General features: G+C 37.5%; 1 protein-coding gene across 1 annotated transcript; it reads right to left on the bottom strand.

Annotated features, from left to right (window-relative positions):
• Positions 1-555,924: 555,924 nt before the first annotated feature.
• On the bottom strand, positions 555,925-559,675 carry CBLN2 (cerebellin 2 precursor). Its single transcript, XM_060121240.1, has 3 exons — positions 559,319-559,675; positions 556,365-556,484; positions 555,925-556,122 (listed from the first exon to the last, which is right to left on the bottom strand). Exons 1-3 carry the CDS (start codon positions 559,673-559,675, stop codon positions 555,925-555,927), a joined length of 675 nt encoding a protein of 224 aa, XP_059977223.1.
• Positions 559,676-576,716: the final 17,041 nt, after the last annotated feature.

Raw genomic sequence — 576,716 nt, 5'->3', positions numbered from 1 at the left:
GTGTAGAAAAGGAAAGCTAGGGAAAGGGGGATTCCCCTTAAATTCTTGGCCGCAGGCTGAGGTCTAAATGAGCAGCGCACAACCTCCAAGTCTTGTCAGATAAGCAGCTAACACAAGCATCTGAGCAGAGCGGGGATGGTTGAAATTGAGCAGCAGTGGTGAAGCCCCTTGTCATTGGCTGCCGGTTCTCTGGCCCTTTCATATTGCAGAGATGCTCCTTACCAAACTTTTAATGCCTCGACACACACCTGAGACCCCGAGCTGCCGTATTCACAATTAAAACTGAGAAATTCCCAAATATTTGCTTATTACTCCATCCAAAGTAATAGACTGAATAGAAATGTAAACAACATAGTTTCATGAAAATAAGTCTATTTTCCAAAACATAACAAAGCTTAAGGATAAGAGTGGTATTGTTTTACATTTTGCAAATGACTTAAATGACCAGCTAAATAGAAGTCAGCTGGATTCTCATGTCTGCCTCTTCATCCACTCTGATTTGATATGTGGTTTGGTAGAAGTATATGAAGAAAAATATGGCTTCACACTGATGTGTGGTTTTAAAGGGAGAGATACTACTATTCTGATAATTTTGGATATGCTTCTTTGGCTCTACATTCCAAATGAAAAATTGGTTGTTTTGTAGAGACTAGTTGCAAAGGGCAAGCTCCAACCATATCAGTGAATGGATGTTCTCCCCACCCCCACCCCGTAGCTGGTTTTGTAACATCAAATAAGCATCACTCATTTAGAAAACATTGTTTCAATGAATTACGGAGATCTTACAAATGTTGACACATTTCATTATAAAATGTAAAAAAAAAAAAAACCCAAAACTACATTCTTCATATCTCTATGGATCTCATGGGACACATTTTAAGTTTTGGAAAAACATCAAATCTCTGGATCGAAGATAAAAGTCTTCCAGAACATTCTCTCTCGCTTCCAATAAACTCAAATAATGAGTAAAACAAATACTGTCAGTTGTTTTCCTTGGAAGGACAGCACAGACTTACTTTGTTCATTTTTGAGAAACCCTCTGCAAAATCCCCAAGTCTGAATAAATATCATTTATCTTTCAGTCATTCTTATAAATTATATGGTGTTTCATGAAAAAGAGCTGCCAGGGTCAGCTTTAAACTCAATCTCCTAGTTTCTCAAAAAGTATCATATTCTTCAGAATTCAGCACAACTGCTTTACCCTTCATATTTTTCCACACTGAATATTCGGAATTATACTCAAAGGTTCAGGATTTAATAAAATTACTAACTTGTGCTGCTTGATCCAGGGCATTCACAAGTAAAACTGACTTATTTTACCGGAGGTGTGCAAAGTTGAAATATATATACTTACTAGCACACTTTGGGACCACTGCTTATTTTGTGTCAAGGTATCAGTAGATTTATCAACCACTGCTTTTGCACTATTTTTATAAATGTCAACAGTGAAAAAGGAAAAAAATTCACACCCTATTTTTATGAAAAGAGGCTTAAATTTATAGATGCCCTGAAAGCATATTGGAGACCCCAGAGGTCAGCAGACTGCACTTGAGAACCGCTGCATTAAAAACCTACTTAAGACACATCCTAACAAAACTATGACTATGTAGTTGCTATAGGAAGATGGAGATTTAATATGATCCATGCAGTGATTTTTCTGCATGCCTGTAATCATTACAGTATACATATAAATATTTGTTTATTTTCCTATGTAGAGAGTGTTTTACTCTCCTGTGGTTCTTACTGTTTCCTTTCAATTTCTAGTCCTCAAAAGTCACCATTAATTTACTCTTCTAAAAATTTTTTAATTTTCTAATTATTCAGAGAACATAGGGGAATATAAGTTTTTTGGTTTTTTGGCCACGCTGCACAGCATGTGGGACCTTAGTTCCCCATCCAGGGATCGAACCCATGCCCCCTGCAGTGGAAGCTCAGAGCCTCAACAACTGGACCACCAGGGAAGTCCCTAATTTACTCTTTTTCCTTCACTGTTTTCACCTTATCACTTATTTCTAGTAATTTAAACTCTATGGAATGTCAATATTCTCCATCCATGGAATTAGAAATATATTGTTTTAATTTTTTCACCTAATATTCTAAGGTTTTAATCTCCTTCACCTTATATACCTGAATTCCATTTTCTTTTTTGCTTAATGAAAAACTCTGGACTTTCCCCACACCACACACTTCACCGTAGTGGATTTCCTTTCGATTGACACCGTAACTTCTCGTCATATTCAGCATCACACCCAGGTCTTTCAATGATGTGAAAGATGACATTTTCTGGTCAACTTATAAATGCTAATTATTATGCTAGAGGCTAATATTTACTGAGTTCTTGCTAATTACAGACCTGCCTATGCACCAACAAATGAGTCTGATTATTCTCTACAACATGATGTGTTTTTATTATCCAAGGTGGGAATGTAAATTGATAGAGCCACAAGGGAGAACAATATGGAGGTTCCTGAAAAAGCTAAAAATAGAACTACCATACAACCCAGCAATCCCACTGCTGGGCATATACCCTGAGAAAACCATAATTCAAAAAGAGTCATGTACCAAAATGTTCATTGCAGCTCTATTTACAACAGCCAGGACATGGAAGCAACCTAAGTGTCCATCGACAGATGAATGGATAAAGAAGATGTGGCACATATATACAATGGTATATTACTCAGCCATAAAAAGAAAGGAAATTGAGTTATTTGTAGTGAGGTGGATGGACCTGGAGTCTGTCAGAGTGAAGTAAGTCAGAAAGAGAAAACCAAATACTGTATGCTAACACATATATATGGAATCTAAAAACAAAATAGTTCTGAAGAACCTAGGGGCAGGACAGGAATAAAAACTCAGATGTCGAGAGTGGACTTGACACAGGAAGGGGGAAGGGTAAGCTGGGACGAAGTGAGAGAGTGGCATGGACATATATACACTACCAAATGTAAAATAGCTAGTGGGAAGCAGCCGCATAGCACAGGGAGATCAGCTCAGTGCTTTGTGACCACCTAGAGGAGTGGGATAGGAAGGGTGGGAGGGAGACGCAAGAGGGAGGAGATATGGGGATATATGTATATGTATGGATGATTCACTTCGTTATACAGCAGAAACTAACACACCATTGTAAAGCAATTATACTCCAATAAAGATGTTAAAAAAATGTTTACCTGTGGAAACATGATGTTTTCTGGAAGATCAAGGGATGTGTCGTATCACATAGCTGCAGTGTGGCAGAGTACACACTTTCTAGGAACAGCTCCATAGTACATCTTTTTAACTGTTCCACCATCTATCTCCTAGTAGTATATTTAGTAAAGTTGTAGGGAAAAAATAATACTTTTCAAAATTACCATGGAATGCTTTGAATTGCAGTGCCCCTATAAATTGATGGTTAATAAGATGAAGAAGCACACGTCTATTTTTCTGGTTATCATTGGCTGAAAAAGCTTCCTTAGTTGTGTATTTTGGGGCACAACATTCATCAAAATTCACATACCATTTCATTTGAACCATTTATTTGCTGAAGAAATAAGCACAGTATTGACTTGTTCACATTTTCACAGTGAATGTGTGTCAGAACTAAGACACAGTAAGGGAATCATGAGTAAAATACAAAAGCTGTGTTGTTCGTACACTTTAACACTGCTCATTTTATGTCTTAACTATGATTCTGAAATTTGATAATAGAGTAGATCACATAGAGCTTTTACCTGCAGGGCCTAAAAATACACAGATTAAAGACATCTCTGCACATGAGAAGCACTTATGAACATGTTAAAAAGTCAATATTCATGAACATCCACACCTGAAAATCCTTTCAATAGGTCTGGGGCATTTCCAGAGATCTATATTTTTTTAAAACATAATACTTGTGCACACTGATATTAGGAACTGCCCTATTATCATATTTTAAATAAAAATGGGAATATAATTAACTATATATCTAAGTGCTCTTTCTTAAAAGAAACAAAAAAGACCAGAATGTAAATTTATATTCAATTCCTTCCTTCTCCTTTAAGGAGTGAGAGCTATCTAATATAGCTTAGGAGATAGAGATTATTGTTATCCATCATGTTAGTATCCTATAATTAACTCTGTTTTTAAAAAGCCACATTGGCTTGCTGCTCTAATGTAAACAGCAAGCTCTGTGATTTCCCATTTGCACATAGCAGGCAAATCTTTCCCGGGATTCTCCTTGTATCTGTGGACTTACTTGCTTTTTGCCTTTCCCTGTAGAATAAAGGTACATAGAAACCTCTCTCTGTATTCTATGCATGGAGTCTACTGCAAAACCCAGCAAGGCTAACACAGCCAGGGCATCAGGCATCAGAGGGTGGTGGATGCCTTCAGATGCTTTACCTGAACACAGTGGAAGGGAAGGAAGCTCGTTAAATTTTATTCATTTTTTTAAATGATTATACTGTATGTGTAAAACTTTTCAAAAAGTTTAATTCAAAACTACCATACATTTTCCCCATATATACTCACATATAATCAAACTGAGGTTATATTGCTTTAAATAAAATATGACAATGTCACATTCAGAATCGTGACCAAGGGGCAAGTGGTTTGTTATTGGTAAAGTATGAGCGCAGGAGTTAGTCATCACAATATGTGGTTATGAAGTCAAATAAGAATGGACAGGTATTAATGAATGAGATTAATGATGACACAGAAGACATTAAAGAGGCCCTCTATTATCTGATTTGATTCCCATGGACCATGTCCTTGCAAAGCTGGTCTCCACTCACTTAGAAGTTTCTGGCTCCAGGGGCATTTTTCATTTCCTAGGACCCAAACACCCTACCTTTGTTGCACATATTTTCACATTTGTATTGTACTTAGATTTGCTTCCTCACAGGTTTTGCCCCGCTACATCTGTCATCGTGTGACACCTCTTCTGAGCTCTACCATGTCCATCTAAGTTCATAAGGCCCTCTCCCACCTCCCAATATGTATCGCTCAATCTTATTTTTCTTTATGGTTCTTATCACCAAATGAAATAATTTTATGGAAATTGTTTCCTGTAACTTTAGGAGACGAGGATATTGTTCTATTTACTGCTTTATCTCTGACACCTGGAATAGATTTGGAACAAAGTGTTCAAGAAGTTTACTGAATTTCCATGAATGAAGAAACAGTGCCATCTTTATTATGTTATTTAGCATTTGTAAATTTTGTACAAAATAATGAAATTCATTATGGAGCTATTCTGCTCATCTGTAAAATGTACAAATTAACAAATTCTATTAACTTTCTGATAAAAATGATTTTTATCAGAAATAACTGATAAAAATGATTATTTTTTATCAGAAATAACTTTCTGGGCTTCCCTGGTGGTGCAGTGCTTGAGAATCTGCCTGCCAATGCAGGGGACACGGGTTCGAGCACTGGTCTGGGAAGATCCCACATGCCGCGGAGCAACTAGGCCCGTGAGCCACAACTGCTGAGTCTGTGCGTCTGGAGCCTGTGCTCCTCAACAAGAGAGGCCGCGATAGTGAGAGGCCCGCGCACCGCGATGAAGAGTGGCCCCCACTCGCCGCAACTAGAGAAAGCCCTCACATAGAAACGAAGACCCAACACAGCCAAAAATAAATAAAATTTTAAAAATAATAACTTTCTGATAAAAATGATTTTTATCAGAAATAAATGTTATACCTTCTGCCTAGATCAAATCACAGACTATTGCAATTTAATATTGTAGCTTTATTTTTTCAACAAAAAATCAAAAAGCCTCCTTAACCTTTAATATAATATTTTATTAAATTTATCACTACAAAAGAAAAAGGAAATACTAGTATAAACACGAGATTAAAAAGCAAAAATTTCTGATGGCTTTTTCTGAAACTACTGACACAGGTAAAACAAAACACTCATATTCCTAGGTAGTTTGGAGTCAAGGATTCAAAGAGAGACATTTAGGGTGGTGAAACTATTCTGTAAGATACCATACTTGTGAATTCATGCACTGCATTTGCCAAAACCCAAATTGCCAAAATTTGAATTTCAGAACATAAAGAGTCAGCCGTAACATATGCAATTAAAATTATTTAAAGAAGAATCTTGATACAGAATGAGGAATGTAACAAAAAAATCTCATGTATAACAAATGTGTAACTATTAAAAAACAAAAAACCTCAGTGAAGGAGAATGGGAGAAAAGATGATGACCTAAGTAACTTTGGACAAGAGTGGTATCTGTAAAAGCTAATGAGAAAACAAACTGTAGGTAAGCACTGTACTCAGGTTGATAATGCAGTTTGCACAGGAGAACAGGTTAACACTTCTGGTACTGCTGTGCACGTACTAATAGATGAACTAAATACTAATAGATAATACTAATAGAGCAACAACTAAATAGATGAATGATAGTGCGAGTAGGGTGTCTCACTACTGGAGTGGGATGTTATAGATGAACAAGGGGAGGAAAATAGAATGACAAGTGATGATAGACAAGAGTTGGAAACATGAACTCATGCTTAGCTTTGTATGCAGATAGGAACCTACAGAAATGTGGGTGTGTGTGTGCGCACACACAATACAGAATGCACACATACTTTTACATTTCCTTGCTCTGTCAATGGAGAGAACATAGAAACAACGGCACCACGTGGACTGGCTTCCTAGGGTTGTTGCACCAAAGCACCACAGACTGGGTCACTTAAAACAGCAGATATTTATTGTCTCACAATGCTGGAGAACAGAAGTCCTCATTCAAAATGTTGGCAGTGCCGTGGTACACCTGATACTCATACGGGAGAATTGCTTTCACCCACTACTCCAAGTTTTATTGTAGGGCTCATCTCATAATCCTTTCTTTAGTTTTTAACCTTTGAACAAAATTATGAACACCTTAGAGACAAAGATTTTGAGCAACTTATATATTTTCCATTCCTGGCACATAGTCTCTAAGTATTTATTCAATTAAATTCTATTTAATTGAGTTGTGCAGTTTGCCTTTTCTCTGTTTCCATTAGGGAAAGACTCCAAACTATATGATTATTTTCAATTTGTGTCTTTTATGCTCTTTTAACTTATATTTAGTATTGCTCTTTGAGAAAGTTCCATTTGATGTGCAAACAATTTTGAGATTATGCCACTTCTCGTCTTTCATTATAGTGACCTACTGTCCTTTCCAAGTCCAAATTGTTTGTAGATTTTCTTTGAATGTCTTCAATTTTATTTACAATTTCTAATCCAATTTGAGATAATCTAAAATAATCTGTCTTAACGATAGTCAAATATTATGTTTTTTAGCAAAAGATCTGTAACATAAATATGAACACGTGCTAGTTTTTGTTCATTCCTATGTCTAAAATCATATGACTACTCTTTTTTAACACTCTTTTTCATTAACCAAATTGTTTTGTACCTGACCATATTTCCAGATGCTCACTAATCCACAAACTTGAACATTTTAGAAATAAACACAAGAGCACAGTAATGATTTACCTTAATTTGATAGTTATACTTTTTATATTTTCAAGTCAACTTTTTGATTTTCTGTAATATAAATTCAGTTGATTGTTTAATAGATTGTTAGAAATAATCTGACATTTTCATGTAACAAAAATATGAATTTTAATCTCATTGGGTGGCTAAAAGAACTATTATGTGCGTCTAATTAATGTTATTTTTATAGCCTAAGACCAGCTGTCCACTGACACAGTGATAAAGAAATTTAAATAATTACTCAGATATTTTAGCGAAAATATAATGCTTCAGGTACAATGCTAAACATTTTGTTTAAATATCTTTGTTTTTCCTTTTTCATGGAGATAAGGACATAGAAAGCCCTCAGAGCACATTCTGAATGCCTATAATATCTAGTTAGATCCAGTAAAATAAATATTTTTAAAAAATGTTGACTCATAATGAAAGTATTTCTGTCAATATATGGGATCCACTAGGCAAAGACATCAATTCTGAAATATATTTACAAACCTAGATTCAACTAAAAATAGTTATTAATATACAATGTGGACATCCAGCACCCTAAGTATCAACTCCATGTCTTGCTACATTCTATAAATTCCATTGTGCTACTTCCTGCATAAAACTTACTTTTTTTTTTTTTAAACTCTTGAAAGATTTTTGATTTTCTGGTGTGCCTGGAAAACCGTATGTTTATTATTCAACATCTAAGTGGGGATTATTTTTCAGAGATATCTTAGTGGGAAACAGCGCCTATGAAAATGCAGCAGAGGAGAGGTGAGGTAGCAGGACACCAAAGTAACCTTCGCCCAAATTTTTAATCCAATTGAGCACAACATATGAAATGTCAACTAAAATAGCTTTTTAATTATCCATTCATTAAACTGTATATGTTTATTAGAAAATTAAAACAATTGAGCATTATTTTAGTGTTAGGTGCAAGGCTTTCTGATAACATTCATTTTTATAATGGTTTGAAAGATTACTAACCTTATATCCCGGAAAACAATATATGCTCACTTTATTTATAAAACTTAAAAATTGCAAACTACAGAAAATATTGAAAGTTTACAGAATTTAACTTCTCAAAATAGCCATAATTTATATTTGATAAAATTATTCGTGTATCTATTTAGAAAAATAATTAGATGATACACAGGGATGTTATAAAGAAATGGCATCATACTCCTTGCTGTTATTGGCAAAAATTGTTTTTATATTTTTAACATGACAAAAAAATGTATCTCAAAAGTATTAAACTGTTTTTAACTTTAATATTTTATTCACCTTGAAGTGAATCTATAATACATGCTTTATCACAATCAAATTACTATACATTCTTGGGTGTCTCTCTGAGCTCTTTATTCTTTCAGTTTTTCTCTATCTCAGTCCTAATATAATGGCTTCAAAATTATTATTGATCTTTATCGGGGAAGCTCTTTATCCTTCCTGACTCTGGGACAGTAGAGTGGTTACTTTTATCCTTTGTTTCTTTGTATACATTTTTGTCAAACTTCACTACAAAATATTTCAGTTTTCTATAGAATTTGTGGGTCAGTTAAGGAATACTGGTATCTGTATGATACTGTCTTCTTATTCATGAAGGTGTCATATGCCTCCAATGATTTATAGGGTTGTAATATATGTTCAATATAATTTTATAATTTTCCTCAACAGAAATTGTACAATTTTAATTTATAACTACTCAATATTAACTAATTAATTTCTAGCTATTGCAAAAGAAACAAAAGTGTTTTCCTCTACTTGTTTAGTGTATGAAAATGTAAAGGAGAATTGATTTTTTAAACTTCCAGAAAATTTGCAAAACTCTTCTAATTCTAATTACTGATCTCTACGTTACGTTGGGTTTCTGCATAACCATATCACATGTAAATAATAAAGTTTTCAGCTTTCTATTTATTTAATCCTTTTTTCTACATTGATTCACTAAATATACACCCACCAATATGTTTAAGATACTGATATAAGATGTTGAAGTGTTTGCTTCTAACACTCACTATAATGCTTTCTATTTTTTTAACTGTGTATTTCTTCATTTATTACAAAAGTAATGAAGGCCCATTACACAAAATTCAACACCACCAAAATAAAAAAAAACAAGAGGACTGTGGTAATGACTGGGTGCTCTTGAACTAGGTAAGGGTTATTGAATTACCTAATATTTTATTTATTTTTACATCATAAAATGTGCTTTTCCTTATTGATCCGAATTAGATTTCTCATAACTTTTTATTAATGTATAGTTGATTTATAATATTATATTAGTTTGAGGTGTACAACGTAGTGATTCAGTATTTTTACAGATTATACTTCATTTAAAGTTATTACAAAATAATGGCTATATTTCCCTGTGCTGTACAATATATCCTTGTTGCTTATCTATTTTATACCTAGTAGTTTGTATCTCTTAATTCCATACACTTATCTTTCCCCCTCCCCCTTCCCCTCTCCCCACTGGTTTCCACTAGTTTGTTTTCTATATTTGTAAGTCTGTTTCTGTTTTGTTATAAACATTCGTTTAATACTTTTAGATTCCACATGTAAGTAATAACATACAGTATTTGTCTTTCTCTTTTTGATTTATTTCAGTAAGCATAATACCCTCTAGGTACATCTACCTTGTTGTAAATGGCAGAATTTCATTCATTCTTTATTATGGCTGAGTGGTATTTTATTGTCTGTGTATCCTATCTTTATTCATCTGTTGATGGACACTTGGATTTCTTCTGTATCTTGGCTATTGTAAATAATGCGGCTATGAATATTGGAGTACATGTATCTTTTCAAATAAATGTTTTAGGATATATACCTAGTAGTGGAATTTCTGGATTGTAGGGTAGTTCTATGTTTAGTTTTCCGAGGACCCTCCATACTGTTCTCCATAGTGGCTGCATCAACTTACATTCCCAGTAACAGTGCAAGAGGGTTCCCTTTCCTCCACATCCTTGCCAACACTTGTTATTTGTAGACTTTTTGATAATAGCCATTCTGACAGGTGTCAGGTGACATCTCATTGTGGCTTTGAACAGCTTTTCACATGTCTATTAGCCATCTCTGTCTTCTTTGGAAAAATGTCTATTCAGGTCTTCTATGGCAGAAGACCTGAATACACAGGTTCACTTTTATTTTTGATTACATAAATTTATTAGATTCTAGTAGTGTCCTTTTATTTTTGATTAAGAATATTTTAAATAAAAATTAAGTTTACCTTACTTTCTATTATTTCTCCATGTATGTATATAATCTGATTGCTTTCTCTTTTATTCTTAGTGTAGTAATCTATATAATTGATATCTTTTCAGCTATTAAGCCAACGTGCCACTGAGATATGCCCAATGTGAGTAAAACGTATCTGGATGTGTGCTGCCAGTTTTGATGCCTGTTTCGTCATTGATGTCCACGAGAGAGATTGGCCTGATTTTTCTTTCATATACTATTCTACTTATATGTTGATATCAAAATATGCTAGTGTAATGCAAGTAATTCTTTTCTTTCTATTTTTAGAGAGTATTTGTACATGACTATAATAATTCTAAATTTATGGTAAAACAATTTACAATCACCTTTTTATTGGGTTTTCTTGAGAAGAAGTATTTACTGATCCAGTATTTTAAATGGGGAGAGAACCCAACTTTTTGTTAGCTCGTGTTAATGAATGCAGAGAAGTTGTCTTTCTTCTCCTCTCCGTATTTCTTCTGAAAGTTTCAGTTTTTTTCCTTATTACTTTTAATTGTTGATAGCATCTGTTATTATGTCTCATTTTCATTCCTGCTCTTATTTATGCCTGCCTTTTTTTTCTTTGTAAATCTCATGATAGATTTGTCATTCTAAGTGTTTTTGTGAAACAGGATTGACACTGTTTTTCTCTTATGAGTTTATGATCTTTCCTGGTTGCTTTTTAAACTTATTTCCATTCTATTCCACTCAACTACAAACTGTATGAAGGCAGGGGCATTGTTTGTCTTGTTTTTGCTTATTAACCAAAACCTAGAACAGAGCCTGATAAACAGTAGGGAGTCCAGGCATCATTGTGGCTCAGTGCTTAGACAAATAAAGGCTTGTTTTTATTCAGTTAAATTCTATTGCAATCCTCAGGATCAGTTTCTTTAAAATCAAGTGAATAAGGCACTTTATTTGGCCAGAACTAGTACTTTATATTTTTGATGATCAAGACTAACATATTAGTAATTTAAATTATTTATCTGTATGAAACACAGTATAAGGTACGTAGTATGAATAAAATAACAGAAAAGATGAAGCATTAAACAAATATTAACAGATGGAAACATAGAAAAACAACAGATAAGGGAGCAAGTAACTGAGGACCAACATCAGTCATGAAATCAAGGATTTAAAATCAATGCTGTAGAACAGTGTTGCATGTATAAGTCATTTGTTTAATTATTTGCATTCATTAAAAATTAAATTAAAAATTGTTTTCTATGTGTAATATATAATACATTGAAATGATTTAAAACTGATTAACCAGTATATAATATCTGTATGAATCAATAGGTAGCCTCCCTAATTAAAAATTGAATGTTTGATTTTCCTGTGTATGTATGTCTGTGACAGAGAGAGAGAGAGAGAAGAAATAAACGGCTCCTTAACTGATAAAGCTTATTTTTAAAGAGACAAACTGAATTTTCCAATTAAATGATTCATCTAACAGTCACAATCTATGTGTAGTATTGTCAGTTGATTGCGGTATATTATGATAATCTACAAAAATTCTGCAAAAGCAGTACATCACAATTAATTGTGAGTCTAGATCAAAGTTTACTACCAACTGATCAACTTTTACAAGGCTGTGACTATTTTTTTCAATCTTTTAATTAAACTAATTATATAGGATATATATTTTGATGACAAAATTAAAACAACAAAACTTATTCTGTTACATCAATTTCCAGGTTGGCCATTGTAAAGTTTTTACTCATCAATTGAATTTTAATGACTTCAGGAAGGATGTAATCTTTCCATTTTACCACAGTTGTCTCACCATTTCCTGTTAAATTATCTTCAACTTTGCAACTTCTAGCTGCCCAAAACCATATGTATTTGATTTTTTCATCCCTAGTTTAAATATTAAAACATAAAACTAGCCTAGGTTACAAATCAATAAACAATCTCTTTAATATATTGTCTTTTCCCTACTTAAAGCAACTATATCATCAATGTATCTTCAACTCTATGTTTGTAATTTAGAAAACAAGATTTTCTTATACCTTAATCACCACTAGACAGTGACTTAATAAACACCAAATAAATAAAAAGGTATATCTAGAAATATTGGTGAAATTGCTTTTTGAATTTTGGGGTGAAAATCTAACTAAACACAGGGGCATAAATAAATAGACACAAATTTGACCTTTAATTTCTACAATTATTGATATTTAAGCAATTTGCCTAGCTCTGTAATATGTTTGTGAAATTAGAATTCTTACAATGTTCAGGAAATATATTATTCACAAACATCATAAAAACATTTTCAGAGAAGAGGCACATATTAAAGTTGTACAAATCAGGAATAGAGACTGGTCTCAGTGAACAGTGACTGCCTTAAAATTGAAGAAAAACAGCCAATGAAGAAAAACTGTTGAGTATTGTCACAGTTGTGCATATTTAGCTATATGCTCTAAAGTAAATGAGATCATTTATATAATTTGCTACTGGAAAATTAGAATTTTCTTAAAGGAATTAACTATATATCACTTATTTTATGATACTTGAAAAATTAGGCCAATGGAAAGAGAATTTAGATAATCTAAAGCAATTAATTTCTAGGAATGATGTTATTTAACATTTTTATGAAGTAATAAGAATGCATTTGCAGCTGATATGAGATTCTGAATTTGGTTAGTTGTATCTTAAAAAGTAATACCTACAGTAAAAGAAATCCTAATAAAATTTTTGTGCCCAACTGTGAACAGTATGGAGTTCAATGTATCTGTTTCTTTGGCAGGAAAACTGTTAGCAAAAGTACAAAATATGATGCAGTTTCCAGGAAAATTAAATTTAGAAGGCATATGTAGAAGTAAAATTTCCAGGAAAATAGTACTGTTTTGCTACTCTATTTTGCACTTGTCATGTTACACCTGTTTCTCTGTTAAGAAGATCCTCAGTATATTAATGTAAAACACAGAATAAATTTTCTTCAAAGACACCACCATCCAAAAAGTTGCATAAGCTAGAAACCAGTAAGCCATCCTTTAATGACCCCTGTACTCATAACTAAGCAGAGCCCAGCTCTGTGCATCACTGCCTCTTGTACACACGATGGTCTTTCTGTCTCCACTTCAAACACTGATATGTAATCTGCCATCATCTTTCACCTGGATTAAGCAAAAGACTCTTATTTGATTTGCCCACATTCAATCACCCACTGTACTTCCAATCCATTCTCCAGGGTGTAACCTGAGTTACATTCAACATTTCAAGCACAATCGTATTCCTTCCCCACATAAAAGCAAAAGCTCCCACGTCTTGCCCGCTCTCATCTTTCCAATCTCACGCGTCTTATTCTAGGCACTTGAATGTGCATTGTTCCTCCCTGCCTTTGTGAAACTTCATTGCCCATCTCTGGCCAGAAAGAGTAAAATACGTAATTTCCAACTGTTAAATTTTGGACACTTTGTTGTCTATAAATGCTTGCCTCAGAACAGCTACACTTGACTTATGGTCTCCTTGAGTGGGAAGACTCTCTTATTGGGATGATTAATTTGCTTTACCCTTGGAATTAGTAACGACACAAGATAACCTTGCTTTTTGAAATAAAATATTGTCAAGTCTACTACTCCGTTGAAACTGATAACACTGTGAGTCTTCAACTACCTTTTACTCTCTTCTTGTAGCTGAGATGTGTCATTGACAATTAGAAACTGCAGTGGTTTTCATCAACCTGTTTTTTACACTATTTACAGCCCAACCCAGAAACTAGGAGAGCTTCTCAGTTTGTAAGAAAAACAACTTTACAGTGAAAATAAAAACCATGAATATGGGACTATGGTACCTACCTAAATCAAACATTAAAAAACTGTGGACTTTTCACAAATACAGCTTTTGAGTATATCAGTGTCTTCAGCTCGTGAAATAACGGTGAAGATAATTTCAAAATTTAAATAGTATTTAAATATAGATTACACCAGTTAGGAAGATAATATAGTAGCAAAGGTAAAGTAGCTTTTAAAAAAAACCTGTGCACTTTTAAGATAACTGCATTGAATACATAAAATTAATCCTACTTTTTTTTATATTTACCTAATTAGATAGTTGATCTATGACTCATTCAGTTAACATTGAGGATTGGTCCCAGGTTCAGAGTAATTCTGTGACCTTCTGATTTCCAGACAAAAATAGGTATCTAAAGAAATGTTAACTACCCATTGAACTGGAAAAAAAAAAAAAGATTCCATCTTACTGTACAGCATACATGTGTATCACTGCCTCACTACTCCATTGTTACCTATCAGCTTATTCTAGCAAACTCCTTTAATCTGTAAGAAGAGATTGGGGATGGCTTTCCTTTCTGACAACTGAAGTACTAGAGCTACTCAGATGAACAAGGAGTGGTGTGGGTTGGTGGGGCGGGGAGGGGGGCAGTTAGAAGGCTTGGCTTTGACACCACCACGGAGACCAAGTTCTCTGGCATCTGTGAACTGAACACAGAGGTGGCACACTTCCTGGAGTGTGTGTCTAGGATGTAAATTGGATGCAGAGAAGTTGGTATTTATTCATCCTCTAATTTGGGGCATCAGTAGAGCCTCCTGCTGAGTGTTACTAAGAACCTCCTTCATCTCTGTTGAGATACAGCAGACATAACAACAGCATAAGCTAATCTATTTCTGGTTGATAGCAGATGCTTTTCTTTTCACAAGACCAAAAACGTTAGTATAATGGCAGCTTTAGTATCGTCAGCTACTTGCCATATAACTCCTTTGGGAATAAAAACTCCTCAAATACAGCATGACAAGAAGTAGAAGAACCTGAGCAGAGACATGGTGCTTTTTATGGCCCTTACCGCCTTCTTTATTTTCTTTCAAACAGTGGTTTACCAGTTTCAATTTATAAATCTTGCATTTATTTTGTTAAATTTTTTCATATACATATATTTTTTGATGATATGGTAAGAGCAATTGTTTTCTTAATTTCTTTTTTATATATTACCTTACCAGTGTATAAAAATAAAATTAATTCTTGTGTATTTAACTTGCATCCTACAAATGTACTGAACTTGTTTACTAGTTATAATAGCGTTTTGGGGGATTTCTGTGCATCTTCTATAGACAGAATCATGTCTGGAGAAAAACAGTTTTATATCTTTTTTTCCAATCTGAATGGCATTTTTTTCTTTTTTTTTCTTATGGGCCTAATCTTGCCTGCTCACACTTCCATCACCACGGATATAAGGTCTTTCTAAGGTTACCCAATTAACACTGCCTCTCAGTCTGTATTAATAGCCCAACTATTTCCTTGTGCATTAAACTTATAGTTATTTATAAATTGTTAAAAAAAAAGAAATGACAAGAGTAGACATTTTCTTGGCCCCTACCTTAGTAAGAAGACATCAGCCTTTTAATATTTTTTTAAATTTTTATTTTATATTGGAGTATAGTTGATTTACAATGTTGTGTTAGTTTTGGGTGTACAGCAAAGTGATTCAGTTATATATATGTGTGTGTATGAATCTATTCTTTTTCAAATTATTTTCCCATTTATGTTATTACAGTACATTGATTAGACTTCCCTTGCTGTGCCACAGGTCCTTGTTGATCATCTACTTTATATATAGTAGTATGTATATTTTTCAACCTCATAATTTGTCTCCCCCTTTCCCCTTTGGTAACCATACATTTATTTTTGATATCTGTAAGCCTGTCTGTTTTGTAAATAAGTTCATGTTTCGTTTTTTTGGATTCCACATATAAGTGATATCATACGATATTTGTCTTTCCCTGTCTGACTTCACTTAGTATGAAACTCTAGGTCCATCCACATTGCTGAAGATGGCATTATTTCATTCATTTTTATGGCTGAGTAATATTCCACTGTATATATGTACCACACCTTCTTTATCCATTCCTCTGTTAATGGACATTTAGGTTGCTTCCATGTCTTGGCTATTGTAAATAGTGCTGAACATTTGGGTGCAGATACCTTTTTGAATTACGTTTTTATCTGGATATATGTCCAGGAGTGGAATTGCTGGATCACATGGTAGTTCTATTTTTAGTTTAAGGAACCTCCATATTGTTCTCCACAGTGGGTGTACCAATTTACACTCCCACCAACAGCATAGGATGGTTCCCTTCTCTCCACACCCTTTCCAGCATTTATTGTTTGTAGACTTTATGATGATGGCCATTCTGACTGGAGTGAGGTGATCTCATTGTAGTACTGATTTACATTTCTCTAATAATTAGTAATGTTGCACATCTTTTCATATGCTTTCTGGCCATCTGTATGTCTTTGGAGAAATATCTATTTAGGTCTTCTGCCCATTTTCTGATTGGGTTCTTTGGATTTTTTTTTGTTATTCAGTTGTAGAAGCTATTTGTATAATTTGGAAATTCAGCCCTTGTTGGTCTCATCATTTGCAAATATTTTCTCCCCCAAGTCCATAGGTTTTCTTTTCATTTTATGGTTTCCTTTACTGTGCAAGGGCTTATAAGTTTCATTAGGTCCCATTTGTTTATTTCTGCTTTTATTTCTATTGCCTTGGAGACTGATTTATGCCAGAGAATATTTTACCTATGTTCTCTTCCAGGAGTTGTATGGTGTGATGTCTTATAACTAAGTCATTAAGCCACCTTAAGTTTATTTTTGTGTATGGTGTGAAAGTGTGTTCCAGCTTCACTGATTCACATGTGGCTGTCCAACTTTACCAACACCACTTGCTGAAGAGCCTCTCTCTTCTCCATTATATATTCTTGCCTCCTTTGTTGAAGATTATCATTTGTGTATGGGCTTACAATTGGGCTATTCTATTCCATTGATCCATACATCTGTTTCATGGCAATACCACACTGTTTGATTACTGCAGCTTTGTAGTATTTTCTAAAGTCTGGGAGGGTTATGCCTCAGAATTGCTTTGGCAGTTCTGGGTCTTTTATGGTTCCATATAAGTTTTAGGATTATTCGTTCTAGTTCTGTAAAAAATTTCATGGAAAATTTGATAGGGATTGCACTAAATCTGTAGATTGTTTTGGGTAGTATGGCCATTTTAACAATATTAATTCTTCCAGTCCAACAGCATGGATATTTTTCCATCTCTGAATCATCAACAATTTTCTTTATTAATGCTTTGTAGTTCTCAGCATATAAAGTCTTTCAACTCCTCGGTGAGGTTTATTCCTAAGTATTTTTTTAAGCAATTTTAAAAGGGATTGTTTATTTACATTCCTTTTCTGATATTTCATTGTTAGTTTGCCATACTTATGTTAAAATATGTAAAGTGAATTATACAATATAGAAAAAATATGTCAATTAAAATATGTCAAGAGGCATATGTCAATTAAAATATGTCAAGAGGCAAAACAATCCTTAAGAAAGAAATTCAATTATATTGCTTAGGTACAAAACATGCCATATTTATTATCTTCCCTTACTTAAATATATCTTCATCTATTAAAATAGTCATCTTTTACTCAACAATTTCCATTTTTTCTTGATGATATCATTAAAATAATTCTATTTAATTTTATATCCTACTTGTGTCAAACCAATAATAGGATACAGAAAATAAGAATAGGTATGTCTTGAGTATGCATTTTTTAATTCAATATTATCTGTGTTCAATCTTGTAATATCTTGTAATATATATGTAATATATATATTACACATATTACATATATATACAGAGAGAGAGAGAGAGGGGAATGCTTTCAAAAGTCCTCAGAAATAAGTGTTCTATCACCTGTTAACTATAACAGATATTTTAGGAGTGTTACTATAAAATAACCTCCTCCATGGTTTGCTTTCTGACAGGCAGCCAAACACATAAATTACAGTAATTTGGTCATCATGACTTTTTCAAATAACTTCTGAAAGACATCTAATGTCAAAAAATAATATATGTATGAATACCTTATAATAGAAAAACTGGAAAGGTAAATGAGATGAAAATGGGAATAAAATAATTTTTTAAGTATTATTACAAATGGGAAAGCTCACCAGTAAAGGCAAACATAAAGGTTGGAAATCATCTACACACAAATATGATATCAAAACCAGCAATCATGAGAAGAGGAGAGTACAAATGTAGGATAATGGAAATGCATTTGAAATGAAGAGACCAGCAACTCAAAATAATCGTCTATACATATATAGACTGCCATATCAAAACCTCATGGTAGGACTTCCCTGGTGGCACAGTGGACACAGGTTTGAGCCCTGGTCCAGGAGGATCCCACATGCTGTGGAGCCACTAAGCCCGTGTGCCACAACTACTGAGTCTGCACTCTAGTACCCACGAGCCACAACTACTGAGCCCGTGTGCCTACAGCCTGTGCTTCGCAACAAGAGAAGCCACCACAATGAGAAGCCTGTGCACCAGAATGAAGAGTAGCACCCACTTTCCACAACTAGAGAAAGCCTGTACACAGCAATGAAGACCCAACGCAGCCAAAGATAAATAAATAAATAAATATATTTTTTAAAATAACTTCATGGCAACCACAAACGAAAAGTCTGCAGATACACACAAACAAAAGAAAAAGCAATCCAAACACAACATTAAAGATAGTCATCAAATCACAGGAAAAGAGAACAAAAGAGGAAGGGAAGAAAAAAGACCTACAAAAACAAATCCAAAACAATTAAGATGGCAATAAGAACACACATATCCATAATGACCTTAAATGCAAATGGATTAAATGCTCCAACCAAAAGACTGGCTGAATGGATAAAAAAAAATAACCCTATTTGTGCTGTCCACAAGAGACCCACTTTGCATCTAGGGACCATAGAGACTGATAGTGAGGGGATGGAAAAATATATTCCATGCAGATGGAAATCAAAAGAGCTGGAGTAGCAATAACCATATCAGACAAAATAGACTTTAAAATAAAGACTGTTACAAGAGACAAAAGAAGGACACTATGTAATGATCAAGGGACCAATCCAAGAAGAAGGTATAACAATTGTAAATATATAGGCACCTAACATAGGAGCACCTCAATATATAAGGCAAATGCTAACAGCCATAAAAGGAGAAATCAACAGTAATGCAGTAATAGTGGGTGACTTTAATACTTCATTTACATCAATGGACAGATCACCCAGACAGAAAATCAATAAGGAAACACAAGCATAAATGACACATTAGACCAGATGGACTTAATTGATATTTATAGAACATTCCATCTGAAAGCCCAGAATACAGATTCTTCTCAAGTACACATGGACATTCTCCAGGATTAATCACATGCTGGGCCACGAAGCAAACCTCAGCAAATTTAAGAAAATTGAAATCATGTCAAGATTCCTCTCTGACCACAGGGCTATGAGATTAGAAATCAGTTACAAGAAAGAAAACTAAAAAACACAAACACATGGACACTAAACAATGTTACTAAACAACCAATGATTTCTTCACTGAAGAAATCAAAGAGGAAATCAAAAATACCTACAGACAAATGAAAATGAAAGCACAACAATCCAAAACCTATGGGACACAGTAAAAGCATTTCTAAGAGGGAAGTTTATAGCAATACAAACTTACCTCAGGAAACGAGAAAAATCTCAAACAAACAACCTAACCTTACACCTAAAGCAACTAGAGAAAGAACAAACAAAACCCAAAGTTGGAAGGAAAGAGATCAGAGCAGAAATAAATGAAATAGAGACAAAGAAAACAAAAGAAAAGATCAGTGAAACTAAAAGCTGATGCTTTAGAAAGATAAACAAAATTGAAAACTGTTAGCCATACTGATAAAGAAAAAGAGAGAAGGCTCAAATCAATAAAATTCAAAATGAAAAAGGAGAAGTTATAATGGACACCAAAGAAATACAAAGGACCATAAGACTACCACAAGCAACTATATGCCAGTAAATTGGACAACCCAGAAGAAATGGACAAATTGTTAGGTACAATCTTCAAAGACTGAACCAGGAAGAAACAGAAAATATGAACAGACCAATCACAAGTACTGAAATCAAAACTGTAATTTAAAAACTTCTAATAAACAGAAGTCCAGGACTACGTGGCTTCACTGACAAATTCTATCAAACATTTGGACAAGAGTTAATACCTGAAACTATTTCACAAAACTGCAGATGAAGGAACGCTCCTAAGTTCATTCTATGAGGCCACTATCACCCCAATACCAAAACCAAAGATGCCACAAGAAAGGAAAATTAGAGGCCAATATCATTGATGAACATAGACACAAAAATCCTCAACAAAATACCAGCAAACTGAATCCAACAATACATTAAAAGGATCATACACCATGATCAAGTGGGATTCATCCCAGGGATGCAAGGATTTTTTCAATATCTGCAAATCAATCAGTGTGATACACCACATTAACAAACTGAAAAATATAAACCATATGATCATCTCAATAGATGCAGAAAAAGCTTCTGACAAAATTCAACACCCATTAATGATAAAAACTCTCCAGAAAGGGGGCATAGAGAGAACATACCTATATATGATAGATATGATAAAGGCCATATATGACAAACCCACAGCTACTCAAAGATGAAAAACTGAAAGCATTTCCTCTAAGATCAGGAACAAGACAAGGATGTCCACTCTCCCCACTATTATTCAACACAGTTTTGGAAGTCCTAGCCATGTCAATCAGAGAAGAAAAAGAAAATAAAAAGAATCCAAATTGGAAAAGTAAAACTGTCACTGTTTGCAGACAACATACTATACCTAGAAAATCCTGAAGATGCTACCAGAAAAATATTAGCGCTCACTAATGAATTCAGTAAGGTTGTAGGATACAAAAGTAATACACAGAAATCTCTTGCATTTCTACACACTAACAACAAAAGATCAGAAAGAGAAATTAAGGAAACAATGTCATGTACCACCGCATCAAAAAGAATAAAATACCTAGGAATAAATCTACCTAAGGAGGAAAAAGACCTGTACTCTGAAAACTATGAGATGCTGATGAAAGAAATTGAGGATGACACAAACAGACAGAAAGATATACCATGTTCTTGGATTGGAAGAATCAATACCATCAAAATGATTATGCTACCCAAGGCAACCTACAGATTCAATGCAAGCCCTATTAAATTACCAATGGCATTTTTCACACAACTAGAAAAAAAATTTCACAATTTGTATGGAAACACAAAAGACCCCGAATAGCCAAAGCAATCTTGAGAAAGAAAAACGGAGCTGGAGCAATCAGGTTCCCTGACTTCAGACTATACTACAAAGCTATAGTAATCAAAACAGTATGGTACTGGCACAAAGATAGACTTATAGATCAATGGAACAGGATAGAAATCCCAGAAATAAACCCATGCACCTATGGTCAATTATTCTACAAAGTAAACTAGAATATCCAATGAAGAAGAGACAGTCCCCCCAATAAATGGTGCTGGGAAAACTGGACAGCCACATGTAGAAGAATGAAACTAGACATTCTCTAACGCCATACACAAAAATAAACTCAAAATGGATTAAAGACCTAAATGTAAGACTGGATACTATAAAACTCTTAGAGGAAAACATAGGTAGAACACTCTTTGACATAAATTGCAAAAATATCTTTTTGGATCCACCTCCTAGAGTAATGAAACTAAACGAAAATAAACAAATGTTAGCTAATTAAACTTAAAAACTTTTGCACAGCAAAGGAAACAATAAACAAAATGAAAAGATGACCCACAGAATGGGAGAAAATATTTGCAGATGATGCAACCAACAAGGGATTAATCTCCAAAAATACACAAACAGCTCATGCAGGTCAATATCAAACAACCCAGTCAAAAAATGGGCAGAAGATCTATATAGGCATTTCTCCAAAGAAGACATACAGATGGATAAAAAGCACATGAAAAGATGCTCAACATCACTAATCATTAGAGAAATGCAAATCAAAACTACAATGAGAGATCACCTCACACCAGCAGAATGGCCATAATCAAAAAGCCTACAAACAATAAATGCTGGAGAGGGTGAAGAGAAAAGGTAACCCTCCTACACTGTTGGTGGGAATGTAAACTGGTAGAACCACTATGGAGAACATTATGGAAGTTCCTTAAAAACTAAAACTAGAACTATCATATGATCCAGCAATCCCACTCCCGGGCATAGCTCTTGAGAAAAACCATAATTTGGAAAGATACATGCATCCCAATGTTCACTGCAGCACTATTTACAATAGCCAAGACATGGAAGTAACCTAAATGTCCATCGACAGACGAATGGATAAAGAAGATGTTGTACAATATATAATGGAATATTACTTAGCCACAAAAATAAGTAAATAATGTCATTAGCAGTAACATGGATGGACCTAGAAATCATACTAAATGAAGTCAGAGAAAGACAAATATGATATCACTTATATGTGGAATCTAAAAATAATGATACAAATAAACTTATTTACAAAACCAAAATGGATTCAGACTTTGAAAACAAACTTATGGTTACCAACAGGGAATGGGGGGATAAATTAGGAGTTTGGGATTAACATATACACACTATTAGACATATAAATATGTATCTATTTTATGTATAAAATAGACAATCAACAAGGACTTAACTGTAATACAGGCAATTCTACTCAGTAATCTATAATAACCTATATGGGAAAAGAATCTGAAAAAGAATGGATATATGTATATATATTACTGAATCACTTTGCTATACACATGAAACACAACATTGCAAATCAACTAATGTAAAATAAAAATTAAATTTAAAACAAAGTAAATTAAAATAAAATTTAGCAGATTAAAAAAAGTATTGTTAAGTCAGTCCTCATTCAGTGTTTTTACATTTCTCCTTCCAGAGACTGCATTCTGACATGGTGTTTGCCTGGGGGTGAGAAGCCACGCCGCTCAGGGCGTGTGCAGTGCAGGGAGGGGTGGAGGTGGGGACACCCCGGGAAGGGTGGTCCAGGCCGAGGTGACCATGGAGAGACAGATGGGCAACACCAAGCCAGGGACTTGGAATCAAAACAAGTCCTGGAGTTAGTGACAGGCAAAAGTCAGCCCTCAGAACTGAGGGGTGGTTTTGTTTTTGTCTTTTTACAACTCTACATCTCTAATTTTTTTAAAGAAAATTTGATGGTAAATTGATTATGTAGGGGAACAATACTTTCCACCCCAAAATGTCTCTTTTGGCTTGTGGATTATTTCAAGCTGAAAATAATCAAGGGCCAAAATAATCTTAGGAAACATCTTTGACCTTCCCCCAGCTGCCTAAGAACTTAAAGGGCCAATTCCTGGAGTAGAGCCATCGCCAGAGCTATTAGCCAAGAGTACGGCTGGGTGTGGTGGTGAAGCTTAGCAGGGCCTAGGGATCCGAATCCACTCTGTCCCACCGTCTCTGCCTGGCCCACGGAACATTTATCAACACATCTGCTTTCCCACCTCCATGTGAATTGCCTTCCTCTCCTTTGAAGCCCCAAACCTCTAACCCCAATATCCTCTTTTGTCTTTAGATATTTAAGGTCAGAATTTCGGCCATATTGGTGAGTTACTCAGTTTTCCTGGGTCTCTCCCAGATATACATGTTTTTTTAACTTTAATATTGTTATTCTTTCTGATGTCAATTCAGTTCTTAGACCAGCCAGAACCTAAAAGGATAGAGAAAAATTTCTTCTGACAATTCACGTTTATAAAGTGAATAAAGGTGTAAGTGAATCTTTCTTCTTCCCTTAAGTTTTAAGATGTTATAAATGCCCCTGAAATTGTAATAAGGTTCCAGAAGCTTCCACATAGAACTGAGTTTGAAGTAAAGCTGTCTGTCTATCCACTCCTACAATTACGAGCTTAGAAACATCCAGGTCCTGGGAAATCAAGGTAACGCTACAACTGTCATAGATTAGGACAAGACTCACACTGGAAAGCAAGGAAAAATCCGCAATTCACAGGGCCTTTGATGACTGAACGGTGCACAGGAAGGACACTGCAGGGACCAACTGTGCAGACAGGAAGCGCGCTCCAAGCTTCCTGCCAGGGTAAGAACAATCCTATACTCACTCCTTGACAATCTGGCCATAGAGGGGAAGCAGAAAAGTGCACACTCAACCAGAGCAGAGAGGAGCCAGAAAGGAAACACACTCAAGGCTTTCCCTACTCCTGTTATCACAGAATCTGTAATTCCCTCCCTCCCCTCACACAGCTAATTACAATAGTGGGCCTGAGGGGCTCAACCAGATTCCTCAGGTTAGCCCCCCTCCAATGGGAATTCAGATGCCAGTTCCTTTCTTCTCAGACAAGTAAACTTTCCGAAAATTAAGCTCCTGGAGGATGAAAGGCAATTCATTCATTGTGCTCTCACTACAGGCTTTTTTTTTTTTTTGATCTTTACACGAAGTAAATTGAAAAATAATTTTGACAAGAACAGCTCACAGAGAACTAAAACAATCCCAGTTGTCCAGAAGGGCACTAAAAAAAGCAAGTCATAGGACGGTCTCTGTGCTGGGCCAAAAGTGTTCACTCTTTTCCAGATAAGCTTTTTCAATTTCTAATGAACTTTCAAGATGGAAGATGGACATCGCTTGCCCTTTGCAAAAATGTATTTTGTTTTTAATGTGTCTTGTGAAATTAATCTGGCGAACGAGTGCTTATCATGGGCAGTAAGTGTTAGCAGGTCTCCATGGTTAGAGGCCCGAGGAAGGCCAAGCGCCCCTCTGCTCCCCGATTCCCAACACGGCCCCGGGGTGCATCACTCATCCACCCTCTTGTTTCCACATTTCAGGAAGAGGAGTGCAAAGTCATCTGCTTTGTGTTCCAAAGATTTACACGTCTGGTTTCCCATCTCATTGCCGACCCGTTTATAGGAGCTTACAGGAAACACCTTTCCATGAAGTGCACCTGCCCCATACTCTGGGCCTCACGAAGGATTCTGTGAACCTCGCAAGCTTTGATATAGTTTCTCACACTCGGTATACAACCAATTCATTACTTCAACAAATATTTATTGTCTCTCTGCTCTCCAGGGCTCTACAATGGTAACTGTTCCTCAGAATTGTTCAGAGTTTGGGGGAGAAAATATGAGTTAATAGGCAACACAATACAATGTGATCAGTGTTTTAAAACCAGTGTCCTAAGGGTAGGGACTCTGGGAGCTCAGACTTTTTGAGGGTTCCCAGAAAGCTTGCTGGAGGAAGTGACATCTACGCTGAGGTTTACAAGTAAACAGGAATTAGCCACCAGATGGAAATGATGGGAGAGACTTTCCAGGTCAGCTGAAACCTGCTGTAGTTGAGTCTGGCTCAGACATAGAATTCAACACACAGAAGTTGAGATGCGGGTAAAGAAGAGCTTCCACGTGATGGGGAGCCATTTGGCCAACAGCAAGATTTAATTAATAGCAAGGACAGCGCACCCCCTGCGCAAATAAAAATATGCAAAGGGCGCTAAATCCAGCAGGGTCGTGGTAGCACAGAATTTAAGGAAAGTATGTTTCAAGAACGTGAGACAATGATGAACAGCGGGTATTAGAGACTGAATATATTACAGGACATCAGCTAGACCATAAACAAGAGAGAACGCTGACCCACGACCTGCAGCAACCAGCCCTGGAAGCCAAACCCCAGCTTCTGCAGCGATAGGCTCCATACGGTCAAGACTCACTCGGTCAGTACCTGACAGCTCTCCTAGGTTCACCTTCACTTCCAACTTGGACCAACCAGAGAAACCAGATCTGCTGCCCTAGCCAATCACACAGGAGGCCCTGGTCCTGGTTAGCCCACCGCCAGCTTCCCAGTGCCCACCGCCTCCCATCAAGACACACCTGAAGCCTCACCTTTTGTTTTTTCTCCGTTAAGCTTCCCCACGCCCCTGCCTGCCCTCAGGTCTCCGTCAAACACAAGGAGGGGGGACCCTCTTGCTACAGCAAGTTCTGAATCAATAGCTGCTGCTGCTCATCTGGGGGGTGTTTCTCTCCCCAGGTATAACCCTTTTGTTTTTTAAGGAGCTTGACCAGGAGGGGGAAGAGAAAGAGCACAGACTCTGCCATGACGGCGGCAGCCGCGCCGTGAGTCCTGTCCCATGGCATCCGATTTCTGACAGTTGGACGGAGATCAAAGGACCTAAGAAAATAGAGAAGTAGGATGTCTGAAGCAAGGAAGGAAGAGTTAAATTAAGTAGCTGCTGGTTGATCACCACTACTGTGATGTAACTGTTGGAGTGACTCCGGGCACCTAGAAGGAGGACTCCTAGACCCCAGCCTGGTTTTAGACTCGACTCTTTCCTTAGACAGCAGAGCACAGTGATTAAGAGCTCGAATTTTATAGTTAGCCTGCATTCAGAATCCTAGCTCCACCACTTCCTACCTATGTGCCTCTAAATAAAGTCATTTGCCTGTGCCTCAGTTTCCCCACCTGTAAAATGGACATCATAACAGCACTAAACTTTTGGGGTGATTTTGACGATTAACTGCTACTTGTAAAAGCATGTAGAACAATGTCGGAGATGCATTCATTACTATATAATAAAATTATTTCCATGTCTTTGGAGGATTGTTAAACATCTCTCTCCAGCCCAGATAAAATGTTTAAGTCTGAGTCAGTACATCCAACTACCTAGTTTTCATCCTGTCTTGAACGGCTCATAGGCAACTGTCCCAGAAGAAAAATCACAATTGCACATCTCTCTGCAGTGTGTTTGATAGAAAGTGTAGAGTAAGAGAATAAAACCAGAATCACAATGTTTCTATGAGAGCAGCTTTTCTCCAGCTCCACGGGAGTTTGCCCTCAGCTCCTCAAGCAGGGCTGGTAGATAGAAGTTGGAGGAAACTTCTAAGGGGTAGGAGGAAGGTGATGCGGAGTCTCCAGGGATTTATCAATTAGAAAGGTCACGCTCGCCAATGAAAACGTGTCCAGCTGTTATGGTCACTGATATAACAATGATGCAGCTACAAGTGGCCTCCTTGGGTCTTACAATTACTAAAGTCACACACCTGTGCTGGGATGTAGTGTCCTCAGGTGACTGACAGACCCTAACCAGGCTTATTCTATGTCAGGTAAGCCTTGGTAGCCTATTCCTTCTAGTCTACACCACAGAGACAGACAACACGACAGGCTGCCCTTCATCCTGCGCCCGCCACCCGGGAAACGGCACCTGCGAAGCCCGGGGCTGCCCATGCAGAGAACTGCCTGTCCCCCCTTCACACCCAGTTAACTCTCTCCAGGTGCTGTCAACTCGACTTTCTCAGCATTTCTCCAGTCTCCCCACTTCGTTGCATCTTCAAAGCCGCCACAGCAATCCCAGCCACCACCATCTCCCCAATATCCTGCACTAGCCCCCCCGTACCCTGGGCTCCTGCATTCACACTCCTCCAATTTTCTCCACTAGCAGTCAGAATATTTTAACTTCCAAATATATGCTGTCTCCTTCTCTGCTTAAAACCTTCAAGAGCTTCCTGCTTCTCAGAGAAGGTGCCCGCACCCTCAGCTTGTCCCTGTCACCACACCCCCCTTGCATGAACTGGTCCTGACCCACACCAGTCTCTCAGGGCACCACTGTCCTCCCTGAGGTCAGATGGCTGGTCTTTGATGATCTGCCTCAAGGGCTTCTGGGAAGTGGGTCTTCATTCCTGAACTGACCGCCACACCTGTGCCCCATTAACTCTGTCCAACATCTCAGTGTCCACTGAAACACTGCTGTCACCAAGGCAAGCAATCTTGCTCGCTTGCCCCTCATGTTTTTGCTTTAACAGGGCTTATTAGCAATGCAGTGAAACAATTTGTTGTGCAATTTTTGATGCCTGTCTCTCCTACTAGACTATGAGCCCCAATGAGAGCAATATCCAGCCTGGACCAGGTGTTTGTGAAAGGCTTGTTGTATAAATATGAGAAGGCTATGGAGAAGGAAGTAGCTTTGGAGAGACAATAGCAAGTCATGGAGCGATATTTAGGGTCTGCTTTAGGTTTAGGGCATAATTTAGAATGACATCTATACGGCTTAGCAGTGAAAACCAGAGGTGAAGAAAGTTTTGTTTTGTTTTGTTTTAGTATATTGGAATAACAGAACAAGGTAGTTTAAAAGCTTTCAAAAATTATTTAAGTTGATAGGATTTAAGAAGGAAGAGTAGCCAACAGAGAATTTGTTTCTGGTTTCAAACATAGTTGAGTTGGTAGTAAATGCAGACTCATAAACTGAATGTAGAAATTCTGAACTTGATTTCAAGTTAGACCAGAGCAAGTGTTGTAGGAAAGGGAATCATTTCTCTGCAGACTATGTTTTAGGCTTCTTTTGATTCATGGCCAAGTACAGTAAAATCAATAATAAAAATTCCTAGCAAAGAAAGGGATCATGGTTATTAGATTACAAGCTTACCTACACAAAAGACCAAGTTGATTAATATAGCTCATTATTAAAGTTGTAGGCACAGACACTGTTCCATTTTTTTTTAAGAAATGGGCATAGATAGTATAATTCACTTTCAGGTTGTCATTTCCAAAAAGACACATAAAATAGTTTACTTATAAAACCACTCTGGGGCTTCCCTGGTGGCGCAGTGGTTGAGAGCCCGCCTGCCGATGCAGGGGACACGGGTGCCTGCCCCGGTCTGGGTCTGGGAGGATCCCACATGCCGCGGAGCGGCTGGGCCCGTGAGCCATGGCCGCTGAGCCTGCGCGTCCAGAGCCTGTGCTCCGCAACGGGAGGGGCCACAGCGGTGAGAGGCCTGCGTACGGCAAAAAAAAAAAAAAAAAAAAACCACTCTGGTTGATATTAGGTTAAAAATATATCAATTGCCTTTACAGCGATTAAATGTTAGAAGTTTTTTTTTTTAAAACTCTGATGCTCAGAGTTTTAAAAAACTTTGTTGTCAAATGCTGAATTTGCTATCAGATTATCCTGGGCACTGATGATTAGGAAACTGCTTTTACTAGGACAGCTGATAGGTATTTTGCATTCATTTAAGAAGCCACAGGACAAGTAAACAATTCTGCCAGGTGTTTTGTGGCAGAGCAAGTGGGTGTTGTTTTCGCTGAGCCCAGCAACTCTTCCAGGGCGTCCTGAGAGATGACATCCTGTGCAGGGCAACATGTGAAATCAGGTGTTGAGCACAGAGGAAGGACAATTTACTGTAAGTGGTTATAACCGTCTCAGCAAAAAAAAAAAAAAAGTTTCATGGAGGAAAAGAAAAGTTAACCACTCTCTCCTTGCAGAAGAGGGTGTTAATAACTTCACAAGATAAATGCTTACCTTTCTTTAGACTTCATTCCATTTTTGTGCAGGCTTAATGAGATTTATAAGTGAAATTTTAAAACAATTTTCTGCATCTTTGATGTTTGAACCCTTAAACCTCTCTCAAAGAATCACAGATCCAAGGGTATGGCTGGGGGAAGGGGTAGGGAGGGTAGGCATGAACAAAGGTCGTTGCATACAACTATTTTTTGTCAAGTAGTAGTGTAAATATTCAAAAAATAACTGTCGATTTCCCTTTCCCAGCCCCTTTCAATGTTACAGGACTGCTTCTCTACCGTTTCTTACTTCAATTTTAGGAAAACCTCAGAAAACTGGCATCTATCCAGACTCTGTGAGCACCTCAGCGGTCAGGCTATCAAGCTGTTTACATGGCAGTAGTAACTGTCCAAATACCTCAAAAAAAGCTATAAGTCATCATGTCATGCTGCAATTCTATTTTCTGTGAGGGCATATAGGCAGACATTAAGCAATCTGGCAAGGAAAAGCACTAAAAAGATAATAATGCATTTATGTTACTCAGTCTGGCTCAAAATTACAGCTGGTGGTTAGTAATACAATAGCTTATTTGTGTAACTCCTTCTGGAACTCTCCAAATGCAGCACGGTACCCGCAGTGGAGTCAACACATCCACGAATTAGTTACCTAAATATTTTAGAAGATTGGAAACTCAAATGAGTGAGTTTTTAAATTATTGCATTAGTGACCATTTATCTGTGTGCCAATGCAATATTTCTCCAAATAACCACTCTCCAAAGTCTAAGTGAGAAGAAATTTTAAATTGATTCAGGAAAAAATGAGGGCATTGTTACATGTTTAAACTTTTACTTTATCCTAACATCTTTTTTTCCCTTTAGGAATTTACAGAAAGTTATCAGGAAAGAAGGAACAGTCTAATCCTCTATCCGTGTAGCACAAAGAAAAGGTAACAATTCAGAGCTCTGATTTGTCATCAGAGACTTACTGAGGAGTGTTATGGGTTGAATCGTGTCCCCCAGAAGATGTGCTGGAGTCCTAGCCCCCTGTACTTGTGAATGGGACCTTATCTGGAAACACGGTCTTGGAAGATACAAACAAGTTAAGATAAGGTCATTAGGGTACGTCCTAACCCTACAACACTGGTGCCCTTAAAAATGGCAGAGACACAGGGAGGCGGACATGGACAGAGGAAAGACAGTGTGAAACCTCACAGAGCAGAATCACGTGATAACAATGCAGAGGTTGGAGCGATACATCTGAAAACTCAGAACCACCAAGGGTTGATGGCAACACCAGAGCCTCAGAGAAAGGCATGGAACAGATTCTCCCCTGCAGCCTTCAGAGAGAGCATGACCCTGCCGACAACTTGAACTTTGAACCTCTACCCTCCAGGAATGTGAGAATAAATTGCTATTGCTTTAAGCCACCTGGTTGGCGGTACTTCGTTATGGCAACATCTAGAAACAAACACAGGCTGTGTCCTCAGAAGCAGCACCTAAAGGAAGTTATTGGAAAACTGGGCAGAGGAAGAAGAAACTGATACAGTTACGACGGGACCTCAGCTGATCCCAGAGGAACCCTGGAGCTGCCGTGGCCCTCAAAGTTGTTCCCGAGGCCACGGCTGGGCCTTTGGACTCCTGCACAGACCAGTCACTGAATGCGGGCCACCATAGGATGTCACCTTCCAGCCAAGGATGATGCCCAGAGGGAGACTCGGCTGTGAGCCCTCAACCCACACTGCCAGCAGCTGGGGGCAATGAGGGCCTCCACCCGGAAAGGAGGATCTGCACTGGACACGATGTTTACTACTCCCTTGTACACACAGGTGAATATATAGGCCAGATTCCAACATTAGTAACATTGTTTGCTCAAAAAAAGTATGTGTAAGCTGGATAGACATTGCCAAGCTGCTCCCACTGAAGTTATGCCTACCCCCATCACCAGCGTACGCAAACACCTATGGTCCCCCATCCATCATTCTTTAAGCTGTAGCCAGATGCATGACAGTATTTTAATTGATACTGCCAAGTTATTAATACAGTTAATACGGTTGACTGTTTCTGCAATATAATTATTGGCCACCTCTTTTCTTCTGTGACGTTTTTAGGCGTATTTTTGCACATTTCTTATTGAGATTTTTTTAATGATACTAAATATGTTTTCAAGTCTTTGCAGGCATATAAATGGCAAATAATGAAATAATTTTTATCTTTGTTACACAGTATCTTTACAATGCTAAAATATTCAATATTTCTATTTTCAAAATTCTTAAAATTTTGCATTTTTGTATTTATTGTCTGTCATTGTCTTCCATAAGATAATAAAGGTACTTGGGTATAATTTCAGAGTAATATTAATCTTTTAATCATCTGGAATTTATTATGAAATGTCAAATGGGGATTCAGTGTTTTCTAAATTGATAGCACTGTATGGAACATTGACTGTTTCCAGTGTGATTAGTTATTAGTTTTCATATTTAGATATTTGTTTCTAAACCGTCTAATTCCTTCATGAAATTGTTTGCATCAATATCAAATTATACTATAAAGTTATAGTAATATCAAAGAGCTGTTTAATCCTGTAAATATTCCCTTGGCTTCATTTCTCCATATCTACTTGCAGAGAAATTTTAATTCAACTTGTTCAATTGTATTTTCAAAAAACTCATTTGGAAATCCTTTGACTAGCTTCATGATATTCGACACCCTCACAGTACTGATTCCTTCCATTCAGGGAACTTCCTTGAGGAAATTGTATAAACTTCTTCATAAAGGTCATGTTGATGCTTTTGATGGTGCCTTTGATTATTGATTTTTTAAAAAGTTTATTCCTAGGTATTAGAGCCTTTGTTCTACGGTAATTCACGGGGTTTTGTTTTCCTTTATTATATTAGTTGATTGCTATTATTTGTATATTGCTAGTTTTCTTTGTTGTTTGCAACCACTTTTCCAAATTATTCATTGGTGATTTTCTAATGGAGCTCAGGTTTTCCAGAGAGAAAAAAAAATCACGTCATCTGCTAATCATGACAGTACAGGTATTTTTTTCAATAATCATCCTTTCACTATTTCTGACATTAGAAATACTCTAAAATTTTTTTTTAAATGCCATGTTCATTGTGACATCTTGACACTTAAGTTTTTTCAAGGTATGAAAGTTCTTTTTCCCAGCTTACCAAGTAACTGTTATTTTTGGCTCTTAGATTTTTTTTTTTTAAGTTTCCCAGTAGTTTCATTGAGGAGTCTGGTTTCAGACCCAAACCCTATGAGTGATCCTTCAGGCCCGGCCCTAGGCAACACAGGCTTCACCTGGCTGCCCTCCACACCGGACGTGGTGCACAGGCAACGCACTGCAGTCTCTGGAGGGAGTTTCAGTCCAGGACTCAGCCCGCCACCCTCCAGGCCAGCCACGTTCTTAGGAAGACCTGCACTCTGTGCCTGGGCACCTGCATTCAGGGGTGGCCCTTGGCCAAGACCTCTCTCTCAGGTGCCTCTGCTGAGACCCCCTTATGGGGAGGGCAGGGGGAGGAGGTGGGGGGACTTGAAAGTGCCTTTCTCCACCGTGACTCAGTAACTCCGGAATTCTCCTCCTGGCCCTTCCCCTCCCCCTTCCTCTGTCCTCTGTTCAGGGATCTTCGGGCAGTTGGGTTTGATGAGAACAGGTGTTTTAGTAGCATATTTGGAATAGTTGCTTTTGTTTAGTTTTAAAAATCTGAGTAACTTTGTGTTTTAATAAGGTATTTTTTATTTATTATTTTTCTGCGGTACGCGGGCCTCTCACTGTTGTGGCCTCTCCCGTTGCGGAGCACAGGCTCCGGACGCGCAGGCTCAGCGGCCATGGCTCACGGGCCCAGCTGCTCCGCGGCATGTGGGATCTTCCCGCACCGGGGCACGAACCTGCGCCCCCTGCATCGGCAGGACTCTCAACCTCTGCGCCACCAGGGAAGCCCTTAATAAGGTATTTTAAAAATTGTAATTATTTCGATAGCTGACACTTTGGACTTACCAATTTTTTCATTTACTGGATGTTACATTAATCTTATTTCCTTTCTTCTCAACATACAATGTGTTTTGTTCATTTCTTTTTATTTACTGAAATACTGAGAAAAATCGCATTTCTACTTTTCCCAATGTTCTTTCTTATATTAAGATGTTTTAAGTTATATTTTTCTATTAATGTTGAGAATTTCAGTATCCATAATATTCAACTAATCAAAAAAATCCTGCTTTTACTCAGCACCACAGAAGTTTATTGAAATCTGGAATTTTTATTCCTGATTTTTTTTCTACTATGCTTTGGCTCTTTTAGAAATCCTTTAGACTTCAAGTTCACACAGCCTCAGCAATTACTTGTCTTGCATAAAGATTTTAAGTCTAAGTGCACCATTTTCTTTGCCAAGCAGGCTTTCTTATAACCCAAGGTATCTTCTTTGTCCCACTCCTTTTATGCTTGGTTGCATTCTTATAATTTTCTGTTTCTGTTTTGGGGCAGAGTGGGTAAGTAAAAATTTGTTTCAATGCATATTCTATTTTCTCATACAATTTACAAGAGTTTTCCTGAGTAGAGCATTGTAACTTGTCTATAAGCCTAATATAAATTAGAAAACTGCAAAATACAACATGTAGGTGTGTGTCATTGTGGGCAGTAGGAATACTCGGGCACCATGGCTGGGACATAGACCAGTGCAGCCATTCTAGAAAACTGTCTAGAATTACTTAGTTTTACAAATAAATTTCAATCTAGTAATTATATTTCTAGGTATATATATATATCAATGAGAATTTTGCATACATCCAAATGGAGATGTGTATGAGAAATCCTATAAAGTATTCTGATGGCCAATTAAAGGTGAATCAGGTTACACCATCAGAAGAACAGTTTAAATACAGTGAATATGCACAAAGGGGCATCATAGAAGACAGAACGTACACATAACCAAAAAAATTAAATATGTCCTGCTTGGTAACATGCCATAAAAGATATATAAAATGCATGGAAGAATTCCTAGTAACATATAGGCTACCAAGACTAAGTTATGAATAGAAAATCTGCAGAGTCCAGTAACATAGTCATCAAAACCCTCCCAATACGGAAAAGCCCAGGACCAGATGGTTTCATTAGTGAATTCTACCAAACATGTAGAAGAGCATCAGTGCCAATCCTTCTCAAACTCTCCCAAAATTTATAGAGGAGGCAACACACCCAAACATTTTATGTGGCATTACCCTGATACCAAAGCCAGAAAAGGACACTTCAAGAAAACTACAGACCAATCTCCCTGGTGAATGAATACAGGTGTAAAAATTCTCAAAATATTAGCAAACTGAATTCAACTAATACATTAAAAGGATCTTACACCACAGTCGAGTGGGATTTATCTGTGGAGTGCAAGGACGATTCAACACACACAAGTCAATAAAGTGATACCACATTAACACAATGAAAGAAAAATCACATGATCAACTCTTACCATAAAAAAAATGGTAATTACATAATGTGAAAGAGGAACTGGCTAACACTACAGTGGTAATCATTTTGCTATCAAAACCTATACATCTTAAATTTACACAATGATGTCAACTATCTCTCAATAAACCTGGAAAAATAATTTAAAAACAAGTTCTTAGTTGGGTTTGTCAATTCTACTCTTTGAATGTTTTACTATATTGCTTTTATTCTTTATTAATTTGTTCCTCCTGCTTAGGTCACTTATGGGGATTATAGAAGTGTATCCTTCCTATCAAAACCTTTAAAAAATAATTTTAAAGGACGATGAATTCTTAAAGTGAACACCATGTATTGTGTTTATTTGTCTTAATTTTGTGTTTTTTAAACTTGTTTCTAAAGGTTTGCGTAAGTATTAGTAAATAAAGGAGAGGATGGAGAATTGTAGAACAGAGAAGATATTTTATTCAGGCAAATATTTATTGAACTTTAATATGTAAACAGTGACAAGGAACATTTATGGATATAGCTATTCCCATTTGAAGACCTCATTATGAACAGGTCTAGGAAGAGAGGAAACCTAATTGTCACCAGTTATTTTGGAATTAGAATGAGTGTTTAAAGAACAATGTGTATGAATAATCCTAAAATGAGCAGTTAGGGGCAATGTGACTACAGTTCATCCTTAGTCTTGTAAAGCTGCATTCACTTCTAATAACTTTAGAATGAACGGCATGCGGTTCCTCCTGTCTGACAAGCACGGGTAGACACCAGCCAAGTGAATTCTTTTCGAATATAACTTGCCAGCTACACCAATAATTCATTTAGAAAACATACACATGAATATTAGATTTCACACATTCACTACTTTATCCACAGATATGTGATCAAAGAGTAAAAGAAAATTGGCCCCAACATTATGTTTTGAAAATGAAATGATTTTAAAACGCTAAAACTATTTCATTAAAAAAGAGTCAGGGCTTCCCTGGTGGCGCAGTGGTTGAGAGTCCGCCTGCCGATGCAGGGGACACGGGTTCGTGCCCCGGTCCGGGAGGATCCCACATGCCGCGGAGCAGCTAGGCCCGTAAGCCATGGCCGCTGGGCCTGCGCGTCCGGAGCCTGTGCTCCACAACGGGAGAGACAACAGTGAGAGGCCCACGTACCGCAAAAAAAAAAAAAAAAGAGTCAAAGGATGGAAGTGGCTGCGTGAGCTCTCAAGCTCTGTACTGGAATCTACAGAGACAACCATTCTCCGGAAAACCACTCTAACATGGCGACCCAACTATTCCACATATTCCCCAATTCACCACCAGTTTCCACGTCTTCAGAAGACTGATCACATCTGACATCATGTCGAGAGCTCCGGGGATCATTTGGCTGCACTGTGGGTTTTACTGTAAGTGAAACGGGAACCACTGGAGAATTTACACAGAAATGAAATGATCTGACTTACATCATCAAGGGATCACTGGAGGCTCTGAGCAAAGGCACAAGCAAAGAGACCAAGCAAAAAAGGGACCGAGCAAAAGATGGGGTCGGGAGCACGGCAGTGGCAGCTCAGAGAGCAAACGGGCCGCTTCCTCGCCAACACCGGGAGCGTAGACGACAGCCTTCCAGAGAGGCTCCACCAGCTCCCAGAGCTACGCAAGTTCAGGTCCCCGTGACAAATCCCTTATTAATATACGTAACGGGGGGGGAGGCAGGATGAAACAATACATACGTATATACGTCCTAGCGGTTCTACTTCTGATCACATCCTGACACACACAGTAAGGTAAGTAAAATCTGAGCAACATTTAGGAAGTAAAATATAAACCTAATCACCGACTTGACAGCAGCGAGGAGGGAAGTAAAATAAATATAACCTAATCACCGACTTGACAGCAGCGAGGAGGGAAGTAAAATAAATATAACCTAATCACCGACTGACAGCAGCGAGGAGGCCTGAAGGAGATGAAGAAGTGAGCATGATCGGATGGACGGCGGCGGCATCACCAAGACTGATGTGAGAGAGGTAGTGAGTTTAGTGAGTTTACGTGGGAAGCCCAGTCCCCATGTGAATCTAATGTGCGATATTACAGTGTATTCGGTCAGCATCTACTCCCATGTTAATTCAAAGGGTGAGTTGGAAAAGGAACATTCTAAGAGCCAAGAAGAGAACCAGCAAGAGATGGTGTCCAGTAGCCCGGGGTGAAGAATTTAAAGATGGAAGGAGCAGGGAACAGGGTCAATTGCGGCAGAAGGTTTAAATAAGGAAAAAAGTGTAGAAGAGGACATTTGCGGTTAACAATGAAGGAATTATTAATGACCCTAGTTAGCAGTTTCCATTTTATGTTTACATTTATTTTATTAACAATAGGGAATGAAACACAGTTCCCAAAATGGGTTATCAGTGTGTCCTGTTTGTGATTTTGTGTGCATTACATGAAGATAGTCTTCTCAGCTAGCGTTTAAGAAAAAATAAGGCTTTTAGTTCTGCATTTGCCTTAGAGATCAGCATAATGCAAAACACCTGCTCAGTGTTTGCGACTGGACACCTTTCTGTAACCCTCGGCCCTGCTGTTCACCCCTCCACAGTGCTTCCCTTGCCAAGTCTCATTTCCCACATCTTATACTCCTGACCCTATTTCCCTTTCTGTATCTGTAGGTTCTTCTCCAATTTTTAAGTAATGTAGTGAAGTGAACTGCTGCGTATTCCAATACTAACAGCTCTTCAAGATCTACTGAGAACAATCAGTCGTTTTACAAGTTTCAGGGATCACTATGCCCTCCCCAGAGTTCAAAGCACTCCTTGCAGGATGTTAAGCGGAGCACAGATGTTCTTAAAATATACTGACAGTAAATTGTGAAATATTCGCTTATGGAAATGAGAGCAAATATTAGAAATAACAAAATTAATATTTTAAACATGGATATTATGTTCCAGAAACTGTTGCAAATATTTTATATGCATTATCTCACTTTTCATAACAACTCTGAGGATACTATTATCCCAGAATTATGGATTAGCAAACTCAAGAACAGAGAGGTTAAATAAACTTTCCGAAATTTACACTAGTAACAGCTGAAAAAATATTAAGTCCTTCTGAGTCCAGGTCCAAGATACCCTGATATGTGTGGTAGTGTTCACACCAAATAAGAGATACCCATCTTGGAATTCATGCAAACATTACACATCACTCAAGAGCACAACATGGCATCAATAAAATTTCTATTTTGAAAAAAGTTGGCATTTTACCGTCATTAGAAAAATCAGCTGTATTTTCTCTGAAGGCAAATGAACACGTTCCACATTCGAGATAAGTCCGATCACAGCCCTTGGTAACCTCATAAAAAGTCATTTTAGGGCTTCCCTGGTGGCGCAGTGGTTGAGAGTCCGCCTGCCGATGCAGAGGACACAGGTTCGTGCCCCGGTCCAGAAAGATCCCACATGCCGCGGAGCGGCTGGGCCCGTGAGCCATGGCCGCTGAGCCTGCGTGTCCGGAGTCTGTGCTCCGCAACTAGAGAGGCCACAACAGTGAGAGGCCCGTGTACCGCAAAAAAAAAAAAAAAAAAAAAAAAAAAGTCATTTCAGAAGGTGAAATCTTAAGTTACTAAAATTTTCCTGGTTACAAAAACTCTCAAATTTTTAAAATCGCCAAGATAATAATCCACTTGTGTTAGATCAAGATTATCACACCCCACAAGACAATGTAGAGGTGATGGAGAGGAAGGGCAGAGTGAGTAGTTCTTGGAAGGAAAACTGTCTAGAAAAGTAACAAGAGGTTGCAATTGCTTCCTGAAAAGCAAGGGAAAATGCAAGTCCCCCATCCCCCACCCCGCCCCCGGGGAAACTGGAGCAAACCTGCAACACCTGCTCACAGGTTTCAGAGAAAGCAGGAAACCCAGCACTCAATGCCTTGATTGTTTTCCATGGATGCAGCCCAGGACACAGAAAGCAGACCTGGGCCTCATGACAATGACACAGATGCTTTTTACTGAGACTACTTCACTACACCACCCCTCCTTCCCCATCAGCTCCCGCTGGCTGCACCAGCTCACAGAAGCGAATGCAGATGTGACCAAGTAGGCACACCAAGGAGGCCACGGCCAGGAAGAGGGTCCAGTGATAAACGCTTGGTTAGATGTCTAGAGATGCAATCCTTCGGGCTAATCTGGTAACTTGTAAAATAAGCAGGATCACACATTGAAGTATATCTCATCCCTCACACCTTCCTGTTAGCTATTTTGGTAAAAATGCTTTCCTCCAATTGCTAAGGGAATGGGAGCTTTGAAGGAGAAGGTAAAGGATTTTGGAGGATTGAACCGTTATCATTTGGGAGTGAGTTAGGAACACTCAGGCTGTACCAGAGGCTTCCATCAACCAAGGATGACCAGCAATGTGTAGAAAACATGCTGCTATAAGAAAAGTTAGAATTTTTACAAATTTCTCAATCAAAACTTGGCTAAAAGGAAATATGTCTAGTATAGGAAACCACCTTGGAGCTGGGTTTGACCACAATGGGCCATTCCTTTCTATCTGTAGAACCAGCAAAATAAAAGAGTGAGAGAGAGAGAGACATCAGTGCCGAGGACATGCCCACGACAAGGATAAGTGAGAAGACACAGACCCCTCCCCAACTCCCAGGCTCCCCGATTCCACAGGGAGGTGGGTCAGAATTTCACTGAGAAACACAGTCTTGCATGTTAAGAATCAGCTGAGGGGAGACCAGAGCCAGCCTGCCTGCATTTCTTACCGTTAACCAAGGAAGGGGATGGATCACCCCTCGAGCACCTTCCCTAACACCAGGTAAAGACACTTCTCCTAAGCCATCATTCCTCTTTCCACAGGCATCTTCTTTCTGGAACAAAGATCTTCTAGGATGCCCGATCCCTAGCACAGCACGAGCCACAATTACCTTGATTCAGACACTTACGGTCAATGTCCTGCCAACGTGTCTGCTCTGTCCTTCACAGAGAATCGCACCGGGCAGCAGCTTCTCAGAAGCTAGATTCTGCCACCAGGTAGGACCACGTGACTGGCTCCTGCAGATGGAAGTGACCCGAGGCACTTCCTGGTCTGGCCCCTGCAACGCCCACCCCTGCACTGCCCTGTGCTTCTCCCTCTGCTAGAACAGCTCCTCCCCCACCCAGGGGGGCTTAGAAGCCATTCGTTGAAGGTGCTGAAGACCCTCCCACCAGCGCCAGGACGTCTGTGTGAAGGGGGCTGCCCTGCTGGCCTAGACAACCCTCCGGTATTTTAGTTTCTATTGTGTCTGAGCCATTAATCACTTGGGGGCCAGTTTCTTATTGGATCTAGTCCCCCCACTAACAGACACACCTAGAAAAGCAGGACCTCCTGAGGCGCCGCCTGCCCCTGCGCTTTGATGTGAGTGCGAAGCTTGCCCATCCCATGGCAGCTTCCCTTCCTTTGTGATGAGGCCTCACCTGTTCGGCCTCCGGCACAGGTAGTCAGGGATGATAATGCAGTAAAGAAATTGAGAAATGCTCAGGGGGGTCATTTCAGAAAGATTAAAATAGCCTAATGGATGAGCAGTACCCTGCTCCTCTGCTACCAGAAAGGACAGTTATTAACACCAACGATTATTGTTAAGGACAACTCTGACCCTGGGGGGTGGGTAGAAATCATCCGGCTTCACTTACAACCAGTTGGCTTCCCGCACCCCAGTGACTTTTCAGAAAGACCAATTAGTTCTGTGGGAAATGTAACTGGAGACAAAGATACAAGCACGAGAGAAAAATGTGAGCGATACCTTTCATTTCCTTCAAGTTAAATGTCCCTTTCTGTTCCCAGCAATATCACGCCAGCCGTTCAGTCTCAGAGGGAGAGAGGTGATTTCATTGGCCCCTAGAAACTGCACTGAGCCCCAGGAGCCGTGATGCAGAATCACGCTGTGTGACAATGGCTTTTCTGTCACTCCCCAGCTCTCTCCCGTGTCCCTCTTCACCCCATTCAGTTTTTGATTTGCTTGTCATACAATCCCTGTAACCTCGCCTATAAACGAAAAGATAAAAGCTCTCAGCAAGACAGAGCATCGCTGTACCCCAGAGCGCTTAAAACGGGTGTGTTTCACGCCGTTTGCATAATCCCTGCTGCGGCAGCTGCTGCAAACCTCCAATCCCCCGACCCAGTCAGAGACGCCCACCTCCTACGATCGCCTCGCTCGGGTTGTCAACACACAAGATCCCCTTTTTGAAGTTTTCAGCATCTCCCCCCAACAATTTACCTTAGGCCACCCTGTCACAAGTCTCAGCCGCTTCAGAGACTGACATCCACTCAAGAGGGTTTGCGGCTTAACGAACTCACGTCTGCCTCAAAGGAGGGCTGGGCGGCCTCTCTCCCTTGGTCTGTGCCGGAACAGTCATGCCAAGGTTGATTTTAGAATCAGAATTGTGGGGCTTCAAGGGATCTTACAAACCCTGTAGTACAACTCTCTGTGGGATCTACAGGTTAAGTGACTTGAGAGCCACCGGATTAACCAGTGGAACGTCAGCTACGTTAACCCAAGGCGCCTGGTGCCCAGTTCTCATTCTTTCCTGTGCTATGAGGATTTTTTTTTTTTTTTTTTTTTTTTTTTGCGGTACGCAGGCCTCTCACCGCTGTGGCCCCTCCCGTTGCGGAGCACAGGCTCCGGACGCGCAGGCTCAGCGGCCATGGCTCACGGGCCCAGCCGCTCCGCGGCACGTGGGATCTTCCCGGACCGGGGCACGAACCCGTGTCCCCCGCATCGGCAGGCGGACTCTCAAACACTGCGCCACCAGAGAAGCCCATGAAGATTGATATTATGAAACCCTGTACCATCTAAAAGAGATTAGGGCAAAGATCGGTTTATGCCTATGCTGCCCTATTTCCAGTATTAATTAGCGAGTTCCTCGCGTGACTCATGTCAGTGATGCTGCACAGCTCGCTTTATGCACTTCAATGGGCAAATATGTCAGCTTTGGCTCCCGGCTGGAAACATACGAAAGGTTCAGCACTGGACCTTCCAGTCAACATCAACCTACCACCATACAAGCACATGACCAATAATGAACCAGGAAGAAACTTTATCAGTTGGACTTAAAAAAAAATGTTAACATAAGTATCTATTATTACAGCTAAAATCCACAACACTCACAGCACCCAATTCTGGAGAAAATGTAGAGCAACAGGAACCCTCGTTCATTGCTGGTGGGCATGCAGAATGGCCCAGCAGCATTGGAAGACAGTTTGTCAGGTTCTTACAAAGCCCAACAGAGGCTTATCATCCGATCCAGCAATCATACTCCTACGTATTTACCCAAGTAAGTTAACTTTTGTTCACACAAAAACCTGTACATGAATGTTGATAGCAGCTTTACGCATAACTGTCAAAAACTGGTAGTAACCAAGATGTCCTTCAATAGGTGAGTCAATAAACTATGATACACCCAAATAATAGAATATTATTCAGTGATTAAAAAATGAACTGTATCAAGCCATGAAAAGATGGAGGAACCTTCAGTATACACTGCTGAGTGAAAGAAGCCCATCTGTAAAGACTACATACTGTATGATTCTAACTGAAATTCTGGAAAAGGCGAACTTAAAGAGAAATTATAAGCATTAGTGGCTGCCACGGTTTCAGAGGGAGGTGATGAGGTAGAACACACGTCATTTTTAGGGTGGTGAGACTATTCTGTATGACACTGTAACAGTGGATACATGACATGAATTTCCCAAAACACAAAACTGTACAGAGTGAACCCTAATGTAAACTATAGACTTTAGATAATTATGTATTAATATTGGTTCAATATATTATAAATTATATAATTATACCCAAATGCAAGATGTTAATAGGGGAAATTGTGTCCCCTGAGGGGGAAAATGAGAATTCTGCTCAATTTTTCTATGAACATGAGACTGCTGTAAGAGTAAAGGCTATTTTTAAAATGTAAACACTGCATATTCAACATGAAAAGCATTACCATGTTGATATAGTTCTTGCTGACATAATCTTCCAACTGCAAATGTTCTCATCGTTCAATCCAAGTTACTGAGGCCATCCCCAAGCCTCTTCAACCACTTATGATAAATTATTTAATTGTAAGTCACTGCCCTTGTGGATAGTACCTTCTAATGATAACAGTATCATACATTCATGTATTGCTGACATAATTGCCACGTATTGCTCTAAATTCTTCATATGTGTTAACACTCACAAAACTACAAGGAATGAGGTCATTAATATCATCCTCACACAGATGTGAGAACTCTGGCTCCTAGAGACTAAGGTACTTGCCATAGTTAGAGACAGAAAGGTTCTCAAAGAACTGAGATTTGAACCCAGACCATCTGGTTCTGAAATACCTGCTCATAACCATTGCATCAGAGCAGATAAAACTAAGGTGAAACTTATGAATCTGACAAGTGATTACAGTTCTTCCCAGAGAACCCAAAACTCAGTGGCAGAAACTAAGGAAACAAAAATGAACCAAGTAAGATTAGGAGCCTCAAAATCTATCAACTAACGAACTGTGTTAAAGGGCTGGAACGGCAAAGGAGACGTAAAGGAGATCTTGGGGGATCAGACTTCAGACAAGACTTCATCTAAAAGACCCTTAAAGGCAGGAGGCGGAGCAGAGGGGCACAAAGGAGCACTCGTATTTGGGAAGCGCGAGTAGTTAGACAAACCCGCCTGAGTATGAGAAGATGGTCCAAGATTAGGCGAGCCTGGGTCAGATCAGGGAGAACATTCTGCGCTCGTGGTTCTCCAAGCGTGGTCCCTCGGCCAGCAGCAGCGGCATCACCTGGGAACTGTAAATACGCAAGTTCTCGGGCTCCATCCTCAGTTTCAGTATCTACACAGCGGACCCTTGAACAAGGGTCGTGGGGGTCAGGGAGGCTGACCCTCCGAACAGTTGAAAAGCTGCGTGTAATATGCCCTCCACACACAGGGTTCCTCTCTATCCAATGTTCCTCAGTCTCTGCAGTTTCCCATCCGAGGAGTCAACCAACTAGGGATTGTGTAGTATTCTATAGTATTTACTACTGAAAAATATCTGTATATAAGTGGACCCACGCAGCTCAAACCCATGTTGTTTAAGGATTAACTATTTTAAAGCCCTCCAGGTGACTCTGATGCAGGCTAAATTCTGAGAACCACGAAGTCAAACATGTGGATGTCATTTGGTATGAGATCGAAAGCTACAGGAGTTTATGAAGGGGAGAAACAGGTGTTGCTAGTAAAATCTACTCAGCTAGTCCAGAGAGTTCCATGGTCATTCTAAGCTGTTTTTAAAATCTAGAAGATTACACAATCGACTATGTGACTCTCCAACTTCCAAAAATTTGTCCCTGATGCTGTTAGTTACTTTAATAAAGAGTTATTGGACTTCAGTCTCCTTATTTCTTTGGCCAATTAACTAATACCTCACAGCATCCCCATCTCAGACTTACATATAGATATACATTCCACTTATGAGAAATACTCTGCTATGAACCCAGAGAACGTATTTGAAACTAAAAAATAAAGCCTTTGGCAGTCATTGAAGAGGCCCTTGTTTTGTTCCCGTTCTTTTTTTTTTTTCCCTTTTAAAGTCCCCATTTTAAAACTGGCTGGGGGCTACCTCCACTTTATACCGAATCCATCCCCTTTGAAACTCCAGAGAATCTCACTGGTCTGTGAGGACAGAATTGGGTTTTGGCGGGGGTAGGGGGCACTGTGTCGTTCACCTTGTTTCCTCTCCTCTTTTGGGAGAAGGGCTCTTGCTTTACCCCAGCTGGTTCAAGATTAAGAATTTGGAGGCTTTCAACAATAAAAGTCACCTGACAAGGTAAAGTCTTTAAAAACATTGGTTCATGGAGAAATGAAAATTATGATTGTACTAAGGACAGAGTTGACAGTCATAAGAAGTTACCATCCTGTTGTTGGCAACTTTAGGTTATGCAAAGGGGGATTCGCCACACCACTAGGGAAAAGATTTGAGGAAACTATTGTTATTGCCATAAAAAATCTGTTTCCACCTATGCTGTTCTTGGTTAGCCACTGCCTTAGGAATCTACTGGAGACCCCCAAGTTTGAGATAACTATGTAATTAGGTAGGTTGCTTCCTTGTGTGCTCTATTCCATTTGTTTATGGCCTTCCAGTTTATATGCCTATAGGATTATGGGGAAATGGAACCACTCACTTACTAGAAAGGGATTCATGATAAAAATAAACCCACCACTTGGATTTATGTGATTTCTAGGGCCACTAGAATGGAATTTGCTCTCTTCCTGGTAAGTACCTTGAACTTCCCACCTGTGCCTTCATGGCCACATCTGTCTAGCACATGACACACTCCAAGCCCCTGAGAGGCATTTATCAAAGTCAGCTATCCAAAGGACAATAAACTTTAGAACAGGTATTAATAATACTTAGCTCCCCTGCCTCTGGCCTGCCTAGTAAAGAAACATCAATCCCACTTTCTCCTTTCCTACCTAGGATTTTTAACTATATGCACCTTTTACTGGTTTTCTAGTTTAATTCATTTTCCATGTGAATAGAAAATCTACCACCAAAATAAAAGATGTGAGTGGTCTTAATAGTAACTACCACTTTTAAGCAACCATAAAATAGACTTGATATATTATGACAAAGCAGATGATTTTTTGTGGAAACTATAGATTTTAGAACACTGTCTTGAAATCTTGACTGAATAAAAAGTCCATTATTAGGATGTCTCAAACAAGTAATGTGTGTTTAACTTTAAATCAAATTACATTTATTGAGACAATTAACTATATGAAAATATCTGTCTTTAGGACAAATTAACAAGGAATACAATAAATCTCTTCCCAAACACCATTTTTCATTTTTCTGGTTATAGAAAATTCAAAACAAATGCCAATCTCTTAGATTACTTTTTTAAATAACAGTGAAAGTCAAGTCCTTCCATTTTAATTCAGAGACAAATCCACTGATAAATTATTGAAAATATAACTTTATAAGACAATATTCTTGTTTTTATCACCTTTATTCAACCAGTTCTCATTTATGTTGCTTACAGACATGAGATTCCAATCTGGAGTAGCTTTTGGGTTATACCGAACATGCTTTTAAGAGATATTGAAACAGGCTGGGACCTGGGACCCTTAATGCAGGGCTTGCACCTGGACAAACGTCTCCACGAGCAACAGATACACAGAAACTCTAAGGGACTAGAAATGACTGCCGGCACGTGCAGTTGGGACAAATTATCAACAACAAGACACAAAAAGGCCAAAAAGCAGCTATTTCTGAGGTGCTGGGAGCAAAAGCAGGGTCCTGCGCACGATGCCGACACACAGCATCGCCAAGGGGGTGGGCAGACCACCTAAGACCCCCTCCAGCCCGACCCAACAATCCGCTCCCACCCGCATCCCATTAAAGGCATCAGCCCGCCCCACTCAGGGAGCAGCAAGGGCACCTGGTACTCGTTGCCGCCCCCTCGTGCTGCAGCAAGAGGCCCGAAAAGCCTCGCCTGAATTCCTCCTCTGGCCTCTGATCAATTCTACTGATTAAAGAGTCCCAGAACCTGCAGTGGTAACTATTACAGAGCAGCACAGTTCTACACGTTATTAAGCTTACCAAATTCAACCCCTCATCAGAAACTCCACAGACTTTCCAAGAAAGTGGCCAAAAATTCGTTAGCTCTCACCGCACATTTTATACTTGGCCTGCTCTGTTAGAAAGTTCTTCCTCATACTGACCTCAAATCACTTAAATTTCAATCTGTGTGGTTTCTAATTCTATCACTTGGGACTCAACAGTGCATCTTATTTTTTAAGAGTATCATGTTCTCTTATTTTCCTCTCTTCCAACAAGTTTTTTTTTTTTAAACTGTTCTTAACATGCCAAAGTTTTAAGCCTTTTCCCATCCATTTCATTCACCTAGAGAAAAAATGTCACGTATTTTTAAAACCATGCTGTTGAGAACTGAAAGTACTTGACTTTCCCTTTACATTATGATTAACTACTATAAGCCATGCACTGGCCTAGATGCTCTGGGTGCAATTCAACAAATTAAGGACTCAGGCTACCAAAAGTAAATCCTGTTTTTATTAGAAGCCCAATATCATATTTTACTTATGCTAGTTTTTATGCACCTTTCCTCGTATAAGGCTTGGAATTAATAAAGGTTTTTTGCCTTTTTAATGTTAGTAGTTGCTAAGCCTCATCTCCCACACTCTATACCTTAAGATACACTGATAGTAAAAGCCAGCTCAGGCAGTATTCTTTGTAAAGGTAAATAATAACGAGACGGCTACAAAGCAACAGAGTTTGCTGTAAGACTGAGGTTAATTGGAACAAGACATTTAGAAAATAGATTTGTCAGTATATGTAATAGGAAACATCAAAGTGTTTAGACCACTTAATTTCTGAATTGAAATTTCCATTTTGGTGAATTTGTCCTCAGGAAATATTGAGAGGAAATGCATAAAGATGTGTGTAACGGCAGTATTTTTAATATTGTTTTGGTGAAAATAAAACCTAAATATTTTTTTAAACAGGAAACCACTGTAATAATTACAATTGTTAAAATCAAACACAAACGGAGGTCAGATTTGGAAACTTCTTGAGCAGACAAAACCGCTTTACTCATACAAGCAACACTTAATTTAGCTTAATTTTGCAAGACAAGTGAGGCTTGACCTTGTACACCTCTTGTTAATGCCTCTGAAAATCATAAGCGAAACTGAAATTATTCCAAGTTGATAGAAACTAACCAATTCCTTACTGTCAAAAAAACGCTAATATAACCAACCACTGTGAGGAAGACACAGTCGCTGCCTCCTTACCGTATAACCTCCTTTATAACACGCCTCTGAGGCTCAGTCCATGTTTGGTGTCAGGGCTCCCGGTTCACCAACTTGGTGTGTGTGCACAATAAATTTTTACTAATTACTTACCTCAGTGATTCAGTGGTTTTACGTCTGCGATTTCTGAGCCTTTGATGCAACTGTGTAAAAACAAACAGAATTCTGGATAGAAAACAAACGCATAATCTAATGACAACAGCTTGGATTTTTAGTGCATTTCAAAAATATATTTTCCATTCATCCAGTATATTGCAGTGCTTTTACTACACTTATTATAAATTTTTGCATTTGGAGTCATGAGACTTGGGCCAACTCCCAGCTCGTCCACTTACTGGTTGAGACCAAGTAACCAAACTACTGTAAGTTTTAGTTTCCTCATCTCTCAAGTGGAGATGACTCCTATTTCACAAGTTTCCAGTAGCAAATATTTCTCTAAAATCTAAAGCACTTTACCAGCACTTCATGCGACTGTGTCAGAACGACTAACAGAAGTATTTTCTTGCTTTGGTTTGCTTTTCCCCCTAAAGCAGCAGCCATATAAACATTGTGATCCTCATCTCTCAAGTGGAGATGACTCCTATTTCACAAGTTTCCAGTAGCAAGTATTTCTCTAAAATCTAAAACACTTTACCAGCACTTCATGCGACTGTGTCAGAACGACTAACAGAAGTATTTTCTTGCTTTGGTTTGCTTTTCCCCCTAAAGCAGCAGCCATATAAACATTGTGAACCAAAGAAAACAACCGGTATGTCTGCTAACCTTCTGTATCTCTCAAGGGCCAAAGAGCAAAAAGAAAACATAAAGGGAAGCAGAAAATCATAACAAGGTTGGAAAGCATGACGTGGAAAATTTACACTCCGAGATGCTGAAAAACAGACGGATGGAAAACATAAAAGCCAAGGAAAACACTCACCCAAGAGAGCAGACGAAAGTGCGGTCCTTCCCAGAAGAGCTCTGAGCAAACTGAAGCCGAGAAGCAACCTGTATAAGAAGCAGGTGTGCACCTCCCGCCCACGGGCAGGGTAACCACTGACAACCTTAATTCATAACAGGGGGTCACGTGGGTGCTGCCTCTCCCCGTTCCTCGGGCCCAGGGCTGTTTAACCACTAATAAGGTCAATTCCTGACAGCTGGTCACATGGCTGCTGCTTCTTCCCATTCCTGGGTTCTGCCGGGTGGAAAAAAGCTTTAACTTCTTGAATAAAACTTGAGAACCACTCTCCAAAAAAAGTGGTTTGTCTAGGTAGCCACTGGGCGCTCAAGCCCAAGTGAAAGAGCAAAGCTTGAGGAAACTCTGGGCTTTGTATCATATGCTGGAAAAAAAAAAAAGAAAAGAAAGAAATCGCATGTGTAACAAAAACGTCGAAGGCAGCTTTACGCGGGAATAAATGCAAGTGTTGTCCCTGGAGATTCGGAGCCTTTATGTTGGCATTTGGGGGGATCTGCAGCCTGGCTCCCTCTGTGTTCTACCCACACCCAGGCCCACTTCCCAAAGCCACCCCATGGGTTCTTCCATTAAAAGGAACGGACTGTTAGGAAAACGCGTCCACAGCAGCAAAGGAAAACCACCCAAGCCAGCTTCTATCCATCAACCTAATTCTTCACGGTAACAGGCTGTAAGGGGTGATCACCGAGTTTCTGAGGAAAATGAATACAATGTGTTAAATACAAGACAGCAGGCCCAAAATGGAGTCACTTACGCTAAGCCACATGTAGCCAAACCAGGACAAACTTGATTACGGTTTTGGCTCTCCGGGAAATGGGATCTTAAACCAGTCAGTCAGGAATCAGCTGATCAGCAGTAGTTACGTAACCTGCCTGAGACGCCCCTGCCGTCCCCTAAAGGAAAGTAACTTTGCAATAACCAACCTGCTCTTTTTGCGAAGTATAACTTCCTTGTTCCCACTCCACTCTGCCTGTAAAACTCTCATTTTGTACAGCTCTCTGGAGTTCCTTCCTACCTGCTAGATTGGATGCTGCCCAACTCGAATGGATTTTTGCTCAAATGAATTGTTAAAATGTTTCATATGCCTCAGTTTATCTTTTAACACATGAAAAACATTATCAACACTCAGTCAGTTCCTAATCCAACAATCATAGCTATAGCCATTTAATTTTTAAACACAACGAAACAGATGCTTTGCAATTATTCATACACTTCTGCAAACAAGGTTCCCTGATGGATGGCGCCTTATCAACGAAAGAAACTCAGTGAATCTGATGTGATTTGCTCATAGCAAACTGCTGTCTGCGCCTGGTGTGTCTTAGGTCTACACGCAAACATTCCATTCTTTGAATCGTATGAATAAAAATCCTGCCAGAGATCAAGGTTAAGCACACGAATCTCTACTTTTCTAAATGACATTGTCTCCAGTTTAAAAATCAGAATGACATTGTCTTGACATTTCTCCCGTTTTCCACATGCATCAAAAATGACCCACCTGATTCAGCAATTTCCAATTTCATTTGCAAATGCCTTTGGAAGGGTAAGAAGAAATTTGAGCCCAAAACTTGATTTTTTTTGAAAAATAACATTTTGTGTATCTGCATAAGAGTTTTATACTATTATTTCTTCATTATCCACAATCTATGAGTCAGATATTTTTTCTCCTCATTTTTAGGATAAAAAGGATAGAAGAATGATGCTCAAAGAAATAAGAAATTTCCTAAAGTCTAAGAACTACTGAGTGACAGTTCCAAGTTCCAATCTATGTCTGGGGAAAAACAGTCCTCTTTTGGTTTTTATCTATATTCTTTTCACACATTTTTTGTGTGCGAAAATAACTTAGAAGATAGAAATAGAGTAACAGTTAAAAAGGCCAACCCTTATCATTTCACAATAGACCCTAATAGCAAAACTCTTCTGATCTTTGTAAAATGAAAAGCTAATGAGATAAGTAAATGAAAAGACCTGTGTTGCTAGCATTTTGGCGTCTGCTCATTTCAGGACACAGCCTTCCTTACACCCTACAGCTCTGTGCCAACACTTGCTATTCGCTCTTGAGTAGGGAGCCCCATCAATTCTTCTCTGTCTTGTCCACATCCTTTCAGAAATGGGAACTAAGAAGCTCCTACACAAACAACCAGATTGGCATCTTTAGATACTGCACCCTGTTCATCACAGGGAAGTTAAACAATTGCACACTGGATTGAATTGCAAGAGAAACTCAACTCTCTCAAGAGATTTCTTTTCCAGAGACTTGTGCTTTGAGATGAAGCTGACATTTCACTTAAGATTTTGAAATCCGCTATCATAGAGGAGAGCAAAGCAGTTAGTTTTTTCTCAATTTCTCCTTCCTTGACGATAATACACCTTCGGATAAAAGAGTCACATTTCCTTGAGTTCCTTCCCCAACTTCTGTTAGACTGTATTAGGAGAATCAGTTCGGTCAATTGTTTCCCATGTCTTTGCAGTTCTCAAACTTTGTGTGTACGTAAGTATCAGCAAGTATCACCTAGAATGCCTGGTTTTAAAAATCAGAAACTTTGGTACCACAAGCAAAATTTATTGAATCTGTAGAAGACTCTAGAATCTAAATTATAAAGTATTGGGTTGGCCAAATGTTACGGAAAACCCAAACAAACTTTTTGGCCAACCCAATATATACCTTAAGATTTTTGTTGTGGGTGTTACATATTAATATTTTGAGAAACAATGTTCTACCTTGTAAAAAATAAAATTTTGGGGGCTTCCCTGGTGGCTCAGTGGTTGAGAGTTCACCTGCCGATGCAGGGGACATGGGTTCGTGTCCCGGTCCGGGAAGATCCCACATGCCGCGGAGCGGCTGGGCCCGTGAGCCATGGCCGCTGGGCCTGCACGTCCGGAGCCTGTGCTCCGCAACGGGAGAGGCCCCAACAGTGAGAGGTTCGCATACCGCAAAAAATAAATAAAATAAAATAAAATAAAATTTTCATAAAGATCTATCAGTATTTTTCCCTGATTCTCCACCTTAGGCCAAGAAGTGATCCAGCCAATTCCCAGAGAGCAGACCCTGAGAGCTTGCCTGCATCTCTTCTGCACCTGTCATTCATGTTATCAGTTTGTCCATCTGGCTACATAGTTCAATCACATTCCTAGAACAACACTTGCTTTAATGTCTCTATTTGGCCACTTGAAATGTTTACTGATATTTGGAATTTTCTGTGCAGTGTAGATATTTTTGATGCATAGGATTACCCTGACTTCTCCTTCCCAGCTTTCATCGTACAATGTATACACTTTCTTCATGGTTGAAACCCAAAGCTTTTTCTGCATTTACCGAGATGACCATATGGTTTTTATTCTTCAGTCTGTTAATGTGGTGTATCTCATTGATTGATCTGCATATACTGAAAAACCTTTACCTCCTGGGAAAGAATGCCATATCTTAAAGACGGTTCCTTTTTCCTTCTTTTTAAAAAAAGAGTCTGGCAGTTTCTTACAAAACTAAAGATAGTCTTACCATATGACCCAGCAGTTGTGTGCCCAGGTATTCAACCAACCAATTTAAAAATTTTATATCTATAAAAAAATACCCTACATGCCAAAAACTAAAAGCAACCAAGATATTCTTAAATAGGTGAATGGATAAACAAACTGTGGTACATCCATACAATGGAAGATTATTCAACAATAATACATGTGCTATCAAGCTACCAAAAATACGCATGAAATTTAAACAGATATTTCTAAGTGAAAGATTCAATTTTGAAAGACTATATGATTCCAATTTTATGACATTCTGGAAAAGGCAGAACAGACAGTAAAAAAGATCAGTGATTCCCAGGAGTTTGGGAAGGAGAAGGGTGAATAGTTAAAACATAGGGGATTTTTAGGGTCGTAAAACTATTCCGTATGGTAATGTGATGATGGATATTTAATATTACCCTTCTCTTCTATTTTTTTGAAGAGTATGTGAAAAGCTGGCATTAACCCTTCTTTGAATATTTGGAATTCATGGGACTTTTCTTTCTGGGAGATTTTAAATTATTAATTCAATCCCTTTTCTTTTATGGGTCTGTTCAGATCTATTTTTCTTGAGTCATCTTTGGTAGTTTGTGTTTTTTAAAAATTGACCAGTTCACCTATGTTACCTAATTTGTTGACATTTAGTTGTTCATAGTATTTCATTCTAATTGTTTTTACTTATGAAAATTCAGTAGGTATATCCCTCTTCCTCAGTTTTGTTCATCTGAATCTTCTCTTTTTCTTACTCAGCCTCGCTTAAGGCTTGTCAGTTTTAGCTTTCAAAGAAACCACTTTTACTTGTGATGCAAAGCCGAATTTTGAACACACAACATTATTTAAAAATAACTGCTTGATCCAAGTGATATTTTTGGGGTGACGTAAGGCAGAATTGTTATCAACAATTCATGCACAAACTTTGAAAGACTCCTTATGTATATATTTAATAAAAACTGAGATCTGGGAAATGGAAGGATGAATTAAGATTATCTTCTGGTGAAAATTAAAATGCATGGAATGCATCCCATTTCTCCCCCATGTCCCCAGGTACACTAGAGAATTCCCTCTCTGCCCAATCACAGTTTCAAGCACACAATACGCACACAAAAACCATTTGCTGAATTTAATTGTCAAGGCACATTTTAGACGTTTGCTGCTGGCAGCAAGCTGATGAAAATGTGGCCCTTCAGCGTGGGGACCCAAAATGGACAGCTGATAGAACATTTTTGCTGATGTTTCAGCCGTAAGATTAAAATTCATCTCGTCGTCATTATCAACATGGCTCTTCTTGTTAATAAAGAAACCAAAGCAATGAAGTATGGATTAAACTCAAAGTATCTGAGTGTTCTGCTAGCCATGTATATGTTTGTTTAGTACCAACCAAGTACCATACTAAATAGTGTACATATATGAGTTTATTTAATTCCCACAACAAACTTACAGAGTTTTACATATTCCTTTTACCATTTTATAGAAGAGGAAATTAAGTTTATTGACCAAAGTCTCCAGCTAGCAAACATTAAACCCAAGATTCGAACAAAGAAAGTCTGCCTTCCTAAAAAACATAGGTTAATGATATTCTATTCTAATAGACACACTTTATTGGTAACCTACACAATCACTCATTTCCAGAAGAGCGATTATCACAGGACAGGCTCATACTCTTCACTTTTATGGAGGATCATAGGGATTTTGAGCTATTTTTGTTTAAACTAAGATAATCTTATTGCTTCACTCAGATATTTCAGCACGCATAAATACTGAGGACCACTGAAATAGTATTACTAAAATATTAAATTGAAAGTTTGAAATGATGCTTAATATTTGTATTGAAAAGGAAATTATATTAAGCATTACATTAAGCATGTAAAAAAACAGCCACATATTTTGAGACATCTGTGGGGGGAGGGGTTATGCATAACTCTTTTTGGGAAAATTTTTTTTACCTTCATTACCAAGAACAATCTAGTTTTCAAAATTCAGGACAACAGTCATGGCAATGTTTTACTAACATACAAAACCAGGTAAAACTAAAAGCACATTTACTTCTTTTATATATTATTATTTTCATAAATATTTTAATAAATTTTGCAGTCAACTTTGAGCCTTCTACCTTGGAATACTTCTGTGAACTTCCATGGTGACCTTATAGTCATCTTACGAGACCCCTTATGGCTAAATCATTGTTGAGTTCCCTCTGGGCATGTATATTGTGTGTCCTACCATAAATCATGTAAAAGAGTAGCTTGAAGTTCCTAAAATGCTTGCTGGTGATATTATATATCCTTTACTCATAACCAGAGTACCTTATTTTACCTTGTATCAGAGTATTAGAAAATGAAAGGCATTTGCTTTTGTGAAACAGGATGTGAGTAAATCAAATGTTGATTATGTTTAAAGATGTTGACCTTCTTCATTCACGTTATCATGTAGCTTTCTCATTTCTGCCTCCAATTTTATTTGAAACACTTATCTAAGGACTAAACTCATTTCATTATTACTATTTTTGTACACAATTTATTTCCAGTGCTATGGGGTGTGTGTGTGTGTGTGTGTGTGTGTGTGTGTGTGTGTGTGGTTTTGTTCATTTGCTTGCTTTACATTTTAGGACTGTCTGCTGATACTTAGGCAAGTATGATATATAGTTAATATTCAGAACTATTGGGAACATCACCTGAAACAAGATATTTGAGGAACTATATACAATAGCGAATCTTCAATCAGAAACAAGTCTAGAAAACAGATGGAAAGAGTAATATAAAAGAAGATTCCCTTAGCAAGATTTACAGCACTATAAATGCCAGGTAGCTTCACCTCCTCAGATTTCTGTGACCTTTGGCACAGATGTATAGAATAGAACTAAACCGTGTTTTTCACCTTGTCCCTAGACTACTGCAAACATGTTCTGATTGATGACATCTTAAGGCCAAAGTTTTATCAGAGTCCATTAGCAAGCCAAAGGCATATATGTAGATCCTGAAATTTACAGAATGGTTAGATTATATTCTTATTATTCAATTAGACATGAAAGTATGGCGATTCAGAAGGATGCTAAATATTATCTCACCAGATGGGAGTCAAATCAGGAAATTCCCAACTGAAAACCTGCACTTGAGAATTACAATGTCATTTATTTCAAAACGTAGATTTGCCATAACTGAAGAAGTTAAAAAATGTTGGTATTTTTTGAGAGAGAAAAATTCAATTGCACAGTAGTAGTTGGCCTGTCAGAAAATGAGATTAAAACGATTCCTATTGTAGAGATCTGTCCAGAAACAAAATCTAAGAAAAAGAGATGCTCCAGTAAAATCCATACAAATTGCAGTGAAACTAAATCTAATCAGTATCGACTGAACGAAAATTTAGAGTTCACATGTGTTCTAAAAAATCTGTTTTCTATTTGTAACTGAGTATTAAGACTTTAGGAGCGTAAAAAAGATATAAAATCAGCATTGATTTCTTTCTGTGGTAAAGCTCAGTCCTTTAAAAAATATTCATTAAAATGTGGCTTTTTACTTCTTGTCTCTAATTGATTGCTCTGACAATCCTTATGACAGAGGTTACACCATTTTAAGTGGCAAATTTGGATTCAGCTTTCATTTTCAGCCAGTATCCTCGGCATTTTTTCAGGGGAATAAAAAGACATTTGTTGGAATATGAGCTTGTTATTCCAGTTATTCTTGACACACATTTTACAAATGTTAAAACTGGTTATTTTCACCTAGTAAAAATTTTGTTTTCTCATATGTCATTATTTTATTCAAAATAATTTGGCATTCATTGAATAGAGACAGATCTAAACCACATCTTTTTTCTTTGTGTAGTCTTTCAATGTAGTTCATATGGTATCAAGAATAACATTTTAAATTTCATAGAATTAGAGAAAATTATTAACATAGATAAACTGTGTCTTTGTAGATTTAATGACACAAATATTTTTATCCAAACTTTTCAATGTCATCTATATAACATAAAATGCTTTCAAGGGCAAGAAAATGGGTGAGTTTTTTGTAGACCGATTCAGTTGGCTCTTGTTCTTAGGAGAATTCATGGTACCTGGGAGAAAATGTTGGTATGCTTAAATGTTAGCGCTTGTTTAGGACGGAAACAATAAACATTTGTACAAGAAGAATCTCTAGTGGATTTACTGTGTATGTAATTCACATGCAGCTTTGAGCAAAAAAGGAACCAAAAATCTTAGCAGTTGAGAGGATTTTTTTTTTTTCCTGCTTTCACAGTATTGACTTGTTCACTTTTGATTTTTCTTGGCTAGGGCAGATTTACTCTATTAATCTTAATTTTTTTCTGTTCTACAAAAGTTTAATGTAAATCATAGGCGAATTTAACCAAAAGCTAATGAAACAAAGTTTAGGAATCCTTACTTACATGGAGCCCATCCAAAACCCTGGGAGGAAACCCAAATATCTTTACATAGTTGTAAATTTTGCAAAAAAATAAATTTAACTGCAATGAGTGAAGATCACTTTCTTTTATAATGTTCCAACTATTTTTCTATCACACTTCTATTTTGGCTGGCATTGGAGAGCTATCAGCTTTGGGAAAAAGTCTAGGGAAGCTAAATTAGGATAGATTTAATTTGAGTTGGGTGGGCTATATTTTTGTAGTTTTTCAGTTATATTGCTGTGTAGTTTCACTATTGCTAGTTGTTGTGGTGTAAATGGTGGTTTCTAGGATCACTCCTGCCAAACGCTACTTGGAGGTGTATTTTGATGTGATCGCTGCTATGGTCTGAATTTTCATGTTCTGCCTAAATTTGTGTGTTGAAATCCTTATGTCCTATTTGATGGTGGGGCCTTTGGGAGGTAAATAGGTCAAAAGGGCTGAACCTTCATGAATGAGATTAATGTCCTTATAAAAAGAGACCCCAGAGAGAAAGCTTGCCCCTTCCACCATGTGATGACTGGCAAGAGGTCTGTGACTCAGTGAGGGTTCTCACCTGACCATGCTGTAGTCCTGATCTCAGACTTCCAGTCTCCAGAACTAAATAGAAATAAATTTCCATTGCTTATATAATTCTCCCAGTCTGTGGTATTTTGTTATAGTAGCCCAGACAAACTAAGGCAGTGTCTTTAAGCTCCATGCATGGACCGTACAAAGGTAGAAGAGGAAAAACAAGATTTGAAACACATGTAGACAGGAGATTATATGCAGTATTTTAAATGTTAAAGCACATTTATGATGGAAATTTGAGTAGCTGACAAAAATCCAAAAATTTTATATGGCATTGCCAACGATAGTTGTCAAACTGAAACTACTTTTTATTAATCACCAATAATAATTTTTGTAATAAAATAATCAACAATGCTAGAAAAAAAGGACTGAACTACATTTCCATATTCCTCTTAAAATATTATAAAATTACCATCATATAAAGCAGAGATAGATAATTTATCATCCCCACCAAAACAAAGAAAGATTGTTTCGTGGAGGCATGTCAAATATAGTATAAATTATTATGTTACTGTATCTGATTTTACAACATGGGGCTTGTTTATTTTGTGAAATAGTAATTTTCATAATTTCCTTCAAGGTATCAGATTACTCTGCCTTTATATTAACACTTAAATTTATATTGCCTTTAAATACTCAGATTCATGTAATCATAATATTGTTCATACACACTTCAGTTATTGGTATATTGTTATAAGTGTTTAAGAATATAGATTTCTCCAAACTCCCATAAAGTCTGCATTTAGTATTTTCTTTGGTGCTAATTTCCATATACTTGGTCAATTTCCTTTATTTTCCTACTTAATTTGAGAACTTTATCATTTCCACGTGTATACACGTTTTCTTATTTTGTTATTAAATTCTAGCTTTCTTATAAGCACAAATTGCTATTGCAATCATTTTGCCATTTATTACACATTAGAGTCTAAATATATGGTCAAGATTTTTTTATGAATCACCTAAGAATTGACTTTCAAAAGGTATATTCTGTTTTCAGGATTTACAGTTTGATATGGACCAATGTGTTCTTTATTAATTGTTTCCCTTTAGTCTTCTGTATCATGACCAGTGTTTGTCCTCTTGACCTCTCCAAGCGGACGGGGGCTGGTGCAGACACACATATAATGGTGGCGTCAGTTCTAGCATCAGGCCCCAAAGCAGCTCTGGGGGCCCTGGGTGTCAAGGGCACAACCATGGCTGCAGGGTCACGGCAGGACCACAGCAGCTGGGGCTGGTGAAGGGAGTTGGGCTTGAGGAATTTGGGGGTGTCCAGGGGCGCAGCCTGAGGGGCTAGGTGAGGCGAGCCCACGGGTGGCGGCCAATTACTGGACCTTGAGCCGAATCCAGGCCCACAAGCAGCTGTATGGGCGTGGCTGTCACCCTGCACTTCTGTGGCTGGATCTCCATGGCAGGAGTCAGGTGCACAGCTGGAGGAGAGGCTGAAGGGGATGCCGGAGTGCATCCCAGGCTCTGGCTGGGAGCTGGGGGTGGTGAGGGGGGGAACCGGGTAGGGACTCAGTGGCTGGCACCTGCCTGCATTTATACCTGTGGGGAGAAAACCCGTGAAATTTGCCAGGGGTTGTGGCAGTTATGTTTGCCCTTGGTTTCTTCCATGAGGAAGGCGGCTGGGGGCCTCTGCAGAGCAGCTCACTGGGAACCAAGTTAACCCCCATTGCATGGTTGATATGGGTGGTCCCTGCTCTTCTTCCTTGTCCCTGGCTGTCTCTGCAAGTCTCAGCTTTGCAGGTCTCTGGGTGGGCTGCCTGGAAAGCCAGGGAAGCTGCTTGCTCACCTGCTCTCCCTTACCTGGGAGGGGAACCCCTTCTAGCTCAGTTCTTTGTGCTGAGCAGTGCCGCCTGGGTGAAGGGACCACACAGGCAAAATGAAGCTGTTCTTCCTTCCTTTTTTTTGCGATTATTCCTAGGGTTTTTTGTTCCACGGTGTTGCTGAAGTGTCTAAGTGGCCTCCTGAGCTCCCTCGGAGCTGTTTTTGTTCCCCGATAGCTGCTTGATTGTTGATCTTTGCTGGAGAGATCAAGGCTAGAGTCTCCTACTGAAGCATCTTGGTGACATTGGAAAAACCAAGGGGTGTATTTGAAAACAAAAGAAAAAAAAAAAAACCACTTCAAATGCTGAATTGAGAGGATAATAATTTACCCTTTTAGGATATATTTTAAAATACGTGTATTGTAACTTCCTGATTGTTTTAGCTTATGGATGAAATCAGCTTTCATTATGATAACTGCAGCACTTGGAAAGATACAGCAGTCAGATGTAATTTCAGTTAACTTCTGTTTTGTGTTTGGGAAACCCAGACTACCAATTCCAGTGTTTAATCTCAGGGTAATAAACCAAAATTGACATAGGCTTTTTCTTTTCTGTAGTTCCCCAGTATACCCAGTATATAATAATTGTTTTATAAATCATTTCCAGTTGCAGTTTTACCAGAAATAAAATACATTGCATCTAGATATCTTTTAAAGATAATTTGAATGGGTTCATTATCCTATATACACAACGTATCAAACCTGTCTTGTAAATCGGTATACACTTCATCAACACTAGCAAAGCTCGCATCAACAAGAGCCTTATGAGTCTTAAATGATAATTATCACAGTCTAATGAATTGCATAAATCATTTATAATGAAGGGAAATAAACAAGTACACTGCGATGAGCACATTAATAGCTTAGGTTTTTCAAAAGCAATGAGTAATTTATATGGTATATCCACAGACAGTAACAACTTGAATTTTATTTGTGAAATCATTAGCAGTTGACCTAAAGGGATATAACTTATCTACTAGCAATACTTCAAACTGAAAAATAAAGATTAATTTTATCTTTGATGTAGATTATTCTGATAATACCCCCTGATTTGAAAGTCAATATAAAGAGGGAAAAGATAAAGATTGATTTAAGTTCAGCCTGAGGAACCTAAAATTTATTCCAAAATATGAACTTCCATGCTTCACAATTCCAAGTAATTTGCGAAATACTATCATTTTTAGTGATCCACTCACTCAAGTGCTAATTGGATTTTATTTTTCACATATTTATGAGGGAAAGGAGGGAGTTTATAACTCCTATCTTTAACATTTTAATCTGGATCATGAAAAATACATTATTCATTCTTGAGGTTAACTTTCATTGGTTAAAAAGATACTCTCCCAGACAAAAAAACTCGAAAGTAATTAGTAAACCTGTTCTTTTCCCCAAGGAACATGCATATTATCTGGGCTAATATATTTACGTAAGTATTTTATTTCTCTTGACATTATGTAACCATCATCTTCTTGTCCACAATTCAGTTTGAAAACAGAATTTTTTCCAATCCAGTAAACTTTCAGTTTATTCCTCCATTGAAAGATAAACAACATTTCACAGTAGGACTGTCTCATATTTGAAATCTACATATTTATTCATCTGTAGGTTTTTTGCAATAACAATGCACCATGTTCTGTGGTAAGACTGGTGTATTAAAATGACCAGGATATAACCTAATTCTGAGGAGTTCCAAGCCCATGGTGAAAAAGAGTTACATTAAAAGAATAAGCACAATTTAATGTAAAAGCCATTTTTTTGTGTATGATTTATGCCTAAGACTTAGTATTGAAGAAAGAGCCATGTCCTAGCTAGGCCATTGGGATTTTATCCACTGAGGAGTTTCCCAAGTGAGCAAATTGGAAATTGTCAAAATCAGAGTTATAAATGAAAACTAGAGCCATTTTAGAGATGGAAAACACCATGCTGCATCACAATACCCGTACACAGACAAATCTCCAACATACCTCAGGGACTTAGTGGCTAAGTTCAGAGTTCAGAAGTAACTCTGAATAGTACAGTGGGGTGACAAGAAGCCAATACCTGAGAAAGAACTCATATTTGGATATCAAAATCAAAAGGTATGGGGTGATGACCCTTAAAAAATGCTGCTGCTCATGGCTTCTCCTCTTATTTTTTTTTTTTTTGGTCATGCCTTGCGGGATCTTAGTTCCCCCACCAGGGATCAAACCTGCACCCCCTGCAGTGGAAGCACAGAGTCTTGACCACTGGACCAGCAGGGAAGTCCCTGTGGCTTCTCTTTTTTAAGCTAACCTACTTATGGAGGTGAACCAGTTAAACCTCAAGAACTAGGACATAATAAGCCAATTTTAATATTTAGAAATCCATGAAGAAATATCTTTTCATAGTATTATTTTTAATAAGTGTTTCTTACAATACAGACATTATTTCCAGTCACCAGATTGCCGACTGTCATTTATTCAAGGAAAAAGATAAAAATACATGTCTTTCAATTCATGTTCTTATTATTTTCCCGTAAGATGATTGTAGTTGCTTTTATTAATGAGTCGTGCATGTGCAGTATTTTTTTTTAATTTAATCCTTCCATGAGGAGAGCTCAAGGGCTACTTCTCTCCAGATGTACTGAAATCAATGCCTATCACTCCAAGTTTATAAAACTAGTTTATTCCAGTAAATGTATGGAATAAGGAACTCTGGTGCAATAAAAAGATGTAGACTTGGTCTTTGTCATCATTTCTTGGCCTTGAGCTCCTAAGACCCTTGTAAAGTCCTAATTGATAGGAGCGTCTTCATTATACATAATGAGCTCCTTTTGACCATCCCTGAGTTTATGCTGATGAGATAACTCTTGGTGGGCCCCTAGACAGCTTCAGGATGGTACACATCCATGTACCAGGAGGGTGGAACACCCCAATCCCCAGGAACAGAGGTTCTTGTGCTTGGGACATTTTCAGACCGGCCTGCCTCATTTGTATCCTTTATAGTAAACTATAAAAATAAGTATATCATTTTCCTGAGTTCCATGAGCTGATCTAGCAAATTTTTAAACCTTGAAGGAGGGTCATAGGAACCCCTAAATTTAGAATGGCCCAGACAGAAGTAACCTGGAGACCCCACTTGTGGCTGGAGTCTGAAGTGAGTGAAGCCTTGTGGTACTGAGCCCTTCGTTAGTGTCAGAATTTAACTGAATCATAGGACGTCCAGTGGGTATCATAGAACTGAAGAATCGTTGTTTGGAAAACTATAGAGAGATGCACAAGAGAATTAGGATGCAGGAATAGACCAATAGAAGAGATTACCTTACTTAGAGAGATAAGGCCCTTAATAATGGATAATGGCAATGTTTATTTGGAAAAAAATAATTAGTTTTATCAAAATCAGAAATATTTCATGTAAGTTCATAAGGAGATTCACTGGGTACAATTTGGAAAGGCATGTAAGAAAACAAATGAAAGCAAAGATTACAGCTTTATCCCTACGTGTGGTGGAGAAGAAAAGGAAACCATTTAGGGAGCAGTTCAAGGTTTTCAAAATTCAGCAGTATCTACATAAAAGAAGAGCAAGAATGGAAATGGAACATCAGAGGAGGCAGCATCAGGGCCTCATTGCTGCTGGAAGACAGATGGTAGAGAGGAAAGTCTTTTGCAGTTGAAGTCCTAGGAAATTCAAAAGGAGAAGAAAACAAAGTTTTAGGGGAGAAAGGACAAAAACTCTAGGCATGAAGGCTTCTGAGGACACAAATTTTGGAAGTTTCAGCAACACCCCTCAATCAGAAATACCTGAATATGGTTCTCCAGCTGAGACAAAGGACAATTCCACAGCGGGGTGGGGGAGTGGGAGGGGGGAAGGAGCTCGAGCTCAGAGACACATGGAATTCCTTCAAAGAAAAGGACAACAAGTTGGTATGTTGACATATTAAATAAACCTTGGTTCCTACTGAGGTTCCTACACTCTGGATTGAGGGTGATTAAAGAACATAACTTAAGGTTCTAATATCAAGAGATAGTAGACTATTCTATCAATGAGATTTCATTCAACTCAGCCTTTATGCAACAAGAAATAAGAGACAAAAGGGAGACATGAGGAGAAGAGATTTGTAATATGCAGATTGGCCACTAAGAAAAAGAAAAAGACATCATGAAAGAGCAGTAGCCATGAAATATTCTCATTTTCAAGAAGACTGGACAATTTAAAATATTATTCTCTTAGCGTGAACAGGTTTGTTTTGATAGCTGGTTGCCCCAGATATGGTAACCAATATGAGAAAAACCTCTTAGTTGGGAGATCTCTTCCTATTGGATTTTATGAGATTCTGAGCATTAACAGCTTGCCGTTCTGTCCAAAGTTAAAAAGAAATTCACAATTTGTCTTTTATTTTCTCTGTCTACATAGTCCTCCAGAAAAAAAATACACAGAAAAAGAACATACATACATAACAACAATTAAATTTCAGTTAAAATCTGAATAAGATCAGTAAAGAGAATCCAAACTCCAAACAAATGTCTGAATGAGACATTCTTCCCAGGAGTAATTAGGCCGGGGGAAAAAAAAGATATTTTTGGAAGGTAACTTAGGGGAAATCCTTAACCAATACAGTTTCAAGCCTACCTAATAGAATGTAATGCATGAAAATGCGATTTTTATTGAGATGCTGAGAGAAACAGAGAATCGTGTCATTTTATGATCAGCTTTTCACGAGGAAAAATTATTCTATTGATAGTTTTTTCCATGGCAGGTTTTTTAAATATTGTATTACAAATATCAGTTTTGTTTCTCTTCTCATGCATGACTAGTAAAAAAAAAAATTCTGTCTGCTTTCAACAAAGAGGAGCATATGGCTCCCCGTCAGTTTCAGATCTTTTCTCCTTGAATTGCTAACAAAAACCAATTAGTAAAAGACATCCACCCTATTCATGAATTCTTTTTCCTCAACCCTCTTTCAAATACATAAGGCATGTTCTTGGGGGATTCATTCCATCATACTTTGCACACATTTTCATTTACATATTCAAGATTAAAAAGAATTTTTGCAGCAGAAATAAATTAGAAGCATTAAATAGCATATTAACTATGAAAAGAATGAAGTACCGCATTTACCTATAGAGAAAGCACTTTCTACACCTAAACACTCATTATTTCAGATATTTATTGACACCTACTATGTGCCAGAAACTGAGCAAGCTTGAAACACTACTTGCTTTCCTGAAGTTTATAATCTAAGCAAACTCAATAGAATAGATCTCCAAATATACATTCAAATTCAGGAATGGACTCTCTCACGGGTCCTGCCTCTGAAATCTTAATAATGAAATGTTGATAAATTCAGAGATCTGTGCGTGCGTTAGGGTTAACCGTTAAATATGAAAACCTATTGAACAGTAAATCTTCAAAATGCAAAGGAGCACATAACATTTCACTATTTGTCCGAATCTACTTGTATAGCTGTTTTCTTCTTAAAATGTTTCATTTGTATATTGTCAAGTTTTCCCATACTTTCTGTTAGCCTTTTGATTTTTACAGCTTGCATTCAAAAGATTATCTTTACTAAGAAGCAATTTAACAATTATTCTATATTTTCTTCTAATATTTTTACCATTTTACTTTTTACCATATTTAAAAAATACTGAACCTCATGCAAGTTATTAATGCATGATTATGACAATATTATTTTTACTCTTTTAATGATCTATCCTTTTCTCCACAAAATTGTATGTCCATTTTATTACATGTTAAGTTCCCAGTGTACTCAGATCTATCTATGGAAATATTCATTCTTATTTACTGATCTTTTTGTCTATTTTGGAGCTCATGCTATATGCTTTTATAGAGCATTTTATAGTACATTTTAAATCCAATACACCCCCCCCCAATTCTTCTGTTGCAAATTATTGGCAAATTACATATTAATTTCTCTGGGAAGATGTTGAACAACTTACATAAATTTCAAAGTCTCATTCTGGATGGGGATCAACTGAGATATTTACCTTCTCCTAGAAATTTAGAACCAGGGGGCAATGATTGTGCTGACTTAACCCTAACGCCATACAAGGTATAACAAGGCAACAAGGTACCTTAAAGGGATATTACTAAGAAAAAAATAAAGTAAAATAGACAGGAAGGGAGGAAGGAAAAAAGGAAGAAAGGAAGGAAGGAAGGGAGGCAAGGAGGAAGGAACAAAGGGAGGAAGAAAAGATGAAAAGAAGAAAGGTAAGGAGGGAGAAAGGAGAGAAAGATAGAAAGGATGGGATGGAGCAAGACAGGGAAAGAGAGGGAGAAACATCTCATTCAGAATCATGTGTTGCATTTAGTTGTTTAATCTCCTTCGTCTCTCAGTCTGAAACAGATAGTCATTCCTTGACTTTCTCGACCTTGATATTTTTGAATAGTATAAGCTTTAGCTTTTAGAATATCCCTCTGTTTGGGTGTGTCTCAGTTCTCCTGACTAAATTCAGATTATACACCTTTGGCAGGAGTATCACAGGAGTGATGCCGTGTTCTTTGCATCCAGCCTGTGGGGTGGCATTGGTGATGATCACTATGAGCACTTGATTAGCGTGGGATCCGCCAGGCTTCTCCACCGTAGAGTTATCTTATTAATTAATAAGTATTTGACTGGAAGTATGTATCGCATTATTCACCAAACTTTTCCCTGACATATTTAGTTATTTACATCTCCATGTAGTTATAGCTCCACATCCAGTGTTAGTCAACAAGTTACACTTTAGATCATTATTTATTTTTTACGTAGGTTATCTTGCTATGGCCAGTGGGAACCCGTGAAGACTGTCTTCTATGTCCTTTTGACCTGTCCTCATTATTCTTCGAGCACTCCCTTGCTTTCTAGAACAATCACATGTCCTAGCCCTCGTTGGTACTTTTTCTACCTTAGTCCTGGAATTATGCACATTTCTATACTAAAAATAAACAATTTAAACTCTAAGGTTGGCAAAGAAGAGTTTCAATGCAAAGGATGATGGAGAAGTGTAGATGGATTATGCTAATGTACTTTGTTCTCAATAATAGGGTCTCTCCCTGATTAATCTTTCCACATTTGTGCTGATCTCAGAAGGAGTCTGCTCTTGCAAAAAAAAGATACAACACTTTTAAAAAAATCTCTTGCATTTGCTGAATTAAGGCAAAGCCATTTAAAAAGGCATATTACTTTGTTATAAAGCAGAAACTAACACACCATTGTAAAGCAATTATACCCCAATAAAGATGTTAAAAAAAAAAGGCATAGTAAACAATTAGGGATAACAAAGAATATTTAACTCAGAGGATATCCCACTTCTAAAATATTTCATATTATTTAGATATATCATTGTTCATTGTTCTAATTGTTGTCTCCCCTATACTCAGATGCCTCCACTCACTATTAATATTTATTGTAGTTCTAGTATGTATTAATTACCACCCCTGTATTCTGACCTCTGTATTTTCTTAGCTGATATCACAATGCAAGATAATACTGTTTTTAATAAAAGCTTAATTCAATTAAGAAGTGTTCACTGAGAACTTATTATGAGTGAGTGCTATATTTGCATGTTGGAGAATAAAATGTAAACAAGATACTTTCCTTATTTTCCAACAAATTATAATATAATTAAAATATAAGGCAGATACGTGTATCATATGTCATGAATGCTAAAAGAAATGTTCATGCCAATCGATATGGTAGCATAGACTGGAGAACTTGAACTTGTTTCAACACGTAATCACAAAGGGCACTTAATTCCCCTATAATCACTGTTGTTAGAGGTTTTGCACTATCCTCTTTCCTCATTCCACGTCTTCTGAGGGAACCCCCTAAAAATCACCTAAAGAGGAAACTCCATATCAGGATCTGCTTCCAGGGAAGACGACCAACTCTCCACTGAATTTTGAATTTCTCAGGCCGCACCTGAAGCCTTCCCTTTTTTTCATTATAAAGCTTTCCTATTCTTTTATGGCTCTTGAATCTCTACCAAATACAAATAATGGGAGGGGCCTCCTCATCAGAGCAAGCTCTGAATTGGCAGTCTCTGCTTGCTCTCACGTGGGTGGTCTTTGTTTATTTCCACAATGGAAATGAAAGCTAGGTAGTCCTTGAAAGTTATGGCAATGTCAAAGTCATTGAGGAGAATTTACTCATCATTTAGACAACAGTTGTGAGAGAAAAGACAAGATAATCTGAAGACCATGAGTAACTGGAAGTTCTTATCATTCCTTTTAAATATGGATTTCCTCAGAAGGCATTTTTAAGGTAAAATGTTCTGCATGTTCATAACAACTAAGCCAAAATTTTATTTAGTCCCAAATATAACTCTTTGAACCTGAAGTTGATATTGTCCCTAATTCAAATAGTCTAATACTTATTATATTTTTTAATGTCTAAAACATTTATATTAACATATTTCCATACAAATAACCCAAAGAAAGTTTAGTATTAGTTGGTTTTTTGGCTTGTTTTTTTATACTGCAGGTTCTTATTAGTCATCAATTTTATACAAATCAGTGTATACATGTCAATCCCAATCGCCCAATTCAGCACACCACAATCCCCACCCCACCACGGTTTTCCCCCCTTGGTACCCATACGTTTGTTCTCTACATCTGTGTCTCAACTTCTGCCCTGAAAACCAGTTCATCTGTACAATTTTTCTAGGTTCCACATACATTCATTAATATACAATATTTGTTTTCCTCTTTCTGACTTACTTCACTCTGTATGACAGTCTCTAGATCCATCCAGGTCTCAACAAATGACTCAATTCCATTCCTTTTTATGGATGAGTAATATTCCATTGTATATATGTACCACTTCTTCTTTATCCATTCATCTGTCGATGGGCATTTAGGTTGCTTCCATGACCTGGCTATTGTAAACAGTGCTGCAATGAACATTGGGGTGCATGTGACTTTTTGAATTATAGTTTTCGCTGGGTATATGCCCAGTAGTGGGATTGCTGGGTCATATGGTAATTCTATTTTTGGTTTTCTAAGGAACCTCCATACTGTTCTCCATAGTGGCTGTATCAATTTACATTTCCACCAACAGTGCAAGAGGGTCCCCTTTTCTCCACACCCTCTCCAGCATTTGTTGTTTATAGATTTTCTAATGATGCCCATTCTAACTGGTGTGAGGTGATACCTCATTGTAGTTTTGATTTTTATTTCTCTAATAATTAGTGATGTTGAGCAGCTTTTCTTGTCCTTCTTGGCCATCTGTATGTCTTCTTTGGAGAAATGTCTCTTTAGGTCTTCTGCCCATTTTTGGATTGGGTTGTTTGTTTCTTTAATATTGAGATGCATGAGCTGTTTATATATTTTTGAGATTAATCCTTTGTCTGTTGATTCGTTTGCAAATATTTTCTCCCATTCTGAGGGTTGTCTTTTCGTCTTGTTTATGGTTTCCTTTGCTGTGCAAATTGAAGTTTCATTAGGTCCCATTTGTTTATTTTTGCTTTTATTTCCATTACTCTAGGAGGTGGATCAAAAAAGATCTTTCTGTGATTTATGTCAAAGAGTGTTCTTCCTATGTTTTCCTCTAAGACTTTTATCGTGTCTGGTCTTACATTTAGGTCTCAAATCCATTTTGAGTTTATTTTTGTGTATGGTGTTAGGGAGTGTTCTAATTTCATTCTTTTACATGTAGCTGTCCAGTTTTCCCAGCACCACTTATTGAAGAGACTGTCTTTTCTCCATTGTATATCTATGCTTCCTTTCTCATAGATTAGTTGACCATAGGTGCGTGGGTTTATCTCTCGGCTTTCTATCTTGTTCCATTGATCTATGTTTCTGTTTTTGTGCCAGTAGCATACTGTCTTGATTACTGTAGCTTTGTAGTATACTCTGAAGTCAGGTAGTCTGATTCCTCCAACTCCGTTTTTTTCCCTCAAGACTGCTTTTGTTATTCGGGGTCTTTTGTGTCTCCATAAAAATTTTAAGATGATTTGTTCTAGTTCCATAAAAAATGCCCTTAGTAATTTTATAGGGATTGCATTGAATCTGTAGATTGCGTTGGGTAGTATAGTCATTTTCACAATATTGACTCTTCCAGATTGCTTTGGGTACTATAGTCATTTTCACAATATTGATTCTTCCAATCCAAGAACATGGTATATCTCTCCATCTGGTGGTATCATCTTTAATTTCTATCATCAGTGTCTTATAGTTTTCTGCATACAGGTCTTTTGTCTACGTAGGTAGGTTTATTCCTAGGTATTTTATTCTTTTTGTTGCAATGGTAAATGAGAGTGTTTCCATAATTTCTCTTTCGGATTATTCATCACTAGTGTATAGGAATGCAAGAGATTTCTCTGCATTAATTTTGTATCCTGCAACTTTACCAAATTCATTGATTAGCTCTAGCAGTTTTCTGGTGGCACTTTTAAGATTCTCTATGTATAGTATCATGTCATCTGCAAACAGTGACAGTTTTACTTCTTCTTTTCCAATTTGTATTCCTTTTATTTCTTTTTCTTCTCTGATTGCCATGGCTAGGACTTCCAAAATTATGTTGAATAACAGTGGTGAGAGTGGACATCCTTGTCTCGTTTCTAATCTTAGAGGAAATGCTTTCAGTTTTTCACCACTGAGAATGTTAGCTGTGGGTTTGTCATATATGGCCTTTATTATGTTGAGGTAGGCTCCCTCTATGCCCACATTCTGGAGACTTTTTATCATAAATGGGTGTTGAATTTTGTCAAAAGCTTTTTCTGCATCTATTGAGATGAGCATATGGTTTTTATTCTTCAGTTTGTTAATATGGTTTATCACATTGATTGATTTGCGTATATTGAAGAATCCTTGCATCCCTGGGATAAATCCCACTTGATCATGGTGTGTGATCCTTTTAATGTGTTGTTGGATTCTGTTTGCTAGTATTTTGTTGAGGATTTTTACATCTATAGTCTTCAGTGATAAGAGTATCAGTGATATTCTTTTTTTGTAGTATCTTTGTCTGGTTTTGGTATCAGGGTGATGGTGGCCTCATAGAATGAGTTTGGGAGTGTTCCTTCCTCTGCAATTTTTTGGAAGAGTTTGAGAAGGATGGGTGTTAGCTCTTCTCTAAATGTTTGATAGAATTCACCTGTGAAGCCATCTGGTCCTGGACTTTTGTTTGTTGGAAGATTTTTAATCACAGTTTCAATTTCATTACTTGTGATTGGTCTGTTCATATTTTCTGTTTCTTCCTGGTTCAGTCTTGGAAGGTTATACCTAAGAATTTGTCCATTTCTTCCAGTTTGTCCATTTTATTGGCATAGAGTTGCTTGTAGTAGTCTCTTAGGATGCTTTGTATTTCTGTGGTGTCTGTTATAACTTCTCCTTTTTCATTTATTTTATTGATTTGAGTCCTCTCCCTCTTTTTCTTGATGAGTCTGGCTAATGGTTTACCAATTTTGTTTATCTTCTCAAAGAACCAGCTTTTAGTTTTATTGATCTCTTTGCTATTGTTTTCTTTGTTTCTATTTCATTTATTGCTGCTCTGATATTTATGATTTCTTTCCTTCTGCTAACTTTGGGTTTTGTTTCTTCTTTTTTCTCTGGTTCCTTTAGGTGTAAGGTTAGATTGTTTACTTGAGATTTTTCTTGTTTCTTTAGGGAGGCTTGTATAGCTATAAACTTCCCTCTTAGAACTGCTTTTGCTGCATCCCATAGGTTTTGGATTGTCATGTTTTCATTGTCATTTGTGTCTAGGTATTTTTTGATTTCCTCTTTGATATCTTCAGTGATCTCTTGGTTATTTAGTAACGTACTGTTTAGCCTCCATGTGTCTGTGTTTCTTACGTTTTTTTCCCCTGTAATTCATTTCTAATCTCGTAGCATTGTGGTCAGAAGAGATGCTTGATATGATTTCAATTTTCTTAAATTGACTGAGGCTTGATTTGTGACCCAAGATGTGATCTATCCTGGAGAATGTTCTGTGCGCACTTGAGAAGAAAGTCTAATCTGCTGTTTTTTGGATGGAATGTCCTATAAATATCAATTAAATCTATCTGGTCTGTTGTGTCATTTAAAGCTTCTGTTTCCTTATTTATTTTCATTTTGGATGATCTGTCCACTGGTGTAAGTGAGGTGTTAAAGTCCCCAACTATTATGTGTTACTGTTGATTTCCTCTTTTATAGCTGTTAGCAGTTGCCTTATGTATTGAGGTGCCCCTATGTTGGGTGCATATGTATTTATACTTGTTATGTCTTCTTCTTGGATTGATCCCTTGATCATTATGTAGCGTCCTTCCTTGTCTCTAGTAACATTCTTTATTTTAAAGTCTATTTTATTTGATATGAGTATAGCTACTCCAGCTTTCTTTTGATTTCCATTTGCATGGACTATCTTTTTCCATCACCTCAGTTTCAGTCTGTTTGTGTCCCTAGGTCTGAAGTGGGTCTCTTGTAGACAGCATATATATGGGTCTTGTTTTTGTATCCATTCAGCAAGCCTGTGTCTTTTGGTTGGAGCATTTAATCCATTCATATTTAAGGTAATTATCGATATGTATGTTCCTATGACCTTTTTCTTAATTGTTTTGGGTTTGTTTTTGTAGGTCCTTCTCTTCTCTTGTGTTTCCCACTTAGAGAAGTTCCTTTAGCGTTTGTTGTAGAGCTGGTTTGGTGGTGATGAATTCTCTTAGCTTTTGCTTGTCTGTAAAGCTTTTGATTTCTCCATCGAATGTGAATGAAATCCTTGCCGGGTAGAGTAATCTTGGTTGTAGGTTCTTCCCTTTCATCACTTTAAGTATATCATGCTACTCGCTTCTGGCTTGTAGAGTTTCTGCTGAGAAATCAGCTCTAACCTTATGGGAGTTCCCTTGTATGTTATTTGTCATTTTTCCCTTGCTGCTTTCAATAATTTTTCTTTGTCTTTAATTTTTGCCAATTTGATTATTATGTGTCTCAGCGTGTTTCTCCTTGGCTTTATCCTGTATGGGACTCGCTGTCCTTCCTGGACTTGGGTGGCTATTTCCTTTCCCATGTTAGGGAAGTTTTTGACTATAATCTCTTCAAATATTTTCTCCGGTCCTTTCTCTCTCTCTTCTTCTGGGACCCCTATAATGCGAATGTTGTTGCATTTAATGTTCCAGAGGTCTCTTAGGCTGTCTTCATTTGTTTTAATTTTTTTTCTTTAGTCTGTTCGTCAGCAGTGAATTCCACCATTCTGTCTTCCAGGTCACTTATCCATTCTTCTGCCTCAGTTATTCTGCTATTGATTCCTTCTAGTGTAGTCTTCATTTCAGTTATTGTATTGTTCATCTCTGTTTGTTTGTTCTTTAATTTTCTAGGTCTTTGTTAAACATTTCTTGCATCTTCTTGATCTTTGCCTTCATTCTTTTTCCAAGGTCCTGGATCATCTTCACTATCATTATTGTGAATTCTTTTTCTGCAACGTTGCCTATCTCCACTTCATTTAGTTGTTTTTCTGGGGTTTTATCTTGTTCCTTCATCTGGTATATAGCCCTCTGCCTTTTCATCTTGTCTATCTTTCTGTGAATGTGGTTTTGTTCCACAGGCTGCAGGATTGTTGTTCTTCTTTCTTCTGCTGTCTGCCCTCCAGTGGATGAGGCTATCTAAGAGGCTTGATGGGAGGGACTGGTCAACACAGTGAGAATCTTCAGATAGCCAATGATATGGTAACATCAGTTCTGGTGTTAGTTTTAAATTAAAAGTAAATTATGTAGGCTCAGTGAACTGATACCCTCTGTTCACATAATTCTTTTATAATATGCTACATAGAAGGCAGAGGAGGTAATTACCAATTCATGTTTACATGAATTTACATTACACAAGTCACGTCATTTACAGTGGCCCTGTGAGACAGATGTCATGACTAATACTTATTTTACAATGTACTCATTTGAGATATCATAGACTTTGCTCTTTTCTCTTCTAATTTTCACCCAATCTGAATGATTTTAGTGTGAACTAGTTCAGTCATGCTCTGCCAAAGTTGTGCTACACACTCCTACTTTGGGATTCTGGGATATAAAAAGTATATTACATGTAGGCTCAGTAGCTATACTTAAAGATAGAGAAACATTATCAACAGACTTATGGTAGTGGACACAAACTCAAATACTAGAATTTTTGTTTTTACCTACCTGAATATTTTTTTCTAAAAAATGCTCACATCGCAACAAAAAATCAGTTTTGCCATTCAGAAGAAATTAATGATAATGAGAATACACAGCAGCTGGTATCACATGTAGAGATGGCCCTGTTTGGGCACATTTCTGTTACCAAAGCTCTGTAAGTCTGCACAAGAATAAACAGTTTAGCAGATAGATGCTCAGAATTTCTAGCTGTGATACTGATCAAGAGTGATGTTGACTCCTGAGATTACATCCTCCTGACCAGGGAGAGGGACTACATGGAATTGCTGTATTGCTTTCCCGAGCCTGTCTTTGGACATAATTGCTTCTTGTGATTTTTTTCCACCTTAATCAGAAGGATTACCTACACTCTGCCACACATATAAAATCTCTGTGGTCTAAATCTCTGCTCACCTGAGTCCTTCTATGTGCATTTGGCAATAATCCAAAAGCATTGAGAAATCTTTCTGAAAATATTTCTTCTCAATTGGGTCTCCTCTTAGATATATAAGGAAGTTATGAAACACCAAATATAATGATTACAATATTATGCATTTGAAGATAATTTATAAATCAGCATATTCTTCCTCAGTCTTTCTATCCAAAGATGATCAGTATATGCAGACACATCCTTCAGTGGAAACAGTAATATGGCTTTTGAAAAATGATTTGCATGCTTTAAAAAATGTTTAGGCAAATAAATTTATTTTTAAGGAAATGTTATTCAAAAGTTTCTTAATAATTTAATGGGCTTTAAAAAGGCAATTTTATAGGTATAGAACATTACTAATATATATCATATTGGGGAATTTATGTGTACTGCTTCTGGAATAAGCAAAATGCTTCCCTGAGTTTAATATACAGGACAACTAAGGAAAATGTGTAGTGTATTCAATGTCCTCAATTCTCCTGTATTACTTGGGGAGTTTTACCAAGGATTATGAGATATGTAAATCCCTGGGTGGTTTTCCTGTCATTTAAAAACTGTTAAAATTACAGTTATTCAAATGTCATTTTAAAACTCATTCATTTAAATAGTTTTTTGTACCACAAATAAATTGTTCTGTTCAATGAAGCAGCACTTTCAAATGTAATTCATCTTTGCTCTATTGACTCAGAATCAAGTCGATATACTATATTCTCCTGGCAAAAATGTTGACTTGACATATTTCACTAAATATGTCCTACTTTGATTTCCAAGAAGCTTAAGAAGTATAGTCACTGAATAATATACATGCGTGAATCTATAGTGAATCCATAGATCTCTTAGCAAATTTTATCTGAAGTAAATATATAATCTATTTGGGTAAAATCTCCATTTGAAATGAAATCTAGTTCCTTGACTCTGTGAATTCCAAACTAAATAGTTATTTTGTGAAAAATTTTTATTTTTTAAAACTGCTGCAAGCATACAGTTTCAGAATTTGTGATTTTTCAACTGACCATAATATGCCAAAAACATATGACAGAGGCTAAGTGACCTGTATCAGAAATCAGACTGCAGTATATTTTATCTATATCTATATCTATATATATATATATACACACACATATATATATTAGAGAAAGGGATACAGAACTTAAACTTTAATATTTACTTCTTAATTGCTGGGTTACTTAAGCCAGCTTTGATTTCAGTAAAGATTTTCATGGAAACATCTGACTTTGGTAATTCCATAACTCATATTTTTATTCTCCATTGCCTCTTTATTAGTTCAAGGGGGTTCTTTTTGTTTGTTTTGGGGGGGTTTTTTTGGTTTGTTTTTAACAGGTAAACATGTGACATCCAAGTCATATTCCTAGGACACTATGCTCAAAGAAATTTCCTCTTGAATTGTGATGGCAAACGTTTTTATTACCAAAAAATAGTGCCCTTACAAGCTGGGGAGTGAATTAAAGGTTATTTATCTTACCCTTATCCTTCTAATCACATTTCTTATGCATGTAAATAGGAGTTGCCTTGCTACCTTTTTCTTTTTTTAAAAGTATATATATATATATATATTTTTTTTTTTTTTTTTTGCGGTACGCGGGCCTCTCACTGTTGTGGCCTCTCCCGTTGCGGAGCACAGGCTCTGGACGCGCAGGCTCCGCGGCCATGGCTCACGGGCCCAGCCGCTCCGCGGCATGTGGGATCTTCCCGGACCGGGGCACAAACCCGTGTCCCCTGCATCGGCACGCGGACTCTCAACCACAGCGCCACCAGGGAAGCCCCTAAAAGTATATTTTAAAATAATCAGAATATATGGTACATACTATTTATTATTATTATTAATAATGTAATTTGGAATTTTTCTGCATGGGATATTTTTCTATTCTCCATTTATTTATTGATTTAATTGTTTATATCACTGTGAACATATGAATATTGATTTTAGACTTAGGTTTAAAAAGCCAACAACGCTTTTTAAATTTGTTACTCTAGTTGTCCAGATTTGGCCATTGGAAACCCTTTCAGTTCACTCCTGTGCTCTTGTGACATTTCTGTCCGTAACTGTGTGTCTGTGGGTGTGTTAAAAGTTCCTTACTTTCTGGCAGGACAAGATGCTCCAGGCTCATCTTATATGTTACCTCTCCAAGTCCTAGAATCATCATTTTCTCCAAAGAGTCTGGGTCCTTTTATTGGAAAATGGTATAAGAAAGCAAGACATGGGCTCTTTTGCGCTTATTGCTACCGGTCTGGAGAGCTGATGTGTGTAGGACCTCACCTGGCAGGGTAAGGAAAAGTGTGTATATACTAACCCATTTACACACATATCTATAAATCTTTTTATATATAACCATTGATATAGGTATTACACTAAACATGAATCTATCAAATTTGTGAGCATAGTGTTCATAGTTTTTGGTTTTGGTTTGGAGTTTTTCTTTCTTTTTTTTTTAAATCAGCCTTTTAATTATGCGAGATCAGTAGCAATGACCCCTCTTTCATTTTTGAGATTAGTAATCTGTGCCTTTTCTCTTTTTTTCCTGGTGAGACTTGTCATAGATCTATCAGTTTTACTGATCTTTTCACAGCCAGCCTTTGGTTTGGATGCTTTGTCTATATTATGTTTTTCCAATTACACATATTTCAGCTGTGAATTTACTTTCTTTGTTATGCTTGCTTTAGGCTTAAATTGCATTTCAGTCTCCAGTTTGCTAAGGTAGACACATTTTTGATTTGAGATATCTTGTTTTCTAGTAAATGCACTTAATGGTATACATTTCCTTCCCCTGCAAGAACTATGGGAGGGTCAGTCTCGGCTTCATGGTGAGAATCTGGATGGGTTCAAGGAGGTAAAATGCAGAAAAGAGTTGAGGCCACCCTAAGACCAGCTAGGATACCTACCAGCAATTGCCGAAATTCCGTAATCAAAACTGCTCACGTGCTTTGACCTTTGATACAAAATGCCATCAGTCCCACTCTTAATTCCTGCTGAGATTTCCCCAGGTCTCCCTTGATTTGATGAATCCATCTGTTCTACAGGTATGTGATCTTTCTCACTACTGTATGAGCCAAAATATACACTGTCTCCTTTATAACAGAAAAATCAACCATCAGTAAAGAAATTCCAGTCACTGCTATTCTGTCTGCTGGATGATGACTAGACTTTCTTTTTTGTTCTCTTACTTTCTCCCTTTCCTTATATCTCAGCTCTTTTTGAGTTAAAATAATCAATAGTGGCACTATTTTGTGCCTGTATGTGCTCTTGGAGAATATCTGAATTCTCATTTATCCTGTCAAGGGTTTTGCATTTGCCTAAGTGAATGAATCATTGGCAGCAACATTTCCTTCTCTTTGTTTTCCCTCTGCCTTTTTTATTGCCTGATGTATATGAAGCTCAGTGGTGTACTGTTCATTATTATGCCTACTGTATTAGCAACAATGATATGGATCAGGAGTATCTGTTCATTTTATGCTTCATTTAGTAGGTAATAGACTTGTTGGTAGATTTGTGCTGCTTAAAAAACCTCCCATGGTTTCTGAGCTTGTATTGTACAGCAAAGTATCATGAGAAATGCCTTGTTGGAAGAATGTAATTGAATTTTCTTGCTTTCCTTGGAAGTGGATACATTCAAAGCAAATATTCACACCTATTTTGAATGCTGAGACACAGTTTTGGGCTAAGTCTCGGAGGCTGAAAAGCAATTGAAGATAAAAGCAGAATTGTGGATTGTGCATGAAGGATCACTCTATCACACATGTGATTTGACTAAATCTCAGATGGTTTCTAGAATGAAATCCTTACTGGAAAAAATGTCAAAAAGTGTCCTCTTATTCCATAGGCTTACAGTCTTAAGTGTTTAGAAAGCATCACACATATATACTACAAAGAAACATCAGTTGCATAGGGCATGACATATCAAATCAAAACACCAAACCGACTTAATCTTCTTTATTATCCTGAGAATGTCCTCAGAGGTGAGCAACACACATCACCAGGTGGGAAACATGCCTTTAACTTGCTTTATACCACTAGTTTGAACTTATGAGTTTGTAGGGGGACCTGTTGAATATACTTTTAACTTTTAAACACTATATAGATATATTATAAATATATAAATATAAATAATATATATATTATAAATACTGAAAAATACAGCATTTTTAAAATGAAGGCCATTTTTCTCTTTTTTTTTTCCTTTTCTCAGCATCCAATAAAATATTTTAAACAAAATGTTAACATTTCTGTCATTGTTACTTTGGTGTCTTTATTGATTGACTGTATTACTGTAGTAATCAGGATGGGCTACTTTATGCTACAAAACCAAATAGCGCCAAAATCTCAGTTAGCTTAACACAAAAACGTATGCTTCTTTTTTCTTTCTTTTATTTTCTGTTTTTGTTTGTTTGTTTGTTTGATTCTCAGAGAACTAAGCTGTGGAGGTTCCATCTTGACCTATGCTTTTGTGTTTGAGGTAAAGGGAGAGCGGAGAGTACAGGACGAATCAGTTTTGGCTCTTAATGGCCTCCGTCTAAATGTGAAACCTGCCACTTTTGCTCATATTTCTTTGGCCAAAGGTAGTTGTGGCCTCAGCTGACTTCAGGGATGCAATGGGGGGAGATTCAATCCTACCACATGTCTAAAGGAGGCAAGACGAAATACTGGTTAACAGCTCAGGGACTACTCTGTTTGTGTAAGTTGAAAAGAAACAAATGAAAGCACCCTGATTATTTTGTCAATTTTCATGACCTCTCTAGTGAAGGAGAAAATTGAAAAACAAGAATATAGTGTTACTACTGAAAAGACCTACCGCCATCCTTAAGGGCCACCGGAACCAAGTGGTTTTAGAGATTCAGAGCAGAGATTTTTATGCTTAATACACTTGTAAGGTTGCTCATGAGACAAAGTTCCGTGGAAGCTCTGCAATCCCAACAGGAACAGGCAGACCTACCCAGTTTTCCCACCTTCTCTGATGAGTGCAAAGGCTCCATCTCTACACCATCTCTCCTGAGGTCAAACCATCTTAACCCCATCTTTCCCCAGTATCTTAGCCCAGGCTCCTCATGATCTGTGTTTATTACCCTAATGTGCAAATATTCAGTTGTTTTGTTTTCTAAAGGCAATGCCGCTTTGAGCAATTATCTATTTTAAAATCTTTTACCCATAATTGAAATTTTCTTGATTTCTTTTGTGACCTACCCTTCGTATATAACTTCCCTATTTATGGTAACTTACTGCTTTATTCAGCAAATCAACAAAATTTTAAATATTTAACTATTTGTGTGGTAATGGTTTAAATTTTGAAATTCCTCTGTGCCTAATAAGTGGTAAATATCTGAAAAAAAAGAGTGTTAAAATTCTGGTTTAATTATCTAATGATTGAGATGAATTAACTCCTACATCTGTTATTTTATTTAGTTTTATGGAAACTTAGAATTTATAGCACAATTTTAATTTTACTCATTAGAGATGATCAGAGGCAGGGTGCATATTTCATTAAACATGAGTTCTAAAATTTAAAAAATTTAGATTTAAATTCCCGATTGATAATAGTCTCCTGAACAAATTTACCCTCTGTGACCTTAAGCAAATCGTAAAAATGTTCTGACCTCAATTTTCTTGTATGAAAAATAAAACGATGAGTTCTAACACACAGTGAGGGAGAACACAACGTGAAATTCGACATGGAAAGAACAAACGCCATGTCTGAACCATAGTAGACATAAATAAATGTTACTTTTATTTTCTTCATTTTCTTTCTGGTATTTTAACAAAAATAGCTTGATATAATAAGTAAAGAAAATTTGAGGTTGCCTCACTGAAGCATATTAAGAAAGGCACTTGTTCTCATGTCCCTCTCAGAAAACAAACCACCCACAGCAAAAACCTCCACAAGTTCATTCCTTTTGAAATCCTAAAGAAGGAAGAGGACGAGGGAGAGTGGAAGAGGGAGGGGAGGGGGAGGAGAGCAAGGAGAAGAAAGAAGAGTCGAGGGCTTCCCTGGTGGCGCAGTGGTTGAGAGTCCACCTGCCGATGCAGGGGTCACAGGTTCGTGCCCTGGTCCGGGAAGATCCCACATGCCGCGGAGCGGCTGGGTCCGTGAGCCATGGCCGCTGAGCCTGCGCGTCCGGACCCTGTGCTCCGCAACGGGGGAGGCCACAACAGTGAGAGGCCCGCGTAACGCAAAAAATAAAACCAAAAACAAAAAAAAAAAAAAAGAAAGAAGAGTCGTGACACAGAAAAAAAACAAGAAGGGGAAAGGTGGGGTGCAGGGATAAAGTAGGAATTTGGGAATAACATATACACACTACTATATATAAAATAGATAAACAACAAGGACCTACTGTATAGAACAGGGAACTATACTGTACTCAGTAGTTTGAATAACCTATACGGGAAAAGAATCTGAGAAAGAATATATATACATATAACTGAATCACTTTGCTGTACACCTTTAACACAACATTGTAAATCAACTATACTTCAATTTAAAAAAATAAATTATTTAAAAAATGGACAGTACGTGTCTCGTAGCCATTTTTAAAGGGATTTAGAAATCACTAGATGGTCTGTGCTCTCTAAATATAGGATAACTATTGTTTTCTATAATTATATAGTCTTTAGCTTATCAGGCTCCCAAACTTTGGAGTAAACTTAAGTTCATTTCTCTGATTTATCCCTCCATGATGGTGCTGAATTCTGAAGGTAAGAAACAGCAGCTGTAGTATTCATCAGTGCTTCAGGCAGAGTTGGAATTATGTGAAGTTGGAACAGCAGTGAGTGTAAATAAATCCAGTTGTCCTAGTGGGTTTTATGGTGACTTAGATTAAAATCAGCTCTATTCCAGATGGGCCATCCAAATGAACTTGATTTCCAAGTCTCATGCTGAAAATAAATCATTGTTCTAGAGAGATGATTGCTATTTACATATTGTGTTCTTCTTAGCACCTCCATCTAGGCAAAGCACTCAAGGACATGAGAAGCAACAGTTTGGATAGTTACCCAGGTGATTTAGGCTACTGTCCCAATTTTAGAGTTAGGTAGGTATTCATTATAGTTTTCCTGATACTTTCATCTAATAACTAAATTTACTTGACTCTACAAATTAACATATTTCAAGGTGCTGAGCACATTTTCAGGTGACATTAAATATTTTTAAAACATTTAAAACTGAAAGTCCCTTATAAAAAATCTCTGAAATATTAGCACAAAATTATTTACCCAGTTCACATTTTGCAAATTGAAATTCATTCTGTACTTAATTTACCTCCAAAACACACAATTTATAGAACTAGTTTTGAAAGCCATATTCTTTGTGTATTTTCACTGAGATTAAACTCTTTGTTAGTATAAGGTTTTAATTGTTGGCACTTTTAAAAAGCACCAACTTTGAAAGATGCCTTTGCCCCTGTTTTTCAGTGATTTATTGTTATATAATTATATGGAGAACTCAGGGAAATAGGAACCCAGTGAATAATGAAACATGGAAAATGTATGTTGCAATGTTTACTGAGCAACTGTTTTATATTAGGCTCAATGCTGGTGAGTTAGAAAGTGACAAGACTATAATAAAATATGATGAGTGATTTTTTTTCACTAATAATATAGAAATCTCTTGCTATATTAACATATAAAACAGTTGAAACAATGAGAAATTGTTAGTGATGTCTCTGTGATGTTTTTCTGTGATAAAGATATCAAATACTAGGTAAGTAAAATGGGTTTTCTCCCTATTCATCTCTATTCGATGTTAAAAACTGCAAAAATTATATATAAAACATGACAAAATAAATGCAAAACCAATATTTTGTTATGTTTCTATATGCAGAAGTAACATATTTACACTAGTTGCATCCTTAGTGTGATTCTTATTTAAGATACAAATCATTTATGAATCTCTTTTCTAAAAGGGCAAAGTGATAAATAATAATATAGCATTTTTAAAACATTTAACATAATTCATATTTTTTTAATTTAATGATAAGAACTATTCTAAACCTACCTCTTTATTTCTATTATAGCTTTGTTAAATAAAGGAAACATTTACTCTGGCATTGTTTGTTCAATATATCATGTAACTATAAAACTGAGTAAGAAAAAATTATAGCAATTTAATTTATTATAGCTTATTACTTTTCAAAGACTTAAATAGTTGCATATTAGTCTTTTATAATCTCAAAGCAAATTTTTAAATACTAATGTTTTTTCAAATTTTATTTGTATCAACTCCTAGCTAATAGTCAACAGAATTATTAAGGCATTATTTCTTCTATTTCCTATAACCCACCTGAGTCCCAAAATGTAAAGATATACTATTTTTAATAAATAAACTAAATGTCATTCACTATGATTGGATAAAAATATTTCTTATTTACATATCAGTATTTTACCTTTTTTTGTAGCTTTACTTATTTTTTAAAAAATTTTTTTTTATTTTTGCAGTACGCGGGCCTCTCACTGCTGTGGCCTCTCCCATTGCGGAGCACAGGCTCTGGACACGCAGGCTCAGCGGCCATGGCTCACAGGCCTAGCTGCTCCGCAGAATGTGGGATCTTCCCGGACCAAGGCACGAACATGTGTCCCCGGCATCGGCAGGCAGACTCTCAACCACTGCACCGCTAGGGAAGCCCAGCTTTACTTATTTTTATATTCTTTCTTATGGTTATAGCTAACCCTTGTCCTGAAGTTGTTACAACTGACTGAAGACTTAGAAAGTAAAACTACAGAATGAATTATTTTTCATTTTGCCAATGAGACCACCATAAAAAAAAAAACACACAAAAAAAGTGTCACTAAATATCTTAGTCTGGCACCCCAGAAACACAATCTGGGACAAAGGCTTAAGCCTGACAATCTAATTATAGAATTCAATTCTAAGAAAATGAAAGTGAGTAAAAAGACAAATTAGGAAAGCAAAGGAGGGAGAATCAATAACATACTTTATTGTTCATGCTATTCCTTCTACTGACCTTCTGAACTGACTGCAGCATGCATATTACCTTCTTCCTATAATTACTCTCACATTTGTTTCCCTGTCAAACTTTTCCAATCCTGTCAATTTATCTTCTGCAATGTTACCTAAAAAATCATCTGAAAATAAAATTTAAAAAATAAAGCTTTATTTTAACTCCTGACCAGTAACACAGACCAAAATTATCCTCCTACTGACACTGCTAAAAAAGAAGGAAAAAAAATACTAACAAAATATTTTTTAAAATTGATGCAGACTTTGGAACTCAGGAGTGTAGGAAAGCAATTTCTAAGAAATAGTTACAAAACATGTGAGTCCTAAAACTGCCCAAATTACTGCCCCAAACAGGTATCCAGGCCACTGGACAGCCACAAAGAACCCTAGGAGGATCTTGCATTGGCTTGCAGTCAAGGAGTGAAAGCTGTTAGTCTAAGGAGCCAAGGTGGCTGGAGTTTGGAGGGACAAGAACCAGAGAGGTGAGACCTGCAGAGACAAAGAGAGATAGACAAACAGACAGACAGAATGAGAGGCAGAGAACACTCTGGAGTTCTGCTGAGGTCCTTCTTGGGTCTTCAGCCACAAACTGACCAGATCATGCATGTGAAGGAACTACCCAGGGTCTGAAAAGTAACCGCTGAAAGAAATTAAAGGTAATAATCTCTAAAGCTCCGAAAGGACCAGGAAGAGTTAGTATCCCCACTGGTCAGAGTGGAGAACTTCATACCCTTCAGAGTGTAGGGTAGAGTGCTAAGAAGGATATTGATTCCTGGGGATTCTAAAAGCCAGGGAAATACAAGCCACGATAAGAACAAAACCATCAATAGAGAAAGAACTATATGTGACAGAGGTGATAGAATTAGTAGACAGGGGCTTAAAAACTTCTATTTTAAGTACATTCCTTATGTTCAAAAAGGTAGAGAAGGGCTTCCCTGGTGGTGCAGTGGTTGAGAGTCCACCTGCCGATGCGGGGGACATGGGTTCATGCCCCGGTCCGGGAAGATCCCACATTCTGCGGAGCGGCTAGGCCCGTGAGCCATGGCTGCTGAGCCTGCGCGTCCGGAGCCTGTGCTCCACAACAGGAGAGGCCACAGCAGTGAGAGGCCCATGTACTACAAAAAAAAAAAAAAAAAAAAAAAGTAGAGAAAAGAATTGAAAGATATAACAAAGACAAAATGTAACTTCTAGAGATGACTGTAGCAATGGCTGAGTTAAAAAAAAAATGCACCACATGGGATCAGCAACAAATTAAATACTGCAGAAGGAACTTGAAGACACAAAAATATAAGTAGAGAAAGAAAATGACATAAAAAACAAACTAGAAACAAACAAAAAGTTTACGAGGAGAAGAGATTAGGAGAGCATGAAAAAGCTATGGGACAGTTTTAAGTGGTCAAATATCTGTGAGAGTGCTGTGCACATGAGCGAGAAGGAGAGAACAGAGGGAGAGGAAATACTTGAAGAAATCATGGCTGCAATTTTACAACTTTGATAGGAACTCTGAACAAAGGAATTCAGTGAAACAACATAAAACATAAAGAAAACAATAGTAAAGCATATATGATCATCAACTGCATTAAAGTCATGATAAAATCAGATTAAAATGGCCAGAGATACAACATTATATACAGAAAAACAAAGATGAGATGGAGAGGTCAGATTTCTATTCTGACACAATGCAACCTAGACAACAGTGGATTATTATCTTGAAAACACTGCCAAACAGCTCTAGCAACAAAAATAACAACAAAACCTTCAAATTCGAAATCTATATAAACAAAAGCAACACGCAAAAGCTAAAACAATTCATCACAAGGCTTGTGCCACAGTCGCTGTGAAAGGACCTCCTCCAGGAAGAAGGAAATGATACTTGGAATTTGACACCTTAAATTATAAATATAAATGCATATATAAGTTTTCCTCTTTTTATTATCTTTAAATATATTTAGCCACTTCGATCAAACTCAGTAAGAATAATAATCGCATTAAACGTACATGGTACCATATAAAAGATTGTCAGATTGGATAGAAAAACAAGAACCAAATATATACTGCCTGAAGAAAACTACTTTAATGTAAATACACAACATAATGTAAATACACAGAATGTTTAGAAGTAAATGAATGGGATAAATGCCATGTCATAACTAAGCCCAGGAACATTTAGTGGTTATATTAATATCAGATGAAGTAAATTCCATATCAAATGCTATTACCGGGAATAAAGAGGGCATTTTCACAATAATCAAGGGTTAATTCATCAAAATGATATAATAGGGCTTCCCTGGTGGTGCAATGGTTGAGAGTTCGCCTGCCGATGCAGGGGACGCGGGTTCGTGCCCCGGTCCGGGAGGATCCCACATGCCGCGGAGCGGCTGGGCCCATGAGCCATGGCCACTGAGCCTGCGCGTCCGGAGCCTGTGCTCCGCAGCAGGGGAGGCCACAACAGTGAGAGGCCCGCGTACCACAAAAAAAAAACAAAAAAAAAACGATATAATAATCCCAAACATTTATACACCTAATAAAAGAGCTTCAAAATAAATGAAGGAAAATCTTATAGAACCGTAAGGAGACACAGGCAAATCTACAATTATAGTCAGAGTAATTGGTAGAAGCAAGCTGGTGGGCAATCAGCAAGGACATAGTTGACTTGGACAACGCAGTCAATTTGAACTAATTGACATTTACAGAAAACTTCCCCCACAAGAGCAGAATAGAGCTTCTTTGCTACATCTACCTCTAACTGGATTACCATTTTACCAAATTTCCAGGAAACACCAATAAAGTGCTTGGCAAAGACTGATTTCAGTCAGTGTTGAGTAAATGAATATTTAATGAATGAGTATATCTGTATATTTCCATTCTATCAGATGACATTTAATATAAAATTTAATGTGGCTAGTAATAGGAAATATGGTAATATATTTTCTGAATGCAGAGTATATGCACAAGAATTAAAATATATATATATTGTATTTAGATAGAATTCGAGTTTAGGTATGTAGTCTAACATTTAACAAGAGAGGACTGCATTTGATAAAACACCCTCAGTGTTTGCCTGTAATCATTGTAACAGGGACAGCTGAGGTCTTCAGCTCCAGAACGAAGCAGGCTCTCACAAAGGACAATAGCTGCTCCCTTCTGTTTTGTGGAAAAATAATATTTCCAACACCTTTTGTGTAAAATGTTACTTTCGAAGTACAACCGACACTCTTAAAATATTGTTTGGGAACTGAGATGATACCTAGGCCTATAAATTGTTCTCCTTACTTGTCATTCCTTACCACAATTTGTAAAATCAGAATAAAACAGATTGTTTTAAAATATAATTATTATAACTCCTATCTCTTATATACGAACAGAATTAAAAAACAAACACACATGGAGTTTGATGTCCGGTAGAACCAATTTTCATATTCCTCAGTGTATTAGTTGTGTGAACGTGCTTACGGTACTTTTCACCTCAAGGGCACAAAGAACACTATTCTACCCTGCACCATTCGGATATGATGTGGGCGCTACCTCTCTCCATTAGTCAGGGGATAATGCAGGAAATAGAAAACACTCTAGGTATTTTAATCAGTAAGAGATTTAGTACAGGGTATAAGAGCTTGTAAAATCATTGGAACTGTTGGGAAAAAAGAGCTGGTTGAGTAGCCCTCAAGGTGAATCACTGTGCAACACTGGTCCAATTTTTCTATTGAAATATTTCTGTGGGATTTGCTGCAGGAAATCATGATGATGCAAGACAGCAGGAACAGCGAGAACTGCAGAAAGATCGTCCCTGCCTAACTCCTGGTGGCAGAAACCTGCACAAAATCACCTAGAAACCAGGCCAGTTATTCATCTAGCAACCGACTTAAAAGGGAATATGTCATATATCTAGCTATAGCTCTGATACTGCAGGAGATAAAAAAAATTCGGGGTGGGCATCAACAGGAACTCCTTCACAGTATTTTTGTTTTTTCACAAAATAACCATGGAGCTCTTACAGTTCACCTTAGTTTAATTCAGTTTACTTTTTTTAGTCAAACCGCATCAGGCTTTCACTCAGCATGACCTTTAAATTGATGTAGTCAATGTCTTTAATAATGATGAGATACACACAACCCTTAACGTTTTTTCTAACTAACATATAATATTGTATTAGTTTCAGCTGCACAACATAGTGATTCTGTTTCTATACATTATGAAATGATCACAGGAAGACCAGTTACTGCCATCATTGTAAGAAGTTGTTCCAATGTTAAAAACTATATTCCCTCTGTGTACATTGCATCCAAGTTTAAGCCTCCACAGTGGTCCTCAGTTTTTAATTCCAGACTGAGTTATCCCAACTGCCCAATTTTTGACATTTAAAAGACCTTAACAAAACCAAGAAACAAGTAATTGAACTGTACTACCAGCATTTTCTGATTGGCAAACTTAAGAACATATTCCATAACCTCTAAAAACATACATTTTTCTCATAGCACAATTTCTCTTTAATGCGGTATAACATGCATGCTTAATGAGCCCAAACATCTTCTAAAGTTTTCTTAATTAAGTCAAGGCTGGAGTCTCAGGCAAAGTGGGTTGTGTTTGTATTTCAAGGACATGATAAAAGTTAACCTCAAGCTTTCTTCCACGTATGTTTTGTTCTCATGTAGAGAACATGTATTTGTTCATGTATTTGTTCTCTCCTACATATAGTTTTTGGTCAGAATTCTGAAAACAGTATTTTATCAAGTTTCTCTAAATGTATATGCAAAAAGAACCAGTTTTGGCATTTCATAAAGAGTTTGATCTTAACCAATTTTTTCCAGAGTCTAAAGAATACAGTTGCCATATGTTGTTTAAAACATTATCTTTCTTTTTACTTTAGTCATAATCTCATAGCTAAAAATTTTCTAATCGCACAGTGGAAAATACACTCACACACCAGAAGACAGAACCGTCACAGATCCTCCAAGAGGATGACCCATACAAGGTCCCAAACAAATACTTCCCTAACACAAAGGGCCCTCGACGTCAGACACACATCAGAACCAACTGGCAAAATGCCCAAGTAACACTTCATGCTCAAAAGAGGTTTGCCCAGATGCACGCCAGTGGACTTACTTGGGCTTGGATCTTCCAGATGCATGTTTCCATTCCACCAAGGAAAAGCATCCGTTGGCAGCCAGTGCAGAGCAGGGGAGAAACAGGGAGGGTCCCCAAAACAAATGGCTTTGGCAGCTGCTAAGACTGTCCCCCCAAATCCCCTCTGGGGGCCAGCAAGCCACAAGCACCGTGCGCCTTGCAGCCGTCCTAAGCGTGTCATCACGGCCGCGGCTCTGCTGGGGGAAAACCCGGGAGCCAGATGTCGCGAGAGTTCAGCCGCCCCGCCCCCCCCCCCCCACCACCCATGGGGCAGGGCTGCTCCCTGCTCTGAGGCCCTCGAAGAGGCAAGGTTCATGGAAAGTAAAGTTTGCTTTATTTCGGAGGCCAGCAACCAGGAGGTTTTGCAGGAGGACGGGCAGACTTTTGTACAAAGGCCGACTCCCCCCAACTGACAATCAGGGGACAAGAGCTTTTATAGACGGAGGGAGGGGCTACATGCAGAGACAGCACAGCCAGCTCTGACAGTCACCTCGAGATTGTTCATGCGGTGGTCTGATCATTGTCGCTTGATTGTTTTAAGCCCAGTTAATCTTCAGTTGCAGAGACAGTTTGTTCCCATTTCCTTGAGGCCAGGTCTCACAACTCTGGAGGCTTACGTCATGGCTACAGTCTGGTCATCATGTACTTAACTTCTTCCACCTGGTGGGGCTTTCCGTGTCTATAGGACAGCTCACAGGATATGGCTCAGAATATTATCTAGAGCCCTTGAGGAGGAACTAAAGGTCCTTGACTTTGCTTAATGACTAAACTATTATTATTTAGTCTTGTTGGACTGTTTTCTTTTGTTTCTGCATTTTTCTCACCTCTCGGATTAAATTTATTCTTTGGCTAAAGTTTTTCCACAGACAAAAGGCAGGCTGAGGACATGGGGGACAAGGACCGTAGGGTCCTGCTCCGTTTCAATAACAGGTAACCAAATTCCATTGGAAGAATATGGCTTTTCATCTAAAACCAAATGCAAATTTAACTATCTGCTAAAAGAAAGGACAGTTTAGTTATTTGGCAAATACAGTTACAGTCAAATTCATGAACTTCGCATCCTTTCTCAAATATATTGTCAATAGGCAGGGCCACTTTCCTATAAACAGTGGGTAAAGGAAATGACACCAGTGGAAAGAAGCATTGGGCTGTATGTGTGGCCAGATGTGCTGTTGCATTAAATGGTGTTTGTACCAGTGGGGGCTGGACTGCCTAGGTGAACAATCATTTCACTTACTTACACTTTTCTTCTCTTTGATCCAAAAGGAAAGGACAAAGCTGAGAACCTCAGAGGAAGAACTAAATGAATACATTGACTAAATAAAAATGTACCTGAAGCCTCCTGCATGACCTTAGCCAGACAACGGGAATGTCCTATATATGACAGTTAGATAATGAATAAGCCAGCTCTTACTAAAAAAGCTTACAATATTCCAGCAAAAACTCACATTGTGGTCAGCAGGATGCCTAGAAGATATCACCTTGACAGTCAGCAAATACAGGTGTTTGTGTAAAACCAAACCACAGCAAAAAAATTTATCACTTAAAGTTCAAAATTACCAGTTTTGCTTAAAGAAATGCAGTTTGTTACAGATAGTTTAGGTTCCAGAAAACAGGTTTTGATCCCATTTGTATTTAATCCAAAGCAACACCGTACAAATGAGATGAATGTCATTTTTGGTGGTGGGCACAGATGATGTTTTGTTCTGTTGTATAGTTTTGCTTACATCAGTGAAATTTCATAAGAAAAGGAGTTCCTATATTTCTTACCCACTTAGGATACTGATAAAACTCATCAGGCTTTATGCTGAAGGAATCAAGAATTGAAGGTGGGTTTTAAAGTAAAAATTTGAGTCCTAGCTGTACTATTGTCTCTTCTGACTAGAAGTTCTGCTTGCCCGGAGTGCAGCAAGGTGCACCCTTGAATACTTAACACTGGACATCACAAGCTACCTGATTACAGGTATTCTTAGTAACTATTTTTGCATTAAATTTTGACCTATCTGTATGAAAATGTTCTTAGGCTTCAAAATGTATTTTCTATTCACCTCCAGAGCAAAATGATAAAAACATTTGCCTTTGAAAACTTTACCATCTGAAATGGAGATAATTGTGCAGGGAATATGACAATGCCAGGGAATATGAGGCCACATCTGGTGATTCAGTGCTTTGCTTGCTTCTGATCGAGGAGGAGATAGAAAAGAAAAAAATTAAATAATATACTAACATTTTGAGCAGGCATGAAGGGAGATTTAGCAGTGATGAGAAGGTGCAGATGTTTCTCCTATGAACTTGGAATATTCAAGGGACTAAATTGCTATCACATAGGGAAACATTATCAAAATATTCACTTTTAGCAGAAAGCAGTGAAGAGAATAGTAACAGAATTTACCACCAATAATAGATAAACTTCTCTCCACATCTATCCTGTCGTTAAAGTGAATGGGTATGCTCGTGGAAAGGATGCCTTTCTAAAATGTCAATATTTTAGTTGTACAATAATCTCTTTTTTGAAGATTTTGAAGGGTGTTTGGTACCAGTGGCATATAACATATATACTCTAAGCACTACAGATATACATGTTATTTGAAGAACAATGTTTTAAGCTTTTTATGTTTATTATTACCCAGTCATGTTCACATTTGATAGATTCAGTAATTCTCTAACCATCATCATAGCTTAGGCTACCAGGGAATTCCCAACACACTGGCAGTAATGGTACCACATCAATTCCCTTTCTCGTCCTGCTTCAATGTTTCAGTTCCACCCTATTTTTGAGCCTTACTAAGACTCCAGTCTGGGGAAAGCCGGGGGATAGGTTGTCATGTACGTTGGTTTGAAGATCAAGGATGTTCTTTACATATATTACTGATACTATTAAGGAGGACTTTTATGAAGTACTCATTTTTTAAATTAATTTTATATTTAAGGGAGTTTCAGCTTTATAGAAAAACAATTGAGAAAATAGTACAGAGTTTTAACATATGCTGTACACTGTCTCCCCTATTGCTAATATCTTAAATCAGTACGGTACACTTGTTACAATGAATGGAACAATACTGATACATTATTATAAGCTAAAGTTCATAGTTTATTCACTTTTCCATAGTTTTTACCTCATGCTCTTTTTCTCTTCCCACCCAGGACCCCATCTGAGATACCACATTACACTGATTCATCTTGTCTCCTTAGGCTCTTCTTGGCTGTGACAGTTTCTAAGATTTTTCTTGTTTTAGATGACACTGACATTTTGGAGAGTACTGGTCAGGTGTGTTGTAGGATGTCCTTCTACTGAAATTTGTCTGATTTTTTTTCCGTGATTAGATTGGGTTATGGGCTTTGGGAAGGGAGATCATAGAGTGTCAGTTTTACCCCATTGTATCAAGGGTACATGCTGTCAACATGAGTTATTGCTGTTGATGTGGACCTTGGTCACCCGGCTGAGGCCTTATTTGCCAGTTCCCTGCACTCTACATTACTTTCCCCAACCTGCCCCTTTCTATATCATAATTTTGGAAGCCCTAGACTTAAGGAGTAGGAAGTGATGGTCTACCTTCATGAGGGCAGAATATCTACATAACTTATTTGGAATTTTGTCTGCATAGGAAGTTTGTTCTCCTTCCTTAATTAATGTATTCAATCAGTTATTTATATCCTTATAGTCTTGTAGAAATATTTTGTGTGTTTGGGGTTATAACCCAAAGCTACTTTATTTATTTTGTGGTTAAAGTTGTTCTAGATTTGGCCATTGGGAGCTCTTTCAACTGGCTTTGGTGAAGTTTGACATATATCCGTCAGCGTGTGCGTGTGCGTGTGCATGTGTGTGCGTTTTCACACTTACTTTCTGAAAGTGTAAGACGCTTTGGGTGAGTCACTTAACTTGCCTGCACCAGGCCTAGAATCAGGCATGACTCGAAGGAACTCTGGACATTTTATTGCTTTGCTGTTGATCTGTTCACCTACGAAGAGAATCTTGAGCTTCTGTTTGTCTGACATTATGAGTAAAGCTACTATAAACATTACTGTGCAGATACTTTTGTGGACACAAGTTTTCAGATCCTTTGGATACACATCCACAAGCACTTTTGCTGGATCATAGGATAAGACTATGTTTAGTCTGGTAAGAAACCGCCGAGCTGTGCCCCCTCCCCGGTGAGTGTATCGTTTTGCCTTCCCGTCAGTAATGAAGGAGATTTTGTGCTCTTCTGTATACTCACCAGCAATTGATATTATCATTTTCTTGGATTTAGCCATTCTAACAGGTGTGTAGCAGTATCTTATCATGATTTTGATAAATTATTTGAAGATAGCATTTGTTCTCTTTTATTATTTGAAGTTAGAAAAGCAAACAAATTGTTTCGATATCAGCTCCTTTGTATCAACAGGCAAGCAAAAATGTGAAGAATTTGGATTTTTACCTGTGAAAGTGTTTCTGTTTGTAACATATACCACATATTGAACTTGACCAAGTCTTAGAAATTAAAGAAGAGAGAACACAAATGGTGGGAGATGTGTCTAGGTACACTCTATAAGCTGGTTGCAAGATCTCAGTTTTCTGCGGTAACAGCTTTTGTTGCAGAGTAAGTTGAAACACAACTTAGGTAATAAAAGTAACACAGGTGGGCATATTTTTAATCTCAAGTATATGATCATTCCTTACTCTTATAGCCATCTGTACAATTCACTCTTTTTCTTCCATTATCTGGTATCTTATTTAAATAGGGATTTATGAATTCAACATATTTAAAGTTTTTTTTTTTTCAGCAACAGAGACATCAATGGTTTAATGAATGGGGGAGTTTACATGTCTGAGTGAGGCCTGGAGTGACACCCCACTGTGTCTAAAGTATTTTTATTTAGGTGACATAATTTAGATGACAAATTAATGCAGGACAATTTCTCTGAACAATATTTCCTTAGAATACCAGGTAAATCCCAAGCAGATCATTATTTAATTCAGTGGAATATGAAATGGAATGTACTTTACTTGATTTGCTCTTAATGTCAGAGTTAGTAAACCTTTGCTCTCTCATTGCTTCCTCATAAATGTTTCAAAACATGTGTAGTATCAACCTGCTTCTGATTCTTTACAGGCTAAAATGATGACGATATTGTATACATTTTGCCTGTAGCACCTTTTTTTCTTTGGAAAGGAATTAAATAATTTAAGAGAGAGGACAAGTATTTTGCTAAATACCAATACAACCTTTTTCTAATAGATTCAATTATATAAGAAGTCCTTTGACTATATTCTATCTCTCTGTCTACTGGCCTGGAGAGAGACATATAAAATGGAATGAAAATACTAAATATAATATCCAACAACAAATTTGTTCTTTTGGTCCAGTAGGTTTTAGGTGAAAGTAAAACAGCTATGTGAGATAAAAATAAGGATGACTTTTGCATGAATACTTTCAGCTGAACCAAAAGAAAAGAACTTTAAATTGTAGGCTTTGACAGGATGAGGAATACAGTGACAGTGTGTGTACTGATATCATGGCTATACCATAATCAAACATTTTAAAAGTTCTCAATAATAACACAGTGTTCCTCCCTGTTCTAATCTCTTTGTCCATCTGTTTTCACCTTAATATAGTATAATACTTATCCTATAGTATATTTACTGTTAAATTTATTCCTTCCCAACTAGATGTGAGAAAGAGTTCTGTCATATTAATCTTTTTATTTCTAGCATTCAGCATAAAGATTAGCATAAATTATACACTCAATACATGTTGGTTGGACTTGGGTTTAAACTGAATTTAAAAGGAAGTATACTGTGGAAGTCAGATTTATATGAAATTGAAAGTGTTGTTATTGAACAAACTGAGTATATACTAGCCATATTTATATTTGACATTTAGTAGCATCATACAACCGTATCACTCCAGAAGGGAGTTTTATGACATAAAAAATATGACTCACCACAAAGCCTTAATAGAGAGATCAAACAGAGGAAATTCCAAATCCCCAGAATAAGTTGCTTTCTAGGATCTGACAGAGAACTGTTCATTTCTGTATTTACTCTATCATAAAACACCTTAGTTTCCATTTCAATTGTTTAATTAATTGAAAGATTTCATAGAAAAGTTTCCTAAGTCTCCACAAACTTTCAGTTCTTTCCTACAAATGAAGACAGCAGGATTTTGCAAAATGTCAAGTGAAGAAAATATAACAGAACTAACAGTTCTTAGAGAACAGTGTTACAGAATATCTACTTATTATTCTCAGAATTCTCTTCCTGGAGAATGTCAGTTAAAGGCTCTATTTGACTGCAGCAGCAATGAAGACCTAGGGGCCTGATGATAAAATATATATTTTTTTAATATATATTTATATATATATTTAAAAATTTTTTAATCATTTAACAAAAATAAGGAATTTCAAAACTTGTCTTCTGTGATCTTTCTGTATTACACAATTAAGGCTAATGAAAATAAAAACTTTCAGTTGGACTATATCTGGATTTCAACTATAGGATAAACAGTATGGGACTGTGGATAGACCTAGGGACAAAATTGCCATGTTTATTCATTTTATTATAATATTTGTTTACTTCTGTTTTTTAGAGCAGGGTTTAAATTTGATTATATTTATCAAAATCTGTTTAATAAATATGTATAAATTAATATGGGGAAGTTAGACAAAAGAAATAATGTTTCATTACATTATTTATCATGGCTCTATAATATCAAGTTGTCTGAAAATGCAATGATAGAGAGGATTTCATCATTAAGATGTAACATGTAGGTTGAAAAACCTTTCATTTGAGCACAATTTTTAATACTCTGGTCAACATTTTTATATTGTCTATTTAATTGAATAGAGACTAAGATATATTGCCAGACTAAAATCTTTCTTTTAATAGGACAACTATTTGCAAAGAAATCGATTACCATAAGGGTTTGGTCCATATCTTATTTTTTTACATATTTTTCCTAGGTATGATGTCATATTTAATATATACATTGTTCAGAATGTGGTAAATTCATAAGTTAATTAAAAAACTTAAAAGATAAATGTGATTATTTGCTAATGCAAAGGATCCCAGGCAGTTCTGACATATGCTCTATTTTGGTCAGACCCGAAAGTTTGGGTTCACTGAATGTGGATTTCAGCATAACCAGGAACATTTTGATCTCAGTATTTGAGGTACAACTTTATACTTTTGACTAATGTTTGTGGACAATATTTTAATGGAAATATATTTTTTTAGTATCTTATACAAATAGGATAAAAAAGGAAGTAAAATCCTACGTCCATTTATAAAAATAAACATCTATTTTGTTCATACTTTTTTAAAAATGTAAAGCCTTGAAGGTAAAATTTTAAAGTTCACATATTTTAAGTATAGCTGTTGAAAACTACATTAATAAATATATGTTTTCTCACTGGTAAATAGGTCAAGGAGATCCAGCTTTTCATTTGGGAGCTGAAAAGTGTAAATTTAGGGACCATTGGGTGTATACTTACACCTCAGGCTAAATTCTAAAGCCAAGTTCTCATTTCACTGTGTAAAGAACTAATGGGTAAAGTTTTATAAATAGGTCAAAAATAAGTTTTAACTTCATAACTATCAATATAAAACAAATGGAAGTTAAAAAGTACAAATTGCAATGGGGAAGTACTACTTCCAAATTTTTTCACCAGGAAGCATTAAGAGTTCTTAAAATCAAAATGTATTATTTTAAAAATAATGTTTCTTTGTTAAGGTTTGTTAATGCAAGTATATCAAGAATATCCCTATGCATATTGAAATTATCTTTCTTCTAACATAAAACAAGATTCCCTTAAAAGTGATGAAACAAAAATATTTACCTAGGTTCCAAATCTTTAACACAGTATTTAACCATTAAGTATATTTGGTAACATCTTTGGTATCTTTAAGTTTGAATACTACAATTAGCGTCTGATGGTAAATATGCCTGCAGGTTCTGAACTTACTGAACTATATAAATTCAACATATCAATACATTAGAACATAAATATGTGAAGGTAAACTTAACTTTTTCCTTACCATAAAAGAAGTAAACTTTTATTTATATTTTGCAAAATATTTTCCTGAGGACTTTCAATAGTGATATATAATTAAAATAAGATTATTCATAATCTTTTCTCATAACTTAATCAAATAAGTTTATTTTAATCAGCCATACTTACAAATGAACATGTAACCCTTCACTGCCATTGTGGTTGTAACAGCCATTCTTATTCCACTTTCTAGTCAGACCTTATAAGAATTCAGAAAGTAAAGAATTGAATATGCTTAAGGATGTTAGCCCAGGATATAAGCACAGAAAGCATTTATATCTCCAAACAGAATTAATTCCAAGAAAACATTACATGATTTGACTTTATATTCACATTGCCATTTTAATGAATTACCTGTTAGTCAGCTAATACTTACGAACCCTTACAATGTGATCAAAATGCATCTAGTCCCTTGGTATGCAAAGTGGGATGGTGTTCCCTCCTCTAAGAGTCAGGTGGAGAGATGTGAGAAATTATTAAATATTTTTATAATAAACAGAATACAGTTGGTGGATAATTTCAATGAACATATCTACAAAGTGAAGAAAAGGCATGGTGTAAGAAATTTCTTTGGGAAAACAGGACAGGCTTCCGCATTCATCTGGAATAACCTCAGTGAAGTGATTTTGTTTTCAGTACCTAAATATTATTAGGTACCCTGATGATGAAGGAGTCTCAGAAATCTCATTTTCCCAGACCTTACTCTTTGTAATGGGGAAAATCAATCTAAGGTTTATAAGGGGTGCCACATGCTCATGAGGACACCCTCCAACTAAGGATACATCTCACCAACCACCCAAAGAGTTAGCTGCAGTCTTGGTGGCTTCACTTCATATTTCTTGAATCCTTCCAACCCTGCAGAGTAAATATTGAGTTTGAAGATGAACTAGCTTAGAGACTTAACTGAGGACACTTGGCTCAGTCCAGCTTTAAAATATAATCTATTCACCACATGATGCTTCTCCCTGTATGTGGATATGGACAACTTATATGCATTTGGTGTTTCAGCTCCTAACACTGAATTGATGAAAATTTTCTGTCACATTTTCATTCTAGCATTCACACACATCCTGAGATTTACAATTTCTTTATAACTTATGAGGAAAATTGTTGTAATCATCAAAATTTTATAATCATCAGCAATTGTACTGATATTTTGAATGTTTCAAAATTAGAAATATATTTTAAATCCAGCTACTAAGTGTGAGGGACATTTTATCCACTTTTACTAATACTTATTAATGTCTTAAATTTACTCCAATAATTCATGCATAAAAATTAAACTAAGAATTACTCTTTTAAATGTAAACTATTCTATATAATTATGTTTGTGAGTTTGTTTCCACTTATTTGCTGTTTTTGTACATGAGAGTGGTAAAGGGATTGTGCTATTGATAAATGTAGACAACTGACAATCATACAAAACCAAAAATTAAATTTTCGCTCAGACAAAAGAACCATCATGCCTATTGTTAACTTGTTTTAAGGAGAGTAAGCCAATTATAATAAACACTAAAAGTCCAGTACAAAATAAGCTTGTTGATGCTACCTGTACTCCAAAATTTATTTTAAATATAGGAATTGCTGAGGATGCTTTATAAGTAGATTCCCTCTGAGTTTTCTCAATGCAGACAAATGTGCAGTATGATATTGGGAACACATCCTCTGTCATTTTCCCAGCTGCCTACACAATAGAGGACATGTTCAAAGTCCCTGTGGATCATGAGTGATGTCACAGGTGGCTATAGAGGATTTAGTTCACATTATAAACACTACCACCTTCATATAGAAAATTCAGATATCAGCTAAGTTCATTTAAAAAAGTTTTCTTGTTAGTAAAACTTATTTTTTAATATTAAATGTGGATGGTCTTATTTATGGATTATTTTAGTAAATTTATTTATGGTGTTTTATTATCATTCCCATTGGTTTTAGGCAACTTTACTTTTTGCATGCTCTAATGAAAGTACCTGCAGCATATTCCTATCTATGATTTGTACTGGGTTGAATAATTTCCTCCCAAATTGTAGTCCACCTGGAACTTCAGTATGTGACCTAATTTGGAAATGTCGTTAGTCTTTGCATATGCAATTAGTTAAAATGAAATCACTTTCAATTAGGGTGGACCTTAACTGCTATAGACTGAATGTTTGTGTCCCCCCGCAAAATTCATATGTTGAAATCCTAAACCCCAATGTTACTGTATTCGGAGCTGGGGCCTTTGGGGAGGTGATTAGGTCATGAGCAGGGGTCCTCATGAATGACAATAGTTCCCTTATAAAAGAGACCCCAGAGAGCTCCCTCTTCCTTTCTGCAAGGACACAACAAGGTTGATTTTGGACTTCTGGCCTCCAGAACTGTGAGAGAATACATTTTGTTGTTTTAAGCCACCCATTTTGTGGTAATTCCTTAAGGCAGACCTTGGAGTTTAATTCATAACCCTACTCTCTTTTCACACCATTCTTTCCATTTCAAAGATCTCAATTATATTTAATTTTGAAATTTATGCCTTTACTTTTTTTCTAAAATTATACAGGTTTTCAAGGTTAGAGTGACTGTTCTTTTATCTTTTTACTTTACAGATTTCATTTATAAATTTGAGGTCAGGTCAGAAATGAACTTTTAAAACACAACAAAAAGCATGATTCATGAAAGAAAAAAATGATTAATTTGACTTCATTAAAATTAATAACCTCTGCTCTGTAAGAAACACTGTAAGGAAAATAAAAAGACAAGTCACAGACTAGTGGAAAATATTTACAAAACATTATCTGTTAAAGGACTTATATACAAAATGTACAAACAACTCTTAAAACCCAACAATAAGGGAAAAACCAACCCAATTTAAAATGTGTAAAATATCTGAACACACATCTCACCAAAGAAGATATACAGGTGACAATTAAACATAAAAAGATCCCCAACATTACCCATCACTAGGTAATTGCAAACGAATTCAACAATGTGATATCACTTCGCATCTATTAGAAGGGTTACAATAAAAAGGAAACAAAATATCAAGTGCTGATGATGATTTAGAGCAACAGGAACTCCCATTCATTTTGGTGGGATTGCAAATTGTACAGTCACATTGGAGAACAATTTGGCAGTTTTTTTGCTTGTTTGTTTTATTTGTTTGTTTTTACAAAGCCTAATATAGTCTTAACTTAGGTCCAACAAGAATCCATACATGAATATTTATAGCAACTTTATTTATAGTTGCCCAAAACTGGATGCAACCAAGATGTTCTTCAAAAGATGAATGGATAAACAAACTGGTACCTCTAAGTGATGGGATATTATTCAGTAATAAAAAGAAATGAACTATGGGGGGTGGGAGGGAGGTTCAAGAGGGAGGGGATATATGTATACACATAGATGATTCACTTTGTTGTATAGCAGAAACTAACACAACATTATAAAGCAATTATACTCCAAAAAAAAAGAAAAGAAAAGAAAAGAAATGAGCTATAAAGCCACAAAAATACACAAAGAAAACTTAAATGCATATTGCTTAGGGAAAGAAAATTGTGTGAAAAGGTACGAACTATAAGATTCCAAATATATGACATTCTGGTAAAAACAAAACTATAGAGATACAAAAAAGATTAATGGATGTCAGGTGGGCTTGGGGACAGGTGGAAAGGATGAATAGTTGAAGCACAGGAAGATTTTAGGGCTTGAAATGATAATGTTATGCATCTCTCAAAACCCATAGAACTGTATAATACAAAGAGTGAATCCTGATGTAAACTATAGACTATAAGTAGGCTTTAGTTAATAATAATGCATCAATATTGGTTCATCAATTTTAACAAATGTACCACACTAATGCAAGGTTTTAAGAATAGAGGAAACAGTGACCAGGAGGGAGAGGGGGGTATATGTCAGCATCCTCTTCTATCTTCTCAATTCTCAGTAAACATACAACTGCTCTAAAAATCAAGTCTATTAATTTAACAAATATTATACTATAGAGAACTAGATTACCTGCAATAATCATATTAAGTCAATTTAATATTGATTTCAACTCTAAAATTCTATGTTCTGTTACTGGACATTATGTCATGGGGTAACATATATTATTTCACTGCATTAATGCCCTTAAAAAACCTCCTGATTTAACACAGACTCTCCTTTCCCTTGGCTCTATGTTTCCACGAAAAGGATGCTCCACTGGAGTGATTCCCCTCATTTCTTCACTTATTCCTCCTCAACAAAGTCACTCGGTGTGTTTAAAGAACAATACTGTGAGAAGGCATAGTCGAGCACAATGACTAATGGAATGAGTGGTTGTCAGGGTCAGACTGTGTAAGATATCAGAGCTTATATTAAGGTGGCCCGATCTACTTTTATCACACAGGGAACTTAGATTAAGGCCGGGGTAGGGTAGTGATGTTACCTGATTTATGTTGTAAAAGGATCATACTCTCAAATGATAATGTAAGAGTCAAGAGCAGAGACATAAAGTGTGGTTAGAAGTCGATTCCAACTGTCTATGAAACAGGTGATGATGACGTAAGTTAGAATGGTACACCAGTGGAAATCTCGAGAGGTCCGAAGATGTAGAAAACAAAATTTGCTGAAGGAAGTGGGAAAAAAGATATGAATTAAAGTTCTTTTAAAGATTGAAGTCCTGAGAAAATAGTAGTGTTATTTATTGATTTGGGCAATACTTGGTCAGAGCAGAGATAAGATTTGAATTAAAAGAGCAGACCAAAGATGGATGACCAGGGCTTCCCTGGTGGCGCAGTGGTTGAGAGTCTGCCTGCCGATGCAGGGCACACGGGTTCGTGCCTCGGTCCAGGAAGATCCCACATGCCGCGGAGCAGCTGGGCCCCTGAGCCAGGGCCACTGGGCCTGTGCATCCAGAGCCTGTGCTCCGCAGCACGAGAAGCCACAGTGGTGAGAGGCCCACGTACCGCAAAAAAAAAAAAAAAAAAAGATGGATGACCTAAATTAATAAGCTAATCTTATGGAAAATTATACTTTTGCAGTATGAATAAGCAAATAGAAAAAGAAGGAAAGGAAGACTAAAAGATATGTTGTTTCTGTTTTATATTTTCCCTAAAGCAATCATTGCTTTCATTGGGTTAAAAAATAAAAACAAGAATCAATACTCAGTGATTTTCCCTCTAAATATATGTATAAGTAAGAAATGTGTTTAACTTCAAGTAATAGAAAACCTGACTAGAAGTAGAATAAACACGTGGGTGTTTCCTTTCCCCCCCCGGATATCAGTACCCAGGGGCTATGCAGCTTCAGCGCTGGTTCAGCTACTCAATACAACCATCAGAAGACCAGGCTCTTTTTCGTTCTGCTTTATCAAACTCACGGCGTTGGCTCTTTTCCTCATGTTTATTGCATTAGGGTTGCAAGGAAGTTGATGCGTCTCCAGGCTTATGTGAACACTCTTGGCAGGATGAAGAGGAAACATGAAGACACAAATCTCTCTTTTTACATCAGAAAAGTAAAAAGTTTCATAGAAACCTTCACGGCACACTAACGTTACGTCTCATTGACAAAAAGTGTGCCCTGTTGCCTCCTTTGATGAAAATAAGACTCAGCCACCTGAAACTTAGATTCATATACTCTGTAGTGGGTGGAGGCAGGGAGAAAAGCGTTACCCACCTTTGTTATTTAAGCTAACATACTGTTTTGGTTAACTGTGCTCATGTGCCTATGACTCTCTCTGTCTCTGTCTCTCTCTCTCACACAATCATTTGTATATTTCCATTCATTTTAATTATTGTATTAACTCATTTAGTATATCCTGTCTTCCCATTACTGTCAAGATTAGCTAAAATATTGGAAGACATTCTTTGAATCTTTTTATTACCTTGAGGAGTACGTTAAAACCACAATGTGACAAGTATATGAAAAAACATGCACATGTTACTTAGAATTTTAAAATAATTACCTACACTTTTCATGTTGTATTTATTTTAATCACTGAACCAAAGCAAAGGGCTGACAACTTGTACTTCTTAGGAACCTATTGCATGCTCTTAATATTAGAAATAGCCAAGGTGTGGAAGAGGCTCTTGTTGTTCCAGAAAGATCTGAACAAAACACTAAGTTATCTTCCTCCAGACACCAGGGACAGGGAGAGAAAAATGGCCAACATTCTCTTTCAAAATGATGACTTAGAGGCATGTACCAGTCACTCACCATAGCAATTTTGATATCTATGCACCTGTTTCCAGAACTCTTTATCCTGGGGGGAGACAGTATTCCTTTTGAAGAGCTTGATTCTTCTCCCTGGGAATAAATCCAGCCTGATGTTCATTGTTGCTGCATAGATGTGGCTTCCAAGGTCAAGGTTGGACAAATATTTTCTGTAAGAGTCCCGATCATAAATATTTTAGGCTCTGCGAGCTACATACAGTTGCTACTGCATATTTTTATAACTTTTTTAAAATACGAAAATTTTTTTCTTGTACAAAAAAGAAAACTCACCTCCTCAGATTTTAATCTGCTCTCTGAGATCTTAAAGCATAGATCCCAGAGGGCACAGACCTCTGACCCATCCGTCTTCGTATGTCATAAAATAAAATTCCCATCAATGCTAGCATCTAAGTAAATAATTCAGCTTGTTCATTGCCAGAAATGTATCAGGGGCCAAGAGAACATTTTTTGAAGTGCTTCAGTCTCTTTTAGTCCAACCTGATGGTCTATTTGCCAGAACAATAAGCCTAAAATCGTCCTCAGCTTTGTATAAATCTGAGTTGGATTCATTCTCCACATCCACAGTTCTTTGCAAGATAGGTGGCCTGTAACTGCTACTCTCATCATGCCTGGTCTGTGTAGATAAGACCCTGAAGAATTTGAGCCATCCTTTTACCTAGCTGAGAAGGTCAATCAGGTTCTGCTTAAATCTTTCAAGAATCTTAGAAAATAATCTTTGAGCCACATACGACAGATTTTATTTGATCTATGTGTCCAGGTTCCACTTTACTCTGAGGATCTTTTGCTGGTAGAGAGATTGAAGATGAGAAAAAGATTTTTTTTTCATCACCTAACTGCACAAGTCATTATTTTCATATTTCCTTTACATTTGCTTTGCAGATGGTCTCTCTCTCCCTTTGTCTTATGATATAGAGCCCCAACAAACGCATAACACTTTCAACATTTTGCCAGGAGAGATATCCACAGATAATCAGCAAGTTCATTAGTTACTCTTCCCAAATTGCTGGTGGTAACAAATGGTCCATCATATTGCTGTTAGATAATAAGATGACCTTTTATTACAGCCCACAAAGGTAAATGTCTTACTATTTTTCTGGCCTTTGGGGACAGTTTATTCATTCCTTCGCCAGCCTCTGCTGTGACCTGGCCCCAGAGCCAATGTCACGTATCTGTCTTTTGTCATGTCAGTGCATTCGTGTGGATCAGTTTTCATACCATAAAAGAGAGCACTTGTTTAGCAGGTCAGTTTGGAGTTCTTCTGATCTGGTCATATCTTCACCGTCTACAGCTGAGATCAGTGACAAAATGTCCAAACATTAGATCTGTGAGGTCACGTACTCCTACCCCTCTAACGGGTGGAATGTTCCGAGGAAGATCAGATGACTACAGCCTATTTTCCGAATATCCTAAGGAGAGAAGACACAATGAGCCCAAGGACCCCAGAAGCATAACGAAGCACCACTGTTGACCTCACTTGAAGGGCTGGATTGTCTGTTGTCATCTGGCCTCACCATCACAACCCAAACCAAGGCTGAAGATCATTCTTCCCAGAATGCAAGTCTTGCCCTGTTTCCAGGGCAGAATTTATCAGTGAGAGGAACTTGCATTTGGAATGTCACAAGGAATGGAGGCTACTACTCTTTGGAGGTCGTGGGGTCCACTAGGTCCTTCTGCAGGCGTGGTGTCTTCAGGTCCAACCTGATGCACAGAACTTCCTGCCTCTGTGCCATGCTTGGATGTTGGGCGTCCATTCCTCCATTCCTCTCACATTTGAAGGGGCCCTTTGTCTTTGAAAGTTGCTGTTTCACCACCATGTGTTTTTGATGGTTCCTTTTTTAAAGTATTCCTTTATTTTAAATACTAAAAATCTTGGTATTTACAGGCATCTTGATCTGTTGGTGGGATCAGACCCCCCCCCCCACCGCCAGAGCCACACCCACAGCCCTTCAGCACTTAAATTCCTGAGGCTACTGCAAACTCTCCCCCTGAGGGTGTGGTTTGGTTGTTTTTCTGAGCCCATCCCGGGGACAGGGTGTGACAGCTGGGGAATTAACCACCTGGGGAGCAATTGACCCTCTGCCGGTACAACGCTAAGGATGCTCTACACTGGGAGTCAGCATCCAGCCTGCTGCTTGTTCTACAAGTCAAATTTTACTAAGACAAAGCCATGGGCATCCTTTACATCCAGTCTTTGGCTGCTTTTGCAGTACAACAGATCACACAAGGGAGGCAGTGTGATTCACAAAGTTGAACATAATTACCGTCCGACTCTACAGAAAAGTCTGCCAAGCCCTGATCTCAGCCATCCCCCCCAAAGTCCCCAGCAGGATGGAGCCAGTGTACTTGCAGAGTAAACTCGCCCTTCAAGGCACACCGCACCAGCCCCCTTTGCTTTCCTATCTTGCATCCCCATTTTTCTTGGGTTAAACTCAAAATAGGACCCAAAAGGAGCCAGTTCACTGACTTGTGATCTCCATCTCAGGAACCCAATCTGAGATTTTTTAAAATCAGTTCTAAAAATCGTTTTAGACATCTATTCTTCAAATACCGTCTTTTCCCCATTTTCTGTCTTCTTTCTTTCTGGAACTCAAAACTTCTCAAATCCACTACATGTATCTTTCTTAATCTCTGCGTTTATTGTAACTATTCATGCTTTGCCACTCTTTGCCTCTCAGAACTGCATTGTGTTTATTCTTATTATTTGTTTTATCTTCCAACTAACAATTCTACTTTCAGGTGCATCTGAATTTCTAAATTTGACGATTGATTTTTTTAAAACCTCAAAATATTTTATCTTTAGCTCTAAATAGTTTATTTTTAGATAACTCATTATTTGACTGTATTTACTCACTTAGTTTACTTATGGAAACAAATCAATCATAGTTAGTGTCTCTCTTGTGTCCAATAATGCTCATCTAGGAAGCTTTGTGAGCATGATTCTGTTTTCTGTTGTTTCTACTGGTATTTACATATGGTGGCTTCTTGTGTATTTTGTCAGTTTTTCAACAGTGAGTTTCTCACTTTTCTTTGAGGTGTGAGAATTCTTTGAATTAAAATGGATTTCTCCAGAGAGAAACTGGAATTGATTTTTCTCAGCTGCCTGGGTTCACTAGGGAGTCAGAAATGTTTTAAATTAAATTACTGATCTGAGTTTTAAAAATCCACTTAAGGGTTTCCCTGGTGGCACAGTGGTTGCGAGTCCGCCTGCCAATGCAGGGGACGCGGGTTCGTGCCCCAGTCTGGGAAGATCCCACATGCCGCGGAGCGGCTAGGCCCGTGAGCCATGGCCGCTGAGCCTGCGCGTCTGGAGCCTGTGCTCCGCAACGGGAGAGGCCACAACAGTGAGAGGCCCGCGTACCGCAAAAAAAAAAAAAAAAAACCTAAAAAAAAAAATCCACTTAAGAGAACTCCATTCATTTGTCGAACACCTAAGAGAATTGGTGGGCTTTCCTTTACAGTTTCTCAGGTGCACATGATTTTCCCCCCGGCCCTCATCCCTGTCTCCTCCCCTCCCCCACCTCCTTCTCCTAATTTTATTATTATTATTCCTCTTCCGCTCATCACCATGTTTTGATGATGGTGCTTTTCTTAATGCTCTTCTGAGTGGGGTGTTTATTTCAAGTTCCCTATTACACAAGGTCTTACATTTAGGGGGTTTTCCTATTATGCTTATTACTTAGGATGGGCCTAAGCTTTTCTCCACAATTCAGAACTTTCAGGATTTAACAAACCAAAGCTTAAAATCCCACGGCATGGCAAACACCCTCTAGAAAAAGCATGCTTCAATAACCCACTTATCTCTCTGTATCTGGTGTCACTTTATTTTTGGCAGAATATTCTTTATTTTCTTGCCAGATTTTGAACACCTTCAAGAAGACTTAAAATGTCTTGGCAAGCGTGGCTTCTTGTTTTCAGGGAAAGCCTAGACCGGGTCTGCAAATAGCCAAATTACAAAGAACGGAAAACGTTTTTCCCTGTGCACAACGTATGTACAAGTCAGATTCAGACTAATTTGGTCCATCATTGCACTTTCTTTTAACAACTTTCAGAACAGTTCCTAGATTTACAGACAATTTAACTATATACTTATATTAGCACCACTATTATACTATGCATTATACTTTAGATTAAGAGCAATTAAATTGGTTTATGTCTATGTAGTTTTAATCAGAAAATTATAATTGGTAAATGGGTAGATACCCCTGTATCTGCCCTTTTAAATGGTATATTGTGTATATATGGAGCAGAGATAGACATATTGATAGAAAGTTAGTTTGCTTAAAAGAAGTATATAATGTGTCTCAGAGATTACAGGTTACTTCTGTCAGTTCGAACTATATAGCCTCTTAAAATGATAGTCCAAAATTTAAATTTCTACCAAGATTTTTCTGGGACAATAACAATAAAGTAAGTGTCCCTTCACTACAGTTTTATAACCTTTATAGACTGCTCTATAGGATCTATTACATACTTTGCTTTATATTCTTACCCTGTTGTTTTTAATATGTACAACCTACCCTCAACATCAAGCACATGCTAATTGAGAGCCAACTGAATAACTTCTGTTCTAACAATAAATAAATAGACATGAGTTGATTGCTTTAAAAATGTTTATTTGAGGGCTCCCCTGGTGGCGCAGTGGTTGAGAGTCCGCCTGCCGATGCAGGGGACACGGGTTCGTGCCCCGGTCCGGGAAGATCCCACATGCCGCGGAGCGGCTAGGCCCGTGAGCCATGGCCGCTGAGCCTGCGCGTCCGGAGCCTGTGCTCCACAACAGGAGAGGCCACAACGGTGAGAGGCCCGCGTACCGCAAAAAAAAATAAAAAATGCTTATTTGATTGCACTGACTTGTATGGAGTTGAATAAAATTGAATTGCCAGCGATAAAGATGTATCTTTTTTACAAAGCTAGGGATAGTCATTGTCAGTCAGAGACTCACTCACAGTTCACTAGATTAATGATGAGAACAATGTTATTTCTTGCTGGATAAGCAAGTTCTATTTTTAACCTGTATTACACATTAATCGTGGCTCACTTCTAAATACAAAGCTAAAGAGAAATGGTTACTTTTGGAGAGATCTTCTGAGACACGTTGGATTCCATCGGGTAATAAAGGGAGGGGGGCCAGCACCCACGCCCATCGCCTGCTTGACCCGTCCCTGTTTCACTCACATGACTATCCGAGCCTCTTAATTATAAGGCTTAATTAGCTTCTGGTAACTGATGCGCCCATCTGATGTATATTCCCCTGTAAATGGCAGCCTCCTCCCCTGAGTAGCGAAGACTACTGCCACGTCCTGTCCACCGTCTGATGCACACGGTGTGTGGCGTTGCTCCAGGACACTTTGTGTAAGATCCCCCTGTCCAATAAACCATTGATGTCTCTGTAAAAAAAAAAAAAAAAAAAAGACTTTAACACTTCGTTAGTATTAAGGTTATCTTCCAGAATGGGTCACAATAATCATGTGGCAGTGAAGGGAAAAAGCAACACTCCAGACACCTGATGAGGAAAAGCCTTAGACCCCATGAAGTACAGGGAAAGGAGAGTCACAAATGAACTTTATTTTTCAGAACAAAAGTGCCTGTAGCCTTCTTCTCAAAGAAAACATCCTGGATGGCTCTCCCAAACTGTTACAAGCACCTTAAATTTAACTGGCTGCTGAGTCTACCATCCCCTGAAAGACTCAACCCACAATTTGATCGTCATTCTTCTTAACATAAAGATGAATGTGTCAGAAACAGCCAGGGATGGTCCCAGCTCCTGCATCTCCCATGCAAATGTCCATCAATATGTAGATATTTTCCACACTCCCCTTCTCAGTCATTTTGTGGGGAAGAAGAATCGCTAGTGACTTGAACTAATAAGACAAGTAGGACAAACTACCCTAAGCCATTCCTTCAGAAACAAAGATTCAGTTCTTCAAACTGAACTGGGGACCCTAAGCTGTACCAGCCAGCCAGGAGGTCATTTTGGAACCGATGTCAACCTATGCTCCTGAACTGATGCACTTTCTGCTTAAAAAGCCCCAGGAGTTGTAAACATCTTCTTTCTAGGGGCACCATATTATGCCCCTGCAATTCTACTTCTTGTGTGAAAACTAAGCATGAACTTGCTTCCCTGCTGGAAACACTGACTGACAGCTTAGTTTAGTCATTAGAGACCTTCAAGTATTTAAGGAAACACCAGATCATGTAGCCCTCAGATGACTTAGAGGTTTTTCCAAAATGAGTTTGTCCTTGATTTCTCTGGGGAGCTTCCTGGAGAGATAACCAAATGCACATTTGTGATCCCTCCTTCTGGCAGCCTTGCTATTCCCCTCCGCTCCCCAGGCAACTACTGGTCTGCTCTGACACTGTAGAGCAGCTTGCATTTTCCAGCCTTTTCTATAAATGAAATGATAGAGTATGGCCTCATTTGTGTCTGTTTTCCTTCAGTCAACATACTTATTCTGGGTTTCACCCCTGTTTTTACATGTACCAATAGTTCATTGCTTTTTATTAACAGTAATCTATCCTATGATATACTACATTTGTTTACCCATTCACCTGTTGATGGACACTTTGGTTTTCTTCAGTTTTTGGCTATTACAAATAAAGTTTTTATGAGCATTTACATTAAAAACTAGTTTTAATAGCAACAAGGTTAACTGGTATAGTGCAGTATTTCTGAAAGATATGAAGTGAAAAATGAAATGATGCAAAGTCAACTTTGGATCGATGCAATAAATAATGGTGTGTACCATACAAGAAGAATGTAATGCATTTTATATTGATATTATGTCTTTCAAATATATCCACATTAGCTTTCACCTACAGATATAATAGTAGACAGGTATGCTGCTTTGGCTTATATAAAATTTATCTTTACTTCTAGACTGAGTCAACAGTTTCTTAAATGAGAATTATTTAGTTATTTTTCATAACATTTGCATACAGCTGTGCATTTACTTTCCTCTATTTACGATACATAGAAGCTGTTGGTTTAAATTATTTCTATTGTTTAATAATTTGTTGGTTTTTAATGTGTTCTAAGCAATCCAAAACAATAAGTCAAATAGTTGATTTATTTTGCACATGGAATTTTATTGAACCATGTAATTTGAGAAAACAAAACTTTTTACAATAATTCGGTAGGCAGGGCTTTGGCACAGTAAAATTTTTTCATAATTTAAATGATACACTATAAAATTAGTACCTAGGAGACATATTTATATAACAATTTCATTAGGAATCCTTTACTGCTTTATTATAACTATAACTTTTATTGATAACATATGACACAGACTTACTATGAGGATGATGTGTGTCATTTGGGTATCTGTTATTATGATTATGCATTTTTAGAAACTAGGCTGTGATTCCTCAGTGCCAAAATTAAACCTTCTATAGATATTCAAGAAAGTTTTACATGCATATTCAAAGTATATATATGATTATAATTTCTTGTTAAAGGGCAGTATTAGAGAATATATCTTTTATTCAGCCTTGCTTTTTAAAATAGCTGTTTATTATCAATTTTTAATTCCAATAAATTGGTTAGGAGGATTGTCTTAATTTCCTAGGACTGCTGTAACAGAGTACCACACACTAGTTGGCTGAAACAACAGAAATTTATTGTTTTGCAGTTCTGGAGGCTAAAAGTTTGAAATCAGTGTGGCAACTGGGCCGTGCTCTCTCTGAAGTCTCTAGAGGAGACTCTGTTCCGTGCCCTTCCCTTAGCTCCCGGTGCTGCCGGCATCCTTAGCGTTTCTTGGCTAGTAAACGCATCACTCAATCTCTGCCTCCCGGTGTGTCTTCTTATGAGGACAGCAGTCCGCCCTACTCCAGCACAGCCTCACCTGAACCAATTACATCTGCAAAACACTACTTCCAAATAAGGTCGTATTCTGGGGCTCCAGGGGCGAGAACTACAACATATCTTTGGGTGGGGGCAGGGGCAGGTGCCACAGTTCAATCCACAACAAGCATAGATTTTGGAATCCAGCATATTAACTGCATACACTGGATTTGGATCTTGGAATATCAATGGTGGCCTTGATAATAATGGTTTGGGTGTGACTGGGAGAAAACAATTCTCTGGACTTAGAAAAAAACAATCTACAAGCAGAAGTTGGTAAGCATAGACAAAAAAATTCCAAAGATTTGGACATGAAGGAGAAAAGGAGAAATAGATTAGTTATGATAGCTGGCTGGGTCGAGGAGAATTTGTTTGGAGTCATGCAAACTTGAATATGTTGGTAGGCTGAGTTAACCCTTGTGGAAGTGACTTGGTATCAGGATTCTAGATTGTGTGTTTACTTGGAAATCGTTGGAGTGGAATTTTCTGAGGCCAATCGAAGCAGTTTGGGATGTGTGATAATGCAGTTATGTTAGAAATAGAGCTGACACAAGTGAACGTCTTCTGGATGCTTCCAGTGCCTTGGTGGAGTAGAGGATCTGACACCCTCTTGATGGTGGGAGCACAAACGAAGGACTGGGGTTTGAGGAGAGGGGTACCTCTCATGTATGTCACTGTGGGAACTGGGGATTTCTGCTGACTCTTACAAAATAATGAGCACACGTAGAAATTCAGGTGAGTGGAGGGGTGATGTGCAGTGGGAAATGAAGCAGTTTTATGGAGCAGACAGGACTAAAAAAATAATAGGAGAATAGATACGATTTAGGAGGGAGAAAGGAAAGATACATGTAGGGCGGGGGAAGGCAGGTGTTGCATGTTTACAAAACAGGGTGAATTAAATGATAGGGATACATTGACAAGGATGTATGGTGGATGTATGGACAGGCAGACAGAAAATATTTAGGGAGATTTTTTAAAGACTGCCTTTTTTTATTATCAAATACTTAGTACTGAAAAATAAAGCTAACAGAAATAAATCTTGTGTTGAAGCCAACTTTAACTTCATCTTATTTTATCAAAAGGAGTATCTGAAAAGAAAAACTTCCCACTTGTCACATTAATAAATTGGTAGATTTAAATGTTGTTTTGAACTTCAAATAAGTACCTCAGGTTTTGTTATAGAAGAACAACATGTACTCTCTGTATCTCTCTAGGAGAATTATTAAAAGTTGTTCATCCTGTTCTATTTTATCATGGTTTGGAATCAAGCCATGCCAGTAAGTAAACTACCTGTGAGATGATTCAGTAAGGTATCTGAAAGTTTTCTCCTCAGATGACATTTCTACGAGAAGATTTTCCTTCACCAGGAAAGACCATCTGACTCTGTCTTTGCTGTTGCTACTCACCATTGATCCCATGTCTATCAATCTCCTACATCCACAGATGTTAGGATACTCAGGCTTCCCTCCTATTGATTGGGGGCTCATAAGCCACTCTGCACGGTCGATCTTCACAAACAGACTTTATTTCTTCATGTACGTTAATAATTCATCTGCAGAACTTTTAAAATTTTATTTCCAGGAGGAGTGCTAACCAGAATAAAATAATATATGTGAAATACTCACTGTGTTTTTTAAAAAATTATTCTGAGGCTATACATATAAATATAAATAAATATATATATGACCATTATGGGAAGAAGTTATTCTTTAGTATGAGCTACCTGAATTATATATAAAATTATTTTAAAAATATTGCCGTGAATATAGAAAAATTAGAACAAAGCCAAGATTTGAGTGAAACAGCTATTTTTTCCATTGTGATAAATATATTGTTTTAAAATTATACAATATCTTCATTTCCATGAGTTCAAACATTTTATAGTTAGAGTTTCTCTGAGCTAAGAGGTGGCAAGGAGCGTTATTTACCGTTTGGTTCCAACACTGGGAAATAAATCAACTATTAGAAGTAACTATAACGAGGAGAGCAATTGAGTGACTAAGCCTTTTTACCTAACATACCACATTCATTTCATCCCCTTTTCACAAAATCCAAACCTTGCCTTGACAGAAAAGCCACTAGATTCTGTCAGGGTTCATTCAGTGCACACTAGGATTAGGCTTATTTACATATGACCCATATTCAGGTTAATAACATTTATAAGCCCTACTAATGTCACTAAGACGTCCCTAACCAATGGACGATGCTGTTGAGATTTTTCTTTTGCTTTCTTTAAAATAGTTTGCTAATAGGCAAAATCAGATGGAAACGTGCTAACAGTGCACTGCTGTGGGAGAATATCAAACGTGTAGAAATTTAGAAATACATTCTTACTCACTGAACGTTTACAGTGAAGGTGAAGCAACTAAAGATATATCGAATATCACTTTCATAATAACTTCAAAAAAGCAAATTGGGTGATTTCAGGAAAAGTGGCCAAGTAAGCGCCTCTGAAAGCTTACCCCTCCATGAAAGCAACAATAAATGGCAAACAAATTCACCTGAATCAACTTTTTCAGAACTCTGGAAATTAACTAAAAGTAGGGAACAACCTGAGAACACTTATGCAAGCAAGGAGCTGAGTCTCTTTAAGAACAGGGAGCTTTGGGGCATTTTAACTTCCCTTAATCTCAATCTCCATCTCCAGCTCAGCAGGAGTCTTAAAAATTAGCCTAACTTTCCTGGTATCTAGGGGGCAATGTGGAGCTGGTGCAGTTAGAAAGCCTCATTTCCAAAGAATTATTATGATTTTACCTTTCTACTGCTTCCCTGGAAGACCCAACTTGAAAAACCCATCTTTATTTGACCTTATTCAAAGATCTCCCTGAGTTAATATTTTCTTACTGAGAGGGTGTTTGCTAAAGACGCACAATGTGTTTAAAGTTGTTACAGCTGAAAGTAATGGATAAAAGTTGGAACAAACACTAGCCTAACCAAAAAGTTTAAAAGATAGGATAAGAAATGAGATAACCACAAAGGTGCTAAAACATTCAAATGTAGATGTTTTCCTGGGCTGGGTACCTGCTGAGAAAAGACCTAGGAAGGTCCTAAATTCTCTTTTCTGGCTGTTTTTTCTTTTGTTTTTCTACTGACATTTCTCTTATCTTTTCTCTTATCAAGGAGTCCACTTGCTGGAAAAAATGCTAGATGGTAAAATTGGAGACACTGGAGTTAGTGCTTTCCTTTGGAGAAGGACCAAGGGATGAGGAAAATTGATTCTGTGCCCAGAAAGAAGTTGAGTTGAAGAGCTGAAAGTTAACAGGAAGACTTAGCTACCTTCTAATTTTTTTTTTTCAGAGATAGCAAAAATATAGGAGCTGTACAGATATAATAATAAGAGGGAAAAAACTGTTCTCTCCTTTTAAATTTGGGACCTTTTGCCTTGCATCGGGAGTGATTGGCAGGCTGATTGAAGAGAGGGTAGGGGATGGGAAGGGGGGCGGATAAGAGGGGAGGGAAGAAGAAGGGGGAGGGGAGGGGGAGGGGAGGGGGAGGGGGAGGGGAGGGGGAGGGGAGGGGGAGGGGAGGGGGAGGGGAGGGGGAGGGGAGGGGGAGGGGAAAGAAACTGAGCTGCAGCAGAAGGGGAAAGGGGGTGTCTTCCCAGGCAGTTCCATAATTAGAGACACTGTAGAAATGTCCAGAGGAGATATTTCAAATAATGGTCGCTGGTTTTAAGATAAAATTCTCTCATAATTTCATCTTGATATGGAATCTACAGTTTCTTGCTAGTGCTTTGATGGAGGTGGGTGTGCATATATGAGGAGGACTGGGGGTGGGGTGAAGACTGAAAAGAGAGCTGGGGGCTTCCGTGGTGGCGCAGTGGTTGAGAGTCCGCCTGCCGATGCAGGGGACGCGGGTTCGTGCCCCGGAGCGGCTGGGCCCGTGAGCCATGGCCGCTGAGCCTGCGCGTCCGGAGCCTGTGCTCTGGAACGGGAGAGGTCACAGCAGTGAGAGGCCCGCGTACAGCCGAAAAAAAAAAAAAAAAAAAAAAAGAAAAGAAAAGAAAAGAGAGGTGTGGGTGGAAGAGGATTAGGGAACAGCTGACACCAGCTGAAGTTACAGAGATTTTAAAAGATTGTCTTTCCCATTTAAGAGGCTAGGAAAGTGAGCTAATTTTCCATTTAATATGCTCTGTCTTCCTGATGACTTCTGTCTCTTCAGCTTCTCTGGGTTGTTTTGAGGCTCTGGGCACCGGAAAAAAAGGCTGAGGGGGAGGGAGCTGGGCCCTGCCTGTCTCAGCCTTGACTGTGCAGCCCAGACACGCACAGAGGCCCTCAGCTTACCCTGCAAGATTTACCGTTTCTAAGCATTTAAGGGAAACTTCAATTATTATCTGACCATGAAGTTAACTGATCAGAGCCTTCGGTCACCGTGGGTGAAAACGACCATAGACTTTACAGAATTACTTTTAGAAGCAAAATAAACATCAGAAAAACAACTGCTGTGAGAAGCAGCAACAGCTGCAGACATTCTGTGTGTTGTTGGTGCTGGATTTCCTCGTATGCCTTTGAGTATTTGGGGCTTTGCTTTGGCTCACACTTAGGTTACACGAGATCCATTTTTATCCTTTCAAATTTCACTTTATGCTTTATTAGGGCATTCAGAACTTTATTCAAATGACAGGTTAGCTCTGCTCCTAAGATGATATACTTGGAGGGCCCTACCTGAGGTTCCAACCATTGCACGCTTTTTAAATTTTTCTTTTTTCCATTTCGAGTGGTTTGAATAGGAACTAATCCTAGCTATGTGTGAATTCCAAAAATAATTCAGTCGGCTGAATTACAATTGTTATTTCCTGAGCCTCGGTATTTTTCTGTCACTCATGTGCAAGAAGTATTTGTTCAACAATGGAGGTGCCCCTTTGCAGAACTCTCTTTCTGTCTCTGTCTCTCTCTATAGCTCGCTTGTACCTGACATTCTGTCCCACAAATTCTAATCAATTTGACCTCTTCCAACTCCAAATGTTCTTTCCTAGACTCAACATTATTGCCAGGATATGTTTGCGTATCCACTCCCAGGCTGATTTTTGACTACTTCCCAACAAAAGCTGGGACAATCAGGATTCATCTCACGTGTTTCTCCTGTCAGGGGTCACAGGTCTGCGTAGTCTGTGGTCCAATGTCTGAAAAGAGTTGTTTTATAATTTTTGTCACATGTTCTATCTGCTTAAGCCAAGATGATAAAATTTGCTGGCTCGATCTACATTAAAAACCAAAATAATTGTTTTTTTAATTCAGTTTTAAATCACTGTAATTGAGGCAGGAGATAGATGGGCCCCAGTCTGAGCAGCTAGACTTGTTCCCTGTGGACAAAAACTCCAAAACAGCAGAAGTGAGAGAAGAGCTGAGCCCTGGCCAGATAAGAGACAAAAGACCACATATTCCTTGTTCTAGAGGTCAGGGAGATCTTCCTGACTACACACACGCAGAAAGGCTCCTTGAAGGTCAAAAAGGAGGGGGCATCACCTCGTAGGAAGTGATGGCGACCTACTCATAGGCCTCTTTGCTAGAATCCATCTTGGCTAAGAGATGAGCACACACCTGGGAGGACCCTGAGATAAATCAAAAACAGACTCAGAACTAGGCAAAGCAAGGTGATTGGCCAAAGGAAACCCAGAAGAAATGCGCCATGTAAGTGATTCAAACTCCCAAGAGCGTGCATCTCTCTCTCTCTGAGCCCACCCTTGTGTCTATCCACACGTATCCGTATGCTTTTCCTACTAATAAACACTTTACTTATTTCACTACTTTCCGTCTCTATGTGGAAATTCACTTCTACACAGCTGACGGGCCAGGGTCTTGTCACTGGCCACTTCTCCCTGGTAGTCTGGTGGCCAGGATTCAGCCCTTTCACTGCCGCAGCCTGACTTCAATCTCTGGCCAGGGAACCGAAACCCTGCATCTAGCCGCTGCAGGCAGAGGCCACCCGAGATCATAATGATCTTGCGTTATTTTCACATCATCTTTCACATTTTTCTGGTTAGTGTAGCCTTATGTTGGCTGTGCTGTGGATAACTAAAGAAACAACTTGCATAAACACTCAGGAAAAGTGTCTGGGGATAGATCTACAGCTATTGTTTTGAGACAGAAATAGTGTGCAGAATGCACAGGAAAACTATTTTCAATTAAAGGTGACGGGACAATTAGGATAGATTTGCAGAAACACTCTGGCATGTTCAGAAATTCTCAGGATGGAGAATGATTCAACAAGGAAGATGAATTTCCTATGGTCAGGCAGGTAAGGCTTTGGACTCTATTAGCTGTATCTTTTTTCTATAAAACTTTTAGGGATAGAACAGTTGGGAATTTCAGGTTATATATGTATTTTTTAATTTTAAATAAAATGTTAAGACTAAGATAAAGCTTCAATTTAACACTGTTAATCATTTTGTCATTGTTAACTATTTTCTCATAAAACATGTTTCAAATTTGTTTCTTTTTAGATTTTTTTTCCAGATTACTTTCTGCATATTTGATCAAAAGAACAGGAATTTGACATGCAGTTTGACCAAATTGTGATTTATTCAATTTGATTGATTTTAAATAAATTTATACCAGGATTGGGTCTACGTGTACGTATTACTTCTTTACGTGTGGATCCTTCCATAAGAGAACTGCTCATTTATCTGAAGGAAGAATTAGCCTTTACAGCAATAATCCACAAATGTGAGCCCAGTGTCAAGCTCTAATTGTAGTGTCCAGTAATGTGTTCAGTATACGTAATTATTAGGCAACTAGGCTTAATCCATCGATTTTATGCTTATAATAACTGGTGCTTTTAATTTTGTTGGATTAGATATTGATTAAAAAATAAAGAACTCCAGAACTTCAAAACTAACCTGAGCTTATATGTCATTGCAAAGTAATAAAAGAAAGATCCTTGGTTTTCTTCTGCATAAGCATTAGTTGATTTCAGATATAGAGCCTCTTTTTCTCAAAAAAACATTGCTCCATAAATGTGGGAAGGTTTTAATCCTCAGTACTTTTGCATATATTCTGCCGTTGGCCAGCTAATATATTTTCTACATATATGACAAAGATACTGATTTCCAGATTGCTTTTTTTTTTTTTTTTTTTTTTTTGCGGTACGCGGGCCTCTCACTGCTGTGGCCTCTCCCGTTGCGGAGCACAGGCTCCGGACGCGCAGGCTCAGCGGCCATGGCTCATGGGCCCAGCCGCTCCGCGGCACGTGGGATCTTCCCGGACCGGGGCACGAACCCATGTCCCCTGTATCGGCAGGCGGACTCTCAACCACTGCGCCACCAGGGAAGGCCCTTCTAGATTGCTTTTGGTAACTCTAGCATTTGCCTTCTTGAGCAGTCCTAGTATTAGCAGTTACCAGGTGACTACTAGAATTAATTAATCATTGTGCTCTCAAAAAAAGAAAGAAAGAAAGAAAGAAAAAACTAAGCAGAAAATAGTAAACTCTTCTCTGTATAATTACTTTTTGATTTTTTTCTTTCCTTTCCTGTCCTTTCTTCTTTCATTTCTTCCTTCCTTCTTTCTTTCCTTCCTTCCTTTCTTCCTCTTTCTTATTTTATTTAGGGAGAGCACAGAAATATTGCACTTCCAATGACCAGAAGAATAATAAAGGTGTTTAATTTCCTAATTTGTAGAATAAATTCTAGCACCAACCACAAAATAGTCTTCCAGTACATTTACATATCTGATCAGTAAATAGCAAGTGGGTAAAACTGTACTTGCCCCAAAAGGTGGGACAATTTGCTTGGAAAACTATTTAGGTTCTTTCTGTACAGGAAAAGCTACAAAGTTCCTCAAACCTAAGAATTAAAATGAAACAAAAAAAAAAGAAAAAAGGGGAAAAATATTTTAGACTTTTTTTTTATTGATTTTCTAAAAATACATTAGCATTTAAAAATAGTTTGGCTGTGCACACAGATATACACAGAATGCGGTTGGCTAAATTAAAAACATTAAAATTACAGATTGGTTCAATTTTTCACTTTGATAATCTCCATTTCCCCCTTTTAAGTGAATTTATCAATCTAACTGACTCATAACCAACAAAAATGCGTTTCTTGTATCTTTCTCTGTATTGGGACAGCATGGACTTGTAACAGGAAAACCAAAATCTGACCTTTGGAGGAAGATGTAGCTGAGAGGAAAGTGTTTCAATGTCCACATTTAAATATGGAGTTAGTCATAGCTTCTTCCCAGAACTTAAGGATTCAATATATAGAAGCTGATCTATAACGGATGTGAAATGCCTAGGCATAGCTTTCTTCTCCCAACCACACTATCTCCTTTAGGCTCTGCCAAAGCGTCTCACTCTAATGAAAAGAATAGAAGTCCTACTCTTTCACAGGGTTCTTTTGCAGATTAAATGGGTCGACATATGACAAGCCTTTAGCACTTTGCTCAGTAAATCAGTTATTTCCATACATGACGTCTAAGGAAACATTAATTTGAAAAATAGTAAAAATAAATAACATTTTCCCTACACACTCCCACTGTTGCAGGGGCAAGGATATTCCTTAACTTGTCCTCCTTACCCTGCCAAAGGGTCTCAGAGAAGAAAGCAACCTACTGCTTGAAGATTTTTATATTCCTGGGCCTTCACAACTGTATACTGATGAAGATATTCAAAGTTGTACTTTGTGTCTATTTAAGTTGGATACTATAGAGAAGGCGATGAATAAACTCAGCCTAGTGGGATCTAACCATTCATCCACCTGTGTGATCTGCAATTATTCCTAGCACTGCCGTTCCAGTATTCTCACACCCAATTTGCCATAAGAATACAAGTAAAATACAAATGACTCTATTTTCCCTTGTACTGTAAGTTTCCTTTCAAGTAACTTTGTGATATATTTTCTCTGTTTTTCCTTCACATCATTGTACTTCAGGATTGGAATAACTGTCTCTAAGACAATCATTCTATGCCATAGTTCTATATGTATTTATTTTTTCATAATGTAGTTCGGAGACTTGTATTTGTACCTCTTTCTTCAAAACTAAATATTTCTCATGCTATTCTATGATCTTTTGTTTTTTCTTTTAGGCTGAAGAAATCATTAAAAAATCAGAATCCATAAAAATTGGTGGTTTCCTTCATGGGTGATTTTATTATATCATAATAGAAAATGTGTCTGAAACCATACTAAACTATGACTTATGTTTTCATTTATACTTAGATAAAATGTTTGATGGGTTGTATATTATAAATTCTTTGCAGTCAGTACAAATTATTCTTTAAACTCATTGAAGGAATAGCTATAAAATATGCATGTCAATTAGGTGATCTCAACTGCAAGTTTGTTGTGCTCAAATAATTAAGTTAAAGTAGCATATAAATATACTGGATTTTCAGAGGCATAAATGATTACCAAAGTGTCTTATAAATTGTTTAATTTAGACCTTGGATGGTTTTCAAAGAATCCTATTCTAGACATAAACATTCATAATATTAAAAGACAAGGCTTGGGCTTCCCTGGTGGCGCAGTGGTTGGGAGTCCGCCTGACAATATGGGGGGCGCGGGTTCGTTCCCCGGTCTGGGAGGATCCCACGTGCCGTGGGGCGGCTGGGCCCATGAGCCATGGCTGCTGGGCCTGCGCGTCCGGAGCCTGTGCTCCGCAACGGGAGAGGCCACAACAGTGAGAAGTCCGCGTACCGCAAAAAGGGAAAAGGAAAAAGGAAAAAAAAAAAAAAAAAAAAGACAAGGCTTGGCTTGGATGCCATTCCTCCCCAGAGGAAATTTTATAATTTCCAGAAAGGGTCCCCCACTCTGTTTTTTTTTTTTTTAATTACACCTATTTTTAAAAATTACAGCAAATTACATTTGCATTTATTTTTATACTTCTGTTCATGTGTTTTTTGCCACTTCCTCACATTAGAAAGTAAGCTCAATGAAGGCCTATAAATTTTTTTCTGGCATAAGTTTTAAAAAGTGACTTAATGAATATATGTATTTAACCTCAGATGATGCACCAGGTTTAAGGGTTGTTTAAGCTCATCACAGTACTAGAAAGTAGAACAGAGTTTGAAGATGTTGCATTCACGGTGGTGGGAAGGGTGGTGGGAGAGTCCTACTGAAAGTAAAAGAACCCTTAAAAATGTTGGTGTATTACTGTGTTCAGCAGATTGATTGCTTCCAATATGGCACCTTAGCTAACCTGAAGGTTTTAGTTTAGCATTGTTGTTGATAAGAAAAATAATTAAACTCCTTGAATGTCTCAAGGAGAATAAAGACTACCACTTAACCCTGAAATTTATACTGATAAATCTTAAGGAAGTAGAGGAAAGAGAAAATAAAAGGTAAAGAGAAAGAGAGGAAAGAAAGGAAAAGGAGTCAAATTAAGAGAAGCCAGGAATCAAACTTGAGATATAAGTGCATGTAAATAATGGAAGAAATGGCCAAAGAGAAAATGTACCTTCAATAAAACATCTCCTGAGAATGACTTCCATCAAGAGACCTCAACTAGCAGTTGCCAGGTGTAGAAGACTTTTCTGCAAAGTGCTCTGTCCTTTACACTCAAGGGTGATAAGAAATAGGGCATTCATGGTAAAGGTCCTACAAATCAACGCATGCAACTGTTCTAAAATTCCCCGTGACTATTTATGTATGTTATTATTTTGTTAACTCATAAGATCTCTAGTTAATGTAGATTATCTCTTTATGTCAAAATGTTTTTTTTTTTTTGTCAAAAGAAGATTGTTGTTGTTCCAGCTGTCACATCCTAACTGCTCCCTGGAATATCCATGCTAAAGCCCTTTAGCCCTGCAACGTGTGAATCATTGGCAATGACATTTAAAAATCTGTTGGAAAAAAAATATTTTGACTGTTCATCAAGTATTCCAATGAACTAAGATTATGTCTTGTCTTTGTGAATTGAATTATTAACTGATCAATCACTGTGCTCTAAAGCAACTGATGGTTTAGGATTTTCTGTTCCTGCAAGGAAATTAAATGCAAATCTATGTCAGTCATCTGTTCACAAAGGCTCCTTTAAGGAATCCACTGGAATACAAATGGAACGTCCCGCAGCAGTTTTGATCTACTGTTACTCACTCTCTTTATTTTATTTTTTCTTAATAACCCCTTCTTTAAGGTGCCTATTTGATTTCTCTCTGACTTTTCTCCCTTAAAAAGGAACTGTGATTTGAAGGTAATATATCAAAGTACTTAACATTGATACAAATTAGAGTTCTGTCTTTTTTCTTTTTTTACACAAGTTTCTAGTGGATATGGGCTTTGAGAAGCCTGAGGACAGAATGAACTTTGAAGTCTCAGCTATTTGGGACTTCAAGGAAAGAAGTGTTTCTCCCGTTGAGATTTTTTTTTTTTTTTTGTAATCATAGCCAGAGAGACATAGGCATCCTCTGAAAATCTTGAATGACAAGTTTTGTTTTTTTATTCTCCCAGTACCCTGTGGTAATGAAAATTCATCTAGAATAAATATTTTGGCCACAAGACCTAAAATACAAAATATTTTAATTTTTGATATAACTTATATCCTATTGAATGAAGCTATTTCCATACTAACCTTATATCCTATATCATCCAATTAGTTTTGGTACGGCATTGCCCCTTCTCTGAGTCATTGCTAAAATGAGGAGGGCATGATGAACAAACTTCCCATTCATTCATTCATTCAAAATATTTACTTCACTCTCCCCTGGTCAAGCAAAGTGCAGGTTTTATTATTTTTAAAAAATGAGAACACTCAAATCTCTGCTATTTATGAACTAGCAGTCGATTGGGGAAGACAATAATTGTTCAGCTCTGTGTTCCTGTGACTACAGTGACAGCACCTCAGCCAGGTAATTTCTGACTCAGAGAAGAAATGTTCAACCCAATGGTGACAGCAACACATTTGCTAATAATATATTGGTGAATCCTTTCCCAATGTCCGAATGAAAACAAACAAAAGGGCCCAAATAGTTTGACAAGGTCACCTTTCTTTTTTTTTTTTTAACATCTTTATTGGAGTATAATTGCTTTACAATGGTGTGTTAGTTTCTGCTTTATAACAAAGTGAATCAGCTATACATAAACATATATCCCTGAGCCATCTTGGACTCCTTCTTTCCTAATACATCACGTAACATTACTGAATTTTATACATTCTACTCTAAACACTGCTCATATCTTGTGAGTCTTTTTTCTCTGTGGATCCACTAAAAGTTAATGAACTCACAAACCCCATTGTCTGCACCCCTTTGTCACTTTATTTAAACCTATTATCTACTTACTCCAATTTAATGTCCTTTCTCAAAGTTGAGGTCTCTTTCCGTCACTCACTGATAAATACTGTTAATACCAATGTCTCCATTTTTCTCACTATCCAGTTATTTTTCATTTCAGGAGATTTAACATTCATGCCCATGACACTTTCAAAGGTGTAGCCTCTCAATTTCTTGGCATCCTTTTCTCCTGTGACCTGTCCCTGAACTGAAATGTATCCACACATTATCATGGTCACACTTTGGAACTTGTAGGCCTAGTAACCTAGACCTAGAAGTGTTTCCAACTATCTCTTCTCCGTGGGCACCTTTATTTTCAAAGTCCCTTAGGAGTGTTGGTCCCAGGGTACCCGTCCCATAAACAAACTGGCACTTCTGGTCCAATTACACTTTAATTTCTTACCATATCAGCCACTTTTTTCTTTCACGTTCCTGGCCATCCAATTTCATTTTTCAATCCAACATTGAATCAGATTCTGTCAAATTACCTCTATGTTTTCCTTCCACCATGGTGCTTGGGTCAAAAGCTCATATCTATATTGAGTCCAGGTGTCTACCCTTTCCATGTTTACAAGGTTTCAACAAAGTGCTGCTAAAGAGAAATCATAAAACTGGGCTGAATCTATCAACTATTAATCCATGGTTTCCAGCGTATCCCCACTCTTAGCAGATGCTTAAAAAACTACACCACAAGGACTTCCCTGGTGGCGCAGTGGTTAAGAATCCACCTGCCAGTGCAGGGGACACAGGTTCGAGTCCTGGTCTGGCATGATCCCACGTGTCCACATGCTGTGGAGCAACTAAGCCCGTGCGCCTAGAGCCTGTGTTCTGCAACGAGAGAAGCCACTGCAATGAAAATCCTGCGCACCGCAACGAAGAATAGCTCCTGCTTGCCGCAACTAGAGAACGCCCATGCGCGGCAACCAAGACCTAATGCAGACAAAAAAAAAAAAAACAAACCTCTACATCACAGATAAAACAGAAGCATTGGCAGGTCAATATCGGAATTTACTATCACCGGACATAAGGCTTACTAACATGATACCTATTTTTCCTACAGTCCTCCTGTCCCTATTGATGAAGTGTGTCTGTTGAGAATCTCTCCCCCTACATTTTTTTTTTTTTGCGGTACGCGGGCCTCTCACTGCGGTGGCCTCTCCCGTTGCGAAGCACAGGCTCCGGACGCGCAGGCTCAGCGGTCATGGCTCACGGGCCCAGCTGCTCCGCGGCATGTGGGATCTTCCCGGACCGGGGCACGAACCTGTGCCCCCTGCATCGGCAGGCGGACTCCCAACCATTGCGCCACCAGGGAAGCCCTCCCTCTACTTTTTGAATACAGTATTGCTTAAAAGCTGTGGAGGTAGCATGGTTTTGAATCTTCACTCTGCTATTTAATATCTGTCTGATTTTAAAGAATGATATCTGTTCAGTGTCTCTGCTTTCTCACCTTTAATTAAAGATAAGTGATAAATACCATTGTTATTACCACTGTCACTGCTCCTGAAGGTCGTTGACTATTCCTCTTGGTGAAAACAAATACATTTCAAGTATCTTTCTTTTTCCTAATTCTCCCTGTCTTCCCAGATTAGTTTGCCTGCTATGATTGCTTTCCAGAGAGGTTGATCTCTTTCCTAGACAACCTTCGAGCCAATTTCTGGACTACTGATTAGTGCTTTTGGCTACATTGACTTGTGTGGTTTTTTGAGACAGTTTTAAAACACACTCTCCCTCGAGCGCCGAAGCGCATTTTCTCTGCCTTAACATATCTTATAAACCAAGTTCCCACTTGGGACAGTTTCAAATAGGTATTTATTCAAACAAAATATAAGTGAACAAAATCCTCTTTCAGAAAATTAGATTTGAGAAAGGCAACTGGCAAAATCACTTTCATCTCATCAGATAAGATTATATAGGGAGTTTCATTTCTCATAATGAAACGGAGCAGGACCCTACGGTCCTTGTCCCCCATGTCCTCAGCCTGCCTTTTGTCTGTGGAAAAACCTTAGCCAAAGACTAAATTTAATCCAAGAAGGGAGAAAATGCAGAAACAAAGGAAAACAGTCCAACAAGACTAAATAATAATAGTGTAGTCATTAAGCAAAGTCAAGGACATTTAGTTCCTCCTCAAGGGCTCTAGATAATATTCTGAGCCATATCCTGTGAGCTGTCCTATAGATATGAAAGCCCCACCAGGTGGAAGAAGTTAACTACATGATGACCAGACTGTAGCCATGACATAAGCCTCCAGAATTCTGAGACCTGGCCTCAAAAACATGGGAACAAACTGTCTCTGCAACTGAAGATTAACTGGGCTTAAAACAATCAAGCGACAGTGATCAGACCACCGCATGAACAATCTCGAGGTGACTGTCGGAGCTGCCTGTGCTGTCTCCGCATGTAGCCTCCTCCCTCTGTCTACAAAAGCTCTTGCCCCCTGATCGTCAAGGTGGAGAGCTGGCCTTTGGACAGAAGTCTGCCCTCCCCTCCCCCCACCGCGCCCCCCCTCCACTTGCTGGCTTCTGAAATAAAGCAAACTTTCCTTTCCACCATCCTTACCTCTTTATTGGCTGCAGAGCGGCGAGCAGCCGGACGCCACTTCCGGTTACAGGTTTTGGCGCCGAAAGTGCAGCGGCGGCTGCGCTCTCGCGATATCTGGCTCCCGGGTCTTCCGAGCAGAGCTGCGGCCGTGACGATGCGCTGGGATGGCTGCTGGGAGCCGGCTGCTTGCGGCTCGCGGCCTCTGGAGTGGGATTTGCGCGGACGTTCCTAGCAGCTGCCGAAACCATTTGTTTCGAGGATCCTCCCTGCTCGGCACTGGCTGCCAACTGACACTTTTTCTTGGTGGAACGGAAACACGCGTGTGGAGAAGCTGAGGAGCTCCAGGACTGAGTAAGTGCACCGGCGTGCGCCCGTGCTAACTTCTCTTTTGAGCACTAGACGTTCTGATGCGTGTCTGACCATGAGGACCCTCTGTGAGCCCTGAGTGGCCTATGGGCATTTTTCCAGTTGGTTCTGGCTTGTGTCTACTGTTGAGGACCATTTGTGAGCACGGAGTGTCATTTGGGCATGTTGCCAGTTGGTTCTGACGTGTGTCTACTGTTGAGGACCATTTGTGAGCACGGAGTGTCATTTGGGCATGTTGCCAGTTGGTTCTGACATGTGTCTGACGTCGAGGACCCTTTGCATTGGCGAAGCATTTGTGTGGGACCTTGTATGGGGCATCCTCTTGGCGGATCTGTGACAGTTCTGTCTTCTGGTGTGTGAGTGCATATTCCATTTGTGATTGGTATCTTTGTTGTCTTTGGTAAAATGGGAAATTCCGGTTCAATTCATTAGAAAAATTTCAGCTATGAGGTGAAGACTAAAGAAAAAGAAACATCATTTTTTAAACAATATATGACAACAGTATTTCTACACCATTAACTTACTAGATACAGGGCTTGACTGACAACAATGCTCTTTTTAAAATAATACTTTTATCCCTCTTCTCTCTCATTCCATTTCTGTATAATCTTTTAATTTAAAGCTGTTTACGGGAATAGTCTTGGATATCCATTTCAAGATTTCTCAAACTATAGCTTGATCTGCCTTCGAAAATTGACTCAATGACTATGAAGTAGAAGTGTTCTAGGGAGGTGAGGGAGGGAAAATAAAAATTAGTAACATTGGGAAGTGCAGACCCTTCCTGTACGTTATCTGACACAGGTGTAAATAATCCCCCAGTACTTGCTCATTTACTTCCCAGGCCGATTTCCCTTGCGATGTGTTAAACGCAGCTGTTCAGAGGGTCTGGTGACCTCTGGCAAGGACATCAGCCCTCTCTTCTGATGGGTGCGCCGTGGTTTATAAATATCTTCGTAATATTTTGCTTCTGAAAAAGATACATCTTTCACATACTATTTAGTGTAACATATAGTACTTAGTAGTCGGAGTAGTTCTAAGGACTGTATAAATATTAACTAATTTAAGCCTCAGAATCAGCCTAGATGGTAAGAACTATTAACTTGTTTTCTTTTCATGCATAAGAAATTGGAACCCAGAAATGTTACTTTCCTCAGGGGCCACACATCACTGGTACTGTCTTCAGAACTGATAGCTAGTGATCTTTTATGCAGCTTTACCCAGGAATCACTAGAGTCACCTTAGAAGACCTGATATACCACATATGAATGATGCTTTGTCATGTGGTATTTCAAGTATAGACTTTAATTTAAATGTCATTGTCTCAGCCTAAACAGATTGTCAAGTGTGGTTCAATCTATATTGACCTCCAGAATGTCATGTTTATAATTAATGATCACCAGAGATACATGCAGCTTTAATTGTGGGTCTCTGCAATCTATAGGTAGACTCCTGTCACCCATTCCTAGTTTTCAGTGAGCTCAGTGTTTACTTGAGGATGACATCCCCCTATAACACTTGGTAAAAATGAAGTACAAGTATGAGAAACATAATTATTTTGTCACCCTATCACATACCATCCTATTTTATCAAGTTTAAAACCAAATGAATTGTAGCAGTGAGTGACACCATATGGCAAACATAAATACTATAACAACTAACATAAATACATGTACTACATAATAAATAAAGAATATGTAGAAAGTGTCTTGAGCTGTCTGTTGTGTCTTCGTATATACTATAGATGTGTATCACTTTGATTTCATAAAATGAATTAAAATTAAGTACTTAAAGATAAGTCATACTTTTGTATTTTTTAATATGTTGAATTATTGGATTCAACAAATACTTAACAAGAAATCTTAGGCACTATGCTTAGAACTGAATACATAGGGCTCTCATGGAATTTATATGGGTAGGTGAAACAGATATTAAACAAAAATGTAAGAGCTAATGCTTATTTACAATAAAGAACAATACAGGGAAGAATTTGTCTCTATTGGTGCTATGGGCAAGTTTGTCAGAAATCTTCCCCGAGTTGAAACATGAATGAGGAGAAGTAATTACCAGGTAGTAGTTTTTGCTGGAGAAAGTGTTCCAAGCATAGAAAACATAGTGTAGGAAGGCCCTGAGCCAAGACAACAAATACAAAATGGAAATAAGCGTATGGATTTTAAAATGCATTAAATTTAATAATAAGTACAGTGTTAAATTTCTTGACATCAGAATCTTCACAGTTTAGGAATAATTATTCTTTTAAACAAATACAAAAATCTTCACACGTTTTAAGGAAAATTAACAGAAATGTTTAAATTTTCAATATGTAGTCAGCATATGAGATGAGCTCCTCATTATTAATCAGACTGTGAAGGCAAACAATTTCTTGACTGTTAAAAGTAGTTACACTTCCATTGCCAGTGTGGTGAAAAAGGAACTCATTTTTCTAGCAGCAAACATTTTTGCTCTCCTCTCCATAAGACTTAGTATGAATTACTTGATACTACAAATGAAAGTGTTCTCACAAACTCCGTGAACACCTATGCCAGAAGAGATTACCAGTGTTTCATCTTAACTCTCAGCTCTGGCCCTCATTAAGAGGAAGGTGTTTCCATCAAGATGGGAAACCAAAATAATATTTTTCAGCCTAACCCAGCAGGCAGTGTGAAGTAAAGGAGAATTTGGAAGACTGTTCAGGATAGACTAGAGGTCTAGTTTATTACCAGTATAAGCTTTTATCCCTGGCATTGCAGACAGATTTAAGAGCAGGGATCAGACAACTTGGATTCCATTTTAACTTAGCCTAGATGCCAACCTGACCCAACCTCTACTGAATCCGAAATCTCTTGGGCCCACTTCACATCCTTTTGATGAGCCCCGTGACTCTACTGTTGCCACGGCAGCAAGCTGTGGGTGGAGGGAAACTGACAGAACCTCAGCTTAGCCTCAGTGACACACTCAGCTCACTTCCTGCCAGGGTTCCTCTCTCTCCAGCTGGAATTTTGCCTGCAGGAGTCTGCTCATCCATTCTATCATGGGCAAATCTGAGAAGGCAAGGTAGTTGAAAGGTGACATGAGAACCCACAAATAAGTACCTGCTCTTTCATACCTGGAGTGTGTTCCATACTGCATCTCAGAAGGCCTCCAGGGAGTCTGAGTGCTAGTTGTCTACAGGGGTTCCCATATTGACAATGAATCCTTGGATTTATCTCTTTCCTTCCATGGCATTCTTCCCTGGCCCCCAAAACTTCTTCCTGATGTCATCTCTCAAAATAAAGTCCCTGCAAACATGCTTGATATGTTACATGAAGTTAGTTAAGGATTAAATAAATCATCATTGGTAATATTATTAATATATCTTAGGGAAATTGTAAATTCTCTGTATATGAGAAATCTGAACTCGATACGGTCTTAAATAGAGAAATGAATAGATATTAATAAAAGGTTCTGACTAATGGCAGTCCATTTACTATCATGCACTGTCACAATTTTTCAATAATTTCAGAAACTTTAAGATCACATCAGCATTACATGTTAGAAATGTAATTTAGGATTCGAAATTCCATTTGTCGTTTTGGAATGTATGCTAATGTATGTCAATGATGAATGATAGCTTTACAAGACACTGGGAGTCAGACCTATTAAATGTATTAACAGACAGAAACGTAGAACATGGTGGAGATTTCTCTGACTCCAATCCTTTGCTTTTTCATCTGTGCAATTTAGCCTGCATGAACCTTTGTTCTGGATCAGGGTTTTAATCCAAGATCCAAAAGTGAGTAGTTCTAAAACTAAAAATACAAACCATGTTTCAAGGAACTCTCTGATAGGAATGGGGGGAAAAGTACCATGAATAATAAAGCAGGATACTAGCAGAAAGTGAACAACAAAAATTAAAATAAAGACAAACAAAAACAAATGTCTGGCTAACGCTTATTATCATCTCTCATATCAAGCCTTACAAGAATTCAAAATTGATAGCATGACCTCCTTGGATTTTAGTTACAATATGGTATATATCATAACATTTAAATTCTCTATATAGTAAAAATGTATGATTCTCATTCCAGAGTGTGTGTCTAAGAGCATGCAAATGCTATAATAATTATGTAGTAATTTTTGTAATCATAAGTTTAATGTCTGTCTCTTCAACTAGGTTGTGTTTTGTGAGGTGAACTGTTGTATTGATTTTGCTCACCAGTAAATCTTCAGGATATGTATATCATATAGTAGATATTCAGTAAATGTATGTTTACAGAGGTGATGGGTGTTGCCCTCGTAAGTAAGTCTTAATAGTTTTATAAATTTTTGATACAGCAATAATAACCATTGACTATCATTTTTCTAAATTGATATCCACAAATTAAGGTTCTAGTACTAAGAGTAGGCAAACAGGTTAAAAACAAGCTCTATTGGATATTGTTTTAAACAGACATTTTTGTTTGTAAGTGGTATGTCCTATTAATATTAATATATGGTGTTAATATCAATATTTTAGAGGAAATTTTAAACTTGTTTTCCTCAATTAAATTTTTAAACTACACACACACACTTCGGATTTTCAGTTTGGGGGTTGTGACGTATAGCTGTATCAAAAATGAGTTTATATCACAAAAGTAAATTAAATTTGAAAAAAATTATCAAAGAAATTCTTCTCACATGTAAACTCACATTAATTAGACAAAACTCAGGATATCATTTGTAGATGCCTAGTTATTTGCTTGATTTTTCTACCCAGCTATTATATATATATATTATACATATATAAGAACAAGAAGAATACACATGGAAGAAAACTTAGAGATCATAGATATCCACATCTTTTCCAATGCAATTCTCATAGTTATCTATAGATAATTACTATTTGAATAAATGGAATTGGGTAAAATTGTGACGTACAGGGAAAAATGGATTCTGCATGCAGATTGATCTGACTTTGAATCCTATTTTTTCTTCTAACTAAAACTTACCTTAGACGAATGACTTTTACCTCTTTAAGCATCAGTTGGCTGTATTAAATGAAAATATTTTCCAAACTATCGAAAATCTAATGAGGACACCATATGAGTAGGTCATAGCGTATTCTGGCATATAGCCAGTACTCATTACCATTCCTTTAGTGTATAGTGTAGCAGCGGTTCTCAGGGTATCAGGTGGGGGTGCCTCGCGGTGCTTGACATCATTTTAGAGAATAGTGCAAAACTATTTTCATACTAAGTTGCCTTTTGAATTCTCACCGTTTCTGTCACACATGTACAGAGGAGTTTCTCAGATGCTACGTGAGGTGTGAAGACCTCACTGAACTGACTGATAATATAATCTGTATTTGTGTTTTGTGATTTTTGGGTTTTTTCATTTTAAATATGGGAAATATGGTGTAATGTGTTTTTGTGCTTTTAAAAATATTTTGGTTTTAATTTGAAAGATAGGAAATATGAAGAGGTATATACATCTATACAAACATAAGCTCTTTGAGGTTCTCAATAATTTTTAACGTTGTAAAGGAGCTGTGAGGCCAACACTTTGATATCAGCTGTGCTACAGTCTGTAGCATTGTGTCCTGCACATACAGCAGTGCAGCTACCAGGAGTAAACACTAAGCATGTGAGTTGGTGTTTCAGGATAGAAAACGGCCTTGTGACCTGATTGTCTGAACTCTACCTTTATTACTTGACTTACTTGCTCTAAAATAGCCTTACTGTCACTCACTCAATATTTCTTATTTAGAGAACTATCTGAATTATTTCAGAAGACCAATGCCTTGATAATCTGATAATCTAGTAGTATTCCTGTTTCCAACATGTCCAATTATGATATCTTGCATTATAGTAAACAGAATTTTATAAAAGCACATGAACTGTATTTCAAGACCTGATGGGTAAATCACTTGTCATTTACTGTTAGATAAATCATAGAGGGAAATATATCACAAGTCTGGCAGCCGTCGTTCACACTTCTTTTCTCCCTTAACCTGCATAACCAGTGGATCATCGAGTCCTGTTGATTCCATCTCCTAAATAGCTCTCAAACCTCTCCTTTCCTCTGCATCTCCACTGACACCATTTAGGTTAAGCAACCATTACTCTTCCCTTGATTATCAGAATAGCATCCCACCTGTCTCTCTCAATCCACTGGGGGTAGATTCAGGGAAACTCATGTCAGGATTTCATTGTAGCAACTGTTTTCTTTGAAATATTGTTTTAAATGGTGTTATCTTGTGCTTTGCCCCATTCACGTGGGCCAAACTCTCAGTGAATCATGGCATTGGAGACCGCTCAGGATAACTTCTTCAGGGGTGTCTAGAAGTTTCCTGATGGCTGAGTGCATCAGCCCAGATCCTTCCAGTCAGTGCATTTCACCAAATTTGCATAGATCTAGGGAAAATGGATCTGTCAGTCTACCCAGCAAAGAAATGATACGAATATGAAAAGCTGAATTAAGTCTATGACCAGGTGAATTTTGAGGGGCGTCAGGGAAGAGAATAGCTGTCATAGAGAGAAAAAATCTCAGAGTATTCCAATTCTGAATCCTAATAAATGCAGCTAAAGAAAGATCAGATAAAAACTGTTTATTTGCCAGGTATGTCTTGGAACTAAAGTATTTGCATCTTAAATATGACATGCTAAATAAAAGGAGGTCTTAAAAATATTTATCAATATTTCCTATCAGTGAGAACCATACTTATAAATATTTATTGTATTTCATATAATAAATGAATATGAATAAAAAGCAATATAAGGACTCTACTTCTATATACTAAATTAATAATGTGTAAATTATAAGCAGTCATTTAAAATTTGTCACATATTTTCAATGGATACATAATGGAAATGGTTTCAAAGGTGAATTAGTTAGTTATGCAAACAATTATAGTAATGGGTTTATGCACTCAGAAAAATATTGCTTCTGAAGCTTTTATGAATTTCTGAAATACATGGGTAAATCAGGAAAGTGAAGGTTGTGTATTCAATCATGAAATATTAATAAGGCACCCGTTATGCACCATTCATTGTTAACGTCAGTGATAAAACAATCAATTAGACACAGCCTTGCTTTTGCAGGAACTCACTGTTCCTTAACGGAGCACCAGACAATAATAATCATTTCTGGAAAGAGTCACATTAACACAAAATAAAATTCTGACATAAAAAGCTATCCTAACTTTTGGGATATGCACTCTCCAGGTTTAGTGGCATTGCTGGTAAGATCTCAGCAATGTGCAGACCTGTACAGAGTAAAATCTCATTTTGAACCCAAGGGAATTTCCAATATGGATGACTTTTTAAACCAAATATTTCTGAAAATAAAACTTCAAATCTAAAGGAGGATAATTGGGTCATATTTTTTGGCAAAATGAGAACAAAGTGGTTAGTTCAAGGTTTGAGTCTAGGTATTTCCTCCTAGGACTGATTCTCAGTAAATATGCATAATTTAGGCCTATATGTAACACTCCAAAATACAAACAGGTACGGCAACACATCTAAATTAAATAAAATATATAGTATATTAATCGATAAAAAAGGCTTCTGTTTAAATTTTAGGTTGCTTATAAAAGCAGGAAACTTTTTTTTTTTAATCTGTAATTCTTCAATTGCAAGGAGTCCTAAGCTCTCTTAATGAAACTCTATACTTATAATGTTCTTAAAATTCTTTACTCCTTAGTAACTGGGCAGAAAATATCCTATTTGATTCTATTTGAACAGAAGTGAGTATAACAAATGAGAGGCAACAAAATCATAAAAATATCTAACGATGCTGAATTATTGTTATGTAGCACAAAGGTTCTTTAATGATATCTCTTCTATTTTAATCAAATCATCAGTCATGTATCTAAGTAGATCATCCATGTGAACTGACAAAATAAAATAGAATTAAAGCTTTACCCTGAATATATCAGATAATGCCATAGTGATTTGCAGCGATACGTAATATAATAAAATTCCTATAGAAAGACACACCAAAATATGTTGATGTCTTGATGTTAACCAAAAATGCTTTTGTTCTGTAAAATCATAGCGGATTACTTTTTCCATCATAAGCATTATTTTTATCCTACTTCTTAAAATACAGATCACATCTTCAGGGAATAAACAATGAAGAGGTTATTGGTAGTAAAACTGCTCATGTTAGTGTTGATTAAAGCCCCAAGAAAACTTGAAGGAAGAGAGATGGGTACACACTGCAGTTACCATTTTATTAAATCACGGATCCCATATTTTTTTATTGTATTTTGTTTTTGCATAATTAGCTCTCATCCTGCAACAAATGCAGAGAGGGTTAACAAACAGACCCTAAAGAACAAGCAGACCAATGGAGGGGGATTTTCATGCTGTTCCCATCACACTGATGCTCTTCTTTCCAAAATTCTATTTTATTGCATTTCTTCTTTCAGTCCCTGTCATTCTGTCTGCCACGCTGTGTCGAGAAAATAACCATAACTGATACTGAAAAATTTGAAGAAATTTCTTCAGCCTTAGTAAAGAATGAAGAATCATACATATCATAAAACAAGTCATAAACAAATAAACAAAAATTTGGCATGTTGGTCCCTTAATTGCTGCTCCCAGGTTCTCATGAATAGGGTCACAGTTTATCTGCTGCACCTGAAATATCAACAATTAATGTTTCCTTTCAGGTCAGTAACGTAAATATAGACAATAACTATTAAAATACATAAAATCCAGATGGGGAAACTACATTAACATAGCATTTATTATTAACTTAATTGAGGTTTTGTTTTAAATTGTATTTGCTGTCACTGAAGGATAAACAGGTAGACAGGAGAATGATGACACTGGGCTTTCAGGCAGGTGTGGATAAAGCTGTTAGATACCATTTAGCTAAGAATGGGATCCTAGGAAGGCAAGGGGATCATGGGGGAGGGGACACTTAGAGAACCCAGAAGATGAAAACAGTGTCTAGACAGATTTTATCTACACAATCATTTTGCCAAGAGCTAACTCTACAACCTCAGAAAGGCCCAACAGTCTAACTAAAGAGCAACATTATACATAATTTAAAAGCCTCTAACTGCCCAGGAAGGCTCTACATTTGATCTCTTAGCATTTGTATGTTGAAAGCTATACAAATCAGATATAGTATTAGCTACCATTGCTAAGATTATTCATAATTTTATAATCTTTTCAGTATAATATTATAACATGTTATCTATAAAGATCTTCCAAAAATCCTGACTGATTCTGTTATTGTATACTTTAAAATCATCAACATATTCTCATTAAATACAGCAAAAAATCTAAATGCTTACTATGACATCTGATACTTTCCAAGATCTGACCTTTGCCCATATGTTTAATGTTTGCACAGTGCTTTCCACGTAGCTTTCACTCTAATCATCTATACCCGTGATCATCAAATTCCTTATCCAACATATGGCAGTTTGTTTCACTGCGTAAAAATTATGTCAAGGTGTTATTTCTTCCTCTAATCTCTCCCTGATTTTGCTGCCTGGAAAATACCTTATGTTCTTTAGTGTTAGCAGGTTGTTTTTGCTGTAAATCCTCTCCTGACCCTGATCCATAAAGACTGATCATTGCCTTTAAATAATGCTCTCCCCACCCTGAACGTCTATCATGATGCCTACCATATTCATTTTCATTTAATTGCTTAAATGTTTGTTTCTTCTTCCTACACTGCAATTAAGGCAGGGGTAATATCAAGTTCTGCTGTATGAGCCCACTCTATGACACTGTGTTCGGTAGAAATGAAGTCCTCAAAAGCCATTGGATGAAATGAAGATTATAAGTAAACCAGTAAGCAGGTTGCCAATAGAACTGTGAGTGGTCGAGAGCTGCAGCTTTGGGTTCAGAGATACGAGTTCAGGCACGTGTGCCCTGGAAAGTTGTATACTCTTTCAAGCACGTGTCATGGAGGTCATGACATAATGTCTGCAAAATGGTTGGCAGGGAAATTAGTATAGAGTGAGCGTTGAGTAATATTATGGATCATCATAACATTTCAGGAATTAACAGTTTTAATTATCTGCAATAAATAAAGTAGATTTGACAAAATCGTAACCAAGGATTGGAAATGTATGAGCTTTTTAAGATTCTTCATGCACATTGCAAAGAGCAATTGTCTGACAGCTGCATTGGATATTGCTGCCACAGCTACTGCTAAGAGGCAGGGATGAATTGCCCTAACCTTAAGCCACTTACTCAAAACTCAGAGCCCTGGGAGACAGCGTGTATAGGGCAGAACTGTGGTCCCATGCTCACCACTTACTTTACTAGAAATCTTGGAGAGGAAGAATGGTGTTCTTGTGATTCCATACAGGAAGGCAAGCAAGTGAGATTAATGTTCCCCAAATACCACCCAAAATCAGAGAGAAAAATTTCCTCCAAATGAAACTTGATACTTTTGTGAGCTGTGAATGCATGCTAGACAACACACAAAGGCAATACCTACTATATTGACTACACAGTGAAATTAATCTAGTGGAGAATTTTTCATCCTGTGATTTCAAAATACAATAAACTATTATATCAGATTTTTAATCAGTTTTGTTCATATCCATTTTTGATGACTCTCATTTATTGACAATGTAAGAAATTTTAATAGTAATATTCTGCACTTACTCACAAAATTCTTTAGTAGAATGTATGCACGACATTTTTAAAATTAAAAAAAATCTAGGAAGCAACTGAGGATTTTTGGAGATAAAATTCTGTGGGATGATTGGTAATCAATCTGAATTTCTTAATGTGGCCCATCAAAACAAATAAATAGCTAAAGATTATAGTTATAGTTTTATATGACTAATGCAACTATGTATTTTAATTGAAATAAGGAACTGTATATTTCAAAGAATAAACTCAATCTGACATTCAAGGAACCATTAACTTAAAGCCTCAGGCTTTTCCTGAAATGATAGGCCTTTCCACTGGTAAGAGAATGTTAATCAAGGGAATGGAAATGGCAAAAGAAATGACATTTCATGTACTAGAAAGTTTCCTCTGGACCCTATCGAATAAATGAAAGTAGAAAAGGATGATGTGATTCCAGTCATTCAACTAATCTCAGATATCAGATGGTGTCTTAACAACATATTTATTTTACCATCAAACATTTCCTAAAATTTCTTTTCCTTTTATTATTTTTTATTGGAGTATAATTGTTTCCCAATGTTGTGTTAGTTTCTGCTGTACAATGAAGTGAATCAGCTATATGTATACATATATCCCCATATTCCCTCCCTGTTGGACCTCCCTCCCCCAATCCCACCCATCTAGGTCGTCACAAAGCATTGAGCTGAGCTCCCAGTGCTATACTGCAGGTTCCCACTAACAATCTGTTTTACACGTGGTAGTGTATTTATGTCAAACCTAATCTCCCAATTCATCCCACTCTCCTTTTCCCCCACCGTGTCCACATGTTCATTCTCTACCTCTGCATCTCGATTCCTGCCCTGGAAATAGGTTCATCTGTACTATTTTTCTAGATTTCTCATATAAGTGTTAATATATGATATTTGTTTTTCTCTTTCTAATTTACTTCACTCTGTATGACAGACTCTAGGTCCATCTACATCTCTACAAATGACCCAATTTCATTCTTTTTTATGGCTGAGTAGTATTCCATTGTGTATAAAATTTATTTTTCTTAGGATAGAGCTATGTCTTAGATTTTTCCCCCAACATCATCAAATATCCAACAAGAGGAGATTTGCTAATAATTTATTCAAAAACTGAAAATCATTCAGAAACTGAAATATCATTGATATATGTTTATAAACTATTGAATTACACGGGCATATGCTAATATTTAAAATAAATATTTAAAATAAATATTACACAATAATATCAATAGTATAATCCAAGTGTGTGTGAGTACTGTATATTTAGGTGTATATTTAGGATTTACAGGTGTTTAAGTGTTCACAGTAACCTGAAACATCATGAATTGTGTCATGGCAAAAGAATAAAACTGAACTTTATTTAAAAAGGCAAATTTCATAACTCAGTTAACACATATTATTAAATTTTATAGTATGATTTTCCATGCTTGTTTAAACCATGAAAAATATACACAAGTTTGTATTAGATAGCCTTTTGTAACATTGGACGTCTTGAAAGCACTGCTACGAATGAAGTGTTTTGACTAGAAATTGTTCTCATGCTGCTTAAACAAAACATTTTAGGCACATTCTTTTGAATGATTTCCTTAGGCAAATCCCTTGAGGGGTTATTAGCCAAAACTTTGTATATAGGTTTATTTTTCTCTGTCAAAACAATCACTAACACCTTAGAGAATTAAAGTAAGGCAATTTAAATAGAATTATCTTACTGAATTCCATCTCGAATTTTAAAGAAATTTCAGATTTAAGAATGCTAAACCTAAATTAAAAGTACTGCAGGTTTGCAGAATATTGTAAAATGATACCATTAATGTAAACCCCTTTCTGCAGTTATTATTTTCCATTCAGCACTTTTTAAAAAAAGTTAGCTTAGATATAATTTACAACGCCCAAAGCACAATAGCTCCAAAGGCACATATTCTTCAAGACGAGTAGATTTTGTTATTTAAATAAGGTCTGTATTTTTTCATCCTCTCTATTTCACTGAATTATTTTAAATATCTGAAATGTGAGTTTAGATCTCAGCTTGTTCATGTGACATCTAAAAAAATGATTTAATACATAATCAGTTTTCTCTTTCTAAAATGGGGATTAATAATGGAACCTCTTCTCAAAAGGTTCTAAGGGACTAAGTTAGTTAAATACGGGCAAAACAGTTTATCACACAGGCCTAATCACTACTGGGATCCAGTAAATAAACAGGCCGTTATTATTGATGTCATCATCACAATCATCATTATTATTTAGGTCATTCTCTGTGATTACTTAATGATGCTATGACTCATCTGTTAATGTTGAGCTTTAAATAAAGTATATTTGGCTTCTTTTTCTATAGTAAACTGTCAAAAATATTATTCAATGTTAATTACATTTCCTGCACTAGAGAACATTTTCTAGCTATTAAAGGAAAAGTATACATATTTACACCCATAACAGTAAAATGTGAGCTGCTGTTCTCAAAAAGCTGGAGAGTCTTTATTCTCTGCAACTAAAAGAGGGGGAAAAAATGCTCTTTACTTTGGAAACACATATTTCTCTAGTCCTTCACAAAGGAAGGTACAGTTATTTAAAAGTTAATTTTCATGAGAAAAAAAGTAGAATTAGAGATGTCCACATCATTATTGTTGACAAGAGAAAGCTCGTAAACATAACGTTTAATTCAGTGTAATGAAATTGGAAGGGGTCATTTCTTTAGAACTGAAAAAAGTCACTGAGATGTACACAAAAGATAGAGCACTTCCCTTAAGTCTGTTTGTTTCAATAAGAAGAGATTATACGGTGACCTTTTCTTTAGTTGCCTTGATTTCTCCATTTTTAATCATTCTGCAAGATTTGATAGGAATCCTTGCTGACACTTTGCTCTTCAGGGGGCAATTAAGTGAGTAGTGAATTCACTGGAAATGGAAAATCATTTTACTTTACTACCAAAAATGACAGGAGAAAAACCAACATACGGGGACTGCTAAAGCATTCTCCCGATGTTAGTAACACAAGAATCCATACAGTTGTGCTTAAGGGAAATAACATATCCAAAAGAAAGTTATAAAATACACATCACAGATAGATCAGTTACAATTAATGCTATCTTACACATCACTTAGAGCTATAGTCCTACACTTATTTTGCACATTTGTACAAATAAATTTGTTCTTAGCAAATCTCCTATTTTGGTTTTTGTCTATCTTGCTCTTTATATTTTATATTTCCAAATTATATTACTTTGCTGAGAATTTTACTTTTTAGTGCCAAAAGAGAACTTCAGCATTATTTTTTTTCCAAAGTGAATGAATTTAAACTAAACGATTATATTATTTGAGAAATATCTGTATATATTTTAGGAAAAGATACTCAGAGTAAAATGTAATATGAAAGGTGTATTATTCAGTGCATGCACCACAAGCTGCTGTAACAAACACCCCCCACAGTTTAGCAGCTTCAAACAGCAAAGGTTTATTTTTCCTCTCTTATCAGTATCAGTGAAGGATAAGTGGGCTTCTCTTCTACCCTGTGGTTTCATTGCTCCTTAGAGCCCCTGATTTTTCCACTAGAAACTCTGAATGAGAGAGAAAGAGAGGATGATTTCACAATGAGAAATTTTAGAGGTCAGACCTGGTTGATGCACATGGCCTTTCTCCTTCTATTTCACTATCCAGAAATCAAATCTATAGTTCCACGTGATTATCACATGGTCTTGACATTGTCCCCGGGAAAGAGATTATCAGTGGCCATTAGCATTCTCTGTAAGAAAGTTTCCTTTGAAAAATGTTTTAATAGGTTTCAGCTTGAGTTATGCATATTTTCTTTCTTTGAAGAAAATATTTATTATTTAAAAGCACAGTCACTGTAGCAACATCTTTCTTAACTAAGATATTAAGGACAAAAATGAAATAAAATTCTATTTATAAATATATATATATATATGTGAAATTTCCATCACAGGTGTAGACCTTCTCTTTGCATTGACTTGTGTATCCAAGTGCCTCTTGGTATAGTCACTTGCATGTCCACTCTCATCAATGGACAGTCCATTCTGACGGATGTTTGACTCTACTCCTTCCTTAGAACTCTACTTCTACCACAATAACTTGCCAGCATTAACTTCAGAATATAACCACAAGCTGGCCATTGTCACTGACGCCTTTCTGGCCCAATCCACCGTTACCTCTTTACTAGCTGGCGACTGTTCTCGTCTACGCTCGGCTATTGCATTTTATTCACAAAGCAGCCAGAGAGGTGAAGTAAAGAAAAAACAAAAACTAAAACAGAACAAACTTATATCCCTTAATTGGGTCTACACAATCCCGTTGATCTGCCTCACACAGTTTTGTGCTGAGTTCTGACTTTATCTCCTGTTCTTCTCTCTGAATCTCACTGTGCTCCATGCACTGGCCTCCAGGCTGTGCCTCTGCTCTTTCTGTAGATTGTCCGTCCGTCTGTTCACTCCCTCATCCCGTCAGGCCTTTGCTCAGGTGCTGCTCACTGCGGCCTTCTTGGACTCATCTACTTAATATTCAAAATCACCACCTGCAGCTCCTGGCATGACTCAGCCTCATTCTCTTTTCCTTTTTCTGTAGAGCTCTTACCACTAAGTTACCACCACTACTCCTTTGAAGTACAGCAAGTCCCCTACGTACGAGCAAGTTCTGTTCTGAGAGCACGTTCATAAGTCCAATTTGTTCATAAGTCCAACAAAGTTAGCCTAGGTACCCAACTAACACAATCGGCTATATAGTACTGAACTGTAATAGGTTTGTAATACTTTTCACACAAATAATACATAAAAAACAAACAAACACAAAAATAAAACATTTTTAATCTTACAACACTGTACCTTGAAAAGCACAGTACTTTTATGAAATTTCATAGTACATAGTACAGTACAACAGCTGGCATCCAGGGGCTGGCATCGAGTGAACCAGGCAAGAAGAGTTACTGACTGTAGGAGGGAGAGGAGGTGGGGGTTGGTAGAGCTGAAGGATCGTCAGCAGTAGGAGACGGAGGGCAAGCTGCCATTTCACTCACGCCTCACGGTGATGGCACAGGTTCTGGATTCAATTGCTGGATTCAGTTCTGTCTGCTCACTTGAAAAAAGAATCCAGTGATGTCTGGGTAGTAGCTCTTTTTTTCTCCTCATAGATGACACGGTAGCACTGGATACATTCTGAACAGCTGCTGCAACCTTGGTGTACTGTTCTACTCTGGGGTTCTGTGCCTCAAAAACTAACAGTACCTCCTCAAATAAAGAAAATCCCCTTGCCATTTCCTGTGTCGTGAATCTCTTCGGTTCTTCAGTTACTTCTTCTTACTCTTGTCTCTCTTTGTCCGTTCTCTCGGCCTCCAGTTCCATCAGGTCTTCGTTAGTAAGCTACACAAAAGCACAACCACTTGTAGGGGATGCACCCATGTGACAATGTACGCCAGTCACGTGAACTAACTTATGTGATTGGACATGGGAATGCACATTTGCATCTTTGAAAGTTCGCAACTTGAAGGTTTGTATGTAGGGGGCTTACTGTACTATTTGCAATGACTTTCAAGATGATATATCCCTGCTTATTCCCTGGTACTTCACTAAGTCTCTGTAAGATATGAGTACACTTCCCTGCCTCCAGTTTGGCTTCATGCTTTCTCTCCCTAGTCCAGTGTGGTTAAAGAAAAGGACTTGCACACCATATACAGTACAAGTAGAAGCTATAAGAGCAATCTTATAGTTCCACCATTACCATTTTTCTCTGCCGTGACAACGCTCTGTTTCAAAGAGGGAAAGCCTCTTAACCTAACATGTCAGCAAGGAAATATAATTTTGTTAATATCAGCCACTGAGATTTCTTCTCCTTTTTTCTTTTCTGTTTTTGATTTTTTTGCTCGTTTGTTTGTTATTGTTCTTCCTTAAACATAATCTGCCAAAGCACAGCAGGCTAATATATTTTAAACAACCTCTGTTTTAATTACTTTTTAAATTGCCTGTCTCTCTGCACTAGAATATATTTCTCATGATAGCTGTAATTGTGTATATCTTATACTCTGATTTATCCCTACTGCCTAGAGAGTGGCTATTATAAAGTGGGCTGTACCTCGATAAATACCTGTTTAAGGAATAAATATTGAGGGTAGAGGAGGAACCTACAGCAGGTTACAAACTGGCTTAAAATTAATCTGAGTCCAAGTTTACTAAACAATACAGTTAAAATTGTATGTACTGTTTGTTTTTAAAGAGTAGAATACTTTACCCCCCGCCCCAAATTATTAGTAAAACAGCAATTATGTAGAATAGAGAGAAGGAGATGGAGTCTTTCCCACTTATTAGCCTGCAGTTCTGTTGAGAGGAGACATCCTTTAGGATATCTCTAGATACTCAGCAACCTGGTAAAATCCCTTTGGATTATGATCTTCTATGAGTCTATAATATTCTGCCGTTACAGAAAACTGTTATATTTTATTGCCAAGCAATGTTGTAGAAATCCAGTTATTATTTCTAAATTGCTCAAGTGAAGAAGAATTCTTTCAGGAATCTTGCTGTCTGATGAGAAGAATTATCTCCTTACAATTGTATGAAAGTTATTGATATATCCAAATATTCTCTACAGAATTCAAGAATATGGTAATTCATCCTCTGAACTCTTCATCTTACAATGTAATTTCAGTGTTGTATGAGATGAGAAAGCAGCATCCTATGAATGCTGCTATAAATATTGCTTAAAGGTGTGATCTATTTTAATATATGTTTTAAATACATGAAGAGGGGAGAATTCGCTCTCTATGGACTCTAGGATGTGGTAATCACACTAAACCACCCTCTCTGAGTACATTTCTTTCTGAGGATATACATAATTTTGACCTTCTGAGGTTGTTTGTGATTCAAAAGATTAGAACATAGATGTCTCATAGAAATACATTTAAATAAATACTAATGGTCAATATCAAAAAAAAAAACAAAACAAAACACCAGTAATGCATCTAGCATTGGAAGCTACATCAGAAAACCCAATACCCCTGAGGAACTTGTGAGATCAGAAAGGGATATGGGTTTGAATGCTGCCTGGAAGATCCTTCAGATCAACAGTCTCAGCACAGCCTAAGTCGTTCTTCCCTCAAGCAGGTGGTAGGAACAGGTCAGAGGGAACTGAGACTCAGCAGAAGGAACAGAGGAGTCATTCAACTCTCACTTTCTGTAATTAAATCGGTGGTAAATTAATTTAGTGATTTATTTTCTGCTCCTCGCACATGAATTTGAGCTAATTAAGACTCTGGGACTTCCCTGGTGGCACAGTGGTTAAGAATCTGCCTGCCAATGTAGGGGATGTGGGTTCAATCCCTGGTCTGGGAAGATTCCACATACCGCAGAGCAACTAAGCCTGTGTGCCACAACTACTGAACCCATGTGCCACAACTACTGAAGCCTAGAGGCCATGCTCTGCAACAAGAGAAGCTGCTGCAATGGAGAAGCCCGCACACTGCAATGAAGAGTAGCCCCCCGCTCGCCGCAACTAGAAAAAGCCTGTGCACAGTAACGAAGACCCAACGCAGACAAAAATAAACAAATAAGTAAAAAATAAATAAATAAATAAAAAATAAATGGCATCCCCCCGAGAAAGGTTATTCTTTAAAAAACAAAAAGACTATGTACCATCCTGTTGAGTGCTGTATCCTCAATTCCTAAAACAAAATTTATAATATAGTAGTTTTTCAATAAATTCTTATTGAGGAGATGCATGAATTGAATTGATTAGTTGAAGAGCCTCATGGAAGCTGAATTAGCCGTGAATAAGTCTACTTATGAATAGTCTCAGAAATACACTGCACACTCAAATTTTTGGAAAAATACTATAAAATTACAGGGATATGGTTAAATTTCTTTCTTAACAGTTTCAGAATTGTTTTGTAAAGACAGTATCTTCTTTTTCTTCTCAAAGAGAACTAAAGGAATATTAGTATATATGTATATATAATGTACATAATGTACATTATATAAAATGTACATTATACATGTATATGTATATAAAGTGGCTCAGTTTGGAGGTATATTTGGGAAACCACCTTAAAAGTAATATATGTGATTAAAGAGTTAAAGTAAATTATTTGATAGTTAATTGGAGAAGCTAAAAGATAGTTAACCCACTGAAGGTTAAAAAAATGCCAAAGTTTGGATTTCCCTGGTGGTGCAGTGGTTGAGAATCCACCTGCCAGTGCAGGGGACACGGGTTCAATCCCTGGTCCAGGAAGATCCCACCTGCTGCGGAGCAAGTAAGCCCGTGCGCCACAACTAGTGAGCCTGCGCTCTAGAGCCCACGAGCCCCAACTACTGAGCCTACATGCCACAACTACTGAAGCCCGCATACCTACAGCCTGTGCTCCACAATGGGAGAGGCCACCGTGGTGAGAAGCCTGTGCACCATGGTGAGGAGTAGCCCCCGTTCACCACAGCTGGAGGAAGCCTGCTCGCAGCAGCGAAGACCCAATGCAGCCCCCCCAAAATAAATAAATAAACAAATTTATTTAAAAAATGCCAATGGGGCTTCCCTGGTGGCGCAGTGGTTGAGAGTCTGCCTGCTGATGCAGGGGACACGGGTTCGTGCCCTGGTCCGGGAGGATCCCACATGCTGTGGAGCGGCTGGGCCCATGAGCCATGGCCGCTGAGCCTGCGTGTCCAGAGCCTGTGCTCCACAACGGGAGAGGCCGCAACAGTGAGAGGCCCGCGTACGGTAAAAAAAAAAAAAAAAAAGCCAGTGTTTATACAAGGGTATACATGTGCAAAATTAAAAATTCAATTGTAAAAATAGATTAATTACAGAAGCACATTTTTTTATAACTATGGAATTTATTAGGCAGTAGACTGAGCTCTTGAGGGAATGGATGTAGATTTTGTACACTGAATCATTTAAAAACTGAGCAGTTGAACACTTAAGGATACCCTAAAGGGAATAGTCCTTTATTAGGAATAGGATTGAAGAGATGAACTAATATAGTTTCCATTCATAATGTTACTTTTCAATCCTTGACTAAAAAAGTATACAAAGCTAATAGTCTCTTGATAGCTACCTGAGTAGTTAGAATATATTAAATAACAAAATTGATGTTGCTAACTTTCGCCAACTCAGAAGACAGGAGCAGTATAATTAAAGACAGAAAAAAAAGTCTTAAAAGCAAGCTGAGAGAAAAAGAGACAATACATATAGAGAAATAAAGGTATGAATTAGAGTAAGTATCACATCAAAAACAAGACAACGGAGTGACATGATGAAAACACTGAAAGTAACAAAACAAAACAAAACAAAATGTCAGCCCAGAATTCTATACTAAGCAACAGATATTTCAAAAATAGAGAATAAGTTTAAATGATTATTTATGATTTTCATTATGCACATGTTACATCATTTGTAGTGTCCCAGAGTCCTTGGATATTCTGTTATCTTTTGTTTAGTCTTTGTCATCTTTCCTCTTCGATTTCCAAGGATTCTAGTGATACATCTTCTAGTTCAGAGATTTTTTTCCTCAGGTGTGTCCAGTCTACTAATAAGCCCATCAAAGGCGTTCTTCATTTCTGTTACAGTGCTTTTTTCCTCTAGATTCTTTCTGGTTCTTGTTGGTTCTAGGATTTCCATCTCTCTGCTTACCTTGCCCATCTGTTCTTGCATGCTGTCTACTTTATCCATTAGGGTCATGAGCATATGAATTGTTAAGTGTTTTAAATTCCCAGCTTGATAATTCCAACATTCCTAAGGTGTCTGGTTCTGATGCTTTGCTCTCTCTTTAAACTGTGTTTTTTGCCTTTTGGTATGCCTTCTAATTTTTTTTTTTTTTGATAGCCAAATATGACACACTGAGTAAAAGGAATTGCTGTAAATCGGCCTTTAATAACTAGTAATGTGGTGGTTAGGTGGTGGGAGAGGTGTTCTATTGACCTGTGATTAGGTCTTGGTCTTTACTGAGCACGTGCCTCTGGAACTGGACTTCACAAGTGTTTTGTAGTATTTCTTTCTCTCCCCTTGGGTGGGACAGCATGGCTAGAGCTGCTGGAGTTGGGTTTCCCTTCTGCCAGGTCAGTTAGGCTCTGACAGTACCCCAGCAGGTGAGGCTCCGGCTAACTAGTTCCCCCTGAGGGCAAGTCTGGTTAAGAACAGAGAGATCTGGGGTATTTCAAGATGTTTCTTTTTTCCCCCTCCCTGTGGAAGCACAAGGGGATTTTTCTCAGATGTTCACTGTAGCAACCTGGTGGAACTGCTAGAGGTAAATCTCACTACATTGTGCAGACCCTCTTCGCCTACTGTTTAGGAAAACCCTGGAGTTTTTTGACTCTCAGACTTGTCCACACTGAGCCTCCAGCAATTCATCAGTTACAAGGCTGGTTTCCCACCCAGCACTGGATCCCAAATTGGGCTTAGCTCCAGAGACTCTGCGCAGCTCCCTGCATTTGCCTGTCTCTCTAATCTCAGGGGCAGCAGAGGTTTCCCCTGTGTTCTCCCCTTTCATATGCATTCAAAAGTGTTGTTCATTTTTCAGTCTGTTCAGCTTTTACCTTGTTGTTTGGATGAAGTGGCGACTTTCCGTGTTCTTTCTTTTACAGAACCGGAAACCAGCAGTCTCCTATTGGTGTTTCTCCCTGAGTAACTTTCCTTTCCTCTCCCCAGATCAGTCACAGCTAGCTCCCCTTCTTTGCCAGAAAACTAAACTACAGTATCTTCCTCACGTCAACAAGAATTAGAGAGGAGAGGCACTTCCCTCAAATATCATTTTCCTTAGTCAAATTAAAGCCTTTTTGGTTTTTTTTTTACTAGAATGTATTTCAATGTACTTTTTTTACTAGAATGTACTTTTTTTTACTAGAATGTATTTTTTTTACTGGAATGTATTTCGTATTTCTTGAAGAAATACGAAAAGTTAAAAACATTCAATAACAAAGCTGCAACTACGCTACAAACAAAAAATAGTTGGTATCTGTAAGCATATATAATTTTATAAATAAGCTCCAGTAATGCTTCTTAAATTTATAATCAGTACAAGAAGTTGAGGATCTTAGTAAGGTTTGTGTTGAACTTTACTGATAAAAGTTTGGCATGTGTTAACTTTTTTGACCTTCACAATAATCCTGTAATGTTTTTGTTATTATTATTCCTGCATTACAGGTCATGCAACTGGGACTCAGAAATAATATATGCTTTGTCTTTGAGTCCTTAGACAATTCATGTTTAAAATGAATTTTGAACCCAGTTTTTATACTATTTTTTAAACTTCAGTTCACAATCACTCCACGCAGAACTCTTCTAAGTTGGTGAAAAATAACTGAGGCTTATTTCTGTAAGTGTATGAAATTCCTCACTTTGCAGAAACATTGTCCTTGACCTAACAGCTGAGAGGTTGAATAATCAATAACAAATCCTTGACCTTAACAGTAAATATAATCTGAGTGCAATGCAAATTTCAATTTGCTGTTTATAGAAAGCCTGATGTATGATATAAAACTTCTTCCAAAGAGCCTTGTTAACTGAGTTTTGTGATAAAATATGATATTCATCACTGACTTCCGACATGTCATGCTTTTAATTTCCCAGTGATCTGTACTCTTCAACACTTGTCCTCAATTAATAAGAGTTTCTTTAATAAGAGTTTCTTTCCAGTGACAGCCAGTAACTCCACCTGCAGGCATTAAGGTGTTTGCCTCTCTTTGAAAACTATTGATCTAATGTTTCAATTCTGCCAACAACTTTTGCCTTATGGCTACCCTAAAAATAAAGCAATCCTGACTGGACACTAACTTGCCATTCTATTTTCAGTGAGTGTCTTTGTATTGTTTTGTTGATTGATTTAACTGAGTACAAAATGTAAGCCTATTTATACTTTGAAGAGATGGAGAGGGGGGTTTCACAAACCCACAGAGGAACCACCCTGGGGTCCTTGGAAAGATATACAGAGAGGAAAAGAAGTTTCCTTTTTTCAGCTGTGTATCAATATAGCGGTGCTTGCCCTTAAAAACTGCTGCTGTTCAAATTCAGCATGGCACTGTGGCGACTGTAAGACCACACAAGTATGAAAGAGGAAAAGGGATTTTCTGTTTGTTTTCACTGTGAAAAAATTTCCAGCATAGTTCTGAGAATATACAGTAGAGAATATTTTTTCTTGTTTTTCATTGAGTCATACAGGCTACTACTTCCTCAATTTGAACAAAAGAATTAAACAGATATATGCTTGTTATTCAATGTTCCTCTCATCAAGTTGGCCTTACAGCTATTTATCATTAAAAAAGAGTATAAAATGGACTTGATGATATGAACATGGAATAACAATGTTATTCAGTGATAACTCCTTTCCCCCCAACCATTGTCCACACTCAGGATACAGAGGAAAAAACACAATTCTTCTCATTATCTCAGACTATCAGTTTGGCTGTGGACTAGTCCAGTTAGAGTATGGGCCCTCACCCCACAGTCCAAGATAATTAGGAAATTATTCCTACCAGGTGAACATATTGTTCTACCTTAAAGGATGTCTAGTGGATAAAGATCTCTTTAAGTTGCCCATCACGTGGAAATCACTGGAAAAACTATCTTAAACATATATTTCTGTTAATAAACACAACTTCTATAGTGTGTGATTTGGTGTCTGGTTTTGAATCTATTACAAATTCAATGTAGTTTTCGTCCAGTTGAAAGAAAATGATGTGCCTCTAGTGTGTAAATATTCCAAGAAATTGAAAAAAAAAATTAGCAAACGTGCATATGTTTTAATCAGATTCTGTGGTGGAAATGGTTAAGTACAATTGTTCTAAGGTGTTTAGAGATGAATAATCCTATTAACTCCTCAATGAGATTTTAATCTTTTTTTTTTTTGTAAATTGAATATACAGTTGAAAGAGATGATATGAAGCCATGCACGATTTTAAAAGTAAATCAAATGCATGATTCCTGGAAAGCAGAGTAATATATAGTTGTTCTACAGAGTGGAACTCATGGGATTTACCTTTTAAGGGCTTCAAATCTGGATGGATACAGACAAATGTACTATTCTGATACCTAGTGAAGTGTGTTATGAAGAGTGAACAAGAAATAAATCTAGTTTTCATAGAAGAGGGTGCTATTTATCTGGCGATATGAATTCATGGAGTCTGGGTAAGAGGTAAACAGGAAGAAAGTTATTCCAGATTGATAGAATGTTTGGGCAAGCCATGGAGACTAAAGCATAAGGCATATCTCTAGCAGTGGGACTAATTTCCAGTTAAAAGCATGGCATGGGGTTCATTACAAAGGATATGAAAATGAAGATAAAGAATGAAGTCAAATAAGAGAGGTCAGAAGATTTAAATCATGTATTTTATAAGTAGGGTTTTTGGTGTTTTTTTTCCCCCACTCAAACCAGACCCTTGAGATATGAGAGCAGACCAGAGTTGCTTGTAAGACATTTCAGAAGTACAAACACATGATTTTCAAGCTTAAAGTAGAAACTGTAATAAACGTCGAAGTGCATACATCCATGTATTGATATTTTTAAAGTTTGCGCCCAACAGGTAAGTGAATAAAAAGTAACTTCAGCATCTCCAGAATACCTTCAGCTGAAAAGGGCACCATTTTTCCTTTTTTCTTTTTTTCTCCTGCCAGTAATGACCTTGGATGTCATCCAAGTTTTTGAGTGAACAATATCTATTCCAACTACTGTGCTATTCCCTACAATGAGCAGAGAACTGCATCCCCAACCTTTAGCTTGGATGGTTGACTCTTCTTTGGGTCTTGGCTCTTGACCAACCAACCACTGGTTTTATTTTCTCTCTATAATCTTCTCTCTATAATCACTATATGGTAATATTATTATGATGATGTCCTAGCTATTAATGAAGAACATTTTCTGTGGTTATATGGTACAGTGACAAGATCATGAGCTACAGATTCTCTAAGAACTAGATCTGAATGATGGTTCTGTCATTAACAAGACAGAACTTTCTTTATTTATAAAGTGATCATAATAAAAGCAAACTACTAAGTTGTTATTTTTTTTTTTTTTTTTTGGCCATGGTTCACGGGCCCAGCCGCTCCACGGCATGTGGGATCTTCCCGGACCCGGGCACAAACCCGTGTCCCCTGCATCGGCAGGCGGACTCCCAACCACTGCGCCACCAGGGAAGCCCCTAAACTACTAAGTTTTGTGATGAGTACAGAATATACTGGACACTTTGCAGTAAAGTTTCCACTTTAACTGTACAAATACAATTAATCCAAATGCAACCTTGCTTTTACCTGAATAATCCATATGCTTCAGCCCATCCACATCACCTGTGCCTCCCTTTTCAGCTTTCATGATCCTTCCTCATCTCATGGGAAAACTTGACCTCATCTACAGTTCTGAAATTAATATCAGTTTCATTAATTTCAAAAATCTTCTTATTGCATGTTATATAAAAATAAATTAACTTTCAGAGATAAATGAAAAGTTGGGGGATACTTGAGGAATATGATCCGAGACTACAATGATAAATGCTTCTCTTCCATATATTGACATAAAGCATTAAATATATAATGCAGCATATGTAGAAGATCCGTCCTACACTTTAAATGATTTTGAGCATGTCAGTTCCTCCACATTTTAGTAGAAGCTGTCCACGATCCCTTGATTGATAGCCACGTGATCTCTGTCCCACCCAGCTTTCCAAGTGCTGTTACCTCCAGTGTCCAAGGTCCGTTACTGCTGATCTACCTCCTACACAGGGCCATTCATCAGTACACTCCCTTTCAATAATTCCTCTGGGGATTTTTGCTTAGTTTCGGCAGAAGAAATTCAGCCTTTGTATCACGCTCACAGTTTCTAGGACCACTTACAGAAATGGTTTGGCAAGATTATGCTCACACCGCCACCCTCTCTTCTCCCTGGTATAGTCGTATAAACCACAATAAATGGACAGCCTTAGGAAGTACATCTTTTCCATGGAAAGACTGTCTCAATTTCACTTTAACCTTGTTTTCTGTCAACAGAGTTAACTCCTGGGGAGAGGCCAGTCCCCCAGTCATGACAGAAGAGCCACTTTATAACATGTGACCCTAGGAACACAGCTCCATCTCTTGTAGTGGAGCATGTTAATACATTTGTTTTTGTGGTAATTTTTGCAGTTATTTTTTCAGCCATGAATAAAAATAACAAGAACAATACACATGGGCATTGCAAGGAAAAGCACACAGGTAGTATTATAGTGTCTGAAAATAGATGTTAACTATCATCATTATTACCACCACCATCATAGTCACAACAGGTAGAAGAGCAATTGCTAATGCTGTTTTCTATAAAAAATTGTTTCTAGGGCTTCCCTGGTGGCGCAGTGGTTGGGAGTCCGCCTGCCGGTGCAGGGGACGCGGGTTCGTGCCCCGGTCTGGGAGGATCCCACGTGCCGCGGGGCGGCTGGGCCCGTGAGCCATGGCCGCTGAGCCTGTGCGTCCCGAGCCTGTGCTCCGCAGCGGGAGAGGCCACAACAGTGAGAGGCCCGTGTACCGCAAAAAAAAAAAAAAAAATTGTTTCTCCTTTCTTTTTCTTTCTTTTTTTTTTTGGTAAGCATTTTCCCAGTAAAACACTGATATTAAAGAGAGTGTAATACTGCTAGTATTCTACTTTCACTTTATCAAGAATAAACTGTCTTCGGAGATCTGTTCACTAACCCGTTTTTGAACTTGTCTGTGGAACTGTCCTCAGAGGTCTACGATTTCCTCACTTAACCAATTTGGGGCATAAGCAAGTTGTAAATTGGAGTTGTCCGTATCCCTGTGAGAAAGGTAAACACCATAGTTACTTTCTTCATTTTAGAGTAAATGATTGTCATATACAAGGTTATCACTTTTTTTAATCCGTATAGCTTATGCATTATTTTGAGATAACGCTTTGAATTTTTTGCCCCAGAGAAAACACTTTAATACTTGATATCAGTATATGGAAGGGAAATATTTACCAAGCTATGCATTTTTGTTTTATGTATCCCTCAGCACAAAGGAAGACTTCTATGAAGTTTTTCCATTAATGTGTTTAAGGAAAGTTGGAGTTCAGCAACCATTTTTCTTGCCCCTTTGATGCATAGATTCTCTAAGGCCCTTGCTTCTTAATGCAAAGTGTGTTGATATACTGATTTAATATACTAACAGCGCTATTGAGATATACCTCTCCAATGCCATCAGGAGCAATGAACCAGATAAAAAACTTGCGATATTAAAATCAATTAAAATATTAAAAAATGTTAAATTGCATTGTTAGGATGCAATCAGTTTCTAGAGTTGGTTCCTGAGCAATTAAGGGAGAAAATTAGGCTGGGATTTCTCGTTTCTCTTGCTCTTTTAGCCAAAGGTGTGGTTTTGATAATTTAAGTACTACCAATGTCTTCTATTGAAGGCATCTGTAAAATTTTCTGTAAAGATGATGGCTTTAACTTCCACATCTATGTTTAATCCTACTTAAGATTCTCAGGTTTTAACTTGTCTAAATCAATCCCTATTGCTAATTCAGGATCTTAAAAAGGCACATTGACATTTCAGGGCACTGGGTACAGTGTCACGTATTCGTACAAGAAGAAAAGAGAAATACTATCTTCTAAATAATTGATAAATATTTTACAGGTGAAAGAGCTGTGGCATAGTGGGAACAGTTCCCTTTCACTTCTCTGTGCCTTGAAAAATATTTTAAAATATTAAGATTTCTCTGTATTATCTTTAAGATATTACTTATTAGTATAATAGCATTCTGCAAATCATATAATGGAGTAATAAATAAATCCTTTAGGGGTGCTTAACATTAGGTGGGCAGTGAAGGGAGATGAAATATGAAAAAAAAATGCTACTTAAGGACAAACTCCATTAAAATGTTTACAAAACCGGAGAGGACCTGAAATTATGTACAAGTATGAAAATGTATGAAGGCCTATAAGAACTATAAAAGGGCAATTGTGTGTTTCTGTGGTCTGGAGCTGTTAGAAAAGGCTTCATAAGGAGTTTAGACCTCACTCAGGATTTCAGGGCTGTGTATGATCTAAAAGCGAGGAGGACATGTATGCAGAACATTATGTGTTGCCATTATTAACAGCAATGAATATATTACAAATAACTAGTTCAAGTTGTGTGCAGGGTGTGCCACCTATAGGAACAGTTACTGGATAGTAAATTCCAGACATGGTGGTGAGGATCCTTGGCCATGGCCATCAGAGTTGATGCCTTTACATTCTCACTGTTGAAGTGATCAGCTGAAGTTGAGTTCCTCCTCTTGAGGGAAGGGCTAAAAGTCTAGATGGCTTTTGACCTTAAAATCCTCAGGCCACTCCCTATAAAAACACATAGAGAAGACATAGAGTGTTATTTAGTCTACCTCTTGTACTGAACCAAGAAAGAATCATTAGCGTCGTTGCATATCGAAGATAGGAATTGACACTATGGTAATTTACCAGCAGTTGATAAAAGTGTTGGCTAAAAAGCTAGGGAGGTGGGAATATGGAAAACCTGTAAAATAATGACCTTTTAGGAAAAAATAGATTCTGTTTAATTATTGACAGATCCATTGAGAGGCGAGAAAAGACTGATAAAGGATTTAGGAATTTCACATATGAGAGGAGGAAGGATACTGTCACTGATGAGCATAGGTAGGGTAGTTGTCAATAGGTATTGTAATGATGTAGAGATTTAGGAGTTTATATTAAGGAGTAAAGGGACTGGCGAGATAAATATTACAGTGTCCTAAAAGGAACTTACAATACGGAAGTATATCTTAAAATAGCATGAAGGAGAGAAAGTATATAATCACTACTATAAAGGTTATAGTCAAAGTCAGAACTGTCTAATGGATTTTTTATAAATAAATAGGGACATAGTAAGGACTGTTTTTGGAGAATTAAAAAGAATTAGATATTTGGAAAGTGTAGAAATGTTAGAAAAGAATGATTAATATGGATTATTCCAGAACAATAGGAAGTGAGGAAGGAATTGTGAGAGGAAGAATTTTCAGAAGGCACATTGTTGGATGTGGGCAATAAATTAGGTCAAAAACACCACTATATTTGAAAACTTACGTCGTGGAAATACTCATTAGGTTATAAAGAAAATGGAAATTGGGTATGCTTTCCAAGATTATAAAAAAATATTTAAATGTCAACTAAGTACTTGAATACTTTAGATGTCAAGAGCACTGGCTCTTTTTTCTGTTTGTCTCCTATTTCTAACTGCCCACAACACACACACACACACACACACACACACACACACACACACACACACACGTATATACCCACACATACATACACACACACACATACATACACACACATACACGCACACACGCATACACACACATACACCCTCACACACACATGCACACACATACACACACACACACACACATACACACACAGACACACACAGACACACGCAGACACAGACACACATACACAATATACCTCTAAATAGATACAATTCAAAGGCTCAGGAAAACAATGAACTACTATCAGATTATGTAAAAGCAGAATTAAAATTTAATGTGTACAGATTTACAGTGGCATTCAAAAATTGGCCTATTTTATAGGGATGTAGATTAAGACATTAATATCTTTCACTTTTTCACAGATAAGCTATTCTAACTCTTCATCTTTAGGCTAATTATTTTTAATGTAATTTTCTTACAGTTTTCTTCATATGCCTTTCCAGAATTATTTCAGCCTGTCCCTTTGCAAAGTAAATTCACTTATATAGAAAGAGGTAAATTATAATGGGGACTTGTATTTTTGAATAATCTCAGATAATGGAAGCACTTTTCTTGTTTTCATTTTGAATTTATTTCAGTCTTGTACTCATACCCTGTCTTGTATCAACTCTGACGTGCTTTTCATATATTCTAGGATTTTCCAAGGGCAACAAAACGGATTTAAAATATTTGAAGCATTACAGACAATAAATAAAATTTTTAAGTACTTTTGTTGAGCCAGTTCTTGGAAAATTAAATGATATTTCTCCAGAAAGTCTTAAATTAGAAATGTTTTCAGTTATTAATCATCCTTATACTAGTCTAATGTTTGAAATAAATTTTAAGATGTATCTCTATACCAATAAAATGAAAGCAATATTGAAATCACTTTGCATGAAGAAAACTAATTGAGTCAATATTAAAAAATGTTTGTTTCCATATGGGAAGCAAATTTACCAACCTGAGGAAAAAATCCACTCTTTCTTTCTCATCTCATAAAAAAATTTGCTCTGTAATTGCCTTCTATAAAATTCTCTATCTTCATCTACAGATGCATCTCTCTCTCTCAGTCTACATATATATATGGTTATGAATATATATATAATATACACATGTCTATACGTGTGATATATGTGTATATATGTATACATATATACCTTTATTTCTCAAAAATTAGATGAATTTATTAAATAATTTTACTTTAGAAAACTAGTAAATAGAGGCAAATATGTTAATTTCTGTTTCTTTTTTAAAACATGAAAAGACATGCCTGTAATTCAACATTCTGTAAAAGGCATTCTTATGGAAATATAAAAATATAGAAAATGTTAATTATAAAAGGAAAAGCAGTCTATGATATGGGCTGAAACAATATTGTCCATATAATAGGGGAGATTCTAATTCATTTAGTGACTTATGATGTTTAATAATGATCAGGTAAAAAATTTAAGAAATGAATACTTTGCTATATTTCACAGCAAACAGAGGTCAAAATAGGTATATTATAGAAAACCTAATGCATTCTATATAAAGAACTACATTTTGTACTTATAGTGATGTCTAACACACAAATAGAAAGGTTTCCTGAAACTCTCTTTCATAAGGTAGTCTCACAACAAAACAACAAGAATAAAAAACAGTAAACAGCTTTCTCTTATACCTTAAGATAACTTTTATTGTGTAATGTTCTATTTTATTTTTATTTTTAAGTTTCTTTGATTTGGTGTCTACTTTTGAAGTAAATACACACTTCTCAATTTATCACATATTATAATTTATTTTAAAATCTCATGTCATGTTTTAAATGATATTGTAAGTTATTTGCAAATTATGTTCAAATGTTAAAATATAATTTATTTTCAAATATTTTTTCTTTGTTCTCTGTACAATTTTTTCAATATATTCTTAACAATTATCAATTGTTCACTTTTCAGGTTAAATTTAAAGCCATTGTATTGAAATTTAGGTCAGGATTGAAAGATCTTTATAAATTGTTTTGGAGAGAATTTGTTTCTTTAAATACTGAGTCTTTCAGTGCATAAACTTCATTAAGAGCTTCTGTTTTTTAGTTTTATTCCTTTTTTTCTATTCCTCAGTAAATTTTTAGAGATTACTTCACTAATACTTGTGTATCTGTTACAAAGATGTAAGTAGTTACACTTTACTATTCAGATATGCAAAGAAAACATAGCTTATTTATTTTCTAGTGACAGTTTTATCCTTGCTCATAAGCTCCTACACCCTAACCTGACAGAGGTCTTAAGTTGTCCATTGTATTTTCTCTTTAAAATTGTCACTTTTGATGATGAATATATAATATTGTCACATATGCTTCATTTATATGAAATATCTATATGTATCCATATCTACTTTACATGCTTTAGGATAACTCCATCTTTCTAGTGTAAAAAATTTAGTCTTTTACATTATTTCTTTCTCCTCTTTTTTTGATCTGCTATGGCTTCAGATTACGGGTGTCGTAGGACACCAATGGGACAATGATGTAGCCCGGAGTGAGAGACACAGATCTGCTTGGTGTCTTCTGGGCTCTGGTTTCCACTAAGTGGGTTTTGATCTAGTTTTTGGACTCTCATTGTGGGTCCACTGTTTCCTTTAGGCCTTTTCAGCCACCATGTTTTGAATACTTCTTGAACCCGTGGACAGTCGTTGCCTACAATTACAAATACCTGCTACTGGCGCTCTTAAGCAGACCCTAGAATCTGTCCTGCCCATCAGGCCTTTCAGCAGTTCTGAGTCCTCTCACAGGACTCAGAGATTCCCGCATTTGATCAAATACGTTGACCTATGTACCTAAGTAACTCAGCCAACTCCAAGTAGAATAAAGATTCACATCTAGATACCTCAAAGTAAAAATGTTCCCAGCCAGAGACAAAGAGAAACTATCGAAAGCAACAGAAGAAAAAATTACATGCCATGTAAAAGGGAACCTTCACTTTCGAAGGCAAAATAAAGACATTCCAAGATAAACGAAACTGAGAAAAATCATTGCTGACAGACCCTCCTTATGAAAAATAGTAAAAGAAGATCTTCAGGCTGAAAGCAAGGGAACCAGACAGTAATTTGCCTATACGTGAAAAAGCAAAGATCATCAGTAAAGGTAATTGTGTCCACATCACTAAGGTGGGAAAGGCCACACCATATTTTCATTTATCTTTATCCACATGCTCTCTATATTAATCTGTAAGACCTATTTGTGCAGGTGCAATGTCTTATTCATCTTTCTCATGTTCCCCCATTAGAGATATGACTTAGTATGAATATTTAAATTCTTCTTTAAGGGACAAAGGAGGAGAGGGAAGGGAAGGTGTAGAAAAGTGGCTGAGATATGCATACCCCAGCTTCTTCATTATCCTGCCCTGGTTCTTGAAAGTAAAGTAGCATCTATCTTGCATAAATTTCATTACTTACAACCTTGTGGCTTAACGTAAAAGTCAATTTACTCCCCTTATTTATCATTTATATTTCATACTGTGCAATTATTCTAAAACTCTTTAGCGAAGCCCATTTATATAAAACTATAAATAAATAAATAAATAAATAAATAAATAAATAAATAAAACGTACTAAATCCCCTCGTTGACAGCTTATTGCTCATTGATGCCAAAAAATATCTGTTACTTAGTCATTGAAATTGTCAGGAAACAATGACTAATTTTCTTCTTCTCACTTAAAGTAAATACACTCTCATACAATATTGCTATGTTTATGAAAATGAAAATAGCAAGTAACTGCTCAAAAACTAAGGTTTTATAACAAGTGATCAGCAGATTTAATTTTTTTGTAAAGCAGTAAACGATCTATTACAAAATCACTAATTTATATCTAGTTTATATATATATGTATAGTTTATGAAATAAAACTTTCAAAATCACTAATTTATATATAATTTATACATATAGTTTACATAGTAAAGTTTTCAAAATGCCTATGACAATAGTTTATTAAGAAAATTTAGAGTTTAATTTAAACCTTCATAATTCCTTAGGCTTTTCATTAATTATTTAACCATTATACTCTAGTGGCTTAATAAAATTAATGCAGTTTCCAAATGTCTAACTTACTCTAGGATTTTTAGCACTTTTCTGATAAATATTGACTTCAAAATTACTGTATGTGGAGATATTTGCAAAGAACTTTACATTTTAAATCAATTTAAGGAGACTTCTGTTGTAAGGTGGCAATGTTAAGCTAGGTCCCAGATTTTTCGCCCCTCACATTTAATGATGTAACCAGATAAAAAAGGTATCAAAAATATAGTATATCAATTCATCAAATGAAGACAAAGCACAATGCCACACTCAAAACTTTAAGATATAATGTGGAATCAACAGGAGAAATCAGTATAGTTTAGTTTGGGGAATTATCAAATATTATTGGTGAAACGAGTGAGGTATACTGAAAAAGAAAAAGTTAAGCTCATAGTGGGTTCTCATTCCCATACCAATGGAAGACCAAGGCTCAGAAGCCTACTTAAGGCAAGATGTTGATTCTATAATTAAGTCACAACACAGGGAAATTCCACAAAATTCAATATTTTGTTCTTGTTTTATTTTTCCCAGCTGGAAGGAAAGCATGAAAGGGAAGAGCAGATAAACATAATCATCAAAAATTAATTATCTTTAGACTTAGAGATTAACTAGATGGCAGATAGATAATAAATAAGGTAAAACACTCTGCAGGAGCTGAGTGTTTAAGAAACACTGTGTTTTCTTAAACACAGTGTTTAAGAAAAAGTTAGGTATTGTCATGAATGCATAAAATATATGTAGATATACATATGACATACCAAATATGTGTTAATTGGCTGTTTATGTTATTGGTGAGGCTGCTAGTCCACAGTAGACTCTTGGTAGTTAAGTTTTGGGAGAATCAAAATTTACATGCAGTTTTTTGATTGCATGGGGGTTGGCACCCCTAACCTTCATGTTGTTTAAAGGTCAACTGTAATGTAATGGTAGAAATTTTGTGGGAAACATGTTCATGTTAAATATGTAACCAATGAATAGGAAAAGATGGCACACCTGTAAAAGTTCAACTACAAATATGAGAGCAAAACGGGTATAATGTACAGAAGATATCCTTCATTACAAAATAAAATAAAATTTCTCATATTGAATGATTTGCTCAATATAATAAATTAATAACAACACAATGTCAGTGAAAGAAGCATCAAAGACCAGGTGATAGACAACATATAATAAGGGGTATGATAAGGGAAACTTCTGATGATAATTCATTTTAAGAATAAAGAAATAAGACTACATATCAAATCAAGATTTTAGAAATATCAAGGAACCTAATAGACCAACTAAAAGATAAACTTTGATATTTATTATCAGATCATAACAAGGGATAGAAATATGAAAATTTAAAAGCTGACCGAAAGAAATTAATAGTTATTGTATTGTATAATACAATAAAAATATGATGAAATAGAGAATTCCACCAAATTAAAGACAGTAGAATTGTTTTCTGTTGTAAAGTCCTGAATCAGCATATTGATACTGTTACAGAAAAATTTCAAGCAAATGGTTAAAACCTAGATAGTAGTTAACTTTATAGGTAATAAACTACAAAGATAAGGAGAACACAATTTCAAACATTATATGTATCTTAAAGATTCACTTAAAAGATATATTTTATCAGCTGTTTCTCTTATTATATTCCTTATTTCCCTATTTTCAAAAAAGATAAAAGAAGAGGAAAGAGAAAAAAAGCAAAAAGAAAATGACGGCAGTGTGGGAATACCAATCAGTGTGCTAGTCAGTGTACAAAGAGCAATATTCTATCTTCAAAGAATGAAGCAATAAATATCAAAATCCTAAGAAAAAGAAAGCATAAGTCCACTTGTAATACTTAGCCTGTTTCCTTTGTAAAAACTAGTTCAAGTTTCTCCAAAAAATATTAGCAAATCAAATTCAACAGTATATAAAAAGAATAATATACTGTAACCAAGTGGGATTTATCCTAGCTATGCAAGACCAGTTCAACATTTGAAAATCAGTTAATGTAATATATCATATCAACAGGGTGAAAAAGAAAAATCACCTGATCATACCTTTAGGTGCAGAAAACTCATTTGGTAAAACCCAACACCCATTCACACACACAAAATAAATAAATTTGACAACATTCCAACCCACATTCAAAATCACACTTCCTTAACTCAGTAAAAAACAACAGCTAATATCATACTTAATTGTGATAAATTCTACTAAGATCAGGAACAAGGCAAAGGTGTCCCCTTTCACCCCTGCTTTCAGCATTGTACTAGAAGTCCTAGCTGTTGCACTAAGAAAAGAAAAAACAATAAAAGGCATAAAGATTGAGAAGGAAGAAATAAAATTGTCTCTGATAACATGACTGTCATGATGCTGTAACATGTAAATTTAAAAAAGAATTGGAAAAAAACCTCCAAGGACAAATAAGTGATCATAGCAAGGTCAGGGGATGCTACGTATGGCAGAACAATTACTAACTAGAATGTACCTTCCGTAACATAGATGATCAAGTGCTCCTTGAAAGCACTGAGGTGAAAATAAAGAGTATTAGATCATCTACGTTATAGGTGGTACATTCTAATTAGTTCTTGTTCTGCCATAAGCAGATTCTTCTTTCTGGGACTCTATCATTGCCTTTAAAAGGGGAAGTGTGTCCCAGATCTTTTGTCATTAATTGTTGCCCCTCAGAGCCCCATTTTTGTGGTATTTGTTCTATATTGTTGGTTTCTTAAAAAATTAATAATAATAATTTATATTTATGAATACGATCTGGCCTGTCTGAACATTCCTAAAGTAATTTTGTAGCCTTTCCCCAAACCCACACAGCATACTCCATCCACTCTGAACTTATTCCCAGCACCACTTCAAACTTGTTTTCACCTTAGAGCACCTGTCCTGGCTTTTCTTTCTAACCAGAAAGAATCTTTCCTCAATGTCAACTTTTTGGTGGAGGCTTTTCCTCATCATTCCATACTTAAAATTCACTTTCCCCCACATTCCTATATTCTGATATTTGGCATATCATTTCACTGTTATTTTCTACTTGTGTGTTTAATGTCTCTAGCTCTACACTCAAAACCAAACTCCTTGAAAGAGCAAGGAAGCTGTGTCTGCTTCTTTCAGTCACCTCCCTGACCCCAGAACAGAGAATGTGTGCCCTTCATCTGACTCAGCAAAAATTCACTCAGAGAATGGAAAAATGGATGGACACAGGGATGGACGAATAAATAAATGTTATCCCGGGTGACCCTATAATTTAACTTCCAAACAAGGACACTGTAGAGAATGAAACAGAGGCATTATTTAATAATTTCACCATGTCAAGAGATGTGAAAATGGGACTTTTATGGGCTAACCCAAGGGTTCTGGGAAAAGTAGTAAATATGGTCACGCTATTTGTCAGTTCTACAATCCTTGAACTCTGGATACAAAGATCACATGTTTTCATACAGTTTAGAAGCCCTTAAATTCAATGTTAGGCATTTGATACAAATGAATACTTTTTAAAGGTCTGGGTCATATATATTCTGAGATAGTTTTTTAGTTTTCCTGATTTAATGCAAAAGCCCATTTCAAGACATCAGGGCTATCAGTTCAGGCATGACACATAGAAATTTCACAAACCAGGTGCCATGTTAGGTGTCCTACAAGCACACTGACTATTTGGGGGTTAAAACTTTGTACTTATTCTGAAGACTTTCTGTCAGATAATTTCATAGCTCAGACAGTATCACAGAGTTCTAATTCTAATTTCATACTTTTAAAAGGAGTCCAGAGTTAATTTTGCTGCTATCATGACCTGAGTGGAAGATTGGGGACAAGTAATGAACACTCTCTTTGGAAGTTCTTCAACACCAAATTCAATACATAGCCTCAACTGCAATTGAGATTTAGTTAAAAAAAAAAAAAAAGAAAAAGAAATGATAGCAGGCAATTTATCTACAGGGTAACTCAGACATCAAAAAGAAAAAGAGGGGGAAAAAAAAGAAAAGTAAAGTGACCTACAGACATTTGTATCTATAGAAGCTGGATTGACAGCATGTCCTTTGGGTAGTTGCTCATCACTGACAGACACACAGGCCAAAATTGGAAACACAATTGATATTGATAGATACTGGTCGTTGAAGGGAATCATGCTGTTTGCAATAAATGATGAAGAAATTAAGGGCACAGCCCTAAAAGTATTACCGCATCACCCTCTCTATTGCCATATCACATTTTACGGAGGAGTTATCCTCTAACTTCACATACATCAGGACCTTTCACATGGGACTGAATGGAAATAGCAGATTTGATATTTTCCATTTAAAAGTCTCATAATGTGTGTAAATTTCAGAGGAGAAATATCACTCTGCAGATAGGGTGTTTATAAGCTAAAATGAAATTATAATGGTGACAATAAGAAAATGCAGCCGGGGCTACCCTGGTGGCGCAGTGGTTGAGAGTCCGCCTGCCGATGCAGGGGACGTGGGTTTGTGCCCCGGTCCGGGAAGATCCCACATGCCACAGAGTGGCTGGGCCTGTGAGCCATGGCCAGTGAGCCTGTGCGTCCAGAGCTTGTGCTCCGCAACGGGAGAGGCCACAACAGTGAGAGGCCTGTGTACTGCAAAAAAAAAAAAAAAAAAAAAAAAAAAAAGGCAGCCATATTGAGTGATATGGGAGTTGATTTCAAGATATCCATACTTGGCCAGAGAGATGAACTTGGTCACAAAGGCAGAGCAAAGGCAAGTTTCAGAGTCCATTCTCAAAAACAAGCAGTCTCTCCCCAGGGTCTGAGCTAGAGACCCTGAGAAGTTTACTAAAAATCAAGAGCCAGAAGCTGTTTGAGCCATGAGAAGAGATAAAGTGATGAACAAACAAAACACACAAACAGAAATACAAAATTCCTGTACTCAAATAGAGGAAGGAGAAAATAAGCAGCTCATTAAAATAGAGTGTGGCCTGTATTGTAAGTGCCGTGGAGGGAAAATAAAACAAAGACTGTGAACAAGATGGGAATAAGGTGTTATGTTCAGGGGACAAATGTAGGGTGAAGCGGTAGATATTTTTAAAAGAGTGATCAAGAATAATTGCACTAAAAAGAGACTATGAGGGACTTCCCTGGTGGCACAGTGGTTAAGAATCTGCCTGCCAATGCAGGGGAAACGGGTTCAATCCCTGGTCCAGGAAGATCCCACATGCTGCGGAGCAACTAAGCCCGTGTGCCACAACTACTTAGCCTGCACTGTATAGTCCGTGAACCACAACTACTGAGCCCGCATGCTGCAACAACCGAAGCCCATGCACCTAGAGCCCGTGCTCTGCAACAAGAGAAGCCACTGCAATGAGAAGCCCGTGCACTGCAATGAAGAGTAGCCCCTGCTCGCGTCAACTAGAGGAAGCCCATGCACAGCAATGAAGACCCAGTGCAGCCAAAAATAAATAAATAGATAAATAAATAAATATATTAAAAAAAAGAGAGACTATGAAACCAAAATCCTCACCTAAGGAAGTGCAGAAATCAGCCAGACAGAGAGGGAGGGCAGAGCTTTCCAGGCATAGGAAACAAGTGGAAAAATCCATGTGGTAGGTAGGATGTGATGGGTATGATCAACTTGTTTTTCCACAACTGGAGAGGAAGGAAAGAATACTCAGTTAAGCTTCCTACCAGAATTGATGTGTATTTTTCTTCAAATTTCATGGGCCAAAGCAAATTGCATGACCTTAGCTGATACTGGGAAGCTAAGAAGTACAATTTCTGATTAAAGAGGGATAAATGGGTAAAAACACCACATATAAAATATGTGAAAAGGATACAATGTCTAACAGACTTTACAAACTTGATATGCTTTTTAAAAAATATTTATTGAGATATAATTGAGAGACAACAAAATGCACATATTTACATCGTACAGCTTGATAAGCTCTGAAACATGTACAAAAGCAGTAAAGCCATCAGCACAGTCAAGGGCAAACACATGCATCATCCCCCAGATATTCCTAGTCCCTCTTATAAAGTCATCCGTGCCTCCACCCACCATCCCTCCTGCTACAACCCAGGAACCACTGGTCTGCTTTTATTTTATTTTATTTTATATTTTGTATTTTCTAGAGTTTTATATAAATAGAATGATACAGTGTACACTCTTTCTTTTGAGGTTTTGAACTCTTCATTTTACACAATACAATTATTTGGGAGTTCACTCATATTATTATTTATCAGTTATTGATTCTTATCGCGGAGCCATATTACGTTGTATGGATACATCACGAATTGATTAGCCATTCATCTGCATGGACATATGAGTTGTTTCGAGTTTTTTGGGCATTACAAATAAATCTGCAGTAAACATTTATGTCTAAGTCTTTATATAGACATATGGTATCTTTTCTCTTTGATAAATATCTAGAAGGTGAATGGCTGGATGACATGTGAGATGTTCGCTTAACTTTTTACACAATTGCAAACTGTTTTCCAAAGTGGATGAGAAATCTTACTTTCTGTGAGCAGAGTAATAGAGTTTCGGTATCTTTATTTCTTTACCAATACTTCATATGATCAGTATTTTTACTTTTAGCCATTTCAGTAAGTTTGTATTCGCATTATATTGTTTTAATTTGATTTCTCTTATGACTAATGAGGTGAAACCTCAACTCATGTTCTTATCTGCCACATGACTGCTTATCTTCTTCATTAAAGCATCTATCGAATCTTTTGTCTATATTTAATTGGATTTTTCTCTTCTGTGTTGATTTTTGAGGGATATACATTTTCCTCCAAGGTACAACATCTCTTTATATCTTTTTATACTCATAGAGTCTTTCAAGGAAGAGAAATTTTCAATTTTGGTAGAATTCAGTGTATCATTTTGTTATTTATCATCATATCAATCTCTACCAAAGAAAAAGCTTACTGGATTTTTAATGCATTGAGAGTATAGATCAATGTGGTAAACATTTTATATTTTTATGGTGGTGAGTCTTATTAGTTCTTCAATTTCTCTCAGCAGTCACAGAGTTTTCTTGAATACTTTGTGAGACTTATCTCTATTTTCATATTTTTGATGCTATGGTGAATGATAATTTTATTTCAACATTTGGTTGATTGTTGCTAATGTACAGAAATACAAACTGTCTTATATTCACTGCAATCTTAATAGACTCACTTACTAGTTACAGTAGTTTTATTGAAAATTCCATCATATTTTTGATCTATATGAACAGGTTGTCAGTGAACAAAAATTTTCTTGTTAATCTAGATGTCTTTTTATTCTAATTTCTTTGCTTTTTGTTTGGCAATACAATGTAGAATAGCAGTGACAATTGTGGACATCCCAATCTTAGTTTTAAGTGAACAACATTCTGTCTTTAACCATTAGGTATTATTTACCTGTAGGATTGTTGAAGATGCCCTTTCTCAGTTTGAGGAAGAGTCCTTCTATTCCTAATTTTCTTAAAGTTTTTAATAAGAATTCATATTAAATTCATTCCATTTATCGCAACTATTTTGACATTGAAATGGCATGCATGCCTATTTTAAACCACTGAGATTTTGGAATTGTCAATTATATTAGGCTAATCCAGTCTATTTTGACTAATATATCAAGTGTTTTTTATATTTATGGTTTCAGAAATATTGCTCATAAATATTTTGCTGTAACAAGTCCAGTAAATATTCCCTTTATGGGCCTATGGATTAAAAATCAGTTAGTACAGGTCTGTGTATGACGTTAATTTAGAGTCTCTTTGACCAAATTGTTTCCGTTTTTGTATGGTTCTTCTGCTATGCCTGTCCATTATAATTACTCGTGAAGCCATTCTGTTAACAGAGGCTGTTTGTTCTCCTTGACTTTCCTAAACTGGCAACTTTCAGTTTTGTGGAAGCTGTGGAAAAATATGAAAATAATAATAATAATGTTAGTACTGTAATAATTATAATAACAGCCATTATAACTAACCTGAAATGTGCTCACATAAAATGTCTGGTCTGTCTACTTGGGTTAAATCTGCCAATAAATAATTTCTACAGGATATTCATAAACAGAGTTAAGTTTTTCTCTGCAAGTAAGAAGTATTAATCATTAAAATATCATTCTATGGACTTTAAAACTATAAGAGTCAAATTTAAATGCACAGAAGTTATCAAATCTATCGATGACATAAGGTAGTAAAAATGAATTGTATTGATCCTGCCAGTTATCAAGGTTATGGATTATGCATCTTTAGAAAGAAAGAAGCACCAACTTTTTAAAAGGTACTCTTGATTCTATTAAAAAAGAAACAGCATTTTTGTGATGCTTTATCGGTGCCAGCTTATCATTCCCTAAGGCTCCTGTTCCTCCAGGGGAAAAAATGAGATGAAAAGATTGTTGGTTTTAGACCTTCTGAAAATTGCAGATAAGGGTTAAAGAGTTCATTGTGCTATCAGATCAGATCCATCTTATATATGTGCAGATCAGGTGGCCAGACAGTGTGCTTTTCCCCTATTTCTTGCCTTTTATCACAAGCAAACAGACCTGAAGAAAGGCACCTACCACCTATTAGATATCTGTGAACAACCAGTCACATCTTGTTAACATAATGTAAAATATTTGGCCTTTTATTCAGAAGTGACACTATTTTAATAGCATCAAAATTTGCTCCAGACATGCTGCTCTTGCTGTAATAAGACGCTGTAAAAGACAACAGTGAGTTAACTCTCTGTCTTTGGGAAATTGAGTGAAAAGCAGTTCACAGCTGCACTTCTCTACATAAAAAGAGCTCACATATAACCTCATTAAATAAGACAGCAAGTCTATTTGGCATCCAAAGCTATTAAGCAAACTAGATTGGTCCATAATAATAAGAAACATATTTCATATCTGTTGCACAGTACAGGGCTTTTAACAGAAGAAACATATTTCATATCTGTTGCACAGTACAGGGCCTTTAACAAGTAAGAGGCATAGCATGCTGGAAAAAGGTTGCTATTCCCCATCAGTATATCATTATCAATGCTAGTGCTGTCTCAGAAGAAGCACTTATCTCATACACTTTATTGCTTGATAGCTTGCTGATTGCTTTTACAAAACAATAAATTGATGGCCTGATTCAGTACTGACATTAGGTTATGTTCATTTTCAGTGATTGATGTCTTGAATTAGAACTCTTGTATTCGTCTCTGTTTAGGAATATGAAATTCTAAACAGGCTTGTCTGATGTCACAAATAAAGCAGTATAACTGATGCCAAATGAGCTATATTTATTCATTTAAATAACTAAATGGCTTTTCCCTTTAATAAAATTTTCATAATTTATGTCTAAATGTCTCCATTTCCAATTAAATTGTCTAGCCAGATTAAAAATAAAACTTGTAAAAAAAGTTGTTAAATATTTAAAATTTGCAATTTCAAAGCAAATTAAGGAAAGACTACAAAATCAGAATAAATTTTTAATCAATTAGATAAATATAATTTTACTAATTTTAAAATTTAAAAGGCAGAATATATTTATTATTTTCCATTAACTGGGGTTATTGTTTGATTTTGTAATTTTAAAATAATACTGAAACTAGAAAGGTAAAAATGAATAAAACAATAGGAGGGCAGAGCTATTGTTTTTGTTTCCACTCTTTTTCAGAAAATTTACTTTGGCAGATTTGATAAAAATAACATTAGTATTAACCACATTCCCATAGAAGGCAGCAAGTTCGGTGCTAAGATTTTTAGTAGTTTAAGAAAATCAAATAACGAACGTGTTCTCAGGCCAGTATATCAAATGAGGAGCAATCTAATGTATAATTAAATAATCTCTCTAGACCAGTGGTTCTCAACTGGGCATGATTTTACCCCAAGGGAGCATTTAGAAAATGGAGACATATCTGATTGTAACAAATGGGGCATTGACATTTAGTGGGTGGCAGCTGGGGATGATGCGAAACATCTTAAGAGTGCAGAGGACATCCCCATACAACAAAGAATTCTCAGACCCAGTGTGCCCCGTGTGCTGGGGCTGAGAAAACTTGCTATAGGTGCTTCAAGGGAGCAAGGCCAGATTGTGGGCCTCCCTGCTTACCAGTCCCCTTGTCCTGTTAAATTCAAACAGCTTAGCATTTCTCTAATGATTAGTGATGTTGAGCATCCTTACATGTGTTTGTTGGCAATCTGTATATCTTCTTTGGAGAAATGTCTATTTAGGTCTTCTGCCCATTTTTGGATTGGGTTGTTTGTTTTTTTGATATTGAGCTGCATGAGCTGTTTGTAAACTTTGGGGATTAATCCTTTGTCAGTTGCTTGATTTGCAAATATTTTCTCCCATTCTGAGGGTTGTCTTTTCGTCTTGTTTATGTTTTCTTTTGCTGTGCAAAAGCTTTTAAGTTTCATTAGGTCCCATTTGTTTATTTTTGTTTTTATTTCCATTTCTCTAGGAGGTGGGTCAAAAAGGATCTTGCTGTGATTTATGTCATAGAGTGTTCTGCCTGTGTTTTCCTCTAAGAGTTTTATAGTGTCTGGCCTTACATTTAGGTCTTTAATCCATTTTGAGTTTATTTTTGTGTATGGTGTTAGGGAGTGTTCTAATTCATTCTTTTACATGTAGCTGACCATTTTTCCCAGCACCACTTATTGAAGAGTCTGTCTTTTCTCCATTGTATATTCTTGCCTCCTTTATCAAAGATAAGGTGACTATATGTGTGTGGGTTTATCTCTGGGCTTTCTATCCTGTTCCTTTGATTTATGTTTCTATTTTTGTGCCAGTAGCATACTGTCTTGATTACTGTAGCTTTGTAGTATAGTCTGAAGTCCTGGAGCCTGATTCCTCCAGCCCCGTTTTTCTCTCTCAAGATTGCTTTGGCTATTGGGGGTCTTTTGTGTTTCCATACAAATTGTGAAATTTTTTGTTCTAGTTCTGTGAAAAATCCCATTGGTAGTTTGATAGGGATTGCACTGAATCTGTAGATTGCTTTGGGTAGTATAATCATTTTCACAATGTTGATTCTTCCAATCCAAGAACATGGCATATCTCTCCATCTGTTTGTATCATCTTTAATTTCTTTCATCAGCATCATATAGTTTTCTGCATACAGGTCTTTAGTCTCCTTAGGTAAGTTTATTCCTAGGCATTTTATTCTGTTTGTTGCAGTGGTAAATGGGAGTGTTTCCTTAATTTCTCTTTCAGATTTTTCATCATTAGTGTATAGGAATGCAAGAGATTTCTGTGCATTAATATCACCTCACACCAGTCAGAATGGTCATCATCAAAAACTCTACAAACAATAAATGCTGGAGAGGGTGTGGAGAAAAGGGAACCCTCTTGTACTGTTGGTAGGAATGTAAATTGATACAGCCACTGTAGAGAACAGTATGGAGGTTCCTTAAAAAACTAAAAATAGAACTACCATATGACCCAGCAGTCCCACTACTGGGCATATATCCTGAGAAAACCATAATTCAAAAAGAGTCATGCACCACAATGTTCATTGCAGCTCTATTTACAATAGCCAGGACATGGAAACAACCTAAGTGTCCATCAACAGATGAATGGATAAAGAAGATGTGGCACATATACACAATGGAATATTACTCAGCCATAAAAGAATCGAAATCGAGTTATTTGTAGTGAGGTAGATGGACCTAGACTCTGTCATACAGAGTGAAGTAAGTCAGAAAGAGAAAAATGAATACCATATGCTAACACATATATATGGAATCTAAAAAAAAAATGGTCATGAAGAACCTAGGGTCAAGACGGGAATAAAGACGCAGACGTAGAGAATGGACTTGAGGACACGGGGAGGGGGAAGGGTAAGCTGAGACAACGTGAGAGAGTGGCATGGACATATATACACTACCAAATGTAAAATAGATAGCTAATGGGAAGCAGCCACATAGCACAGGCAGATCAGTTCAGTGCTTTGTGACCACCTAGAGGAGTGAGATAGGGAGGGTGGGAGGGAAACTCAAGAGATATGGGGATATATGTATATGTATAGCTGGTTCACTTTGTTATAAAGCAGAAACTAACACACCATTGTAAAGCAATTATACTCCAATAAAGATGTCCAAAAAAAAAAAAAGCTTAACAAATAGATACACGCTGTCTGTTTAACTGTGCCCTGTGCCTTTATATCTTATCCCTCTGCCCCCATTTGTGGAATAAGAATGTGGCCCATGACCATGGACATGGAACAGGCAGGAGGAACAGGGACAGGATGGTCTCAGTCACGTTAGGTGTAGCCAACTGAGTATTCTGAGTGGCAAAATGGAATCAGATAAATAAAAAATGGGTGGTTACTGGGAATAAATGAAGAGTTATGTTATGACAGTGCTAATTTGATGATTGGGGTTGGGCTTTGAGAACAAGAGAAAATAACATGCTTTGAGAAAAGCACTTAAACCCATATTCATTATATGTGTTAACCTGCAACTAACTGGGAGAGCACTAATTTATAGTGACATCTTCCTTTACATTTTTGATTGTGTCATATATTTCTTTACACTAGGATGGGTATACCAATCCTCTGTGTGTGTGTCTGTTAAAGAGACAGAACGAGAGAGAATGGGACCAATCATATAAAGTTCTGTGTGCCATATTTGACTTTTATTATTTATGGAGGTATGAGTGGTAGAATATGAAGGTAGAACAAAACTAAAAATTGAACAAACAATGTTTGTAATACAGCAGAGTAAAATAACATTTTATTTCAAATGAAGACTACAAGTAGCAACTGTGATGACATGGGATTGAGATGAGGTCTTTATTGTATATACATGGCTGGGGATTTGGATTACATAATAAGACAAACAGTAAAATGGTGAAAAAAGTGCTCACCCAAGGCAAATTTGACAGAGCCAAAGCCACCTTTGAAATACCCAGTATTTTCTATTGGAGGTTCTGCTTATTTGTATGATTCCTAATTTCTAGTTTCATACGTATTTCATGTGCACACACACACATTGCTGAAGAATAACTTCTGAAGAATAGAATTTCTGAGAAAAAGTAGGGCAATTAAATTGTTGATATAAAGCCACTAAAATACCTTAAAAGTCCACGGCAATATTCATTCTTACTCACAAGGTTGCGGTTACATTTAATACTGACACCATTTCAGGTTGTTGATGAGTTGATCCATTAATCAAAATTCATTGATTATGTGACTGTTTTTCATTATTTTTTAATTTGCCAATTTATGCAGCTTTGAATATTAAGATGTTCTAGAAGTTTCCCATTTCTGTTCTAAATACTTGGGATTAAAAGATGAAAATACTTGACCAGTCTTCAAAGAGCTTGTGTTCGTCAGAGTTCTCCAGAGACACAGAACCAATAGGATATGTAGAAATACATACAAGAGATTTATTATCAGAATTGGTTCATGGTTTTTTTTTTGTTTTTTTTTTTTGCGGTACGCGGCCCTCTCACTGTTGTGGCCTCTCCCGTTGCGGAGCACAGGCTCCGGACCCGCAGGCCCAGCGGCCATGGCTCACGGGCCCAGCCGCTCCGCGGCACCTGGGATCTTCCCCGACCGGGGCACGAACCCGTGTCCCCTGCATCGGCAGGCGGACTCTCAACCACTGCGCCACCAGGGAAGCCCTGGTTCATGTTTTATGGAGGCTGAGAAGTCCTACCCTCTGCCAACTGCAGTCTGGTGACCTTGGGGTGGGGAGGTATAATTCAGTCCAAACCAGAGGCTTTAAAACCAGGAGCTCCTAGTTCCAGGGCAGGAAATAATGCACATACCATCGAGAGAGAGAGAGATCCGCCCCCTTCCGCTCCCTTTTTGTTTCATCTGGGTCTCCAACAGATAGATGAGGGCTGTGCTCATTGGTGAGAGTGAACCTTCTTTACTCAGTTACTGATTCAAATGCTAACCTCTTCCAGAAACACCCTTACAGACATCCAGAAATAGGATTTTACCAGCTATCTGGTCATTCTGTATATATATATAATTATATGTATATTATGTATAGATAGTTATATATATAATTATCCATCATACAACTAAATTGTAAAAAATTGGTAATTATAATATATAACTTAATTGTCATTTAATGATAAATCATGTTTGTCCTCGCTGTATAATTTGCTTACCAATAATGCAATGCTTGCAAAACCCCTATCGAGACACTTTATTTAGACACATGTGAATGTGTATGTATATACATAAAACCACTGAAGCTTATATAATGCTAAAATGCATTAAAATACGTTCTTGAAAAAAAAATACTCCTGAATTACCTCTTCATTGGCTAGAAATGAATATTTACAGAGTCAAGAAAAAATTAATTATGGATGCTTGATTAAATTGACAGACAATATATTCTGGTGGCTAAAACTGGATTCCAATTTGAGTTCTGCAACTTATCATTTTGGGGACACTCAACAATTTCTTAAAATACTGTTAAACTTCAACTGTCTAATTTATACAACGAAGCATATATTAGTGCATAAATTAAATGACGGGTGTGAGGACTTACCTGAGATATGATGTGTTAAATAAATTAGCAAAATTTTAGCTATATTGTTAGGTGCTTAGCAAATATGTAAATTTTATGTTCAAAAATAGAATTCTGTGGCAAATGCTTCAAGGATATCCTTAGATATCACACCAGTTTGGAGAAAATGTTTTAATAAATGTCTCAAGTATTGTTATAATGTTTGCAAGGCTTCTGAAGATTGAGACAGGGCTTTAAAAATGTTGCACGTTGTATTCAGCAAATTTATATCTGTTTTGCTTTACTTACTGGTCAGAAGGTTCCTCCAACATTTGGAGGAAATTGTTTTGGACCAAGAACTAGTGGAGACTTTTTAGTTCTTGATGATGAAGGTAACAGAAATTTCCCTCTGAGATGCTGCATGCTGTCGTGTTACCTGTGATGCAGGCAGGACTGATTGGGCACCCCACAGGAGTTGATGGCCATTGAGATTACAGTAGTTTTCAGGAAAGAGTTCTTTAAGCTTTGCTACAAGTAATAAACACTACCAAGTATGACCATGTCAGTGATCCCAGAGGCAGAGGGCTTTTATTTTTTTTCTTCTGCCCCTTGGAGTTTGCCTTTATTCTGAATGGTTGACAGGACTTGTCAAGGGGAGGGGGCAGCTATCTTGCTTACTAATTCCTCCAACATCTGGAAAAAAGTGTGTTTTTCATGAAATCTATTGTAGAGAAGAGCCAAGGAAGACGTATCTCAATATGAATACATTGCGATCACGTGAAATACCTAAACATAAAATGTTTCCTAAAGAAAATAGCAGCAGAAGGGGATTATTAAATGTTTGACATTTCTAGTTTGTACAGAAAATGTTATTTTCATTTTCTAAGGCAAAGTACATAAATGTTAAGGCTAAAGCCTTGTATAGAGAGAAATGTAAAATTTTGATTGTATGTTTTTTTGAGTCAAGTTTCTTAAATTAAACTACTACATGGTGATTGATCATAAAACTCATAAATAGGTTTCCTTTGAACCTAGTAATTAAAATTAAATGGATATTTGGCAAAGTGTATTTTAAAATCGGTGCTTAGGTAACTTGTGATCATTAGTAGCAAAATCACTTCATTGACATTGTCAGTTATATGCACAGTAAAACAGATGCAATATTAATATAAATTATACAAATAAATGAGAAAAATATAAACTAAGTGGGTATAAAAATAGGGAGTGGAGTTATAGGCATACCAATATTAACAGAGAAGAAAATCAGAGGAAAGCAAGACACAGATGGAAGAGAAACAGCCTCACAGCCTCCACTCACACCATCTCCCAGGCTAAGATGAGCCTGCCCCACACAGTGGATCAGTACTGCACACAGATCTAAGCATCTTCTCTAAGACAGCATTCCTCCAAGAATGCACAAGACAGGAATGACTGTTGATGTCTCTGAATTCCATTGCTTTCTACCTTCCTTGCATCACATATCACAGTCTATCCTATAGTTACTTTTGTACATTTTTCTATCATCTCCCCTAGATTGCTGTCTTTAGGAGGGGTAGCCTTTGAATTTTTCATCATTTTATTCCCTTGGTCCTTAGCAAAGCACTTTAACCACAGTGTATTCTTAAGCAGCACTGGTTGAATAAGCGGATGAAAGAATTGAATAGATGGGAGGATTTACACTTGAAATATGTTAAATGTTTGAAGAAACTGGAAAGCTTCAAGTCTTTGAAATTAAAATGGTTTGAAACGTCTTTCCCATTCTTTATTCCTCACAGAGATCCAATACTTAATTCCATATGTCGTGGAACCTATGAATCAGGTTTCTGAACGTTAACAAAAATTAATGTTAATAAACAGGGAAGTAATATATCTCAACTTGTGTTCAGGGTATATGTTTAAATCCAGTATTTTATAAACAGATAATACAATACATAGTAAGTTGAAGGAAGTTTAAAATAGACCAGTAGTCTTTGAATCTATCTGTTTAGTGAGATCCATGAGACTATTACCATTATCTTAATGCATTTTTATTTTATTTATTTATTTATTATTTTTTTGCGGTACGTGGGCCTCTGACCGCTGTGGCCCCTCCCGCTGCGGAGCACAGGCTCCGGACACGCAGGCCCAGCAGCCATGGCTCACGGGCCCAGCCGCTCCGCGGCACGTGGGATCTTCCCCGACTGGGGCACGAACCCATGTCCCCTGCATCGGCAGGTGGACTCCCAACCACTGCGCCACCGGGGAAGCCCTCGTAATGCATTTTTTAAAGATTTAATCGCTGTTCTATTTTAATAAATAAGCATAACACACGTGTACATAGGCTTTAAACAAGCATCTCTAACAGTCAAGAAAAAACACTATCACATAATTGCATTGTATTATTATGTATAACATATGGAGCACACCAGTTCATGGAATTTTGTGCTACAAGTGTATTGAGAACAGGTACAAACGTTTTGGTCTTAAAAAGCCAGTTTCAAATATGCATGAGAGTGAAAACTTAACCTGCTGGAACTGAGTCTAGAAAGAGGGTTGAGTTGTCTCATAAAATACAAAGGTTTGTCCTTTTATGGACCTTTCTATCAGGTATCTTTAAATTTTAACCTTATCTTTCTGAGCATATATTTAGAAAACATCACAAGCTGTTCCTTCCAATTACAGTTGTCAAACTATTAGCAAAGAAAATACAATATAAGGCAATGGCCTTCCACTTTTCTCTTAGGGAATGACAATTATTTACTCAATTGGTGAGTAAATAATTCATCCATTTTGAAATTCATCCATTTGAAAATTCATCCATTTTGAAATTCATGAATGGGTCTTTCATGAAATTAAGATCTGTTTGGAATAGCTCAAAACTAATATGAATAGAAAATTTCATTTTGTCTTACACAATACAGAATGTTGTAATCAGAGAAAGGGCATTTTGTTTGTCTGATGTCACTCCTCCAGTATGTGCAAATATTATGTTAATAGTATGAGCTTTAGTCTTAAAGGTAATTAATAAGTAAAATTTAATATCAAAATTGTCATGAGAATAAATGCAAAAAGGCACAAGATTTTCAACATACAAATTGTTAGAGAGAACATGCTTACCTAAAATGAAAAATAGATAGGAGTTAGATGTACCTCTAATGAGGTTCATATTTTAATGTCCTCAATGGAAAAAAAATTTAAAGGAAAGAGAAATCAGAGAAAATGTGACAAAAATAGAGATAACCAAAGAATGTGACCAAAAACATGGAAATCACCATATATTTTATAAGACTGATAGTGTTTCTCACTATGGTACCCCAAATGAGAACATGTTAATATCAATAAGTGCACTAGGAATTCCATAAGCATTTGAACACCTGCAATTTTATTATGTTTAAATGTTTTTCCAATTGTCTGTTAACTTTCTACACACAGTCTTCCCACAACCTCATGTTCAATCTCTTGAGTTTTAACCTGTTAGTACGCATCTGACCATTCAAGTATTCTGTTAAGGTTAAAAGACAAGTTACTTTTGAGTTTACTATTTCATTTTCCATATTCAGGAGCTTTTCCTTCAGGTTAGCTTCCAACTACATGCATCTGAGTTAAGGCTTTCCATGCTCTAACTCATTGTGGAGCAGGGTAGTTGCCAAAGGTGGACATGGCAATTTTGGATTGATGGTTTTTTATTCGGTGAAAACTACTCTAGATTCATTTAGTCTCTGTATTTTGGATTGTTTAATAGAATGAGTGGATGATAATTGAAACATATTTTGAGTACTTTTCTTCCAAAGTTAGGAAGAATGCTAAGCTTATTTCACAAGCCCCTTTATCTCCCTTGTCATAACCTGCCTTCTACCCAACACACACACTACATCAGAGGTAAATACATTGTTAACTATCTACCTACGGGACTTCTTTATCTTTTCTCATTTCCCTTTTACTTTTGGGTACTTTGCAAAATGTATCAACAGAAATGAAATAAAAAGTGGTTTGAGGTTATTTATAACATTGCAATTAGAAAAAAAAAATGAGGTTCAAAAGTCCCAAGCTCATCTAGGGATAAGAAATGATTTCAATAAATTCCCTACAAAGTGAAAAGTTCTCCAGTCAGTATAATGTGTCCCACTTCTCCCAAACCCATTCTTCTCCCTCTGATCAGCATATAAAACAATTAGTTACTCATGTCACATGGAACAGAAATGCCCTGTTTCTATTTCACCATGCTGAAATACCAGACAAAATGAGATTCTGGAGTGAAACAACAGGAACAACTAAGCGAATTCGATTCAGTTATGCCTCTGCTCTCCATCCCCTAACTAACCACAAGTAACTAAATAAATAAAGCAGCCACCTCTGCCCTCTAAGAATGGATAAGGAAACAATATGCTATCAGTCTCCTTGAAAGCATTACCACTATAAAACCTATGTATCGACCCATTCTCAGCCTTCCCTTTGGCATAACGATCTGTTCATAAAAATCTGCGTAAATATTCCCTTCCATACATATTTTTTAAAATCCTGTCTCCCTTTACCCCATCTGTATACAAACTCACAAACATTAAATGAGCCTGAGTCCCAACAGGCATACAAGAAATGAAAATTTTAATATAACAAGATGCCTTCATGCAAATGTTAAAAGAAAGCAGTTTCTGTTACAAATGTTTTGCATTTCCTCAAAATGCATTTATCAAAATGCATGCATCTATTAAAAGATGACTGATGAATTGTTTTGCAGTTGCATAGCTCAAAGCATTTTCTTTTATCCAAGTAAGACATTACCCAAAGGGCACTAGGTTTAGCTATATAAAAAACAGTGCTTTGAGTCTCTTGCCAGGTAGCGGCAAATACTGCCTTCCTAGCTTATAAGCTTTAGTGCACCAGCTATGGTAACTGTCATTCACCCATAGATTCTTTCTTCAACCCCTGCCTCCACACACTTACCTCAAGGCTTATGATGAAAGGCTGCACTAAGTAAACCTGAAAAATCCCCCCTAAGGTGGCAAGAAAATCAAAGCAACTAAAAGATGATTCATTACTCAGAGTATCATTTTTATTTGCAAGAGACTGGAGAGTCATGGCTGAAACTAAAGGCTGTGGGAGTGAAAGTAAAAGAAGAAAGGAAGAGGAGGAAGAAGCAGGTTATTTGAGTTAGTAACTTAATTATTTTTTTCTTTCTTTTACAGTCTTCTTAAGGGTAAATTGTTATTGTGTCTCAGTGTGGTGAAAGGTCTCACTTTATTGTTTGCAGTTTGATGCATGAAAGATTTTTAAGCCTCACGCCTCCCTCTTCCTTTTGTGCCCTACGTCTGGACAAGCGCAAGAGATCCTGAATTCTGGGTCCTCTGGCTTCAGTGACAGATTCAAACTGCAAACCTCTTTCCCTGGGAGGGACCTCTTATCCCAGCCCCATCCTCTCATCACAGTAAAAATCCCAAACTTGTTCTCCTCCTCTTCTCCTCCAAGCTATTTTCAGACAAGCTTGGGGGACCTGCCCTGTTTTCCCCAGAAGCCTCACTATGTGAGTAACGAAACTTTTTATACTCTTGGTCTATGTGTGGCTTCATCAATCTGGGCATCTTAACCAAATTTTGAGTGGGAGCCCTGCTTCCTCAGGTTGTCCGTAAGATTTAGTCAGACCATTTAAAATTCACGATATTACTTTTATCTAAATTGTATAGAATACAAATTTAAGGATGACATTCGAATTCTAAATCAATAAATTCTTTTCTGGTACATTCTCTGGAGTCTAAAAACTAATTACAAAATGTTGCAGAGAATGCTATATTAATTTTGTACATGAACTGAAGCCACACTATTCCAAGAGAATAGATGTGGCCTTATCAGATGGAAGCTACTCACCATTACATACGAGCAGTGATTTTGAACTGGAAAGTCAGAAATAGACCAGACTTAACAAAGTTTGCAAAGCAGCCTTAAATCACCCCAATCCATGATTGGATTAAGGTGATCCATAACTAGCCTAATCCCTGACAGAAACAAACAAAAAATCTGGTTTGCAGGAGAACATTTTTCATAGCCTAAACTATGCCTATATTCTTTCATACAATCAAAGAAGACTACCAGTAACATTGTATGACAAGATGAGATGACTAAAGATTAAATTATTTTAAAAAAGCAGTCCATAGACACAGTCACTGGAGATTTCAGCTACTAGTTATTAGATATAGATTTAAAATAAAACATGGTAAATATGTTCAGGAAACTAGAGAATGGTGTCTAATATTTCAGGTAGATTTAGGAATAAAAGTCCAATGGAAGTGCTCAAACTGAAAAATACAGTACGTGAAATTAAAAACTCAAAAAATAGGTTTAACAGAATCTTAGACATAGCTGAAGAGAAGGTTAGTGGACTTGAAAACATATCTATAGAAATTTTCCAGAAAAAAGACAAGAGAGGGAGCGAGAAATATAGAACATGCAGCAAGAATCAACATGTAACAAATACATAGTTATACTCTTAGAAGAATGAGAGAGAATGGAGAAGAAACAGTATTTGAAGGGTTAGTTCCTGGAATTTTCTTGAGCAAATGAAAGACTTTAATCCATGGATTCAAAAGTGTTATAGGCTTCCTCAGGATAAATATAAATAAAAATTACACATAGGCACTTTCTAGTAAGTCTTCTCAAAATTAGTGACCAAGAAAAAACTGTAAAGAACCAGGGGAAAAAGAAACACATTATCTTCAAATGAGAGACAGTAAGGATGAAAGATAAAACTATACCTAGAACTGTAGAAGCTATCATACAGTGTGATGACATTTTCAAGATGTTGAAAGTAAATCAGTGTCAAACTAAAATTCAGCAAATCTATCTTTCAAAAATGAAAGCATAATTTAATATTCAGAGAAACAAACACAAAGTGTATTTCTCACAAACAAGCCATAGTAAGAGGAATGTAAAATGGGCTTGTTAAGGCACAATGAAGATCATCTGTATGACTGTAAGGAAATGCATATAGTAAAGAGACACATCAGAAAGGATAAAAATATGAGGAACTCTAAATAAATGTCATGTGTAAATAATAAGAAGAATGCACTGAAAAACTTTGCATAGCAATAGGATGAAAATAAATAAAAACAGTAGAAAAAAATTGGAGGGTGACAAATAGCGTTGACATGCCTTAAGATCCCTGCCTTGTTGATGAAGTAGTAAAAAAATACTAAGTTGTAACAATTTTTAATATGTTAAAATAACATTCATTATGGGCAAAGTGGAGCAAACTTACTTCATTCTATTCTCTTCTGTGAATTACACCTCAAAACCCAAGACAAAACACATAAGACATCTATCAAAAGATTCTGAAAGGTAAAAGAAAAATGCCAGACCAGTTAAAAACCTCAGTATTCGAGATGTAAACCAGTGGTGAATTCCCTGTTTTGTTTTGTTTTACCTCTTATATGATATATTCCCTCCTGAGTATAGAACTTTCCACAGCTCTTTTAGAAATCACAGTATCCATTCAGTCTTAAAATGGCCTAGACAACTAGGTATTTTAGTCATTTAGAGCCCGACTGCTTTGTATACCCCACAAGACCTCACCCGGCATCCACCGGCCACTGATAAGACAGAGCCTTGGGGGTGTAAGACCATAAGCTGCTACGGCCCCCTAAACACAGACACCCCACCATGCTACTGAGCAACATCTCCCTGACATGTAAGCCCCCTCTTTGACCCCCTCTTCTCCAAGGAGGTCCCTTGCTCCCCTCCACTTCTGGAGGTGGCCCCTGGGCCATTTTGTCTCATACTGAAGAGACTCAGACTGTGAGAGCAGCTTCTCTTGTGCAACAATATTCAGGTGCAGCCCAGTAAAACCCTTTGTGTGTTGCTGCCTCTTGTGGTCATAACTTTTTCACTGATCAGCTCCAGAATTCCTTGAACCCTGCACAAGTGGTTGTACTGCTTTGAATGTTCACTGCAGCCATAAGTTCTAGAAGCTTCACATTCATTCAGAATCCTTGCTTTTGTCTTTTCTTTTGACTTTGGGCTCTTCTAAATGATCTGTTGAACAACTGTTGATGGGGAGGTAAGGTGTGGAACTATGGGATCATTCTATAATTTCCTAAATAGCCTTTTAGGAGGCCTGCATCTTAGGAGTGTGACCTTTACCTGCATTTCTCTGTCATGTAGTGTTTATCTCTGGCCCTGTTTCCCTCCCTGTCTGTTGCATTCCCAACCTATAGCCACTCGAATTTCTTACCCTTGTTGATGATCCCTCCCCCACTTAGGTGAAAAAGGAAAATTAAAAGGGGCTGGAGTCATACTCTGGTAATGCCTTTTCCTTGTGAAATAGCCTTTTTTTGTGGAGGAGGCTCTGTGCATATTTCACAATGATGATTCCTCCACTCTGCCAGTCGTGGCGTGAGGGGTCTTTCTTGGATCTTGACTGAGAATGTGTTGGAGCTGCTGAAGGCCAAGCCCGTGAACGTGTGAGGGCCCCTCCAGACTGTGGTCTCAGGAGTTCCTCCCTCTCACACCAGTCCACACAGCCTCTAGCAGTTCATCAGAATCGCCACCAGAGAGTCCCTTCCATTTGTCTCCAGCAGCTTCTGCTCCAGGTGAGCACATTTTGGCTGTGACTCTACAGATGTGGGCAGTTTGCCCTACAAACTCAGTTCTCCTGATGGGTCCATTGATTTTCAGTGCATCTGGCTTTGTCTTACGGTGATTACAGGAATGATGACTCTGAACCTTTTTACGCGTGGAGCTCCGGGAATCTGACTTTTAAAGCTGCTTTTCAGCTTAAAACCAGCGTTGCAATCTCTGTTTTCCCCGCACCTTTTGTCTTCTCTTTTCTCAGCGGCAATGATCCTCAAATTTAAGGTTTATGTATAATGGAGTAAAGTGTATGTAAGTTGATGAATAAAAAGATAATGAAAAATTACAAAAAGAGACCATATGATACATTGAAATAATTTAATTCTACTGTCTAATGGTATCACTCTCAGGAACTATCTGATTAATAGGAGGTATATAGGAATAACTACTGTTGTGCAATACTGTTTGATGAGTACTTTGCTGTTAATGATATGGTGATAGAGGAGCTTCAGGCCTTAATCTGAAGAGAAGTCAGGAAAGACTGTCTGGAAAAGATAATACTATAATACAGTCTGGGGTTGCCATGGAAAGACAGAAAGAAATGTTTGCAGACAGAGATTGCAAAGTATACCAATGGTCAAAGACTAGAGGTATATAATATAAGCTTAAGGAATATATATATATATTCCCTAATATTTAAAAAAGTGTCAGCAGAGGGGTGATCATTTTAAGTCCTGGGTACACATAAAATTATTCCATGGGTATAGAATCCTTTTGTTCAAATAATAGATTTTGGTATAAGAGGATGAGAACACAGCTCATCAATATACACTGTTTAGCAAAGTTGTTCAGTAGAGCTTGCACTCTGTTTTTTGAAACTCTGTTTTTTGAAACTGCCCCAAAATGGGCAGAAGACCTAAATAGACATTCCTCCAAAGAAGATATACAGATGGCCAAGAATCACATGAAAAGCTGCTCAACATCACTAATTATTAGAGAAATGCAAATCAAAACTACAGTGAGGTATCACCTCACACCAGTTAGAATGGGCATCATCAGAAAATCTACAAACAACAAGTGCTGGAGAGGGTATGGAGAAAAGGGAACCCTCTTGCACTGTTGCTGGGAATGTAAATTGATACAGCCACTATGGAGAACAGTATGGAGGTTCCTTAAGAAACTAAAAATAGAGTTACCATATGATCCAGCAATCCCACTACTGGGCATATACCCAGAGAAAACCATAATTGAAAAAGACACATGCACCCCAGTGTTCATTGCAGCACTGTTTACAATAGCTAGGTCATAGAAGCAACCTAAATGCCCAGCGACAGACGAATGGATAAAGATGTGGTAATATTACTCAGCCATAAAAAGGAACGAAATTGGGTCATTTGTTGAGACGTGGATGGATCTAGAGACTGTCATACAGAGTGAAGTAAATCAGAAAGAGAAAAACAAATATTGTATATTAACGCATATATGTGGAACCCAAAAAAATGGTACAGATGAACCAGTTTGCAGGGCAGAAATTGAGCCGCAGATGTAGAGAACAAATGTATGGACACCAAGGAGGGAAAGCGGTGGGGGTGTGTGGGTAGTGGTGTGATGAATTGGGCAATTGGGATTGACATGTATACACTGATGTGTATAAAATTGATGAGTAATAATAACCTGCTGTATAAAAAATGAATAAGATAAAATTCAAAAATTCGAAAAAAAAAAAAGAAAAAAGAGACTGTTTAAACGGTATAAACAGATTCCCTAAATAAATGAAATTGAAATAGATTTCCATGGGGTGTTGGATAGAATGGGATGAAGGAAAATAATCCAGTTGTGGAAACTGAGAAAGAAAGAGAGAAAACAAGAACATAGGCATGTGATAAAGGTTAGACAGATGGAAATCTTCTGAGGCAGCATTGGAAAGTATCGTTTTATCTCTAGCAATGGTTTTGTCTTAATGTCTATTTAGTGTGGTGTTTGCATAGACACTCCAGCTCTTTTCTGGTTGCTGTTTGCATAGTATATCTTTTGTCCCCATCATTTAACTTTCAAACTGTTTTTGTCTTTGAATTTAAAGATTGTGTTTGTTTGCTGTAGTGATTTGGCTGGAATAATTCAGTGCAGCCTCTGATGTCCTGCTCACGTTATACCCCAGGACACCCTGGGTTAGGATGCGTTAGGAGTCAGCTGTGGATTGTGCTTAAGCTCCCTGAAGCAGTGAGGTTTCTACCTGTAACCTTAGATCTGTGTGTGGCCTGGAGGCTGCTTTCTCAATTCAGCGAGTTGATGAGTTTACCCCTCACTCATTCAGAGAGGGGAGAACCAGAAGTTCTTTCCTCAGAGGACACAGCATTGGGAAAGTGCACAATCGTCATGACCTTCAGGATGACTGTGATTTTAGCTGCACCCTCTGAATGCCTTTACTCTGGTCTCCCCAATAGTCCTCTGAGTTGTCTGAGTCTATTGGCATCACATACAGCTGTGTTGTTGTTGTCACACATGTGTAATGATATTCTTTTTAGGTAGAGAAGAACTGAGAGAGTATATGACCAACTTATCCATCTCGAGGGAAAAAACACAGCCAAAGTACTCTCAAATATTTATACATAATCTATAAAAGATCAATATAAATAAATACTTTTGGAAATTTTTAAGATATAATAACTAATTTTGAGCAATAGAATGTAAGTGTCAAATGAAATGAATTTGGGTCACAACTTAATGGCACATATATAAGACAACATAACATGTATCAATTTCAAATTATTATAAAATAATATTCAGTTGATAATATGCATGATATATTTTTAGGTGTAAAGCACACTTCAAAACTATGGTGGTTTAAACTAAATAATAGATGTATAGATATGTTCTTTGTCAGACTTAGGTATTTTCTTTATTTTTCACATTGTCTCTAAATAACAGATCTATTAATTTAAAAGAGACTACGCAAAGATATGAATCAACTATACTCTGTTAAATACCTTATATGTGAGGACATTTTCAGAAGAGAAACCAAACAAGCTATTTAATTTTACTTTCAAGTGTTTAAAGTGCTTTGTAAGATGAAGATGCTTTCACATTTACATATTTTAGTACCTATTTATTGCAATTCATCAATTTACCTGCCAGAATACACAGATGTCCTTACATTACATTGTGCTACTTTACATTTTATTTTTTCCAAGTTGTATTGAATCACAAATCAAAAAGTTTGCAACATAGTTTTGATTCGTTTAAGACTTAGTAGAATCTGTTTCCTGTTTTATGTTTGACGATAATTTAGCATAATATAAACTGGTGTGACATTAAACAACATTCCTGAACAGAATTCAATTCCATTAACAAGCTCCATTAGGGAAATATAACTGCCTACAAATCAACGATTTTGTGTCAGTTTCATTAAATACTGCTTGGGCATAATTGGTGTGATACCGTACCTTACATGACAGTGCTTGAATTGTTTGGCTAGAAAAGGCAACGCATAATGTTGGATAAAGCATAACCTAAATGTAATTTTAAATTGCTCGTATCAGAGTCTGCCACCCTAAGAAGAAAAAAAAGTCATTTGCTTTATGAAATTCATGACTGACATTTTAATTTTCAATGAAAAATCTATTAATGGATAATTCAAGGAAAATTTGTAATTTCAAAAATACAAAGATTTATTGTTTATTATATACTATTAGCATTGATGATAGAATGCTTGCTATACTTACCCAATATTATGATTGTGTGGATTAAGTAAACATAATTCATGATGTGAGCTCAAGTCACTGGATGTCCTGCGGCATCCACCAATGTTTTTCAAAAGAAGATATTGATCTTTGGAAGAGAGCATAGATTTGCTCCAGAACCCTCAAGATGTACGCAGGGTTCCTCTATGATGCTCTATGGGCAAATCCTAACATGACAGGAGCAGCAAAGCAGCAGTGTGGTTTAAAGAGCCCCAGCTTGAACATCACAAGGTTTAGGGCTGAGAGACAGCAACTTAATAATTGCCACATATCATGTCATCCATTGTAAGCTCACACTCATTTCAGATGCATCAAATGTGAAACAAAATAAAGGTATTGATTTACTTATTTACAAATGTGCTTGCTTATTTATTCAAATACTTATTTTAACGTTTTAAAGTACAATTAGCGTACAATAAACAGCATAAATTTAAAGTGCAAACCTTCAAAAGTTTGACATTTGTATACACCTGCAGCACCATCACAAAATCAAAACAATGAGTATATCCATCATTCTCAAAAGTATTTCACCTTCCCTAGACCCCCAATCCCCAGGTCACCATTGTTCAGCTTCTTGTCTGATACAATACACTGTATTTCCTAGTATTTTATAAAAACGGCATCATGCAGTATGGAATCTATTTGCCTGTCTTCTTTCTCGAACTATATTTACTTTCATTCATATTGTAGTCTATATAAATACTTCATTCTTTTCATTGCTATGTAGTATTGGATGTATGGATGCAATACAGCATATGACCCATTCACATACTGATGACTTTTGAGTGGCATTAGGTTTGACTGGTGCATGAATTGCTTTTATCCTTTTGGGAAAATAGCTAGACATGTAACCCCTCAGTGTTATACTTCATTTGCTTTCAGGCAAATATTTTAATAACTTTGCTGTAAACTTCCTCTTTGACCTATGGGTTATTTAAAAGTGTGTAATGTAATTTCCATATATTTGGAACTTTTCCAGTTATCTTACCATTTTTGATTTTAAGTTAAATTCTATTATGCTCTGAGAACAGAACTTGCATGCTTTCTATTCTTTTAAATTTGTCTCTTTTTTTTCCTGATGGTGAAAGATATGTTCTATCTTGGTGCATGTTCTAAGGGTACTTGAAAAGAATGAGTGTTCCCTGTTGTTGGGTGGCTCATTACAAGTGACAAACATAGCAGGTTCCCTGATAGTGTTTTCAGGTCCTTACACACGTATACATTTGAGGGCTAATTGCTCTATCAGCTGTTGAGACTAGCATATTGTGATCTGTGACTATAATTGTGGATTTGTCTCTTTTTCCTTTCCGTTCTACTAGTATTTCTTTTATGAGCTTCAAATCTCTGTTGTCAGATGCTTAGTTGGGATTGTATGTCTTCTTTGAGAATGTCCAGCTCTCTCATTATGAAATATCTGTTTTCATCACTAATAATATTGCTCGTTCTAAAGTCTATTTTGTCAAATATTCATGTGACTACTCCAGCTTTCTTGTGGTTGCTGTTTGTGTGTTAGTCCTTTATCTCTCCGTTTACTTTCATCTATCTCTATATTTGAAGCATGTTTCTTATAGATATCATTGTTTTTTTTTTTGGCTGTGTTGGGTCTTCATTGCTGTGCGGGGGCTTTCTCTAGTTGCGGTGAGAGGGGGCTACTCTTCGTTTCAGTGTGTGGGCTTGTCATTGCGGTGGCTTCTCTTGTGGAGCACGGTCTCTAGGTGCGCAGGCTTCAGTAGCTGCAGCACGCAGGCTCGGTCGTTGTGGCTCATGGGCTTAGTTGCTCCACGGCATGTGGGATCTTCCTGGACCAGGGACTGAACCTGTGTCCCCTGCATTGGCAGGCGGATTCTTAACTACTGCACCACCAGGGAAGTCCCTGGATATCATATTAAAATCTACCAATTCGATAGTTGTTTTATTCTTTTCCATTTGTTCTCTTTCTGATTTCTCTTGGTTAACTCTACAACTTGTTCTTGTTTGTTGTTAAGAGAATATCTTTCCTGTGTCTCTTGCATTTCTGCCTATTTTCTGAACAAAGACTGACAGCTTTTGTTCCATGCCATTCTTTCAAACGTGTTCTGTACGGCAAATATAGACATGGAAGATAGATATAAAGGTCCCTCTCTCTAGGACACTATATCCAGGAAAATAAAACATATTATCTCCCTCTATTAGCAAGTGTGGACAGTTTTGATGGCAGCCCTCCTCTGACAGATTGGGGTTCCTTATACTCTGGGTTCTTGTCCTTGACACACGTGAGCACGTGTTAAATGACAATTGACACATTGCTCTGTGGGAATTGAGGCTTGAAGGATGTGTGCTGTGGACCGAATGTTTGTGTTCCCCCAAACTCCACATATTGAAACCTTAATCCTCAGTGTGCTGGTATTTTGAGATGGGGCCTTTGGGAGGTAATTAGGTCCTGTGAGTGGAACACTTATAATAGGATTAATGTCCTTATAAAAAGAGATACCAGAGGGCTAGTGCCCTGCCCTCTCCTCTCCTCCCCTTTCCTTCCCTCCCCGTCTCCTTCCTTCCCTCCCTCCCTCTTTCCTTTCTTTCTTTCCTTCTTCCTTCCTTCTCTTCCTCTTTCTCTCTCCTCCCTGTCTCTCTCTCTCCAACTTTCTCTCTCTCTCTTTGCCATGTGAAGGTAAAGTGTTTGTCTGTGAGCCAGGAAGATGGTCCTCACCAGACACCTGATACGCCAGTGCTTTCATCTTTTTTTATTATTCCCTCCCTTGCAGCGAACTTTAAATCTTGCTTGGTTGATTATAATCAGGATTAAGCTGAACTTTCTGCCTTTGTTGTTTTGCACTTGTACAATTGAACTCCACTGAAAAAATGTGACAACTATGTTAACTAACTGCACTTAATTGTCATGAATCTAAAATATGCCTTAAGGGTAACATGGATCTCTTAAGGACCAACTTAACTGACCACCTCTAAGACAATCTAGCGAAACACTGAAATGATAAAATTAATGTCTAAAACCAGAAAAAGGTATGCGTAGGAGAATGACAAGTATTTCAAGTGGCAGCACTTCTCACTGTCATGTGTAGCTTTAGGAGATGACATGAGTGAAATTGGAAACTGCGCTGGTTCCTCAGGAGGCGGCTGCAGGGACTCGGGAAGGTGGTTAGGACCCTAGGTGTCCTGAAGGTATGTCCAATCATGGGTCAGATCGAGTCAGAAAATGAACATGGTAAATTCACATATTGCCCAAGGGTTGAATTCTCCTTCCAAACTTACTGTAAAATGTGAACTCTAGACTCCTTTTCTACTTGGAAAATAAAATCCCTCATACACAAACATTCAGTGCTCTACAGACAGGTTAATAGTTAGCCAAGCAAAGATTTGAATATCTCAATATTGGTAGCAAGATCATGTTTGGATCATAATCTTTAGGTAAAGAATTAATCACTGTTCATTCATTCACTCAATCATTCACCATATAGTTATTGAACCTCTACCACCCTTTTAAATATTAAGGGTGGGGAGAGATTCCTACCTTATTCCTAAATGAGAAAGAAGCCTACAAGCATAAATTCTGTTTCTTATTTAAAACTTTGTGACAATACAGCCGTCTACTTCTTTGTTAAAAGCTAATTTTGCATAAGAGTGACACAAAAATGGGTTTTGGTATACGTGCCATTTATCAACCTATGAACAGCCTTTAACAGCAAATGAAAGCCCTTTATTTGGGTGCACACATCGCCAAAAATCTTACAGACTGTTATAAGATTTATGACGGCTTTCACAGCATTCTTTTTTCTGGCATCCACTTCAGTGCATTAACTTTGAAAAGAAACCGTTTGGCTTGAATTGTGAATATGACTTCAAACAATAAAAGCAAAGGAATCCATATTGCAGCTTCTCTCTTATATATGAATACACAAATATTTGCATATTGAACCCTACTTGGTGCTTTTAGGGAGCTGCAGGTACACTTGAAGTTCAAGTAAAACGCAGAGAGGTCTGCCTGGCGAATTTAGGTGTTAGTAAATTGTGAAGTATTGGTTAACACAGTGTCAGAAAATGGAAACAAAGAACCTGCTTTTGTATCTTTATTACCCTAAAAAAAACCCACATGACTTCTAAATCTGGTAAGAACGATTTTGCAGAGTTCAGACTTAATTACATAGGTAGCCATACTAGAAGCTCAATGTATAATTTCAAGGAGTTGATTAACACAGATATTCCAAAAATGTTTAAAACATTATATGAATGTGAGTGCAGCATAAAGAAATACCTGTGGAATAGAGCTAAACACCCTGAAATGTAGTTCAGATCCTGTAATAACATTGCACCAGGCATATATTTTAAGCTCTCTGGCTCAAGCATAAGCATCTAAAAATAGAAAATTATCCACTTTTCTTTGACTATTTCACAGTGTTCTATCATTAATTCAAAAATTGTGTAAAGAGGATAAAAGGAAAACGGACTTCTTGGTCTACTACTTGTAAGATATGAGTCCTTGTCAGAGCCTGTTTTGAAATTATGAAATTGTTAGCATGTTTAGAATAAATTATTTGTACTAATTACCATTCAATATTATAGTGATCATTTACAACACTAAAATATCACTATTAACCTTTATAATAATTCTGTGAGGTGTAGGTACTGTTTCTCCCCATTTTACAGATGAGGAAACCAAGTCTAGGGTGAAATAAATTAATCAGGGTCACAATAGCTTATTAATTCTTATAAATTCTGGCATTGGGAAAAAAATGCTGATCTGATGTCCAGAACCACGGGTTTAAACATCATGATATGCTGTAACTCCTAAGTTAAACTTTTAAGAGGATAAACATCTTGAGTTGAATTGGAGGAAAGGAAAGTTTTCACCTTGTTCAGGCAAATCATTAAGATAGATTGAGGGTATTTTAAATGGAGAGCATGAATCTAGTACTTGGGAGGGTGATTTAAAAGTAGCATAGGCCCTGTTTGCACATTACTAGTATCTAGTTAATCTTATTTAGAAAATTAAGTCACTTAAGCCTGATTCAACAGAATATGCTTCTATCTGAGTTTTTGCCACCATTGAACTTATCATTTGATAGAACAAGTGTAGGTTTGCCTTCTATCATTATAAACTCCATGGAGAGGTTAGCATCTCACATTATCTCCTTTGTCACGGTCTTGTACTATTTCTGCAACATAGAAATTGTTGTCCAACAATCATTAAAATAAACTAAATTGCTACCATGCCTGTATTGCTACCATACCATGTACAGAAAAATGTTTCTGTACATAAAGATGTAAACTAATGAAATCATGGTTTACCTCATATTTGGTTGTAATTTTAAGAACATATTATTTCTTTAAGATATAAATCACTGAAATATAGTCATATATAACTATACTCTAGATTTTATTTACCACTGTCACATTAAATGGGTACATGGTTGATAATGAACATCAATTTTATTTTGAGTTTTCCTGTCAAATGTATTTTACTACATTGGAGCTAGTACTTTAGCAAGTAAGAAGTTAAAATTAAATTGGAATTATGATAATGCTCTGAAATCATATATAAATATTGTATGAAAATTCTGGGATTTTCAGACTAAATTCAGTTAAGAAGGAAAGTCTAGAAAATGACTTTTTATAATCCCAAACCTAACTTTTGTAATTCAATTCAATTCAGTTGTATGAAATTGGGAGTTTTAAATACAAATGGATCACTAACATGAGAAAAAATTGGGGGGGGTGCTCTGATTTGACGTTAAACAGTAATTCATCTCCCCAAATCTGTACTAATATAAAAGTATAAGCATGGTGATATAGTCTTTTAACTTTGGTGTTGTCATATTGTCAGCACAAACTTATTTTGACCTGTAGCTCTGGACTGAATACAAGGACATCAGTAATGAAGTTCATCTGTATATCACGTTCCTGCAGGACGGGCATGGAGGTTTTCACACACTGTACGCAATACAGAAATCAAATGTACCCATGGAAGATGGAAAACCTAACATTCCTCATGAAATCTATGAAGCATGAGCCATTTCCTTGGAAGTACCTAAAATCAGTAGTTTAAAATCTGAGATTAAAAGAAGCAGAGTATATAATTTCAGTAAATATAATGTATTTTTCTAATGTGCTTTTTCTACTATAATATTCTCCCTGCCTCCTTCCTCATTGCTGAGGCCCACTGAGCAATAACTTTTATGCTGCATTTTGAAATGAAATAATGAGTGGTGTTTTACTAATTAAAAACACTAATCAATTTATAATAACATGATTTAATAAAAGAAACCAGGACCCAGAATCCCTGGAGAAAGAGCCAGTTATACGAGTAGAGTAGCAAATATGCGAGATGAACCTAGAGACTTTTGTAGTGGTGGAATGAAGGGAATGCTCAGAACAGGAAAATGAATCAAATCAAACGTACAAAAACAATGAGGGGATATGTCAAAGGGACACAGGACCTAATTGAAAGGGCTCCCAATGATCAAAGCTAGAACAATTTGAGAAACAAAATAAATAAAATAGTTTTGGATTGTAACTTAAAGTATGACATAAATATACATGAGTGCTGCTGACATAAAAGAATGATCGAAGGAATAAATAAATCAGTGGGGGAGAGAGAGAAATCTGTATAGAAGGATCCAAAATAATTTATGCAAATACTCCACCGTCAAGAAGATGGAGCATAACTCAAAATATCACCCTCTCTAAGTATGAGCCGTGCATGGTGACTTCCTTAAAAAGAGCAGCGTACGTAAAAGGGAGAAAAGAGCAACTTTCGACTTTCGAATAGAGAACCCTGATAAAGAGCATGCCAACCAGCTAAAGAAGGGTAATGGCAGTCACGATAATTCATGTTGATAGGACACATTTTGATAAGAAGAGATGAATAATGGCACTTTACCTCTGTGCTCTTTCTCCCCAAATCCTATATCTACCATCAAATAATGAGAAAATCATCAGGCAAATCCCAGTTGAGGGTCATGCCACAGACTACTTCACCAGTTCTCAAAACTGTCAATGAAGTTCATCAAAAACAAGGAAACTTTGTAAAGCTGTTGAAACAAGAGGGGCCTGAGGAGACATGACAACTAAACATAACGTGGTGTCCTGGATGAGATCCTGGAGTAGAAAAAGAATAATAGGGTAAAAAAAAAAAGAATTCAGGAAATCTGAATACAGCATGGACCTTAGGTGATAATAATGAATCAATATCAGTTTATTAGCTGTGACAGATGTACTTCACTACTGTAAAATGTTAATAATAAGGGAAATTGGGTGTGGGGTGTATGGGAACTCTGTATTAGCTTTACAGTTTTTCTGTAAATCTAAGAATGTTCTAAAACAAAAGTTCGTTAAAAAACTTAGTCATCCCAGGAAAATTTTTTATAAAGATATATGAGATTATTCTAAAATTTATATGTGTTTGCAAAGTAACTAGAACAGATAAAACAATGTCAAATAAAAAAAGAATTAAGTGGGAGGAATTAGTCTACCTGATTTCAAGATTTATTACATAGCCAGAGTAATCAAAGAATTTCCAGAAGGGATACACACATAGATCAATGTAGCAGAACAGAGAGCTCAGAAATACAACCACAAAAATATGTCCAATTGATATTTGACAAAGTTGCAAAAGCAATTTAATCGAAGAAAGATAGCCTTTTCAACAAATGGTACTGGAAAATTGGATATCCAAAGCCAAAATAATAAACTTCAACCTAAGTCGTACAACTTGTACAAAGATGAACACAAATGGATCATGGATTGAAATATAAAATATAAAACTAGAAAACTTTTAGAAAAAAGAGAAAATCTTGGAAACTAGGGCTAGGCAAAAATTTTTAGATTTGACGTGGAACCATGGTTCATAAAAGAAACAATTGATATCTTGGACGTCATTACAATTTTTAAAAAAATTGCTCAACAAGACCTTAAGAAGATGAAAATACAAGCTACAGGAGAAGATGTTTGAATCCACATAGCCAACAAAGAACTAGTGTCTAGAAAATATAAAGAACTCTCAAATTCAACGGTAGAAAAAGCAAACAATCAAATTAAAAAATGAGCAAAAGACATAACACATTTCGCCAGATAGAATACACAAATGGCAAATAAACACATGAAAAGATGTTGAGTATCATTAGCCGCTATTCCTGTTTTCTCGCCACATCGATTTGTTGTGAAAGAAGACACACTTAATGCAAGTGATGGAGGTATGTATTTCTAAAATGATGACAAGTGACATCCTGTCATGTACTCATCAAGCTGAAATCTTTAAGATGTTTAATAATGTTAGCAATATTTTAATGTATTGATTTACCTTTTCAGAACAAGGTGTAACAATATCATGTATGAATTAATGTTAATATTCTGATGAGCAGGAAACCAAGAAGATAAATATGTTTCTGAATGAACATATATAATCAGATTGTCCAATGTGATACAAATCTGGGTATTCAGTGTTAAGCTTTACTAAAGAGGCTCAAAGACATAAGCAATTATAGACTGTCCTTCCAAAGTCCAAAGCCTAAGGCAGAAAATTAATAAAACTATAGGTGTATTTATCTTTACACCTTAGCTTTATATTGGCATATCTTGTCTCTTCTGTGCATCCTTTCTATTAACTTCCTCTTTATCTGAACGACATAGATTTTCGCTTTTCCTTGCCTTGATTTTTTTATTTAGCATGAGAAACCTATTAAGAACAATGTACTTATTTCTAGGGAATTGGCTCTCAGAACACAGCTTCATTAAGTAGTACTTAAAAATTTTTAAATAAGACTCTAAATATATTCACTTTGTGATATATTGATAATAGACTAGATAATGTTTGTTCATGTCCACCAGAGACTATCTTGAAATTTACAAGTTGGACCTCATTATGTCCCCCTATTCCCTGTGTGTAGCATCATAATTGATTATCTGTGGGTCAGTAACCCACGATGGAACATTTGTTTCCTGCCTATCTCAATTGTGGTGCTATAGTGGAGATGAAAATAGTTATTCATCTTAGAATTAAAATGCAATTATAATCCTAATGATGAACATATTTGCTTAACTATGGACATTTTTCTTAGTTCAAGATTGCTAAAAATTTTTACTAAGTACCACAACTCCAATCCCATCAGGTGAAAGAATCAATAAATTGTCTCAGATTGGAGGGTGTGACTTTTAACTAAAACCTTAAAGCTTGCTATGTTTCTTTGGAATGAAGCACTCAGAGATGATAGCAGTTTTATTTTAATGTTTTCTAATTTGCATAACCGTAATCTTGACCTGCATTTGTGCAATATACATGAGGTGAAGTTTGCAGTTATAAAAGGGAAAAAAGGAGAAAAGAGAGTAGAGGGAGAGGGTAGAGGAAATGAAAGGTTTTTAGATTGATCATATTTAAAACAAAAATAACTGCTATTAAATCACTGAGAATCTTGGGAGAAGGACCGATAAAATTACTTAATATCATGAAATCACTCTTGCCTGTGCTAACAAAATGCTGGATTTAAGAGGAGCATCACATTAAAAGGAAGATGTTCCTAAACAAAAAGGCTAGTGATTGAGTGTGAAAGAGGCATAGGGGAAATCACATACAATGGGCATTTATTTGGGTTAGCAGGTGTAAAAGATACTCCAGGGAACAGAGTGCCAACGTGCAGAAATGTCTCAGACTCTGAGCGCTTGTAATTATGCAGTCTTTCCCTTAGGGCTTACGTGTTTATTTGTCTGTTGGTGGTTGCCTGAACATTTTAAATTAAAAGTTTGATGAAAAGAAAGTTCCTGCCTTAAAACCACACTTTGCAATCCTAAAAAGGACTCCAGAGAACAATGTTAAGGTTTTATAAAGGTATTTTTAAAATTCGGTTTTATTTTTATTGTGCATTTCACTTTGCTCTTTACTGTGCTCTGGTTAGGAGAAAATTAATTTAGAAAATAAAAGTAAGTGGCCCCCAAAGTCTTCCAAATTGTTTTCATTGTACTTTCTACAAATTAAATCTGCTAAGCTTGACTGTGGTGGAGATTTAATGGTGTTTAAAGATTAGTTAGGAGTGGAAGGATGCATTAACTTTTTCTCTCTGTAGAAAAGTAGTGTATCAATTGTTTTAAGAATATTTTCTATTCATTAAGAGATTTTCTTCATATAAATAGTTTTTATGAACAGAGAAAAGCAGGATTAAAGAATATAAAGTTCTTTGCTAAAAAAAGCTAAAGAGCAAGATGCATTATTCCTTTATTTTGTACACATTTTAATAAATGTGTAAAAATGGTATAGGTGGTATAGAAATGGTATATAATGGTATAGAAAAATATATGGAAAAGAAAAATGCAACTTACATAAAAGAAATGAAAAGAAATTCCATAAAAATGGGGGATACCGATGTTTGTAAAAAAGCATTGGTAATCTGGCATTTTCATTTTCAGCCTTGTCTGACATTTATTCCATCTCTCTGGCTGCAAATACCCAAATATTTCTAAATATCCACTTATTGTTTTTTATGTACATCACTGAATAGATAGCTGTAATTTTAACATCAGAATAATAGAGATAATTATACATTTTAATTCACCACCTTGAAACAAATGAAAGAAGAAGGAATTTTCCATAATTCCTTTAAGCTCTAGAACAATACGGATTCAATAAATTGAGAGAGAAAAAAAATATATATTATTAAGAATAGAGGATGACATAAAAGGAAGATTACAAATTTAAAGAAATAAAACAAGTTCAAAAACAACTTTATTACATTAAAAAGTTTTAATAGGAAACGTAAAAAGAGAGGAAGTCTTAAATTAGCCACAGAGAATGCAGAGCAGTAAAACAAAGCAGGTAAAGCAATCTGGGAGAAGTTATCATAATCCAGACAAAACTTATTTGAGATAAGGATAAATGTTCCATTTTAAAATGTCAGCAATGTAGAGAGGGAACTTCCTCAATCTGATTTTTAAAAAATCCAGAGAAGGAAGAACCTGCAGCTAATATTATATTTAATGGTAATAGTTTGAATATTTTCCTCCTAAAAAGAGTAACAAGTTAAAGATATCAGCTCTCATCACTTCTATCAGCACTATACTGGAAGAAATTAACCATCAAACATGGCAGGGAAATTTAAAAATTAAACAAAAAGCCTACCTATTGAAAAAGAAAAAATTAACCACCATCGTTGATTGCAAATGACATGTTGGTCTAGGTAGAAAATGGCCAATAATCAGTAATGAAGTTGGCTGATACACAAATTTAATAACATTTCAGGATATAACATCCACATAAAAAAATTATATTTCCATGTAGCAGTAATGAACCACTGGCAATTGAAATATACAAAAGAGACTATCATTTACAATTAGATCAAAGACATGAGATACATAGGAATAATTCTTCAAAATATGTCAAATATATGTACCTTAATTTTTAAAAAGTATAAAATAAAGAAGACCTAAATTAATGGAGAGATATACCTCGTACAAGAATTGAAAATTGTTGGTTCCCACCCTCCTAGGGAGCTTCCCTGGGTGAAATCTGAAACCAGCCCTTGAACAGGGAGGACAGGGAAGGATGGAAGAAAGAGGCAGACCACTCCAGATGGCAGGTGGTAGGTTTAACAAGCAAGGGAACTTACAAACCAGAATCTGAAAAGTGTATGCGGAGGCCTTAACTGGGCTCAATCATATACACAGTCTAGATGGTCTCAACACATCACTCTCAGTGCAGCATCCTTGGGGCTGCTTCTGGGACCAGGGGAGACAAGCAGAGCACACATTCCAAGGACGAGGAGGAGGTGGGAAGCCTCTAATTGCCAGGGTCACATCTTCTCGATGACCTCCTCCAAAACTCCACCCCGGTGACAGGCTCTTACAATTTTACACCCCCTCTCCCTTCTACAGTGTGCCCTGAGTGGTCCACGAGGAGTTTCACCAGCATGAAGTGGCTCATTGCGTGGCCCTCTGGCCCTCACTGGGGGCAGATGCCTCAGCAACAGAAAAGGCACATGCAAAAGAAAACACACGTCTAGACAATGAGTCTTAAAATGAGCGACCACATTTTCCATCAACAGCCTCATGATCTAAACCATTGATTTATTAAGTCCCCGAGGCTGGGGGCCAGATCACTCAGGGCCTTCACTTGTGGTGATACATTAGCAGACACATCAGGTGGGAACACACAATATTCTGTTTGGATAATGGCACAGGTGCCTCCTTTTGAGGCAGTAATGATGTCCAAGGCTATTCTATTTGGAGGACTGCACTTCTCATTAGAGACATTAGAGACATTTTGTGTTCAGTAAGGACAGGCTTTTTTGGTTATCATTCAGGGCTTGCTGGGTGAAGTTAGTACAGGCTGTAGGGTCCTTCAGTCCAAGGGAGGGAACAAAGAAGGCAGACAAAAGATCATACCAGTGGGAAACAAACAGAACATGTCCACCTGGCCTTTGGGAGAGGGAGGTTGGCAGCTTTAGGAGCTTGACCTGGTTGTTCATGCCATACATGTTGGCTGGGGACAGCAGCACCATCAGTTGTGAGGACACAGACTGGGGGTGAGATACGCCAGACCAGGACCCCCTGCCTTCTCGCCTCTTTCCAGGTGTGTGTTCCATTCCAGGTATAATGCGTTTTAGCAGGTCCGTCTTGCAGCAAGACAGTGTTACCCCAGTGGAGACTGAGTAGTCCCGTCACCCAGGGGTAGGAACTAGTTCACCCATCCTCGTGGGACATCCCATTACAAATTCCCAAGCATGACGGGGCTTGGTGTTCTCAGCAGCACGGCATCTTGATCCAGGGTAAGGGTGACTTTCCTACCCGCATGGTGTTGGGTGTCTTAGCAGGGGTTCCAGGCTGGCATATGGAAAACAGGCCCTCCTGGTCAGTCATTCAACTGTATTAAAGCCTGAAATAGTACTTTAGTCCACGGGGCCAAGGTGGTTTTACCTGTTAGTAATTTAATTGGCTGTTTAATATTCCATTTTTCCATTCTACCAAACCTGCTGCTTGTGGATTAAAAGGGAAATGGACCCTCCACTCAATGTCATGGTTTCTTGCCGAGTCTTACACATGATGAGCTTTGAAACGTGACCCCCAATCACTGTCTATCCAAATAGGGTATCTGTACATGGTTCTCAGTCTCTCTAATCCCCTAACGGGAGCAACCTGGTTTGCATGGCAACAGGAGAAAGCTTGGGTTAAGCCAGATACGATGTCCACACACACCAAGTATATTTAGAACCCTCACTCAGAGGGAGGGGTCCAATATCATGAATTTGCCAATCCCTCATCCTTTGGGAACTCCAGTGGATGGCCTGGACTACTTTGGCAGTTGCCTTGGGCTTTTAGAACACACAGGACATGCTGTTACTGCCTTAACTGAGCCACTGTATTCTGAGGACAATCTGGCATCCTTGGCAATATACCACCCCACCTGGGTTCTGTGGTGGCTGCTCTTTCTGTTCATTCCATCTGCTCTATCTGCTGAAGGGTCAGTTTCTTGGGCTTGTATACAAGCTAGGGCATCAGTTTCCTGATTGCCAGGGGGTGTTGGTTCCTTAGGAATTGGGGCATGGGAACAGTGAGGACTACCTCAGGCTATTGTAGGTGAACCCAAGTGTCCCTCCACACATTCTGACCCCATAAGGGCCCACTCATGACTCATCCACTCCTCAGCATTCCCTTTTCTAAGCCCAATTGTCAGAGCACAGTGTTGACAGCCCCGGTTCCTGAGTGATCGCCAGCCAAACCTCTCTGTGTTCTGCCCATTGGCTGTTGCAGATTATCCTTCCTGAGATGTTCCATCTGGAGGAGCGCTGTGTACACTGCGGGGGTACATCAGGTTCCCTTCTAGCTGGGACCAGCATCCTAGGGACACTGTCCTCTTCTGTTGTCTCTGCCACAGTGTCTGGCCCATACATCCCAGAGTCACAGACAAATCTAGCACAAATGGCAGCCCTGCTTGGGACACACCCAGAGCTTTGATCTACTTCCCTGGTATCTTTGCCTTTTCCAGAGCACTCCCTTCTCTGATCCCCAGGCCCACATGTTCCTTTTCCTTACCAGGCAAAATGAGGGATAGAAGCTCTGTTCCAAGAGGAGGAAAAAGTCCCCCAAACCCTAAGCCCCTACACAGGCTTGCATCTTCTTTACATTGTTAGGAGTTGGTTAGGCTTCCACTTTAGCAAACACAGCTTCTGGGACAAAATGTGTCTTATTCAACCAAATGACTCCCAGAAGCCTAGGGTCATCTCTGGGCCTTGAATTTTCAGCGGGTTCACTGCCTGTCTTCTCCCTCACAGATGTTCCAGCCAAGCCTGCAGAGCGTCCTGCAGCAGAGGCAAGTCTTCACTTGTTAGCAATAGATCATCAATGTGATGGGCCCATTTTACTGATGTAGGAAGGAGGGTGTAGATGGGTCTCGGTCGGGCCACCATCCTCATGACATATTGAAGGGCCATGCAGGTGGCCTTGGGGGAGCACTTGGAAGGTCTGTCGTTGCCTCTCTGATGTGAAGGCAAATTGATCTTGTGACTCAGAGGCAGTGGTGGGCTGAGAAAGGCATCTGCTAAGTGCAGTCCAGCACGCACACTCCTAGGATCGTGGCCAAGGTATCCGAGATGGTGGTGATGCTGGGCACAGTCGTGTGGACGGGGGCACCACCTGGCTCAGTTCTCAGTGGTTCATGGTCATCATCCTCCAGGAGCATCTGTCTTTTTTACCAGCCATACAAGCTGTAGAAAGCACTACTGGCAGGGTGTACAATACCAACTAAGGATAGTTCTTAGATGGTTACTCCTATTTCCTTATGCTCCCCAGGAAGTTTTTGTTATTTGGTAGTTACCACTCATTTCGAGGGTGACAGGCTTACTGGTTCCCAGATGGCATTCAGTACTGGTTCTTCAGCACTGGTTTGATTACTGTAACCTGGAGGAAGTTAGAGATTGACCTTGCAGAATATCAATACCCAATATGTTCTCTGGTATTGGAGAGATAAAAGCCTCATCATCTTGGCAGAGATAACAGCCAATCTTCAGTGTTCTCCATGACCTCCCCTAACAAAGACTTAAACTTCTTAAAAGAAAAAAGAAAAAACAAAACCCAAAGTTAGCAGAAGGAAAGAAATCATAAAGATCAGAGCAGAGATAAATGAAATAAAACAAAGAAAACAATAGCAAAGATCAAGAAAACTAAAAGCTGGTTCTTTGAGAAGATAAACAAAATTGGTAAACCATTAGCCAGACTCATGAAGAAAAAGAGGGAGAGGGCACAAATCAATAAAATTAGAAATGAAACAGGAGAAGTTACAACAGACACAGCAGAAATACAAAGCATCCTAAGAGACTACTACAGCAACTCTATGCCAATAATGGACAACCTGGAGGAAATAGACAAATTCTTAGAAAGGTATAAACTTCGAAGGCTGAACCAGGAAGGAATAGAAAATATGAACAGACCAATCACAAGTAATGAAATTGAAACCATGATTAAAACTCTTCCAACAAACAAAAGTCCTGGACCAGATGGCTCCACAGGTGAATTCTAGCAAACATTTAGAGAAGGGCTAACACCCCTCCTTCTCAAACTCCTGCAAAAAATTGCAGAGGAAGGAACACTCCCAAACTCATTCTATGAAGCCACCATCACCCTGATACCAAAACCAAAGATACTACAAAAAAAGAAAATTACAGACCAATATCTCTGATGACTATATATGCAAAAATCCTTAACAAAATACAAACACACAGAATTCAACAATATATTAAAAGGATCATACACCATGATAAAGTGGTATTTATCCCAGGGAGGCAAGGATTCTTCAATATATGCAAATCAATCAATGTGATACACCATATTAACAAATTGAAGTATAAAAACCATATGCTCATCTCAGTAGATGCAGAAAAAGCTTTTGACAAAAATCAATACCCATTTATGATAAAAACTCTCCAGAAAGTGGGCATAGAGGGAACCTACCTCAACATAATAAAGGCCATATATGACAAACCCAGAGCCAACATCATTCTCAATGGTGAAAAACTGAAAGCATTTCCTCTAAGATCAGGAACAAGACAAGGATGTCCACTCTTACCACTTATTATTCAACATAGTTTTGGAAGTCCTAGCCATGGCAATCAGAGAAGAAAAAGAAATAAAAGGAATACAAATTGGAAAAGAAGAAGTAAAACTGTCACTGTTTGCAGATGACATGATACTATACATAGAGAATCCTAAAAATGCCACCAGAAAACTACTAGAGCTAATCAATGAATTTGGTAAAGTTGCAGGATACAAAATTAATGCACAGAAATCTCTTGCATTCTTATACAGTAATGATGAAAAATCTGAAAGAGAAATTAAGAAAACACTCCCATTTACCACTGCAACAAAAAGAATAAAATATCTAGGAATAAACCTACCTAGGGAGACAAAACACCTATATGCAGAAAACTATAAGACACCGATGAAAGAAATTAAAGATGATACCAACAGATAGAGAGATATACTATGCTCTTGGATTGGGAGAATCAATATTGTGAAAGTGACTATACTACCCAAAGGAATCTACACATTCAATGCAATCCCTATCAAATTACCAATGGCATTTTTTACAGATCTAGAACAAAAAATCTTAAAATTTGTATGGAGACAGAAAAGACCCGAATAGCCAAAGCTGTCTTGAGGGAAAAAAAACAGAGCTGGAGGAATCAGACTCCCTGACTTCAGACTATACTACAAAGCTACAGTAATCAAGACAGTATGGTACTGGCACAAAAACAGAAACATAGATCAATGGAACAGGATAGAAAGCCCAGAGATAAACCCATGCACCTGTGGTCAACTAATCTATGATAAAGGAGGCAAGGATATACAATGGAGGAAAGACAGTCTCTTCAATAAGTGGTGCTGGGAAAACTGGACAGCTACATGTAAAAGAATGAAATTAGAACACTCCCTAACACAATACTCAAAAATAAACACAAAATGGATTTGAGACCTAAATGTAAGACCAGATACTATAAAACTCTTAGAGGAAAACATAGGAAATGTTAACACTCTTTGACATAAATCACAGCAAGATCTTTTTGATCCACCTCCTAGAGTAATGGACATAAAAACAAAAATAAACAAATGGGACCTAGTGAAACTTCAAAGCTTTGCACAGCAAAGGAAACCATAAACAAGACGAAAAGACAACCCTCAGAATGGGAGAAAATATTTGCAAACGAATCAACGGACAAAGGATTAATCTCCAAAATATATAAACAGTTCATGCAGCTCAATATTAAAGAAACAAACAACTGAATCCAAAAATGGACACAAAACCTAAATAGACATTTCTCCAAAGAAGACATACAGATGGCCAAGAAGCACATGAAAAGCTGCTCAACACCACTAATTATTAGAAAAATGCAAATCAAAACTACAATGTGGTATCACCTCACACCAGTTAGAATGAGCATTATCAGAAAATGTACAGACAACAGATGCTAGAGAGGGTGTGGAGAAAAGGGAACCCTCTTGCACTGTTGGTGGGAATGTAAATTGATACAGCTACTATGGAGGACAGTATGGAGGTTCCTTAGAAAACTAAAAGTAGAATTACCATATGATCCAGCAATCCCACTGCAGGGCATATACCCAGAGAAAACCATAATTCAAAAAGACACATGCACCCCAATGTTCATTGCAGCACTATTTACAATATCCAGGTCATGGAAGCAACCTAAATGCCCATCAACAGACGAATGGATAAAGAAGTTGTGGTCCCTATATACAATGGAATACTACTCAGCCATAAAAAGGAACGAAATTGGGTCATTTGTTGAGACGTGGATGCATCTAGAGACTGTCATACAGAGTAAAGTAAGTCAGAAAGAGAAAAATAAATATCGTATATTAACACATGTATGTGGAACCTAGAAAAATGGTACAGATGAACTGGTTTGCAGGGCAGAAATTGAGACACTGATGTAGAGAACAAAAGTATGGACACCAAGGGCTGAAAGCCGCGGGGTTTGGGTATGGTGGTGTGCTGAATTGGGAGATTGGGATTGACATGTATACCATGATGTGTATAAAATTGATGACTAATAAGAACCTGCTGTATTAAAAAATAAATAAAATTAAATTAAAAAATTAAAAAAAAAATAGGAGAAAATTTTTGAGATCTTAGGTTAGGCGAAGATTTTATAGAACGTTTATAAAAAGCAGAACCCCTAAAAAATGAGTAATTGAATTTAACTCCCTGCTCGTTGAAAGACACTGAAAAGAAAATAAAAAGACAAACCACAGACCTGAAAGATAATGTTTGTAAACACGTATCTGATGGGAGAGTGTATCAATAATACAGAAAGAACTGAAACATACTCATTACAATATTTGAACAGATGCATTACCAAAAAGAAATGATTTGCAGAGCAAACACATAGAAAGGTGCTTTCCATCAGTATTCATCAGAAAAATTCACATTAAACTCACCATGAGATACTACTACACAGCTACTAGGAGAGCTAAAATTAAGCAACAACAACAAGAAAAATTGGCAACACCAAATGGTTGACTGTGCAGAGCTGGATCCCTTCTACATTGTGGATGGGGTGCAATGGCACAGTCTCTTTGAATAGTCTTCGATATTTATCCAACAGAAATGTAAAAACTATGCACACAGAGATTTGAACATGAATGTTTGTAACAGCTTCATTCATTATAGCCACATACTGGAAACAACCCAACTGTCCCCCAATTTATAAAGAGATATACAAATTGGGACATATTGATCTAAAGAAATATGGGCTGAGCAATAAAATGGAGTGAACTACTGATGAATAACAGGACTAATTTCAGAAGTGTTTTGGTATGTGAAAAAAGCCAGGTCGTTTATAAAAGTTTCTAAAAAGGCAAGACTGTAAATACAGAGATCAGTAGCTGCCAGAGCCTGGGGGTGAGGGATTGACTGTAAGGAGTTAATTGTTTTTTTAAATTAATTCCTATTGGAGTGCAGCTGATTTACAATGTTGTGTTAGCTTCTTCTGTACAGCAGAGTGAATCAGCTATACATATACATAGATCCACTCTTTTTTGAAGTTAATTTTTGAAGTTATAGAAAGGTTTTCTATCTCAACTGGGGTGGTGATTATCCTTTATAACTGTCACAGCCCAGCAAGCTTCACACTAAAGATGGGCGAATTATACTGTTTGTGAATCGAATTTCATTAAAACTGACTTAAAATTTCATCATAGCAAAATGTATAACCATACTTTTAGAGACATTCAGGAAATTATCAAATGCATTTTCTTGAGCTAGGAAAAGTGTTTCAAATTGTTTCACTAATTTTCTTCTCTTCATTCTTAGAAATTTTCCATTTCCATTATCCTCTCCTTTTATATAACTTAGGTTTGGGTCTTTTTATTGACCAGAAAATAAAAATAATCTGCTCCGTGTTAGGCTTCTGTGGGTCTCCGTACCTGCAAGAACCCAGCCAGCGCCTTCAGTCTTCTCACCACTGGAGGCCACGTTTGATACCTGTTTCCCACCTCAGCGGGTGTGAGCTGAGGGTCCACAGTGGAGGGCTGCCAAGTCCTAACAGCGACTTTCCGCAAAGATAGCCTTTGAGGTCTGTAGTTGCCATGGCTACTGGCACGACCAAATTTGAATACACCACTGCTTTAAAACAGTCAAAGAATTTTAAAATAGGGTTGATCTGTTAGATTGAGACATGGATTATAAGCCATCTTGACATAAGAGAAGGTGACATTTTCTCCATGATACAAATTTTAGAGATAGAATAAATAAGTTTAAACATACTACAGCTGTTTTTTTTTTTTTGTAGTCTATCATGTACTTGAGGAGAAAATGAGAAAACCTGGACCAGTAATAAAGCACTGACATTGATTGGCTCATGGAAACCCAAAGGGTCAAAATGGTCACCCCATTAAAGTGGGGTCTAAAGGGGTCAGGGGCATCTTGACTAAACTGTGGCTCACAGTGATCATGTCTCCAGTACCCACATGTATATTTGGGGCTGATATATTTAGCAGTTGCAATAACCTCATTTTGGTTTCCAGTCCTGTGGGTAAGACCCATCAGTGTAAGGAAGCCCTGAAATTGCACCCAAGTCAAGGTAGTAAATGAAAACCAATGATTACATCCTAAGTGAGAGAGTGGAAAGTAGTGTCCCCGTTAAAATGGTGGGGTGCAGAAGTGGTGGTCACCATCACACCTCTGTTTAATTCACCAGTCTGATCTCTGCAAAAACCAGAGGAAGCCCAGAGAATGACTGTAGAAGGTTGTACCTTCCAGAAGCCACTGGCCTCACTGAATATTGGATGGACTGTTAAAGGCAAACTTACATGGCACGGCAATACTCTGAATACATGTGGTTCTGCCCTTCAGGGCGCCATATTTGTAATGTCAAAGATTTCTCTATGGTGTTTTTTTTTTTTTTTTTTTTTTTTTGCCGTACGCGGGCCTCTCACTGTTGTGGCCTCTCCCGTTGCGAAGCACAGGCTCTGGACGCGCAGGCTCAGCGGCCATGGCTCACGGGCCCAGCCGCTCCGCGGCATGTGGGATCTTCCAGGACTGGGGCATGAACCCGTGTCCCTTGCATCGGCAGGCGAACTCTCAACCACTGCGCCACCAGGGAAGCCCCTCTATGGTGATTTTTGCTCAATAAAAAAAACATGGGTTTGGGAATCAAGGAGTGGACACATAAGTGGCTTTGCTCTCCATGAATCCCAATGTCCCACGGAAGGATTTAGCGTTTCCCATCCCCACTTCTCTGGGCTCTAGGAAACTGTAGTTTCCATGCTCCAAGGAGACACGCTCTTGGTGGAGGACATAGCAAGAGCCCCATTGGTCCACAAGGTAAAGCTACTGCTAGGGAACTTCCGGTTTCGTGAGTACAGGGGCCATGAGGCAAGGAGGAGTGCCCGCATTGGCGGTAGTTATTGACGCGGGCAGAAGGAGTGATTGGGGCTGCCGTATCGCCATGCACGCAGGGCGGAACACATCCAGAGATGAGGCGGCCGCCTGGTGTTCCCGTCCCCTAACAGTAACAGGGCATGTGGAGTAATGGGCAGACATAGACTATTGAAAGTGCAGACAATTAGTTCCGCCAATAGCTGAGGGTAAGGGAAAATTCTGTATGAATAGTGGAGGAGGGAGAGGATGAAGACCCGTTGTGACCTCAAGGTCAACTCCCATGATGGTGACTGTGATGTTTTCCTTGAACCACCCTGTTGTAAGTTCTCCCCCCACGTGGAGCGGCTGCCTGAACCCGTGTGTGGAAACACATCTGCTTGGTGCAGGGCGAGGGGGTGGAGTGGTGGCCATGACAACGCAGCACCCAGAGCTCCTGCTTTAGGGAGCGTGATTGAGAGAGAACCCCAGGTACTGTGTTTGGAGCCCACCACGAGTTCGCATCACAGCTCTGCTCCCAGCTAGCTCCTCCAGCCAGTGCCTTGGGACAGCTGGGCTTCTCAGGCCTGCTCCCTCCCGCCGTCCAAGGGGCTCCTCTGAGGAGCAAGGTGGGCTCGAACACGCCGCCCTGGGACGGTCAGAACTCTCCTACATCTGCTCTGCTGCAGGTGTGAGAAAGCAGCTGCCCTTCTTCACAGGGCTCAGACGCCCCTGTGGCCTGAGGACTTTCCTTGGTATCTCCATCCTCTTCTCTTTTTCTGCTTTTTTCTCCCACATGTTCACCACAAAAATCTCTCTTGCGCATCTTATCACGTCTTGGTGTCTGCGTCTTGAAGAACCTGAAACGGCAATAATTACGAGCTTCAAGCTGGTTTCTGTTATTTTATTGTGTTACTTGTGAATGACCAGTGTTATTCCAATGTGGGAGCATATTTTCAGCCCCTAGTCAATGTAGAAACTGACTGATGCCTCCAAATTTCCTGTCACCAAGGAGCCTAAATGCTCAAGGGAACAAAGGCTCCACGGGCTTTCAGTTAGAGAAAAGCGATTACCAGCTGCAGCGCGTATCTGCTGAACATGTTTTAGGGCACATTTTAATTCATTCCCCAATTTCATATAACCCTTTGCTCAGCGCCCCTGTGGAATTTGGAGAAGAGCAGATCAGCATATTCTCTCAGAAGCAAACTTTCGAGCAAGTCTCTATGAGAATATTTAATATTTCCTGAAGCTCAGAAAATTCTCGATGAGTTAGAATACTGTTTTGGGGACTTCCCTTGGAATTAAAATTTGAAAACTAACACAAACATCTATATTTCATGTTTTCCTTTGGGCCACTTTAATTATGTGCTGTTATATTTTTGGTAGAGCTTTTGAAAGGCTATATTTAAAGGAGTCAATAATACAAATTAATGATCCTTCAGAAAACAGAGGATTATGTGGTATTTCTGGATACTTCGAGTGAGCATAATTTTGTTCATGATGCTTTTTAACTATATCACTTATATAGGAAATGTCTAGATCCTTTGAAATATTATATTCAAATCATGAGCATCCTCTCTCCTTTTTTCTCTTTTGAACCTCAAGTCATATAAATACACCAGAAAAAAAAAAACTAAACCAAATTTGTTGAGATAATAGTCATAACCTTTTATACCTTTTTGCTACAGCTTATCATTTTTGGGAGTGTATTGAGTCGATACAGAAATCAAAATGCGTGGGTCTTATTCTCAGGAGCTTTGGTTATGCGCATCTAGGATCTTCCTGTCTGCACTTTTATGGCTTTAAGCCACTGACTTTAATGTGATACATAACATTCAGTTTTGTAGGCTGCTGAAGTCACACTCATCTACGAACCCCCAGCAGAGAAGAAACTTTATTATGTGCACAAAGTGATCATTACTGACAGACCAGAGAAGAGACTTATTACGATGTGTGTAACGTGGTTAGCCTGCACAGAAATTTTGCATGTTTGTAGATGAACTTTGGGGTAGAAAATACCCATTAGACCATCACCATCTACCCTATAACATTACTAGTTTTAAGTACTTTTGTTTAGAATTTTAGTCAGTCATTCTAGTTTTAAAGTAAATCTAGCGTAAGTGACAAAAATATATAAGCACAATTTTTAGTAGCTCCTCTTTCCTCAGCCAGCTAGGTTAAATTGCACTTTTCAGCCTTGTCCATTGTCCTGAAAGATATGCTGGGTGATAATTAAAACCACACATACCAAAGGATGGAAGAAAAGACTAGAGCAATTTAATAAGGATAAAGTTGGGGAATTGCATTTCAGCTTAATGATATCACATACTCCACATCTCCTTTAAGGACTGTTTGATGTCCCTAATTAACTGGTTATTAGTGACATCAATCCCCCTGCTGGCTTTAATCAAGGTTCAAACTTAAAGCACAGGGAGCGCTAACTATTCTCCAAGGCACATAAATTAGCTCAGAACGTCTCTCTTCAGGTAGAGTCTGTGAAAGCCACTTAACAGTCCATTTTCTTGCTACACCCAAGAGAACAAGTGAAGGAGTGTTCTGGTGTCAGGGTGTGCACTTCAGCACCTAGTAATTACCAAGGGATTTTTATAGCAGCCAAATTAAGTCAATTAAATGTAATACAGACAATTCATTTTTACATATTGAGAAATTAAAGTATTTCCGGGAGGGGGAAATACAGATGAAAAATCACTGATTAGATTTTGAAAGAAAATACTAGTCTACGTTACATTTCAACATCTCTTAATATGTGACAAGGAAAATAGTTGTATCATCAATGATTGGGGTGTTCAGGTGGATTAATTAGAACATAGATGGGCTCTATTACATGCTTCCCATCACAGTATCTTACATAGTTTTCATAGTTTTGAGCCTTTTACTGCTTCTTTATATTCTCCACTACAGAGTGTGCATTACAGGAAATGATTGAAATTATGTATCTGCAAATTCCAAAGCACTAACTATGTGTACCTCTAAAATTGTTAAATTTTCACACAGTCTCCAGACATGAGAGCTCCCACTATCCCTGGTTTTCCAGGTTTAACCATTGGCAGATCCCCTGTACTTTTTACTCACATTTCACTAACAGATCATTCCTGCAAAATTCACTGAAGTGATAGATACTGTTTTACATCCATTTCTAGCTGTCAAGAACTACGAAGGGTTCAGATTTTACCTTACTGCATGCTAACAAGTAAGATTGCAGTGGTATTACGGATGTTGGGAAAAGACACAAGACCCCTGGGTTGCAGATCAAAGACTATATACTACTCAAGGCAAAAGCAATTGTCTAAGGATAGGGTGGCCACATCCATTCCTGCATCCCAATTACCCGCTGTGCAGTACAGGTGGCCTAAGATGGAATCCGGTGTTGGGTTGCATTTCAGGAGAGTACCACCTGAGCCTTATTAGTGGCCTGTAATATATTCAAACATGCCCTTTTTCCGAGAGGAGAGGTCACCTCAGCCCTCAAGTTTGCTCACTGAAAACACAGCTTAGAGAAGTGGTCTAAAAAGAGAGAAGTCACATCCTTGCAGTCTTGGCATCCCAGCAAGACACAGAGGAGTGCAAGGGACCCACGGAAGAATGTGTTCCAACACTAGCTTCCATGGCATCCTGGCACCAGCCTTGTCATTACCAAGTTCATCATTTGTTTCCTTTCCTCCAGGACCTCAAGATACCATGTGTCCTGTACAATATAGCCATATTAATTGTCCAAAGGCTTTTATATAATTTTGTCACTCTCTCATTTAATACCCTTCAGTACTGCATACTTAGACTGCTGATTGTGGGTGTGTGTGTAAAATTCTAGCATGCAAAACTATTCTCCCCATTAAAACACAATAGCCACGAAATCATGTAAATTCAACAATTCCTTGCAAATTTCATTAATTCAGATGACAATTTAGATTTATTAGGGAGAGGTACATGCTTTTTGAGACACTAAACACAGGTAATATATATTTACTATGTAACAGAATTACATATACATTTTAATATTTGAAATTTTCAAAATATAAGAGAAGTACCCCAAATCTAAATTTTCATACTATGTCTGACATAATTCAAGGTGTGTAATTAAACTACAAATTTATATCTTGCATATTATCCTGAAAAGTGTTTAGAAGTTTAATAGTCCTTACTGGGAAATCTTATTTGAATATCTAATTTGTAGATTTATATCACCAGAACGCAATTTAAAAATGGAAAGGCCCATATCAGTCTCTCTCTAACCCAACATTTCCACTCTAACTTTCTTATGTTTCTTTATTTATCCAAGAATTTAATATATTTTGGGTATTTTATCAAAGACCAAAAGCTAAAACTGATTCTGTTCTAGCCTAGGCACAGGAATCTGTCTACATTTTCCACGTGGTTGCATACACGTTTTAGTTTTAATAACTTTGTCTTTAAGAAGAAAGGGATATTATGAAGGGTGGTTTTATTTATTGTCCTGCCTTTAAGTACTGTCCATATTTCCAAAAACTACTTTGTGAGCATCTGTGGATAGAGTATTAGTGAATCAGGAAGCTTGATATTTATCAAAACGTTCTCTGCTCTCTACGCTGCTCAACCTTATTCTCCATTCATTTAATTGCTTCTCTTTGGATACTCCTGGGTGCACATGATATGTTATTTATTCCACCTGAAAGAGTGCCATATTTTTTTTTCAGAAATGATGAAGCTATATTAAAATCCCTCTTGACTCTTAATATACCTCAATCTGACATGCGACTGAACTTTTCCATCCTTGATACCTTGCTACGTTCCTAGTTTTAATAATACTACTCTTTGACTTCTAAATTATTTTTGAAGAACATTTTATATAACTTTTCAATTGCATTGTATATTACCTTAAACTTTGGAAGTGTAAATTAACCTCCCTGAGGGGGTAAACCTCACAACTGACCCTGTACCCTTCCCTTGTCTTTGCCCAGCACATCCACCCAAATGGGGAGCTTCCTCTCCAGAGTACTTTGAGAATCAGCCTTTGTGTGGTATAAAAGCCTAGGACTGCCTCCTAAAGAGAATTAGAAAATATGTATCTTTCTTGAGATCACAGAGAGGCATGTGAATTTTTGTTGCTGATTTTATATTAAATAGTTGAACAACACTTTCTCATCTTATTTAGGGTATATCAGCATTTCATTAATGTTGAATCTTTATATTCTGCACCTACAAGCTTAAAAGCAGTATTTTTCTGTAAAAATAAAATATTGCAGGTAACTTATAAAACTATTTATTTAAAGCGTATCTTCTGTATTTGTCAAGCAATACAGGGAAATGAAGATTTAGGACTTGATTTAAAGCAGAGTTATAAAGCCTCTGGGCCCCTTGGTAATACGAAAGCTAGTCAGCAGTCAGCCTGTGCAGCACGAATCAGCAACACCTCGGGGGACAGGGCTTGGGCAAGGTCGGGGTGCATACTGATCCAGGTGCCATGAAATGAATTTAACACCCAGGCAATCCTATGAGCTTGACTTTTGGGGGCGCCATTTCTGCGGCATGCACACTCACATACAACATGCAGTCACACTGGTGGGCATCGTGACACTCAGAGCTAATTGATATTCCAGTGTCCATTCTCACCTGTACCGTCGCAGATCTTATAGGACAACACTGATGCCCAGTTAGAGACCACAATTCCTAGCTTCCTTTAAGGTTAGATGTGACCATATCACTAGTTTTGTCCATTGGGATATGAGCGGAAAGATTGCCTTGGACTTGATCATTCCCACCTTCTGTTGATTGGGGGTGCACAGGACCAGAGCAGACCCCTTGAACCCAGAGAAGGGCATCAAATGGCTTAGTGTCAGAGCCCCCATCAACCTGGAATACGACGTCCTGTGGAATAAAGCACAGACCGTTACAGTGGTGGAAAAAAAGCTCTGTTTTGTTTGAGCCGCTGTATTTTGAGCTCATTTTGTTGCAACAACTAATTCTATATCATATGAATAGAAGCCAGATACCATATTAGATTTGGTTGATATTGTCATATTTTATCCTTGCCTGCCAAGTGCTGAGCTATCACACACATCATTGTCAGTACCGGGTGTCACAGTCTGTGTGTGGGAGGAGCTGAGCCAGTCCTATCTATCTATATTGCTTCCAATTTTACAGAAACTTGGTTATATCTACATCCCACCTGCTTTCATTGTAGTTTCCTTTTCCATTTGACCAACTCCCAGATTTTTTCTCCTTGACTTTTGTCCCTCTTGTCCAAAATTACATCCCAATTGACAAAGCCGCCTAGATTCTAAGTGTTCTTCCTTTCACATGTTTTTCTTACTATTGCTGATATCACTCTACATATTGAATTTTATCATGCAATTTTATTATATTTTCAGTAAACATGCTTAATTTGTTACCTTTTTCCCAAAGTGTTTCTACTAACTTGTTTCATTTTTTAAAAATGGCATCCCTCTAATATCATATTGCTCCTTTGGAATCTCTTGAATTAAAAGTGTTACTTTGTCTAGTCATAAAATAATGGTTTGGGATTTTCTCTTCTGAAGGAGAGAATAAATTTAGAGGTGGAGGCAATTGAGAGAACAATCATTTATATTGGATTTGATTTTAGCCACAATTATGCCAATGGTGAAAATGCACGTACTGGGTTATGATGTGCATTAATAGAATAAGCTGGTACAAATTCCTTCTTGATTCAGAATACTTATTACTTACGAGGCCCAACTCTTTTCATTGAAACAAATTTGTAATAAAAATAATATTATATTTAATCAAAATACCTAAACTGACTCAAGCAGACAGATAAGCCATTAGTCTCAAAGCCATTTTGAAACAAATGCAAACTTTTAGAAGACAGACCCATATCTTCGTTATAATCTTGCCCTGGAGCGTGCATCTACCTAGCACATAGAGTTCCACAATTTTTTAGAAAATTTAATGGAATATCCTCTTCTTTCCTGATACGGCCTGGGGCCACCCATCATAGTCTTGAATTAGAACAGCACATAATCATCTCTCCATTTGTTATCTACCAACATCTATTGTTTTAAATGCTGTGACATATACATATAGATTGTCTAGGAATCAGTAGCAGATGGTAGCATGCCAGAAGCATAAATCAAGCCAAAGAAAGTAGGAGTAAATAAAAGAATAAAGGCTGGGTTTCAGGCAGTAAAGACAGCCATTTACCGGGATCGATGCCATATCCAATGGAGGGTAAAATGAGAGCATTTTCTTAATTATTGACAGAAACACAGAAGTGGTGGAAATTCAGAGAAGAGAGGAATATGACGGATTTCGAGAAAGTACACAGGTGGCAAAGAGCTTAGCTGATAAGGGTCTTTTCGGACTGCTACAGCTCTCCTGGTTTTGATTACATTGCCTACCTTACTCAATACCTTTCCAGTAGTCAATGATGTTAATACATGCCGTTGTCCTAGGGTAACGTGATGTTTGATTCCTTCTTGTAGCAGCATCTCCTCCAGCATTAAACTTCCCCTTGATTTTCAGGCATCCCCTCTCCCTCTCTTCACCACCCACCACCCCTGTGACACTCACACAACACACCACACACTGGCCCTACTATGAGAAGCGAGTGTATTCTATTGGGGTCATTGGAGAACCCTCAGTAAGGATGCATCGCTTGGCCTTTCTCCTTCAGGATTTTAGGAGTAAAATTGCACAGGGACCTTGTATTTTTGAGGTCTCTTGTCCTTGCAGAGTTCCTGCCAAACCTCCAGTGTCAATTTTCTCACTTAATAAAATTGATATTAGAATGTCCATTTGCTCACACTTTAATATATTTCTCACTGGGTCACAACTTACACGAGGAGGCAACATGATCTTTTTTGGATTAAGATCTGGGATACCTCAGAACTCTCCAGCTTCAAATTTACTTTTATCTTCTAATTTAAGAATCTTTATTCTCATTTGTCTTAAGTCAGTCACAGATAGAGCCCTAGGATTGTCGGTATTTATTTAGCAAATAAATACCGCCAGCATTTGTTCTGAGTGCTTTACATGTATTAACTCACAAAATCATATGATGTTGATTCTACTACTTCCATCCCTGGTTTACAAATGAGGATACCAAGGAGTAGAGATAATCTGTGATTTTCCAAAGATCCCACTGTTCATAAGTAACAAAGCTGGAAATAGAAGCTAGGCAGCCTGTGACAAAGGGTTCAGTACTGCATTAACCACTCTACCAACTCTGGATCCAAGTGTTGCCATATTAACATTTTGCTTTGGAAACTGCAGCTATTTTATTTATCATTTCCTCTTGCTACAGATACAATTATTCTTTTCTGATATCAAGATCTTTAATCCCTTTGCTCAGCTCTATTCTCTAAGGATATTAGTTGCAATTACAGAAGACCTTCCAAAACAAGTCTGGACAATTCACCTTGTTATTTCCTCATGCCCACGTTTCCAGTTTCTGTCATAAGGGCTACTAAACATAAAATTCCAAGAAGAGAGAAAAGAGGAAAACACCGGTCATGGGAATTCTATTCTGCTTTCTTCTTGGGTGATGCATGTTGCCTGTGTGGAGAAAACACCACACAGAAAGAAGGCATTCTGCAGACAGACACCCTAGGGTCCCTGGGTTTTTGGAAGGCAGAAAGGATGAGATTATTTCACGAGGCAACTCAGCATTGTAGACATATGGAAGAATGCAAACAAGTTCAAGAGTGGTTCAACTGAAATCAGACTGTTGTTCCCATATGTGAATTCATGCGTGCTGTATATTTTTCTGAAAATGGTTGGAGATAGAGCACCGATGCATGGGCACCCTTAATCCCCATAGAAGTAAAAGTAACTTTGGAAATATCCGAAGGTAGTTTGTCACCTGTTATAAGTAAGGGTAGCTATATGATTCATTGTGCAAATTGAGACACTGCTGAGAATGAAAGGAGATGATATTACTATCACACCAGGACAGCAGTACGCCTGGTGCTGGCCCAGGCAAACCAGAACAAATGATCCATATTTATAAGATTTGGAATTTTTGTCTATTTCTAAGATTTATTTTTTCCTTTATATTTAATATTATAGACAGAACTAGGGTCTGAATTAACATTCTCCTTCTGTGGTCATTTTTTGTGGAACGTGATATAGTTCCAATTAGTGGGTTTAAACCTTATTTTATATCTGGATGGTTTCATTTGACTTTTTTAAGTTCTGTGTTTGTCCCTTTAATAATATATAAAGACATTATTATATTCAACATTCGTTCCTTTTCATTTTAATAAGCTTACTTTCACATTCTCATCTTGTTCCCTGTTTTAAAAAATTGGCCTTTGTGTCTTTCATTTTTAAAAACAAATCTCTTGTATTGATACAGACATACAGAAAGTAGCATAAATTCTGAATGTTTACCTCAGTGGATTTTCACAGTAAACACACCCATAAAATCACAAGGCAGATCAAGAAATAGACCCTTAACAGCATCTCACAGAGCCCCTGCATGCTTCCTTCTAGGGTTTTCCAGCACAGTTACCATTGTCTATCTTCTATCAATATTGAATACTCTGTCCATTTGTGAGCTGTACATAAGTAGAATCTTAATTCATTCCCAAGTTTTCTTTCATTCAACATTATGTTTGCATGACTTTTTCATGCTGAATTGTGTGGCCGTAATTGGTTCATTTTCATAGCTGTACTGTATTTCTTAGTATAAAAACAAATCACCATTTATTTTATCACTCTTTTGATGACAATTTATAATGTTTCCACTGTTTTGCCGTACATGTCTTCCAATTTTTCCAAGGATAGATTTGCAGTGTTTCTTAATCTGGTCATTTCAGGAGAAGACAATGTTTAATATTATAAAACAAGAGCATTTACAATCTTTCCACATCTTATTACATTTCTCAGTGGTGCACAGAGTGTACACTTCCATTTGTATAAGGTTCAAAATTAGCAAAACTAATCTTTACTGCATAAAATTAAGATAATGGTTACTTCTGAGGTATAGGGAAAGGGAGGAGAGCTTTTGGGATATTAGTAATTCTGTCTTGATATGAGTTTCAGTGGCAGAGGAGTTTACAGTTAGTGAAAATTTATTATGATTTGTGTAATTTTCTAAGTGTATACGATACTTAACATAAGATCTAAAAACTAATTATTGAGTGGGTCAGATTATAATCGCTATGTACAAATCATAGGGCAGTTACCTTTTTATTTCACTGGATGTTTTTCTTACTGGATGCATAAAAGTAGATCTTTTCAACACCTCTTTGGAAAATAATTTGGAAGGGAAGTTGGAAATAAGCGTGTCATATCAACTCAAGATTCTATGGAATCTTACACTTAACAGCTGTGAACAAATATTTGGTAATTCTCCAACCCATTCTCAGGTACTCTGATTTGTGGATTTAACTAATATAATTTTTCTTTTTCTCTAGTAAGAACAATGTTAATAATATTTTTAAGCAAATAAAATAATCCTATTAGAAGAAAAAGCAAAGATGAAAACTATTAGAATTGGGTTAGCTCTCAACTGTGATACATGAGTAGATAAGCAACTCTGACTTGTAAGCAGCTTCTGAGCTGCTTGAAAGTAGCAGAGAATTATAGGACTAAAGATAGCTAAGACATTTATCGCGTTGCTTATAAACCATCGGCTAGAGCACTATTTGTGTTATCATTTAGAGACGGCAATTTCTATGCATCCATTGTTCATCAACATAAATATTTTATACATAACATTTTATTAGTTGGTTATGTATTTTAGTCCTTGATTCTCTTGAGGAGTGTAATGTTATATAACTTTGCTCATTAGCGTTTGCTCTGCCTGTGTCCTGAGGCCAGTCACAACAGCTGTTTGACTATTACAGCTACAAGTCAGTGCCCTGAGTCCTTTAGCCTGAATGTGTATAAACATATACGGGAAGGTATATGTTATGGACTGAATGTTTGTGTCACCCCCAAATTTATGTGTTGAAGACCTAAGCCCCCCAGTGTGATGGTATCAGGAGATGGGGCCTTTGGGAGGTGACTAGGTTGAGATGAGGTCCTGAGGGTGGGGCCCCATGATGGGATTGCCGTCCTCCTAAGAAGAGGAAGAGACCAGAGTTCTCTCTCTCTTTCCATGTGCACACAAAGAAAAGCACCTGTGAGGACAAAGAGATGGCGGCTATCTCTGAGACAGGAGGAGGACCTTCACCAAGAACCTAAACTTTGCACCTTGATCTTGGACTTCCCAACCTCCAAAACTGTTAGAAATAACTGTCTATTGTTTAAGCCATCCGGTCTAGGACATCTTATAACAAACTGGCTAAGACAACATCTGAATCTTTCAAAAGCCAAAAAGGAGCACCTTGATCAATGAGACTTTTAACATTTTTATTATTTAAAAAAAGTTTTAAAAACTTTTATTGAAGTATAGTTGATTTACAATGTGGTATTAATTTTTGCTGTACAGCAAAGTTATTCTTTTCCATTCTGGTTTATCACAGGCTATTGAATATAGTTCCCTGTGCTGTACAGTAGGACCTTGTTGTTTATCCATCCTATATATAATGCATTAGTCACACTGGGTGACTAATAACCAGCTCTAGAGCATTGTTTTTCACGTAAACTTGAAAGCGTAAACATATTATAGTCATAGGCTTCTGTTTCTGCAAAGAACATCTCACTGGGTGGTTCCTTTATTGGTTTATTTTTTTCCCTCTTATTTAACTACTAAGAGAGAAAACATTTCTCATAAGGACACAGAATGAATAGTTGGAGGACCCAGCATTTTGGCTCCCTGAATTTTGTCCACCCGTTTTCAACCTGGCCTGCATGTGTTTATGTTGTTCTGGGAAGTTATAAGAAAGTATTGTCCACTAAACGGTGGAAATTGTAGGGGTATAGATATGTTTTTTATTCTCCACCTGATGCTCATGTTTTATTTCTCATTCCTGCTCCAAATGATTTAAGATTGTGTTTTCCTTATTTGATGAAAACAATGGAAAGGCTTGGCTCCCATGTAGGATTGCTTAATAGATGACATTGAATCCCTAGTCTAACTAAACAAAACTGTGTTTTAAACCTACTCTTCTCTTACTATTTGTAGTCATCTAACTGCACTCACTTTGCTTAGCCCTTTGATAATCTATCTTGAATTGTTTACCGTTTAAACATCATCATTATGTTAGTTAACAGGATTGAAGAAATGTCAGGAAAGTCTTAATATTTTCCAATAAAGTCTGAGTAGACATTTTGGGCTGAGTTAGTTTGGTCCTCATAAATTAGGCCTCTTGAAAGATAATATTTCAGCCAAAAAATGTATATTTTTCTGTCAGAGAAATAAGAAAAGAAAAGATGAGTGCCCCTAATGGCAGGTTTATTATGAATGCCCTAATATCTGTCAACTCTGAAGAATGAGGTAGCAGGAGTGTGTTTTAAACCCACAACTCTCTTGAGTCTAAAAGTATTCAATAACTTACTCAGCTTGAACAATTTATTATTTTGCAACCCGCTCTATAAGATGACAAGATTAAATTATTCAGTCAATATTGCAGTGCTGGCTTTTGTCACGAATATATTTAATTTAATAAAACGCACTGAATGTGACCCATTTATCATATAGTTACTGTTTTACACATTGAGTTTGTTGACTCCATCTCTCTTTCAGTGGCATTAAGAACATTAATTAATTCATGACTATGATACGTCATCCACAGTAAATGCCCCTAGAGTTCTGGCAGGTTAAAAACTGGCCAAATATACATCTCCTAATGACATTTATCTTTGTACTTAAGGGTATTACATGTGATGATATAGGGATTCTCCAATAGAAAGTGTCTATAGAACAATTATGTCATGATTTCTTTTTCAGTGTGGGTTACGAGTTGCTATGGGTTTATACCACATTTCAAGGTCTGTTACATGCACAACACTGAATCCAGGGAAAATTTCCTTCCAAATTTTAACTTACAATATCCAATACAGAAATATATATGTTTAGAATATCAGAATGTATTAGAATTTGGAAATATATTAGATTTAGAGTATTTTTCAGGAGCTCTCTGCATTTTGGAAAAATAAAATTTGGCTTTCTGAATGTATCTTGTATTATTTAAATTAGTGTGTGATCCCTTCAGATTTTTTTTTTCTTGCATTCCAGGTATTGTTTAATCCCAGTGCTCTTAAAACTGATCCCTCTGTAATTTTCCAAATTCTTGTAAGTTTTATATGGAAATAACCATTTAATTTTCAGACAGTAGCTGACTAGCCAAGTATTCAGTTAGGGGCTAGGAAGAAAAAAATATTAATAGTTTGATGTTTTCTAAATCTATGTTCTCTAATATTTTGAGTATAGCTAATTATTTTAACTTTTCTACCAATCACAGCTTCTCACTGCACAAATATCTTGGCAGAAGTATCTTTCAGTTAAGTGCTGATAGCCAGTATTCTAATTAAATTTTGGTAAAAATATAAAATAATTGAAGTCATTTGGCTATTCCAAATTGCTTGTCACAAGATATGTAATTACTCTAAATGAGGTCAAAGTTTTGCATATCTAAGTGAATATTTTTAATATTCCATCTTTCAGAGAAGTTTTTATTTCACTTGTCTGTGAATAGTGAATAAGGCCTTTGTTGCTGTTTTATTAAATATTTCTCAAGCCTGACTTTTTAGCGTAAGAGGCTCAAGGCCCACACCCCAGTGGTCGTAGGCACGTGCAATTTTAAGATGCATCCTAGATGGTTCCCGCCCAGGCGGTTTGCAGACACTATGAGAAACAAGTTTCAAAACCAACATATCATCTCTGGAGTATTTGTATTTTCATCACTTTCTGAACCAGTTGTCCTCAAAAAATTTAGCTAGTCTATTTTCTTCACAAATAACTTGTTAGAGAACTAAGTATAAGGCTGAGTTTGTTGTATCCTACACACCCAGCTTCACCTCTTCGCACTGGCGTGCTAGACCCCTTGGAAATACATTCCCAAGTGCATCTTCTATGCTTGCAAAATATGAAAGGTAAAATATTTCCCTAAATATTTTTTCTCAAATTCATTTGGTCAAGTTTAGTGCAGCTTCCTGAAGTTTGATGTAAAAATGTCATTAAAAGCATAATTAAAGAAAATATAAACATATGGAAAACAATAAGACACAGAAGTATAAACAAAAATAAGGGGAAATACTGTTTTGTTTTGAGAATGAGGGAAAGCAAAAAGCACAAAAATAAGTGTATGGTCTTTGTGAAGACATGGGGCAGTAGTAACACTAAGGCAAGGGCAAATTATTAGGGGGCGAAGATTTTCTGCTCCGGGGTTCCAGTTATGTAATACTCCCGATGATAACAAATAATACCAACTGGGATTTGGAAGCAGCCCAATGACAGGCACTAATGGCTAACTGTCTTGAAGCCTAGAAAAAAGTCATTTTTGAACTCAGTTGATCGTATTTTATTTTGCTTTCATATTTTTCCATGTTAACTACAATCTTCTGGGTTAGGAAATTGTTTAGTGTAATAAAATGGGATGATTTGGGGACTATAAAGATTGGAAGTTATTTTTAAAGTGGGTTTTCTACTTTAAAGGCGCATTTCCATTATTTCTCATTGAATACACAAAAGCAAGAATAGTTTTCTCCTGTTATCAAATGGCATACAAACATCTTAGAATCCTCATTCTTTTTGGATTTTGTAGAAGGAAATCAATAAAAAGATAGATAAAAAGTCAAAGAAGCCTGCCATCAAGATGAAGCATTTCCGTCTTTTAGTGAATATTTAAGTTGTGGCATGAAATGGATCATAAAAGTTTTGGTGTATTATTTATATGGAGACAGCTTTCCTGTCTCATAAACTCTTACTCTGCTTTGAGTGCCTTGGGAAACAAAGAAGCAGAGATGGGGAGCTAAGAGGTATTGAGTGCTTATCGATCAAGACAAACTTTCTGAAGTCCATTCTCTGGCCACACTGCAGGGTTGCACCTCTCTGATCTGGTTGGTTTGGAGGGTGACTCCCGTGGCCGTGACCTGGCCTCCCAATGTAGACTCATTGGCGAGTTTTATGTTACCTAACGAAGCTGCAGGTATTGATCCTGTACCTGGAAACATACTCCAGCGTGTGTGATGAAGGAGCACTGAGGTTTAGCCATCCTGTGCCTGCTCAGTGCATTGACCATTGGGTTCAATGCTTTTACAGCGAATACTAAATCATTGCAGAACTGGTTTTGTCATTCCAAGTCAGCGCGTCAGAAGCTAGGACCACTGTCTGTTAGTGAAGTGGGATGGTAGTGTTGGCAAATGTCCTATTTTTATCTGTCATCTTATATTCTTTTTTTTTTTTTTTAAAGAAGATGTTGGGGGTAGGAGTTTATTAATTAATTTATTTTTGGCTGTGTTGGGTCTTCATTTCTGTGCGAGGGCTTTCTCTAGTTGTGGCAAGCGGGGGCCACTCTTCATCACGGTGCGCGGGCCTCTCACTATCGTGGCCTCTTTTGTTGCGGAGCACAGGCTCCAGACGCGCAGGCTCAGTAGTTGTGGCTCACAGGCCTAGTTGCTCTGCGGCATGTGGGATCCTCCCAGACCAGGGCTCGAACCCGTGTCCCCTGCATTAGCAGGCAGATTCTCAACCACTGCGCCACCAGGGAAGCCCTGTCATATTTTTATGTATGTGTTACGTCAGCACTGGTAAACCACACTCATCCTTCTTTATGTGTCTTTCCTATCACAGAGCTTGTAAATTTAAAAACACAAAACGAAAAACAAAATAGGTGCTTGATTGGAAAGTCTGAGCAACTTGATAAAACAATAGTATTTTAGACATGAATGATAGTCAAAATCTTGAATACCTTATGTGAAAGTTGCTGAAACTTCAGTTATTTTTTAATAGGATTAATTTAAATATTGATGATGCCTCTTAATGAAACATTAGCAAGTACCCTACTATATGTCTTATAAAACCAATGAAATATCTAATATTAAAAATTATTTTAGGATAGATAGATAGAGTGGGATGTTATAAGATCCCCTAGAATTATACAAAGACAATTACTGTTACAAGTACATAGTTTGTTGGTTGATATTGCAAGTCACAACTTCTCTCTTTTAAAAAGAAAAAAACAAAGCCTGAAAAAGTAAACAAAACGTTTTAATTTCTACTCATTTGAATCAAAGGCAGGTATGTTTGTCCTTTTAAGTGTATTTTCACATTCAATCCAGTAAATTCACAGCTTTTATTCAATGATGAAACTAAACTCCAGAGCTGCAGTTAACTGTTAACTCCTGAGCAGTTTATTGTCAAATTACTTTCAGGGACTACTTACTGCATGCTAAGTGGTCAGTCTGACCTTGCCGGGGATAGAGGGAGAGGCCATGTGACATTCATGACACTTATTACTTCCTGTCTGCCACGTGCAAGAGTGGAGTCAGGGTGGGGAAAGGTGTGAGGAGAGAGCTGCTAGACTTTAGTCTTTCCTCTTTATACAATTCATATTTATGAATGAGTGTGTTAGAAAATTCAGAAAGTTGCACAATTTTTAAATAAGAATGCCTTAACATTGATACAAAGTTATACAGACAACTTGGAAAGAAATATCATCTTGCCCTCGAAAACTCAGGCTTCATTAAAATAAATTCACAGGTACAAAACATATGAAATCCAATTTCACTCATAATTTAAAAACTCATTTTGTGGGAGATAAAGGAGCTGATACTTTTTTTTTTTTAAATAAATTTATTTGTTTTATTTATGTATTTTTGGCTGCGTTGGGTCTTCGTTGCTGCACTTGGGCTTTCTCTAGTTGCGGTGAGTGGGGGCTACTCTTCGTTGCGGTGTGCGGGCTTCTCATTGTGGTGGCTTGTTGTGGAGCACGGGCTCTAGGCATGCAGGCTTGAGTAGTTTTAGCACGCAGGCTCAGTAGTTGTGGCACACGGGCTTAGTTGCTCCACGGCATGTGGGATCTTCCTGAACCAGGGATCGAACATGTGTCCCCTGCATTGGCAGGCGGATTCTTAACCACTGCGCTACCAGGGAAGCCCCCAGGAGCTGATACATATTTATAACATTTTCAAAAGTGTGTAGTAAATTCCCTGTTAAGCAAAAACTGAAAATTCAGTTAATGATATATTCCTGCCTTTCTCTTTTTCTTTTCCTCTTTAATCTTTTTATTCCCAGTTTTGGTTATTTTCTTATCTAAGAGAACAGTAGACATGTTTAAAAGATTTAAAAATAAAAGGAATTAATTTTGTTGCTGAAAAGGATCAATGAGTAGGAGATTTGGAAAAAAAGAATAATAGCTATATATATAAAATTAGGGTTGGTGATTGATTTTGGGGAGTGTGTAGAAAGTAAAAATAAAGACTGGGGTCTTAAGGAAAAGAATTCCCTACTTTTGTCAATTACACATCTGTTTAGACATTCAATCAACAGTTTTGGCTGCTACTCTATGGCTTACTTTGAGGTATCTGCTGAACATATGGGAATTAACAGGTTGAGACATTATTCAATGAAGGTGACAAAACAGTTAATGGTTACCTAGTATTAGTGATTAAAGGTTTATAAGAAGATAATTGGAAAACAAAGGATCAATCAGTTTTACGTGATCATTGCTATAAATACCTTAATATATTTAGAAAATATTTCTTCAAGATGTTTTATGGAAATTTGCTTTTTGTCGAAATGAAATACATCTAAACTGCAATATGAGTTGTTGAAAGTTATCTCCCTGTTCTGTATTTTATAAATATCATTATTTGAATCACACTTGAAGGAAGTAAAAAATTGGACCACAGTTTTTAATTTCAAAAGATTTTCTTGTACTCTCTTTTTTTTAATCAATTATTCTGAAAGGGTGTTACAATTAAAGAAGCTTCTCTGAGTTATGAAACGTGGGCATTGGAGGTTAGCTTTTGGATATTTTGACAAGACAGTGATTAGATTTTTAAAGCCATATTTTCTTGAAAAAATAATGTCCAGTATTGGGAAAATGTGAGAATATAGATAATAATTTAAAATGTCACTTATGAGTGTATGGGCAAACCCATTTATATAGCAAAAGTTAGAGGAAGTCTAAATGTCTAAACAGAAAATTGATTATGTACATTTTAGTATATCTATCCAAAGGAATCTAATGCAGATTTCATGAAAGTTAGCTTATGCTAACATAGAGTATTTTGAAAAAAATTCTTATCAAACTATTAGAAAAAACGTTTACAAAAATGTATATATATATTTTGCATTTTTTAAGTATATTATGTATATGGCATCATCATTAGATGTCTGAGAGACTTACTATACAATATATAGATGAACTACTTTGTTCATGGAACAGGGAAACCTATACAAAAGATTCCATTTACTTGGGTTCAACCTTTGCAGAAAAGGAAAAAAAAAGTTTCAAGGAGAAATTACAGTTTTGCCAAAACACAGTCCATTATTTTGGTCCCGTCCTTCCTAACAAGGGGAATATATTCTCTCCTAACAGACTAAAGATTATCCAGATATATCCTAGACACCTTACAAAATGATAATTGAGAGGATTTCTTGGTTTAACTGGATCTAGCAGTCAGTTGGCATCAAAGTATTCTGAGATTGCCATGCCTTTTTATGAAGTGACCAAGTCCTCGGTAAGAGACCCTTTGCTGCGTGACCCTGAACACAAAGGCTTTCTGTGACCCACAGTGGCATCTCCCACAGCCTTCTCTAGGCGTCCCTAACTACAAAAACCCATTTTGTCTATTTGTGCGGCAGCAACCCGGACAAAAAAACCCTTATGGTTTTGATTCATCTTTATGGGAAATTTCAAAAAAACCCAAAATTGCTTGCTCTCGCCTGCTCCTTAACCAGTTACAAAGGCTTATACCCCATGCCTCAGGGTCATAGCTGCTGCTGTAAAACCCGGTGGTGCCTCTGCTGAATGAATTCTAGGCTCCTTCTTGATCTCATGGTTCCTGACCCAGTGCAGACTTTACTCCTCACTGAGAACACAGGGCATGTTCCAGTCCGACAATTAATGGCTTTTGAGATTCAGTTCCTCTCCCCCTCTCACAGTTCTCTTCTTCTCTGCAGAACCCTGAATCCTGCTTCTCTTCTGCCTGTGCTAGAAGGAGAAAACCAAAATTGTTTTACCTCTGTTATGGAACTTTTCTATGCCTGTCTCCTATTTATTGGCGAGTATCTATCACATTAAATAAATTGCTGAGAACCCAACCTCATACTGTGTGGGGATGGATCTTACTCCAAAACTAAAACTGAAGGTTTTTAAGCAAGATATACTATCACTCATGTAAGCTTTTCTTTAGACTACTGACCTTTACCTAAGGTAAAAAATCACACAAATACAAAAGATTGTAAGGAAATTATCACATTACTAACAACATCATGTCCTTTATGATTAATGATAGGTATATTATTAATGATGGTCATATGAATGATGTCATTAATGAACTCTGCCCTGCGTGGAAAACAGATCAGTCTCAAGCCAGCATGATTAGTGATGGACAGTGCATTGCTCTGCATTTCTTATTGACTAATCTTAGAGACATCTGTGCCATGGCTACTATTTCTTGCTGTTCTTGGATCAATAAAGCAGCTAAGGTAAAAGAGGCCATATGTTCCACTACGGAAAGAAGCTACTTGTCTCTCTAGGATTGATCCTCATATTCTGTGGGATTTGTCTCTTGGTCTAAGTTGGGCAATTGGGGTTCCCAATTCTGAAGCTTCTTACTTGGATTATTATTTATTCTTGTTTCCACATAGTGGTCATATGTCCACTGTATTCTATATAGAGCCTTAATGCTTCTCTGCAGCTACTTTCTCTTCATTTGATACATGATGATATAACAACAAACAGGTAAATAAGATCCCATACTGTGACTGGTCTTGGAGATAATTGAACAAACCCTGAGAGGTGAAGATCTGGCTCTGTAGCCTCTGAAAGGTGTCAGTCCTTATAGGTGAGAAACTGACCAATGGGAGGACTGAGAGACATATACAAAGGGACGATGACTAGACCCCACAGGGCAATAGAATTCTGACTCAGGATCTGTGCAGTAACCAGCCTGGGAAGCCAAAGCACATCCTGTGCGTCAATAAGCCTAAGACTGCCTGGACTTGATCAGTGACCACCAACTTCCCTAGGTTTTGCCCCCACCTTCACCTCAGGACCAACCAGAGAAAGTCAGAGATTCACCCCAAACCAGTCGCATGAAAAGCCCTACTTCTAGTTATAGTGTCCTCATCTCAAATGACCTTTTCTAACTTCGAAGCCTTCCAATTCCCTACCTGTCTTCCAGTCCCTGGCAAATGAAAGTGAGGCTATCGTCTTAGTCATTTTGGGTTGCTGTCACAAAGTACCGTAGACTGGGTGGCTTCAAACAACAAACATTTACTTCTCACAGTTCTGGAGGCTGGAAGTCCAACTGAGGTGAGAAGCATGGTCAGGTTGTAGTGAGGGGCCTCATCTGGGTTGCAAACTGCTGACTTCTGGTTCTGTCCTGACATGGTGAAAAGAAAGGCAGATAGTTCTCTGAACCTCTCGTAGAAGGGCACTGATCCCATTCAGGAAGACTCCACCTTTGTGACCTAATCACCTCCAAAGACTCCACCTTCAAATACCATCACATTGGAATTAGATTTCAACATATGAGTGCTGAGGGAACAGAAACATTCAGCCCGTAACAGGTGGCCATAGCAAGCTCTGAATAAACAGCCTCTGTTCTCATTTGGGTGCTCTCTGTTTGTTTCAACAAAACTAAATATTCAGTATTACATACTAAAATATAGCTGAGAACTGTTGCATTTTGTTTTTCTGTCTTTTAAAATTTTGTACATAAAATACACCTGCATATTAAAAAAATGAAATTGTTTTAAATGAAGAACATACACAATATACATTTTTTTGAAGTTTTGATTTCCATGAGAACAAACCAAGATTAAGTTCATCATGCCCCTGCAGCTGCCATCAGTGAGAAAAGCTTTGCTATGAGTCAGTCCAGTGTTAGTGTTTGAGGGACATTTCAAGCAGAACAAGGAAACTGCACTACACAGGAATCAAGAGACGGGTTGCCAGAAACAGTGTCCAATCAAAAGCCAAATTTAGAGAAAATAGAAACGAGATTTAGTTCAGAGGCACAATGATGTGAAATTATGAAAATCAGAAGAGTACCTTAAAAGTGTTCCCATCTACATTCAGTTATCCAAAGATTATCCTTAATAAGTTAGAATATGATCTGATCTGTTTTTCTGACTGGATTATTGAAACATGGTTTTAGTGAGTAAAGCCCACGTTAACAATTCAACCAGATTCCAGTAAACCGCCTCACCTAATACAATTTCTATCATTGCCTTATACTATTTGATTGCAGGGTACCTTTCTTTCAAAGCAAGTAGTATATTTACATTGTTTACATAAAACCCATATTGTGGAGTCACTTAATGTCCATTTTATTCATCTATTCTAATATATACTCAATATAGTCACATATGTTCATTTATATATCTTTATTTATACTTAATATATTTTCTTTCTAAATATATAAAATTGTAGCTTTTTATTTATTCCACGCTAATAGACTTTAAAAACATCTTTCCCACAAATTGTATGTCTTATAAATGATTTTATTTATCTTTGACCCTGATTAATAAAGCTATGAAAAGTATGTAAAATTACATTAGCATCTAGAAGTCAAATGGGTATAGCAATAGAAATGACTTAATTTTAGGTAAGAACTAGGTGTATTATACGGCAGAATAATTGAAAAAAATCCATGTTTATTAAAAACTACTACTCTCTAAATCACAAAAGAAACAAAAAGAATGAGGGAAATAGATTAATAATAGTGTAAAAATTTCTGTCGGATAATAGTTTGCTATGTCTAATTTCATTTCAGAGCACATGACGTAAGATGTTCTGTTTCCAAGCAACAGGTGAGAATTATCTGAGAAGGAAAATTTCCTTTCCCACCCTTACTGTTAAGTGATAATTAATATTTTAAATCCAGATGGATACCTAAAAATATGACCTCCAATATCACTTTTCTCAAATCATGGAGATATAAATCTTTATCATGAAAAAAATAGTGATATTTATTACTAATACTGGTGACGTGCTTTTGAAAACCAGAAGTACTCTCTATGATCTTTATATATAAGCCACATACCTACTTGTCTAGTTAATATATATAAATGAAGTAGAAACTGGCATTAAGTGCAATTTAAGAGCATCTGTATTTAGTAGGGGATAAAAATTAATTTATACTTTACTCTTTTGCTTCTCAGCTGAGAACCCCCTGTAATAAAAGACCAATTAACAGGAGAAAAACAAACAATAATTTAATATGAAATAACAGATTTGATGATAGGTCTCAACTTCTGGTGTGTAAGTCTAACTACAGTAATAACATACTCTATGGCAGTTTTCCTCAGATAAGATCATCATACAAATGAGAATAGGTAATATGCCATTCCACTTATAAGATCAATAGGGTCATACTTTTATGCTGTCAAGGTGGAAGACATTTCCCTCTACCCTTCTGAGTTCTTTGGCTGGTCCAAGAATTAAATTGATATGAGACAGGTTAGCAGGAGACAATCAAACAAAAGTTTAATAACATGTATACCTGGGGGAGACCCAGGAAAACTGAGTAACAGGCCTAAATGGCCAAAGCTCTCAACTTAAATACCATCTTCAACTAGAGACAAAAGAGGACGTTGAGGGTAGAAGCTTGGGATTTTACAGGGGAGGAAGGGAATTCACATGGAGCACAAAAGCAAATTTTGGTAACACATGCTTGCTGGGCCAGGCAGAGACAATGGGAGACAGTGGACTCTGATCTCTAGGCATTTCCCCCACCACATCTAGGCCATATTCTTTGCAGACATTTGGTGATAGCTCTCTATTCCAGGGACAGGTCCTCTATCTAAATTCTTTTGGGCAGCTAAGCAGGAAGGTCAGAGAATCTTCCTGAGTCCTTTGGGCTTTGAGTTTTTTTTTAAAACTCAAAAATTCGAAATCATTCACATACCAGAGAGACACATTTGGAGTGGCGAATTTTGCTCCGCTTCCAAAAACAAGCATTTATTTTCCCAGGCAATATAACCTTAAGAGTCTGTTTAGTATGAGAGGCTGTTATTTCTTAGGGAATTCTCAAGAATTACCGCCTTCCCTGGAATGTCACTTGACTTAGATATAGGGTCACTTTTATAGCACCCCAGTGGCTGGCTCTTCATTTATTTGAATGTAAAGCAATGTTCATGTAGCCGCAGGGATCCATAGAGAATAGTGCAATATTTCTCCCGTTTCCATGTGCATACAAATCAACTGGCGATCTTGTTAAAATGCAGATGCTGATTAGGGGACCTGAAATTCCAAATATTTCAACAAACTCCTCAGTGATCTCTGTCTTGCTGGTCGTTGGACCTCCCTTCCAGCAGCAAAATCATCAGACTCCTAAGAAGCAATGCTTTGTTTTCATCACCAGTTAACCGCACATTGTTATCAGCTCTGCATCCCTGTGTCCTATCCTTTCTTCTGGGGTCCTTCTGGCTGCCTCAGTGCCTCTTGCTGAGATGTTGTTGCCTTTCACCCCACTGTGAGGAATCGTTCCTGCTTCTTTCCTTCTTCTTCTCCAGGTAGAGATCCAAGGACGGAGAGAGATTGTCTAATAAGGATCCTTTTCCTTTCCATTCTTGCTCCCTCTCTACTTCCATCTTCCCACCAGCTGTCTTTGACCCATCCTTGTCCACCTTCTCCCGCTCTTCTTGCTGCTTCTATTTTCTCTCTTTTCTTCTCATTTCTTCCCTTTTGTTTTCCTTTTTTATACCCCCTCCAGTCATAGGTTTTGAGAAATGGAATGTTCCCTGCCCGTATCAGTAAACATAGATGTCACAGTCATCAGCCATTGCAGCCACCTCCGATGGTGAGCCGGTGAGCCCTGAGGGCACTCAGGAAGGAAACGAAGAATACCTGCCATCTAGCAGCCACTCCCTACACTGAGCCCTGGGGAAACTCAGGATGTGAAAACACCGCATACTGGCCCCAGAGAGCTGAGGTGCATATCAAAGGAGTGATTTCATTGAGCCCAGACTCTAGCATCTTTCCATACATAGAAAAGCACTAAATTCCTTAACCTGAGATTTCTAGTTTTCTTTAATTAACAGTAATCTTTTGTTCCTACTACCTGCCCTTTGTTGCAAAATTTCTATATATCCTGGCTTCCCGCTCGCCTCCATGGAGCAGTTCTCTCAGGGTTACTTGAGATGCTGCCTCCTGGGCTTGAAGTCCTAAAAATTTCCACCGAATAAAACATAACTCTCAACTTTTAGGTTGTGAATATTTTTTTTAATCAACAGTTTCATCCTCTTCTTTCTTGTTTTCCCTTATTTCCTCCTTCTTCCTCTTTCCTCCTCCTCTCATCCTCCCTCCCACGTCTAGACAGCTGCCTCTCCCAGGAACTGAGTTGACTCAACACTTGCCTCCATGGTAGTCTGTATATGTAAGTGCAAAGTGTTGAAACTCACACACACTCGCACACACCAGCTCAACTCTCACTGTAACCCTACTTGAGAAGATGGTATAACATCCCCAAAAGATCATTTATAATTTTATCCATCTAGCTGAGATAACTACTGATAGAGTAATCTTTATTCTGAATTGCCAACTTTCAATTTCTTTGAATATTTTTGTGTGCAAATTGAAAACCTATTTTTATTTTTAATTTTTTTTATTGGAGTATAGTTGCTTTACAATGTTATGTTAGTTTCTGCTGTACAGCAAAGTGAATCAGCCACATGTATACATACATCCCCTCTTTTTTGGATTTCTTTCCCATTTAGGTCACCACAGAGCATTGAGTAGAGTTCCCCGTGCTATACAGCAGGTTCTCATTAAAGTGATCTATTTTATATAGTAGTGTATATATGTCAATCCCAATCTCCCAATCTGTCCCCCCCTTCCCCCCCCCCCCGGTATCCATACATTTGTTCTCTACGTCTGTGTCTCCATTTCTGCTTTGCAAATAGGTTCATCTGTACCAGTTTTCTAGGTTCCACATATGTACGTTAATATACGATATTTGTTTTTCTCCTTCTGACTTACTTCATTCTGTATGACAGTCTCTAGGTCCATTCAAGTCTCTACAAATGACCCAATTTTGTTCCTTTTTATGGCTGAGTATATTCCATTGTATATATGTACCACATCTTCTTTATCCATTCCTCTGTCGATGGGCATTTAGGTTGCTTCCATGTCCTAGCTATCCTCTTGCACTGTTGGTGGGAATGTAAATTGATACATTTACATTCCCACCAACAGTATGGAGGTTTCCTTAAAAAACTAAAAGTAGAACTACCATATGACCCAGCAATCCCACTCCTGGGCATATACCCTGAGAAAACCATAGTTCAAAAAGAAACGTGCACCCCAATGTTCATTGCAGCACTATTTACAATTTCTTTGTATTAATGTGAGATTTGCTTTCTGTTGTGTCCTTCATGCCTAGGATATAGGGGACTGTTTTAACCTTGCCCATTCCATTAAAAAAATATGTTTTCAGGGTAAACACAATTGCTGGTGGTTTTAAAAAAAAAATAGATTATGTCCTTAGCAATGAGAGTTTATGAAAAGTATCTGCCAGGTGTACTTAAGTCCTGGGCCTATTATATTTCTTCTTTAATTTTCCTTGCTTGCTTGCCTCTGAGTGCTGCCTGATATGTCCTCACTATTCACCTTTCCATACCTTTTCTGAGGTTCCCTTTCCATTTACTATTTTTTTCGTTTACACCATTCTCTCCTGGCCACGTCTCTTCCACCTGTAGCTTTCATCTCAAGTAAGCCCTAGAACATGCTCACGGGAAAGCAAGCTTAAACTCTGACGCACAATACGTTTTTGCAATAACAGTGGGAACTGCAGGCTTCTGGTGGCAAGAGATGCAATGAAAGCAACAGTGTGGCTGATCATGTTTAGTTTGCATTTTATTAATGTTCACGCACAGTGCTGTTCTGTTTTTTTTCTCATCATTTCTTCACTAATGATAGCTTTGCTGTAAGCCCTGTAACTTAAGTAACATAAAAGGTTAGAGTTGACCAGTTCTTAAACCAATTCTCAAGCATGAATATTGAACTCAGTTTTATGTCTAAAATTTATTATTTCATGTATTTTAAATTTGATTTACATTAAATTGTTTTAAAAACAGGAAATTAATTAGAATAAATCATCCTGACTTGACATCATGATAGAAATGCAAAAATTCCGATCAGTCTCTCAACTGGTAATAGGCATTTGCATTAAGATTTATTGAATAAGGTCATCTAATAAATATTGGTCCAAATCACCTATAATTAGTGGAAGAGTAACATTTATTGGATGATAAAGCAAGTCACATAAATTTTTGAACAGATCGTCCGTGTAACAGTAAATACTTGAGCTTCTAATGTCTAACCAAGGAAAGGAGAAAACGTTCTATGCTTTATAGGGTAGGGAAGGAAATATTTTTCTCTACCCTTCTAGGTTCTTTTGGCTGGTCTAATGAATTAAATTGACATAAGACAGATTAACAGGAGAAAAACAAATTTAAATATGTACAGGATCTCCAAAGATATGAGACCCAAGCATAGGCTGGGCAGCTGAGGCTTATACAGCATCCTTAGCTAAGGAATGTTTTAGGGGCCTGGGGCTCCAAAGGGGAGGAGGGTGATTCACAAAACAGGACAATAAGAAGAGTAGAGGTCTGCGCATTAGATGTTTGCCCTGCCATACAGATAGGTAATTCAGAAGAGAGTTACCTTTGGTGGTAGCTCTGTCTCTGGCCAAGCCCCCCTTTCTAAGTTCGTGTAGGCAGCTCAAGGGGAAGTTAAAAGCTCTTCCTGAGTCTTTTGGGGCTTAATTGTCTTCAGCTCAAAAAATCCACATGCCAAGGTAGCCCATTTCGGGGAGGCTCATTCTGAACCTCTTCGGCTTCCTCGCTGTAGAACCAGGTGAGAAACCTTTGCTTCTTAAAATATGCCCAAAATAAGCCTCTAAAGAATAAATGTCAATGAAAAAGTCTGTTCTTTCTCATTTTATCATTGGAAATGCATTGTTAACGTTTTTCAAGTAAAATCTAGATTTCCTGTTTTTATTTTGTAAAATGGTATTGAGAGAAATTTTTTTCTATAGCTGTGGAATTGGTAATAAGACCCACAGGTCAAGCAATAGTTTTTGTATAATTTTTCTTCATTTTTGATCTCATTGGAGTTTTTGGTGGTTGTTTATATAATAAATGTGAAAAAACTGTATTTGTCCATAAAATGAGGTTTTAGTCTCAGTGGATGCCAGGTACTACAATGAATGATGTATAACCACCTATCACCCTCCCATTTCCCAAATCTTATAAAAATTTTAAAAATACTCCTACAAATTTCTAAAATTCCCCAAGGATTCAGTCCATCCCACATGAAAAATGACTCAAGTAGATGATTCCCTCGTTTTTAAAGTATTTTCATTTCTTGGCCTTGGAAATACCAAACTCTTGGAATTTTCACCCTACCTCTCTACCTGCAATTTCCAGTCTTCTTTGCCCATTCTCTTTCCAAACCTGTCATTGTTGAAATGTCCCAGGGTTCCGTCGTAGCACTAGTCTCTTTATGTACCTCTATTTGTATACTGATGTTTTCCATATATGAATCTCCAGCTTCTTTCTCTCCTCTGAGAGCTGGATTCTGATGACCTACTGCCTATTTCACATCTCAGCTTAAATGTTGATAGGCATCTTCATCTTCAGCTTAACATATACAAACAGACCTAAAAAAATTTTTTTTCCAAACCTTCTCATACTCTAGTTTCCCTCCTATCAGCAAATGTTATTACTATTCATCTAGTTGCTTAGTCCAAAAATACTCAAAGACATTTTTCTCTTGCTGTCACACTCAACATTCAACATATCAGCAATTCCTGCCAGGTCTGTCTTCAAAATATATTCTAAATTTCACTTCTAGGTTCTTTTGAATGGAAAACTCTGCATCTTGAGCTATAATAGCTCTGCTTGTTTCTGACATAGCTTCCCGTATGGTTTACATGTTACCAGTCTTGTTCTTGATGATTAAAATTTTTATGCAGAAACAAGAATAGCACTTTAATCACATGAACCATGTCATTTTACTTCCTTTTTCAAAAAAGTTCTAAAGGCTTCTATTCACAATCAAAATATTAAATGCCCTGACCACAGTCCATGGAGTCCTACACTATCAGCTCAGGCCCATCACTGCTTTGTCACCACTTCCCTTCTTCAACTCTATCCATGGAAGCATTGGCACTTCTTGAAATGTGCAAAACGTGTCTCTGCCTCAAGATCTTTACAACTGATCTGAGGCCATTCTTCCAACAGTTTATGTTAGAGCTCAGGCATCATTCAGGTCTCCAAACCACACCACCTGTTCAAGGAGTTCTCCTTACTCTTTTATATAAAATACTATACACTCTCACTCCATAACCCTGTGTCATCTTTTTTTAAAAGAATTATTTTATTGAAGTATTGTTGATTTACAGTGTTGTGTTACTTTCTGCTGTACAGCAAAGTGATTCAGTTAAACATATATATATATATATATATATATATATATACACATTCTTTTTCATATTGTTTTCCATTACGGTTTATCACAGGATATTGACTGTAGTTCCCTGTGCTGTACAGTAGAACCTTGTCGTTTATCCATTCTAAATACAATAGTTTGCATCTGCTAATCCCAAACTCCCACTCCTTCCCGGAGCCCTCTGCCCCTGCCAACCCCCAGCAACCACAAGTCCGTTCTCTATGTTGGTGAGTCTGTTTCTATTTTGTAGATAAGTTCATTTGTGTTATATTTTAGATTCCACATAAGTGATATCATATGGTATTTGTGTGTCATCATTTATATTTATAAACAGACTTCCCACTACATAGTATTAGAACTTATGTTTATTTAAATGTTTAGTATCCATATCCCTTTCTAGAATATAAACCATGTAAGTGATAGAGTTCTATCTGTCCTGCTCACCATTCTCTCTCAGGCATCTAGAATATTTTCTTGTACATTATAGTCACATAGCAAAAAAAGTTTCTGTACAAATAAATTCAGATATGCAAAAATGACATTTTATTTGTAAACTTAAATTTTTGAAATAATGAAAAATGTAAAAAGAGATAGAAGATATCAAGAGAAATGGATTTCAAGTTTGAATTACCCAAAGAAAAAATTTTGACAGTACAACCTCATTTATTGTTCAGCTTTACTCTTGCAGTGAAAAAATAAGTAAGTAAAAATGTGGATAATCCCTTAGAATTTCAGCATATAAATATCAACCCAATTATAGAGTGCACACACTATGGTGACTGCCCACCCCAGTAAGTCATACCTTGTGGTTTTAGCCACTAGAATATGGCAAAGATGATGGAACAGTCAATCCCCCGATTAAATCAAGTTTTATCACAAAAGCGATGGGACATCTCTTGCTTGAATTAGACTATGTTATATGATATATAATGTATACATGGTATGCAACTACCATGGTTATCATACTTGAGAGGACCATATGGCAAGGGACTGAGGGTGGCCTGTAGGAGCTGTAGAAAATACCCCTGCTAAATGCCAACAACAGCAACAAAAAAGAGGGCCTCAGTTCTACAGCTGCAAGGGACTGAATTCTGCTTACATCCCCTTGAGCTTGGAAGGGCTTGTCAAACTGCAGAAAGGAACTCAGACTGGCCTACAGCTTACATAAACCCTTGTGAGATCTGGATCAAAGCACCCAGCTAAGTCATGTCCAGACTTCTGACCTAAAAAATCTTTGTGACAATCAACGTGTGTTATTCCAAGCTACTAAATTTGTGATTGTTATGCAGCAATATAAAACAAAAATAGCAATGTTGATAACTATATTGTAATACATTTTTTCTAATTTATTCACAGTTTTCTTATTTTTATAAGAACAACACTTTCAAATAATAAAATCTTGATTGTAAAGTGATTGGTCAGAAATGTCAAGGCCTCTACAAAACTACTTAAGAAGCACCTGGATTAGAAATAAGATCTTTCTCTTCTTTGTTGGATTAAAAATTATATTATAGTGTAGCCAGAGGCTTTTGTGCAAATTTATGGCAACTGAGTATTTGAACTAGTTTGTATTCCTCTATCGTTATATGTATGTTTCTTTGAGATCAGATTAGGTCAAAGGATATGTAAGGTGTTCGTTTGTCAAAATAATTTACTTTTTATTTCTTTTGCGGGAATGAAAAGCTGACTGAATTTTTCAAATAGTTGTACTGCAATTTTAGACATCTAAATTGTTTTCTGCTTCAGGCAATGACAACCAAGTTATACTTTGGAGTTTGAAGAATATCTGAGGAAGGACTTTTGCATTATATTCTGGTTTTGCTTCTAATTGATCTTGAAAGTTATCAGTGATAACAACGCAACTGCAGTATTTGTAGGCACCCATGCATTGTTAGAGTGGTGAATTTGTCCTAGGCTGTGGTATGCATTTCTGCCATTGTGTGATCTTTAGGTTTCCTGGGACATTTCTTTAGAAACCCACTGGAAGTCAACACTGAAATCTTCTGACTTATTATGTATTAAGTGTATAATAGTATCTACCTATCTGTCTGTCTACATATATGACAGAAATATTCAGTGAACACCGTACTTACAAGGACAGTATGGGATGCTTCTTAATAAAAAACACCAATTCCATAGTGTTATTAAAACACTGGAATAAGATAAAAAGTCTACAGTCATTTTCAGAACTTAGGCCAAAGAGAATTATTGCAAATGAGAAAATGTAACTTGAACTCCATGACAGTCAAGGCAGTAAGATAAAAACAATGAGTTGCATAGCCTCATTTTTAATAAAAGAAAGCATAGTATTTATTTTATCAGGTGTAAGACTCATAGTTTTTGTTGTTGTTGTTTTTTCTTTGTGGTACACGGGCCTCTCACTGCTGTGGCCTCTCCCGTTGCGGAGCACAGGCTCCGGTCGCGCAGGCTCAGCGGCCATGGCTCACGGGCCCAGCCGCTCCGCGGCACGTGGGATCCTCCCGGACCGGGGCACGAACCCGTGTCCCCTGTGTCCGCAGGCGGACTCTCAACCGCTGCGCCACCAGGGAAGCCCAGACTCATAGTTTGTTGAAGAAAAAAATGCTATTAAACGTAAGAACTTTTAATAGTAAAACTGATGTTAGTATTTTTATGCTTCGTTATATCATTTTATTTCTAAAACTGTACAACAGTAGGGAAACACTGGAAAATATCTACTTTCATGTATTTTGCAATCATTTCTTTCAATAACATTTATGAAGTCTTTTTGTTGTGGGTCTGGAAATATTGTTGAAGGAAACTGACATGGTTCTAGGTAGAGTCATGTATCTTTCATGACATGTAATTTATGTGACTCACCATTTCTGATTGAGTGCTGGCCTTTGTGTATAGAACAGTGATGACTGAGGAGAAGAGTGGGATCGGATGCCTTTTCTCCTGTTGGGCTCCTGGTGCGGGAGTTAGAGCCAATCTTTGCAGCAGTTAGGCTGGTTTGGGGCTTGTTGTTGTTATGGTTACCGTCAGCAAACCTTGGTTTCAGATTCCTCTATTTTATCTTCTACTTGGGACAAAGACTGGTGAGAAGAAGATATTTTACTCTATATTTCTGCTCCTGACTTCCCTGTATACCTGTACCCTACATGTGGTTTCCTCTACTCTTTTATTCCATTATATGACAAACTGCAGTTGCTCCCTGACCAGTGTTTGCACACTTGATGGGAAAGGCTAGCTTGCTCTTTATTATAATCTGATGTCAATGTTATGTGGGCTCCTACATGCCTGGTTCTCTGTGGTGCAGCTTTCTTGGTTATCCTTTCCTTTCTAAAACAACCAGCTATGTCTTGTGTGTTTGGTGAATCTTGAAGGGGGAGGATGCCCTGCCCCTCCCCTCACGGTGGGAACCCTATAATGTAGGATAACCCATCATTGTAGGATAAATATGGACTCAGCTTTCTCTCTCTTCTCCAGTGGTGGAAGGTGTTTTTTGTTTTGTTTTGTTTTTTCCCCCAGCCATAATGGGTCTTCACCTGTGCCCTGGGGATGACAGAGTTGCTGCCCTCTCCCCAGTGGCTTAAGACATTTCTCCTGTTAGGGAGAAGGTTCTGGGGAAGGGAGTTGTGATCGGCAGTTGATGGCTGCTCCTTCGATGCTCTGCCTCAGATGATCCCGTGTTCATGCTCCATTGTGCCTTGGAGTGGGCCTCTCTTTCTTTATCTATCCAACTAATTGGTTACATTGTAACCTCAGTACTCTACTGGGTTCAAGAAAAGTTATTTTATAGTTTATCTGGCTTTTTTTTGGAGTCAAGGTAGGAGCAATGTATTTTCCAACCTTTAGTGTACTGGGTGAAGGTAAACACCAAAACACATTTTCAACACCAGAGAAGTGTCCAGAGAATAGAACGGTGGTCTCCAGTGGCTGGGGGGAGGGGGAAATGGGAAGCTGCTGTTTAAGAGATGTAACGTTTCCATTATGCAAACTGAGTAAGTTCTAGAGACCTGCTGGGCAACATAGTATCTATAATTAACCATACTGTATTGTGTGTTTAAATATTTGGTAAGAGGGTAGATCTCACGTTAAGTGTTCTTACCACAATTAAAAATAAATAAAGGAAAAAAAAAAGTAGACCTCTAAGGTTAAAATCAGTTGTTTTCCACAAAATTCTTCCTGGACTCGATTCTAAATACTTCTTGACAATGGATTAGCTTTTTGCCAGAAACCCATTGTGGTTTTGTAAATAAATATTCTTCATATAAGTCACAACATCTTGTCCAATAAGTGGTGGAAGGATCTCATCTGGAGGTCAAGAAATGTTCAACATGTGAAAAGTGATAGTAGATATTTTCACTAACCCTCTCTTAATTGACAACATAATGCCTTGAGGTAAGATTTTGTTTGGACCACCATTTGCTAATAAAGAAATTCGGGCAAAGGAAGGTGAAAATATCCTGTTCGAGGTCACAGCATTATAAAGATGGAAAGCTAGGGTTCAGAGTTGGAATTTGTGCTCACAGCATCATATTTCACTTCATCCCTGTCCTACCAGTGATTTCGAGACAATCTAAGTGAGCTAAGAAGCACAACACTCCCACCCATTTTGTCATGTATTTTTACTTAAGAAATGGAAAGAAATTTGAAAATAGATTTCCCCAGCTGAAGCTGCCAATTAACTAAGAAGAGGAAATCCTAAGAGGCTATGATGAGCCTTGAAATTCAAAGGCTGATGCTGTCTCCTGAAGTATGCATAAGTTTTTGGTAATTTTAAAGTCTAGGGCTTCCCTGGTGGCGCAGGGGCTGAGTGTCTGCCTGCTGATGCAGGGGACACGGGTTCGAGCCCTGGTCTGGGAGGATCCCACATGCCGTGGAGCAGCTGGGCCTGTGAGGCACAACTACTGAGTCTGCGCGTCTGGAGCCGTGCTCCGCAACGAGAGGCCGCGACTGTGAGAGGCCCGCGCACCGCGATGAAGAGTGGCCCCCGCTCGCCGCGACTGGAGAAAGCCCTCGCACAGAATCGAAGACCCAACAGCCAAACATAAATAAATAAATAAATAAAAATTAAAAGGAAAAAAAATTATTAAAGAAAAAACAATAAGATAAAGTCTAAATTTAGAAGCTTAGCACTTAGACTGTCAGCTCTGGCTTCTAATTAAATGGTAATAGGATATATATATATATAGGAGATATAGAAGAAATTGCTTCCAATATAAGATTAGATATCAGCTGTATAACAGAAGGAAAAAAAAACATTTTTCAAGCAATAGTTTTTTCTTTTTTTTCTTGCTGTAATAGTCTGAGAATAAAATATTGAAAGGAAGAAAGATTTCTTAATGTTAAAGAATGCATTATAGCTGTTACTGTAGGCTAAGTTAAGAAGTACATAAGCTAATTGCTACAGAAAATATATAGATTCATCCCAAGCCAGCATTTGAAAGTTTGAAATAAATATTTAATTTAGAGGTTTGATTTGAAATGTAATGAAAGGCATTTAATATAAATATATACATAATGTATAACCTGTATTAAAAACCTCTATATTTTATAGTAAAAGTAAGCAAACATTTTTACATCTTAAAGGTCTGTAACGATTAGGTCAACATATTTTGCTGTTGCATAGCCACAAAAAGTCAAGTGAGAAGGCTAATGCAGGCTACGTTTGAAAAGGGCACATAAATCATATGGTCTAAGTAACTTATTTTAGAAGAGAAAGAGTTAATCACAAAATCAGCAACTGCTATCTCATACAAATTTGAGTGCGTATTAATTCACTGGAGAAGTTTACAAACCTAGATGACTGACATGCTTTTAGGAACAGACAGTATGTCACACCGTGAGGGTGGAGGGTTGCTGAGAGAACATTAGGAAGATAAGGCTGATGAATACACGGCTCCTCTAGAGAAGAGGGATGTGTCTCTGGTTTTTGTTTGTATATGTCCTTTGCAAATCCTTAGTAAAGACTGTTTTGGTGTAAGATCTGTGTTTCATATGGATTTTCTTTGACAAGTTGATTCATGTGATAATGTACTCATTGATTCCTTGTTAAGAAGAAAGAAAGAAGAGAGAGAGAGAAAGAAAGAAAGAAAGAAAAGAAAGAAAATGAAAGAAAAGAAGACCATAATTATTATAGATCTGTTTTGGCAGAATATATTCCCAGCATCTTATCTTCTTGATAAACTATACATAAACCATCCTTGAAAACTCAGAAAAAAAATGTTATTTAATTCTATATGTACCTGTATCATAACTAATTTTCATAGTTAAGTATAAATGAATTATCTTAGAGGTGATTTGTCATGTTTTATGTTTATTGTTAAAGCACGCAGTAAAATGAGTTGCTGTATATATAATAAACATTTGCACAATAAGTGAACACCTCAATATTTTGCACTTAAATTATTTAGTTTATGATTAAATTAGGAGGGTCTTATCTACATGTCGGATCACATTATCATTCACATTCCATATGAGGAGAAGTTTAGAGAGAGCCACGAACAGATCCCTTCCAACCCTAGATAAAAATTAGAAGTCAATGTTTTCTTTCTGAAATGATGAAAAGGATTGTTTGAGGTAAATGCAGTGGTCAAAAGATGTCTGAAATTTTGTAGCCAGGGTAATGGACTATAAACTTTTAATCAAGAAAAGTTAAGTGCTGAAGTGTTAATAAGGGAAACGTATAATTAATTTCTTTTTAAATCCGTTGAGTTGGAGTTTCCTAAAAAAACACACGAGTGGAAATGTCCAGTGATCAACTAGAAATATTGTAGAACCTAGGAATGTAGATATGTATAAATTCCTTCAATGCAAAAGTGGCTTGAAACTAAATATTTGAATAACTCATGCCATGATTTAGAATGATATCAAAGAGAAAATATATGTTGCATAATAAAAGAAAAAGAATAAGAATAGAAGTCATAAGAATTTAAGTATATAAGTAAAGAAAAAAGTTCAGTAAATGTTCTAGATAAAATATGGTCCACCTACTTGAAAAACAATATTAAAAAATGTTTCACAGAAACGTCTTAAGATTCAGAAGACAGAAACAGTACAAACTTTTTTTTTTTTTTTGTGGTACGCAGGCCTCTCACTGTTATGGCCTCTCCCTTTGCGGAGCACAGGCTCCAGACGCGCAGGCTCAGTGGCCATGGCTCACGGGCCCAGCCGCTCTGCGGCATGTGGGATCTTCCTGGACCAGGCCACGAACCTGTGTCCCCTGCATTGGCAGGTGGACTCTCAAACACTGCGCCACCAGGGAAGCCCCAATACAAACTTTTAATACTAGTGAATAAATTGCAGATTTGAAGCTTGTCTGGATTCAGTCATTCACTGATAACCTTTCCCATCAATGGTCAACAGGGCGGTGAAGACATACAATGGGAAACTGCAGTAGGTAAAAATGTGGAGGAAGAAGATGAGCAGTGAAGACAACATGGGCTATATAATAGGAAATACTTGAGAGTAATTCTCAGCCGAGTAGAAAATAAAATGAGAATGTGTGAGACTCTAGATCTGTAGGCATTTTATTAGGGATCAGAAAGGGTTATACAAGCTCAACGATTAAAACAGAATAGTTTTAGCAGTCTAACAGACATACGGAACAGAATAGGAGTCCATAAGTACAAGCAAACTTTTAATTCAGTATGCAATCGAGGTGGCACGTCAAATCAATGTGGAAAAGACGTCTTTTCAATACATGACAGTAACACAACTTGATAAGCATCTTGGTAAAAATAAATATGGAACCATACCTCACACTATAAAACAAGAACAATTACAAATGAATCAAACATTTCATTTCAATGGAAAATTTAAAAAGTGAACGAACAGGAAGAAAACAAGTTAGAATTCTTTTTTTTTTTTTTTTTTTTTTGATGTGTGAAGGCTTTTCTGTCAGGGAATACTGAAGTGTTACTAGTTTGTCTATTAGAAAAAAAGATAATTCTAGTACACACACACACACTATAAACAAAGGGGAAATCAAAATCTGGGAAAATATTTACAACTAGTATCAAATCACATTTCTTCTTTGTAAGAGGCTTCTTGAAATTAATACCAAAAAGGCCTAAAATGAAATTTAAAAAATGACGAATACACCCAACACACACATTTTAATTAAACACATGAAAAATGTGTAAACTCATTTAAGTAAGAAATACCCAAGTTGAAATTCTATGGAAATACTATCAAAATCTTTGCATACACTTTATGTTGGTAAAGCCTAACATAAGCAGGAATTTATCTGCATTAAAGCTGAACAAAGTGGGGGTTAGAGGTGCCAACCTCCTTGCAGTCAAAAATCCTTGTATAACTTTCAACTCCCCCAAAACTTAACTAGTAATAGGCTACTGTTGACCGGAAACATTATCAATAACATAAATAGTCAATTAACAAATATTTTGTATGTTAAATGTATATATGTATTAATCTAGAAAAAAGAAGAGCTTATTAAGAAAATCATAAGAAAGATAAAATACATTTATAGTACTTTAAGTTTATGTCATCTGCTTACAAGATAAATCATCTGTCTTTCATTACCTACATCAATATTGTCTTATATGATACAAAAAACTGTAGATGTTTTACGTATTACTAACAGTAGACATCAAAAATGAAAAGGTAGCACCAGAGGGCTACAATAATAAACAACAACAATAATGAACAACCTGATTAAAAAATGGGCCAAAGACCATAACAGACACCTCACCAAAGAAGATACAAAGGGCTTCCCTGGTGGCGCAGTGGTTGAGGGTCCACCTGCCGATGCAGGGGACCCGGGTTCGTGCCCCGGTCTGGGAAGATCCCACATGCCGCGGAGCAGCTGGGCCCGTGAGCCATGGCCGCTGAGCCTGCACATCCAGAGCCTGTGCTCCGCAACGGGAGAGACCACAACAGTGAGAGGCCCACGTACCACACACACACACACAAAAGTGAACAGCATGTAGAAAAATAATAGAACTTCAAATTTAAAACTGAATGGAGAGGTGAAACAGAAGGTTAGGAAAAACTGAGTGGAAAATTAGTGAATTAGAGAATAGAACCAAATAAATTATATAAAATAACTCACAAAGAGAAATGACATAAACAAAAAGAATCAAAGAAAACCTTAAGAGGCAGGGAGAAGTTTTAAGGTATTTCTAATCAGAAGCCAAGGAGAACAGAAGAAAGCAGATGGGGGTTGATAATTCTTGAATTAGCAAGAGCGAAGAAATGTCTTAAAGTGAAGAAAGTTGGGGATTAGCTAAACCAGAACAAATTATACCAAGAAGGTTTAAATAAAGAAGCCCACTACTTATATCTCCTGTATATAACATATATTTAATAATAATAAGTATATTACATAAAATAAATAACAAATACATGTAATTTAATTTATTATTTAAATTAATAATAAAATGAAAACATTATAAAACATGTTTCATAGTGGTAAACATGTTAATTACAATGATAAATTGATTTTATAATATATAATAATGCAAATAGTAATACTTAATAAATGCAATTATTGTAATGATAGATAGTATTTTTCAGCATACGGTTGATCAGACACACTGTGTTAAGCTCCCAACATACATCGTCTCTCCTTTTTTCTCACGATCTTATCTTAGAAAGCATTTTCCTTAATGTTCCATTGTCATATAGATACCAAGTTTCATCTGCTATTCAATCTCAAAGAGTCTGTGTCCACTAATTACCTTTATTTTCCAGTACCACCTTCTTCTTTTTTTTTTGGTTTATTTTAAATGATACTATATCTAACAGTTTTCAGACTATAGAGATATATTTAAATGAATATCATATATTTAAATGAACATCATTCCATTTTTGTTACTACATTTTTTTCCAAATCATGCAACTTTTGAAATATCTTCAGGTTATAAAAATATTACCTGGAAATAGTTCCTGTTTTCTTGAGTAAATTTTGTGAACTATATCTAGCATATATATATATATATATATATATATATATATATATGATATATCTTCACAACTAGTGAAAAAGATACACAACTAGTGATAAAGATATACAACTAGTCTTTTTTTCAGAAGCCCTTGAGTCACCCTCTTCAAACAGTTCATGGGGCCAGATATCTATAGAGAAGTGTCTCTATTGTCAGAATCCTCCCTCAAATTAATCCAAATTTTACTGCAGTATATATGATGAATGATCATCTTGATATGTGATTGGGATCTATATTTCTTCTTAATCATATGTAGATTTTTCGTAATAGTTTAACTATTGTCTTCCTGTGGTTTCAAAGGAAGAGTAAGCTATTTTTAACTTTAACTTCTGAAGATTTTAAAAAAGTGAATATTGTTACTTCAGATCAATGCAATTGATGGCCTAGTAAAAAAAAAAGCAAATCTAAAAAAAAAAAAGGAAACCCTGCTCAATTCATTTGCCACTACTAAAGAGAAAGGTAAGCATTTTAGTACAGTGTTAATTTTCTGTCCTACCTTCTCCTGTGTTTCACCTATGTTTTAGCATAACCATCTGTTTTACAACCCGTCTGAGTCCACATGACACCTATTACTTAGATTTATAAGACAGGTAATATTTAGCCAAATTAGCAATCAGAATGCCTGAATGTTTTAACATCATTTATAATTAACTTCTGGTATAATAACAAATAGGAACAGCAGCTGCAACAAAACTCTGATAGGCAGTCAAAGTGGGAATAATTCACATTTATGGAAGGCCCCAAACTCATCTTCAAGACACGTAATAACATCTCAGTAATAACTCAACCAGGCCACTGGGCATGAACATCCTGGTGTTTATTTAGCTCAGGTGGACAATCCTTCCAAAAAATGAACCTCATCCCTCATGAACGCCAATAATTCTTGGAACTTGAGGATGAGATCTAACCCTAGGTTGTATTTATCCCTAGACTGAATCCAGAATTCACGGCTCCAACTTTATGTAATTACTGTGGCTCTGAATCCTTTCTAGTCACACATTGCCCCCCCACCCTGTATTTCTAGGTCATTGAATAATGATCTAAAATCCTGTCCTTAAAAAATCAAAACAAAACAGAAAGTTGCATTTACTCTCAACAGCACTGTATAGCTATCTAAACTAAAAACTTCCCTTCACAGATGAGGAAACTGAAACCCAGAAATGAAGATAATTCCTTATGAGTTTACCCAGAACTAGTAGGAGAGCTAGGAATAATCCATCAGCTGTGATGCTTTTTATTATTCACGCTTGGTTTTCAGTCATAACTTCCAACTTTTTAAAAACAATAAATCTATGGAACATAAAATCCAAACTATTTTTATTAAAAAAGGGGGCAAGTTCTTTCAGTGTTGCAAATAACAAAAAACAGTAGTACTATTAATATTAATAACAGTAGTATTATTAGTACAGTAATTAAAATTTATTTTGCATTTACTTTTGACAAGGCATTTTAATAAACATTTAATGCAGCCTTTCATCCTGATGACAACCTTTAGATTGATATTCTTCTTTCATTTTCATTCAGAAGCAACAAAATATTGCAGTCATTAAAAAAAGTGTCTGTATTCACTGTCTGAAATTGGAAGAACAAATCAGAGTCTTTTGGAGGAAGGCAAAGCATGCATTCAAACATATTTTCTTTTCAAACTGCCTTGGGATTGGCTGCCTTTGAGGGCTGTAAGGACAAATTCAGTAGCTGAATGGTTGGGAGAGTGATGACCATACTAGTTACAGTGTTTTTAATACCCTGTCTATCTTCCCTTCACCTTCTCATTCAGGCAGGAGAATTTCTCTCTGATACTACTTAGTTCTGATAAAACCATCAGTCACAGTGATGGATGATACCGTTACGACTCTTGAAATTCAAAAGTGACAAAGATGTACCTAAAACCAATAAACAGGGTAACATTAATATAAGTTAAAAAAAATCAAAGGTAGGAAGGCTTTAGGTATGGGTACACTGGGCTTCAAAATATACAATAAGAACAGTAATTTTTCCTCCTCCTTTTAAGTGTTGGTTTTATTCTTAATCTGAATTCAGTGGCAAATTGTTGCCACAGATGTACTTTGTAACACAATCCCAGATTCATGTCTAGTGGGGAAACACACTTGTTTTGCTCTCAGAAGTTGCGTTGTGTCTAATTGCCTCCTGGTTTCACCTGCTGCATCCTAAACTATTTAGAGTGATCGAGAATGTGGAATCCAGAAAATAATTTATATCAGTGAAGGGTTGGCCCCTGAAGCTTCAGTTGGGTACATCACATCCAGTCCACACTGCCTGACAGTGTGAGTGGGGTGTTGGCTTAAACTTAACGAGGGGAGGTGTTATTTTACTAAAAGAAGTTCACATGCCGTGGAGAAATCATCATAACAACAGCAATAGTGTACTAATAGCTCATGCAGATGGAGTGCTTGCTGTGTAGTAGGCACTGACACAAGAAGTTTACATACAGTAACTGTGTAATTCAAATCTACCAGATTTTTTTTTTTACCCGTGCTGCGTGGCTTGCAGACATCTTAGTTCCCCGATCAGGGATCTAACCTGGCAGTGAAAGCGACGAGTCCTGACTCCTGGGCCACCAGGGAACTCCCTAGATAGTTTATTGTTTGGCCTCTTCACCGTTGAATCTATTGAGACATAGGAAACATGAGTAGCTTGCTCTAGGTGGACCATCTAATGTAAGCTAGATTTGGGCTTCAACTTTAGATTGCCTATTTGAAGGTTTTGTACCTAACCACAATGGTAAATGGTCTGTCTGCAGTGGACAGTCACATTCTCAGAGATGAAAGATGCAACAAACAAACGAGTAAACTAACTAAATGACTAAATAAGTAAGTAAAAAAAACACAAGAAATCAGTAAATACATAAAATATTTGAAGAGGATAAGTAACTTCCAATTGAATAATTTACATCAAATCTGAAAAGAAAATGATACTCAAAATATAAATTTCAAAAATAAAAACAGTAACATCAATACAATCTTGAAAAAAGGAAATGATGTAGAACTTCCTACCAGACAGTAACTTACTAGAAAGCTATAGACTTTAATATAAACTGATAATGACACAGTTTGGAAAAATAGCCCAGTGAAACAGAATAGTTAGTACAGAATATCCCTTATAATGACATGCCTTTTCACTACAGTCGGAGAATATGTAGTCATTTTTACAAATGCTGCTAGTTCAACTGGTTTTACATATGGACAAATAAATCCATCTTGACTCCTCCCTCACACCTTACAAAAGAATTGCAGGTGGATTGTAAATCTAAATGAAAAAAAAAAATAAATAAATATTTTAGAAGATAATGAGGAAAATATCTTTTTGTCTTATATCATTTAATTTCAATAATATTTTGTGGTTTGCTTTTTCCCCCTCTTCTACTCACTGGATAATTTCAATTCTATCTATCTTCAATTGTACTGATTTCTTTCCTTCCACATGCTCAAATTTTTATTGAGTCTCTTTAATGGAATTTTATTTCATTTATTGTATTTTATAGCTGCAGAATTTCTATCTGGTTCTTTTAATACTTTCTGTAGTATCAGCCATGCATCGAGAAGGGTTCCAAGGGAAACCTAGGGATGGTCAAACTCAGTGAATGGATGAATGAACAAAAAGTTGAGTGAGAATGTGAATGAACAAATGATCACTGAATAATTGACTTAAAGAATTAGGACTACTGACACATCTCTACTATTCAGTCTCTGGCCAGCACTTCACAATTATGGAAGCAGGAGTAGAGGAGAGTGATTTTTCATTTTATATTTCAACCCAAAGTGATCTTCTCATAAAAGAGGCATATAATTGTTTTTATTCTAAAGAGAGAACAGCAGCAGACACGGAAAATATACAAAAGTCAGACAAGGATCATTCTCAAGTAGAAGGAAATGGTGCTCTACTGCATCTTAGCTATTCCACTAACTGGTAAGGCCGACCCTTCTCACAAGAAATATGAAAGGGAATCCTTGAGCCTGAAATGAAAGAGCACTAGACGGTAACTTCAATCCACACGAAGAATAAGGAGCATCAGGACAGTAACTGCAGAGGCATGAAAGGCAATGTGAAAGTGTTATTGTTTGTCACTTTATGTTCTGTTTCATTTTTATTAATAATTATAACCCTGTGTTACTAGGCTTCTTACATAAAAGAGTGTGATTTATATAACAATTACAGTACAAAGTAGGGGGTAGGATGTAAATTGGAGTAAATTTCTGTAGAGTATTGAAATTAAGTTAATATTAAATTGAACTAGATTGTTTTAAGTTGAGATGCATTTTCAGCTTTTTAACAATTACTAAATGACGGGCACTGTTATGAATTTTATGTATGTTATATACTTTAACATGTGGAAAAGCAATAAGGGCATGTAATTACAATATAATGTGGTAAATCAATGACAGATGTACAGACAGGGTGCCCTGGGAAGTCTGGGGTGGACCTAGATCAATGTTGAGGAGGTAACGGCTGGCCAGAATTTTGGTATATGACAGCAGTTCTTTCCAGGATTATGGGATGAGTAAACCGAAACACAGAACAAAGAAATAATTGAAAGATTACTTGCCGAGTAAAACAGTTGGGAGCCCATTAAACATGCATATTAAAGTGGGGAAGGGTTGTGTATGAGGCTAGAGGGAAAAAAACACTACAAAACACGATTTTCTTAGCACAGGACCACTTTATATCATCAGTGAACGGTGAAATTGATATAAGCGGCATTGTGGACAGAAGAATAAGGTAAAAGATGTGGGAGATATGAGACCTTTACAGGAAACTTTTACCTCTGCTGCTCTTTTTTGATGGACTAGTTTCCTTAGTAGCAGCATGGCTAAGACAGCACTGCAAGTATTCAATTGCCCCAATTGTTAGTCTTCCGTTATCTCTGATAAGAGCTGGCATACCCCAGGAATCTTAGAGCACGTCTTTGTCTATTTACAGCCACTCCCTTGGTTACTCCTATTCAATCTGCTGGCTTTACATGTGCATTTATGCTTCAGCCTAGAACGCACGCCTGCACTCCAGACTCCAATATCCAACTGCCCGATCAATATTTCCACTTGGATATGTAATAGGCATCTCGTACTGAATGTGGCCAGTGCTGTGGTTCTGTTATTTCCTCACTTGCCTCCAAATCTGCTCGCCAGTTAATGTCCCCATTTCAGTGACATCCACATTTTTACATTTGCTCAAGCAAGCGTGCGCACACACACACACACACACACACACACACGCTTTTTAGGATAGCCCCCGAGTTGTTCTTTCTCTACAACCTACACATCATTGATCAATAAATCTCGCTGGCTCTAACATCAAAATATATACAGAACCTATTCTATGACCACTTGTATATATTCATTGCTGCCACTCAAAACCTGAGAGTCCTTCCCTAACCTGCCCCCCTCAGCTTTCTGACAGCCTTCACTCCTGCTGCATTGACCCCCTCACTACTCCTAAGTGTAAACCTTCCTGCTTGCCATGCTTCCCACACCATCCTGCAGGGTTTTATCTATTACTCTCATTACTCTCTTACTTGGTCACATTATTTATCATTCCACCTCCCACACCTTTTCTGTGTTTTATTTTTATCTCTAGAACTTGTCCTCTAACAAAATATTTATTGTACTTATCTTTGATCTTTCTGCCCTTTGGAGTGTAATATCCATGAGGGTACAGATTTTGTGTTTTGTTCACTCTCTCATTTGAAGTACGTTGAAGAGAAAATGGCCCCTTGTACGCAAGCTGTAAATATTTAACGATGAAGAAATAACTTCAGTTGATTTGAAACGTTACCTTGATGATAAAGAATGCTGCAGTTCTCCAGTGTGGCAGATTCATTCCAGGTGTGCAAAAATTACTACACCAAGTAGAACAGGCAAAGTGACAGAGATTTAAAAATCTCTGGATTATTGACATTGACTATGATCACGTAAGGATAGAAGATAAATATTCTGTAAAGTATTGAGCGAAGCAAATCTCAGAAATCCCTGAGCTGAGATTGATAGTTAAGTGGAATTTAGTAGAGAAGTGGGAAGGAGAATAGCAGAAAAAGATGGAGGATGATGGACATACTTTGACAGGATAAGTTAGGGGATTAAACTTGGACCAGGAGGAATGTTGAAAACTCTAAAATTTTATGGAACGTGTTAATTTCAGTTATCTAGTCAATTTCTTTGCTTCCTTTTTCTACCTACTCATTGTTTTTTTTAATCGCGGTTTCTTCTCATTACTTTGACAGGGCCTGTACCAGAGTCAAGATCTTACATGTAGTTGGGATGGAAAAGAAGGTGATCAGCAGTTCTTGTAGGAAGTGAATTTTCTCTTTTTAGCACACCAGCTTGTTAGCTGTTCTGTTTAAGTAGTAGAGATGCTTAGTTGGACTATGTGGGGTTGGGGAGCGGGGGACGGGGACTAAATTACTGTGATGAACAATTAAGAAAACTGGTGATGATGAGGGGTGAGGGGGTGAGGACAGGCAGCTTCACAAGATCACAGGAAAAGTAACAGCAAGTTAATAGTTTAAGGGCAAAACAGTGCAGGAATTTTAGGAATAGACCAGTCTGCTGTCCAGTGTTAAATCCCACCTGGGCTGTGACGCTTCCTGCTCTTTCCTTGTCCTTTGAATCCGTAACAATGAGCTTCACGCATCTCATTATTTAGGTGGTTCTTTCATCCACAAAAGTATCTGAAGTATATCTCAGCCTTCTTAGAGCTTAACAGATAATAGAAATAGAAAATTCAGAGGAAACAAGAAACTGAGCTGGAAATGGGGAGTAGGTGCATGTAGTTCGCACAGGCCCCGAGACTTCCTCCTAGTTACCCCTAAAGATATTGTGATGGATCATAATGGGTTTACTGGAGAAAGATAAATGTCTTTCCAGCCAATCCTATTTTCCTATTATCGGGCAGGGTAATGCCAGGAAAGGGAGCCACTAGAAGAAACCTGGAGGGTTGAGTTCTGGATTAAAAAATGGCATCTGTACACCAACTGAATTTTACCTTTTTAGAAACTAAACTGGGCTTGTTGGTTACTTATATAAGTCATTCAGTCAAGTTACCTTTAGAAACTCAAATGATTTTTTAAGTACTAATGCTCTGCCAGCTATATGTATAGAAGTTATAATATAATAATTATACATACACGTATATGTATAAAATTTTGAAGCTTATAGTGTTTGGGGTTTCAGATAAGTCTACTTATGATTTTCTCTGATCATCGTTACTGTCTGACATAATTTTTAATTCTTGCCATGTACTTTGGGAATGGAGTTTCAGAGGGCATTTCAGGTGGCATATTTGGGACAGTAAAGTTATTCCCTTGGTGATGATTGTGAGTTCTTTTCCCTAAAGGCAGAGCGTAACAAATCGTTTCCTCTTCCTTACCCTAAAACATCTCAAGTAAAATAGCCATAAGAATATATCCACATTTAGCAGGTGGGTGTACTTAGTTTACGTTACCAAAAATCCTGTAGCTTCAACCCTCAGCCTACGTAAATGGTGGGATTGTGTCATCTCGATGTTCTACAAAGGCCAAGGCCAGCTGGGGCTGCTCACAGAGCCAGGCACCTGCATCCTCTACTTTTGTTCTTCTCATAATTTTCGAGCATGTGTGCAGGGGGTATAATGCACGATGTCACGTGAGGCAGAGTTGGCCTAAAAAAATCTCATTAACCAACACTTGAATTCGTAACTGGAGTGCCTGTGTCATAGCACATCCTAAATTATGTGATTACACTCTGATTTCACTTAAATTAAATGGAGAGTACACTCATTTTTTTCCAAAGAGAATCTTTAATAGAGGATGGATTTATTTTGTTGTAGTGGTATCAAGGAGATGGTATGAAGGATGAAATATTTTGATTTTCTAGATTGTCCTTTGAATATTTGTTTTCCTTTTTACTGAATAGACTCACCTTCCTAGTAAAAGGGCAAGGAGATACAGTTTGAATGTGTAACTGCCTTAAGTGCATTCTAATCTGGAAAATGTCCATCAGAATGTTTGGGATTTGCGTCAGGGAGCATGAATGGTAGGGGTGGAGAGTGAAATCGCAAATTACATTAAAGGTAATTTTTGAGGGACAGAATATTGCATCTTTGTGATCCTTAGAATGTTATTATTGATTATGCTTTGCTATGAGAATTACTATAAAAAATTGGATGCAAAAATCAACATGAAAATTTGGCTGCAAATTGTTTGACAACTTGCCTGAAAAAAAGTGCATTACTTGACATAAAGGTGAGAGTACATTCACTTCTGTATAGAAGTGCTTATTAACATTTTGTCAGTACTGACATTCACTTATTTTACTGGGCTTTTGTTATGACATATTTTCAGTATATATATATATATATATAATTTATCTATCTATCTATCTATCTACTTACTTTGGCTGTGCCAGGTCTTAGTTGTGACACACGGGATCTTTTGTTGCTGCATGCGGACTATTAGTTGCTGCATGCAAGCTCTTTGTTGTGGCATGCTGGATCTAGTTCCCCCACCAGGGATCAAACCTGGGCCCCCTGCTTTGGGAGTGCGGAGTCTTACCCACTGGACCACCAGGGCAGTCTCTCAGCGTATATTTTTAATTTTAGAAAACAATATCAAAAAGTATCCAAAAGACATGAGCTATGATATTAGTGCTCTAAAGTCTAGTGTATTTGTGATTAATTTATAATTAATTTATTTTAGATTAATTTATTTCAACTATAATGTTGATATTGATGGATTCACTGACACTCTAAGTTTTTTTGTAAAAATTCCTTTTATCTTATTTCAAAGTTATTTTAATGTGTATGGTTTAATACCTTCAAGAAGAGTTTAATGACCATGAACTTTGATGTTATATTATTCTTTAAATATGGATATTTTATAGTGTATTTATTTTAAAATAAAAATTAAACCAACTAATCTATAGTCATTAACTGAACATTTCGTTTTCTAAATTTTTAATATTCAATGCGAGATTTTTTGAAATTAGATAGGTTTGTTGAAATCTTGAGTAGTCAAGTCTTAAAATATAAGTTGCTAGTTTACTATCTCCACTGTATTTCATGGAAATGACTTTATCTTTTCTTTGAACATTGAGATAGTAATAGAAATTCAATACCACCATTGAAGATCAGAAATAATTTAAAATGTTTCATAAGAACTGATACCATTTGGAATTATAAAATTGTATTTTATGCTTAAAAAGTCTTAAGGATCTGTCTTTTGTATGTATGTATGTATGCTGTATGTATGAGTAGAGAGTTTAAAGTAGCGTAAGAAATACAGAGATGAGAAAAAGAAGCAGAATTTAAGCATCCTCTAGTAGCACTGTCTTGTCAAATTATATAATTTTTTTTTTGGCAATATGGCATCTCTATCCTGTCTGCTGTGGATCTCTGGTTGCTCCTTTTTTACAAACTAAGAACCTATGTTCTCAGTTCTGTACATCTGTGTAAGTGATTGATCCTTTAAAGAACAGTAGAATTCTGTATATCAGATTCAGAAAGCCTCCAATGATTTTGTAATACCAACTTTATTTTATGCACTTCTGCATCACAGTGGCAATAAAAAGACTATCGAATGGCAGTGTGTGGTAATTATTATAGAGTTATGTGGTTATAGAATGAAGCTTCTTTTGGAAATGTGATGAACTGCTCTGCAGTTGCTACAGCAGACACAAAGATAGATAATAATAGAACATTCAAGCAAATGCCATATGGGCATTGGAAAAGGGACAAGTACCAATGCAGTAGGATTAAGCCAGATCACGAATTTTGAAAGAACGAACTGAAATAGTGTGGAATGTGCAGGAATTATTACTTTCGTTAGTCCTGTTAGCTAAATGAATCCTTAAATAGCTGATTTTAAGTTATATGTAAGGATAATTATAACACACTTGTTAAAATAAAAATGTCATCAAGACCAATTTTTACTTGCACACTTGAAAACAGACAAATGTTATTAACAGAATTTTAAATTGCAATCTAAAAGAGCAATAGCAATTAAGGGCAATGATTTTAATAGTAATATAGGCTGTATGTGGTTTTCAGTACTCATGAAACAAGTTTTTGTTCTTAACTGTGGTGGAGTTATAAATCAGATTGCTATTAGGTTTTAACATTCCTTTCCCTTCCAAATGAATGTCTCTCAATATTAGAAGTATTTTCCAAAATTTAGGGAAAAAATATACTGATATATCAAGGACATTAGGGATATCTCAAAGGAAAATAAATGCATAAATGTATAATTAAGGTCCTAGGCAATGTTCCCTGAATTCAAATATATATTTTTATTTTCAAATTCAAGCTTTGATTTACAATTCAGTGATTTTAAATTTCATCAGATTTGTCGTCACAATTCAGTTTAGAATCCTAGTATTTCCTACTGACTGTTTCTGATGATTTTGCTCTCCTTATTCCTAGGTTAAATGATTTTGCTGATTGCATTTGTTTTAATTTCACATTCAATTGCATCACCTTGATGTATCCATGTCAGTGTGTTGTTATTGTTTTATTTTTTATAATCTATTAATTTTGGCATATTTATAGATTTCCCTGAAGAATACAAGGAGATCCTCTATAATGTTTACTCAGATTCCCCCCGATTGTAATATCTTGCTAACTATGTCACATCCAGGAACGTGGCATTGATACAATCCGTCAGTCTTATTCAGATTTCATCAGTTTCACATGCATTTATTTTACAGCCACAGGTATACCTCCCTCCCTGGCAGCCTACTTTTGTCATGTCAGGAAAGTTGGCTATTTTCCCTCAGCGTAAAATCCTTGAGATCCATAAACTGCAGAGTCAAGAATACGTTCCTTTTTTTTGGCTGAATGGTATGGATTTAATCTATTCAAGCATCCTTCAGTTGAAAGACATCTGAGCTGTTTCCAGTTTGGGGCTATCACAGATAAAACTTTTGCATATATTTGAGTATAGGTTTTTGTGTTGTATAAGATTTAATGTCTCTGGGATAAATATGCAAGAATAAAATTGCTTCATCACATGACACATGATTGTCTAATTTAGAAAAGAACTTCCATACACTTTTCCAGAGGGACTGTACCATCTACAGTCCCAGCAGCAAAGTGATCCATTTCTTCACAGCCTTTTCCGCATTTGATATTAGTGGCATTTTTTTTTTTTTTTTTAGCTGTTCTAGTAGGTGTGACATCTCAGTGTCCTTTTATTTCACATTCCCTTAAGGACTAAAAATGTTGAATATCTCTTCATGTGTTTATTTATGATCTGTATGTTCTCCTAAGTAAATCTCTCTTCAAGTCTTCTGCTCATTTTCTAATTGACTTCTTTTGTTCTTGATTTTTTTTTTTTTTTTGGCTGCGTTGGATCTTTGTTGCTGTGCGCTGGCTTCTCATTATGGTATCTTCTCTTGCTATGGAGCACGGGCTCTAGTCACGCGGGCTTCAGTAGTTGTGGCTCACGGGTTCTAGAGCGCAGGCTCAGTAGTTGTGGTGCACGGGCTTAGTTGCTCCGCGGCATGTGGGATCTTTCTCGGCCAGGAATCGAACCCATGTCCCCTGCATTGGCAGGCGGATTCTTAACCACTGCGCCACCAGGGAAGCCCCCTGTTTTTGATTTTTAATGCTTGTATTTTCAGAGCTCTTTATATATTCTAGATAATACATCTTTGTCCAATATGCGATCAGCAAATATCTTCTCCTAGTCTGTAGCTTCTCTACATCCTCTAAACAGGGCTTTTTCTTTATTTTTTTTTAATTCAATGAGTTTCAGTTTATCTTTTTTTTTTCTTTATGGGTCATGCTTTTGATGTCAGGTCTCTCTGCCTAGTCCTAAAACCTAAGAATTTTTTCTATTTTTTATTGTAAATAGGTTTATAGTCTTAATGCACACAGTGTTCTAAATATCTCTGTCAGTACTGATTTCTTTCTTAGTGTATTCATTTACATAATTTTATTAATGGTTGTTTTTGTTGTTACAGTATACTCACTACGATCTACTGGTATTGCCATTTTCACTGCTATGTAACTGTCTTCATATTTCGATATATTAAATTTTTATTTTCATTCACACATATATCTGTTTCTTCTAGACAGCATATAGTTAAATCATATATACTTTTAATCCACTCTGCCATCTCAGACATAGAATTAGAGAGATAGTGCAATCCAAGACCAGCTTAGCCAGCCCCCAACTATTTGAGTCTTTCCATCCCAGGCATTAGACATGGGATTTAGTAAAATGATCCCAGCACTCAGCCTTCAAACCAAACTAGATGATTCTGAGTAGAACAAAGAGACGCTCGGTCTATCAACCTCTACAGAAACCGGGAGAGATAGGAAGGAAGTATGGTTGATTTAAGCCACTATGTATGGGGGATAATTTCTTTTGTCACCAACAGATAATTTGTTTGCTACATGAAAAAAAAAAAGGAAGAATTCCACTAGCATAATTTAGAAGGGAAGAATCCAGACACAAAAGTATACACAGCATGTGATTTGACTTATATAACTTTCAGGAAAGGTAGACGCAACCTATAGAAGGAGATAGAAGTTAGAATAGTGATTAACTTAGGTGCTATAATGAAGAGAAGAGCATGACAGAGGTTATTAAATATTTTTTTTTCTTTTTCTATATTTGTCTTGCATGGTAGTTAAACTCATTTTGTTAAAAAAATAATGACAAACTACATTTGGGATTCTCTGTATATTTGTAATAATCAAATAATAAAAAATGACCAATAATGAACAGATAAAAATAAATAAAAAATAAATTACCACTTAGTGCATGGGAAAAATTCTTTAATATTCCACCAGTTATGTTTTATTTTACATTTTTATAACCATAAAAACGGTAACTAGAACATTTACCGCATGGCTAAGTTTCTAGTTATGTCAGTCTCTGCCTAGAATTCAATTGTGTTCTTCTTCTTAAAATTGAGGTCACTTTTAAGCCCTCAACCTCACATCCTATGTAAGGACTGTTTCTGATTATAATCAGAGAGATTCAAAGAACCCTGGGACAAATTTTGATCCTAAGCAAAACATTTCCTTTTTGCTTATCTAATTTGAACACTGTGCCTCATTTGTGATTTAAAAATATCAGCCTTCTTCCCAATAAACTGACCCCCTATTACCATCAGCTGTTAGAAATTGACCGTTGTGTATTTGAGTGCTATGTGTCCTGTGTCTGAGTCCCCATATTTGTAATTTCCTAACAGAGATCATAAGTAAAAGTGCAAACTATAATTCTATTCACGTAAATAGCCTCCTGTGGGCTAAATTGGTTTAGGCATAATTTATCGTCTCACAGTATGGACCAAGCAGCAGGTAAACTAATCTCACAACAAAAGGGAAATAGATTATTTTGACTTTGTCCCTTGTTAGCAATGTCCTTACCACAACTCTTCTCTCCTTAAAAAGTTCCAAAAATGAATTAAATTCCCATTTTTATATCATACATATTCCAGAAATACTCCACTATCTCAGTCTCCTCCAAATACATACCTGTGAATATAAGACTTCTACCCATATAACATGCCCTGTGTCCCATCCCCTCTTAATCTTTCTCATTGAACCACACTGTGAAATTCTGATATATTGTTTTACATTAATTTTTCCTGCTTCATATTGAGACATGTTTGGCTAATTGCTTGAGTCTCGGTAGCTCCTGTCTCAAGACTGTTAATCGAATGTACTATGTTCTTACCTCCCATTTCATACTCCAATGTATTTCAAGAGAAGTCACACGTGGACAAAAGTATCTTTCACCTCAACTTGTTATACGCTATGTGGCTTAGGCAACAGATTAGTATTTCTTTGTGCTTTTATATAATATATAAAAATATAAAAATAAAATAAAAATATATTATTTATGTATGTGTATATATTTATATATATATTTATTTATTTATTAGAACAGCTTGATTTTCCTGTTTTCTCTTATCAGAGCTCTGAAAAAATTCCCTTACAGAGCAGTGGGGTCAGAGTCGTACACCGATCTCACACACTTATTCTACTCTGATCAAAACCAGTGGTCTCTTTGATACTGACCCATTAATTTAAGATAAGTTGAACACATCTTTCTGGCCATAGGAACTTCCTTCCTGGGCTCTTCATGCACATACCTGCATGGCAAGGCTGCTTTAAAATCCCAGCAGATCTGCTGACATGGTCTTCGGAGAACAGTGTTCAGGCTGGATCTTGAAAGGCCAAGGGCAAAGTAAAATATTATAGAGTACACAAATTATAGTACATAGAGTTTTCTCCTGGAACATTTTCAAAGGGGCTGTGACCAGGCACTCTGGCTGCAGCTGTTTCATGGACCTTCCCAGTGATGCTTGCACTTTATCCTGTTATCTGCCAATTTGGGCTGTCACCTCTCTGTGTCCTTTCTTTGCCTCCAAAATGCACTTCCTTCTAGAATCTTTAGCCAAGTCTTATATTGCCACACTGATGGCCTGGTCTTGGATTCTCCAGTTAATAAGACTTAACTTCAGGCCTCTGTCCTTATGCAGGATAAAGTTCTTTGAGTCTTCCACCTGCCTTCTTTTCAATAATTCATCAGGGAACATGATGTTAATTACAGTTATTCAACTGAAGTATTATAGCAATAAATGCACATAGTCAGGAATACACATATATAAAAATACTTGGAACCATATGAAAAGAGCATTTTTAAAAAGTTAAAGCACTTGAATTGGTATTAGAATTTAACCTACTTTACGAAATATCCTGTGATACTAGAAACCCCATATATTCATGAGTTCTAAAATCTATTTTTATAGAAAGGCCAATATAAAGGAATGCCCTCGTTTAACTTTTCTCCTTCTCTTTTCTTTGCACATTTTAATTATAGCCATTTCCTTTGGAAATGTATTTTTGGACTGTGTTACTCTAATCTTCTGTTTTAAAATTATTTCAGGAAAATTCTTACTGAATGAATTCTGGCTTCAGGTTATGAGTAAGATACTTTGGTGCGGGGGGCTTACTCATATCACAAACGGATTAAATTCCTACTTCCCCTTAATTTACTCCCTTCCCTGTCATTCAACCATCTCACCTCTGCTTCAGCTCAATTTCTTCTCTGCCCTGTATAATGCATGATGCCACATCTGAGAAACACAAATGACTACATGCCACTTCACCTCCATTAACTGCCCTGGGTTTCTCCTCTGTGAAAGGAGACAGCAAAGGATGCCTGATCGAACATTTATATGTCAGGTACAAAGGAGTGGATGTGGCCTCGATGTCACCATGCAGCTGACAGTGGGAAATTACATGTACACACATGCCACATGTGGTGCTCACGGAGCTGTGTTTGAATTCTCTGCACCACATGTCAACATGCTGTGTTAGAGGCTTAATGAAAATGCCAGAAAAGTAAAGGTTTCCCAGTCCTCAGAAGGTTAAAGACTTGAGAAGCACGTCAGAGTGGGTTTTCCCTAGTTCCTTCCATTAATACTGTCTGTGATGATCAACACACTTTGTGATAAAATGCCTTTGGAGTTGGACGTGTCTGACAGTCATTGTCATTTCCATGGGGCAGTCTCCAACCAATGCATTTCACAGATGAGTGAGACAACATACGGAGGACACTTGCATTACAACCTATGAGTCCAATGGCCTGAACATTATAAAATGGGTATTTTCCTATTGCCTGACATTCCTTAAAATAATTGAGGATGTTAGAGTCAAGGAGAATCACTACTACTTTAGAATTCTTACGCAAGATTAATAATGAATATACAACATTCATATACAGCCTGGGTTGAATTTCTAGCTTATATTGAAGAGCAAACTCTTAAATATCAATGGGGTTTTTATGTCATAGCAGAAACAAAGCACTTGCCTTTACTCCAAAAGTGTCAGTTGTATTTAACAATCTTAGGAATTTATTTCCAAATTATTTGCAAAACAGATACATTCAGGACCATAGAGGCAAGGGGATCCCACTAAAAATGCATATGGTATTTATACAATTTTTGATAAATTCAGGTTCCCATACGTCATATAAGAAGTTCTCGATTTGATTAGAATGTTTCCAGGAGAGCCAACATCCTTAAGAAGGGATCAAATTCTGCCTCTTAACATTAAAGCTAACTGTGCTTCACTAAACAGAATATTAGAATAGATTTCATTTGCATAAAATATATTTCGTAAAAGATTATAAAGCAAATCCAGTTTCTAACCTTCTAAAGGAGAAAACCTTGCATGCTGTATTTCTTTTTCTTGCTGTTTTTAAACATGACACAAATTTTGATATCAGCATTTTGAACCTGTTATTCATTACAGCTTCAAGAATGTGCCCTACTGTCTGCGTGCTGTCTGGGGCTGAGCCAGTGGGTGATGAGGTATTATGCAATTTAAAATAGCCTGAGGAAGCCCCATGGCAAAGCTTGCAGTTCATTCTGTGCATGTGTATATATATATGTATTTTTCTAGTTATATTTTATTTTTGAAAATCCACATTCAAATATAGTTAGATAGAGTCATATTTTGGAGTGAAGCAAAACGTCATGATAACTGCACATGCTATTTAGGACGGAACACATTCCAACGTAATGATAGTTATTTTCCTGTCAACTGCCATTCTGCAGGCAAATATTCATCTGAACACAAGCCGCGTTCATTGTCTCAAGATAGGCAAAATTTACAAAGCTCCATAATAATTTTGCCATCGCAGGAGAAATATCTTCAATGTATGCCTTATGAGTAAAGAAAAGACTAAGGAATGAGACTGTATTTATGTTGCCTCTTATATGACAGTCACTTTTCTAGGCACTGTCTCGTTATAGCAAATCAGTCAGGAAATGCTCTACAAAATGTCATTAAATTGTCTAGTCCTTTTAGTCAAATCTAATTGGAAAAAAACCCTTTTATCTGGTTTTTAAAATATCCTAATTGATTCTTTCTTGGTGTCATTCAAACAGACTTCATTGAGGAACACACGCCAGAAAGAGAATGGTAACAAACACACAAAGGACTATGAAAAATTAAAATCTTCTGACCAAAATATGGCCTTCATTAAATGTGACTGTTCTTAAAACTCTACACAAATATTTTCATTTACCAAGAATGAATACACAAAGCATTCTCTCTCACTCACTCTGTCTTACTTTCCCCCAATTTATTATTTGAATAAAAGTCATAGTAACATTGTTTATGAATTTGCTTCTGCTAATCCTTTTTAAAGCTTAAAATAACATTTGATGGATGTAAAAAAATTAATTGACATAATAATGTACCATCTTCTTCACAGGGCAAAATATTTTGCGAGAAAAACAAATATTTGGGTCATGTAAATTGAGTAGACAATAAAATTATAAATATTTAAGAACACGTTTCATACACAGTCAAAATTAATACATCCAACTGATCTAACATCTGAATTTGTCTTTTATTTTTTCCAAATATAGTCACCTACCACAATACTATTGCTATAAACAAGCACTCAGGTAATTACAGAAACTCAGGTAACGTCTTCACTTCCTTGATGAAATAGCTAAACACAGTTTCCCTTAAGCTGTAATAGTATATGGAAAACAGAAACCTTATTTTTTCTATAATTTTTAGACCAACTAAAAATAATGTTAGTGCTTTGTCAAGGTAAATCACTCTGTGGAATAAACCTTGAGATAATAAAGCAAATAAAATTTAAATTGTATAAAAATTTATCCCAGTAAAATTCCCCTATGGTTTGCTGACTACAGTGATTAAATGTGTTGTTAATTTCTACAACATATTTAGCAAATTACTCTTCTTTTTTTTTTTTTTTTTTTTGTGGTACACGGGCCTCTCACTGTTGTGGCCTCTCCTGTTGCGGAGCACAGGCTCCGGATGCGCAGGCTCAGCGGCCATGGCTCACGGGCCCAGCCGCTCCGCAGCATGTGGGATCTTCCCGGACCGGGGCACGAACCCGCGTCCCCTGCATCGGCAGGCGGACTCTCAACCACTGCGCCACCAGGGAAGCCCTACTCTTCTTTTTTTAAAACATCTTTATTGGAGTATAATTGCTTTACAATGGTGTGTTAGTTTCTGCTGTATAACAAAGTGAATCAGCTATACATATACATATATCTCCATATCTTCTCCCTCTTGTGTCTCCCTCCCACCCTCCCTATGCTGCCCCTCTAGGTGGTCACAAAGCACCGAGCTGATCTCCCTGTGCTATGCACCTGCTTCCCACTAGCTATCTATTTTACATTTGGTCGTGTATATGTGTCCATGTCACTCTCTCACTTTGTCCCAGCTTACCCTTCCCCCTTCCCATGTCCTCAAGTCCATTCTCTAGTAGGTCTGTGTCTTTATTCCCATCCTGCCCCTAGGTTCTTCATGACCATTTTGTTGTTCTTTTTTTTAGATTCCATATATATGTGTTAGCATATGGTATTTGTTTTTCTCTTTCTGACTTACTTTACTCTGTATGACAGACTCTAGGTCCATCCACCTCACTACAGATGACCCAATTTCATTTCTTTTTATGGCTGAGTACTATTCCATTGTATATATGTGCCACATCTTCTTTATCCATTCTTCTGTTGATGGACACTTAGGTTGCTTCCATGTCCTGGCTATTGTAAATAGAGCTGCAATGAACATTGTGGTACGTGACTCTTTTTGAATTATGGTTTTCTCAGGGTATAATGTCCTGACGCATCTCTTACCAAGGTCCTGACACTGTCGCTAAGTAAGCCCTGACACTGTGCCTAACTCAGGCTCTGATGCTGTCCATAACTCGGGCCCTGACAATGTCTTAAACTAAGGTTCTGATGCTGTCCCTAACTAAGGCCCTGACAGTAGTCCTAACGCAGGCCCTAACACTGTCCCCAACTAAGGCCCTGACGCTAGGCCTAACTCAGGCATTGAGGCTAGGCCTAATTCAGGCCCTGACTCTGTCCCTAATGAAGGCCCTGAAGCTTTCCCTAACATAGCCTCTTCTACCATCAATAACTGAAATCTTGACACTATCCTTAATTTATGTCCTGATACATCTCTTACCAAGGTTTTGACACTGTCCCTAAATAAACCCTGATGCTATGCCTAACTCAGGCCCTGACAAAGTCCCTAACTCAGGCTGGCTCTGATGCTCTCCCTACCTCAGTCCCTGACGCTGGTCCTAATTAAGGTCCTGACGCTCCCAATAAGTTCTTGACACTAAACCAAGCTCTTTCCCTGTTGCTGTGCCTAGATAATGTCCTGACTCAGATTATAGCTAAACCATGATGCTGTCCCTAACTAAGGCCTTGATGCTAGTCCTAACTCAAGCCCTGACTCTGTCTCTAACTAAGGCCCTGAAGCTGTCCCAAAGGGAGGCCCTGCTACTGTCAATAACTAAAGTCCTGAAACTATTGTTAGCTAATGTCCTGAGGCATCTCTTACCAAGGTCCTGACAAGGTCCCTAAGTATGGCCCTATTACTAGTCCTAACTGAGACACAGACACTGTCCCTAACGAAGGCCTTGATACTAGTCCTAACTCAGTCCATGGTGCTAGGCCTAACTCAAGCCATGATGCTAGGCCTAATTCAGGCTGTGACTGTGTCCCTAATTAAAGCCCTGAAGCTTTATGATTTATGCCATAAAGTGTTCTGCCTGTGTTTTCCTCTAAGAGATTTATAGTGTCTGGCCTTACATTTAGGTCTTTAATCCATTTTGAGTTTATTTTTGTGTATGGTGTTAGGGAGTGTTCAAATTTCATTCTTTTACATGTAGCTGTCCAGTTTTCCCAGCACCACTTATTGAAGAGGCTGTATTTTCTCCATTGTATATTCTTGCCTCCTTTATCAAAGATAAGGTGACCATATGTACATGGGTTTGTCGCTGGGCTTTCTATCCTGCTCCATTGATCTATATTTCTGTTTTTGTGCCAGTACCATACTGTCATGATTACTGTAGCTTTGTAGTATAGTCTGAAGTCAGGGAGATTTATTCCTCCAGCTCCGTTTTGCTTTCTCAAGATTGCTTTGGCTATTCTGGGTCTTTTGTGTTTCCATACAAATTGTGAAATTTTTTGTTCTGGCTCTGTGAAAAATGCCATTGGTAGTTTGATAGGGATTGCACTGAATCTGTAGATTGCTTTGGGTACTATAGTCATTTTCACAATGTTGATTCTTCCAATCCAAGAACATGGTATATCTCTCCATCTGTTCGTATCATCTTTAATTTCTTTCATCAGTGTCTTATAGTTTTCTGCATACAGGTCTTCTGTCTCCTTGAGTAGGTTTATTCCTAGGTATTTTATTCTTTTTATTGCAATGGCAAATGGGAGTGTTTCCTTAATTTCTCTTTCAGATTTTTCATCATTACTGTATAAGAATGCAAGAGATTTCTGTGCATTAATTTTGTATCCTGCAACTTTACCAAATTCATTGATTAGCGCTAATAGTTTTCTGGTAGCATTTGTAGGATTCTCTATGTATAGTATCATGTCATTTGCAAACAGTGACAGTTTAACTTCTTCTTTTCCTATTTGGATTCATTTTATTTCTTTTTCTTCTCTAATTGCTGTGGCTAAAACTTCCAAAACGATGTTGAATAATAGTGGTGAGAGTGGACAATCTTGTCTTGTTCCTGATCTTAGAGGAAATGCTTTCAATTTTTCACCATTGAGAATGATGTTGGCTGTGGGTTTGTCATATATGGCCTTTATTATGTTGAGGTAAGTTCCCTCTATGCCTACTTTCTGGAGGGTTTTTATCATAAATGGGTGTTGAATTTTGTCAAAAGCTTTTTCTGCATCTATTGAGATGATCATATGGTTTTTCTCCTTCAATTTGTTAATATGATGTATCACCTTGCTTGATTTGCGTATATTGAAGAATCCTTGCATTCCTGGGATAAACCCCATTTGATCATGGTGTATGATCCTTTTAATGTGCTGTTGGATTCTGTTTGCTAGTATTTTGTTGAGGATTTTTGCATCTATGTTCATCAGTGATATTGGCCTGTAGTTTTCTTTCTTTGTGACGTCTTTGTCTGGTTTTGGTATCATGGTGATGGTGGCCTCACAGAATGAGTTTGGGAGTGTTCCTCCCTCTGTTATATTTTGGAAGAGTTTGAGAAGGATAGGTGTTAGCTCTTCTTTAAAAGTTCGATAGAATTCATCTGTGAAGCCATCTGGTCCTGGGCTTTTGTTTGTTGGAAGATTTTTAATCACAGTTTCAATTTCAGTGCTTGTGATTGGTCTGTTTGTATTTTCCGTTTCTTCCTGGTTCAGTCTCAGAAAGTTGTGCTTTTCTAAGAATTTGTCCATTTCTTCCAGATTGTCCATTTTATTGGCATAGAGTTGCTTGAAGTAATCTCTCATGATCCTTTGTATTTCTACGGTGTCGGTTGTTACTTCTCCTTTTTCAATTTTAATTGTACTGATTTGAGTATTCTTTTTTCTTGATGAGTCTGGCTAATGGTTTATCAATTTTCTTTAACTTCTCAAAGAACCAGCTTTTAGTTTTATTGATCTTTGCTATCGTTTCCTTCATTTCTTTTTCATTTATTTCTGATCAGATCTTTATGATTTCTTTCCTTCTGCTAACTGGGGATTTTTTTGTTCTTTCTCTAATTGCTTTAGGTGTAAGTTTAGGTTGTTTGAGATGTTTCTTGTTTCTTAATGTAGGATTGTATTGCTATAAACTTGCCTCTTAGAACTGCTTTTGCTACATCCCATAGGTTTTGAGTCATCATGTTTTCATTGTCATTTTTTTCTAGATAAGTTTTGATTTCCTCTTTGATTTCTTAAGTGATCTCTTGGTTATTTAGTAGCGTATTGTTTAGCCTCCATGTGTCTGTATTTTTTACAGATTTTTTTCTTGTAATTGATATCTAGTCTCATAGAGTTGTGGTCGGAAAAGATACTTGATATGATTTTAATTTTCTTAAATTTACCAAGGTTTGATTTGTGACTCAAAATATGATCTATCCTGGAGAATGTTCCATGAGCACTTGAGAAGAAAGTGTATTCTGTTGTTTTTGGATGAAATGTCCTATAAATATCAATTAAGTCCATCTAGTTTAATGTATCATTTAAAGCTTGTGTTTCCTTATTTATTTTCATTTTGGATGATCTGTCCTTTGGTGAAAGTGGGGTGTTAAAGTCCCCTACTATTATTGTGTTACTGTTGGTTTCCCCTTTTATGGCTGTTAGCATGTGCCTTATGTATTGAGGTGCTCCTCTGTTGAGTACATAAATATTTACAATCATTATATCTTCTTCTGGATTGATCCCTTGATCATTATGTAGTGTCCTTCTTTGTCTCTTGTAATAGTCTTTATTTTAAAGTCTATTTTGTCTGATATGAGAATTGCTACTCCAGCTTTCTTTCAATTTCCATTTGCATGGAATATCTTTTTCCATCCCCTCACTCTCAGTCTGCGTGTTTCCCTAGGTCTGAAGTGGGTCTCTGTAGACAGCATATATATGGGTCTTGCTTTTGTATCCATTCATCCAGTCTATCTTTCGGTTGGAGCATTTAATGCATTTACATTTAAGGTAGTTATTGATATGCATGTTCCTATTACCATTTTCTAAACTGTTTTGGGTGTGTTATTGTAGGACTTTTCCTTCTCTTGTGTCTCCTGCCTAGAGAAGTTCCTTTAGCATCTGTTGTAAAGCTGGTTTGGTGGTGCTGAATTCTCTTAGCTTGTGCTTGTCTGTAACAGTTTTAATTTCTCCTTTGAATCTGAATAAGATCCTTGCTGTGTAGAGTAATCATGGTTGTAGGTTTTCCCCTTTCATCACTTTAAATATGTCCTGCCAGTCCCTTTTGGCTTGCAGAGTTTCTGCTGAAATATCAGCTGTTAACCTTATGGGGATTCCCTTGTGCATTATTTGTTGCTTTTCCCTTGCTGCTTTTAATATTTTTTCTTTGTATTTAATTTTGATAGTTTGCTTAATATGTGTGTTGGCATGTTTCTCCTTGGATTTATCCTGTATGGGACTCTCTGCACTTCCTGCACTTGATTGCCTAGTTCCTTTGCATATTAGGGAAGTCTTCAACTATAATCTTGTCAAATATTTTCTCAGTCCCTTTCTTTTTCTCTTCTTCTTCTGTGACCCCTATAATTTGAATGTTGGTGTGTTTAATGTTGTCCCAGATATCTCTGAGACTGTCCTCAATTCTTTTCATTCTTTTTTCTTTATTCTGCTCTGCGGTAGTTATTTCTACTGTTTTATCTTCCAGGTCACTTATCCATTGTTCTGCCTCAGTTATTCTGCTGTTGATTCCTTCTAGAGAATTTTAAATTTCATTTATTGTGGTTCATCATTGTTTGTTTGCTCTTAATTCTTCTAGGTCCTTGTTAAACGTTTCTTGTATTTTCTCCCTTCTGTTTCCAAGATTTGGATCATCTTTACTATCATTACTCTGAATTCTTTTTCAGGTAGACTGGCTATTTCCTCTTCATTTGTTTGGTCTGGTGGGTTTTTACCTTGCTCCTTCATCTGCTGTGTATTTCTCTGTCTTCTCATTTTGATTAACTTACTGTGTTTGGGGTCTCCTTTTCGCAGGCTGCAGGTTCATAGTTCCCATTGTTTTTGGTGTCTGCCCCTAGTAGGTAAGGTTGATTCAGTGTGTTGTGTAGGTTTCCTGGTGGAGGGGACTAGTGCCTGTGTTCTGGTGCACGAGGCTGGGTCTTGCCTTTCTGGTGGGCAGGACCACGTCCGGTGGTGTGTTTTGGGGTGTCTGTGACCTTATTATGATTTTAGGCAGCCTCTCTGCTAATGGGCGGGGTTGTGTTCTTGCCTTGCTAGCTTTTGGCATGGGGTTTCAAGCACTGTAGCTTGCTGGTCATTGAGTGGAGCTGGGTCGTAGTGTTGAGATGGAGATCTCTGGGAAAGCTTTTGTCGTTTGATATTATGTGAGGATGAGAAGTCTCTGGTGGACCAATGTCCTGAACTCAGCTCTCCCACCTCAGAGGCTCAGGCCTGACTCCCAGCCCGAGCACCAAGTCCCTGTCAGCCACACAGTTCAGAAGAACAGTGGGGGGAAAAAAAAGAAAGAAAGAAAGAAAAAATAAAATAAAATTAAGTTACTAAAATAAGAAATAAAAAAAATTGTTATTAAAATTTTTTTAAATTGTAAAGTAATTAAAAAAAGAGAAAGAAAAAAAGAAGAGAGCAACCAAACCAAACAACCAATCCACCAATGATACCAAGCACTAAAAACTATACTAAAAATCCCCCAAAAACCAAAAAAACTGACAGATAGAATTTTAGGACAAATGATAAAAGCAAAGCTATACAGACAAAATCACACAAAGAAACATACACATACACATAAAAAAGAGAGCAACCAAATGAATAAACAAATCTACCAAGGATAATATGCTCTAAGTCCTAAACTAACATAAACATAAAACCAGAAACAAATTAGATGCAGAAAGAAAACCCCAAGTCTGCAGTTGCTCCCAAAGTCCACCTCCTCAATTTTGGGATGACTCGTTGTCTATTCATGTATTCCACAGATGCAGGTACATCAAGTTGATTGTGGAGCTTTAATCCGCTGCTCCTGAGGCTGCTGGGAGAGATTTCTCTTTCTCTTATTTCTTCGCACAGCTCCTGGGGTTCAGCTTTGGATTTGGCCCCACCTCTGTATGTAGGTCCCCTGAGGGCGTCTGTTCTTCCCTCAGACAAGATGGGTTAAAGGAGCAGCTGATTCGGGGGCTCTGGCTCACTCAGGCTGTGGGGAGGGAGGGGTACGGAGTGCAGGGCGAGCCTTTGGCGGCAGAGGCCGGCATGACATTGCAGCAGCCTGAGGCGCTGTGCGTTCTCCTGGGGAGGTTGTCCCTGGGTCACGGGACCCTGGCAGTGGTGGGCTGCAGAGGCTCCTGGGGCAGGCGGGGAGGTGTGGAGAGTGACCTGTGCTCTCACACAGGCTTCTTGGTGGCGGCAGCAGCAGCCTTAGCATTTCATGCCTATCTCTGGTGTCTGCACTGATAGCCACATCTCGCGCTGGTCTCTGGAGCTCGTTTAGGCAGTGCTCTGAATCCCCTCTCCTCATGCACCCTGAACAATGGTCTCTTGCCTCTCCGGCATATGCAGACTTTTCCCCGGACTTCCTCCCGGCTAGCCGTGGCACACTAGCCCCCTTTAGGCTGTGTTCATACAGCCAACCCCAGTCCTCTCCCTGCACTCCGACCGAAGCCCGAGCCTCAGCTCCCAGCCCCGCCCGCCCCGGCGGGTGAGCAGACAAGCCTCTCGGGCTGGTGAGTGCTGGTCGGCACCGATCCTCTGTGTGGGAACCTCTCCGCTTTGCCCTCCGCACCCCTGTTGCTGCGCTCTCCTCTGTGGCTCCGAAGCTTACCCCCTCTGCCCCCCGCAGTTTCTGCCCGCGAAGGGGCTTCCTAGGGTGTAGAAACTTTTCCTCCTTCACAGCTCCCTCCCACTGGTGCAGGTCCCGTCCTTATTCTTTTGTCTGTTTTTTCTTTCTTATTTTGCCCTACCCAGGTACGTGGGGGGGTTTCTTGCCTTTTCGGAGGTCTGAGGTCTTCTGCCAGAGTTCAGTAGGTGTTCTGTAGGAGTTGTTCCACGTGTAGATGTATTTCTGATGTATTTGTGGGGAGGAAGGTGATCTCCACATTTTACTCCTCCACCATCTTGAGGAGTCTTGAAGGGCTCCCTGCAATTTACTCTTAATAGAAATATTTGCTTTGTTTTCCATATCATACCAATTATTAGTTGAACTCACTATTGATTAAAAAATTAGGTGTTTTACTATTTTTTGTTTTGCGGTACGCGGGCCTCACACTGCTGTGGCCTCTCCCGTTGCGGAGCACAGGCTCCGGATGCGCAGGCTCAGCGGCCATGGCTCACGGGCCCAGCCGCTCTGCGGCATGTGGGATCTTCCCGGACCGGGGCATGAACCTGTGACCCCTGCATCGACAGGCGGACTCTCAACCACTGCGCCACCAGGGAAGCCCTGTTTTACTATTTTTAAAATTTTGAGTATAAAATGAAAATAACTTCCTAATATTTTAATAAATATGTTGCTCTCATTTTAGTATCTATTCACTCCATTATGTAATACCATACATAAAATGATGTGAATAATACAAAGGACTCTAGAGACAAGTTCTTGTTTTTTAATAATTTTGCCAGACAGAAAGGAATAATGATGTAAGACCATATACAAAGTAATCAGAGTCATCAGATTTCTCAGTAACATCATGGAAGCTAAAACACAATGGAAGAGTGTCTTTAAAATCCTTCAGGGGATCATTTTCCAACCTGGAATTCTGTCTGCAGGTAAAGTATCAATTATTATAATCAAATCAATATATTTTCTTGGAACTACATTGCTAGTGTTAGAATGCAATGAAATAAAACAACTTAATGTTTGTTCTTAATGATTCCATCAATTGCTGGGAAGTTTTACAATTAATTCAAGAGCACATTTTGTCAAACCCTTGGTATATGGTCAGACATTATGTCACACTCTCTCAACTCAACTGCTTCATGACATGTAACAGGGTTAGACAAATGGAAAGGATGGTTGCTCTTCATGGTCAGTAGGGGAAACTGTCCCTTAAATACCTTCATTATAAAGGTTGACTAAGAAGAGCTGAAATTGACCATAATTAACCCTAACTTACTATGTAAGCCTTCAACATACTTCAGAGTTGCAAGACAGTTGCACGAGACAGATTCTGCCAGTTCAGTGGGCAACAGATTCCTGGTGCTTCCTACTCTGCTGTCTTCTTGGAATCCTCTTTTGAAATGTTTATGTATTTTTTGAAGTTTTTGGAATTTTTGTGGTTGTGTAGAATTATCTACTTGTACAAATATTTTCTCTACTTTTAGATCTTCTCTTTTCCTTTAGCTCCAAGTAGAATATTATAAATAAGCTTCTTTCTTCTGTCTTTGATCAGCAAAAATGGAAATCCTTGGTGATTCCTTTGACTTTCATGAAGACCATTTCTATAGAAAGACTATTGGTCAGAGCTTCTGTAGATGAAAGAGAAGAGCCTATGGAGCTGGACTATTGAGAAAGCCTTGGAATGGAGGACAGAAGCTGTCTTTTGCTACAACTAGTAAAAATCATGAAATGCCCAAATCCTTATTGGGCATATCTCTCAAAACATGCGTTTTTGCAAGTAGGCATTTATTTAGCTAAAGGGTACTGAAGGTCCCAATGCATGATCAAATTTATGACCACGAGGGGGCTCTGTCAGGTACACATTGGCCCTTGCCATGGGCACTTGCCAGCTACCTCTACAAGGATTAAATCATGTGCTGCTGCAGCTGTTGAAACCCCCTGAAAGTGGTTCAGGGTGGAGAGCAGCAATGAGGCCCTCTGTGCTTCAGCAAAAACTGGAAAAACAGGTCTTCAGATGTTCAGATTTTTCCAGGAGCTGATTTTATGAGCCCAATTCTTGCATCTCCTCGTATCTAGAAAAGCACTAAAATCCTTTATGGTGACGTCTGTTCCTCGTGACTAGCAGTAACCTTCACGAGACTAGCAGAAACCTGCAAAACATGTGTGCTTGATTGCATGGACTCCCCCTTCACCAAAATCACATATACACTGACCTCCCTACCTACCTCCCTGGAGCAGTTTCTCAGAGCTCTCTGAGGTGCTGTCTCCCGGGCTGTAGTCCTCATTTTGCCCCAAATAAAACTTAACTCACAACTCTCATGTTGTGCATTTTGTTAAAGTTGACGTGGTGTTCAGTATTTTTACCAATTACTCTTTGGACTTGGATTGAGAAATGATTTGATTAGAGGATTAATTTGTAATATCTGGACATACCAGTTTGGAGCCAAGAAAAAAAATCAAGTTAGTATTTATTGATGTATCTTGAGGTCCTTTTATTTGCCTGTGTCCACCATTGCTGTTGTCATTGCTGTGGTTGAGGAATCAAGCACTGGTCTCTGCAAGGATTTAGATCCATGAGCAAGGGGAGCCAAGGCTAAACTCTAGTTCCTGAACTCAAGCAGGTTAAGGCCTAAGCTGTAAGTCTTATGGGTATGAAAGGACTTTTAATCATTTCCCCCTTACTTTGCCCACTCATTCCTATCTTCCCCATCAGTCACCTCCCCCACTGAGGCACACATACAACTTGCTTTCCCAACTCATCATCTTTCTTAAGAACGTTAACGTATTCCAGCCACTATGGAGAACAGTATGGAGGTTCCTTAAAAAACTAAAAATAGAATTACCGTATGAACCAGCAATCCCACTACTGGGCACATACCCTGAGAAAACCATAATTCAAAAAGAGTCATGCACCCCAATGTTCATTGCAACACTATTTACAATAGCCAGGTCATGGAATCAACCTAAATGCCCAATGACAGACAAATGGATAAAGAAGATGCGGTACATATATACAATGGAATATTACTCAGCCATAGAAAGGAGTGAAATTGGGTCATTTGTAGAGATGTGGATGGACCTAGGGACTGTCATACAGAGTGAAGTAAGTCAGAAAGAGAAAAACAAATATCGTATATTAATGCATATATGTGGAATCTAGAAAAATGGTACAGATGAACCAATTTGCCAGGCAGAAATAGAGACACAGATATAGAGAACAAACGTATGGACACCAAGGGGGGAGAGCGGCGGGGGGTGGTGGTGGTGGTGGGATGAATTGGGAGATTGGGATTGACATGTATACACTAATATGTATAAAATAGATAAGTAATAAGAACCTACTGTATAAAAAAAAGTAAGCATGAAGAATGTTAATGTATTCAATGCTGATATTCAATAAAATCTCATTTTTATTTTTCATTTTGACACATTTTATATCTTTTATTAGTTTATTATCTAATTTCATACCAACATTTCCCAAGGTGATTAAAATATACATTTCATTTATTTGTTAAGCATTTTTTGAGTATTAACAATGTGTCACAAACTGTATAATGATGCACGGATTTTAAAGAAATGACTTGTGCACTGGCCTCCAGGGTCTAACCCTTTAATGGATGATTTTTTAACTATATATAATAAGAGAATTTTTATCATATAAAAATAAAATATGTATTATTGAGCTCAGAAGAGGAGTAACACGTTTTGCCGTCCCATGAGCCAGGAAATACCGGCAGGAAAGAATGAAGACAATAGTGATGATAGTACGAGTACTAACGACAGCTACTCCGTGTAATGCTCATAATAAGTCTTAGTCTGCTTTCTCATCTCTTTCTACATACACGGTAAAGCACTATGTTGAATCAATGTGGTTATGATACGATGCATGCTTGCTCTCGTCCTTTACCTTGAACTCATCACCACTGCAAACCCAAGCCATCCTCTCCTCCCCCTGCTCTATTGAAAATAACAGACTAAAGTTCTTATCTTCTAATGGGAACATGTGGGTGAGACGTGGAGATGAGGGTATAGGAAAAGATTGTATTGAATGGGAAGTAGAGTAGCCAGATTTGCAAAGCAGCCACCAGGCACAGCGTCCTCCCCAAGGATGTATTAACTCACAGTTGACTATGGCCACAGAACACAGCAAGGCTTCCTAAGACAGTGACAGATTGGGAGGAATTTAGTTCAACCCCTCAGGGTTAAGGGCAGCTGTCTGCAGAAATCCTCCCTGGTTATTTCATAAATCTCACAGTAATGTCATCCCAACATATCACACTATAGAGGGACTATATTGTATTATCTTACTTCATCCTTACAGCACCTCTCTGACGTAGGTACTCATATCACCTCTTTTACTTTTGCACTGGAGGAAATAGAGGTACAGAAAGTTGAACTAGCTGCTCAAGGAAGAACAGAGATTCTATGAAAGAGCAGATTTCGAAGTCCTTACTTCTTAGCCCTGTGCTTTAATGACTACGGATGAAGACGATCACATAAATTAAAATGTAAAGGAAAAATTAGGAGAAGTGACATGTAAAATAAATTATGAACCATAAGAAAAAAGTTTATTTAATATTTCTTTTAATAGGAATCCAGACTGATAATGTAATGCAAATCCAGACTCAAAATCCATCTGATAATTTGGGTATTATTGTGGAGGATTCAGGGAACTTAAATCCTAAACTGTAAAAACAGAGCGTTATTTCGTTATGCCTTAAGATCTACAGACATTAGATGGCTCATGATATCAAGTAGTGACAATAATTATGTAAAATTCCAATATGACATTAAGAACATTACCTATTAAACCTAAGAATCATTGATATTTTAAAAAGCTGAGCTTTTCCTCTTACACAGAAATTGGCCAATTTTGGACACTCGTGACACCATTTGGCTTCCCTAAATGGTAAATACTGTGTGAGGGAAAGACTGAACATCTGGCCCTGAGAGCCATATAAGAAACAGGTCATCCACCAGGAGATTAATAGTTGACTCACCTGAAAAGTGCCCTAGCGCCAATACCTAGTTGAATCTCACTGCTGTATGTCCTCCTGAATCAGCACTTCAAAGAGGACCATAAAAGAGGAGGCTGACAGAAGGAAGCTGGGGTGGGACTAAGTGGGCAGCTCACCTTGGAGGATTGACAGCCCTAGCATCACTGGAGAAATTCATCATTTATCAGTGAAAGAGTTCAAGGAAGTAATTAACCTTGGAGGATTTACCTTCTTCCCTCGCCCCCCACCCAGCCCTGATGTTAAAAGGGCCGCACCACAAAAGAGCATCATTAAATGGGGACTAGTTGAAAACGCAAAAAAGCAAGAGAGAGAGGAAACACAAATCTAGGTCTCCTTGCTCAGCGTTCCCTTTGCCAGGAACTGGAGCAGAGCCTGCTGATTCTCCACTGAAATGATTATGAGGATTCGCTTTCATTATGAGTTTCAAGGGTCTAGGGAAACCCGTCTTTTTTCCCCTTCCCATTAAAAAAGTGCTGTTTTATACACGCTCCTTTGAATATAATACCCTTTCTAATATTAAAAAAATCATTTCCCAGACTCCAAGATTCTTCTTATTAATTTCTAAAACACCATAGTGTGTCCTTACCTGTGGGGGAAAAAGGAAATTTAAAATGGTTTTTGAAAAGCATATTTACCTGTGGAATGATCTTTGTTGGATGTGTGCAGAACACTTTGGATGGTGAACAGTGCAGTGACGTCATTTTAAATGACACCTCTTTACTGGATCTTCCTGTCACTGCCTTAAAGAACTGAAGGGAGGTCTTATGAGATGACATGATGTCACCTCTTGTCTCACTGGCTTTTCTGGAGGTCACTTTGTCTAAGCTCTGTCCTTTGTCCTGAATAAACAGAGGTGGGAGGCAGTAAGCACAGAGCTGTTATTTCTGCCCTCTCACTTCAAGCACTATTTATCCTTTCCTAACTGCCCCTTCCTATGAATGTGGAAGCACATAGGATACTATATGCAACCAAAATTTCCAACAATTATGATATGTGTGCATCTGTTGTTTTCTCACTGGTCAAATAAGTCATTTATAATTTTCAAATTGTGTCAATAAGTGGATAAAATGGTCGCATGAAAAGAAGAATCAGATATATTTAATTAATTGATTAGAACCCATAAGCTAAATGTAATTCATTTAAAATAATACTTTATTGAAAAAAAGAAAATTAAGTGCATTCTTAAATTTGAAATAGTGTTTCTAAAATTTTCAGATTTGACCACAGTGCATAAATAGAAAATGATATCTCCTGAAGAATACTATTACATAATGGTAACATTTAAAGCTAGCAGCCAACTTAAAACATAGACATTCTGAAGGATTTTTACCTGAAAAGAAAAACATGAATGAAATGACACATACATGATTTCCAACTTTAAGACACTTTGGGCCTTTAGTAATGTTCCTTTTCAATGAAAAACTGATAATATCACAGAAAATATAAAATATGTGATTAAACAAAATGATTGCATTTAAGCCAAAGAATCATATATGTAAAATTGTTATTTTTTTACTTGAAAAATGTAATTATTGTATTTTCCAATAACTGAAAAAATATTTACTCATTCTAAATCAGTAACACCAACATTTTACTCTTCAAATTTGTTTTAATGGTGAAGACAATATATTTTAGTGGGAGTGGACAGGGAGTAGTGGGTCTTGGAAAAAATAATGAAGCAGACTTAGTTTTGTTGCTTTTTCAAAACAGCTGTGTTGACCAATATACCATAACATGCACCCACTATAGACATAAAATTCAAGGATTTTTAGTAAATGTATCAAGTTGTATAACCACCACAAAATTTTGTTCTAAAACATTTCCATCACTCCAAAATGTCTTTCGTCCCCATTTAGAGGTAACTCCTGTTTCCAGCTCCATCACTAGTATACATTCCTATATACACAATACTACATTTTTCATTTGCTCTTTCAACATATTTTATCCTTTTTCCTCTGCTACACGTATGCCACCTCTTAAGCAGTCTTGTCAATCGTAAGTGATATGATGTGACCATAACCACAAACATTTAAAAATAATTTACCAAACATCATGGATTTACTTGATACATTATATTGCCATGTTTCTTGATGGACAAATGTGCTATTGATGGAAGCAACATTGTAAAAAGAATATAGTCATAGTTTCTACAGGGCATGAATAACCTTCTCCCAACTAAACCCTGTCACTTTTACTATAACTTAATTGTTTTTTAGTCTGTATTCTTTATGCCTCACCAAGGTCCAATATGCTAGTAGACACTAAATGAATATTTTAAATATAAATACACCTTTTAATATGAGAAGGTCGTGTAATGAAATCACAAAGTAGAGAATAGCTTGGTGGGTTATGTGAAGTTACAATATACAGAGCAAAGAATCAGTAGATGTTCCTTTCTGTGTCACTAATCAGATACTTGAAAAGGTCACTTAATATTATTGAGCTTCTCTTTCCTCACACTGAAATTAGGGCTGATTATATGGACAAACTTTAGAAGGCCTTTGAGTTCTAGTAGTCTTCTGTTATCATTTTTTCTGAATAGAAAGAAGATAAATTGTTCATGTTTGAAGACAAACCGGCAAGACTTCTTCTTATACATTTATGAAATGAGATAATGTCATAATATTTTTCTGGTGGAAGCTAATGATGTATTTGTCTTCATTTGAGATTTTCTTTTTTTTTTTTTTTGGAATACCTACAATGTGTTTGGTGCTACGTGCAAATGTTGGATATACAAAAATAAAATCAATATATTCCTAGCTACCAACACTTTTCTCTCTAATGCAAGAGAGAAGACAAGCAAAATGAATGGTTTTCCAATGTGATAAGGGCTGTGAAAGAGGTATTTTAAGTAGTATGGAAAATCATTTCTTAGAAGTAATAAAGAATTGTTTCATAATTTTTATGCTCACATAAAATTATTTCATAAGTTTAGGAAAATAAACAATAATTTTTCTATTACTTTAAAGACTTTTGTCATATATAAACTACAGTTCAATATATAAATGTTTTTGCAGAGTTTCAGATAATAGTCTATTAAGCTTAGAAAACACCAAAGATATTATTATTATAGACAACAAACATGAATTTTCGATCATGCAGCGTGTATTTATGACCTTTTTAAGTCAGTGCTAATTCATCCTTGAGAACTCAATATAGAAAAGACAACATACTAAGCATTATGGAGACTGTAAGTTTAGGAAAAATGTGGTGAACTTGTGTTGCCGCCTGGAGAAAGGAAGCAGCATGACCACTGGTGCTACATTCAGTCCCTCAAATCAACTGGCAATTGTGTAAATCTGGAAAGGTGGTTGGATCACAACATTTCACTACTCTCAATTTTCCTATTGGTAACCACTGCTGTTTATAATACTGATATTAGTTGGATTTTGAGAGAATATTGTGATATATTGTAGATAGTGAGAATATTGAGATATAACATAAAATCCCTGGATGCTCAAAGATGTGTTTGTATTGCATTCCTTCTTGACTGCTAAAATGTTATTTTATGAGTAGGGAATTTTTTAAAAGGTGCATTGGCTTTCTAAAAGCTCAAAATGATTCCAGGTAATGGAAAATAATGAAATCATCCCTTTTTTGGAACTTTGCTATGTACTCAGTATTTTCTTGAGTGTTTCATTAATTCCTGAAACTTAATGTGTGTGATGAGAATGGCTGTAAAAAATATAGTCTGAGAATAAGCAGAGGTAAAATTATGCAAACACACTAATTTTGTGACCAGTGATTGAAAAATAGATTATAGATCCCCATTTAGGATTCGGAAGATACTTGTTTTAAGAATTATTTCAAAAGAGATATTCAAACAAGAAAGAGTATTCTCAGGCATAGAATATGTAAGATAGAAAATGCAATAAAATTAGCTCTTCACTCACATAGATATTTAATTGCACATGAATGATACTAGAAAAGTGTTCCATAGTTAGAAAAACACACAAATTCTTACACTGTATTTTTGAGATTATTTGCAAATAGTAGGAAACATATTGTCTTTTTCGAATGTTCATTTATACTCATTCTAAAGGTTTGCTTTATTTTAACTTCTACATGCCACTGCATTGACTAATCTATAATATTTAACTAGAAATACTGCAGAGAACCCTCTGGGAAAGTCTTAAATTTGGAAAACAAATCTGTCTACAATTACTGCCTTATCATTAGACACTGCACAATGTCATCATGTTTCTTTTAAAGCTGAAAGATGTATGTATTGAGTCCTCCATTAGATGCAGCCATATCCTATGGTATTTGTTTATGGAAAATTATTAAAACAATTCAAGAGGAGCTGGCAGGCTTCAAATTCTATAAATAGAATAGGCAGTCTGTTTCTGTAGACACTTTAATATGTGCCAAAAGGAAGAGTGATATTCAAATTCCAAAACTGACCACACACTGCACCAAGGTACAATCACTATGTACCTGGGAGACTATGACCTGGGAGATTCTTGGGGGCAGTCTTGAATGTATATTAATGCTACCATCATGGTCCAAACATTCATGATTTCTCCTTTAAGATATATTTCTGTATTAAAGGAAAAAAGTCAGCCAAAGAATCTATATCTGAAAGCTAGAAAAACAGGAGAAAAACAAGAGAAGATCACTTCAGTCTTTTCATTTGAAATAAATCGATATGTTATAAATAGAACTGGAACTCCACTGCTGGGAAGAGAAGGACACAAGAGCCTCACATTTTCACTTTTATAAAATTTTGAGAACATTATCCTAGTTCAGAAAAATCCTAAGGAAAGTTTTGGTTTGCTTTTTTATTTATTTTCAATTTAAAGCGAACATTTCCTTAAAGCAACCTTATCAGAAAAACTGAGAACATTTTCTCAAACATTGTACCATTTATGTTTCCATATACTATATTGTATTTGTTAAGAACTAACATTTATGAATGGTGATCCGCATCCTAATCCCCAGAACCTGAGAATATTGCCTCATATGGCAAAATATGTTATTAAAATAAGGATGCTGACAGGAGAAGCTTATCTTGGATTATCCAGGTGGGCCCTAAATCCAACAGTAAGTGTCCTTATAAGAGTGATGCAAAAGGAGATTTGACACACAGAGGAGAAGGCAATGTGAAGACACAGACAGAGATGGGAGTGATGTGGCCACAAACCAAGGAACCCAGCAGCCACCAGAAGCTAGAAGAGGCAAAGAATAAATTCTCCCCTGGACCCTATAAAGGGTGTTCAGCTCTGTGACATCTTGATTTTGGACTTCCACCCTCTAGAATTATGAGAGAATACATTTCCATTGTTTGAAGCCACCAAGATTTTGGTAATTTGTTATGGCAACCCTAGGAAAGTAGTACAGAAGCCAGAGGAAAGTAGTATAATTCCTATATTTGCAAAAATAGTTGTTAAAATGCACTGAGAGATTAAATGACTTACAGACAGATATTCAGCAACTTGGTTTCTAATATAAACACAAACACCAGAATTCTCTAAGATACCATTATATTCTGTCTCCACATGGCAGAGGACAAATATATGAATAATTTTTTATACTTTAACATATAATCTTACACCTGTGTCCAGAACTGGGGTTTGTGATATGCAGTCATTTCTATTCCTTCCCATAGAGCAAACTATTTCCTTCACACTTGTACAGCATGCTTGGTAGAGTGAGTTGCCAATATGTTTTCTCAGCTTGTAAAATAATTAATGTGACTGGTAGGGAATCATCCTATAACTAACCATATGGGAATACCTTTCTGTGCTGACTTCAGTCCTTCTTGTGGGAGTGTAAACCATACGTTCAGATTCATTTGTTATATTGTAGGAATTCCATGGGGCTGAGCCATCCTAATTTATGATTCTATCTAAGGATAGAAGAATCTTTTTTTTTTTTAAGGGAAAATATAGGATGTGTTAAGGGAGACTTGCAGGTAGTTTTGTAAGGAAAAGAATCATTTTTCAGAGCATTTAAGATACTAAAAGAATACACATATGGTTCATAATTCCCTAACATAATATAATATGTTCGAGACTCCAGGTTCTTGTCATTTTCACCATTTATTTTAATATATACTTTTCATAAGCCATTTTCAGGCCACGGGAAAGATAATATCCATCTACATATTGTATATTTTACTGGGAAAAATCCTCCACACCACTTCCCATTTTCAATCACAATACATAATTTATTTGATTTCCTAATGTGTTGGTTGTATTCAAATACTAAGTAAGACATATGAGTATAAAGATTTCTTGTTTTTTGCTCAATTGTGTATCTCAAACATCCTAGGACAGCCCCTGGCTCAATAAGATGCATAATAATAAATATTTGTGAAATTTTCGAAAGAACAGCCAACTTGATATAAAATTGTCTAAATGATCTTACTATCACCCCAATATTTGTGCTTGATATAAATCACTCTAGATATCTGTATTATTTGATACAATTTGGAAATAAGTGCTCTAAGAATATGAATTTTCTGAGGATAACATTAGTAAGACAAAGGTCTTTCCTTAAAAATATATTATAGTTAAGAATACCGTTTCCTCTTACATTTAATAGGGTAAACTCTGCTCTATATCGAGACACAAATTATAATACCAACTACCAGGTGTGTGGCATTATTTACTGTCTGTATAATCAGGAAAGCCATGTTCATTGTTTGTACTTATCAGGAAGACTGTAAGAACAGTTTTTTGAGAAATATTATGACAATACAATTTATAAGGGATATACTATGATTAATAAGCTATATAAACTCTCCACAGAATCTATTTTAACTTGTGTTTGTATTGTAACATCCTTTTTTGCCTTCCACTTTGTAAGTAATAGAGAGACAGGAGGGTACATTGTTATCAAACTGCTGGGAGATTTCTGCCCACATTTGCTCAGCACATACAGGTTGAGTTCACTTGATTTTGGACCAAGACACATTTTCCAACTGTAGGAAAAACACGGGGCTTTAAATTTTGCCTCATGTATTGGCTAACCCTTGAAAATTCTCTTAAGAAAATGTGTCAGTTAAGAACGCATCATAAAAAAAAAACATTATTGCCAAATGTAAGTCTTGAATTACCTTAACATTGATTTTGTTACTAAATTTTCGGAAGAACAGCTTACATTTGTTAACTGATTCAGGTACACATTGTAAAGGCAATTGGATATTTAAGAGGGAAGCCAAAGCAACATACCTTGAAGGAATTGACTCTTTTTTGTACTTGTGTTGAGTGATTGGGAAGACCCACTTTGCTTCTTATGCACTTATTGCAAAACTCTCCAGGAACTAATCATATGAAATTTAAAATGTGCTCATATAGTATCTCATTGGTGTCAAGCTCTGTGATAGATACCTCAGGAGACACAGATGTGAGCAGAAGGCCATTTTCGCCTCCAGGAAGTTTTCAGACCAGTAACAAAATAGAAGAAACCCAACTATTTGCAACCAAATGAAGAAGATGATACGTACAGCAATAGAAGTGCTAGTGATGTGAGAGATAACTAAGAGAAAAGCATCTTTTCCCCATGAATTGGATGAGAAAAGCCTTTAGGAAAAGTTTCCGTTGAAATTAATCTTAAGGAGAATGGTTAGAATTTTGTTTTTGTTTTTGCTGTACGCGGGCTTCTCACTGCTGTGGCCTCTCCCGTTGCGGGGCACAGGCTCCGGACGCGCAGGCTCAGCGGCCATGGCTCATGGCCCAGCCGCTCCGCGGCATGTGGGATCTTCCCGGACCGGGGCACGAACACGTGTCCCCTGCATCGGCAGGCGGACTCTCAACCACTGCACCACCAGGGAAGCCCTGTTTTTGTGAGAACATTTAACAAGAGCTCTACCTTCTTAACACATTTTAAGTGCACAATACTGTGTTGCTAGGTATATGGACTACATGAGAGACGTTATGGTAAGTGAAATAAGCCCATCTCAGAAGGACCAATACTGCATGAGTCCACTTACATGAGGAATCGAAAATAGTCATTCCCATAGGAGCAGGGAGTGGAAGAGCACTTGCTGGGGGCTCGTGGGGGAAATGGGGGCTGTGGTCCTGGGTGTAAGATTTCATTTATGCAAGATGAGTACATTCTAGGGACCGGATTGTGACAGTCACTCTTGTAGAGTCTGAGAGGATAGCAAAAGCAGATGGATGAACATGGAAAAAGGTGCTTCTAAGGGAAGAGTAAGGAGTCCAGTTTATCCTGATATGGAGGGGAGTCAGTGACTAACTCATCATTGAAAATCATGAGGCAGGGCTTCCCTGGTGGCGCAGTGATTGAGAGTCCGCCTGCCGATGCAGGGGACACGGGTTCGTGCCCCGGTCCAGGAGGATCCTGCGTGACGCAGAGCGGCTGGGCCCGTGAGCCATGGCCGCTGAGCCTGCGCGTCCGGAGCCTGTGCTCCGCAACGGGAGAGGCCACAACAGTGAGAGGCCCGCGTACGGCGGAAAAAAAAAAAAAAAAAGAAAATCATGAGACAGTCTCCTCACTTACTGTTCACAGCGTCCCTCTGAAGCAGGCAGTGTTACTATTCCCGTACACAGATGAGATAACTGCCTGGGAGGGAGCATAGACAGTGTCTCAGTCAGCTCAGGCAGCTATAACAAATTACCATGGACTGGGCGGCTTAGACAACAAACATTTATTTCTCATAGTTCTAGGGGCTGAGAGGTCCACGATCAGGTGCCAGCTTGGTCACGTTCCTGGTGAGAACCCTCTTCTGCTTTACAGATGGTCATCGTTTCGTATCCTCACAGGTTAGAGCAGAAAAAGAAGCAGGTCCTTTGATGTCTCTTCTTACAAGGGCATTATTTTAGTACGGGCTTCTATAACCAAATGCCATAGATTGAAAGGCATAAAAGAAACAAACATTTATTTCTCACAGTTCTGAATGCTGGGAAGTCCAAAATCATGGCCTCAGCCTATTCAGTGTCTGGTGAGAACATGCTTCCAGGTTCATAGACGCAGTCTTCTAGCTGTAACGCCACAGGGTGGAAAGGGCTAAGGAGTTCTGTGGGTCCTCTTCTGTCATGACCCAGTCACCCCCAAAAGCCCCACCTTCCAACTCTGTCACCTTGCGGATCAAGAATTCAACATATGAATTTGGAGGGGACATAAACATTCAGACCATAGCATAAGGGCTTCACCCTTATGACCTAATTACACCCCAAAAGCCCCACCTCCATATATCATCATAATGGATATTAGGGTTTCAACATATGAATTGAGGGGCCTAAATATACAGTCCAGAGCAAATAGTTCCCCAGTCTTGTAAACGACAGGATTGGGATTCTGGTGGGAGCAGTTTTGCTCCAGAGCCTAGGCTGATCGCTGAGTACTTTCGGAATAGCAAAATTGAGGCCATCCCAGGAGGGAGCCAGGATATGCCTGACTGAGAAATTTGTTTGCAAATTGCTAGATAATGAAGTTCGATTTAAGGGTTTGAAGAAGAGAATGGAAAGTTGTGGTTGTGTTTTAAAGTGATGATTCCAGAAATGCCATAAATGATGGATTGAAGGGGAGGGAACGTGGAGTCAGCCTCCAGGAAGAAGCCTACTGATAGAGTCTTGTTGAAACTAGAGGCAGCTAGATAAGGCCGACAGTAGAATGTGTTGAACTGAGGAGTCTGAGGCTATGTGGGAAATGTCTTTGATTTGGATGAATTTAGGACACACGGGTTTAAATGTTCCCTAAAATTTGAACCGTTATAGATACTCAGTGCTTGCAAAGGTCTCATTAATAGTGTAACGGTTCCATCAGTTCTACCCATTCCAGTGAATAGATTGGTAAAAATATTCAACTTGAACTTTTATACCTGTGCTATTTTTTCAGACCTACTTTCTCCTGCAGTGCATACAATAAATCTAGTTGTTAACGATCTGGAATAGTTTTTCTTCCTAAAACCAGACTCTTAACCAAGTGCTATGCCTTGGTTATCGGACTGGTGTAGTCAGAGAAAATAACAATAAAATTCATAATTATGGAGTTCTAATAGTAGGACTATGCTTCTGATAGCATCGAAGACAATTTCATAATAAACACTATCATAAGGAAGTTCACTTGTGATGAGAGATTAATTATCCAATTAGGCACATAAATTATCCCCCAACTCTCATATAGTTTGTCTATAAGAGGTTGTAAATACTGTCATTTTAACTGCAAGTCAAAAAGGAGGAATGGATAAAAATAACATCCCAGAGATGTGAGGTGAACTTTACTGATTTTGCTGCATATTGATTTCTTCTTGTATTCAGAGTACACTTATTTTATTGGAAATATTGCTTTGCAAGTAACATTTTACTGGAGATAAACCCTCACTAGGAAATTGCCACTGGAAATGACTTAGGCCAATAAAAAAAAACTGCACATGAGGACTGAGCTATGCAGATAAAGACATCTGCTTGTCCCATAAAATATGTGCATCATAGAAAGGAGAGGTGAGAATATGCTATTTGCCATATTCTGCCATTAGTGTTTTACTTTCTTACCCTGTTATATACATGTGCCTAGAAATGAAGTAAAATCTTTCAATGGCATAAACATACAAAACTAAAGGAAAAGGAGATTAAGAATTAATCCAGTAGTAGGAAAAGCACAATGATATGGGTGCAAACATAAAGGATATAGTATTATCACGCCAACAGAGTAGAATAAAATACTAATCAGATCAAGACAAAATTAGAAACATTTCAGTCCTTAAAATGTATTTTAATTATGATTATCCCAACTGCTAATTGATCGAGAAGGTGGCGCATTGACCAAAAAATCTGTGAATTGAAACTGGCAACCAAATGCAGAGCCTGAAGTTAAAGTCAGACTTACCTTTGCTTTTAAAATATCCCCAATTTGTAAATTTGGCAGGATTTGTGCTAGAAGGAAAAGATACTGAGCCTTAGAAGCCAGACATTGTAATAGCTATTGGAGTATTTGAAAAATGAATAAGACAAAGAACCTGCTCCTGGATGTAGAAGGATGTTTTAAATACGGGCATTGTATATGCAAAGACACAAAATGAAATCGTATTTTCAAGTAATGGTGAGAATTTAGGGTATTTTCAGAGATACATAGTGAGACTAAAAGGTTGCTTTGACTTAGCTAACCTAAAATATTTAACCTAAGTTGAAATAATGTTTATTTCACAAGGTAGGAATCAAATGAGATAAGCTCTGTAAAACCTTTAGCACAGCTCACACCCCTCAGCCCACTTCCATTTTCACACACAGCTGTGATGGGAAATTCCTTGTGTTCTCAGACTCAAGCAGAAAACATCTATTCTAAGGGAAAACCCCTCCTCTGACCACTTTACATACAAGCAAGTTGGCATGGAACTGTGGGTGAGTTAATGCCGCTAAACAGTGGTGTCAAAGCACCAATGAATAGCTGGCCCATGCTCATTTCCACCAGGCACACAGCCTGGGAAGCGTTCTCTGTGCGTTCAGAAGTCACCCAGTAGCCAGCTGGATAACGCACTATTATACATCCTTTCTTCCTTCCTGTTTCTGCCTCCCACTCCCAAGCTTTCTCCTCCGGGGACCTCCTCTTAAACTACATGCACACAAGCCCTGGTCTCAGGCTCCATCTCCAGGGAAACCCAAAGAACATCCTGACACATAATAGGGACGCAAATGACAGATTCCTTTTTGCCTGTTCTAATGCATTTAAACTGTCTCCATTGCTTACCAAAGTAAGTGCAATTTTCTCTTTCTGGCCACTAAGGTCATCCACAGAATGGCTACCCGTTTTTTGTATAACGCATTATGATACATGACTTCTCTACAGGGACATTACTCAGCTACTGACTGTTCTTTAATGCATTCCGTTTCCCACAGTTGTGCTTTTCTCCATGATCTTTAACTTCTCAGAATGCTCTTAATCCCATTTTTGCACATCATAATTTTATAGAGTCTTTAAGAGGTTCATCAAATCACCTACAAAAAGCCTTTTCAAAATCTTTCCTACCAAATGTTCCTTTTTCCTGTGGGGTTCAGTTAATCCTCAAGAGTACTTTATCTGTGGCTCTTATTTACCTTTAAATTCAATAATCAACTAGGAGGTACTTGTTTCCTATACTCTACTAAATGTTAAACTGCACAAGCGTAAATCATAATAGTTTCATATCTCTTACTGTGCCCGACACCCTGACATAGTATGTACGTGTGGGTATGTGTGTGTATCGTATCCTATGTAGAGCTGTGTATTATGTGGATATAATTGATATGTAAAGTAGTCGCCTTAATATTATTTTTTGGTTAGAATATTTTTGGTTATATATGCTAATTGCAGAAACATTTTAAAAACAATAAACAAAAATTCCCAGATCTTACTGGCCAAAGAAAACTATTAATATTTTGTTTCATATTTTTAAAAAAATTTAATCAATTATAATATTATTTTACCATTGCATTTAAATTAATAAAGACCACATTATTATTAGCCATTTTTCAAAATGTACATAAAATAAATAATAATAAACCTATTAATAGTTGATGAGTTCCAGACATGAAAATATAGAAAAGAAGCCCTTTTTTCATAGATATGAAATACAACATTTATCTCTGTGAATTTGAGGATAAGTATTTTCTTTTCTTTCCTTTTCTTGTAATGTGTTTGCTGGTTGTTTGTATATGTGTGTGTGTTTATGTGTTTTACTGCTAGATTTATGAAGAGTTAGGAAGCGCTCCCTCCTCTTGTGTGTGTGTGTATAGAATTGGTGTTGTTTCTTAAATGTTACCAAGTATTAACATTAATATTATAAAGCACTATAAAATATTAAACATTTAATAAAATTCTCCAGTAAACTCAGGTGGTCCTAGAGTTTTCTTTGTGTGAAAGTATGTAACTAAAATTTAATTTTTAAAATAGGTATAGGTTTGTTGCATGGTTTCATTTTCTTTGTGAATGAGTTTGGTTAGTCTTCTTTCAAGGAATTTGTCCAGATCACTTAAACTGTTGACTTTATTGCCATAAATTATTCATAATATACACTTTTTATCATTTAAAAATGTAGTCTCTGTAATGATATACCTTTCTCATTCTTGATATTGTTTTTTTTTCCTTCCCCTTTAACTCTATCGGTTTGCCAAGGTTTTCATCATATTTACTGATCTTCTCAAAGGACTACTTTTGACATGATTGATCTTTTAAAATTATTTTTTCTGGCTTTTATTTCATTCAATTCTGGTCTAATGTTTATTATTTCTTCTCTTAATTTGTTCTTGTTTGTCTAGAGTCTTTAAGGAAGGGCAGATTTTTTCTTACGTGACTATACTGAGGTTATACATTTGGGGGAAAAATACCACAGAGGTGAAAATGCCTTTTCTTACCATGTCCCATCTGGGGATACATGCAGTGAACATGTTAACATTCCCCAGGTCATGTTAACATCAATCACCTGGTCAAGGTGTTGCCATGTTTCTTTTAAAACTACCCCTCACTCTTTACCTTATCGACTATTTTTGAAACATGTTACTAAGTCTAGCCCATAACTCATTGGAGAGGAATTCAGTTTCACCACCTAGAAGAGGATATTTACATAAATATCTTCTGTAAAGATGTCTCTTTTTCCTCATGTATTTATTTATGCAATCATTTGTATCAATAAGGATTCATGAATATTTATTGTATTATTGGATTATAATTCAGTATGTTGTTTATTCTGTTCTTAAATTGTTTTATCTTTGGCCATTTGGGCCTCTTTTAGTTGCTCCTGTGTCCCTATGAGATACCCCTACCATTGTGTGTGTGTGTGTGTGTGTGTGTGTGTGTGTGTGTGTGTGTGTAAGTACATCCTTATTTTTTGGCAGTGCAAGATGTTATGGGCTCATCTTGTTATATCCCCTGCCTTTAGCCTAGAATAAGGCATTTCTCTAAGGAAATTTGGTTCATTTTATTCGAGAATGGTTAGAAACAAACGAAAATCTGCATGATGGGTATTCTTGTTGCTAGTGCTGCATCTAGGCCATCTAAGTGGACAGAGCTGGGACATATAGATGTGTACCAATCCATGTATACAGATACGCAGTTATGCGTGTCTCTATCTCCATCCTCTTTGGTGGACGTGCACCAGCTGCATCTCACGTACAAACACAGATAAGTAGAAGGACTAGACATATTGGAGTTTTCAAACTTAAGCTGTCAGCTCATTAGCCTTCACATAATGAGAAGAACTTTCCTCAAAAGCATACTTTCAAGGCAGACCCACTGTTATATCCAGAGCTGAACAAATTGTGGCATAAATTACCCTGGACCCTGTGACATGTGTGGGCATGAGCTGAGCACATGATCTGGTGGTACACATTTCATGGCATCCACTCAAACTGAAGGCAGTCTGTGGAGGGTCTTCAATAACAGTGTGAAAAAGGGCGAGAAAAATATGCACCATCTGTATGGACAGAAAATCTGTGTCTCCCCCCAAGACGTATAGGTTGAAATCCTACCCCCCAATGGGATCGTATTAGGAGGTGAGGCCTTTGGGAGGTGATTACGTCATTAGGGTGCAGCCCCTGTGATTAAGGTAAGAAGCGACACTGGAGAGATGATCTCTCTCTATCTCTGCCACGTGAGAGCACAAGAAGAAGACGCACCCCAGAAGAGAGCTCTCACCAGAAAAGGAACTCTGCCAGGTCTAGATAGGACTTCTCAGCTTCCAGAACTGTGAGGAATAAATTTATGTTGTTTAAGCCACCTAGTCTATAGTAATATGTTACAGCAGGCCTGACCTGACTAAGATAGCATCAAGTACAAAGTACCATGAGTTTGAATGTGTTTTATGTGCTTTGACTGTAGGTGAGGAACAGACTGGGGCTAAGTCCTCGAGAGACAGAATGGGACAGGTGATGGTGTTTGTAACGATAGCATCACGGGAAGGAGGGTCCTATGGGAGCTAAGTCAGTCTAGAGAAACACACCCACACCCTTGGGTGGTAGCAATAGACAGAGCAAACAGGCTCTGATATTGATGAAAAGAGACGTCTCAGGAATGTCACTTCCTGGCTCATGGGCAGTAGATTGGCCATCGGGCTGACCCAGGAAGCACGGGTCCAGTGAAGCTTCCAGGTTGCAAATATTTTTCTCCTAGTTCTTTGAATTTCTACTGAAAATAACGCCATCGGGTTTTTGTGGAATAAATTTAATTTTGAGATTATTCAGAGATACTTTAAATAACTGTAAAAAAATCCATAAAAATGATGATAGCAAAGGGAAGGCCTCATAGAATGTGTTATATAAAATGGTATGTTGCTTGCTCTTAGTAACTTATTTGGGAAAGAACACTACTCCTGTTCATCCCCAAACAATATACAGAAATTGAAATCAGGTTGGGAACAACACACTTAAGTGTAAATATGCTCTGCAGGACAGTAAAAAAGTTGAAGTTTTATATTCCAAATCAATTGACCCCAAGATGAAGATGGGTAGCAGAAGTTTGAATCCAGATACACAAAAGTAACTACATATCCCTCTTACTTAATACAACAAATACAAATGAGACCTTTGAAAGAATAAAATAATAACGTCTGTGGATCAAAGGGAAGGTTTTACTGGAATATGATACAACGTTTTCTAGTAAGTAGATAAGTGCAGAATGTCCTTAATTAAAATAATGAGGTACAAAGAGCAGGGACAGTGGTAGAGGGTCCTCAGCCTCCTTAGAACATGAGTGAAACTTCACATACACACAGATACCTGTCAAAACGTCTCTGTGTGATTGAAGGAGTTCAGGGCAGTTGTGCTCAGAGTTGACCTTCAGGCCGCCTCTGTGTTTTCTCCAGGAATAAGTACCTGTAGAACTGTTCCTACATCTCTGCCCCTGAGGGCTGAATAACCTACTGCCTTTCAAGGACTGTCTTGAAATCCATCTGTTACTAACTGGTTTCCTTATACTTCATGGCTGCCCTCCTTCAGTTTTGTAGAAACTTGTCGACTAGACATAAAAATTAAAAAAGAAAAATTCTCTGGATCTGATCCTTGGAAAATTCACAGCCTCAAACCCTTGCACGTGGTGACAGCTCCACAAATACTCGTGACGTTAAAAAAATAAGAATAAAAATAGTTTTTGCCTACATCACTCTTGATGAGTAGAAAATAATTTTCTTTTAAGAAATATGTGGAGGAAATTCATAAACATCTAGATGGAAACTGTTGAAACCTGAGAAAATTTTAAATTTAGAGAAAGAGACCCTGTGAAATAGCAGGTGACATATATGATGATTAAAGTAATAAGTGTAAAACAATTTAACGAGCCAAATGCCTCGGGTAAATGCCTCAGTTAAATGATAGGTGAATTCATAAGTTAACATGCGTTAATAAAAGAAAGTACATCAAATAGACTACTATGTGAGTTTTGTAACATTGTTTTTCCCTGAAGAATACTAAATGACATATTTCCAAAATTTCAGGGGATATTAACTATGAACATAGCTTATTGCTCAGAGAAATATTTAACATTTTCTAGTAATGATTATTAGAATCCCAGCTTCTAAGATCTCTAAACACACACAGTATGCACGTGCACACACACATACACACACACACACACACACACACACAATATGTTTACAACCTCATACAAGAAGAGGTATTTCTAAGGACAATACAAAACTCAGGAAATTATTATGTTGTTTAATTTATCAAACAAAAAATGTCAAAACAGAAATAACATATTTGGAGAAAAGAAAATAGTTGATTTTTACCAGAGGATGATTTATTTTTTCCTAGGCCGAGAAGGTAGCAACAGCAGAAACTGTTCTAGTACATTGTAACTGAACCAACTTCTGTTGTCTAGGGTCCTGTTATCCAGGACAGTGACATTGTGGCCTGTGCTGAAGCCAGTGGTTGCTGGTAGCAGTTTTGGTATCATACAGACTCATAAGTAGTAATGCCTGAGTTCAGGTCCATCAGATAAAAGGGAAGCTTGTAAATCCAGTAACCACCTGTGGATTCCAGGGCACGTAGCAGAGACGGTTCCTGAGAAAAAGATCCATAGGGCTCCTTCCGTCTGAAGCCTAGGAGCTCAGGTGGTGACGACTCTGTTGGCGGGGCCTGTACCACCAGCACTCCATCACCCACACTGTGCTTATTCGCATTCTAACCACTCATCACTTAGTGGGCTGCACCCCTGCTGGCAACGTGGAAGGGGCAAGGTACACAGAGATGGTGTTCCCAGTATCTGTGGGTGAAAACAACCAGGGGAGGCAGGATATGTAGCCCTGGGTATGGACAAAGGATGAGCTACTACATACAACACCTGAAAGTATTCAGTTCTATCTGTGGATGGAGGAGGAGACCGTGGGTGAGTGGCTATCAAGCCTGTGTGAAAATGAGAACCCGATGTGCTCAAATAGGAAACTACAGCTGTGTCCTCTTAGTTTCTCTAAAGCACACTACCTCGGATTACAATAAAGGGTTAAAACCCACATACCTGCGTAAAAATATTTTTACAAACTAAGACTGCATGATTTAAAAAGTGCATTGCATTTATTGTCAAGTATAAATTATTTAAGCTAAATTAAGTGCTAGCAGGCCTCAGAGAGCATACAAAAAATTGCAATCTCCTTTGTAAAGATTTTAGAGAAAGAGTAGGCATGACTTCATCTTCAGCTGCATAGATGTTTCAAGGTAAAATAGATGGTTGACGGGAATATCTTGCTAGCTGTTTTATTTATTTATTTGAGCCTTGTGCTCATTGGCTACTGTAACTGCACCAAAAGACAAAAGTGACTTTAACAACATAAAAATGTATTTTCTCTCATTTACATTCTGGGTAATATGTCAGCTCTCTGGAGTCAGGCACGCAGTCACCTTTGGTTTCCACGCTCTTGACCATCTAAAAGGAACACGTGGTCTTAGCTGGTGCACTGGTTCCCCATCACATCTATCCTTCTCCCAACTGACAGGCTAAGTGTGGGTTCCACCCATCTCCAAGGGCATGGCTGGAGAGTTGCATGTATTCATTTATTCCAAAGGATGTATGGCTTAAAAAACTACCAACGTCTAAAAACAGTGAAAGGCTCTGAGAACATATGAGTGAAAAGTCTGTAATCTAGTGAAACTTATATTTAATGGTGGAGAGAAGGTATTGATGAACAGAAGGCTGGTGATCTACACTGTGCTACATCATGATAAGTGTTGTCTGAACTATGATTCTCAGAGAAGCCATCTCTTAAAGTCTCTGTGTCTGAGTTGAAACATTGGCATCTCTAGGTATATCGAAATTAACCAGATGGTCATTGGAGGCCCACAGCTGCAATGGAGGTAGCTAGGCAGCCGTCTGTCCTACTAAAACTAGGTGTTCTTTTATTGAAGAAATAAAAAGGGGGAAATGGACCTTTCAGGAAGCTAGCAGCTTCACCAAGCCATGTCAAGCTTATTTGTAAGAAAAATTTTACACTTTTTTTATAATTTGGACAGATAGCAACAATAGTGATAAAACTCATAGACTGTGTAAAATAAGAGAGATAGGAAATACAAATTTCTTTATTTAGAGTACCCAAGGAATAATAATATAAACTTCCTGTAGACATGATTAATTGCCAAACTCAAGTGGGACATTACCCATACAAGAATAATTAGCCCATACAAGAATAATTTTCACTTTACATTAAATCTCTGAATAAGCTTTGTTTCCTATGCAAGTATATTATTTACTTTTCATGTGCTAGTAGGTTCAGATACTTATGCCCATCTAAGTTAATGAAACACTTGATGTATTTGAATGCTTTTAATCATTCTTGGCATGTTCAAAGCTGTGAACTTCCTTGATGTTGATTATGACATAGGATAAGATTTCTCCCAATTTAAACGTTTTAATGAGAATCTCTATAGAAATGTATTTATATGCATATGTAAATATTTTGTGTATTTTATACTATTCAGAAAATTAATATTCTCTGTCATTTTCAAGCACTATATTCTTAGCAAAATAATTCCACATTCTTAAACAATTTTTGAATAGATAATGAATTTGACTTATAAATACAGTAAATTGTAATCAGTTTAATCACCACACAATTTTAGTCAATGTCCTTTTCTACTTGTTATATTTTGCATGTTTTTGGATGTCAAGAAACTTTAAAATTTCCAAGCTAGCTCTAATAGCACAACAATGTCATTTGATCTGCTGCTTTACCCCATGTATTCATTTATTCCAAAGATGTATGGAAAAAACAACTACCAACTTCCAAACACAGTGAAAGGCTCTGAGAACATATGAATGAAAAGTCCATAGGTTGATGAACAGAAAGATCTACACTGTGCTACATCATGATAAGTGCTGTCTCAACTATGATTCTTAGAGAAGTCATCTCTTAAAGTCTCTGTGTTTGAGCTGAAGCATCGGCACAATTCTCTTATGACACTTGACTTTATCAGCTGGTTGGATTCTCTATTCTGTTTGTATTCTATCTATTCTTTTCCTTGGTTAAAACTGATGTAGAAATTAAAAGGGCATCCAGGGCTTCCCTGGTGGCGCAGTGGTTGAGAGTCTGCCTGCCGATGCAGGGAACACGGGTTCGTGCCCCGGTCCGGGAAGATCCCACATGCCGCGGAGTGGCTGGGCCCGTGAGCCATGGCCGCTGAGCCTGCACGTCCAGAGCCTGTGCTCTGCAATGGGAGAGGCCACAACAGAGAGAGGCCTGCGTACCGCAAAAAAAAAAAAAAAAAAAAAAAGGGCATCCAGGTGTATTCTGTATTCTTTCTCAAATACTTTGTCTTATTTTTGATTATAGCGATACGGTCACATTAGTCTAGTTTTCCTAACAACAGTGTAGATAAGCACTTATCTTCCTATTTTACTTTACAGGAAATTGATTGGGAAAAGCAGGCCTTAATGGTGTACAGGCTTTGTGTGTACCTGGCTGTTTTCATAACATCTAATGCTGATAATCCTTTCTCTTGTCATATTTGGTGAGAGAGTCGGTATTCTTTTTGTACGGGGAGCATATCCAAGCAAGGATGAGTGGTTTACGAATATACAGAATTTAATTATTAGCTGCATATGAGAACAGTGAAATTTTGCATTACTTTTTTTCAACAAATATGTATCGAGTACCTACTGTCTTTGAAGGTATTAGATCATGGAAATAAAGGAATAAATGCAATAAATATACTGTTTACCTTGGTGTAGAGTGAAAACTCTGTAAGCATATACATTATTAATATTTGCAGTGTGATTAGTGACCTAAAAGAATATTACAGAAATTCAAGAGGATGCAGAGCAACTTCTTATGATTCTTTTAGATAAAAACTGACTCTGCAAAATTCTAATTTTCTAATATTGGTATATTGAAACAACTAACTATTTTAAATGATTGGCTTCAGTAGATGTTTAAATATAAATCATGAATTGGGAAAAGATTGTGGAAAGTGGCTTCAAAATTATCTTCTAAAACATCAGTGCCAGATATAGTGGTATAGAATGCACAGGATTCCTAGGAAAAGTGTGGTCCAAAATGTCTCTGCAGATCCAAGTCATCCTTCAATTACAGAGACATTGGACGAAGATACCCCACGTAAAGTATCCGGGAACGTGGTATGCATACATCCTTTTCTAAATATGAAGTATGAAGAAAAACGGACCAATTTGTATCATGCTTTATATATTATGTATATACTAGTAATGTACACCCTCAAAACCGTGAAATTCTAGGATGGAGATTAGCAATATAAAGACCCAATTAAAGTAATTTAGCTTCTTGATATTTTATAGCATCATAATAAAGTGTCTTTTTGTTTCTGTCTTATATCCAGGACAAAATTATTTGGCAAGGGATTCGTCACGGTATTTTATTACCATGTATCTGTTTATACCCTAATTATCCAGTACTTTTTAATAATACATTGATATGACTGACTGTAACTACTAGAAGTAGTACATAGCTGAGAAAAAATTAAAGAACAAGTAAAAATAATTTGTGATACTAGAACTAATGCTCATAGCATTACGTACCTGGACTGGTTGTGTAACTTATCTTTTCCACACTTAGGTTAAATAGAAAGGCACTAGAGTTCAAAGTTTGTACACACACACACACACACACACACACACACACACACACACACACGTGCGCGTGCGCATGCGCGCTTACCATCGTGGGAAAGGTAATTCAACACTGTACTAATTTTATGTGGCCCCAAGGCTGAATTTGGAAGTTTTAGTCATCAATAGTCAATTAAAAATATATGCCATTACTTGTGACACATAGATCTTATTTCTATCCTGATTTTTATGTAAAAGACAGATTTTTGCTTTCAAAGAGAGTCTACTTACGTATCAGAAACGCCGGAAGAGAGCAGGGGTGCTAGTGGTTTGGCTGTGCGTGGCTGATCACACAGTATGAGAGTGGGAAGTGATTACGGGCAGGAAGACCTGTGCTTGGGAGATACCTGCTCCCCAGCCTCCAGCCATAAGATGAGTTTTTACTCCTAGCCTGACCGTGTGCTCCTACAAACGAACTGACCGATTTAATTACATTATCATTTAAGAGAATAGTTGAATTAAAAGAGGCTGTCCAAACTGATTTTGGTATTACCATTAATATTATCCTTCATAATAGTACTTGAAAAGAAAAGAGCAATTGGGATTGAATCTGGTTGAGAGCTGTAGTAACTCACATTGATGTCAATTTTTTCTACAAAAATGTACTGCAAAGCTATGCCCTAAATGTACTGTATTATGCATAGTCTCCAAGGATGGCTAAAACATCAGTTCTGGTCCATTTAAACCACAGATGGCCAAGAGAAGTAGACATATGCACAAGTAACTATGTTACCATATAGCTGTTTTACACACACACACACACACACACACACACACACACGAATGAATGCATGAAACCATTATATTAAAATTTTATGTGTAAATTGGCAGTTATACATATAACACAGAAATAAAAGATTGAATGTTTTTATCTTCTCTAGTATCAGGCCTTGTATTTCATTGTCTGGCAAACTTGGGATCTAACTCTAGCTCTGACTCAGGGGTCAACAGGTGATGGGAGTAGATTTTGAGGCATGTTAGCATCTCCTTAGGAGGCAGTTGCCCTCCCCAAACTGTGTGACCTCTGCAAGGAGGGTCATGGGAAAGTGAATCCTCTAACTTCGTCTTCTGTTTGTCTTTTCCTGTCAGTGCCGCACAGGTGTCTGAATCCAAATGGCAGTAGTGTAATTAACCTCTCAGCTATCACCTATGACAGTGAACATACAGGATGACAGAGCATGGTGGAGAAGGGCTGGGAGTGGATTAGAAAAGACAAGAGAAGATGTCTGGGGGAGAGAGTAGGGTAGAATGATGAGGCTGTTGTCTCTGTTGATGTTGATGTGCTCACTCCTTCATGAGTTTCGCAGTGCAGGTCTTAACCCTACAGTCAGGGAGGAAGACATTTCCCTCTACCCTTCTAGGTTCTTCTGGCTGGTCTAAGAATTAAGTTGATATGAGACAGATGAACAGGAGAAAATGAAACAAAAGTGTCATAACACGTATACATGGGAGAGATCCAGGAAAACTGAGTTAACTCGTCAAAATGGCTGAAACTCTCACCATAAATACCATCTTCAGCTAGACAAAAGAGGACGTTAGGGGTAGTGGTTTGGAATTTCCAAGGGGAGGAAGGTAATTAGTGGAGTTGGAAAAGCAAATGTTTGGTAAAGAAAAGTTTGCGGGGCCAGGCAGAGACAGGGGTGACACGGAGAGGAATTTTAACAGGCAGACTTTGCTAGGGCTCTCCCTGTCTACACACCTAGGTCGTGCTGTAGTTTATGGTGAGGCTCCCTTCCTGGAACAAGTCCACTGTCTACACTCTAGAGACAGTTAGGCGGAAGGTCAAAGTTTCTTCCTGAGTCTTTTGAGCCTTGACTGTTCTCAGCTCAAAATAATCTGCATGCCAAAGGGCTATGTTAGATTGGCCAATTTTGCTTCCCTACACTGGTAGCTAGTCCTTTATCCTTATCACAGTGTTTGGGTTGGGAGTGTCATTTTCTAGTTTCGGAAATGACTTATCTTCATTCTTGCAAAATACTCACTATTGCCATTCTCATATAGGGTTGCCACATTTTTTTCAGGGAAGTTCTGGCTTTCTCTCTATGCCTCCGCCTTCAACAGTCAAGTCACAAAATGGACCATCTTTTGATGCTTTTATGCTGTGACCACACATTTTTTCCTAGCTGCCCGGCCATAGCAATCTCATAATGCTCTAAATTTATAGGGAGGAAAGGTGCTCCCTCTGGAAGCTCTTGAAATTGTTTTTATCACTTGCTAACAAAATGAGATTTTGCCAACTTTTGCGTGGTCAGTGGTCCCACGTAGGTTCAAAGTAACCAGTTTTCTCAGTTAAGATGTAAAAACTTAAATTAATTCCCCATGGTGCCTAATCCACAAAACAAGGGAGCAGTTTACTAACCAATAGACTCGTGTTTTCATAACTTATTAGCCTGCCATTTACTCAGAAAACACTGCTTTAAGATAGAAAATAAATGAGACCAGGCCCACAGTGCAGATGTGGGGAAAACACTAATAGTTGTCTGCAGGATTCCTAGACTTGCAGGAAATAGTCATACATTATGAATTAATAAAACATAAGAAAAACTGAGCTAAGACAATGTTAGTATAAAAAAATAGAACTTCATCTCGATCTAATGTCATTTAATATAAATTGTGCACATAACTAATTTAAAAACAAGACAACTTAGAATATTCACAATAGTTTTTACATGGAAAATTATAACAATCTGTTAATGTTGATTCTTATTGCAAATTACTAGGAATTCTAACTTCCAGTGCATTCTATTGATATTTTGGAAAGAAACGTTTAGTATGTTAGGGTATTAAATTACTATTACAATCACTGTTAAAAAGCTGAAGGGAAAATAACCTTATGCCACAGATAGTTAAATATCTATCTCAACATTTATGGAACAGCCAGATAAACCAATACACCCATAATTTCATTACTAGGCAGATAGCTAATGTGGGCATTATTAAGTAGCCTGATATTATCATGACAACAGGAAAATAAATTTTAAAACAAACTACTTCTAACATATGTAAAATATGTCTATGAATGCTTCAAATTATGAGACCTATATAGTCTAGTGACGTATTTATTTCTTTTAATTTCATTATTTTTATGAAATATTCTGGATGTACGTTTAAGCTTAAAGAATTTTACCCTAGGTATAAAACGGCGCAGAGATTAGTCCAGCTTTTTTTTTTTTTTTTTTTTGGAGGACATGGGCCTCTCACCGCTGTGGCCTCTCCCTCTGTGAAGCACAGGCTCTGGACGCGCAGGCCCAGCAGCCATGGCTCACGGGCCCAGCTGCTCCGTGGCATGTGGGATCCTCCCGGACCGGGGCACGAACCCGCGTCCCCTGCATCGGCAGGCGGACTCTCAACCACTGCGCCACCAGAGAAGCCCTAGTCCAGCTTTTGAAGTAACAGAAATACACATTTATATTTGCACTTTTCCACTTACCAGCTTTGCCATCTTCATCACGTTTATAAATGTTTCCCTGCTTTCAAATCTACAAATGTGATATAATATTTCATATAATAGATTTTTTTGTGGATACTGAGTCAGTGAAAGTAAAGCACATGGCTAACCAGGCACTTAGTTGAATGACATCTAAATATATAATAGAAGTAATGATTTATGTCAAGAGTATGGTGAAGGATGAGGAATTATAGAGGAGAAGACAGTGAAGGAGGAAGGATAAAAAAGAAATTCTAAATTCATTCTATTGTCTGAAAAAAGGATTATAAAGTTCATGGCAAAGAAAAATACCAACTTTCAAAGGAAATAACGCTTGTACACATATTTGTATAAAAACCCACTGGCGGGCTTCCCTGGTGGCGCAGTGGTTGAGAGTCCACCTGCCGATGCAGGGGACGCGGGTTCGTGCCCCGGTCCGCGAAGATCCCACATGCCGCGGAGTGGCTGGGTCCGTGAGCCATGGCCGCTGAGCCTGCGCGTCCGGAGCCTGTGCTCCGCGGCGCGAGGGGCCACAACAGTGAGAGGCCCGCGTACCACACACACAAAAAAACCAACCCACTGGCATTAATAGTTTTAAAACTGTTTAAACCTTAGGAATGGCTGTTTAATTTTATAAAATATATTTTACCTATTTATGTCTTCTGTTACTTGTGTCAGCAATATTTTTTAAGTTTACAATATAGAATTTTTAATTGATTTTATTTATTCCTAAATAGTTTATCATTTTGATACTATTTTAAATGTAATTGTTTTAATGTCATTTATTAATTGCTTGGCGATTTCATATAGAAATAAGATTTATTTATCAATAGCACTTTATATACTATAACCTTGCTAAACTCATTTATTAGTTGAGTAATTTTTTTGATATGTTAGAATCATTTCATGAAAACAATTCATGTTATCTGTCATGAAATACAACTTTATTCTTCTTTTCCAATCTCAAGGCCATATACATTTTTCTTGTCTTGTGCTGTCTTGAACCACAAGTGCAACGTTGACAGAAGTGGTGAGAGCAGACACCATTTACTGGTTTCTAATCTTAGGGGGTAAATTGTTTAACATTTCACATTTAAGTATAATATTTGCTATAGGTTTTACACAGCTGACTCTTATTGGAAGGAGAATATTTTCTTCGATTTCTAGTTTTCCATGAATTTTTATTCATGTATTTGTGTTGGATTTTGGCAAAAGCTTTCTTGGTGTCTTTTGAAACGAGCATCTGATTCATCTCCTTTATTCTGTCAACATGGCGATTGTCTAATTTTTGGATATTAAAGCAAACTTCCCAGTTAAAGTGCATCTAGTCTTACATATTGTTGGATTTGATTTGGTAATACCTGTTAAGAATCCATGATGGATATCGGTCTGTAATTTCTATTTCTTGTGATGACATTTTCAGGCCCCATGAGACTCCTTGTGAAGTGTTCCTTCTTGCTAGATTTTCTGAAACAGGTCTGTGCTCTGTGCTGATGCCCTTGTCTTTCACAAGCTTGAAGCTCTCATTCAAATCCTCAAAGAGCAGGCAGCCAGCAGCTCTCAGCTGAGTCCCTTGCCAGGAGCTTTCTTAGTCTGAAGGAGAAACGTTTCCCAAAGTCTTGACTAGTAAATGTCTCGGGCATCTGGGAGGTAGAAGAGTGAGGGATGCTGGGAGCAAATACCTTGAGAGCTGAAAGGGATTAATCATCATTTAAAGGCTACATTTAAAGCCAGAAATCTACCTTCCAGCATATTAATGGTCCAGCATCTCCTTGAAGCTGAAGAGTGGTTAAAACTCTTTAATAATTAGGTCCACAGTTCTGGAGAGAGGTCAGTTCTTATCAAAAGCAGCTCCCCCAAATCCGTAAAGTTTAATCTCTTTGGTTATCCTCTATTCTTTGTCTTTTAAGCACTTCCGCTTCTATGATCAAACCTACTTGGTACTGGGGATGGTTTTGAGGAGGGAACCTTAAAAATGGCTACCTGAACTGGTTCTTAGTTTTCTGGAGTTTGTCTCCTGATCTGATTATGTTAAAAGGCAGTAAGAAACCCATTTCTATTGATAAAATGTACCCTAGTTATATACATAATACAGTAGTAAAACAGTTACTTAAATGATCACCGGTAGATTCAATGACATCAAACGACTAGAAAGAAATTGCTTTGGGTGACAAAGTAGTTGCTGTGGTAGAACTCTTTAATAAAAATAGGAAATGTAATGTGTTTCATTAACTGTTTCTAGGTGTACTGGAGAAACTGATGAAAAAATGACAAGAGAGCTTCCCATCCACAAGTCCAGGTCCAAATAAGGGACTAGCTACATCTATGATTTCACTAAAAAGAAAACCTTATCTCCTCTATCCTCAGAGCCAAGATTTGTGTAAAATGCCAACACCAAGTTCAATCCTATTGGTGGCTGAATTAAAGACAGACTTAATCCCCGACCTCACAAGATCTGTTATGTTAAAGTTAGGATATAACACTATTGATTGGGAAGGTATGAGATCCTTAATACGGGGCAGGAGGGAGACAGGTGGAGCCGGTTGAATTTGGAGGCCTTTAAACCCCCAATGCTGTCAAGTCTCCTTTATCAGTAGAAAAGACCTCATCCCTTTCTGGTTGAGGAGGCTGTCTAATCTTACCTAAAATTGCAATCATCTCCACTGCAGTTGGTGCTTTTTGAGGAAAACCTGAGCTTCCTTGGGACCAGTTCTTACCATTTCCCATTTCTCCTAGTCGTATAACTAAATTTGTTTCCCAGCGCATGCCAGGGGGTCAAGTATATAATGTGAGATCTCTAACCAGATGTGAGAAGCAACTGAAGGAAACGTTTGCCGACTTTATGGATAGAAAACTGGGTAAATGGTGTGAAAATGGATCCCAAGTGTATTGGATCGGTGTTACAGGAATACAATGACGTATCAAGAAGAAATTACCTGTATATGAGTTTAATAAGAGGGGATTCTGGGTTCACTGGGTTAACTTACAAATCTGAGGGTGGCTGTAATCGTTGATTGTTCAGTGGAATGAAACTTGAACCTAAAAATGGTCTACACTAAATTAAGTTAAAATGCCAGACTGGGCTTATTATAGAGAAAAGTGTCCAAAGATTCATGGAGATTGGAAGGTTAGGGTAAATTTATCTTGTAAGACTTACTCACCAGTGCCCTAAATTTGTCTCTTACGATTCTCCAGATGACCTTCCCTTCAGGAAGGCTGTCAGAAATACATTATTTTATTTTATCTATCTATCTATCTATCTATCTATCTATCTATCATCTATCTGAGTTGGGTTGTTGCCGCGTGGGCTTTCTCTAGTTGCGGCGAGCAGGGGCTACTCTTCGTTGTGGTGCGCGGGCTTCTCATTGCAGTGGCTTCTCTTGTTGCGGAACATGGGCTCTAGGCACCAGGGCTTCAGTAGTTGTGGCTCGCGGGCTCTAGAGCGCAGGCTCAGTAGTTGTGGCACACGGGCTTAGTTGCTCCGCAGCATGTGGGATCTTCCCGGACCAGGGCTCGAACCTGTGTCCCCTGCATTGGCAGGCGGATTCTTAACCATTGTGCCACCAGAAATACATTCTTAACAAGGGGCCCAGTAACCTTGAAAACTTCCAAGGTTGATGAGAAATGGACGGTGTCACCACGGTAGTTTGAATTCTGTGAGAATGATGGAATCCTGGGGTTACGATGACCACGTGATGATATTGTATCACCCCTGGCAAGGTTGGCAGGGTAGTGCCAGTGGAAAGCAGGCTCAGAGTCGTAACGAGTGGGTCCACGCTGGCTGGTTGGAGCTCCCGAGTATTTCAGTCATGTGTGATCTCTCAAGTTGTTCAGGTTACAGATCTTCACGTTATATGTGCATGGCTTAACTATCAGAATCAAGGGGACCCTGTGCAGATTTCTGCAGCTCTTCGTAAATTCTAGCCATGGAAGTCCCTGCACTGTGATGTCTGTCTCCTTAACTTGGGAGGAGGTCATGCTCTGTTTCGTGATACTCCTCCTAGAAGCATGATCCAGAAAGGCACTACAGGCAGAAAGCCAGGGCAATCAAAGAGATCACTGCATTTGTTTTCCTTCTTTCAGGGATTAGAGTGTTGTCCTGATAATGACCCAATGTCTTAAAGCCCTTGACTCATATTTGTCCGCTCTTACAGCTGTTACGGGGGAGGCAGTTCCTGTCCCAATGACTCTATCATGGTCCTAAACTGCATGGTCCTTTTGGTTCTGATCCTTAAAAATTCAACTTATCTCTTGAGGTTTATTGACTCTTTCCCTTTTAAGATCATATCTTATTTACTTATCTGAACACATTTTCTTTTAATTCTTTGAATACCTTCCAATATATTGATCTGCTAAGTCTAGCATCTAGGCCATCTTGTGTTCCATTTTAATCAACTTATTTTTACTGTCTGTAGAGCGTATTTTCCTGTTCCATGATGTGCCTAGTGTTTTATGTATTATTTATTTGTGGATGATACGCGGTGGGGTATTTGTATTCTGTTGTCTTTCTTAGAAGAGCGCTGTTTCTTTTCTCAGCAGGTTTTTGGCTGATTAGGAAAGGAATTGCAGCCATTCTTCATTCTTCTGTGTGTAATGCATTTTTAATGTGTATACACACATCTTTAAACACCATATATTTTATAACAGTGTATATGTTTTTATGGCCTTGTTTTTTAGTTTTAATACATTAATAACCAATATTATTTAACATGTAATAATTATTGAAAGGCTTTTATTTTATATATCCTATGTGAATAAAAGATAATTCAAATCTATATTTACTATGTCAACTGATTAAATAATATTTTAAAAGCATAAAAATAAAATTTCCCTGAATAGAGTACTATTATTATCTCTAAATAATAAGGTGAGAAATAGGATGTTGTATGTCTAAAGGGTTGACCAAATTTGAATCACTACCACTGAGTCTTGAGGCAATAGAAAATGAAGGTAAACTGGGAAAATAGAAATCTTTATTTGTATCCTGAACTTTAGCTCTAACCCTTGTTGTCTCTTCCATGGGCTTGGCTTCTTAGCTTAATTCCCCTGGCTAGATTAAAAACAGTTGGGGAAGCCGCCTTTTGGCTCCGTGGAATATCTATATCTTATCCCTCCAAACTTGAGAAGGTACTCGAAAAGAGACCCACTTTTCCTGGAAGGCCTTACTCAGACTTTCCCCGAACTGCCCAGTTCATGCTTTATCTCTCTTGAATTTTACTTATGTATTCCAAGAAATTAGAAGTGGAAGGTAGCTATGAGCTGTTTTAAAAATATTAGCCACAGAGAAGGCCCAAGAAGCAAGAAGCTACAGAAAAGCACCATCTTTACTGAGAGAAAGCTTTTTGTTTTTTTCTTCTGAAAATATTTCCCTGTTACATTGGCAAAATCGTATGTATACGACAACTTAAATTTGCTTGTAGCCTGCATGAAACTCTGCGTGGGGATCTTGACAGCCTTGAATTCATGCTCTTGTTTGAATGTGTAGGCACTTAAGAGCAGTGAGAGTTTATCGAGGTAAATTACATGGTTGGACTCCTGAGTTATAATGGCTGTTTTCAACTGTGTCTCTCATGTTCATGTATCTCTTCGTATCACTACTAACGATTTTTTTTTTACACTCAAGAATTTACACAGACTAAGTAGAATTTATGGATCTATGCTGTGTAATAAAACAACATGTACCATTTCATTCACATAAACAAAATCTGTACTTAACTATTTGAATATGAGCTTCTATTTCTAATTCATAATAGTATGCCACACAGTGACTAAAATCAGTTCTTTCAACAGTAGGGAATCAATGCATACTTCTGGTAGGATTTGAATAACATGCCATTACTACTAGAAAACAGATTAAAACCTCATTGACTAAAGAGAGTAAATTTTCTATATAAACTGTCTACAATTTTCTTTGAGATAGAGTAAATTAAAATGACACACAAAAGGGCTTTGAAATTGGTACTTGAAATTGATAATTAGATGAAATAAATGGTACTTTTTTTTTACTCAGTATTCTCTCAAATTCTGTCTTAGGGACTTTAAGAGATTGCTTTTATATTTAAGAGTTTAATTTGACAGTGTTAGTTACTCCAGAGCTCAATATCATTGAACTAAAATGATATTTCACAATCTGAGGCAAGAGATTTTAAAAAGCTTCAAATACAGTTTCCATAACCATTGTATAAGATTTGAGCAAGTAGAAATTGAAACAAATGGAAACAGAATGTACTTACTGTCCTTGCTGGACATTGAATAACAATATACTCTGAATAATACAGGTAAAAGGTTAACTTTTCTTTTTTCAACCTTGTATACTAAGAGTTCTATCAATAGTCAAAAGAACCTGTTTTTTTTTCTGAAGCTGAAACCATGAACTGTAATGTCCCACACTTGTTTACATTTTCCCTTTTTCTTGTGAAAATCAAACTTTCTGGACTTGCTTATCTTGAAGCCATCCACTTCTAAGAACTGATAATGGAACATTTTCTGTACTTCATACATCACATTCCTCCATTCTTCTTTTTTTTTTAAAAAAAAAAAACCAGTCTGAGTGTCTGTAACATTTAAACCTCTGCTAACTTTCAGACTAATCCAGCTCCTGGCAGTAAATAAAGACTTGCTCTTTGTTGCTCTTCTTTTGTGGTCTTTATTTCAGGACACTTCTCCCTCAGATCAGTCCTAAATTGATTCAATCTACAGACTAGACTGTAGCAAAGCAAGCTTAATGAACATGCTATGAATTCTTACTTTCCTGCTTTAAAATTTATCTTCAACAATTACTCATTTTTACCTGGTAGCAAGTCATTTGAACTTTCTGAACCCAAACTTTTCCAGTGGTAAAATAGTACTTACGTTATGGGGTTATCAAGAATCAATAAGATACAGTTCTAAGGCAATTAGATTTATCTCTGGGACATGATGGCCACTCAAAACTCAAAATCCTTTAGCAATCATAATCTTTAATAAAGAGACATAGGGGCTTCCCTGGTGGCGCAGTGGTTGAGAGTCCGCCTGCCGATGCGGGGGACACGGGTTCGTGCCCCGGTCCGGGAGGATCCCACATGCCGCGGAGCGGCTGGGCCCGTGAGCCATAGCCGCTGGGCCTGCACATCCGGAGCCTGTGCTCCGAAACAGGAGAGGCCACAACAGTGAGAGGCCCACGTACCGCAAAAAAAATAAATAAATAAAAATAAAGGGACATAAAGTATGTTATGATTATTATATAAATTTTCTAATGTTAAAAATATCTATGAATTCTCTAGACCTTTTGAAAATTACCGAAACCCTTCATTAAAAACCATTTGCATTTTTACATAGGAATAGAAAGGCTCACAAACACAATTATGGAAATTTGACATAGGCAACGGCAATCATTGTTTTATCCTTAGTGTCTTATTAGTCCAAATGTACTTGGTGAGTGGATAAAGGATAGAGATTGTAAATATGTTAAGTGCTATTCTATGTTTCCACCTCTCACAAGGCACATATTAGAGGAAATATTCCCTAATGGCTAAAGTTGCCTTCCAGCAACAAATAAGTCTACTTCATTATTTAAATAAAATATTTTTTAAAAAATTATAATTTTTAGAAGCAGCATAGTATTAGAATGAAATGAGAAAACTCTATGAAGTATCTGGTGATATTCAATGTTCACACATAAGACACCATATGTAACTGGTTTCCATGGATATTGCATATTCTTTAAAAACTGAACTTGCCAAACACATGCAAATTTTATCTCTAGCTTGAACATGACTCATGTATCCAATTTCATAGTCAACCTCTTCACTCAAGTGTTCGATAGACCTCACAAGGATTGCCCCGTCTCATTTACTGATGGTTCCCTGTGTCCATTGCTGAAGGCCCACATCTCATTTACTGATCATTCTCTGTATCCATTGCTCAAGGCCCCATCTCATTTACTGATGGTTCCCCGTGTCGATTGCTCAAGTGGACTTCACTCTCTCACACACCATCTCCAAATCAGTCATGCCTGAAAATCCTCCCATTTTCACTGAGAGCAACGCCATAACTATGCAACGCTCCCTGAGTTCCTACACAAATGCCCCCAATCCCATACATCTCTAACCTGTGCTCTCCTGCCCACTGACTCTGCTCCAGCCACTCCATATATCCTGGTTTTGCCTGGACTGGCCATTTTCCTGTCCCAAGGCCTCTGCACTTAATATATCTGCCGGATTCACTCTCCCATCAGGCATCTCCATGACGTCATACCTCCTATTAGTCACTCTTGGTTCAGATTTTACCAATTCAATGAGACCTTCCTGATCACTAATTAAAATCTCGACCCCCATTTGCAATTCCCCCTCGCCCTCTATGTTTTCCTCTTATCACTTAACAGCATCAATTTTGTTTAAAATTATGTATTTATTGCTTGTCTCTCTGTTACAGTATTCATTCAAAGAGAATGAAAATTTGTGTGCACTTTATGGCTGCTGTATACTCTGTGCCTGGAAAGATAGAAGCTCAATAAATAGTGATTAAATGAATAAACAGCAATCCTTTGCCGACAGGAAGATACAGATGTACATAAAAGTTGCAGCAATTATTTCCTTAGGAGAGCCCAGGAAGAAAAGGTGATGTGTGATGTTGACGTTTGTGACTAAGACATACAAGTGTTTCCTACAAGTGTAAGCATGTAAGAGTATGATTAAGTGCTCTCTCTCTCTCTCTCTCTCTCTCTCTCATTAGGCATGGGAAGTTCTACAGCATGGTCTCACCTAAATTACATAAGATGTCCATGCAGGGGAGTAAAAATCATTTGTTTCTATGGAAAAGTTTCTTGATTGTTCACTTTGTGGCACCAATATACAAATCACTTATGGAGGTGTTTTTGGCACTCCTTACTCATGTAATATCTTTTAAGGCAATCATATTTTTATAGGCTTTATAAATCACAAAAGTCAGCTCCAGGAGCATTAATTAATGCATGTGCTTACTCTACCTCCAATTGTCCCTTCTCTTGAACAGAAGATTGTAGCAAATTGTCTTCTTCTGTCCTCTTTCCCCACCTCCTCTCTCTCTCTCTCTATCTCTCCCCTTCCCTCACCCTCTCCCTCCGTCCTTTCTTCCTTCTCCCTCCTTTGCCCCATCCCTCCCTTCCTTCTTTCCACTGATCTAACAATATTGCTTTGAAAACACACTATTTTTTTCCAAAGTACAAAAACTGGAGAAAATAATTTAATGATGATTTCAGTATCCACACACTTTTCTTGATCAGGATATAACAGGATTTTTTTAAATGTAGTAGTTCAGCTGAAGCTGAGATAGTTTAGCAGTGATTAGATAGAGTTCTCCATTGACAATGGAGCCTGAATCAGAGGTCAACAAAAGAAACTAGAACGATAGTTCAGCACCATGATTCAAGATGACATGTCGTTACACAAAGAGATCACCGTGTAGACACGAGATGCTATTCCTTTAAACCAAGAGAGCAAATGTGAGTCAAGGGACTGTGGGCACCCTGACAGCAGATCAGAAAGTACCAGTACCTGATCGCCCTGAATTATCTTCACAATTTGAATGTTTTGACTAAAGTGATGAATATTTAAGCATTGACTGTTATAAAGGGAATATATAACAGTTTATAATCCAGTACGTACCTATTACTTTGGGATATATTTTTGTGTTTATATTGAATTATAAACCATGCCTTTTCAAAACTTGTGAAACCTGAATTAGGTAATAGGGAGAAAATATCTAGATTCTAAGTTTAATTCTAGGTAGGTCTAGCCTTAAGCATATTATGCATAAATTAATAACTAATAAGAGACTCCCAATTTCTAAGGCCAAAGCAAAACAAAACAAAAATTATTTGGAGAGGGGGATTTAGTTGTTTTTATATTTGGAAGAAGGTATATATTGTCTTTCTATAAGGTAAGCTACAAGAATCATAAACAATGGACACAAAAAACAAAACATAAACAATTATATAAAAGTATCACAAACAGTAAATAACTTTATTTTTTCTAAGGATGAAATACTTTCCGATAATGTGTTCACGAAAATGTCTCTTTTATTTTAATGCTACATAAGTTTTTGGGTCTCCATTGACTTGGTAGAAGTAAAGAAAAGTTTTCTGTTCTTGCTGAGTAAACAGAATAACTCCTTTCAGAATCATGCATCGTAAAACCAAGGTAATAAAATTATTAGAAATATTACTAATAAAGTAAACAATGTAAACTGTGAATGGTTGGTCTACAGTTCCCAAAAGAAATCACAGTATTGCACACGGACTTATGTAAAACTTAAAATGTTTCCCTTGCTGAACTGAAATTGTATGTATGTATATGTACAGTTTATGTTTTCCTCTTGGGGATATAATTACAAAGCTAACGCTGAAATCATGTTTATCTGGTGTTTCACCTGCCAAACCACAATCTTTATCAGTGAGCCAAAAATAAATAACCTAAACCTTTTATAACAGCTGTCTCTAGAAAGCTAAACAAAGTCACCATTCATCTTGCTCAGAGTCATTTTAGCCTTTAGCACATGTGTTCTTTGAACAAATTTATTTGCCTTATGTATAAAGATGAGCACTGTGTTCAGCTCTGTTGGGAAAAACTTTATTCTACTGTAAATGGACATAAAATTCAACCTAATGAAGGCTTTACAAAGGGAAAACATGCAGTTTTTGAACTAAATTTTGTGAATACAATTTGTAATTGGTTTTCTCACGTATATTTAATGAATATATTATATTCATGAGTACCTTCATCTGTAATAATGTGGATAAAGGTTGACAGTTATAATTTTAATTACACAATTAATAATGGAATTTAATTACAGTCATGATTACCAAAATATCTACATACATCCTGATTTTGGTTTTTAGTTATCATGGTTTGTAAACACTGACGCCTGTTTACACACGTATGACTCACCAAGAGTTATAAACAGCTCCTTTTTTAAATCTCTGGAGTTACATATTTAATTATAAAATTGTAAGTGTATTGGGATTGAAATTAAGCATACTCCATATTCATATGCAATGTTCTGTAAAGCAGAATAGTAATATCTAATTTAGCTAATTGAATATTCTAATTGAATATTAAATGATACCCACATGTGTACGTTGTAAAATGTAAAATCCTAAAATATTTGACTAACATATTTTTGTCTCTGTCAACAAACTGAAGGTTTGTCTCACTCTGTGAGAGTGTGCCGTTATGATCAACAACATTTATTAAGTATGTTGACCGACCCATTTACATGTTAAGTGCCATGGAGATAATTTAGACAAGAACAGTCCTTGACAACCAGAGGTCTGTAATTCCCAAGAGTTGTAGTTGGGTTGAAATTGAAGAAGGTCACTTACGATTTTATACTTTAAAGCTTTATTTCTCCTACTTTTGTAGATTGCTTATAACTCAGGAAGCCAGGAGACTATTAATCTCTGCTGCTTAAATGCTTCTTTTATAAAGACATACGATAGTGTGGCAAAGAGCCGTACTCACATGGAGGATATGTGTAACATTGTAAATTGTATGTGTAGCAAACTAAATTGCATTTGTTCTTAAAAACAAATTAAACAATTAAAACAATTAAATGAACTTAGTGTATAGTAGCACAATTATGTTACATGCACTTATCCATAAACTATGTTCAAGTGCACAATCTGTTTAATATTAGTATTAAAAAACATCAAATGGGAAATTCTAATTTATTTATATTGTGATATATATGTTCTGTGAATAGGATTTCAGCCCAAGTCTTTGAGTTTAAGGGCTAGAAACAACTGAAAGAAAGAAAATGTGCTCCAGCCTTCTGTGGTTGTGAGGTTTAAAGAAACTGACAAACATAGAAAGGCATTTGATGTTCCAATATGTACTTCATTCTTTTATGATACGTCAGTGGGTTTTGATTGCTCCTTCAAGAATTGTGTAGGCGAAAAGGAGTTATAGCAGATTTTAATCGAATGTTTATGCCCAAGACAGTGAACTGAACTGAAAAGACACCCAGCTTCTGACCTGGCTGAGACAGCAAGAGGTCTTAAACAGCTGACCTGGGAGCCCAGGGCATGACAACCCAGATACTGATTTGGTAGTTGCTTTCTCTGTGGCAGACATGTGAGTTGGAGTTAGATGCCAGAACACCCTTGCAGTATTGTTCTAATCTTTACCCCTACAGTTGCACTCCAGATGTTAATAGATAGTAAGAGAAATCCCTGAACTCTGTGTTCAAATGTTTTAGAAAGCATTACAGGGAGATAGTTATCTTGTCTCTCTGGAAGATGTATGACTTGGCCAGAAAAATAATGCAACTTTTTTCAATTTGGAACAATGTAGCCCAATTAAACATTACCTTAGTATGTAGCTGGCTGCCTTTGGACTTTTGCATTTACTTTCTGACATTTCAAGGAAGAGCACAGAGTTTCTTTTCCGTTGAGAAGATTCCTAAAAGTTTGTGAACAGTTGAAAGTCTTTTACAAGGACTTGGTGAATCACTTCAATTATCTATAATTTTTTATCTGTTGCTGATTATTTCTGAGGCTAATTTACATTACTCTACATTTGTCAACATTAAATTTCATTTGGCACATGTCAGCCTATTTAAGGAGCAAATTTGAAGCATACTAGAATGTACTAGATGTAAATTGGAACACCACTATTTAATAATGCCTTCCTCCTAATCTCTAAATTGAAAAACCCCAACATATTGAGAGGCTAAATGTCTAATTTCCTTAATTATGAAAAAAAAATACTGGAGGAAAGAGAATACAGTCTGTAGAATAATATCTTTGACTGAAAAATATTTCCAATTTAAGCTTTTTTAAGCCAACGACACTAATTTCTGAATTTCAATTTAACAGCATTATTTTCAAAATATTAGGTCTTAGAAGAAACCACAAGGAGTTAATCTTTACCAATGATGGTAAAGAAACTGGTAAAATAAAAATGGACAAATTTTAAGAAGTAAGCCTATAAATAAATAGAATAAATTATCAATAATATCAGTAAATTATTACATTTATTTAAAGTTTATTTCAATTATAATAAAGAGGAAATCAAATAATTTGCTATTAAAGAAAATACAGGGACTTCCCTGATGGTCCAGTGGTTAAGATTTCATCTTCCAATGCAGGGGATGCAGGTTCGATCCCTGGTCAGGGGGCTAAGAACCCACATGCCTCGTGGCCAAAAAAACAAAACATAAAAGAGAAGCAATATTGTAACAAATTCAATAAAGACTTGAAAAATGGTCCGTGTCAAAAAAAATCTTCAAAAAAAGAGAAAATGTAAAACTATAACCATTGAGCAAATACGTACAAAATAATTTTAATATATAAATCAGGAAGTTGTCATTATATGCAGGTAAAATCTTAAAGGAATTAATTAATGTTTATGAAACTACTTCAGATACATGTAGATTTTGAGGAGGAGGGTGTAGGGTTTTCAAATAATTGGAAAACATCCTGGTAACTTATGTTTATGTGATTATCTCAATTGAGTTTCAAACTATTTTAAAGTTTAAAATACTGATAAAAGCATTTGTCATTGTATTGCTATAGGAAGAGCCTGTATTGATAGAATGTCCATGGAATGAGTCCAAACTAATGCATTTAGAAGACTAAGAGGACCCTGAAAAATATGTCATCATTTTGGAAGAATTTCCAAATGACCAGAATAAAGTGCATGTACTCAATATATATTTTCTGGCCCCTAATTATATTTCAATAATTATTAAATTTTGATCAGAGGTGACTAGAAAAGAATTGTAAAAATACATCCATTCCCAAAAGAACTGAGAGCTGCTGGGTCTTGAACAGATAATCTGTACACCCATATTCATGGCAGCATCATTCACAGTGGCCAAAAGGTGCAGGTAACTCTCGTGTTCTTCAACAGATAAACAAATGTGCTATACATATACAATGGAATCTCATCCAGTCTTAAAAAAGCAGAGAATTCTGATCTATGTTACAACATGGGTGAACCTTGAAATGGGGGATGCCAGGGACTGTGAGGGGAAGGGAATGGTGAATTATTATTAAGTGGGTCCAGAGTTGTCGTTTTGCAAGATGAAAAATAGTCTGGAGCTGGATGGTGGTGATGGTTGCACAGCAATGTGAGTGTACTTAATACCACTGAACTGTACCCTTAAAAATGGTTAAATAGGTACATTTTACATCACGTATATTTACCACAATTATAAAAATATATAACCTATATCACTTTATATCTATATTTACATAATTTTACCATTTCATGTCATGTAGCTTAATGTTTGACTATAACATTATTATATAGAACATGAATTTCATATTATCTAATTGTAGTTTAATTTGAAAAACACAGAGAACCCTATATATAACAAAATTATTAAAGTTTAATTTAATTGTGAATGTAAAGAAAAACACTAATATAACAATTGTTAGAGGAAGTTATAATAATCAGATGCTGAGAATTAATTTTTCATCTTCATTATTACTTAAATGCTCATTAATGAACAGACTTTAAATGAGTTGTTAAATTTGTAGAAAATACTATAGCAACATGGGAATTTTGAAATTCCTTACTACATTTTCTGAAATCCTGAGACATTTTTCTTTTTAATCTTAAGAGATGTAAAGTTTTTAAAAGATAATATTTTTAAATGTCATTAATTAAATGACATTTAATTAATGACATACTTAAATTTTTAAAGTAGTGTAAGTAGTTATTTTATATATTTGTGTGTTCCTAAATGTAAATGACATTTATGTAATTAAATGTAAATGACATTTAATTAATGACATACTTAAATTTTTAAAGTAGTGTAAGTAGTTATTTTATATATTTGTGTGTTCCTAATACATGTGTTAGGATATCATAATATTCCTAATATCATGTATTCCTAACTTAAGGACTGTATAAACATCATATTTATGGCAACATAGTTAAGGAAAAAACTGATCTGAGAATGTCAATGAAGATGCCACAAGCTAGCAGCATTTTTATCTGGTCAATTCATTGAACTTGTGTATTTAACATATGGCATTAAGAAAAATATCTATTTAAAAAATAAAAGAATTTAGATTATTGCCTCATGTCCTGTGTAAAAATATATCTAGGTATATTAAATAATTAAATGTAAAAATTTATTTTTAAAGAACTGGTAGGATATATATTCAATTATTATCACACGGTGGTAGGACTAAAGGGAAAGAAAAAAATTATAGCAAACTCCACTATTAACTACTGGCTTTAGCTTGGTCCAATATACAATTTGTACTTATAAACTAATAATGAATATTCTTCTATATTTTATATATGGCAAATATACTATATATATTTTAATTCATAGTAATAAAATTTATTTGTGCATTAGAAAATATCTACCAAATAAATACTTCTTTCACTATAGCACATTTTCTCCTAAAGCATATTATATAGTTAGTTCAGATAAAATTTTAGCTGTCCTTTGCCTCATTCTATTTTTTCTCTATTCATCTTCCCTTCACTTTATTTGTTATAATTTATTAATTTCTCTATCCCTCCCTTCACTTAAAAATTTCCTTCCCTCTCTTTTATGTTCTTCTTATGACAGGGTAATGCTATGATGTTACTGACAATCATTGAATTATGAAACAAGAAAACCTGGTTCACTTTGATATATTGCCATACAGAAACTGTCTTTTCAAATTTTCTCCTTCTACTAGGATTCTATTTTATTATATAACTTATTCATAGCATAATTTTATCTCATCTAGGTATTCGTATGTTTGTATACCATCATTCAATACAGTGTATAATGACTCTCTTTTTATGATTATTTCTTCCATGCCAGTTCTTATATTGTGCATTTGTGTTTTCTTTGTTCCTCTTTCAACATTTTTTCTTTTAACATTAGGAGATGCTTTGATTAATTTGCTGATTATTTTCAGAAGATCCATTTATTTATTATTAGTGTCAATGATTATTTTTTCTTTCCTTTCATTACATTAAATGTGTTAATCACGATCTAAGGTGAAAAGCAGCTCTCAAAAGCAAAACAAACATATAAAAAAAAATAACAGAAATATAAAATATATGAGTTCATAAATTCAATCTGAAACTTCCATTTGAAGTTTAAGATTATAATTTTTTTGTTTTATCTTCTTTGATTTCATATTAGTGTCTTTTTTATTGTGTTTATAGAAAATCTTGGTGCTGTTAAAAGTGATATAATAACTTATTTGTTTTATAGTACTATATAAAATAATAATTTCAAAGTAAACATCTCTGGAATCAATTTTAAAGTTTAAAATTTCTTTTTTGTTCTTTTTGTACTCAAAATTCCCCCAGGGAATTGCAACAAAAATGCTGCATTGTAAAGTCATTTGAATAAATTGTGTGTGTTATGCACCAATTTAATATATGGATAAATTAATTTCAGCTTATTTTTGAACTACATGATATTGATTTCTTATTTGACTTTGTAACAATGAATAGCACAAAACCTTATATTATAGAAGTAAATTCATACTAAATGAAAAACATGTTAGATTTACTCTATTAAAATATACTTAGGAAAAGATACTAGGATATCAGCCACACTAAATGGAAAATAACATTGTTCTCATTTGTTTTATGACGATTATTTAATCCAAAGATATTAAAATGTGTAGAAAGAAGAAGGAGGAAAAAGAAAATGTAAATTGGTCATTTAATGTATTAGGTGATTAATATCCACTCAATAGATGAAATATGTTCTAAATAAGCTGTTGGCCAAATTTTCCCTTTGGGTGATATTTGCTCAAACTGCAAAGTGATATTCAGTCACGGGTTCTACTGGAATATACCCGTAACACAGGGCACCTTCGAGGCAAAGACTTTTCATATTGGAGCTTAAATGGTGCAATAATGTCAGACTTCCAGGAGTAAAGAAATCAATCAATATGTTGGTTACATAGCAGAGGCACCCTGGGATTTATCTGACAAGTGAGGAGATCCCAGACATTTTTCCTGCTATTCCTCCACAGCTCTATTCAGACTTTTCAATAGAAAATCTGGTGAATACAGCAAAAGGAGGAAGAGAAAGAGTAAGAAAAAATAGAAGTCAAAAGTTACAAAATAAAAGTAACAATGATGGTGAACTCTCTGACCTTAAATGAAAAGGAAAAAATGTACAAAGTATGAGAATGAACAAAGCCTTGCTGGAATAAAGAAAAGTTTTGGTTCACTGCCTGTGCAGTTTGCTTAACGTACCAAATTTAACTGAGAATACTTTTTCAGTGAGTTCTTTATTTCACTATAACTTTAGGTCCATAATCAACTTCACCAAATATATTACAGAGTTTTCAGATCAATTAGATAGACCCATAGATATTCCTTGGGTATGTGATTATCTAGATCACATACTGTACTTGAACATTTGGGGAATAAAATAACTCATAAGTTCCAATGAATTCATAAGAAATTAGAACTTTCAAGATAGTTCACAAAGAAATACAATACAATATTTATTCTCTCAAATTAATTAATCTTTAGCTATCACTACTTATTATTATATTCTTTATTTTGAAAGCATTTACTGTATCTTCTAAATTTGGTAAAATGTATAAAATGTTTAACTTGTGAAAGATCTAATATCAGCACTATATTAATATACCAATATACATTCTCATTATGGTAATTGTTTCTTTGGATAAGAAGATATGTCTTCAATTTGTAATAAAGACCAAGGAAATAAGGGCGGTGATTATTTTCAATTGCAATGTTACATACAAGAAAAGGCACAAGTTTTAAGTGTAAATTTTTTACCTAAATTTTACTTATTTATACACTGTGGTACCAACCCTCAAATAATAAAAATATGCCCTGCATCCCAGGAGACAACCTCCTGTCCTTTCCAGTTAATAGTCCCTCAATCATCCCATCACTGAGTAACATCGTTGAGATTTATATCATGATGAGTTAGTTTTGCTTGATTTTTTAACTTCATGTAAATGGAAACTTACTCAGTATTATGTCTGTAAAATACATGCATATTTTTGTGTGAGTAAATACTTCTTAAGTATTATAAATAACAGGACAAACTTTCTACTGGTCTTTATATAAAGAGCTTTACTGAGGTATAATTTATATACATTTCACTGTAAAGTTGGATAAGCATTGACACAGCTGGGAAACTCTCCTCCGGTATAACCTGCAGCATGGGGCTCACCTCATTTATTTCCCGTCTCTTGGAGATCATTTTTCTTTGTTAATGGATATTTCCTCCTTAGATACTGATTCCTGATTTCCTCTTTCTTTTCCCAAGTTCCCTTTCAGGATCATATCACAACTCATGCAAACATGAACACAAATGGACCAATTTCACAGGCAGCTGAAAAATGTCCCCTCACACTCATTTGTCATGGGTGGTTCTTGAAAACCCTATAAATAACCTTCTTCAGATGTTTCCTCTTATTCCTGAACCCACCCTAACCAAAGGGAAACTTCATTACATCCTTCAATCCTCTCAAAGTGAAATGACATTTGCAATTCTCTTAGAACTTTCTAGCCATAGTTCTCTTTCAAAGTTCATTACTTCCTGAATCTGTGGTTGCTCAAGAATTGAGGTGTAAAATTCATCATATTTCTATTTCTTCTTTTTGTTCTTCCTCTTCCACTGCAGTATTTTGGGCACTTACCGAGTATCATGGAACAGGGGGAAGATGAGGTGCATGGCGGTCTCAGGCTTTCAGAATAGCTCAATCAAGCCATGATTTTATATCATGGCTTTTGCTTCAAAGGCCTAGAGACTTGCTTTTGTTGGAGTCTACAGATGACTGAGACCAAAGGACAATTAAGAGTTAATTAAAAAGCACACCAACTGGGTTTGACATCAGAGTGACAGCTTATTATTAACAAAGACAAATGCAACAGTTGCATGAATTTAAGTACTTTACAAGAAGCAATTAATTCATTCACTTCTTTTGATAAGCTAGTGGGAAAAAAAGTCAAAACCAAAAATTATTTACCGACTTACTCTAAGTTATCCTTAACTAGGATAATGAGAAATGCTCATTGCACTTATGAGCCGTAATGATCTGCACATTTTCTCTTCTTGGACTGATCTGACTTTGCATTGGAAAGTCATGAGATGAGGCTTGGATGAGAAGAAAAGGAGCTAGTAAAAAGAAAGTGAATATTTATTGTCAGGCTAAAATACTCAAAGTGTATTAGTAACTTCAGATACATACACTTAAATTTAAGGACAGTTTCAAGTTGTGACCTGAAAATCTCAAACTCTTGAAAGGCTAGCGCTTGTATTAATAATCTACTGCTATACAACAAAGTATGCAAAAATGAGCAGCTGAAAACAATACACATTTTCTGTCTTACGTTTCTGTGGAGCGCAGGCATAGCTGGATTGTCCGCATCTGTGTCTTCTTAAAGGGCTATAGTCAAGATGTCCTCCAGGGCTAGTGTCTCTTATGAAGGCTTCACTAAAAGAGGCTCTGCTTCCAAGTTCGCTCATGTGGGATTCTGTTCATGAAGGGCTGTTAGCCGAGGGCCTATTTCCTCACTGGCTCTAGGCTAGAGACCACCTTCGGTTCTTTGTCGTGTGGGTCTTTCCAACATAGCAGCTTGGTTCCTCAAAGCCAGCAAGAGAAAGTCTGCTGGCAAGATGGAAGTCAGGATCTTGTGTAACACAAACACACAAGGGATGTTCCGTCAATTTTGCCTTTTCTGCAGCTAAGAAAAAAGTCACTAGGTACAGCCCACTGCAAGAGAGAGCTCACACTTGCAGCAACCTGCCCAGGAAACCAATCCCCTTATCTGAAATAAACAGCCCAGGAAGCCAGCCTGTGTTAGACTTACTTGGCTATCTCTAGTGACAATCCAGGAAGCTACTCAGTAACTTCTGTCACAATCAGCTGCAAATGTCCAGGACTTGATTAATAACATATCTTCTCTAATTTTGATCCCCACTTCCAACTTAGGACCAACCAGAGAAAGTCAACTGCTCCCTTAACCAATCACATGGGATGCCCCAGCCTCCCATTTCCCCAGGCGGCCAACCTCCTGTAGCCTTCCTTTTATCAATACAAAGTGTTCCTGCCCCCGCTTGCCTTTGAGTCTGCCAAAACACAAGGATTGGTGGGTGTAGAAGCTCAGAATAAGAGAAAAACTTTCTCATTTGGTTGGTCTTCATTTATTTCCATACCACACTCAAGAAGAGGAGTGGGTATACAGGGGTCTTGATACAAGGATGCAGGGATCATGGTGGGCATCTTAGACTTCTGAGTACCACTGTGCTTAAGCAGACATTGTAAGTACATTCTACCGTAGTGGTTTTTTTCCTTCCATTGATGCTGGTCAGTAGCGTTTCTGAATGATGCATTCTGCCTTTAGAATTAAAAATAAAGATGCAGGTGATGAATTTATCATGCCACTCAAGGACTGTGTAAGTGCTTTCCTTGATGTGAGATGAGATGAGAGCTATACTATTACTTCTCTAAGCTCAGTACCCATTATATTTTACCCTGAGTCCCTTACCAAATTGATTATGATGCTTTTATATGTCTCCTAAAAGCAGGTCTTTTTTTCCTCTCCATATACTGTTCAACCAAAGATCTATGCCAAAATTGGGGATTACGTCATTTGGACTCCTCAGTTTACTCATTGCATACTGAACTTAGAATTAGGAAATATATCTGTGAAATTTAAATATATATTTTTTTCAGTTTGAATAACCACACAATTATTCATGTATAGTATAGCCTTCAAAGTAGAAAACTGAACGAGAGTTTGAATCATTAATTCCTCTGGTCCTTTCTAGCTCTGATCTACATCAATAGCATCATTATCCACAGAGATGCTCACTAGCCACGTCTCTTCATCTTCATACCAGTGAGTTAACGCTTACATAGCAAATCACTGAATAGTGGCTCTTTTTATGTAAGTCATCATGTTTTTGACTATACTTGATTTAGCTAGAGAACAAGTGCTCTGCCGAACAGAGAGATGACTGTCACTGGGCCAAATTTTCTCTCCAGGGAAGTTTGAGGGTAGGGTAGAGAAGGAGAATATGTGTGTAGAAAGATAGACAAAAATCTAACTTCCACAAAGAGAAATGTTCTTAAGAAGAATGTGTGACATAGAAGGTTAAGAAAGGCAGCAAGTTTCGTCACATGAAACAAAGAGGACTGAGTGAAAAAAAAAAATGATGACACAAAAACTTTATACCCACCCAACCCAATTATCTGTGGCAAGATTTTAGGTTGAATAATGAAAATTAGCAATAGTGGTGCTTTTGTATGTTCTATCATTGCTGATATATTTTAGCTACTTTAATTACTAAGTCTTTCTTTGTCATTAAGTATGGTTAACCTATTGGTGGAATCCAGTATATCCTGATGAAGATATATTAAAATAAATAATACTACAAAGCAAATATTTCAAGAAAAAGTATCTCTACTTTTAATGTTATACATAAAGTCTACCACTATATCATTTTTAACTAACTAAATAAATCTCATTCCATGGAAGAAACAAAATATAAACTTGTTGATGACTGTGTAAGTTGACAGTTATTTTTGCCTTTTCATATAAAAACTATTTATTAAATTTTACATTTACCTTATATTTTTTATTGTTAATGAGGTTGGATTTTTTTTGTCTTGTAGTTTAAACTTGCATTTCTTCTTTCTGAATTATCATGTCTTCTGATCATTTTCCTGTGGAGATTTTTAACTTTTCTGATTAACATTTAAGAGATTAAAAAAAAAACTGTTTCAAGGATATGAAGCTTATGCCTGCCTCTAATCTTCCTTTTACTATTTCTAAAGATTTTTCCTTCTTAATATTTCAATTTGGATGTTATTAAGCAACAGAAATATGTACATTTTAACTGTTTATGCAGTGAAATCTATCAATCATTACATACTGTATGGGGCTCTTGATGGTGTTATGATTTGTTTTGTTTTGCATTTGATGCCATGTTTGCAAAGTCCAAGTACATGGGGAATATATTATCATCCTTCCTATATTTGACCTATATGTTTATATGCCAAGATTATATCTGTTTAAAAATATTCACTGTGCATTAATGATTAGTAACAGAAGCTTCTTATTCACCTCATTGTTTAGGTTGCAAGTAAACTGTCATTTATCCTCTATTTCAGTGAATTTATGTCAATTGTAAAGACACTGATTGACCCCTCCCGGGATGTATGCCCACGTATATGACCAATTACAATTACCTACAGGATCAATTTCAATGATTCAACAGTAAATGGAGACTCTAGCCATCCCTGTACCAAGGAGGGCAGGGTTCTGGTTGGAAGTCCAGCCAGGGAGTCAACAAAGGACTGTGACCTAATGAACAATAACAAATGAAGCAAACAAAAATACACAAAAAATTGCTGGGCAGAATAAAAATACAACACGTGCACTATACCTAGCCACTTTTCCATTCCTCCTGCCACTACCATAGTTTAGTCTTTTATGATTTTTTACTTGAATTGCTTTGGCAGTTGGCTTAATGATCTCACTGGTTTCCATCCTTTCGTTCTAATTTACTTAATACCTTAGTGCCAACATGACACTTCTAAGAACACAGACCTAAGAATGTTGCTTACGTAGTCAAACTTACGATTTAATGCACCACCATTGTTTTTAGGATAACATGTTAATTCTTTTACTAGAGATAAAAGGCCAGTTATAAGCTCAACTCAATTTATTTTTCACCTCTCTGGTATTACATTTCAAAATCAAACTATATCAGAGTTACTGAACTTACTAGAGCAGGTCCAGAGTCTTCTCTTTTATTGGCGTCTGGACACGATTCTCCAAAGAAATGTACTTTAAATGCAGTGTATTTTTCCCTGCCACAGCATCCTGAGTTGACCTTAATTACAGCATTTATCAAGAGACCCTGTTGACTTGTTCCTGGTCCACTTCAGAATTTAAGTTCCCTCAAGGCAGGGACTGTATTGTCCGTATTTGAGATGAATGAATGCCCAGTGGTCACCATCGAGTAAGGACTCATGTGTGTTTGAGGAATACATGTGTGAACCTGTGAATAATGCATCCATGATCAGGGGGTACTTCCTGCCCATGGTATAAAGTTTTTGTGAACCCACATCTCCTAAACCGCACTTCGGTCTCCCTCCCCTTTTTTTTTGGTCACCACTGGGAAGAAAAACTTATCTGATAGGTGAAATCAAAAGAAGATAATAAATCAGCTAGGACAGTCTTTTCTCAGACCCTTTCCCTCTCAGTTCTAGATGCCTACCCGGAATGTGCATTCTCTTCTTCTCTCCACCTAGAGCAGTAATCTACCTTACAAAGTTTTCTACCTTACATGGATGTGTTAGTTATTCCCCCAGGTGGGTTGAAACTAAATAACCTAGAGACTAAGCATCCTGCTTTCCAAGTTTGTCAATTAAAGCTGATCTGAATAATCATTGAAATGCTTTCCTCAGATCAAAATTACGTATATATTTACTCATATATTCTTCGAAGATATTTATAATGCATTGTCACACTTGATCACTTGCTGCTATCTTGAGTTTATTTTGTAGTGATGACTAAAATGGGGTTGATGGTCCCAGCATTATTTTTATTTTTTCTACTAATATAAGATTTAACTATTATGAAATACAAAATTTGTATACTCTTAAGTCTGCTTTTTTCTATGCCCTTAATCTACATGATTTATTACTCCTTCGTTTGCTTTACTGGAATTTTAAAGTTTTGATATAGGTAGAGCAAGATGCCTCCTATTATATTTTATCTTTCCTAATTACCTACTTTAATTATTCTTCAAAATTAATGACATATTCAGTTATTTTTAATTATGTGTTTTTCACTGATATTCAATTAAATTTAAGAAGGTTAATACACTTAAAATACTTTATCATTCAACCAAAATATATTTATCCATTTTTGCAATTCTTTCACCCTCATCTGTACATTTTCACATGATTATGTATACTGAGTGTATTTTACTAAGTTTATTTTCATTTATATTGTATTTATTATTGCAAATGGAATTTTCCCCATTGACCTAATTTTTACTGAATATGAGAAAGGTATTTGATTTGGATTATTTTGTAAATAGAACACTTAATTCTTTCAGGTTTTCATTATATTGATTTTTATCATTTTAAAATACATATTTCTTTTGTATTATTTATCTAATTGAATTGGTTAGAAATTGCAGAACACCATTAACTTTTAAAAAATAGGGAAAGTTTCCTCTTCCTCCTGTTCTTTAACTAGCATGCTTCCCATGTCTTACTGTTAAGCATTCTGCCTTTTGGTCTACACTCTTCATCATGCTAGGAAAGTATTCCTCTTTTCATATTTTAGTTGACCATTTCATCAGGGATGCCTTTTCAGCATGAGTAAAAGTTTTATTTCTTATTTTGACCAGTTAATATTGTGAAATATATTTAATTTCCTAGTTCTGAATAATTCCTACTTTGCCAAAGTAAATCCTATTTGAGTGTATTATTCATGTATTGTTTTATTTGATTCTATGTGTTCTTGTTTTATTTATCACTTTGAATCAATATATAAGCAAGATATTCTCTATGTGCCATCCTTGTCAGCCTAGCACTGTTTTGTAAATATACTGAGAAGCTATCTTTTTCCTGGTGTGATGCCAAAAAGTATAAGAAGCAATATGAGAGTTACTTATTCCACTAAATTTACAAGAATTCACCCATAAAACCATCTGGATATGGAGAGTCTATGGGGAGAAGCTGTTTGAAAGAGTTTTATTTTTTTTTTCACAGACCCTGATCTGCTTATATTTAGTAATTCTCCACAATCATTTTCTTCTAATTTCCTGTGGTTTTTTTTCCTGTGCGTTTATTGCACAACTAATATGTTGCTGTCCATTTTTGATTAGTAGGTATTTTTTTGCTTTTCTCAATCAGTAGTTTATTGAGCACTGTTTGAGTGCCAGTCACTCTACCAAACGCTGAGGACTGAAAACTGAGGATTAAGAGAAACAGTGTCTCTGCCTTCAAAGAACTTACATTCTAGGCCATCAAGTAACATGGAAACAAGCAAATACAGAGCCAGCCAGGTGTGGTGGTGGGGAATGATTGCAGGACACTATATGAAGAACAGTGGTCAGGAAAGCTTCTCGAGTGACGTGAGAGTTGAGTCAGTCAGTAAGTGTAGGTGGAGAAAACATGGAAGGGAAAGGAATAATCTGTACAAAATCCCCAATGAGGAAACCAGTTTAAAATTTTCAATAAGTAGAAAAGAAAGCTAATGGATCCATAAGTAAATGACCGTAAGTGACTTGAGTATCAGTACGAATGACCCGTCCAATGAGGGGCCTCTGTTATTTGACTACTTCCTACCCACTGAACATTCTAGGTTTTCTGAACCTCCAGTTCCCATAATCACACCATTTAAATAGATAATCGTCCATGAATACTCCAGATCCTGATTTACAAATGATGCACTCAAGCATTTGACTCCCTCCCACTCTCCTTCAGCTTGCTTGTAAATACACCAAAAGTAACCAGTTAGTTTAGTTTCATTTCGTTTCATTTATTGATGTATATTTGACTTACAATATTATATTAGTTTCAAGTGTACAGCATAGTGATGTGATATTTTTATAAATTATGCACCATATAAAGTTATAACAATATTAACTATATTCTCTGTGCTATTTATTACGTCCCCATGATATATTTATTTTATAACTGGAGGTTTGTACCCCTTAATCCCTTTCACCTATTTCGCCCATCCTCACACCCCTCTCTCCTCTGGTAATCACGAGTTTGTTCTCTGAATCTGTGAGTCTGTTTCCATTTTGATATATTTGTTTGCATATTTTGTTTTTTAGATTCCACATAGAATCGAAAGCATACAGTATTTGTCTTTCTCTGTCTGACTTATTTCACGAAACGTAATACCATCCAGGTCAATCCATGCTGTTGCCAATGGCAAGATTTCATTTTTTATAGCCAAGTGATATTCCATTGTGTGTATATATATATATATATTGTGTGTGTGTATATATATATACGCGTCACATCGTCTTCATCCATTCATCTGTGGAGTGATAACCAGTTTTACGCTATTTTTTGTTATAGAAGTTCATCCAGTGCGTTACTTTCCTCAATTCTTATTAATAAACAGGGCGCATTCTTGGGGAAACTATTTAGAGTGGCGATACACTGCAGATGTGGAGTCATCCAGTGCTCTGTTGATAATTTCATGGCTTTACGTCATGATGGCAATGTCCACAGGGCTCTTCTGCCTTTACCGTGTGGCCACCAAGAAGTCAAAATAGATGTTCAAAACTGCAACTCGTCTCTTTTTAGAATGTCTAATTTTCATATGAATTTTCACAACGTCAGGTATATTAAGCACCCTTAAAAGTGAGAATTATAAAAGAAGACCATTTCATGATTCAAGTTTATGGTAAAATACAAATCTGTGGGTACAATACGATTTTCCCCCTTCTTACAACTAACTTACCTGTATTGGAGATTTTTATGGTAAGGTCTCTGCAGGCTTTTAAGTTTTTTGAAACCCTTCAAATTCTTCTTGGACTAATTTTATCCATATTCAGTGTTCTGGTTTTTTTTTTTTTGTATTTGAGACGTATTGAAAGAGCCCCTTGATAGAGTATAGTTACAGGGAGAAAGGAAGAGCCTTCCACTCACTTTAGAAGAATCAACTATTCTTCAATATAAAATAAACTTAAAACCAATTGGAAACACACTGAAACATCGTAGTACTTTATATTGTTCTTGGAGCTTAAGGCAAATTATATTTAGTGTGACTTTCAATATTCGTGTATGATAAGCAATCATTCACTAATCAAGTCAACAGGATATTACTGTCATTGACTAAATTAATGAATTAGATGATCAGTCATTAAGTTTGAACACATTTTTCCACTTCTATTGCACCAGAAAAAGCAGTTGGAATCCAATGTAGCAGTCACTAGGTGAAGGCGCTGGCTTTATGTCTTACATGTAAATTCTCGAGTACAAAAGAAGAAAAAGAGAGCAGATGCAAAGAATGATGTTGGCCAGTTATTCATGCACATCCAGTGCTATTCTCACTTCCATTTACTCGATGGAGTTGTTGGTCATTGCTTTCATACTTGGATGGAAGGGGCCTGACAATCTCATAACCATGTCCTGGGAGCAGAGATTGGGACCAACAGCAGATAGAGGTAGCTGACTAATTTCTTTTCTAGAGAGACTCTTTTATTAATTACTGTTTCTCTGTCTTGCAATGAAGTACAAGTGTTCAAAGATGGCCTTAAGGAGTATTCACAGTTAATTAAAGTATACTTTGCCCCTGAGTGGAGTTTTTTTCCTCTACCTGCTCAAGGCAAGATGTTGTTATAAAAGATACTCTTATGGGAAACCCTGGTTCAGACTCAAAATCAGTGGTGTCTGTTTCCCCCATTTGTGTAAGAAAAGAGACCGTTTTTTATTAAAGCAGAATTAAAGATGAATTGATACCTTTTTATTTTGAGGAATCTTTAAATATTTGTGTCTAAGTTAAGAAAAGTCTTTAAAATCAGACAGGTGCTTTTAAGAGTATGGTTGCATTTATGATATTTGCAAATCTGATTTTCTTTTTGTCCAGGTGATTCTGTTTATTAGTTTCATTGTCCATGAAGAGGGCATGTTTACTATGTTTTTACTTTCATATGTTTTATAGAGAAAGACTATTAAGTGGAGCAAAGTATATTTGCACAAAAATGTGGGTGTATAACATCAACTTGCCAACATATTGTTATTTTTCTATCAAAACGAAAGAATATAGGCAATTTGATATTGTTTAGTCTTCATTACTCTCTGAAATTTTCTTTCACATTTCTGCCAAATATCTTTTCTCTTCATACTTTTCAGTGTAAGCTTGGGTAAAAGAACCTTGAAATGGACAGAGATAGGTAAAATATTTCTTATGTTGTCATTCAGGGAGTTGGCGGGGATTATTGCTACATGACTCAATGCAGTTCACCTGTAGCACAGACATATCGACATACACTATAAACAGAGGGCTTTGTCATGCCATGTGAAAGATTGTCACATCAAGGTGACTTGGAATAATTTACTCAAGCAATGATGAGAACTCGAGGCCAGGCTTTGGCTGTAGGGAGGGTGGGAAGGAGACAGCCAAGAAAGGGCTTGAGACCGATCCAACCGATGGATGGTTTGAGTGGCCTGTGGTGATTATTTTCTCTGCGTTGGATGATAAAGTGGATGGAAATTGTAATAAAGAAATACATGCTAAGAGGGGAAGGTGTGTTGCAGAGATTGTGTGGAGAAGAGGAGATTTTGGAACAGTGGACTCAGTTTGGGGAAAGATTAAATTTTCTATGCTGGGAGGACAGCTGAATATCTCCACCAGGAATTGGCATTGCGTGTGTGATACAGTTCACTTGTTTCTTTAGATTGGACCCTCCCCCTCGCTTCTCTGAAAGGAATACCTGGACTCTCGGCTGCCGGTGGCCTGAGGAGAAAAGCATTTGGGTCCTTGTGTCCTCCAAGTATTTGCTCTTCTCTTCTGCAAAGTGGCTGGTATTTCTGTGGTCTGTTCCCGGAAGCGTCCTGTCTGGATGTTCGGGGTAATGTGTGGGCACCACCCAGCTCATTGCTTAACTAGTAATACTTACAGCCAGAACACGTTTTTATCTCTAAATCCTATGCATTCCTACCCATTCTCTAAATAACACCCATCTCCTTGCTTGACCAGTACATCCAGGAGTCCTCCCTGAGACCACTTTCCCTACAAGCCTCCCTGCACCCGTTAGTGTGCCCTGTCCACTGTTCTCAACACATATGCCAAGCTCACCCAGGTCTCTCCGTGGCCACCGTGTCAGTCCAAGCCCCACTGTTTCTTGCAGGGGCCTCACAGTCAGTTTCAACTGCACACCCCGACTCCACAATTGTAGCACAATAGCTGCTCTCCACACGACAGCCAAAATGATTCTTTAAAGAAACGTAACTTTGATATTACAATTCAACTACTTAACACTTTACAAAGCTTCCCATCCCACAGCGTGGAAAAAAACCCGAACTATCTATCGTGGTTTATCAAGGATGACAAGACTGGGGTCTGCCTTAATCCCACACCACCTTCCCCCTCTGCCCCGACGTGAGGGCCACTCTTGGCCTCCTTCTGTTCTTTGGTCCATCCAATCTATCACCCACCCAATGTCCAGCGGCTTCTCAACATGGGTCATATTAAGTCACTTCCCTATTTAAAACCATATTAAGGCTTCACTTCCTTTGAGAATAAACTATAATTCCATTATAGTTGCCTGTAAGCAGTGTCTGCCTAATTTAGCATCTGAACCAAGTCACTTTTAAAATGGAAAGTGTTGGTAAGAAGCTGGAACTCCAGGCATAAAGCTGTGAAACTAGATTGCCCCGCGTATCTTAGGTGTATGATTTCCCTTCCCTGCAAGTTATTTTGTAAGCTTCGTTTTATTTTTGGTTCTTATCTCATATCCGTATACGAGTTATTTCTGGGGGAATCACAAACCACTCTCATCCATTTAATTTCTACGTGTATGTTAACAGCTTGCAGATTTCTCTCTTTATTTAAGTCTTCTCCACTCAACTGCAGATAAACTTCCCGCTGGCATGTTCAAAATTCCAAGCTTCTAAAATTAATTAATACACTATTTCTATGATTATATTTATTGTTTTAATATTAAGTTTTGGAGACTCATGAGGCAACCTCAGGTGGTGTCACCCCACAGTCAAAAAACCGTAGCAGAGACTGGCTGTCTGACAAGCGGAAGCCAGCATTTGCAGGTACATTTCCTTTGTACAGCACTTGGAGAAGAAGTGTAAAATCAATAAGTGACAAGTCTGTGAAACTGCCTCCGTTCTGACCACTGGAAATAGGGGTGTGAATTATTTAAGCCAGATTGCATGTAAGCAAGTTCGACTAGTTATTTTCTGTAAACTATTTCAAGGTGAATTACTAAGAAATTTCCCCATGTAATCATATAGGATATGTTTGAAAACTAGTATATATACATTTTTATCTGGAAAGAATGGTACCATTTCTCTCATCGTGATGCATTTTCCTTGCACAGGCCCCATTTGTTTTCTGTGTTAACTGATTGGAAACAATCTCGCTCCCTCCAAAGCAAACATAAGCTTCCACAAAAAGAGTTATCACTTTACTGGAGTTTGGAAAGCACTTGTCTATTTAGAATCGTGAATCTTTGCAGTGATTAAAAATTATATTCCAAAGGGGGTAAAAAAAATACTGCTGTAAATATATTACCGCTTAAAATTACATCTCTTAGATGCTGGTAAAAGAAGAAAGTAAAACTAAGGAAACAAATAAGCCAATATTACATCCTGCTGCGGTCCCCTTAGTGGCAGGCATGATATTTCTTCATGAATAAAGATAGAGTAAACCACATTTGTAGCATAATAAGAAAAGGTAATTAGTGTCATCTATTCACCACTGTTAGAATTTGACTAGAGCAATTTGATTATGTTTATCACATTTTAAACTTTGAGTAAGTTTTTCAGCTCTGTAATCCAGTTAGTGGTGAAGTGTGGAGAATATAAGTCAGCCTCCCAGTATGATTGATGAGCACAAACTCAGAGGGATAGCAATGAAAAAAAAAAACGCAAACAAAAAACCCAGATATTGTAATATAGATACTGCCTATTGGATTTAAAGTAAATCTCTTCTAAATCAGTTTGAATGTATTGGCAAGACATATAAAACCAGTAGGACTTCATACCAAACAAATACAAAACGGAATACATGTGTGTTGTGGGAGACCTCAGCATCTATATAGAGTGACGGGAAATCATTTCTAGGGAAAGTAAACTACTTGACCTCGTTACAAGAGCAAATTAATGTCTCACTTCTAACTTAATATCAACTAAGGTAATATGTTTTTATCTTTTTATATAAATTTATCTCTTTATTTATTTATTTTTGGCTGTGTTGGGTCTTCGTTGCTGCGTGCGGGCTTTCTCTAGTTGCGGCTAGCGGGGGTTACTCTTCATTGCGGTGCATGGGCTTCTCATTGCAGTGGCTTCTCTTCTTGCAGAGCATGGGCTCTAGAGCGCAAGCTCAGTAGTTGTGACTCACGGGCTTAGTTGCTCCGCGGCATGTGGGATCTTCCTGGACCAGGGCTTGAACCCACGCCCCCTGCATTGGCAGGTGGATTCTTGACCACTGCGCCACCAGGGAAGTCCCAAGATAATATGTTTTTAAATGTATTCGTAATAAATTAATGGAAATAATTAGAACATAGTGTCTCTTTTGGTAATGCTTAAGATGCTGAATTATGAATGAGTAAGCATGGCTTCATTCTCAGACATTAACACTTTCTAGTTAAAGATTATGTTATCTTAGGTGTTTCGGTTCTATGTTCCCTACACATGATGATATAATCACTTAAGTATAGCTCAGATGTATTTTGAGAATCAATTAAAGCAGTTACATGTGGAGACAGTCACAGGAGCACCGGCTGCTCAGGAAATCAAAAACAGGAGGAAGTGGAAAATTTTGAGCCCCGAGAGTTCTGGGATGAAGCCATTGGAGCCTAGAGAAAGTTAAAAATAAACAACAGGAAAATGCAAATCAAAACCACAGTGAGATATCACCTCACACCTTTTAGGATGACCATTACCAGAAAGACTACAGGTAACAAGTGTTGGTGAGGGTGTGGAGAAAAGGGGACCCTCGTGCACTGTTGGTGGGAATGTCAGTGGGTTCAGCCGTTGTGGAAAACAGTATGGAGGGTCCTCAAAAAATTAAAAGTAGAACCACCTTACCAGCAGGCCCACTTTTGGGTACATATCCAAAAATAATGAAGTCAGTATCTCGAAGAGATATGTGCGCTCCCACATTCACGACAGCGTGATTCAAAATAGCCAAGATATGGAAACAACCTATGGAAAGTGTCCATTGACGGATGAATGCATAATGAAATTGTGGTGTGTATATATACATATATATATATAAAATGGAATGTATTATTGAGCCATTAGAAAAGAAATCCTGCCGTTTGTGACATGAATGAACCTGGACGGCATTATGATAAGTGAAATCGGTCAGACACAGAGAAGGACACAACTGAAGTAAACATCTGAAGGAACTGCAGGAATTAGTCATACAGAAATCTGAGGGAACATTCCAGGTAGAAGAAACCATAGTGCTTTACATTCTCCTTGGAGCCCTTCAGCTTCTGTCTGGTCACCAACCCAAAAGCCAGCACCACACGACTCAGGTAGCACCCAAATCCCACACGCCAGATGTTATGCCGGTTATTCATTGCTGCATTACAACCACCCTGGACATCCGTGGCTTGAAATAAAAATATTTTATCCTACCTTACAAATATATGGGCCAGAAATTTGGCCAGGGACAGAGTAAGCAACTCTTTTGCCCCATGTGTTGCCACCATAGGGCACCTGATGGAATTCGGCTGGCGGATGGAGTGCAGGCTCCATGATGGCTTCAGGTGCCTGGTTGGAAATGGCAGGTGCCTGGGCTCAGCTGGGCTACTCTTCTCTCCTCATGTGTTGTCACTGAAGTTGCTGGACTTCTTACATGATGGCTCAGGGTTTTGAGAGTGAGTGATTTCAGGGAGAGGAAGAGGAATCTACTAGTATCTTAGCAAAAGAGCCCAGAAAGTGGAAGAGAGGCCAACACAGGCCAACCATATTCAAGGAAGAGGGTCATAGGGCCACCTCTCTATCTGAGGATGTTCAAAGAAATGTTGGCCATCCTTAATCTTCCAGAAGAGATCAGAGATTTCAGAGTTATGTTTTTACATAAATGGTGCTCTATTTATAGACTATTCTCAATCATGACTAACAAACTAATAAGGAACGGACAATTGTAAAAGTCTTTTTATGATCACTAACCACACTTGCAACATTTTGTAACCAGGGCCATTGCAGTCGCTCACCCAGTATCTCCTCGTGAATTTGAGAACCGGGAAATGTATAGAGGAATACAAAGAAAGTGGATAAATCTGGGGAAAGAATGAATTTGAAACACGGTCCCGAAGATTGTGTGAGGCCAGGGCTCTACTCAAATGCCTTTATCCTTGAAGTTTTACAGGATTCTCAACTTTGCCTCTAACTGAATGTAGGACCTGAGTGACACACACTTCGTCCCTCTGTGTGTTATTTCCTTTATCTGTACATTAAGCAATTTGGGCTGGAAGATCACTAGTTGATCTTTTGTTATAAGAATCTAAAACTGGCAATTTCCCCTTAGCCAAATTAGTCCCATGTTGTAGAAATAAAGTACCATGGAATGTCTATTAATTATGTGACTATTTTCCTATTCAACACAGTTATTTTCTGTTTTTACTAATTCTTCTCAGTGAGGTGGGAAAGAGGAGACACTTGGAATAAGTTAAATTTAAACTTTAAAGTGGACTAGATTCGACTAGATTTTTATTACACGAAACTACATTTTTTTTCCTTGGGTGCCACGTATGAGTAGAAGCAACAAAGCAGTGATGAAGACAATCTGAACATTGGAAGGCATTTGATTCAGTGAGCACATTCACTCCTGGTATTCGGTTATCTCCCCCATCCAGCAATGTACACATCTCTTCACAAAACAGAAACCACCATGCCTGATGCACAATTTGACCAATGCAAATGCAAAAAGCACAGTCATTGGCAATGGCGCAGGACAGCTACACGCTTTGCTCCCTCATCTCATATGTTTCTTTATGTGACAGCATCCACATATAACTACAAATATTTTAAAGTCCATTTTACAAACCCTGAAACTTCAGCAGCAAAGGAGTGCTTTAACTGACAGTCAACAACACCGCCCAAGATCTCACTTTACATAAGCTCTCAAGCTTTCCATATAAAAAGCTGATAAAAGAAATGCACCTGGTCTTTAAAAAATAACAATTCCTGCTCTCAAAAGAACTCCACGTGTGTTGATAACAGAGAAAGGTGTGCTTTGAAAAGCACCTGGAAAAGGCAAACATGCTAAGTATATCCTGCTGAGGGCACCTAGAAAAATGCAAGTTATAAATGAAGGCTATCTCGCTTTTGCTCTCCTAGACCCACCTTCTAACAATCCACCTCTTTCTTCTTGCCAACCACAGCTCTGTGGGGAACTTACACAATAATGTTTTAGTGCTGGAAGAGAAACATTTGCCTGTTACGGCATTTCTGGACGTGATATCAAATTGCATTGTGTTGGTGGGCACCGGAGAAGCTCTCTCCAGCTGACAGTGGTAGTAAATCATGATGCCTTCCTAGAGAAGTAAATCATTAGAAATATTCTGAACTGTGCCAGGTGCTTCTTTGAAACCTTTGTAAAATTACTGTTATGCAAGCACTTAAAATCAGACACACAGACACACATACACGTCTATGAAATTACAAAAAATGACCTATTTAAAGAGTACACAGGTCTTGTGTTCACACAATAGGGCTTGGGACTGACTTATGCCAACGGTCTACAATTTTTCCTTTGAAAAGAAGAAACAGCATGTGGCTTTGCTGGTTATGGCAAATTTAATATTTCTGCAAATAAAAATAATGCAAATAAAAAATAATCCAGCCATATTTGAAAAGGTAGTCACCAACGTATAATTAGGCTATGTGCACAGTTAAACAGAGCAAATGTGATTTTTACAATTAGAGTTGTTGTTTTACTTTGTTTCTATGTATGATTTGCATTTATATGATCCATTTCAAGTTTATTGAGCACCTACTAGATGCCAATTGATCTAGGGAAATACCAAGACATTTGATACAAAGTTTCTTTCCTCAGACATCACAGTGAAAAGACAACCTACAGAAGAAGGTTCATATGAACCTCTAGGAACATAAATCCATAGACCCAGAAATTATATTGAGGTTGCCAGAGTCTGGGGCACAAGGGAATGAAGACTGACAGCTAATGGTTGTAGAGTTATTCTGGAGAGTAATAAACAGCTTCTGGAATAAAATAGTGGTAATGGTTGCAGCACTTTGTGAATGTACTCAAAGCACTTAATTTCACACTTAAAATGGTGAATTGTATGGCATATTAATCATATCTCAATAAAGCTATTTTTAAAAATGGATGATAGAGTTCCTGTAAATATCAGGTACACGTTATTTCAGTCTATTATCTAAAAATGTAAGTAACTGTGAGCTATCTATAAAAATCTAGGAAGCCACAAAACATTGGCACTTGTACAAATTCTTTCCAAACTTAAATTATGATCAGTTTTGAAACTTGCTAAGGGAATAACTTTCTTCTACTTACGTCGTTGTTCTCTGTGTTCCTTAGGCTTTCTCTTAATTGAGCCCTGTTAAAGATGCTGAATTTGCAGCTCTCAAAAATAAAGTGGACTTTGAATAAGGAGCTGAAATACCGTAGAATCCCTGAGTATGAAATGTCTCTTGACACTTTGGCTTTCAGACTGTTTTCTGGAAACACTGCACACTTGATAAAGACAGCTTAATGACATAGCTTGAAGTTATAGGTAAGTCTGCAAACAAGGTTGTGAGGTTAGGAGAACACACTCAAAGCTTCAGCTGATAGCTGATCTGCCTCACATACCCGGGTGTCCAAATGCACACATCTCACCTATACCCACCATGGACACCAAAACCTAATTTGCTCCTGATCATTCTAAGTATTTTGAAAGAAGCTTATGGCCATTTCCATAGGTTGACAGCAAAACTGTAATAGTCAAGAAAATGATAGGAATATGAAATATTACATTAACTTGTGCACTTGATTTATTAATCAAATCTCTCCTTCTCTCAGTCACTCAATTTCTCAATCCTTTTCTTCTCTCCTGCCCTGAGCTAAAGAGGAAAACAGAATCATAGGGAGGGGAAACTGTTAAGAAGGATGTTTGAACAAAGGAAAGAAAAAAAGAGATACCATATGGAAAACAGGGGAAAGTAACATTATTTCACATTAGTTGAGAGAAAAAAAGTGAAGGCACCATTTACTATGAAGACAGAAAATGCAAGAAGGGTGCTCCCATTTCAGAAGAGTTATTTTATAAGCTCTGAAGCCCTTTTTCCTAGTACATCTCAGATCTGAAAGCAAGTTGCTGTACACTTTCATCATTTTGATTGTCATGTGCCTTTAACCAGTTGTAAGCTAACAAATTCACAACTAACGGTCAGATAATTCTTTTATTACAATTGTTGTGAGCCCTTTTCAAATCTTATAGTGACCTTTACTCGTGCTTTTAAGGCTACAAAATAAAAAAACTCTGCATAGATTCATTTTTGTAATGAAAGATTATTGCAGGGATAATAGGAACCTGGGAGACCTCAAGAAAACTGCTTGCTCCCACTCTCCCGGTATTCCACTTCTTCCAAGACTGTGTTGACCTAAAACAAATAGACTGTCAGCTATTTCTCCAGCAAAGATGGGTATGTTCAGGATCAGCAGAGAATTGCAATTCTGGGATCTGCAACTATGGAGAGCTACATGCAAGTCCCCCCCATGGCAAGAGAAGGAGAACACTTTCATGGAGGAAAAGGCAGTTGGGATGTTTACAGTAAACAGAGTCCATGGCTCTTCACTGGCTGAGTCCTTGCCAGGAAAGAAGAGCAGTACTTCTTCCTCTTGCTGGGCTCTGCTATCCTCACAGTGCATGAGAGCCCCTGCTTCTGGAAGGTCTCCCCACTCCATTTAATTGAGGTTTCTGTTTATTACATTTTTACAACGGAAACATGCATCAGGCTTAAAAAAAAAAAAAAGTTCGCTCATTGTACTCAGACAGAACAGCCTGAACTGAAGTTAATATTGTCCCCTTTTTTCCAAAATATTTGTCCTTCCCGAAATAAAAACTATATTCCCTTTGTTTAAGATGATTTGGAATGCAGGACTTCTTTGAGAAGCAGTGGAGAAATTGAAAATATGAGGCTATAAGCTTTGGAGAAATTAGAACTCTGTGAAGAGTTAGTCTTTAGAGCTGGCCTTGAGGTCAAGTACCATTTTGCTTCTGTGGCTCATTTCTGGGCACTTGTGAGCGCTGTTTGAATCGGATTGATTTTCAAAATGTTTAGAAAATCAATTTGGAATAAACTTTGTTGAATCTATATATATGCATATTGGTTTGTTCAGTTATTTAAATTATTATTTAAAGAAAAGCTAATGAAAACTGTCCCCGAGACTTTTATCTAAGTCAATGCCTGAAGCACGGTAGAAAATTTTATTTATTGACGCTATATATAAAGGACATGTTTAGAATCATTTCTCGTTCATGTAAAACACTTTCCATTTTTATGATTTTGTCCTCTTTTTCTCAAAGTAAGTTTCCATTATGTACTACTCTAATTAGGATCTTTTTTTTCTTATGAACAGATATCTAATACATCTGTATTTAAGAAACCAATCACTTTGGTGTCCTCTTCAGAGACCGTAATGTGGATGACTCAGCCGCAATGTGGATCTTCTAACTTTCCCAAATTCATCTATAGAAACAATACTGGGATTATTAAAATAGTCAACAGTCTCTCCGCTTCTCCTCTTGCTGTTCTGTGGTCTATTCTCATTACAAAATGCTGAGGTCTGAAACGGATGCAGATCTTACTCCTCTGTGCAAAATCCTGCAGTAGGTCCCCGTTGCCATTCGGAGAGAAGTCAGAGCCTCGGCAGTGCTCTTCTAGGTCCACTGTAATCTGGTTCCGAACTGCCTCTCTGCATCTCAGCCTCGACTACTCAGAGCTTTGCTAGCTTTCCTCCAGCAGCACTGCGCCCCAGGGGGCCCCCAGGACGCACAGGGGAGAATCTTGCCTGAGAGCTGTTCCCAGGTTCTCCCCTCCCTCCAGCCCCCTTCACTCAGCCATCCTTTGAGTGATTCCGTCACCTCCTTCCAGTATTTCATTCAAATATCACCTTCTCAAGGAGAACTTCCCTAACTCTTCTGTTGAATACCGTCAACTGCCATAGCCTCTACAGTGTCAGTTCTTCCCCATCTACTTTGTCTTTTCACACAACATTCACCGCATTCCAGCACAATACATACTTTCTTTATTTATTATGGCTATTGATTTCTCTGCTAGAATGTGAAGAGCCACAAGAGCGGTAGTCTTTGTTTTGTAAAAAATTAATAAATAGGAACCTCAATTAAAAAGAGTTGGGCCACCAAAAGGGGGAGCGCTCATGCCCTGTGGCCAGGGCAGAGCCCAACAGGAAGAAGATTCTTATTTCCTGGCAACGACTCAGCCAATGAAAAGCCACGGACTCTGTTTACTGGAACCTCCCAACTTCCTTGTCCTCTATAAAAAGTGTCCTCCTTCCCTTGCCACAAGGGGACTTGCATATGGCACTCCATGGCTGCAGACCCCAGAATTGCAATTCTCTGCTGATCCCAAATAAACCCATTTTTGCTGTAGAAATATCCGGCAGCCTGTTTGTTTCAGGACAACAGTTTATTGATGTTTCACTAACACATAGCAGCTACTCTACTGGTATCTATTCACTGAATGGCTCAGCATACATATACGTATATATAATATTAACTAACATTTTGTGCATGTTTACGAGCGTTATCTAATACATTACGGACCCAAATTCCCAGATTTTAAGCTGTGTGTGTGTAGAGGAAATGTCTTTTGTTGTTCCACCATATTTGGTGACTATCAAAGTTGCCCACAGGAAATGTTAAACACACACTTAATGAAGGGAAAAATCAGTTATTATTCTCATTGTTTCACAGGCAAAGAAACAGATTTAAAAAGGCTAGACGTCTCTCCAGAGCCAAACAGTTAATAGGGGAAAAAGACAAGCAGTCAAATATATTTTTGAATGTAAAAATCTAACTGTAGTCCTAAGTCTTTGGTCTTAAATTAGTTTAAAAAATAATGTAACTATTTAAAAATGGTATTAATGATGCATGATTTTACCAATGACAAAGCTTGTCTAGCATGGCGGTGGCAATAAAATGTTAATTTATGTTAATAATCACTTGAGAAGAGCAAGGAGAAGTGCTAACATTGTATATGCATCCATTTAATATTGTGGATCATGTAAGTTGCGTAAGAGTCCTTCAGGTCTCTTACTGATAGGCATACTCCTAACTTTTACATTTTTCTCCTGGAAAAATGCTAACATTTGATCCGATGTGCATGTAATAGTTCATTATGAAATGCTGAAAGCAGTGACTAACTGATATCATGTCTGGAGTTCAAGGTGCCGGCAGCGAAAGATGCAAATTAAAACCATTATTTCACCCTTATTCTGTATCAACAGGAGAAGGCGTGTGAAGTTAACTGCCGTTTAGAGCCAAAGGGTATTGTACTTTTTTGCGCGTGTGGTGAAGTTCAGTTGCTCTTTTTAGGAATAGTTTCCGAGTAATTATTTTAAATTTAAATACTGAATTTAAAAAAAAAATTGTGGTAGCAAATTTATAATAGCACTGCAACCCAGGTTATTTGAGGTTTTTGGATAAAAGCTTCAATGTTTCGTGGTAGCTAGTTTATGTCATTCATCATTTGCGAGTGCAGAGAAATTAAGTAATTAGCAATAATTCTCAATTAGTTATTGTCCAAAAGAGCCAAGTTGACTAGGTACGGGGCAATGGTGAAGTACGGAACCGGCGTTTTACTCTGGAAGGGAATATGTGGTTTCCTTTTGATCAACTGTTTCTTGCAATGGAATCCTCAGTTACTTTGAGGAGTAAGTAGGTCCTGTCAAAACACAGTTTATTTGAAGAGCATTTTTTCTTTATCATGAAATCCTCCCTAACTTAGGATTTGGGTGATTGTGAAATACAAAACAGGGCTTAATTCTAATTTGCATATTTTATTACAAAATAGCATCCTTGGAGTTAACCATTGAATGTGTTTCTGATGAAAACGAGTTTCCTGGTATTCTGTGTTGCTGATTAAGGCCGCGTTTTACCCTTGGAAGATCAAATATGCAGGTGGTAAGACTGACATATATTTCGAGGAGTACGATTTTTTTTTTCCAGAATGGAAAGACTGCCCCTGTCCACTGACATGGTCACAGGGTTTCAGGGATAGCAGGGTGAGGAGTCTGCTCAGGAGTTATCTGAGTCGCACCAGCTCTTGTACAAACACTTGATTGAGTCCCCCGTGTTGCACCATTCAGTAGGGGAGAAAGGACTTAGGCCTGGAAAAAATATCAAACCAAGTGTCAGCAGTATCACATCCCGCAGTCCAGACCAGCACAGCAGTGCTCCTAAAACCATCCCAGGGACTCTGCTTCTGGCTTGTGGACAGAGGCAAGTAGCTGCAAAAGACACCGCGATGTAAGAGATGACACTAATTAACTGGGTGCCATTAGTCCATCCATCAACTGAATTCTGGATTATGTATGTCATATTTGATAGGCGTATCTTCATCTCTGGCAGTTTCTTTCATGCCTGTAAATACTGAGAACAGCCTTTTTCTTGCTGCACTTCTGGCTTTACATTAATAAGTTGATGGCATTAGTTTGAAGGAGAATGTTTATATTTCTTCTATCTTTTCTTGAAGGGAATGTGTCCGATTCAGCGAAAGTGTTTTTAAATATTTAACATAATATTTGAAATGGTATGTAAGATGCTTTACAATATATTTTATCTATTAATATCTCTATCGGGGCAGGCATGAGAGCAGAACTGTTTTCATTCATTCCTGATGGTAGTAAAAGCTTAATTTCCAAAAACATTATTAACTGAAAAGTCTAAGTAATATTGACACTGCTTGGCCCGTAGTCAGAATCTGTCCAGAATCGAAGGGCAGTTAAAAATCAATAAGAGGGGCTTCCCTGGTGGCGCAGTGGTTGAGAGTCCGCCTGCCGATGCAGGGGATACGGGTTCGTGCCCCGGTCCGGGAAGATCCCACACGCCGCCGAGCGGCTGGGACCGTGAGCCATGGCCGCTGAGCCTGCGCGTCCGGAGCCTGTGCTCCGCAACGGGAGAGGCCACAACAGTGAGAGGCCCGTGTACTGCAAAAAAAAAAAAAAAAAATCAATAAGAGAAACAAGTCTTGCTAAGTTATATTTATCAAATTTCTTCAAGCAGCTGTAAAAAATAAAATCATGATCCACAGTACAGTAAACCCACTGAAACCTATTTGTTTCTAATGTAAAACAATTGACTGAACATTTAGTCCTGTAGTTAATGGACAAAAGATTTGGTGTTACTCTGCCTTCTCTCAGTCTTCCCCGTTTAATTAAGGGGTATGGAATTTAAGGCAATGTCACACTTTTATTCTATCCATAGGTGACTGGGTCTGAGAAACAGACTAAAGTAAACACTTCCATAAATATTAGATAAAAGGCTTTTTAAAACAGTCTTAAGGTCCCGCGACTACCTCTCCAATGAGAAATTTCTAAGCTTGCCTTGTTGAATTTGCCAGTTGCTCTCTTGGAGCAGTTTATAAAGGTACTTATAAAGGTCATTGACTTAACACCTCCTAAAGGGGCATCTTTCATTGCAGGTATTTATCTTCAAGGTGAACCTCAGTTACAGTGTTCATAGGCTATGCTTTGCCTGCAGTGAACTGCCATCCCTAGGTGGTGTGTTATCTGAGAGAACTAAGTGTCCCTCCTGTGCTGTGAAGGGGATCCCTAGGTCAAAGGGCAATGGTGTACAGGACCCTACATCAGTAGATCAGACATGCTGTAAGTCCTCAGACAACCAAGTTGGCGAAGGCCCTGGAGGAAGGAAGTGCAAGCTCATATCTGGATCACTCACATCCAAGTCAGAGTGAATAATTGTCCCTTGCAAGGTGAAAGGGGCCTGGTGTTATCAACTTGCTACCGGGTGGTAGTTGGTCTTCCCTGTGGAATAGTGTCACATAAGGGAATAACATTGGGTTCAATGACTGGCAGGATGGACCTTCATCAGTCGGGACAGAGTTTCATTGTCTTCAAGCAACACAAATTGATGAAAAACTGAACTTCTGTACGCATATAAAAGAACGTTAAGCTTTATATCATACATACGGAAATTAACGAGGATCATAATCCTAAATGTAAAACCTAAAACAACACAATTTTTAGAGAAAACATAGGGCCTTGGGTTAGGCAAATATATTTAAGGTAAAACACCAAATGCCTGATCCTTATTGGAAAAGATATAGTAAATCGGAATTCATCAAAACTAAAAATGTGTGCTCTTCTAAAGATACTATTAAGAGAATGAAAAGACCTGTCAGAGAGTGGGTGACATATGTGCAAATCATATATAGGATAAAAGATTTGTATCCATAATTTGTAAAATTTAATAAGAAGAAAGCAAAAAATCCAATTAAAAAACAGGCAAGAAATTTGAACAGGTCTTTTGTCAGATACATAAGGATGGCAAATAAGCACATGAAAATACGTCTCGTAATCATTAAGGGAATAAAAATTAAAACAGCAGTGAGGTACCAATAAATCTGTATTAGAATAGCTAAAAAGACCATATCAAAGGTTGGTAAGGATATGGAAAAACGAATTCATACAGAGCTAGTGAGAATGTGAAATGTGAGGACCTCTTTGGAAACCAGTTTAGCAATTTCTTAAAACGTTAAACACACACCTACCATCGTCCAAACACTCTACTCCTATGTACCCAAGCATAATGGAAGCACAGGCCATACAAAGACCTGTGCACAAATGGCCAGCGTGGCTTTATTTGTAATAACCAAACCTGGAAGCAACCTAAATAACCGCCAAGTCAGTGATAAAGAGATTGCAGTTTATATATGTAACAGAATCTACTTATAATTGAAAGTGAATGAATCGTTGTCACGCACAACCTAAAGGAATCTCAAAAAAAAATTATGCTCATGAAAGAAGCAAGACAAAAAGAATGAGAGCTCTAGGGTTTCATTTAGATAAAACCTTTAAGATGGAAAATATTCTTTATTTTATATATTTATTTTTTGAGAAGGGAGGGGAAAAAGAGGAGAGGGAGGTACTACATAGAGGGGCAGTCACGAGAAAACATTTATGAATCATGAATATTACCATTCGCTTGATTATGCTCATGCTTTCATTGGTGTACACATGTGTACATATGTTAAAACGTATTAAATCATACACCTTAAATATATACTGTTTATTGTATATTGTTTCTCAATGATACAACATTTTTCAAAACTGTAGAAGAAATGGGGACTTCCTGGTGGCACAGTGGTTAAGAATCCACCTGCCAATGCAGGGGACACAGGTTCAATCCCTGGTCTGCAAAGATCCCACATGCCGCAGAGCAACTAAGCCCATGTGCCACAACAACTGAGCCTGTGCTCTAGAGCCCATGAGCCACAACTACTTGAGCCTGCATGCCACAACTACTGAAGCCCATGTACCTAGAGACCGTGCTCCGCAACAAGAGAAGCCACCGCAATGAGAAGACCGTGCAACGCAAAGAAGACTAGCCCTCGCTCGCTGCAACTAGAGAAAGCCCACACGCAGCAATGAAGACCCAAAGCAGCCAAAATAAATTAAAAAAAAATTGTAGAAGAAATGAAGACTTGTTAATGACTGTGTTAAGGCACTGTAATAGCAGAGTGCTCTGGTGTATTCACAATGGTTCCTTTTCTCCTCCTCCTTCAGGAAGCCCAAGGGGATTTTTCTCTGATATTTACCATGGGAATCTGGTCAAGGTCTAGCAGTAAACCTCAAGATACTGTGGAGCCCTCCCTATATCTGGGTCCCCCGGAATGTTTAACTCTCAGAATTGTACCTACTGAGCCTGTAGCTATTCATCCATTACAGTTCAGGTTTTCCTACCCTGGCACTGGTTCCTGTGGTAGTTTCAGTTGTTACATCATCTTATATTTTCACCAGTTATTTTACCAAGGTTGTGTCTTCAACATCTAATTTGAGAATTGTATTTTTGAGAGTTTTACATTAATTGATTTTTTCCAACAGATTCTATTTAATTTTCATAGAAACAATGATCTCTTCTCGCATGTATAGTTCACAATCTTATAAGATATTTAATTCAATTTCATAATAAAAATAACAAACTCAGCTGACATAGTCAGGTTTTGCACAAACACAACTGAGTCTTAGTAAGCGTGTAACTCATCTGTTAGGTTCAGGAGTGTATACACTCCTTCTAGAGAGTCACTTACCTGCCGTAAAAAGTTCATCCTCCTGGGGCATCAGTAAGCATATTTTACATACAGACTGAAGATAAAACCAGCAAGCAATTTAAGCAGACTATAATTAAGAAATTCTCTATTATACTCTGACTTGCAGTCTCATTACGTAGAGACTTAATACTCACATTAAAACTTCAGCTTATGGTGCAATACTCGCTTGTGCTGTTCCTTAATCATCTTCACCTTTTGCTTTTTAACACAAAAGATGATTTCTCACAGTGATCTGGGGTTCAAAGAAAAGACTGGGTCCCCCTAACACATATGCACTTCATAGCTGTTATTTACAGTGCACATCCAGTCAGTGAAAAATAAATCTGCACTGTCACACTGGGAACTGGGGACCTTACGGCCCTTCCACCATTTTTATCATGACAGCTGTAAAGAAGAAGAACCATGCACATCAGAATAAATTTATGGAAGCCAAAGCACTTCTTGCATCTCTTCATTCCTTAAAAATATAGCTACGCTTTGCCCAGATTAATGTTAGATTAATGGTCAATCCCCCTAAATTATTATACCCCAGTAGAAAGGAGCAAAAAAGGAGAAAAAAAATCAACAACACTATTCAAATAAAAAGGCATATTTCAGTGCTTTGTTTTCCAGCTTTTTTTCAGCGCAGATTTCCAGTTTTCCAATAAAATAGTTGCAAGGGGAACCTCGTGCTAAACAAAAATGGCTGTCAAATGTCATCATTAAAGTGAGCAAACAGCACCCGTGGGATTCTCCTCTTGGAGGCTCTATTCATTATTTTCTAAATCTGTAAAGCTATCATTTCCAGGGTTTCTTGTGAGTACTGACATAAAAAGAAACAATCATAATTTGTAAGAGTGTCAGTGAAAAATATGCTCCCCCTCCCCCAAAGCACAGTTCTCAAAGAAAGAAAAGATTACAGTGTGCATATCCTATCATTCCCTCAAGAAGTGGAGAAATATTAGTGGTGGCTTTCAAAAGGAAATAAAACATTTTGAAACTAAGTTGAAGTAACCTCTTTTATAACTATGGGAAAGAATTACCTATTGAGATGTAGCAAAGGAAAAGACCCAAGATAGGAAATATTTTTTGTTCTCATTTTATTACTTGCTCCTGTAGTCAGAATTGTTTCTGAGAGAAATGCTGAATCTTTGGAGAAGTATGAACTGCCCCACTCGTAAAGACTTGGAGCTGTACGGCATCCAACACGGCCAAAGAAAAGATTGGGACAAAGGAAAAAGGGAAGTCGAGTAAGAGCATGTCATTGACTGTCTTTGATCAACTGTTCTGTAACATCAAGTCGGACTAATAATTGGAGGATGTATTAAAGCTGGTTGAGGCATTTAGAGGGTAGATTCAAAGTTCAGGTTATCGGGTTCATGTTTCCTATATCACGTTATCTAAATGTTTCTAAATGTTACTTTTCTTAATCTCTTTTTCTTTAATCTTAAAAATAGGGCTAATTGTTTTGCTGGGCAATAATCTCACTTGGGAATGATCTAATGACTCTAAGCTTAAAATTAGCAAATATTTAATAACTGGTAGATGCTAGTAATATGTTTCACATCATTCCTAAAATTTATATAGGTAGAGAACAGGTTATCTTAAATATCCTCTTTAATTTTTTAAATTGAATCATCTTAAAAATGCTAAAACTGTTTAAGTGATAAAACTCCCATACTTACTTATGTGATTTAGCAAAGGACTTAATGTTATAATCAATGTATATAAAACTGAGTGCTTTCTTATAACTGAAATGATGTCTCTGTGGAAAAGTAACTATAATGACACAGAGTCGGTATATTAAAATATTCTTTGGATCATCTCTCTTTATTACTTATAATAAAAGATTTTAGTGCAGAGAAGCTTCAGATCATGGAAAAATCATAGTGGCACTAAAGTTATTTTTCTGCTCTCGGGATACCTTCTTAGTGCCATCATTGCCTAGTCCTTTGGTTAGGTCACTGTTGTGCAAATATTGAAGAGTAGTATCCAGCAATCTGTACTAGGAGGGAATTCCCAGTTTTTCTGTATAATACTTGAAATGGAGGATTTGTTAAACCTTTCTGGTTTGGATAGGATCATTTTAAATTGAGAAGACTGCAAAAACTGAGGAATGAGAGAATTGGAAATCATGAGAATCATTCTTCAGGAAGCAATCTTAAGCTACAATGAAATCAAATAGACTGTTAAACACACCATGTGGGAGAACCAGGAGAAATAATAGTAAGAGGGTACGTTAGATCTAGCCCGTCATGCCTGTAGATCTAAATACAAATAACAGGATAAAACTAGAAATCAATTACGTCTTCTGAGCGGTATGAGAATAGACATAAATATGCAAAAGAGACACACTTATATTTTAATATTCCTCTATATTTTTAAATTTAGGTTAACTATACATATAAATAAAATGTTGCCATTAGTAATTAGAGAACATTTTATCATATAACAAAGCCTGCTAATTTACTTTTAAATAAGCCATAATTTAAAGGACTTATGGCATAAGTCCTGACATAAATTAAAAATATGGAAAACCAAGCCAAGCAAAATGATTGATGTATTCGTGTACATTGTTCCAGTTTTAATTTAATTGATAGACAACACTTTTAATACTGTCTTCTTAATATTAAAAACATCTATAAAATGACCCTGCTAGTTGAGACAGTGATTTACACTGTCTTCACTGACCTCCCCTGTGGATTAATTGCCTGAAAAAAGAAAACATTTTTACCTGGAAGTAGTGACTCCACTATTGCTAGTATGCCAGTGGGCTAGAGCTCCTTTCTGTTTTCATTAGAATTATGGTCTGATCTGAACAAACACTTGTTTAAAATGTTCAGTGTGATTTCATGCATTTTATATAGTTTAAAACTTGAATTTACTTACATATTTAGGATGTGTTCCCAGGTAAAAAGTCATCATACTTTTCGGTCTAAATCAAAGCTCTGTAAGTAACTCCAACTTTATGTTGAAATGACTTCTTTTTCTTCACAGTATGTTAAATGAGAATTTTTTTCTAACTATTTTATGTAAAACCAGATTCTTTACAAAATAGAAATTACCAGATATTTCAGTTCAATTTGAGATTTTAAAAAGAAATCAATCAACATCATTGGCAAAATTAATAAAGATTTCAGATCTTTGATAACTTTTATTTATAATAATCATTACCACGTTTACCAGTCTATAGAGGGGCTGTCAGTTATAATTCTAAAGTAAACCTGTGACTTATGAAATATTTTTTAAAAGAGTAGAATATAAATGTACAACCTAGGAAAAAACTTCAATTAATTTATTTTTTCTTTTATAAAGAAGCTGTTTCCCAATGAAGACATTTGTACTTTAGAGAGTAAAGCAAAAATAGATATAAAAAATAATAAGAACAATTAGTCTCATATCCCATATATAATTTTAGTTAAATTCAGTTAAATATAAGTGAATTTTATAAATGTAAGAGTTTTAAAAATATTTAAGTATTACTTAGTTTTATAGATATTCTTATGTAAAACAGCTTTAATAGTTACAGAGAGCTCCTGTGATCAAACCAGTATTTGTTAAGATACTATCTAATTATCAAGATTTAATCTGTTTCCCAGTCCTTGAGATACAAAGTAACCCAGTCCATAGAACAGTTCAAACTCGTGGAATTTGAATCACCATTCTACTGCCTATTAGCTGTAGGATTTGTGTGCCTTAGTTTATTTTTAATAAAATGATAATAACAATAAAACCTAGCCCTTGGGTTTGTTCTGGGGATTAAATAAGTTAATAATGTAAAGTTCTCAGAACTGTGATTGAAAAGTAGTAAACATTTACTCTAATACGTTGTAATGAAAATTTTTAGCTAAATCTTAGGAAAGTCTGAGATTATTTACTGAAGACAAATCACTAGAAAACATACATCAATGTAATTCACAGGGGGAAAACCCTTCAGAATTCATATGCCAGTTTGCACCCTAACCATCAGTGCCCCAATATGACTGTTTCTCAACATTCCATTGGAATTGTATTTATTTTCTAATATCATAAAGAACGTGTTTTATTTTTACTTGCATTTATTAATTTGCTTAAAATTTGAACAATATATATGCTCCTTAGAATTTACATTCCTTTTTCTCTTCATTTGTACATTTGTACTATTGACATCTACATTCTTTTTTTTTTTAATGATTGTTAAGCTACAATTAAATCTACATCTATCTCCTTATCTATCTGATTTTTAAAAGCTATGAACACCTTCCCTGCTACAGTGTTGGAACTACAGCACAACACTCTTGCCCCACTTTTTAAACTTCTTTATCAATTTTTATGATGTGTTTTGGCATATAAAAATACTTAATTGTAGGAAGTTAATATTATTGCCCTTGTTATTCTGCCTGTGTCACCGTGCTTATTAAATATACTCCAACTAAATATTTTCTATACATATCCATCTGTATCCCTTTCTGATAAATGTTGGTTTGACTTTTCTTTATTAAAAAAGTTTTGTGGGACTTGTTACGTTGAATATTTTGAAAGGAGTGATATTTTCTTATACAATTTTCAATAAGCCAGTTGTCTAATCACTTTGTATATGATAAACCATGGAGACCTACATTAAAATAATAAAATAGCAAGGCCAAACAGTTATTCTGTAGCTATGCTTAATTATTAGAAAATATATTGATACAACGTATTCATATCTTAACTATTTTAAAATACATATTTTTATATTAAGTATTTTGAAACATGTTATCTTATTGATAGAAAGTAAAATATTTATTGCAATCATCCAGGCAAAATGTGAGACAGGCATAAACAATATCTGATGATTCGTAAATCAGGGAAGAATGTGAGACAGGAAGAAAAAGTAGGCAGAGTCTTGGGTTCATGATGTAAAAGACTGTACTTCTTGTGATGACAATTTGGAGGGGATTTTCTGCCGAACAAATCAGTAACTTTGATGTTCAGGACAAACCACACTGGATTTCGCACGCTCTCAACAGCTCTCCCATTCATTATGTGGCTCCCAGGTCAGTGTAATAAATAACACCATCTGTCCTTCTATTTTAACTAGATTTTTCTTGCTAATTACGTGCCGAAATCATTTGTTCTAGTACTGCTGAAGGAATGCATTTATCCAGCAGGTATTTGTTTATCATCTAGCTCTAAGTCATTGCTTCAGGTCTGGGAAACAGCAGTTAACAAAATAAACAAAAAATCCCTGCCTTTATATTATTACAGTTGGAAGGAAGCACACAATAATTTTTAGAAAGTAAACACATGGAATATATTGTCCATTGGATGGTGAAAATGGCACGTCTAGGGAGGAAAGTGGGCTAAGGGAGGGATGAGCAGGAGGAAGTGGGGATCAGGTTGGGGTATGACCTTTGGACTTTAAATATGCAAATGAGAGAAGAGGGGGTGGATGATAATGTCAGAGCAGAGACTCAAAGACCTGGGGGGGCCGGCGTGGGGTATCAAGAGATGATGGAGAAACACAGGAGGAGGCCTTCCTGGGGAGCGGGGTGGGGGGGCGGGGGGGTGGCATCCCAGAAATGTGAGGCAGCCAGCATGGCAGGAGCAAAACGACAGTGACAGCGGGGGTCTTAGAAAAGAGCTTAGACTGGTTAAGGGAAGGGGGCATGTATACGCATCCAGCATATCATCCAAAATATAAGAGCTCGTGGAAAAATCCCCATCACTGTGTTCTACTCACAGTTACAGCGATCAGAGCCTTAGTTAGATGGCGTTGATGCGTAAGAGGCCTGATGAACATGGAAGAATTAACTTTACTCCAAAACTTGGTAAATGGGAGGTAGCCTAACCAGCTGGCTCAGTTAAGAAGACAAATGATTCCTGTGGCTGGAAGATGCATTTTTGCTTCTAAATGCATGTCATCATGTTGTGTATGATCACCAGTAAGTGGTCTGAAATGCGGGTCTGAGAGGATACAGTGTTCAGGGGTCAATGTTCCACCATTCTGTTTATTTTATTGATTATTCATCTACTTATTCATTCCTTCCTCCCTTCCTTTATTTAATCAAAATATAGTCATAGGGGCTTCCCTGGTGGCGCAGTGGTTGGGAGTCCGCCTGCCGATGCAGGGGACGCGGGTTCGTGCCCCGGTCCGGGAGGATCCCACATGCCGCGGAGCGGCTGGGCCTGTGAGCCATGGCCGCTGAGCCTGCATGTCCGGAGCCTGTGCTCCGCGGCGGGAGAGGCCACAGCAGTGAGAGGCCCGAGTACCACAAAAAAAAAAAAAAAAAAAAATCCTTAACATGCCTACATATGCATATTTACCGATAGTGATAATGACTGGGATCCCCATGGTTTGAAAACTCATGTTAGCAGAACCACCCAAAGTGTTCTTTCCAATAACACTCATACCTGTGTGGGTATGCTTCCTATCCATATTGCAAAAACGTGTAATTCTGATTTTCTATCATTTACAAATGCAATATTTATAATAAAAAGTAGGTGAAAATAAAGCAGTATAATTCTTTATTTCTGATTATGATACATTTTATAAGGTAGATGAAAGAGAAAGAATGTAACTATGATTTTAAATAGTAAAAGATATTAGAGAGAATCACATTTATCCACAATTCCTATATTATTCATAGTGTTCATGCCTTACTCCACAAAAGGACGTATTTCTGGAAAGTGACTAATTAAAAAAATTTCTGAAGTTTGATAAACATTGGAGCATACAAAAATATTTCCTATAGAATATAATATTTTTAACATGTACATATATCTGTGGTCTAAGTTTCATTGGTAAGAAAGTAAATGGAAGATACCAAGAAATGCCTAGCCTAACTAGTCAGTTTATGATTGAGTCTAGCTAAGGTTTAATAGAAATTCCAAACACATACTCTTAAGCCATATGAAATACAGTTAACACATTTATTCTTTATTGTATTTATTTCAGAGGGTAGTCATGAATTTTTCCAAATGTTTATAGTTGTCTGAAGGAAACATACTCTTTAAAAAAGGTTTATTTTCCAAGCTATTGTTATTTCAAGTGAGTTAAATGCCAATCTGGGGGGAGAAAATACAGCTATAAATATGGAAAGGCATACAAAATGGCACACAAAAGCAAGACGAACAATATTAAGTCCAAAATATTATCAATTTTATTCTTTTGAATATATTGCCAAATATGATTTGTTCAAAGATTACTTTCTTGTTGAAACTCAGTTTCTATTTAGACAGAGACAAAGCTCTTAAGGGGAATACGATACAGCACAATTGCTTCACATTATACCAACCCATATATTGGTATTTTGCTAGGAAAAATCAATGGCTGCAACCAACTCTTTACAATAGCTTCATTAAAAGTCACCTCTGTGGTCTGATATTTTCTTTCTGAAGTCAAAGAAAAGAACACTTTTATTTTGTTTATGTTGTTTGACCAACTACCAGCTTCAGTTAAAATTCTTAGCTGGATATATTCTCTCCGAAGGAGAGGAAATCAAAATATATTACTTACCTGGCTCAAAACCAATAGCTAGGATTTTACTGGAGTTACTTTGGTGACTTAACAGTAGACACATTTATATCCTGATATTACTGTCTCTCATGGCATATGAACGTTTTGGAAAAATTATATAAAACATATTTTGTTTATTTATTTGGTAATTGAAATAAATAGTTATGAGGAAGATATCTGCTGTTAGGATTTTTTTTTCAGGAAGTGTCAAATATCTCAGTTTTAATCTCTAAAGTGAGAATTTCAGTTATTTATTCATTCAAAAGCATGCATTCAATTTTACTATTTCACTGTGCTGGGCAGTGGTGAAACCACATTGAGCTAAACAGAGGAGTTAAAACAGGTGTATTTGGCCTCTTTGATTATGAAGGATCTATCACGGAAGCAACGAGTCAGAGAATGTTACAAACAAATATAAAGTTTACACTCTGAAAATTGTATCCCAGAAAGTTATTATATGTCATACGACCATATGATGATACAATTCTGACTAAAGCTAAGGAAGTTTGGCGGAGAAATTTCTCAGAGAAAGTGATGATGGGTAGAAAGAAGGGCAGGAGGTGACCAGGCAAGCAGGAAGTGGCCTGTTTCAGGGAAAGTTCTAGACAATGGCCAGTGGGCCAGAAAGAGGGCAGATTCCACGTGGTATTGGGAAGCCCTGATTAGCAGGTAGTCCCTGTCAGCCTGCGCAGAACCACATTAATATTTTGATCTTCAGTCAAAGAGCAGTGGTAATTGCAGCAGACTTTTTTGTCGTAATCAGATCTCCATTTTGCAAAGAGCACTGCAATGGCAACATGGAAAGTAGCTGTCAGTCACCTGTTCCGTAGGGCTGGCCCCTCTTGAACACCTGTCATTCAGGCCAGTAGCTAACACACCTGGAGTCTCTGCCACTTCCCAACCTGGACTAAAAGCCGTGAGATCTGGCTTGCTGAGCAGCTTTAAAAGGTGACCCTAATGTATTTCAAAATTCCAGAGGAGTTAAATCCACATCGGGAAACATTTGACCAAGGAAAAGTTAGGGACAGAGCAGCTAAGGTTACCATATGCCTGTTTCTTCTAGTTCTCACATACTGCCCCCAGACACCATCTCCCCATACAGCCTGTTCAGCAACCACCAGGGGACAGATACCTGTCGAGCTACATCTGTCTCTGTGGGTTTGCTTTGAGGAAGAGGTGAGCAGGGTGACACCAAACTCATATGGCTTATCTCGCTTCCCTAACTCAGGTCTCTGACCTATTTTGCATCCCTGAAATGAAATATCATTTCATCCTTGAGGCTAATTCTGCTTTCCTGGAAAGTTGAGAAATATTAGAATAAAACTATAAACTAAAATCAATAAGACTTAAGGATAGATTCAATATGGGGAAAATGTACGTGAAGATGAACAAATGTGACGTAACTAAGAGGGGAGATAGGGCTGGGCCAGGTTGTGGAGGAACATGAACACCGTCTGGACATGCTGAGCTTGAGAGGGATAAACACGTGGATTTGGAGCCAGGAGGATAGGTCTTGGCTGAGACATAAAGGTTTTCATCTGCATCTGTGCCCTGAATGTAGCCATGTATGTGCCTGGTGTGCTTGCTTGGAGCCACCCAAGAAAATACCCAAAGCCATCATCAAGGAGGTCCTACAGGTACCACGCGAGTAAAGCCGGATTATGTTTCATGTTGTTCAGTGGCAAAGAAAAGGATAAATTAAACAATCAATTAATGAAAACTAAAGTAGGTAAAAAAGCAAATGTGCCAAAAATTAACAATTACTTAGGAGTTCCCTGGCGGTCCAGTAGTTAGGACTCTGAGCTTCCACTGCAGCAGGCTCAGGTTCCACTCCTGGCCAGGGAACTAAGATCCCACAAGCTGAGCAGTGCAGCCAAAAAGAAAAAAAAAAAAGAGTAGCAATTGGTAAAATCTAACTGAAAAGTAAGCAGGTACCTGGTTTCATTTTTCAACATTTCTGTAGGTTTAAATGTTTTAATAAAAAGAGAAAGGAGGTATAGTTAACATTAGAGCATACTGTTCTACTATTAATTTAGAAGGAGACTAAAAAACAACTGGTGGTTAATTGTATTGTCAACTAGAGTGGGCCAAAGGATGCCCAGATAGCTGGTAAGACATTACTTCTGGGTGTGTCTGAGAGGGTGTTTGTGTGTGAAATTTTTGAATCAGTGGACTCAGTAAAGTAGATTATGTTCCCTAGTGTGGGTGGGTATCATCCAGCCCTTCCAGGGCCTGAATAGAATGAAAAGGCAGAGGAAGGAGGCATTTGCCCCATATTGCTTCCAGTTTGCCTGGTTGAGCTGGGACGTTGGTCTTCTCCAGCTGTTGGACTGAGATTTTCACCATCAGCTCCCCTGTCTCTCAGACCTCCAGACTCAGACTGAATTACTCCACCAGGTTTCCTGGGGCTCCAGCTTGCAGATGGCAGACTGTGGCTTCTCAGCCTCCATAATCATGCGGATCAGCTCCTCATAATAAATCTCTTCATATATATCTAATATATATATGTTCTGTTTCTCTGGAGAACCCTGACTATGATGACTATTGGCTTTTGTAGGTAAATTCCCAGCTTAGCAGAAGCAGTTTTGTTAGAGAGATGGTGGGCAATTTGATGGGGGGAGGAATATGTGAAAAGTGGGGGGAAAGACTGATCATAGAAAACTCTTCAGAAAAGTCTGGTTATAGTGCTTATAAAGATGTCTTGAGAAAAACTAAGTTGCCAAATTATTCAAGGTTAACAAAAACACCCTTAGACATCATAGAAAAGATCATTTAAAATTGTAGTCTAATATGTAAATTTTTTAAATCTGTGAAATATTCTTTTGTGTGGTAGGTAGTCAATAGAGGCAATATTGTCCAAAAGAAGAAGAAGAAGGAGAAAGGAAAAGCTATGTAATCCACGTTAATTATATTTTCTGCCACTTTACAATATAACATATAAGACAAATCCCTCAGCAGCACTATAATCTACCTGGACATGTAAACTTACTAGAATAAAAAAAAATCAGTTATATGTTATAAGACTTATTTGATAAGTACATGTCATTGCTAGAGTATTCTGAGGGACAATAATTCTCCCGGAAAAATGTTTAAAAAAAAAAACAAGCCTTACATTTTATTATAGCTGTGGCTATCCCAAAGGCAGATCTACTCAAATACAGACACCAGTCCCAATTAGTGTCTGACCTAGGTCAGACACATTTTTGGTAGCTGCTTAATGAGCAAAATAATACAAAACGTCTTACAAGACTTTAGAACGTTAGTTGCATGACAATGAAATGGCATTTAGAAAACTTGTTAAAATGAATTTTAAAAGTATTGCATTAAGTTCTAGTTATTATTTTACTTAAGAAAATCATGTCATCCTTATAATTAAGTTAATTTTACCAAAATCGTTCAAGCAAATGATTTTGGGTAACGCAACATCACACATTTACTAAGGTAAACTGTGACAGCAGTTGTAATGGACAGTGTCCAAGGACTTTCTAGCAACTGGCCAAAGAAACCAAATAGCATAATTGAGGGGCAACCTTTGCATATCAAGGACATATTTTTAATAAAGTATACAAATATCTAACCAGGGATTCATGACCTGAGAACATGTATCATAAAATTTTCTTTTCTGTTCACTCAGTGTTTACTGCATGTGAATCAAATGGTTTAAAATTTTATACATTTGCAATTAGCAAATAATCTTACCTACCATTTTCACCTAAATGAGCATTAGTGTTAAGAGCAGCATTATAGTGTCCAGTATTGTCTGTATGAACAGCATTCACTAAAGACTCTAATTTACAATGATCGTAGAGTAATATCTGTGTTGCATTTATTCAATTGCTTTATACATTCATTAGTACATTTAGGTTGTAATTTTGCTTTAAAAAACTGTATATACTACTCAAAGCAGTTACAGCAATTATGAAAATGTGCCTCTATGATTTTCTTCCATGATGAGTACAATTAAGGGCCCCAGTTACTGAGCTCTGAAAGCCAGCACTGCTTTCAGATCAAGGCTCCCAGCCAATAACAGAGCACATCAGGGATACTGAGGCAAACAATTCCTAGGAGACAGGAGATCCCTGTGACGGGGAACTTTGACTCAAGGGCTCTCCACCGGCCTTGCCAAGACTTTACTAGGACTGCACTGCAATCTACAACCCCTCTCTCGCACAGGGGTCAGACCAGCATCATGGCCTGATAGCTCCCCTAGTCCCTTCCAGTCTCCTCTCCTTTTCATCTCAGGGGTGGATACCCCCCCACCAAGTATCTTGCAAGTCTCATTCCACCTTGGTACATGCTTCTTGGAAGACCTGGACTGATACATTTATCACTTAAGATAACTTCATAAAAAATTGTATAATATAACTTAGAATTTTTAGATCTACAAGGGATCTTAGAGAGCATTCTGTTTCACATATGCAAAAAAAAGCCTGTAGAGACTGAATGAATTTTCCAAGTATACATGGTTATTGAGAACATCTAGGACTAACTATGCCAGTTAACCCTTCACTTTATTTTAAATCTAGTACTAATGAAATGCAACTGTAGCAGAAGGTGAATTGTGTCCCAAATCTGAGTTGTGTCCATATCATCTCTGAGCAGAAAACAAACCGTTATTACTGTAGCATTAAGAATTCTTTCTAGCATATCTGTAACCAAATTGTTAAAGTGTCGTCACCCAAAAGAAAATAATACACATGAACTTGTGAAGACTGTTAGGGGACTCCATTCCTTCTCCTAAAGATCCTAAATGATAAGACCTCTTTGTCTTTAACACTTTGAATATATTTACCATCATGTGGACTCACTTTGATTTATTTCAATGCACTGTCATCATTAAATGGAATATTTTCTCATTAATGAAGTTTATCAAATGGATATTTTTATTATTTCCTACAAATCGATATTATTAAACAAAAAGTTAGACTTCCAATCACCATTGCACCAAACTACAAGACTGCCTAAATACAAACTCGGTCCACATTACCACCTTCTGCTTCATCCACAGGTTAGACGCTAAGTCTACCTTAATGCTTTTTTCCCTGTGGTGTTTGTTCAATATCAACTTCAGTTGGATCCTCCATTTAAAGACAAAATGCCACAGAACAAATGACAGAAATAGTCAGTTTTCTGGAAACTGGTTGCTTTTCTCTCAAAATACCATATCCTATTTTCAATAGTTTTTCACAAATACACACAAAAAAGTGAAACCCTACTTCTGTTATGCTTTATAAAAGCACTTTATTTCGTTTTATTCATGTGACTTTCAAAGAACATTTTATTTAATAAAAATAACCATACCTTCTAGATTAAAAGCATATATTATGTAAAATTAAATTAGAAAAATATAAACCATACATTTGACACCTAACAATGTCACTGTGCGCCCAAATAGGAAGAAGTAAGCTTGCTTATAATTCAAGGACCAAAATTTGTTGAACAAATTCTAATTTCTGCTTTTGAGGTTACAACTCAATTCTCCAGTATTTCTTAAATGTTTCTTAAAACAAAAAGGAACCACCAAGAAAAGGCATGGTATTAGATGAACCATAGTCCCACATTATAAATTGTCTCAAACTAAAATAATTTATTTAAATAAATATATAACTTTAGAAAGGAAATGATAGTTCAGTGTTAATTTGCATATTAATAAATGTATGTGAACCTAGAAATGATTAGCTAGTTAATATAATTAATGACTATGCTTTTTAATATAATTCACATAAAGTCCCATGAGATAGATAATACGATATTTATCAATAGACAAGGACAACAATTCTCAGAGAATTTAAATACTTTGCTCAAGGTTATGCAGCTATTTAGTTGTGGAGTTTATATTTATACTGATGCATTTCAGATTATATATGTGTTCTTCCCAGTATAATACTGATTCTAAAATTGCGTTCCAAGGATGTATTTTTACTAATTGTTCTCTCTGAGAAGTTTCTTTCTTTCATTTTGGTTATAATACAAAACAGCTGAATAAGCCTATTCTGGACAGTGAGAATGACCACCATACATCTTATTGCTGATACATGAATCTAGCGCTTTTCTTTGCACCTTTGTTTGTGATCACTGTGGAGCCAGCTGATGCTACGTTTTGTATCTTAGCTAAACGAGAAACAACAGGACTACATTTAGTGTCCAAGTGATAACTTCACAGCACGTGAAGATCAAGTGAATAATGCTGTACATTTGGAAGCAGAGGAAAGATGGATTACCTCTCCTCATATAACACAGTACTAAGAGAACAATGATAGCGATATTTTTATGGTTGATTGAGGAAATTATTATTATTTTGAGATTCATTCATGTGCTAATTGATATTTACTTCCTTTTTAAATTGCTGAGTAGTATTCCATTGTATGAATGTACCACACTTTATCCATTCACTTAGTGACAAATATTTGAATTGTTTCCAGTGGGGATTATTACACATAAAGCTTCTATGAACACTGGTGTACAAATCGTGGTTTGGAAATTATTCTTCAGTGAGGTCTAAAGGCCCTATTGCTTCTGTGGTACAATTGCCAAAAAGTCTTTTTTTTTTTTTTTTTTTTTCCTCCAAGGATGTGATCCTCTATGCTTTTTGGCATAGAAAAAGCCATTCCATTTTGGGGTCATTCTCTCTTCTTGGAGTGCTTCCGGAATGCTGAGTAGGAGTCTCTTTCTCAATAGGCTTTGGCTTTGGAAACACACCAAGGGTCTTGCCAACAAGGACAATCCTCTGTGCAACATCCCCTATGGGTGGGGACCACAGAGCAAGCTAAATGTCTGCAGGAGACAGAGAGGAACATGGCGGGGTGGGGGGGGGGACGTGAAATATCATTTAGCAACATTTGAGTAGAAATTTTAAGAACAAGTGTTTGTACCTAGTTTTACATTTCTACATATTTAAATAGCACTATAAGGGAAATATTTATTAATAGGAGTCAGTGAGAAAATCGTTTTTCTTTAGAAGCAGTTCATAAACTACTTAAATTTAAGAGTCATTTCACAGTATTACAAGGATTCCTCAGTGATTAAGCAAAGCTTTTGCCAATCAAGGACTTTATCATCTGAAGTAGACGAGGATGGCAATGGACGTACGAGCAAAGGTAATACTTAAAATGTTTAAAAACTGGAGCAGTACAGGACTCGACAATTAAGAACAAACAGTTCGGGGCTAGGGGAGAGAAAGATTGAGAGCTTGGGATTAGCAGATGCAAGCTAGGATGCATAGGATGGATAAACAAGGTCCTACAGTGTAGCACAGGGAACTATAGTCAATATCCTGTGATAAACCAGAATGGAAAAAAGTATAAAGAGGTAGATATATATGTATAACTGAGTCACTTTGCTGTACAGCAGAAATTAACACAATGTTGTAAATCAACTATACTTCAATTTAAAAATATATATATATGTAAAAGAACAGACAGTGGATTGCAACAGTTGGTAAGGCCATAGAGTGAAACCCAGCTGAACATCAGCCTTGCCTAAGGGTAGTTACCCAGAGTTTATAACATGTCTTTCTTATATGCTTTAATTGATACAGCTTAGCGTAGCCAGAGTCAATATTTTTAATCATCATGTTAGCTGATGAGCCCTCAGAAATGCCATCCCATCAGACGTTTGTCTTTTGAGTCCCAAGTTCGTATGATGTCGCCGTTCTTGTGAATTCAGCATCATCTCCTGGACTTGTTCCAGAATAAGTGATCATTCTTGAGAGCAGAATAATTCACTTTTTCACTTCTCAAGCTTTTAAAAGATATTTTCACAGGTCTATCATTTGGCTTAGAAATTATGTCTCTTACCTAAATCTGCTAATAAACCAGGACAGAGAGGATGCTTTTGAACTTTTAAATAAGTTATAAGGTGATTTGGAACTGGGGATTAGCTCTTATAAAAGCAAAATGTTTTATCTCAGATACTATCTTCCTTCCTTCTTATCCAGATTTCAATTTGCGGAGAGTTTTACGCTTTCAGCCGTCCTCCGATCCTCTGTGTTCTTTTGTCCCCATTCCTCATGGCGGTGCTGGGTCGCATAGCAGGTGGTTGATGTGGGCTCAAGATCGTTCAAAAGAGCAGTTATCACATTTTTCAACAGCTCAGGTAGTAGGAATGTGCTTTCCTCACAGTACCTTTTCTCTGAAAGGTAGGGTTTTTTTGCCATCTGTAAATGGAACTCAGACCCCTGGGAGTTTAAGCTCATTTCTAGGTTTGAAATCTACATTACTCAAGTGTGTTTGAAACATGCAAAAAATCATTTCCTTTACAGCTCAGGGATGTCCGAGAGGCTCCAAACTTGAGCTGAAACAAGAAGATTGCCAGGAATAGGGAAATATCTTAATATTTTATTACGGTTATTCTTTCTATTATATTAGTCACATGTGGTCCCACAGCCTTAAATAATTTTCACTACCTCAATATATGGTATGTTTTTTTAATGAATTTCTTTGTAAAATTACATTTTGAAACTCCACTAAGAAAACTTGAGATTCATCTCATCTCAATTTTACACATAAAACCTTCAGAATGTGTTAACAATATCATTTTCTATTTTATCCAGGGTTCTTCGTCAATGCTTTAAATTGCAAATATCTTTCCTTAAGCCATCTGAGGTGGAGCAGAATTTGCCACCGCAAAATATGCCTCTTTAGCGTAAGGAATATTTTAGGGTGATTATTTAAGAAACAGCAGACACAGGAGAAGCTCTGAAAATTGAGTAGAAGTTACCCTTTTGTAAGAGAAATTGACATTTATCAGGGAAATTCCATCTGGAAGGGTATCTTCCTCTCTGTACCAAGAGGAGAAAGATGACTAAATCTTTAGAAACTCTTCTCCATGGAGAAGGCAAGGACTTACATCTGCATAACAACCTTAGCCTTGTTTACTGTGTTTTTCCTGCCACCTCCCACCCTTGGCTGCCCCAACTTCGGCATCTTCTTTAATCTGGTGGTGGTATTTAAGGTGATGGCTTGGGCCATTTCGGGGCGCTGCTCAGCTTTCCTGGTGATCTCCCAGGTATACTGGAGGTGTACATGTCCTTAAACTTCTGTTTGTTTTTCTCCTGTTAATTTGTCCTTTATTACAGGAGAGTCTTAGCTGAGAACTTAGAAAGATAGAGTGAAAGTTATTTTTCCTCCCTACACATCATAAACAACAGGTCTTATCACTAGTAGTACCATCAGCAGGAAGAGAGAAGTGTATCTCCTAGTCAACTTGAAAAAAAGTACAATGTAAGAGCTATGAATTTAGTTCATTCAGTGTCTTCCTGAGGACCATATAGCCCAGGAGACGGACTCTCAGATAGCTCTGAGGAGCTCTACTCCGAAGAGGTGGGGTAGGGGTGGGGGGCAGTATATACATGGTTTTGGCAAAAGGGTACGTGCGATCAAGCACACATCTCAGTAGGAGGTTACTGCCTGTCACGAGGGACAGATGTCTCAGTTAATGGTTTTAGTGCTTTTCTAAGTATGGAAGATGCAAGACATTTCTGAATCTATTTATATCTATAGGACATCTCAGGGAAATAACTCCCCAAAGTTTAATACTTCCTTTAATAGCTCTTTTGATGTGAACTAAATTTACCATTTCTAAGCTTCAAGCATAATTTCTCCTCATTGTAATCAAGATTTTTCGTTGTTAGTTTTTTTTTTAACTTTGTGGTTTTCTGAGGGGCGTTCCTCATGAATTTATCAACTTCAGTTCTATCCATTTTATTTTCAGTTTCCCTGAAACCACAATCATGTCTTCATAGGCAGAATTGTCATAATTTAATAACATGAGAAAAGTGAAACCATGGAACCACATCGTCAGGTCAGGGATCTGCAAACATTTTCTGTTAAAGGCCAGGTAATAAATATTTTAGGTTTTGTGGGCCACATAGCCTGGTGGTGCTGCTGCTGCTGCTTCTTCTTGTTGTTGCCCTTCTTCTTCTTCTTCTTCCTCCTCCTCCTCCTCCTCCTCCCCCTCCTCCTCCTCCTCCTCCTCTTCTTCTTTCTTCTTTCTTCTCCTTCTCCTTCTCTTCTTCCTCTTCCTCTTCTTCTTCTTCTCCTTCCTCTTCTTCTTCCTCTTCTTCTTCTTCTCCTTCCTCTTCTCCTTCCTCTTCTTCCTCTTCCTCTTCTTCCTCTTCTTTTTCCTCTTCTTCCTCTTCTTCTTCTTCTTCTTCTCCTTCTTCTTCTTCTTCTTCTCCTTCCTCCTCCTCCTCCTCCTCTTCTTCCTCTTTTTCTTCCTCTTCTTCTCCTTCTCCTTCTTCTTCTTCTTTTTCTTCTGCTTCTGCTGCTGCTTCTTCTCCTTCTCCTTCTTCTCCTTCTCCTTCTTCTTCTTCCTCCTTTAAAGATGTAAAAACTGTTTGTATCTACCACACAAAGACAACCCCCCACACTTCCCTGTTACCTCTCACTCCAACAGTAAGAAACCTGGCCCCCACCTCCTGCTGACCACTGAGTTCGTGGTTCATTTCCAGGATTCATGCATAGAAACATTGGCAGCTTTAGCCTGTATGCTCCTGGGAAACAGCTTTACAAACTATAGTTCAGTGCTTTTGCATTTAGTCTTACAGATTCCACAATGTTAGTTAAGCAGCTCTTTCTCCCACCCGCTTTAGTGAGGTTGTTTCATACATTTTTAATCCAGTAAGATTGTTTTGACACATTCTGCATTCTTTCATGAGATTCTCCAACATCCTAAAGGTTTTGTAAAAATATATATATTATTACTTGTATACTTTAAGATTCATTCATCCTTTCTGCTAAGTTCTATGGGCTTTGAGAGATGCACAGTGTCATATATACATCATCACAGTAGCCTACAGAATAGTTTCATCGCCTTGAAAACTTCCAAGATTTATCTATTGTGCAGCACGCTCCCAATCCCTGAATATCTTGTACCCCAGTCTATTTACCATCTCTATGGTTTTGCCTTTTCTAGCATGTCATATAAATAAAATCATGCAGACTTTTCAGACTGGCTTCTTTCACTTAGCATTATGCATTTAAGATGAATCCATGTCTATACATGCATGGCTTAATAGCCCATACCTCTTTATTGCTGAGTGGTGTTATATTTTATGGATATCCTAGAGTTTATTTCTCCATTCATCTATTGAAGAACATCTTGGTTGCTTCCAGTTTTTTGTCAATTATGAGTAAAACTACTGTACATATTTGTAAATAGGTTTTTGTGTGGATCTATGTTTTCAACTCAGTGGGGTAAGTACCTAGGTGTATGACTGCTAGACTGCACACCATGACCGAACTTATCTTTATGTGAAACAGCCAAACTGTTTTCCAAGTTCATGTACCATTTTGCATTCCCACCAGTAATACATGGAAGTTCCTTTTACTCTGCATCTCACCACCAATTGGTATTGTCAGCTTTTGGATGTGGGCCATTCTAGTAGGTAAGTCACCACTGTCATTTGCTTTCCCTGATGACAGATGCTATCAAGCATCTTTTCATGTGCAGTCTCTAATCCCTATATCTTCTCTGGTGAAACGTCTGTTTAGATCTTTGGCCCATTTTTTAATTGGGTTGCTTGTCTTTTTATTATTGAGTTTTAAGTGTTCTTTGTGTGTTTCTGGTACAAATGCTTTGTCAGATTTTTTTTTTTTTTGACAGTGTTGTCAACCAGTCTGCCTTATATTTTCATTCTCTTAACAGGGTCTTTCAGAGAGCAGTGGTTTTTGACGTTAATACCTTCCAAATAATCATCTTTTTTCTTTCATGTAGCATGAGTTTTGTATTGTATCTAACGACACGCTATTAATCCCCGGGTCGCATTGATTTTCTCCTTGAAATTTTATAATTTTACATATATTACATTTAGATACAGATTCCTTTTGAGTTACTTTTGTGGAAGGCGTGAGGTGTGTGTCTAGGTTTATTTCTTTGCATATGGACATTCAGTTGTTCCAGCGTTATTTGTTGAAAAGACTATCCTTTCTGTACAGAATGCCCTTTGTCAAAAATCAGTTGAATATATTCATGTGGGTATATTTCTGGGCTCTCTGTTCTGTCTCATTGATCTATATGCTATTCTTTGGCCAATATCATGCTGGGTGATTACTGTAGCTTTATAATAAGTCTTGAAATCAGGTAGCGTGAGTCCTCCAACTTTGTTCACCTTTAGTGAACATTGGCTATTCTAGGCTTTTGCCTTTCCATGTACGTTTCAGAATCAGGTTGTCAATAACTACAAAATAGTTTACTGGGTTTTTAATAAGATTGTGTCATACTTTCCTTTATATGTGGATGTGTGTAATAAATCCTTTTGGAATTCTTTGCCAGAAGTAAAGTTTGCTTCTCTTCAGGACATGGAAGGTCTTTCAATGAAATCCATCTAAGCCAGAGTCATTCCTTTTTTAATATTGGCATCAAGGAAGCAAAAATGAATCATATTTAGAAATCACTATGGTCATTTAATTGACTATTTTTTGTGTTATTGTATTATAATTCTATTATAGTCAATTATTTTAACACCTCAACCTGCATATATGCATATACTCAAATATATTCCAGCCCTATTAATGGTAGGTATGATATAGAGTATAAGTAAAATTATGAATAGAATAAACATAAATATACAAGTAGAATAAAGCAGAAATTTAAATTAAAATATCAATAAAATGTATTACTTTTTGTTTCTGTGAAATTTTTACAGATAGTATCAGTTTGTTCTCTATGTTAAGTATGAGTTGTTTTCATCATACATGTTGTTTTACTGTTTTTCAAGTGATTCCTTAATAGAATTGAAGAAAATTCTACACGTAAATGCAAAGTCCCTGTAACCTACCAAAGAGAATATTGGCAGGAAAATGTGTAAATGTGTTTTGGGTTAGTGGAGATTCAAAAATTTTATTAGAGCTAGAATTAAAATTTATAATCTTAGCAAAATATATTTACAGATGCATTAAGGTATTAGGGGAAACCACAAGGGCCTAATTTTACTTAGATTGTGTTCATAGATGTACTTTGCAGAAGAAAGAGTTTGAAGACAAATTAACACTGTACAGTAATATTATTTCCTCATGTTCTACATAGAAACTACACAGTAGTTTTTCCTACAACTTAATAGCAGAAAAAAGAAATACTCTATTTTTAAATGGTTAAGTACTCTATTTTTAAATGGTTACTTACTCTGGTTTACCTTTTGTAGTTCATGGGGAATATATTTCATATGATGCTGGCTTTTTCCTTTGTACATAAATAGCACTTTTCGTCAATACCCTTGAGCAAGAACAAACAACTACTTTTGAACAAGAAGTGTGTTGAGGGCTTCCCTGGTGGCGCAGTGGTTGAGAGTCCGCCTGCCGATGCAGGGGACACGGGTTCGTGCCCCGGTCCGGGAAGATCCCACATGCCACGGAGCGGCTGCGCCCGTGAGCCATGGCCGCTGAGCCTGCGCATCCGGAGCCTGTTGCTCCGCAACGGGAGAGGCCACAACAGTGAGAGGCCCGCGTACCGCAAAAAAAAAAAAAAAAAAAAAAAAAGAAGTGTGTTGAGTAGATATCAGGTATATAAAAGAGCAGCAGAACTGAGCATAGGACCTAGAAATGTTGTAAAGTTTTTGGGTTCATAAAGTATCCTACATTTTTTTCTTATTCAAAATGTATTTCAGTCCTGATTGCAAAACTAAAATAATATTTCCAAAAATGAATTATCTCCAGAAGCCATTTGTAAATTCAAAATGTCACCACCACAGTATCTCTAGAGACCTCATTCACCTCATATTTACTTAGTGAACTCATAGTTATTCTTTAAAGCCCACACCAACCCTCTGAGAAGGGTTCCTGGCTAATTCCAAGTACATTTGGAATTCTAGTGTGTTACGCTCTTAAATTATACACTTAGACATTAGTGTCTACAACTAGACCCTAAGCAGTTGGATAAAAGTGTAAATATGGACAGCATCTTTTTCTTCCCCAAATTAAGCATACTCCTTGAAACTGCTTGGTAGGGAATCTTTACAGTATATATTTACTGTGATTTTGCGAGATCCTTTCTTTTGGGGACAGAGCCACATCTTCAGAGAGGGAGTGCCACATTTGAAATTTAGCTTAGATTTCTGCACCAAGCAAGGGATCAAGACTTCTTATTAAGGTGACACCCTCAGTCTCCTCCATTCTTGCCTTAATTTGATCGTAGATGTTAAGCACCATCTCTGTGGACTGCCTTTCTGTTTCACCTCTAGTGATGCCATGTTCTAGTAACCATTTCCGCAGCTCTTAGTGGGCCATACCCCTTGGCTGCTCTTCTGACCTTGCTCGATGCAGCAGTAATTGTGAGCCATTGGCTTCTAACAGCTAAACCCCACTACCTGGTCTCTGCTGCTCTGTGGGCCCTGTAACCTTCATTACTGTCAACACACTGACTCTGTGACCATCCTTCCTGCTGGCAGACGAAAGCCAACACCATTGGACTTCTCAGTGAATCTGTGAGCCTTCACCAGTGCGTTCCTGTGGAACCTAATTCCGCTAGCAGAGCTTCTGGTCTCAGGTGGCGTGTCCATTCTAGAACTCCCACCATGCTGAATCTTTGTCGTCTTCCTCTATGATCAGCTCTGCCCAGTATGAGCCACTGCTTTTCTCAGGCCTTTACTTTCTTGGACCATTCCTAGCTCCAAACATTCTAGTTCAGAGTCTCTGGAAAGCAAATGCCAGGGAAGAGTTAGAAGGGCATGAAATTTATTGTGAGGAATGTCTGTGAAGAACAATAAGGAGAGAGAGTAAGAGAAACCATTAGACCATGAAGGTTTGACGTACCTGAAAGAGGAAGAGGAAAGAGAACTACACAGGGAGAACCTCAGACTGGGGTATAGTTCTGGGAAAGTCTCCAAGGACAGACCAACAGGAAGCCCTTGAGCAAAGGTTGCCCATTAGGGGGGTCCTTTATGGCTGGAAATGGCTCAGGTCTGTCATTCCCCTTGTGGTCAGTCATGAGCTGGGAACAGCACAGGGAGTGTGTGGCTTTGGTGGGAACGTGGCTGTGGATTGCAAATGTCCAAGAGGTGGAGGCTGGACTGTGTATCTAATTGTAAACAAAAATTTTTTTTCATTTTTCCTCACAGGGAGAATTTCATTTTAATATTTTTTAGTAAATTGCACATATTTTGGCCAAAATCTGCTTTACTATTGACCAAGAGGAACAGCTGGAGAGGGCAGATGGATAAGAAAAAATTTTTTAAATTTATTTTATACAATTGAGTGTAAGGGAATAATTACCTACTCAAACAGAAGCACTTACACTTTATTTCCAGATGACTTTGAAAAGCTCTTTTTTCTTTGAGTTTATTATTGCTAAAGATGAGGGTCTGTTTGTTCATATTGACAGCATTTAATTCAGGAATATTAAGAAGTCAAATAAAACTCAATAATTTACAGAAAAGTGCAAGCACAGCTGGAAAATGTCATTATTTTTCTCCTCTGCAAAGCAGTATTTTCATGTTTCCTGCTGACATGTGATTATTGTTGCATCTGAAATGCTGGATAACCATTTAATAGCACATAATGGTGTAGGGTAAGCTTACTGAATGGAGCTAAAGAAAGGCTACTATTCATTACTATGTGAAATAATTGTGCTTGACAATAGACTCCAAACCTAGAAAGCATCAAGAATATCAAGGCATAAATTAAAAGGAAAAAATAAGGAACCACAAGAAGATCTAACTTTCCTTTTCCCAATTGCCAAAAAGAGAGATTATTCTTGAACCATAAGAGGCCATATTATTGGTTGTTGGTGTCATAACATTACAGCTTATTAAAAGTGAAAGCCCCATGCGTCTATAAATCAGATATCTATCTCTGTCACCTATCTGTATCTTTTCTCTTGTGATGTTCTTAGATTAACATTCAAAATTTTTTTTGTACTACTACAAAGGGCCATATTGTCTGACAGACTCACATGGAACTACAGGTCTTACCCAGCAAAAAGACTAATGATTGTAAAGACGAGTGAGGCATCACACCTGAATTTTTCAGCTGCAGCTTTCAAAAGTCCCTTTTTCAGAGTGATGAGAGAAAATGCAAAATGCATATAGTAGGGATTGATACAAGGAAGCCACTTAGTTTTGGAGTATTTCTGTTTTTATCACTTGGTTGTTATAGAGCTACAAATTCTACGTGATTAACAGCCCATTCTCCTGACAGTGGTGCCCCATAAATCCATAAATTTCAAAGTTATTTCTAATAACCAGTCTAGACTAGACAGGCGTCTCTTCCTAAAAGCATTTATATGTGAGAACTAAGTACAGAGATGTGTCTACATTCTTCACAGTTATAACCCAGCCACTCGCTTCCTGTAACATGTTTAGAGAACATCTGGTTTTGGGGCAAAAAGTGCACAAATTGGAGAAGTCAGCAGCCATTCTACAGACCTGCTGCTAACTCTTCCCTTCCAAGGTAAATTATTGTATATATATATTTGTTACCATAAAAATAAGGTGAAATGATAAAGCAAAAGAGTGAGGAAGAGACAGGACTGATGGTGTATATTTACAGTCACAAATGATTATGTATTGGACAATTCCAGACTCATGATATGATTTCCTCGATAAAACTCTTCTTATATATTAGTGAAGGTAATTCATTAAAATTTATATTGATGCTGTGTATGCCACATTCTGTTTAGTACTAGAAAGAATATCAAAAAATAACTAGGGCTATTTTATCACAATCACATATATTCAAACTATACTGGAAAACAGTATGGCATCACAACATTATTATGACAGTAAGGTTTCCTATTGTAAATCTCAAGCAGATTTACAATTTACCATGTTTGTTATTTATTTGGGGCAAGAAGGGTTTGGCCCTTGTAATCACAAGCATTATCAAAGTTCAAAGGTGAATCAATGTTTTTTTCTATAATTTTTGGTTTTCTGACACATTTGACTAGTTTTTTTTTTAATTAAGAAAAATAAAATGGTGGAAAATATTTAGTTATAATGATACTCTCTATTTGGTCAGAAAACTGCATAGTTAATTCATAAACACAGCTATTTGAGACATTAAAGATAGGTTTCTGTTAATTGAAGAAAATATAGAAAATTATGGACAAGTGCACTGTCTTCATAGAATAAAAATAATCTGCAATCCCATTAAAATATGAAGTAGGGCTTCCCTGGTGGCACAGTGGTTGAGAGTCCGCCTGCCGATGCAGGGGACATAGGTTCGTGCCCCGGTCCGGGAGGATCACACATGCTGTGGAGCGGCTGGGCCCGTGAGCCATGGCCGCTGAGCTTGCGCGTCCGGAGCCTGTGCTCCGCAACGACGGGAGAGGCCACAACAGTGAGAGGCCCGCGTACCGCAAAAAAATAAAAATAAAATAAAATAAAATATGAAATAGAACAATCATATCTGGAACTGAAAAATTGAACTCTTTAAAGGTCTGTTTCCCTTTAGCAAGGGAAATATTTCTTGCCTCTTTTTATTGACTCTGGATGTTTGACAACCTTCTCCAGACCTCACGAATATAAGAAGTGGTTACACTGAGTAAATCCCTTGCAGTGAGGAAGGGAAATGGAATTGAGTACAACTGAAATATCAATTAAAGCTATAGATCATACAATGCTGATATGTTAGTGTTAGCCATTCTATATTGATATGTCAAAATGATGCTCTTTTACATGCCATATGCTTTTAAACATTTTAATAATGTAAAACGATATCAAATTCTTTAGTATTCTCAGTATTTTTCCGTATCAAGACAAACATGTATGTACTATGGTATTTACTTGCATACATCAAAATATTCAACACAGTGTATAGTAACATCGTCACGTGGCTCTTTACCATTTAGTCATAGTTTAAATTTAGAATTTAATGAAATCATGAAGTAAATGAAATAAATCTGTATCCATTTGAAATATATTTCTTGCTGTGAACAGGTAGAAAATTACAATTTTCTGTTTAATTATTTTGACAAGAACATATTCAATTCTGGACAAATGCTGTTTCAGTTTCTCAATTTTTTCTCTTAGCTGCACAGCTCTTAATCTGCTCTGCACAGTCTTCTTTTAATACGTGTTAATTAAATCAATATTGTCACTATTTTTTGTTTATTTGCTGGGAGTAGATTCTCTCTCAGTTAACTTTGCACAGATCAGGTTTGTAATATTTTGGGTTTATAGTCCAGTTTAATTCTCAGGGAATGATGTTATTTCTCTTTATTCATTTACTAAAAATAATTATAGGTGGCGTTCTATGTGTGAGACATTGTACTAGGTATATCATGAACAAACAAAATATTGTCCATACTTTTTTTTTTTTTTTTCTTCTTTGGGCCGGGGAGTGTCCATACTTTTATGAAACGTAGCAGCACAGAATCTAGTCAATTATCAAATGCTAATATAAACAAAAAATGTTGCAATATTTTTAGAAAAAGAAATATACATGCTGCTAAATATCTAAATCAGTGGTTCTAAAGCAAGGGTGATTTGGCTGGCAAAGACTCAGTGATACCCGGTGACAGTTTGACTGTCACAGCTGGGATGGGGTGTGGGAATGCTACTGCCCTCTAGTGGAGTGAGGCCTGGGATGCTGTTAAACAATGCACAGGAAGGTCCCACCACAAAAAAGAATTATCCAGCCCAAACTGGCCATAGTGTTGAGGTTGAGAAATGCTAACATAAATTAAGGGAAATTTAGACTATATAAAGGGAAACCTCTCTGAGGAAGTGATAGTGAAGTGAAAATGCAAAATATGAATAGCAATAAAGAAGCATTGCAGAAATGAACTCGGAAATCTAAAAGTTAAGATCATTCAGGGCCTCAGCTACTCTAAAGATTCTGAATTAAATCTAACACGAATTGGAAATCCTTTGATGAGTTTCAAAGAGAGAAGTAATGTGATTAATTATGTAGTTTTAAAGGATCACACTATAGAGTAAGGTTGTAATGTTACAAGGGATAAAGACATAGCTTATCTTTATAAACGAAGTGATAAATGCAGGTGTTTTGACACTCAGTGGTGGTAATAGAGATGAAACAAAGTGGAAAATTGTTACACATATTTATAAAGAAAACTTGGCACGTTTTAGCAATGGGTTTGGATGTGCTCAGAGAGATGAAATCAAGAATGACTCCCAAGTTTTTTACTTAATTAAAGTGAAGACATAAAAAATACAGCAGATAGTGCATTTTGTTGAATTAGAACACACTGGAGATGGGAGGAGAGCCATAAAGATGTGCATTTGGGGCATTTTATATTTGCAGTGCTTTTCAAACATACAAGGTGAATGTTGAGGGGTCAGTGGCAAACCTTAGTCTGAAACTCAGAAGAGTCATTGGAACAGAGAACGTGTTACTGAGTCTACGCTCCTACAGCTGGCAGAATGACAGGCCAATAAATCAAGAGACAAGGTCTTAAGGCAAGGAATAGCAACCTTAATAGGAAAGCCAACAGACTGAGAAGATAACAGACTAGTGTCCCAAAGAACCATCTTACTCGGGTTAGAATTCAGGCTTCTTTTATACTAAAAGGGGTTGGGATGTGACTGGTTGTTGCCAACTTCTTGGAGTTGGCCAGGTCCTGGAGAGGATGTGATAATCCTTTGTTCTTGCAGCTCTACTTAGGTCTGGTTACAATGTTCCTGTTAACCTCCAGCAAGACAGATGTTATTTTCTATTCTGCAACTTTTTATCTCTATGTGAATGAAAAGTGTTACACCTTTAAAGGTCAAGCCTGGAAGGCAGAGCCCTGAGAATAGGTATCCTGTATATTTTAAACTATAGGCAACATTCTTTTACAAAGGTGCACAGCCAGCATGACTAAGTGCAGGCAACGGAGCACAAAGGTTAGAGCTAAAGGACTAGATCCAGTATGGAGTCAGGTTTGTTCTTCTGTTCCAGTTTTAAATATAAGAATGCATGTGGTCACATAGAATGAAGTCAGGAGAGAAGGAGGACGTCTCCATGACAGAGCCCTTAGGATCTTCAGTAATGACAGTCTGTAGAAGGAAGGTAGAATATGGAGAAAATGTAGAGCAGAGAAAGTATCCAGGAGACCACGGCATCCAAAGAAACCCAACAAAATGAGATTTCAAGAAAGTGTGGAGCCTTGTGAACTGTGGTTAAAGAGGTAAGGAAATGGAACACTCACTCCTAAGGAAAAAATGTAGGCATTGCATTTGGAAGTAGGTTTATTGATAATAACTATGGCATGCAGAGTTTGGTCAGCAAGGTTGGGAGTTAGACACAATTGAATGAAAGATAAGAAAAACTAGAAAGACTAGCACCAAGCAACATTTTAATAGGTTTGCTTTAAGGTGAGCAGAAAAATGGAACGACACTAGGGAAGCAATGTGGTGGCAAAAAGATTTTATCGCTGAGATTGATTTTCTGTTGTGTTTTGTTTTCATTTTTAATGTTTTACTGAAACATAATAGACATATAACATATCAGTTTCAGGTGTACAACATATTGATTCGATGTTTGTGTTGCAAAATGACCACCACAGTAAGTCTAGAGAACATCTGTCACCACCCCTAGTTATAATGTTTTTTCTTGTGGCAAGAAATTTTAAGGTCTACTCTCATAGCAACTTTCAAATATACAAACAGTATTATTAACTATAGTCACCATGCTGTACATTACCTCCCCGTGGCTTACTCACTGTGTAATTGGAAGTTTGTATCTTTTGACTCCTCTCATCCATTTTGCCCATACCCCACCCCGCCTCTGGCAACCACTAGTCTGTTCTCTGTATCTATGAGTTTGTCTGTTTGTTTGTATTTTAGATTCCACATATAAGTGAGATCCTACCATACCATGTTTCTCTGTCTGCTTATTTCACTTAGCATAATGCCCTCAAGGTCCATCCATGTCGTGCAAATGGCAAGATTTCCCTCTTTTGATGACTGAATAATATTCCAGTGTGTGTGTGTGTTTGTGTGTGTGTATATATATATATATATCACATTTTCTTTATCCATTAATCCAAATATGGACATTTTAGGAGCAGAAGAGTGGTTGTTAGAGGCTGGAGGGAGGAGAAAATGGGGCAAGTGTTACTCAAGGAGTATAAAATTTCTATTATGAAAGATGATTAAGTTCTAGAGATTTGCTGTCCGACGTCATGCCTGTAGTTACAAATACCGTACTGTACACTTAAAACTTTGTGAAGAAGGTAGATCTAAGGCTAAGCGTTATTACCATAATAAAAGTCAATAAATAAAATAAAATAGAAAACATTAATAAAAGACAAACTAATACCTACACACTGGCCTCTCAGTGTGTTCATTCTGGGGTGCTGGAGCAACACCACTTTTTAATCTTTATTTAACAATCAGAGAACTAAGGCTTAAAGGAGTTGAATGATTTTCCCAAGGTATAAAATGAGCTTCAGTCCATATGCTTCGACAGGGTATTTTCACTGCCCTAAGAGTCCTCTGTGCTTTACATAGTGATCCCCTTCCCCAAACCTCTGGCCACCACTGACATTTTTCTTTTACTGTCTTCATATTTCTGCTTTTTCTAGAATGCTATAGAGTTGGAACTATGCAGTATGTAGCCTTGTTACATTGGCTTCTTTCACTCAGTAATTGGCATTTAAGGTTCCTCTGTGTCTCTTCAGGGCTTCGTGGCTCTTTTCTTTTCAGCACTGAATAATACCCCATTGTCTGACCATAGTGAAGTTTATGTACCCATCCACCTACAGAAGGGCACCTCGGTTGCTTCCAGGTTTTGACAATTATGAATAAAGTTGCCTGAACATCCATGCGCAAGTTTCTGTACGGACATAAGCTTTCAGCACCTCTGAGTAAACATCAAGGTGTAAGAATGCTGCATAGTATGTTAAGAGTATGCTTAGTTCTGCCAAACTGCTAAAATGTCTTCAGAAGTAACTGCACCATTTTGCATCCCCACCAGCAGTGAATGAGAGTTCCTGTCGCTCCACCTCCTTTGTCAGCACTTGGGGTTGTCAGTGTTGTAGATTTTGGTTATTCTAATAGGTTTGCTGTAGTATATTTTTAATATAATATGCTCATACATACTATCAAGTGACCTACCAGAAAAGTTTTAGCAACTTATATTCCTTCTGGCCCAAGGCACATTCATGTATTTATAAAGCCTAGAAATTCAATAAGTAAAATATAACATTTTATATTAGTTCAGGTATCTTTGTATACTGATGAGTTCAATTAAATTATGATTTTATATGGGGAATAATGTCAATTTCTAAGACTTACTAATTTTTGACTTGTACAGACCAAAGCTACCTATATAACTGTGTTAGGGTTTTCCAAAGAAAAAGAACCAGTAGGAAAAACATACACACACACACACACACACACACACACACACGCGCGCGCGCGCGCACACGCACACGCACACACACACAGATTTATTTTAAGTAATTGACTCATGCAATTATGGAGGCCGGCAAATGCAAAATCTGCAGTTCGAATCCAAAGGCAATCTTCTGGCAGAATTCCTTCTTGCTCCACGGAGATCAGGCTTTTTTTTTTTTTGACATCTTTATTGGGGTATAATTGCTTTACAATGGTGTGTTAGTTTCTGCTTTATAACAAAGTGAATCAGTTATACATATACATATGTTCCCATATCTCTTCCCTCTTGCGTCTCCCTCCCTCCCACCCTCCCTATCCCACCCCTCCAGGCGGTCACAAAGCACCGAGCTGATCTCCCTGTGCTATGCGGCTGCTTCCCACTAGCTATCTACCTTACGTTTGGTAGTGTATATATGTCCATGCCTCTCTCTCGCTTTGTTACAGCTCACCCTTCCCCCTCCCCATATCCTCAAGTCCGTTCTCTAGTAGGTCTGTGTCTTTATTCCTGTCTTACCCCTAGGTTCTTCATGACATTTTTTTCCCTTAAATTCCATATATATGTGTTAGCACACGGTATTTGTCTTTCTCTTGTTCCATTCAGTCCATCAACTGATTGGATGAGTTTACCCACATTAGGGAAGGCCATCTGCTTTATTCAAAGTCCACTGATTTAAATGCTAATCTCATCAAAAAACACCCTCACAGAAACATCAGGAACTCCGTTTGACTGCATTTCTGGGCACCTTGGTTCAGCCAACTTGATACATAAAATTAGTCATCACAATAATATAATGTCAGGGTTTCAGCATTTCACTTTATTTTACGATTTGCATTATTACTGACTGTTATATCCAGAGGTGTTCCAAAAACCAATCAATGAGAGCTAACTTTCCATCATTAAACAATAAAAAGCGTTTTCACATCAAATATAAGATAACGGTGCTGCAGACTCTTTTAGTCTTTAAAACTGCTTGGAAAAGAGTAATGCTCCTTTTTTAAAAAACTGCAGTAAACACTGTAATAATGTTTGATTCCATTATCCTATACTGCCCAATTGAAACCAAAAACTAACTTATGAAAAGTAGTTTCAGGAAGTCTGTTTCTCTGGAAAATTTTGAACATGAAATGCATTTTGATCTGCTCAGGTTTTTTTTTTTTTTTCCATTTCCATTTCAAAAGTTTCAGAAGCCTTTTCATGTTTCATCCCCATACCAGGCAGCCTCAGATGTGTTTCATTTTAGAATTGTGAAGATCTTTGAAACCCATTATTCAAAGTAAAATGGAATGAATTGGAGAGTTATCAACCAACATGAAGTGAAAAAAGTATTTCAGAGGAAAACCTCTGATGACTTTTATTTTCAAAATTTATTCAAAAGAGACCTAAATGTCACAATCCCACCTACATGCAGGGCCAAGTCCTATGAATTTGAGCTTTTGGTTGTGGAGAGCTCTCCAGCAAAGTGGCCTGAGCTGGCTTGCACCCTACAAGTGGTCATGAAAATTTTATATCAGTGCTTCCTCTTCTCTTCCATCAAAATGCACCTGTTATTGCAGACATGGTGACCAAAAAACCTCAACAAACTAAACTACACTGAAGTATTAGTTAACAATAATGTTATCAAATGTATATAGTCACCTTTGACAGTGGAAAACACCTTGATATGACATAATGCATCTCAAATAATGGTATAATATATGTCATGCTAATCAAGGAGAGATTTGTCCCCTTTGCTAATTAACAACAGATAAGAGGGCTCCTTAGATATATACAAGCAACAGTTTAGTGGATTCTAAGCTGACAGTCAGAGGGTCTAGATGTGTGTAGTGGCATGTTGAAGACAGGTATGGATATAAGGAAATTAGCATGGGATGGAGACGTTTTGGAGGAGGTTGTGTGGCATTTATGAAGTAGGATTGGAGATACAAAGTGGGAGTATGATATTCTGCACAAGATTTAGCTCTGGATGTGGAGCAGCTGCAGAAAATAGAAGGAACTATATCGATGTGAGCTTCTGTGGAACTCAAAAAGACAAGATACCGAGCATCTTTTTTTACCTACTATAGCATGATTGGACTGAACCCAGCATGGAAACTGATTCTCATAGATCTTAGGAGTGAATACGTGCCCACCTTCAGCTAAAAGAGACATAATGGGAACTTGGCTGGTTTCCTTTCCTAAATAAAAATAAATAATTGCTCAAAGGAAGAGTTGTTTTGACTTCTCTCCTTTCTGTCACAAACACGGTGCAATGTCTGGTTTGGCAGGAGCCAATCTGGATTGGATTCCCGTCCCATGAAGCAGTAACCCCAAGTGAATAAGAAGTAGACAGGGGGAGCCTGATGAAAGACTGGGCCTCTCTCCTGGTACCAAGAAACATTTTCCAGAAATAGCTCACTCCTCATGTATTTCAAAAATGCCAAAATTTTGATCTGTTTGACATCTACAATAGTGAACCAAATTATTATTCAATATTCATTTTTTCCTTAGGATTCTATACCCCATTTGATTAGAATCTCTATCTCTCTATATTTATATTTTAGCCTCTGTTCCTATGAAAATGTCTTCTTCCTACATGAGCTTCTCATCTAGTGAGCTCTTTGCCTTTATTACTCCACAAAGAGTATTTTCCGTTAAGACATTTAGATCATCAAATTTGATTGGTAAGAAAACTGAATATCAAATAAGATTCTTATTGATTTTACTGTTTTATCTTTTCTTCCTTCAAGTATCTGCAGAACCATCTTCTTTGTCTAATTATAACTGATGTGAGATTGCATCACTTATTAGATGTGAAATTCAAGGCAAACCACTCATCTGAACTTTGGATTCTTCACATGTAAATGAGTTATTGTGACAAACAAATGAGGTCAACCATATACAGTATTAGAATAGGATCTAGCATACTAAATTCTGCTATTTTTGTGTAGGATAAAAATTCCTTTAGCAGAAAAAAAATGCCTATAAGTTTTGCTTTGTTCAGTGTTCAACACATTGCTATCATTTATTAATGTGATATTATAATAACCTCTTATATTATAATATTTTTCAGTGTCAGCCACAGTATTATTGTTATATAACGTAAAGCAATAAACTTACATAACTGGAGTTTCAAATATCTTTAATAATAACACATTTCCTCCTCATTGGAATTAAAGTATGCAGAGTTCCTTGGCTATCAATGCTAAAATTAGAGCCTGCTTTATTTTTCCATTACTTTACAAATAATGTCTAACTAGAATATACTTTCTTTTCTCAGAGCATACATTCTTTTGTAGATAATCAGTGAATTTCAATGAGAATTTTAATAAGTCCTAAGTACTGTATTAGATTAGCTTTGCTGGGTGTTTATCATGCCCCATGAGAGGTCTGGGAAGAAAATATGTGGATAGATTCTTATTTACTGTACTTCAGAGTTTGAGGTATATTATGAATTTGATTCATTATTGCTGTTTATATGGGCAGTGCTTTTTATATTATCTATAATATAAGAGACAGTTTCTATTTTGTAGAAAGACTGTTTTTGTAGACAGTTTTTAAATTTGCCCCAATCGGCTAGAGATCCAATAGAGGTGGATAACTTCTTGAATTACCAATTTGTTAGAAAAAAAGTGATTGAAATAATCTTGCAATACAACATCATAAAAAAATATGTTCACACAGCTTTATAAATGTGTGCTGTTTTGAATTTTAGTATTAACATTGTTTTTCTATACTTCAGAATCTTATAGTAAATATCATTTAACATATATTGTAAATGATTATTGAAGGGATAGCAACAATGTGCCCCTGTAGAAATTGTGCTGGATAGATGTGTAAAGACTGATTTCTCTGTGAGAAATATGGGCCTGTTAATATGGCAAAATGAGAAAGAACCAAAGACTTGAATGCTCACATGTAAATGCAAACTAATTTTTATTTGCAGAAAATTTTAAATTCATATTAATATATTTAACTAAACCTAACCTTTTATAAATGAAGATAAGTTAATCATCAACCAGTTTACTTTTATGTTATAAAAGAAAAAACTTTTAAGGAACTATAGAAAAAGTCAACTATAAAAACAACGAATTTTAGGGCTCCCCTGGTGGCGCAGTGGTTAAGAATCCTCCTGCCAATGCAGGGGACACGGGTTCGAGCCCTGGTCTGGGAGGATCCCACATGCTGCGGAGCACCTAGGCCCGTGAGCCGCAACTACTGAGCCTGCGCGTCTGGAGCTTGTGCTCCACAACAAGAGAGGCCACGACAGTGAGAGGCCCACGCACTGCAATGAAGAGTGGCCCCCGCTCGCCACAACTAGAGAAAGCCCTCGCACAGAAACGAAGACCCAACACAGCCATAAATAAATAAATAAATAAATAAATAAATAAACATGAATTGTAAAGGTTGGGGGAAGTAAATAGGAAAATCAAAAGAGAAAATAATACAGAAGAGAACAGAGTAAACAAAACTAAATTAGACCTTATTTCTCTTTTAAAGGGTTATGTGAACTAAGTACAGCTTTGTAGTGTGATTAGGGGCAGAAATTTACTTCTACCTGTAATAGATCTTCATCGTAAATGTATGGTATTAGCCTAAGATGAATCAAACCGTCTAAGTTCTATTCTTTAGCAGTCCTTTTGCTGACATTACTACAAAGTTGAAAAAGACTAGAGCCTTGGCCAAGGGTATAAGAGATATGGCCAACATTACTAGATCATGATTTGATTCAAGAACTCTGCAGCACCTTTTATTCCACAGTTAATGAAGACGTTTATACTGAGGTTAATATTGAGACTTACAAAAAAATATTGCTGTTCCTTTTATAAAGTTAGTAACTGGAAGAAGGAAAGGAGATAATGCAATGTATGATGAGTTTGATAAATGGTGCCTTTAGCTCAGTTTGCTGTTTAGAATGAGGTTATCCGTCATGGGTATTGAACCATATGCAAATGCAAGACATTGGCTTACTACATTGTTGTAGTATGTGACAAATAACTCCTCACATATGAGGTAATAAGTGCTTCAGCAAAATCACATCCTTAGTTATTATCTGTGTGTGTGTGTGTGTGTGTGTGTGTGTGTATGTCTGTCCTTGAAACTGTAGACCTTTTCGTCTCTTTCTACTAAAATAAAAAGTAGTGATAGACATTATAAATATACCCACACTAGGGAAACACAGACATTGCTCAGGAAAGCTAGCATATTGACACAAGTAATTATTGCATCAGAGATGATTGGTTTTTATTCCCTTTAGTCACTTAAAAAAATAAATAAGACCTTCAACCACACCTTTGAGTAGGAAATGCAGTATTCCTGGTTTATACATATTGCACGAGAAATTGCATAATTATATCCTAAGCCAGCCACTCTGTGCCCAGAATGCAAATGACAACAAGAAGCACATAGACCCGTAATCATATCGTAAGTCATGTGCTATTATATCTACTAATTAGAGTAATAAAACCTCCAAAGTTGCCTTTACTTTACGCTCACAAGAAAATAGAAGATGCTCTGTCATTTCTTTCCCTTTAACGTTTCCTACAGCTCCTCAAATCTAGTAAGGATTTGTTGAATTCATTAGCGTGATTTTTACAATCCATTGCCAATTTGCCTTAGTCATCCTTTTCAGCCTCACCTCTGACCACTCTGCCCCCAGACCTGCAGCCAATTATCCAGGAACAGTTCTGTTTCCCAAGGTTGCAGAACGTGGAGCCCCGCCTGCTTCTCTTCATCCTCTGTTTTTCTCCATCTTCTTACATGACCTAATTCACCTTCAAGAGCTTGGTTAAGTTTATCTCAATCCTTACGGTTCAAAAGAAACAGACTTCTTTTCTCCATTATCCTTGTGTCTGAGTTTTTGCACAAAATTTGGCATACAAAAGAGAACTTCCTCAAGCTAGTTTAAGTAAAAAAGGGACATGAGCTAGAAGGACATTGGGTAGCTCGCAGATTCATTTTCAGACCTCAAGAGGGACCAGAACCAGGAATGGCAGATAGCTTTAGCTCTCACGTCCTCTTTCTCTCTCTCTCTCAGGATCCACATGATATTTTGTCTGTCCATCTTTCTGACTCTTTTTCCATGTTTCTTCTTTTGGAAGACCACTTTTCTCTAGGTCTCAAAGCACGTGACCAAACACAGCCTTCGCAAGCATTGAAAACCTTCTAATTTTTGAGCTTACAATAGATACACAAAAGTCCCTGAGTTTTAATAAAAATTTCACAAGAGTGAGAATCCAATCAATTTGACCTGGGTCAGGTGTCTACACTGGTTGTAAACACTTTGACCAGTTGGTTTGAATCTCAGCACATGTTTAGCCAGATCTTATAAGTTAGACTTTTGACACAGCATGTATGGGAAAAAAAAATGCATTGAAAATTTCCAATACACTTTCTAGCTATTACTATCATACCTCTTAATAAGCAACTAAGGTATTTTTCCCCGACAAGTTGTGAGCTGTGTAAAAGTATAGAACATAGCTTATCTAGTTTTTCTTTTTGTTTTGTTTTGTTTTTGATTTTTTTGCCCAGAGCAAACTTATAGTAAGTTTTCAAGAAATGCTAAATGAGTTGGAATGAATACGTGTTGCCCTGAAGATTATGTCAACCAATGTAACATTATGAGAACTTGCTATACTTGTTCTGCAAAGGTGATTTGTGACTTTTATTTGCATTTCAAGTATCTGAATAAATATATTTTTAAAATAATGCACTAAGACTTGGATAAACTATAGAAGGCTGTGAGGGAAGCAGAAACTAGACTCCAGGATGTGAGATTTCAACACTCAGAGAATCATTCCAATTTCATTTGTGCTAAAGAAAGCAAAGGGTATCTTAAAGCAACTGATCACTGGGGTTTCGGTTCTCTATTTAGTGTTAACAATACCCCAAACTTAATGACTTGAAAGAACAGCCATGTTATTTTCTCATGATTCTTGAAGTCAGGAATTTGAACAGGGCATAGCATGGACAGCTCTCTCAACTTCATCAGACCTGGGGCCTTAGCCGGATGGTTCAGATGGCTGGGAGCCAACTAGGATGTTTTCATTGGAGTCGTATTTCTGAGGACTTGATTTGGACTGTCAGTTGCATTTCTCCATTTTTCTCCACATGGCTAACTTGGGCTTCCTCACAGCATGGTGGTTTACAGGTATTTGTTCTTTGTCGTTGGCTTCTTGTCAAAGGGAAGCAGGTAGGCCTTTTAAAGAATGGGCCCAGAAACAGCCAATCATAATTTCCAATACATGGGAAATTGGTTGACACAAGTCACAAGGCCAGTCCAGGATCAAGGGGAGGAGGTATGGACTCCATCTCTCTCTATGTGTAGCTACAAGTTGTGCGAGAAGGGAAGAAATGGATAATGGCCATCTTTGGAGACGGCCTAGCAAAGGTAAACATGTAATACAGCCAGAATTCCCAACTTCAAAACAATAATAGATGCCATCTGTGGAGATTCAGTGTTTAGTATTTCTGCAAACTCACAGTCTTGTTTCCAGTTTGCTGTATATTTATATACCATTTTTTAATATTTGCTTCTTTTTTCGGTTTTTTTTTTTGCGGTACGCGGGCCTCTCACTGTTGTGGCCTGTCCCGTTGCGGAGCACAGGCTCCGGACGCACAGGCCCAGTGGCCATGGCTCACGGGCCCAGCTGCCCCGCGGCATGTGGGATCTTCCCGGACCGGGGCACGAACCCGTGTCCCCTGCATCGGCAGGCGGACTGTCAACCACTGCGCCACCAGGGAAGCCCTAATCTTTGCTTCTTTTTACCTTCCCAACATACACACCAAAATGGGCACAAAGGGCTGAAAATTAAAATCTTCAGGCTTTGGAAGCATCCAACAGTCTCAAACTGTTTTTCAAATGTTATCAAGTGAAGTTCATCAACTACCATATACCTCTTGTTCTCCACAGCCGTCTGACTTTCCCTAGAAAACAAGGGAAATAATTTAGTGTTTTTTTTGTTATCACAGACTGAGAGACTAGGAAACCTAGAGGAGCAGGAGTCATCACACTAAATTGGTGACATAATGACTATTCCAAGGTTATATGGCTAAAAATGCTTATATTTGCAGGTATTTTACTCTTTAATTTTACAATCCTGTGAGAGAGCTCAGGAATTTTCAAAATATCCAAGATGTCAGGTAAATGTGTTTCATGTTCCAGTAAAACTTTACCAATACAGATGGCCAGCTGGGTTTGGTCCTGGAGTCATAATTTTTTGATTCTTGTTCTATGTGATATTTAGTATAAAATGTGTTTCTGTTAAGACTGAGTGCCAATGTGAATAATAGAAGGCAAAACATAGAGTAGCTCAAATAACGGGAGGACAGTTTTCTTGCATGAAGTAAACCATCAGGGCTCAGCAAAACAACTTTACCAGGGACCCGGGCTCTATCATTTTGCCCTGCCATCCTGAGCATATGACATTCGTCCTCCTAATCACAAAATGAATGCTGAACGTCCAGGAGTTGCATCCACTTTTCAGCCTGGAAGAATTAGTTAGAAAGGCTTAACCTGTGGTATGCATGTTTGCATCTTTGATAGGAAAGGAAGCCTATCCCAAGAAACCTTCACTTATACCTACTCATCCAGGTACATCTCTCACGGACAATTTTATTTGAAAAAGGAGCCAAGAAGGGTGGTTATTTTAGTTTTATAATTTCCATGGTAAAGAAAGTTTTGGGGTAAGGATTTTGAATGAATACTGTTACCTAGTTGGTAGGACATGCACTCCAAGGTTTAGACAGAGTCTCGTTATTCAACTACAATAACAGAGAACATTTCATGTAGTGTTACTGAATCTTGATGTGTGTGCTCATGCACTGAGCTCTGAAATAGGACCACAGAGATTTTAGGTGTCCCTCAGCCATTGAGATTTTGGGAGACTATAGACATATATCACTCATATCATAGCATTCAATCTCCTATCCATGGAGCAGAGAGGAGGTTATCAAAAGAAACAAAGCAAGGAATGGGTAGCACTTTATCACAAAATGAAACTTCCCTAGTTAATACCACACACGATTAAAAATTGAGGAAACATACATACTTCCACTTACGTCTCATTGGTCAGGACTCTGGAACATGACCAACCTAACTGCAAAGGTGTATGGGAAATTAGGTGTTATTCTGCTAGGGATTTTATGACCATAATCAACGATTTAAGAAAGGAAGGAAGGAAAAATGGATCTGAGTATTGAGCTGTCCGTGTCTATCACAATACCTAGTATTTGGGTATGTCTGCATATGCTGAGGGTCACCATTCACTGATTCCGTAACCATTCTTCATCCATATTTATGGTTTGCCTACAGCAAGAACTGTTCGGGATGCAGTTACAACAGCAGTGATCAAGAGACACAAATCGTTGCCATTGTAGCACTTACATTATAGTAAGGAGGGAGAGAGAGACAATAAATGCATGAGCAAAAAAAAAAAAAAAGTACTGTAAGTTAGATAATGGTGAGCACTGTAAGAATAAAGCTGGAGGGCTTCCCTGGTGGCGCAGTGGTTGGGAGTCCACCTGCCAATGCAGGGGACATGGGTTCGTGCCCTGGTCCGGGAAGATCCCACATGCCGTGGAGCGGCTGGGCCCGTGAGCCATGGCCACTGAGCCTGCGCGTCCGGAGCCTGTGCTCCACAACGGGAGAGGCCACAGCAGTGAGAGGCCCGCGTACCGCAAAAAACAAAAACAAACAAAAAACAAAACAAACAAAAAAGAATGAAACTGGATAATTGACTAGAGGACCTCTCTGTTGGTGGAATTGGTTAATTGAAATGAGATTGGTTGGAATGTCTTTCTGAGGGGGTATATTTGAGCTGAAACTTAATATATGAGCGGGACCAGCCATGCCTCAAATCAGAAAAGAGGCCTGTAGGCATTGAGAAGAGTGACAAAGCCCCTAAAAAGTAGCTTATTGTGTGGGAGCAGGTCAGAGGACAGGGTCGAGAAGGTGGCTAGGGATTGTAGGAGATGCAAATTATGCACTGACCCAGGCATCATGGCACCTGTGGCCCGTGGTAAGGACTTCAGATTTTATAATACAGAAATAGGCATCAGTGGAGAATTTAAAAGAGAGAAATGATATGATGTGATTTTTTGGGGTAGAAACTAGATCATTGTTGGGAATCAGTCAAATCCTATCTTTCATGTTTTATATTGGCTTACTATTCAAGTAGGAATTATGATTTTTTTGGCGACTTTTTCAAATGTTGTAATAAAGACAGATCAAAAACACATTACACCACACTGATTCTGTTTACCACCAGCTTTGGAAGTCCTGTTAAAACTGATTGATTTCATTATTGTCTTGTAACCTTGAGTTTGGCTGAAAGTGTCAACAAAACAAAGTGTCAAAGGCAACAGAATTAAGTTGCTGTGATAGGCATTCTGTGGAAACTATGCAGAAAGCATACTGCCCCTTATTGCCCATTGATATTCAGCTCCACGTTTTCCCTTCTGTAATCTTCCTGAGTCTGGAAGCGCCCAAATTACATTTCCAGTTTTCCTTGATAGCGGAGTGTCAGTCAAGTTCTGCCACTGAAGGGCTGCATATGAGATTGAGGCAGGGAGAAGGTAGGAGCCACTCTGATTCCACAGATGACCTTAGCATCTTCGCCAACTGCAGGAGGGCTTGTGTTGCCACAGAAAGGCAGTGCTGCTAACTCCAAGTCTCCCTCAGCATCACCAGGAGGTGAACCCTGGTTTCTACTCAGCCTTGGGGGTGGCAGTAGTAGCAGAGGCGGGAGCACAGAGGTGGGCTCTGCAAACAAGTGTCCTTCTTCATCTAAGGAGCTTAAGAGAGGTTGGATCCCTGGAAATCACAGAGCTTTCCCTTCCTTTTTAAGTATGTTTGAACATCATCGAACGTCTCCTCTGTGTCATTCAACATCATTAACCTCATTATATTAGTATTTTTGGACACTTACTTTAATGCAGAGTGCATTACTACTTTAGAGATCAGATAAATTAATGTATTGAAACTTGTGAAAAGGTGATCATGAAATAAGATGCTTTTTAGATGACAGAACTGTATATTGCAGTCCTCTGAAAGACATAGGTGATCATATTTTTGTATTTTATGTTATGTTTGGTGTCTTGCATGCACACATACAAAAGTGAATAGTCATTAAAAGCAGAAGGAAAACAATCTAATAATCATCCAAACAAAAGTAAACAGCTTATAACATTTTCTTTTTTTCCGTAAAAAGACCAAAACATTATGTATAAATCATAGTGGGATAAATGAGATGAAATTAACTACAGTGAAATAGGATATTCCCTATTCATTTAGGCTCAGTTTTTCCTAAATTTATATGTGAACTGACAAATTATGATAATTCCTATTAAAAAGAACATGCTGAGAAAAAGCTAAATTTCATAAGCAAAATACTCTGATTTTATAGACTTAGCTGCAGGTAAAATGTAAGGGATCAACAGATGCATAAGCCAAAAGATAGAAACCATATGTTTCTATGATATATTTGAAGATATAATTGTGTTGCCAGGTGTGTCTCACTGGGGGAGTGTGGCATTTTGTAGACTATTTTTCTTTTTTTCCTCCATTGCTAAAAATTATTTTTCTACCAGGCAACAGAGTTACTCTACTCTTAACTAGGATCTTTTATAAATCATACAAGTTAGATCTTAATCTTTCCCAATATTAAAACAACCCAGAATAGAATATTCACTGAAACAAATTATGACTGCTTTATTGTAGTAAAAACACGATACTGTGTAGAATGTACAGTCTTTTCTAAGATATCTTCTTTTTTTTTTCTTTTGCGGTGCGCGGGCCTCTCACTGTTGTGGCCTCTCCCGCTGCAGAGCACAGGCTCCGGACGCGCAGGCCCAGCGGCCATGGCTTACGGGCCCAGCTGCTCCGCGGCATGTGGGATCTTCCCGGACCGGGGCACGAACCTGTGTCCCCTGCATCGGCAGGCGGACTCTCAACCACTGCGCCACCAGAGAAGCCCTAAGATATATTTTTATTAATAATATTTTTGCATGCTGAAAATTGAGTTATTCTAAATTTTATTATTTTTTCATCATTTTTCAGCTTTATGAGGTATAACTGACAAACGTTGTATACATTTAAGGTGTACAACATAATGATTTCTTGTAAATATACATTGTGAAATGATCACCACACCCATGCTAATTAGCATTCATCATCTCACACTGTTACTTTTTTTTCTTCTCATCCTTCCATTTCCCTCCCCTCTGGCAATCAGCTGTTTGTTCTTTATCTGTGAGGCTGTTTCCATTTTGTTATGTTTGTTCATTTGTTTTGTTTTACTAGATTCTACATATAAGTGAAATCACACAGTATTTCTCTTTCTCTTATTTCACTGAGCCTAATACCCTCTAGGTGTATCCATTCTGTTGCAGATGACAGGATTTCATTCTTTTTTATGGCTGAGTAGTATTCCGTCGTGTGTATATACCACATCTTTATTCATCTCTCGATCATGGACACTTAGGTTGCTTCCATATCTTGGCTATTGTAAATAATGCTGAAATGAACATAGGGGTGCATGTATCTTCTCAAACTAGTGTTTTTATTTTCTTCAGAAAAATACCCAGGAGTGAAATTGCTGGATTGTGTGGTATTTTTAATACCATAATCATTTCAGTCTTCATTTCAAAGATCCTACAGTGATGTCACTGTATTAATTGATTATTGCTACACAATAAATGATCATCATCTTAGATGTTTAAAACAACTACAACAAGAAAACTACACCTGTAAACATCATTAATATAAATATATAGGTAGATAGCTAGATGATAGCTAGCTGGCTAGTGAAAAAGTAGACAAAATAAGTCAGCAATGAAGACAATATAGAACCATAAACAAAAAGATAGTCAACTGTTGAAACAAAGTGGGCAAAAGAAGTAAACAACTGTTGAGACATATAGGAAAAAAAAACCCAAAATGGTAAATTTAAATCCACAGTATAAAACACCACATTAAATGTGAATAAGATTAAAACCACCCCAAGTAGAAATGCAAAGATTGCCAAATTGAATAAAAAAGGAAGACTCCACTACATATGGCTTATGAGAATGTACTTTATATACAATTACACAAATAGAACATAAGGGTGAGAAAAGAGGCACCACACTATCCATAATTTAAAGAAGGCTAGAAACCTGCTGTATAAAAAAATAAATAAATAAAGTAAAATTCAAAAAATAAAGAAGGCTAGAGTCGCTACAGTAGCATTAGACAAAACTATTTCAGAGCAAAGAACATCACCAGGGATAAAGAAAGCCATTCCCTAATGATAAAGCTGCCATTTCATCAACAGGACACGACAAGCCTAAACGTTTGTGCACCTAATAAAAAAGCTTTAAGCTTTAATATACGTGAAGCAGACACTCATAGAAATACAGGAAAAAATAGTCAAATCTTCAATTATAATTTATGAGTTCAACACCATTCTCCCAGTGCTTCATAGAAGTATTGACAGAAGACAGAAAATCAGTTAAGGATTACAAGGCTAGTACAACATTACCAACCAACTGGACTTAGCTGATGTCATGGAACTCTCCATCCAACAACAGAGAATACACATTCTACCTCACTGTCCCAACAAGTGCCTTTGGACTAAATTGTTCAGAAAGGAAGGAAAGTTAATGGCAGGAAGGGAAAAGAGGGGAACCTTGTATATTTAACTCACTGGAGAGGAGTAGATTCAAAATTGTGGTCACTCTCCCTAGTCTTGAATTTTAAGCATTTGGTGTTGATAATTAACCAGAAACCCTTTGCTCTGCAAAGCTTTTACCCCTTGCTTTGATTTTTTCAGAAGTCTTATAATGGTTGTCCATGCCTCTAAAATTGGTTCACACAGATTTATTTTTCCATTCTGCTGTTCGAGTGATAATTCTATAGCATAAACCAGATCATTTCTATCATTCCCTTTCTTAAAACTCATCCATGGGTCTCTGTTTCGTTCAACACAAACTTCTCAGCATGATTTTAAGGGTCTTCTCACGTTATTTGTGGTTCATGTTTGAGTTTCACTATTTAATTAAAATTATCTCGTGTAGCAGTACTTGCTTTTCTTTCCTCCTGGCATATTTTCTCCTCTTCTTGCTGTATTAGTATTGCCTTGTCTTTCTAATATTACTACTGCTATTAAATTGTTCTTGATGCTGAAATGTGGCTTATGTGTCCCTCCTGTGTGCCCCTGTAGACCTCCTACATACCGCACTGCAGACCCATCACTCCCTCTTGGAATTGCCTATTTACCCACTTGTCTTCTCCACCAATTGTTAGTAGCTAGAGGTTATGGTCTGGTCTTCTTGTTCAGTGATCCTAATGCCCTAGTCCAGGAGGCAGGTACAAAACTTTGAGGTGCGTTTTAGCTGTGATGACAGAAACTTCATGAATCTCTTTCTGACTGAGGTGAGATAGCCATTCATCTGGACAAACATGCTTGAGTACTTTTGATATGTAAGGTGCACCTCAATGGAAGCAGTGAATTTCCCAAATATTTCCAGAGGCTGGTAACTGCAGGACGTCTCTGTGCAAATGTCTGGGAAGGCTGGGGTAGACATAACTTGTCCTTAGACGTTTAAAGGAACACATTCCACAGGTCTCTATTGACCCATAAGTTCTTAACACTCCCCTCAGCTTGACTAAACCTCAGACAGGTTTCTTCCTGCCATTGGAGCCGTTCTCTCTCGTTCACTGGTCCTTACGTATCCTGCCGCAGAGATGCTGCCTCCGCTTTGCTTCGAGCATTGACTTTAGAAAAGTTGTTTTGTGCATCATTTCTTTCATCCTTTGAAATGTTCTTCTTAAAAGCGTCTTGACAGTTTCATAGCCCAGGACTCTCTCAAGAATCTGGGAGCCACCCCATTTGAAAGGAAATCATCAAGGAAGAAGCATCCCCATCTCCCAGGCTCTTTGGGAGGGTGCCTTCAGAGAGGGCACCTTGCTCCAGTTGTAAACTTACCTGCTGCCACGAAGACACGAGAAGGTTTACTTGCTAAAATCACGTGCAATAGTGCAAGAGTGACCCCTGACATAGATAAAGAAATTTTCCACATGGAGAAAAAAACAGGACAATATTCCAAGTCAATGTGTCTTTTTATATCTTTTGTAGCTCATCCTAGTAGAAATTCTGTTAACCACAGAGGAGAGAAAAGTTATCTCCTGGGGAAATTTCTGTTTTCTAGCTAGTTAAATAATTCTTGCATAAGCAAGTAGACGACTGGGAAAGAAACACAATATTAATCATAAGCACGTATGTATGTTGCTGGATTGCTCTAAATAAGGAATCAGCGGTGTGGAGGTCTTCCCAGAGTTGGAGATGGGGAATCAAAGCAGTGACTGTGCATGGAAGGGGTGGGCAGGGTGGGGAGTTTTCTAGCTACCTGAGCTCAAGGACTTAGATTAAGTGCATTCAACTTTTGAACCAACTTGATACAGATGTTTTCTTCCCTTTGTCGGCTCTAAGTTTGGACAAACCTGAAGAATAATTTAAAAAAGGAGAGAAAACTGAGGAAGACTATTTGGTGCCCACATCGTCTTCACTTTCTGCTGAATTGACCCATGTCCAGGCTTAACAGTATTCAGCTAAAAATTCTGTGCCCAGAAGTGATGCTTGTCCATGACACAGATAGAACTTAAACTTCTCAAGAGAGTGATTCACAAAACTGGAGAATCAGTGTATTTTAAATTGCAGGTAGAAATAAAACTGGGTGGACTGTTGAATTCATTCCTGAAATACAAGCTACCAAAAAAAAAAAGTCCAGTTGTACGAGATTACCTCAGAGAGGCTAGATTAAGATCGATGAAAATTAGTTGTAAATAGTAAAGGTTTCATGTCATCAGGATTTAAAGAGATACGTGTTCCTTCATGCTTCTTACATAAAAGACATTTCTTTTACCCTGGACCTTGGTGCTTGGACTTTGACAGTGTTGCCACTTTGATTTGCATTCTAGATACTTCCATAGATCACTGAGCACCAGCAGTGACAGGTACGTTCGTAGTTTAGATATGTTCATTGTCATCTATGAGGTAATTCTCACATCATCCTGGAAAGATAAAAAAGGTCTGACTGTTATCTTTGTTGGCGCCTGTTGCATTTTCCTTTAAGGTGATGCTGCGTATCTCTTTGATACTGCCTTTCGTCTAGATTTACACTTGATTTCTCAAAGGGCAATTCCACAGCCCTCTTTTTTAGGATGTAGTGGATCTGTCTACAGATCTTTAAGTGCTGACATTCTGTTCCTCCATATCAGGAGGGTTGCTGTTTAAAAGAAAACTATGTCCGTCCTTTGCAGAGACTTAGGAAAAATGTCAAATATCCATCCTTTTTAAGAAATACGTGTTCAGGAAATGACAAGTTACTGAACACACCATTTTCAAACCTTGACACCATTGAAAGTTAGGCAATATTTTGCTCACACAAACTTACATTTCTGTAGCATTATTAACTGCTAAGATTACTTTCTCACCACAATGTAGATTTTTTTAAATGTCCTACCATGGTTTCAAACAAGAGGCACAGGAAGCGTATATTTTAAATATCCAACTTTCTTCAAGTTAGTAGAAGTAAAGCAATGAGGAAAAAAGTTGAATAGAAGCTTTAAGTTGTCATGCTCCCTCCAGAGATGCATGGTTACCATGGAGATAGGAGGTAGGTAAATACATAAAAAGACTGACGAATGAAATAAAATCTTACTTCTAAAGGCACATCTAATTTGATGTTTTTTAATGAGCATTTTCTTCTATTCTCCATGAAGAGAAATACAGCATTAGAGCCATGTAAAATATCTTTAAGATCTCAAAATTATTAATTTATTTCAAATGAAAAAGTACATGATTTGGTCCAATATGATCACTTTCACGTAGCATTTTGGCGAGTAATCTCAGACTGACAACCATAAAGAACCTTGATAATGACCTGTGGAGAGAAGAAATGTGTCCCTGGAATGTTGAGAAGGCGTGACGTCCCCCAGGCCTTTCTTGCCACTGCTTAGAGCTGGGATCTGACTTAGGAAAAGCGGGGGAAGGATGGGACTCCTTTCAGTTACGCAGAGTATGAGCTACATGTGGATAGTTTAACATGGAAGGAAACTGTGGCCCTTCCCCAAACAGAATGCTTGTGTTATATGTTTCACACGTGGAGGGCAAATCTGCTACACATGGGAAATAAATACATTTTTGCTTAATCAAAAAAAAGAAAAAAGCTGGAAAATTTCCAAGTGAGAGGACTTGATCTTAAAGCAAAAGGATATTTGAATAAATAATATCTATGTATAGAGTTAAAATCTCTAAATATGAAATTCTAATTATTTCCAAATAAGAGATAGCTCAGTAAGAGATAGCAAGAATAGTAAGAATGACTTGAGATAGATATATATATAGATATATATATATATAGATATATATATATACACACACACACACACACACATATTAAGTAAGAGGTTTGTAGTAATAGCAGGTGAAAATTTTGGAAGAAAATAGCTTTAAATCTTTCTGTAAAATAATCTTCCAACATCTCTACTGGAATCTGATTTTATAAAGGAATTGTTTCAGTCAACTGTTACCAAGTCAAGAATCTAATGAAATGATCCAATATTATATCCGTTTTTTAAGGATGCCTTGAAAACTGTATACACTGAGAGCAAATATGGGTTTCTTTTATTTTTCTTCCTTTTGTTTTTTAACTTAATATGAAGATTTGAGTTGTTCTGGGCAGAAAGTCAAAGGTTAGTTTAATAGAGTCAAAATAGTCTATAAGTCAAAGTAGAGCCCTTGCCATCAAGTTTAGAGGCAGCTGTTTGTGTGATGGAATGAAGGGAAACACAAGTAACTGTATTAAAAGAAGAATATCGTAAGTGCTGGGGGGATGACATTTTATTAGAGACCCCAGGAGGAAGATATAAAATCTGATTGTGTCATAGAAGATGTTAGGGTAGAGCTTCAGGTACTGTGTAACAGCATATTCTATAATTGATTTCAAATCACAAATAATTGAAGAGGAAATAACGTAGGTAAGAGCACATTTTTCAAGAGTCAAATTTGTTTATTCTTGAATTTTCTTTTTTTTGTTTTGTTTTTGTTTTTTAAGCCAAAACGATAAGGACTCTTTTTTTGGGGGGGGGGTATAGTTGCTTTACAATGTTGTGTTACTTGCTACTGTACAGCAAAGTGAATCAGCTATACATATACCTATATCCCCTCTTTTTTGGATTTCCTTCCCATTTAGGTCACCACAGAGCAGCGAGTAGACTTCCCTGTGCTATACAGTAGGTTCTCATTAGTTATCTATTTTATACATAGTATCAATAGTGTATATATGTCAATCCCAATCCTTTTTAACAGAAATCATGGAAAATCAACCAAAAGTAAAAAAGTTTAGGAATTATTTCATACATTTAAAATTCTTTGTTTTTATACATTGAGTTAGAGTAATTTGTCATTGAATATCTGAAAAACTACATACTTCCCAGACTCATAGTAGCTGTGATCTCTGGAGAAGGTAGGACAAGACACCCCACTGACCCCATAGCCTGCTTCCTGCCACACAGGACAATTCAGGACCAGGACAGCACATTAACAAGAACAACACCAGATCAATATTCCTCCAACCACCTTTAAAATCTGTGTTGTCTGAGTCTCATGTGATCTGCATCATCCTTTCTCATTTATCTATTATGTCCGTCTAACTTATATCACTCACATGTCTTTCCTGTAAAAAAAAAAAAGTGATATCAAAGACACAGTAAAAGAAATAAACAGAAATGTTTGTTTTTGTAATGACTTTACTGAGGTATAACACCAGAGTTTACTCACGTAAAGTGGACAAGCCAATGTTTTCAGTGTATTCACATACACTTGCACTATCACCACAGTCAATTTTAGAATATTTTTACCCCCTCAAAAGGAAACCATGTACCTTTATGTATCCCCTCACCCCGCCCCAATTCGCCATTGCACCCGGCACTACACAACTGCTAATCTGCTTTCTGCCTCTTTAGATTTTCCTGTGCTGGGCATTTCCTATAAATGGAAGCATACAGTTATTGATTACTTACTTTTCTTTATAACTGGATCACCAGGGCATCTAGAGAGCAGATGGCAGTAGGCAGTACCATCGTTAATTTCTGTACTAGAACTACGCGGGGGGTAAATTATTCTTGGATAATTTGAAGGGTTTTCTTTCCAAAAAAATATTCTATGTCTACACCACATACTTGTTTATAGGGATTTTCTGATTAAATAAAATGCAATGAAGCATAAATATATTCATATGTATATGTATATATGAAACCACTGGACTGGTCCTGGTTGTAAAAAAGAAAAGATTACATACTGAAGAGATTTGCTTTGTAATGTGAAACTGAGGCTGATAATTTTGATCTCCCAAACTTGCCACCATCTTTCATAAGGTGATCCAAGGATTTAAGAAGGAAATGTGTCCCTTTCTTTGTTATTCACACCAACCGTCAACTTTAAAAAAAAAAAAAAAGGTGCCAAATGACTGGAAATAGACAAAGTTTTAATGGATTTCAGAAATGCACCAGGAATCATCCTGGAATATATTGAGCATTAAACCATAAAACCTGAAATCATCATTGTCACAGGACTGTCTGTCTTACTTACACCCTAATTATACTAAAATAGTCTTGAAATATCTAACTTCAAAGCATTAAAAATATGAGTAAAGAATCACTCAAATTTAATCTTAGTTTATTATCTATTATAGCAAGTGATGTCAGATAATATTAACTTTTTTGTTTTGAAGACATTAAATTCATATATTTTAGATTAGGAAATTAATACTTCCACAATGTTTTCTAAAAGCATTATTTTGCAAGATGTTCTTGGGGGAAAAGGGTTGCATGATCAAATAGTTTCGGGAAAAACTGTATAACGTGTACCAGTCTTGGAGAACAGCAGCACAGATTAGCAAATGGAAAGTTATGAAAAGACCAACTCAGAATTTCTTCAAATTATTTTAACAATAAACAAGTTTTCACGTTTAAAAAGAGGCAATTAATGTAAGCCAGAATTGATCTTGAGTTTGGGGAAAACAAAATCTGAAATCTTAAATCAAATGATGAAACGTTTTCTTAGTAAAAAATGTGCATGGATTGGATTGTAGTGTAGTCAGGTAACAATGGGTTTTGTACTTTATTCAAAATATGTTCTTCTTAATAAATAAGAATATGAGTAAAGCATGATTACAGACAAATATCCACCCCTCCTTCAAAAAAATAGCTGAAGAGATGAGGCGATAAAGGATTATGGGAATTGACAGCTGCCGTTTAGATTTTAAAACTTTGTTACTCACTTCACAAAAGCAGCACAATTAAATAAAGAACTAAAAACCTATCTTCTGTCTTTAGACAAAACTAATCGTCGAGGTATCTTAGGTACCACAATATACAAGGCGATCTACACCGATTCTACATGCATGTGCCTTATCAGATCCCTACCATATAAAGCAGAGGGCAGCAGTGGGGTGTCTGATAAGCATGGAGTGGACATGAAATTGAGCAGGTACTGTGCCTTCTGGGGAGGGCTCCACAACAAGGAGATCTACTGGGAGTGAAATCAGAATTGAGCAGGAGAGGGCCAGTCAGAGGAAGGAAAATGAAAAGGCCCAATAAAAGTAGCAGAGAAAAACAGTCATGAAAGTTTGGAAAGGAAGTCACTTACTTTTCAACACTAAAAATAAAACAGCAAAATAGAGAGTTTTCTGATGGTAGGAAAGCTATCCTGAACCTAATAAAAGTTCAGGAAAACAAATCACATCAAAATGGGCAATTAAAACAAAGCCTCAAGGTTGTGGGTAATCTAAGAAGGAGGGACCCAGGACAGGAACACAGAGAAGGACAGGCAGTGGCACCGCACCAACATGGGGCCAAGAATAATTGTGCGGAACAAGAGCTATCGATAGGACCTGAAGAATGAGAGAAGGAGATTCTGAAAATGATTTAGTAAGGAAAACACAAAGCCGTTTTAGAAATGACGTGCATAGTACACTCAGCAAGTTAGAAGACCTTGCCCTTCTTCAAACAGAAACAGCATCATAAGAGAGGCACAAGCTAGTATAAAGGGGAAAAGAAAAGAAAGAAAAAGGAGAAGGAAGAAGAAAGGGTGGCTTCCTGAACTAAGAAAAAAGGTGTTTCCCAGTTGTTTTCAGACAAACTGTGCTTAATTGAATTGTATTCTGTAATTCACTATTAAAAAAGCCCTGAGAGTATACCAAAACAACAACAAAAAAAGACAGTTGGCAATCATTGTAAACTAAATATCAGAGTTCAGCATGTACTGGGGAAATTCCTGATTATTATGTGTTGCAGGGGAAGGTGGCTTCCTCTAATCTCGCGGATGGTTGCTTTCTTAGACTGTAGATGTTCCATCCTCTGAATGTGAACAGCAAGACCTGTCCCCTAAAAGGAAGAAGAACACTTTGACTCTCGCCCATTGTATGTTCCAATGTTTATAATCCAGAGAAGGCACTACATGCCATTCTGCATTTGCAGGGGAACACATGACATACTTCAGAACAATTTTTCCACGTCTGTTTAGATATTAAAAAATTCTAATCTTCAACAACACTAGGACAAAAACAAATCAAGTGACATCATAGTTATGTCTCGAGGTGAATAAAAAGCCTCAGGAATAAAACCTTGAATACAAAAATGGAGATATTAAGAGACTTAGAAGCTAATGGTGAATGTGTTCCATATGTTACACTTCGAACTATAGATCCAATCTCGCGCCTGAACGTAGCCAGGGAACCAAAAAATCAAGAAAGATGTGTCCGTGAGGTTAGCAGCAGAGCTATTGCCTGTAGCAGGCATCTACTTCCATCTATATCGATTTCTAAGAAAAAGAAGCTATCATAGTAACTGAGTGGTTTAATATGATAATAATTACTCATTAAAAAGTAATTAAAATGTTTTAAAAGTTGTGTCTCCAAATCCCATCCCCAATGGGTAAATTTCATGATTGTACACCCTACCAGCAGTGCTAATTCACCCCTGGTGAATGTCCTTAGGCATGGACATTCACCATGATAATGTCCTTAGGTTATTGATATAACTCCATGTGGCACGCAGCTGTTTTGGGGCAATCTAGTGTACTCATATAACATACACTTAGAGTCTGGGAACAGCATATTTCTGTTGCCAAATACAATCATTAGCGCTATGGTTCTTTTATTTTTTAATTGTTATTTTAAATTCTATTTGCTTTTCAGTTTGGACTATTTAATCCTCCTTCCACAATGACCATTACCAGTCTACAAGTGCTTGAGGGGATCCAGCTGGAGAATAACAGTTTTTATCAATAATTTTTATGTCATGTGTTGCTATGTTGCAAAGGATTGTGGACTTCTACATCGGTTTTTAACTAGCATATGTGTATGTTTTTAATAAGCAAGTGCAGATTTTTTTACACATTCAGCAATTTGTAAGTAATCATATTCTGTGGTAGAATTTTTATTGGTTTTGATTGTAAGGAGATCATTATTGAAATTTACTTAGCTCTACAAAATAATTTCTCCTGACAAATTTTTTTTTTTAAGATTTCTAAATAATACTGATTTAGATGTCTTCTCTCTAGGAAGATTTGTATTTCACAGAGGTACTTAGTAGTAAAGATACAAAATGTTGCTAAAATACAGACATGAAAAATAATAATAAAAAGAACCAGAAATGGCATCTTATGTTTTCATTTCCACTTAAGAGAAAGCAAAATCTTTGTAGCTTAACCCACTTGGAACATAGCTGCAAATATCACAGTAAATTTTTTTAAAGCTGAAATTGTCACAAACTACAAGTATTAAAGTCCTGGGCCTTTCTTACAAATAAGAGAATTTTAGATCCTCAACGAGAGCCTGTTTGTTGATGTTGTACTTATTTTACATTTGTTTATATAAAGAATGGGGGCAAATGTATAAGCAAGTAATAGCATATGGAAAGTTCTCTGGCCCATTATGCTAACCTGATTGGTCTCAAAAGCCAAAATTCTGGCAAAAGATCTAACTCGGATGTCTTCATTAACACACTTGCAAATATTTAGTCCTAGGTAACCAAAGCCAAAGTCCATCAGAAGAAAAAGTATTTTGGTAAAGGACTCTCACTGGAACAGAAGGATGGGGATTGTTACCTACATTGTGTAATTGATATAAATCACCTGCTCAATTTTCTCCAATTGTATGCTGTGCAGCATTCATTTTGGGAAACTGGTTAGGAGGAAGCAGAGTGGACACTCATCCTACTGTCCCCATTTACAAGTCTCGTGTTCTGACACAAATCATTTAATATCTACAAGGCACATTTTGCACTGTTAGTGAGAATGGCCTCACAGCACTATTATGAAAATAAAGCAACCCTCAGTAATGTATGCAAAAACACTGCAATTGGGCTTCCCTGGTGGCGCAGTGGTTGAGAATCTGCCTGCTAATGCAGGAGACACGGGTTCGAGCCCTGGTCTGGGAAGATCCCACATGCCACGGAGCAACTAGGCCCGTGAGCCACAACTACTGAGCCTGCGCGTCTGGAGCCTGTGCTCCGCAACAAGAGAGGCCGCGGCAGTGAGAGGCCCGCGCACCGTGATGAAGAGTGGCCCCCGCTCGCCACAACTAGAGAAAGCCCTCACACAGAAACGAAGACCCAACACAGCAAAAATAAATAAATAAATTACTAAAACTCCTACCCCCAACATCTAAAAAAAAAGCGCTGGATATTTATGAAACAAACAAACAAAACACTGCAATTGATAAATCCTTATGAAATGTAATAAGGTATATACTACATTTAATTATTTCCATAAAGTATATGATCTCAATAAAAAAAATAGGACTGGAAAATGAATGCTTTCCTTAAAAGACACACCCTAAATTGTAGAGTAAAATGTGTAGCATGAATGACTCAGAATTACAAGGACCCGGTCTCCAGATTTTATGTAACAATAATGGCTGTCAGAACTGTTCTATTGTTGACTTCTGTCCCAGAATTTCATTAAATTCTCTTTGGTCTTATTATCTGTATTCAGAAGGCAAAACCTTCCTTCATTTCCTCACATGTGGTATGACACTTGGAAAAGGTAGATCGTGACAACCTCTATGCTAGGGTTACATTGATTTTTTCAGACATGCAAAACAGACTTGGCTCCGTCAGAAAGTAGCACCATCATTAGCTGTTGCTATTTTCATTTGACACATTTTGAAATCGACAGTTATACCCGCAGAAAGCCATGAGGGGGACTGAAATCAGGGAAAAGATGTGATTATTTGTATCCGGTCACTAAGTGCATTGATGAGTTTGAAAACTGGTCTTTCACAAAAGAAATTTCTATTTAATTAAACCTGCCAACATTATATGATGGAGGTGTATTGCCTCTGTATACATGATTGAAAAGTCCAATTACAGTGTGTTTTCATCAAAGATCATGTTTTCTTTTAAGAAAGAGGAATGATTTCTTTCTCCCCAGAAATGTTCTAAACTGATTCACTTTGTTATAAAGCAGAAACTAACACATCATTGTAAAGCAATTATACTCCAATAATGTTAAAATAAATAAATATTTTTTTAAAAATTAAAAAAAAAAAGTTCTAAAAACGAATCATCAGCTGGTTCACTTCCTGCCAGTGACACACAGTTAAGTACTTGGGTCATGTTTGGCTAAGGCGGAACATGACAAATGGGATATTTGTAGGTATTTATGTTTCAAAACTTTCCCTTTATCAGGATGTGAACAACTTTTCTGCAGTTTCTTTGGCTAAAGGGGTTTGTCTCTACTCTTCCCACATGGCAGGGTGTGTTTATCTGAAGTGATGCTGTTGCTTTTTACTGGGTAAAACATGTGGTGAGGCTGAGAGGTGCCTGACCCTCCTTCAGGGGCAGAAGGTTCTTCCACCTGATGCCCAGAAGCTGGTTATACTTTCCTGGGCTCTGACGGAAGACGTGTCCTGCCCATCACCCACCCAGGTTTAAAGCTCTGCTCAGTGAGAGAGATAGGCCTGTTGAGGGTGGAATTTGCAGGCTAGGCACCACCAACGTGGATCATTTGAAGTCTCCTGCCCTAACCAGACATCTCATGAGCACCCAGCAGATGTCCTTGGAAAAGAGCTTGCCGTGTATTCACTGTAAACTTCCTGTGTGTCTGGAGATTCCAGGGATTCTTAAGTGTCAGGAGAGCTCACACGTGACCTGTAAGAATTCGCTAAAATTTTAACGGTCTTCTTACCGGCTTGTATCGCGGTCACCTCTATTTCTTGCGCTCTGTCAAAGCTGAAACAGTCCTAGCGTTCTTCAGGAGGGGCTCGTCCCTTTTTAAATTTCATTCACCTCTTTGCCTTGTGACCTCAGGATCCTGATGGGCTCAAGAAAAATTATTATTTTGTAGAGTATCAGATGTTTTTTCTCACAGTTAGGGTGGGAGCAATGCTTTCTTGCAGCTTTTCTACCTCTTAAGCAGAAGCGGAATGGCACCAATGCTTTTGGGTATTTTTGTAAATTATATAATTTTAATATTTTCATTATGTTTGATCAAGTTATATCACACTATTTAATTTTAAATTAATTATGAGTTCATTAACATTGAAAATACCCTTATTATTTTTAATATTATGTCATAGATTCCCAACATCATGTTGGGTGGCAGCTCAACTTAATGTAATATAGTAAGAGAAAGTTAGAAGGACACTCCAATGCCTGTGAAAATCCCTTGACAACAAACTGACTGTGAACTTGAAAAACTAAATATATATACGCCAGATTTGTAATAAATATTTTCATTGCACATATTCAAAGTTTGTTTCTCAGCTTTGATTGAAATATTTTGAACTGCTTTTAGTTTTATAATACACATAATCACATTTATTAAAATAAATTAATCATTCAACTAAAGTCATGTAAATACTGCCATGTTTGACATGAAAATGTTGAATTCTAATTTTAACTATTAGATTCATTAATTTTATCTTGATATAAACTCATGCTCTTAAATGTAAAATTCAAATAATTTGATTGTATAAAGTTTGTTTAAGTTGGGGTCAATCATGATATGAAACATTTGTAGAGCTCATACTGAAGATACATTACTATAAACCATAATTTTATATGTATGCATCCCTGTTTCTCAGTGATTTTCCCAATAACATTCTGGAGTTAAGTAGGCTCAGAATTATAACATTCTGGAGTTAAGCAGGCTCAGAAAATATGTGATTTTTACTGATATGAAAGCTGAGGATAAAATATTTTTATTATTTTGACCAGGGTCACAGAGCTAGGAGTTGGAACTCAAATCCCTGGCTCTTCTCTCCACAGAATGTTGCTTGTTTCCTCATTTCCACCTTTGCGTTCAACGGTATCTGCGGGCTAGTTCTGTAGCTACAGCTTTAATATCAGAAGCCCCAGGATTTCTTTGGCTGCACAGAAGTGTGGCCCCTTTCTTAGCATTATTATTAATTTTGCTAGAATTTGGAGGTATACACTGTAAGGTTTGTCTTGAAGTCATTACATATTCGTGTGATCTGGAAAAATATATTGCATGCTACTTAGATCTAGATTTCTCGTATGTAAAATGGAGAGAGATTTAGAAATTAAATTAGATAACCTGTGACTATTCTCTGTAAACTTTAACAAACACATGTTATACCTTTTTTTTAAAAGTGGGGATCATTTTAGAGAATTAAATGACTCTCACAGGCATGATGCTATTACATTTTCCTCTGCTCCTATGCAAACACAGACATGCAAGCACAGGCAAAGAATTAGTCAGAAAAATTAAGATTGGAAATACTAATGAAAACCAAGCAGAAATATTATTACTTCCAACTACAGAGTTCTTCTAAATCAAAGCAATATAATGATGAATAGTTTAATCTGAAGACACCTTAGAATAAAAGTTAGAGACCACGAGTTATTAAAGTAATAAATAATACAAATAAATCAGAAATAATATTCTGTTCTTGGTTTTTTGCCTGACTCTTACCATTCCATTTGGTTCTTCAATCCACATTATGTTGATGAAAAAATAAAAACAACTGGTTTTTCTTTAGACCTCTTGTGGAATTTCTGGAGTAAAATTCTCTCTCATAAGCTCTAATATATTATTCATTATGGAGGCATTAAAGGAAAAATCTTAAAAGCTAGAAATATTGTAAGGACTGAATCTTTCTGCTTTCTTAAGTAGGCTTTGGAAACGCAAAGGTGTAACAACACGCATATATACAATCATACTTTAAAAAACTTCTGATCAAAATTTTACTTGGAGGTAATGGAACACAAAATTCTTGTTGACTGATTTCTAGCGATAATCACTAAATTCAAGCTTACATCCATTTGCAGTGTGAATTTAATACTTTTTTGTCATCTACTACATTATAAACACAATTAAAATTAAATGGTTGTTTTTATCACAATAAATTGCAACAATCTAATGATTCATAAAGTTAAATTGAAATTACTTACTACCATTATATTTGCATTTTTTCTGTAAGCCTAAAACTATTCTAAAATTAAAAAGTTTATTTACTAAGTTACTAAATAATAAAATTTCTTTACTAAGTTACTAAAAAAATGTATGGACTTTCTGCCCTTCCAAACAAGACTTACTTCAAGCTAATCATTGACTTTCATCTTTCAAATGTTGACTCCATGTGGATAATGCATATTTTTAGATACAAATTTTATAGCCGTGTTTCATTTGCTGGAATGTTAGAAGCAAGTAGTTTCATTACAAGAGTTGTTTTTTTTTTTTGAACTTTTTTTTCTCCCAGAGCTATTATCCTAAATGTGGGTATCGATGGTGCTACCCATGGAGTGGAAGCATTATAGCTACAGAACTTTCGGATATTTTATATAAATCTTTGCTATAATGTCACTCCTGGCAACCAGCTGTGCTGTGATATATCACAATGATGAATCATCAGACATGGTAAAAATCTAAAGGATAGTTATATAAGAACCTGTATTAATAAACATAATTTTCACCAGTGCAAAATGAACATTTGCTTTTACTCTGAAACCTTCTATAGCATTTACTCCAAAGTTTCCAGTATGTGACCATTTTTAGAATCATAATGATTTGCATGTGATATTTCACAGGGAAACAAGTTCTTTCTGCAAACATATTTAAGACTGAAACTTAATTGTACAACACATGATTGTTATAGCAGGACCTAATGTAGGTACCTTATAAAATTACACTGGATTTCCAGTCTGGATGGAACAGTGTAAACTCCTTTCTCTCTGCTACTCCCTGCTAAGTGCAAATAAAAACCCAGAAAGTAATTCAAGAGACAACCAAGATACAACTCTGAAATGTGGAAAGAGGAAAGTAAACTGGTTAGAGATATTAGGACTGGATGGACAGCAAGGATACAAGACATCTTGCAAACACTTCCAACCAAGGAAAGCGGCCAAGGCCCAGAATTTCCTGATGTCCCAAACAAGCAACAGAAGATGGACCAGGTTAGCTCGTTCCCACTGCACATCAAACGTGAAGGTTGCCAGCAACACCAAGTGAGCCTGGCTGTAGTGGCAACAAGAACTGATCAGAAACACCCTGACAACAGGACTCCAGCATGGAAAGCACCTTCCATGCTGGACCACTGGGCCTGAGATGCCCTCCTCGCCCAGAGACGACAGTCCATTGGCCAGGGGGATCCCACCACAAGCAGGGCCCTCCTGAGAAGCACCGTTAGTCTCTTGGGCAAGAGATTCTCTTTCCGCAGCTGGAGACAAGCAGCAGGCTGGTCAGAGTTAGCTCATTCTGGCCCTCATGCAGGGTCCAGAGGGAGGCCCAGCAACACAGCGGGATATTAAACCAAGTGAACCAAAATTGCCCCTCCAGGTTTCTGAGTCTGAAGAAAACTCTCATGCATCACTGTTCATCCAGTTAAACTCAGATGCTGCCGTTATCCTGAGACGTTGAGTCAGTTTCCCTCATCAGTCCTTCCTTGGTGCAACAGACGTAACGACAGGCAGCTATCTCCCCAACTGCACTTTGATTTTGGGGAATGAGCATTCCCCATGAAATCCATTAACGGAGTCCTTGAGATGCTCACAACAATTGTACTGTAACTTTAAGGTATTTTAATGTAATTTTACGACTTAAATACACCTCAGTGTTCTCACCAAAAAGACAACCTCTGTGAAATTATTTAAACATTGATTTCTTAAATTTTTAAATATGATAAGACATAATACGATCTGCAGGTAAATAATGTATCATGTAGCAATTTCATCACTCTGTAGAATTAGCATGCTGTTTTGGAGAAAAACGTTGTCTTAAGATACATATTATGTTTGTTGGAAAATCATATGACTTAAAATGTCAGAGTGTTGAATCATGGTGAGTCTTAATGAGAGAGAACTCGAGGGGTTAATGATGAAGCACTATATATGGGGAAGCCAGATGTCTCAACCACAAAATGCAGAGAAGAGCCAGAGGACATGGACACCCATCCAAAAAGAATCAAGTGGCATCACTGCCAGTGGCTGGCGGATCTTTAGAACCAAGAGAAAATCAACCCGTGCATAAAGGGAACGAACACGAAAGCAAAGTGATGAAAATGGTTAAATAAACTTATGTTGAGCAATATAGAATCAAATGGAATTAAAACAGAACGGTTACTTTTAACACATGAAACTCATGGGATTTCCCTTGCTTCCTTCGGTCTCCCTTGCCTTGTTTCTTGCAAACTGGAATTATTTAATTATCTATTAACTGCTAACTCTCGAATACAGGATTCTTGCTATGAACTGAATTCTGTCACCGCCAAAATTCACATGTTGAAGCCCTAATCCCCAGTGTGACTATTTGGAGATGGAAGCTTTTGGAAGGTAATTAAATGAGGGCATACATTTGGGCCACTGATCTGATAGGATTAGTGTCCTTATAAGAAGACACAAGAGAGAGAGAGAGCTCAATCTCTCCACTGAGGAAAGGCCACGTAAGCACACAGCAAGCAGGTAAGCTCTGCAATCCAGGAAGAGGACGATCGCCGGAATGCAGCCATCCAGCCTCCAAAACTGCGAGGAAATACATTCTTGTTTTATGAGCCACCGAATCTGTTGTGTTTCATTATTTCAGCCTGAGCTTACTAAGACAATACTTGTCTGGTCACAAGTCCAAGCTGTGAAAGATGAGAGAAGTAATTTTGAGTGAAAGATGTCATAGTTGAGCACATCAGATTTGCAATGCTTTTATGCAATGTACAATATGTGTATACATAGTTACAGTGTGATATATACACAATTTACAAATATGTGGCTACCCAGCGCTTTATCAAAAATACATCTGGAGTTTAGGAGAATATTAGGGGTTGGAGAGAGTTATGGCTGAGGTTGAAAGTTCGCAGTGTCAGGGTAAGTAAGCATGAAGGTGAGTCCTGACCAGAGTGTAGGTGTGTAAGAGGGTTTCTCACACTTTGTCTCTTTACAGGAATGTTTCAACGTCTATCCCTGACCCAGAGCCTAGATAAAGAATATAAAGGGCTAGCCAGTTGTTTATAATGTGCTGTTGGAAGTTCAAAATGCCTTTGGGGCACCAAGGATTAGCCTGTGTACATCGTTCAGGGATATACAGAGTGAGAAATTCTACCTGGTTTAACCCGTTTCACCACCTGGCTTGGCTAAGTAACCAGTCAAATATTTTTTAAAAATAAATAAATTCACTTGATACTTTTGCCCAAGATCCCCTGAAACCACAATCCTTCAAGTGTCTTGATGTTTCATAATGCAAGTGAAAGTATGTCCAGTGTGGCTGAGGAAGGACCCAGCGGCTGCACCTGGACGTCTACGAATCTTGCGCACTCCTGTCTCCTGCTCACTGCATTTTTACACGTTCACCTTGTGGGATCTTGGGATGCCTTTCAATTAATTATCTACCTTCATATAACCAATGCTTCGGGTCATTGCGTTGGTGATAGAGGAAGAGTCTTGACTAATTTCTCTACCTTTCTCAAGTCCATGTATCCACACATCTCATAATTTATTTTCTCGACACAATGTAATATAATTTGTGAATGTTACTGCACTGAACACAATTACCCCATCTTCCCACTTTATCATGTAGATATTCTTATTTTGCATCCATAACAAAGTACCCTCTCCTCAAGTGATTATCCATTTTTGGAAGGGATTATTTATACTAGCAATTAGTTTCCACTTTTTCTCTAAGAATGCTTTATTGCCTTTGTAATTCTTTAAGAACTGAAATTTTCCCAGTCAGTGACATTTATCCAAAGTTTTTCATTTTGTTACTAGAGTCTACTTGAAGAGAGAAGACTTTTATGAAGACCTGAGTTCTAGCTGTATCTTCATAGCTAAAAGAAGAGCGCATGCTATTGTATCCAGTACTGAATATTTGTGAAATAGTCAAAGTGCTCTGAAGAATCCATTATACTTCATAATTTTGAGCGGAGATGACTAGTTCTTGGCAGTCCACTCAACAGTTCTGTAAAAACGAGATTGTCCTCTTTCACTGGCACTCATATTAGGCACCAATTATTCCTGGGACCAAGGTTTTACTGTCTGCTGAGCAGGCTATGATCAACAGCAACTGTTTTGCCTTTCTCATGCTAAATTCCCCATTTCCACACATCTTGGGGAGAATCACTGCTATTCTCTTACTTTTCTGTAGTAGTGAACAAAATGGTGAACAAGCTCAGGGAAACTTACAATACTTCTATATAATATTATTGAGGCATCGCTTCTCTATGTTGTGCAAATTCATGCCAAAATCAGAGATAGGCAACTGTTATGGAAGTTCGATCATTTATTTCCAAGACAGATTACCCCTTTGAATATTTTATAATGTTTTCTTTCAAAGGGCTCTTAGATACAATCATATTCACCAAATATGAAGGCAAGATCAGAAGGCAAATGATTTATTTTTACACTTGAATTAAATAATGTTACATAAAAGGTGGCAATAATAAGAGGAAATGCCAGTCGCACTAGAATATATTTAATACATTTTTCTTTTATAGAGATTGTATAGTTTGTTTAGTGAATGCTATGAAGAATGAACTACACATATTTCTGTATTCTTCATCTGTTGCTATGTAAGAGATTTAGTGGGTTAAGACAAGTTCTTTTTTTTTTAAGTTTTTCTTTTTATTTTATATTGGAGTATAGTTGTTCACAATGTTGTGTTAGTTTCAGGTGTACAGCAAAGTGATTCAGTTATACATATAAATATGTCTATTCTTTTTCAGATTATTTTCCCATATAGGTTATTACAGAGTATTACAGAGTATTGAGTAGAGTTCCCTGTGCTATGCAGTAGGTCCTTGTTGATTATTTTATATATAGTAGTGAGTATATGTTAATCCCAAACTCCTTTATCCCACGGTTTCCTTGGGTGAGGAATCCAGGACATTTTAGGCGGCTGACCTGTCAACTCATAAGGCTGACTGTGTAAGCAAACCTCAGCTCTGTCTCTCTGGAGGTCATGTCTCTCCACATTTCAGGATGGCAGTAGACCATGAGAGTCCGTTCTCTGATGGATACAAACACGTCCTTGGTTTTCAGTTTCTCCTGGTTTTTCCTGTTGTAAGAATAGTAGTAACACTTCCAAGCTCTTTACATGCAGGAGCTAAAACTGAAAGTCCCAACAGCTATATGGAATTTTTATTTTAAAATGTTCTACTTCCTAAGCTATTTTTCTCATAATATCATCTGACCTTAGATAATGTCCAAAAATTATGTTAATTTTTTTCAATCTGTTTTTCAAGAGGCTTATGTATTCCTGATTATTTCCAGTGCAGTGAGGCATTCTCTTCCTACTGTTAAGAACATAATGATATTATATTAATTATTGTTTAATAGAATGCCATTGAAAAGTGCAGGCCATTAAGTGGATCAAAGTTTTAAAAAGTTTTCTAAATTTAATGAAAAGTAAGAAATAAAAAATGTTAAATAAAACGACGGGGAAACAATAGTAGCTTTGACTATATTGTATGTTCTGGCAAAATACTAATATCTGAAAAAAATAATATCTGGACTATTTACCATAGTGAATGAGTATGGATGTTAGAAGCAAGTGATCTAGAACAATTGTGGAATATAAAATGCTGGAGGACTTTGAATAGTTTTAGTTTCAAACTAAACAGGAAAAAGAAAGAGAGTTGTGATTGATGAATATTTCTTTAGACAATCACTGTCAGCCTCTTTGTTTGTGGTTAAGGAGACAAAAACTATGAAAAATAAACAAATTTTCATCACTGTTGAGAGAGAGAAAATAAATATAGAGCCAACTAATGAAAGGAAATGACAATACTGAAAAACAAGAATACTTGTAATGTTTGAGTTTTATCAAAATTATAAGAATTGTAGCCATAAGTTCTTTTGTAGCCATAAATCTTTGAAAATAAAGACTTTTAGAAATATTAGACAGTATGTTGCTAGGAATATTTTTACATAGAAACATTAGTAAGTGTGTGTATAACGTGTATAACTTTTTTAAACAAAAAAATATTTTTTCTTTAAGAAGTTTGTCATTTTCCCTAGTTCATTTCTCTTTTCCTTTAAGGTAATTATGGTATGTCATTCAGTATTAAATGAAACAATTCCATTTATTTCAGAAAATTATACTCTGAGTTACAAACCAGTGTAGAGCAAAATAATTCTTCTTCGTATAAATCTTAGGCAAATTTTACATCAATTGTTATTGAAAAGTAGAAATCATATTTTAAGGCCATAGTGCCAGTGTTGTATCAGAGGGTTGAGGAAGAGTCTATACTGGCAGGAAGAATAATTTTTATCACTAATTTCATTAAAAATTGATGCCCAACGTCCTTGGTTCATGGCATCCTTTGCTCCAACTTCAAGGCTAGAAACGGAGAGTTAAGTCTTTCTCACATCACCTGTCTCTGCTCTCCTTTTCTGCCACCTTCTTCTATTTTTACTAACTCACATAATTAGGTTGGCCCACGCAAATAGGCCAGTGTAATCTCACTATTTTAAGATTAGCTCATTAACAAACTTAACTGTCTCTGTAGCAGTATCTGCAATTAATTCCCTTTGTCACACTGTATACAAATGTATTGTCTTCGGATTGCCATAACAAAATACCACAAAGTGGGTGGCTTAATCAACAGAAATTTTTTTGTCTCCTAACTATGGAAGCTTGAAGTCCAAGAAAAAGTAGTCAGCTGGTGAATTCCTTCTAGGGCTGTGAGGGAGAATCTGTTTCATGTCTCTCCCAGCTTCTGGTGGTCTCAGGTGTTCCAGGACTTGTAGATGGTGTTCTCCCAATGTCTCCACATTGTTTTCCCTCTCTATGTACTTGTGCCCTTTCTATTAGGACACCAGTCATATTGCATTAGGACTTAATCTAATATCCTTATCTTAATCTGATAAACTGCAAAGAACCTCTTTCCAAATAAGGCCACAGTCACAGGTACTGGGAGTTAGGACTTCAACATCTTTGAGGGAACACAATTCTGTCCATAACACACATTCAAAGATGTGATGCCAGAGATCAGGATGCAGATCTTTAGGGTGATTATTCTCTCTACCCAAAGACATCTGAGATATAGGAAGAGAGACAGTCCAGTAAAATTTATAAACATGAGCTACTTATACTTTGCATTCTTTATTTATTTTTAATGAGTAAATATGTGTTTATATGTTCCAGCTTGGTCTCTCTGATACTAAAGAAAAGTAAAAGAAGTTGAGTGTGTCAAGAGTTTTCTGGAACGTTTCAGTAGCAGTGCTTTTCCTGAGTGCATGGTAGAAATGGTGTGGGTAACAAGTGGGAGATTCCAGGAAAATAAATACCAGAAAATACTATCAGAAGCTCTGTTTCTGTTTCCTGTCCTCCATTCCTTTCCGGGTCAATCTTTCAAAGACTCTGCTTTTATTATGTTAAGGCCATGAATAGGCTAGTTCTTTGCAAATTGCAGTAGTATGTTGACTCCTAGAAATGCAGGAGTATTTTAGTTCTGTTGCATGTTTTAAGAATAATGTAATTATATTTTCTATATAAATGGCCTAATAGAATACAATATCTAAGAGGAATTATAAAGTACTAGAGTTGCTACATCTACTTTTCAGTCTTAGAAATCATTTGATTGAAATATAGAAAAATCTATTTGATCTAAGTAAGTCCTTTTTCAGCAGATATAATTTTCTGTGTTTCTGGGATGGCGAAATAGATATGTAAGTAATCTCCTATCAGGACCAATAAAAATCGGGCAATAAAATATAATCTGATTGTGCCGTTAGCAAAAGTGAGTTTTTTATCATCTCTTAGCAACTACGTAATAAATTATTTTTCACCAACTTATTAATGAGATGAAAGATAGTCAAGGGTTGCCATGTAGTGTTGTAGTAGCCAATTTTAATGACGGTTGCGTTTCCTGTGAAAAATGAAGTCCTCATATCTTTCTCTGGAATTACGAAATCATTTAATATTTTTGAAAAATCACAACAATATCACTTATAAGAAATAAGTACAACAATATCTACTTTTCACTATTACCCTAAAAACGACTGGTAGTTTAAATATTTAAGTGAATGTTGCTAATTTTTATTGAGGCACAGACAGATTTAATACTGCTGATGCATGCATTTGGTCTATTAATAATATCTTACTATTCGATTTTTACGATCTTATCATGCTCTTTCTCTCTTCCTATTTTTATACATATATACACATACAAGTATATATGGGCACAGTTACAAACACAGGAATCAAACGAGGGAAAAGAGGATTTTATAAATGCATATTTTTTATGTGTGTTTATAAATGATCGATTGTCAGATATTTCCACCATAAAAGAAATTTTCCTGCAAATGTCTTCATTATCACTATGTGAAAACATTCTCCTACAATTGTCCTTTAATTAACTTCTACTTTAAAGAAATCTATCCATGCTTTTCTACCTCTGCGTCCCCGAATGGTAGCATGCTAAAGTGCAATGGTTTTTACTCTATTTTAATTTTATTTAATTAACATCAGAGCTCTCCTCTCCCCTATATTATGTAAATGGGATTTGCCCTAGTAAATTAAAGTCAGAAAAGAGCAGAGCTGCTTTTTATTGGGAAGCAGAGGTGTTGGCCTAGAAGTACCAGTACTGAGCATTAAGGCAAGGTAGAGCATGGTTTTAAAACCACTCTTATAGTGGAAAATTGGTGGGTTTTTGGCACTAACATTTGCTAATCTTAGTTGTGGAGTAGCCGGTCTCACACGTCCTAGTAACCCAGCCTAGAGCAGGTTAACTCCTTCACTACATCTATGAATGAAAGTAAAAACTACCATGTTTTTCCAAGTGTTTCCATTCAGTTATGACCTTCTCGTTGAGCTTCAGAAACATTTTCTTCTACGTGTCCACAGGATAAGAGACAGACAGCCCAAATTCTATGTGACCAACACTAAACTTATCACTACTGTTCTTCAAACCTGACTTTACCTTCCACCTGGCTTCGCTTCCTATAGGCACTATTTTGTTAAATGTCTCTGTTAGTTCTATCCAAACAAGCAGAAAAGCTTAAAACTATCCACTCAAAAATATATTCAGTGAAACCAAGTATTTAAATTAGATATACTATATGGGTGATATCCTACTGTAAATTAGAGCATTGTCTCTTGAGAGATTCTATTCATATTTCACTCTCTAGTGACCATAAAGGTCACTAGTAAAAAATAAATGTGCAATTTAGTGGTAGACTCTCTTTCCATTACTTAAAACGTACTTAGAGGATCTACTCTTAAGAAAGTGGAATTATTCATCAGCCATGATACCTATGATTTTATTTTTAAACTTTCTACTTGCTCATGTTTTATTTCTCAATTCTTTTTCTCCTGTTCTTAATTTTGTCATTATAAATTCCAAATGCCTTTCTAACTGCAACTCAAATGTGTGAATTATATTACTTTAACATAAAAATTACTCTGGTAAAGAATAGTATTATTCATTCATCTATCATTAATCCCAGGACTATATGCCAGACACTGTACTAGTTCCTAGGGCCGAAAATGTAGAAAAATCATGATCTTTGTCTTAAAGCTATCAGAGTCTAATAAGAAAAAAAATGTCAGCAAAAATTAACATTGTTGTCATAAAATGGCACAGGAGATGCAAAAGAGGGAATGGTGTCATCCTTTGAAAGGGCTTCACAGTCTACTGTTTCTTGAAGGATGAATTAGCCAGACAGAGAAGCAGAATAATTCCGTTCCAGAAAATGAGAAGAGTGTGCAAGCCAAGAGAACATGAAAAAAAAGTACAGGGCAAAGCAGGTAATTTGGAATGTTTAAATGATAAAGGGCAGAGAAATAGAGCAGATGATAATGTAGAGAACAAAACAAAGGCTAGAGAAATGCCAAGATACGGTCAGCACTGGTAGTTAATACGAATATTCTAAAATTATATGAGATCATTATTACTTTAGAACTGTATGTCTCAATTGTGCATGTCTAATTTCTGCTTAAGCACTTGATACGACAAAGTGTTAACGTTTATATTCTGCAACAGGAGATAGGCCAATAGTGAAAACAAGCGTGATGCCCATCCAGTTTTCAGACTCAGTGAATTGCAAAATCATGATCAAAAGTCTGAATTTCTGAACTAAACACTAGTTTTCATGTATTAAAGAGTAATTGAATTACTAAAATTTTTCTTTCAAATAAAATTGTTAACGGGATTCTTTTCAAAATTACATGTAAAATCTGCATTCAACAAAACTAGAAACCTCGTGTACAGTGTTAGTGATGTTGCTAGAATAGGTATGACTGCATAATTGTGGTCATTATTCAGAGAACAGAAATGAAGATGACTCTTTTAGAGCATAATTATTATTAGCTCTTGGCGCTAATTGTGTTTACTGTTTGCTTCGCCAGCACTACTTTTACAATCATTTCAACGTCCATATAGATTATCAATTGATTATCTGTCTCTCTAATTCTTTTACCTACGTACATTCAATAACCTTTTCTGCGCAACGCCTCTTATTCAGGCAAGGCTTTAGATATTACCAATAACCATATACCTCCACCATTTTAATTTCAAATATCCCTTTTTTTTATGATCTTATCTTTTCAGTTCACATCACATTCATTCCAGCAATTGATTACCTCTTGCACTATTTCAGGCTTTACAGTCGTATTTAGTGGAAAGGAGCAGGGAGACAGCAGTCTCTATCATCCTAAGTAACTTCTTTCTCATCTATCATCAGTACTTCCTTTTTAAAAATTATGTTCTTCAAAACACAATATTCTAATATTTCACATTTTGAATTAAACAAACAAAAGTTTCTACATTCCAAGACCGTCGGTCAAAATCACATTTCTCTGCTACCTTTCATGGAGAAATACCTCAAGAATTGTCTCTATTCACTGAATCCCCACCACCACTTCTAACTTTCTTCTTATTTTACTCACACTAGGCTTTTATTCATACCTTCCACTGACTCTGTTCTTATCAAAGTCACAAATGGTGTCCATTTCTGACAAATCCATTTCTCTATCTTCAATCTTCATTTTTCATTCTCAGCAGCATTAGCCATGATTAATTGTTACTTCCTCTTGGCTTCCAGGATAACACACTTGGCTGGTTTTCCATGGAATCTGCTGGTGTCTCATTTTAAATCCCTTGGCTACCCCGTTTCTTCCAGAGATTTCAAAATGTTGAGTGGTTTCTTCTCCTCTTTTAAAAATTATTTCTCACTCCCTAGATGATAGCATCCTCATGCATAGACGTCATTTCGATGCTCGTGACTGACACATTCCTGTCCCTAACTTCCTCTTCTCCTCTGGGTTTCAGACTTCTGTGTGTGATTGACTGCTGGGATTCTCACCTTAGAATTCTATAAGTAGCTTAAAATTAACAAATACAAAACTTTTAATTTGCTGTCATCAACATGCCCTTGAAGCCCCCATTTTCCCCATCTCAACAGATGGTACAGCGAGATGATCAAGCCCCAATTCTTGATTTTTTTTCCCTCTTAATCTGCACTCAATCCTCAGACCAATACACTGAAAACTACAGAACATTGCTGAAAGAGACTAAAGAAGACATAAATCGATAGAAAGACATCCTGTGTTTGTGGATTAGAAGACTTAATATTAACATGTCTATACTGCCCTAAGCAATCTACAGATTCAATGCAATCCTTATCAAAATCCCAATGGCATTTTTTACAAAATAGAAAAAGAAAGCCTGAAATTCATATCGAACCATAAAAGACCCCAAATAACCAAAACAATCTTGAGAAAGACCAAAAAACGGAGGCATCACACTTCCTAATTTCAAAATATATTAAAAAGCTGTAGTAATCAAAACAAACAGACCAATGGAACAGAATACGAGCACAGAAATAAATCCATGCATTTCTGATCACATGATCCTCAACAAGAATGCTAAGAATATACAGTGAAGAAAGTACAGTCTCTTCAGTAAGTGGTGCTGGAAAAACCAGATATCCATAAGCAGAAGAAGAATATTGGACTCCTGTCTCAGATCTTATACAAAAATCAACTCTAAATGGATTAAAGATTTAAACCTAATACCTGAAATTTTAGAATTACAAGAAAAGAAAGCATAGGAAAAAATCTTTATGTTATTGGTCTGGACAATGCTTTTTGGATATGATCCCCAAATCTCTCATAAGTGCAGTAATTTAACATTTTTTTCAGTCACACATCTCTGCATTCTGATGTTTGCTTCTCATTACAGTAGACATCCAGACAGCTGGAAGCTTCTCCTCCAATTTGGTGCCTGTAGCAACAAGGATGTGAGTCTAGAATATTAATTATGAATTCAATGCAGTCAGTTAAAAAAAATCAAAGAGCTACTGAAGGAGACAACCAAAACACCTAATCTTATTATTCCTTGACCCGTTAGTGTAGTACTCCCAAGTTCGTAGGAAGAGTACCATGATTGGATTTAGACATTTTAAGGATGGAATAAAAATTACCTTTTTAAAAAGGTGTTTATTGTTATATTGTAAAATATACATACAATAAAATTTACCTTTTTAACCATTCTTAGGTGTACAATTCAGTGGCAATAAGTACATTCACATGGTTCTGCAACCACCACCACCATCCATGTCGGGAACTTTTTCATCTTCCCTGTCTGAAACCCCATACCCATTAAACAATAGCTCCCCATTGCCCTCTCCTATCCCCTGGCAACCACCATCTTACTTTCTGTCTCTATGAATTTGACTACTTTTAGAACCTCATGTGAGTGGAATCACACACCATTTGTCTTATTGTGACTGGTCTATTGCACGTAGCCTCATGTCCTCAAGATGCTTCCATGTTACAGCCGGTATCAGAATTTTCTTCCTTTTTTAAGGCTGAATAATGTTCCATTGTAATCAATTCATCCATAAGTGCACAATTGGGTTGATTTCACCTTTACTATTTTGAATAAAGCTTTTATAAACATGAACATATAAATATGTTTGACTTCCTTTTCAATTCTTTTGGGTATATACTTAGAAGTAGAACTGCTGGATTACATGGTAATTCTATGTTTAATTCTTCTGAGGAGTTGCCATACTGTTTTCCATAGTGGCTGCACCATTTTACATTCCCACTAACAATGCACAGGGATTCCAATTTCTCTATATCCTCTCCAACGGCTTGTATTATTTTTTTAAAATAATCATCTTAATGTGTGTGCAGATACTCTTAAAATTTTGTCTAAACAGTCCTAACAACAAGGTAAATGCAATTCTACTAAAGAAAAAAATTATCTTGTAACTTAATTTGCCAATTCCCAGCTTAAGTGTTCCCATATAGACAACAATATGGTACCATAATTGTGCAATATGATAAAGGTGCTGTGTGAGGCTACAATGGCAATCATAGTACAATATGTTAGTTTATCAAATAAAATCCTGGACACATTAAATTTATATAGTTTTACATATTTAATAATTAACAAAATAGAATTCTCATCAGCCATAGTGAAGTTTTGTAAAAGGGCATTGTGTGTATTTCGGGGGTCCCATGACCACCCAATAGTTTGGTGATTGCCTGGACGGAGTCATAGGACTTAACAAGTTAAACTCATGGATGAGATTTATTCAAGCAAAGGATACAGGGCAGGAACAGTAGGAAAAAAAAAATACATATATATATATATATATATATATATAGAGAGAGAGAGAGAGAGAGAGAGAGAGAGAGAGAGAGAGAGAGAGAAGAGAGGGGGAGGATGATAGAATGGTCATTCCCAGGGTTCTAAGGCTTCCTTCTCTCTGTAAGGACCACAGGACTTGCTTTTCTTTCCAACCACAAACAGCAAAGACCCACACAAGATACCTGCACCCAAGGAAGCCCACTCAAGTCTTGAGATCCATAACTCTTAAATGGGGCTAGTCACATAGCTCTAGCTATATGACCAGTCTTTGTGCAGACCCCAAACTAGGGACCAGGTGTGTATCACGAATTTTCATGTTTAAACAATGTGGATAGAGTGGTACATCTCAATCACTGCCTCAAGTATACAGAATAACATCCCTAGTCAGTGAGTATGTGAACTTTTCTGTAATTTAATTCTCAGGATTTGACCAATGGTCATTGCTGTGGCTACAAATACAAGCAAAAATTAAGTAAAACAGATCTGCTGTGTTAACTCTTTCCTAGCAAGGTATGAATAAGTAAAGGAATAAATGAGTATATAAGTAGGTAAATAAATGCATAGAAAGATATTAGGTGGAAAAATAAACAATTTTTTAAAAATGTTGTCTCAGTAAGAAAGTTCTCATCTATCACTAATTTAAATTGCATATATAACCCTTTCACAAAAACATTTCTCCTATGAACAACCTAAAAAAGAAATGCACGTGTATAGCACCTTGTTTGAACTGTGTAAATAGCAGAGCTATTTACTTCACTAAATCAGAATTTGCTCTTTGCCAGTGCACATTTAAAAACATATTATTGACAAAATTTTTAAAACAGATTATCTTCAGGAAGGAGTATATAATATGCAATGTTCATTTGATAGAATGGATATTAGTTGTCTATTGTCATATAAAAAGTACTTCAAAACTTAGCAGTTTAAAACAACAAATACTTATCCTCTCATAGCTAGTAAGAGTCAGGAATCTGGACAGCTTAGCCGGTGCCTCTGGAGGAAAGCCCCTTATGAGACTGCAGACAAGCTGTTGGCTGGGCTGCAGTTATGAGAAACCTCAACCTGTGGGAAGAGGATCAACTTTTAAGCTCATTCTCCTGGCTGTTAGCAGTCTCTTATAACACAGGCCTGTCCACAGGGTTGCCTCTCACCAGGGCAGATAACCTCCCTGGGATGAGAGATATGAAAGAGGGAGAGAAAGAGGAGAGTGCACATACAGTATGGAAGCCACAGTTTTCTTAAAACCATCGTCTTTGTACAACCACCCTCAGAAGTCACATCCCATCCCTTCTTCCTTATGCTATTAACAAGAAGCAAGTAACTAAACCCATCCTGTATTCAACAGGAAGGGAGTACACAAGGGTTATCAGCTCCAGGATCGGGGTTTCATTAGGGCCACCTTTGAGGTTGCTTCCACACAATGTAGAACATCCCCACCGAATTCTTGGCTTTTTCTTTTCCTATGTTGCTTGTATGCTGGGGTGAGCGGGGGCTTTTGTATTCCTAAAGGCCAGTATCTAAATTTAATGAAAACTCTGATCAGATAAATATTAGATGCTAAAACAAAATCATTCTGATTGATCACTGCCAGATAACTGAACGGTGTTTCAGCCAGGAAGAACCGTACCTAGAACTTCATCCACTCTGTATTTGAGCTTCTTAGCCCAACACTGAAACCTTAAGTGACCTCAGATATTAGACTTTGACTTTATCTCTTTAGGGAAAGATCTGAAGACACAACTAATAAAAATGCCTGCAGCTCATTTCCAGCTAATTATAATGAGATTATGTAAAGGAGAGCGTCAGCATCTAATATCCTATACAGGTAATGATGCAAGTTAAATGGGAATGTGAGATAATTATATCCAGTGATATAATTAAAAAGAACATCATTTAAGTTCATAACTCCCAACATAGATATGAACATAATCACTGGGAGTGCAAAATTTTAAAACCCCAAATACTTAATCTCACACAAATGCACTAAGTCAGAATTTCTGGGGTGTCCTCTCTATGAATGATAAATGTCACAGGTGATTCAAATGTGCAAGGCCAGTTGCAAAGCCCCTGAGCTAAATAATGGCCTTATGTGGTTTCTGTTGAAAACCTTTTTTTTTGTCCCTCTGGTTTTTATTTTTAATTTTTAATATATATTTATTTTTTAAAATCAAAATGTAGTTGATTTACAATGTGTGTTAGTTTCAGGCATACAGCAAAGAGATTCAGATATATATATATGAATATATATATACACACACGTATATATATATATATATATATATATATATATATACACACACATATATATATATATTCGTTTTCCGATTCTTTTCCCATGTAGGTTACTACAAAATATTGAGTGTAGTTCCCTGTGCTATACAGTAGGTCGTTGTTGTTTATTTTATACATAGCAGTGTGTACATGTTACTTATCCCATGAAGACTGAAGGACGGAAGCAGTCAGGTATCCTGCCCAGTCTGACCTTCTCTCAGTTGTCTCATAGATTGCACATTCAGGATCACACAGCTCACTGTTGAAGACGTGACCCTTTTCTCTCCCTCCTGACACACACTCTCAGGCACTGTGGGGTTGAGCCTTGTACCACATTTGGGAATTTCTCCACCAACATGGGTACGTGGCTGCGAAGTTTTGACCTATTCAAGTGATTTGCCAAAACCTCTTGCGTGAAATCCACGTGAGCAAGAGAATGACGTCGTAAAGTTTAATCCTGGAGGCAGCTGTGGGGAGGAAGGGTGAGAGTCAGGGAATGACGAAGGGAGGGACTCCGGGTAAAAGTCTGTTACAGAAAGTCACAAAGCCAGAGAGACTTGCATTGGGTGGGGTTAGGGAGACAAGTACAGCTTTACTAATAAGAATCAGAGTGGCTTGGACCAGGGCATTATTAGAGGAAAGAGCAAAACTTGATAAATTCGAAGCATATTTTCATCAGAGATTCGACATGACTTGCTAATGGATTAAATGCAAGCGTTTGAGAGAAAGAAATCATGAATAATGCCTCAAATTAAATATAAGTATTTTAGTGAAGTATTTTGAACAAGAGACTCTTGGGCAGGGGGAAAAGAATAAAATATGTTTGTTCTTTAAAAATTTGAGGTGTCTATTGGAAATTCATTTGCTATTGTCAATTAAGCAGTTAGACACTGAATATCTGGAATTTTATGGCGAGTTCAAGGATGTAGATAGATACATGTATAGACACGATATAGACTAAACATCGACAGGGATGCATATACGGTAGGATACAGAATAGAGATGTCGATGGAAGAAAGCATCTTGTTAGAGATAAGGAGGCTCTGTGTTCATTGACTGACTCATAAATTACAATATTTTCTTTTTTTTGGCAATTTGTCAACACCCGGGAAACGGTATATACGTACATATACATACGTATTTATCTTTGTAGGCGTCACCCTCCTCTTCCACCACCCCCATCCCCTCCTCACGCCACCCTTCCTGACTCATGGAGATCCAGCCATTTGTTTAGCCTCTCGTTTCTTCATCGGAGCAAACTCATTTCTGCCTGAAGATCTTTGCATTAGCTCGTCCTTCTGACCTGGAATATTCTTCTCCCTCATCTTCTCATACTGCTATGTTCCTCCAACAATCTATACTGAATTTTATTTCATTACTGTTGAATTTTATACTATAAACATCATAGTATTTTCAATTCCAATTTTATACTATAGCATGATGGTGGTCATCTCTCCTTTTATTCTTCTTCTAGCCTCTGTCATTCCCAGACAAGGAAGTAGATTTCTCATCCATCTTTCAGTGTTATTTAAATCTCGTAGCTGTCAATATGTAGGGATTTTCCTGTAGATCTTGTTTTAAGTTGAGTTATACAATCTGGGTAAGAGTGATTCAAGATTATGAATGAAAACTGTGTCTTCACTCACATTTCATTAAACCACCAGAAGCCCTGTTGGCAGATAGAGGTTCTGAGAATATTACTGCAACATCCAGAGATGCCTTAATTATTGAAACCTCAAGCTGAAGTCATTATAGAGATTCACACTCACAGTACAAAGGGTGGTAAACCTGAATAATTGATAAATTTACACATTGCACTGTTATTCACTGCTATAAACAGATACTTCAGTTTTAAGATATGGCTTTTATCCGTTTCTCTTGAAAAAACAAAACAAAACACTGAGTGCTTTCAGAAGGTGCTAATGAATTCTTAAGATGTTCCATTAATTGTCATTAAAATGTTAATGACATTACAGCAATACGTAATACGAGTTCAGAAAGCATGATCTAAATGCCTTCTGATAACCATTCTGAAAAGTTCTGAAAAATTCAAATGAATCATACTTCAGATCATTGTTTCCAGTAAAATTTTCCATGTGATGCAATATTCACTAACTGAACTGTATATTTTGTAACCATTAGCCACTTATAACTATTGAGCACTTGAAATGTAGCCAGTGAGGCAGAGAAATTGACTTGATTTCATTTTTTTAATTACTTAGAATTTAAATGGCCACATGGAGTTCCTGGCTACTGTATTAGTACAACTTTAAAAAAATTATTCCATATTATTTATTAATTTTATTTATTTTTTGGCCATGCCCCATGGCATGCAGGATCTTAGTTCCCAGACCAGGGATCGAACCCGTGCCCCCTGCATTGGAAGCGTGGATCTTAACACTGGACCACCAGGGAAGTCCCAAGTACAACTTCAGAATTTTTGAATATCAAGACAAAATTCTTCAGAAAACTACACTTCTACTTAATTGTTATATTTGATCTTTAACATCAAAGCAATTGAAACTCTGATTCTTTTCAGTTTCTACCTCCATCATGCAAAATATTGGGGGAGAGTTTTATTAGATTTTCAAGAAATTTATTTTCAAGAACTCTTTTGAAATCTTAAATGTAAGACTTTCAGACTTTCCTTGGAATGACAAAGTTATATTTTACAAATTATATATAAATAAGCTTTAAATTGGAAAGGGTGTGCTAAGATGTCAGGGTTTTCCAACAGAAGGTGCTGAGGAAAAGACAACCTTAGAAAAACAGGGAGATATATGCATTTTCTTTTATAATAAAGTTATGATTTTAAAAAAAGCTAATATACAAAATTCACAATATTCAAGTAAACCCAAAACAAAACAAAATACGTTCCTTTACAGGACTTTGAAAATTAAAAAAATGGTCCTGAGGGGAGAAATAAGTAAAATTAAGATAAATAATCAGAGGTATCTCCCCATTTTCAAGAGAAAGTTTTAATTATTAAACAGTTTTTGTCAGGATAGTCAGAAATCCCATTTCTTAAAATAAAACTCTACAGACTACAAATTACAGCTATACCAACTATATTTTTAAAAATGTTTCTCAGTTAAATGATGCAGAAATTTAAGAGCGGGACACATGGGAATCAGTTATTAGCTTTAAAATAGTAGAATTTTAAAAATCCCTTGGTTAAATTGAAAACTTGGATGCATTTTGCTAAAAATATCGCATTGATTTCCAGATGGTGAGTTTGGCAAAAATTCTTGAATCATAAGAGATAATAAAAGTAGCTGCTCTTCGCAGAACACATTGATATATCATTAGCTTGTTCTGAGCCACCAAAAAAAACCCACAGATTTTTGGAGGGTCAACCTTTTGTATTTAAATGTCCTGGATATTTTAATCTTTGATGAATGTAGATACTTTTTTATAAACTATTATTTTGAAATTGGCTTTCTGACACATTTCAATATAAAACAGAAAAGTTCTTTACCTTTTATATGTAAAAGGTATGTAGATTTTTATATGTATAAATTTATATATATGTAGATTTATATGTATAAATCTACATTCATAAACTTAATGTTGTATTTTATTACAAAGAAAACATAATGAATAGATACCTGTATTAATGAACTAAAGGAGGACCGAAATTATCTTTGAAATTATCATGGATGACCTGCCATGAGAAATGAGTCTAGCTTGGATGAAGTCAGCTTTCTAAGATTGGCTCACAATTTCTGAGAGCTCCCAGGGTGCTGTTGGTGCTTCTCAGATTCCATATGGTGATGGGAGAGCTGTAGCAGCGTCAACTCACATCCATCCAGGTTCAGATCTGTGTGAAAGCATCACAGCCTCTGCAAGTCTCACGGCTGTCTGTCGGCTCGGGAGGTCTTAGCCTGAGTTAATCACTATGACCAGGGAAAATATACAGCCATTCAGAAACGTGCCAAATCTACTGCCAGGCATGAAGTCAGCCTCTGGAGTCACTAGACAAGGAAGAAAATCTCACATAGAGTCAGAAGCTTCCAGAAGCAACGGTGATAGACATATTAAAGTTCTAACATTCAGAGCATCTCTTAACTCCATCTTCCTGAAGATGCATGTCTGAGTCCCAGACAGAGAGAAGTTGGTAACTGAAAATGGTTTAATTAAATGTGTAAAACATTACTAATGACACATTTATTACTCTCCTAGGGCTTTCCAAGAGAGCATAAAAGAAAAGGGAAGTGAAGTTTTAACAGAAACTCTCAGGCAGCTTTGGAATCAACAGAGCTACACTGTGGGGGGGGACCCATGGTGTCACCCTGGTGTCAGATGCAGCATTTGGCAAGGTGGGGATGGCATCCAGTAAGACCACAAGAGTACTCAAGTGAGAAGCTATGGCATCCTAGGAAGTAACTGTAATACCCAAGGAGATTTGATTTGTCTTTAGACTTTATTTTTTAAAGCAGTTATGGGTTCACAGCAAGGCTGAGCAGGAAGTACAGAGTTCCTGCACACCCCCGCCCCCAGGCACGCATAGCCTGCCCTACCATCAGCTTCCCCCCCAGTGTTACATTTAGGACAATTGTTGAATCACATGGTACAACATTATCACATTAGGGTTCACACTTACATTCTGTGCGTTTTGACCAATGTATAATAATATCGATATGTAGCCACCATTATCGTATCATAAAGAACTTACCTGATTATTGAGAAGAATAAATTGAGCACGTTAGGTTCACCCCATCCTGGACCCCCGACCTCTTTTAGTGGTTGGTCTGCCAGCAGGAAGCGTAAAGTATCTGTTCGCCTCTGCTCCTCTATGTCATAAATTACACAGGAAGCCTCTCCTTCTATTGAGATACGTGTGCAGTGGAACATTGTCTTGGCAAGAAGTCTCTCCAGTTCTAAATTCAGCATTAGAAAGCCCATTGCTCACAGATAAAATCCACACCTCGATCACTAGTAAAAGTGGTATTTTATTTGCCCATCCCCTATGCTCTATATCTATCCTCCAATTGCTTCCAGTTTTCAGCAAATACTGGGTGCTCTTCATTGGGCCCCCAGTTAATATTCCCATCTATGTTCTCGCCAGATCCAGCCTTAGGGTTACTAAGCTCATTCAGGGAGCTCAGGGCTTCTGAATCATAATTGTGAAATAATCAGGAGACATGCTTCTCTATTTTGGTGGATCTAATCTATTTTTTAGACCTAGAGTTTGGGGTAATTATATAAGCATAATAGAACTCTAGTGAGTCACCCAACAATTATTATTCCAGGGAAACAATCATCAACTAATAGTTATCAAATCACTCTTATCATCAGTCAAGCAGTATGGTTTAATACAAAAATATATGTGCCTTACCTCTGGGTGCCTTACCCACCCACACCCAGTGATTGAATGCAGAGTGTGCTACCAGCATTGCCAGCCTATAGCAATCAGCCACAGTACTGTTTTCTAAGAACTCACAATTCTGCAACTGTGTGGGAAAGGGACGGTCTTAGTTAGGATGTGAAGTTTTCATTGCACGTAAGAAATTCATTCTAGTGTGCCGGTGCTCCAAAGTCTTTGGGTTCTTTTCATTATGACAAGAATTTTGAGTGTTGTGGAAATCATTAGAACTCTCCCAATGACTTAATTTAGACATAGAATCTAGAATCTCTGGTAAGTGTACTTGCACTACTAAATCCAGACCCTCTATACTTACATTATCCTCTCATTGATATAAGTACGTTAAAATGACTCTGACTGTTGGACTGGCATGGGAAGTCTAGTACTGTACTGAGTTTCATTTCTCTGAATCCTTTTCGTCTTCCTGTATTTCACCATTTTCAGTCTTCAAGCTCCGACTTGTCCATCTTCAATGCACTAAATTTTTATGAGACCTTGTAAGACTGTGAACTGAACTGAGATTGTATCTCGGCTACCTGCAAAATCAAAATCTGAGTTTGTTTTTTAAGAATCTTTGCCATAGGTCAAAAAGATAAGAGATTATTTCAATGGTCACAGAAAGGTCCCTGGTTTTGTTCTATTACACAAGTCAGGGATTTAAGATTTTGAGGGTTTCATTCTCTTTCTTTTCTAAGCTGTTTAGTTCTGGTTTAATATGGCATCTCCACCCTTAAGAACAGAATCTCCACCCTAAGTTCTTGAATTCCCCAAGCCCTTGATACTGGGTCTTTGGATCAGTCAGGGTCCCAACAGATAAAGGAACATTCAAAAGGTGCCAAGGAGGGAAGTTTAATTAAGGTATTTTAAAAGTTGGGAGCAGAATTAATTGTTCCATCCCAGGGCTAGTAAGAGAAGAAAAGCTGTTAGAACCTGGATCTAGTTAGACAGCACCCCACCTCACCCCTCCACCAAATCCATGCCCTGCCCAGAGTCTCGAGATGTGACCTTATTTGTAAATCGGGCCATTGCGGATGTAATTAATGAAGTTAAAATGAAGTCACGCTGGAGTAGGTGGCTTCTTAATCCGTATGACTAGTGTCCTTATAAGAAGAGAAGGAACAGAGACAGAAACACACAGAGAGAACATGTAATGACAGAGGCAGAAATTGCAGTGGTGAATCCACAAACCAAGGAACAGCAAGGATTGCTGGCTGCACTAGGAACTGAGAGATGCATGTAACAGACTCTTTCTCAGAGATGCCTAGGAGGAAATCTTAGCTGACACCTGGATTTCTGACTTTCCATGGAAGTGTGGGAGAATACGTTTCTGTTGTTTTAAGCCACTCTTTGTGCCACTTTGTTACAGCAGCTGCAGGAAACCAATCACCACACACAGGGTCAGAGAAGGAAGCAGCGATAGATCTAGGAGTGGTCCCCCTGATGGAAACTGTGGCCTTGGTAGGGACATAGTCATACATCCTGTAGCCTGGCAGGGAGGGAGCCAGGAACAAATACCCCACTTTTCTGTGGTCCAATCTTCTGCTGGTGCCCACCTGTGTGCAATGCAACCAGAAGCTTGAGGGCAAAGGAGTGCACTGATGCAGTCCTTGGAGGTCAGCCCTCCAGGTACCAAGCAGGTGAGGAAGGATGGAGGATGGACCTGGGGGAGCAAAGGCAGAGTCCAGTGCATTCTCCCAAACCCTGGTCTTTTAAGGAGTAGTTTATGCCAAATGATACTTAATTAGCTATTTTTCCATTTTGTGCTATTCCAGGATACTGAGTAACTCTGAATTAAGGGCAAGGAGGGAGAATCTGGCTCAGAAAATGAGCAGGCATGAATGTGGTGAAGGGACCACAGTCACTGCAAAACTCACGCCCGGTGAAAATCCGCTCCCCGTATGATGCTGGACACTGGCTTCCACCTTTTCTCCAACTGCTGCTTGATACTGAAATTGAAATTTCTTGTGACTATCACCTCTACCCAAATGCAGGTTAAAAATACTCTCTTCCTCGTTTGCTGTCTTCCTGCTTCCCTTCCCACTGCCATCTTTTTTCCATTATTATCTTCTCCACATTTCTTTTCCAGAGTAAGATATTTGCCTGATCAAATATAGGTCACACCACTTTGCTCCCACCACAAGTAATAGGGAATGCAATTTGGGGGCTTTTTCAATATCCATAGTACGGGATAGTTTCCTGCCCTACCCAAACTTTAAAAAGAGATTTGGTGGGCTTGCCTGTTGGCGCAGTGGTTGAGAGTCCGCCTGCCGATGCAGGGGACACGGGTTCGTGCCCCGGTCCGGGAGGATCCCACATGCCGCGGAGAGGCTGGGCCCGTGAGCCATGGCCGCTGAGCCTGCGCGTCCGGAGCCTCTGCTCCGCAACGGGAGAGGCCGCAGCAGTGAGAGGCCTGCATACCGGAAAAAAAAAAAAAGAGATTTGGTGACTGGGCATAATACAAAAGATTACACTCCTTCCAATTCTTGTAAGGAATTATTATACAAGCCTCCACATGTATTATTCATATCCTTCTTTTACAATAGATTGTTAATTCTCAATTAATGTAGAAAATTTCATCCCGAATGAGTTAATTATTACATAATGAATTTTAAGCAAGAAATATTAAATAAATTATTTCTGATTTTCAAAACTATGCTACTCGCGTAAATGCCTCGTATCCTTGGAATTATGTTAAGAGTTCAAGATTCTGTGAAACTAATTGTTTGTTTTAACAACTTATAAAATAAATTGGCTAAAAAGTGAGAAAATTTGAAAATAACAGTTAACATGTGAATAAAATGTTTCATTAAAACATTATTATGCCTGACCTAACAAAATTATAATTTAAAACTTAGAGATAAAATTTCAGTTACACAAAAACTTAGATGATTTTTATATTTTGCTATTTTTGTTCCCTAAAATTTGAGATTGTGAGTCTCCTGTGGAATCGTTTCACACTCGTGTGACTTCAGATAGCTCTGAAACACTTATCCCCAACATCTAAGATGAGAGGGGGCTCAAACACGTGGTGGAACCCAAGTTCCCAAATTTTCGAAAGCGTCAATTTGAAGAGCATTTACTCACAAGGAGAATGTTCTTTCCTCAAAAGAGTGAGCACAGCGCTAAGGCTAAGACCATGCCTCTGCCTTCTGGTAACCATACACCTCCACCATCAAGAAAGCCCAGGCACTCCCCAACCCCTGCCTCCTTATCGCTCACCATGGACTCTCTAGAATTCGTTAAGACCTTAGGCCAGTTCAGGGCAGTCATCATGGAAACTCAGACTTCCAGATCTCCACCAATCACCCATGAATAATCGCCTTAATGCTTAATATACCTCTATTTTGGACCTTTCTTTCTCCATCTCTCTACAATCTCTGAAAACGTGTACCTTCTAGAATTCAAGGGCAATGTCAGCAAAAGCCCCGTATCCTAATCCTATTCCCTGAATGCCCTCTTCTCCTTTCACTCTAGTGATAACCTGGCTTTGCACTTCAGATGCTGTTTCCCCTGAGGTCTCCTAACCCTGGCTGCTCGTCTTTCCAAGATCTTGTGTCTCCCTGGACCAGGAGGTGAGGTAGGGGTTTCCTAGCTTCTCATGAAGGCTCTCATAAAACTCACTCTCCTAAGTCCTCTGAAATATCACCGTCATCATCATCATTATTTCACCAACTACTTTTATTGTTGCTATCGCCTCTTTAACTCTTGGGTCATGGCCTTTCATTTCTGGATAATTCTAGCACCAGACTTACTTACCATTTCTCGAAAATTACTTCTGCTTTACTTCTTGGTTATTTCCATCTCTATGTAGATGGTCTTTCCTGCACTCTGACCTCTCACATCTTTGCACTCGTCTCCTCTATCAACCTTGCCCTCCGTCTCACTTCCAAGTCCATGTCTCAGAATTAGCTGTTGCCTGTAACCTGCAAAGCATTGCCTAATTGCCTCCCAACCACCTACATTCCAGCTAATTTGCACTGGATTCTCGCTCCTAACAAGGCTTCTACCCCAACAAGACGTCTCACTCATTAATCCTACCATCTTTCCATTGTTCTTCATCCCCATGAAGGTGAAGATTCTAGTTTCAATTTCAAGTCAAGCTCTTGGCAAAAATCTTGAGACCCCACCTGTATCATTGAAACTGAAGGTGGGGAGAGAACCATGGAATCAGTCTGCCTGATCTCACTATAAAACTAATGGCCATGGACCTATATGGTCTTTTAATGCTACTTAGAAATTACATTATATGTTTTGATTTTGTTTTCCTCCTTCTTCTTCACAGTTGTTCAAATCTACTCGACTTTTTTCAAACCTCAATACCTTCTCACCCGTGTTCATTCTCAGCTGGTGACCTTGCTTCTTTCTTCACTGAGAAAATCAAAGCAATAAAAAAGAAATCCCATAGCTTCTCACCACCATGTCTGACTGTCTACCAACATCTGGCTGCACACATTCCCTACGTGCCTCTAAAGGTAGATGGGATATTCCTGCTTCTTTCTAAAGATTATTTCTCCACTACATACTAAACCTGAATCCTTTCTTAGATTAATTGTTCCAGCAATTTCGTCTCTTTTTCCCACATCTTCAAATTTTGTTTCTATTGAATCATTCTTATCAGTATAAAAATATGCTACTTATTTAGTTTGCTTCTTTTTTTTTTTTTTTTTTTGCAGTACGGGCCTCTCACTGTTGTGGTCTCTCCCGTTGTGGTGCACAGGCTCCGGACGCACAGGCTCAGTGGCTATGAACCACGGGCCCAGCCGCTCCGCAGCATGTGGGATCTTCCTGGACCGGGGCACGAACCCGTGTCCCCTGCATCGGCAGGCGGACTCTCAACCACTGCACCACCAGGGAAGCCCTAGTTTTTTCTTTATAAACAAAATATACCAAATTTTTTCTTCATCCCATTCCTTGTCAGGTATCACTCTTTCACTGCTCCCCTTGCAGCAAGTATTTTTGTTTGTTTGTTTTTGTTTTTGTTTTTTGCGGTACGCGGGCCTCTCACTGTTGTGGCCTCTCCCGCTGCGGAGCACAGGCTCCGGACGCGCAGGCTCAGCGGCCATGGCTCACGGGCCCAGCCGCTCCGCGGCATGTGGGATCTTCCCAGACCGGGGCACTAACCCGTGTCCCCTGCATCGGCAGGCGGTCTCTCAACCACTGCGCCACCAGGGAAGCCCAGCAAATATTTTAAAAAGTGTTCTATATTCTCTTTTTCCAATTTCCTTTCTCCTAGACTTTTTAAACCCACCACTCAACAAAACTATTCTTACCAAGATCGTCAATAATATTAAAGCAGCTAAAATTAATGGCCTGTTCTTAGTTCCAATTTATTTGGCCTAAAGACAGAAACAGGCACAGCTGATCTCTTCTTCCTCTTGGACGTACTGTCTTCTCTGGGCTGCCAGAATATGACACTTCCTTGGGTTTTTCCCCCTGATTTCTCTTCCTCAGTTTATGTAATGGTTTCTTCTTTTATACTTAATATTGTAGTGCCCCAGAGCTTAGTTTTAATATCTCTTTTCTCTCTGTGTATACTCCTTCCGTATTTCATCCAGTTCATGTGTTACAAATACTCTATGCTAGTGTCTCAAAATTACACCTCTGCCTGGTGTATATGAGTTTGCAGAGAATGTAGCATCCTCTGCAAACTCATATATCCAACCCAATGCTTGACATATACACAGATATCTCAAACTCAGTGTGACCCCAACTAAATTCCTGATCGTCTTTTAATTTTTCACCCCAGGCTTTCACAGTTCAGTTGTTGGCAACTCAGTTCTTATCATTGTTTGCCTAACTTGTTAGAGCCATCTTTGATCCCCTTTTCTCCGATGCAACCATCAACCCATCAAAGGAGAACTTTTGAAAGATGTACAGAACAATTTTCAGAATTGACATAGAATCTGAGCAATCTCGACTGTATGGTTTGCGACCTGTTGACATGAGCCACTCTCACCTGTTGTCCAGATCCACTGTAATCACCTCCTCACTGCCGCTCTTCTCATGTCCACCGTCTATTCCTCACTAAGAACCAAGTGAGTCTTTCAAAGCAGGACTCTGGTCATGTCACTTCTCTGCTTGAAACTCTCCTAGGCCTCCCTCTTTAATTCAGGGGCAAACTTAAACCCTTTGCAAGGCCTATTCAGTCCTCCACAGTCTCGCCCCAAACTTCTCTGATCTCTTTCCTTCTCAGGACCCCCTCATTCTCTTTGGCCACACCCACACCAGCTTTCTGGTCATTCCCCAAACACAAGGCTATTCTGCCCTTTAGGTGGGTTGCACTGGCTTGTTCCTCTGCCTGAAACCACCTTTGCCTAGACATCCTCACCTTCCCTAGTTCGGTCAAATGTCACTTTCTGCATGAGCACCCCCTAAGCATTCTAGATAATATGATAACCTTTGCCTCCTCTCCCTTGGCTTTCCTGGGCCTCCTTACCCAACTCTACCTGATCATTATTCCACACACGTATCATGAAACAACACACTATATAACCTATATAGTTATAGTTTATTAGGCCTATTTTTAATTGATCGATGTCTCTCTGCTAGAATATTACTTCAAAAGGTAGGGATTTTTGCCCATTTTATTCACTGATAAAACCCAAGATCTGAAAAGTGCCTTTTGCCTTATAGTGCGCAGTAAATATTTTGAATTCATGTATCACACATCATGGGTTGAGACAAAAGTTAACATATTGAACTGCAGTGAAGAGAAAATGCCAATCTTAGTGTGCTTCCTTTTAGCAACGTAAGTATCCATGAGGGACTAGAAGAGGGTTCTATTTCTCATCACAGAAAAAGATATAATAATTCATTCTGATAGTATACTCATGGCTAAAAAGCACCGTATAATTTACATGTCCAGAAGGCACTCTCTTTTCAGTTAAATTAATAAGAGTTAATTTTATACTAGTAAAAAAGAATGAGTACTCAACTGTTATGCCGCTGAATTGTCACAGAACCTCATCCTCACTGTCATGAATGTTTCAAAATTCTCCTCAGCTTAAGCAAACTGTTGCATCATAATCGCTTGTGTATTGCTTTACCTAAGATCTTCAATCCAGTCGCATTTCATGACATGTTAAGATGTCATAGACAATGTCTCAGAATTTTGCATTTTTGTTATCTACGTTTTAAAAAAACCAAGCTAACAAACGTATAATCAGATCAGAAAGCCCTTTCCAAAGCCATTGCTTTATTGTGCAAGGAAAAAATCTCCAGAAGACTTATTAAATTTGGAGGCCTAATTCATATGGAAATGCTATTTTTTATTTCAAGGAAGTGATTTGCATCTCCCTAGATTGTAAACCCTTGGAAGTTGGAGCCGCACTTAAGAGATCCTGCCTCCCTGCCAAGGGTTCTTACTGCAGTGGTGTGTGCCCAGTGGGCACGGGGAAAAGTGTTGATGACGGTAACGTCATAAAGAAAAATTACATTGTCTTCAAGACAGTATCTACAGTAACTGCACATTCTATTCCTATTAGTGCATTATATCTTGAAAAAGGATTTGTCTCAATAAGCCTGTAGCACTAATTTACTTGAATTGATTATATATATCACAGTTTAAATGGCTTTCATCTGACCCATTTTATCTATTTATTTTTTTAACATCTTTATTGGAGTATAATTGCTTTACAATGTTGTGTTCGTTTCTGACGCATTTTAAGTTCATTGCTTTATAATTTCTTTATGAGACAGGATAAATAGGAGTAGGCAAGAGGATTCTCTTCTGTTACACTGTGACTTTTATGTGTTGAAGCATATTTTCCATGTGCCAAAGTCAGTTAGGTCTATTTTTCACATCTAAGGAATTCTAAAGAAAAAATTAATTTAAACGTGGTAAATTAATCTACTGATCTTATTGGCATACACACACACACACACACGCACACAGAGACAAAGTTGATGATGCTATTAATAGCATTGCCTTTTTTCTTTTTTAATATTTGAATTTTATTTTACTTTTTTATACAGCAGGTTCTAATTAGTCATCCATTTTATACACATCAGTGTATACATGTCAATCCCAATCTCCCAATTCATCACACCACCATCCCCACCCCCCAGCGGCTTTCCGCTCTTGGTGTCCATACGTTTCTGCTCTACATATGTGTCTCAACTTCTGCCCTGCAAAACGGTTCATCTGTACCATTTTTCTAGGTTCCACATACATGCATTAATATACAGTATTTGTTTTTCTCTTTCTGACTTACTTCAATCTTTATGACAGTCTCTAGATCCATCCACGTCTCAACAAATGACTCAATTTCATTCCTTTTTATGGCTGAGTAATATACCATTGTATATATGTACCACTTCTTCTTTATCCATTCGTCTGTCGATGGGCATTTAGGTTACTTCCATGACCTGGCTATTGTAAATAGTGCTGCAATGAACATTGGGGTACATGTGTCTTTTTCTTTTTTTTAATATTCATTAATTATTTAATCTCCTCAATATGTGAATTTATGGCCATTTTTTTTCTAATCCCTAATGATTACTTGTATAGTAGGGCCTTTTTTATTTTGTTCAGTCCTGGTCCTGTCTTCTTTTTTTTTTTTTTTTTTTTTATTTGTGTTTGTGTTGGGTCTTCGTTTCTGTGTGAGGGCTTTCTCTAGCTGCAGCAAGCGGGGGCCACTCTTCATAGCGGTGGGTGGGCCTCCCACCATCGCAGCCCCTCTTGTTGCGGAGCACAGGCTCCAGACGCGCAGGCTCAGCAGTTGTGGCTCATGGGCCTAGTTGCTCCGCGGCCTGTGGGATCCTCCCAGACCAGGGCTCGAACCCGTGTCTCCTGCATTGGCAGGCAGATTCTCAACCACTGCGCCACCAGGGAAGCCCACATGTTTCTTTTTGAATTACGGTTTTCTCTCGGTATATGCCCAGTAGTGGGAATGCTGCATCATATGGTAATTATATTTTTAGTTTTTTAAGGAACCTCCATACTGTTCTCCATAGTGGCTGTATCAATTTACACTCCCACCAATAGTGCAAGAGGGTTCCCTTTTCTCCACACCCTCTCCAGCATTTGTTGCTTGTAGAATTTCTGATAATGCCCATTCTAACTAGTGTGAGGTGATACCTCATTGTAGTTTTGATTTGCATTTCGCTAATAATCAGTGGTGTTGAGCAGCTTTTCCTGTGCTTCTTGGCCATCTGTAGGTCTTCTTTGGAGAAATGTCTATTTAGGTCTTCTGCCCATTTTTGGATTCAGTTGTTTGTTTCTTTAATAATGAGTTGCATGAGCTGTTTATATATTTTGGAGAGTAATCCTTTGTCCGTTGTTTCGTTTCCAAATATTTTCTTCCATTCTGAGGGTTGTCTTTTTGTCTTGTTTATGGTTTCCTTTGCTGTGCAAAAGCTTTTTTAGGTCGCATTTGTTTATTTTTGTTTTTATTTCCATTACTCTAGGAGGTGGATCAAAAAAGATCTTGCTGTGATTTATGTCAAAGAGTGTTCTTCGTATGTTTTCCTCAAAGAGTTTTATAGTGTCTGGTCTTACATTTAGGTCTTGAACCCATTTTGAGTTTATTTTTATGTATGGTGTTAGGGAGTGTCCTAATTTCATTCTTTTACATGTAGCTGTCCAGTTTTCCCAGCACCACTTATTGAAGACACTGTCTTTTCTCCATTTTATATCCTTGCCTCCATTTTCATAGATTACTTGACCATAGGTGCATGGGTTTGCCTCTGGGCTTTCTATGCTGTTCCATTGATCTATGTTTCTGTTTTTGTGCCAGTACCATATTGTCTTGATTACTGTAGCTTTGTAGTATAGTCTGAAGACAGGGAGTCTGATTCCTCCAGCTCCATTTTTTTCCCTCATTTTCACAATATTGATTCTTCCACTCCAAGAACATGGTATATCTCTCCATCTGTTGGTATCTTCTTTACTTTCTTTCATCAGTGTCTTATAGTTTTCTGCATACAAGTTTTTTTGTATACACCTACCTCCCTAGGTAGGTTTATTTCTAGGTATTTTTTTCTTTTTGTTGAGTGGTAAGTGGGAGTGTTTCCTTAATTTCTCTTTCAGATCTTTCATCATTAGTGTATAGGAATGCAAGAGATTTCTGTGCATTAATTTTGTATCCTGCAACTTTACGAAATTCAGTGGTTAGCTCTAGTAGTTTTCCTGTGGCATCTTTTGGATTCTCTTTGTATAGTATCATGTCATCTGCAAACAGTGACAGTTTTACTTCTTCTTTTCCAATTTGTATTCCTTTTATTTCTTTTTCTTCTCTGATTGCTGTGGCAAGGACTTCCAAAGCTATGTTGAATAATAGTGGTGAGAGTGGACATTCTTGTCTTGCTCCTGATCTTAGAGGAAATGCTTTCAGTTTTTCACCTTTGAGAATGATGTTAGCTCTGGGTTTGTCATATAAGGCCTTTATTATGTTGAGGTAGGTTCCCTCTATGCCCTCTTTCTGGAGAGTTTTTATCATAAATGGGTGTTGAATTTTGTCAAAAGCTTTTTCTGCATCTATTGAGATGATCATATGGTTTCTCTTCTGCAGTTTGTTAAGATGGTGTATCACATGGATTGATTTGCATATACTGAAGAATCTTTCCATCCCTGGGATAAATCCCACTTGATCATGGTGTATGATCCTTTTAATGTGTTGTTGGATTCTGTTTGCTAGTATTTTGTTGAGGATTTTTGCATCTATATTCATCAGTGCTATTGGTCTGTAATTTTCTTTTTTTGTAGTATCTTTGTCTGGTTTTGGTATCAGGGTGATGGTGGCCTCATAGAATGAGTTAGGGAGTGTTCCTTATTCTGCAATTTTTTGGAAGAGTTTGAGAAGGTTGGGTGTTAGCTCTTCTCTAAATGTTTGATAGAGTTCACCTCTGAAGCCATCTGGTCCTGGATTTTTGTTTGTTGGAAGAGTTTTAATCACAGTTTCAATTTCATTACTTGTGATTGGTCTGTTCATATTTTCTATTTCTTCCTGATTCAGTCTTGGAAGGTTATACCTTTCTAAGAATTTCTCCATTTCTTCCAGGTTGTCTATTTTATTGGCATAGAGTTGCTGGTAGTAGTCTCTTAGGATGCTTTGTATTTCTGTGGTGTCTGTTGTAACTTCTCCTTTTTCATTTCTAATTTTATTGATTTGAGTCCTCTCCCTCTTTTTCTTGATGAGTCTGGCTAATGGTTTATCGATTTCGTTTATCTTCTCAAAGAACCAGCTTTTAGTTTTACTGATCTTTGCTATTGTTTTCTTTGTTTCTATTTCATTTATTTCTGCTCTGATCTTTATGATTTCTTTCCTTCTGCTAACTTTGGGTTTTGTTTATTCTTCTTTCTCTAGTCCCTTTAGGTGTAAGGTTAGGGTGTTTATTTGAGATTTTTCTTGTTTCTTGAGGTAGGCTTGTATAGCTATAAACTTCCCTCTTAGAACTGCTTTTGCTACATCCCATAGGTTTTGGATTGTCATGTTTTCATTGTCATTTGTCTCTAGGTATTTTTTGATTTCCTCTTTGATTTCTTCAGTGATCTCTTGGTTATTTAGTTCCGTATTGTTTATCCTCCATGTGTTTGTGTTTTTTACGTTTTTTCCCCTGTAATTCATTTCTAATCTCATAGCCTTGTGGTCGGAAAACATGCTTGATATGATTTCAATTTTCTTAAATTTACTGATGCTTGATTTGTGACCCAAGATGTGATCTATCCTAGAGAATGTTCCGTGCGCTTGAGAAGAAAGTGTAATCTGCTTTTTTTGGATGGAATGTCCTGTAAATATCAATTAAATCTATCTGGTCTATTGTGTCATTTAAAGCTTGTGTTTCCGTATTAATTTTCTGTTTGTATGATCTGTCCATTGGTGTGAGGTGTTAAATCCCCCACTATCATTGTGTTACTGTTGATTTCCTCTTTTATAGCTGTTAGCAGTTGCCTTATGTATTGAGGTGCTCCTATGTTGGGTGTGTATATATTTATAATTGTTATGTGTCCTTCCTTGTCTCTTGTAACATTCTTTATTTTAAAGTCTATTTTATCTGACATGAGTATTGCTACTCCAGCTTTCCTTTGATTTTCCTTGGCATGGAATATCTTTTTCCATTCCCTCACTTTCAATCTGTATGTGTCCCTAGGTCTGAAGTGGGTCTCTTGTAGACAGCATATATATGGGTCTTGTTTTTATATCCATTCAGCAAGCCTGTGTCTTTTGGTTGGAGCATTTAATCTATTCACATTTAAGATAATTATCAATATGTATGTTCCTGCGACCATTTACTTAATTGTTTTGGGTTTGCTTTTGTAGGTCCTTTTCTTCTCTTGTGCTTCCCACTTAGAGAATTTCCTTTGGCATTTGTTGTAGAGATGGTTTGTTGGTGCTGAATTCTCTTAGCTTTTGCTTGTCTGTAAAGGTTTTGATTTCTTCATCGAATTTGAATGAGATCCTTGCTGGGTAGAGTAATCTTGGTTGTAGTTTCTTCCCTTGCATCAGTTTAAGTATATCATGCCACCCCTTCTGGCTTGTAGAGTTTCTCCTGAGAAATCAGCTGTTAACCTTATGGGAGTTCCCTTGTATGTTATTTGTCGTTTTTCCCTTGCTGCTTTCAGTAATTTTTCTTTGTCTTTAATTTTTGCCAGTTTGATTACTATGTGTCTTAGCATGTTACTTCTTGGGTTTATCCTGTATGGGACTCACTGCGCTTCCTGGTCTTGGGTGGCTATTTCCTTTCCCATGTTAGGGAAGTTTTCAACTATGATCTCTTCAAATATTTTCTCTGGTCCTTTCTCTCTCTCTTCTTCTTCTGGGACCCCTATAATGCAAATGTTGTTGCATTTAATGTTGTCCCAGAGGTCTCTTAGGCTGTCTTCATTTCTTTTCATTCTTTTTTCTTTATTCTGTTCCACAGCAGTGAATTCCACCATTCTGTCTTCCAGGTCAGTTATCCGTTCTATTGCCTCAGTTGTTCTGCTATTGATTCCTTCTAGTGTAGTTTTCATTTCAGTTATTGTATTGTTCATCTCTGTTTGTTTGTTCTTTAATTTTCTAGGTCTTTGTTAAACATTTCTTACATCTTCTTGATCTTTGCCTTCATTCTTTTTCGAGGTCCTGGATCATCTTCACTATCATTATTCTGAATTCTTTTTCTGGAAGGTTGCCTATCTCCACTTCATTTAGTTGTTTTTCTGGGGTTTTATCTTGTTCCTTCATCTGGTACATAGCCCTCTGCCTTTTTATCTTGTCTATTTTTCTATGAATGTGGTTTTTGTTCCACAGGCTGCAAGATTGTAGTCCTTCTTGCTTCTGCTGTCTGCCCTCTGGTGGATGAGGCTATCTAAGAGTCTTGTGTAAGTTTCCTGATGGGAGGGACTGTTGGTGGGTAGAGCTGGGTGTTGCTCTTGTGGGCAGAGCTCAGTAAAACTTTAATCCACTTGACTGTTGATGGGTGAGGCTGGGCTCCCTCCCTGTTGGTTGTTTGGCCTGAGGCAACCCAACACTGGAGCCTACCTGGGCTCTTTGGTGAGGTTAATGACAGACTCTGGGAGGGCTCATGCCAAGGAGTACTTCCCAGGACCTCTGCTGCCAGTGTCCTTGTCCCCACAGTGAGCCACAGCCACACCCCGCCTCTGCAGGAGACCCTCCAACACTAGCAGGTAGGTCTGGTTCAGTCTCCCCTGGGGTCACTGCTCCTTCCCCTGGGTCCTGATGCGCACACTACTTTGTGTGTGCCCTCCAAGAGTGGAGTCTCTGTTTTTCCCAGTCCTGTTGAAGTCCTGCAGTCAAATCCCACTAGGCTTCAAAGTCCGATTCTCTAGGAATTCCTCCTCCCATTGCCGGACCCCCTGGTGGGGAAGCCTGATGTGGGGCTCAGGACCTTCACTTCAGTGGCTGGAATTTTGTGGTGTAAGTGCTCTCCAGTCTGTGAGTCACCCACCCAGCAGTTATGGGATTTGATTTTACTGTGATTGCACCCCTCCTCCGGTCTCATTGTGGCTTCTCCTTTGTATTTGGTTGTGGGGTATCTTTTTTGGTGAGTTCCATTGTCTTCCTGTCGATGATTGTCCAGCAGCTAGTTGTGATTATGGTGTTCTCACAAGAGGGAGCGAGAGCACGTCCTTCTACTCCGCCATCTTGGTTCCTCTCCCACAAAAGTACTCTTAGCTCATTTTTATTACCTTTAAAAGGGTATTATTTTAAAGTCATCTGATCACCATCTCATTCTTTGACTATTTTATCTTCCTCTCCATCCCTACTCCCACCACTATCCTTGGTGACATCAAAATCCAGATGGATGAGTACACCAGCTCTCAGACCTCCGGTTCCTTGAACTTCTCCTGTCCAACAAGCTTTTCTTCCCATCCACCTCTGTAATCCCTCGTATCTTTTATAATTGCCTTTATACAATAGTACTTTAAGAATATCTGCTTCATTGTATCTGCTGGATGTCTTCTTTTTATCTAATGTAAATAGCAAAAGTCTTTCTAATTTCATTTATAAATCTATCCCATCTCTCTTAATTCTATGTTAATCTGTCCTTAGGTTGTCTTTTAAGACATATGTGGGTTAATCTTAACTATTATACACACAGCACACACTTCCCCTAATGGGCCCCCCCAAGAGGTCACCCTAACTCCCTTCTTTCTTTTCTGTAGGGGCTAAATATACTGTTTAAAAATGACAAAACTTCCTGACCCAGCTTTATTTTTTTTAATTTGCATTTAGTTTTTAGAATAACTTAGGTTTTCAGTATATTTATCATAGAGTTTTATTTAAGATCATGCAATGGAGAGTTAATGGCTGAAACAGAAACAATCATCATGTTTTAAGCGCAGAGTAAATTGTGTTTTTATTTCTAATTAAATAGGCCTAAAGTGTATTTCTAACAATGTCCCTTGTTTTGTTGTCTGTTCTCAGTTTCTTATTTTGTTGATTTCTTGACATAAATAATTGTTTAATATATATATATATATATTTTTTTTTTTTTCTTTTCTAAATTCAACTTATTTCCCCGAATCTGAGTGTTAGATTATGAAAATGTCTGTTAGGAGTATAGCTCTGCCCTCTGGCTCTCTTACAACTAATGACTATGGGAGTCCTGTCATAAGCCTTGACAAATTCAAACTCTAGCAACTCACTTGTTTATTAATTAATTAATTTATTTATTTATTTTCATTTTTAATTTGTAAGTTAAATGATGTCAAAGTCTATCACTTAATATTTAAAAAAAATAAAATTTCTCTACTCAATTTTTCCTGAGCATTTTTTCTTTGATATTTTTTTTCTTTTGATTGTTGTTTTCTACACAATTATTTGGACATCTTTCCAGTAAAAAAAAAAAATCTGGAACTTTAAATAGTAGTGTATTTGTAAGAATGAAAGACATGGTGGGAAAAATATATAAACCATTGTAGTTTATTTTCCTTTGTCAATTAAAAATTCAGATTAAATATTATTTTTTAGGAATTGATCATTTTGTGATTATAGTCATACAGTGTGCTTTCTCTATGATAAATTTAAAACAAGAGAGGAAGCATGTTTTTAACATATTAATGTAATTGCTGTATTTGATTTTGTTGCACAAATATTTCTATTTTTTAACTCAACCACATTAATCAGCTTATCACAAAACAAAACCATTGGTTGATATGATTGTCCTTGATTTAAATATCACTAACGTTTTTGTCAAATTTGCTTTTATTGTATATTGATTCTGACATTAGAGTCACGTTTCAAATTGATTTTTTCTTTAAATGTGCATTAATTATTGGTCTTTTTCTTTATTAAATAGCAAGACTTCAATTGTGACATTGAGGCACACAACCAAAAAAAAAAGTCTTCTCCATTTGTTTGCAGAAGAACCCTCTTTGGCATATATTACATCAGACGCTTATCCTTCCGTTCTTCAAATCCCATTCCTCTAACTGTCTTGCACATATTTGTGTCTTTCTCTTCTGGCTTCCACTAAAGTTTCACTGCCAAAGGAAGCACTTTAAATAACACAGCTGATTTGTGCATTGAGAGAGTGAGAATGTCTAATCGTCCCCCCAAATTTATGTATTAGGACCCCCCTCTAATTCAACATTTATTTTCTTTGTTATTTCATTATACATGATCTCCACACGAAGATTAGAAAGACTCAACTATCTGAGATAATTCTGTGTGGTTTAAACAGGACTCCTTCCATAACTAGCAGAGTTTCAGGCAAGCTTCTTAGCCAGCAATGTAGACAAAGTTATGCTGGAGAGTTGAGACTTACCCATGCGCTAAGCAGGACTTTTGTTAAGAATTTTTCCACAAGTTTTGTAAACCCAGGCAGTCAGTTTCCATCATTTCTGAGCTCACAGAAGTCTATGAGTGCTATGATTTTTCACCACAAATCCATTCCAGAAGAGGTTCCTAGTGAGATAGGGAAATATCACATGGGACAATTATATATTATTAGTTAAGTGGATATTTACAAATGAAGAGCTGCCTGTGCTTTACCTTTAAGACTGTTGAAAGGGCAGAATGCAATGTCGTTTAAGTTCTCATTACTGTAGTGATTTACATTCAACGCTGTAGTAAAAATCCAAAACAAAAACATTGTAATAAATAAAAGAAAACAAACGTAAAGATCAGAAAAGAAGAAATGATATTGAAAATGTTCAAAAATGATATGATTATCTAGACAGAAGCCAAAAATAATCTTCAGACAAAATGAAATTTCATCAGTTTGAGAGTAGTCATGTCCATATACAAATCATCTTTCTATCCAACAGGTTTGAGCAAGTAGAAAATGTGACTTAAATTCATCAAGGAGCATAAGTAAAATAAAGACTAAATCTAAGACAAGATAGACATGATTTTATGGAAATTATTTAAGCCTTTAATAAAAGATATCAAATGTTACCATCACAGAAAAAGATAGTGTAAAAATATCAATTTACTCAAACTATAGAGCTATTGAAATCTCAGTCATATTCCAGTAGGCTTCAGTAGGCTTTTCTTTTCCAGAGAAATTTATGAGATTGTTCTAAAATTTATTTGGAAAAACAAAAGACTAAGAATAGTCATGAAAATTATGAAAAAGAACTAATCAGGTGAACTTACCCTACCATATCCCCAGACTTTTAGTATGCCAATAGGAATTAAGTCTTTAGGGTAATTAAGATAGTACATATATGTGTAGGGACAGTCAAATAGATCAATGCAACAGGACAGAGAGCCCAGAAATATGTGGAAATTAGGCATATGATGCAAGGTCAGTTACAGAGCCACGGGTAAAGCATGGGCCATTTACTAAGTGGTGCTGGTACACTGCTTGACCACAAGTTAGAAACGAGTTAATAAATCGGATTGTTGCTTTATATTATGCGCAGAAATCAGTTTCTGAAAGATTGAGTATATAAATATAAAAGGCAAACTTTCAATGATTTTAGAAATATATTTTTAAGACTTCAGAATGTGTAAGACTTCTTTAAAATCATAAGCAAAAACATAAACTATAAGGAAAATATTTATGTTAGGTTTCTGAAAAACTTAGAACTTTTGTCATCACCAGACATGATAAATAAAATGAAAAGTACTTCACAGAGTGAGAGGAAACATTTGTAATATAGCTGGTGAAATATGAGTATCTAGACCACACTGGTGATAGATGATAGATAATATAGATCGATAGATAGATAATAGATAGATAGATAGATAATAGATAGATAGAAGATAGGTAGGTAGATAGAAGGTAGGTAGATAGAAAAGAGAATATAAGAGCACGACAAATGACTCTTGAATAAATTAAAAAACATGAACGGGTATTTCACAAAAAATACATGAATGGCAAATAACACTATGAAATGTTGAATAATATCATTGGTAGTCAGGAAAATGTTATTAAACACATAATAGCATATGATTTTAAAAGCACTAGATTTCCAAAAATTAATGTCCAGCAATGCCATTTGTTCTTGAGAATGAAAAAAAAATCATAAACTCGATAAACCTAGTAATTTAAATCATTTAAAAAAACATTTTGTATTATCTAACCAAGTTAAAGATCTCCGTACTCTAAGATCCAACAATTTTACACTCAGGAATATTCCCTTCAGAAACACGACTATGTTTCAGAAACATACTATGTTCCCCCAGGAGACAAGTATGTTTAAAACATTTATCCTAAAAATGAAAGAAAGAGAGAAAGAAAAAGGAAGGAAGGTAAATTTAAGGGAATCAAAATTCTATTGACAAAAGAAAGATTAATGAATTATAATAGATTTATAGCAAAGCACTACATAACAATGCAAACAAACAGAAGCAACAAAATATAAAATCTTAAAAATGAAATTTTTAGCAGAAAAAGCGAGCTGCAGACAAATACATACAACAGAACAATTTCATTTATATAGATAATATAGCTATGTATACATAAATAATGTAATTACAGGACATTTGCACTTGTGGTCAAGACATTAAATAAAACAAGAACATGTTTAGCATGACGTTTCAGAGTAGTGATTCCTCTGGGAGTTCAGAGAATTCATGTTGGAAGCTCAGTGTTTAGTCTCCTGAGTTAGGTGGTGAGTCCCTGGTAAACATTTTTAATTATTCCTCAAATTGTGCTAATATATCATACACACTTTTGTTTGTTATATGTCCTATATCCAGAAAGAAAAGGTTGGGAGTGGGGAGAAACAGTGCATTTTCATTGGGAAGAAAGACTTATTTAGAGCTCCTTTGGCAATGACATCATCATGCCTGAGAGGAAATGAATGAACCTCTGGCTAGAGTCTAAGGCTTGAGGAGGAAATGAGACAAGATGAGAGTTGAAACGCAGGCAGGAGACACAAAACAAGGGGTCTGATGGCCATGCTGCCCATTTTCCTAACGTGGGGTTTTCCTCTTGAAGGTGCAACCCTGGGTCTGTGTGAGGAAGGACTGGAAGAACACAGGGTGAGAGCCAGTATGATGCGCAGAGCAGAGGAGAGATAGTCAAGGCAGTGCAAGCAGGGATGGGTAGCATCAGTAATGTGAGAGATTATAAAAACCATCTAAGAGACTAGACGCAATAACATCTTATTTGCAATGAGAACACCAGTGCTTGGCTTCTATATACCATTCCTCATGAAAAGGAAACAGGAATTCCAAGAGAAATGACTGATTGAAAGTCACAGAAGGAAGAGCAAAGACCAGCCAGGGACACCTCGTCATGCCAGAAATCAGAGAAGTGCTCAAAAATGAAAGGGGCGTACCAAAAGTAAGAAGACTGTGGATCTGGGTAAGACAGAGAAGCATGCGGCAAACCAAAGTCCCGACAGGAATAAGAAGAAAGCCAAATAAAACAAGAAATCACCAGTTTAAAGGATTCAGAGGGTCACTGAAGCATAGAGAAGAAGAGCAACTAATTTGCAGACATGTGATACTCACTTAAAGAATCCTTGGAGAGATCTGTACATTACCACTTTAGCCGATTGATGAAACTGAGCATTGTTAATAATTGGAAATCTAATATGATAGCTCCTGACGGGATGCAGTAGGCCACACACAAAATCATCCATAAAATCCCCAATATTGTAACGGAAATATAATCAAGCCTCCATATTTCTTTCCAGTTTCTAGGAAATGCAGGGTTGGAGAGTAGAATTAAACACCAGGAGGAATCAAACAAATTGGGAGTCAGAAAGAGCCTACAAGAGAACTAACTGTCCATGAGTCTTTAAAAAGTCATTGTCATAGACTTTTCTAGACTAAGGGATTAAAGTCATAATCAACTGCAAAGGTTGAAACTAGATTGTATCTTGAATTGGATTTTAAAAAGCATAAAAGGGACTTCTCTGGTGGCTCAGTGGCCCCCAATGTAGGGGACCCAGGTTCGATCCCTGGTCAGGCAACTAGATCCCACATACATGCTGCAACTAATGAGCCCGCCTGCTGCAACTAAAGAACCCACATGCTGCAACTTAGGAACCCACATGCCGCAGCTAAGGAGCCTGCCAAATAAATAAATTAATTAAAATAAATTCTCAGAAGATGGTTAAGAAAATATAAAATGGTAGATTTTAATAAATAAATAAATAAATAAATATTTTTAAATTATAAAATAAAAATATTCTTAGAATAATTGGGTAAATTTGAATGTGGACGCCATACTAGATGACATTAAAATTATTTTTATTTTTTAAGTTTGATAAATGCACTGCTATTGATGGCCATTTTAAATAATTAAAAATCTGAGAATCAGTAGTATTACAGCAAAATAAGAGATAAAATGGGGGGAAAAAGATGAAGATCTTCTTTCAAGAAAACTGCTAATTAAGGTAGAAGGAATGGTGAAAACCCTGAGTTTTGCAACTGTGTGTTGCAAATAATTCCTTCAGGAAATATTAATTCCGTCAGGTAACCTTCATTAAAAGGTGGTAATTGGCCTTATTCTTCCCAAGATGAATGCCAATGTATTTAGATGTGAAGCTGCGTGATTTCTGCATTGTGTTTTCAAGCATGCATCACCTGTGTGCTCTGCGTGTGTATGTGCGTGACAGAGAGTACAAATACGGCCAGGTGTTGGCAGTTTTCTTTTATATATTTGGTAGTATTCTTTCAACATTTCTTGAAAATTTTGTCTGTGTTGGAGAAATTGAGACTGAGGGAGCTTATGTCACTTGTCAAAATTCAAAAAACCCTCATCTATGTTGAAAAGGCACTGTAAAACCAGGCTGATTAGAACATAGAGATAACATAGAGATAGTGCAATGTATTAACATCCAGCAGAGGGTCTCTGGTCCAGGAAGAAAATGAGCAGATTAGATAAATAGATGATAGATACAAGGATAGATAGATAGATAAATTTTCAAAATGTAAACCCACAACACATGGAAGGAATTAAGAAGGAATTTTCCTATTTATTTAAGCACTTTATGTTTAACACTAAGTAGTTCAATACCCATCCCCAAACTGTATTATCCTGTGACCCTAGGGTATTCACAAAATATTGTGGATTAATTTAACGTTTTTAGTGAAATCAAAATATCTCACAATGGTTTAACCTATCAGAGAAGCATTTCACAAAGAATAGCTTTCAACAATAAATACTCACTTCTACACTAAACTAAGAATTTATAGGCTGTGAGTGGCAAGGTAATGATTTTTTCTAGACTTGTGGAGCTAATAAATGACTTGATATTTTTTTCCCTGAGAAGTGTGTTAGTTTAGGTAGCTTATTTTTACAATTTCAAGGGAGTGTAGACATCACTGAATATGTTGGGGAACATTAATAAAATACGGTGACAACAGCTTTTAGCTGGAATCGCTATCATAGCAGGTCTGACTTCTGAGTAATTGGGAGATGCCAAGAAAATGATATTAAACAGAGCTGAAAGCAGTGCAGATTTCCTGTCATTCTGCACTCTTAGAAGACTAGAAACTGAGTCCTCAGCAGCAGTTTCCAAAATGCAGCAGGTAATACAGTGAATGTAAATGCTATTTTAGGCAGAGCCTAAATAAGTTCTGTTTTTTGTAGTTTGTGGTATAAGTCCACACGTTCTAAGCCTCTCCCCAGCACAAGCAAGCATGCTGATGCAGAAACAGTTATGCATTTTCCCAAATTCCTGATCTAGATATCCTCTTTCCTCGTTCACATTCCACGTAAAATTATTTTTTAAATGATTTAGCTTTCTTGGGTACTTACTATTTATCTTGTTTTGATCATTACTGCAATTAAACTATTTGATTGGGGCATATACATCTTCTTAAAAATATTAACAGAATCTATCTTGAATGAATCAGAAGTGAATTTAGCCATTTCTGTTACTTTTTATCAAATAATTCAAGAAGCTATTCGGGAATATATTTATTTAAATTCATAGCACATTTTTAAAAGGAAGTTAGCTATCTGATTATTGCAGTTCATTAACACAACTCATTTTAAATGATATTTAATAGTAAGTTCATCTAATGCCTGAAGAGTGACATAACAAATAGTTTTGCACTGTTTTTCAGGAACGTGGTCTTCCAGCTATAGCCCAGGCATTGGATTTTTGAGTGACTTGGCCACAATTTTAAATCACTTTGTCACTGTTAGTTTATCTATCTGTGATACAGATATTTGTTAAGCATCTCTGACGCCACAGAGATGTGGGTAAACTTGAATTGTTTCTAATCGCATGAATTGCTGTAGGAGGTGTCTTACACGTTTCATGGAGTTCTTGCATCTCTCTGACTCCACATTTTGAAATCCTATGGAGTTATTTCTTCTGGACAAAATCTTGAATTTATAACTGTGTCTTCACTACGTTTTCCAGGAAATCCAAACACACTCAGCATTTCATGCGATGACAACTTTTCGGAAGGCCTGAGGGCTTCTTGGGTAGGAATCCATCATGCCTTTCCTCTCCACCTGGCCGACCCTCATCTTGTTGCCTCTGTGTCCTCTGCCAGCGTTTGCTGTGATGGTGTGTCATCCTCCAGCCATTCAGAGGCCCCTGAAAAAGGTGATCCAGCCTCAGTCTTTGACAAACTCTCTGAAGAGAAGCAGGACTGACAGGTTTGCTCACCTTTCTTAACACCACTGAAATTCTCTTCATGTATTTCTCCCATAATCTTACTTAAAAATAAAAATGTTTTTAATCCCTTCAAATGGATTTGCCTAAAAACCAAACACTAAATAGGTAAGGTAAAATCCATAGCGCTACTTTTTTTCCCACTTTTCTGATTCCCCGTAGGTTTTTGTGAAGGTATTTGTGAATTCAAAGCCATTATTTTGTAGGGTCTGTAATACAGATTCTAGTACAGGCCTAGATGCTTATGCTGGGTTTACATTCCAGCCCTGACACTTACCAACTGTGTGTTTGGGGAAGGTCCTGTCTGTAGCTTGGGTTCTTCTTTTGTAAAATGTGAATAATAGAATATCATCTCCCAGGGCTGCTGTAAGGATTAAGTTAGTTTACAGCATCAAAAGCACTTCGAGAGGTATCTGGAACACATCAAACTTAACAGAAGTGCTAATTCAAGTTAGATGGGGTTATACACTAGCCCTCGGATACATTAAACTTTGTGGTTGATGGCAAAGTTATTGAATATGGCGTGTCCCTTAAAGTATTGTTACATTGCTTAGTCTCTCAGGGTTGTAAAGCACTGTTTTCAGTTTTTCTTTTTTCTTTCCAGTAGAAATTAAGGAGTGAATACCTTCCATTGACTTTTATTCCGCAGAATCTGATGATCGTTTTATGCATCGAAATCACTGAAGATTGTGAGTGAATGACACTATATCTGGATCTGCCATTTTCATAATTTTATTTCTTCCTCATTTATATCTGAAGCCCAGATCTCCTCTGTCAAATCCAGGTGTTTCTATCCAGCTGTCTCTTGACAATTCTCACTAGCTTTCTCAAAGACAACTTGCTTTCAACAGTTACCATGCAGAACTAATGGTCTTTCCTCCACATAACTTCTCCACCTCCAGACTTCCCTGTTTCTGTAGACATACTATCAATTTACTTCGTCAAAGGAAAAAAGGAAGATGTCATCTGAAACATGGCTTCTTTCCTCTCCCCCAAATCTACAAGTTTCATCGTTATTGTTTTGCTAATGATTTTATTATGAAAACGTGCATGAAACTTTGTGGCAAGTGGGCTCACAAAATAGTAATGAATTACTAGAATTCGAATAGTTAATAAAACCTCTCTATCTGTATTATGTAGGTGTGTGACCTAACATTGGGAGTGCACACGGCACTCCATCATCAATGCCAGCCAGGAGAATAAGCTCAATCTGGTCCTGAAATCACAAGTCAGTTCTCTGAGCCAGTGGTCCTGACTTTCACGACACCGCTCCTTATTTATTGTCAGATAGTTCTCAACCCATTTGTAGGAGCTCCCTCTAAACAGTTACCTAAAGGAAAAAGTGAGCCTGATTTACAGATGGTTCTTCAAGACAAGTCTGGATCACAGGATATTTTGCTGCAACGTGATAGCCCTACTAAGGGTGGCCCCGGAGGACAGTGGGGAAGAAAACTTCTCTCTAATCTAGCAAAGTTTCAAGTACTGTGTCTCTTTTCAAATTTCGTATGGAAAAAAGAGACCACCATCCATCTTTTGGGGGCCTGAATTGGAGTATTAAAGAAAAAAAATTTAGAGAAGCATTGTTTATTGTGTTCTCCAGATATTTATTTCATTTATGTGTCAATTATCCCAATGCCATCACAACGTCTTTCCTAAGATTAAACAATGTTAGAGCCCTTTTGAAGCGGTGTGCATTTCATTTCCTCCTTCAGTTAACAGCTGCCCATGGAACTGAAATGTTATCATTCTGGCATAAAATCATAGAATTTCAGTGTTTGAATTGACCTTTTAAGTCACTAAATCCAAATATCATCTGATGCTTGGCTTTCCCCTATTATTTCTAAGTTGTTTTTTATTTTTCTTGAGTACTAAATATCAGTTTTCCGTTGAATGATAAATGAATAAATTATGAATAAAGCATTAATCATACTAAAAATAGTGGCGGGCATCGTAGACATTGTTGGGTTGGAGCCTGGCCCGAGACACTGGCACCTAAGATTTAGCTTCTTAAATATTTCCTTATATTGTCAAGCAAAACTTTTAGAAATCAAATTTATACCCATCTAATCCTCAGATACTTCAGTGACGGAAATGTTGCTGAAAAAAAAAGGAACACTCTTATTTTAAGACCTGATATTTTAGCAGTGAATCAATAAACTATTACAGTGAATCTAAGTTATAAAAAAAATCATATAAATATACCAATAGACAACATATCGAGATATATGTCTCCAAGAAGGAAAACATAAGGAAGTGAGAAATTTGCACTGCAATCTGATTACAGAGAAAAGCATAGCAGGGGATCTGTTTCCAAACCAAAACTATTTTGTATTGTTTTAGGTTGCCTGATTTTAAATCTCAGTATAGATTCTTAACTTGTTGGGACTAAAGCAAACGATTCTTTTTCCTTATGCGTATTAGGGAAACATGGTATCTTAAAGAAAGGGAAATTTTTCTGCAGTCAAGTCTGTGATGGATTCTTTTTTTTTTAACATCTTTATTGGAGTATAATTGCTTTACAATGGTGTGTTAGTTTCTGCTTTATAACAAAGTGAATCAGTTATACATATACATATGTTCCCATATCTCTTCCCTCTTGCGTCTCCCTCCCTCCCACCCTCCCTATCCCACCCCTCCAGGCGGTCACAAAGCACCGAGCTGATATCCCTGTGCTATGCGGCTGCTTCCCACTAGCTATCTGCCTTACGTTTGGTAGTGTGTATATGTCCATGCCTCTCTCTCGCTTTGTCACAGCTCACCCTTCCCCCTCCCCATATCCTCAAGTCCATTCTCTAGTAGGTCTGTGTCTTTATTCCCGTCTTACCCCTAGGTTATTCAGGACCTTTTTTTTTTTCTCTTAGATTCCATATATGTGTTAGCATACGGTATTTGTTCTTCTCTTTCTGACTTACTTCACTCTGTATGACAGACTCTAGGTCCATCCACCTCACTACAAATAATTCAATTTCGTTTCTTTTTATGGCTGAGTAATATTCCATTGTATATATGTGCCACATCTTCTTTATCCATTCATCTGATGATGGACTCAAATCGGAAAAGAAGAAGTAAAGCTGTCACTGTTTGCAGATGACATGATACTCTACATAGAGAATCCTAAAGATGCTACCAGAAAACTACTAGAGCTAATCAATGAATTTGGTAAAGTAGCAGGATACAAAATTAATGCACAGAAATCTCTGGCATTCCTATACACTAATGGTGAAAAATCTGAAAGTGAAATTAAGAACACACTCCCATTTACCACTGCAACAAAAAGAATAAAATATCTAGGAATAAACCTACCTAAGGAGACAAAAGACCTGTATGCAGAAAATTATAAGACACTGATGAAAGAAATTAAAGATGATACAAATAGATGGAGAGATATATCATGTTTTTGGGCTGGAAGAATCAACATTGTGAAAATGCCTCTACTACCCAAAGCAATCTACAGATTCAATGCAATCCCTATCAAACTACCACTGGCATTTTTCACAGAACTAGAACAAAGAAGTTCACAATTCGTATGGGAACACAAAAGACCCCGAATAGCCAAAGCAATCTTGAGAACGAAAAACAGAGCTGGAGGAATCAGGCTCCCTGGCTTCAGACTATACTACAAAGCTACAGTCATCAAGACAGTATGGTACTGGCACAAAAACAGAAATATAGATCAATGGAACAGGACAGAAAGCCCAGAGGTAAACCCACGCACATATGGTCACCTTATCTTTGATAAAGGAGGCAAGAATATACAGTGGAGAAAAGACAGCCTCTTCAATAAGTGGTGCTGGGAGAACTGGACAGGTACATGTAAAAGTGGCTAGGCAGGTTAGGGGTGCAGGTACAGAGTGGACGTCAGATAGGTCTTAACTCTTCCCTGGTCCTAGTAGCTTCCCTAAGTGCCTTGCTAAGTCTAGGCACCAATTGAGGGGGAAAGGGAAATGTAATTGTTTCTTTCAAACAAACAACGCTCGTCATTATATAAATTTCAGCCATTCTGGATTTCACACCAGGTTGAAAAGGCTTTTTTTTAAATCATGGTTGTATTGTGGTTTTTTTCTTTACTTTCAGCTATGACAACATAGACTAATCATAGTGTTTCTCCTATAAAATTTTATTGAATATAGTAAGAAATAGTCAACATATTTCAAAGTGTTAACTTTTTTTTTTCTAAATATCCTAAAGACTCAAATGTGTTATGCAAAACTATGACTCCCAAGTAATTGCAAGTGACAGTTTAAACAGCTAGCAGTTTGGGGGAACTGTGTAACAAGATTGCTGATGTCCCAGTTGAGGATAGAGAAATAATATGCCCTATTACCTGCTTTCACTCAGACCACGTCACATAGCAGTGTCTCTTTTGGCTTTTCCTTTTCATGTTCCAATGGTTATATTAGTCTGGAACCCTTGGACACCAAGTACAGAACTGAGCTCAACTTGGATTAAGCAAAACTGTGATTTTATTGGCACCTGGAATCAGGAAGTCCCAGATTAGAATTAGCATCAACCTATGCAGGGATTCAGATGATCAAAATTCTGTGTCACTCCCTTAAAATCTCAGATCTGTATTCTTTTCTGTTGCCTTCATATGTGTATCTGCAATTTAATTGAATTTGCTTTATTTGAATCACTTCCCTAACTGCACATCATCAGTACCTTTCCCTCAAACCAAGTGGAGACGGAATCTTTCCCCAGAGGAAAAGTATCCACAAAAAAGTACCTAACATCCTCTCTGTTTCCTATCACAACTGTTTTTTAAATTCTAGCAAAATGTCTTAAAATTTAAAATGAGCACCCAAATCAAGAATATTTATTACATCATGTGAATCCAGGTGGTGTAGTGGAGAAAACAATCTTACATATGTCCAGGAGGTCAAAAGAGATGATCACTCAAGAGTGTTTGTAGGGGCTTCCCTGGTGGCACAGTGGTTAAGAATCCGCCTGCCAATGCAAGGGACAAGGGTTCGAGCTCTGGCCTGGGAAGATCCCACATGCCACGGAGCAACTAAGCCCGTGCGCCATGACTACTGAGCCTGTGCTCTAGAGCCTGCGAGCCACAACTACTGAGCCTGTGTGCCACAACTACTGAAGCTCACGCGCCTAGAGCTCATGCTCCACAATGAGAAGCCACCACAATGAGTAGCTGTGCACCACAATGAAGAGTAGCCCCCGCTCGCTGCAGCTAGAGAAAGCCCCTGCGCAACAAGGAAGATCCATTGCAGCCAAAAATTAATTAATTAATTTTTAAAAGGAGTGTTTATAAATATCGAATCTCCATCAGTGAGAATTAGCAAATTAATAATTTCTATAAAACTGGCACAGTCAAAATATGGATACTAAGCAACATTTTAAAATATATATTTATGTAATTAAATTAGGCACAATCATATCTAGAGCCAAAAAAGTAATTACAATATCTAGAGGATGTTATTATGTATTTATGTACAGCAGATTATATATTTCTGTTACATATATGTATTTAAAAAGCAAAGAAAGGGCTTCCCTGGTGGCGCAGTGGTTGAGAGTCCGCCTGCCGATGCAGGGGACACGGGTTCGTGTCCTGGTCCGCGAAGATCCCACGTGCCGCGGAGCGGCTGGGCCCGTGAGCCATGGCCGCTGAGCCTGCGCGTCCGGAGCCTGTGCTCCGCTATGGGAGAGGCCACAGCAGTGAGAGGCCCGCATACGGCAAAAAAATAAATAAATAAATAAAAGCAAAGAAAATCAAAGGAGATACTAAAAAAAAGATAATATTGATTTATCTAGGATATTTTATGGAGATTTTTGCCCTAGACGTGTTTCTGAAGTTTAAGCTGTTACAACAATTATGTATTCTTATATAAGCTATGTGATTGAAATAAATATTTCATTAAAATTACAAAGTATATATTGCAGATGTGATTTTATTTCTGGAAAATCTAGAAAAATCTCTTAAAAATTGTTTGTAACTGAGATATCAGTACAGTGCCTGGTTACAAATTTAATATTTATAAAAACAATAACTTTCTCTACAAGAAGTATAAACAGGAGCTTAGAAGATATTACGTGAAGCTCCAATTTATAGCAGCATTCAGAAAGATGTAATACCTAGGAATACAATGAAATGAAACATAGAGATATACAGAGTGAAAACTGCAAAACGCTTTTTAGGAACCAGAAGGAAAGTTCAAAAAATTTGAAAAATATTCACAACATATATGATAAGAGGTAAATCTATTTAATATCTAAAGAGAGTGCTTATAATTTGATATGTGAAAGACCCTAATGCATTGTTATAAAAATGACATTGACCCCCCCAAGATAAAAAATAAGTGAAAATATGCACAATTATACTAATAAACGGAAATCCAAAGAATGGCATAACACTCATCATGGTAACCAACATCTGTAAGTATCCAACAAATGGTGTCATTATTATTATTATTTGTATTTTTCACACCTAGTTTTGAACTCAGACAGCTAAACCTCAAGAACTGGAAAATAGTAAACATCTTGTGCTCATTGGTGCCAATTAGCTTTCAATAACTCAACTCAAAAAGCAATAATTGGAAGATTGCTTAAAATACTTTCTCTTATTTATTCTTTGAAATGTGCAACAGAGGTAATTCAAGGACCTTGACCAGAAAAGCAAAGAAAATGACTGGGAAGTCCTGCCACATCCACTTTAACTGATGCAGTATATTTTTTATTTGATTAATATATTGAAATAAATTTTATTAGAAAAAATGTTCTTTTAGTAAAAATGCAAAAGTTTTAAAAAAACCATTTTTAAAATTTCTCTCTTGATTAAATCAGACAGGCAAAAGAATGGCTGCATAAACATTTGTATCCCTTGAACTTATTTCATAGAGGAGACAGGCTCTAAAAACAGATGTTTAATTTCACTAAACATTGTATAATTTATGAGGGTCCTTAAAAGAAATGCTGTCTTGTCTTATGATGGAAATAGGCTTCTATTAAGGGATGCTGGAAAATCAGATGTTTCCAAATCAGGAGTAAGTACAGAACTCCTGAGTTATGGACACCGTGACCTGTGTAATGGACACCACTTCCTTCTCCGTATTGGCTTCTAGAAAGCTGGAGGCCAGCTTTGTGGCCCACTCACAGCAAATGTGAAAGGTTCTTAAGAGTTGATTTTTTGTATTAGTCTCATTTTGGGATCCATTTCATGAGTCCCTGACATTGCAGTCCTCTTCTCTTTCCCACCTACTTCTATTCTAGGACACCCTAATGCATTTTATGTATCTATTATTTCAACAAATACATATTGATCTTCTACTAATGGGCCAAGAACTGGGATGGACAGAAGTAGAGTGGATTACAAAGTACGTGACCTTGCCAGTAGGAAAGTTATATTCAATGCAGGCTTCCTTTAAAAGACAATCTACTAATTAATTATCTGATGAAAAACAATGGACAGGCTAGGTAAACCTATATCCAGAATACGTGTCCACTCCAGTGAGGAAGAACCGCAGTGTCCCCATGACGGAAAAGGTCTAACATAATCAGCCGGCCAACCAGTAGCCAGGTTCAGGGAGTGGAGCCTGTCAGGCTCTCAGCCTAGTGTCTTTGCTGGCAGACAGACACTCGGCACTGGCAGTGGTCACATTAACTTTGTGGATGGCAAGCCCATACGATGAAGTGAACGCTTCACATTCATTTCAAGCACCCTACCAATTTTGTCTGTAAACCCACTGTAAAAGCTTGCCTGTGGAAAGACGCTGACTCGCAGCCATCAGACAGACCTGCCCACCAGACCCTTATGTACCTGAGCCCACTCTCTCCCAGCTGCAAGGTTTCTGCTGAGAAATCCATTTACAGCCTTATGGGGGTTCCATTGTATGTGACCAGTCTTTTTCTCTTGCTGTTTTAAGAATTTTCTCTTTGTCTTTGATTTTAGACGGTTTTATTATAATGCGTTTGGCAAAAGATCTTTTAAAGTTGAACTTGTTTGGAGACCAGTTGAGCTTCATGAACTTGGATGTCCGGATCTCTCCCAAGATTTAAGAAGTTCTCAGTCATTATTTCTTTAAATAGTTTTTGCCACCTTCTCCCTCTCTTCTCCTCCTGGGACTCCAATAATACCCAGATTGTCTCTTTAAAGGGTATCCCATGGTCCACAGAGGCTTTCCTCAGTATTTGTCTTTTTTCTTTGCTGTCCTCTGATTTGGTAACTTCAAATGACCTATCTCCTACCTCACAGGCTATTTTTTCTATGTTAATGTTCTCTAGTGCATTTTCATTTCATTCATGATATTCTTCAGTCTTAGAATTTCTACATTTTCATGATTTCTGTGTCTCTGTTAAACTTCTTGTTTTGTTCATGTGTTGTTATCCCTATTTCATTGAATTGTCTTTCTGGGGTTTTTTTTGTAGCTCCCTGAGTTTCCCTAAAGCAACTACAGTTGGCCCTTGAACAACACAGGTTTGAGCTGAGCAGGTCCTCTCACATACGTAAATACATATTTCAGTTCTACGTGATCCACGGTTGGACAGCTCTTTGGACACAGAACTGCTGACTGTAAAGTTATACACGGATTTTCTCCTGCACCGAGGGTCTGTGCCCCTCACCCCTGCATTGTTCAAGGGTCGACTGTATTTTGAATTCTTCATCAAGAAAATTGCAGATCTCCATTTTTAAAGAGTTGGTTACTGGAAGATTATTATGTTCCGTTGGCGATGGCATGTTTCCTTGATGTTTCATATGCCTTGAACTCTCGCGTTGCTATCTTTGCATTTGAAGAAGCCGTCACCTCCACCATTCTTAACTGACTCTGGGATAGAAATACCTTCTATCACCCCTTCTAGGGAGTTGGAGGCTTTCTCATCCCACCGATGGGTACACCTGCTCCACACTTCTTGTTCCCGCTTGAGTGGAAATTCTTACGATTGTGTGCAAAGCTAGGTCAGGTATTGGCAACCTCCCACGTCCTTGCCCTAAGGCGGTGCTGAATGCTCAAGTTCATGTACTTTTTCCCAGTCTTGCAGAGAATTGGGCCCGTTTTCTGCACATGCTCTTTAGGCGTCTGCAAAGTCTCACTCTTGCCACTGTCACCAGGGTACGCAGGGCCATGGTCACAAGGTGGGAGTGAGGTGCACAGAGCATCGGGGGTGCCCATGGGCCAGTGGGGGGACCCACAGGCAACGTGTACCAGCGGTTCGTTGACAGGCTTCCTGATGGGGCTGCGGAGTGTTTAGTAGGATCTTCTTTCCTTTGATGACCTACGAGAGCCCTGTGCCGCCTTGAGGGAGGCGTGATGCAGGGAAAGTGCAGCTGTTCTCACCCTCTTCAGTACCCAATCTTGGACCGTTTCTGCTCTAGCTGCGTGCTAGCACTTCTCCACAGGACTCCCAGACTTCCACAAAAGCTCTCTAGTCTGTGGCTGATCGTCTAAATCAATATTCTTTGTGGGAGAAGATGATAGAAAACTATTGGGTTGGCCAAACAGTGCATTTGGCGTTTTCCGTAAGAGGTGGGAAAACCCGAACGAACTTTTTGGCCAGCCCACTATTATTCCACCATGTTGATGTCACTTCTATCTGTATTTTCTAATAAAGCAAACAGAAAGTTATTATCTGTGATACAAGTCACACAATGCTTATATTCTTTTCATAATCTGCTCTTTGATTTGATTCTCACTAATCACACACGGCACAGACTGTTAACATCTGTCAAAAGCAAGATTTTAAAATATAATTTCATTTTATGTAATCTTGAAAAAGAAGCTTTAAAATTTCACGTATATGTCACACAAAAATAACAATAGCCTTGACCTTTTCTTTTTAATGCACCACAAAGCTTTCCACATATTCTATATGGCAGGATCCTGTTCAGCAATGAATTAACCAGAATCATCTACCAGTGTCACTGTCACATAACTCTCATTCTAAACTCTATTGGCCTTAGTTTGCAAACTAATAAAGATTATAAATGGGCTCAGAAACTTACTGGGAAGACTGTATGAAATATATAAACCTGTGCTTTTATCAGCCAATGTTTAGCCTACTTGCCAATTTTGTCAAAAATGACCACTGTCAAATCAAAGATTTGTACCTCACTCTTAATGGATTTTGTAAAGTGTTGAGAAAAATTCCATCTGTTTTTCAGGCTCATTTAAAAAATGTCTCTGAATATTGAAAATCAAATACCCCTGTGTTTAACAAGCATGTGAGTTGCAATTTTAAAGAATCTTGCTTTCACATAAGCCACTGCATGAAGATTGCCCAAGGAGGTACCCAACATGGATCTGTTTCTCAAGGAAACAATCAGAAAATGAACAATTTCTGCAAAAATCTAAGTACATTACTTCTGGAACAGAACACATTGGGATAAATTCCTCATATCAGTTTTCACGCTGCTTGAATGTAATGTAACCACAGTGGGGAATAGTCATGTCAGTAAACATTTCCTAATGGGAATAGAATAATACGATTAGAACATTTCAAAGAGAAAAGATTTTAAAATACTACTTTCAGTAACACACTTGGAGGCTGATTATTACAAATATATCTTCAAAAGTACTCATTTTTAATTTACCAGAGGATAATAGGTGATGAGGCAAAATTCTGTAAATAAGTTAAAATTAGTATTAAAAGTCAACAAAATGTGACGATCAGCTAATGTTCTTCATCTTATTAAAAATTAAATGTGGCATTAATTGATCACTAGCTAAATCATTTTGCACCAACATTTTGTTTGGGAAATCTGCATTTCCAACATCAAGAACAGACTTCCCTCTGAAACCTGAAGTGTTTGGTACCAGACTGAAAATATTTTCATTTACACAGAATTTTAATTCAAATACCAATGCTCAATTTCTCCAATTTGCCAATAAATATGCATAGAGTATGGCCTAAATTGTCCACTGAATTTCACGATTATAAACATTTCTTGTTAAAGCCTCAAACTTTTAGAGCTAGGATATTTGTCTGTTTATTTCACTGATGTATATATGTTCTTTGTAGAGAACTTGGCTCAGAGTAGGTACTTAATAAATACATGCTGAGTGAATGAATTGAACAACCAGAGACAGAGAATCATAACTAGCAAGGCATTTATTCTATGCCTGGAGGAGTCTTTGGTGGGCAGAATTCTGAGATGACTTTCAAGATTCCTGGGTATACATGGCTATAAAATCCCATCTCCCTGAGTGTGGGTAAAACCTGTGCATATGATGCAATATTCACTCCCATAATAATGTTACACTGTACATGACTCTGTCTCAGCAGACTAAGGGGTGGTGTTTTTCTGAGGGCCTTGAAGAACTAAGGTGCCATGTTGTGAGGGGACCTCCTGAGGGGGACCTGAATGCAGCCTCTAGAAACTGATAGTGTCGCCAGCTGGCAGCCAGCGAGAACACGGGACATCAGTCCAACAACCGCAAGGAAGTGAATTCTGCCGACAACCTGAGGGAGCGTGGTTGCAGATTCTTCTCTAATCTGAGCCTCCAGAAAAGTACACCTGTGGTCAATACCTTCATTTAAGACTTAAGGGCCCCTGACCCATGGAACCTGTAAGATAATATATTTGTGTTGTTTTAAGCCACTGTTTGTTACCCATCAGTAGAAAAAGAAGATACAGTATTGATATTTATAGAGGGAAAGAAAAATTCCCTCTTGATAGTGTTATAATAGTGTCAATATCCTGGAAAAGTGAATCTGAATCAATATATTGACCAGAAAACAAATGGGCTGAGGTCACAGGAACATGTGGATAGAACACATACAAGCAGGAAATGCTAAACAAGTGAGCACACATGCCAGGACACAGATGTAAGTGTCCTCTGAAATCCTGGAGATCAGTCTTCTCGTTTCACAGCCACAGGAGGGAATAGTTCACGCTGTACCATTAGCTGTGGTAGCCAGGGCGGCACATCGGCCTGGAGCAATGTGGTGGTGAGTAAATGTCACCCTAGCCCCAGCATTGGCTCCGCTTCTGCTGCCTGTAAAGGACTGAAGAGGAATTTCTGTCCCACTATATTATTTACTCTCATGCCTTTTCCTTCAAGTTTGAATAATGAAAACAAAGAGAACAAACAAAATAAAGAGTTCTACTCTATGAACCAAGAGGTCTCTCTATTTTCCACTGATTTCAATTCCCATAAAAAAATGCTACTCAATCTGCTGCTTAATATCAAAAGATAGCTTTGGTATAAATTAGCTAATATGTAAGATCCATGCAGAAAAAGTATAATAACAGTGAAATCGTTTATCCTCTGCAAATTCCATCTAAGGATATTGGTTTGGCTTTTTTTAAACAATATGGGCCTAAAATGTCAAGTGACTTTTTGAAAACATCATGGAAGCAATTAATGCAGATACTTAGGGCATAGGTCTCATTTTCCATCAATCCCAATAGGTCAGATCTAAGTGGGAATTTCCTATTCATTTCAAAGAGAAATACCAACCGTGATCATTTCCATGTGGCTTTAAATGAGACACGCACGTTATCATTAAGAGTCTGAAATCAAAAGGATAAGATCTAAAGTCATGTTGGAGTTGGGTTGCAAATAATGGAACATATAAGCGTGCTGAATATTTTTAAATTGATATCAGGAAACAGGAAATCAAACTTTATCCAATTAAGAGTAGTCATTTTATTTTTTATGGTGAAGGAAAGAATCTCCAAAACATTCCTTCACAACCAGCATCTTGCCTGACTTCCTGACAAAGACATGAATTACATGTCTTACCGATAGTAGGAAATTTGAATGATTGAAGTCCTGATGTATTTTTAGAAATAAAAATTTCCCTCAGATAAAATTTCACAGCTTCATAATATTTGTATGTCCTTGGGAAAAAATGTTCTAGACAGAACTAATAAAAGTACTGAAAATAAATCAAACTATCGAAAGGACAAAAATCACAGAGAATCAGCAAAATATTTTTGCTGCATGGGCTCTGTGTAATGTATATTTGTCCTTAACTACACTGGCAAAACCACTGCATAAAAAATAGGAACTTCAAAGGGGAAAAGTATCTACTAAGAATAGTTACTAGAAAATAGGGATGGGGATTCCGTACAATTAAGAAATAGATCTTCCTCAACATGATGGGGTTACATCCCGATGAACCCATAATAGGTTGAAAATACTGTAAGTCAAAAATGCATTTATTACACGTAACCTACCAAACATCTCAGCTTACTTAGCCTAGCTCACCTTAAACGCTCTCAGAACACTTACATCAGGCTGCATCAGGCTGTAGTGGGGTGAAATCATCTGACACAAAGTCATTTTTATAATAAAGTGTTGACGATGTCGTGTGATTTATTGAGTACTTTACTGAAAATGAAAAACAGAATGGCTGTTATTTGGGTACAGGATGGCTGTAAGTGTGTCAGTTGTTTATCCTGATGACCAGCCTCGTGGCTGACGTGGGCTGCAGCTGGATGCCGTGCCCAGCATCACGGGAGAAGCTCAGACAGCATATTGTCAGCCTAGGGAAAGAGCAAAACTCAAAATTAGAAGTATAGTTTCCACTAAATGTGTATCCTTTTGCCCCAACGTAAAGTTGAAAAATCCTAAATTGAATCATGTGTCGGGGACCATCTACAGATCACTGCTGCTATTTAGGAAATGGGATAAAACCATGTGACTGTAACTGTGCTGAGGTGCAGAACCTCCAGCCCAAGGTGCCCAACTATGGATGGGAAATCTTTGGTGTTTGACTGTAGTAAGTTCCCGTGGAACTTTGATCCTAAGAGGGCAATGTGCTGGGAACACAACGTGGCAGAAACAGTGATAGGCGAGTGAACTCATTCCCTTTCGCCAATAGATGAGAGTGGTCATCGCTCATTGAGTTAAGAAACTCAAATTTAGGGCTTCCCTGGTGGCGCAGTGGTTGAGAGTCCGCCTGCCGATGCAGGGGACACGGGTTCGTGCCCCGGTCCGGGAAGATCCCACATGCCGCGGAGCGGCTGGGCCCGTGAGCCATGGCCACTGAGCCTGCGCGTCCGGAGCCTGTGCTCCGCAATGGGAGAGGCCACAGCGGTGAGAGGCCCGCGTACTGCAAAACCAATAATAATAATAAAATAAAATAAAATAAAAAAAACAAAACAAACAACAAAAAAATACCTCAAGTTCTAAAAGCATGTTCACTAATATTTTACCCAAACCTGAAAGAAATAAATAAATGCAGTGTTACTAAATTCTAATCGTTTTTAAAACGAAATAAATGCTTTCGTGGCTAATGGAAGAAAAATAGAAAAATGAGACCAACAGTGCTATATTTGTGAATTATGGCGCATGTAACTTTGTGGTATGTGTGTATATGCACGTGTGTGTGCTTGTGTGAGACAAAATTAATAAAATTTGAAAATTATTTTTTCTTACTTAATCAACACTTTCTGAAATGAGAATAAGTATTGTTATACCAAGAATTAGATCAACTTCCAAACCATGAGGTGATGGACAGAGAAATTATAGGGAATTTTAATGAGAAGAGAGAGAAAAATTCATCCTATTTTGAAGGTCCTGCTTTAATGCCTTTCTCCGGCTAATATTTTACAAGTGTCCTCAGTCTAAGGCATCGTAGCTTTTTATGACAAAGGCCACAATTGATAATCATTAATCAAGCACTAATCATCAATAACTGTAGATACTTGGTGATAAAGGGAGGATAGATGTACAGTCCCTGTGCATGCATAGTTGAGAAGGCATGGTATTTATGAATAAATAAGTAAATAAATAAATATATTAATTTAACACTTTCTATTGATGAATGTACAGGGAGCCAACATGGGACATGCCTTTCAGCTACAAGATTTAATTTATTTCCATTGCAAATGTGAGATCATTTCTTAACATTTTATAAACCCATGAGAGCTGCTCAGCTAGAGCTGGTTAGCAGAAGCTAAAAAGGAAGGTCTTTTATTCAACCAAATCATTTAATTACGTCTCCGAACCTGGGGTCATTATAAGCTAGACAGACAGCAAATTTAATGAGAAAAAGAGCAAACATGCTTAGACTACGCATTCAGGTCAGTTTGACAGGTAAAGTTATTCATTTTCATAAAGACTGAGAATTAATAGCATAGGAAGAAAATATGACAACTCTCCAGGTTTTCTTGAGTAGAGTGCCGGAAATATAAAGTTATTATTAGAAATAAAAATATGACTTCATTATTATATACAGAATAACTTATTTGGAAAATGGTGCATTCTCAGGATATTTGACAGACCCTGTACATATGTATATGTTAAAATACTTTCTAATAATTATCTCTGGTTCACTATCTAAATACATATATACATATAGGTAAAAAGAAAAATATTATTTGCAAATTAGTTTAATTTGAATGCCTATTCTGTAGTCATAGGTATTATACATCTGACATATATATTTATATGCCCAAAAATGGGCTAGTATCAGGATACAGCTCCTACATTTATTTTATTTTATTTTATTTTTTAACATATTTATTGGAGTATAATTGCTTTACAATGGTGTGTTAGTTTCTGTTGTATAAAGAAGTGAATCAGCTGTATGTATACATATATCCCCATATCCCCTCCCTCTTGTGTCTCCCTCCCACCCTCCCTATCCCACCCCTCTAGGTGGTCACAAAGCACGGAGCTGATCTCCCTGTGCTATGCGGCTGCTTCCCACCAGCTATCTATTTTACATTTGGTAGTGTATATATGTCCATGCCACTCTCTCACTTCGTCCCAGCCTACCATCCCCCTCCCTGTGTCCTCAAGTCCACTCCCTACATCTGCGTCTTTATTCCTGTCCTGCCCATGGGTTCTTCAAGACCTTTTTTTTGATTCCATATATATGTGTTAGCATACGGTGTTTGTTTTTCTTTCTGACTTACTTCACTCTGTATGACAGATTCTAGGTCCATCCACCTCACTACAAATAACTCAATTTCGTTTCTTTTCATGGCTGAGTAATATTCCATTATATATATATATGCCACATCTTCTTTATCCATTCATCTGTCGATGGACACTTAGGTGGCCTCCATGTCCTGGCTATTGTAAATAGAGCTGCAATGAACATTGTGGTACATTACCCTTTTTGAATTATGGTTTTCTCAGGGTATATGCCCAGAAGTGGGTTTGCTGGGTTATAGGGTAGTTCTATTTTAAGATTTTTAAGGAACCTCCATACTGTTCTCCATAGTGGCTGCATCATATTCCCACCAACAGTGCAAGAGGGTCCCCTTTTCTCCACACCCTCTCCAGCATTTATTGTTTATAGATTTTTTGATGATGGCCATTCTGACTGGCGTGAGGTGATACCTCATTGTAGTATTTTCTTGTTTGTTTGTTTGTTTTTGCGGTATGTGGGGCTCTCACTGTTGTGGCCTCTCTGTTGCGGAGCAAAGGCTCCAGACGCACAGGCTCAGCGGCCATGGCTCACGGGCCTAGCCGCTCCGTGGCATGTGGGATCTTCCCGGACCGGGGCACGAAACCGTGTCCCCTGCATCAGCAGGCAGACTCTCAACCACTGCGCCACCAGGGAAGCCCTCATTGTAGTTTTGATTTGCATTTCTCTAATGATTAGTGGTGTTGAGCATCCTTTCATGTGTTTGTTGGCAATCTGTATATCTTCTTTGGAGAAATGTCTATTTAGGTCTTCTGCCCGTTTTTGGATTGGGTTGTTTGTTTTATTGATATTGAGCTGCATGAGCTGCTTGTAAAGTTTGGAGATTAATCCTTTGTCAGTAGCTTCATTTGCAAATATTTTCTCCCATTCTGAGGGTTGTCTTTTTCTCTTGTTTAAATTTTCCTTTGCTGTGCAAAAGGTTTCAAGTTTCATTAGGTTCCATTTGTTTACTTTTGTTTTTATTTCCATTTCTCTAGGAGGTGGGTCCAAAAGGATCTTGCTGTGATTTATGTCATAGAGTGTTCTGACTATGTTTTCATGTTTTCCTCTAAGACTTCTACAGTGTCTGGCCTTACATTTAGGTCTTTAGTCGATTTTGAGTTTATTTTTGTGCATGGTGTTAGGGAGTGTTCTAATTTCATTATTTTATGTGTAGCTGTCCAGTTCTCCCAGCACCACTTATTGAAGAGGCTGTCTTTTCTCCATTGTGTATTCTTGCCTCCTTTATCAAAGATAAGGTGACCATATGTGCATGGGTTTATCTCTGGGCTTTCTACCCTGTTTCATTGATCTGTATTTCTGTTTTTATGCAAGTACCATACTGTCTTGATTACTGTAGCTTTCTAGTATAGTCTGAAGTTCGGGAGTCTGATTCCTCCAGCTGTGTTTTTCTTTCTCAAGATTGCTTCTGTTATTTGAGGTCTTTTGTGTTTCCATACAAATTGTGAAACTTTTTGTTCTAGTTCTGTAAAAAATGCCATTGGTAGTTTGATAGAGATTGCACAGAATCTGTAGATTGCATTGGGTAGTATAGTCGTTTTTACAATGTTGATTCTTCCAATCCAAGAACATGGTATATCTCTCCAACTGTTTGTATCATCTTTAATTTCGTTCATCAATGTCTTATAGTTTTCTGCATACAGGCCTTTTGTCTCCTTAGGTAGGTTTATTCCTAGGTATTTTATTCTTTTTTTTGCAATGGTGAATGGGAGTGTTTCCTTATTTCTCTTTCAGATTTTTCATCATTAGTATATAGGAATGAAAGAGATTTCTGTGCACTAATTCTGTATCTCTTTACTTTACCAAATTCATTGATTAGCTCTAGTAGTTTTCTGGTAGCATCTTTAGGATTCTCTATGTATAGTATCATGTAATTGGCAAACAGTGACAGCTTTACTTCTTCTTTTACGATTTGGATTCATTTTATTTATGTTTCATCTCTGATTGCTGTGGCTAAAACTTCCAAAATGATGTTGAATAAGAGTGGTGAGAGTGGACAACCTTGTCTTGTTCCTAATCTTAGAGGAAATGCTTTCAGTTTTTACCATTGAGAGTGATGCTGGTTGTGGGTTTGTCATATATGGCCTTTATTATGTTGAAGTAAGTTCCCTCTATGCCTACTTTCTGGAGGATTTTTATCATGAATCGGTGTTGAATTTTGTCAAAAGCATTTTCTGCATCTATTGAGATGATCATATGGTTTTTCTCGTTCAATTTGTTAATATGGTGTATCATATTGATTGATTTGCATACATTGAAGAATCCTTGCGTTCCTGGGATAAACACTACTAGATCATGGTGTATGATCCTTTTAATGTGCTGTTGGCTTCTGTTTGCTAATATTTTCTTGAGGATTTTTGCAGCTATGTTCATCAGTGATATTGGACTATATTTTTCTTTCTTTGTGACATCTTTGTCTGGTTTTGGTATCAGGGTGATGCTGGCCTCATAGAATGAGTTCGGGAGTGTTTCTTCCTCTGCTATATTGTGGAAGAATTTCAGAAGGATAGGTGTTAGCTCTTCTCTAAATGTTTGATAGAATTCACCTGTTAAGCCAACTGGTCCTGGGCTTTTGTTTGTTGGAAGATTTTTAATCACAGTTTCAATTTCAGTGCTTGTGATTGGTCTGTTTGTATTTTCTATTTCTTCCTGGTTCAGTCTCAGAAGGTTGTGCTTTTCTAAGAACGTTTCCATTTCTTCCAGGTTGTCCATTTTATTGGCATATAGTTGCTTGTAGTAATCTCTCATGATCCTTTGTATTTCTGCAGTGTCAGTTGTTGCTTCTCCTTTTTCATTTCTAATTCTAGTGATTTGAGTCTTCTCCCTGTTTTTTTGATGAGTCTGGCTAATGGTTTATCAATTTTGTTTATCTTCTCAGAGAACCAGCTTTTAGTTTTATTGATGTTTGCTATTGTTTCCTTCATTTCTTTTTCATTTATTTCTGATCTGATCCTTATGATTTCTTTCCTTATGCTAACTGTGTGATTTTTTTCTTCTTCTTTCTCTAATTGCTTTAGGTGTAGATTATGTTGTTTATTTGAGATGTTTATTGTTTCTTTAGGTGGGATTATATTGCTACAGACTTCCTTCTTAGAACTGCTTTTGCTGCATCTGATAGGTTTTGGGTCATTGTAGTTTCTTTGACATTTGTTTCAAGGTATTTTTTGATTTCCTCTTTGATTTCTTCAGTGATCTCTTGGTTATTTAGTAGTGTATTGTTTAGCCTCCATGGGTTTGTATTTTTTACAGATTTTTTTCCTGTAATTCATATCTAGTCTCGCTGTTGTGATTGGAAAAGATATTTGATAAGATTTCAATTTTTGTAAATTTACCAAGGCTTGATATGTGACCCAAGATATGATCTATCCTGGAGAATATTCCATGAGCACTTGAGAAGGAAATGTATTCTGTTTTTGTTGGATGGAATGTCCTATAAATATCAATTAAGTCCATCTTGTTTAATGTGTTTAATGTTTGTGTTTCCTTATTTATTTTCATTTTGGATGATCTGTCCATTGGTGAAAGTGGGGTGTTAAAGTCCCCTACTATTATTGTGTTACTGTTGATTTCCCCTTTTATGGCTGTTAGTAGCATTTGCCTCATGTATTGAGGTGCTGCTACGTTGGGTGCATAAAAATTTACAATTTTTATGTCTTCTTCTTGGATTAATCCCTTGATCATTATATAGTGTCCTTCTTTGCCTCTTGTAGTAGTCTTTATTTTAAAGTCCATTTTGTCTGATATGAGAATTGATACTCTGGCTTTCTTTTGATTTCCATTTGCATGGAATATCTTTTTCTGTCCCCTTACTTTCAGTCTGTATGCATCCCTAGGTCTGAAATGGGTATCTTGTAGACAACATATATACGGGTCTTGTTTTTGTATCCATTCAGCCAGTCTATGTCTTTTGGTTGGAGCATTTAATCCACTTACATTTAAGGTAATTATCGATATATATGTTCCTATTACCATTTTCTTAATTGTTTTGGGTTTGTTTTTGCAGGTCTTTCCCTTCTCCTGTGTTTCCTGCCTAGATAAATTCCTTTAGCATTTGTTGTAAAGGTGGTTTGGTGGTGCTGAATTCTCTTAGCTTTTGCTTGTCTGTAAAGGTTTTAATTTCTTCCTTGAATCTGAATGAGATCCTTGCTGGGTAGAGTAATCTTGGTTGTAGGTTCTTCCCTTTCATCACTTTAAATATGTCCTGCCACTCCCTTCTGGCTTGCAGAGTTTCTGCTGAAAGGTCAGCTGTTAACCTTATGGGGATTCCCTTGTATGTTACTTGTTCATTTTCCCTTGCTGCTTTTAATATTTTTTCTTTGTATTTAATTTTTGATAGTTTGATTAATATGTGTCTTGGAGTGTTTCTCCTTGGGTTTATCCTGTATGGGACTCTCTGTGCTTCCTGGACTTGATTGAGTATTTCCTTTCCCATATTACAGCCATTTTCAACCATAGTCTCTTCAAATATTTTCTCAGTCCCTTTCTTTTTCTCTTCTTCTTCTGGAACCCCTATAATTCGAATGTTGGTGCGTTTAATGTTGTCCCAGGTGTCTCGGAGCCTGACCTCAATTATTTTCATTCTTTTTTCTTTATTCTGCTCTGTGGTAGTTATTTCCACTATTTTATCTTCCAGGTCACTTATCCGTTCTTCTGCCTCAGTTATTCTGCTATTGATTCCTTCTAGAGAATTTTTAGTTTCATTTGTTGTGTTGTTCATCATTGTTTGTTTGCCCTTTAGTTCTTCTAGGTCCTTGCTAAACGTTTCTTCTATTTTCTCTATTCTATTTACACGATTTTGGATCATCTTTACTATCATTTCTCTGGATGCTTTTTCAGGTAGATTGCCTATTTCCTCTTCATTAGTTTAGTCTGGTGGGTTTTTACCTTGCTCCTTCATCTGCTCTGTGTTTCTCTGTCTTCTCTGCCCCCAGAGGGTAAGGTTGGTTCAGTGGGTTGTGTAGGCTTCTTGGTGGAGGGAACTGGTGCCTGTGTTCTGGTGGATGAGGCTGAATCTTGTCTTTCTAGTGGGCAGGACCACGTCCGGTGGTGTGAACTTACTATGATTTTAGGCAACTTCTCTGCTGCTGGCTGGGGTTGTGTGTCTGTCTTGCTAGTTGTTTGGCATAGGGTTTCCAGCACTGTAGCTTTCTGGTCGTTGAGGGGAGCTGGGTCTTTGCATTGACATGGAGATCTCTGGGAGACCTTTTGCCGTTTGATATTATGTGGAACGTGAGGTCCCTGGTGGACCAGTGTCCTGAACTCGGCTCTCCCACCTAAGAGGCTCAGGCCTGACACCCAGCCTGAGCACAAAGACCCTGTCAGCTACACAGCTCAGAAGGAAAGGGAGAAAAAGAAAGAAAGAAAGAAAAAATAAATAAAGTGAAGTTATTTGAAAAAATTTTTAATTATTAAAAATTTAAAAATTTATAAAGTAATAAAAAAAGAAAAGAAAGAAAGAGGAGAGCAACCAAACCAAAAAACAAATCCACCAATGATAACAAGCGATAAAAACTATTCTAAAAAATTAAATAAATAAAAGGACAGACAGAACCCTAGGACAAATGGAAAAGCAAACCTATAGAGACAAAATCACACAAAGAAGCATACACATACACACTCACAAAAAAAGAAAAAGTAAAAAAATACATATATATCTATATATTAAAAAAAAAGGAAGAAAGCAACCAAATCAGTAAACAAATCTACCAATGATAATAAACTCTAGGTACTAAACTAAGAGAAACAGAAAACCAGAAATAAATTAGATGCAGAAAGCAAACCCCAAGTCTACAGTTGCTCCCAATGTCCACTGCCTCAATTTTGGGATGATTCGTTGTCTATTCAGGTATTCCAGAGATGCAGGTACATCAAGTTGATTGTGGAGATTTAATCTGCTGCTCCTGAGGCTGCTGGGAGAGATTTCTCTTTCTCTTCTTTGTTCTCACAGCTCCCGGGGCTCAGCTTTGGATTTGGACCCGCCTCTGCGTGTAGGTCACCCGAGGGCATCTGTTCCCCACGCCGACAAGACAATGTTAAAGGAGCAGCTGATTAGGGGGCTCTGGCTCACTCAGGCCAGGGGGAGGGAGGGGTACAGAGTGCGGGGTGAGCCTCCAGCAGTAGAGGCCAGCATGATGCACCAGCCTGAGGCGTGCCTTTTGTTCTCCCGGGGAAGTTGTCCCTGGATCCCGGGACCCTGGCAGTGGTGGGCAGCACAGGCTCCCAGGAGGTGAGGTGTGGAGAGTGACCTGTGCTCGCACACAGGCTTCTTGGTGGCGGCAGCAGCAGCCTTAGTGTTTCATGCCCGTCTCTGGTGTCCACACTGATAGCTGCAGCTTGCGCCCATCTCTGGAGCTCGTTTAGGCGGTGCTCTGAATCCTCTCTCCTAGCACACCCCTAAACAATTGTCTCTTGCCTCTTCGGCAGCTCCAGATTTTTTCCCGCACTCCCTCCTGGCTAGCCATGGCGCACTAGCCCCCTTCATGCTGTGTTCACGCCGACAGCCCCAGTCCTCTCCCTGGGATCCGACCTCCGAAGCTGGAGCCTCAGCTCCCAGGCTCCGCCCGCCCCGGCGGGTGAGCAGACAAGCCTCACAGGCTGGTGAATGCTGGTTGGCACCGATCTTTTGTGCGGGAATCTCTATGCTTTGCCCTCCGCACCCCGGTGGCTGTGGTCTCCTCCGTGGCTCCAAAGCTCCGCCCCCCACAGTCTCCGCCCGCGAAGGGGCTTCTTAGTGTGTGGAAAGTTTTCCTCCTCCACAAGTCCATCCCAGAGGTGCAGGTCCCGTCCCTATTCTTTTGTGTCTGCTTTTTCTTTTTGCTTTTGCCCTACCCAGGTACTTGGGGAGTTTCTTGCATTTTGGGAAGTCTGAGGTCTTCTGCCAGCATTGAATAGGTGTTCTGTAGGAGTTGTTTCACATGTAGATGTATTTGTGATGTATTTGTGGGGAGGAAGGTGATTGCCACGTCTTACTCTTCCGCCATCTTGAAGGTCTCCTCCCGCTCCTACATATAAGAACTTACTTTTTTAAGAAAAAAGAGCTTTCAATAAAAGGTAGTAAACAAATAATAATTATTCATTAAGTCATAGAATATACAAAGTATGATGTCAATAAGCTTATTATTAACATAATAAATGCTGTAACTCATTAGTGCTAAATCATTATATTATTCAAATATACTTTGACATTTTTAAGAAATTTGTAATTCTTATTTACAATTTGACATCTGAATAACTTTTGCTGGCTATTCCCTTCCTAATTTTACCCTGGCATTGAAGAGTACATTTTAATGACAAATCCAAAATGATAGATGTAAATATTTCTTAATGACAGAGTAATTATAATTTTTGTAAAATATTTAGCAAAAATAGATAGATGGTAGATAAATAGAAATAAAGATATCCATGCACTGTAAGTGAAATTTTAGTGGTTTAAATCATTTACTTTTAAACAGTTGCTTTATGTAAGATTATTAAACTGGGATCAGAGTTGCTCTAGAGACTATCACCAGCAGATAAAATAAGAATGACTCACTTATTGGTTAATTTTCAAATAAGCCAATCTATATCTTTTTGTCTTTCAAAAATATTATGCTTTTGAAATAGAAAATATGAGCAGACCAGTCACAAGTAATGAAAGTGAAGCTGTGATTAAAAATCTTCCAACAAATAAAAGTCCAGGACCAGATGGCTTCAGAGGTGAAATCTATCAAACATTTAGAGAAGCACTAACACCCATCCTTCTCAAACTCTTCCACAAAATTGTGGAGGTAGGAACACTCCCAAACTCATTCTATGAGGCCACTGTCACCCTGATATCAAAACCAGGCAAAGATACTACAAAAAAAGAAAACTACACACCAATATCACTGATGAATATAGAAGCAAAAATCCTCAACAAAATACTAGCAAACAGAATCCAACAACACATTAAAAGGATCATACACCATGATCAAGTGGGATTTATCCCAGGGATGGAAGGATTCTTCAGTATATGCAAATCAATCCATGTGATAAACCATATTAACAAACTGAAGAAGAAAAACCATATGATCATCTCAGTAGATCCAGAAAAAGCTTTTAACTAAATTCAACACCCATTTATGATAAAAACTCTTCAGAAAGTGGGCATAGAGGGAACCTACCTCAACATAATAAAGGCCATATATGACAAACCCAGAGCCAACATCATTCTCAATGGTGAAAAACTGAAAGCATTTCCTCTAAGATCAGGAACAAGACAAGGATGTCCACTCTTACCACTTATTATTCAACATAGTTTTGGAAGTCCTAGCCATGGCAATCAGAGAAGAAAAAGAAATAAAAGGAATACAAATTAGAAAAGAAGAAGTAAAACTGTCACTGTTTGCAGATGACATGATACTACACATAGAGAATCCTAAAGATGCCACAGGAAAACTACTAGAGCTAATCAATGAATTTGGTAAAATTGCAGGATACAAAATTAACGCCCAGAAATCTCTTGCATTCCTATATACAAATGATGAAAAATCTGAAAGAGAAATTAAGGAAACACTCCCATTTACCATTGCAATAAAAAGAATAAAATACCTAGGAATAAACCTACCTAAGGAGACAGAAGACCTGTATGCAGAAAACTATAAGACACTGATGAAAGAAATTAAAGATGATACCAACAGATGGAGAGATATACCATGTTCTTGGAGTGGAACAATAAATGTTGTGAAAATGACTATGCTACCCAAAGCAATCTACAGATTCAATGCAATCCCTATCAAATTACCAATGGCAATTTTTACAGAACTAGAACAAAAAATCTTAAAATTTGTATGGAGACACAAAAGACCCTGAATAGCCAAAGCAGTCTTGAGGGAAAAAAGTGGAGCTGGAGGAATCAGACTCCCTGTCTTCAGACTATACTACAAAGCTACAGTAATCAAGACAATATGGTACTGGCACAAAAAGAGAAACATAGATCAGTGGAACAAGATAGAAAGCCCAGAGATAAACGCACACACCTATGGTCAACTAATCTATGACAGTGGAGGCAAGGATATACAATGGGAAAAAGACAGTCTCTTCAATAAGTGGTGCTGGGAAAACTGGACAGCTACATGTAAAAGAATGAAATTAGAACGCTCCCTAACACGATTCACAAAAATAAAATGGATTAGAGACCTAAATGTAAGACCAGACACTTTAAAAGTCTTAGAGGAAAACATAGGAAGAACACTCATTGACATAAATCACAGCAAGATCTCTTTTGATGCACCTCCTAGAGTAATGGAAATAAAAACAAAAATAAACAAATGAGACCTAATGAAACTTCAAAGCTTTTGCACAGCAAAGGGAACCATAAACAAGACAAAAAGGCAACCCTCAGAATGGGAGAAAATATTTGCAAACGAATCAACGGACAAAGGATTAATCTCCAAAATATATAAACAGCTCATGCAGCTCAATATTAAAGAAACAAACAACTGAATCCAAAAATGGGCAGAAGACCTAAATAGACATTTCTCCAAAGAAGAGATACAGATTGCCAACGAACACATGAAAGGATGCTCAACATCACTAATCATTAGAGAAATGCAAATCAAAACCACAATGAGGTATCACCTCACACCAGTTAGAATGGGCATCATCAGAAAATCTACAAACAACAAATGCTGGAGAGGGTGCGGAGAAAAAGGAACCCTCTTGCACTGTTGGTGGGAATGTACACTGATACAGCCACTATGGAGAACAGTATGGAGGTTCCTTAAAAAGCTAAAAATCTTATTACTATATGATCCAGCAATCCCACTACTGAGCATATACCCAGAGAAAACCATAAGTCAAAAAGACACATGCACCCCAATGTTCATTGCTGCACTATTTCCAATAGCCAGGTCATGGAAGCAACCTAAATGCCCATCGACAGACGAATGGATAAAGAAGATGTGGTACATATATACAATGGAATATTACTCAGCCATAAAAAGGAACGAAATTGGGTTATTTGTAGAGACGTGGATGGATCTAGAGACTGTCATAAAGATTGAAGTAAGTCAGAAAGAGAAAAACAAATATCATATATTAACGCATATATGTGGAACCTAGAAAAATGGTACAGATGAACCAGTTTGCAGGGCAGAAGTTGAGACACAGATATAGAGAACAAACGTATGGACACCAAGGGGGGGAAGTGGCAGGGGGTGTGGGTGGTGGTGTGCTGAATTGGGCGATTGGAATTGACATGTATACACTGATGTGTATAAAATTGATGACTAATAAGAACCTGTATAAAAAAAAAATTTAAAAAATTATGCTTTTGCATTAAAACTTTGCCAGTTTGAAGTTTACTAATGGAAAAACAATTGATTCTAGGTTTACATTCCCCTAAAAAAATTACATACCTAGGATCCTGTTAAGAAATGTAGAATTAAGATATTATATTTCATTAAATTTTTTATGCTTAATTTTAAAGAATCAGTACTATCCGTGATTTTAAGTAAACATACGTGTGGTCGTGTGCGCACACACACACATTTTTTGGGTTTGTTGTATGTATAAAAAGTAACATATCTAGAGAGACAAATGGAGAAAACCAAGACACGTGTTATTGATATGTGTGTAGGCATGAGTAGTTTAGGTATTTGGTATAAGTGTATATACTATGTCTCTCTCGAAGTGCCCTGCTCCTCCCCACATGAAATAAGCCATTTTGCCATCTAGCAGCTGCTCCCTAACTTCCTGAACCTTCTCTCTGCACAAAACCCCTTCTCCACTGTCTGACCCCATTCTTCCCTTCAGCTTCCTGTACTCCCTCAGGTGGAATTACTGAGTCTCTCCTCTGTGGTCAATTAGTGTTTTGTTCTGTCTTCTCTTATACCCTTAATAGTACTTTTACATTATGGACCATTTGTACATCTGTTTACACAACTAAACCACTGACTTCTGTTAAAAGAAAATTATGTCCATCATTTTATCTCTGTAGCCAAGCACAGTTTGGGAGATAATTGGTAGATGCTCGAAACCAGTTTTGTTGAAAGAATGACTAGAAAATTTGTCTTGCGCATCATTTTGAATATCCCAGTTAGATTTAAAAGTACATGCTTGTGTACTTTCTATAACAGAATTAATGGACCAAACTAAAGACAGGACAGCTCATTACCATTTTCATGCAGCTAATTTGGACCAGAAGCCAAGCAGTCACATGTTTTGTCAGATGTGGCTGCTGACTTTGAATAAAACCGAGTAGTTGGCAAATAAAAGGTCATTTATTCACTAACCATTAAAATGATTACCCAAACGTGAGGCCCAGGTTGCAAATGAGTGCTGCTTTTGCAATGTATTACTTATATTGTCCGAGGTTGGGGGGAAATACTGTAAACTTAAACAGGAGATATCCAGGCTCTTCCTCCAAAATCCCAAAGTTAGCAAATAAGATTTAAAATCCAGGGAGGTAGTGTCTCCCAGAGCTTGGGTTTTGGACAAAGGGAAGCCTCAGTTTAATCTTTGACTTCACTAAGAACTGAATCACCTGTGTACATCGTTCATCCTCTCTCGGCTAGAGTTTCTTCAAATCAAACACAGGCACAGTGATGCGTACTTCAAAAATTTGCTGGAAAGAAGAAAAGTTATTATGAGCACCTAGCGTAACACTACAGTGCTGAATAGATTTTTAAAAGCTAACTCCCTATATGCTATGTAAAAAGAATTTCCCTAAATTTGAGAAATGTTTGATACCTAGATTTAAATGTGGATTCCTATGGTAGGGAATACATTTCCGGTGGTTTCAGAGAGCTCTTGGCAGGGTGACGTACCATTCCACTGTTTTATCACAATATGAAAAACACTAGATGCACCAAATTAAAATTCAGGTTAATCAAAATATTGCTTGACAAAGCAAATAATTGAATTGCACTTGCTGTGCACTGTGGTAGACGGTAATTAACATGCAGCATCTCCAACATTTGAGCACAACTTCCAATTTCCATTTTAACATCATAGAATGCTGTCTACACATTTTTTAATGGTGCCCATGATAATAATATATTCTCTTTTTAATCATATTCCACGTTGCAAGAAATGAAGCTTGCAATTTTCCCAGGTGCTTAGCAAATTACTACTGCAAGCTAATTCTCATCCCCTAAGTTAAGAGTTTCAATAGAGCGCATATTAACAGACTGCTTCTGTTCTTCCTGTACAACAGAAGGTAAGTTAATGTGTGCCTCAATTATATCCAGTTTGTGCATTTATAGCACCCTGAGGGCAGCAGTAAGAAAGCTGTAAATGTACTTATCCTGCTTTTTTAATGCTCTACTATGTTACAGTAGACTAAGACTGAGAAAGTGAAAAGAAAGCAGAGGAAAAAAATATATAAGAAAGGTACTAGACAGCAGTGAGAGGCCTGCGTACCGCAAAAAAAAAAAAAGAAAGAAAGGTACTAGAGAAATAAATAGGAAAAAAGCATGATGTAATGGGAAATCAATAAGAAATACAAATTAAAAATCATTATTTTAAAACTTTTTAATTAAAGTAATATCTGTATTGATGTACATATATGTGAAGGAAATACACTTATATGTGCCCTATTCTATACACATTTTATTTTACATAACTTTGTTTAGTTTGAATAACGAAATGATCAAGAATATCTTATTTGTCAAGAATATCTACAAATCAAATCACGCAAGGAAAGATTTATAGTCTTTACAGGTAAATAGACGTTGTGCTACCTGTAATTTGTGCGGGCCAATCCATTAGTGCTTGTAAACTCAAGACAAACCTGCTTTCCTTCACTTCTTAATAACCTTAAGTAGCTTGATTTGCAATATGTAATTCGAATTTACAATATACAGATCCAAGATATTGAAAACACTGTCCCACATGTGTGTATGAGTTATGAATTTATAGCTCTATGAGATAGTGATTTGGAACTCTACTCAGAAAGTACAAGTTAGGAACAACATTAACTTCATTTTTCTTCTGGCATTCAGTGGTGAGTGGCCTTATTGCCAAGGTGAAATTTCAAAACCATGTATACAGAATGGTAATGTAAGCAATGTATATTCTGATTATTTTTCTGATTTCATTATGTAGCATGATAGAAGATAAAAATTAAATGTGATTCACAATGCTTAACGCACTCTTAATGCGAACCTTTAGACATCTAAGCATAAAATCGTGGACAGTTGACAAAAGAATTTCTAAATTAAAAATATATACACATCAAAATTTGATCACATTATTTCCGTTACTATCTTTCCAAGATACTAAAAAAAGAAGATCATTTGTCAAAGAGAAGTTTGCACATTAATTTTTAATTTTTGTTATGACCATGGGAAAAATGAGAACAGAAAAAATAATAATCCAAGTAACCAGCATTTAAATCATTATACTGCTCACAAAACTTGCATGGGTTTCTTCCTTTATTTCATGTTCATTTGATTTAAACTGACATCAACTGAAAAACCCTCTTCTCTTTTCGGTTACTTTAAGGGCATCTTCCAATTCTGATGTTGACCAGCAGCAAGACAAAACTATCCCTTCTAATTTTGTTTATGCACTCAGCACTTGTTACTTATTACCTTTGAAATTCTATTGATCTGAGCAGCTCTCCAGGATAGGAATTGAAAGAGCAATATATGCTTGCAATGGCCACTAAACTGAAGATATGCCCAATACACTTGAGAGGAAAAACCACTTTCTGGTTCCCAGTAGATACCTGAGCCAAACCGTAAAGCTTATAAGGAAGAGAACTTCTGGGTTGGCCGGAAACTTGAAGTCCTCTTTGTGTCTATAGCCTTCTCCTCTCCAATCAATCTTTATACATGATAAAAGACTGTTATTTCTAAACTATAAAACATTGTTAATGACCCCCTTGTCACAGCTTTTCCGTGGCGTGCCATTACATTAAAGCGAAGACCAAATATTTTCATGACACGCATGCATATACTTATGTTCTGGTTTCTACCATCCTTTTCTAGACACATTTATTGCACCCTCCAGTACAAACCTACATCCTAGTACTGCTCACGTTTATGTCTTTATGGAAACACTATTTCGCTATTTTGAAAGCTCCCTGACACATCAGTCACCACGGGCTTAGTCATCGAAAGATGCCCAGGTATGTTTTGAGTCCAACTGAGGTGTATGTGGAAAGGCTGGCACTTTCAGGCAGAGCCTTGGTTCCATTTGATCTCTTCTCTTCTGAAATGACATGGAGTGTTCCAGACAGTTGCTCCATCTTCACCTTTAGAAGGGCCCAGGGCAAAACCATAGCCAACCTTCAATCTATGTGAACACGCGTATATCATAACTTTATTTGTGTAAGGTACTAAAATGTATCAATACAGCTTAACCAAATCTGACTGACATAGATCGATACTTCAGTCATTAATATATTTTCGGTTAATGCCTACTAAGGCTTGCCTATGCCACATTTCAGAGAAGCAATTTCATGGGCAGGTAAAATATGTATTTTTCCACATTTCTATAAGAATCATTTCTATATTTTTAAGTTTAAAAAATATTCCAATATATTATCTGAGCTTCCATAGAACATCAACTCAATATTTTGTCATCAAATTTAATGAAGATATTATATGCATACGAATATACATACACATTTACATGAGTCATCCAAGCACTTACCTATTCACCAATTTATTCAACAGATGTTATTAAGAAACAACTGTACAAGCAATAATAAATTTCAAAATATTTGTGCCTTTTTACCTGGCTATAATAGAAGTGATTGGCAAACACCCAGTATCCTATATACCAAGGCACCAACATTAAGGTTTCAGAAAAGTTTTACTGTACAGGTAAACCCGCCTTCGGTTTCAAATAATAAAAATGACTCTACATTACTCACCTTTGTACCATTTGAAATGCCTATCGTTATTCTTTTTACATACCCGGTTCATAAATGTACTGAATTGAATTCACTGATTTTTGCATTAGGTGTCAAAACTCCAGGAAAAATTCTTCATTTAATAAGCTTGCTATCTATTCTGTTCTTATCTTGAAATTTCTGATTTTACATTTTCTTTACTTGTGTGAAGGCAACGTCAATATTCTGGAAGTAGACAGAATATAAATTATATACAGACTGTGTCACTCTTTGAGAATTATTATCTCATCCTCCTAGGTTGTTACCAGCAAAGCACCTTTACCATTTAGTTGCCTTATTATATGTACTTCAGTGATGCAAAATTCTTGCCTAGCATAAAACCATGGCAATAACAAAATAAATAAAAAGTAATAATGTAAGAATCGTTTTATGAAACACTCCCCTCTTCCCTTCTAATTTACAAAGTTTACAAAATGAACTCAACGCAAACCTTGCCTGTTTGATACAGCGCCGTGCATGGTGTGCCACTTTTCTTTAGAATGTTCCAATAAATTTTATTTTGAAAATGAAATCAAATTTAAACTGTACAAAACATGATATTTTTATTATCTCCATTTCCCCTAAGTTTTAAACTGGGTTTATTTTTACCTGCTTTTAAATAACTTTCACTGAGAACAACCTTTTGTATTGGTGTCAAATATAACTGGGGAGTTGGTTACCAGTGAAGAAACTTAACTTTCCATCACTGCCAAGTCTTCAATTCTGACTACAAAGTAGAATATATTAATAAGAAACCTTCACTGATTTAAAACTTATTTCATGGCACTGAGGTGTGAACTCCTAGAAGCATAAACAGACAATGCCAAGAAATCTGTGAGTACACATAAATTAAGAAAATCAAGTGTATTTTTTTTCCATACCATCAGTTTTGTTTCTAACCATAACTGGGTGTAAGAACTATAATTTGGGCTTCCCTGGTGGCGCAGTGGTTGAGAGTCTGCCTGCCGATGCAGGGAACACGGGTTCGTGCCCCGGTCCGGAAAGATCCCACATGCCGCGGAGCGGCTGGGCCCGTGAGCCATGGCCGCTGAGCCTGCGCGTCCGGAGCCTGTGCTCCGCAATGGGAGAGGCCACAACAGTGAGAGGCCCGTGTACTGCAAAAAAAAAAAAAAAGAAGAAGAACTATAATTTGGTTGGGTTAAAAGAGAGGAGGAGGGACTTCCCTGGTGGCACAATGGTTGGGAATCCGCTTGCCAATGCAGGGGACACGAGTTTGAGCCCTGGTCTGGGAAGATCCCACATGCCGTGGAGCAACTAAGCCTGTGCACCACAACTACTGAGCCTGTGCTCTGGAGTCCGCGAGTCACAACTACTGAGCCCACGTGCCTAGAGCCCGTGCTCCGCAACAAGAGAAGCCACCGCAATGAGATGCCAGTGCACCATAATAAAGAGTAGCCCCCGCTCACCGCAACTAGAGAAAAAGCCCGCGCACAGCAACGAAGACCCAACGCAGCCAAGAATAAAATAAAAATTAAATAAAAACTTAAAAAAAACAGGTACTGAAATAGTACTGTATAAAAAGAAAAAAAGGAGGAGGAAAATGAAGCGTATGTAACATTAGCAAAAGAGCTGTGCTTTCTGAGAAAAAAAATGTTTTCTATGATATTTCAATCCTCTTTTTTCCAGTCACTGGCTAATTATACAATGAAGGGGAAAAAAAGAATGTAAAACCACTAAATTTCCTACACGGTCGTCAGCCATAGTCAATCTTGGCCACACTGTTAACCTCATATTTATCTTACTTCCTCTGTGAAGTTTGAGTCTTTCATTTTGATATCACAAGAATTTCTAATCTTATAATAAGATATAATGACAATTTAAAGAATGAATAAAAATAGAGCATAAGGAAGTGCTAAATGGAACGATTTTTCAGTTTCCTGGGAGATACCAGCACTATTTAAATAGCATTATAATGTCAAAAAGAGTTTTTTCCACACAAGTTTTGCTATGGAGTGGCAGACATCAAGCCAAGCTAAAAAGTACTTTTGAATAGTAACTATGTCACTTAGGCGTGGCAATGCATCAATCTACTTGTCAGCAGAAAGCAAAGCAAAACAAAACAAAATGTATTCTTTTAACTCCTTGTGTCTTGATTTCTGCCTCAGGAACTTATGAAATAATTACTGACTTTTGAGAATACATGCACTATTCAGACAATGAATTTTTTAACTGGAAAAATCCTTTCTATTAAAATTATTAATGATGAGTTTGACACAACTAGGTGTTTGCTACTGTTATATTCTGTAGATTTAATACGGACCTACATTTCTGTCTAATTGTTTGGTTTTACTCTAACATTTAGATTCTGTGCAGATTATCAGAATAAGCAACTAGAAATCTAAGTCATCATCTCCATTCCAAATGACTTAATGGGATGACATGCTTCCAGAAAGATTTCTTAAAATATTAGAAACCTAGCAAAAAAGACATCAAATTTGTCAGCAGAACTGCAGCTATGACTCTATCAATAAACCATGGCACTTTTGTATTCCCCGTCTGAGGCTATAATACAGCTTTGGATGACAGCCTGCTTCAACTTCATCATATGATCCACTGGGACAGGAACTCATAACTGGCTTTCAACACAGCACTTTCGTATAAAAGGTAATAACCACTGCCAGTCAGTATAGGGAGGTATTATAAGAGTGCAGTGGTGAACACAAAAGTTTGGGGAAAAGCAGTTTGACATAAACCGACAAAAACAAGCCCAGAGGGATGGCTCCTTAAATGTTAAAGGCAAGAAAGAAATGGTCGTCTTTGAAAGACATGCCTTTGGATAGGTTTTTCTATTGCGTTCTTTTAGGAGCTATGGCTGTTGGTTTTAAACTGCTCTATACAATTTCCACACGTACACAATCTCCAAGGATGAGATAAAACATTCTCCTCCGTGTGTGCCACCCGCCAGATCACTGGGTCTGTTGTTTACAGACACACAATTTCCTGAATTAACCTCTCAGAATTATGCTTCATTGTTTTCAGAATCTCTCCAAAGAAGCCCCATGGGGTGGTTAGAACCTGTTTGCTGGGTGGCTTGTACTAGTTATGAGGGCTGATTGTTAAAATTTCAGGAATTTTGTGAACCAGTTATTAAACACAGATATTTTGAAAATTAAATTACATAAACTTACAATTAAATAAATTATACTAAAACAAAGTTAATATGCAAAAATCATCACTAAACACATTTTACTATTAAATAACTATACTCCTGAAGGTATTTACGCCTATGAGATAGAAGTGCTGTAGCATTCCTTGCTGCTGTGCTTCTTTTCACAACTCTGTACCTAGTGAATGCTAATTGGCATGTCATTAGCTTCAAATTAGTCCTAGTGGAAGTATTTGCACCATGGTAATCAGCAAATGCTACAAATCAGGGACTCCATTTCCCACTCCAAGGGGTGGTTGGTTTACCAGCTCATCACTGGGTTAAGATGTTTTATATTATCAACACCAGGCTTCACATTTGTAAAGAGAAACGTTATACCTGCCACTATATACCTTTACTGAAATATAAATGAATATTTTAACCACTCTTAAAATACCATTAGAGATTTTCAAAAAAATGATTCCCATAGGACTTTCAAGATTTTTATTTAACTTAACTTAGCCATCACCCTTATCAATACAGTACAGGAGAGCAAAACTGTAGTGTCATTCCTTTTAAACTTTTAAAACAATTTCAAAGTAAAAAATCCAAAAAAAAAAAAAAGGTATTTTCTTCGAAGTTTAAAATACAGTCACATCCCTCAGTATCCACTGGGTATTGACTCCAGGACCCCTGCAGATACCGAAATTTGTGGATACTCAAGTCCCTTATGGCATAAAATTTGCATACAACTGTGAGTGAAAAATAGTGCCTGCCAGATCAGTAAACAAAGGATGTTGCAGACATCAAGCCACCCCTGAAGGTGAGCCCTGAGGGAACACAGGATGGGAAAGCACCGGATACTAGCCCTAGATGCTAAGGTGCATGTCAAAGGAATGATTTCAATGAACCCAGACTCTTGCATCTTCCCATATATAAAAAAGTGCTAAATTCCTTAAATTAAGATGTCTGGTTTTCCTTAATTAACAGTAATCTTTTGACATTCCAACTACCTGGTCTTTGTTGCAAAACACCCTGTATATCCTGGCTTCTCGCTTGCCTCTTTGGAACCGTCCCTCAGAGCTTACGTCCTCAGTTTTGTCTGCCAGATAAAACATTAATTCTCAACTTTTAGATTGTGCATTTTTTTTCACTCAATATAACCTACTCACATCTTCCTGTATATTTAAGTAATCTCTCGATTACTTGTGGTACCTAATACAATGTAAATAGTAAATAGTTGTAAATACAAAATAAATGCTATGTAAATAGCTGTCAGGAGGGGCAAATTCAAGTTTTGCTTTTGGGAACTTTCTGAAACTTTTTCTCCCCTGAATATTTTTGATACGCGATTGGTTGAATCTATAGATGCAGAGCCCTCAGATATGGAGAGACCACTGTAGAAGGCATGTATCCACTTCCGCTTAAAATCACTGATAACTATTTTACAAGTTTTGGGGGTTGCCTGAAATAACATCCAGGTAAATGATTATCAGCTTAGGGCCAACAAAACAATGTGAGGCATTGACTGTGTTCTGCGACAGAGAGGTGGGTGGAGATGTGCCTGTGAGCTTAGTGCAGCTCTGTACCTAACTCCAGCTAAGGAACTACAGGTCTCACTGCCCTTCTGGGACAAGAGGAGGAGCCACACAATGCAGGCAGAAGAGATGTGTATCAGCCAGGGGTGCAGATAAGCATCAACAATATTTTCGAAGAACACCTCTAGTGATTGTTGGCAGAAGCGTATGGAATCCATATGAAACAGAAATGGAGGCCTATGTCAATAGCAAGTAGACATTCAAGTTCTAAACTTGCAGAATTTAATAAACTGGCTTCAATTAAAATGTAAAGGGCAGCTTTCTCAGGAACTGAAAAATAATTTGAGCTAGTATTAATGGATTGCTAATATTGAAAATAGCCTTAAGAAATTTTCCGATCAAACCTCAGTTTCTTAGAAAGATAAATGTTTATCCAGCCAAGTTCTGTGGCAACAATTCTACTTTGAAATATCACAAGAAACAGTCCATTTGGCATTCGTTGCTAATCTAGTCTATGGTTTAATGACTGTTGTAAATCACTTTCTCATGTTTAACAACTTCTCCTTTAGGACAGTTATATCCACATATGTTATGTGAATAGTCACTATTAAAATATATGTTAGCCCTTCCCCATGTATGTATATGTAAATCAAATGACTGTTGGCCATGATTAAGAGGAAATATAAAGTAGAACATGAAACTATTTTACTTAGATTTTTTATAATTTTTTTCTGAGTCGAAAAATCACAATTGTTTCCTGGGTTAGACTGCAAAAGTATTTAATACTAGGGCTAAAACCATATTTTTTTCTGTTTATATAATTTACATACTGCTTATGTTTTTATTTTATTTTATTTTTATTTTTTTGGCTGTGTTGGGTCTTCGTTTTTTTTGTGCAAGGGCTTCCTCTAGTTGCGGCAAGCGGGGGCCACTCTTCATCGCGGTGCGCGGGCCTTTCACTGTCACGGCCTCTCTTGTTGAGGGGCACAGGCTCCAGACGCGCAGGCTCAGTAGTTGTGGCTCACGGGCCTGGTAGCTCCACGGCATGTGGGATCTTCCCAGACCAGGGCTCGAACCCGTGTCTCCTGCATTGGCAGGCAGATTCTCAACCACTGCGCCGCCAGGGAAGCTCCCTGCTTATATTTTAAATGTACACACAGTAGATACATTCCTATGACAGTTGAATAAAGCATTGCATCTATAGTGTTCGCTAGAAAGTTATTACATTCAAACTGAAAAATGACAGTAATTTAAAACACGTTTTCTGCTAGGCCAAATTCTTTGTAAGTAATCGCTAAAAAAAAAAAAATGGCTATAAAGGTAGGTAGTGACAATTATTGCTTGAATGTTCATACATTCTTATGTCTAAAGAAGCCATACTCTCCCATTACTTAAAAAACAAACCAGCTACATGACTAATGATATGATATATGTATAAATATCTGAATTTTAAAAGCATTTCTTCCAAAATGCAAATTTCAAGATATGAGAATCCTTTGTAAACTTCAGACTAAAAAGAGAAAGAAACAGTTAATTCTGTCTGAGTTCTATGGGGAATGTATATTTGTGTGTTTGTTGGTCAGCTTTTCTAGTTATAATGGGATGTTTCTCATCCACATTTCAAGTTAATATATAAATATTTGGGAACCTAACAAACGTAATTAGGTAGAACTAATTACTTAGGTAGAACAGCTACTATGAATTCTGTACTGAAGTACTTGTTTCTGTTATACACTCTGCTGGAAATGGAAATAAATAAATTTAGGTAAATCTATTTTTTTTTTTTTTTTTGGCCATGCCATGCAGCTTATGGGGTCTTAGTTCTCCCGCTAGGGATTGAACCCAGGCCCCATCAGTGAAAGCACAGAGTCCTAACCATTGGACCACCAGGGAATTCACATAAATTTAGGTAAATCTATCAAATTGAATTTAATGGTTATTACTTTATACCTAAAAAATTGTTCTCTATCTCATGACCCCAGGTGAAAGCCAAGAGAAAAATCTATCCCTTACTTCCATTTATTCAACAACTTTTCATTACAACAATTAAATATCTGTCTTTACAAATGTTGTGTCTATATTCTAGCTATAAAAAGAAAAGATACTTCTATAGAAATAAAAACTTTTAATGATATTTAAAAATAAGTTACATGGTAGAAACCTATATTGGCCTCCTGTTAGAAATAATGTTTTTCCATAATTCAAACTTGTACCTGTCCAAGCTCCTATTTTCCAGAAAAAGTGCCTGAAATTAGGGAGACTAATATGCTGAGAGCTCTTTGAAACTAAAATAATTAATAACAACAAAGCTAACAGACTTGTACTAAATTGCAAATTCTAATTTATTTTTCCAATAAGATGTTAGTCTATTTGATTACATATACAAAAGAAATGTGGTGAAACATTGGTGACTGTTTGTAAATCACAGTTAAGAAAGTAGCTAAATTAAATCAATCGATCAATGAATAAAATAACGACATGCTCAGCAAAATCAGTGTGTATTAGGAAATTCCACTGGGCCTAGATTGGAGCAGTGATCAAGAAAGGGACTTGGAGGGGTTAGTAAAAGAGCTATTTATTCATTTCACTCCAAGGAAATAAGATACAGTTCAGGGCTCGAGGAGAAGAAGGGATGAAGAATACCCACCTTCACTTCTGTGTGGTTCCATTTCACGTGAAATCACATTGTGAACAGATAGAAAGATGTGTCTCTGTGGGAATAGAAAACAGTTTAAATTCTGTGGTTAAAGGAAGTAAGAAAGATTCAATTCATAATCTACTGACTTTGAATAACTTTGAAATTCCACGAGTAGTTTCTTGAGTGTGAACATCCTCAGAGGCTGAAAACAAAGGGAGATAGTTTACTGATAGTTTACTGATAGATCAGGGATGACGGAAAACCTAGTGACTCGCTTATGCTCATTCTGTTTGATTTATGGCTTTAAATAGGTATTTCATTTTCCACGATCTTCTAAGGCCTTATATGTATTTAAATGGCCATAATTATGCTTAAATCAACAATTTGATTAGAATTTGACTGAGACCACACAATATTTCTGGATGCTTGAATAAATATCTGCATTCAATGTTTCTATGCTACCAAAAAATACATATATTGAGAGTACTGACTATATAAGGATAAACAGAGAGTATTTTATTTATTTTCTTATTTGATTGGTGAAAGTAAGCTAAAAAGAATTTACATCTATATTAACAAACATCTGTTGGGTAGCAAAGAAAAATGCTTGTTTGTTTAAAATACCTTTTCTAGCCATTGTGGATTTTCCATTTGTGTATAAAACTAAACCATAACAAACCAATAGGTACTCCCATTCACTGAATGAGTCAAGACGTTTAAAAGCAGCATACTTTATTCTGATGCCTATATTTTTGTCTTTATTTAAAGGTTGGACTTTTGTCTTTTTTTAAAGGTTGGACTTTACAAATTCAGAGATATTTATGAATATCTATATAGCAGAAATATTTTTGAATAGAGACCAATATGTGAATACAGAGTGAGATATTTAATAAATGTAAACATCCATTCTTTCAGTGCTGGGAGAACATTATGACTTTCTTAAAACATATAGTTTGATAACTGCTCCATCTCAAATAAATACAAATCCTAAGGAAAGTTTTTTTATCTCATGACCTTCCCGAGAAAGTTTTCCTATTCTCCCACTCCTTCTCACAACGAACTGAAATTCAGTGCACAATTATGTACTTAGATGCTTAGGAACAGGGAAAAACCAATAGCAACACACACCTAGCCCTCTGATCTTGGCCCTCTCCATACCATTCCCCACTAAAAGGAACCAGGAATCCTTGTAAAAATGACCAGTTATAGAAAGGGTACAAAAAAAGTTCAAGAGGAGACTCGTATCAGCCAGAGAGCAAGGATGTGCTCGTAGAATGATGGCAGTGTGTAAAATTGATACCCCAAACAGCTTAACCATATCTCCTAAAATTTGGGCATCCAAATATACAATAATATTTGATTATACTTGATGAATAAAATAAGAATCTCTGAGTCCATATTGATACAAAGAGATTGACAGTTTCATAAGAAATGGAATATTAACAGAGTTTCACATTACCTCCCCATAAAATACATATTTAATTACAAAGGGTAAAAGAGTAACTTCACAGCAAAGTCACCTTGTAGATATCACCTTAATCAAGCCATCAAAGTGACACCAGTAAGTAACGGCACAAAAGGAAATCTTGTCGTGAAAAGAACACCGTATCACTCATACCCTGTGATATTCCTGCCAAAGGTGTATAACCTGAATCTAATCATGAGAACACATCTGAGAAACCCAAAAGGAGTGGCGTTCTAAAAAAATAGTTGCCCTCTAATCTTTAAAGTGTTATGGTCAAAAAGACGAGAGGATGTAAAGGATCTATCTAAAGCAAAAGAATCTCTAGCGCATATTCACATAAAACTGAGAACATAAGGACAATTTTGCAAGTTTTCAGAAAGAAAACAACAATAACAACAGCAATAATAAATAAAACTAATGACCAAAACAGGGAAGCGTGAGACTTCTCACAAGCAACACGGTGTGCTGAAAGTCAAGGAATAACTCCCTTCAATTTAATGAGGAGAGTGTAAATAATCTACAATTGCCTGTTCAGCCACACTGTAATTCAATGTCAGGATCAAATAAAGTTTTTCAGGTGTACGAAAAAGGAGAATACTTAACGCATGGCCTTTCTAAGGAAGTTTATTGTGGAGATGGTAAAGCAAAAACAAAGATGTCAGTGGAAAAGAGGAAAAGTGTGGACCCCAAGAAACAGTTGAATGAACAACAGGAATGCAGTGAAGGGAAGTTCAAAGGTAACAGCTAAGTACACAACTTCAGGGTAATGCTTGATCTGCAGCCAATTTAGGATGGATCACAACAGTTAATTGTTTAATTTTCAAGAACTTGGAGAGAGCTAGATTTTAAAACATTGATAACTTAAAATTGGCTCTGGGCAAACACTATGAAAGAGGGCCTCCTCTTCACCCTGAAAAGCCTGCCAGTTATCAAATATTTACCAGCACCCCTCTGAGTAAATCTTTCAGAGAAATATAAATATGTCACTAGAAAGGGAATTAATTTTTGTAAGATCCATATCTTTCAACAAAAGATTAGCCAAAGGCGAAACGGTGAAGCACGATCTGTATTTGCATCTCCTTCTTCCCTTTACGTCTGCCCAATCAGAGGCAAAACAAGTATCTGTAGATTCAATTGACCTTAAATTAATTTTTAAATCCAAATAATACCAATAAGCTGCCCTTGATTATTATTATTTTTTATTTATCTATTTTTGGCTGCGTTGGGTCTTCATTGCTACGCGGGCTTTCTCTAGTTGCGGCGAGCAGGGGCTACTCTTTGTTGTGGTGCGCGGGCTTCTCATTGCGGTGGCTCCTCTTGTTGCTGAGCAGGGGCTCTAGGCATGTGGACTCAGTAGTTGTGGCTCGCGGGCTCTAGATCGCAGGCTCAGTAGTTGCGGCACACGGGCTTAGCTGCTGTGTGACATGTGGGATCTTCCCAGATCAGGGCTCGAACCCCTGTCCCCTGCATTGGCAGGTGGGTTCTTAACCACCACGCCACCAGGGAAGCCCCTGCCCTTGATTATTTACTCTAAATTTTCTCTTAGCCTCCCCTAAAGTCCAATAGCCAGCAATATCCCAACCTGATTTTAACTTTCAATCCTTTTCCGTCCTCTGGAATTTTGTTGCCTTGGTGAATCTGATGGTTTTCCACACTCGGTTTCAACCTTCCAAGATGCTTTTGAAAACGAACAGGCTCAAATGTGACCTTGCTCACATGCTCTTCTTTTTTCCCCCTCCTTCCTTCCTTAAGAGAGCATTTGCATTTGATCTGACCACATACTGAAATATACAATCACTGTAGAATATACAATTATCCATCCAGTGGTTCTCAAAGACCACTGGCATCTTCCCACTCCTGTTCCAGACCTACTGCATCAGAAAGGCTGTGAGTCGGATCCAGTAGTCTGTCCTGTTAACAAGCCCCCCAGGGGAGTCTGATGCGTATCAAGTTTGACACCCAGAGCTTTACACTGTATGATGTGTAAGGACAGTGATTGTATCTATTCCCTGGTAGAGAGCCTAGAATACACTAAGTACGGGATAAAAATATTTGGGGGATGAATGCATTAATCCTTTAAACAAATCTCAATTCTAAAATACTCTGGACAAAAAACAACATCTGTAAACTGCTATTGTGTTTCCGAGACCACTCTCCGCAGAAAGGATCACACTTCCGCGTGATTTCAATTGATTCCTTTTTAAGTCCTCATTTCCTCTGAAGCAATACTAGGAAAGCGAGTCAAAGTGCTTCAGGGTCCTTGCGTGAAAGTGTCCAGAGTGGAGGAAAGCACAGCAATGTCATTTCCACACTGATCCTCTTAGAAAAAAGGATATTTAAGTTGCAATGGTTGGTCTTCTCTTTGGAGCCCTGCAGCAGATTTTTTTGAAAAGAAAGATGGAAAAACAGTAAAAGGAATTGAGATTAGGATCCGGACTCTAATAGTGATGGGAAAAAAAAATCAAAAGGCTTATCTGAAAGAAGAAATATCTAACGCAGCTTTAATCTTGGAAGTCTCCCAAACAGCTTGCACACGGAGGCCAGAGAGCCACAGGTGCGCTCCGCGTGAGCAGGTGAGCAAAATAAGACACTGTCAGGCTGCGATGAATTCTGGTCTATGATGCGTTCATCCCAAGGTGCCCTTCTGCATCTGGTATATATCTTAGTGCAGGTAATTTTTTAGCGGGTACGTTTCAAGAACATAAAAGATCTCACAGAACCAAACGGGGCTGTAAGATAGTCAACAGTCTAATGAGGCAGCCTCTGCAATGGTTACTAGCGACACGTTGGCGAAGACTTCTGTGTTTATCAAAAGAAAGAGATAAATAGCTTCTGTCTTCATTATTCCTAAGTGGATGTTATAGTTAGTTACCAGTATTGTTTAAACTAGACATTTTTAAAAGTCTCAAAGCCAATGGGAAATGGAGAGTTTAATGAATTCATACAATGTGACACTTTTATTTGAAAGAATAGGGATGGTATTAACTTTATATGTAGTAACACTGGTGTGAAGGATGGCCAGATGTAAGTATATTTCCAAGAGACAGAAGGCAAAACTTTAAATTTCTTAGTTCTCTGCACTGTGAAGACCAGCTAAAATCTTCTCTCAGATGCCTCTTTGTTACTTAAATCGTTTATGTTTTTACACAGATTTTTAAAACAGAGTTGTCCACAGCTATAACAATGAATTGAAAATTATTTTTCAAAATAAAAAAACTTAATCTGATCTAATAACTAGGAATTGTTTATTTAGTTGTTCTTGAAAGAATCCATTTTTAATTCCAAGAAGTCATGTTACTAGAATGTTGGAAAATTGTTCCCATCACTCCAAGAAATATCTTGGAAAATTCAACAGTTCCAGAGGGGAGTGTTTTGGATTTAAAAATATGTCCCAATAAAAATATTTACCAACTGTATCAGTTTTCTATCACTGCCATAACCAATTACGATAAATCTAGTGGATTAAACTACACACTTTTATCATCTTACAGTGTATAGTTCAGAATCAGACATGGGTCTATTGTGCTAAAACCCAGGTTCTGCAGGGCTACATTCCTTTCTTATGCAGGGTCAAGGGGAGAATTTCTTCCCTTCCCCTTTCTAGCTTTTAGGGAGTGACCACATGCCTTGACCCGTGGTCCTCTTCCTCCATCTTAAGCTAGCATCTCCCCCTTTTTCTGATGTCACATTTCTCTCTGAGGTTCCACTCTCCTGTCACATTTTTCCAAATTTAAAAGCTCCTGTGATTACACTGGGCCCCCCGCCCGAATAATCCCAGCCAATCTTCCTATTTTAAAATCAGCTAATTAGTAACTTTTATTCCATCTGCAACCTCAATTCCCCCTCACCAAGCAACATGGCGCATTTGCAGGTTCTGGGAATTAGGATGTGGACGTCTTCCAGGGGCTATTATTCTGCCTACCACACCAAACATCCAGGGATTTTATGAGAATATTCACCTTTTAGTAGATGTTTTACATCAGTCACTCTAAAATGAATAATCTGTAAAGGTAGTTTATTCTCTCCCAGGACATGCCTTCTATGGCCATTGTATTTGGTAAATATTTTAATACAATTCACAGCAGGTCTTGAAACCGTGACCTGCTTTGTGCCCATGGCCAAAGACATTGCACATCAATAATGAATTTCAGTGTCTCTGTTTAATGCAGTTCACAAGTTAAAATAGACTGTTTTTGCTATTTTTTCATCGTTTCATGTAGAGTTTTTTCAGCACAGTATGAAAAAAAGAGTATCATATCATGAATTTCTCTGTAACCATTTATGAAGAGAGTGCTTAAATTTTACTGTATGTTAAAAGGTAAAACAAACTATTGCACTTTAAAGATAAACATAATTAGAAAATAAAAATGTCAAGACAGTGTTGTAACTTTTAATAGAGTGTAATCGTTTTCTAAATTATCCTCCTACCTCCTGTGACTCAAATAGCATTCGTCGTGCTACAACCATGTGTAGACAGATGCCCACAGTTTATGAAGCTCTACTATAACACAGTCAGTAGTTCCCTGTTTTCTGCAGAATGAGATTGTGTACTTGTTGGATGGATGCTTATTGTCTTTCATGGTGGGTCCCAATCTACCTGCCCAGACATGTCTCCTCCACCTGAGCCCCCCTCATGTCAAAGAGATGTTCATTCTCTATTCGTACTGCACACTTCCCTCTCAGAACCATTCTACCTGCCTTGTCCATTCTGTTCTCTGCACTAAGGTCAATCTAAGTCATGAAGAAACACTAATAATTAACCCACATTCCCCAGAAGTCATCCCTGTTCCACATAGCTTGAAGTGACATTTCCAAATCTGTGAAATGTTGTCTGTAAAATAATGATGTTAAGATACTCATCAATTTTGTGAAATTTTCTGTAGGTAGTATGTGGTTTTTTTTTTTATTAAAGTATAGTTGATTTACAATGCTGTGTTAGTTTCAGGTGTATAGCAAAGTGATTCGGCTATGTATGTATACATACATATACATGTATACATTATTTTTCAGATTCTTTTCCATTATAGGTTATTATAAAATATTAAATATAGTTCCCTGTGCTGTACAGTAGGTCCTTGTTTATCTATTTTATATATAGTAGTGTGTATCTGTTAATCCCAAAGTCTTAATTTATCCCTCTCCCCTTTTCCCCCTTTGGTAACCATAAGTGTGTTTTCTATGTCTGTGAGTCTCTTTCTGTTTCGTAAATAAGTTCATTTACATCATTTTTGAGATTCCACATATAAGTGATAGCATATGATATTTATCTTTCTCTGTCAAGTATGCCTTATTATTTTAAATATTGATATTTTGTCTTCATGTAGCTGTTGTTGCTACTATATATTAATTATCAGATTTCACATTTCTTGAAGACCGGCGTTCTCTCTGCTACATCTCTGTCCCCACCATATCCCTCAACATGGTGGATTTTCCAATGACATTGTTCCTGTACTTTGGCAAGTAGTAGAGTGTCATGGGAGGCACCTCATCATTTCCGTCAGAAAAGTTTCTTCCTAATAAAATAATTGGCATTATCACTTCACTTGAAAGTTTATTTTCACAAAATTGGACCTCTTTGTTTCATTTCTCCAATTTTATTTTAACAATATTTTGTCTGAACAGATATAATGATATCAATATTTCTGAAGAAAGTGTTATATGTAGAAGGGGAAATACCATTATAAATAAGTCCTTAAGACGGCACCAAGCTAATGAAATCAAGCACTATCAAATGGAGTCATTATGTGGATAATATATGTGACATTATTTAGATCTTAACTCAAAACATTATCATGGGAAAAGCTAGGAGACTAAAGGAATTTGCATAAAAGCTGGAAGAGCCCAACTAGAAATACGTAGCTCTACAACCAACATTCAAGGTCTATTATCAGACAGGGTTATTTGAAAGGGTTTTATTAGCTTTTCATAGGAGCATAAAATATAACTCTTTACATCATAGTCTCTTGCTCTTCAATTTGTCAAGATTGTAAACTTACAGAGAAAAAAAGCCTTATGCAGCTTTTTCCCCAAGAAAACTTGGTCAATGATATATTGATTTTGAGGACACAATATGTCAATGTTAAGCTACTTCCTTCCTTAAAGCAAGTTTATGTTCTATGCTAAACAAACCTGCAAATCAATATACATCATATCATCATAACCTCATTTTAGAAATACAATTAATTAACTCTGATACATTTTACTTTTTTTTAAAGTTTTCTAACATGGTTCTATTTGCCTTTGCTATGCTTCGTGGTGGACATATGAACGAAATTATGCTGATGCTACACTGCTACTAACAATGTCCTCATGTAATGTGCCGTACATAGTTTATCACAGTAAGAACAATCCTCAATTCACAGTATTTAAATTGAGCAAGATGTCCAGGAGGGCAAAAATTTAAGCATCAACTTAGTTTAAATGTTTGGATTCAGTAAAAATAACGAAGCAGCTGCATTCCTGTGTTCTGCGATACCCGTGAACAGTTGCAAATGAGCTGGTTACCTTTCAAAGAAAAATTAAAATATGTAAGTGTGAAGTATAAAACAAGACATACTCCATTTCTACCATGTTCGTTGGGACCTGTATTCTGATATTGCAAAGAGTTCTGTAATCTATTACCTGTCGCTCAGTTGCCAGGGAATTGAGCTATTTGCTTCACCGAGTGCCTATGTCTTCCTCTGAGTCTAGAGATCCCAGAATAACACTGGATTATTGGCAAACCTACATGAAATCATCCCATAATTCTCTTTGATGTTAGTGTTTTTCTTTACTGAAAGCTAAACTGTCAACAAATGGTTTTTCAATACTGCATAAATATTACTAAGAAAATTTTAGATGCAAAAATAGAAAACAAAATCAAGAAACCCATTATTACCCATTATTAATGTTTTTGTCTTTCCTACACTCGAAGGCATTTAATACTTTTTAATAGTTCAAATTATACTTATCTCTCTATCTTCTGCTGCCTTGCACGGGCACAGGTAGCAGAGGGATAGAGTGATTAACTGTCTATAATGCTACTAAACCCAAGCTGATCAGTCTTCCTTTTATCTGATCTCCTGTGGTTAAATCTGACTAGAATAGCGTCATGCTAAATTGCATTTTATTTTGAGTTACTAGTTGTATTTAACTATTAGATTAATTTTGAATCACATTTTTCAAACAGATCCAGTGAGGAGAATTTTAAGCCGCCCTTTAGCAGGTAAATTAAGCAACGGCTTGCATACATAACCCAGTTATACATCTCACCCATAACTATGAAAAAGAACCTGCTTAGAATTAATTGACAACAAATAAACTGCATGACTGTGATTCCCTATCATTCTTTGAATAGCAAAATCACTTCAAAAATAGAAAACTTTAAAAGGGCTTAGATTTAAATGATGGATAATTTCAAGCAGATTTTCTGCTATTTGTTTCATTTTTAAAAAGCACTTGACTTAAACATGAATAAAACATCAGCTCCAGACTGGTCAAGGCATCTACTGTGAGGTCACCAGTCACACCACTGAATTTATTGTCTATGACCTGAGTAAGCGAACAGCCATTAACGTGGAAGCCATACCTGAATCAATTTGTGGTCCTGGTCTTTTAGACCTGCCATCACGCATCAGGATCATTGTCATTTTAGCCAGCATTTTCCTTCCCAAATTACCACTGAGAGTGTCTTGTGGAAGCAGGTACCTGTTTGTAAATTTACCTTATGGTTTTTGAAGTGCGGTAAACCAACTTAGAGAAAAAAATCTCTCGCGCAAAGAAAAAACTTTATTTGGCATAATAAAAGTACATTTACTAGGGAGGAAAAAAAAACTGTGTGTGTGTGTGTGTGTGTGTGTGTGTGTGTGTATATATAATGTCTTGATCATGGTCTTGTTCTCATTCATCTGGCAAAACAATTTTGATGAATAAAATAATCTCAGTGTTCAGAGCACTTATTATGTTAAAAACTATGAACACATAATATTATTAACTAATATTAAAATATTAAAACAAATATTTATGTTATTTTATTTAAATTTTATAAATAATATTAAAATAAGTATTATTTATTAATATTTTGATAAAATATTAATATTTTAATTTCATCTTCTCCACATTCTTCCAGGAGAGGAAATATTGCTATTTGACAAAACAGGACATCAGAGCTTAGAGAGGTTAAATTAGGTACAGCTAGTCATCGGCAGAACTAGTACTGAAATCCAAGTCTCTCTAATAACAAAGGTGGTTGTATCTGTTTGCTTAGACTGCCATAAGAGATCACAGACTGGGTAGCTTAAACAACAGAAATTTATTTTCTCGCAGTTCTGGGGACTGGAAATGCAAGCTCAAGGCGTCGGCAGAGGTGGCTGGTCTCACCTGAGGATTCTCTCCTTGGCTGTGGTTGTAGGACACTTACCTGCTCTGTCCTCAGATGGTACTTCTCTGCGTGCGCATCCCCGGGGCCTTTTTCTCTTCTTATAAGGACACCAGTCATATTGGGTCAGGGTCCCACCTTTATGATTTCATTTAACCTTAATTACCTCTTTAAAGGCCCTGTCTCCAAATAGAGTCACATTGGGGGACAGGGTTTCAACATATAAATAAATTGGGGGTGAGGGTGCGGGAGGGATGCAACTCAGTCCACAAGAGCGGTATCCTTCCCACGCTGCACAAGCCCTCACAAAGGAACTGAGTGCTTACTGGTGTCCCACACCCCACACTGCACTGGGGGCTTCAGACATGTATGCACTAGACATGGCCTCTGTCATCCAGAACATCAACCTCTAAAAGCACCAGAGCAGAATGCTGGTAAAGATGAGGACAAACTGCCCTGAGTGCTCTGACCTGAAGCCGATTCACTCAGTGCTGGCAGGGTCAGGGCTGTGATAACGTCCTCAAAGGGGCGCATCCAACGTTTGGCGTGTTTGGAAAGACTTGGAAAACACATATGCATGCTGAAGATGATTTACTCAGCCGATCTATTGGGTTAATATTAAGGCTTAGCATAGATCTACTTCTATGGCTCCTAGAGTTGGTATTGATGCTAGCATGGGCAGGAGGGCTACTCTGTAGAGAGAAATAATGTAGGGGATGCTGTATTGTGACAAACGATGAATGACAAGCTCTCTCAATTGTCTTTTTATATAATCTGTTGAGTTTTCCAGCCACACTGCATACCCTCAAGGCCCCCTGCAGGTTTCATTATTCAAGACCACAAGGCTGACCAGATCGCCTCAATGTTCCCCTCAGCTTGACTCATCTTTAGACAAGTTTCTTCCTTATATGGGTCCCTTACCTCCTCTTTCTTGGAGACTTTTGTTTCAGAGGAGGTGGGATTAATCTCTCTCCCCTATTGTTCTAGGGAAAGTCTCCTTTACGTGTTTAACTTTATCTGGTGTAGTTTTCACTTGGCAAGGCTAACAGGCTGATCATGGCCCGAGATATGCATACTTGACTTTTCCCTCCAAGCCAGTAGCCAGGGTCCAGGTGCCAAAAGGGACAACTCTGCAGGGCCCAGCCTTGGGTAGTAGAAGAATTTCTACAACAACGTGAGATAAAACCATTATTTTCACTACTTCCATCGCAGCCTAAAACACAGTAGATGCTTATTTATGTTGGCTTTTGTTGCCTTATTTTTATTTTTTTAAACATTTTTATTGGAGTCTAGTTGATTTACAATGTTCTGTTACTTTCTGCTGTACAGCAAAGTGAATCAGTTATACACATACATATATTGACTTTTATCATTCTTGTTGGCTCACAGTTTCTTTCTCATAAACCACTGTCTTGGGGAACATCCATAGTTCTCTTAATTCAACCTCATGCTGGGGGGAGGGGGGGCAATGGGAGTCTGGAAAAGGCAGTCTACCAATCTAATGAGGGACAATCTATGGAAAGTTAGTTTTGAAGCAGCAGAGAATGTTTGGGCAAACATTGGTGGATAATTTAGAAGGATCTCACCCTCCTCCCATTATCCTTGTCAACCATGAGGCAAACCTCTCTGCATTTACAGAACCAAACTATTACAGGTTTATTGTGCAACATAGTTAAAGGGACATCATTAGAAAAATAGAAGTTGTTCTACTTTATACAATGAGTTTCACACCTATTATCTTATTTTACCTTCACGAGCACCCTGTGAAGTTACCCCTTTCACTACAGTTTGCACATTAAGAAGCTATAACTTACAGCTCACAAACTAGTTATGAGACAGAGTTAGGATTCAAACCAATGCACATGCAGCCCCAGAGTTTACGTGTTTGCGTCGTATCATGCTGCCTTACTCTTTCTCCTCTCTTTTCACCACCATGGAGAGTTTTTACAACAATTTATTAGTGCACTGGCTCTAACAACAATGCTGTGAGACAGATGTTACCATCTCCATTTTTACAGAAATACATTAAAGATCTGAGAAGTTGGGTAACTTCCCAAGAGTCACAGATGTCAAAAATTGAAAGTGCATTCATCAGATTCAAATCCAAGTTTGAAACAAAACTTAAAGCGTTTACCATGTTTGGGCATGACAGCAAAGTAAGCTGAGTCATTGGCAGGCTAATCTGGAATACAGTTCTCAGTGATTTATTTCCAAAAAAGTAAATTATAGAGAGAAAATATAACTGATATATATATATATATATATATATATATATATATATGTATACAGCCTGTTCTACTTTGGATGATAATTAATTTTTCTCCCAAAGTTGTTGGATCTCTCTTGCTCAGTGAAAGAGATCTCTGTGAAACAGTGTGAAATATTGCTTATTATTAATTTTTTAGGTTGTCCCTTTGGTCCTCTGTCCCCCTCCAGCTAAAAGCTAGTTCAGATGGTTTTCCTAATCTCAAATGCATGTAGTGAGATTTCCCTAAAGTGTTGTTTATACTCACTTTTTCCAGTTCCTCGTCTCCCATTCTTTACTCAGTCTCCTCAGACTGAAATAGGACTTGTCTAGCCAAATATTATGTTCAAGTCTTTGTTGATATAGCATGAAATTCCCAGTCATTCTGTATGAGTGATCACACCTCCTTCTTAAAATCATTTCTGCTTGCTTTGCAGGATTCCATCTTCTCCCCATTTCCTTCTGTCCCACTTACCTCTCTTTCTTAGCCTCTTTTGAGCATCTCCCTCTGACCTCTCAATGACACATGGCCTTATCCTCTTTTCTATCTGTATTCATTCCCTGGGTGATCTCAGTACATCCCAGCTTTACGTACCACCCATATACTGATGATGCTTACCTTTCATCTCTCATTCACAATTCCTTCCACAAGTTCCAGCCTTCAATAGTTTGCCATCTATTATACTACTCAGTATCCTCCCAAGTATGTCACACAGGCAGCCTATATTTAATACGTCTAAGACACATTGCTCCGTCCCCTACTGCATTGTTGGTTACCTTGTTCTATATCCTTTGCAATCCTTTTCATGATATACTCTTCTGCACCGTGAAGGCTGAGAAGCTGCAACTAACTTGTCAAAACTTCCTTACAGGCAGTCTTCCTTATGGAATTCAAGCTCTGCCCATCAGATCTCCTTGCACAGGCTTAGGTTGGGAATGGAGTTATATGATGTATATACAGTCACAGTTCATGACAGAGCACACAGGCTCCTGATCCCATGGCTTTCCTCAATGGCAGTGGCTCTTCTTCAGTCCTGGCAAAGGAAGAGCGATGCTAAGAGTGGGGCATTTTCCCAGAAAGCTCAGCATGAACGTTGATCCTCAAGCCCTGCTGAAGCTTTTGTCTGTTACCTGATACCAGTTATGACATCCGTCTCTGCAGGGACCAGCCAGAATGGCCTCTGTCATCTGCAACTGAATCCTAACCAGAGCAGTCTTGAACTCTACCCCTCCAACCAGCTTCTGCATGGCCTCATCGCCCTTCCACGTGCAAAACCATAGCTCTGGTGTCATTCCTGCATTTCTCTCACATCCCACTGCAATCCAGGAGCACTCCTTCAAGAAACCCTGATGTCATCACTCCAGCCTCAACAATCTTACTGCCTCCTAACAGGTTTCCCTGCCTCCACCACTGATACTTTACACCCTATTACTTTATAGTGCACTGACCAGCCACATTGATCTGATAAAACCTAATTCGTATAATATCACTTCCAGGCTCCTGTGCTCCTGTGTATTCAAATCACACCCTGAATAAAATCAATCCCCTTAACCCAACCTGCAAAGCTCCAGACAGTGGAGCCCTGCCTACTTCTCTGACGTCACCCCTTACCACTCTGCCCCATTTTCTGTCCCTCATGCACTTCAAACTTGGCCTTATCTCAGTAAATTCACAGCTACATAAAAGAATGAAATTAGAATACTCCCTAACACCATACACAAAAATAAACGCAAAATGGATTAAAGACCTAAATGTAAGACCAGACACAAAAAAACTCTTAGAGGAAAACATAGGCAGAACGCTCTTTGACATAAATCACAGCAAGATCATTTTGACCCACCTCATAGAGTAATGAAGTTAAAAACAAGAAGAAACAGATGGGACTTAATTAAACCTAAAAGCGTTTGCTGAGCAAAGGAAACCATAAACAGATAAAAAGACAACCCTCAGAATGGAAGAAAATATTTGCAAATGAAGCAACAGAAAAGGGATTAACTCCAAAATATTCAAACAGCTCATGCAGCTCAATATCAAAAAAACAAACAGCCCAATCAAAAACTGGGCAGAAGACCTAAATAGACGTTTCTCCAGAGAAGATATACAGATGGCCAACAAACACATGAAAGAATGCTCAACATCACTAATCATTAGAGAAATGCAAATCAAAACTACAATGAGGTATCACCTCACACCGGTCAGAATGGCCATCATCAAAAAATCTACAAACAATAAATGCTGGAGAAGGTGTGGAGAAAAAGGAACCCTCCTGCACTGTTGGTGGGAATGTAAATTGATACAGCCACTATGGAAAAGAGTGTGGAGGTTCCTTAAAAAACTAAAAACAGAACTACCATATGACCCAGTAATCCCACTACTAGGCATACACACTGAGAAAACCATAATTCAAAAAGAGTCATGTACCAGAATGTTCCTTGCAGCACTATTTACAATAGCCAGGACATGGAAGCAACCTAAGTGTCCATCGACAGATGAATGGATAAAGAAGATGTGGCACATATGTGCAATGGAATATTACTCAGCCATAAAAAATGAAATTGAGTTATTTGTAATGAGGTGGATGGACTTAGAGTCTGTCAAACAGAGTGAAGTAAGTCAGAAAGAGAAAAACAAATACTGTATGCTAACACTTATTTATGGAACCTTAAAAAAAATGGTTCTGATGAACCTAAGGGCGGGACAGGAATAAAGATGCAGACTTAGAGAATGGTCTTGCAGACATGGGCTGGGACGAAGTGTGTGAGTAGCACTGACATATATACATTACCAAATATAAAATCCATAGCTAGTGGGAAGCAGCCGCATAGAACAGGGAGATTAGCTTGCTGCTTTGTGACCACCTAGAGGGGTGAGATAGGGAGGGTGGGAGAGAGACCAAGAGGGAGGGGATATGGAATATATGTATACGTATAGCTGATTCACTTTGTTATGCAGCAGAAACTAACACAAGGTTGTAAAGCAATTATACTCCAATAAAAATGTTAAAAAATAATTAGAACAGCAAAAGCAAGACTGTCAAAAGAAAAAATATATAAATTGGGCTGCATGAGGGCAGGGTGTGTGGAATTACCATAGAAATAAATTGTATTGCAGTACAGTTATCAAAATATTTTTGATAACTGTATTATAATAAACATTACCATGTTTTAAAAAATGTTTTGATGACTGTATTGTGATGTGGTTTCTTTCTATGGTGGTCCCATATATTTTGTTTTCATGTAGCCCAATTTATCTTTGAACTACTTGAAATTATTTAACTAACAAGAATGCAAAAGAGAGGACGTTAGTGTTTTTTGTTATATATTCATTTTATATACTTAAAGCATATTCATTTGTGCATATAAAATTTATTACTCTAATCATTGCAGCAACTGTTCCAATTCTCAAGTAACTTTGGGAAGAATTTATAATCTTACAATGCCTTAATAAAAAATGTTTCAATATCTCAACAAATAAATAAATGAAATAATAAAAATAAATAAAAAGACACATGCACCCCAATGTTCATTGCAGCACTCAATAAAATAGAAACTTTGATAAGATTTAAGGAAAACCATTTTTCCAATTTTAATAATATGTAATAATAATATATTTTATGAATATTACCATTTATAATTTCAAAACACTTTTAACAAAAATCTTCTAATTTAAAGTCTCATTACCACCTTCTCATAGGATGAGTAGGACAGATGTTATTTCTTCATCATAGAAACAAAATCTTAGTCATTGAGGGAATTCCCTGGCAGTCTAGTGGTTAGGATTCTGTGCTTCCACTGCAGGGGGCACGGGTTGGATCCCTGGTGGGGAAGTAAGATCCCACAAGCCGTGCAGCACGGCCAAAAAAAACCTAAAAGAACAAACAAAAATAACAAAAAATCTTAGTCACTGAAGACATAATCATTGTTGTTCTGGAAAATAAGTGTTTTAGCATATATCATACTCTCAGTCCTTTACTTGATCACACAAGGGTTTATCTTTTTCTCTCACCTTTTATTCCAAAATATAAAATTTAAGTTAATAATCTTTATGTGTCTGCCTGAGTCAGAATAGAACACAGAATAATTATTTATTCTACAATAAACCATTCCTTTTTCAAAATGCATGGAATCTTTTATTTATATTATAGCCTTATTGAGGTATAATTGATACACAAAACCTGCACGTATTTATTGTACGCAATTTGATGAGGTTGGACATAGGCATACGCCTGTGGTGATGCACCACAGTCAAGAAATGTGCAGATCCAACTTTCATGGCAAAGATACTTTTAAACTACATCAACAAGTCCATTGACATAGTAAGGGCTTACCAGGGCATTATCGAAAGAATAACAAATGAATAAAAATCCAATATTTTGATATCCAGATAGCCCTCCAAACCTAGTCAATGGCAGCCTCTCTACTCCAAGGTCCCCGGTGGTCCTTGCCATCTTCCACTGTCAACTGCTATTACAGTATCTTCTTAATTTCAACACGCTTTTCCCTGTATACATGCCACTGGGTGCTCAAATGCTCCTTCTTTCATAGTTAGTTAGTTAGGAACAGAAAATGTCCTGAAGAGCCATATCCGAGCCTGGGTTTCTGAGGAAGCCCTAGAAAGTGATGTCAAGCAAACTTCACAGAGACCTCACTTGCCTTATCTGCCTGAGAGTTTCTTAGAGTAAAATTGGTTCTGAAGAAGATAATTCTGAATGTTAGCAGAGACTTTTGTGGACCTGGTGTATGTATAGATTATGGTCCACGAACCTTCAGAGACTTCTGTGGACCTGGTGTATGTATAGATTATGGTCCACGAACCTTCAGAGACTTCTGTGGACCTGGTGTATGTATAGATTATGGTCCACGAACCTTCAGAGACTTCTGTGGACCTGGTGTATGTATAGATTATGGTCCACGAACCTTCAGAGACTTCTGTGGACCTGGTGTATGTATAGATTATGGTCCACGAACCTTCAGAGACTTCTGTGGACCTGGTGTATGTATAGATTATGGTCCACGAACCTTCAGAGACTTCTGTGGACCTGGTGTATGTATAGATTATGGTCCACGAACCTTCAGAGACTTCTGTGGACCTGGTGTATGTATAGATTATGGTCCACGAACCTTCAGAGGTACTCAAATGTTGGCAGGTCATACTGGCACCAGAGCATCTCTGGTCCAGGAGATTTTATGGATTTTCTCTCATGGAAATGCTGCTGCACTTAGTAATCAAATATAATTTCTCTGTCCGCTATGCGATCAATTTCCATATTTCAATTATGAGACACTAGAAAAGTTTCCAACTAGAGTTGTACTTTTGAAATGTTCTCTCCTGGTCCAACAGTGAACCAACCTCATAGCCTTCAGGGCACCCTTTTTAATCAGGTTTTTACCCTAGTGCTGTAGGGTAAATTAAATAGGATAGCCATTAATTAGGATGGCAGCTATACACATTCACTTAGATGCCATCACTAGGATCTAAACCTCCACGACAGGGCTATAGCTAAAGAAAAGAGCTTGACTCTGCTTTTTTTAAAACAAAGAAAAATAATCTTCATTTTCATAAAATTATGATGAGATATTCCTCTTACAGCTTTCTGGGGGCTGGAGAGAAATGGAATATTTTAGGCTTCCTTGCAGCTCTAGTTAAGAAAATCCCTCTGGGTACTCATCTAACCTCCTTCCTCTGTCTCAATGCTCCCATGTGTCAAGATTCAGAATGGCTTTATATTATTTCTGAAATAGTTTTTTTTTAACACTATATGTGCTGCCAGTGAGTTTGGTGAACAGGAACTCTTTTATTTTTTTTATTGGAGTATAGTTGATTTACAATGTTGTGTTAATTTCGGCTGTACAGCAAAGTGAATGAGTTATACGTATACATACATCCACTATTTTTTAGATTCTTTTCCCATATAGGTCATTACAGAGTATTGAGGGGAGTTTCCTGCGCGCTACAGTAGGTCCTATTAATTATCTATTTCATATATAGTAGTGTGTGTAAATCCCAGTCTCCCAGTTATGCCTCCCCACCCCTTTCCCCCCAGTAACCGTAAGGTTATTCTTTACATCTGTGACTCTATTTCTGTTTTGTAAATAAGTTATTCTGTACCATTTTTTTAGATTCCACATATAAGCGATAGCATAAGATTTGTCTTTCCGAACAGGTACGCTTTTAGATTTTGTAAGCTCTACGTTCAGTCCACCACACTCCTGATTTGATATTTTCTAGAATTAACCAAGGGGCTGGTCCTATCTCACTTCTTTTTTAAGCCTCCATGTGTGCCTGTTGAAAATCCCTTGCTTTTTGGAGCTGGACGTGACTTTGCACTGGCCCTGGAGTCACGCCCTTTGCTAGAAAATAGGGCCCCTTACCTTTGTGCTATAGCAGAGGCCAAATGCGTCATCAGCATTTGGACACATCCTCCAAAAAAGTTCTTTGGAGAATGAAAGAGTGTTACATACAAAATCATATGATCTAGTTAGAACCCTCTTGAGACATTCCCTCAGATCAAATTTTACTGCAAAATTATGTCAAATAATGAAATTAAATGATAAAGATATTTTTTCCTGGCATTTTCTCCTGTTTTCGTAAACAACGTTAACCCAATGCTTACGATGTAACGAAATGTGTAAAACTTAGAATAACATGAAAATACCTGCTGTCTATGATTTAGCAGCGTCCAGACGTAACTAATTATTTCGCAACCAAGTTTAACAAAATTTGGTGTGATTTTTGGTTGCCGTAGGTGGAAAGAGAAACAAATAAGCAAGACCATGAGATAAGGCAAGGAAGCCTGTTTGTGCCTGTGTGTGTCTGTGTGTACCTATGCCGTGCTGTGGTATGAGGCTTGAAATCGAAGCCTGATAAGATGTGTGCTTTGATATCCGGGGAAAACTCGGTTGGGGGGAGGGCTTGAAATGGCCCAACCACAAGTTACATTGCCCTCTCTACTCACAGGAAAGGTCTCCTAGCCAATCCTTGCCATGGAAACCAATTATAGTGCCTGCTTATCCCTAAGTAGTGGGTTCAATTCCCTGACAGCCCACAGAATTATTCAGACAAGGCAATCTTGTCTTCTGGGAACCAGGGACCACCTCACCCTATTGTTACTACAGAGTCTACCTGCCACCATTTCTGCTTGTTCACTCTGTTCCTGAGTGCAACCCCTGTGTGATCCTACAAACCGTGTAGTGCCCTGCTCTCCTGGGCTATGAATATATGTGACTAATAAACTACCTTCAGTCTCATCTGTCCAGGGTCATTGTCATGTATCCGGTGGTTCCCATAACCCTACGGCAGTAATCCCTCCTTCCCCAACAGGGTGAAGAGGAAGCTACCAAAATGTATGCATCTCCATACATGTTTGTAAATTTATATTCACAGATACACATTTTTATCCTTTAACTAAGTATCAAAACATAGAACTTGTTATATTAATTTATGATACTCTCTTTTGTTCTTAATCTTGGAATTCACTTCATGAAAAGTTTTCTTCCCTAGGTAAAATCTTGATCATCCCTTAATGGGGAGCAAGCATCGTCACACATGTGTGCTCCAGCCAAATGGACCAAAAGATCATCTTAAAATCGTTTCGTGATGGATTAACTGGAAAGAGATTGAGGAGAAATGTTCTGCTATATAAATAATTGAGCACACGTATAATGATGATAAGTGGAGAGTTTGCAGTGAGCATTTTATAGAGCTTTTGTCCAAGAGATTTCCTAGAAAATAAAGTTGTCTTTCTATTATATCATAAACTGCATCCCAAGTTCTGAGAAATATGAGCTAGTCTAAGGTTAAACTGAAAGTCAGGCAGACAAGACTGAGTTGGAGTATTTTGAAGTGTGTCAGGATATCCCCCTTGTACAAACATTTCTTCCTCTGCTGAGATTCCTGTTGTGTTCAATTCTGTTTGAATGATTCATTCAGGAAAACTGTGCTAAAAGAAATATATTATCTGGTATAAGTAATATTTTTTAAATGTATTTTTCCAATCTAAGTGCAGCATTCTCAGGGACAGTTACTGAAGATAGAAGTATTGAATGTCAATCAGAGAAAAAAGACAAGAATGGCATCTGGTATTTCTGGCTAATCTGGGGATACCTTCTGCTCGCCTGTCTGAATGAGTTCAAAGTCAACGACTAGTGATGTCACAAGGGGAAGGTCACTAAAGGCAAATAAATGTCACATTTTTTTACCAAGGGCACATTCTGCGTAACAGATCTTGGCATTTTTTATAGATATTTGAAGTCAGCTTTAACACATGATAATATTAATCGCATTGAGTAATTGTTGATATCAAGTGAAATAATGTATACAAGATACCTAGGACAAACTATCCTTCCAAATAATTCCTCAATAAAGGATAGCTATTTTGTGGTTTTGAATATTTACTTGAGCTATTCTTAGTTGTATAAAAACAATGAGCTTTATTTTTCTTTCTACAATTTAATCATCCTAATTATCTATTTGTCTCCCTAGGGTGAGGGGCAAATCTATATACTATCTATCTATACCTACCTCTGTCTATGTGTAGTTAGGCTAACCCAGTAATCTTGTTCCTAGTCAATAATTAGAAGTATTTAAATGTATATATGTTTCTTTAGGTATTTAATTTATATTCCATACATGTCCAGGTCCAAGCCTTCAGCCACCTCGAATGCATTGTGCTCCCTTCCAATATGGTGTCTGGGTCTATAAGAGGAAGGGTAAGAGCTTATGTGATCTCATGGATGGGCTTCTTAGTTTCACCCCTTTTAATTCCTTAGGTCCACTCATTTTAGTGTAAAACAGTCTAAAACTGCAAGAAGTGACTTTCCACCTCCTACATTTTTCATCCTAAATTTTCAAGACTAATGGGACCTACACTTGCACTCTGTTATCCAAACCTCCATATCTACCACTGAAGGGAAAACATGATTGTTGAGAAATTCCTCTCAGCCCAAAGAGAAACTCTTCTCTTATTTAAACACGAGTCAGAATTGATACTCAGGGTTCATAAATAGCATCTGTGGCCCAAATGGAATGTTTCTCTCATTCCCTGTGACAATAAGTTTCATGATTTAGCCAGAGTGGAGGGTTGAATGAAAACATATAGAGAAAAGGAAAACCAGAAGACAACAGATTAATACTGAATATTTTCATAGTTTATCCCTGTTGCAAATATTAGTGCTCACCAAAAATTATGATAGTCACATATACTCCCAGAAAAAAACCTCCAGTTGCCCTATAAAAGTGAGATGATCAAATTTGAAAAGCCTCACGTCACTGCCCTTCAAACCAGCATTCAAGTGCGTTCTCTAACCAAAAACAAAATAAATTTTAAAAAAGTCTAGCTGTGTAAATGAATCATAAATTTTTCAGGCCAGATGGTATTAAGTCCTAGCCTGCCAAATACCTACACCATTTACAGTACTACGGTAAATGAAATTAGCACGGGTTGGCACTTGGAATTGTCAAGTGTTAATTTGCTAGACATCCACAATCTTCCTTATGCTTGCTGTATGATAGCAGCTGTTTTTATAGGTACTGTTAAAAGAATGTATTCACACTTTTTTCTGAGACCATAGTCATTTTTCACAGGTATCTGGGTCCGTCTTTGGAGATATACACCAAAAAGAAGTAGAAAACTTTGGGACCAGGATTCTGACAACCTGAATTCCGACGTTAGCTGTGCTGATCACTAGCTGTCCACTTAGATCAGTCCATTTATTTCTCTGGATTTGCTTCTTCAATGGTTCCTTTTAACTCTAATATAATGTCATTCTGGAATTTTATTCTAAGGCTAATTTTGACTCAAGGCCAAATTTCTCTTTGAATGTTCTTCTATACCTGTTTCTAAAATGTCTATTTGCTATATAAAAGGATCTAGGCCAGTGTTAGGAGTCTTAGAAGTTGGTCGGCATGTAAAAGTTATCACTGATAATTTAATAAATGCTATAGATGCTTTCCTAGAAAATTCATATACAGATAAAATCTTGCATAACACATTTAGGGTTCACTACCTATATGGAATGTTGTGGAATCATAAAAACCAAGATAAAGTACCTTGACCCTCTTGTGTATATTGTGCATTAGTTAAAAGAATATCCAGAAGCCACCTATTAGAAACTATTATCATATTCATTAGACTGATAGCATATATCTAATTATATATATATGTGGGTGGAATTACACATATCACACACACTAGGCCAGTTGCCATTGTTAAAGATGGGTCAATGACTACTTTCACTCAAGGATTTCTTTTCCACTCTTTTAATAGTAGATGACATATTTTGTGTGTTTACACCCCTGACCCTGTTATAGGCATTTTATATAGATGAGCTCTAAATCCATAATAAATCTGCATGCTGGGTATTGTTTTCTCCTCTAGACACATAGGAAATTCAGACTCAAGGTTTTGAATCACGTATCCTACCCAAGGTCACCTTGTTAGAATGTGGCAGCCGGGTTCACAGCCCAGGCTTATTCCACCTCCAATGTCTTTTCCTCTCTATTTAAGAAAACAAATTACTGAATGATGCTTTCTCTCGCTGCAGTTCTCAGCAGATACCTAGAAAGTGGGTTTGAGGTAGGGAGCAGGGAGCTTTATGATTTTAAATCTACTCACTAATTTGGACACACCACAGAGCTTACAGAGCGAGTCTCTGGAACATCTAAAGGAGGGAAAGAAGGGGGTCACATGTCCAATTCCACTACGGGTGGAACAGAGTCATCAAGGGATCATTCTCCTGCAGGAGAGGTGGTCTTCCTAATTCAATTTCTGAGAATTTCGAGAAGTATATAGTCTCCCCAGCAATTCTGATTCCCCCAGGTTTCCTGCTTTCCTCCTCCCACCGTGCATAGAGACCTGTGCGGAGTGTGTGTGTGTGTGTGTGTGTGTGTGTGTGTGTGTGTATTTGGTGCCAGTGAGGAAGGTGACATGGGACTCCCACACACACTGCCCTGCCCCCAGCAATATCGCCTTCTGTGTGAAGAGGGAAGCTGGTCTGGTTTCTGGGAGGATGGAAACTTTGCTTGCTTATTATTACGGGATAGGCAGTCAAATGAATCATCTCCTAGAGCTGCTTCCTGCTCTCAGGGGCAAGGTTCCTTGTTTCTAGGACAGAAGCCTTGCCTCAGGCAGAAAATCTTATTAGGTCTCTCATTCCTCCTGGTCTTCCTGACAAGCTGTATATCTTCCTAAATTGAATAACCATAGTTCCTCCTTGTAGGTAGGCATTGTTTTTTTATTGTTAGATTTAAATCGGGAATTGAAAAGTCGTACATAGTTTAATCATTACCTAAAGCTTATAATTATATGTATCTGTCTCAGATCGATACAATCAAATATTTATGTGGCTTAAGTAATACTGATGCCTTGTATTTACAGCTCATCAGTAGAAGAATTATTCTTATTTTTTAAACTAAGAATTATATAGCACTTACTAAGTACCGGATACTATTTAAAATGTTTTACAAACACTCAGTCACTGTATTCCTCCTCTATCTGAGAGGAAGATGGGGGTGTTATCTCTATTTTACAGAAGAGAGAACTGAGGAACAGAGAGGTTCACCAATATGTTTAGGGATGCACAACTCGTAAGTGGTAGAGCTAGAATTCAACCCCAACCAGTCTGGCTCCATTCATTTGTGAACTAATCATGAAATCAAGTACATCTCCGTGTAACTAGGAATCTGTGGTATGCAGAAAAACGGCCCCATCAAGATGCCTACTTGAACATGTGAAAATGGTATGTTCCACGCAAAGAGGAATTAAAGTTGCAGATGGAATTAAGGCTGCGAATCAGCTGGCCTTGAAATGGCGAGATTAAGCTGATGGTCAGAGTGGGCCCAATGGATCGCAAAGGTTCTTATAAGGGAAAGAGGGAAATAGGAGGAGCGGAGTCAAATGTGAGGCCAGAGGCGGAGGTTACAATGACGTGGGGCCATTAGACATCTAGGGGCCGGAAAAGACAAGGAAACAGATTCTCCCCTAGAGACTCCAGAAGCGATGCAGCCCAGCTCTCCCGTTTTAGACTTCTGACCTCCAGAAACGTCAGATAATAAATTTTTAAGCCACTATATTTATAGTAATTTATTACAGCAGTAAAGGGAGATTAAGACAAAACAGTTGTCTACAAGTGGCATTCAAGATAAGAACCCAGCCCTTAAAATTCAGGGTCACCATTTCCTAGGTGTGTGAAACAAGCCATTGATTAAGTGTTCTGCGCGTCTGTTGGCCTTTCCGCAAAGTGAAGACAGGCCCATTACTACAGATCACTGGGGCTGGGCTTCCAGAAGGCAAAAGCTGGCGCCACCTAAGATGTAGCATTATTTTTTGAGTGAAAATTTCCCTCTGGAATTGTGCAGAAGATTGAAATAGCTGGCGTATATATAGCCTGTGTGATTGTTGAAATAGACAGTATATGCAAAACGTTATATGCAGAAAGCTGAAATAAAATGTATACTCAAATAGTGGTTATGATGATGATGATGATAGTGATAATTATCAATAGAAGGTTGGCGGGGGAAGAGGGGTAGGATTGCATCAGAGACTTGGGAAGCAGACTGGACTTCAAATCCAACTGCACCCCCCACGATCTCTGCTTTAAGGCAAGTTTCTTTGAGCATTAAACCATCTAGAAATTCCTCATAGGATTGTTGGGAGGTCCAGTTGAGTTGACATAAGGAGAGGGGCTGGAATGTAGCAGACACCCATGAAACATCCTCTGCAGGATTAGAATTCATTGCTCCATGATTCTGTTAACTGGAGATATCACACTCAAAACTTCAACAACGATCCATCACCTTTTAAGTAATGGAAGCATTTTGGAATTTTCTGCTTTTGCCCAAATCCAGCGTGGCTCTTACAGATGGGTTCTGTGTTACACGTACTCAGTAATATCGAACATCTAGTCGTACTCAAAATCAAAGTAATATGTAGTGGTTCTGCCCAAACCAGAGTTATCTGAGACTAAATCAATAGCTGGGAAATAATAGCACTAATAAAGGAATGGGATTTGAGGTTGCAATGGAAAGTGACAGCCATTGTAGGTCCATTGCATATCTATCAATAGCACACCTTATTAATACAGTCAGCGAGTATTGCTTACAAGGAGAGCGATTATATCCTAAAATGACAACCACAGAACTGATTCTCCTGGGGCAGGAAAACAAGCCCCCAAAACAACTCCTAATCAACTACAGAAGCACATTACTGACTCCCCTTCTCATGAGTCCTGTATCCTCGGTGTAAAGTTCACCTTGGGTTAGTAAATTACAATGGAAAGGAAAGTAAATGTGACTTTAGGAAAATATCAAAACTAATTTGCTCTCAAATTATTTATTTCTATAACATTTTGATACAGTTTTATATTTTCATATTTTTACAATATCATCTAATGTAAGGAATTTTGTTAATTATATTAGTAAATGTCTCAACTTCTTAAGTTTCATTCAGTTCTAATGAATCCACTAAATGACTCATCTGCCAATTACAACTAGAATTGTTGAGATTTTTCTGTTCACAATATTCAATTATAAAATGTTCATTTCAAGTGTGACACCAAATAAACATGGTATCAGGGACCTGAAAAAAATATTTTGAAGAGAAAGGGTGTGTCTCTGTAATCATTATCATTTGAAGACATGAATTAGAAATATTGATAAATAATGCTGATATATGAACAACATAATATCACTTCCCTGTGCAACTGAGTCATGTTTGACTTCTTGACAATAAACCAAGTCAGCATTATTTTGGGTGGAATGTCATTTTTCTTTAATTGTAGGTGTGTCTCTTTACAGTACCAAACCATTCTTTTAAACTAAGCTTATAATAATTAATATTTTAATGTGTATACATATGAAATACAGTGCTCTATGTTAATTAGAACAGCTGTCTTTTTTTCAGAGGACTTAATTACATATGAAGTATGTGTGTATATATGTGTAGCAGTAATAATAGTGACTGTATAAATGTGTAAGTTTGTGTGTGTTGGGAGTGGAAACAAAAGTCTGTTTACTACTAACAGTTGATATGACAAAACCACCAACACTAGCTGTTAATCTTGAACTTTTGAAATAGGATTGAATCCAAAGAAATCTTATGAGAACTCACTCCTGGACATTATTCTTGTGTTTATAAAAATGATTTTAAAAATTAATAGTAATAATTGGGGAGTCAAAACAATTGGTAATTAGTTCTTGTGAGGAACTTAAGAAGTTTCTTCTTTCCGTGCGTTAACTTGCCATTGGGAAAATATTTCTATTTATTAATATGAATCTAAAACCTGCTGTCTGGGGGGATTAAGAGATTCTCTTGCAAAGAGTGCTTGTGCGTTTGATCAATAAGTCATACCAGGACACAAACAAAGCCAACCAGCTCTGTCTGGGTTACCACCTGAAAACAGGGACGGATTAAGGCTGAGTGAACAATGTCAGAATCTGTGAGGAACTGATGAGATCAAGAAGGAGAATGATGACAATGAATCCCAGGGGATCCTGATAACGGGGATTTCAGATGGTGTTTTAATTCCCTACTATCTAGTAAAGTGGCCTGCATGATGTTTTAATCTCTTTATTGAGGTGTGATTGACATATAAAAGCTGTGCATATTTACTGTGTACAACTTGATGAGTTTGGAGATAATTATAGATCTGTGGTTTTAAGTGGAGCTTAGCATCACATAGCAGATGGATTGGAACCAGAAGATGTGTGAAGAAATTTTACCCAACCCTCTGAGCACCAAGGAGAAGCTGAATCTATGCCAAAAAGAGCACAGCTGGAACTGTGAGATGAGCACAGGGCCTTGGGTCTGTCCACAGAGGCACAGGTAGGGAAGGGCCAGCCAGGCATCCCCTGAAACTGGTTTCTTGCCAATTATGTGTCAATGTGCAGGCTCGCAGCAGAGAAACAGTATTCGCTCAGACTCCAACATACCCAGCTTATATTTTCATTAATATTTCACAAGTAAAAATATAAGCAGATATTTCGACATTCAAAAAAAACTATTCCAGGGCTTCCCCGGTGGCGCAGTGGTTGAGAGTCCGCCTGCCGATGCAGGGGACGCAGGTTCGTGCCCCGGTCCGGGAAGATCCCACATGCCGCGGAGCGGCTGGGCCTGTGAGCCATGGCCGCTGAGCCTGCGCGTCCGGAGCCTGTGCTCCGCAACGGGAGAGGCCACAGCAGTGAGAGGCCTGCGTACCGCAAAAAAAAAAAAAAAAAGTGTTGAAGTTTTTGAGAAATTGGATCCTCCCGTACATTGCTAGTGGGAATACAAAATGGTACAGCAACTCTGGAAAAAAGAAGTTCCTTAAAATGATGATCATAGACTTACCATTATGACTCAGCAAGTTCACTTCTGGGTGCGTACTCAAGACAAAACAAAAATATATGCCCATACAACAGCCCGTACACAAGTATTCATAGTAGGTTTACTCCTAGTAGCCAGTAAGTAGAAACAGCCCAATGTCCATCAGCTGAGGAATAGAGAGATGAAAGTACTGAGACATACAACATAGAAGAGCTTTGAAAAGATTATGCTGAGTGAGAGAAGCCAGTCCCAAAGGACCACACAGTGTGTGCTTCCATTTATATGAACATTCCCTTAACTTCCTTATTTTAACCAAAATCTCTATTTCTCTTGAGAATACAGTTTCTCCATCCATAATCTTAGGTAGAAGTTTTTTTAATTTATTATCATTATTTTCTGAAACAGCTTTTCTACCACTAGGACTCTTTGTCTTTGCCGCTTCTAGATAACCAGACCAGCCTCACCCCTAATAACGCCTGGATTGAATTTCCTGTCATCAGCTATACCACCTCCCATTCATCTTTGGTTCAAACATTTATCCCTGATTTCCTCTCTTCCCCCTCACATTTAGTTTGATTAATGAATAGAGTAACTAGCAAAAATAGTCATATAAAATTCTAATTTAATTAGTTTCTCCATTACCAAGAGGTTCTTTTTGGAGTGGGGGATGGGAAATAGTAGCAGGTGGGTGGCTTTTTCTCCTCAAATAACTGAAGTAGTTGAAGAAAATCGTTGTGATGAGCTTAGTACTGGACTAACGTGGGTAACAACACAGAAATCTTGCAGAGTTGACGTTTCCAGAATATTTCCTAGGGGCTAGAACTGACATCTGTCTGGCATCAAGGGATTGAAAGTAAGAATATTAACTGCCCATTTCCATCCTACAGAGCATCTTCTGTCCCCCAGACAAGAGCTATGCAAGCCATTGCCATTCTTTCTTAACTGAAAAGGGACACAGTATTGGCAGGATAATACATATTGAGGGTTTTTTTTTTAGGTCTTACTAAATGGCAAGTGCTTTTCTAAGGCTTGAGAATATTATCGAATTTAATCCTCATAACATAGTAATTAGGAAAGTAACCTGATATCCATTTTAAAGCTGAGTTGAGACACAAATTAATTAACTAAAGACAGGTAGCAAGTAACCAGTAGAGCTGGGACTTGACCACTGCAAGTTGGTTAGAGAGACCTGCCCTGCTCCGAAATGTGGAGAGCGAGAGATCTGCAGATTCCCAGCTTTACCAAGGGAGAAACTCATCTCTAATAAGCCCAAAGCTACAGAGATCATAGACTATAGTGATGGGAAAGTGTATCACTGAGACTCTGGGAAGGCTGATTTTATTTCTTATAAATCGCTCCTATTTTATGGGTGGGTTTTCCAGAACTCTCTGATTCCCACATTTATATTTCTGGGATCTGCTAGTAAGGGGTAGATTTATAGAAGTTAGAGGCCAAGGTTGTGCATTGATTCTGATACAGGGAAGCGCTTGTGGTGGTTTTGTGACATCATTGTTCCTATGGATTGATGGTGAAGAAGGTCACTGTGGGCAGACGCCCAGCTGCCAGCAGTCTCACTGGTGAATAGGAAACCTCACTTCTACCTTTCTGCAAGCTTCTTAGTGAAGCCTCTCAATCATGAGCAGAAATCTGAACATTACTGGCTCTGACAAACACATCCTCGGATAAGACTCTCTCTCCCAAGTCAAGCTCACGTCCACTTCCTCTTGACAAAAGTATAAACCATCCCTGCACACACCACAGAAGCATTTTTGAGGGATGCTGTGATGGCCTGGCTACCAAACCAATCATTATCCGGGTGGAAGGATAATCGGGTTCTTTCACAGGTGTCAAGAGAAGACGTCATTAAGCCATTTCAGTCCAAAAGTCTGTACAGTTGGTTAGTTAGGTTCTGAGTAGTTGCTTTATCTTGGGTCTGTCCACTGACACACCACTGGCTAGCAAACAGCCAAAGCGAGTCCTAGTTGAACTTGGCTGGATTTTCCCATCTCCTTGCACCTTGCGCCTCCCCTCCCCCTGTGCCTACATGAACTGGCCTCCAAACCTGTGCTCCTCTCCCACTTCTAGCTGTGCCCTTTCTTTGGGCATAGAGTCAGTTGCTCCACCTTGGTCCTCAGATGGCTGGTAGTTTTTCCATTTTCCTCCTGATTTAGAGGAAAGAGAAGAGGGGAAATGGGGCCACTTGAAGGACTGAGTGTGAAAAGTGTTAGTAACACAAGTTGCCAGTATGATGTAATTGGGCCAAATAAATTATCTGCTTATAATAAAATTATTACTTTTTGTTTAGACTGTTTGCATGTTCGGTTAAAGAAATCTTCCTTGTTCTTTGGCATCACACAAAGCCCAAACTGAAGTTAAAACCCATTGAAGGACATCAATATTAGATTTAGAAATTTAGAAATGTTCTGAGCTGACAGTAAATATCACCTTCAGCTTCCTATTACAAAAGGATTGATAAAACCGTACATATTATAAATAATTACTTATAATTAAAAGACAAAAATGAATTCAGATGATTTTCCTTTTGAAGCAGTATGCTGGATAAATGGTTTACTGGTAAATAAATAGACAATTCATATTCCTTCATTCCAGAAAGGTGACTTTTTTTCAAGTTGATAACTGATTTGAATACCACATATCTACAGAAAGTGCACAAATTACAACAAATAATGCCCAGGGATTGATCTAAATATTCTTCAAGTTATGCAAAATCATATCAACCTTTTGCAGTAATGTCAAGTTTATGCTGATTTACAGGTGCTACAGAGGAGTCTATTAGATTTTATAAATGGCACTCACAGAAGTTATATACTATTCTTAAAGAACAATACATATTTTCTTTTGCAATAAATGCAAAATTTATTTTATTAAGCAAATTTATTAAATTTATTTAAGCAAAATAAATGCTTAAAAAATAAAACCTCATAACAGAATTTAATTTAGGACTGTGACTGTTTTCTTCACACATTTCCTTCTGCGTATTATTATTTATTTTTTTTTTTTGCGGTACGCGGGCCTCTCACTGTTGTGGCCTCTCCTGTTGCGGAGCACAGGCTCCGGACGCGCAGGCTCAGTGGCCATGGCTCACGGGCCCAGCCACTCCGCGGCATGTGAGATCCTCCCGGGGCGCGAACCCGTGTCGCCTGCATCGGCAGGCGGACTCTCAACCACTGCACCCAGGGAAGCCCTGCGTATTATTATTTTTAATTTAAGTCCTAAACATGAAATAATGTGGCCTATTTTTAAAATATTTAATATTACATTGTGGGCTAATTACTTAGTAATAAAGACTGACAGAATTCCTTGGAGGAGTATTTAATTACATTGGTTTGATTGCCAAAGAAACGGCTCCACAAGTAAAGTCACTCTATTGGTAAATGCTATGTAAACTTACCACAAAGAAAGTAGCAAGCAAAAGGCTATTTTCATTGTTACATCAATGTGTGTGAACAAAAGACCTTTACAGTTGTCCCTCCAATAAACTTAAAAGAAAGTTAGTGACTTGTATTTTGTTATTTTGATATTGACAGCGCCTCTGAAGTATAAAGCCCAGAGTTAAAGCGATTAGTTCCGTCAAATAAAAAAAGAAAGAATGAAACAAAGGTAAATTGTTCTTTGAAGGAATTTGTCCCTCGTTTCCTGTACTTTACTTTCTATTAAATCAAGATGAACAAACCTTTCTAAAGACTGTGTCTTCATGTGTTACTACTTCAATACTTTAGCTATTGGATGTGACATTAAGTGGAGTGGTTTCAGTACATATTGCAAGAAATATAGTCTTGTGTTTTAAAAAGGTATACCTTATATTACCTAAAATCTCAACAAAATGCTCAGAGGCCTGGTACCCATATAACCTGTGAGGGGAGCTAAGTGTTGATCAACAAGATATTTATTCGTGCTACATTTACAACATGATTAAAAGATTCTACATTTCTAACTAATTTATAGGAATCCTTAAGTAGCCCCAAACCTGTAAATTAACTTGACTTAAGAATGTAACAAAGTCTATATCTATCATTATGAATTGCCATGAAAAAATGAGCAAAGCTCGTTGGCCAATGAATCAGCACTTCATCAATAATAATCATTCTAATTCTTGGACTTTCCTGAGTCAGATCTAGGAAGGAGGTGAGGTGGGTCCAGGAAGTTCTTGCTTTGGGAGATCTCCAACCTTATCTGTTGGTACCAGGACTCCTCTGAGAATAAGGAGAAGCCTGTGTAACAGAAAGAGACTGATGTGAGCCCTGACTATTTCAGAGGGGCTCCACCTCTCTTCTGCATGAGGTGTCCCAAAGGCTTTATCCCAGAAACAGCCAGAGCAATGGTGAGGTGCTTTGAGGCAATGGAAACCACTAATATCCTGCTCCCACCTCAGCTGGTATTAAAGACATCAGGACAAAGCCAGAATAAAATTGAATTTCAGACTGAAAGAGGGGAGAAAATTTTCCTTTCTCAGACTGGCCATTATATTTGGTTCCCTGTATAATTTTAATAGTTCCGGTCAGCAACCGTGTAATAGGGTACTAGAAATGTTCATTCAACAGCTTCTATAAATAAATCTACACCTTCTCCCACTCTGTGCCCACAAATCTGAATCCTCAGCATTTGCTGAGCTCTTACAATGAAAAGTCTCTGGGCTCAGGAATTGTAGAAAGTGAACTTTTCTGAATTTACAGAATCACGAAAGGCTTTAAGTTAAAACTATCAGTAGAAAGACCAAGGGTTAAGAACTTTTAAGATTCTGGAAACCACGAATTGCCTGAACCCACCTCCACACAGTGAGAAATTAGTAGGACACTAAGTTTTCCTTTTCAGTCTTTTTTAATGAAAAGTTTACTTAGTATATTTTGGTGCCGTTAACATTTGCCTGCAAAAACTGAAAATGCAATGATGTGCTATTCTTGAAAAATGTTTTTGTGGGTGACCCTGAGAACACCTGTTACAAACTCGAAGGGGAGGCTTCTCACACAAAACAAAATGAAACAAACAGAAGGTAGAATTGGCTTATCCAGATAACCAAGGACTAAAATGAATGATCATGCTATGTCATTTTCTATTAAAATTTAAGATTCTGGATTTTGTTTATATCATTCTTGTATATTCTATAGGTTTGGACAAAGTATAATGACATGTTTCCACCATTATAGTATGATACTTAAATCTTAAGTATGCCTTAAATCTCCTCTGGGGGGCTTCCCTGGTGGCGCAGTGGTTGAGAGCCCGCCTGCCGATGCAGGGGACACGGGTTCGTGCCCCGGTCCTGGAAGACCCCACATGCCGTGGAGCAGCTAGGCCCGTGAGCCATGGCCGCTGAGCCTGCGCGTCCAGAGCCTGTGCTCTGCAACGGGAGGGGCCCCAACGGGAGAGGCCCGCGTACCGCAAAAAAAAAAAAAGAGTTCCTGCGGTTCCACATCCTCACCAGCATTTGTTGTAGGCAGTGTTCTGGTTGGCCATTCTCATAGGTGTGTAGTGGCACCTCATTGTGTTTTTAATTTGCTTTTCTCTGATGACATATGATGTGTTGCATATTTTCATATGCTTGTTTGCTGTCTGTTTCTCTTCTTTGGTAAGAGGTCTGCTAAGGTCTTTGTCCCATTTTTGAATAGACTTGTCTGTCTTCCTATCTTTGAATTTTAAAGAGTCATTTTTGTGCTTTGGAAAATAGTCTCTTATCTGATCTATCTTTTGCAAATATTTTCTCCCAGTCTGTGGCTTGTCTTCCATTGTATTAGCAATGCCTTTTGCATTGCAGAATTTTTTTTTTTAATTTTAATGAAATCCAGCTTATAAGTTTTTCTTTCCTGGATCACACGTTTGGTGTTGTATCTAAAAAGTCATCACCAAACCCAAAACTATTTTATTTCCAAAGAGTCAGCATTTAGTTTTACTATCAGTTCTATTTTTAATTTTAATTTATGGATTTTAGCTGTCATTGTTATCAGTTACCTCCGTTTTTCAGTTTAACACTATTTTCATTTTTCTATTTCTTAAACCTTGCATTTATTTTAAATGCTTTTATGTAATAAAATTGTTTTCTAAATAATATAGTTGAAATCACATTTCATAGGCATTACAAAGTGTGTTCTCATTTTGGTAATTTCCAACCCATTTATAAGATTCTTTTTCTCCTTAATTCAAAAATGGTTACAACATTTAGTTGTTGCTATTATTGTTAATTTTTAACTGTATCTCACTGTGGCTACGGAACGCAGGTTTAAAGAACTCTAGTGTTTGGAAGATTCACTGAGGCTAATTACATTTTGTTACATAAATTAATTTTACGATCGTATCATTTGACCTGATCATTCAACTTACAGGCATGTGATGTTTTTCTGAGAAAATAAAATATTTGTGTACAAGTAAGTTTATCACCACTTTACTCATAAAAGAGAAAATTTGCAATCAATCAGATTATCATAGTATCCATAAAAGTGACAATACGGAGACAACTGTTAACAAATGTGCTTGAAAGTCAGGGATCTGGGAATTCTCAAGGATCAAGGAAATACGAGTGGAAAAGTATAGAAAACAACGTGTTCTTTAAATATAGAGAATGATGTACATGTGCACACAAAAGACTGACTTGTATATACCAAAAAACGAATGATAACTGTTTTGTATAATATGCTGGGTGTTGTATGTCTTACCTTACTATTTGGGTTATGGGCAAATAGCTTGGGCTAACAGATATTTCAAAAATTATATCGTGTAAGACCCATACACTGAACCACAGAAATCCAGATACCAAACTTACTTATTCCGCCAAGGTCTATTAGCAGAGTTTTCTCAGCCCCAGACTTAGATCTCCCATTCAACACCCAAATTTTAAAGACTTTAAGGGAATTCCTAGTCAACACTGTTAGAAATCAAATCTAATCAGGGAAAGGCTACTTAGAATAATATTGATAGTAAATGTCATTCAGTATTGTCAGTTTAAAAGACTCACTTCAATATTAGGTGCCTTTGACCCACATGAGACAAAAAAAATAGTCGATGGGCAAAGAGAAGGCTTGCAGTGGGGACGCTACTCTTAGTGGCATCGTCGAAGGTGTTTTAGCTCACTGCTACGAGCTGTGGTTTTTAATGTGCCTTTGTTGGGAAATGATCAGGTACAGAGAGCAAATACCAGAATTTTATTCACGGATTATTGTGGGGTTTTCAGGCATTCAAACAAAAGAGGAGTTCGTATACGATCTCTACATTTCCCAGAATATTAGGTCCATGTCCTTGAGGAGGAAACTGAGGATGTTTCAGGGAGCTTTGATATGAAAAGAAAATGTCTTAAAAGAGATTGTGTTAAAGTTAATCTAAATGGAGGGAAAACATATTTGACATGTCTCTAGCATATCAGAGACTATCATTCCAAGTTTGAAATATATTAATAACATATTAATAACATATTTTTCAGTGATTTTTCTATTATATTTTAAAGCTTTTGTGGCATTTGACACTACATGTATAAATGTGCATATTATCTCTAAGCAATAGATTTAAGCCTATAACATTGAATTTTGTAGGTCAAAAAAAGGTCAAGTGTCAGCAATTTCACATGATTAACATAATAAACGTGAGAGAAGCTCTATCTTATACAAGACGGATCTTATGTACGTAGGAAAGTGTCTGAGGAAAGGAGCTTCCCTCCTACAAATACCCCTAGAAATTGACTTAAAGCCCAGTGTTAGTAAACAGTCATGATCACCACCAAGACTGACCCCAGTCCACAGCCAAGTTCTACTTCCACAGAAGGATGCTGAGCTGACATGGCGGCGTGATTGTGACCCAGTCTCTCTTAGTAGCAGGGAAGCCTCCCATGGCACCGCAGGCCGAATCCAGCAGGTCAGGACCGGAGGGAAGGCTCTGCCCCTTTATGGTGCTGTCACATCCCAGCGCTGATCCCATCAGGAGAGGGTCTCATGCTTCTTTACTCAAGCAGTTCACATTCCCCACAGGCTGAGAGGTGGGGTCCCTTCCCCAGAATCGAGTGTCCTGCCTGCTAGGTCTCTGAATGGTCCCAGAATGAATGGATGCCTGGGGTCAGAGTGCACCTTCTTGCTAGTAATCTTCAATCCGATGGTTTAAAAGCTGCCTTGGCAGGTGGGTGCATGTTGTCTGCCCTTGTATGTTTGTACAAGCCCTACGCTCTGCACTGACTAGACTTTTCTTAGTGACCTTATGTACCAAGAAATATACCAGGAGTGGGATTTGAGAGCTGTTGGTGGTGACGTCAAGCATGCTGTATGCTTTCTGCAACCAAGATGCTTCCAGTCTATCTGGGGAGGAAAAAAAAACCCATAAACATTCAAATTGAAAACAGTAAAACCACAAGTGATGCCAGAGAGAAGAAGGTCACAATTTGAAAGCTATAGAAAAACGTGTGCTTAAGGGTTAATGAGAAGAAATCTTAGAAGAAACAGAATGGCTTCAGCAAGAAGAAATTTGGCCTAGTTGGTTATTTCCAGATGAAGAAGAAAATAGTGTCACAGAAGGCACAAGGATAAGAAAGAAGAAGGATATAGTCAAAGCACAGGGATTAAAGACATTTGTTTGGAGTGCATGTTCACAAGGAAGAATAGTGCAGGATATCAGAATATATGCACATGAACTTCTAGGAACAATGTCCGCTCCAGTCCGTCACTTGTCTGCTGGAACCTGTGTCTTGACATTACAGAGAAAGAAGACACTGATGAGGAGAGACCGAAGGGCCTTGAGGAGTCTGCCCCCGTTATACGTCTTCCCAGGAAACTCTTTTTCGCTCCCCATATCTGCTGGGGCACCTACATTTATTCTTTGGGCAGAAACAAAGGCACAGACTCCTTCAGTTGGAGACTGGCCCACCCGAACGTGGTCAGGCCAGCATTCCTTCAATTTCGATAGCATTCTCCTTCCTTCTCCTGATGAGTCATCCATCAGGAGAAACAGGAGTAGGGAGAGTTAGGGAGATGAGTACATAGGGAAGAGACCTCTTTCCTGAAGCAGGACTTTGGCTTCTGGGGGTCTCCTTACAGCATGTTTTGACAGCAGGAAATTAACAGCAAAATAACCTCCTGCCAATGAGTTTCACTTGAAAACTCAAAAGTCGCACATAATGGTAAAAGACACTGAAATTATTCTACTCTTTATATTTTGCTCTTTTTACCCAAGTTCGTCTATTATTTTTTTCACATTTGTCATGAATCTGGAAGGAAACAAAATTTTGTGGTTTTGTTCTCCTGCATTATGAATCCCCTGCAATTTATTTAATTAAAGATAGGGTTTCATATTAGCAAGTTTGTATTGATGTTTAGACGTCTTAGTTTGACTGTTATTGAATGTTAATGACCGAGCCATTTGGGGGTGGCTCCCTTTCAAGGGAGGCATTTATCTCCTATCTAGTTATTCTACAGGAGCAATTCTCAGCCTTGGCTTCACATCAAATTCCACACAGCTTTTAACAGTCCCAAAGCCCAGGGATGGCTCTGAATCAGAAGCTTTGGGAGAGGCATTCAGGCAGGGGTAGTTTTGAAAGCTGTCCACATCTAAAATGCAGCCAAAACAGAAAGCCACTGCTCTACACCAATTTTTCCAAATCTGTATTGGCTAAACTTCTTATACCTGAAATGCAATCCACATTTCTCCCTTGGCACCAGGACGCACGACTGACATTTTAGAAGGTATTCATGTAAATCACAAACTAATATGCCATCAATTTGTCATGAGACTGCATAGAAATTACTCCAAACTGAACCTGACAGACGCCTTACTCTGCTAATACTTAGTAAAATGCATTGACATTAAAAAAAATTGAACAAAATGTATTTTTACTATATTGTTTTCTGTAAAGCAGAGATGATTTCTGTGCTATGGTGTGGGAAATGAAAACACTAACTGTACATAACATTTTTGAACGTTAAAATACTGTGAACCGAGGCGTGGTTCTGTAGACAGAACACTAAGTTCATGAACCTTCCAGAACATTCTGTTTCCAAATCACCAGAGTAAGCAAGCAAACAAAATTTGTCATTAAGATAATAGATCTATGGAAACACTTAGAACTGTAAAAAGAATATGGTCCAGCTTATTCAGTTTGGTAACGTACATATCACTTTTTTTTTTTTTTTTTTTGCGGTACGCGGGCCTCTCACTGTTGTGGCCTCTCCCGTTGCGGAGCACAGGCTCCGGACGCGCAGGCTCAGCAGCCATGGCTCACGGGCCCAGCCGCTCCGCGGCATGTGGGATCTTCCTGGACCGGGGCACGAACCCGCGTCCCCTGCATCGGCAGGCGGACTCTCAACCACTGCGCCACCAGGGAAGCCCCATATCACTTATTTTTGCCAATGCAAAGTAACTTAGGTAGTTCTATCCCATTTTAAATTTATAGTAAGTCATTTATAAATATGAAATTATAAATTTAGGAATCAGGGCAAAAGGACATATTTAGAGGTAAATATATCTTTCTTTTGATAAACAAATATGCGAGGTAGAAAACCTAGGGGCTGAGCACCCCTTGTGGAGGTTGACGCCAGTGGAAATCCAGACTCATCCACTTACCGATTTTGGGAAATTGGGCAATGACTCCATGTCTCAGCACCTTGGTCTTCTTATCCATGAAATGGGAATAATAATAGCACCTGCCTCTATATGTCTTTCAAGCATTGAACAGAACAGTGTGTGTGAAATTCTTGAAAGAGCACATAGCAATTACATAGCCACCAAATAATATTATTTAATATGTTTGCTATCCAATCTGATGTTCTTTTTTGGGAGGGACACTTTTTGGAGTTAGTATCTACTTATGTCAATTTCCTTTGGTTAAAAGGCCACCAATTAACTTTGCAAATGTAGCTGATGACATTTGCTTAAAAAAGACAAACTTTGTCATAAGATTTTTAAAAATTTAAATTAATGAACCTTAAATATATCATTACTCCAAAGAAGAATCAGTATATCCTAGTGGTTTTGCTCATGTAATTTAATCAGACAGCCTCAGCTAGAATTCTGATAGCACCATAATACTTAGTTTTGTCAACTACAAATTTTTCAACTATAAGACTAGATTAATAAGAGCCTGTACTTCCTCATGTTGTAAGGGTTAAATAAGATACTTCTTGTAAAGCACTGAGAATACCATCTTCATATATAAAATTAAAAATTAATGTTTTATTATTACCAGCATTCTAAATAATGAATGAGTCAAGATGTCAGTTTTTGTTGTTGTTTTGTTTTATGCTGTTTTACAACAGATTGAAAGTATTCACTGGCATATTGTTTTCGTAAACTTGACCTTACATATACCAAAAAATTCCCGGATGCAAACATCATCAGTGGACATCACTTTTATGTTGGTTAGAGAACCTTTGCTTCAAGTAATTAGGAATCTCACTTCAACTTGCTTATGCAAGAAGGAAATGTGTTATAAGTAGAAGTCCACAGGTAGGGACTGCTTCAGGGCAGGACACTTCAGAGACTCTGATTTCATAAGGAGCCAAGTTTTCTCCACCTCTCAGCTCAAATCTCCTGGAGGTAGTTCCATGAAAATCAACCTCAAAAAGACTAAGATTCTCTTTACGTATAATTCATGAGTAATACTCACATACAAATATTTTGAGTATGTGCTGATTCTATGCAAGGAATAAGGTTTGATTCATTTGAAAGAATTCTAATGATTTTAAGGCTAAAATATTTGTTCTATATGTTTGTTGACATAATTTGAAGCACAAAACTTTTTTCCCTAAATCTTTATAAAATGAGGGTCTGAGGTGCTTTAAACATATCAATAGAATCACATCACATATATCTGCAAAACACAAAACTGTCTATAAGTGAGTTTTCATTTTTGCAATAAACTTTCGAAATATTTTCCAAATGTGTTCTTTGGAATCTATAGAGTTATTTCAGAAAAGCTAGTCTGATTCCCTGATTTCAATACTTACATAGCAGTAAGTGATAGGCATTTTTCTTGGTACTTTATATCTGCTAGCATTTAATCCCATAACAAACTTGTGAGTGTTATTAATATCCCAATTTTGTCAATAAAGAGAATGAAACAGAGGAGTTTAAATACCCTGCATAGGAAAGTATGTATGGGTTTGATCCCAGATAACCCAACCCAGAGTACATGCTTATCATGATACCTAACTGTCCTTTAGCAAGACGAATCTGTTACATTTCCGTGATGAAATTGTTCCAACAGCACACAGCTTTTAATGAAATGAAAAAGACCCTAACTTTGATTTATTATTGAACCGTACTGATGGTCCATTTCTGAAAGCTGATGAAAAACCAAGGGGGGAAAGTGGCGGGGGGTGGTGGTGGTGGTGGGATGAATTGGGAGATTGGGATTGACATATATACACTAATATGTATAAAATAGATAACTAATAAGGACTGCTGTATAAAAAAATAAATAAAATCAAAATCAAAAGTTCAAAAAAAAAAAAAGAAAGAAAGGAAAACACACCACAGCTGTAATTATTAAGAGGAGAAAAAGGATGCTATCGTGATCTTTGGGATGTGAAAGTATTTTTTCACATCACATGAAGTATTTTTTCCATTTGATAGGTAATTAGGATATATTTAATACAGGTATGGCATCAATTTTCTTTGTAACGTATAATTAATTCCCTGAATCATTTTTCTTACATTGAATAAGTAAAGCTTTATTTTAGATCAAAAAGTGCTTTAAGAAGCAAGTACAGGGCTTCCCTGGTGGCACAGTGGTTGAGAGTCCGCCTGCCGATGCAGGGGACACGGGTTCGTGCCCCGGTCCGGGAAGATCCCACATGCCGCGGAGCGGCTGGGCCCGTGAGCCATGGCCGCTGAGCCTGCGCGTCCGGAGCCTGTTGCTCCGCAACAGGAGAGGCCACAACAGTGAGAGGACCGCGTACCGCAAAAAAAAACAAAAACAAAGAAGCAAGTGCACGGAGTAGAGAGAAAGGACAGGTATGGGTATTAGTCTGTGATTCATGTGCATTTTAACAAGAATGCAGATGACACAAGTCCTGCTGGTCTGGGAATTAGACCTTGGGAACCACGGTATCCCGTGGCAACAGATGAGCACAGGAATCTCGGTGACCTCACAGAAATCCAGGCTTATTTCTCACTCATGTAAATTCAGTACATGTCAGGAGGCGCTCATCATGTTGGAACTGCTCCCTGGTGTATGTGGCTTCTAAGGTCATGGTGTGGTGGCTGGAGCGCAGGGGGTCCTGTGAGGGAGATGATTTTATGGGCCAGGCTTTGGGGGCTTGGACCATTTCCACCCACATCTCATTGACCGGAATCCAGTCATGGCCCAAGCTAACAAGGGACAGTGGGAAATGTGGTCCTCCTATGCACTTAGGAGTAGGTACATGGATGCAGTTTGATGGATACCGCATGGTGTTGGTCTCAAGATTATCCATCCATCAAATCAGCCACAGAGGCTGAAACTGTCATCGCTCAGTGATGGAGCTCAGTGATAATTGTCATTGTCAGGTCACCCTTACCTTTAGAGGAGCTTATGAAAAGGCTGTAGATTACAAAGTTTTATGCTCTTCTCTGTAAATAGCACAGTATTTCTATATAATAGATGCTCAGTAATTATGGATGAATACACTATATATTAGCCAATCATTAAGACCAAAAAACTTAATATTTTTAATCCTGTGCCATAGATACCATCTGTCAACTTATAATAGCTAATGCTTATTTTATATTTACAACCCACTGCTGAGCAATTTTCATGTATAATCTCATTTAATTTTTATAACATCTGTGTAGAATAAGTTCGTGTTCTTGTAACTAAGATTTGTGAAGCCTGGATTGAAAATCCCTCTTGTCGGTAAAAAGTCCAGGAACATACTGGCAGGAAATGTCAAGCAAAAGAGCTATTGTTTCTAGGCAGAGTTAATTAATAAACTAATTAACATACATCCTGTCAAGGTTCTCAACTTGCTAATGAGTTAGTATATTGCATACGTAGATACAGTGTATGTTTCTCTTGATTTAACTTCTCCACCAGAAGCTGATGCTTAAGGCAGCCTTGAGCATCTCATAGAGATCACTGCTTATTCTCTCACACATAGTAGAAACATCTTAGGAAATAATTTCCTTAGAACAAAACGTTTAAAAATGCTGAATAAATGGTGTGTCGTTTAATTTTTAATAAGTGGAGCATACGGTGACTAATATGTCAAAGAGCACTAGTTATTGCCAGCAGTAACTGAGAAATCTGTAGTTGGTGGTGCCCAGTAGGAACATTGCAAAAGCATAGACACGCATAGCAAACTTCTGGTACCATCGCTTACCTTCCTGTTGATTTTATACACAGACATCTTCTGTTACTCCTCCTTCCATTTCTACACACCTGCATCAACACATACACACACACACACCACACACATCTGTAGACAGAAATATAAATAGAATTAGAATATAGCAATTTCTATTTTCAGGATCAGAAATGTGAAAGATAATTACTTCCTCTCCCATGTACATTAGTAGTAGTCTTGCAGTTATTAAGAATAAATATGCATTTATCTTGGTTTCAAACATGAGAGCTTTACTGACTATATTTAATTGACAGCAAAAAGCATATTTTTGTCCTTTTATTGCATGTATCCTACATGTATTATGCCTCAAAATACACTTATGTATATTTCTGGTAACGCAGTTAGGTGATCCAGGGAACTCAGTAGTGGATACCTCCATCCCCATGCAACAGAACTGTATTAGTTTATTAGTTTAGTTATATGTATCTCATTTTATTTACAAGAAAGTTTGGCTGAATTGTGGGTATAACCAAAAAAAAAGTTTTGTTCTCAAATTTCAGTCGCAAACTCTGTAAACTTATTTACTGGTTTACATTTGTGTCTGGTACTCTATGATTGCAGATACGTTTGTTCTTCCCATCCATTATTATTCTAGGAAAAGAAAGTAATAGTGGCTGTGGTCCTGAGATCGATGCTGTGAAATGAAAAGGGATTACTGTTTTTTTATTTCTTTAGAGTAAACAGTATATTAAAAGATTTCCAAATTCTTTTACTGTACCTCATGATGTGGACATAACTGGAGGATCAGGCACCTAAGTTCAGTTCGCCCACAATGCAGAGTCATACGCATGCGTACACAGGCTGCTTCCAGGGCACCGTGTTTCTGTAATTATTCAAGTTGAAAGGAGCTGACTACCAAGACACACTGGACACCAGACACACTTAGAAACCAAAAAGGTGCCGAGGAGAAGGTCACTAACAAAGATGGGGGGCTTCATTCGGCAGAGTCTCTAGATGTTAAATAAATTGTGGGCAGGGAATATTCCACTCATCCAGTACCTAGGAGTTGTGATGTGATTTATGACAGTGTCTAGTCTTAAGAAATACTGTATGTCAAATGCAATCTTAACCTATTTTGAGACATACCACATTTCAGACTTTGAAAAAAACCTACCAACTTGAAATTAGTTTCTGAGGATTTCCAAACATCAAGGACAATTTAAATTCCATGATCATAAGGTATTGCTTTCGATACTTTTATTCATAGACATTAAGAGTGTATGTACTGGTGACAACATCCCTGGATTTCTGTTCTATGTCTTACAATTCCTTGATGGCTTTGGGTATGTTATTAAGTGAGTCTGTGTAACTATTATGTGAAAAAGGGTGTTATGGGCTGAACGGTGTTCCTTCAAAATTCATACATGGAAGTTCTAATTCCCCAGCACCTCAGAATGTGACTTTAGTCAGAGAAAGAGACTTGAAAGAGGTAATTAAGGTTGAATGAGGTAATAGGGTTGGGCCCTAATCCAGTATGACTGGTGTCCTTATAAGAAGAGAAGAGGAGAGAGAGAAGGTAGGTTGGGGCAGGGGTGGAGAAAGAGAGAGACTTTAATGAATTTGGCTCATTCGACTGTGGCAAGTTGGGAGACTGGAAATTCAGGAAAGAGTTGATATTACAGTCTTGAGTCTGAAATCTGCAGGGCAGGCTGGCAGGCTGGAAATTCAGTCAGGATTTCTAGGTTGCAGACTTGAGGCAAATTTTGCTTCTTCTTTGGGAAACCCCAGTCTTTGCTCTTCAGGCCCTCAACTGACTGAACAAGGCCCACCCACGTAGGAGGTGATTGGCTTCCCTTGAAACCAACTGATGGTGTTACAGTCAGTTAATGATAAGTGTTCTCTTATTGAAACAATAATTAATTACAAGCACAGTGGACAGAATGCCGCTCTCCTACTCCAAAGACAGCTGACTCTGGGCCTCCAAGGTGTTTAGATTACAACATAAAAGCACTTGATTGGAAAATCAGGGCCACTCGTGAAGCTGCTAGGCTTGAGCCAACACTCTAGGCTCATCTTGAAGAAGTACTGCAATGCTAGTACTGTCTAAATTATGAGATTATCTAAGGAAGAAAGACATTGTGTGTTGAAACATCCTTTGTCTTAGGCAGGTGTTCTCCTGGGCCGTTGTTTACCCCTCTTATAAAAACCCACAATGCCAGGAAAAATTACTTGCCCGGCTCCAAGTGTGAAGAAGACAATACAGCATGCAATTGGATGACACAAGCTAAGATCAGGGGCGTATTCATTCTTCCAGTAACCAGCAAACTGTTCGGAGAAGTGATTAGTAGGGGGCTGACTAACCCAACAGGAATGAAATTCGCCTAGCCTCTTGAGTTAATGGAGTAGGCTGTATAATGAGATAAGGGTTCAGAGCGATAATTCGGGGGCACGGTTTGGTGAATTTCTGTCCATTGTCTTTGGTTCTTCTATTTGAGAACATCATTAAAAACACAGAGAAGGAGACTTGCCTGGTGGCGCAGTGTTAAGAATCCGCCTGCCAATGCAGGGGACATGGGTTCGAGCCCTGGTCCGGGAAGATCCCACATGCCATGGAGCAACTAAACCCGTGCACCATAACTACTGAGCCTGTGCTCTAGAGTCCACGAGCCACAACTACTGGAGCCCATATGCCACAACTACTGAACCCCACGCGCCTAGAGCCTGTTCTCTGCAACAAGAGAAGCCACCACAATGAGAAGGCCACTCACTGCAACGAAGAGTAGCCCTCGCTCGCCACAACTAAAGAAAGCCTGCACACAGCAACAAAGACCCAACGCAGCCAAAAATAAATTAATTAATTAAAAAAAAAAAACACAGAGGATAGTTTGGAAGGTTAATTTTATTCTTTTATGAAGGATTAAGTAAAAACTGGTCAGAATTTTTAATGCCTGCTTGAATTACATAGTTGTATTTTTTATTACCTAACACAATAAAAATTCTTTACTCTTGAGTTCTGTTTTATATGTCAGTGATTTTTGATGTCTGGTAAATGATTAGTATGGCTACACTTGCATAAATGGCATTTCCTTTTTTTTTTTTTTTTTTTTTTGCGGTACGCGGGCCTCTCACTGTCGTGGCCTCTCCCGTTGTGGAGCACAGGCTCCGGACGCACAGGCTCAGCGGCCATGGCTCACGGGCCCAGCCGCTCCGCGGCATGTGGGATCTTCCCGCACCGGGGCACGAACCCGTGTCCCCTGCATCGGCAGGCGGACTCTCAACCACTGCGCCACCAGGGAAGCCCTCCTATTTTTTTAGATAAGAGACAAATGGATTTTTTAATCACGGAAAAACACTCCTGAGATACTATCTACATATACCTTCATTTTTCTTTTCAATGAAATTTAAATATAGAAATAGCATTTATAAGGATTTTTTTTTCCTGATTGTGTGTTAAATCTTGCTATCTGCTTAGTAGTTCATGTCTTTTGTTCTTTTTTTCCCCAAATTTTTATATTTAATAAAAAATGTTACTTTCACACAAATGACCTGAAAATTCTGCAGATACAGCTTGTGATTTCCATGGTTACATCATGGTATCCTCCTTCAATTTTAATCTAGTCTCAGGAATTGAACACATTGTTTCTTTAACTGACATAATTCATAATGATACCTGTTAATGAACACTGGTCCTGAAAATTCTTCATAGTTAAAATACCAAAATATTTTCCCAATCAAAATCAGGGGCACATAGCTAAACTATGTTCTGACAGTCTAACAATGACTTGAATATACAAAATAAAGTCCATTCTGAAGAATATAAAATTAGTTGTTCCCTTTTTAAGTACAAATGTAACTTCCTATCTGATTCAAATATGTCTGATGCATTAAGACTCCCTTCAGAGGTATCTCTGAGGGGATAATACACCTAAGTGTTTAACTCCACCCATGGTCATGAAAATCTGTTCTATTTTTCATATTTCTTCTAGACTCTTAGGTATACACTATTAGCTATATGTTCTCATATACAGTTATTGAGTAATTATTCCATTATAAAAAGGAATTAGTCAAATCCCTCTGCTGAAGAAGCAAAAGAGCTAGTAATTAATCAAGTATAATAACTCAGTGTGTAAATAGTCTCTGAAATATGCAAAAGACACAATCAAAACCAAAAGGAGCCCTCTACCTTGCAAATCCTCAAAGAAGAGATAATCTCTCTGGTATGTACTAGAGAGGAACTAAACAATTTATTGCTACCTTTAACATCCAAAGGAAAATTAATTGCTTTTCAAAAAATAAAAGGACTACACATTGAGCAAGAATAAACTAAGATTCAAAAATACATATTAATTCTAATTACATAAAGTCTTATATCACTTTATCCAGGCCATGTTTGAGATATGATAATAATTTACCATGATCATCACATCACCATCATCTAAAATACAAATATTTATTTTAATGGCCTCAAGATAGATGCTACAATTCTCAGAAAAGATGTGTGGGTAGCCATGGCTATAGTGTTTTTCATGGAAAAGGATACGATCTATTCCAAATCCAAACAAATGGGCATTACAGAATAACAATTGAGGGAGTGTTTATAGATGGCAAACAACTTCCTTCTAGTTGATGTGATAGATATACAGTCCATGATAAAATAGTGTGTTAACCATAAGTGTGTCTGATTATTTGAAGGACTGCATTTTAATGTGAAATATTAACAAATTACTTATGTAGTAAGTTTTGTTTGGTTGATTGGTTGACAGCATTTGATGTATTAATGGCTGACAAAAGGTAAAGTGAGATGCTAGTACCAACTTGTATCTCTACATAGTTTTCATCTTTCACAACATGAAAAGGAAATGGATAGGAATTCCACACTGTCCTAAACAGTTTTGGAAGATCGTGTGTATAAGATTGATTTGAGAAGATCTGGATGAGGAAAATATTAGTTGAAAACTCTTCTCCTTTTAGCCATTGCCTTCCACTTTTACAGTGTTTCCATCTACGGAAAGACAAAAACACTGGTTTGCTGGAACTTGCCCAGATAATTCCTGTACCAGAAAAATCTTCAGACGCAGGCAAACCCAGGCAGCTGGTCACCCTAATATTAGGGTATGACAGAGCATCTGTGCCTCTTCAAAATAATCCCACAGATTCAGGGGAAAAAAATATTCTACACTACTTAGATGACACTAAAATCCAGAGACCCTAAACGTCATTATAGAAAACTTATTCAAACTTGTAACATTCAAACATCCACATTACCCCAAAGAACATATTAGAATAATAAACAAGAAACACTATTAAAAGAAATGGGAGGTTAATACGGTGTTTTCATGGGTATTTTAAAAATAACCTTTACTAAGACTTTTATTAGGAATACCCAGCACTAAACTGTTAATATGGACATCTGTTGGGCATTTCGATGGTAACTAGGCACCTAAAACTTTAATCGGCAGTTTCTTCAGTATTTAAGACTATATTGCTATCAACATATTTTTCATGAAGAAAGTCATGCACTACTGTCAGTTATATTTATTACACGGAGGAACATTTGAATATAATAATGCAGATGTCTTCATTCTATAAACCCCAATGGTACTTAAAGCTAGAGTTTTATTACTTGTGCCGAGGGCCAATAAAAGCTATAAAGCTGCTCGATTCTAGCTCAGCTACTGCTGTCGAGTTGTACACACTTGAGTTGTAAATTATAATATAAAGTAATCAAATATGTATAAGAATGGTAGTCATGGAAGCAGTATCATAAGATTTCATAAGAAATCAGGAAGACAATTTATAAACATCAACATTCTGCTCTGGGTTTATGAAATCCTCTTCCCAAAATATAGCACTGCTCTAATAACCTAAGAAATGGTCTGTCAGTCAGCACTACCTACATTCTCTTCTTCCCGACATCTCCTTTATTCACAACTTATTTCCAAAACAATCATATTGGCCACCCTGCTAGCCTCCATTTTGTACTTAGAGTGACCAAATGCTCCATGTAGTGTTATATGAAGATATTAAAACCATTATAAGGCATCTCTCTGATGACCTTTTGTAATGTGCAGAGCATTTAGAAACGTCAGCTGCAAAACAGCAAATTTAAAGGATGGGAAATTCTTTTGCTTCGAGCTAGAATGAAACAGCAAAAGAGTCAAAATGACCACACTGAAACATGAAATTTTATGTATGTGACCACATAGAGATGGTGATAAACTTGGGAATAGATAGGCTTGTTTTCTTCTAAGGTAGTGTTAGCCTTTATGCAATCATATTATTACTCTTCCATAAGAAAAAAAATAAATTATTTTAAACACTACGTATGTTATGAACATTAAAACAGTGTCTGATTTTTTCAGTATTCTTCACAACTGCATTATGAAGTATACAATTTCTGGAGTGGCTTTATTTAGCAAAACATATTACTTATCATGTTCATTATTAAAATGAATAGGAGTAAAAGAATGTGGCCCAGATCTCAATGTTATAGACAGTCTCCCATAATCCTTTCTAAAATTTAGATTTGCCATGTTTTTATACATCTGGAGGAAATCTATGATTTCAACTTCGTAAGATGTTTCTTTTAATATACAAGGAGTTTGGAGTCAGTCAGGTCTTAGATGGAGTCCCAGTAACATCATATGTTGGGTTGGAGACCTTTGGCAAATTATCTAACCTTCCTGAGTTTCAGTTTCTTTGTTTATAAAATAATGATGATAATATGAAGTTAATTGAATTGCTGGGGAAAAAAAAACATGAGCTGATTATATATAAACAGTATAGCACCATAAGTGGAATGCAGGAAGTAACCAATGATTGATAGTATTGTATTATTACTGCTTAATTATGATTATTTTAATCGGATTATTTTTGGAAAAAATAATCCGATTAAAATATTGTTATGGAAAAATACTGGAAAAGACATCTAGTAACATTTTAACAAAGCTATGTGTAGGGATTATATAGGTGGCTATATATATTTCTTTTAAGTACTTATCTTGAATTTATGAATTTTCCCTAAAAAGGTACAATTTATAATCAGGTAATAAAATATTTTAAAAGTAGTTGGGGATCCATATTTTGTGGTTTATATTCTTGCCTCTTTAAAATACACAGTCATGAATTTTACATTATAAATGGCTTCCAGGAAAGAATAATTTTCCTTCATTTTAATTGGGAACATCATTCTGTAAATGCATCTTTTCTAATTAAAGCCTTGGTCCAACAAGGGAATGCATTATCCGTTGATACTTATCCAATGGAACTCTTTCTAAATCCTAAGAGCAGAGCTTGTCCTTACTAGGTGCCAGGCAGGAAGTGCTTTCAGTGGTTCTCCCAACCACCTTACAAGGTAGGTGCTATCAGCATATACTGCACAGAGACACTGTGTAACTTACCTCAAGTCACAGAGCTATGCCATGGCAAAACTGGGATTTGAACTCAAGCCACATGATTCCAAAGTCTGTGTTCTGGACCTCTGTGGTACACAGGCTTTCCGAGTAATGGATCCTCTGACTCACTGATGATTATGACTATTTCAGAGCACAAAATCAGTGTCCTTGCTCCTGTCTCTCCAGCCTCAAGAAGAATTCTTACACCAGGAAAGTGATATATCCTGCAGTATTTATCCAGTGGTTAATTTATCTCAATTCTCAGAACAATATTGCATGCCTTATTTGTATTAAAAGAAATATTCCAATTAAATGAGTAATAAATTCATCTAGAGAACTTTGCCATTCACCTTGGTTTGCGTGTGTGTGTGTGTGTGTGTGTGTGTGTGTGTGTGTGTGTGTGTTAAGCAAAATAATGGTTAAAGGTGTAGATAGCAATTACTGACAACTCTGGAAACTGTATCAGAGCACTGAGGACCATTAGGGTGCTCTAAGTGTGTGGAAAAAGTTACTATAAACTTTGAATATGCTTAGTTAGAAAATATGTTAATATCATCACATCTTTAAAATATTTTGTGCAAGTTTTCCAAAATATGTTTGAACCTTAATGTCGAAACAATTGTCAACTCAGAACTAGAAATTTTCTTCAAGTCAAGACGTTTTATTCACCATTTATTTTGTTTTTGGCCCTGTGCTCAATCCTCCAAGTAATACAAAGATGAATAAATGTTCTTCCCGATATAAAGGAGTTACATCGATGAGAGACAGTGTCACTTTCTGATCCAGGTAAATAGAACAGTGTGCGTCGTGAGTTCATTCTATAAAACAAGGGTGAGATAAGAGGGACCAGTTCTGAACCACCTCTAGTGAAAGCGCAGCTTGAAGGGTCACGTGAAAAGATGAGGGACATGTTAGGAGGCAGAATCTATAAAAGAGTGCGTATGTAATTGAGAAAAAGAATAATAAATCAATGAACTGAGGATTAAGGTTCCATCAGAAGAAAAGAACTCTTGGAGAAGCTGATGTTAGGAACAGAAGAAGAGAATTATAGATTATGATCTATAGGAGAGAAAATATGGGAAAGAATAAAGATGCAGAGAGGTTTTCAGTTAAGGGATGGGTAATTAATTCACTTGAATTTGCTTGGGCTAAGAAAAAACACAGAATTTAAGTCAACTGAAGAGTGAAAGTGGAGTGAGATTGTGCGTTTAAGGATTTAGAGGTTTAGAATGGCAATTTTGGAAAAAAAAAAACAGAGATTGTACAACAGCCCAGCTGAGACTCCTTAAAGATTAATTCATATGAACCTTCCATGATTCCACCACCACAGCAATATAAAGTCACAGAGCATTGGAACTCAGTAAGAAGACTTCTGTTTAAATTCTGGAGGCATTGTTTATTGACTGTGAATTTATTCAAGGTACTTAGAATTCTCAGAGATTTATCTGTTGAAGAAAATACGTGTGTTGTGTGATTCCTGTGAGCTATTGTAAAGATGAAATCAGCTGTATATGTGTATTTCATATCTGTACAAAAGAATTCTGCAAACTGTAGCATCCCATTCAAACGTTAGTGGTGACTGTGGCTGTATTCAGTGATGAATAATATGGGAACAGAGAAAATGGAGAGTCCAGTTACCCAGGGCTGATAATTAGCAAGACAGGAATTTCAGGAGAGCCCATGCAAGAAATAAAGACATGGCTGTACAGAGAGGCAGAAGAAGCTAGAAAATGAGCTCTCAATTTTCACTGAGAAAGTTCAGATGGCAAGGAGAACAAAAGGCAGAGGAAATGGAAGATGTAAAAAGGAACTGAACATTGGAGTTAAAATGGGGAATTTCAGTTTCAAGAAGTTTCTCAAGTGGAGCAGTGTTAGGTCACACTTAAGTAAGTGATTGAGGTAGAAGTGGATGGAGATGAAAAAACGAAAGCAAGGCATCTGCTAGCCTGGGCTGCCAACAATAGATGTTTTCCCTTAGTTTGTCCATAAAACAACAAGTGTTTGTGTGTTGCTTCAGTTAATGAAGCCACATTTTTGTAAATTATTGATTTACTATTCATCTCTATTTGATCACTACACCCTGTGCAGTGAATATTGTATTAACACTCTTCATTAATAAATGAAGCAGAGCGAGGTTGGAATAACTGCCCACATGCAGAATATCAGTGCCTGATGGAGCTAGTGTTCGAGGTTTCTAAGCTTCACATGCTCCGCTATTTCCACACATCCCTACATCTTATTTAACATCACTTTAAATTCTACATGAGAACCTGTTCTTCTCCAAAGCAGAAAACAACATTAGAGAAAGCATGAGGAAATATATATCATGAAAAGAAAATTAAAATATTTGGCACATCACCCGTGAATTTCTGTAGCCTGAAACGAAAGATATCGTTAAAATTAGAGTGTACTACCCACAAGAGGTAAGCAGGTCATAACAGTTCTTCCAGATTCCAGTGTTCGCGCCAGTTGTACCTCTTTGTTTCCTAAGAATGTGATGAATGAACAATTTGCACTGCTGGGTAATGGGATAGTTCCAGGACCTAATTGAAAAGTTCCACAATATCACCTAAAGTCAGCATTTCAGCATTCACTGGAGTTAGGTTCTGGGTGGCGTATTTGATGAAATATTTTAACAAAAGAACATTATTCTTTTTATTCGAGTTTTAGCGGTAAGGTGATCATATTAGCAGTAAAGTGATAATTCCTTTGGTTGTCTTTATCAACCAATCTCTCTCTCTCTCTCTCTCTCTCTCTCTCCCTCTCTCAGCTTTCAAATGAGAACACAATACCTTCAATATATGATACAATTTTCTTGGAAAAGACTTCTGTTAGGTTCATTTCTTCTTGTCTTCGATTATATCATATCCTAAATTAGGTTTTATGAACGTTTTCAAGCCTCTTGTCATATTAAAAGACAAACTTGTTCAATGAAAAATATTCCAAGCTTGTTTAAAACTAAGACAATAAATACTGTTATATAAAGTTCTATTGAGTCACTAATACAATCATTGAAGTGCACAGATAAAGACAAAAAGAAAATAATCCCTCAGGAGTGAACTGTCATCCAGAATAAAACTACTGAATAAAATTTCTCAAAACAACTAGTAGCTGGAGAGAAAAACAGGAAAAGAAAAAACAATACCTCCCCAAGTGTGAACATAATGTATTTAAAATCAAAGTTTTGGTTTTATTTTAAGTTCATTGTACAATCGCTCCTCAAGGCCTAAATCGTGCCACCTTATCATAACCGACTTTCTCTTCTCTGTGTAGTATACCCTTGTAATAAAGGTACCAACCAGTATTTTTCCAGTTCATTTAGAACTAACTAATTTATCTCACAGCTTAGCCATTTTGGTCTATATAAGTCCTCTTTTCTAAAACTTCTGAGAGGCCAATTGCATGCCCTTCCTTCTAAAAGGACACCTATGAATGGAGTTTGTAAATTCCACAGTGCCCTCGGTTGTTCAGCTCAGAATATCCATAGGTAATTGCTGGTTATGGAAGCTTATCTTGTTTTTGACCTATGTCCTATTTAAATGATATACGAATGCACTTATGACCTAATTTCCTAAGTCCTCTGCGTGTACATATTTGTAGATCGCTGGGGCAAAAAACATGCTTAGGATACAAGTAAAACAAAGTCATATAGAAAAAAAAATGTAAAAAAGGAAAGAAAATAGAATTCCTTGCTTTGTTGTCTCTGGTTTTTACTTTTTTCTTTGTAGAGTTTTATATATCCTTTTCTTTCTCCTTGAATTTCTTAAAAGAGCCGTGATTGCTTTAAGGAATTCCCTGGCTAATAAATATTAGTGGATTATATAAAGATAAGTGCACGATGGAGATCTTAGCAAGGTCTCCTTCAGCTCACCTCTGACCTGCCCTCTGCCCACCTCTCTGTGGGCGGTAAGCCATATGCTCTCCTGCTGGGTCCCAAGCCAGGAACAAATCGCAGAGTATAGTTGGGAAGGGGTGAAAAGTAGCAAATGAACTAAGATGATGTGTTTACTCCAGTACCTGCTTCACCCACTTGATGCTGGCTTGACTGGTCTTTTTGTTTTGTGTTGTCTTCTGCTCTGTCTTATTTCTTCCTTCTTTCTTTGAACATCTTCTCAGCCTTAAGCTCGAACTTTACTGGATAAGCTCACTTCCCTTTCCTAAGAGGAAAAAGATCAAATAATATTGTAAGACCCAGACCATTATAATTTCCATGCCATCGTATCCAGGCTTAGCCTCGCTTTTCTTTTTTCTCCCCTAAAATAGTGATGTTTTTACTTGGGGGAAAAGGACAGAAAATCATTGCTTTTGTAAAGTCCTGATAACTTCTCCAGATCACATTGACCTTTCTCTAAGACCCCGTTGCGCTAACTGATAATCCTTCTCAGCTTGGTCAGGCACTGGCTTGAGCTTCCATTTGACTCTCTTCTGTGCTTTTGTTCCGCCTTAAAAGGGTAAAGACTCTGCCTTCACTACCTGTACTGGTTCCTTTAGCAACTAGCAGAGCTGTATACATTTTGATTAGATGCGTTCCACGACATCCTATACTTACTTTTTGTAGAGCGTTGGAATGAGGACATTTTCCATGTGATTCCTACTCATCTTTCTCTCACCCATAAGCTGCAATAAATGCACAGTGACAGGGACAAACCAAAGTCTCAAATCACTCCCTTCTTCTCTTTACCCATCAAAATTCTAAACAAAGCATTAGCAGAGATGTTGAGATAAACGGAGGAAATTTTAGCCTAATGGCGCATCATCTTCTTCCAGGACCCTGCCATTTGGGGCAATTTTGTTATGTTTTTTTTTCCTATTACTTCCCACTCCTTTCTCAAATCTACTAAAAAAAGCATGTTGACATTCTCTCTAATACAGCCTAAGAGGTTAGTAATCGGTTATTTCTTCTTTTCTCAGTTTCCTCATCCTATACATCAACTTTCAATGATATAATACATATAAAATATTATGTATAATAATTGGCTAAGCTGGGGGTTAAATTTAAATACATTTTAGTGTATCACATATACTAGGTATAATAGTGTCTTTTCAAATGAAACTTTACTGAATCTTCATACGTTAAAAAAAGGAAGTTAAAGCTGACTATGGCAAAAGGAGTTTGTTAAACAAATAGCCAAATGACCGGTTTAAGGTGAAAAGCACAGTAAGTTAGTAGTTTATACTTTAATATTTTAATACAATAAATAAATAAATACAGTAAATGGCATGGTCACAGTCTTTTGGTTCACAAATTATTGCAGTTAACAAAGTCTACATTTAGAAACTATGTGGTAGAAAATTTAAGTGATGACCCGTTGAAATAATCATATTATAAGAGTAACACTGAATTAGATAAATATTTTGGGCAAAGACCTTCATACTTTTTTGTAGTGCCTCAGAATAAACATCATGACTCAATTTACAATGTATTATTTTAATTAAAAATTTGATGCCTTGATTTATAATTGAGTCAAATGTCATTAAAATTGACGATGTGCAAGGTCAAACAGTTAAAAGAGGAACTCAACTTTTACACAGAGAAAAGTGATCAGTTCACGTATTTTTAAGTTAGCAAACATATTTCTAAATTATACTAATGTCAAGTCATACACTATATAAATACTAAATAAAATACTCCCTTTTTCTTCATTTGTTCATTCATGGTAATCCATAATTTTTTGAAGAAAGGCAAATAACTCTATATGCTGTAGAGATTAAATAGAATATGTTCCCTTGTGCTTTCCATATTGAGAATACATTTGCGGTTCATGCAATGATAATTGAAATATATACTCGTACATATATAACTGAGGGTGCTTACGTGTGCAGGGTTCCAACATGTTTCTTTATTTGCTCCATAGTAATACAAATTGCTAATAAAAGGTCACTGATATCAATAATTACGATTCACACTTTGATGTCATACATCATCCAATATGTCCCTAATTAATTTCAAACCCCTCAAATACGTAAAATCATGCTTTAGTCCATTCCGCGACGTCCCATCACTAGAAATAATACAAGTGGAGCCACTGGTACAGAGGCCGGCATATCATCAACATGTAATAAATCGCGACATTTGTTTGTTAGAGTATCGTTTGCTCGTGTTTTTTGCGAATCCGGAAAAACATAAAGTCACGTGCAAAAAAAGAAGGTTTCTTTACAGAGAAACATAGCCCAGGGCTCTGATGATATATCGTCTAAGTAGGTGAGCCATTAACACCTCCTGATACTAACTAAGGCTTACCTACCTAAGTGTTAAATGCATTTAAGAAAATCAGGACAGATTTCTTATAAAGCAAGATAAGGAAGATAGGGAAGAAAGTATTTTAGAATTATCACGTGCTAAAATTACCCTTAGTTGCTGAGCAGGTTGTAGTAAATAATGTGGGCATTTGGGCACTGTACATCTAAAACAAGCCCCATGGGAGTCATCTGTTGAATACAGATGTCATATGTTTGGTCTCCCAACCTCATAATTGCCTGCAAACTAGCACATTTGCCATTTAACATGCATCTTTTTCTCTATTATACTGTAGACTGTCCTCCTGATTCCTGATCTCATTTAACTAATCTAGAAATGGATGTTTAAAAATTCAAATGTTCTTTGCATCCCTGTTAATTGACATTACCAAAAGGGTAAGTATTTGCAAGGAATTTGCTTTTTAACAAAGTGGCTAACCATCAATCCAAAAACAGACTGCAAATCCCAAATGTAATAGATGTCTCTGGAGTTCACTGAAATGCACTATGTGTGTCCTTTTTATCCACAGAGGTGACTGTCAGATAAATGGCTTCAGTGCTTCTAGAAAACATTGTGAATCATTCTGACGGGGAGCAACATGACAGGGTGAGAACCACTGGCGACCTGCACATCGCCCAGTGGATCTGCCACTATAGCCAGAGATTGTCTGCAGACCATCTTACACACTAGCTTCCTTCTTACCCACATCAGTTTTTTAAAAAAGAGAGGTGAAGTGGGACTTATTTTCATCAAGTGGACACCCAGAGGTCTGGAGATGAAAGATTTGTTGTCCTAGTTTACCAGTTACTCCAAGAAATTTTTCAGATTAAATTTAAGACCAAAAAAAAAAAAAACCATCCTGACAGTTGGTCATAACTGGGATTCCTGATAGCAGCTGAAGCACAGAGAGTGACACCTGGCCAAGTGAATCCCTTCTCTAGGACTTGAGCCACTGTGGGGAAGCAGAGGCCTTTGGAGGCTGACAAAGGAATGGACATGACCAAGAGATGCAGTAACACACAAGTTTATTAGGTGTTACTTAATCAGGTTGTAGGAGAGGGGAGGTCCCTCCTACCATGTGACTGTGCAGAGGATTATAAGCATTCAGAGGGGGAGGAGGGTGGGCAAGGGAACTTCTGGGGGAGCTGGGGCTCAGAGACTGGGCTTAAGTCTAGGTGACACCGCAGCACAGCGGGGAATCTCTGCTTGGAGAGCTCTGAAGGACAGGAGCTGCTTGGGTCCTATAAGCACAAGATTGTCTTATCAACGCCAGCAGATGCTGGGTGTTGTTTCATAGGATATGCAAAGCAAGCAGCCACAGAGTGGCCAAAAAACTGCTAATTTGGTGTAGTTTGAAAACAATTTAATGTGTAAAAATGTGAGTTTGAAGCTTGCAGGCTTTTGAGCTAACAGGTCTCAGCTTGCTGTGAAATTAACAAAAAAACCCTAGTAGCTATTATATGAGGCCATATCAGGCTCATGAAAATAATGAACGACTTTTTCAAAACACTGAGAATGGCAGAGTCTTCAGTGCCACGCCTTGAATTTGAAGACACTTCCAGAATGATAAAACAGTGATAAAAATGAAGATCCAAAAGGTATGGTTTTAATACAAGTCCGAGTCAGACAATCACTAACATTCAGTACTTTAGAAATGCATGACCTTGTTCTTGACCAAGCACTTAAATGTCTTCCCCACCTGGTTACTCTTATTTTATCTGTGTATGTAGAGTCACATCTGCCGTGTCACACTTACTAAATAGTTTATTTGCCTTCCAGGATATTTCCCCTTATTCTTCCCCTATGTGGTATCTCCCGAGCAACTATTCTCTTGCTTTTGGAATAAATGATTTGAGTCTGGTTGGCAAATATATTAAGTCCTCAAGATAAGCACTTCAGTGCTGGGATTTAACTGGGCATTTTATACTTGGCTAAAAAATATTACTCAATTTATAAATTAATTTTAATTTCAGATATATTTAACTTACAAAGGTAATAAATAATTGATTTATGGAGTGAAAAGGAAAACTTTTGCAAGATAGGCATCTGACCGCAAGAGTCAATTAGAGAAAGAAGCTTTCAGCCCTTAATGAAATTTTCTGAGGCTAGCTCCCAGCAGGGAATAATGCCATAATCTATAACCTTATGGATCACAAGCCAGTCTGTGCGGACTCAAACCTTGGCCAGGATGGCTAGCAGTAGGATCACAAACAAGCTGACGGACCTCTGTGCTCCAGTTGTCTCTGCAATAGATTCCAGAAAGTGATAGTACGTGGCTCATAACAAGATGTGAGATGACTTAAACACTTAGAATGGCACCTGGTACATGGTAAGATTTCATTCAATGCTAGTCATTTTCACTAGTGATATTAATCAGCTTCTGAGTGACAGAATTTTAATATAAAAGCCAACAAAACAAATCTCCTAGTTAACACTCTGCTTTTATTGTAACACCTTTGGGGTAGAGTCTGAAGCAGCTTTAGAATCTGAAAAACATAGAGGAAAACTACAGGCATGACTATTACAGTTAAGACATAAAAAACATTTTCATGTTGGAAATTAACTATGTTCTCCATATGTGTCCTAAGTATAATATATTGCATGACATTTTGTCATTCTCTAGTTCCAAGACTGGGGATCACAATCAGTACCATGAATCAGTGAATCAAACATCAACTTAGATGTGACAAGGAATATTAAATCATTGCAACATATTCAGTTTTACATTTTGGATCTAAAGAACTGATTCGTTAGATGCAAAATAACAAAACCCACTAAACGTACCCATTAATTTGAAAGGAACCAGTCTTGACAGATGAAATTTGTTCATTTGGAGTGCTTCATGGAGAAGAACACAGATAAAGTATCCCATCCTTGACTCCCCCTAAGTTACACTAGAAATGAATTTGCCACCTATTAGAGATGCCTCTTTTACAAATCGGAGCTTAACTAAATCAGAAGTACAGTGGATTTTCATTAAAAAGAATAAATTTTATGGGGGTATGAATCACACTACATTCCTGATTTCCCTGATCCTGTCCCAGGTACCATTATTTTGCTCGTCATCCAAATCCAAAACCTCTCATCGTTGGTCACCAAGTCCTTCCTCTGTCCTCTGCAGTCATCTCTCTTTTTGGCCAAAGATAACCAAAGTTAACAAAATAAATCTGGCATCCTTAAATTTGGCCTGATTTTTTACATAAGTGCAGCAAGAATGGTAACTGACCTCAGAGGGTTTTTAAGTTTACGGAATCACAGATTAGACTTTACAAAGCCTCTCTTGGCTAGAACACCTACACAAGACCTCACCATCTGACCTCACCTGCGGTACTTATAGATTTAGGTGAATTCCTCTCTTCTTGAGGTCCCCAAGATAGCCTAAGTTTCCTGGGCCTGCCAGGAAGTGACCTTCCTTAGTCACTTGTAAAGTGGGGAACCCTATAATCCAGGTGCCAGGATGTTTTTTCCAAGGGGGCTTTTTAAGCATTGGCTCCATAAAGTTAACTGGAGTTCCTCAAAGCTGTCTGGCCATAGCTGATTCTATGCACATCATCCTCAAATATAACCGTTCATTGCAAGCCTTGGCTAAGACCCCAATTTTTCCAACTATGTCCTGTTATAAGGAGAACAGACTCATTGAAATTATGGAAATATTTACTTTGCCATGAAAATTAGAACACTCAAATTCTGGAGGGATCAAGCAGAAAGAAAAAGATCAACATTTCATTCCTGTATACAAAAATATAATCTACTAAATTGTCAAGAGTTGTAGATAGCTTCAGAGAAAGGAGAAAAGGTCTCCTTATATCCAGAAAATAGAACACTGAAGAACCAGCGCTGTTCCAAACAAAAGCTGTAAAATCGTTATCGTTCTTCATCAGTTCATTCAGTCCCATGTAATTAATCTTTGCTCTGCTTCCTCTTGTCTTAGCAGTTTTATGAACTTGTCAGCTTCTCCATGTGAGTTCTGGAAGTCCTTATTCAGTCTGTAATATGGTTTCAGATTTATTGAAGCAAAGCCATCAAAAGTCTGTACCCCAGAGTATCTGTCATAATCCTCTCCATGGGTTTCTGAAACAGTCCCTTTTCATTGAAGACAAAGCACTCTGTAGCTAATTGCAAACACCTTTGGAGAAGAATCAGCGTAAAAAAACAAAAACAGAAACAAAAAACGTACCTGTGGATGACAAAGACTTTGAATCTCTATGGTTAATGATCTGACGAGAATTCACTTGACAAGGAAATGTGGTTATTTCTGCGGCATAAAACATTTTAAAATAATAACTGGAATTGTGACTGATAATACTATACCAGGACATACCACAGAGAGCAGGAGAATAGACAAATGTCTGTGAACTTCATATAGTTTTTGAAACACTTACATTAATAACATTTACCCCTGCAAATGTTAAGCATCTCTTCTTATTTGACAATGATTTTCATGCAATTGAACATAGCAAATAAATGTAGTTACTCCTTTTGCAAGATGAAAAGGCAAATCTGAGATTTTCCAGGGGCCCTCTGGGAAATCTCAAAGTCAGTTTGAGATCAAGAAGAGTTCATTTACGATTTGATTTGGGGGGGAAGGCAAAATATCGAACTTGTCAAAAGGTTTGAACATTTGAATAGATAAGATCCTAGGTCACTGAAAAATACTTGGCTACCTACTTAACCAAAGTAACAATAAAATAATTCCAAAGTAAACAGGAGGAGTAATGTAATCATAAAAAACAAGACAAAACAAAAACTTCACTCATTTAAAAATAGATGAGAAGACTCGGTTCTCTTAAATAACGAAGTCAACATAAAGCACAGGAAGTTATTCTGATAAGACAGACTCTCTGTGTTGAAGGATTACTTAAAAAGGTAAACAAACAAAAACTAACTTTTACAATCTCTTATCAAGAGCAGACCATAATCAAAGAACATTTGTTGTTCTAAGAGAAAAAAAAAACATATTTTAGTTTTGCATTTATGTACTCTTAATACTAAAGCCCCTAAAAAACCTTATAAATAAATCCATTCAGTCTTATCCAGTTTTGATCTCACAAGATATGATTCCTTTTCCAAGATTCCTTTTTCTCAGACTACCTATAACTCTTCATATATTTGCGGTTTTTGTCCTTTATTTTCTCCTTTTTACTTTAGAACAAAATTACTCCTTTTTCCGTAACAGAAACACATCCTACACACTATGCATGTTTTGTAGACAATGTCGTTTCCCTTCACCTTTATTATTTCCAGTAGTTTTATTTGCTTATATCGATTGTATTTTTAACTGGTCGTAACGTTTCCTTTTTTACAGAAAAAAACTAGGAAGTAATCAGCTGGGAATTGTCTGTCACATATCAGCCTTCTGTAGCAGACTAGCAAATTTTATTCCTCTTTAATTTCCAGTGTGACAGAAGAACATGTTTATTAGCAGACTTGAATATATTTAGCCTCTCTACACCATATGAAATAAGAAACCAAAAGTGTAAAAACTTAAATTTAGGTTTAATAATTAATGTTTCAACTTGTAAAGAAATATAATCTGCAAAAAGACTGAAAAATATTTAAAAATTAAAAAATTAATGTTTCAGTAGGTTATTTAACTTAGAAATTATTAATGAGTATCTATTACTTAACTTAGCATAACTCTGAGGTTACAAATTGCCAAAAAGATGTTGAAAACTATTTTCAGGCAGACGTATTATAACAAACAAAGCTAGCCATCACCTCAAGTTATTTCCCTGTTAACTATTTTTATAGCACATGCACATTCATGCCCATTAGGCAAATATCCCATGAGAAAACAACAACAAAAAAAACAAGAACAAAAACAAAAAACCCTAAGAGAAGTTAAATACATGAGTGTTTTGTTTTACTTCCATACTTGATATGCATGAAGTAATTCATTTCTTCTGTATCTTTATTTGTATATTTGTTCTTAGGTTGAATTTGTAATTTATTTAATCTTAAATATCTAATAGATATAATATTACATTATTTCACTAATAATCCCAAGTAGAAAAAGTTTATGCTCATATTATCTTTAATTCTGATAACTCAGAAGACATACTCATTTTTATTAAACCAATATTGCGAAACTAGTCTTATTTATCAACAATTCACTCAAATGATGTGAACTTAAAAAAAAATTTGGGTTAGTTTCTGTGTATCTGGGAATGTTGGGAATATTTAATTTATATAAGGGCTATTTTATCTCTAAGCCAATTTGAATAGAGTTCCTTTATAGGATTTTATGAATTAATTTGGAAATATCATCAGATGCAGAAAAATGTCACATATGTAGTACGTTATATGCATATATACATACATAATCATATACAAACATTCAGATGCAAAAAGAGACTTTATAGCTTTCATTTTAAAATTTTAGTCATGAGTCAAGTAACAGTCGTACAGAACACACCGGCTTCTATAAAATAGTTGACTCTTGTTTTTGCTGTACTTTATATTCTCATTTGAATTGTGTATCCGGCAGATGGCACAAGTAAGTTTACCTGCTCAGTCTGAGGCTTTTATCAATATTTGTGGAGGAAACTTTTAAGATTTTCATTTGCCCTGACAGGTAGTGGCTTTGGGGGTCCCGAGTTCCCTGAGCATTCCTGTTGGAGGAGGGGGCAGGGTGTCCAAAGTTCAAGTGACCATGGGGAGTTGGGGGCCAAAGTGGGCAGGGAGAATCTGGGGGGGGTGGGGGGGCGGGGGGGCACAAAGGGATGGAGGAGGTGAGGACTTGAGACCCTTCCCATATCAAAGGAGTCATGGGAGCTGAAGGGAACATCAAAGCTGGTGAAAGAGGGAAGGAAGGGCAGAGGTGATAAGAAGGGAGAGGTCTGAGAGCAGCCTGTTTGGGGAGATTTGTTTCCCAGAGAAGCCAATGAAGTTCCAACTTAACCTTAATAAAATCGTGCCAATAAGAAAGGGAGCTGACAGAATTTGTGTCTAGGGGTGGAGCACATGTCAGGAAGAATTGGAAATGAGATCTCAGAAGCATTGCAGACAGGATTTTCAGTAGGGGTTTCAGTCAACTAAGAAGCTCCCCTGTTCTTAACTAATGGTACTTGGCAAACAAAGATGGCCGGGACTCTAACCCAGCCCCTGTGCCTTCTGGACAGAAGGCTGGGACTCCTGTAACCCAGCTACTAAGTCAGAGTCTTCACAAGAGGCAGGAATTTCCCCCTCAAGAGTCAGAGGGAAAATCTCCACTCTAGATAGCCAAGACTTCCACCCAGGAAGATTCTTCCCCAACAGCAGACCTGAGACTCTAATGCAGCCTTGAGAGTATACTCAGAATCTTAGGAATAAAAATCCTGCTTCAGCACATCGCCATCCAGGGCGCTCGACGCCTGGGAGCGCTCGACGGGTCAGGTGCTCTTTTTAAAGGGACTTAGCGGGATTCGTGCTACAAGTGGGCTAGGCTGGCTTGAGGACAAGGCCCAAGGTCAAGACCAAGTTTAAAAGAGGACTCAGAGAGCCTGCCTAAAGTTCCATCGAGAGAGAGTCTGTGTCACTTTCAAACAACTATATATTTAAAGTATCTATCTTTTCATCTATCTTTTGTCTATTATTAATCTATCCATCATCCATCCATCCTATTCATGTGTACATTTAAATTTCCATAGCATCATTATCACAATCTATATGTCCGGATATATTTTCCATATATTTGAGTCTAATGAACAAGTGTTATTTTAATTCTAATATGTATATTCTTGGAGGGAAAGCTAGTGCCGTGAAAATATGATGCACTTTCTCAAACTATGCAAGAAGGAAAATGTCACAGCTGCTAGAGGACGTGAACGTGGCGGCCCTGCCCCATCAGCTTTGGTGGCTAAAGCCCGACAAGATGCATCATGTGCTAGGGTGTTATAGGAACTCTTGTTTTCTACCTAAAGGCATAACCACCGGGCTGGCAGGATAAACCTCTCTACTGCCAAAATGCTATCAATAAACCACAGCTACACGCTCTTCACAGTAACACTGCTGTGAAGTAACACTGATTATCTCCCAGGCCAATAAGCTTAACTCCATAACATGTAATTTGAACTAAACCATCGCAAGTAATCAATAGAGAATTATCAATATCTCTGATGAAAAAAACTTAAGTTATCAAAATCTAAATCTATCTTATGTTAATTTGAAATTACACTTAAATACTTTATCTCACTGAAAGGTACTATAAAACCTCGTTATATGTAATCGTTATTCTTTTGGCTAATCTACCTTATTTTTAGTTGTACGAAGTAATAAAGGGTCTTTTTAAGGCTTTCTGCCTGGTACCAAGAACCCAGACAAATACTGTTACACCAATAGGTACCACTTCTGAATATACACATCTAATTACCCACTAAGACCAAGGCTCTTATTTTAAACAAGTAAAAAGTTGTTAAAGGTAAATTTTGCCTTACCATTTTGAATAGGAATGTGACACTTTTGTTGTTTGTTTGTTTTGATTTTTACAAAAAGTGCATTCAGGAAACAAACACAAAAAAGTAAAAACTCTTTATCCTCTTTAAAATATTATGAAAATATGTATTAGTAAAAAGTTTTAGTAGTAAATTTAGATGTAATAGTACCAAATGTAAGCTTTTCCTGTGTCCACAATCTTTAAGTTAACATGTTTTGTAAAAAAGACATAATGAGAGGTAACAAAAAATAAAAGTAATATTCTTAGAAAAACATTTGGAGACAACTTTTGTTTTGTCTCTTTATTATCTAACTTGAAAATATATTTCCTCTGGTTAGAACATAGCAAATACATTTAATGCAACCAAATGACTTACCATCTCGAAAAATCCCCCTTTAATTTTGTTTAATTAGTTTTAATTTTGCTAAGTGTGCTTTCCAGGCAAGAGATCTAATCTCTTAAGGAACTCCCTGACTCCAGCCTCTAGGAGATTTCTCCACCCAGAGGTTAAGCTTAAACCCCCATGAACAATTTTAGGGCAAGTAGCTCAGTACGAGCATAGCTTATTTTCCTCTTGTGCTTGATGTCTCAGTTTTGACTCTAGAATTCCTAAGAGAGAGTGACCTGTGTCCTTTATAAAATATGCGGTCTTGTTGGGAAAATGAGCTATTTGTATTTATATGTTTGAGTATTTTGCATTCATGTTTACAAGGAGTTCTGGCAAGAAAAAGGAAAGAAAAGTTTCCATTATCATTTTCTGCCTGGGAATGATGACTAAACATCACAAGAGCCCAAACGTTGGCGTTTCTGATATGAGAATCAATTTACAGCAGCTGTTGCAATATTTCTCTTATGATTACAATAAACCAATTTTTATGTTTGCAGGGTGCAAAGCTAAATTGTCTTTTTTTTAAAAAAACAATGTATTTTACTGAAATAACTGTGATGCAAACACTTATGATTAATCACAGCGTACATAGATGTCTTATGTAACAAAATGACTTTCGCACTTTAGCTCTCGTTCTGAGATGCAGTATAAAATCATAGTTTAGAGAATTGGTTCTGAACTTAGAAAGTCCAAGATGGGAATCCTACCTCTGAGATTCATTTGCTATGAGACCTTGACCACGTCATTTAATTGCTTTAAATGTTATTCTCATCCTCTGTAAAATGGTAATAATGAGAGTGTCTACTCTGTAGGGTTATCATGATAAAGAAATGGAAAGATAACCGTAAAGCACTCAACACAGTGTCTCCCGTGTGCAAAGAGTTAGCATATTTTTTTAAACATCTTTATTGGAGTATAATTGCCTTACAATGGTGTGTTAGTTTTTGCTGTATCACAAAGTGAATCAGCTATACCTATACGTATATCCCCATATCCCCTCCCTCTTGCGTCTCCCTCCCACCCTCCCTATCCCGCCCCTCTAGGTGATCACAAAGCACCGAGCTGATCTCCCTGTGCTATGCGGCTGCTTCCCACTAGCTATCTATTTTACATTTGGTAGTGTATATATGTCAATGCCACTCTCTCACTTTGTCCCAGCTTACCCTTCCCCCTCCACGTGTCCTCAAGTCCATTCCCTACGTCTGCGTCTTTTTTCCTGTCCTGCCCCTAGGTTCTTCAGAACCATTGTTTTTTGTTTTTTTTTTAAGATTCCATACATATGTGTTAGCACACGGTATTTGTTTTTCGCTTTTCGATTTACTTCACTCTGTATGACAGACTCTAGGTCCATCCACCTCACTACAAATAACCCAATTTCGTTTCTTTTTATGGCTGAGTAGTATCCCATCGGATATATGTGCCACATCTTCTTTACCCATTCATCTGTCGGTGGACACTTAGGTTGCTTCCATGTCCTGGCTATTGTAAATAGTGCTGCAAGGAACATTGTGGTACATGACTCTTTTTGAATTACGGTTTTCTCAGGGTATATGCCCAGTAGTGGGATTGCTGGGTTGTATGGTAGTTCTGTTTTTATTTTTTTAAGGAACCTCCATACTGTTCTCCATAGTGGCTGTATCAATTTACATTCCCAGCAACAGTGCAAGAGGGTTCCCTTTTCTCCACACCCTCTCCAGCATTTATTGGTTGTAGATTTTTTGATGATGGCCATTCTGACTGGTGTGAGGTGATACCTCATTGCAGTTTTGATTTGCATTTCTCTAATGATTAGTGATGTTGATGTTTCATGTGTTTGTTGGCAATCTGTATATCTTCTTTGGAGAAATGTCGGTTGTTTGTTTTTTGATATTGAGCTGCATCAGCTGCTTGTATATTTTGGAGATTAATCCTTTGTCAGTTGCTTCGTTTGCAAATATTTTCTCCCATTCTGAGGGTTTTCTTTTCCTCTTGTTTATGATTTCCTTTGCTGTGCAAAAGCTTTGAAGTTTCATTAGGTCCCATTTGTTTATTTTTGTTTTTATTTCCATTTCTCCAGGAGGTGGGTCAAAAAGGATCTTGCTGTGATTTATGTCATAGAGTGTTCTGCCTATGTTTTCCTCTAAGAGTTTGATAGTGTCTGGCCTTACATTTAGGCCTTTAATCTATTTTGAGTTTATTTCTGTGCATGGTGTTAGGGAGTGTTCTAATTTCATTCTTTAACATGTAGCTGTCCAGTTTTCCCAGTGCCACTATTGAAGAGGCTGTCTTTTCTCCATTGTATATCCTTGCCTCCTTTATCAAAGATAAGGTGACCATATGTGCATGGGCTTATCTCTGGGCTTTCTATCCTGTTCCATTGATCTATATTTCTGTTTCTGTGACAAGGGTTAGCGTATTAAGCATGACCATTAACAACAGTGGCAGCATCATTCTGCCGATACAATTCCTGCACCTGCAATTTTTTTCCCTTAAATATGAAAGGACTCCATTTTTTCATCTGTATTATAATCCTCATATTATTTATTTAACTAGCAGACCCTTGAAGCATGATGGGGAAAGAAATTTGGAAGGCCATTCAGCTCATCCTCTTGCATCACTCAGTTTTGTTGTGGTATGTTTCAAAAAATATTTGAGATAGGAATATTGGACCCAAGAAGTAATTTCTTGACCTCAAAACACCGAGACATCTTTCCGAAGTTTTCAAACTATACCATTAAGTCAATGTGCATTTAGCAAAAATAAAACCACATGTTTGTCTTTCTATAACTTGATGTAAGGGAATTCCCAGAGGCCTCTCTCTGGAGCTTTTTGCATACTAATTATGCAATGGTTTAAATCACAGCAGCACCATCTATTGGGGAGTTTTTCCTGAAACAAATGTTTCTGCAATTCTGCAAGAAGATATAGCAAAATTAATTTAGGTTCATTTCAGTTCTCCATTAAGATAAAAAGTTTATGTTAGTAATAATTTCTTCTCATGAACATACTCAGGAATAGGTAAGAATCTTAAGTAAAAGTTGCATGCCATTCGCTGTTTGGTGCAACATTCTGAGACGTTTTTAAAAAAGGAAAAATGAAGCATCGAAAGCAATAGGCCTTAGGGGAGAATAGCCTCCTCTAATTACCGCAGTCTGATGCATGCGTGCTTTTGCCAGCTAATGACTGGGGAGATGTGGCCATTTTCTTTAAAAATCCAGCTCCCTCATCCTTTTGTGCCAAGGTAATTTAGATGCAATGGATAAAAAGCAGATTAGGCCATGATCCATTGATCATAACTTTCTGTTGGATTTATAGCACCAGATGGCTTAATTATTCTTAACAGTTCTCAATCTCTGTCTGTCAGGGAGACCAGATGTAATGTCTACCTTCTGGTGAAATATATTCCGGTGATTGAATACAAGAAATGAAATATGATAGATAGACCAAATTACTGAAGTAAGAAGTTAGTAGAAGTGACTCTATGTACCCAGACAAAGGTACCTTGGTCCATCACCTTCCTCTTATATGAAAGTGAGTTTTCACTGATGACATAACTAGAGACACCCGGAAGGCATTTTGACAGTGGGTAAGCTTGGACTATAAATATTTATTTATTTCAAAGGTCACTCGCACAGGAACATACATATGTGTGTGTTTGTAGAAGTAAAACATAGAGAATTCATGTTTGCTACCAGAGCCATTTGGTCTTGTGTTTATCTTTTGTTTCTTATTAAGCTAGACCTTTATTCCTTAAGTTAATATCTTATAAAACATGCTGAAGGGCGAGGTGGCCCATCTAGTCTGTTTAAGAGAGACTTAACATCATGCCTTGCTTGTATCCTGCTTAATCCCTGTCTTCCGAGGATTTGAGTAATCTTAGCATGACTTCCGCTCTCCCAAGAAATGCACCACATGAGGAAAGCAGAAATACAACTGTAAAAAGGGCTGTGATAATTTAATCTTCACTGAATGTGTTAAAACAATGGAAATTCCCTGCATCTGGCCCTGTGTCACTTTCATACCTCCACGATTAGTTCATGAGTACTAGACTGCCATTGGTCTGTCAAATATCCAACCATGTTCACCAAGAGAGGAGAGGTGATGGGGGGACCTTTTAATTGGGAGATCAACTGATGCTCAGTATTCAATGCCAATGCCAAGCTCACATCCTCTGCTTCCTATGTGAAAAATGTAAATTACATTATTAACTTTAGTAAATATGCATTCACATCTCTAAGTTTCCTCCCACACCCACCTCAGACGCGCCATCACCAGCAGTTTAACTGGCTCTCCTCCAGGCTACTTTTGAACACCATTTCCAACAAGGACTATAAGCTCTTGGCATACACGGACTATGTCTTTATTTTTCTATCATTATCCCTAAACGCACTGGCCCCTAGGCAGCAATCTGCAAATGTTTTGGAATGAAAAGGAAATATCTACACCCTGTTCCCAAAAGAATAGATCATTTTTTATAAGTAATATAATTGCTCTTTCCACTAACCGTTGACAATTCCAGAATAAAACTATATGACATCTCGACATAATGCTCAGCAATGTGAAAAAAGACAGTATCCCATGGTCATGTCCTAAATTTGTTGTTCAGTGGTAAACTTCTCTCTGGAACTATACTATTTATGATCTGATAGTTACATGGTTGTGGGGAAAAAAAGGAGTTAGAAATTCAAAGATAAATGTTAATTTTAAGCTGGGAGGAATCTTTAAGATCCATGTAAAAATAAGGCAAATGAGGAATTTTAGTAATAAGGAGAATTTGCCAATCTTTTCCGGTTAATTTAGTTACACTTTAGACATTATTCTTGAGTCAGTTCTATAATAACAATGAACGAGAATCACAATAAATGCTCTTTTATAATACAAAGCCAAGGAAACATTAGGGTGCTATATATCCCACAGGACTTTGAAAGCATAAGAGATTGATAAAAGTATTTTCAAATGAATAAAGTCATACTTAGGCAAAATACCCGAGTTCCACATTCCAATGTATGCCAACATTCAACACAAAGAAATTTTTTTTGCCACCTAAAATGAATTTTAGAAAAGAAATCAGCATTCCTGGAATGTGAAGAAACACTAATCCAAGTTAAAGGCAATGTTAGTCAGGTCTCAAGACTGGAATGGCTCATTAATAAGTAGCTTCCATCCTGTTAGGACAGCTCCAGGGCAAAGCGGCATTCTAACCCTGGGGAGTCTTGCCGTAGGCGTTCAGAAGAGGGAATGAAGATTTCTTTTCCAAATTAAGTTGTCAAGGAGCTCATTTACACTACACAAAGAGTGTATGTGGGTGAGCTGATGAAGATGATGATTTATGACGCTATAGACACTGAAGCGATTCTGGTGATGGAAATCCACAGCAAAATCCGCTTAGGAAGATAAAACAGAGCTCCTATTAAAACCTCATGGCTTTTGCCCTTACACATTTCAAGTTACCCTACTGGGTTTGGGAATGGAAGGAAAGCTCATTTACTTAGAATTCACGTTCTGGTATAATGTTATTATACAGACACACACATGCCGTTTTTTTTTTTTTTTAAGTTCATATTCATTGGGTCTACTTTAAAGGAACTTTGAGAAGACTTCTTTTTTTTCTTTTTTCAGGGGGTGAGTGAAGGCTGAATCTGACCGATCACACCATGGACAGCTGTGTAACTTACACACTTTTAAAATATCTAAACGTGAATTAATCGTAGACCTCCATCCACAAGAGCAATAAACATACTTTTTGGTGAATCGATCTGCAAAAATTATGTTTTAAAAATCTAGGCAAATACATAAACAGATTTGACAGAGGAACATGGCCATCATCTGTTAACGTCTTCACAGTGTATCGTTCAAAAAAAAAAAAAAATCAGAGCACAAAATATCTAAAACCATAAAACCAAAATGGAAATTGTTGTTTAACTCACTTCAGTATATTTGGTGTGCTTGCTCCTTAAATGCCAAGAAAATTAACTTTAAGAACCTCACAAGAATTTATAGCCTCTGATCTTAAATTTTAAAAATGTTTGTAGGGGCTTCCCTGGTGGCGCAGTGGTTGAGAGTCCGCCTGCCGATGCAGGGGACGCAGGTTCCTGCCCCGGTCTGGGAAGATCCCACATGCCGCGGAGCGGCTGGGCCCGTTAGCCATGGCCGCTGAGCCTGCGCGTCCGGAGCCTGTGCTCCGCAACGGGAGAGGCCACAACAGTGAGAGGCCCGCGTACCGCAAAAAAAAAAAAAAAAAAAAAATGTTTGTAATATCCCACTGTAGTAGCCAAGCGCCAGCTTTAGAAATAGAGTCCCAATGACAAGTGAACTACACAAGCAAGGCAAAAGGGTAAAAACTCGCTGTAGTTGTATGGTTCATCTAGTTTTACATTTCTTATAAGTGTTTTTACAGAGTACACGGTAAACCGTTTAGAGTGATTCAATGTAACCTGCTTCTATGAGTTCCATCATTTATTTACACCATCTTAAATATAATGTAACAGAGCCTTTCATTCAAGTGTATCTATACGGTAGATTGTTATATGCTTTCTATTCTGTAGAAATATAAACATTAACTACTTATTTACAGCAACATTCTTACTGCAATATTAATTTCCTTATAAAAGACTGCAAAATTATAGGGTCACAAATTGCTAGACGATTCTTTGTTCCTGTGCCATGTATGAGGCATGCTGAAGCAACCCATGCTTTTGTTTTGCTCGTATAAAGTGATTCATCAATTTTTCCTCTCACATATTTCTAGAGTCCAGGAGAATGTAGCCAGTGTATGTATTTTATTTTTATCATTATGCTAAAAATCCGGTGCATATGTGCATGTATTTACAGGCAAACCGTATATATGTAATAGTTAGTATGCATGTGAATTGATAACAATTTCCTTTATCAGATGTCAAGGAGATAGTACAAACAAAATTAAGTATTCAGTAAAAGTTTTGGTTTGCTTTGTGTAACTTTTCTAACTCTTCTGATGCATGAAATAACTAGATTTAGCTTGAAATATTTTTTCCAAATAAGTAAATCTATGTAATCTCTATAGGATTCCATGAGTTTTCGTTCTAATATTCAACAGGTTTTTATCAGCTTTGCTCTGGGCAGCCACAGTAAAGCATAACCTTTGAAAATGTAAAGAATTTCATTATACATGAATCCATAAATCAGAAATATAAGGATGCAAATGAAGGCTCAGGAATTACAGGTGCTAAACAGTTTCTCAGGACCTAGAGTTGAATCATCAGGATTGTGTTTCACATTAGAATATATTTTAAGTTAAAAAATAGTATTGTTTTCAAAGCATTTACAGTTTAGTAGCATTAACATTTATCAACTAGAGCAACTCACTGTTATAATGTCGTAATATTGGAACCTCATCTTTTACTTGTGTTCAAATGTTAATTATACATTTTTATAAAATGTCGGTTACATATTTGAACAGAAAGGTTGGCTTGAGCCACAAACGATAGTCAAATCACATAACAGAATTAAATTAATATGAAAATGTGTAGATTTTGATATGTTTCTAAAAATCAAATGAGACTTCAATACAGTGCTGTTATTTTAAAAGGCTATTTGAGAATATGGACATTTACTTTTCACATTAAAATGTCCTGTTGGGTGTTCATTTTAAATATTCTTTTATAAATTGCCTGTTGAAAAAATCTGATTTACAAGAAACACTCTCCCTACCTTTTTCCACCATGGTTCCTTGTAGTCCTGACATTTCTGTGTGATTCTCATATTAGCCTTGGGGGGATGGGCAGAAGGTGCAGGGCTGTTTTCCTCACTCTACAGATGGGGGAACTGCGGCTCAGAGATGGGGCTGCTCAAATTGGGCTTCAAATATAGACGTCCCTTTTTTCCCAATTAAAGATATATTTCAAATTTTGATCTGACCTATATATTTTTATAGACCTTACACAAGAGCTTCATCTCCCTCAAAGTTCCTTAGCCAAACAGAACCTTGGCAGGAGCAACAGAAGATGACCAACAACTTTAGAAGCACTAATGTCCTGGCTTCTTCCTAATGTAGTTTCTGGCATCCATTTAAAAAAAAAAAAAAAGTGATGAAGTTTTCCTTCCTAATATAAAATCAACTCCTGAAACATACTTATTTTTAGATAGCTCAATTTAGTAACTTATTATTAGACAGTATACCCAAATGACAACCTATATGTAATACATTTATAACTACGAAGAAATGTCTATTACAAATTAGTAAGCAATACAAAATAACAACTTCTCATACGTCTTTCACTCTCAGACGTGCTATACTGTCTCTCACTGAGGACTGTTTGCTTTTTGTTTTAAATTGAACATAAGGTTGAGGAAATGAGGGAAAGAGGACTAAATAGCTAAGGGCAATAAAACAGAGAAAAATCTTAGCTATGATCCTGCTGTGTATGTTACCAGCATTAATAAATAATGCTCTTGTCAGGAGTATGTCTTCTACTCACAGAGCCAAAATAACCCAAATGCTTTCCGGCTGATGATTTCTGATACTTTTTTTCCCTTACAAAAGGTAACAGCATCTTGATTCAAATTAATTCTGCATCCTGTTGTGCACCTAAGGCCAGTAAAACTTACACCCTTGGCCCAACTTTACGTTTTCATGTGTAGAATCCCCACTGCATTTCTTATTTGAAAATGAAACCCATCCTCACACACATCTTAGAAACACCTGATGCGATCATCAAAGGTCAGTTTCTTGTATATCTGTGTTCTCTGATTGAAATATTGGATTGGATCTTGTACTACATCAAAGATTAAATGTGATAAAAGCAGCTTGCCTCTCCACCAAACCTTTTTAATGCTGTCTTTTTCACATAATACCTCCCCCCAAATCTGTCTGTGTGAAAAATAGATTTTTAAGGGTGCAATATACATCTGGACCCAAAGCTAGATCTGCCTCTGTCGCTGTGTGTTTTTCTGTGTATTTTCTAAAGAGTAAACAGAATGGGTTTAATTTCCCCACGCCCTTGATCCTTGGCCTTTCCTTACACACATTTTGAGAGTTGGGAGGCGAGGTGGAGGGAGAAACCAAGTCAGACATCAAACCCATTTATTCTGCATCTTAAATTATGACTTTTTATCATCAATATTTTGGTTACATTGTTACACAAAGGACAAATTAACATCCGGTTTGAGGTTTCTTCTTTGATTGCTTTGGGATCAGTGCCGTTTCCTCGGCGTACGAATCCTGCACCCATCAACTCTCAGCTGTGTTTTAATAATATTGTTGTACAAGGCGCCAAACAACCAGGATTTGGGAAACTGCTTCTAGGGCACCTCTGCCGACACCTTCAACCGCTGCGATTTCCAGGTGGCCTCCCGCCAGGCGCTCCCAGGGGAGTGTCAACACCCTCTGGCCTTGGTGGGTCAGAAGAGGATCCTGATGGGGAAGAACTGGTTGGTCCCGTAGGGGATCCAGCTGAACAAAAACATGCTGCCTGGAAGACCCAGGTGTGCGCAGCAAAGAAGCCATGTGATCGGGGACTTGGTCGCCACAGCTTCCGTGCCAATCTGACATGATTCAGGCCACCCAGGAACATCAGTCTCTTAAAGTATTCCAGAATGTGAATTAAAAAAAAAAAAAAAATCCAGGTTGTTAGTTCCAAAAGTGCCTCTGAGAGAATCTCTTCGAAAGAATAAGCGGAAACGTCCGTCTGTCATTTTCACTTTGCTCTACAGGTACCCTTTGTTTGGTTTGGTCTCCTCCAAAACAAAATACACAGTTATTTTTTGTTTTGTCTTGTTTGGTCTCATCCAGGAATTCAACACACATTTTTCTCTCCTCACCCCAGCACAAAAGATCAGAGCAGGGGTGTGGACGGAGAGCTGTGTGTGGGAAGGAAAGTAGTTTCTTGGGGAGAACACACACACACACACACACACACACACACACACACACACACACACACACACACACATACACAAACAATACAAAACAAAACTGGCAGTCCAGTGGCGCAAAATTTGCTTCTCCGGATAAAGCACTTCTTAACACAATGTTCCCTTCCCCCTCCCGCGTCCTCCCATCCACCCGGGGTGGGGAGGAGAACGGCATGAAAGCGAAGCCATTCTTTTTCTTAAGGCTGAACAGACACACAGAGAACACGTTTCAAGGACTGTCGGGCGGTGGTGACTGGCAGGGCTCTCGCTGTGAGCCCAGCCTGCAGCCTGCGGGCCATTCCGGGGGCAGCGGTACCAGGTACAAACAAAGAAGAGAAGTCAGTGGTCCCAGTGATAACATCCCATATCGACTTTCCAATCGCAGGTACAGATTGCTCAGATCTGTCATTTCATTTCTCCTTCAGACGCTGTCATCTAAAACTAATTAGAGGTCAGGTTGCAGAGAGGCATGGTCAACATTCAAAGAAAACACTGGAGGTTCCGAAGGCGATCACGCTTCGACCACAACAGTCCGACGAAGGAGGCTAGAAACAAGCTGTCCTGTTCTGGCAAGTTCGGGGTGTTAGGAAGGGTGAACTCCTGCGTCCAGGTGGCAACTTCCCCATCCTCGGCGGGGCAGGGCGGGGCGGGGATTCTGCGTTCATAGAGGGAAAACCAAGAAGCCCGAGAATGTGGAGTACTTCCAGCCTCCCATGAGGTTGCCCCTCTCCAGTTTGAGGTGGACTTTGTCCTCCCTTTCCATCAGCAGCAGGACACCATTGCTGGCAGCTTCTCTGGTGACGTCCTGGTCCCCTGCGAAGGCGGAGATCACCGGGTAGCCGTTCTGCATTAAACTGACCTGCGAGGCAGAGGATATAAAGCTCAGCTGACCACGATGGACCCCATCCCATCCACTTGTTCTCATCTCCCCCCCCTCCTCTCCCCACCCTGGCCATGGACCTGGACCCATGCGGGGTCCTGACCCAGAGGACTCAGCTGGTGTCCAGGCCCCCGTGACCCCCGTCCCTGGTCCTCCCTGCCTCGCCGACGGTGTGACTATTCATCCACAGCCGAAAGTGTCCGGCTGTCAGAGCGACCCACCTGGATGGTTTGTCTGTTGTACACTTTGACCACGTGGAAGCTGAAGCTATAAATCCCTTTTCTCGGGGCTACAAATATACTGGAGGCGAGATCGAAATGGTTGCCAATATTGACTAAGACCTGGAAAAGAAGAGGGGATACAGCACACACAGAGCAAGCCCCTCCTCAGCGTGTGTTTCAGTCAGACTCACAAAATCACCCCCACCCGCCCCTTTAGGAGCTGAAGCACCACCGCAGCACCTGCTCAGGGCGCCCAGGCCGCCCCAGGAAGGAAGCAGCCCCGGAGCGCAACGTCCTGCCGAGGAATTGATTTCCGAAGGATGCTAATGGATCGTAATTCAAAAGGATGGCTTTAGAGTATATTTTATTTATGCGTTGGAAACGTGGATGCAAATTGTGGCTGCTGTGGGCGGGGCTGAGAGAAAGCAGGGGAAGACGATCCGCTCGGTAGACACAGAGTCTGTTCAGAGGTCCGTGGGATTCTGGGGACTTGAACGTGAAGCGTGGACCAAAACAGAGCTCCGTCCTGAATGGGCAGGGAAAGGGCTGTGGCGTAAGAGGCCAACTCAGTGAGATAACTTCTGTCAGATGAAGCTTGGGACGAGCTTTGTGTGCTTTAGGAGAGAACAGACCGACCGTGTGAGGCTTCCTCTCTGTTTCCCAGCCCCAGGCATGCCCCTCCCCGCCGGCAGCACACAGTAGGTGCTCAATAAAGGCTGCTGGGTGAAAGACCACACTCCACAAACACTGGCTGCGCCCATTTCCCCTCACTTCACTCCACATGAGGTATCTGCTCTCTAAGCTGAGCTATGATGTCATGCACATAAGCTTGGACAACTAAAGGGAGAGTGGAAAGGCAGCTCGGACACCCTTAGCTCAAACGGTGGGAACTCCGCAAGGTGCGAGAATAACGACAAAATGAGCCACGAGATACAAAGTCACGTGACCCTCCAGGTGCTATTTCTCCAGTAAAAGACGGACGAGACTGTCAGGATGTCATAAGCAGAACTTGGAGAGTGGAGGGTCCCCCCCCATTATGAACAGATTCCCTTTCAGATATTCAAGGCGGAATATGGCCCCTCTGTCTGGACCTGTCCCCATTCCTCCTCACACACACATGCACAACTCAATTAAAATAATAAAATGGCCCGCCTGGTGTTCTCAGCTTTTAAAGTGAACAGCCAGCAACAACACAATCCTAGATTAGAGACCCTGTCATCTGTTCAGAAAATAAATTTCAACCTCACACCCTTTGCTGTTATTTTGTACACACTCATTACAGATGGATCACACGCGGCTCCCAGAGCAACGGGCAGGGTGCCACTGACAACTGCTGGGATGGCTGGGGACTGCGCCACACCAGCTTCTTCAAGGAGCTCCAAGCAGTACTTCAGCCCCTCGACTGCAGGGCTCAGAGACACTCGGGCTCTATCGTTAAAGGCGATGTGCTTCAGGATGTGTTCCTGTCTGCCTGACAAGGCTTGAGAAGAGAACAAAGCCTCCCCTCTCCAAGCCCTCCGCGCTGCTTCTCCCAACTCAGCGGCCTCAACTCTCGCACCTCCATTTCTAATTCAGGAAACTGGTAAATTCAGGGCCTTGCTGTAGACGGAAGAACACCCACCAGCCCCAGAAAAGCAAGTTTCACTTACTCCCTAACTGGGGAACCAGAGAAGCATCACTTAATCTGCCCTGTCATAGTTTGCTCATCTATAAAATTAGAATCCTACTACTACTTAGCCTGCCTACGTCACAGAGGGTTTTTTTGACACCCTAATGAAAGGGCAGATGTAAAAATGCTGTGAAAACGATTTCACTGCCTGCTTTAGTTGGACATAATTAAATTAAAGACATGTATGTCTCAGAAGAAAAAAACAGATTAAAGAGAGACACGCCCCGTACACACCCCTCCCCAAATTTCAAGTACATAATCCTTAACAAGGATTAAAGCAAATAAAGACACTGGCCTAAGAAGAGGCTTTGGTGTGTGCAGATATGTCACCACTCAGGCATGCGAGTTGGTTAACAGAGAGAAAGGAACTCAGTCAAGTGTGCTCAGTAAGCCCGAGCTCCCTGTGTGGGAAGCACTTTGGCAAAAGGAATGGAATGGTGAGGTAAAGTTTGGAAACCACTCTAATGTTTCCTGTTTGCTTCCAAAAAGCAACAGAAACCAAGGTGGGGAGGGAGGACACTAGAGGAAGGTGGAGACCTCCAATCCTGGGCAGCAGTAACCCAGAGAAGGCGTTGCCAAAGCCTGATCATATGCAGACCCTTCTGCTTTGAAGCCAGTGGGAGAAGTTGAGTGGCTAGAGCAACTTAAGTCAGGGCTCTTCATTTTGTGTTTTCTTTATATACATCGATCTGCGTTTTATGATACGTTGTACATATTGTATTTACCGTACATGGCATTCATATAACCACACTCGGTTTGGTTTTGTTTATCTATAACTATACCTGCTATTTCCTCCCCCCACTCTCCCCCCCGTATTTTTCTGAAGACAGGCATCCTCTCCCCAGTCCTTTCCAAAATAAGCAGTAGGTACACATTTTCGGAGCCTCGGCTGAGACCTTCGGAGAACCCGCGGGCTGAGCGGGGAGAGTTTAAATGCGCTCGGTCCCTAAGTGGCCAGTGGGGTGACAGAAGGCCATCCACCACAAAGGACGGCCCCCATCCCGGCGAAAAGCAAAACGTTCACTGTCCTTTCGGGAAATCTATTTCAGCTCTCTTGGCTCTCCGGGACGCCTAGCTTTTACAGGACTCTCAGTCACCCCAGTGCCAACTGAGCTGATTAGTTCTAAAAAAGCTACAGTGTGAAAAGGAGAGCTTGCTGGAGAAGGGAGAAAGGGCAGAGAGGAGGGGAGAGCCTGGGACTCCACGTCCCGGAAGCCGGCGACCCCCCAGGCCCCCCGCCCTCCCCACCCCGGGCGGGAGGCGAGGGGCAGGCCGGCCGGCTGACCTGGTCGAAGTAGATGGTCATGGTGCGGTTGCTCATCTCGGACGGCTCGTGGTTGGTGCTCCGCGTGGCGGAGAAGGCCACCTTGGCGCTACCGGAGCGCACGGAGATGCCCAGGGAGGAGGTGACGGCGCCGTCCGCCGACGGGCTGGAGTCGCACACCACCAGGCACTTGCCCTCCAGCACGATGGGCTCCGTGTCATTCTGAGCCCGCACGGGGCAGCCGGCGGGCAGCAGCAGCAGCAGCAGGGCCAGCGCCGCCCCCAGGCTGGAGCCGCAGGCGGCCGGCTCGCGCAGCGCCCCCCGGCGCCCAGGCATGGTCAGCGGCGGCCCGCGGGGGCCCCGGCCGGGCGCCGGCATCCGGGCTGCGGGGGGCGGCGCGCGGGGGCGCGGCGAGGGCGGGAGGGCGCGCGGGAACGCGCGGGGCCGTGAGTAGCCTCCTCTGGCCTCGGTCCCCTGCGCCGATGGTCAAGGCCGGGGTCGTCCTCAGAAGAAAGGCGCCAGCGGACCTGTCAGGGCAAAGAACCCAAACCCTGAGACAGGGAGGTGAAGCTGCGTGCGGAGGAGGCGCGGCGAGCAGGTCCCTGCGGCGTTCGGGCCCCCTCCCTGGAGACCACCCCCTCGGTGCCTCGCACTGCTCCCCGGAGAGCCCGACTGGCACACAGGTCCCGAGAAACGCCGGGGCTCACTGGCCAGGGCATCCCCGGAAGGCTCTCGGGCGGCGCGCGCCGGGGGCGCGGTCAGGTAAGGGACCCGTAATTCCGCAGGGCCTTGGCCATAAGGACATGGCCGGTCACCCGCGGAGACGCGGTCAACGCCACCCCGGCCCATTCAGCCCAAGGCAAAGGAGGGCTTAAGCCACAGGCAAAGAAAAAGATCCACTAAGCCTTAATGGCTTTAATTTCAGAGGCATTTTCTCTAAAGCCACACCAAGAAACCTTTTTCCCTTCTCTGCTTTCACTTTCATTCATCCTCTATTTCTCCGACCTAGAGACTTTTTTTTTTTTCTTAAAGCAATCCATTTAGTGAGGATCTTATCCGTTTTCCACCCCAAGAACAAATCCCCAGGAAGCTCCTTCGGGCGAATAAGAGTAAGAGGAAAAACAAAAACCAGAAAAGAAGAGAGAGAAAAATCCTAAAACCGAACATCCACTTCCAGCGCCCCCCCTGCCAGCAGCGAGCCCCTTTGGAGAAGCCCCTCGGATCCCTCTCTCTGGCGCAGGACCAGAGGATTCCAGCGGTGGGAACCCCGAGCTTGGCGTATCGTGCAGCTTTTGTTTCCGGACTCCGGGCTCTTCTCCTCCCGGCCAGGAGGCAGCCTCTGCAGCTTTCTGCCAACTTACGCGCCTGTCTGCACTTGTAACCGGGCCCCTTCTTCCCCCTCTAAACTAGACATATATCTCCCATACCCAGGCGAGAAACAAAAAGCAAACAAACCTCTCCCCTCACCGCCCGCAGCCTCCGAACAACTCAGCCAACTGCCTAAATAGTCCTTATAAGAAGAGACAAGTTGTTTCCCGACGGGAAGCCTCCCTCATCAGCCCCTGAACAAAATGATTTCGATGTTCTCTCCCGCTCTCTCTCCGCCCAGACGCAGACCCGCGATGGTCCTCATTGAGACAGACGCACGAATGCAGTTAACGCGCCGATCGCGGAGGGCAGGGCCCGGTTGGGTTACCTGGAACATCCATGATGGGCGAGCACCGCGGTCCGTGAACTTGTTCTGCTCGGAGAAGATGAGCGGGAGCTGGCGGGAGGAGACACCGAGCGCGACCCCTTCTCCCGGCGTTCGGCCAATAACCGCGCCGCCCCGCCCTGCCGCTTTCCCGCGCCGGCCCGCGCCCCGCACCGGCGCGTTCCGCGCCCCGCTCCGCCCCGCGCGTCCCGCCCCGCGTCTGCACCGCACCCGGGCCCGCAGCCTCGGAGGCGCCCTCGCGCCTGCTGCTGCGTCTCTCCGCCGCCCGCCTCTCGGTCCCGGCCTTCGGACCGCACCGCCGAGCGCCGCGGACGCCCTGAGGACTCGGCGCGCGCCCCGCACCGCCCCGGCCCCGCTCTCACCCGAACACCCGGCGCGAAATCCTCCCAGACGCCTCTCTTTCAGAAATTAGGCGACCTCAAGAGCGCCGGTCGCGCCTCTTCTCGATTCTTTCTTTTCTTTTCCAAATTCCCTCCAAGTCTTAATCCTGAATAGCGTGATCACTTTCATAATTAGTGGGGAAAGCAGTTTTCTTAAAAAAAAAAAAACGAGGACTGGGATGAAGAGAAAATCTTGGGATCTTAGTGATGTGAAAGCTGGGGTTCCGGGACCTCCAGTTTGGGAAATGCCAGGTTTGGGCAGGGATTAGAGGGGCGCCTCCGCCTGGGTTTCTGCTTCTGCTCCTCTGAACCTGGGGGGCTGGTGGGGCGCGCTGACACTCGAGCGCTTAGTTATTAAAATGCCTGCTCTAAGCTCTAACCCCCCGGGGACGCGCGCCGGGTTTCCGAGCTGCGCCCCCAGCGCGGACGAGAAGCGCAAGCACGGACGTGGGGCGCCACCTACGGGCGCTGGAGCCTCCCTGCCGCGGGCTGCGGGCCAGCGGGCTCGGGGAGAGCCGGGGAGTCCCGCGGACACGGGTAAGGCTCGCTGATGGTCCTCTTGGACCCCCCAAAGCAGTCCGGGCCTCTGCAAAAATGTAGCAACCGGAAACGATCTTTCCGGTCTCCTTCAGTGCCCTGCCCCTGAGAGAATGAAGCCGCACCCTTGCTTTTGCAGATCTTCACTGTTCTAACCACTCTGCCAGGATGATTTATGCCGCAGTCAGGTTATCGTTGCGTATCATTGGCTTCAAAACCTTTGCAAGGACCACTGGGCTGTACAGTCCATGCAGCCCTTAAACAAAGACAATATTTAAATGGACACTCTCTTTGTAACCCGACCTCTAAAGACGTCGTTTAAAAAAAAAAAACTTAGTCCTTTGACTTGCTTAGTATGCCTTTGCTGATAGGCTATTCAGAAATAAACTGTAAGTGGGCCAGCGCTGTTCAGAAGAATAGAATGAATGTATAGCTTATTCCAACAGACTTCACACCTAACCCTCTTTCGTTTGAAGATTTCAGCCAGGGCTGTGGTCCCAGCCCATAACGTGGGGCTTTGCAGGTAGGGGGTTTTCAAGGCCTTTGTTCCCATAGGCTGGGGCATGGCTCCTCTCCCTCGTTAGAACTGCCAAGGCCTCATCTCTAAGAGCGCGAGATGAAATTGACTTCACATCAGTTCCGCCGAAATAGATGCGTAGGAAGACAGGGGCAAAGTGAAAACGGAATTGCATATTATTACCTGAGACAAGGTATTTAGTATGGTAGTAAAAATGTGATTAAAAGAACTTCTGAGCCAAATGTTTTCTACTTAACATGCAAAATAGGACAAAATAGCCCCCGCCAATCTATTCTCCCCCAAAGGATATTCGCTGAAAACGAAGTACTTTGCTTCAACATTTTTATAACATGCTGGTCAGATGTATTGGACTTTGTCAGGAAACGTTTTCGAAGCCACCATATTTTGTTCCATTTGTATGAGTTTAACACAGTGGAAATTGTTGATTCTTACTCTCCTATTTTTATTCCAACGTTGCATCAATTTCACGATCTCTTATTGTCAAAATAAGCACAACTCTATCCTTCCATCACAGAGAACACGGATTTGTGTGCAAACGTGAATCGCAAGGGACTCCAGATTTATGAAAGAAATGTGGGCTTAGACTGAAAATTAGACCAATTTGGGGATGCTAATTAAGTAACAATACCGCTCACATATCTATACATCTTTAAATAACATCTCTATTAAGCAATTCTTAAATGTTATGCTATAAGCATTTCATTTGACTAATGCAAATGCAAACACACATGATCATCACCTTTGGAGGGAATAAAACCAAACCTCTTTTCTATGAGGCAACAAAAATGTCTAACTTGTATAAAAAGTAAAACTTTATATAGGGGACTTAATTATGGAATTAAAGCAATAAGTATTCTTATATGATGGGAAAAACAGGTTAGGTTTAAATTTAGGCTTGAAATTATTTTTGGAAGGAAGTTAATAATTGTGAAAGTAGCAGATTGATATAGAAATGGAACATTATTTATTCACTGATCGAACGATTGTTCTGTCTATAAGGAGACATTTAGCTTGTCTCTTTGTGATGGAATTTTAGTCCATTATTGCTTAGAAAGACTTTCAGAATATAACTAAAATTTAAAAGTGAAAACGTTTTCTAGTTATCACAGGGATTACCTTTTCTATTTTATTTCCTTGTTACTAGAAACTGTTGTCATTAGCACTGTAACAGTAGACTCTATGCTCTTAAGTGTAGGGACATCCCCATCGACAATAAAAATATCAACCATTGATTGAGCATCTGTTATGTGTTAGCGCACTATTTTCTTTATCTAGAATATAACATACAGTTTAACACCCACGATCACCCTGTAGTAGACACGTGGTCACCTAGAGCCTAAGAGGAAGGTATTCTATTGTTAAAAAAAAAAATTGAGAGGGGGAGGCTAAGGTAATTCAAGATCCCTTCCTTTCATTTATCCTAAGTATTTATTTCTAATAGAGCTTAAATTTGTTTTCTTTGGATAGAACTCATCACTGAAAAACATCTTTAGCATGCAATGTAGTCTTTTCTTGCTTATTTAAACTAAGGCGTAATATTTATGATTTTATCCTAGATAAATATGTGATAAATATGATATGCTATATATTTCATAATATTGGATGTGAAAGCTATATACATACTTTAAAACATAAATATGTAAGCATTAATAAACAAAAAGTATTTTTTAAATTTAACTTTATTAGGGAATAATTGACAAATATAATTGTATGTATTTAAAGTGTACAGTGTGATGATTGGATACACATATCCATGGTGGAATGATGACCAACATCAAGATACTTAATACGGCCATCACCTCACGTAGTTAACACAGTTTCCTCTTTCTTATTTACGTGATGAGAACGCTTAATATCTACTTTCCGCACCTTTAAGTATACAATACTGTACTATTAGCTATAGTAACCATGCTGTAAATCAGATCCTCAGAACTTGTTCATTTTATACTGAAAATGTGTACCCTTTGGCGTACATCACCCCATCCCCTCCCAGCCCATGTTAACTACCATTCTATTTTCTGTTTCTATGAAATCAGCTTTGTTTTTGTTTCGTTTTGTTTTTAAGATTCCACATATATAGTTTTGACTTTGTCTGGTTTATTTCACTTAGCATAAGGTCCTCCAGATTCATCCATTTTGTCACAAATGGTAGTATTTCTTTCTTTTTATGGCTGAATAATATTCCCTTGTGTATAAATACCACATTTTCTTTATCCATTCATCTGTTGAAGGACACTTACGTTGTTTCCATATTTTGGCAATTGTGAGTAATGCTGCATGAACATGGGGGTGCAGGTATCTCTTCGAGATACTGATTTCATTTTATTTGGACATATACCCAGGAGTGGGATTGCTGGATCACATGGTAGTTCTATTTTTACTTACTTTAGTAAAAATATAATTTTCTAAAATTATTAGTAAATATATTTCCAGTGTGGCATAATGCTATTCTAGAACATTATTAAGATGTGGAAAATAATTCTAAATATTACGCACTCCTTAAGTTATACGCGCTAAATTGTAAAGTGTAAATGCTCAGTGTTATGTGGACACTTCAATCTGATGAATTACCAAAATAAGTGAAAGTCTTTAAAACTTAAAGCCAGCTCTAATTCAGTTCAACAGGAAGACCAAGAAAAGTTAGTCTATATAAGCACCTGGTTTGTAATATTTGACTGAAATTACTAAAAATCATAATAATCTGGTCAACTTAGCTAAAAATTTGTTGACAGAAATCCCAGGTTAGCTGAATTCAAGTCAGTTAAAACTGTTTGCATTATGGGGTCATATTACACTAAACAAATTACCTCTGCCAATCAAAGAGCATACTGAACTGTTAAAGACCATATACCAGCTATTTTTTCTGACATTCATTTCAACATTCAATAAAGATTCTTCAAAAATATAAGTTTTTATTTTACTTTTATTAGCAAACCGATAAAATACAGAGCAACATTTGGCCAAAATGTGATACTATTTTTCCAATGTTACAAAATGAACTTATAACATTATAAAAGGATACTTTTTATGGTTCTAGAATGCCCTTTAAACTTAAAAAAAATAGTCTAGTTATTTATTTGGGGGTAAATATTAAGGTTTATGAGACTTTATGAGGCAAAGTTATTGAAAATATATGAAGTAGTCTATTTCCTTGTTACGCCAATGCTTCATGCTCCTTGATTTTTTTTTTTTTGTTTTTTTTGTTCTTTTTTTGTTTTTGCGGTACGCGGGCCTCTCACTGTTGTGGCCTCTCGCATTGCGGAGCACAGCCTCCGGACGCACAGGCTCAGTGGCCATGGCTCACGGGCCCAGCCACTCCGCGGCATGTGGGATCTACCCGGACCGGGGCACAAACCCTGCATAGGCAGGCGGACTCTCAACCACTGCGCCACCAGGGAAGCCCTGCTCTTTAATTCTTAACAAGGTATATCTTAGCATTAGTATACAAGGCAAGTTAGTAACTTAATGGACTTCTAATATTTGAAATACGGTACACCAGTAGACACAGAAACTATTGGTCGGAAAAGAAACAATTTATCTTGATTCTTTTCAGCTATGTCTCATTGTCTTACATAATCCTAATATCTAATTTATTCTATTTTATGATAGGAAATGTCTCTATTGCTTTACCAAATTGGGTCAAGTGCCTAATGGCAGTCATTGTAATTTTATCAAAATGAAATCTTTATAAACAAGGACGCCTTTTGTCAACTCTTATTTCTCAATAAAAGATACATAGTATTGCTAGGTGAAACTTTCTTCTGCAAACTCTTGCTAAAAAAAAAAAAAATTCTCTTGGTTCAGAAAGTAGCAAAGAATCATTAACATGCAGCTAAAGCATTTCCTGATTTTTTTAAAAATTTATTTAAAAGCTCTTTCTTATAGTATAATTGTGTGACTTTCCTTTTAGAATGAGCTACATGTGTGTTTTCAAGGCTCATTATAGCCAGAACATTTTGAGACATAAATCATATATTTTTACCTAGAAACCAATTTCAACATAGGAACGTGCATGTGTAAGAAAAAAAAAACAACTGGTTGCTCCCTTGTACTTTCGGAAATTTTCTATGAGGTGATGGCTCAATGTGTATTTCCCTCTCAAATGTTCCCCTGTAAGAATAAATTAGAAAAGCATGTTGTATTTGTAATTGTTCAAATTAAGTCCAAAAATTCTGGAGCTATCTTTAAGCCCTTTTTAAGAATACCAGGCATATAACCATTTTGGCTTCTGAAATATGTTTTATTTTCAAATTGTCATTTAAGATAGGAGCTATTTGTGCCTACCAGAGGACATGTTTACATCCTCAGAAAGCAACAAATCACAGGATCTGTTGGAATTAAAGGAGTGAAAAGTTGGGAGTTTAGGGAAGAACCATCTGGTAGGTTCTGTTTGCAGGAGCTGTGAGACCTGACTGTGGTGATCCGGAGTCAGCAGATACCTTAGTGACTCCTCACCATCTCCTAGCCTACCTAGGCTAACCCACCTTCCATCGCCTCAGCGGCCTGAGAATCAGGAGGTCTCTCTATCGTGTAGCTGCAGTGAACTGGACTGTGTGGGAGGAATATTTAAGCCCAACACAGAGGAAATGTAACTCAAACATGGCCTAGACCTGAATACAGCCTTTTGGTGGTTGTTTCAGAAACTATTTGGTAGCAATAACTAATTATTCCATGCTTGATATTAACTGTCCATCCTGAGACTATTCTTTGGAAATAGAGCATCTTAAATAAATATTAAGTAAGCGTTCATAGGACTCTTGTGTTTTAATACTGAATCACGTGAAGCCTACTGTTCCACTGAGTTGCACCTTGCCCAAGCTAAGAACCTCTGGTTATCCCTTGGGAGCTGTTCTTGTGATGTAATCCACTATGAAAGCCATTTTATGCTCATCAGAAGTTTTTCAGAGAAATATGGTTACCTTCTGCACAGAGATCAGAGTGCAGGAACAAATATATTTAAGAACTGTTTCTCTACCTGAAAGTGAATGATGTGCTGCCCCATCATTTGAGCAAGCAGTGAGCCAGCAGCCACTGAATTCTGGTTCTGATCATGTACACACGGCGTCTGTGGTCCATCACTGCCCCCTGCCCACCTTCCTCATTTACTTTCTTCAACATAACTGACCCAGGCTATGCGGGTGTATAGTAATAGCAGATTCATGTAGGAAAAGAGGGAAATAAAATTAAGGAAGGGGGTCATATGTGCCCATGATTCCCAAACTGTGATGAACACGTGAATCACCCGGAAATACTGTGCAAAATGTAAATTCGAAACCACAAAGCCTTGGGTGGGACCTGAAATTCTACATATCTAACAGGCTTACAGCTGCGGCCAACTCTCCTGCAGACGACACTCAGAGTAGCAAATATCTATTTCTCTATTCTTATAGGGAATTAATCAGCACCTGAAAAATATTCTGAAGGTGTACTGTTAAGACATTTATGAGCAGAATATGGTTAAGTAGAAGAAGTTAAACTCACATCCAGAGATGGCCTGGAATCATATAATAAACTTGGAAGTCAGTATCCAATGGTGTGATTTACAGATGTTACATTTCCTTATTGTTCGCTGAGGCTGTTTTTTCAAGTCTGATGTGCTGTATTCTATACACATTATTTCAAAAAGAAAAGAAAACGTGTTTGTGTTAAAATCTTATACAAGATACTTTTTGCTTTCCTAAAAGCTCAACTCTGGCAAGACGGCTTAAAGATAACTGAGAAAGAGGAGAGACAGCTTTCTAAATGCGTTTTTAATTCACAGCCAGGGACTGTTTGTTTCTAGTCCTGATTAAGATGGTACTACCAGGAGTTACTCCATCAATATCACAAAAGGGGTTTCAGCTCATCTGCAAAGCACTAGACAAACATCCACCTAGGGATAAGAGTTTTCTGATGGGTTTCTGTGAAATGTGTAGGAGCCCTCTGTCTCCTGAATCAAAGATATTATGGTTCCTGGCAGCAGAGGTCAAGGGGAGACTGGGATTAATACTAGGATCTACTAAGAACTGGTGAACAGATACAAAAGCAAATGTTCTCCCAGTTGTAATATAAAAATCTTCTTTATATGAGATGGGGGCTCTGTTGACTGACTACCAGAAAGTCTGCAAGTTAAAAATTAACTTTAAAATAAGCAAAATGTGGGACAAATGCATCCCTTGGCAGGTTGGCTAGATTGATATTTGATAAATCCTTGTTCTGATTCCTCCTAATAATCTGCAAGAAAATATATAGATTTCCCTTTAGCATCCTCATCATTTTCAATAAGCACAAATATTTGTTAAATTTCTATTATTTCTCAGGCACATATTATACTGTATCATTTCTCTGGAGGAAACCATAAGCATAGACACTTAATGAGTCAAAATGCAAAAAGTCAGGAAAAACGCCGATTTCTCTTCAGTGCTGAGAGATCAGAGGTTGGAGACATAGTTAAGTTTGAGAGCTGACATTGTCGGGTGGGGTCATGCGGAAAACAAGCTTTGAGAAAAGAAGCATAAGCACTTCCATTAGTGAAGGGATGTTCATATTAAATTTCCTAGATTCTGAACCCTAAGCAACTGGACATATTTTTACTAGCTTTCAAAATTACTGAAACAAAAAGTTCATATCATGCAAAATAGCGTAACATAAACTGTGTTACTTAACAGAGAGGTGTTTTTTAAAAAAAATAGTTTTAAAAAAAGTAGTGTTTTTTTAAACAAAAATAGATTTTTAAACAAAAAACTATTTTAAAAAATTGTTTGTTTGTTTTTTTTCCAAATCCTCTATGTGCCTTTAGGAAGCTTTCAGTATATATTGAGAATTAGATTAAGTTTTGGTTTAATTCATAATGTTAAGATGTTCTGCACAGAATAGTTTTTAAATGTTGGACTAATCCTAATATATTTCATGATCTATTTCCATGCATTAAATAGTTCCCTAAAATGATGTATGGTGATATTCTTATTGTCTTGTTCACATCTCTCTGAGGGTGCTTATGTGTGAGTCCTGCACTAAGATTAATTATCTACATGCCTTGCCGACCAACAAACTGTAAATTCTTCGCAAACAGGTACTGTAACTTCTTTTGTTTTGTGATTTTTCAACACATCTAACAGGCACCTTTGCTTGTTGGGAATTCTACTTCTATTTGCATATTGATAAATTGAACCTGCTGCTTGTTAAATAGCAATTTTAGGTAATTCTCTCATATGTCTTCATGTGCACTTTCAGAAATGACTCATGGGCAAAATTATTTAAATAAGTAAAGAAAAAATTCAGAGGTTAAGATAATTTTTTTTATTAACCCACCAGGAAAAATACTATTGAAGAGATTTTGGTTTTTTGTTTGCTTGTTTTCTTTTTTTTTGGCGGGGAGGTTTCAGATTTTGGTAGCCTGGTCCAGGATACACCGATGTGCAAACAGAAGACTGGAAATTGCTTTAATACTGCGCTTCTGTTTGTGAGCCTTTGTATTTCTGAAAAATATAACTCTTACCTGAAATAGAATTGAGCAGAAGGGGCAGACTGAAAATTTGACAAAGCTTTCAGAAATGGAAGGTCGACACTTACGTATGCCCTTCAGGTGCACACCTTCATCTGAGTCTGCACATCTTCACAGAGCAGTACTGATGCTAAGGTCACTAACCTTATACACAGGTGTGGTGTAGGTTTTGTAGAAATAAGAATGAAAAAATACTCAACAGTTAATAGTGTACCAATTACTGAGATTTATAGATATGTATGTAACGTGAAATTATATGAGTACCATAGTATATGTAAAGCACGTATTAATCATATAGGTTACCGTTCATTAGTACTGCTGTTTATTTCATTAAAAAAATAAATTGTCCTCATCTCCTGACTCACTTTATGCAGCAAGAAAGCTCAAGTGAAGCTTTAAAGTTAGGAGGTCAACTTTCTCATGATTGTACAATTGTGCTGATCTTTCATGTAGAAAAGTCAACTACTGGGTTTTGTTTTGTTTTGTTTTCTGTTATTAAGCTTGTTCTCCAGTTCCTTGTTCTCTTAGCCTTGTGTTTCCCTTTTGTCTGTACTGTTCTGTCAGCGTTTCTGAATCTCACCGCTTATTAACATGTCCCCCAGAGAAAGTGATTTTTTAATAGAAGAAAGAGATTTAAATTAAGCTATCATACAGATATCTAATACTTTATATTTCTTCTCAAAATTTATAAAAAATCAACAAACTTCTTGCTGAAATGTGTGGTTTGAAACAACCTTTTCATAATATGATGCCATCAGTTTGATAATGGGAAAAAAAAAAACCCACAAGTGAAACTCCCAAACTGTGACACTTATGATCTCATTTTTCATAAAAGATGTTGTGATGCTCACTAAAATTATGGAAAAAGAATACATGATTTCCAGGGATAAAAGCAACAAATTATATAATTAAAATAATACATTTCTTTTAAACATTGATTGTCAGAGGAAAAATAGAGGGGGCTATTGTTATTGAGCTAAATCCCCATCTTTTCAGCAGGAAATCAATAGACATTGAATGAAGTCGATAAGTTTATGAATAGACAGTAAATCATATTGTTTAGACTTTGGGAAATCATAAGAGGAAGGGGGAGAAGACAGAAATTGTTTTGAAAAGGGTGATGACAGGCATTCAGGCATTAGGAAGGCGTCAGGCAGGAAATTATATTATTAGTATTACTTAATCCCATGTGCTTCTGTATTTTTTAATTTGCTACTGTGACTGCATTACTTTGGAAATCATTTTTATTAAAAGACATGAAATACATTTTCTGAATATATTGTATTCTGACTTAAGGGTCTATGTGAACTGAGTGCAAAGCGGTGGCAAGGAGAATGGATCGGATTCTGGAGATGCTGTCTATAGGAGTGGAAAGGGAGGGCTGACTTCAGGACTAGGGAGGAGAAAGTGTATGTCGGGGCCTCTCTCTCCGGGGCTGCAGACCTGTGACACACTTTTTCATCTATAAAAGGCCAAAATGGATCCCAGGGCCAGCAACTCCAAGGGCGACTTTGGGAGATAGTTCAGAGTTTCTGAAATCGTTCAGAGGTTCAGAGTAGGCATCCCCATACCCCTCTCCCTCAGGGAATTCAAAATTGAAACAAGCAAATGAAAGAAGAAGCCACAAACCTCTGTCTACAGGCATAAAGGGCGAATAAGAGATACAGCCCAAGAAAAATAATAAGAGGTCCCAACAGACAAGCTTAGGAAATGGACTAGCAATTTGTAATACTACACATGCGGGGCTTCCCTGGTGGCGCAGTCGTAGAGAGTCCGCCTGCCGATGCAGGGGACACGAGTTCGTGCCCTGGTCCGGGAAGATCCCACGTGCCGCGGAGCGGCTGGGCCCGTGAGCCATGGCCGCGGAGCCTGCGCGTCCGGAGCCTGTGCTCCGCAACGGGAGAGGTCACAGCAGTGAGAGGCCCGTGTACCGCAAAAAAAAAAAAAAGAAAAAGAAAAATACTACACAGGCGTATGTGTATGTTAATGCTTACTCAATAAAAGTGTAATATTAATAGATAAATGAGTGTAAAATATATTTTAGTTAGAAAGCTCAAACAAATCTTTATATCATTTTAGTAGCAACAGCTAATTTACCACTTGGTAGCTATATAATCTAACCGCAAGAAAACTATGGGATTCAATGGAGTGATGAACGCAGAACAAGACTGCAGTCCACAATTCAAGTTTAGAAAGCTAAACAGAAAATGTAAATTGACCCGCAAAAAATCACACTATTAATTCCGATTGATGTTATAAACTCTAATAAAAGGCATGGACTGGGAGAGATTTGAAACACTTGGCTAAAAGGAGATTTGAAAACAACTGTCAGATTCATTTTTCAGCTTTATACCTATCCTTCACTACCATGCCTCAATGAGAATTGATTATATTACTAGGGAAGTGCATATTTCTATAATGAGGAGATATTATAGTATCCTTTGGTTCTCAATCCTGCAGGGAAAGAATTTATAACTAATCACATAATCTCTTTTATAATTTATTCTTCATAATCCTTAGAGTATTACATGACTAATACTGTTAAAGGGAGTGAAAATCAGAATACTCTTAATATTTGTTGTTTTCATGACGCTCTTCTTTTTTTTTTTTTTTGTGGTACGCGGGCCTCTCGCTGCTGCGGCCTCTCCCGTTGCAGAGCACAGGCTCCGGACGTGCAGGCTCAGCGCCCATGGCTCACAGGCCCAGCCGCTCCGCGGCACGTGGGATCTTCCCGGGCCGGGGCACGAACCCGTGTCCCCTGCATCGGCAGGCGGACTCTCAACCACTGCGCCACCAGGGAAGCCCCATGACGCTCTTCTTATTTTGGTCTGGCTGTGATGAAAGCAGTCAATTTGAAATGTACTATAAAATTTGAACTCTATTATGCCTGATTTACCTCGCAGATGTTCAGAAGAAAGTGATAAGAGTAATTTTGAAGATAAAAGTAAACTCCTTTGCCAGCCTTTGGGACTTCTGACCAAATCAAAACAATAATTGTGAAAAAAAAAAGAGAGACTTTCAGGAGGATGATTTCTACTTACTTTAAGTGAGATCATTGTTCCCTTTCCTTTTAAATCTCAAGAAATGGGATTGTCAGAGTTCAGAATTACTACTTAAAAGTGGTACATATTAAATGGTTGTTCCTATTAACCTGGGTATATTAAATGAGAAGACTGGAATACAGGAATTTGAGCTTAAATAACTCACCAACTGAGCAAAATTAAATGCCTCAAAGAAAATAAAATGGGAAATTCAGACGAAAGAACTTCCGTGACGAAACGTTAAATGCGATCTCTGATTACTCTTCAGCTAAAATGTCAGGCAAAGCCGGAATAAAGGTTAAATTTTTAAAAAAAGAAAAGAAAGGTATGAAGGCACATCTCTCACCACTGCAACCACTCCTCACTACTGCTTAAAAAGAGAAAACATAAAAGGTCCAAAAGGGCATTTGCTTTCCCTTAATCCTTGACTATCAGCTATGCAAAGAGCTAAAGGCGTGGGGTTGTGTCTAAAATGGGGAATACTTTGCTCTGAATATGTCTTGTTAGGAGGGGGCTGGCGACCGGAGAACTCACAGAATGTCACACAACCGCTTCAATTTGTATTCAAAAATTTTTTTATTGTTGTTTAACGTAATCAGTTGAAGGAAACTAGTTATTTTTTTTTGGTGGGGGGAACAGATCAGAGAAAGTCACTAGGAACATTTGAGTGTGCGTGTGCGCACGAGTGTCAGGGCAGAGGGTGTATAATCTTATTTTTACAAAATGTGAAACCACATTTCACATTATATTAAATAATCTCTTTCCTTTTTATTTATCATGGGCATTTTTAAAGTCGTTTAAACGCAAATGTAAAATTAAATAACAGCAACTGCTTAGAAATCCCTCCCTCTTCAGAGGAGCTGAAAGGCCAGCAATGTGACTACTTCATAGTCTTGTGGCAAAGTAATAACCATGATACTAAACTTCAGTGAATCCTTACTATGAGCTCAGCAATGATCTAGATAAATATCTGACTTAGGGATGGAGTCAGTAACTTGGTCACTAAATCCTTCCCAAGGGGAGTTTGCACTTTGGAGCCCCTTGTAATTGAGTGGAGCAGTGCTGCTTCAGGAGAACAGGTACATGAAGTGTGTGTTGCTCCAGTGGCTTTTGGCTGGTAAAAAAACTCCCCAGAACTGAGCTATTCACCTCTACCACAGCAACTCGTAGTGTTTGGGATGGCAGCTGCTCCATCACCCGGGTCACTGGCAAGGAGAGATGGAACAGAAACCGTAACTAACTACCATCTGCAAGTAGCATGAGGGAGAAACAGGTGTTTGTGTTATAAGATACTAAAGTTTGGAGTTGTTGAGTACTGCAGCATAACCTAGACTCTACTGGCTGGATCTAATTTAATCTTTTTAACAAGCTAATAACTTTGGAATTCTTATACTGATGGTAATTATTCAGACAAGAAGGAAAAAGAAAGCATCCAGGGAAAATATCTTATCTAGCTAGAAAATGGCGGATCTGAAATTCTAAACGTCGTCTTATCGTTAGCGGTTTTCTACTTCTATATCAGAGAATGTCTTACCCCATGCATATGAACTTCAATTAGTCATAGCTAAAAGTTACTATTATCTTTAAAAGAATTAAAGGGGGAAAAAAAGAGAAAATTCCTCGTGATTTAAAGGCCCATTTGCTGTAATTTTGGTGTGGGCTTGAGGAAGAGGTAGTAATTACTCAGTATTAAAAAGTCCATTTCTATCACTGTTTCTATTGCACAGCAGTAAAGGTGCATGGGAGTTGTTCAATAATGAAAAAAACTTTACTATTGAGACTATTTCCTGTAAGACCAAAGGGAAATGAAGGTATTCCTTGCAAAAAATTATTGATGGATAGATTCTGAGTGCTTTGTAAGCTGAAGGTGCAGAACCATAATGAAAGACTTGGGACAACAAGCAGGCATCAGAAAGAAATCCTAAAACCAAGAGTTATAATTAAGGATGTGAGATAATGAACCAAATGGTATACGGATGTATGCTTTCACACTACACTCATAAAACCCGAAATGTTTGGCCTTCTTGTATTGACATCTAGAGAGTTATTGAAGAAGGAAAGTATATTATTTTCTATTCTATAATATTTCCAGTGGGACCCTTATCTTTGTTTGCCATGTAGACAAATAAAAATATGACAACTATAGTGCATCCCCCTTTACTTTATTTTAATTTGATTTTTAAATCCATCTTTGTTCTTTTCTAAAATAAATTCAAACTAAATGAAAATGAGAGGAAAATGTAAGAATGAGAGTCAGTGTGAAGAGCAGAGAGATTCTAATCTTCTACTGGTTATTCAAGGATGAAGCAGTGGCAAAAATGAAAGGGTTGCATAAGTGTCCATTGACAGATAAATGGATAAAGAAGATGTGGTACGTATATACAACAGAATACTACTCAGCTGTAAAAAGAATGAAATAATGCCATTTGCAGCAATGTGGATGGACTTGGAGATCATCATACTAAGTGAAGTAAGTCAGACAGAAAAAAAGAAATATCATATGAGATCACTTATTTGTGGAATCTAAAAAAGGACATAAATGAACTTATTTACAAAACAGAAACAGACTCACAGACGTAGAAAACAATCCTACCAAAGGGGAAAGGTGGGGGAGGGATACATTAGGAGTTTGTGATTAACAGATACACACTATTATATATAAAATAGACAAACAACAAGGTCCTACTATATAGCACAGGGAACTATATTCAAAAATTTATAATAACCTATAATGGAAAAGAATCCGAAAAAAGAATAATTTGTATATCTGAATCACTGATGTGTATCACTTTGCTGTACGTCAGAAACTAACACAACATTGTAAATTAACTATACTTCAGTTTAGAAAATGAACAGATTGCATGAAACATGGCAGTGAATGGTGCCTAGAGGAGCTGAGCGATAAAGAAGTCACCATCCAGGACTTCCCTAAGGAATGTGGGATGCCTACAACTTTTAGCATCCTCATGGAGAGATCTATGCTAACAGTGTGTTCTATGGGGGGGCCTTGGCCAGGTGGTATCAGTGTGACATCTGGAGCAGCTGGAGACTAAGATCAGCCACGTGGGGGGCCAGTTATGTGCATGTGACTGACCCACAATAAAATCTCTGGACAGCGGTGAGTGGGTGAATGTCCCCAGCTGGCAATACTCCTTGAGTGTTGTCACACATCACTGCTATGACACATAATCACTGTTGGCCTAACTTCCCTGGGACAGGACGACTGGGATCCCCATGCCTGGTGTCTCCTGACCTGTCCTACACACTGTTTCCTCCGCTGATTATAATCTATATGCCTTAACTGTAATACACTGTAACTGTGAGTATAACAGCTTTGCCTAGTTCCTTCAACCTGAGGGTTATCGTGGGGAACTCCCAAACTCGCAGATGTTCTCACGGGAGGATGTGCAAGGATTCTGCTCCATTTACTCCAGCAGCTGGTCCTGTTGTTTCATTACCCCTACACTGTGGCAATACAGCTGTCCAAAGGAGCAAGAGAGGAGAGCAAGAATTGCAGCAAAGGATAGATAAGAGAAGCAAGGACTGCTCCAGGATCAGAAGTTAACTTATAGGTAATCTTACAAATATTTTCTCACATTATTGTATATACAATGTTTTAAAACATCAGTAGAAGGACTTCCCTGGTGGCACAGTGGTTAAGAATCTGCCTGCCAATGCAGGGGACATGGATTCCAGCCCTGGTCTGGGAAGATTTCACATGCTGTG

The sequence above is a fragment of the Lagenorhynchus albirostris genome, chromosome 14 (genome assembly GCF_949774975.1).
Source record: "Lagenorhynchus albirostris chromosome 14, mLagAlb1.1, whole genome shotgun sequence".
Classification (NCBI taxonomy): domain Eukaryota; kingdom Metazoa; phylum Chordata; class Mammalia; order Artiodactyla; family Delphinidae; genus Lagenorhynchus; species Lagenorhynchus albirostris.
Note: the sequence above shows the minus strand (reverse complement) of the source record. Positions and strands in the feature narration are given on the sequence as shown.

What these genes read in the sequence shown, in the direction of transcription:
- CBLN2 (XM_060121240.1), bottom strand. Translation starts at nt 559,675, where the DNA reads ATGCCGGCGCCCGGCCGGGGCCCCCGCGGGCCGCCGCTGACCATGCCT. An exon ending in TGACCATCTACTTCGACCAG is followed by an intron (nt 556,485 to 559,318) that starts GTCAGCCGGCCG and finishes CTTCTTTTCCAG; the next exon opens with GTCTTAGTCAATATTGGCAA. An exon ending in ACAACAGACAAACCATCCAG is followed by an intron (nt 556,123 to 556,364) that starts GTGGGTCGCTCT and finishes TCTGCCTCGCAG; the next exon opens with GTCAGTTTAATGCAGAACGG.